Below are 534980 nucleotides of genomic sequence, written 5' to 3'. Positions count from 1 at the left end.
ATAGTGAGGCACGAGGCACAAACACACATACTCTTAATACAGATAATAATAAAATAACATGAAAAATATGCTAGCTATGCCTGTAATAAAAATCCATGACCAGCTCCTCTTTTTCATGCGGGTGCCAATGTATGAAAGTATGTATATACATATACCTATCCTCTTGTCTTTCCCTCCCCCCTCCCGTTTCCTGTTCTTTTATGTTTACTTTCTCTGATCTCTTTGCTTAGTCTCTTTCTCCTTCTGCCTCTGGCAGTTTCCACTGCTGATCCCCTTTCTTCTTTTCCTGAGGCCAGTCTTATAGCATCCTTCAACAAGGTCATGCACTTAGTTAATCTATGAGTGGTATCAGGCCATTAAGGTACAAGTTAAAGAGAAAGGAGGCTTAAACACAGTCCTGTTTTACTTGTGATTGTCGTCTGGTGTATCAGGGGACCTCTACCTACCCTTAGACTTTCTATTTTAAACTTTTTAAAAAAGAAAGTTCCCCCCCCACTCACTATAGGAATAATGCTGCTTAAATAATGTGTTTATTAAAGAAAAATTGTGAAAAACAGAAAAGAATTGTTTAAAGTAACTGTAGTTCCATCACCCAGTGAAAACCACAGCCAATAATTTGGCTATATTTCTTTCCAGCATTATTTTCCCCTTCCACATAGATTTTTTTTTTTTTACAAAAACAATGTAATCACACTATACATACAATTTTGTATTTTTGGTTTTGTCTTTTTCCCACTTAACATATAAGTGTGTTTTCAAATGATTACACAGGTTTATAAATATAATTTTAGTGCCTACATAATATTCTATAAGTTGGATGCACCATAGTTTAATCATTTCCACGTTACTCATCATTTATCTTGAAGTGGTATTGAATGAGGATTTTCACAAGCATTGATTACCAAGGATCTATGTTAAGCACATATGGATAGCCTCCAAACAGTAATTGCCCATGAAATCACAGGAAAATGATAGTTCAATGAAAGCTTCAGTTTTTCAAAGCACAGTAGATTTCTCCATAAAGTTTAAGAGAGTATAATAGTAGTCAATCTTATAGTAGTGTCAGGACCTCCTTCTCGATGATGACAGCCTGGCATAGTAGAAAGGAAAAAATACTTTGGAATCAGACTTTCTTTTCTTTATTTGATAATATTAATTGAGTGCTTATTGCATGCACTGTAAATACACCAATAAGGAAAACATGATGCATGCCCTAATGGAACATATAGTCTAGTGAAGTCACAGACAATCAACTCATGTAATTACATACAGCATGATAAATGCTAAGATTGGAGAAATGTGGGGGGCTATTGATGTATTAGTGAGGGACACCTAACTTGGACTTGGGGGATCAGGAAGGCTTCCTGGAGGAAGTGGCGTTTAAGCTTAGTTGTGAAGGATGAGTAGGAGTTAGCAGGCTGAAGATAGGGAGGGGACTAGAGGAGAGACTGTGTGTTCCAGACATAGGGAACAGCAAGAATAAAGGTTTATAAGCATGAGAGAGACTCTCTTTATCTGAAGAGAGTCTTTATTTTGCCTTTGTTATTGAAGAATATTTTTACTGAACATAGAATTCTGGGTCGCCAGTGATTTTTTCCCCCAGTAATTTAAAGACGTTTTTCTACTGTCTTCTAGCATCCACAGATTCTGAGGAGAAGTCCATTGTTATTTGAATCATTATATGTAATGTGCTGTTTTTCTCTGGCTGATTTCGAGATTTTCTCTTGATCTTTGGTTCTCAGCAGTTTGACTATGATACACATAGGTGCAATTTTCTCCGTATTTATCCTGTTTGGGCTTTGCTGAGCTTGAATCTTTAAATATATGTCCTTCACCAAATTTGGGAAGGGTTCAACCATTTTTTCTTCCAATACTGTTTCTGGCCCCATTCTCTCTTTTCTCTCCTTCAGGGATGCTAATCACACCTATTTTAGACCACTGATGTTCTCTCATGGGTCTATAAGGCTCTGTTCATTTTATTTCAACCAACTCTCTTCTTCAGATCAGATAGTTTTTATTGCTGTACCTTCAAGTTCACTTACTCTTTCCTCTGGTGTTTCATTCTGCTATTAAGTGCATCTAGTTAATTTTTTAAATTTCAGACATTGTGTTTTTCAGTTTTAGAATTTCCATTTAGTTCCTTTTTATATTTTCTATTTCTCTGCTGAAGTTTCCTATCTCTTCATTCATTACCAGGGCATTTTTCCTCTCCTCATTGAGCATCATCATCTCAGGGTTGGCCTCCATGAATTGTCTTTCCCTTGAGAATGGGCCACATTTTCCTGATTCTTCATATAGTGAGCAATTTTAGAGGGTTTACTGGACATTGTGAATGTTATCTTGTGGAGTCTCTGGATACTGTTATACTTCTCTGAAGAGTAAGGATGCATTTGTTTCAGCAGGCAATTAACTTGGTTAGATTCAAACTAAAAACCCTGCCTTGCCTGTGGTGGGTGGCAGCTCAAATCTCAGTTCCATTCTTTTAGTCTTAGATGAAAGTTGTTTTCAGTCCACCCTGTGCATGCATGGTTTAGGATAAGTCTTGGGAGGAATTTATACAGATAATTTAGGGCTCCTCCTCAGGATGTCTTTCTGATATATCCCCTCATTTTCTAGAGACTGTCGTTTCCCCAGATCCTGTCCTCCGGTTCTATAGGCTAGAAAGATGAGGGCTTCCTGTTGTAGTTTTAGCGATGTGGCTGATGACTACAGCCTGTCCTCAGGCTAAATCCATAAAAATAGGAACCCTGGCCCCTGCTGTTCCCTTCTTCTAAGTTCCAACCTCCATCCAATATCCGCCTAGTTTTGTTTACTCTCTGGAGCTTTCGTGTGTGTGTGTGTGTGTGTGTGTGTGTGTGTGTGTGTGTGTGTGTGTGTGTGTATTTTGTCCAGAGTTTATAGTTGTTACCGGTTGAGAGTTTATTCCATCAAACCTGTGAGAGAATCTCAGATGAGCTTACTTCACATTTTGGGGGGAAAATCATTGCCCCTTTCTTTTTCACCTTAACATTTCTCTATATTATTACCCATATTCTCCTCTTGCTTCAGAGAAAAAGAAAGGCTAACTTGTTTACTTTTCCCCATCACCTCCTATTTTTAGCAGGAACTACAGTTCTTCCAACCATTTATTCAGTTATTCAACAAATATGTATTGAACCAGGCATTGAACTAGGCATTATAGGTAACAAGAGTAAGTCAAAATAGACCCTACTTCACTGAGACCTCTCTCTTCAAGGTCATCAAACGTCTGGCTTCTTAATCACCAGATCAAATAACCTTATCTCAGTCTTATCCTTTCTAACTTCATTGATCCATCCTCCATTGACTCTGGTGACCAGTCTCTCCTTAAAACTCTCTTCTTCATCTTCCAGTTCTCTCACCTCATTGATTTCTCCTCTCATTTTCCAATTAGAGGAATTCTCGGAGATTTTGTCCTTGGTTGCTTTGTTCTCTTGTCCTTAGTAGTCTTAATCTTAGTGTTTCAACTACTACTTACATACCCAAGACTCCAAGTCTCTGTCTGCAGTCCTGACATCTCTCCTGAGATTGAGACTTGAATTTCAGCTGTTTGTCTCCACTTCGTTGTCTAACAATCACAGTAAACTGCATGTAGTCAGAATCCAACTCATTATGTAGCTCCTGAACCTATTCTTCCTCCTATGCTTCCTATATTGATTAATTTTGATACTGGAAGTGTATAATTAAATAAGAGCTGAATCAGGGCTGTTGCAAAAGGGATTTTTGCGTTGGGTGGGAAGTTTGACAATAGGGAAATCTCTAAAGTCCTTTCTAATTCTGTGATTCCATTATGGTCCCAGCACAGTGTTATCCATTTCCTTCAAGGAGCTTGCAATTGAATCAGGGGAGACAACAACTGAGTGATAGCTAGTCCTGACTTCAAATGCAGCAGGAATTCAGAGAAAGGAGATAGTGTGCATTGAAGTAGTAAGAGAAGTCTAAGCTAAGGTATTCAAAGGTAGAAGCTGTATCCTCTATTTAATTTCTATCCCCACACACCATTCTCTACACAGTGTAGAAGCTCTATAAAAACTCTTTGAATGATTTTGTAATCATCATTAATGTTTATTGAGTACACATTGAGTGCATAGCTCTTCACTAATGATTCAGGGGTTAACCAAGATTTGATATAGTCTCTGACCTTTCCCAATCAATTAGTCAACCAACAAATATTTGCTGAGTGCCTATTATTTGCAATACACCATGCTAGGCATTATGGGGGATACACGATGCAAGAGAAATAAAAGTCATAGTCTCTTCCCTTAGGGAGTTTACGGTATGGTTGGTAAGATGAGACATAAATGTACACAAGACTAATTAAAAATGCGAGTCACACTGGCATTTTTCACAGAACTAGAACAAAAAATTTCACAATTTGTATGGAAACACAAAAGACCCCGAATAGCCAAAGCAATCTTGAGAAAGAAAAATGGAGCTGGAGGAATCAGGCTTCCTGACTTCAGACTATACTACAAAGCTACAGTAATCAAGACAGTATGGTACTGGCACAAAAACAGAAATATAGATCAATGGAACAGGATAGAAAGTCCAGAGATAAACCCACGCACATATGGTCACCTTATCTTTGACAAAGGAGGCAGAAATGTACAGTGGAGAAAGGACAGCCTATTCAATAAGTGGTGCTGGGAAAACTGGACAGCTACATGTAAAAGTATGAGATTAGATCACTCCCTAACACCATACACAAAAATAAGCTCAAAATGGATTAAAGACCTAAATGTAAGGCCAGAAACTATCAAACTCTTAGAGGAAAACATAGGCAGAACACTCTATGACATAAATCACAGCAAGGTCCTTTTTGACCCACCTCCTAGAGAAATGGAAATAAAAACAAAAGTAAACAAATGGGACCTAATGAAACTTAAAAGCTTTTGCACAGCAAAGGAAACCATAAAGAAGACAAAAAGACAACCCTCAGAATGGGAGAAAATATTTGCAAATGAAGCAACTGACAAAGGATTAATCTCCAAAATTTACAAGCAGCTCATGCAGCTTAATAACAAAAAAACAAACAACCCAATCCAAAAATGGGCAGAAGACCTAAATAGACATTTCTCCAAAGAAGATATACAGAGTGCCAACAAACACATGAAAGAATGCTCAACATCACTAATCATTAGAGAAATGCAAATCAAAACGACAATGAGATATCATCTCACACCAGTCAGAATGGCCATCATCAAAAAATCTAGAAACAATAAATGCTGGAGAGGGTGTGGAGAAAAGGGAACCCTCTTACACTGTTGGTGGGAATGTAAATTGATACAGCCACTATGGAGAACAGTATGGAGGTTCCTTAAAAAGCTACAAATAGAACTACCATATGACCCAGCAATCCCACTACTGGGCATATACCCTGAGAAAACCATAATTCAAAAAGAGTCATGTACCAAAATGTTCATTGCAGCTCTATTTACAATAGCCCAGAGATGGAAGCAACCTAAGTGTCCATCATCGGATGAATGGATAAAGAAGATGTGGCACATATATACAATGGAATATTACTCAGCCATAAAAAGAGACGACATTGAGCTATTTGTAATGAGGTGGATAGACCTAGAGTCTGTCATACAGAGTGAAGTAAGTCAGAAAGAGAGAGACAAATACCGTATGCTAACACATATATATGGAATTTAAGAAAAAAAAAATGTCATGAAAAACCTAGGGGTGAAACAGGAATAAAGACACAGACTTACTAGAGAATGGACTTGAGGCTATGGGGAGGGGGAAGGGTAAACGGTGACAAAGCGATAAAGAGGCATGGACATATATACACTACCAAACGTAAGGTCGATAGCTAGTGGGAAGCAGCCGCATAGCACAGGGAGATCAGCTCGGTGCTTTGTGACCGCCTGGAGGGGTGGGATAGGGAGGGTGGGAGGGAGGGAGACGCAAGCGGGAAGAGATATGGGAACATATGTGTATATATAACTGATTCATTTTGTTGTGAAGCTGAAACTAACATACCATTGTAAAGCAATTATACTCCAATAAAGATGTTTAAAAAAAAAAAATGCGAGTCAGAGCCAAATGAACGCTACAGACAAGAAGTCTGTAAAAAATTTCAAAAGTACAGATTACTGTAGACTGGATGAATATGGAGGCTTTATGGAGGAGGTGGGACCTGCACTGGGCTTTGAAGGATGGGCAGAAATTAAATAGGCTTGAAGTTATCATAGGTATTAAGAAGATAGAATTCAATACAAAAAGTTTCAGATTAAAGGCCAGATGAAGAACATCTAGGCAGGAGCAGGCAACTTACACCAGAATGTTACTAAGCTGTTGTTAGTGACATTCTACCCCTTAAAGTTTTTTTTTTTGGTCTTTATTTCTCTCCTTTTTCCTTTCCTAATTCTTTTTCCATCTTACACCCTTTATGATGACTCCTTTTTAGCCCTGTATGGGCTAAAAGGATCTTCTCTGGGCGGCAGGTTGAAAACCTGGGCTCCAAAACCAGACTGGCTGGGTTCAAATCCTGACTTTACCACTAATTAGCTGTGTGATTTGGGGCAAATTGCTTAATCTGTCTGTGCCTCATTAGTAAAATGCAGCTATAAAAATAGCACCTATGTCATAGGATTGTTCTGAGGATTAACTGAGTTAAAATACATAAAGTGATTAAAAGAGTGCCTGGCAGATAGTAAGTGTTCAATAAATGTTAGCTTTTATTAAGGGAAGAAAGCTGGCTAATTGCAACATTATCATCTTTCCAGGTCTTATTGTTGCTAGATGATTCATTATATAATTAACAAACACCTGTATGGAAGCTGGAGGCCAAACTCTTGTCAGCTAAAGGGTTAGGTCTTTAGCAACACCTGATAAACATGCATAGCTACTCACACACTTAGGCCGTACCACTTTTCCTCAGATTGCCCTCACCCTTAGGCGATCGAGAGATACTTTAGTAAAGTAAATACAATCACCAACTTAAGTAGACAAGTTGAGTATTTAAAGGACTTTTCATCAACATTGGAAATGTTTCATTAACATTTCATCCAACTTTCAGAAGGGATTTAGTTAAAGTAGAGACGATCCCTAGGGAGGCGCCAGGTGAAATTAGGGTTAAAGGAACTTCAAGAGGAGAAGTCACTACTAGTAGTAGGCAGTTGGATGGATGTGTGCAGAAGGAGAGCGGGGCTCCATAGAAAGGCAGGTAAATTCTGGATCAACATTCCCTGGAGTAGACTGTATGTCATGAGCCCTGCTCTCTGGATTTCCTCTCTACACTACCTCTTTTACACTCAGACCCTCCCCCTACTCCCTCCCTGCAGTTCCAGACCCCTGCTCCCAAGAACACAAACACTCCAAATTATAGGGGCTCTTGATTTGCCAATTCCTCAGGACAGTCTGAATAGAGACTAGAAAGAAGTTCTTGTCAGTATGATTGCGTATGACTGATTCGGAGATTGTGCAATCTCCTTTGGGAAAAATTTAAAGGCAGAAAGATGGATAGATGTATGTTTAAGGTCCAGTATTGCCTGTGGGCAGGAGGATGAACTAATGAGATTCCTTCCAATTTGAGGATCCTAAATCTCTCTCTCTCATTCCCCTCCCAACACTGGACTCCTTTTGGCAAAGAATGAACATAGTCAAAGAAATCCAATGAGAGGAAAACGCGCATTGCTCTCACATCATGCTCTGATGTCACCTGTTTGCCAAGAGATTTGCCTTGGCTATTCTATTCTATTCTCTCTCTCTCTCTCTCTCTGTGTGTGTGTGTGTGTGTGTGTGTGTGTGTGTGTGTGTGTGTGTATAGGAGCCAGCTGATAACAGCTGTCAATTGCATTATTACTGCAAAACATTTAAGTAGCCCAGTACCCTGCTACTCTCCTCTCCACGTTATCAAATGTTTCTCTTAAAAAAAAAGACCGTGTATTTACACCTCACTGTGAATTTAACTTTCGCAATTCTCCAAGGGCTATTTGATTTTAAGCCTTTTCCTATTACTTACCTGTATATTCAACTTCTCTCTTTCTATGAAATTCTTCCCCCCCACGCCAGTCGTTAAACATATTCAAGCCTCCTTTCTCTTTAAACAGACAAACAAATCCTTCTTTGTCAATGCATTGCTCTCTAGCTACCACATTCCTCAAATCTTGGGCAAGCTTCTTTAAAGAATAGTCTGTACTAAATGTTTCCACTTCACCTCTAATTCAATTCTTTTTTTTTTTTTTTGCGGTACGCGGGCCTCTCACTGTTGTGGCCTCTCCCGTTGTGAAGCACAGGCTCCGGACGCGCAGGCTCAGCGGCCATGGCTCACGGGCCCAGCCGCTCCGCGGCATGTGGGATCTTCCCGGACCGGGGCACGAACCCGTATCCCCTGCATCGGCAGGCAGCCTCTCAACCACTGCGCCACCAGGGAAGCCCTGATTCAATTCTTAATCTGCTGCAATCTGGGCTCTACTCCCAGCGCTCTACCAAACCTCTCACCTTTAGGTAATTGTCAAATTGAGTGTACATTTCCCAGGTTTTATTTGACCATTCTACTGTATTAAACACTGTTAACCACCTACTTTCCTTTTGGAAACATTTTTTATCCCACTCCTTCAGATCACTATTGTCTCCTGGTTCTCTTTCTACCTCTCCGAAAATTCCTTCCTGGGTTTCCTTCACAAGCTTCTCTTCCTGTGCCTGTCCTTCAATTTTTTTCCCAGATGGAAATAGTTTTATTTTTTCTGATTAAAAAAAGGTACATGTTTATTGTTAAAAATCAGGTCCTTTAGAAAATTATAAATAAAAACATAAAACTGAAACCCCACCACCACAGAGGTAACTACCACTAACATTTTTAATTTATATCCTTCTAGTCTTTAAAAATTATCATATATATCATATACAGTAATACAAATGGTATCACATTACAATATTTTTTTCACAAATAAGATCTTTTATTTGTCACCATTAAAAGTCTGAATTTTAAACAGATTCTTGGACTGGCAGCTAATATCCATCAACTCATTCAACTTTAGCACCTGTCTCAACCCCAGTAGCTTTTCGAGAACTACTACCTTTTTTTCCCCTTTTAAAAATAATTAATTAATTTATTTATTTATTTTTGGCTGTGTTGGGTCTTTGTTGCTGCGCGCGGGCTTTCTCTAGTTGCGGAGAGTGGGGGGCTATTCTTCGTTGTGGAGCACGGGCTCCAGGCACGTGGGCTCAGTAGTTGTGGCTCACAGGCTCTAGAGCGCAGGCTCAGTAGTTGTGGCACACAGGCTTAGTTGCTCCGCGGCATGTGGGATCTTCCCGGACCAGGGATCGAACTTGTGTCCCCTGCATTGGCAGGCAGATTCTTAACCACTGTGCCACCAGGGAAGTCCCAGAACTACTACCTTCACCATGCAAACTCACCATGTTGCTCCATGAGTTTTCCCAATTCAAACTTGGGTTTGTTCAGCATTTTTACTTTTCTAACAAAGACACCATGGAGCGGATAAATAGATTGGCAAGTGTTTTCTATGTCTTTTCCAATGCTGTCTGGAATCAATTTATTGACTACCTCTTTCAAGTCACTTGTCTGCACCTCTTGGGTCATGATTTCCATCATCTTCTTCCGAATTTGGTGGACCTGCTGGTGCTGGGCATAAGAGGTCTTCCGAATCTGATTGTTGCATTTTTTTAGTAAAACCCACACAGAATAGATGAAGCAAATAACCATCGGTAGTCTTGACGTCAACGTGAGCTTCAATCATGGTACTTTCTTCTTGGCTCCTTTTTTGCTGCCTTTTGTAAGGCGCTTCTTCTTGCTGACCGCCATGGTGTACAGTATTTTTTTACCAGCTTTTTTTCACTTTTTTCGTGGGCATCACTCCATATCAACGAATATAAGAACATTATTTTACATGGATACATAGGAGAACCCTGAATTTGGCCATTTACACAAGACACTGAGTTTTATGATCGAGGTGAAAATTTTGAGCCAAAAGTTTTGATAAATAACATTAATTTTTTTTTTGGCGGCGCCCCATGGATTGCAGGATCTCAGTTCCCCCATCAGGGATTGAACCCGGGCCCCAGCAGTGAAAGAGTTGAGTCCTAACCACTGGACCGCCAGGGAATTCCCATTTAAAATATTTTTACAATACAAAAGCACTTAAACATAAATGAAATGAAAATGAAAAGCAACTCTCCCTGCTGTCCCTGACTCCTGTTCTCCAGTTCTGCTCTCCAGAGACAACCAGTATTACAAGTTTCCTGAGGTCAAAGGTGTTGTTTGTTTTTTTTAATACATACTGCCAATTAGCTTCCCAGAAAGATTGTACAGATTTACACTCTCATCAACATTGCATGCCTTCATCAATTTTTAAATATTCTGTCCTTGCCTCTTCACATTTTTCTTTCTACACTGTATGCTAATAATTCCCAAATCTCTAATTCTAGTCACACCCTCGAGGTCCAGGCCTGTATTTCCAGCTGCCTCCTGGACATTTGGATGTCCTACAGACACCCCAGATTTATCCAAATTGAACTCACTGTCTTCCCTCCCAAGCTCACTCTTCTTTCTGTAATTCCAATTTCGATTGGTGATACCAGCAATCCACATAGTTACCTACCTCAGAAACCTAGGAGTCATTTTATCTATTTTCTCTCTCTCCCATCAAATAGTAATAATAGCTAATAGTTACTGAGGACTTACTATTTGCACATATTTTATTTCATTGAATTCTCACAAAAGCCCCGGGGTAGCTTTTAGTCTTATTTCCATTTTACAGAGAAGGAAAACTTGTTGGATAACATGCTCAAGGTTATACATCTAGGAAGCAATGATCTAAACCCAGGCAGCCTAAGTCCATAGCTCACACATTTAAGCCCTACACTATACTACCACCATATCTATCAGATACAACTCCTATCTATTTTATTTCCTCAGTCTCAGCCTTCTCTCTTCCCTTTTCTCCATTCCCACCACCATCATCTGATTCCAAGTACTACTGTATCAATAGATACTCATAATTGGTCACACTCAACTCAGACACATCTTCCATGTTGCTTGCAAAATAATCCTTCTAAAACACAAATCTGATCATGCCTGTGTGTGTGTGTGTGTGTGTGTGTGTGTGTGTGTTGTAGATCCTTCAGTGGCTTCTTATCGTCTACATTATAAAACCAAAGATCCTTTGCTTAATATAGAAGGATCATCCTCATCTGCCCATCCTCAGCCAGGCTACCTCTCTAAGCACTTCCACTACACAACCTGAATTGGTGATAATTGCCTAAAAATATCATGCTGTTTCTTATCTGGATGACTTTGCATATGCTATTCCCTCTGCAAGAAATTACCTTTCCCCATTTCCATTCCTGTTTGTCTTTTCATGTCTGTCAAACTCAGATGTTTCCTCCTCCAGGAAGCCTTCCTTAATTCCTCCACTTACTCATGTCCTATGTGCTGCTTGGAATATTCACTTATTTTGTATTTGTCACATTATATTAGTTTATTTACTCGTCTCCTTTTCTAAAACATTAACTCCTTGAGGGCGGGGACTCTCTTATTGAACTCTAGGTCTTTAGTGTTTAGCATGGTGCCTGACGCGTAAGTAGTTGCTTAGGAGATATCACTTAAATTGAATTAAATAACTTAACTGTGAAATTATAGGGCCTTGTACTCCGTTGAAAGAATTTCAGGCATCAATGATATGGGAAATTTTTTTTTTGAGCAGAAGAGGGCTGGTGCAAGGAGGAGAAAGGATGACCTAAAATCACCACCTTTACTGTGGGCACTACCCTCTTCATGTGGGCCATGTGCAAATTAGTCATACAAATATTAGTATTTCTATAGATATTCTCATGTAGACACATATTCTATCTCCATTATGGGCTGTAAGCAACCTCAGAGCAGCGCCAAATTTGGAGTTTTGCAGAGTAGCGACAGAAGGTGTTGAAATAAATGCCCTCAGTTTGCTGAGAGATGTAATATCCGAGTACACCTGAAATTAGCTTTTATGTGGCAACAAGTGGAGGATGAAGATATGCCCAAATTTTCCTGAAAAGTGAGAATGAGAAATCATCTTTGTATACCCCATCCTCGCTGCTTTCCTGACACCATAAGTAGCGCTCACTGAGTGCTCAATTGTGTGTGAGATGACTTGAAACTACTAGTGGCACAAGTGGCCGGGCTGCGTTTTAGGTTCTTAGTACCATTGTTGAAACCCCACCGTCGGGAAACCACCATTCTATTTTCGCGCAAAACCAGGACTTATTCAGGTCACGGGGCTTCGGCCTATCACTGTACGGTCCTAGCTTGCGGGGCAGTGCCCACTGCTGATTGATGCACAGTATAAGACAATTTCTTGGCTTGAGGAGCAGCGATTGGCGGATCTCCCCTGTAGTGCTTCCTAGGATACTGGGAGTGCGTATTGGAGACGCAGGTTCCGGGGCGGCCACAAACACTGCCCGGAAGTCTGAATGACGCCTCCTCGGTACAGGACTTCCAGCCGTCCGCTTCGCCTCTATTCAGGGTGCCGGGCCCCGGGCCGCGACGGCGTGCGCGTGCGCGCGTGCGTGCGTGGGCGCGCGTGCGCGGCGCCGCAGTCTGTGGGTTGGCTGGTTATTTTGCAAGCGGGAGGGGCCGTGCGCGCTCCTGCCTTCGGTCTCTGTCCCCCATCCCCCCTTCCCCGGTCCCGGTCTCTCCTTCGGAAAGATGTCGGACACGGCAGTAGCTGACACTCGGCGCCTTAACTCGAAGCCGCAGGACCTGACCGACGCTTACGGGCCGCCAAGTAACTTCCTGGAGATCGACATCTTTAACCCACAGACGGTGGGCGTGGGCCGCGCGCGCTTCACCACCTATGAGGTTCGCATGCGGGTGAGTCACGGGGTGAGGGAGACAGCTGAGGGAGGACCGGGCGACTGGGCGGGGAGGGCGGGGGTGGGCGGGGGGTGAGGCTGCCATAGGGACGGCCAACGGTGGAGAAGACGCTGGAGGGGTCATTTGGGGGTTAGGGGCTTAATAGGTTTGCAGAGAGGTCTGCCCACTCGGTTGTGGCCCGAGGATACAGAAAACTCCTGAGGGGGGACATCGGACCGGCGTGAGGGAAAACAAGTACCCATGAGCAAGAAGTGAAGCATGGCTGGAGACGGTGGGGAAGGATGGAGAGGATTAGAGTGAGGAATCCCAGGAAATAGGAATCAGGACTGTAGCGACAGAAGGAGGGAAGGAGGAGTGGAAGAGGGCTGGGGGATGGAGAGCCAAGGCGATATGCTGCAGGGTCCCATAACTAAACTAGGTTGTGGGAAGTCAGTCTGAAGAAGGGGGACAGGAAGGCCCAGAGGAGCTTCTTCTTAATGAGGTCTCCGTGGATGATGGAGTTGAGCAAAGCCTAGATTAAAGGGAAGAGAGATTCCAGGAACGGGAGACAGGACAGTGGGCTTGGTGGAGCAGAAATAAGAAGGGGAGTCTCCTTGAGACTGAGTGCTTCCCAGACTTGTGTAGAATTAACATCTGAAGGAGAGAAGTGTTTAATGATTAAGTTTTCTCAGGTACTACATGCTCACTGGAAAACCTGACCTTGCACTCGGATTGGCGGATTGTCAGTCGCTACCCTCATCCTGGGCTGACCCTTTAGATTTGAAGTATCCAGAATATTTATTTCAATATTTACTGGCTCTCATTTGGCATTTCTGTGTATGAATGGCCATTTGCTCTTTCTGCTCTAGATTAACCTTTTGGATTCATTATATTAGTCCCTAGTCTGTAGTTAACTTTAATATATGACATTTCAGGACTGCCCCAGGAGTGGTTTCTTCCAGTGTGCATTACAGAGGACCTTATTCTCTAGTTCTTAGTCCACGATGCAAGGATGGAATGTGCAGAGTACATGGTTTGCAGTTTCTTTGGCCCCATTAAAGTGGTTACAAGCAAAAAAGTTTGAGAGCCATTTCCTAATTTTCCTTATGTTTTCTTCTCAGACTAGAGGGCCAGAATATTCTCTATGGACAGCATGCTGCTCAAACAGCATTTGAAGACCTAAAAGAGTGTATGTGCTTTTATTTTTGAATGAATGAATTGAATGAGAGAGTGTGCTCTCCCACCTGGGCTTTGAAACCTAATTAAGAAGCGATGATCTCCAAATTCCAAGTTTGGCAAAGTCCAAACTGAAGAAAGAAACGCGAATAGAAAAAAATGAGAAAAACTTGTCTATATAAGAACTGTTTGAAATCATCTCTTTGGGGAAGAATGGACATTAGAGCCCTCAAAATATGATAAAAGCTGGGAACTGTTAATGGCAGAGAACTTAATTACCTGAGGAATCCTGGGCATAACTTGTTCAGTGTAAGAACTCTCTGCTGTGGGGTTTTGGAGACATTGTCTTGATGTATTACCCAAGAGCTGTAGGGATTATGAATGGAATTGTTCTCTACTTCAGGCATTCTAATAAAACAGGAATTGTTCATCTAGTGCCTACTGTGTGCCAGGCACTGAACTAGGTTTTAGTTTCTAAATCCTTACAAAAACACCATTTTACAGATAGAAAACTGAGGAGGAATGCAGTTTAAGTAATTTGCCCAAGTACACATAGCTAATAAGTGTCATGGTTGAGATTTGAACCCAGGTCCGTCTGACTCCAAAGCCCACCATACTCTTTCCACTACACTTTAGTCTCTTTGGCAATGCTTAGTTGCAAAACTTTAGTGTGCAAAATTTTTTTTTAACCCACTAAGTTTTTCATCAGTCTTTTCCACAATTACTAATTGTATAGTGATTGATGATAGGGTTGATGGCAGTTCCTAATTCTGTGGGTTTGAGTTAATTTGTATTTATGTTAATTTTGTATGGCCATATAGGCTTTTAATATTTTTGTTGAACTCTGTTTTGGGGAAAATTGGTGAAACCATTTGGTTTGAAATTGCTAATTTAAGTGACTGGTAGGCATTATAGGGAGCATGAGACTCAAGAGAATGGGCTTTGGGAATTAAGCATTGTGTATGGTAGAAGTAGATGGCACTGCCTTGTTTCTTTGTATAATAGCTCAGGGAAGGAGTACCCACCCCAAGAAATAAGGAGTCTGGAGAGGTATTCTGGTGGCTTAACAAGATATGTATGGAACTTTTCAAATGTCAGTTGTCCTGTGGACTTGAACTTTGCTTCCTTCTCCCCTTTCCCTTGATTTTGTGTTGATCAGAGCCAAAGGACTCTATATGCTGTACTACACGATCGTGTCTCCCTCATATAATTTGTAGGTTGGAGTTGAGAGAGTATCCTAGTACATAGTATCCCCTTCCTTAGATGGCTAGGTGCTGAGATGAAAGGCCGTTACTGTCACCATCCTGTGGGGGTGGGGAAAGAATAGCATTTTTGTAAGTCAAAGGAGGAAGTTCACAAAATGGCAGTGGGTGGTTTTGCTGTGTCTTGGAAGAATCTACTCAGCACTTTTTTTCTTTTCTTAGATCCTTCTGTTGGCTTCTGTAAAGGCCTACTGGTTAAGGTTCTACTGTTTGAGGATCACAGTATTTGTAATGAACTCTGGTGGAAACCTGGAATCTCATGATACTGAAGGGCTTTTTTCCTTGAATGATTATTTTTACTCTCAGCTTTATTGAGATATAATTGACAGATAACTTTGTGTAGGTTTGAGGTATAGAATGTGATGATTTGATACACATATATACTTTGTGCAGGATTCTGAGAATGTTCTCTATAATGGCTTATTGTGAATAGGTAATACGTGCACATGGTACAAAATTCAAAAGGTATAAAAATGATATACTATAGTTATTGAAAAAAATCTGTGTATAAGTGGACCCATGCGGTTCAAACCTGTGTTGTTCAAGTGTCAACTGTACTTAAAAATGAAGTCTCCCTCTCTCCCTCTGCCTTACAGAGGTTCCCCTTTCTGAAGAAACCACTGTTTCCATTTTCTTATTTATTCTTCTAGAAAATAGTTTAGGTAATAAGATATTACTTTACATATATCTCACTCCACTTCAACCCATTGACATTCCTGGGACCTTGATCCTGAGTAGAGTTGTAACTAATGTAAGTTGGCCAGTTATTTGGCTTTTGATTCCCTATACCTAGAGCTAGATCCTGAAAAGACAGTTTCCAGACTTGAGGACTACAAAGCATGACATAGTGAGGAATGTGTGAAGCTCTAGCATAGCTCCAATGCTCTTTACCTGCTCTGAGTTAGCTGTGGAGAAAGGAGAGAAACTAGCTCCTTTTTTTCCCATCTACTGATTTGAATTGACTGGTGGGAAATATAGCCAGTATTAATACATTTGGCCATTTCTACTTAGAACTTGTAGATAGGAGTGAGGATCAGGGCTTTTTGTTTGTCGGAGGTTCCTGTTGCCATTGGAGCCTTGGGAAAATTCTCAGTGATTAAGATGTGGGAATAAGCCGATTTATATCAGGGAGCGAGCCATGGTAAGCCAACTTAATGTAAGTGCTATTTCTGCTGCACTTTCTGGATAAGGAAAGGGTAAACAGATATACATAGGGCCACTATTAATCAATTGAGTATTTACTGAGTAACTTGCATAATCTGCATTTAGGGAGATGCAGCAGTAGTCATGGCTCCCGATTTCAATGAAATTATAATTTAGTTAGGTAGCAAGACTAACATAATGCTTGAAACAGTGGTGTGTCAGGCAGTACTAAAGTCTGTGTGTCATAGGAGTTCAGAGGAGAGGGAGACCAATAAATTAAACTGGTGTTGTCAGGACAGATTTCCTGGATGAAGTGGGACTTGAGCTGGGCTTGTAGAATGGAGAGGATTTGGACAGGAAAAGCAGAGGAAAGCATACTTTGGAGGTGCTTATCTCTTGTTCTTTCCAGGGAACTTAAATTCACTTTTCAACTGAAAATGTAATGCATGCATATGATAAATTCAAATTGCACAATGAAAAATGTGACCTACCCATTCCAGTTGTCTAGTCTTATTCTCCAAAGTCAATCATTGTTATCAGTATTTTTCATAAATATTTAATTCATAAATATAAATATATATACATATACATATCCCTTTTAAAAACAAATAGAGGCAGGCTGTATATACTGTCGTGTGCCTTGATTTTAATGCTTGATATCTTTCCATACTGGGACATATATATCTTTTGTATTCTTTTCATAGTTGTATTCCACTGTACAAGTGTACCATAATTTATTTAATCAGTTATCTGTTGATGGACATTTATTATTACAAATGAGAAAATTCAGTGAAAACCTTTGTACATACATATTTATGTACAACTTCAAGTCTATTTGTAGGATAAATTCTAAGCAGCAAGGGACTTCTAATCACCACCTGTGACAAGGCTGGATGTGGTAAGGATTGGTATTCACCTGGTGGTGTTTTGAAAGGGTTCTAGGAACATGGTCCATAGGAGCTGTTTCTTTCTTAAGACCTGTCCAAGTGGTTGTGATAGGTGGCCATCACAGGCTGACATTTCTTACCATCTCTCTTCTCTCACATTCTTTCTTCCCTGTAGACAAACCTACCTATCTTCAAGCTGAAGGAGTCCTGTGTACGACGGCGCTACAGTGACTTCGAGTGGCTAAAAAATGAGCTGGAGCGAGATAGTAAGGTATGGCCCTGTTTCCTGTGTGGCACCCTTGAGAGAGGAGATCTGCATAGGTTTATAAAATCTTGAAGGCAACAGAGAGGGTGAACACACTCTGTCTACCAAATCCCAATATATTGGATCTGGATGATACCCTTTGAAACTTGAAAGTGGTAAGTTCAGGAGAAATTGTAAAGAAAAACTATTAGTTGACTTAGTGGCTAGAAAAGTCATACAACTTAATTCCTTTAGGTGCTAAAAATGGAAAGTGTAGCTAAATTTTTGGATGGTAGTGGACTGTCAAAGAAAGTGAAGAATATTTGGAGTTTACTTCCTTTCTTTTGAGATGGTAAACCTGTCCTCCCACAGAAACAGAACTGGATTAGTTTTTGACCTGAGCCACCCCCTGACTGTTCTTATAACCTCAGTTCTTGCAAGTTGCTGAACTATGGCATAGGATGGACCCTATGCCTAATAGGAAATGAAGTGTGTGGTGCTTTACCACCTTATTCCGTCTCTGTGCTCTCCCGTGTGACTGATATTTTGCGTCTGCCTACAGATTGTAGTACCACCACTGCCTGGGAAAGCCTTGAAGCGGCAGCTCCCTTTTCGAGGAGATGAAGGGATCTTTGAGGAGTCCTTTATTGAAGAAAGGAGGCAGGGCCTCGAACAGTTTATTAACAAGTAAGCCAAGTTCCTGGGGATTCCTTTTGCTACTTTTGCTATTTTGGTCTTTCTATATGTTTCGTCTCTTTCCTCTTTTGTAATGGGTAATATGATGTGGTGCCGATTGTGTGCTGGGCTCACTGGACAGTAAAACTCCATTCCTTTGAGCAGAATTCCGATCCTGTACCTCAGGGCCTGAGAAAGTGCTGCATGTTGGATGTGTCTAGGGATTTCCCCCACCTTACACCTCTATCCCCTTCCCTTCTGCAATATTAGGGTTGAAGTGGTACCCTGCTGCTGTCCTCTACTTGCTTGAACTTCAGGGCTGACTTTGCCCTTCTTCCCCTGTCCACATCCACAGCCCTGTCCCTCTGCAAATTCTCTCTGATCCCAGATACAACTGATAACCGTCTTGGTCTCTTTATAGAATTGCTGGGCACCCACTGGCTCAGAACGAACGCTGCCTACACATGTTCCTGCAGGAGGAGGCAATTGACAGGAACTACGTCCCTGGGAAGGTGCGCCAGTAGGAGCCCCTCTCACCACTTGCCCTCTACTTTCCTGCTGAAATGACATTGGTTTTTACACTAAGCCTCTCTCTCTCTCTCTTTGATCTGAAGTTGGCTCTCCATCCCCTGGCCTGATAGACTGTCTGGCATTGTGTTCCTTGGTACCTGACTATACCATGGGCACTCTGCTAGGATCCTCTCCTCTGAGGAGAGGTGGGAAACCACAGGCAGATGCCCTTTGCTTGGGGTTGGGGGGTGGGTGGGGGGATTGGACTGGAAGGCAATTTCTTGGGCATTTACCCATGCCAGAAGGCTAACCTTGCGGGGGGCGGGTCTTGTGCTGGTGGGGCACTTGGGTACATACTGATGCTGCAAGTCCAGGGGATTTTTCTTACTCTTAGGTTTAACCAGGAACACTGAGCAGGGAAAGACCCTGCCTTTCCTACCTGCATGAACTTTTTTCCTTGTGGGGAAGGTGGCAGAGACCGAAAAGCTCTCGTTTTCTCTAGGCCCGTTCCCAGTTTTCTCAAGAGTTTCTTTTGTTGTACTTTCTCTCTCCCTTGTTGCTTTTCATGGCAGTAATTCTAGAGTCTAAGCAGTCTGTTGTGTGGAGCAAGGTGTGTGGGTTTTCTAGGCCCATCATCATGGCTGCTTCAGAGTCAGAAGAAAGCCATAGGGCAGTTGGGGAGCTCCTGTTGCCTAGCCCCTTTCCTTTGTGGCTCCCCGCTCTGGCTGCCTATTCTCGCTCACCAGCAGGTGAGTCAGAATGGGCTGGGCCGGCAGTTCTCCCTCCCCAAGCCCTTGCTACTTTTATGGGTTAGCTTTGCAGATTTGGAGGCTTGAGGGCTAGGGGAAACTCACCACTGCCAGGTAACTCCCTGAAGGGTGGGAGTGGATCATTTTCTAGGTACCTCCCAGTGGTAGGGAAGGGCATCACCACTCTCTTCCTTCCATTCTCCCTTCCCCCCATCCCATTTAGTGCTGCCACGAGACAGAAAACACATGAACAAACCACACAGTCTCTGACTTCTCCTAAGCACTTTGAGCTATTGATGGGGCTTAGGGGCAAGAGTTGTCGCTGCCCTCCCCAGCTTGGTCACAGGGTTATTGAACTGCCTGCACTTGTTTCCCATGGAACCCCAGCATTCTCCCCGGAAGCTGAGCTAGGGTTAGCACCTGGGTATAGATTTCTTAAAACTTAGAGTCTGAGGCAGCTTCTTGAGGCTGGTGACTTTCCTGGGCTTCTGTCTGGGATGTAGTGGTTTGTTTGCTGGGGCCCGATATCTGTCCCAGGTGGTGGGATGGGAGCAGGTTAACTCTGGTGTCAGGTCAAAAGTGGGGCTCTTTGCTTAGACACCCTATCATGGAAGGACTGGAATTCTTTATATAGGGTCCTGAGGAAAAGGATTACTGATTCTGACAAGACCCTGATCGGAGAGATTAGGATTGGATTTTGATATGGGGTTTGGAGTCCATCTAAATGTTGAAGTTCCCTGACACAGATCAGCTCTTCAGCTGCCGGGCCTGTGCCAGGGGCTGAGCAGCCCCTAGAGTGAGGCTCTGCTCCCTTTCCCACCTTCCCAGTGTTGGTGTTGTTGCTGCCTTTTTCATTTGTATCCTCTGTTATTGACTTTTTTTTAAAAAAAGATTCCTCCTTTCATTGTGCACAAGTGCTGAGAGCCTGAGGCCCCATTTCTGCTGTGTATATATCCTGACTCGGGGCTTTTATTCAGCAAAATGTTCATTCTTCTGTCAGACAATGTCATATTCAACTCTGTTCATATTAAACCACTGTGAAGCAAGCCTCTGTTTTCCTGCTTAAGTTGTAAATTTAGTACTTTTTAGTTTCTAGGATATTCTGGATATTGTGCAGAAATTATACAACATGGTCAATGTCCTGAAGTGATAAGTAATTTTTACATTTAAATTTTAAAAAAAGCAGAATCCTAGCTGCCTGTAGCAGTATTTACCTATCTTTCTTGCAACATGCAATTGACTTTGTCACAGAGGTAATGCATCTGCTTGCAGGAAGTAGCCATAGGTCTCAGTAACTGTGGTTTGGGTCAGATTTAGTAGATTTGGTTTTTAAGCTTGTGGGTGTGTGCTAATTTGGGCAAAATATATTTATTGTGTGTGTGTGTGTATAGGTATATGTATATGCTATCTGTGTACATAAATACGTTTGTGCATACGCTTATCCTCCGACACACCCTCACACCCCTTACAAACACTATTTCTTTCATAGGCTTTTTACCTCAATTGAGCTGTTTTTCTTACACATAGATTTGATGCAGGCAGAAAGGTGAGTGAACTCTGAGAATTTTTGATGGATGGATATTTTCACTTGACCAGTAGATTCTGAAATGGCTTCATCCACAAAGTGGGTTTTGGGAAAGGTTTGGGATGAGAGGTTAGGTAGGAATCTTGACATTTGGGGAGTCAAAGGTAGTTTTAATCATGTAGTTGAGTGTGGAAAGAAGGTATAGAAAGTGATGTGGTCAAAACATTATGAATTAAGATGACTTAACAATGGTATTTGGGTACAAGTAGAACAGTGGGGGCTGAATTGAAGAAGTTAAGAGGTTTTGGTAGTTCAGGAATTAGATGACTAAAGATATATGAGAGGATAGGGAAGAATAGCTGTTTCTGTGAGATAAGAGAAAGGAAGAGTAATAAGAGAAATGCAACCTTCACAGGCAGCAGTGTTGGAGAATGAATAGAGAATAACTAGAAAAAGCAGCTGTAAAATAAAATATTAAGCTGGGCTGTGATGGGGCGGGGTGCTTGAGGTAAAATAAAATGATTACATTCTCTTTCTTCAAAGACCTTATACTTCTTATACTTTAGTTCAGGAGATATCTAAACAAGACAAAAAAATGCTAGAGACAAAATAAGAGGTCCAGATGCATCTAGTTAGTTGTCTAAACTTTTTTAATATCAGGTAAATTCCCTCTTTGGAGTCAAATGTAACGGTCCTGAAAGAACCCCAAATCCAAGCCCATCAACACTGAGAAGGAGAAGCATACTTTTATAAGGAATTCAAGTTTATGCATGCATCTAGGTATTTGCTACTAATTAATCCCCTTTATCCATAGCACAGAAAGCAGCTCAACCTTTCACTGGGACCTGGGGGACAGAGGCTAACAAAAATTTTTGAACATAGTAGCTACAACCAAAAGAAGTCTAAATCCTCACATTGCACAGATGCCTTATCCACCCTTTGAACCATTCTTTGAGATGAGTTGAGCTAGTAAAGGGTGGGAGAGGTGGACAGCATTCAGGCTTCTCTGGAGTTTTTGTTGGATGAGGTGTCCTATTTAAGCCACTTCCATCTTCAAATACATGCTGTAATAATTTAAGTAAAATTACTTTTTTGCTTTGGAAATGCAGACCAGCTGCTCACTGAAATGGATATTTCTTCCCATCCTTGAGGACTGTTGAGTCATCTCTGGTCTTCTCTTCTTAGACACAATAACAGTTCTAAGTTTTCCTCACTTCACTCATTTTTAACCCTTTTATCTTTATTATTCTTAAATCTCTCCAAGGTCCTCATATGTCCCTAAGTCATAGAGTCTAAAACTGGACACCACTTTAATTATACCCTGAAGTTTAGGTGGTTGTTAGTCCATTTATACTTCACAGTGTTCAAGTTTACTTTTAAAATGTAAACACTTTGTGACTAATTTAGCTTGTGGTTCTCTGCCACTCCCTTCCCGACCACCCACCACCCCTCATTCTTCTTATCTGTTTTCTTGCCTTGTACAAAAAAAATTGTTCCCTATTTTACTTTTATTTTCTCTCTCCCTCCTGTCTGTCTGTCTACCTGTGTATCTATCTGTCTGTCTCTGCTATTGAGAACAGAAAAGTCATTCCTTACAAAACAGACAAAATGGGGGTAATTATTCACATTATACAGAATAAAGGATTCTTTAAATCATGACAGGGTTTCTTTAAATAGGTGCTTCCTATGGTGGTTTTAAGTGTTTGTATATAGATCAACAACTACTTAATGTAGAGAAACTGAAGGTAAAGGATTAAGAGGCACTGCCAATTGAAGAACAATCAGAAATTGGATAAAACAGTAGTTCTTAAGTGAACAGTAAAATAGTTAGATTCACAGAAATTTATGCATTACTTTTCAAGAAAATTGTTATGCCAATAATTTCTTTCATCCAGATACAGTCAACTTTTGATCATCTGTGCTAGTAGAGGGATATACTTTTTTATTTTGCTATGCATTTTCTAAAATTTAAATATAGGGATGTCTGATATTCATAAGACTTAAAAAATATTCCCTAATACGTCATCAGAAAAAAGACTCAGGAAAATCTGAAAAGTAGTAGAAAGAGTAATAGGCCTGGAATAGAAACCTGGGTTCTGGAGCTGGCTATGCTATTAGCTGGCTATAGCACCTTAGGCAAATTGCTTCACCACTCTGGGCCTGTTTTCTCAGCTTTAAAGTGAGGGGATTTGACTAAATTATATCTGAGTTATCTTAAATCTCTAATGCTTATGATTTCTGACCCTTGCCAAGGAGTTGAGAAACCCTGGAGGTGATGCCACCAAAAAGGTGAAAGCACAATTTCCCTGTGTGATGGAGTTTGCTGTAGTGCAGTTAGTTTTCTCTCCCAGAAATGAAAGACTCTTCACTTATCCTGATTAGATTTTGTTTGCCTATATCCTGTTGTGTCAAATCATGAGTACCCCCATTGAATCTCTGTGGTGATTTGATTTACAGCTGCCCTAATTTTATCATAGGTCTTCTAGCTGAAATTTTTATTTATTATTTTTTTTAAATTAAAAAAAAATATTTTTTGGCCACACAGCATGCAGGATCTTAGTTCCCCAACCAGGGATCGAACCTGCGCCCCCTGCAGTAGAAGGGCAGAGTCTTAACCACTGGACCACCAGGGAAGTCCCTAGCCGAAATTTTTTAATGAAATAGTCACCTCATAACTATATGTAATTATTCTTATTTAAAATATATAAATTATAACTTGATCTGATTACAAAATATATAAATTATAACGATCTGATTTAAAATATATAAATTATAACGATCTGATTACAAAATTATAACTTATCTGATTACAAAAAATTACAGTATTATAAATTATAACTTGATCTGATTATAAAAGTGCCTATTTTGTTAAAATGTTTTATTGTGATAAAGTTCAAAAGTAATTAATGCTAATTGACAAAATTGAAACAAAACATAAATATGTAGAAAGTGAGATTTCTCCTTATTCCCTAATCCTATTCCCATTCCTCAAGAATAACTTAATTTGGTATGTGTTTTCCTAGACTTTTTTCTATGCACAAATATATGTATATGAATATATACGTATATTCATACACACATATACAATCATCGAATATATAGTTTTTTGAAAACAAAATGGGATATTTTATGTAGTATTTTGCAACTTTATCACTTTGTAATATAGTGTGGACTTCCTCTCACATTAGTACATGGAAATTTACCTCATTTTTTAAATAACATTTCATAGTGTAGTTGTATCATCAGCCACTATTATAAGTAACGCTGCATATAACCTTGCTCGTGTGTTTTAAGTGTTTCTGTAGGATAGATTTTGAGAGAAGGAATTCCTGGGTCAAAGGATGTGTGCATTTTAGATTTTGATACGTACTACTAAGCTACTTTCTTAAAAAGTGCCGTTTAGGGCTTCAGTGGCGCAGTGGTTGAGGGTCCGCCTGCCGATGCAGGGGACACGGGTTCGTGCCCCGGTCTGGGAAGATCCCACATGCCGCGGAGCGGCTGGGCCCGTGAGCCATGGCCGCTGAGCCTGCGCGTCCGGAGCCTGTGCCCCGCAACGGAAGAGGCCACAACAGTGAGAGGCCTGCGTACCGCAAAAAAAAAAAAAAAAGGTGCCGTTTAGATTCCCACTTAGAGCAAATGAGAATTTCTGTTTCTTCCCAAAAGTGGAGAAATCCCTGTTTCCCTATAAGTAGTTTTTTTTGCCAAAAGTGGAAAAATATTAAACAATTCATAATTATCCAAACTAGTTGGTGGAAGTGGTATTTCTTAGTTTTAATTTGCATTTTCTGGCATATTTAGTTGTAATGATACCACTATCAGGTTTTCAAAAATTTCTCCACACATTTCATTTTAGTTGTTCTAGAAGCAGTATTTATTACTGCTAATTGAGTATCCCTACACTCCTCGCTATAGAAAAACCAATAATCTCAATTAAAGGCCCTGGATGTTCCTAGCCTTCTTCCCACCTAAATTTGGGGGAAATGAAACAACTAGCCCAGTGGCAAAGCAACGTATCTGAGGCATTCTCATGACCAATACTTTTCTCAGGTTGGCACTCGTTGAGGCCAATCCCAGAGCAGCACTGACAGCTCAACCACATGCTCATCTGACCTCAGGGCCAACCTTCTTGGAAACTCAGGGAGATATCACTTTGCCTCTTGGGCCACGATTCCTCCAGCTTGGATCTCCTTTTCGGTTATTTCTCCCAGATCCAAACCTTAGATTACAGGTAGGAACGGGACAAGGACAGTGACGTAGATCGAGACGGCGACTGAAATAGGAAGCCGACTTACCAGGCCTTGGCTCTTCTGGTTGGCTACCCACACGTCAGTCAGAAATGAGCAAACTTTTAGTTGGTCTTACGCAACGGGAAGCACATACTCTCCTCTGATTGGCTTCTTAGTCGAGGGGGTGGGCCATAGGGAGATCTGCTGGTTGGCTGGAATGGAAGACCAATGGGGACCCTGTGGCGCTGCTTTCGAAAGCAAAGCCTTCCTCTCGGCACTTGGAAGAGTCGGCGGGGTTGCCTCGGACCTCCTTCGGCTTGTTTGGTAATTGCCTGCACCCCGCAACCTAGCTACCCTCTAATCCCCACCCCCACCCCATCACCCCAGGCCCTGTCACGCTTCGGCGTCTTAGAGTGTCTCCGGGTGTGCCGCCGCGACTCTGGCTATAGTCTCCATGTATAGCACTTAGCGGGGCCATGCCTTAGCCTGCAGGGCTCCTTCCACCACCGCCCGCCCGGAGCTCTTCCTCTGATGCGGCCCAGGGAGTGGGGGTCGGGGACCCGGACTGGGGCAAGAATTTGCTGGCAACAGGAAGAGGTTTGTGACGCCGGAAGCGGGAGAGGCTGGGCTGTGTGGCGGTGAAGGCCTTTGAATTAATCCCAGGAAGGGAGCAGGAGGTGCCTGACTCAGAAAGTTCCGCCATCCAGGCGGTCACCACCGTTTGAGCCATCCATTCCCTCCGTCGCCTGATTTCACCCCTCGTCGCTTCTTCCTAGACTCATCAGCTCCAGAAGCCCTGCAGCAAATACACTGGCCCTCTCAGCCTGGATTCAGAGCCAGTGCCCTTTCTTTCTCAGTGTCAATGGACCTGACCTCGTTGCTTTATTCCTTTTCCCCAATAATTTTTAATTACACTAGTACATTTTCCTTGGGGGGGGGAAAAACCCTCAAAACATTATACAAGGATAGTGCTAAAGTACACACTGGCCATTACCCACAATCCTAGTCCTCTTCCCCTTCCCAAAGGTCAGCAGTTTGGTATGTATCCTGGTAGCCTTCCAGGTTTTTTTCTTTAAGAAAATGTGTCGTGTCTTTATTTCTACAAAAAGTATACCATACTGTACATATCCTGAAAGTTTTTCATTAAATGTTTTGGAAACATTTTAATTTCACTACATCAAGATTTACTTCACTTTAAAAAAATGTGGCATAATACACCATAGAATGGCTACTAAATGGTTTATTTAACCATTCCTTATCGATAGACTGCTAGATTTTTCCAATTTTTTTGCTTTTACAAGCAGTCCTGCTATGAACATTCCTGACATGACTTTTTTGTCAGAGTTTCTCTCGGGAAGTGGTTCTCAAACTTTTTTTTTTTTTTTTTTTTTTTTTTTTTTTTTTGCGGTACGCGGGCCTCTCACCTCTGTGGCCTCTCCCGCTGCGGAGCCCAGGCTCCGGACGCACAGGCTCAGCGGCCATGGCTCGTGGGCCCAGCCGCTTCGCGGCACGTGGGATCCTCCCAGACCGGGGCACGAACCCGCGTCCCCTGCATCGGCAGGCAGACTCTCAAACACTGCGCCACCAGGGAAGCCCTGTTCTCAAACTTTTTGATGTCAGGACCCCTTTACACTCCTAAGAGAATTTATGTGGGTTTATATCTATCACTATTCAATGTATTAGAAATTAATAGTGAGAATTTAAAAATTTTCATTAAAAATAACATCAATAAGCCCATTACATGTTAGCATAAATATTTTTAGATGAAAAATAACTTTGCCAAAGCAAAAAAAATTAGAACAGTAAAATTGTGTTACATTTTTTGCAAGTCTCTTTAATAGAGTTAATATGAAACATCTGGATGTTCATATCTGCTTCTGTATTTGATCTATTATGATGTTTTGGTTGAAGTATATCACAGATGTAATTAGAAAAACAAGCAGTATTTTAATAGCCTTTTCAGATAATTGTGGATATTCTTTCATACTACATCAATCCTCAACAAGTGGTAGTTTCTTAAAGATTACATTTTTTTTAAAGATTACATTTTTAAAGATTACTTTAATGTGGATTTTGAAACCATATCAGTCAACTTTTCATATTTTGTTGCATTAAAATCCATTAGTCTGGGCTTCCCTGGTGGCACAGTGGTTGAGAGTTCGCCTGCCGATGCAGGGGACGCGGGTTCGTGCCCCGGTCCGGGAAGATCCCGCATGCCGCGGAGCGGCTGGGCCCGTGGGCCATGGCCACTGAGCCTGCACGTCTGGAGCCTGTGCTCCGCAGCAGGAGAGGCCACAGCAGTGAGAGGCCCGCGTACAGCAAAAAAAAAAAAAAAAAAAAAAAAAAAAAAATCCATTAGTCTACCCTGTACTTTAATAGATCTTTTATCGGGTGCATGATTTTATAACATGCACTGGCAATTTATTTATTTATTTATTTTTGCTGAAGAGTTTTTTTTTTTTAATAAATTCATTTATTTATTTATCTTTGGCTGCGTTGGGTCTTCATTGCTGTGCGCGGGCTTTCTCTGGTTGCTGCGAGCAGGGGCTACCCTTCATTGTGGTGTGCGGGCTTCTCATTGTGGTGGCTTCTCTCGTGCTGCGAGCAGGGGCTACTCTTCATTGTGGTGTGTGGGCTTCTCACTGTGGTAGCTTCTCTTGTTGCAGAGCATGGGTTCTAGGCACGCGGGCTCAGTAGTTGTGGCTCATGGGCTCTAGAGCGCAGGCTCAGTAGTTGTGGCGCACTGGCTTATTTGCTCTGTGGCATGTGGGATCTTCCCGGACCAGGGCTCGAACCCTTGTCCACTGCATTGGCAGGAGGATTCTTAACCACTGCGCCACCAGGGAAGCCCTGCACTGGCAATTTAGAAAATGTTGGTTTCACTGAGTTATGCAGGTCTTTCCAATGTTGACACAGTGTCAAAAAATCACATTCATTCATATAACCACTGCTCTCATCAGAAGTCGTTAAGTATTGGAAAGCTGCCAAACCTATGGTGGAGGTGCAAGTTTTCCAAAGTTCTAATTTTTGCTCCAAAGCTCAGATTTTATCAGCACTGAATATTGTCAGTTGTTTTTCTTGAAGTGACAGGTTCACTTTGTCCATTTTGAGAAAATACCTGCCAAGAACACAAGTCCAAATAGCCATGGTAAAATATTAGAAAGCCGTGTACTCAGCAATAGAGATTTAATAATTTTTACTGCTTCATCAAGGACATTCTTAAGTGTGCAGTGGTGAAAAAATACAGTGACTACTAGTACAGTTTGGTGCTACTGCCTTTTACCCACCTTTGCTTTTTCTATTTCTCCCACCTTTGCTTTTGCACCATCAGTGCAAATGTCAACACAGTAAAAAAGGCAAATACATCTTAATACTTTTATGAAAATAGTTTTGAATCTCACAGACCGCCTGAAAGGATCTTGGGAGCTTCCAGGTATCTGTGGACCACCTTTTGAGAACATCTGAACATCTGCTCTAGGGCATATACCTAGGAGTGGTATCGTAAACTATATGCATTTGTAATCTTAGTAGATATTACCAAATGCCCCTTCAACGTGGCTGTACTAGTCTATGCTCCCCCCAGCAGAGTGTAAGAGGTCTCAATTCTTTTTACTCTTCCCAACACTGAATATTATCAAACTTTAAATTTTGCCAATATGATAGGTAGAAAATAGAATCTCATTGCTTATTTGTAGTACTCTGATTAAGAGGGAAGTTGAACATCCATTCATATGTTTATTGGCAATTTGTATTTTTTCTGTGATGTGCCTGCTCATATCCTTTACCTGTTTTTCTATATTGTTTGTCTTTTTCTTATCCAGGATAAATAAAGAAAAATATTAGTCCTTTGTTTTATATATATTGCAAATATTTTCTCTCAATCTCTTGCCTTTTAACTTTATGGTATCTTTTTTTTTTCTTTTTTTTTGTGGTATGCAGGCCTCTCACTGTTGTGGCCTCTCCTGTTGTGGAGCACAGGCTCCGGATGCACAGGCTCAGCGGCCATGGCTCACGGGCCCAGCCGCTCTGCGGCATGTGGCATCTTCCCGGACCGGGGCATGAACCCGTGTCCCCTGCATCGGCAGGCGGACTCTCAACCACTGCACCACCAGGGAAGCCCTATGGTATCTTTTCCTGAGTAGAAGTTTTAAATTTCAAGGTCAGATTTATCTTTTGTTTTTTGGCTTTTGATTTTTGTGTTCTGTTTAATAAGGTCTTCCATATGCCAAGGTCATAAACATTCCTCCGTGTTTTCTTGTACAGGGGTTTCTGTGTGTTTGATTACATCTTTGATACAGCTAGGATTTATTTTTGTGGATGATGTGAGTGACTTATATTTTTTTGTTCTTTATTTTCAAAGGACCATCTTTGAAAATAGATGAGAATACAGCAGAGAATACAGCAAAGAATAAAGGGAATTTAGGATTGTGAATCTCCAGGGTTCCTCAATTGAAGTCTTGTCCATGATGTTTTCTGACCTTAATAGTTGGCTGCATTCAATGGGACACCTGATGAGGGGGTCATTTCCTGTAAAGAAGGATCCTATTCAGAGTCCAGCATCCCCACACCCAGCTCTCATCTGCCAATCAGTGGGAACTTCCTATATGGCAGTGGCTCTTTCCTGGCCTCCACCCTCATGCTGGGAAAGAGGTAGTCTATAGGTGAGCTAACATCTTCCTAGAGAAATCCTCATCTGGGATGAAGGGAAGGGAAGAAGCAGCCTAGTTCCAGGTATCTTTTGGAGGGTGGGAGTGGGAGAGTACCTAGCCCATCCAGACAAACAGCCCTTAAGGCAAGATAGAAGAAAAATCACCAGGTGGTCTCTCTAGACTTACTCTGGAGAATAGGTTCCTTGAGTTTTTTCTTGTCATGATAGAAAGTCCTAAGAGGTTTCTTTGGGTCAGCCATCTTTTCCTTAGGATTCAGTTTGTTCCTCTATTTTTTTTCCTTTTAAAGTGGGTATATTAGTTTCCTATTGCTGTTGTTACAAATTACCACAAACTCAATGGCTTAAAACAGCACAGATTTATTGTCTTACAGCTCTAGATGTCAGAAGTCCAAATAGGTCTTACGGGGCTAAAATCAACGTGTTGGCAGGGCTGTGTTCCTTTTGGAGGCTTTCCGGGAAATCCGTTCCTTGTCTTTTCCAGCTTCTAGAGGATATCCGCATTCCTTGGCTCATGGTTCCGTTCCATCTTCAAAGCCAGCAATCTCCACTTCAACTTCTACTTCTGTCTTTTCATCTCCTTCTCTGACTCTCCTGCCTCCTTCTTTCACTTATAGGGACCCTTGTGATTATGTAGAAGCCAACAGGATAATTTCCCTAACTTTAACTTAAATCACTGAAATCTTTAACTTAATCACATCATCAAAGTTTTTTTTTCTTCTGCAAAGTCTCTTGCCATGTAAGGTAAAATATTCACAGGTTTTGGGGATTAGGACATGGACATCTTTGGCTATTTAGCCTACCACAGTGGGTTACTTCAGCAGAAGGCTATGCTTATTCATTTGATATTGATTCATAGTGGGTAGAGAAGCATCTTTTAGGCTTGCAGGATTATACGCAACAGAATTTGTAACCCTCCCATAATAATTTCCCAGTCATATACTATCTGCCTTTGGTTGGATTATAGAGGCAGTACGAGGTAGAAGGGAGAAGCTCACAAAGGAAGCTGAGGAATGGGAAGAGATGTAAGAGGAAAACCAGGAGGGTGAGGTGTCATGAAAACCAAGGGAATAGAGTATTATTGAAAGGAAGGAAGGAAGGAAGGGGTTACATTTAATACTGTATTATATGCTGCTGAGAGAGTAAAGTAAGATGAGGACTGAAAGGCATCTGTTAGATTTAGTGACCTTTGCAATAGCTATTTCCGTGGAGTGATGGGAAGTGGGAAGAACATTGAGTACAGAGCTCATTTAAGAGTTTTCAGGGACTTACCCGGTGGTCCAGTGGTTAAGACTCCGTGCCTCCATTGCAGGGGGCACGGGTTCTATCCCTGGTCAGGGAACTAAGATCCTGAATGCTGTGCGGTGTGCCCCCCCCCGCAAAAAAGAAAAAAAATGATTAAAATTAATAAAGTTAAAAAATTATATATAAAAAACTTTTCAAATATTTTTATGAAACAGTAGAGAATGGCACGATGGAGTTGAGAAAGGATTTTTTCCCCTCTTAAAGGTGAGTGACTTGCATCTACTTATAAATGATGATGGAAAGGACCCAGTTGAGGGGGTAAGGTTTAATGATATAGAAAGGACTGAATTCTCATGGTTTCAGTAACCTGATTCCTGAATGTGGTTCTAATCAGATCTCTCTCTCAAGTTCCAGACCTGTATAATCCAACTTCCTACTGAACATGTCCACTTGGAAATCCTTCTCAAACTTAAAATGTCCATTATTAAGTAACACTTTGTTGCTCCTTGCCTGCCCCTCTTCATCAACTCCCACTCCCTTTTATCATTTCTCTTCCGGATTGCTAAAGTAGCTTTCAAAGTGGCCTTTTTGTGTCTACAACTACTGTCCAATCTATTTTCTGCACAGCACCTAGAGTGATCTTTCTAAAACAGGTAGGTGACTCCAGTAAGCTTTAAAAATTCCCTACTGTTTTCAGTGTAAAAGTCAAATCCTATATTCATCTACATAGATTCTATGCTTCAAGCCTGATGAACTATTTCCAGTTCCCAGAGAAAGCTATGTTCCTTTATGCCTCCATGCCTTCACACATACAATTCCCTCTGCTTATAATACCTTCTCCATCTTTTTGTTCCCATTCACACTTTTCTTGGCTAGTTTCTACTCATCTTTCAAGGCTCATTTCAGGCTTTCCTTTCAACTTCCTTTTGGAGGCCTTCCTTGGTTTTCCCAGGCTGGGAACTTAGGTCTCTCTGTATCCCCACAGCACCTGTGCCTTTTTTCCTTACCATACTATATATTTTCTGTAGTTGACCCATTCTTTTAATTTTTTATAAAAAGCATTTTGATTCTTCAAGTAATACATGAATATATTTTTATTAAGTCAAACATTATAGATAGTTCTTCTTTCCAGCCCCTGCAATGCAGGTCCCTGTCCCAGAGGAAACCAATGTTACCAGGTTGGTGTTTGTTCTTCCAGATCATCTTCTGTGTATTTAAAACTAGAAATATATTTTTTTGTTTATTTTTTCCTGTATAAGTGCTATACTCCACACTGTTCCACAGCTTGCTTTTCCACTTGGCAATATACCTAAGGGAATGAGGTAAATCAGTGTTTCTGATACAAGACATGCTGCATAGTATTCTATAGTATGCATATAGCATTTCCCACTTCCCTTTTTTTAATTGTGGTAAAATAAACATAACATTTACCATTTAATAATTATTTTCATTTTAAAAATTGAAATGTAGTTGATGTGCAATATTACATAAGTTACAGGTGTTACTGGTCCTTTACCACATGCAGTTTGAGAATCACTGAGAGATAGTTTCTAGTTTTCTGGGTTTTTTCCCATTAACTCTTTTAAAAAAATTTTACTACTAAAATTTTTATATTGTTTTCTTATGGAAGTATAACACATCTTTATTGTAGAAAATAAGAAAATACAAATAAAATAAAAGAAATAGCAACACAACATGTCATTATGTAGATGTCAATCTTTTTTCTATCCATGTCTAAAATTTATCTCATGGTCTCCTATTGATGTACACTTGAATTTTTTGTTATTGTAAACAATACTGTAATAAACACCCTGTGTGTTGATCTTTTTTTTTTTTTGCATCTCTGATTATTTTGTTAGAATTAGTTCCTAGAACTGCTATTAGTGACTCAAAGCATATTGCATTTTTAAGGCTTTAAAAAACTTTTTTTATTGAAGTATAGTTAATTTGTAATGTGTTAGTTTCAAGTGCACAGTAAAGTGATTCAGTTATACATACATATATATGTATAATACATATACATATATATGTATATACATACATGTATAATACATATATTATACATGTATGTATATACATACATATATATGTATGTAATTTTTCAGATTCTTTTCTGTTATAGGTTATTACAAGATACTGAGTATAGTTCCCTGTGCTATACAGTAGGTCCTTGTTGTTTATTTTATATATTGTATTGTGTATATGTTAATCCCAAACTCCTAATTTATATTTTTGTGGACATATGCAAGTGTTTCTCTAGGGTAGGTAATGAAGAATAGAATTACTGGGTTGGAGGGTATGCACGTTTTACATTTTCATAGATGGTACAAAATTGTTCACCAAAAGGCTGAATATTTCCAACAAGTGTATGAGAGCACCTATTTCCCCATACCCCTGCCAGCAATTGATATCAATCTTTTTAAACTTAAAAATCTGTAAGGCAAAAGCTGATGTTTTGATTCATAGTTCTGATTATTAGCCAAATTATATGTCTTCCTTTCATATGTTTATTAATATTTGTATTTCCTCTTGTATTATTTGCTTGTTATATCTTTTGCTCATGTTTCTATTGAGTTGTTTTTTCTTATTGATTTGTAGGAGTTCTTTATTTTGGGGATATTAGTTATCTGTCGTCTATGTATGTTGCAAACATTTCCCCCAATCTACCCTTCTTTTGTATTTATTTTTTACGTCTTTAGAATAGAAACTTTAAATTTTGATGTAGTCAAATATATATCATTCTTTTCCTTTATGGCTTTTGCTTTTTTTGTCTGTTTAAGAAGGCTGTCCCTATTCCAAGGTTTTAAACATAGTCACTTATATTTTCTTCTCATACATATCTTCCTCCTTTTTTAAACAGCTTTACTGAGGTATGATTGATGTACAATAAACTGTACATAAAGGATATAATTTGATGAGTTTTGACATATGTACACGCCCATTAAACTATCACCACAACGAACATATCCATCACCCCCCAAAATCTTCTTGTTCCTTTGTTCTCATACATTTCTAAGTGTGTATGTTTGTGTATGCATGTGTGTGCTAGGATTATTTTTTTTTCATTTTTAATTAAGGTATAATTTGCATATAGTAAAATTCTCTCTTTTTAGTGTGCATTTCTGCATGTTTTGACAAGTGCATACAGTTGTGTAACAACCACCATAATCAAGATATGGAATAGATCCATCACTTCAAAAAATTCCCCAGTTCCCCTTTATGGTCAACTCCTTCTCCCTACTTCCTAGTACTCACTACCTATTTTCTGTCATTATAGTTTTACGTTTTCAAAACTGTCATATAAATGAAATCATACAGAATATAACCTTTTGAAACTGGCTTATTCCAATCCACACATTGCCTTTAAATTGTATCCATGTCATTCCTTGTATCATCAGTACTTTGTTCCTTTTTATTGCTAAGTAGATTCCAATGTATGGATATACCACAGTTTGTTTTTCCATTCCCCAGTTGAGGGACGTTTGGGTTGTTTCCAGCGTTTAGTGATTACAAATGCAGTCACTGTAAACATTAGCATCAGGTTTTTGTGTGAACACAAGTTTTCATTTCACTTGGGTGAATGCCTAGGAGTGGGACTGCTAGGTTGTGTAGTCAGTGTGTGTTTAACTTTGTAAGAAACTGCCAAACTGTTTTCCAAATTGGTTATACAATTTTGTATTCCTTTCAGTAATGTATGAGAGTTCCAGTTACTTCTAGTTCCCCAGCACTTGGTAGTGTCAGTTTTTGGTTTTGTTTTTTTTTAAGATGTTCTAATAGGTATGTAATGTTTTTTTTTTAAATAAATTTATTTATTTTATTTTTGGCTGCATTGGGTCCCTGTTGCTGCGCTCAGGCCTTCTCCACTTGCGGGGAGCAGGGCCACTCCTCGTTGCAGTGCACGGGCCCCTCATTGTGGTGGCCTCTCTTGTTGTGGAGCACGGGCTCCAGGCACACAGGCTTCAGTAGTTGTGGCCCGTGGGCTCAGTAGTTGTGGCTCACGGGCTCTAGAGCGCAGGCTCAGTAGTTGTGGCGCATGGGCCCAGCTGCTCCGCGGCATGCGGGATCTTCCCGGACCAGGAGCTCAAACCCGTGTCCGCTGCATTGGCAGGCGGACTCCCAACCACTGCACCACCAGGGAAGCCTTATGTAATGGTTTTTCATTGTGGTCTTAATTTGTATATTCCTGATGACTTAATGATATTGAGCATCTTTGGTATAATGTCTGTTCAAATCTTTTGCCCACTTAAAAAAAAACTGGATTGTTTTCTTATTATTGAGGTTTTTTTTTTTTTTTTTTTGCGGTATGTGGGCCTTTCACTGTTGTGGCCTCTCCTGTTGCGGAGCACAGGCTCCGGACGCGCAGGCTCAACGGCCATGGCTCACGGGCCTAGCCGCTCCGCCGCATGTGGGATCTTCCTGGACCGGGGCACGAACCCGTGTCCCCTGCATTGGCAGGCGGACTCGCAACCACTGCGCCACCAGGGAAGCCCTATTTTTGAGTTTTGAGAGTTCTTATGTATTTTTGGGTACAAGTCCTTTATCAGATATGTGATTTGCAAACATTTCCTGTCAGTCTGTAGCTTGTCTTTTCATTCTCTTAGCAGTATCTTCTGAAGAACAGAAATTCATAATTTTGATGAAGGTCAGTATATCGATTTTTTCTTTTATGACTCATGTTTTTGGTTTCATATCTAAGGAATCTTTGTCCAACATAGGTTGTTTCTGAGTTTGTTTTTTAGGTTTTATTCTTTAAACTGTTTAGAATTTATTTTTGTGAGTGGTGTGAGGTATTGCTATAATTTAATTTTTTTCCAAACAGGTAGCTAATTGTCCCAGCACTACTTATTGACTTTCTCCAATGATTTGAAATGCCACCTTTATCATATACTAAATTCCCCTATACACATCAGTGTGTTTCTGGACCATCTTTTTGTTTTGCTGATGTATTTGTTTGTTCTTATGCCACTATTAATGTCAATATCAATATCAATATGAAAATTACTGCTAAGGCTTTATCACAAATTTTGATACCTGGTAAGGCAAGTTTTCCTCTGTTGTATTTAAAATATTTCTTGACTAATCTACCTCATTTTTCCTTCCATGAGAATTTTTAGAATCAGCCAATAAATTCCACAAAATATCTTGCTGAGATTTTAGTTGCGATTACATTGAAATTTCAGCTTAATTGAGGGGGAGTTGATATCTTTACGTTATTGAGTTTTCCCAACAGGAACGTGGTATATCTTTCCATTTATTTAGATCTTCATTTATGTTTTATACTATTTTGTAATCCTTTGTTTACTTCTCTCTTTTTCTTATCTGTGAATTTTTTGAGTGTACCTGCTGCCATCCATAAACCTCGTGTTAAGTATCCCTCATCAAAAGTGATAAATCCTATAATAGTGGTTGTATAAACTGCTATAGGATTTGAGGGAAGGATTTCATAACTCTACCACAGGGTATTAGGGAAAGCCTCATTAAAAATAATCTTTGGTCTGAGACTTAAAGAATGAGTAGGAGTTTCCTGGACTTTCAAGGGTGGGGTAAGGGCATCTTACACTGAAGGATCCAGTTAACCTGAAAGCCAGTTTATCCTGCAAGCCTCCTTGATCATTTGCCTTTTTGTTCACTCTTTTTTGAGCTTCCAGCTACCCTTCCACACCTTCCCTTACCCCGTTCATCCACCCACTGTTGCCTCTCTTGCCAATTCTTTGCACGGTGTTTTCTGCAAAACTGATTTCATTGTAAACAAACTCAAGTGTACACTAAATTTCCTCCCCCAATTCTCTTTTCAGTTGCTTTAACTGAAGCCTTGCTTCTCCCCAAGGATACACCTCCCTTATTGCTATGACTCTTGAGTAAAAGCCTCATGTTATTTGTTTAACCAGTGTCCTTACTGATGAACATTTAGGTTGTTTCCAGCTTTGTTTTGTTTTTGCTATTACAATGCCACAATGAACATCCTTACATCTATGTTTGAGTACATGAGAATGGATTTGTAGGATAGATTTATGGAATTGGAACTGCTGAATTAGATGGCATGAGAATTAAAAAATTCGATAAATACTGCCAAATTAATTTTATCCAGAAAGTTTGTTCTAATGTACATTCTTACCAGCCATACATGAGAGTGCCCATATTCTTACACCTCACCATTACTGGAAAGTTATTTATCTTTTTCAGTCATTAGTCATTTTTATTTGTTTCACAGGAGAAGTTATCATTCTTATTCTTCACTGTTTTCAGACCGTTGCTTTCAACTCTCAGATTAAAAGTTTCTCCTTTGAGGCTCATGCCTTCTGGTAGTATTACTTTTTATTCCTTCTTTTTTTTTTTTGATCATGTCCCATACCTTGTGGTATCTTAGTTCCCTGACCAGGGATTGAACCCGGCCCCCTGGCAGTCAGAATGTGGAGTCCCAACCACTGGACCACCAGGGAATTCCTGCTGGGAATTCTTTATTCCTTCTTGATGTAGTCATTTATTAACTTCTTTTATATTTCCTTATATTCTTTGAGAACTCGGGCATCTGGTTCTTATTCTCCCCTCTTGCCAAACTCCAGCTCTTCACCTGCTAGCCGATCACAATGCTCTGAGATTGGACTGGCCAAGCAACACCCTAGCTTCACAGTTCCCTGGCCACAGCTAGTGTTCTTCTCCACTCTACTTCTGTGACAAAAATCTCTCCACCTGCTCCTGGATTTGGTCATTTCCCAGAATTACTCTACTGAAAATGTAAAATTCCATTATCTCATTCTTTGTCCTTGACTTTGGTTTGTTCCAGCTTTCTCACTACCTTAATCCTTTGTAATTGCCCTTCAGATCCATAACCCCTCCACTTTATTTTCAAACGTGTTATTATTATTTTAAACATAATATGTGTTATAAAAGATTTGCTTAATAATATAAACCTACAACCTAGACAGTGTAAGTCTCTGGTAATTCTACCACTCTGAGATAACCCCTGTTAAGAATTTAGTGTAAGTCTTCCAGAGTTTCATCTACACATATACTTTCAGATAATTTTTATAATAAATGGGTACACACTATATTATATTTTATTTTAATATTTATTTATTTATTTGGCTGCATCAGGTCTTAGTTGCAGCACGCAGGATCTTCATTGTGGCATGCGGGATCTTTTGTTATGGTGCACGGGCTTCTCTCTAGTTGTGGCTCATGGGCTCTAGAGTGCGCGGCATGCAGGCTCTCTAGTTGTGGCGCGAGGGCTCTAGAGTGCACAGGCTTAGTTGCCCCGCAGCATGTAGGATCTTAGTTCCCCCACCAGGGATTGAACCCGTGTCCCCTGAATTAGAAGGTGGATTCTTAACTGCTGGACCACCAGGGAAGTCCCCGCATGCTATATTTTGTACACCATTCTGCAACTTCCTTTTTGCATAATATATTTTGGACATTTTTGTCTTTTTATACATACAGCATCAATGCATTCATGTTTTCTAAATTCAAACTTAATTTTTTATTGAGGTATAAATGGACATATAACATTATAATAGTTTCAGGTGTACAACATGATTCAACATTTGTGTATATTGAGAAATGATCACCAAAATAAGTCTAGTTAACATCCATCACTATACATAGCTACAAACTTTTTTTTCTTGTGGTGAGAACTTTTAAAGATTTACTCTCTTTTTTATTTTTCCTGCATTGGGTCTTCATTGCTGCATGTGGGCTTTCTCTAGCTGCGGTGAGCTGGGGCTACTCTTCGTTGTGGTGCGCGGGCTTCTCATTGCGGCGGCTTCTCTGGTTGCGGAGCACAGGCTCTAGGCGCATGGGCTTCAGTAGTTGCAGCACGCGGGCTCAGTAGTTGTGCCACACAGGCTCAGTAGTTGCAGCTCATGGGCTCTAGAGCTCAGGCTCAGTAATGTGGCACACGGGCTTGGTTGCTCCGAGGCATGTGGGATCTTCCCAGACCAGGGCTTGAACGCTTGTCCACTGCACTGGCAGGCGGATTCTTAACCACTGCACCACCTGGGAAGTCCCTTTTTTTCATTTTTAAAAAAAATTTATTTTATATTGGAGTATAGTTGATTTACAATATTGTGTTAGTTTCAGGTGTACAACAAAGTGATTGTTATACATATTAATATATCTATTCTTTTTCAAATTCTTTTTCCATATAGGTTATTATAGAGTATTGAGTATAGTTCCCTGTACTATACAGTAGGTCCTTGTTGATTATTAAAAAAAAAAGATTTACTCTCTTAGCAACTTTCAAATATGCAATACAGTATTATTAATTACAGTCACCATGCTTTACGTTATATCTCCATGATTTATTTATTTTATAACTGGATGTTTGTACCTTTTGACTCCCTTTACTCATATTGCCCCCCACCTCTGGCAACCACTAATTTGTTCTCTCATGTCTATGAGCTTGGTTTGTTTTGTTTTTTGTGTGTTTGTTTGCTTTTAGATTCCACATACAAGTGAGATCATATGGTATCTGTTTTTTTCTGACTTATTTCCCATATCATAATGCCTTCAAGGTCCATCCATGTTGTCACAGATGGTAAGATTTCATTCTTTTTTGTGGCTGAATAATATTCCACTGTATATATTTTCCACATCATCTTTATCCATTTATCCATTGATGGACAGTTATTTTTTTATTTCACTTTTGAGTTTTTGCACTTTTCCTGATTATTCCATGTAAGGTGGAAACTATGTATGTTTAAAAGACATACACAAATCTAGTACATCAGTAACTGAGCTTTTTTCTTTTTTGCTATACTATTTTTACAACCATGGGTGTGCTTGATATGCAATATAACCATCACAGAAGCAAACGTGGGGCAGAATACTGGTAAGGAAAAGAAAGCAAGAGAGAGCTACCAGATATACAGACAGGCTTGTTCCACATCATTGATGGACATTTAGGTTGTTTCCATATCTTGACTATTGTAAATAATGCTGCACTGAATATGGGGGTGCATATACCTTTTTGAGTTAGCGTTTTCATTTTCTTTTTTATTTATATATCTTTATTTTATTTTTGGCTGCGTTGGGTCTTTGTTGCTGCACGTGGGCTTTCTCTAGTTGTGGCGAGCAGGGGCTATTCTTCATTGTGGTGCGTGGGCTTCTCATTGCAGTGGCTTCTTTTGTTGTGGATCATGGGCTCTAGGGCGTGCGGGCTTAGTAGTTGTGGCTCGCGGGCTCTAGAGCGCAGGCTCAGTAGTTGTGGTGCACGGGCTTAGTTGATCCGAGGCATGTGGGATCTTCCCGGAAGAGGGCTCGAACCCATGTTCCCTTCATTGACAGGCAGATTCTTAACCACTGTGCCACCAGGGAAGTCCAGCGTTTTCATTTTCTTCAGAAAAATACCAAAATGTGGAATTGCTGGATCATATGGTAGTTCTATTTTTAATTTTTTGAGGAACCTCCAAACTGTTTTCCCTCATGGCTACACCAATTTACATTCCCACCAATGGTGCACAAGTGTTCCCTTTTCTCCACATCCTTACCAACACTTGCCATTTCTTGTCTTTTTGATAATGGCCATTCTAACAATTGTGAGTTGATATCTCATTGTGGTTTTGACTTGCATTTCCCTGATGATTAGTGATGTTGAGCATCATTTCGTGTGCCTCTTGGCCATTTGTATGTCTTCTTTGAAAACATGTCTATTCAGATCCTCTGCTCATTTTTTAAAAATTAATTAATTAATTAATTAATTTTTGGCTGTGTTGGGTCTTCATTGCTGCGTGCGGGCCTTCTCTAGTTGTGGCGAGTGGGGGCCACTCTTTGTTGCAGTGTGCAGGCTTTTCTCATTGCGGTGGCTTCTCTTGTTGCGGAACATGGGCTCTAGGCTTGTGGGCTTCAGTAGTTGTGGCATGTAGGCTCAGTAGTTGTGGCTCGCAGGCTCTAGAGCGCAGGCTTAGTAGTTGTGGCACATGGGCTTAGTTGCTCCAAGGCATGTGGGATCTTCCTGGACCAGGGCTCGAACCTGTGTCCCCTGCATTGGCAGGCGGATTCTTAACCACTGCACCACCAGCAAAGTCCCCCTCTGCTCATTTTTAAATCAGGTTTCTGTTTTGTTTGTTTGTTTTTACTCTTGAGTGTATGAGTTCTTTATATATTTTGAGTATTTACCCCTTAGCAGATATATGAGTTGCACATATGTTCTCCCATTCATTAGGTTGTCTTTTCATTTTATTGATGGTTCCCTTTGCTGTGCAGAAGCTTTTTAGTTTGATGTAGTCCTACATGTTTGTTTTTGCTTTTGTTGCCTTTGCTTTTGATGTCAAATCCAAAAAATCATCACCAAGACCCAAGTCAAGGAACTTACCACCTATGTTTTCCTCTAGGAGTTTTATAGTATCCAATCTTACATTTAGGTCTTTAATCCATTTTGAGTTTGTTTTTGTATATGGTGTTAGAAAATGTTCTAATTTCATTCTTTTACATGTAGCTGTCCAGTTTCCCCAGCACCATTTGTTGAAGAGACTGCCCTTTCTCCATTGTATATTCTTGTCTCCTTTGTCATAGATTAATTGACCATAAGTGCATGGGTTTATTTTTGGGCTATTTATTCTATTCCATAGATCTATGTGTCTGTTTTTATGCCCATACCATACTCTTTTGATTACTCTAGCTTTGTGATATAGTTTGAAATTGGGAAGTGTGGTACTATGTTCTTCTTTCTCAAGATTGCTTTGCCTATTTGGGGTGTTAACTCACTCATTTAAAAAATATTTTTTTTATTTATTTAGATGAATAAAAATTGTATATACATATGTATTTTTAAAAATTGTATATATTTAAGGTATAAAATGTGATGTTTTGATAAATGTATACATTGTGATATGACTACCACAACCAAACTACTTAACATACCTCCCATAGTTATCTTTTTTTGGTGTGTGTGGTGAGAACACTTGAGATCTACTCTCTTAGCAATGTAATACATTTTTATTAACTACAGTCACCATGCTGTACATTAGGTTTCCAGAACTTATTTATCTTATAACTGAAAGTTTGTACCCTTTGATAAAAAAAAAATTATCTTCTCTTTCCCCACCCGCCCCCCAGCCTGTGGTAGCCACCATTCCACTTTCTGATTCAATGCCAATTAATTAATTTTAATAGCTGCATAGTGTTCCATTGTATATACGGACCATCATTTTATTTAGCCAAATCCACTGATAGACATTTGGGTTGTTATAATGTTTGACTATTACAAGTACTGCTACATTCTTTGTACACATAACTATGTGCCTATGTGAGTATTTATGTAGGATGAAGTTTTAGAAATTATTGCTATGTGAAATGGTATGCACATTTAGAATTTTAATTATAGTCATGTAGCCTTCTAGAGTCTACCATTTTACACTCCTTACCAATAGGATATGAAAGTATTGATATGTTTTTCCCACATATTTGTCAATATTGGGTATTATCAGTCATTTTTCATCCTTACCAATATGATAGATGAGAAATTTCTTGTTCTTTCTTTCATGTTGTTTGTAATCCATTTTGTTTGCACTCAGCAGTATGTTCTGAACTTCTTTATATTCTGAACTTCTTTCTGTGTCAATGAATATAGACTATATCATCATTTTAAGTGGCTGTGTAGCATTGCATTGTATGGATGTGACATAATTTTATTTAATTTTCTCCTAATGGACTTTTTTTTTTTTTTTGCGGTACACGGGCCTCTCACTGCTGCGGCCCCTCCCAGCGCGGAGCACAGGCTCCGGACGCGCAGGCCCAGTGGCCATGGCCCACGGGCCCAGCTGCTTCACGGCATGTGGGATCCTCCTGGACCGGGGCACGAACCCGTGCGCCCTGCATCGGCAGGCGGACTCCCAACCACTGCGCCACCAGGGAAGCCCCTGGACATTTAGATTGTCTTCTTGCTATTATAAGCTCTTGTGATGAACATTCTTACCCATGCATCTTTGTGTACTTGTCTGGTTCTCTCCTTAAAGTAAAATGTATTGCTTATTAATGCATTTATTAACCAACATTTATTCCAAAATCTATAGCTTGTAAGGAACAATTTTTGTGTAATGCTTTTTTTGCTCAGCATAATGTTTCTGAGATTTTCCCATGTTAATCGTGCATATCAAGTTTTCTCCTTTTCATTATTGAGTGACATTCCATTGTATGAATACACCACAGTTTGTCCTTTCTTTTATTGATGGACATTTGAATTGTTTACGTTTTTTAGCTATTATGACTAAAGCTGCAATGAACATTCTAGTACAAGTCTTTTTGTAAACATATGCTTTTTTTGTTTTTGTTCCTTTGTTTTTGGTAAGTATCTAGAAGTGGCATTTCTAGACTGTAGGGTAGAAGTATATTTAAATTTATAAGACACTTCAGAACAATTCTCTTAAGTGGTTGTACCATTTTATATTCATATTGACAATGTATAGGAATTCCACTTGCTCTTCATCCTGTCCAACATTTGATATGGTCAGTCTTTTAAATTTTAGCCATTTTGGTGTGTAGTAGTATCTCATTATAGTTTTAATATGCGTTTCTCTGATGACTAGTGATGTCAAGCACTTTTTCACATGCTTATTGACTATTCATACATCTTTCTTTGTGAAGTGTCTATTTAAATAGTTTCTCCATTTTTCAAATTGGATTGCTTGACTTTTTAAATTATTAAATTGTAGGAGTTCTTTTTTCTGTATTTTTAAATTAAGACTTTAATTTCTTGGGAAATTTTTAGGTTCACAACAAAATTGAGGGGAAGGGGCAGAGATTTCCCATATACTCCCTGTACCTATGCTTACAGATGAAGTTTTTATACGTGTTGCTGGCAGAGAGGTAGCGAAACGAGTATACTCATGCAGTGCCTGTGGAAGTGGTTCCTTTAGCTCCTGTTAAGACTGTGCGGAAGACGCCTCCTCCTGTTGTACCTACAGGTCTGGTTGCTATGACCACAAACCATCTGGTAAACAGAGATGCCATTTATCTTTCTCCTACATTGTGACTTTCAACACATTCTATATATTTTGACATCATTTTCTAAGATAGGAGTTCTTTCTATACTCTGGTAACAAGTTCTTTGTCAGGTATATGTTTTGCAAATATTTTCTCCTAGTCTGTCACTTACCTATTCATTTTCTTAGTGGTGATTTTTTTGTGTGTGTGGTGATTTTTGATGAACAGGTTCTTTTAATTTGGTGAAATCTAATTTATAAGTTTTTTCTTTTACGATTACTGCCTTCTGTGTCCTTTCTAAGAAAGCTTTGTCTATCCCCAAGTCTCAAAGATCCTTTCCTGAGTTTTCTTCTAGAAACTTTATAGTTTTAACAGTTATCTTTTATGGCTAGTTCCATGATCCATCTTCAATTAGTTTTCTAAAAATTTCAGCTTTACTGAGGTATAATTGACATTCAGTTAGTTTTTCGTGAATGGTGTAGGGTTGGGGTTGAGGTTTATTTTCTCTGTATTGATATCCAGTTATTCCAGCACCATTTGTTGAAAGACTTTTCCTTTCCCCAGTTCAATATTGCTTTGTCAAAAATCAAATTACTTTAAATATATAGGACTCACTGTTCTGTTCCATTGACCTATTTGTCTGTCAAATATTGTAGCTTTGTAGTAAGTCTTAAAGTCAGGAATATAGATCCTCCAACTTTTGTTATTCTTTTTCAAGATTCCTTTGGATATTTTTAGGTCTTTTGCATTTCCACAGACATTTAAAAATCAGCTTGTCAATTTCTATTTTTAAAACCTGGTGGGATTATTATTACAATTTTATTAAATCTATAGATGAATTTTGGGAGGTTTAGCACCTTAACAATATTGAGTCATTCAGTCTAGGAACATGGTATATCCATTTATTTAGGCCTTTAAAAATTTCTCGTTAGAATGTTTTGCAGCTTTCAGTGTAGAAGTTTCTAGATCAGTTTTAATGGATGTTATCAAATGCCTTATAGAAATGTTGTACCAGTTTGCATTATCACCAATAGTACATTTTCTCATACTTTCATCAACACTGGATTTTATCAATGTTTTTATTCCTTGCCAGTCTCATAGGTTAAAAATTATATTTCATTTTTATTGGCATGTCTTTGACTAATGGTGAGGTTAAACATTTTTTCAAAAACTGTATTTATTATCTGTATATAATTTTTCATTAATTGCCTGTTCTTATTCTTTGCCCATTTTTCTTTTGGGAGGAGTTCATCATTTTCATGTTGATTCGTAATGATTTATGAAAGCTTTTTGTAAGTTAGGGAGGGGTGTGTTTGTGTGTGTGTGTCTGTGTGTGTGTCTGTGTGTGTAAGTGTAACTAGAGAAGTAAATAGTATTGTCTTTACAACATGAAGAAATTGAGGCTGAGAAAAGCTAAGCCCAAGGTCATGCAAATAATAAGTGACAGAGCAAGGATTTGAATCCTGGCCTGTGTGACACAAAATACCATGTTCCTTCTTTTACATAAAGACTATTTTTAGTCTCTTTATAACTTTTTCAAGACGTGTAGAGCTTCCCTGGTGGCACAGTGGTTAAGAATCCGTCTGCCAATGCAGGGGACACAAGTTCAAGCCCTGGTCCGGGAAGATCCCACATGCTGCGGAGCAACTAAACCCGTGTGCCACAACTACTGAGCCTGCACTGTAGAGCCCATGAGCCACAACTATTGAAGCCTGCGTGCCTAGAGCCTGTGCTCCGCAACAAGAGAAGCCACCGCAATGAGAAGCCCACGCACCACAACGAAGAGTAGCCCCCGCTCGCCACAACTAGAGAAAGCCTGTGCAGCAACAATGACACAACGCAGCCAAAAATTTAAAAAAATAATAAATAAATAAATAAATTTATTAAAAAAAGACTTGTAAAAATTCTTTAAGATTATTGTCTCTTTGGGGAAGAGATCAAAATGGTGGAGTATGAGGACACTGAGCTCACCTACCCCTATAAACACATCAAAAATACATCTACATGTGGAGCAGTTCTCACTGAAAACAAACTGGAGAGAGGCAGAAAGACTCTGCTGCAACCAAAGCTGTAAAGAAAGATCCAAACGAAGTTGCGTAGAAAGGGAGAAGTGATCTCGTCAGGACCTGTGCACCTTGGAGGGGACATAGAAGAGGAGAGGGATTATGTGGACTTGGAGATCCTCCCTGGGGAGTGAGCAGTTCAAACCACATATTGGGCACCCCAGCCCTGGGGTCTGACACTGGGAAGACAAGTCCTCTTAGCTGGTTTGAAAGCTAGTGGGACTAACAGGAGGGCTGTAAGAAACATAGTCTGTGCCCCTGAAGAGCATGCACACACTTGCTTACTCCCAAAACAAGGCAGAGGAAGCAGATCAAAACTGCCTGGGACTCTGGCCAGTATCCCATGAACTCCCCAACATGTGCCCTGGCCCACATCAAGCACCCACTATGACCTCTCTTGCTCCAGCACAGCCCCCCACTAGGGCGAGGGCTGCTGTTGCTGAGGAGAGTGTACAGTGTACTAATTGAATTAGTAATTAAAAAGAATCCCAGCAAACTGAAGTCCAGTACTGGATGGCTTCACAGGGGAGTTCTACCAAACATGTAAAGAATCCTATCCTTCTCAAACTCTTCCGAAAAACTGAAGAGGATGGAACACTCCCAAATTCATTCTACGAGGCCACCATTACCCTGATACCAAAACCAGACAAAGACACTACAAAAAAGAGATTACAGGCTAGTATCTCTGATGAATATAGATGCAAAAATCCTCAACAAAATATAAGCAAACTGAATTCAACAATATATAAAAAGGATCATACATCATGAACAAGTGGGATCTATTCCAGTGATGCAAGGATGGTTCAACATTCGCAAATCAATCAATGTGATACACCACATTAACAAAAGGAAGGATAAAAATCACATGATCATCTCAATAGATGCAGAAAAAGCATTTGACAAAATTCAACATTCATTCATAATAAAAACTCTCATCAAAGTGGATATAGGGGGAACAAATCTCAACATAATAAAGGCCATATATGAAATACCCACAGCTAACATCACACTCAATGGTGAAACGCTGAAAGCTTTTCCTCTTAAATTGGGAAAAAGACAAGGATGCCCACTCTCACCATGTGTATTTAACATAGTATTGGAAGTCCTAGCCACAGCAATCAGACAAGACAAAGAAATAAAAGGCATTTAAATTGGGAGGGAAGAAGTAAAACTCTCACTATTTACAGATGACATGATACTATATATAGAAGACCCTAAAGTCTCCATCAGAAAACTACTAGAACTAATAAATGAATTCAGTAAAGTTGCAGGATACAAGATTAATATACAGAAATCTGTTGCTTTTCTATACACTTATAATGAACTATCAGCAAGAGAAAGCAAGAAAACAATCCTGCTTAAAATCACATCAAAAAGAATAAAATACCTAGGAGTAAACTTAACCAAGGAGGTGAAAGACCTATACACTGAAAACTATAAAACACCGGTGAAGGGAATTGAAAACAATACAAAGAAATGGAAAGATATCCCGTGTTCATGGATTGAAAGTATTAACTTTGTTAAAATGGCCATACTACCCAAAGCAATCTACAGATTTAATGCAATCCCTATTAAAATACCCATGGTATTTTGCACAGAACCAGAACAAATAATCCTAAAACTTATATGGAAATCAGAAAAGACCCCCCCCCCCCGCCCAGTAGCCAAAGCAACCTTGAGAAAAAGAACAAAGCTGGAGGTATCATGCTCACTGATTTCTTGGCACAAAAATAGACACAGGTCAATGGAATAGAATAGAGAGCACAGAAATAAACTCATACACTTATGGTCAGTTAATCTATGACAAGGTAGGCAAGAATATATAATGGGGTTAAAGGCAATCTCTTCAGTAAGTGGTGCTGGGAAAACTGGACAGCTGTATGTAGAAGAATGAAATTAGAACATTTTCTCACACCTCATACAAAAATAAACTCAAAATGGATTAAACGCCTAAATGTAAAACCGGAAACCATAAAACTCCTGGGAGAAGACACAGGCAGAACACTCTTTGACATAAATAGTAGCAATATTTTTATGGATCTGTCTTCTAAGGCAAAGGAAACAGAAGCAAAAATAAAATATGGGATGTAATTAAACTTAAAAGCTTTTGCACAGCAAAGGAAACCATTGATAAAATGAAAAGACAACTGAGTGGGAGAAAGTATTTGCAAGTGATATGACCAATAAAGGGTTAATAATCCAAAATATATAAACAGATCATACAACTCAGTATCAAAAACAAACAACCTGATTTTAAAATGGGCAGAAGGCTTGAATAGACATTTTTCCAAGGAGGAAATGCAGTTGGCCAACAGGCACATGAAAAGGTGCTCAACATTGCTAATCATCAGACAAATGTAAATCAAAACCACAATGAGATATCACCTCATACCTGTTAGAATGGCTATCATCAAAAAGGCCAAAAATGACAAATGTGGGCAAGGCTGTGGAGAAAAGGGCACTGTAGTACACTGTTGGTGGGAATGCAGTACAGCCACTATGGAAAACAGTACGGAGGTTCCTCAAAAAACTAAAAATAGAACTACCATATGATCCAGCAATTCCACTCCAGGGTGTATATCCAAAGACAATGAAAACACTAATTTGAAAAGATACATGCACCCCAATGTTCATAGCAGCATTATTTACAATAGCCAAGATATGTAAGCAACCTATGTGTCCATCAAGAGATGAATGGATAAAGAAGACGTGTGTGTGTGTGTATGCATACATATATCTATATATATATATATATATATATATAATGGAATATTACTCAGGCATAAAAAAGAATGAAATTTTGCCGTTACAACAATATGGATGGACCTGGTGGCTATTATGCTTAGTGAAATAAGTCAGAGATAGTCAAATATTGTATGTTATCACTTATATGTGAGACCTTAAAAAATAAACAAACAAATGAATATAATGAAACAGAAACAGACTCACAAATATAAAGAAAAAACTAGTGGTTACCAGTGGGGAGAGGGAAGGGGGAGAGGCAGGAGAGGGGTATGGGATTAAGAGGTACAAACTATTATGTACAATAAATAAATGCATAATCGAACCCATGCCCCCCTGCAATGGAAGCGCCGAGTCCTAACCACTGGACCACCAGGGAAATCCCTATTCTCCTTTAATCTAAAATGGTTCCTCTGTCTTTTTTTCTTTCATTGTGTTGTCATTTTAGAAGAGTTCAGGCCAGTTATTTTGTAGAATGTCCCTTAGTTTGGGATTATCTATGATTAGCTTCAGGTTATGCATTTTTTAGAGGAATATAGCAGAAGTGGTATGTTCTTAATGCATTACAACAGGAGGTACATGATGTCAGTTTGTCCCACGATTGCTGATGTTAAGTTTGGCTATTCAGTTAAAGCGTAGTCTGCCAGGTTTCTCCATTGTAAATTTACTATTTTCCCTTTGTAATTAATATCCAATTTGTGGAGGTATAATTTGAGACTGTATAAACGTCTTGTTCCTCATCAAACTTTCACCCAATAGTTTTTAACATTCATTGATGATTCTTGCCTGAATCAGTTACTACTGTGTTGTTTGAAAAATGGTGGTTTTCTAAATACATCTCTATTTCTACATTTATTAGTTGGCATTCTACTGTAACGAAGAGCTTTCCCTTTACCCCATGTATTGATTGATTGATTCTTGATTATCAGTATGGACACATAGATTCTTATTTTTTGCATGGGTTATGATGTTTTTACTATCATTATTCAGTTTGATGCTTAAATTGGCCCAGACTTGGCCAGTAGGAGCCCTTTCAAGCTGATTTCTGTGTCTATTTACATGTCCCCACCATTCTTTAGCACTTCCTTACTTTCTGGGACAACAAGAATATTTCAGGCTTATCTTATATTTTCCCTGCTGTAGTCCTGGAATCAGCTATTTCTTCAAGGAGCTTTGGCTCTGTTAAATGAGGAATGATATTTAGAAACCAAGATCTGGGTGCTAGGTATATTTATTGCTACTGAAGTGTCATGGCTTTTGGCTAAAAGCAGAGAGACCTAGGAATTATCCTAGGCTTTTGAATCTCTCTCAATATTCCCACCAAGTGATTGTCTAGGTCTGTGCTTGAACACTTCATTATTTGAGGATACTGCTCCAGAGATAGTCTCTTCCATTGTTGGTCAGCTCTGATACTTGACGACCCTTTACATTTGAAAACAGTGGTCATTGGTTTGCTCTACTAAGTCTTGTCTTCTTTGTGCTAAACATCTGCAATTCCTTTACTGCCATTATTCTCATGGCAGAATTTTAAGATTTACTCATCATTCTGGTTATTCTGTTCTCTTCATATTTCAGTTCATTAATATCTCTCTTTAAAGATTGGCATCTAGAATGAAACGTACTATTTCAAGTAATGTTCTGATCACTACAGAGGAGTGGTTCAATGATTTTTTTTGTTCTAGACCCTATGCTACTACTCATGCAGGCCAAGATTAATTTAGCTTTTTTCTTTTCTTTTTTTTTTCTTTCTTCACAATCACATCAATCACTCTGTTGACTTATGTTGAGGAAGGTAGTTGAAATCCCTAAGACTAATTATGCTGCTGTGTTCATCCATTTGGTACTTGCACAGTTGTGTTTTAGGACCCAGTACATGTCTTTAAGTTGATCTCTTTCTCTTCACCTTGTTAAATTTAGCCTATTATTCCTGCTTGTCAAGCTTATTTTGAATCCCAAAAGTCATCCAGTTGTACTAGCTTTCTTTCTAGCTATCATCTGCAAATTTGATTAGTATGCCATTAGTGTGTTCATACAAGAAACTATTTAAAAATATCAAGAAGGGCAGGGTAAAGCTCAAATCTTTTCAGCCTGACTAGAGACTTTCTCCCATGTTGAAATCAATCCATCAAATAAGGGTTACTGCTGTTCATCTACCTTCAGTTACTGTTGTATATAGGATCTGAGCTAACAGACCTATCACAGTACACAAAATAGGTCCAATTTTTAAGTTTTTTTCATAGGGTCAATGCTTCAAGGTCATAGGAAGGCTTATTTCCTGTAAAATGGAGGCCTTTCACATAGTCCAAACTTATTCTTCTCTGTCCTCCTTGGTGACAGAGGCAAAGAGAAATGTTTCAGGGAGCCAAGACTATTCTACTTTAATCATGGAATCTTCATTGAATCTAAGGAACTTTAAGGGTCATCTAGTTCAAGCTTCAAAAATTTGACTGACAAAAACCTCCTATTAATGTACCCTTCTCTTTTAATCTGCTAAATCAGTCAACAAGTACTTATACACCTTATTAAAAAGGAGGAAATGTGCCTTATTCTATAAGGTGCTCTCAGAATTGCAAATAAGCATAAGGCAAGGTTATTGTCTTAAAATTAAATATGAAGGATAAAAGCAGCTATCTGAAAGCATACATCTAACAGAATTAACCTACCTTAAGAGAGAGTTTCTAGGTTTTCTTTTAATGAGACTAGAGTAACTTTCAAGTTTCCATCAAAGACCAGAGTGTAGTCTTAGGAAGAAGAGAATGAAATGTAATAACGCAAAGAAATCCCAACTTACTCAACTGTGTTATAACTTGGCCATCTGACATAGTGATCCATGCATAGAAGGGGAAAGGTGGTTATCAGAAAGGAGCCTGGAAAGGAGAAGAGTGATATTTTGTTTCTTTAGCCTTTTCTGAGGGTTCTTTCTGTTATTTGTTTTAAATTACACTGATAATATGTGAATACTTCTTCCTGTAAATAATATTAAAACATTACAGGTAAGAATAAGTGTCTTTTCACCAATTCTCTTGCCCCTGGTTCTGGTTAGGTAGGCTTTTTTTTTTTAACATCTTTATTGGAGTATAATTGCTTTACAATGGTGTGTTAGTTTCTGCTTTATAACAAAGTGAATCAGCTATACGTATACATATATCCCCATATCTCCTCCCTCTTGCGTCTCCCTCCCACCCTCCCTATCCCACCTCTCTAGATGGTCACAAAGCACTGAGCTGATCTCCCTATGTGGCTGCTTCCCACTAGCTATCTATTTTACATTTGGTAGTATTTTTAAGTCCATGCCACTCTCTCACTTCGTCCCAGCTTACCCTTCCCTGTCCCCGTGTCCTCAAGTCCATTCTCTACATCTGCGTCTTTATTCCTGTCCTGCCCCTAGGTTCTTCAGAACCTTTTTTTTTTTTTAGATTCCATATATATTTGTTAGCATACGGTATTTGTTTTTCTCTTTCTGACTTCACTCTGTATGACAGACTCTAGGTCCATCCACCTCGCTACAAATAACTCAATTTCGTTTATTTTTATGGCTGAGTAATATTCCATTATATATATGTGCCACATCTTCTTTATCCATTCATCTGTCGACGGACACTTAGGTTGCTTCCATATCCTGGCTATAGTAAATAGAGCTGCAGTGAACCTTGTGGTACATGACTCTTTTTGAATTATGGTTTTCTCAGGGTATATGCCCAGTAGTTGGATTGCTGGGTTGTATGGTAGTTCTATTTTTAGTTTTTTAAGGGACCTCCGTACTGTTCTCCATAGTGGCTGTATCAATTTACATTCCCACCAACAGTGCAAGAGGGTTCCCTTTCCTCCACACCCTCTCCAGCATTTATTGTTTGTAGATTTTTTATTGATAGCCATTCTGACTGGTGTGAGGTGATACCTCATTGTAGTTTTGATTTGCATTTCTCTAATGATTAGTGATGTTGAGCATTCTTTCATGTGTTTGTTGGCAATCTGTATATCTTCTTTGGAGAAATGTCTGTTTAGGTCTTCTGCCCCTTTTTGGATTGGGTTGTTTGTTTTTTTGATATTGAGTTCCATGAGCTGCTTGTAAATTTTGGAGGTTAATCCTTTGTCAGTTGCTTCATTTGCAAATATTTTCTCCCATTCTGAGGGTTGTCTTTTTGTCTTGTTTATGTCTTCCTTTGCTGTGCAAAAGCTTTTAAGTTTCATTAGGTCCCATTTGTTTATTTTTGTTTTTTATTTCCATTTCTCTAGGAGGTGGATCTTGCTGTGATTTATGTCATAGAGTGTTCTGCCTATGTTTTCCTCTAAGAGTTTGTTAGTGTCTGGCCTTACATTTAGGTCTTTAATCCATTTTGAGTTTATTTTTGTGTATGGTGTTAAGGAGTGTTCTAATTTCATTCTTTTACCTGTAGCTGTCCAGTTTTCCCAGCACCACTTATTGAAGAGGCTGTCTTTTCTCCATTGTATATTCTTGCCTCCTTTATCAAAAATAAGGTGACCATATGTGCGTGGGTTTATCTCTGGGCTTTCTCTCCTGTTCTACTGATCTATATTTCTGTTTTGGTGCCAGTGCCATACTGTCTTGATTACTGTAGCTTTGCAGTATAGTCTGAAGTTCAGGAGCCTGATTCCTCCAGCTCCATTTTTCTTTCTCAAGATTGCTTTGGCTATTCGGGGTCTTTTGTGTTTCCATACAAATTGTGAAATTTTTTGTTCTAGTTCTGTGAAAAATGCCATTGGTAGTTTGATAGGGATTGCATTGAATCTGTAGATTGCTTTGGGTAGTATAGTCATTTTCACAATGTTGCTTCGTCCAATCCAAGAACATGGTATATCTCTCCATCTTTTTGTATTATTTTTAATTTCTTTCATCAGTGTCTTATAGTTTTCTGCATACTAGGTCAGCTTTTTATAGAAATATCTTGAGTAGAGAAGGGTATTTTATCAGGCTCTTATAATTTGATGGGTATATATCCTTTGTGGATATAAACTCCTTTTGTTTTAAAATTGTGCTCACAAATCCACCTTTTAATATATAGTCTGGACTGCTGAATATGCCTGCCCCCCTAGAGGGACTGTCCTGTACAGATGACCTGGTGCTGGTTCTTAAAGTAATTCTGCTTCCCTTTTGTAAATTAACACTTTGGCATATAATCTGGCTAATTGTGAGATTGACTAATTTGGCTTCCTAAGCACCATACCTTGGACCACTGAGATGCCACAAAGATATTGCCTACCTAGGAGGTCATTCTTCTGTAGTTGGCAACAAGCCTTCTGACCTTAAACAGCTCTTTGACTTCTGTACGTATAGTGTGGGATGCAAAGACATTTTTAAAAGCTCCATGAGGAGCTTATAGTTTTCCTGAGAAGAGTAGACATGTATTTAAGGCATTTCTTGAAGAAGATAACACTATATATTTATAACATAGGACAGTATTTAGTAAAGGGTTAATTGGGCAGCATGGATGAATGCTATACAAATTCAAATTCTCTTTCAGTTCCTGTCCTCTCTCCTTCTTTACCTTCAGTCACCTTTTATTTCCTCACCTCTTGCTCTTCAATTCATCTGGCTTCTCTTCTGCCATTGGCCTGGAGTTGCTAGTGGTTAAAGATATGAGGCCACAGGCAATGTGTTTTGCGGTTTTGCTTTGTTTTTTGGCCGCACCATGTGGCTTATGGGATCTCAGTTCCCTGACCAGGGATTGAACCCAGGCCACAGCAGTGAAAGCCTGGAATCCTAACTGCTAGTCCACCAGGGAACTCCCACTTTTTTTTTTTTAAATAGGGTTATCTTATCCATTCCCATGGCTTCAACTGCTTACTATACACTCACTTCACACAAGTGTATGTCCAACCCAGACCTCTTTCCTGAGCTTCAGACACCGTGTATCCATCTGCCTATGTGGATAGGCATCTCAAATTCACCATTTCCCATATTGAGCTTGTTCTTCCCCTTTCCTTCTAAACCTGTTCCTCCTCTTGTGTTCCTTATCTCAGAGAATGGCACCACTGTCAACTCAGTCGCCTAAGCCTGAAACCTTCATACCATCCTCCCTCTAGTTATTCTACCACTAAATCCTTTTAGTTCTATTTGCTAAATAGCTGTTGAATCCATATACTTCTCTCTACTCCTACTGCCACTATTCTGGTCCAGGCCACCATCACCTCTCACCTGAACTACTGCAACTGTCTCTTAATCTCCCTGCTCCCACTCTTTCCTACCCCGAAATCATTCTCCACACTGTAGCCAGAGAACACTTTCTAAAGCACAACCCTTCCGTGGCTTCCTAGTCCCCATAAGAGAAAGTCCACAATTCTTTGAGTAGCTTCCAAGGCCCTACATCTTGCTCCTGCATCCGCTTCATTTATCAAAACTTTCCATCTCAAACTCTTTTATCTCAGTCATTCTAAACTCCTTCTTCCATTCTTGGACAACTCCATGCTCTCTTGCTCTCGAATCCAAACCCTCACACATGCTATTCCAGTGTCTGGTTGTTCCACTTTTAGTGATGCTGTGATTGAGCAGTGAGTGCAGATTGGTGACCACTTGATCCTCCCACTGTAAAGTTCCCTATTTGTCTTCTATTAGTTTTAGCATCCAGTGGTGATCATTATGTGAATCAGTTATTTCATAAGGGGCTTCAAACTGGTGATTTTTCTAGTTCTATCATTCTTTCTACATCTGTTAGCTGGAATTCTTTCATAAAGAATTTTCCCTTACTGACTAGGTCTATTTGGTATACTGAAATACAGTTTGTACATGATTGGTGACGTAAATGTTTAATTCTTTTGTGATTATATTTTTAAACGTTTATTTAAATTAGTGACTTGAAGTTTGGGACAATTTTATCAGAGAAACCATTTATGAGTAGTGGTTGTGTTTCCAGAATAGCAGATAAAAGCCTACTTAATCCACAGGGTAAATTAAACATTACACATAAGCAATGAAAAATAGAAAATATTTTTGTAATATTAGTTATTAAACAAATGAAAATTGAATGAGTTTTTGAAGTTTAACTTGAGTGCTAGTACTTGAGAGAAAGTCAGTTTCACTTAGAGGAAGAAGATGTAGATGCATACTTATGGTGATTTGAAGGGGTCCACTGAGTATTTTCAAGAGCTTTTAGAATTTGATGGCACTGGTTCTTATGTTTAATTTCACTAAGCATTTAAGCTATTTCCATTTCTGTGACTGATGTAATACCAACACTTCTGTTATACTCAGCAACCAGGGCCCACAATCAGGGGAAATTTTCAGCTTACAAATGAAGAGAGGCACATTTTCCCATATGTCAAGTATTAGAAGGGAGTTAAAGAGGTGAATGTGGGTGAGTGTACCTGAGACTAGAGTGGTAAAATATAAGAGGAAGGACTTTAATGCTTGGACATAGGTGTGGGGAGGGACCAGGGCCAGAACTAGGGTGAAGCAAATGAGGTGCCTGTAGTGCCGATGCTACACTTGCTTGACCCTGAGAGTGAGTGCCTCCTTAAATGTTGTGCTGTAGGACAGTGACTTTGAGCTCTGTCAGTGGGAAACAGACCAGTGAGAGCCATGGAAGGACTAGGTGCAAGAGTTCCTGGGTACAGGAGTTCGAACCTCACCAAAGACTCTAAGGCTACAGATGAGAACCCAGACATTATGTGATAGGAGAATAAGGTTCAAAACCAGAGTAGACTGAATATTGGAGGTCAAGAAAGGCTTCACAGAGACCTGTGTTGGATTCAGAAAGCTCTCCTCAGGTCAGAAAGGTTTGGGAAGAAGTGCGATAACAAAGGACAGAAGAAACAGTGGATGCAAAGGCATGGAGGTATGAAATAGGTTTAGTGGCTGGAATTTAGGGAGCAGTAGGAGATGAGGTTGGGGACCACATTATGGAGGGCTTTATAGACCATGCTGTAGATTTGAGCTTTATCTCTGTGGACCTTGGGGAACAATTGAAGTTGTTTTTATACTGGGAAGTTACATGGTCAGATTTGTGACTTTAAAAAATTATTAAATGTTTTCACATGTACTCATAAGTAAAGAAAACTGTATAATGGACCTTCATGTACCCATTAACTACATTCAATAATTATCAAGATTTTGCCGATCTTGTTTCAGCTATCTCTTTTTTTCTTTCTTAAAATTTGCTGAAGTATTTTAAAGCCAATTCCAGACATCATGTTATTTCACCTGTGCATATTCAGTAGGCATGTCTAAAAAGTACAAACATTTTCTTATATAACCATGCTGTCGTTAGGCTATCTTACAAAATTAATAATTCCTTAATAGCATCTAATACCCTGTCCATTATAAAATTTCTCAGATTATCTCAAAAGGTTGTCTAACGGTTGGTTTGTTCATATAAAGATCCAAACAATGTTCTTATATTACAATTGGTTATTATCTTTTTTATCAGCTTATTGAGATTGCTATAGATTAAATGTTTGTGTCACCCCCCACAATTCATATGTTGAAACCTAACCCCCAGTGTGATGGTGTTAGGAGGTGGGGCCTTTGGGAGGTGATTAGGTCATGAGGACAGAGCCCTCATGAATGGGATTAGTGCCCTTATAAAAGAGACTCCAGAGAGATCCCTCACCCATTCCACCATGTGAGGACACAGCGAAAAGAGGATTGTCTATGAACAAGAAGCGGGCTCTTACCAGACACTTAATGTGCCAGTGCGTTGATCTTGGACTTCCCTGCCTCTAGAACTGTGAGAAATAAATTTCTGTTGTTTATAAGCTACCAAGTATATGGTATTTTGTTATAGCAGCCTGGATGAACAGACTAAGACAAGGTGTCATTGACAAATAAAAATTGTGTATATTTAGGGAATTCCCTGGTGGTCCAGTTGTTAGGACGCTGTGCTTCCACTGCAGGGGACCCGTGTTTGATCCCTGGTTGGGGAACTAAGATCCTGCAAGCCGCTCAGCACAGCCAAAAAAAAAAATTCATATATTTAAGGTGTACAACTTGATGATTTATTTTTATTTATTTATTTTTTGCGGTATGCGGGCCTCTCACTGTTGTGGCCTCTCCCGTTGTGGAGCACAGGCTCCGGACGTGCAGGCCCAGCGGCCACGGCTCACGGGCCCAGCCGCTCCACAGCATGTTGGATCTTCCTGGACCAGGGCACGAACCCGTGTCCCCTGCATCAGCAGGCGGACTCTCAACCACTGCACCGCCAGGGAAGCCCTCTTAAGTCTCTCTTAATCTAAAGAAGTCTGCACCTCACTTTTTCTTTTTCAAGCCATCGACTTGTCGCAGAAAGTGTGTCAGTTGTCCTAGAAAATCCTGCATTTTGGACTTGTCTGTTATCTTTCTTACACTGTCATTTACTTTATTCTTCTATACACCCCATATTTTTCTATAATGGAAGTTAGCTTTAGAAGCTTGATGATATTCAGGTTCAATTATTTTTTTTTTTGTCAAGAATATTTCACGGGGGTTGGTGTGTAATGCACTTTGAATCACATCTGGAGGCTCATGTCTGCTCCATCTTTAATGAGCAGGTGACAGTCTGATTCCTTCTTTATGATGTTTCCCATTAACCTTTCATCTAATAGTTTAATCCATTGATGATCATTGCCAGAATTAATTATTTCACTAGGAATTTCAAAGTGGTGATTTCCTAATTTTATCTTCTACATTAGTTAGCTGGAATTCTTCGGAAAATAAACTTTCCCTCATCAGTTATGGCTATCGAGTTACCTGCACAGAGAGGACAGGAAAGATGCTTAATTCTTCATCTTGGACTTTATTGCCAATTTTTAGAATAAAGGCTTGGTGCCCTGATTACTTACTTTCAATGATATCCAATGAGTTGTATGTGTCTGTTCTCTCTTTATCATTATGAGCTGGTGTTTTTAAAAATACATTCAGTGGGTTTCAATTGATTGCATTCATTATCCTTGTTAATGCTCAAATTGTCCCATATCTTGCCCAAATGTTACCTCCTGTATCCTTTCCACACTACTCATTAGGTTTCTATAGTTTGCTTGATTTTTGGCACAAAGATTATCATGTATATTTCCTGCCTGAGACCTGCCATTTCTCTAAGGAGCCTTAGTTTATTTATGTTTTCTTTTTTAACAATAGCTTTATTGAGGTATAATTTACATACCATAAAATTCACCTATCTGAAGTATACAATTCAGTGATTTTTAGTAAATTATATAATTGTACAACTATGACCACAATCTGACTTTAGAACATTTCCATCAGACTACAAGATCTTTTGTACCCTTTTCCCATCAATTCCCTTTCTCACCCCTAGCCAACCACTAATCTACTTTCTGCCTCTATAGATTTGCCTTTTCTGTAGAATTCATATAAATAGAATCATACACTATATAACCTTTCGCATCTTGCTGCTTTCACTTAGCATTAGTTTTTTTAAAAAAAAATTAAGATGTAATTCACATACCATAAAATTCACCATTTCAAAGTATATAACTCAGTGGTTTTTAGTGTATTCACAAGGTTGTGCAAACATCACTACCATCTAATTCCAGAACATTTTCATCACGCCAAAAAGAAACTCTGTACCAGTTAGCAGTCAGTTCCCTTTTTCCCCCTACCCCCAGGCCCTGGCAACCAACAGTCTACTTTATGTCTCTATGAATTTGTCCACTCTGAACATTTCATATAAATGGAATCATACAATATATGACCTTTTGGTCTGGCTTCTTTCACCTATCACAGTATTTTCAAGGTTCATCCGTGTTATAACATGTATCAGAACTTACTTTATTCCTTTTATGTCTGAATAGTATTCCACTGTATGAATATACCATATTTTGTTTATCCATTTATCAGTTGCTGGATATTTTGGGTTGTTTGGGACATATGGTAGGTAACTCTAAGTTTAACCTTTTGAGGAACTGTCACACTGTTTTCCAGAGCAGTTGCACCATTTTACATTCCCAGCAATAGCGTATGAGAGTTCCAGTTTTTTCCACATCCTTGCCAACACTTGTTTATTGTCCATCTTTTTGATCATAGCCATCCTAGTGGGTGTAGCCACTTTGGAAAACACTTGGCAGTTCCTCAAAAGGTTAATTTCAGGTTCTGATCCCTACCCACCCCTCCTCTGAGGTTTCTGTGGTGACTTGCCTCGACTAATTCTGTAGATTCTGTCTCCTCTTCAGTTTGTAACCTATTAATGTTTCTACTCTTTTTATTTATAAGCCTGGCTTCCTAGGTGTCATACCTGGGTCAGGATAGCTTAGTGTTCAGCCAATGATTTGTTAGAGATTGTCTCTAAACACCTTGGGCCAGTATTGTCTTCCACCCTTTGTTGATGGAATTGTGTATAGGTTGGGAAGTATAGTCGAAGTTCAGGAAGTTTACAAATCTTCCCTGATTTTTACTTTCTGCTAGGCCTTCTCATGTCTCCTCTGTACCTGTGTAAGGCTTCACATTCAGACAGGGAAATGTAGGTAACTAGGACCCTCTCCAGTACCTTGAGCTTGAGTGCAGCCATGTACATATGTATAGCCTTCTAGACCCCAGGGATATGAGTGAGCTTATCAAGCCCTACTAGGGTTGTCTTATTCTCTGGATCTCTCTGCTAAACTTTCAGCAGGCCTGCTGTTCTGTTGCTTGCCCCAACCGATGTTGTAATCTCAGGTAACTGTGATGTTCATTTTCTCTGATCTAAGGAGTTTGCTATTATTTTCAACACCCCTGGGCATAGAACTTTTTTTGAGCTCATTCCTATACAAGTAATTCCCCTCCAGCAGCCAAGTTGTTGGTTTTTATGGCTTGACTTGGCCTACCCTTGTAAAATCAGCTCCAGTAGAGCTGGGGAGGGAAGTGGGAATGTGAACAGCCTCAGGCTAAAACACCATAGATTCCCACTGTTCTTACCCAAGGTTCAATAAGTTTTCTTAAATACTTCTTAATTTATTATTTAATTTTGATCTATTTCCAGAATCCTGAAATGGTTGTTTTTGACAAATTTGTACAGTTGTATCATTGTTCTGGGGGGAGACAATTAGCTGAACCCCTCATTCTGCCATTCCTGAAGTCCTGCTTAATTTATGTTTTATAAGATCATTCTGATAGCAATGGAAGATCACTTGGGTGGAGGGAAAACTAGTGGTCAGGAGTAGAGGATTTTACTCAGTAGTAGTTTGTAATCTATAAACAGGAATAGCAAATAGGGATAGTTGGGTTGATTTGTGGGTGGGGATTGGCAGGATAGGTATGGTGGAAAATCAAGGGGATAGGAGAATTGAGAGCGCTGGTTACTGTCATTGAAGTCCCACTGTCCATGGAATCTTTCCTAGGTAGAGAAGGAAGTGAAGTCCAAAGGGACATTGAGGCCTTGGAGAATAGGTAAGAGGGTTGATGAATCAAAGGCCTTGGGAAAGTTGAAGGGTAAATTCAAATAGTGTAAGGTGTAGGACAGGTAGCAAAATGGGTAGTTCTGAGTGTGGACTCTGGTTTTGGAGGTAGAGCCATTCCAGGTGGCACTACAGAAATGGATGACTGAAATGGAGTTGAGCTGAAGAAATTAAAATAGGATATGTCATAGAGCTGCGAAGTTTGGATGTTAGATCATCAAGGGGGGATAGTGAAGGCTTTCAGGATGAAAAGGGGAAAGAAAACCGTTGGTACCAAAGTCCTCAGTGAGTGTCAGGGAGAGATCTGGAAGTTGACATTTAACATTAACAGGATAATAAAACTGAGTAGTATAAATTTTGAAGAAAGAAGGGCTGTTGAGAGAAGATGGTAAAATAATACTTTGGGGATCCAGCGAACAAGACATGAGAAGATGCTAACTTGGTCTTGACTTATGTGGAAGGATGAATAAAGGAAAATGAGTAGCTTCCAATTATGAACTTTGCAAGGGAAACAGAATTTTGGATACCCAGAGTTAAGGAGAAGAGATAGAGATTGAATGGATGAACAAGACCAAAAGCAAGAAGGTTTTAGGAAATGGTGGATAGTTCTTTTTTTTGCTTAAGCATAGGTGTAATTAGGAGTATATTAGAAGATAATATTGGAATCTATGTGGTAAGTTTGAGTCTAAAATATAACTAGGGTTATTTTTAAAATATTAGTTAGATGGTACACTAAGGAAACTTTTTGAAATTATTTTGTTTAGATCTTAGGGAAATTCTGGAACTGGTATTGGTAGCTGGGAAACAATTTGACAGCATTGGAATACTTTGACTGTGACAAATGTGAACTGGTGTAGGTTTGATAAGTTATTAATGCCACCATTGGAATTGAAGGTGACTGTAAATCATAATTTTGATAGGAATGTATCCAGTAGACTGATGAGTTTATGTCTTTTGTAATTAGAAAATTGAAGCTGTAGGGCTTCCCTGGTTGTGCAGTGGTTAAGAATGCACCTGCCAATGCAGGGGACACAGTTTCGAGCCCTGGTCCAGGAAGATCCCACATTACCATGGAGTCACTAAGCCTATGCGCCACAACTACTGAGCCTGCGAGCCGAGAGCCTGTGCTCTGCAACAAGAGAAGGCCCCACTCACCGCAACTAGAGAAAGCCCGTGCGCAGCAACGAAGACTCAGCACAGCCAAAAATAAATACATTTGAAAAAAAAAGTTTGCCATCTATCAAAGAAAAAGATTGGAGCTTTAAAAATGTATTGACTTTTTGAGAGTCATGTACCACAATGTTCATTGCATCTCTATTTACAATAGCCAGGACATGGAAGCAACCTAAGTGTCCATCAACAGATGAATGGATAAAGAAGATGTGGCAAAAAAAAAAGAAGATGTGGCACATATATACAATACAATATTACTCAGCCCTAAAAAGAAACGAAACTGAGTTATTTGTAGTGAGGTGGATGGACCTAGAGTCTGTCATACAGAGTGAAGTAAGTCAGAAAGAGAAAAACAAATACAGTATGCTAACACATATATATGGAATCTAAAAAAAAAAAATTGGTCATGAAGAACCTAGGAGCAAGACGGGAATAAAGACACAGACCTATTAGAGAATGGACTTGAGGACACAGGGAGGGGGAAGGGTAAGCTGGGACAAAGTGAGAGAGTGGCATGGACATATATACACTACCAAATGTAAAACTGATAGCTAGTGGGAAGCAGCCGCATAGCACAGGGAGATCAGCTCGATGCTTTGTGACCACCTAGAGAGGTGGGATAGGGAGGGTAGGAGGGAGGGAGATGCAAGAGGGAAGAGATATGGGAACATATGTATATGTATAACTGATTCACTTTGTTATAAAGCAGAAACTAACACACCATTGTAAAGCAATTATACTCCAATAAAGATGTAAAAAAAATGTCTTGACTTTTTGGAATAATCTATTCTTTTCCAGAACCATATGTAATTCACTATATATAGAAGACTGTGTAGGATCTGCTTTAGTGTGAGGATTTTGATCTCAGTTGCCCTGACTAACTCTATTTGATGTGATTGTGTCTATGTATAAGAAACATAGGAGCGTAGGAGAAGAGAAAATGTAAAGCAAAAATGAGACTGAATTGTAGATGTAGAGCTCCAGCTATGAAAACTTTAAGAAGATTAACTGCTGTGATGGTAATCTGGTGTATTTTCAATTCTAGCTATCCTTTGTTATGAACTGAAAGAACATTGAAATAATTGGATACTGAGGTGCATAATTGCTGGCAATGGGATGGAGGAGGGGAGTTGGTTAGCTGGCAAGAAGCCTTATAGCTGTTTTTATATTAATACTGTGTATTTGGCATTGGTTGATAACAGCAGAAAAATTATTTATGATTATGCTGGGGACTTGTTTTATTGATTCTACTCTGTAATAATATGAAAGAGTTTAATGGTTACTCTTATAGATGTAATATTTCTCTTTTTTTGTCATTCCAGTAGCCATCAGGAAAGAGATCACAGAAAAGCGATTGCCTGTACAGTCCTCTTCATCATTTGTGACCTGGGATATTGAGCTCTTGGGCTGTCAGAATTCCAGTTCATGAGGCAATCTATGTCATTCTGGTCTAGCCAGGTGAGTAGTCCCTATGGACTAATTCCTTGTTCTCTGAAAAGAACAAGAAAGAAAAAAAGCAAAGGAGGGGAGTATGGAAAAATCTAGATATGAATCTTAGGCCCTAGAGTAGAAGTTAAGCCTTGGGCCATAAGCAGCAAAACAGGTGGAGATGACCCTGGGGGTTATGTACAAGTTCACTAGAGTGGTATTCATGAAAAAAACGCTGGGAGAATTACGTCTGTTTTGAGACCTGGCTTGACTTCAAGAATGAAGAAACTTAGATTGAACTGCAATAAAAATACCTATGAAGGCAAGGTTAAATAGGAAGGAAGTATGCTTTGAAGTTAAGATGGATAGAAGTTTAATTTTAATGAAGTATCTTTTTCTTTCTTTCTTTTTATACCAATATTTTATTTTTTTGTTTGTTTTTTTTAATTTTTATTTTATATTGGACTATAGTTGATTTACAATGTTGTGTTAGTTTCAGGTGTACAGTAAAATGATTCAGTTATGAAGTATCTTTTTCTAAAGAAACATCAGCTCTCTATAGATGATAATCATATTTTAAAGATTTCTTTAATATTTAATAGTTAAGAGAATGAATCCCAGCTCTTTCACTTACTAGCTATGTGATCATGGGAAAATTGGTTAACCTTCTCAAACTTCAGTTTCTTTACCTATCAAATAGATTATTTATACTTACATGGTTATTGTACGAATTAAATGAAAAAATATATAAAGCATAAACATGATGCCTAGCACATACATAGAGCTCAATATACAGTCACTATTATCAGGCATTGGAAAGGAGAGTATACGAGATGGAAGTTCAATACTGTGATAAATGATTCTTCACAGGTAGGCATGCAATCAGTTATTTCTTGTCAACAGTTTGCAGCAAGAAGTTTCAGGGTCAGAACATCTTGGAGATCAGGCTAGTGGGTGCTAATTAGGCCAGTTTGAAGGAAGGTAGCTTCCTTTGTTTCCTGAGTTTGTAACAAATTAGGTGTTCTACACTTTCCTTCCAGAACAGTGCTTTTAACATTAGTATTTTTAGTTAGATTTGTCATTAGTGTTTTTAATATTTTTGTTTGTTTGACTTAGATCTTGAATTTTGGGGAAGATGGCAAAATGAAGGACAGGTCAGGTAGATAGACCATGCTAGTTGAAAACAGAGAAGATGTAAGAGTATAAAAGGTAAAGATTTCTCCATAGTACAGATCACCTTTTGGATTGAACTCATTAGGTCACTTGTCTGGGTAGAGTGAAACAGAATGCCTGGAGTTGAAGTGCCACAGGGAGTCTAAAACAGAGGTCCTAATGAGGCTCTCTGGCCAGCCTATTCAAGTTAAGGAGGAGGAGTTAGGCTTCTCAGTCTAGATAGCAAAGGAGGACATGGACTGTGCTTTTTATGGACCTAGTTTTGCTAGGCCTAAAAAGGAGCCATGCAAGAGAAAGTATAAAGGTACAGGATTTTTTGTGTTGTTATTTCACGTTCTATTTGAAGAGTCTCTGATTTAAATTTGTTTTTCTTTTTAAATATCCTTTATTTTTAGAGCAGTTTTATGTTCACAGCAAAACTGAGCTATAAGTACTGAGAGTTCCTGTGTACCTCCTGACCCCATGCATGCACAGCCTCCCCCACAATCAACATTCTGCCCCAGAGTGGTGCATTTCTTATAATCAATGAACCTGCAATGACACATTATTATCACCCAAAGTCCATAGTTTATATTAGGGTTCATTCCTGGTATTGTACATTCAGTGGGTTTTGACAAATGTGTATGATGACATATAGCCACCATTATAGTATCATACAGAATAGTTCCACCACCCTAAAAATTTTCTGTGTTCTTCCTATTTATCCCTCTCTCCTAACCCCTGGCAACCACTGGTCTTTTTACTGTTTCTATAGTTTTGATCTGATTTTTAAAAATAGCTTTATTGAGGTCTAATTCACACACCACAGAAGTCACCCATTTAAAGTGTACAATCCAATGTATAATTTAGTATATTGATCTTTTCAAAGAACCAGCTTTTAGTTTCATTGATTTTTCTCTACTGATTTCTATTTTCAGTTTCATTGATTTCTGCTCTCATTCTTATTATTTCTTTTCTTCTGCTTACTTAGAATTTAACTTGCTCTTCTTTTTCTAGTTTCCTAAGGTGGAAACTTAGATTACTGATTTTAGATTGTTCTTCTTTCATGCATTTGATGCTATGACTTTCTCTCTAAGCACTGCTTTTGTGGTATCCCACACATTTTGATAAGTTATGTTTTCTTTTTTTTTAAGATTTATTATTTATTTATTTATTTATTTATTTATTTTTGGCTGTGTTGTGTCTTAGTTGCGGCACACAGGATCTTCATTGAGGCACTCAGGATCTTTTGTTGTGGCGCGTGGGCTTCTCTCTAGTTGTGGCGTGCGGGTTTTCTCTTCTCTAGTTGTGGCATGCAGGCTCCAGGGCGCATGGTGTCTGTAGTTGTGGTGTGCAGGTTCTAGAGTGTGTGGGCTCTGTAGTTTGCAGCAGATGGCCTCTCTAGTTGAGGTGCATGAGCTCAGTAGTTGTGGCACGTGGGCTTAGTTGCCCCGCGGCATGTGGGACCTTAGTTCCCTGACCAGGGATCGAACCCACATCCCCTGCATTGTAAGGTGGATTCTTTACCTCTGGACCACCAGGGAAATCCCCAAGTTATGTTTTCATTTTCATCTAGTCAAAATATTTTTAAATTTCTCTTGAGATTTCTCCTTTGACCCATGTATTATTTAGAAGTGTGTTGTTTAATCTCCATATATTTGGGGATTTTTTTCAGTCATCTTTCTGTTATGATTTCTGGTTTCATTCTACTGTGGCCTGACAGCAGAAATTGTATCATTTCTATTCTTTTAAATTCTGTTCTTTAAATTGTTAAGGTGTGTTTTATCCTGGTGCATGGTCCATGTGAGCTTGAGAAGAATGTATATTCTGTTGTTGTTGTATGAAGTAGTCTATAGATGTCAGTTATATCCAGTTGATTGATGGTATTGTTGAGTTCAACTACATCCTCACTGATTTTGTGTCTGCTGGATCTGTCCATTCCTGACAGAGGGATGTTGAAGTCTCCAACCAAGATATTGGATTTATCTATTTCTCTTTACAATGCTATTAGTTTTTGCCTCACATAATTTGATGCTCTGTTGTTAGGTTGTATATACATTAAGGATTGTTATGTCTTCCTGGAGAAGTGACCCTTTTATCATTATGTAATGCTCTTCTTTATCCCAGATAACTTTTCTTGCTTCAGAGTCCACTCTGTATGAAATTAATATAGCTACTACTTCCTGTTTTGTTGTTGTTAGTGTTAGCACAGTGTATTTTATTCCATGCATTTACTTTTAATCTATGTGTGTCTATATTTAAAATGGGCTTCTTGTAGACAGCATATAGCTGGGTCTTATTTTTTTATTCACTCTAACAACCTCTGTCTTTTAATTGGTACATTTAGACCATTAACATTCAAAGTGATAATATTTATCATATTCATTAGTGTTTTCTATTTGCTGCCCTTGTTCTTTGTTCCCATTTTCATCTTCCATTCTTTTTCTGTCTTCTGTGGTTTTAACTGAACATTTTTTATGGTTCCTTTTTGTCTCCTTTCTTAGTATGTCAATTATACTTTTTTTCCCCTTTTTAGTAGTTGCCCTAGAGTTTTCCATATACATTTATAGCTAGTCCAAGTCTACTTTTCAAATAACACTACAGTAGACCTTTGAACAACATGCACAGGTCCATTTATATGCAGATTTTTTCCAATAATTATACAGTTAGCCCTCTGTATTCACGGGTTTTGCATCTGTGGATTCAACTAACTGCATATTGAAATTTCCATCTGCGGTTGGTTGAATATACAGATGTGAAACCCGCAGATGTGGAGGGGCAACTGTACTATGCCATTTTATATAAGGGAGTTGAGCATCCACGGATTGGGGGCTCCTGGAAACAATCCCCTGTGGATACCTAGGGATGACTGTATACTGCTTCACAGGTAGCATGAGTGCCTTATAATAACAAAATAATCCTAATTCCTCCCTCCCATTCTTTGTATCATTGCTGTCACTCATTTTGCTTCATTATAAACACACACACACACACACAAGCATACATAATTGAATACACTGTTGCTATTTGAGCAAACTGGTATTTAAGATCAATTTAGAATGAGAAAAATTTCTTCTGTTCCTTTTTTTATTTCTTCTCCTTCTGGTACTCCCATTATGCATATATTACACTTTTATTTTTGTTGACCCACAGTTCTTAGATAGTCTTTTCCTTTTTTTAAAAAAGTCTTTTTTTTTACTTTGCTTTTTATTTCTGGAGGATTCTATTGATATATCCTCAAGTTCAGAGATCCTTTCCTTAGCCATGTGCAGTCTACTAATGAGCCTGTCAAAGGCATTCTTAATTTCTGTTACAGTGTTTTTGATCTCTAGAAAATCTTTTTGATTCTTTCTTAGAATTTTCATCTCTCTGCTTAAATTACTCATCTGTTCTTACACATTATCTGCTTTTTCCATTACATCCCCTAGCATATTTATCATAGTTGTTTTAAATTCATGGCCTGATAATTCTAGCATCTGGTATGTCTGAGTCTGGTTCTGATGTTTGCTCTTTCACTTCAAACTGTATTTTGCCTTTTGGCATGCCCTGTAATTTTTCACTGGAAGCCAGACATGGTGTATGAGGTAAAAGGAACTTTGGTAAATAGCACTGTAGTAATGTACTGGTAAGGTACGGTGGGAGGAGAAGTGTTTTATAATCCTCTGATTAAGTCTTAGTCTTTTAGTGAGCCTGTGTCCCTGGGCTGTGAACCTTATGTGTCTCTCAGTTTTTTCTCCCCACTTAGGTGGTACAGGGTGTTTAGAGGGGGCAAGAGTTGGGTATTTCCCTTCCTCTAAGTTGGTTAGGCTCTGATGAGACCCCAACAGATTAGGCTCTGGTGAAATAGTTTCTCTTAAGGGTAGAACAGAATGGTCTAGCATATTTCAAAATGATTACTTTCTCCTCCTCCTACTGGAATCCTGAGAGTTGTGGGTTCCCCATGACTGGGTCTCCCTGGCTTTTTTTTTTAATCTCTCAGGCTTGTCGACTCTGATACTCCAGCATTTCATCAATAGTTCAGAGTTTTCTACCCCAGTACTGGTTCCCATGGAGATTTCTGCTCATGGGTTTCTGTTCTGTCAAGTTGTGATTCTCTGTATCTGCCTGTTTGTCTTTGCAATTTTAGGGGCAGTGTTTGCCTTGTTACCTCACTGACAGATCTAGAAAAGTTGTTGATTTTTTTAGTTTGTTCAGCTTTTTACTTGTTAAGATGGAGTGGTGACTTCTCCTTATATGCCAGACTAGAAATTGGAAGGCTCCTTTGTCAATTTTTAATTGGATTATTTGTTTTAGTATTAAGTTGTAAGAATTTATATATTTTGATATAAGTCCCTTAACATATATATGATTTGCAAATATTTTTCTCCCATTCTGTGAGTTGTCTTTCCACTTTCTTTCTTTTTCTTTTTTCATTACTCCCTGGAAGTCTAGTACCTTCTTTCTTCATTGTCCTGGAGAAGCTCAACCTTTTCCTCTAAATTTGAGTTATTTCTTCCCCCAGATGTTTTAACCACTTTCTATCCCAGTACCTTTTTATGAGCTGCCATCTCTCAAACAAGATCTGATGGCAGGAACTGGGGGATTTTTGTCTTTCATGTGTTTGTCAACGTCTTATTTTAGGTTATGTCACAGAACAGTCATTAAGGTCCTTGACTTAGGGAGCCTAGATTCTGGACACATTCGTGTGGCTACTGATTTAGAATGGGGAGGGTCTAATACCTCTCATTTTTTGATGTTTCACAGAAGAGAGAATAAAACACAAATTATTGTCTAAATAAATCATCCTCTGAATTCTCCTCCCCAAGTAAATTTTTGTGCTTTAAAAATAGTTTCCCTGCTGAATTGTCTCTTTATAAGTGTCCTGTGCATCTCAGGTACCTGTGCATCTGCCTTCTCTGAGTAGTTATTCTCATAGGTAAAGTGGTATCTCTTATTTATGTTATCTCTGAGCATTTTGAATTTGGGTATGTGAGATTACCTTCAAGAATAAAATTAGATAAGTTGATTGCAATTGGAGAGACCTTCATAATCCTGGATGTCTTGTACTTTAAAACTGTAAGAAAATTAATTTAGATGCAGTTTACAGCTATGACCTCTTTATTCTCCTTGTCCAAGTTCTTTAGCCCCTGCTTATATTTTGGGAGCTCATGTCTTATTCTCCTGGGATCTGACATGGACTATCTTGCCATGGATCCTTTTACTGATGGAAAATCTTTTCACTTAATTGATATGTCCTTTGAAATACCAAAGTTTAAAATTTCTGTTAGTCCAGTACATCTATTTTTTTCTTTGATTACTCATGTCTTTGGTGTCATACCTAAGAATCCATTGCCCAATCCAAGGTAATGAATATTTACATTTATGTTACATTTAGGTCTTTGATCCAATTTGAGTTAATTTTGTATATGATGTGAGATAAGGGTCCAACTTTATCTTTTGAATGTGGCTATCCAATGTTCCCAGCACCATTTGTTGAAAAGACAACTCTTTCCCTATTGAATGTATTTGGCACCCTTTTCAAAAATCAATTGACCACAGATACATGGGTTTATTTCTGGACTCTTAATTCTATTCCATTGATCTATATGTCTGTCCCTAATTCCAGAACCACACTATCTTGATTACTGTAGCTGTGTTTAGTAAGTTTTGAAATTGAGAAATGTGATTCCTCTAGCCTTGTTTCATTTTTTCAAGATTGTTTTGACCTTCTGGGTCCCTTGAATTTCCATATGAATTTTAGGTTCAGTTTATAAATTTCTGTGAAGAAAACAGATGGAAATTTCGTGGAGATTACTTTAAATCTACACATCAATTTGGGGAGTATTGACATTTTAATAATATCAGACATTATGTTAGACATTAGACATTATGTCTAATATTGTTAAAATGTCTAACAATATTATGTCTAATATTGTTAAAATGTCATCCATGAAATGGGGTGTCTTTCCACTTATTTCGTTCTTTTTTGTAAAATGAGGTCTTTACCATTTTATTTATTTATTTGGCCGTGCCATGAGGGATCTTTGTTCCCCAACCAGGGATCGTACCTGTGCCCTGTGCAATGGAAGTGTGGAGTCTTAACCACTGGACCTCCAGGGAAGTTCCTATTTAGTTCTTATTCAAGTTCTTTTAACAATGTTTTATAGTTTTCAGAATATACATGTTGTACTTTTGATATATTTATTCACAATTCTTTTTAACGTTTATAAATGATACTGTTTCATTAATCTCATATTTAGATTGTTCTTTGCAAGTGTATAGAAATACCATCAGTTTTTGTATATTTATCTCATATTTTGCAATGCTGCTGAATTCATTTATTAAGTCTAATTATTTTCTAGTGGATTTCTTAGGATTTTCTATATACAAAACTATGTCATCTACAAATAGAGATAGTTTTACTTTTTTTTTCCAGTCTGGATGCTTTGTATTTCTTTTCTTTTTTCTTTCTCTTCTTTTTTTTTTTTTTTTTTTTGCCTAATTGCCCTGGCTAGATCCTCCAATACAGTGTTGAATACAAGTGGTGAGAGTAGACATACTTGTCTTGCTCCTGAACTTAGGGAAAAACATTCAGTTTTTTTTTTTTTTTTTGCGGTACGCCGGCCTCTCACCGTTGTGGCCTCTCCCCGTTGTGGCCTCTCCCATTGCAGAGCACAGGCTCTGGACGCGCAGACTCAGCGGCCATGGCTCACGGGCCCAGCCACTCCACGGCATGTGGGATCTTCCTGGACCGGGGCATGAACCCGTGTCCCCTGCATCAGCAGGTGGACTCTCAACCACTGCGCCACTAGGGAAGCCCCAACATTCAGTCTTTTACCATGAAATATTATGTTAGCTGTGGGTTTTTCATATATGCCCTTTACCAGGTTGAGGAAGTTCCCTTTTTCCCTGCTTTAGTGAATGTTTTTTATCGTGAAAGGTTTTTGAAGTTTGTCAGTGTGTGTCTATTGAGATGATAATATGGTTTTTGTTTATTCTATTGATATGATGTTTTACACCAATTGATTTTTGGATGTTAAACCAACCTTACATTATTGGGATAAATCCTACTTGGGCATGGTTTATAATTCCTTTTATGTATTGCTGGATTAATGTGTGTGTGTGTGTGTCTATAGTCATAAGAGATTCTGTAATTTTCTTTCGTAGTGGTGTTTCTGGTCTTGGTATCAGGGTTATACTGACCTCATAGAATGAGTTGGGAAGTGTTCCCCCTCTTTTATTTTTTTTGGAAGAGTTTATGAAAAATTAGTATTAACTCTTCCTTAAATGTTTGGTAGACTTCACTAGTGAAGTCATCTGGATCTGGGCTTTTCCTTGTGGGAAGCATTTTGATTACCATTTCAACCTTTTTATTATTTAGACCTATTCACATTTTCAATTTCTTCTTTTTTTAATTAATTAATTAATTTATTTATTTATTTTTGGCTGTGTTGGGTCTTTGTTGCTGCACATGGGCTTTCTCTCTAGTTGTGGCAAGCAGGGGCTACTCTTCATTGTGGTGCGCAGGCTTCTCATTGTGGTGGCTTCTCTTTGTTGCGGAGCACAGGCTCTAGGCGCATGGGCTTCAGTAGTTGTGGCATGCAGGCTCAGTAGTTGTGGCATGCGGGCTCTAGCGTGCAGTCTCAGTAGTTGTGGTGCATGGGCTTAGTTGCTCCACGTCATGTGGGATCTTCCCGGACCAGGGTTCAAACTTGTGTCCCTTGCATTGGCAAGCAGATTCTTAACCACTGTGCCACCAGGGAAGTCCTTGATTTGTTCTTGAGTAATTTTACTTTGTGTCTTTCTAGGAAATTGTCTATTTCAACTAGGTTATCTAATTTGTTGCCATACAGTTTTTCATAGCATTCCCTAATAATCTTTTTTATATTTCTAATGTGAGTAGTGAAGTTTCCACTTTCCTTTCTGATTTTAGTAATTTCAATCTTCTTTTCCTCATCAGTCTAGCTAAAGGTTTGGCAGTTTTTTTTATCTTTTCAGAGTTTCAACATTTAATTTCATTGACTTTCTATATTGTTTTTCTAGTCTCTATTTTATTAGTTTCCATTCTAATCCTTATTATTTTCTTTCTTCTGTTTGCTTTCACTTTAGTTTTCTCTTTTTTCCCCAGTGTCTTCAAATGGAAGGTTAAGTTGCTGATTTGAGATCTTTCTTTTTTAATGGAGACATTTATATCTATACAGTTCTTGTAAGCATTGCTTTAGTGGCATTCTATAAGTTTTGGTATATTGTGTTTGCATTTTTATTCATCTCATAGTATTTTCTAAATTCCCTTGTGATTTCTTCTTTTAAACCCTTGCTTGGGGCTTCCCTGGTGGTCCAGTGGTTAAGAATCCACCTGCCAATGTAGGGGACACAGGTTTGAGCCCTGGTCCGGGAAGATCCCACATGTCGTGGAGCAACTAAGCCCATGCACCACAACTACTGAGCCTGTGCTCTAGAGCCCACGAGCCACGACTACTGAGCCCACGTGCCACAACTACTGAAGCCCACACACCTAGAGCCCATGCTCCACAACAAGAGAAGCTACTGCAATGAGAAGCCTGCGCACTGCAGCAAAGAATAGCCCCTGCTCACTGCAGCTAAAGAAAGCCCGTGTGCAGCAACAAAGCCCCAACACAGCAAAAAATAAATAAATAAATTAATTAATTAATTAAAAAATAAAAGCCAGGATTATTAAAAAAAAAAACCGCCTTCTAATGCAGGGGACACAGGTTTGATCCCTGGTTGGGGAACCAAGATACCACATGCCATGGGTCAACTAAGCCCACGTGCCATGGGGCAACTAAGCCCATGTGCCATAACTACTGGGCCCACTTGCCGCAACTAGAGAGCCTGTGCTCTGCAACTAGAGAGAAGCCCACATGCCGCAACGAAGATCCCGCATTCCGCAACTAAGACCTAATGCAGCCAAATAAATAAATATTAAAAATAAACAACCCTTGCTTTTCCAGGAATGCATTGTTTAATTTCCACATATTTGTTAATTCCTCCAAATTTTTCTGTTACTTAATTTCTAATTTCACTCCATTGTAATTGGAGAATATAGTTTGTATAATTTCAGTCACTTAAAATTTACTGAGGCCTAGCATATAGTCTATCCTAGAGAATGTTCCATGTGCACTTCAGAGGAATGTATAATCTTCTATTGTTGGACATGGTGTTCTATAGATATCTATTAGGTCTAGTTTGTGTATAGTGTTGTTTAAGTCTTCAGTTTCCTTCCTGATCTTCTGTCCTGTTGTTCTAGCCGTTATCAAAAGTGGGATATTTAAGTCTCCAACTACTGTTGTTGAATTCTCTTTTTTTCCCTTCAATTCTGTCAGTTTTTGCTTCACATACGTTGGGGTTCTGTTGTTCGGTATGTGTATATTATAATTATTATATATTCATGATGTGTTTGTCATTATAAAATGTCCCTTTTGTTTCTAGTAACATTTTATTCTTAAAGTCTATTTTGTCTGATATTAGTCTAGCCATTCCAGTTTTCTTATGGTTGCTGTTTGCATGGTATATATTTTTCCATCCTTTTATTTTCAACCTATTTGTATCTTTGATCTAAAGTGTTTCTCCTGTAGGGAGGAGATCATGATGGTGGAGTAGGAAGACGCTGAGCTCACGTCCCACACAAACACATCAAAAATACATCTACAAGTGGAGTAATTCTCACTGAAAACAAACTGGAGACTGGTAGAAAGATTCTTCTACAATTGAGCCTGTAAAGAAAGATCCATACAGAGTCAGTTAGGAAGGGAGGAAAAGCAATCAGTTCAGGACCTGTGCCTCCAGGAGGGGACACAGAAGAGGAAGGGAATATCACAGGCTAGGAGATCCTCCCTGGGGAGGGGTTCGAACCATGTATTGGGCACCCCAACCCAGGGGTTCGATAAGAGGAATATGAGTCCCCTTAGCTGGATTGAAAACCAGTGGTACGTACAGGAGGGCTGTAAGAAACTCAGACTCTACTCATGAAGAGCATGCACATGCTTGCTTGCTCCTAGGAACAAGGTGGAGGAATCAGATTGAAATTGCCTGGGGCTTTGGCTGGTTTCCCGTGACCACCCCAGTGCATTCCCTGACCCCTCTAGCTCTGGCACAGCTCCCCACTAGGATGAAGGCTGCTGTTGCTGAGCAGAGTGCACACTTAGTGGGGACAGAGCCAGCTCAGAGCCAGCACTGCATCTGAATGGGGTGAGGTCAGCCATTACTGGTGCTCGCAGAGGTGGCAGATCAGAAGCAGTCTGGAGCTCTGACTGACATGCCAGGACTATCCCACTGTGTGCACTGGCCCATGCTGAGCGCTTGCTCTGTCCTGGCTAGCTCCTTCAACACAGCTCTGCACTAGGACAAAGGCTGACGTTGCCAAGGAAAGTGCACACTTGGTTGGGACAGAGATGGCTCATACCTGGCACTGCATCTGAACGGGGCTAGGGCAGCCTTACTGGTGCTCACAGAGGCAGCAGATCAGGAGCAGTCTGGAACTCTGACTGGTGTGCTGGGACCACCCCAGCACATGCTGTGACCCATACCGGGAGCCTAGTTCAGCACCCCTTGCTCCAGCACTGCTACCTTCTGGGGCGAAGGTGCTGTTGCCAGGAGTGAGGAGAGCACACACTTAGAAGGAACAGAGCCAGCTCAGACCCTACCCTCAGGGCTTCTGCTCTAGCACCTTGGCACCCAACCCTGACCCTGGTACCGACCACTGAGCATAGGAGAAGCCCTCGCTCTGGCTCTAGCACCTCCATCTCCAGTCCCACCTCCCACCAAGGTGATAACTGCCATCAAACACTGGGGGAAGACATGACCTGTGCTCACTTCAGATCCAACGCTCCCACCAAAGCCACTGGGCACATGCAGACTGTATAAAGATGTCCCCACACAAGAACACCCCTTCAAGACCAGGATAGGTAACTGTTTCACCTAATTTCATAGACACAGAGAAAATTAAACAAAATCAGAAGACAAAGGAATTTGTTTCAAACCAAAGAAAAATTTATAAAACCCTGAAAAACAACTAATGAAACAGAGATAAATAATTTACCAGGTAAAGAGTTCAAAGCATTACTCAGAAAATGCTAACTGAACTTGGGAAAAGAATAGATGAACACAGTGAGAATGTTAACAAGGACCTAGCAAATATAAAAAAGAACCCGTCAGAGCTGAAGACTATAAAAACTGAAATGAAAAGCACACTAGAAGGAATTAACAGAAGACTAAGTGATATAGAAGAACGTGTAAGTGATCCAGAATATAGAATAATGGAAACCACACAATCAGAATAGCAAAACAAAAAAATTTTTTTAAATAAGAACAGTTTAAGGGGCCTCTGGGACAACACAGAGTGTACCAACATTCACATTAAAGTAGTCCAAGAAGGAGAAGAGAGAGAGAAAGAGGTCAAAAATATATTTGATGAAATTATGGCTGAAAATCTCCAGAGCCTGAAGAAAGAAACAGATATCCAGGTACAGGAAGAACAGAGGGTCTCAAACAAGATGAACCGAAACATACCCACACCAAGACATATCATAATTAAAATGGCAAAAATTAAAGAGGATTCTAAAGGCAGCAAGAGAAAAACAGAGTCATATATAATGGAACCCCCATAAGGCTATCAGCTGATTTTTCTGCAGAAACTTTGCAGGCCAGAAGGGAGTGGCATTATATATTTAAAATGCTAAAAGGGAAAACCCTACAAAGTAGGATACTCTACCCAGCAAGATTATCATTCAGAACTGGCAGAGAGATAAAGAACTTCTCAGACAAGCCAAAACTAAAAGAGTTCATCAATACTAAACTGACCCTAAAAGAAATGTTAAAGGGTCTTCTCTAAGTTGCAAAGAAAGGGCTACAACAAGAAGTAAGTATCTATAGGAAAGAAAAAATCCCACTAGTAAAGGCAAATATATATAGTAAAGGCTGTGGATCAACCACTTAAATAAATAAACTATAACAAAGATTAAAAGACAAAAATTGTAAAATTAACTATAACTATAATAAACAGTTAAGGAATAAACATGAAGATATAAAATATGACAGCAAAAACATAAAAGTGTGGGAGAGGGGAGTAAAAACAGTAAAAAAGAAGGGAATAAAAAAAGGTCTTTTAGGGGCTTCCCTGGTGGCACAGTGGTTGAGAGTCCGCCTGCCGATGCAGGGGACACGGGTTCGTGCCCCGGTCCAGGAAGATCCCATATGCTGCAGAGTGGCTGGGCCCGTGAGCCATGGCCGCTGAGCCTGCGCGTCCGGAGCCTGTGCTCCGCAACGGGAGAGTCCACAACAGTGAGAGGCCTGCGTACCGCAAAAAAAAAAAAAAAAAAAGGTCTTTTAGAAGGTGTTTGTATTGAAATGACTACCAGTTCAAAACAAGTACATATAGTTATAGGTCAACATATACGAACCCCATGGTAGCCACAAATCAGAAACCTACAGTAGATACACAAAAACTAGAGAGAAAGGAACACAAACATACCACTTAAGAAAATCATCAAACAACAAGTGAAGAAACTAAAAGAAGAGAAAAGGAACAGAGGAGAATTACCAGAACAGTCAGAAAACAGTTAATAAAAAGGCAATAAGAACATACCTATCAATAATCACTTTAAATGTTAATGAACTGAATGCTCCAATCGAAAGATAGAGGGTGGCTGATTGGATAAAGAAAACAAGACCCATCTATATGTTCCTTACAAGAGACTCACTTCAGAGCTAAAAGTACACACAGACTGAAAGTGAAGGGATAGAAAAAATATTTCACGCAAATGGAAATGGTGAGAAAGTGGAGGTAGCAATACTCATATTAGACAAAGTAGACTTTAAAACAAAGTCTATACCAAAGACAAAGAAGGGCATTATATAATGATAAAGGGATTAATACAAGAAGAGGATACAGCAGTCATTAATACATGTGCACCTAATACAGGAGCACCTAAATACATAAAGCAAATATTAGCAGACATAAAGTGAGAAATTGACAATAATACAATAATAGTAGTGGACTTCAACAACCCACTTACATCAATGGATAGATCATCCAGGCAGAAAGTCAATAAGGAAACAATGGTCATAAATGATACAGTAGAGCAATTGGACTTAATTGATATCTGCAGGATATTCCATCCCAGAACAGCAGAATACACATTCTTTTCAAGTGCACATGGAATGTTCTCCAGGATAGATCACATGCTAGGCAACAAAACAAGTCTCAACAAATTTAAGAGGGTAGAAATTATATCAAGTATTTTTTCCTACCAGAACGGTATGAAACAAGAAATCAACTACAGGAAGAAAAATGGAAAAAACAAAAACACGTGGAGACTAAACAACATGCTACTAAAAACCAGTGGGTCAATGAATAAATCAAAGAGGAAATCAGAAAATACCTGAGGCAAATGAAAATAAAAACACAATGTCCAGAAATCTATGGGACACAGCAAAGCAGTTCCAAGATGGAAGTTTGTAATGATACAGAACTACCTCTAGAAACAAGAAAAAATTGAAACAAACAATCTAACATCTAAAGAAATTGTAAAAAGAAGAACAAACAAAGCCCGAAGCCAGCAGAAGGAAGGAGATAATAAATCAGAGAGGAAATAAATAAAATAGAGGACCCCCCCAAAAAACAATAGAAAAGATCAATGAAACCAAGAGCTGATTGTTTGCAAAGACAAACAAGATGATAAACCTTTAGCGAGGTTCATGAAGAAAAAAAAGAGGACCCAAATAAACAAAATAAGAAACGAAAGAGGAGAAATAACATCTGATATTACAGAAATACAAAATATCATAAGAGAATACTACAAATAGTTATATGCCAAAAAATTGGACAACCTAGAAGAAATAGATAAATTTATAGAAGCATACAACCTTCCAAGACTGAATTGGGAAGAAGTAAAAACCTCAACTGACCAATAATAAATAGTGAAATAGAATTTGTAATAAAAAAACTCCTAGCAAACAAAAGTCCAGGACCAGACAGCTTCATAGGGGAATTCTAGTAAACATATAAAGAAGAACTAATAACCTATCCTTCTCAAACTATTCCAAAAAATTGAAGAGGAGGGAACACTCCCAAATTCATTCCCAGAGGCCACCATTACCCTGATACCAAAACCAGACAAGACACTACAAAAACAATTACAGGCCAATATCTCTGATGAATATAAATGCAGAAGTCCTCAACAAAATATTAGCAAACTGAATTCAGCAATATATAAAAAGGATCATACACCACGATCAAGTGGGATTTATTCCAGGGATGCAAAGGTGGGTCAGTACCCACAAATCAATCAATGTGATACATCACATTAACAAAAGGAAGGATAAAAATCACATGGTCATCTCAGTAGATGCATGGTCATCTCATAGCATTTGACAAAATTCAGCATCCATTCATGATAAAAACTCTCATCAACGTGGATAGAGAGGCAACATATTTCAACATAATAAAGGCCATATATGACAAACCCACAACTAACATCATACTCAGTGGTGAAAAGATGAAAGCTTTTCCTCTAAAAACAGGAACAAGACCAAGATGCCCTCTCTTGCCATGTCTATTTAACATAGTATTGGAGGTCCTAGCCACAGCATCGGGCAAAAAAAGAAATAAAAGGCATCCATACTGGAAGGGGAGAAGTAAAACTCACTATTTGCAGATGACATGATACTATATATAAAAAACCCTCAAGTCTCCATCAGAAAACTATTAGAACTTAATAAATGAATTCAGTAAAGTTGTAGGATACAAGATTAATATACAGAAATCTGTTGCTTTTCTTTTTTTTAAAGATATTTATTAGGGACCAACATATGTAAAGGGAAGCAGACTTATATATTTATTATTTATTTATTTTTTAGCTGTGTTGGATCTTCGTTGCTGTGTGCGGGCTTTCTTTAGTTGCGACGAGAAGGGGCTACTCTTTGTTGTGGTGCGCAGCCTTCTTATTGCAGTGGCTTCTCTTGTTGCGGAGCATGGGCTCTAGGTGTACGGGCTTCAGTAGTTGTGGCACATGGGCTTCAGTAGTTGTGGCTCATGGGCTGTAGAGCCCAGGCTCAGTAGTTGTGGTGCACGGGCTTAGTTGCTCTGCGGCACGTGGGATCTTCCCGGACCAGGGCTCGAACCCGTGTCCCCTGCATTGGCAGGCAGATTCTTAACCACTGCACCACCAGGGAAGCCCTCTGTTGCTTTTCTATACACTTATAATGAACTATCAGCAAGAGAAAGTAATAAAACAATCCTGTTTAAAATTGTATCAAAAAGAATAAAATACCTAGTAGTAAATTTAACCAAGGAGGTGAAAGACTATACTCTGAAAGCTATAAAACACTGGTGAAGGGAATTAAAGATGATCCCCCAAAATGGAAAGATAATCCCATGTTCATGGGTTAGAAGTATTAATATTGTTAAAATGACCATACTACCCAAAGCAATCTACAGATTTAATGCAGTCCCTATTAAAATGACATTTTGCCCAAAACCAGAACAAATAATCCTAAAACTTATATGGAAATCAGAAAAGATCCCCCCAATAGCCAAAGCAACCTTGAGAACAAGAACAAAGCTGGAGGTATCATGCTCACTGATTTATTGGCACAAAAACAGACACATAGATCAATGGAACAGAATAGAGAGTCCAGAAATAAACTCATACACTTATGGTCAATTAATCTACGACAAGGTAGGAAAGCATATATAATGGGGGGAAAGGCAGTCTTTTCAGTAAGTGGTGCTGGGAAACTGGACAGCTACATGTAAAAGAATGAAATTAGAACATTTTCTCACATCTCATACAAAAACAAACTCAAATGGATTAAAAATCTAAATGTAAGACTGGAAATCATAAAACTCCTAGGAGAAAACACAGGAAGAACACTCTTTGACATAAATAGTAGCAATATTTTTATGGATCTGTCTCCTAAGACAAAGGAGACAGAAGCAAATATAAAAAATGGGACCTAATTAAACTTAAAAGCTTTTGCACAGCAAAGGAAACCATTGACAATATGAAAAGACAACCGACTGGGAGAAAGTATTTGCAAATGATACGACCAATAAGGGGCTAATCCAAAATATATAAACAGCTCATACAACTCAATATCAAAAATACAACCTGATTTTAAAATGAGCAGAAGGCTTGAATAGACATTTTTCCAAAGAAGATGTTCAGATGGCCAACAGACACATGAAAAGTTGCTCAACATTGCCAATCATCAGAGAAGTGTAAATCAAAACCACAATGAGATATCACCTTATATCTGTTAAATGACTATCATCAAAAAAACCACAAATAGGGCTTCCCTGGTGGCGCAGTGGTTGAGAGTCCGTCTGCCAATGCAGGGGACACGGGTTCGTGCCCCGGTCCGGGAAGATCCCACATGCCGCGGAGCGGCTGGGCCCGTGATCCATGGCCGCTGAGCCTGCGCATCCGGAGCCTGTGCTCCGCAACGGGAGAGGCCACAACAGTGAGAGGCCCACGTACCGCAAAAAAAAAAAAAAAAAAAGACCACAAATAACAAATGTTGGCAAGGCTGTGGAGAAAAGGGAGCCCTAGTACACTGTTGATGGGATTGTATATTTGTGTAGCCACTATGGAAAACAGTACGGAGGTTCCTCCAAAAACTAGAAGTAGAACTACCATATGATCCAGTAATTCCACTCCTGGGTATATATCCAAAAAAACCCAGAAAACATGAATGTGAAAAGATACATGCACGCCAAGGTTCATAGCAGCATTATTTAGAATAGCCAAGATGTGGAAGCAACCTGAGTGTCCATCAACAGATCAATGGATAAAGAAGATGTGGTGTATATATATATATATATATATATATATATATATAAAATATATATATTATATATATATGTATATTATATACATAATATACATATATATATTCATATATGATAGAATATTACTCATCTATGAAAAAGAATGAATTTTTTTTGTCATTTATAGCAACATGAATGGACCTGGAGGGTATTATGCTTCATCAAATAAGTCAGGCAGAGAAAGACAAATACTGTATGATATCGCTTATATGTGGACTCTAAAAAATAAATGAATGAATATAACAAAATACAAGTAGACTCACAAATATAGAGAACAAACTAGTGGTTTTTAGTGGGGAGAGGGATGAGGGGAGGGGCAAAATAGGGGTAGATGATTAAGAGGTTCTAACTACTATGTATAAAATAAATAGCTACAAGGATATACTTTACAGCACAGGGAACACAGTGTTTTATAATAACATTAAATGGAATATAATCTATAAAAATATTGTGTTGCTATGTTGTACAACTGAATCGAGTATAATATTGGAAATCAACTATACTTCAATAAAGATAATAAAATACAGTGTTCCTCCAGTATATAACATATAGTTGGATCGCTTTTAAAAATCCATCTTACAATAACTGCCTTTTGATTGGATTGTTTAATCCACTCACATTTAATGATATTGATATAGTTAGATTATATCTGCCATTTTCGTTTTTATTTTCTGTTTCATCTCTTTTTTGTTTCTCTAGTCTTCCTTCACTGCTTTGTTTTGTATTAAGTGAATGTTTTCTAGTGTAACATTTTAATTTTTTTAATCATTTTTCCAGTGGTTATATTTAATGAGGGATGCGTCTAATGTGTAGCATTCTGGGGTTTGATACTTCATGAGTTTCTCTATATTTAAATAGGTTTTAGAAAATAACCTTAGAGGGAGTATTAGGATATGTTGGAACTAAGATAGATTTAAAACCCTTAGCTTAAAAAACTTGTTTCAAAGTTTCCCTGAGCTCCTTTTCTACCAGTCCTCTTCTTTTCTGGCTGGCATAGTGACTTGTTACAAGGTGTGTTTAACAGACACCAGAGGGTTTTAGTAGTAGTTGGTTGCACCTAAAACTACTACTAAAGACAGTTTGCGATGGGTGATAATTTGGGGGAGGCACGTGGGCAGGAATTTACAAACCTTTTTGGTTGCCCCAAAATGACCTGAGAAAGTAACACACTACGTTAAGGCCAGGATCCCTTCAATTGAAGATTGCATATTTATCAGTTTTTACAAGAAGTTGTTAGGTAAAGCTGCTACCTGTAGGGGAACAAGTCTTAAAAGCTGGGTTGTGAAATGTAGGAGAATGGACAATGACTAGTATTCTTTTTTTTTTCTTCTTGTGTGAAAACCATCTAATCAATGGTCCTTAAGTATGAAATATTTGAAAGCCTAATATGTACAAGGCTCTAGGGCATAGAAAGGTCAACAAAGTATAGCTAGTAGTGGGGATAGACACGTATTTTGTGTTAAAGTTAAATTTCCCTACACAAGCTCAACTTATCCCCAATCTTGGGCAAATGCAGCCATGTGCTTTCATCCCTCATGCTCCTGACATGGAGTAAATATCATAGTCCCGTAGATAGGAGCAACTGTAAAATTAATAGCATTCCCAAGCTCAGCTTGGTTTGCTGCACTGTTCTGCAGCCTTTTACTTATCCATCGTCAACGCTTTCTCACTCTCCTGTTTATCTCTTCTAAGAATTTGCCATTCTTTTTTTTTTTTTTTTTTTTTTTGCATTACGCGGGCCTCTCACTGTTGTGGCCTCTCCCGTTGCGAAGCACAGGCTCTGGACGCGCAGGCTCAGCGGCCATGGCTCACGGGCCCAGCCGCTCCGCGGCATGTGGGATCCTCCCAGACCGGGGCACGAACCCGTGTCCCCTGCATCGGCAGGCGGACTCTCAACCACTGCGCCACCAGGGAAGCCCTGCCATTCTTATTAAGCCCTCCACTGTGGCCTTCTTACTCTCTCACGAGCCTGTCTTCTACTTCAGAGAATATATTAGTTATGAAGTGAGGAATTTTCTCTCTACCTCCAAGCTGACTAGTGGTGACACCCATTTTTTACCTTCTTCCCTTCAGACTCCAGCCTTCCTGTCTTAGGCTAACTCTTCCACCTTTTTTTCTTTTTTAATTTAAAATAATGAATTTGCTTGTTTCCCCCAAATGATAACGTTTATTATAAAAAGTTAAACAGTGAAAGAAGTAGAGAAAGCACTCTCTCTCTTTGCTCTTGATGATCCCCTCCCTATTTCTCCATGACCTTGCTCCATCAGCTATGCTCTTCTCTCTTGTATCTTCATCCTCTTCCTCTCCCTTCTTCTTCTGCTTCCTTCCTCCCTATCTACAAATATACTCAAATCCTCAATCCAGGAAGAAATACTCTGCCTCTTCTCAAACTATAGTTTCCCTCTTTCCTTTCACTCTCATTTTTGGGATAAATTTGTCAAAACACTGGCACTGGGTATCTGAATGTGTCCTTTCTCACTTCCCATTGAATCTCTTCTCAACATACTGCAGGATGTCTTCTATTTCTCCTGTTCTAACAAGGGAGACCTAAAGTAGGTTAATATTGCTGGTTAATTCTCTCCTTTGATGAACTTCAGACAGCACTGAGAAGTAGCAAGTGATGAGTGGCTAAAGATGAGGATAAGCAGGTAGAGGCTAGGCTGCTGGGGACTGCTAACCTCTATCAGTGCTGTGGTTATTGGAAAAGAGCCCTGTAGCGCTTCAAGTAGGTTTTAAGAAAACAGAATGGAATTGAATTTTAAATCGATAATAATGGTGGCTATGTGGTGGGTGGGAATGAAATAGTTGTTGGCCAAGATCCAAGGCTAGGAGAGCAGTGAGGATATAATAGCTATACCATATACAAAATGGTGAGGGCGTGAACTAGGGCAATTGTAAAGTTGGAGAAGATGGATTCTAGAGATCTTTATAAGAGTAGAATACAACTTTAGTGAGAACTAAGATATGTATATATTGGTGGTGTCATTGTTGAATAAGAAGATGACTTCCAGGTTTCTGGCTTGACTTAAGGAGGAAAATGGTACCATTGACTGAGATAAGCAATATAGGAGGAACAAGTTTGGTTGCCAGGGTGACAATAAGTTCAGTTTTAGAGATGTTTAGGGCACTCAAGAAGAGGCAGTAATCAGGCAACAGGATATAAGAATTCGAAGCTTAAAAGAGAGATGAAGGCGGGAAGTAGAGATTTAAGAACTATCAGCACTTAGCTAATGGTTAAAAGCATGGGAATATAAGAGATCACTTACAGAGATTATAACAAGAGGAACAGGCTAATGTTAGTACCCAAGGGAATTTTAGAGGATGAGTTAAGGAATAGCCCAGGAAGATTTCTGTCTTCTATCCTTGGGGTTTTTTGTTTTGTTTTGTTTTGCTTTACACATTCTCTGTAAGAAGTCTTATCTATACCAGTGGCTTTAAATACTCTTTTTTCAAAATTCAGTTTAGTATTTCTAACTGTGTACTGGACTCTTCTTCCCTGAATATTTCAAACTTAGCATCTAAGACTTAGATTTTTCATCTCAAATAATATCATCATCATTAACAATAGCAGGCCCTCCTTTCTGGGGGTTTAGGCATAACTGAGGGTGTCATCCTACCATGTGGTCTCATTGAGCATCTCTGCACCCTCAGTCGTTTACATTTTGGGTGCTCTTGAGTGGAATACAGAGAAATCAGGAGATGGAGATGAGCAAAAGGCTGCAAGCCACCCAAAATCCCACCCACAAAAAGATGGATAATGGACATGAGGGGTGACTGTACCGCAATGTCAGGGCAGTGGAACAGGGACCACAGCCCTGACATCACCATGGATTCTTCTCAGATGGTGCAGGATAAATGCAAGTCATGTAAGTTCATGCAATATGATGCCACTTTTATAAAGCCGAACACTAAATATACATTTCATTGGATTCATACATATGTGCTATAATTATGAAGGAAAGCAAGGGAATCAACACAGTGGCCACAATGCTTCCCTGTGGGGATGGCACAGGGGTGTGTTTTGGGGAGAGTGAAGGTGTTGATGACATTCTCATGCTCAAGGGGAGTGGTGGCTTCATGGATTTTCACCTTATGCTTTATATGTTATATATTCTTATGTATGTACCAAGTATTATGCAAATAAAAAAACAAAAAGCCAACTAGACTTAACAGACATATACAGTAAGTCCCCTACATATGAATGAGTTCCTTTCTGAGAGCACATTCGTAAATCCAATTTGTTCATAAGTCCAACAAAGTTAGCCTAGGTACTCAGCTAACACAATTGGATATATAGTATAATATTATACTTTTCACACAAATAATACATTAAAAAAACATAAAGAAAACATTTTTAATCTTACAGTACAGTACCTTGCAAAGTACAGTAGTACAGTACAACAGCTGGCATACAGGGGCTGGCATCAAGTGAACAGGCAAGAAAAGTTACTGACTGGAGGAGGGAGAGGAGCTGGGAGATGGTAGAGCTGAAAGATCATCAACAATAGGAGATGGAGGGCAAGCTGCAATTTCACTCATGCCTGATGTTGGTGGAATGCACGTTCGCATCTCTGAAAGTTTGTAACTTGTAAGTTTGTATGTAGGAGACTTAATGTACAGAACATTCCACCCAACAACAGCAGAATACACATTCATTTCCAGTGCATGGGGGACATTCTCCGGGAGAGATCACATGTTAGGCTGCAAAACAAGTCTTAATAAATTAAAAAGATTGAAATCGTTAAAAAAAAAAACATGACAGTAGATGATATTGAGCACTTATTACATGCTGAGTACTAGGTGCTTTACGTATTTTAACTCATTTTATTTCTCACAGCACCTTGATGAAGTGGCATATTATATCCATCTTCCAGATGAGGAAATTGATACATGGAAATGTAAGTAACCTGTCCAAGGTCACATAGCTAGTAAGTGGCTATGCCTGAAATTGAACCTAAGCAGTCTGGCTCTAGAGCCATTAATTTTAACCACTGTGTTCTACTACCGTTCTTAAATTTCTTCACCATCCTTTGTTCTTAGTTTCAGTTAATGTCACCATCCCTCAGGTTTTTTAAGCTGGCAAAGTCAGTGTCATCTTCTTGACTTATCCCTGTTCCTTATCCTGAACATTATACACACTGTTATTTTGCCTTTTCTCTAGCCTCTTTTTAATTTAAACCCTTATCTACTCTTATTAGACTATTACAGTAGTCATCCCTGTGGTCTTCATGCCTCCTATCTCTTCCCCATTCCAGCTTTCTTCAACACTTTGCTGTAGCTACTATCCTACTGATCATTTCTTTGCTTAAAAGTCTCTGTTGGGGTTCCTAAAAAAGGTAAACACAGAATTTTCATATGACTTGGCAGTTTCACTCCTAGGTATATTATTAAAGAGAATTGAAAGCAGGCTTTCAAATGTAAACTTGTACATGAATGTTCATGACAGCATTATTCATCATAGCCCAAAATGGAAACAAGCCAAATATCCATCACCTGATTAACAGATAAGCAAAATGTGGTATAGCCATACAATGGAACACTTCAGAAAAAAAAATGAATGAATGAAGTACTGATACATGCTGCAACATGGATGAATGAGCAGAATAATCCTAAGTGAAAAAAGCCAGACAGAAAAAGCCTCATACTGTATGATTTCATTTATATGAAATAGAATATTAATATTTTTCTATTCCACTTGGCAAACTGATACTCACTTTGGAAGATTCTGCTCAAATGTTACCTTCATGTGAAGCTTTTCCTAGCTGCCCCAGGCACACCTAATTGCTCCCTAGTCTATGTTCCCACAGCACCTTATTTATATTTTTGTTCTAGCATTTAGCTTAATTGTTTTGTAACTTGTCAATTAATATATGTTTCCCATTTAATCAGTGAGTTTTAAACTTTTTTGGAGGTCATAGATGATATAAACTGTGGGAGATCTTTCTAGAAAAATGCACATATATTTATATATTTACACAGTTTTCATGTAATTTCATGGAGTTCATGAACCTCCCAAAGGGCATGTACAGACCCACTCACCTGCATCAGAATCACCTGGAATGCTTCTTTAACAAGCCAATTCCCAGGTTCCACCCCCAGTTACTAAATCAGGATCTTTGGAGGTGATACTTTTATTCACTAGACACTGCAACACATTGAGAATAAAAATATGAATAAGATGTGACTTTTGCTCTTAAGGAATAAAGACAATCTAGTGGTAAGGGAAACATAACTAGAGAAAATGTGACAAAGTAACAACAGAGAGTGAGATTAGAGACATACATCTTTAGAGAGAAGGCAATTAAATGAAGACAGAGAAAGAATAAGCATTTACTAAGTGCACAAGGTAAGGAAGGGCATTTCAGGAAGAAACTAAATTGCCCAGGCATGAAATGGTAAAGCAGCATGGCCCATTCTTGTAACTGAAAATAGACTGGTATAGCTGAACTATAGGTATAGAATAAGGAATTGATAGAAGATAAAGTTGGATAGGTGGGCAGGGGTCAGAACACAAAAGGGCCTTGTAGGGACTTCTTTGGTGGTCCAGTGGTTAAGAATCCGCCTTCCAATGCAGGGGATGCAGGTTCGATCCCTGGTCAGGGAACTAAGATCCCACATGCCATGGGGCAACTAAGCCTGTGTGCCGCAATTACTGAGCCCATGCGCTCTAGAGCCCACGCACCGCAACTACTGAGCCCGCATGCTCTGGAGCCCACGTGCCACAACTATTGAGCCTGCGTGCTGCAACTACTGAGCCCGCACGCTCTGGAGCCAGCGCACCACAACTAGAGAGAAGCCCATGTGCAGCAACTAGAGAAGCCTGCATGCCACAACGAAGATCCTGCGTGCTTCAACTAAGACCCAATACAGCCAAATAAATAAATAAAAACAAAAACAAAAACAAAACAAAAGGGCCTTGTATACCAAACTGTGTGGTAGCCATTGGAGAGGTTGTTTTTTGTCGTTGTTGTTTTGGGGTTTTTTTGCCGCACCACGAGGCTTACGGGATCATAGTTTCCCGACCAGGGATTGAACCCAGGCCACAGTGAAAGCACCACTGGACCACCAGGGCATTCCCATTGGAGAGTTTTAAAGGGGAAAGTGCACTGTGTTTTAGACAGCTGGTTACAATGTGAAGAATAGACTGGGAAAGACCAGAGGAAGGGGAGATTAGTTTAGAAGGCTATTGGAATTGTCTCAAGGGAGAAATGAGGTCCTGAACAAAGAGAGGAAGTGATAGATTTAGAGAGGTATTTCTGAAGACGATTCAATAGACCTTTGCTGACTAAGTAAATATGGAGAGAACGAGAGGAGTTAAGAAGGGCTTAAAGCCTTTAAATGGATTAAAATGGCTTAAAGCCTTAAAGGGCCCTGGTTTAGGAGACTAGGTCAGTGATGAGACCATTAACTAAGAATAAAACTGTTAGCAGTAGGGCTTCCCTGGTGGCGCAGTGGTTGAGAGTCCGCCTGCCGATGCAGGGGACATGGGTTCCTGTCCTGGTCCGGGAAGATCCCACATGCCGCGGAGCGGCTGGGCCTGTGAGCCATGGCCGCTGAGCCTGCGTGTCCGGAGCCTGTACTCCGCAACGGGAGAGCCCACAACAGTGAAAGGCCCGCGTACCGCAAAAACAAACAAACAAACAAAATTGTTAGCAGTAAAACAAGTTTGGAGAGTGGTGACTGTGATATAATAATCACTGACATTTATTGAGAGCCCACTGTGTGGCAGGCACTATACTAAGTGCTTTATATGTACTTATTTTAATTCTCACAACGTTAAATGAGGTGTTACTATAATCCCCATTTTTATTAATTAAGAAGTGAAAAGAGAATGAAGAGCCAGTAAAGGAGATTGAGATTATGTTCATTCAATATTATGAATTTAGTTCTTGTTAATTTTTATGCTCATCAGTTTGGGAAGGTACTTATTTGAGCTTTTCATGCCCAGTGCTATGCCAAGAGCTTTGGAAGCTATCTATGGTGTGCGATACCTTGTGCTCTCAAGTTACAGTAATTTTAAAAAGCATCACTGAAGAGGTGGGACTAAGTTTTTTTTTTAATTAATTAATTTATTTCTGGCTGCGTTGGGTCTTCGTTGCTGCACGTGGGCTTTTTCTAGTTGTGGTGAGCGGGGGCTACTCTTCATTGTGGTGCACAGGCTCTAGGTGCACAGGCTCCAGTAGTTGTGGCTCATGGGCTCTAGAGCTCAAGCTCAGTAGTTGTGGCACACTGGCTTAATTGCTCCACGGCATGTGGGATCTTCCCAGACCAGGGCTCGAACCCGTGTCCCCTGCATTGGCAGGCGGAATCTTAACCACTGCACCACCAGAGAAGTCCCTAGGGTTGTTTATTAAACAAGAGGAGGATTTAGGCACAGGGAGAGGTAGTGGGAGGACATTCTAAGAAGAGGCAACAGTATGAAGAAAGGAATGGAGATAGGAATGTGCCTGGTGTGCTCCAGAAAGAGTGAGGAAGAAGTTGGTATAACTAGTGGCAATTACAAGTGTGAGAGTAACAGGAAATAAGGTAGTAGTATATTGGCAGAAGGATAGCAGATAATGGAAGACTTTGAAAACCAAGATGAAGTGTTTCGACTTGAGGCAACTAGAGAACTGTTGAGGTTCCTTGAGCAAGAGAATAGCATGATGAAAGCTGTGCTTTAGGAAGATTTTCCCAAAGCTGTGTGTAAGATATACTGGGAAACAGTAAAGGGAGACCAGCTAGGAATCTGTCATGGCAAACCAGGTGTGCAGCAATGAGATCCTCGGTGGTCCCACTATCATTGAAGAAGGATGTGTAAATGAGACACATTATAATGGAATAAATGACAGATCTATTTTTGCACCCTGCATCCAAAGATGAGGCTGAGACTTTTACCTAAAAGACTGGAAGAATTGTGGTACCACTAACAGGAATGGGATATTTAAGAAGGGGAGCCAAGTGTTAGGGTAAATAATCTATTCTAGATTGTTAAAAATTCGAAATAGCTGTGGCTTGGTGTGAGATGCTCATTCTCTGAATTTAATATCTTCCTAAGATATAGTCAGGAACTAGAAAATATTAGAACTGTATATGTATTTTTGTATAATGTCATTTATTTGTTTATTCAAGATTTATTTATTTGTAGTTTGGTGAGATTAGAGTGTGAGAGTTTGTCAGGGTAGGGGTCCAGTTGCAGACAGGCTAGAAAGAAAGAAGCTCATCAAAGAGGACTTTGCATGATGTACTGACTTTTGACTTTATTTTGCAAGTAATGGGGAGCCATCAAAAAAAGGCTTTTGAGCCAACAAGGTAACATATTCAGATCCTTTTTTCAGCACTGGATTGTTAATTTCTTATGGACAGTGACTCTGTATTATTTATCTTTGAGCTAGTCACTCAAAGGTGACATATTGCCTTTTGTTTATTAAACATCTACAATGGGCAGGTACTGTGTTAAAGGTTTAGTGGTAAGTAACAGATCCACTTGCTACTCTCAAACAACAAACAAAAATGCACCCAGAATCTAGTATTTCTCTCCATCTCCACTGCTACCCGCCTAGATGATAAATTCTACCTGGATTATTGTGGTAGCTTAGTCTGTCTGCTTCCACTTTTGCCCTTCAACAATTCATTTTTTTCTAGAGTAGATACAGTGATCTTTTCAAAAGGGTAAGGACTTAACCTTCTGGTTATGATGGAGTAACAAGGACTGGATTTACCCTTCTGCCTTAAATAACTGCAAAACTGGACAAAATATATGAAACAACAGTTCAGAGAGAGTGAGCCTGGATAGAGTCTAGTGGTCTCTCTGAGTTTAGGAGGCAGAGTTGAGAATTCAGGGAAGCTGAAGTGGCTAAGAAAGAGTATTGCTTCAGTAGTGAGGACAAATTAGCTCTAGACCAAAGGTTGCTCTGGTTCTGCCTAACAAAACTTAAGAGCAAGCCTTGAAGGGGTTAAACTGTTTCTGAGTAACTTAACTATATCTCAGAACAAATTGCAAAAGTATTTAAAGGAAAAATAAAGAAAAACTCCAGCACCCAACAACATAAAATCCACAATGTCTTGTATCTAGTAACAAATGATGAGGTATACAAAGCAGGAAGATAGAGCAAAATTAATCAACAGATACAGACCCAGAAATAGCACAGATGATAGGATTAGTAGACAAGGACATTATAATAATTATTTTGAATGTACTCTATTTTTTCAGTAAAGTAAAGGAAATGTGATCATGTTGAGGAGAGACATGGAGGACATAAAAAGACTGAAATTAAACTTCTAGAGATGATACATACAATGTCAGAGAAAAAAATACTTGATTGCTTTAACAGATTAGACACTACCAAAGGAAAAATTAGTTAACTTGAAGACACAGCAGTAGAAACTATCTGAAATGAAACACACAGGAAAAAATGACTAGAAGAAAAAATTAACAGAGAATCAGTATACTTTGGGACAACTTCAAGTGATCTGAACTTGGGAGAGATATTGAAAGTAGAGATAGAGATTTGCTAGTCTCAATTATAATTGATGGTATTTGAAGCCATAGGCTGGATGCCATTGCAGAGGGAGAAAATAGTAGAGGGAAAACAGAAGAGGACCAATGACAGAACTTGGGAGAATGGCTTCATATAAGTAAGGGATCCCTTTATAGCAGTGTTTGTTAGAAAGCAGATTCCAGAATCTCTGATTTCAAAATTTGTCACTGACAAAAGATTCTCAGCCTTCACAGCCAGATTTCTTGAAAAAATATTCTATATTCATTACTGCCACTCCTTGCATATGTGGTTGTGGAGACAAAGCAAGCAAAAATTTGATGGTATTCTAGGCAGAGGGAGCACAGAAGTGTGCATGACCATAGTATTTGGGGAGAATTTCAAGTAATATATTATTAATGTGTAGGGATTATGTAATGGAGTAGCAAGAGCTGAAGCTGCAAAGATCAGCATGGATCAATGGGGAACCATGGCAGGCTTTTAAGCAGAGGAGTGATATGACTACATGTGTATTTTAGAAAGAGCCATCCTGGTGGCAATGTAGAAAATGGATTAGAAGGAAGCAAGCCAAGGCAGGGAGATCAGTTAGGAGGTATATTAGTTTCCTAGAGCTGCCATAACAAATTACCACAAATTAGTTGGCTTAATGTAACAGAAATGTATTATATTTCTGGAGGCTAGAAGTCCAAAATCAAGATGTTGGCAAGGCTATACTCCCTCTGAAAGCTCTAGAGAAGAATCCTTCCATGTCTCTTCCTAGCTTCTGGTGCTCCCAGCAATCCTTGGCATTCTTTGGCTTGTAGCTGCATCATTACAATCTCTGCCTCCCTGTTATGTAGCTTTCTCTGCCTCTTTCCTGTAAATACTCGTGTCTTTATATGGCTTTCTTTTCTGCATGTCTTTACATGGCTTTATTAGGGCCCACCCTAATCCAATATGACTTCATCTTAGCTGCTTATATCTGCAAAAACCCTATTTCCTAATAAAGCCACATTCTGAGATTCCAAGTGGACATGAATTTTGGGGGACATTATTCACCGCAGTACAAGAGGCCATTACAGTAATCCAGGAGAGAGATGATGAGAGTCTGACATGGCAATGGGAGTGAAGTGGGATGGACAGACTCAAAAGGTAGACTTGTTATGGGTACTTGCAGGCATGCTTGATTATATCTTTCCTTTAACCAGTAGTGAATCTTTTACATATATCTCTCTAATTCCATTAAAAGTCAGTGACACTGTTGCTTTTTTTTTGAGCTTTTACCATCTGCCTGTTTCAGATGGTACATCATTTAAGTAATAAGATTAAGTGTACAAAGATTAAAATTCTTAATTCTTTTTATAGGATCCTATAAAATCTTTTTTAATGGCAGTATAGTTGGTGTACAATATTATGTAAGTTACAGGTGTACAATATAGTGATTCATAATTTTAAAGGTTATACTCCATTTATAGTTATAAAATATTGGCTATATTCCCTGCGTTGTACATTATGTTATACATAATAGTTTGTACCTCTTAATCCCCTACCCCTGTATTGCCCCTCCCCCCTTCCCTCTCCACACTGGTAACCACTAGTATGTTCTGTATATCTGTAAGTCTGTTTCTTTTTTTTTTTTTTTTTTTTTGTGGTACGTGGGCCTCTCACTGTTGTGGCCTCTCCCGTTGAGGAACACAGGCTCCGAACGCGTGGGCCCAGCGGCCATGGCTTACGGGCCCAGCCACTCTGCGGCATGTGGGATCCTTCCCAGACCAGGGCACAAACCCGTGTCCCCTGAATCGGCAGGAGGACTCTCAACCACTGCGCCACCAGGGAAGCCCTGTTTCTTTTTTGTAATATTCACTAGTTTGTGATATTTTTTAGATTCCACATATAAGTGATATTATACGGTATTTGTCTTTCTCTGTCTGACTTATTTATTTCACTTAGCATAATACCCTCCAAGTCCATCCATGTTGCTGCAAATGGCAAAATTTCATTCTTTTTTATGGTTGAGTAGTATTCCTTTGTGTATATATACCACATCTTTATCCATTCATCTGTTGATGGATCCCCTAAATTCTAATTGGACTAGACAATCAATTTGAATTCCTTGACCTATGATGAAACCCATTATTGACTGAGAGCTCTGTGGCCCCCTGACCATAATGGTTAATTTTATTTGACAGGAACTTATTGAGAACCCATGTGTACCAGACATTATCCTAGGCCCCAAGAATACAGAGAAAAATAAGCTATGGTCCCTATCCTTACGACACTCACAGCTTGGTGTGAGAGACATATGGGTAAACAGATAATTGTAGCACCTTGTGATAAATACTGTGACAAAAGTAAGCATCATATACAATGAAAGAATATAAGAGAAGTAACTAACCCATTTAATTTTATTTTTTAATATACGTTTTATTTATTTATTCATTTTTGGCTGCATTTGGTCTTTGTTGCTGCACGTGGGCTTTCTCTAGTTGCGGCAAGCGGGGGCTATTCTCTGTTGCGGTGTGTGGGCTTCTCGTTGCGGTGGCTTCTCTTGTTGTGGAGCACGGGCTCTAGGCACGTGGGCTTCAGTAGTTGTGGCACTCGGGCTCAGTCGTTGTGGCTCGGGGGCTCTAGAGCACAGGCTCAGTAGTTGTGGTGCACAGGCTTAGTTGCTCCGTGGCATGTGGGATCTTCCCGGACCAGGGCACGAACCTGTGTCCCCTGCACTGGCAGGCAGATTCTTAACCACTGCGCCACCAGGGAAGTCCCTCTAACCCATTTTAGAAGGATGTTAAGGAAGACTTCTTAGAAGAGATGATGATCAAGCTGTGTTTTGAAGGAAAGGTAGGAGTTAGTGTTTCTAAGTGAAATATTAGAGGAAATGGGATTCTAGGCAAAGGGACAGAAATGAGAGAACATAAGAGAGTGCTCAGAAATGAGTCTGGAGAGAGTCAGGGGCTAGACCATAAAGAGTATTGTAGGTCATGCTGTACCAAGGTATTTAGACTTTATTTTGAAGCTATGGGAAACCATAGGACTTTAAGTAGAGCAGTCATGGTCAAATTTTCATTTTAGAAAATTTACTCTGGTGGTTATGTGAAGGCTGGATTGGTAGAGGAGACAAAACTGGAAGCATGAAGACTAGTTAGACAGCTACCAGAACAATTCAGTTAAAAAATTTCAGAGCTTGGGCTTCCCTGGTGGCACAATGGTTGAGAGTCTGCCTGCCGATGCAGGGGACACAGGTTCGTGCCCGGTCCGGGAAGATCCCACATGCTGTGGAGCGGCTGGGCCTGTGAGCCATGGCCGCTGAGCCTGCGCGTCCGGAGCCTGTGCTCCGCAACAGGAGAGGCCACAACAGTGAGAGGCCCACATACCGCAAAAAAAAAAAAAAAAAAAATTCAGAGCTTGAACCTATGCAGTGGCAGTGAAGATGGGGAGATGGGGGGAGATTTGACAGAAATTTAGGGCCAAGTCAAGAAGCTCTGGAAGATCATATGTGGGGACTAATTGAGATAGATGTAAAGGATGAATCCTGTGCTCCAGACTTGAGTACCATTCACTGAATAAATAATTCAGGAGTGAGATAGGGAGGGTGGGAGGGAGGGAGACGCAAGAGGGAAGACATATGGGAACATATGTATATGTATAACTGATTCACTTTGTTATAAAGCAGAAACTAACACACCATTGTAAAGCAATTATACCCCAATAAAGATGTTAAAAAAAAAAAAGAATTCAGGAGGACAAGATTTGAGATTTGTGGAGGATGTGAAAGATGATAACATCATTTTTGTATATGTTGAGTTTGAGAGCCTGTGGAAAATCGAAGTATAGATGTATGGTGGATACCTGGATATATGGGTTTAAAATTTATGAGATTTAGGATTTGTCAGTTTTATAGCTATTAGCTGAAGCCATGAGAAATGATGCAGTCATTCAGCGAGAATTTGGATCATGAGACAAGAAAAGAATTGAGGATAAGACGTAGAAAACAGGCATTTAAGGTGGGTGGGGAATGAGGCAGAGGAAATGGAGAAGGAAAACTAAAAGAAGGATTGGCCAGAGAAGTAGGAGAAAGGCTAGGGCTAGCAAAATATCCATCACCACCCAGTCTTTCAGGGCAGTGCTTGTGTCGCACCCATCACCATAAAAGAACCTGGGTATATTAGAAGCAGAGACTTCTTTTCTCTTTGAAAGACAAGTATATGTTTATGGCGTTCTGTTCTTCATTTTTACATTAGGATATTTATTTATTCATTTTTACTTTTCAAATTGTGAAATATGCATATAGAATATTCATATAACATGTATTTACAGTTTAACAAATAATTATAAAATGAAAGCCTGTATAACCACTACTGAATTCAAGAAATAAAATATTACTAGCACTTCAGCAGCTCACTATATGTTCTCCCTCTCCCCCATCTGGGTAACTTACAGTAAGTTAAAAAAAATTTTTTTTGTTTTTCCTAGCTTTTTGAGATACAATTGACATCTAGCACTGTATAGGTGTAAGGTGTACAGCATAATTATTTGACTTAACACAATAAGTTTAGTTAATACCCATCCTCTCATATAGATACAAAAAAAAAGAGAGAAAAAAGTGGTTTTTTCCTTGTGATGAGAACTCTTAGGATTTATTCTCTTAACTTTCAGATACAACATACAGCAGTGTTAACTATAGTATCATCGTGTTGTACATTACATCCCTACTACTTATTCATCTTTTTTTAAAATTTATTTATTTATTTATTTTTGGCTGTGTTGGGTCTTCGTTTCTGTGCGAGGGCTTTCTCTAGTTGTGGCAAGCGGGGGCCACTCTTCATCGCGGTGCGTGGGCCTCTCACTATCGCGGCCTCTCTTGTTGCGGAGCGCAGGCTCAGTAGTTGTGGCTCACGGGCCTAGTTGCTTCGCGGCATGTGGGATCTTCCCAGACCAGGGCTTGAACCCATGTCCCCTGCATTAGCAGGCAGATTCTCAACCACTGCGCCACCAGGGAAGCCCCTACTTATTCATCTTATAACTTAAAGTTTGTACCTTTTGACCACCTTTGTCCAGTTCCCCCTCCCCCACCCCCTGCCTCTCATAACCACAAATCTGATCTTTTTTCTATGAATTTGGTTTTTTGTTTTGTTTTGTTAGATTCCACATGTAAGTGAGATCATACAGTATTTGTCTTTCTCTGTCTGACTTATTTCACTTAGCATAAGGTCCATCCATGTTGGACCATCCATCCATGTTGCCATGAATGGCAGGATTTCCTTCTTTTCATGGCTTAATAATATTCATATATAGCTGAATAATATATATATGAGTTTTTTATACATATATATTGCAACTTCTTTATCCATTCATTCTTTGATGAATGCTTAGGTTGTTTCCATACATTGGCTATTGTAAATAATGCTGCTATGAACTTGGGGGTGCAGATATCTTTTCAAATTAGTGTTTTTGTTTTCTTTGGATACATTCCCAGAAGTGGAATTGTTGGATCATATGGTAGTTCTATTTTTAATTTTTTGAGGAAAATCCATACTGTTTTTCATAGTGCCTGTACCAATTTACATTTCCATCAGCAGTGCACACGGGGACTTCCCTGGTGGCGCAGTGGTTAAGAATCCGCCTACCAATGCAGGGGACACGGGTTCGAGCCCTGGTCTGGGAAGATCCCACATGCCATGGAGCAACTAAGCCTGTGCACCACAACTACTGAGCCTGTGCTCTAGAGCCCGCGAGCCACAACTACTGAGCCCATGAGGCACAACCACTGAAGCCCGTGCGCCTAGAGGCTGTGCTCCGCAGCAAGAGAAGCCACCGCAGTGAGAAGCCCATGCACCGCAATTAGAGAAAGCCCACGCGCAACAACAAAAACCCAACCTAACCAAAAATAAATTAATTAATCAATTTAAAAAAACAAAAACAAAAACAGTGCACAAAGGTTCCCTTCTCTCTACAGATTCACCAACACTTCTTATCTCTTATCTTTATTTTAAAGATTTATTTATTTTATTTATTTTTGGCTGCATCGGGTCTTAGTTGTGGCATGCGGGCTCTTCATTGTGGTGCGTGGGCTTCTCTCTAGTTGTGCCATGCAGCTTTTCTCTTCTCTAGTTGTGGCGCGCAGGCTCCAGGGCACATGGGCTCTGTAGTTGTGGCACGCAGGCTCCAGAGCACATGGGCTCTGTAGTTGTGGTGCGCAGGTTCCAGAGCGCGTGGGCTCTGTAGTTTGAGGCGCACGGGCTCTAGTTGAGGTGCACGAGCTCAGTAGTGGTGGCACGCAGGCTTAGTTGTCCCGCAGCATGTGGGATCCTAGTTCCCTGACCAGGGATCGAACCCGTGTCCCCTGCATTGTAAGGCGGATTCTTTACCCCTGGATCAACAGGGAAGTCCCCTCTATCTTTTTTGATGATGGCTATTCTAACAGGCCTGAGATGATACCTCACTGTGGATTTAATTTGCATTTCCTTAATGACTGGTGATATTGAGCATCTTTTCACGTACCTGCTAGTTGCAGATCTTCTTTGGAAAAATATCTATTTGGGTCCTTTGCCCATTTTTTAATTGGATTACTTGGTTCTTTGCTGTTGAGTTGTGTGAGTTCTTCATATATTTTGGATATTAACCCTTTATCAGATATATGGTTGCAAATATTTTCTCATTCGTAGGCTGTCTTTTCACTTTGGTGATGGTTTATTTTGCTGTACAGAAACTTTTTAGTTTGATGTAGTCCCAGTTATTTATTTTTTATTTTTGCTGTTTGTGCTTTAGGTGTAATTTCCAAAAATTCACTACCAAGACCCATGTCAAGTAGCTTTTTTCCTATGTTTTCTTCTAGGAGTTTCATGGTTTCAGGTCTTTAATCTAATTCGAGTTAACTTTTTTAAAGAGTTTTGTTGATTTATTTATTTGTTTATCTTGGCTGCGCTGCGTGGCTTACAGGATCCTAGTTCCCTGACCAGGGATCAGACTTCCACTGCCCCCTGCAGTGAAAAGTGTGGAGCCCTAAGCACTGGACTTCCAGGGAATTCCCTCGAGTTAATTTTTGTGAGTGGTGTAAGATAGTCAAGTGCTATTTGAACATTGGGGTGCAGATATCTCTTTGACATAGTGAAAACTTTTTATTTTGAAATATTTCAGACTTACAGAAAAGTTGTAAAAGTAGTAAATATAATTATCTTATTTTTCACCCAGATTCCCTATTGTAAATATTTTACCACATTTGTTTTATCATCTCCCCTCTCTCCCTTCTCCTCCTCCTCTTCCTCCTCTCTTTTCTCTCACTCTCTTCATTTGTTTCTGAATCACACAAATTGTAGACATAGTGCTCCTCAACCCCTAAATATTTCAGAGTGTTTTTCCTGAAAACAAGGACATTCTCTTATATAACTACAAGACAATTATCAAAATAAGGAAATTAACATCAATGCGATACTACTATCTAATCTACATACCTTATTCAAATTACCAATTGTCCCACTAATGTCCTTTATTGCAAAAGAAAAAAAAATGTCCAAGATCCAATCCAGGATAACACGTTGCATTGAATTGTCATGTCTCTTTTAGTTTCTTTTTTTTAAAATTGAGGTGAAATTCACATAACACTGTTTTAAAGTGAACAATCTAGTGGCATTTAGTACATCCACAGTGCTCTGCAACCACCACCTCTATCAAGTTCCAAAACATTTTCATTACCCCCCAATAAAACCCCATATACATTAAGCAGTATTTCCCCATTTGCCTCTCTTCCCCCTGCTAATACCTAGCCCCTGGCAGCTACAAGTCTGCTTTCTGTCTCTGTGGATTTACCTATTCTGGACCTCTCATACAAATGGAATCATACAATATGTGACCTTTTGTGTCTGGCTTCTTTCACTCAGCATAATGTTTACAAGGTTCATCCATGTTGTAGCATGTATCAGTACTTTGTTCCTTTTTGTGGCTGAATAATAATCCATTGCTTGGATGTACTACATTTTGTTTATCCATTCATCTGTTGATGGACATTTGGATTGTTTCCACCTTTCAGCAATTGTGAATAGTGCTGCTGTGAGCATATGTGCACCTGGTTTTGTTTGAGCACCTGTTTTCAGTTCTTTGGGGTATATACCTGGCAGTAGAATTGCTGGGTCATACGGTAATTCCATATTTAACTTTTTGAGGAACCACCAAATTGAGTTTCTTTTAATCTGGAAGAGTTCTTAGATTTTGTCATTCGTGACATCGGTATTTTTTTTAAGAGTACAGAGGGAATTACCTGGTGGTCCAGAGGTTAGGACTCTGCATTTCCACTGCAGGGGGCATGGGTACGATCCCTGGTTGGTGACCTAAGATCCCGCAAGCCATGCGGCGCAGCCAGAAAAAAAAAAAAAGAGTATAGAGTAGTTATTTTGTAGAGTGCCCCTCATTTTGGATTTGTCTGACGTTTCCACATGATTAGATTCAATCATGCATGTGGATGGGAATACCACAGAAGTAATTTGTGTCCTTCTCAGTGCATGATATCAGGAGTCATGTGATACCTATTTGTGCCATTACTGGTGACACTAACGTTGATCAGTTGGTTAAAGTCTGCCAGCTTTAAAAGCAAATTGTTATATGTGCTTGTGATATGCCATGTATAATATGATACCACTAATATAAAGCTAAACCACCCCAAAACTTAGTCGCTTAAACCAACATTTATTTTGTTTGCTCAAAATTCTGTGGACAATTTGGACTAGACTTAACTGGGCATTTCTTCTACTGGTCTTGCCTAGGCTCACTCATGCTGTGGCAGTCAGCTGACCACTTTGTAGGGGCTGGATGATTTAAGATGACCTTACTCACATGTCTGGCAGTTGGAAGGCTGTCAGCCAGGCTGCCTAGATTTTCTTCCATGTGACATCTCCAGAAGGCTTGGATCCGTTCATATGATAGCAAGCTCTGATGTAAAGTGCTTTTCAAGCTTCTGCTTGCATCACATTTGTAGATATCCCATTGGCCAAAACAAATTACGTGGCCAAATCCAGAGTCAATGCAGGAGGAGACTCCCCAAGGGTGTGGATTCAGGGAGGCATGGTTCACTGGGGGCCATTGATCCGATATCTTCCATGACTACATATTTTTTAGGAATATATACATATGTAGTATAAATATCAAAACATGTATGGAAATAAGAAATACCAAAGGCTGAATAGTGGTTACCTCTGGGGAGGTACAAAGAGGAATAGGGAATGATAGGTACACATGATACATAAACTATAGCAGTAATGTTTTATTTCTTTAAAAAAATAGGAAGGAAATTTGGCAAAATGTTAGTATTTAACCAACTGAGTTGTGGGTACATGGATGTTCATTATATTATTTTCTACCCTTTTTTTGTTTGCTTAGAGTATTTCCAAATTTTAAAAAAGTGAATGGGAGGTGTGGTAATGCAGACCAATCTTTGAAGATGTTTGGCAGAAGGAAAGGGCAATAGGGAAAGGAGGCAGCAGTTAGACAAAAAAGTGTGGTAGAAGGAGCACTATATTTATTAAGATAGGCAAAGGCTTGAGAACATTAATAGCTTGAAGAAAAGGCATCAGTAGATTAGGCTGTTGAAAGAGGAAGTTAATTCAAGAAGTACTGCTGACTTTTACCAAAAAGATGAGAGATAACAAGTGTTGGCGACGATTTGAAGAAAGAGGAACACTTGTACACTGTTGGTGGGGATGTAAATTGGTGCAGCCACTATGGAAAATAGTACGGAGATTCCTCAGAAAATTAAAAATAGAACTATGATATGATCCAGCAAACCCACTCCTGAGTATATGTCCAAAGGAAATGAAATCAGAATTTCAAAGAGATATCTGTACTCTCATGTTCATTGCAGCATTATTCACAGCAGCCAAACTATGGAAATAACCTAAGTGTCCATCAACAGATGAATGGATAAAGGAGATGTGGTATATATACACAGTGAAATATTATTCAGCCATGAGAAAGAAGGAAATCCTGACACCATATGGAACATTATACTAAGTAAAATAATCCAGACAGAGAAAGACAAATACTGTATGAGCTCACTTATATGTGGGGGAAAAAAAGGTTGAACTCATAGAAACAGAGAGTAGAATGGTAGTTACCAGGGGTTGGAGGTGGGGAAGATGGAGAGATATTGGTCAAAGCGTACAAGCCTTCAGTTATAAGATGAATAAATTCTGGGGCTCCAACATATAGTATGGTGACCATAGTGAATAATACTGTGTTGTATACTTGAAATTTACTAAGAGAGTAGATCTTAAATATTCTCACCACACACAAAAAAGATAATTATATGAAGTGATAGATGTGTTAATTAACCTGATCGTGGTAATCATTTCACAGAGTATACATATATCAAATCATCACATTGTAAGCTTTAACTATATACAATTTTCTTTGTCAATCATGCTTCAATAAATCTAGATAAAAAAAGAATAATTTAGTAAGATTTCACCTTAAAAAAAATGTAAACTGCTCAAACATTTCAAGTTGGGCTTCCCTGGTGGCACAGTGGTTAAGAATCTGCCTGCCAATGCAGGGGACACAGGTTCGAGCCCTGGTCCGGGAAGATCCCACATGCCGTGGAGCAACTAAGCCCATGTGCCATAACTACTGAGCCTGTGCTCTAGAGCCCGCAAGCCACAACTACTGAAGCCTGCGTGCCTAGAGCCCATGCTCTGCAACAAGAGAAGCCACCACAATGAAAAGCCCACGCACCACAACGAAGAGTAGCCCTGGCTTGCAACAACTAGATAAAGCCCAAGTGCATCAACAAAGACCCAATGCAGCCAAAAAAATTTTTTTTAAATAAAATAAATAAATTTATTTTAAAAAAAAGCATTTCAAGTTGGTTACAAAGCTGCCATTCTACCAAAACAAATCCACCCTCTGGTGACAAACATATAAAACATCAAATATGCAAAGCCATCTTTTTTAACACAAAAATATTCATATAATGGGTCTCTTAAATATTTCTATACTTTATTCTAAAGCTTCCCAAGTTAAAAGACGTTTACCCATCTAAGAAGGCAGTTAAAATACTAGTTAAGTGAAGCTATTTACTAGCAGACACTTGGGGTGGGAGGCTGAGAAACCTTGTTTGAGGCCCTAATGGGCAACACTAAACTTGATATATGATTATGTTAATGATTCCATAACTTTAAGGTGGGGAGATAATTGAATGAAATGATACGATGTCTGGGATTTGCTTTAAAATACTCCAGACAAAAAAAGAAAAAGTTAATACGTAAATACTGTATATCTAGGTACATAAATAGGGAGTGATCACCTAGCTGGCTTCCCTGGGTTCAATTTTTTTTTTTTTTTTTTTTTTGCAGTACGCGGGCCTCTCACTGTTGTGGCCTCTCCCATTGTGGAGCACAGGCTCTGGATGTGCAGTCTCAGCAGCCATGGCTCATGGGCCCAGCCGCTCCACGGCATGTGGGATCTTCCCAGACCGGGGCACGAACCCGTGTGCCCTGCATTGGCAGGCAGACTCTCAACCACTGCGCCACCAGGGAAGCCCCCCTGGGTTCAATTTTTATGTTAGTTTTTTTTTCTCCCTAAAGTCTGCAGTTCCTACCCAAGTTGATCAATTTATTGAGTTTTGAAATTTTAAGATATATAAATGTATACATGTTGCTTAAAAAAGTAAATATATGTAAATGTCTCCAGAGACTCTTAATCTTGATGTTCTATAGTAATGTCTTTTGCATTTAATTTTAACGTATAGCACCTGATGGAATTGGGCATTTTTCACAATCATAGGACTATATAGCTCTTAAGCATCCTTAAAATTTGATCCAGTTGAATTTTGGATATTTCGCATGGCTTCTTCTGACTCAAGGTCAGAACTTAAAAGGTTCATTCTACTAATATTCCCCTTGAGTCAGAAAATGTCTCCTAACTGCTCTCCTTAACAGTTTCTATATTCTTCATAATACCAGTAAAAGAGTTAATACTAACATGATTAACAAGCTCAACAGTAATCCTCAACAGTGCCTAAATTCTTGATTCTTTGATTGTATTTCCTTTCCTTTTAGACTGAAAACCTTGATTCCTAAAATAAAACACATCATCACTATTATGTGTTTTTGCATCAAATACAAGAAAATGTTCTTTAAAATACAGTATTAACATGATCAATAATGTTACAGAATAAAGTCCAAAAATAAAGAAGCACTCCTGATCTATTCCTCTGTTGATCACTTCAGACAAATTCACTTAGTATATGAAAAGTGATCTTTATTAAACACTACCAAGTTGTTCGCATTCAATTCTTGTAGTTGAGTGTTGAAAGGATACGGCAAGAAGAAGAAAAGCAAGGCAGCAACAAAAAGGCTACTGCCAAAGAGAGGTTTTGGAATTCATTTACACAGTAAACATTTATTGAGCGCTTACAATGTGCTAAACTCACTGGGGATACAAAGATTAGTGGGACTTCGTTGCTATCACTATGGATTTACAGTCTAATGGGGATGATATTGTATAAACAGAAATATTACATTCCAGTGTAGTAACTGCCATTACAGAGCGGTGAACAGAATGCTATAGGAACATAGAGGGCAGAGCAATCATTTGTGTGTAATACACATTGTCTGAAGCACAATGGTTAAAGGTTCAGCCTTTGAAGGGCTGTATTTAAATCCCACAATTTACAAGATGGAAAAGTTATTTAACTCCTCTAAATCTCAGGGGGTTTTATCTCTAAAATGATAATAATACCACAGTATTTTTAAAAATATTTATTTATTTAGGCTGTGCCAGGTCAGTTGCAGCACATGGGATCTTTGTTGCAGCATGGGGGCTTCTTAGTTGCGGAATGCCAACTCTTAATTGCAGCATGTGAACTCTTAGTTGTGGCATGCAGACTTCTTAGTTACAGCATGTGGGATCTTCATTGCAGCATGAGGGCTTCTTAGTTGCGGCATGCCAACTCTTAGTTGCGGCATGCAAACTCAGTTGCGGCACACAGACTTCTTAGTTGTGGCACGCGGACTTCTTAGTTGCAGCACGCAGACTCTTAGTTGCGGCATGCATGTGGGATCTAGTTCCCCGACCAGGGATTGAACCCCTGCATTGGGAGCACAGAGTCTTACCACTGGACCACCAGGGAAGTCCCATATGACGGTATTGATTGAGGATTAAAATAAGCTAATGAACATAAATTTCTTAGTAAAACTGCTCAATAAATGATAGCTAGTTTGTGTTTCCTGAGAAGACATGTACACATTTTTTCCCTGAGAGTTAGAAGGTTATAGTGTGTACAAATGCATGGAGGTAATAGCATGTATGCAGGGATTTGAAATTCTGTATGGCTGAAGGTGAAGTGTTAGGTTGAAGCATGAAATCTGTCATTCATTCATGCTATAGGTATTTATTGCAGATTGTCTACATGTCAGACATGTGGAAGATGCTGTAGGGAAAAAAGCAAATTCCCCTTCTTAGACACCTAGGACATTGTCAGGTGAGGAAGAAAGAGAAGGACGTTCTAAGAGGGAATACAATGTGTTAAGACATGAGGACATAAAAGGGCCTGGTGTGTTTGTGGAATGGTGAGAAGCTTCATAGCTGGAGTTGGTGGTGGGGTAGGAAGTGAGGCTCATAAGGTAGACTGGATCCTAATATGCTAGACCAAGGAGTTTGGATTTTATCCTGTAGGAATTTGGAAGTCAAAAGAGTGGTTTTGTTTTTGTTTTGTAAAGATCATTTTGAAAGCAGTGTGGAAGCTGAACTGGTCTGGAGTGGGGAGGGAATGGTGACAGGACTAGTTAGCAGGTGTTGTAAGTAAGTAGTTCAAACTACTATTATAAGAGCCTGAACCCAGATTGTGGCAGTGCAGGCCAGGTTTGGCAGAATTATATTTCTGAGGTAGAATCAATAGAATTGCGTGCTGCTTGATTGAATATGCAGGGTTAGGAAGAAGAGGTAGTTGGGGCAAAAGCAAAGGTTTCTAGTTTGGGAACCTGGTTTGTGACTGAGAATGAGAATATAATTAAGGAATCCAATATATTGTGGAGGATTGGGGCAGTAGAGAACACAAGTCTGATTTCAGACCAGTGGAGCTTAAGGTACCCTTGTAGTCTATAGGTAGAGATGTTTATAAGTAACTTGGAAAGCTTAAGCAGGAATTTGGGGCTAGTATTAAAAAGTTGGGGATCTAGGGGCTTCCCTGGTGGCGCAGTGGTTGAGAGTCCGCCTGCCGATGCAGGGGACACGGGTTCGTGCCCCAGTCCGCAGAGCGGCTGGGCCCGTGAGCCATGGCCACTGAGCCTGTGCGTCCAGAGCCTGTGCTCCGCAGTGGGAGGCCACGGCAGTGAGAGGCCCACGTACCACACACACACACACACACACACACACAAAAGTTGGGGATCTATCATTGTATAGTTGATAGTTGAAGCTGTGTAAGCAGATGAACTTCTTAACCCCAATGAGTAAGGATTGGACAGAAGAGGAGCGTCTGACAAAGGCAAGAAAGAAGAATGAGGAGACGGTAGTGTCCCAGAAACCAAGAAGAAGAACTTTTGAGAAATAAAAACAATAAATAGCTTTAGGCAATGTGACTACAAGCCAGTGAATTCAGCAACCAGGAAGCTTTCCTTTATAGTTTTATGGAATCTTGGCAGAAGCCAGACTGTAGTGAATTGAATGAATGGAAAAGGAGAAAGTACTGACAGTGGATATAGACTAATCCTTCCAGAAATCTGGCTATGAATGGAAGGAGGGAGAAAGGATAGGAGTTTGTGATGAAATAGGTGGATATAAGTGTTTGTAGTTTGTTTCGAGTGGAGAAAGTTAAGTATGTCTGTAGGTAGACAAGAAAATGTTCCATAAAAAAAAAAAAAGAAAATGTTAAAAATAGAGGTGGGGCTTCCCTGGTGGTGCAGTGGTTGAGAGTCTGCCTGCTGATGCAGGGGACACGGGTTCGTGCCCCAGTCCGCGGAGAAGCTGGGCCTGTGAGCCATGGCCGCTGAGCCTGCGCGTCTGGAGCCTGTGCTCCGCAACGGGAGAGGCCACGGCAGTGAGAGGCCCGCGTACCGCAAAAAAAAAAAAAAAAAAAAAAAAAAAAATAGAGGTGAAAGGGGAAAATTGATAGAGACAGAGTCTAGAGAGACAGTCTTCCTTACAGAATCTTCTGGTGACCACCACATATAAGTTGGCTTAGGATGCTCAGAGTGTGGAACAAAACCAGAGAAGAGGCAAGAGAGAGAGAGACACAAGAGAACAAAAGCTTGGACTCCTGTCCATAACTTCCTTTTATATTCTAGAGAATACTTATCATAGAGTACAATCAGTCTCTCTCTGGGTCTGATCTACCGTGTTACTTTGTCCTAGAAGATTTTGTTTACTCCCTTAGTTGAAAAAGCTACTAGAAAATGCAACTCAGTTCAATTACTATTAAATGAACTGTCTCTGGGCTTCCCTCGTGGCGCAGTGGTTAAGAATCCACCTGCCAATGCAGGGGAAAAGGGTTCGAGCCCTGGTCCGGGAAGGTCCCACATGCCACAGAGCAGCTAAGCCCGTGCGCCACAACTACTGAGCCTGCACTCTAGAGCCCACGAGCCACAACTACTGAGCCCATGTGCCACAACTACTGAAGCCCGCACACCTAGAGCCCGTACTCCGCAACAAGAGAAGCCACCTTAATGAGAGGCCTGCGTACCGCAACGAAGAGTAGCCCCAGCTCGCTGCAACTAAAAAGAAAGCCTGTGCACAGCAACTAAGACCCAACGCAGCAAAAAATAAATAAATAAATAAGTAAATTTTAAAAAATAAATAAAAGAAATGCAAAAAAAAATGAACTGTCTCTCTGTTAATTGTTTTCTCCAGCTTTATTGAGATATAATTGACATATAACATTGTATAAGTTTAAGGTGTACAATGTGTTGATTTTATACACTTACATATTGCAAAATGATTACCACCAGCCACATAATTACCATTTCTTTCTTGTGGTGAGAATATTTAAGATCTACTCTTAGCAACTTTAAAGTATATAATACAATATTATTAATTATAATCACAATGCTGTATATTAGATACCCATAATTTATTGATCTTATAACTGGAATTATGTACCCTTTGAACATCTCTCCTTCTCCACTCCCCAGCCCTTGGAAACCACCACTATGCTCTCTGTTTCTATGAGTTCAGCTTTTTTAGATTCCACATATAAGTGATAGCATACAGTATTTGTCTTTCTCTGTCTGACTTATTTCACTTAGCATAATGCCCTCAAAGTTAATCCATGTTGTTGCAAATGGCAGAATTTCTCTTTCTTGAGGCTGAATATTCCATCGGATGTATGTATGTGTGTGTGTGTGTGTGTGTGTGTGTGTGTGTCTGTGTCTGTGTGTGTATCCCACAACTTTTTTATCCATTCATCTGTCAATAGACACTTAGGTTGTTTCCATATCTTGTCTGTCATGAATAATGCTGCAGTGAACATTGGGGTGCAGGTATCTCTGATATTCTGTTAGTTTTTTGAGGAACCTCCATACTGTTTTCCATAGAGGCTGTACCAATTTACATTCCCACCAACAGTATATAAGGGTTTCCTTTTCTCCACACCCTCTCCAGCATTTATTGTTTGTAGACTTTTTGATGATAGCCATTCTGACGGGTATGAGGTGATATCTCACTGTAGTTTTGATTTGCATTTCTCTAATAATTAGTGATGTTGTGCATCTTTTCATGCACCTGTTTGCCATCTGTATATCTTCTTTGGAAAACTATCTGTTCAGGTCTTCTGCCCATTTTTTAAATTCGGTTGCTTGTTTTTTGATATTGAATTGTATGAGCTGTTTATATATTTTTTGATATTAACCCCTTGTTGGTCATATCATTTGCAAATATCTTCTTCCATTCCATAGTTTGTCTTTTCATTTTGTCAATGGTTTCCTTTGTTGTGCAAAAGTTTTTAAGTTTAATAAAGTTCTGTTTGTTTATTTTTGCTTTATTTCTTTTGCCTTAGGACACAGATCCAAAAAAATATTCCTGTGATTTATGTCAGAGAGTGTTCTGCCTATGTTCTCTTCGAGGAGTTTTATAGTTTCCAGGCTCTGGTGGGGTGTGTGTGGAGAGGGACTCCAGTGACTAGCATCAGCAAATGTGAGTACCTATGGAGCAAAGATGGTGAAATCTTTAGAGGGTCTTCAGCGGCTGGGTTGGCCTTTAGTTTCTTCAGTGGCAGAATCTGCTGTTTGTCTGCAGGGCAGGTCACTGTGAACTGCGATTGCTGCCACTGAATGACTGTATTGGTAGCCCCTGTTTTTTCCTTATTCCTAGCCATCTCTGTATGTCTCAGTTTTGATGGTCTGGGTGGAATGAAACTGAAGTGGGACCTTCATGTGGTGCCCAAAAGGCTGGAAACTGATCGCCCATCCCACTCTTCCTTTTCTGGTGAGGGGAACCCTCTACCTGAGAAAACCCCTCTTGGTACTGAACAATGCTTACTTGGGGGATGTGATGATGCAGGCAAAATGAACCTATCTTTTTTCTCTTCTTGGGCAGTTATTCTCAGGTTTTGTTTTTCTACTGTGTTGCCAAAGTTTCTTAATTGGACTACAGAGCTCTCCCACAGCTGTTTTTGTTAATGGATAGCTGTCTAATTGTTGATCTTTGTTGGGTGATGGAGGCCAGGGTCTCCTATGTCACCATTTTGGTGACGTCCTTAATAAATTTTATTGTTTGGAGTTTTTCTATTATAGTAGTTAACATGTTTATTTTAGGAACTTCAGGAAATACAGATAAACAAACAGAAAAGATAGAGAACTTGGGTACCCTACTCCCCAGAGATAATCAATACTAGCATTTTGGTATATGTTCTTCAGGCCCTTTTTTCTGTGTGTAATAGCTGTGCATAGAGCCAAACTCGATCTAACCACTTCCACAAGACTTTCATCTGTCAGATTCCAAATGGTCCCAGTTAGGTTTCTACAGTACTTATTTGATAAGCCACACAGTGTATTATGTTAATGTTATTTCTTCTGGGAATCACCAAGGAGTCACATTTTCATTTTCCATACATTCTAGATTTGAAAGCGTATCACTAACCATCTGTTTTAGGGATTCTAGTTTTTTTGTTCCTTCTTGCTACTGGACATGACTGTCTTATAATTCTCACTGGGAATTGATTAGTGTATAGATATTGCCAGGTAAAATAATTAGTGCTATAATGAGTATGTTGGAAGCTAAAAACTTGGAAAAAGAATTACTTACTGAAATTTTAATAAGAATTGTCATCTAAGAGATGAGATTAGCCATCTGTAGAAGTGGTTTACAAGTGTGTTATTAATGGAAACATAGGAAACAATCAAATTAATCAAGATACAGCTTTAGAACTGGGAGGTAACTAAAGAAAGCATTTCTACAAGCAATTTTTATAGGCTTTTAAGATTACAACAGTATTTCTACATGTCTTTTCGTTTTTCTACAACAGAAACTATGTAGAAATACTTCCTTGTTCGTATTACAGATCTGTCTCATTTTTCCCTTTTTTATTATGGTAAAATGTACATAGCCTAAAATTTACCCTTTTAATCATTTTTCATTGTACAGTTCAGTGGCATTAATTACATTCACATTTTTGTATAACCATCACCTCTATTCATTTCCAGAACTTTTTTATCATCCCAAGCTGAAACTCTGTACCCATTAAACAATAACTCTCCATTCCTCCCTCAGCCCCTGGAAACCACTATTCTACTTTCTGTCTCCATGAATTTAACAACTCTAGGTACCTCATGTAAGTGGAATCATACAATATTTGTCTCTTTGTGTCTGGCTTATTTCACTTAGCATTCTGTCTTTAGGGTTCACCCATGTTGTAGCATGTTCAGAATTTCCTTCCTTTTTAAGTTTGAATAATATTCCATTGTATATATATATATACCACATTTTGTTTATCCATTCATATGTTGATGGTCATTTGTGTTGTTTTCACCTTTTGGCTATTGTGAGTAGTGCTGCTATGAACACAGGTATACAAATATCTGTTCGAGTTCTTGTTTTCAGTTCTCTTTGGGTATATACCTAGATGTGGAATTGGTGACTCATATGGTAATTCTATGTTTAATTTTTTGTGAAACCTCTATACTGCACCATTTTACATTCCCACCAACAATGCACAAGGGTTCCAATTTCTCCACATCCTCACTAACACTTATTATTTTTTGATTTTTTAAAATAATAGCCATCCTAATATCCTAATGGGTATGAAGTGGTATCTCACTGTGGTTTTGATGTGCATTTCCCTAATGATTAGTGATGTTGAGCATCTTTTCATGTGTTTTTTGGCTATTTGTATATCTTCTTTGGAGAAATGTCTATTCAAGTCTTTTGCCTATCTTTAAATTAGGTTGGTTTTGTTGTTATCTTTTGAAGGATAAATTTGTTGGATACAGAATTCTAGGTTGGGTTTTTTCTTTCAACACTTTAGATATTTCACTGCACTCTCTTCTTGCTTGCATGGTTTTTGAAGCGAAGTCTGATGTAATTCTATCCTTGTACCTCTAGGTAAGGTGTTTTTTAACCCTGACTTCTTTAAAGATCTTGTCTTTGATTTTCTGTAATTTGAATATGATTTGCCTGTGTGTAGATTTTTTTTTTTTTTTTTTGGTATTTATCCTGCTTGGTGTTCTCTGAGCTTCCTGGATCTGTGGTTTGTTATCTGTCACTAATTTTGGAAAATTCTCAGCCATTATTAGTTCAAACATTTCCTCTGTTCCTTTCCTTCTTTCTTCTCTTTCTGGTATTCCCTTTATGCATATATTACACCTTTCATAATTGTCTCACAATTTTTTCATATTCCATCTTTTTCATTCTTTTTTCTTTTTGCATTCCATTTTTAGAAGTTTCTATTTACATATCTTCAAACTCACTGATTCTTGTTTTAATTTATTTTTTATTGAAATACAGGTGATTTACAATGTTGTGTTAATTACTGCTGTACAGCAAAGTAACTCAGTCATACATGCATATATATATATATATATATATATATATATATACATCCTTTTTAATATTCTTTTCCATTATGGTTTATCACAGGATATTGAATATAGTTCCCTGTGCTATACAGTAGGACCTTGTTGTTTATCCATTCTGTATATACCACAAACTCACTGATTCTTTCCTCATTTATGTCTCATCTACTGATGTACCCATAGAAGACATTCTTCATTTCTGTTACAGTGGTTTTTATTTCTATCATTATTTTTTGGTTCTTTCTTAGAGTTTCCATTCTCTCTGCTTACATTACACATCTGTTCTTGTATGTTGTCCAGTTTTTCCAGTAGAGCCCTTAGCATATAGTTATTTTAAATTCCTGTTCTGGTAATTCCAAAATCTCTGCCATATCTGAGTCTGGTTCTGATGCTTGCTCTGTCTCTTTATACTGTGTTTTTTGCCTTTTAGTATGCCTTGTAATGTGTTGTTGAAAGGTAGACATATGATGTACTAGGTAAAAGGAACTCAGGTAAATTGGCATGTAGTGTGAGATTGTATGTTTATTTGGCTAGGAGTTAGGCTGAGTTTACTGTTTACTGTAGCTGTGTCAGAGGTAAAATTTCCTACAGTGTCTGTTTTTTTGTCTCCCCTGTCATCTTTGAGTTTCCCTAGAGAGTCCTTCTTTTTTATTCTTTTTTTTTTTTTTTGTGGTATGCGGGCCTCTCACTGTTGTGGCCTCTCCCGTTGCAGAGCACAGGCTCTGGACACGCAGGCTCAGCAGCCATGGCTCATGGGCCCAGCCACTCCGCGGCATGTGGAATCTTCCTGGACCGGGGTACGAACCCGTGTCCCCTGCATCGGCAGGCGGACTCTCAACCACTGCGCCACCAGGGAAGCCCGAGAGTCCTTCTTAAATAAGGTCTGAGATGTGCAGTTCTTTCCATTGTAATTCCCTGTTTTATACATGAGTCTTACTGATGTGGTGGTATGACATCAGAAGATGGGAAGGATTCTATATTCCTATTTCCTGGGCTGTAATCTTTATAAGTGCTTTTTCATTCCACACCCCACCCCTTCTTAGGTGAAACAGGAAAGCTAGAGGGGGCTGGATGGGGTATTTCTATTCCTCCAGATCAGCTAGGCTCTGGTAGAACCCAAGGTGGAATCTAACCATCTGCAATGTTGGTGACTCCAACTTTAGAAATAATGAATACTGGACTTCCCTGGTGGCACAGTGGTTAAGAATCCACCTGCCAATGCAGGGGACATGGATTCGATCCCTGGTCCGGGAAGATCCCACATGGTGTGGAGCAACTAAGCCCACGTGCCACAACTACTGAAGCCCACACGCCTAAAGCCCGTGAGCCACAACTGAGCCCACGTGCCACAACTACTGAAGCCCGTGTGCCTAGAGCCCATCCTCCACAACAAGAGAAGCCACCACAATGAGAAGCCCACACACCACAACGAAGAGTAGCCCCCACTGGCCACAACTAGAGAAAGCCCTCACGCAGCAACGAAGACCCAACGCAGCCAAAAATAAATAAATAAATTTATTTAAAAAACTAATAAAATAAAAATTAAAAAAATAAAATGATAAGTATCTTCTAAAATATTGGATATTAATGCTTAGTGAGCTCTCAGGTTTGTAGTTCCTATGTCTGCCATGTACCTTCACATTTTCTATAGTGAGCCATTCCCCACCCCCCAACCCCTGTCCACGCATTTGCTTAATCTTTTCTGGCTTTCAGAATCAAGTGGCTGAAGGAAGAAAAGCTTAGTAAAGGGACTTAGGTTCCCTTTTTATCTACTGCTTCTTTATTGGCACCATTTCCTACTCCCCAAACAATAATTAAAAAAGCAAAAACTAATTTTCAATAAAAACCCTTTTATATTAACAGTTTTATGGCAGGTCAATGCCGTATTGCTTATTCTTGGATTGTGGGGACTGTATCTGTGGGGTTTCCCAAGACAAGGAGCCCCTAGAAAGCTGGAAACATCAACCCAATTATGCACTTAATTCCTTTGTCAAGGTGCTGTAACCAAAGACCACACAGAGATGGTAAACCATAACGGTTATATTTAGTATGAAGGGAAGAACAGGCATATAGAGGGATCACTCCAAGACTGTCACTTCGGGGACTTGCGGCCTTTCCCCAGTTCTCTCTGCCTGCCCAGTTAGTATTCCTACAGGAAGTGGGGCTATTGTTAGGGATGACCTTAAGTGAAAGTGCTTAAATGTTTTCTGTGTGAGGTTTGTATGATAATAGTCAATCTTAGTTCTCTCTCTCCTCTCTTGCCTGTCTCTCTGTCCCCCACCACCACTAACAACTTTTACAACTACTGTGATTTATCTAGAAGTGAAATACCAGTCCAGAGAGCTCCAAAGTCAACATGGAAATGAAACCTCAGCAGAGCAATGTCCATTCTGTTACCTCCTGTCCAGGGCACTTTTTGCTACCCAGAGGTAGGCTGAGGCCAAAATTCTTGGTGGGTTTAACTCACCCCAGATAGTCAGAAACCAGATAGACAGGGAAGATAGGAAGGAAGGCTTGGTCCACAGAAACTGAAACGGCTCGACATTATAGTCAACTTAGTGCCGCTTGGCCCCACCTTAAACCCTTCTAATCTCTTCTGTACCTATCCCTGAAACCTTTATGACTCTGGCCTTTGTGTTCTTTTCTAGGTGATCAGGGTGATATTTAAAAGAAGACAGGAAGCTATAGTAACATGTAAAGCAGATTTGGAATTAGGGAATGTTCTCCTTGGCTCCAGGTTCCAGACTTCAATTTTTTCATTCAACTTAAATTTTATGAGTACTTACTTAGGCCAGGTATTTGGTGAGACTTTGAGATAAGGATTTGGGTAAGATTTAGTCCCTGTCCAGGAAGAGTTCATAATTTGGTGGGGAACACACAAATATGAACAAATAATTGCCATATTATAAAGTGCAAGTACTAGAATAGAGGTGCTGTGGGGGGCGCTGTCCGTAAAAAAATCCTCAGCCAGTCTGGTTTTGGGGCCAGACCCAGTCGACTCCTGCTGGTTTCCGGAGACAATCCGGAAAAAAGAAACTCAGGTGGAGTCTACAAGCTCATAATGCAAAGGCTGCGGAGCTGGGAAGGGGTAGTGGCTTGCCCACCACCTCCAGAGGCAGCGGGAGGGGGGCGGCTCAAGGAGCTCAGCGGGTGCCTTCACCTGTTTGCTCATTGCTCCCGAGGACCATCAGGGTCTCCTTCATTTCCCTCTACGGACACCAGAGCTGTTGGAAGGTAAGCTGAGGCATATTAAAATTTGGGGGAATTTGAGTAAAAACCAATTTGAATTGGGCAGCGCCAAACTGGAGGTGGTTGGGGTCGCTCTAACTATAGGAGGTGGGGGGAGAGACTTTTGTGGAGAAAAGGCAGAAGCAAAGTAAGGAAATTATTGATTGGCTATTACTTAAAGTCTAGTTGGCTGTGTGTGATTGGTTGTCCTTATCGCTGTGATTTTGAAACCTTGAGGCGTTTATAGGCTTAGATTCTGGCCTGCTTACATAGGCCACCATGGCATTAGAGCCACATCAGTCTAATGGCCTCCTTATTTAATTAATTTAACAACATATATATATAAATATTTATACATGTATCTGTATTAAGCTAAACATGAGTTCTTACTAATGTCTCCAATTCATATCTATTACCCTGTGGATCATTTTAGCTTCTTCCCTTTGCTTATCTGTACCCTCTCACTCCAACAGTAAGAAAACTGGCCCCTATAATCCACCATCAGGTACTTAATTGTTTAATTCCAGTATACATGTATAGTGGTTTCAGAATTGCTAGCCTGTACCCTCAGGGGAAACAACTTTATCAACCAGAATAGAGTGCTATGTACAATCCCTTTTGCCTATATTCTTAGACACAACTCATTTACAAAGTTACTTAGGTTTGCACCTTTGCCCCCACCCACTTCAGGAAGGTTCTTTCATACATTTGTAACACAGATTCTTTTTTCATATTCTGCATTCTGACCTTGTATCTCTTGATCTCCTAAATGATTTTTTGTTTTAGTTACATATATTAAGTTTTACTCTTTGTGCTATAAAGTTCTATGGCTTTTGAAAAACGTGTAAAGCATCCACCATTACAGTATCATAGAGAATAGTTTCACTGTCCACAAATATTCCCCTGCGCTTCACCTATTCAACCCTCCTCCTCTTCTCCAAATTCCTGTAAACCAGTGATGTTTTTACTGTCACTATAGTTTTGCCTCTTCTAGAACGTCATATAAATGGAATTATACAGTATGTAGTCTTTTCAGACTGGCTTCTTTCACCTAGAAATATATATTTATGATTCATCCATGTTTTTGCATGGGTTGATAGTCCATTCCCTTTTATCCCTCAATAGTATCCCGTTATTTGGATGTACCACAGTTTGTTTATTTAGTCACTTACTGGGGAACATCTTGGTTGCTTCTAGTAATTATGAATAAAGCTGCTATAAGCATTCACATCCAAAAAAAAAAAAAGATCCTCACAGAAGAAATATTTGAGCTGAATATTGAAGGAAAAGGAAAAGTTTACTAAGCAGAATGAGTGAGAACAGCATGAGGAAGGGCAGAGAGGGATGAAAGAACATGGCATGTTTGGGGGCCATCAGAAAGTTTTCCCTAATTGAAATGGTACATTTATGATGACAAAGTTGGAAAGGTAGGATGGGACTAGATCATAAAGATTCATGGAGTGTGGACTTTATCCTTATAGACCAATGTTTTCCAACTTCACTTATTCATATTCTACCTTCACCATTTTAATTTCTTAAATCTAGGCAATAATATCTTTGAAATCATGAGTTTAATATATTTTCTTATGAATATTAAAATAAAAAGTATGCCTATTAAAATAAAAATGTATTCATTTGTCTCCCAACAGTGGTACACTATAACTGTTTAGAAAGATAATTCTGAGAGCGTTATATGAGAGAGAGTGGATGGAGGAGTCAAACAGGGGATTACTTTAAAGGCTATTGAAAAACGAGAGATGATGAAGTTCTGAACTAAAAAAAGCCTTATTGGCAGGGATGGTAAAGAGGGGAAGGACTTTAAAAGAGATTTAGGAACTAGAATAGACAAGATTTATTAATTAGAGGAAGGTAAGGATATTTATGAACTAAAATCTGGATTTGGTGACTAATTAAGTGGAAGGGTGGAAGATTACAGAAAAGGAAAGATCTAGAATTACTTGTAGGTCTCTTGTCTTGGAAGTGAATGATGGTACCAGTTCACCCAAGCAGAGAACAAGAGCAAAATTAGGTTTGAGGGAAAAAATTTCTCTCGAAAATTTATTTAATTGAAATTTTCTTTTAAGTTACAAATACAGTATGTTCTCACTGTAACAAGTGAAATAAAAAATGCAAGAAGATAAAGTTAAAAATCTCCCCTTTCATATTCTCCTCCCCTCCCCTTGTAACATTGAGGGTACCAATTTGTGCAGCCTTTCACACCTTCTTCATGTGTGTGTATTTATGCACACAGATACGATGATTTTTTTTTTTTTTTTTTTTGTGGTACGCGGGCCTCTCACTGTTGTGGCCTCTCTCGTTGCGGAGCACAGGCTCCAGACGCGCAGGCTCAGGGGCCATGGATCACGGGCCAAGCCGCTCCGCGGCATGTGGGACCTTCCCAGACCGGGGCACGAACCCGTGTCCCCTGCATTGGCAGGACTCCCAACCACTGCGCCACCAGGGAAGCTCGATGATTAATTTTTATAAAGATGAGGTCATATTCTCTCTCCCTCCCTCTCCCCCCTCCCCCACCTCCCTCTTTCTCCGCTTTGCGCTTCCCTCCACAGCACCTGCACATCACTCCGCAGTGGTAGCAGGCCCGAAGGGGTAGGTAACAGCAAGAACAGGGGGCCAAGAAACACAAGTCAGTAAGAGCCATCCACGGGAGGCAAAACTCGTAGCTCGTATTGCACAGGCACAGGTCTGTATAGTCTCCCTAGGGTCCGACATACAGTGATAGAGCATGCTGTCCTCACCACATACAGCTCACCGCTTGAAGCAAAGTTCTCACGGAGTCAGGCGCGTCCTGACAGTGGCCCCTCCGGTTTTCCTCATGGTTGAAAGCGTCCTGGCAGTACGCGCACCGCCCACTCGGAGCGCTCCCTGTCCTCCTTCCACCACCGGGACTTGCCCCGGAATGGCTGTGTCTTGATCATGCTGGCCCCGCGCTGATGCCAAAGTCTGAGGAGTCCTCATGGGGGTAATTGTAGTCGTGCTTAAGGACCTTGTCCTTGGCGAAGCGCAGGTACGAGCCCGCGTCTTCCAAGGGGTTCAGGTATTTGTCCCTCGCCGGCGCCGGTAATCCTCGTAGTGTGCGTCATCCAGGTCTTCTCCCTGGGTTGATGTGCATGATCTCCTAGTCGTCCAGGAAGCTCACCTGGCAGTAGGGCCTTGCCATCAACTGTTCCAAGTGATAATGGTCTGTGGGGTATGTGTCGTGGAGGTGACCCAGGGTATAAATCCTCTGGTGCTCACAGGATGTGAGGGAGGAGATTGTCCGAATAAGTTGTTCCTTCTTCTGAGACGGATTATTGATAGAAGAACTGTCTGTAGCTGTTGTAAAAACGTCATCGCAAAGCTCACCTTCACTACGGATGGTGGAAGATGATGTTGAGCTTTCTATAAGGTCTTCGATTGCTTTCCTCACTCAAGGCTTCAGACAGTAAGTCAAAACTTACTATTGTTTGACCTTCCAATGATGAAAGGTTGGGTTGGCTTTGGTGTAGGCCAATTCGTTTCTTAAATAGCGTTCCAATACCACCAGTCTGTCTTTCTGTCGTTCACCATGGATGAGAAAGCCGATTTGTCATCCGGGTGCGTGACCTTACCGATCCCACCTTCCTTCCTGTGGAAACCATCCCACCCGCTGGAGTCATCTGAGGTCATAACCACAGCTTTGACGCACACAATATAGCTGTCCTCACCTGCGTGTGTTTCTTTGGTCATTTTCCTGGTCACCTACATACCTGTCCTGTGGCGGTGGGCAGCCTTCATTTTGCTGTCCGCTCCCCCTCTGCTTTATTCACATCTTGGAGATTGCCTGATTTGGTTGGGGGTGGGGTGGCTAGAGCAAGGCGACTGAAGCGCCTGGGCAGGGGTGCATAGGCAAGGTGGCGGGGGCGGGGACTGAGCACCGTGGGGCCAGGGGGTGGAGGCCGGCAGGGGCTCTGGGGACTTGGGAGCGGGTAGAGGGGAGAAGGGAGCGATTTGGGTGGAAAAACAAGTGTGCCGCTGAGAGCCGGGGAGTGCTGAGAGAAGAAGGAGAGGGCCAGCTGCCGGAGGGGGTTCAGTCCCAGGTTGCCCCCCTTCCCCACCCAGGCCAGACCAATCACGGTTTTGGAGGAGCTGTGCCTGCGAGGCGCTGCAGGGTACCCCACTGAGCTACATCTCTCTACTCCACCGATATACTCCATATGGGATTCTTACCATCGTCAAGAGGAGGAGCTTCCCTTTTCTTTTTTTTTTTTTAACATCTTTATTGGAGTATAATTGCTTTACATTGCTGTGTTAGCTGCTGCTGTATAACAAAGTGAGTCAGCTATACATATACATATATCCCCATATCCCCTCCCTCTTGTATCTCCCTTCCACCCTCCCTATCCCACCCCTCTAGGTGGTCACAGAGCACCGAGCTGATCTCCCTGTGCTATGCGGCTGCTTCCCACTAGCTATCTATTTTACATTTGGTAGTACTTTTAAGTCCATGCCACTCTCTCACTTCGTCCCAGCTTACCCTTCCCCCGCCCCTCAAGTCCATTCTCTACATCTGCGTCTTTATTCTTGTCCTGCCCCTAGGTTCTTCAGAAAACCTTTTTTTTTTTTTTTGGTCCATATATATATGTTAGCATACGGTATTTTTTTTTCTCTTTCTGACTTCACTCTGTATGACAGACTCTAGGCCCATCCACCTCATGACAAATAACTCAATTTCGTTTCTTTTTATGGCTGAGTAATATTCCATTGTATATATATGTGCCACATCTTCTTTATCCATTCATCTGTTGATGGACACTTAGGTTGCTTCCATATCCTGGCTATAGTAAATAGAGCTGCAATGAACATTTTGGTACATGACTCTTTTTGAATTATGGTTTTCTCAGGGTATATGCCCAGTAGTGGGATTGCTGGGTCGTATGGTAGTTCTATTTTCAGTTTTTTAAGGGACCTCCATACTGTTCTCCATAGTGGTTGTATCAATTTACATTCCCACCAACAGTGCAAGAGGCATTCCTTTTCTCCAAACCCTCTCCAGCATTTATTGTTTGTAGATTTTTTGATGATGGCCATTCTGACTGGTGTGAGGTGATACCTCATTGTAGTTTTGATTTGCATTTCTCTAATGATTAGTGATGTTGAGCATCCTTTCATGTGTTTGTTGGCAATCTGTATATCTTCTTTGGAGAAATGTCTATTTAGGTCTTCTGCCCATTTTTGGATTGGGTTGTTTATTTTTTTGATATTGAGCTGCATGAGCTACTTGTATATTTTAGAGATTAATCCTTTGTCAGTTGCTTCATTTGCAAATATTTTCTCCCATTCTGAGGGTTGTCTTTTTGCTTTGTTTATTGCCAAAGCAATCTTGAGAAAGAAAAATAGAGCTGGAGGAATCAGGCTCCCTGACTTCTGACTATACTACAAATCTACAGTAATCAAGACAGTATGGTACTGGCACAAAAACAGAAATATAGACCAATGGAACAGGATAGAAAACCCAGAGATAAACCCACGCACATGTGGTCACCTTATCTTTGACAAAGGAGGCAAGAATATACAATGGAGAAAAGATAGCCTCTTCAATAAGTCGTGCTGGGAAAACTGGACAGCTACATGTAAAAGAATGAAATTAGAACACTCCCTAACACCATACACAAAAGTAAACTTAAAATGTATTAGAGGTCTAAATGTAAGGCCAGGCACTATAAAACTCTTAGAGGAAAACATAGGCAGAACACTCTGACATAAATCACAGCAAGATCCTTTTTGACCCATCTCCTAGAGAAATAGAAATAAAAACAAAAATAAACAAATGGGACCTAATGAAACCCTTTTCTTATAAGGACAGAAGTCATATTATATTAGGGTCCACCCTGATGAGTTCAACTTTACTTGACTACATCTGCAAAGACACTTGCTATAGACTGAATCTTCCTGTTCCCCCAAAATTCATATGTTGAAATCTGATTTCTAATGTGATGGTATTTGGAGGTGGGGGGCCTTGGGGGTGAATAAATTATGAGGGTAGAGTCCTCATGAATAAGAATTAGTGCTCTTTCAAAAGAGACCCCAGAGAGCTCCCTTTGCCCTTTCTGCCATGTGAGAATACAAGTCAGCAGTCTGCAACCAGGAAGAGAGCTCTCCCCAGAATTCAACCATGCTGGCACCCTGATCTCAAACTTCCAGCCACTAGAACTGTGAGAAATAAATTTCTGTTATTTATAAGCTACCCACTCTGTAGTACTTTGTTATAGAAGCCTGAACTAAGACAGCCCTATTTCCAAATAAGGCCACATTCACAGGTACGGGTGTTAGGACTTCAATATATCTTTTTATGGGATACAATTCAACCTATAATAGTAATTATTGATATGTTAAGGCTTGAGTCTGCCATTTTATTATTTCTTTTCTGTTTGTTTCCTCTGTTTCCTGTTCTTCTTTCTCTTTTTTTGCTTTCCTGTGCTTCCTTGAACATTTTTAAGGATTCTATCTTGATTTATTTATAGTATTTTTGGGCACACTGCTTTATATAGTTTTCTTAGTTGTTGCTCTAGGAATTGTAATATAAATATGTAACTTATAACAGTCTATTGATATTGGTATTTTACTACTTCAAGTGCAGTAGAGAGACCTTACTTTCATTTAGATCCCTTTACTGTATCCACTTTAAAAATGTATAATTGTCTTAAGTATTTCCTCTACATATACTGAGACACCACATCAGACGGTGTCATAATTTTAGCTTTAACCATCAAACATGGTTTCTTAAGAGGATAGTATACCCTTATTTTTGCCCATTCTGATGTTCTTTCCTTTCTAAAGTTCCAGGCCTCCTTCTTTTATCATTTCCTTTCTGTTTAGAGAACTTCCTTTAGCTGTTCTTTAAGGGCAGGTTTGTTAGCAACAAATTCTCTCAGTTTTCCTTTGTATCAGGGATAGTTTTACCAGACATAGAATTTGTGGTTGACAGGGTTTTTTTTGAATAATTATTTTTTAGAACAGTTTTAGGTTTACAGAAAAATTGAGAAGATAGTACAGAGAGCTTCCATATACCCCACATTCAATTTTGCCTATTGTTAATATCTTATATTAGTACATTAGTATGGTACATTTATTACAATTAATGAAGCAATATTGATACCTTATTATTAAAGTTTATACTTTATCCAAATTTCCTTTGTTTCAACCTAATGTCCTTTATCTGTTTCAGAACCATCCAGGATACCACATTACATTTAGTCATCATGTCTTCTTAGGCTCCTCTTGGCTGTGACAGTTTCTCAGATTTGTACTGCTTTTGATGACCTTGATAGTTTTGAGGATCACTGGAAAGCTGTTTTATAGAATATCCTCTGCTGGAATTTGTCTGATGCATAACAAAACTGGAGTTATGGGTTTTGTGGAGGAAGACCACAGAGGTGAAGTACCATTTTCATTGCATCATATCAAGGGTACATATTATCAGAATGACTTATCACTTTAGATATTCACCTTGAGCACCTGGCTGAGTTGGTGTTTGTCAGGTTTCTCCACAGTAAAGTTACTCTTCTGTCGCCCTTCCCATATTGTACTCTTGGAAGTCACTGTGTGCACCCAAACTTGAGTAGAGTTTTGCTCTACCTCCTTGAGAGCAAACTATCTACATAAATTATTTAGAATTTTGATTGGGAGATTTGTCTCTTTCCCCCCATATATGTATGTATGTGTGTATGAATAAATGTATGTTTGTATGTATGTATTTATCCATCCAATCAGTCAATCATTATATCAGTATAGACTCATGGGTATTTATTTTATACTTTGGATTATAATCCAATACTACTTTTTTTTTTTTTTGCGGTACGCGGGCCTCTCACTGTTGTAGCCTCTCCCGTTGCGGAGCACAGGCTCCAGACGCGCAGGCTCAGCAGCCATGGCTCACGGGCCCAGCCGCTTCGCGGCATGTGGGATCTTCCCGGACCGGGGCACGAACCCATGTCCCCTGCATCGGCAGGCGGACTGTCAACCACTGCGCCACCAGGGAAGCCCCAATACTACTTTTTTGTGTTGCTCAAATTGTTCTAGCTTTTGCCATTGGGAGCTCTTTTAGTTGGCTCCTGTGTCCCTTTGACATACCGCTATCATTGTGGTTATTTTTCCTTTTGAGCACTTTCTTACTTTCTGGCTCTACAAGGTGTTCTAGGCTCATCTTATGTGTTTCCTGCCCTAATCTGACAGTTCTGCTCTTTCTGTGCTTGAAAAATTTTGTGCCACTATCTTCTGGCCTGCTTGGTTTCAGGTGAGGACTCTGTTATCATTCAAATTGATGTCCACTTATAAGTAGTGCATCTTTTTTCTTTGGCTGACTTCAGGATTTTTTCTGTTTTTCATTTTCAGAAGTTCAATTATGATGTGTCTTAGCATGGATTTCTTTGTAATTCATCCTTTCTAATAGCCGCATACTATTCTATATGTGGAGATATCACAATTGAAATGTATGCTACAGACATATAATCACTAATACAAAAATATACATATAAAGAATATTTATTGCAGCATTATTGTTAGTGGCAAAAATTGGGAATAGACTGTAAGATCAAAGAGAGTGTGTTATTAATTGGGGGGATGTCCTCAGTGCTGTGGGCTGAGGGAATCATATTCCTCAGTTTATAACATATTGTCATCGTTGGCCCATGCAAGATTCCTCCCTTGTTTGTATGTTTTCTTTTAGCCCCATTCTCCACTCCCACCCCTCTTCACCCCTCAGGCAACCATTCCTTAATGTATATCCTTTTGTTTGAATATATTCTTATAAAATGCAATTTGTTAGTTTATGTGTATATTATTTTAATTTACATAAATCATATTGTGTTAGACATTCCAATGTTTTTTTTTCACTCTGCACACTGTTGTAGAAGCCACTCCAATCAGATGCTTGGGATGAACACAAACACACTACTGTATAGAAGATATATAACCAGGAAGGACCTACTGTATAGCACAGGGAACTGTACTCAATATTCTGTGATAACCTATATGAGAAAAGAATCTAAAAAAGAATGAATATATGTATATGTATAACTGAATCACTTTGCCATACACTTGAAACTGACACAACATTGTAAATCAGCTATACTCCAATAAAATAAAAAACAAAGAAAGAAAAAAAAGCATCTAAGGCATTCCCTCTAACTGCCGTATAGTACTCCAAGGTATATGTCTACCATATTTTCCCTATCAGCTTCTCCAGTGATGGACAAGCAGATTACCTCCACCTTCCTGTTAACACAAACAACAATGTGATGAGCATACTCATACATGCACCCTATGGACCTGTGTGGCAATTTCTTTGGTATATAAGGGATATATATATACATGTATTTCATATTTTAATAGATATTGCCAGATTACTTTCCTGAAAGGTTACAGTAAGTCTTACTTCTACCAGAGGTGTATGAGAGTCCCTATTATCCCTAATCTTTGACAACATTGGATGTTATCATTCTTGTGAATTTTTGCCAGCCTTGGTGAGAAACATTGCATTTATTGCTTTAATTTGCATTTTCCTGATTACTAGGTGAGATTGGGCATCTTCTCATATGTTTTTGGCAACTTGAATTTCTTCTGTAAATTGCCTTGTTTAGAATTGAATTCTGAATGTGTTCAGTTTGTCATCTAGGAGCATCTAGATGACCTGTCTAGTAGGCAACTCAGAATATGAGTTTGTAGTTCCAAAGAGAATTAGAGTTGGGAGATAGCAAATTGAGAGTTGACAGTTTATAGATGAGAGCCAAAATCATCTAAATGGGATCTAAATGATAGGATCATCCTTGAAAACAGTGTAAAGTGAGGAAAGAGCTGAACAGAACCCCTGCAAATACATTTAAGCAGCAGATAGAGTCAGGAAGAATGCGAGAAGGAAAAGTTACAGAGGAGGGAGAGAAGCAGGAGAGAGTGATGCCAGGGAAACCAAGGGAGGAGAGATCATCAAAGAAAAGGATGTGATCAGCCATGTCCAAGGCTACAGAGAGGCCCAGTGAGATTAGGACTGAAAAGTATCTGTTAGATTTGCAATTAGGGCATTATTTGTCACTTTAGTGAATGTAGTTCCAATAATATGGTGAGGTCAGAAACCAGATTGCAGGGGTTGAGAAGAGACTCAGAGGTAAGGAAGTAGATATAGTGAGAAATAGATGATCCTTTAAAGAAGTTCAGACCTAAAGGGAGGGAGAGAAGGTAGCAGTTAAAGGGATTATAAGGTTTGGGGAGGGCTTCATTTGTTTTAAGAGAAGAGACTTGATCATTTGTACAGGCTGAGAGAAGGAGAGGTTAGAGGCAAGAGGAAGAGAGATTTTCTAAAATGTCCAAAGTGGAATTCCTGATTTCCCTTCCAAAGTTGCTTCCCAAAACTTTCCAATCTCAGTAAATGGCACCACTATCACTTAGTTTCTCAACCCCCAAACCTGGATATGATGCTTGAGTCCTCCCTTTCATCCCTTTCTCTCATTCCATTTCATGAACAAATGGGAATGCTGGGAGAGCACCTAAATTTTCTAATATTCCAATAACCTTACCTGGCTCATTGAAGCCCTCCCAGAGCAGGATGTAGGAGCCACGCAGGTCAGGGTCAGAAAGAGGGTGAGCTTGCTTTTTATTTCCTGACCACGTTCAAGGGTAATAGTCAATTTTGAGAACAGAGCAGATGCTAGCCTCTTTAGATATTAAGAACAATACTTTCACTTCAGTGCTGTGTTTAGAATTCATGGTGAGAAGCATCAGCAAAATAGCACAAACTTGTGATGTAACTCCTCTTCATAATAGGTATTAATTCTGCTCTTCCTTCTAGTTCTCTGGCAAGGAAGAGAGAGGATTCGGCTCCTGTCTAATAATGAAAGAGAAGGACATGGGTAGGGGCTGAGTGTGAAGGAAATTACCCTATGTTTGAAAATCTACTCTGGGCCTTAGAACTCACTAGACTTAAATCCTTAACAGCAAGGACTGTGTCTGTACCCTCAACACCTGGCACATAGTGTCGGTGCTCAATAAGTGTTTGAACCTAAAGAGCTAAATTACCTCATTTAATCCCCGCAATAACCCTATGAGGTAAATAATTTTACCCACATTGTATAGATTTGGATACAAAGGCTTAGAGAATTTAGTAGCCTGCTCATTATGGGAATGTGCATGTATAAAATGTGGTGCAGTGCAAACGCAGGTCTGTGGTTTGGGGTAAGGGGGTGAGGCTGTAGCAAAGAGGGTAGCTCTTTCTGGGCACTGACCTGTTTTAGAGCAGGGTTTCTCAGCCTTGAAATTTGATACTTACAGCTGGGTAATTCTTTGTTGTGGGGGGCTGTCCTATGCATATAAGACGTTCACTAGTATCTCTGGCCTCTACCCACTAGATGTCAGTAGCACACCCTCCCACCCCACCACATGGTGACAGTCAAAAATGTCTCCAGACATTGTGGACAGTTAAAATCACCCTTGGATGAGAATCATTGCTTTAGAGGCTCACAGAACAGGGCTGGTGCTGCCCAGGAGCCTCTTTATACTCAAAGAGAGGGACTCTTCCCCAGTCTTTTCTCCCTACAAAGTCAGTCGTAGAGAAACTGAAATGAATACAAGTTGACGTTGGCCAGTTCTAAGTCATAGACCTTTTCTGTGCCCTTTATTCTCCTTCCTCTCTTGTATATTTCTGTTTTTCCCTTCCTTGGGTCCCCCAACCCCGCCCCAGCCCTTTCTCCCATTTAGGCTAAAGTTATGCTTTGTATGAGAACCGCACCCCATGGGCACTAGAGTAGCAGTCACTCAGGGTGTTTTTGAACTTTCTGGTAAAATCCAGGCCCTTTCTGCTAACAAACTTTACTCCAGTCCCTGAGGCTGGTTGGCTCTCTCCCCCATGGTCTCCTTTGTCACATGGAGATACCAGTCATATTTGTGAGATTCCATCCATTATTAATAAAATGGTGGAGTCAGATCTATCCGAATCCAAGGCCCGTGTTCTTACCTTTACCCCTGTGGTTTTCAAACTTTAGCATGGGTCAGAATTACTTGGAGGTCAAATTGCCAGATGTTGAAAAAATAATAAAAACCAACCAAACAAACAAAAACAAGACGCCCATTAAATTTTAATTTGAATATAATTATGTACCAAATATTGCAAATATTTATAGGAAAAAAATATTTGTTGTTTATCTGAAATTCAAAATTAACTGGGCCATTTTGTATTTTATCTGGTAACCTTGTCTAGAAGGCTTATTAAAACACAGCTTCGGCTTCCCTGGTGGAGCAGTGGTTAAGAATCCGCCTGCCAATGCAGGGGACACGGGTTCGAGCCCTGGTCTGGGAAAATCCCACATGCTGCAGAGCAACTAAGCCCGTGCGCCACAACTACCAAGCCTGTGCTCTAGAGCCCGCGAGCCACAACTGCTGAATCTGCGTGCCACAGCTACTGAAGCCCGTGAGCCTAGAGCCCGTGCTCAGCAACAAGAGAAGCCACTGCAATGAGAAGCCTGAGCACGCAACAAAGAGTAGTCCCCACTCACCGCAACAAAGAGTAGCCCCCGCTCACCGCAACTAGAGAAAGCCTATGTGCAGCAACGAAGACCCAACACAGCCAAAAATAAATAAATAAATTTAATAAATTAAAAAAAAAAAAACACACAACTTGCTGGGCCTCACTTCCCAGAGATTTTGAATCTGTAGGCCTGGATGGGGCCTGAGAATTTACGCATGCTGGTCTAGAGACCACTTTTGAGATCCATGGCACATAGGTTAAATGGTGAAAGATAAGAATGTTTCTGTGAAGCTTTTCCCTTTGATCCTCACATCCCACCAAAGCAGAAGGGAAGAAATGGCTAAAACTTAAAGCAGGGTTCTACTTTTTTTTTTAACTACTGAACCACCTGATCAGAAATCCATTTGTGAGGGTATATGAATTTTTATTGATAACAATAGTCTGCTAGCTATTCAAAACTATGAATTTTGAACAATAATACAACAACGTTCTAAAAGTGAGATTAGGAAACTTTATTCATACCATTTACCAAAGCCAAGTGTTAGTCATTGCTCAATTTTGGTTACGTCAATGAGAATGCTTCGTTTTATAAACTGATTCCTGAGAACTATGTGATTATCACAGTCTTTAAATTTTTTTCTTTAATCACTGCTTTCACTAATCACAGAAGTAATGTGTGCTCATTAAATTTTAAACAGACAACCTAGAAAGTTGTGACTTTGAAAGAAAAATTCTCTGTAATCCTAGTCCCAAGAGATAAGCTCTGTTAACTATTTGCTGTACATTTATAGGGGCCCTTTGCATAGTGCTGATATGTATGATTTTATTTATTTTTTAAACAAAAATTAAATCATTATGAACTCATGGATTTGAATATGTTTGATATCTCGGACTCACCTTGCACATTTCCTGCCCCAAACCTGGAATCAGCCACTTCTCCAAAAAGCCCTGGTTTCTTTTCAGTGGGAAATGGTATTTCAAGGCCACAGTCTAGATACTAGTGGTGCTCATAGGTGCAGGGCTGGTCACTATTTCTAAGCCTTTTAAGAAAAAATGCCTCATGAGTTCACACAGATATTTTAATTCAAAGTCAGGCCTATGGGATTTTAGTTAACTCCTGTGTTTTATTTGAATCTCCTTTGTTTCAAACTTGAGAATCTCGGTTCCCAAAGATACAGGGAATAATAGAATATCACATAATTACTCATTTGCTTTGTCCCACTGACATACACAACTGTCTCAGAATAACAATATTAATACTACCACCACCAGTATGATTACAAAAACAATTAAACATTTCTTTTGCATGTCATCTCTCCATTTACCCCCCTTCTGCAGCAATTATATTCTATGCTCTTACTTAGAACGTTCATTGAATCTTAGTGTGTGTGTGTGTTTATTATATTTATTTAATGCTCACTACCAGTCCTTATGTCAGTGTCTTTCTAGTTATTTTGGTTTTCTGAAGTTTATTCTCTAGTAGATTCCTCAGATAGGGTTCACAAGACCAATCTTTCCTGAGTGATTACATGTTGATAATATTTGTAGGCTCTAATCTAGAAAGTCAGTGTATTAGTTAGCTAGGGCTGCCGTAACAAAATATCACAGACTGGGTGAATTAAACAACAGAAATTTATTTTCTCACTGTTCTGAAGGCTAGAAGTCCAAAACCTAGGTGTTGGCAGGTTTGATTCCTTCTCAGGCCTTTCTCCTTGGCTTGCAGATGGCCAACTTCTCAATGTGTCCTTGCATAATCTTTGCTATGTGCATATACATTCCTGGTATCTCTCTTTGTGTCCAAATTTGCTCTTATGAGGACAGTGGGATTGAATTACGGCCCACTCTGATGGCCCCATTTTAACTTAATCACCTTGAAAAGCCCTGCCTCCAAATATAGTTCACATTCTGAGATACTGGGCTTCAACATAAGAACACTGCGGGGGGGGGGGGACACAATTCAGCTCACACCAGTCAGTTTAGCTGGATATGAACTCTTTACCTCACATTTTCTTTCCTTGTATATCTTGAATATGTAAATTAATTTTCTTCCGGCATAAACCATTTCTGTCAATACATCTGATGACTGGCTGATTTTCTTTCCCTTGTTCTCTTTACTTGGATACATAAGATTTTTTTCCTTCAAGTCCAGTAATTTTACTACAATATGATCATTTTGGGTTAATCTTCTCAGTTACACAAATTCCCTTTTTTTTTTTTTTTTTTTTTTTTTGCGGTACGCGGGCCTCTCACTAGGCTCACAGGCCTAGCCGCTCCACGGCATGTGGCATCTTCCCAGACCGGGGCACGAACCCGTGTACCCTGCATCGGCAGGTGGACTCTCAACCACTGCGCCACCAGGGAAGCCCCACAAATTCCCTTCTTAAATGTTGTTTCAAGTGTGTCAAAAGTTATTTCAAGAAAACTTTCCTATGGTCTTTATTATTCATTCTTTTTCCCTTGCTTTGGTTTTCTTTATGTATGTTGCATTTTCTTTATCTTCTGAATTTGTCACTTTTCCTCAAATTTTCTATCTCTCTTTTCTTTTTAGTTTTAAATTTTTTTCCTTCTTTTCATTTTCTTTTTCTCTTAAGGCATTGTGTGTTGCGTTTATTCACTCTTGTGCTCCTTCTAGTTTCGAATTCATTTCTGATTTTTTCTTTTATTTCCAATTCTTTCCTTATTTCTATCACCTAACTTTTGAGTTTTTCTAATTCTGCATTATGTTGTTCTTTCACATCTCGTATCATTTTCTTAATGTCTTTTTACTTGTTTTAAAATAGTAGGTTATAGTTTTCATATTTTGTTATTTATCTGCCATGTTTTTGTTGTCAAGGGATGTTATAAGCCTTATTTTTTCCATTATAATAAATATAACCTTGATCCTTTTCTGCTCATTTTTACATGAAAAGTTTTGTTTTTTTTCAAATTTTACAAGAAGGTTGGATTTAGAGTAGATTTTTAAATTTCATGGCTTTTGAGCTCCCTCTTCTGTTGCTTTTGTGTAATATTAAAACAAATGATATCATGGTGCTGCTCCCCTCTCCTATTTTCATCTGGACCTTCTATTGCTGCACTGCTTAGTTTGGATTCTACTCCCAGAAGTTTCTCCTCAGTGTGGGCTTTATCCTAGGATGGAGCTTTAGCTGGTTAGTTTTGAGAGTTCATGGGGCTCACACTACTCCAGGCCCAGATTGTTCCAGCCTCTTTGGGTCTTACCACTGCCCTGCTATAATCATGTGCAAAATCTCTCCCAGTTTTAGCTGCTGTCCTTAAATTGTCCCTCTGAGCTTTCCACTGAGTAACTTTGGCTATTTAGGGATTCTCTTGTCTTTTAGATGCCCCATTGCTTCCCTCTGCTTCCTTTTGCTGAAACCCACATATGTCTTATAGGTGCTGGTAATTTGTCCCCTTTCCTCATACTTTGAGGTTCATGGGGGTATCTTGTTACCTAGTTTTGTTGCAGATATTGTCCATAGGTTTTGGGTTTGGCTATCCTATTTTTTTTTTTTTTTTTTTTTTTTGTGGTACGCGGGCCTCTCACTGTTGTGGCCTCCTGTTGCGGAGCACAGGCTCCGGATATGCAGGCTCAGCGGCCATGGCTCACGGGCCTAGCCGCTCCGTGGCATGTGGGATCTTCCCGGACCAGGGCAGGAACCCGTGTCCCCTGCATCAGCAGGCGGACTCTCAACCACTGTGCCACCAGGGAAGTCCCTATTTTTTCTTTCCCACCTTCCAAGAATCACCCTGTCCCTTGTTTTTTTTCTTTTTTTAAAAAAATTTATTTATTTTTGGCTGCTTTGGGTCACCGTTGCTGTGCTCAGGCTTTCTCTAGTTGTGGAGCAAGCAGGGGCTACTCTTTGTTGCAGTGTGTGGGCTTCTCATTGTGGTGGCTGCTCTTTGTTGCAGAGCACAGGCTCTAGGCATGTGGGCTGCAGTAGTTGTGACACGTGGGCTCAGTAGTTGTGGCTCGCGGACTCTAGAGCGCAGGCTTGGTAGTTGTGGCGCATGGGCTTAGTTGCTCTTCAGCATGTGGGATCTTCCTGGACCTGGGCTCGAACCCGTGTCCCCTGCATAGGCAGGTGGATTCTTAACCACTGTGCCACCAGAGAAGTCCCTCCATTACGTTTTAATTGCAATTATTATATCTCTCATTTTTACAAGTTTTTAAAGTTTTTAATCAACTTTCTGAAATATTATTTACATAAAATAAAATATAATACAGTGTACCTATTCTACACATATAGTTTGATGAGTTTTGGCAAATAAATACACCTGTGTAACTACCACCACTGTCAAGAGAAAACATTTTTATCATCCCAGAAAGTTCCCTTGTGCTCCTTCCCAGTCAATCCTTCTCACTCATGGCACCAGACAACCATTTATTTGCTTCCTGTTACTATAGATTTGCCTTTTCCAGAATGGCATATAAATGGAATCAACAGTATGTATACTTTTTTGTGTCTGGATTCTTTTGCTCAGTGTAATGTTTTTGAGATTCATTATGTTGTTGCCTGTATCAATAGTTTGTTCCTTTTTAATGCTAAGTATATTCCTTTGTATGGATATGCCACTGTTTATTCATTTATTCTCCTGTTGGTGGATTGGTAATGTTTGACTTTTATTAATAAAGCTGCTATGAGTGTTCTTATACATGTCTTCTGATGGATATATACATTAATTTCTGTTGAATGTTTACCTAAGAAGTAGAATTGCTGAGTTGTAAAGTAAATGCATGTTTAGCTTTATTAGATACTACCAAATAGTTTTCCAAAGTGATTATACCAATTTACACTGCCATTAGTAATTATCAGTAATTATCACTCCACATTCTTGTCAAAATTGGTATTTTCAATATTAAAAAAATAGGCTTTCTGGTGAGAGAGGTGTGTTTTACTCATTTCTGAGAGTGAGCTGCTCATTTTCCTCAGGAAATTATTTGTGGGAGTTTTTCGAGGAGTAGGGTAAAAGAGCATTCTTTCAGAAAGCTAAAATCCAGGGGTACAGGAAGAAGGCTTTTTTTAGACTCCCCACCTTGGAGGGACCTAGGAGTCCACAAATGTTTTAGCTGAAGGTCACCAGGTTTTGCAAATGCTCCCAGGGCAAAACAGCTTCAGTGCATCACATGTCTATATGGGTTCCCTTTTATCTTATTAATTCTTTTTATCTTACCAGTTCTTTGATGCTTTTAATAAGGTGCTTTATGTTTTATCCAGTGTCTTAAGTGGTTTTCTGTCGGAGGTTTTGTTCAGATACCTAGTCCACCATATAACCAGGAATGCTTCATATTTCTGTTATTATTCTCCTGTATAGTTTTGTTTGTTTTTCCTGGATTTTCTAATTGCCTTTTATATTTTCTTTTTGAGGAAAGAGATCACTTTTTCTAATCATTAATATTTTCTAGCTTCTTAATTTATCCATCACTTGGAATCAATTTCATTCTTCTTGAAGACATTCTTTCTGTAGCACTCTGGTTTCTTATTCTAAATTGGACTGATTGCTTTCCAGGCCTACTTCCCAGTTGTCATCCTAGAGGGTTTTTGTCACTGGATTCATGAGTTAAGTCTCCTATTTCTTGTTTCCCATGTCTTTTTCTTTCTGGGATTTACCCTGGTTTTGTTGAAGTACATCTTAGAGTAACAAACTAAGAAAGGCTGTGCAGGAGTTATTCTTTTGAATCTTTACATTTCTGAAAATATCTTTTTGTACTCATACTTGATTGGTGATTTGGCTAGGTTTTAAATTCTAGGTTCAGAATAATTTTCCCTCAGAATTTTAGAGAGTTATTCTAACATCCAGTGTTGCTAATGAGAAACCTGATTTTTGTTTCTTTACAGGTAACCTGCTTTTTCTTTCTGGAAGCATTTATAATTTTCTCTATTTCTGATGGTATAAAATGATATAGTGTCTAAGTATGGGTCTTTTTTCCCCTTTGGTCTTAGTAGGCCCTTAAAATCTTCTCTTCTCTGAATTATCTGTTTCCTCTGGGGTTAATTCTGCTTGCTTCTCTTGGCCTTTCTTTTCATAATGCTGTTTTTCTTCATATGTCTGATGGTCTTTAATTGTCTCTTCATATTTATAAATGAAAGAATAGGCAGTTGATATAGGTTTTTCTGCTTTATGTATGTAGATCCATTTTCTTACTAGTTCTCTCCTCTAAATAAGGGATTGGACTAGACGTCTTTGTAACTGGTCAGGGCTTGTGACTAGCAGCCTTCTATTTAGACTTGTGTTTGGAAGTTGCCTTTAGGCGGGGGGACCCCAAATGCCAGATTAAGAAGCGTTTGCATTTGCACTGGAGCACCAAAACCTATACTACCCTTTAGTTTTCTCCAGGTGTTTATTTTATTTCTACTGAGTCCTCGTCTTCTTTTATTTTTTCTTTTTGTTTCTCTCTTTTCTTTCTTCCTTTCTCTCTTTGCTTGCTTTCTTTCGTTCATTCATTCTTTCTTTTTCTTCCTTTTCTTTTCTTTTTTTGCTGGGAGGTAAAGATTGGGTGAACTATGCTGAATGTGAGGATGATGGGTGGGGAGATCATGGGGAACCAGTGAGGACATTTGTTTCATAGACAGGCTTTCAATTCACCCCATAGTTTTCAGACTCCCTTCTTAGTTTGACCTTGAATACTTGCCAGCTCTGAAATAGGAGCCTTTCTGGGATTCTGCCAGGTACATTGCCTTGTTCCATTCTGTTTCATCAGTTGACACATTTCCAATCTTCCAGAAATTCGTTAAGCCCATTTTTTTCACTGTTAAGGCCTTATTCCTTTATTATCATTTTAATGGATGTCAAAAGGGAAGAGACACAGATACACCAGAAATACATCTACGCGTGGAACAACTCCTACGGAGCACCTACTGAACGCTGGCAGAAGACCTCAGACCTCCCAAAAGGCAAGGAACCCCCCACGTACCTGGTTAGGGCAAAAGAAAAAACTAAACAGAGACAAAAGGATAGGGACGGGTCCTGCACCAGCGGGAGAGAGCTGTGAAGGAGGAAAAGTGTCCACACACTAGGAAGCCCCTTCGCGGGTGGAGACTTCGGGAGGCGGAGTGGGGGAGCTTGGGAGCCGCGGAGGAGAGCACAGCAACAGGGGTGCGGAGGGCAAAGCGGACAGATTCCAGCGCAGAGGATCGGGCCGACCGGAACTCACCAGCCGAGAGGCTTTTCTGCTCGCCCGCCGGGGCGGGCGGGACTGGGAGCTGAGGCTCCAGCTTTTGTCGGAGCGCCGGGAGAGGACTGAGGTTGGCGGCGTGAACACAGCCTGCAGGGCGTTAGTGCACCGCGGCTAGCCGGGAGAGAGTCCGGGGAAAAGTCTGGACCTGCCGAAGAGGCAAGAGACTTTTACGTCCCTCTTTGTTTCCTGGTGCACGAGGAGAGGGGATTAAGAACGCTGCTTGAGAGAGCTCCAGGGACGGGCGCGAGCCGCGGCTAAAAGTGCGGAGCCCAGAGACAGACATGAGACGCTAAGGCCGCTGCTGCCGCCACCAGGAGGCCTGTGTGCGAACACAGGTCACTAGCCACACGCCCTTCCGGGGAGCCTGTGCAGCCCGCCACTGCCAGGGTCCCGGGATCCAGGGACAACTCGCCCGGGAGATCGCACGGCGCGCCTCAGGCTGCAACGTCACGCCGGCCTCTGCCGCTGCAGGCCCGCCCCACACTCCGTGACCCTCCCTACCCCCCGGCCTGAGTGAGCCAGAGCCTCCGAATCAGCGGCTCCTTTAACCCCGTCCTGTCTGAGCAAAGAACAGACGCCCTCCGGCGACCTACACGCACAGGCGGGGCCAAATCCAAAGCTGAGCCCCTGGGAGCTGTGAGAACAAAGAAGAGAAAGGGAAATCTCTCCCAGCAGCCTCAGAAGCAGCGGATTAAAGCTCCACAATCAACTTGATATACCCTGCATCTGTGGAATACCTGAATAGTCAACGAATCATCCCAAATTAAGGAGCCCTGTGGATGAAAGGCTCTTGGTGCTGCAGCCAGGAGTCAGTGCTGTGCCTCTGAGGTGGGAGAGCCAACTTCAGGACACTGGTCCACAAGAGGCCTCCCAGCTGCACATAATATCAAACAGCAAAAATCTCCGAGAGATCTCCATCTCAACGCCAGCACCCAGCTTCACTCAACGACCAGCAAGCTACAGTGCTGGACATCCTATGCCAAACAACTAGCAAGACAGGAACACAACCCCACCCATTAGCAGAGAGGCTGCCCAAAATCATAATAAGTCTACAGACACCCCAAAACACACCACCAGACGTGGACCTGCCCACCAGAAAGACAAGATCCAGCCTCATCCACCAGAACACAGGCACTAGTACCCTCCACCAGGAAGCCGACACAACCCACTGAACCAACCTTAGCCACTGGGGACAGACACAAAAAACAACAGGAACTACGAACCTTCAGCCTGCAAAAAAGGAGACCACAAACACAGTAAGATAAGCAAAATGAAAAGACAGAAAAACACACAGCAGATGAAGGAGCAAGATAAAAACCCACCAGACCTAACAAATGAAGAGGAAATAGGCAGTCTACCAGAAAAAGAATTCAGAATAATGATAGTAAGGTTGATCCGAAATCTTGGAGATAGAATGGAAAATAGAATGGACAAAATGCAAGAATCAGTTAACAAGGACCTAGAAGAACTAAAGATGAAACAAGCAACGATGAACAACACAATAAATGAAATTAAAAGTACTCTAGATGGGATCAATAGCAGAATAACTGAGGCAGAAGAACAGATAAGTGACCTGGAAGATAAAATAGTGGAAATAACTACTGCAGAGCAGAATAAAGAAAAAAGAATGAAAAGAACTGAGGACAGTCTCAGAGACCTCTGGGACAACATTAAACGCACCAACATTCGAATTATAGGGGTTCCAGAAGAAGAAGAGAAAAAGAAAGGGACTGAGAAAATATTTGAAGAGATTATAGTTGAAAACTTCCCTAATATGGGAAAGGAAATAGTTAATCAAGTCCAGGAAGCACAGAGAGTCCCATACAGGATAAATCCAAGGAGAAATACGCCAAGACACATATTAATCAAACTGTCAAAAATTAAATACAAAGAAAACATATTAAAAGCAGCAAGGGAAAAACAACAAATAACACACAAGGGAATCCCCATAAGGTTAACAGCTGATCTTTCAGCAGAAACTCTGCAAGCCAGAAGGGAGTGGCAGGACATATTGAAAGTGTTGAAGGAGAAAAACCTGCAACCAAGATTACTCTACCCAGCAAGGATCTCATTCAGATTTGATGGAGAAATTAAAACCTTTACAGACAAGCAAAAGCTGAGAGAGTTCAGCACCACCAAACCAGCTCTACAACAACTGCTAAAGGAACTTCTCTAGGCAAGAAACACAAAAGAAGGAAAAGACCTACAATAACAAACCCCAAACAATTAAGAAAATGGGAATGGGAACACACATATCGATAATTACCTTAAATGTAAATGGACTAAATGCTCCCACCAAAAGACACAGATTGGCTGAATGGATACAAAAACAAGACCCATATATTTGCTGTCTACAAGAGACCCACTTCAGACCTAGAGACACATACAGACTGAAAGTAAGGGGACGGAAAAAGGTATTTCATGCAAATGGAAACCAAAAGAAAGCTGGAGTAGCAATTCTCATATAAGTTATATATATATATATATATATATATATGTAGTTTGCTTGAGTGCAGTGTTTTTTGTTTTCTGTACTGAATTCATTAGCATGGGTCGGTATAAAATTTAGCATAGGTCAATATGTAATTTGTAAACTAATAAGGTCTTAAAAGTGAGGAATTAAGTCTTTTAAATTTAATTATTTATTGTAAAGAGCAGAATAGCATACATAAACAGGTGCCTAAGGAAAACTTGTATTCTAATATGGAACTCTCATGAACACCTTTTTTTTTTTTTCTTCTAACGGGATGATAGTAGGCCATTTGATTATTTTTATGGCTTTAACTTTACAACAATGAAATATTCGTGAATTTTAAAAAGTATTTTTCTTTATTGGATGCGGGTGGGATACTGGAGAAATGAAAGGTCAAACATCTATTGAGGAATCCATACTTGTCTATATATTGTGTACTTTTATTTCAAGAACTGATTTAAAATTCCTAAAAGGATGCTATAATAAGTTATTATGCCATTTTACAGACTGAATTAAGTAAATTTCAGGGAGGTATGAAACTTGCCTAAGGCTATCCAGCTACCAAGCGGTAGAAGTGAGAATTAAATCCAGGTATACCTATAAAAAAAAATAAAAAAAAATAAAAAAAAAAAAAAGAAGGCGAGGGCAGCACCAGGGTATGGGGTTGTTAGTTTTATAGGGGTGAGTAATTTCATACGCTGATGAGTGGGAGGAGTATTCCAGCTATTTTGGGGAAGGGGTGGGGATTTCTAGGAATTGAGCCACCGCCCACTTTTTGACCTTTATGGTCATCCTTGGAACTGGCACCTGTGGGTGTGTCGCTTAGCTTGCTGATGTGTTACAATGAGTGTATACTGAGGCTCAAGGTCTAGTGGAAGTAGACTCGTCCGCCATCTTGGACCTATTTTGTTCTAATCAGTTTATGTTGTGTCCTCGGGCTATGTAATTCTTTTAAAGGTTGTGCCCTGCCCCCTTTCCTCCTGTTTCATATTGAATATATAATATTTACCAGAGTATGTTTTAATAATTAATACATGATATATTGTATAATTAATTTATATATCATATATATAATGATATCTATAGGTATTTGTTCCAATAAGTCATTAAAAATAAATGAATATTCTTTTTCTTTCATAAAAAAAAAAAAAAAACCACAATCTATAGACCCATTTCCAGTTAAATAAAGTCACTTTCTTTAAAAAAAAAAAAAAAAAAAAAGGGAAGAGACAAGCACACATCTTTACTCAGATATCTTCAATTAGAACTCTCTTATCTTTATAATGGCTTCATGGTAGACCTTTGTGTAGATGTAATATAGTTTATTAAAGGTCCAATTGATGGGCATTTGGGTTCTTTCCAGTGTTTTCACTATTCAGACAATGCTGCAGTAGACATCCTTTGTACATACATCTTTGGGCACCCATGCAAGTATTTCTGTAGGATAAATTCATAAAGTAAATTTGGTAGATATTGCCAAATTGTACTCTTAAAACATAGACCCACATCACACTCCAACTATCAGTGAATGAGAGTATCCTCCCCCCACATCTTCACAACACTATTTGTCATTTATCATTTTCCATTTTTGCCACTCAAATGGGCAGAAGTATGCTCTCTCATTGTTTTAATTTGTATTTCTTAAATATGAGTGAGGTTGAGTATTTTTTCGGATGTATTAGTCATTAACCAATTTCTTCTGTGAATTGCCTGTTGATGTCCTTCGCCCATATTGTTTGTCTTTTTTGAGTTGATTTGTACGAGTTCATTTTATATTATGCATCACAATTCTGACTCTGGGTTTACATAATTAATAAGTTTGGGATGTGCAGAGTGAAACAAAAGCTTAAAAAGCCTTTAGTGTGATAATGTACATTGTGAAAAAGTGAATTTAGTGTGCAGCATTTCCCAAACTAATCTGATCACAGAACTATTTTTTTTCTTGGAGTATCTTAAGGAACTAATTTTGAGGGACCAGTTTGGGAACTGCTGTCTTATCTAGCACTTAAACTCAGTGAGAGTGAAGACAATGTCTGTCTTATTCACCACTGTATATCCAGCGTCCAGTGCCTGGCACGTAGTAAACTCTAAGTAAATATTTCTTGAATAAATACTTTTTTTTTTTTTTTTTTTGCGGTACGCGGGCCTCTCACTGTTGTGGCCTCTCCCGTTGCGGAGCACAGGCTCCAGACGCGCAGGCCCAGTGGCCATGGCTCACGGGCCCAGCCACTCCACGGCATGTCGGATCTTCCCGGACCGGGGCACAAACCCGTGTCTCCTGCATCGGCAGGCGGACTCTCAACCACTGAGCCACCAGGGAAGCCTGAATACATTTTTTAATGCCCTATAATTGAGCTTTTTTTTTTTACACCTACTAGTATGGTACTCTAATTCAAGATATAGAACTTGTATTTCATCTAATCTGAAACAGCATTGACTATAAGACATACCCTTGTTTTATGCACCACTAAGAAAGAAAAAAAATTCACTTTGCTGTACACCAGAAACTAACACAACATTGTAAATCAACTATACTTCAATAAAAAATTAAATAAACAAAAAAGAAAGAAAACATACAGCCAAATAAATTATAACACAATACTATTTTAGCTTTTATAATTTATACTTTATAATTATTGGGAGCGTTCTTTAAGACTTGTTTAGAAATGGATTTTTATCATCTATAACTCTTGTACATATGTTACAAAGAACCCTGAAATGAAAATTGGTTAAGGTATTTCTAAAACATCTTCACATTTGGAATCTGAGTCTTCTGAATTACTTTTTGGCTCAGTCAATATGTTCTGGATTTTCCTCACAATATTATTCTTTGTCATTAAGGATATTGGCAATACAGTATTTCTGGTGGGGGGAAAGAAGTATTCTACTTTTGTCCAGGGTTTTCTTCCACGTCGCTGACAATCATTCTGCAAGTTTTGATGCTGGTACTTTCTCGATCTTACCAGAAGGTGTCAGGCAATGACAATTATATCACAACTGCTGCCTGGCCAACAGCAATTGTGACATTCCATTAATTATAAACTGCATGCCAATTTCAGAAATGTTAAAAACCTGAAGAAATGTGCATTTAAAAAATTTTTTTATTTTATTTTTTTGGCGGTACGCGGGCCTTTCACCGTTGTGGCCTCTCCCGTTGCAGAGCACAGGCTCTGGATGCGCAGGCTCAGCGGCCATGGCTCACGGGCCCAGCCGCTCCACGGCATGTGGGATCCTCCCGGACCGGGGCACGAACCCGCGTCCCCTGCATCGGCAGGCGGACTCTCAACCACTGCGCCACCAGGGAAGTCCAGAAATGTGCATTTTTGAATCGATGAAATGCTATTAGATATTATCACTGTGCCCTTCCTGAATTCTGCATTTCTCTTTAGTTCAATTTATTTTTCTCTCTTCCTTCATAGCTCTGCTTTTAAAAAGAGCAGTCTGTATTTATTGTCTTCCTTTCCTCCCCTTTCATTCACCCTTTAATCTACTACATTCTAACCCCCATCACTCCAGTGGTGGTCTGCTTTCAGTCCTTATGCAGATTCATTCACCAGCCAGTGAATGCTTATAGTCTGTTTGGGAAGATAACAGTAGTATGGAGCAAATCACAGAATCTTAGAGCTAGAAGGTTTCCTAATTCTGACCTTTTTTTATGTGGCAAACCATCACATATTTGACTATTGTTCATGGCTCCTTTCCCATCTGCCCATTTTAGATTCATTTTATTTAAGTTCAGTAGTTCTAGCTTATTTAGCCAGTTCTCATATGACAAGGTTTCCAGAAAACTTCCCATCTTTGTTGAACTTACATGTAGCTGGCAGAGCCCTTCTTAGATGTGGAGCCCCAAGTGAAATGCACAAAGCCCCCAAAGGAACCACAGTGACCTAGCAATCCTTTCACTATCACTAGCTAGATTTTGCTCCCATTCCCCATAGATGCTGTTTCAAACCTTCCCTCACCTCTCTTCTCAGGTTGCCTGCTCCGTCTCCATTCCCTCCCATTTTGAAGATGTTCTTGCCTCCCCTTAATAAAGAAAATTGAAGCCAAATACCAGCTCTTCTACTTCAAAATATAGTTACAAAATTTGTGCTCAGCCTTTCCTGTTTACCTCCCTTTGTGAAAAGCCAATAATCTTCTGCCTGTGCTCGGCGTCCTATGTCCTCCCATCTCTACAGGGTCCTGACTTGGCCAATATTATTCCTTCTCTTTCTTATCTCTTAAACTTTTTTATCTTCATCACAGATTTTTGCCCTCAGCTAGTAAACATGCTTTAGGATCTACTGTATTGTGAGAAAAATGTATACTTCATTAATTCTATATCCAGCTTTAGTTAACTTTATTTTCTTCCTTTTTTCATAAACTTAACTTAAAATTTTTATTAATATTTCTTTTTTTAAGATTTTTTTGATGTTGACCATTTTTAAAGTCTCTGTTGATCTTGTTACAATATTGCCTCCACTTTTTTTACCTTTCGGTTTTCTAGCCGCAAGCCATGTGGGATCCCAGATCCCTGACCAGAGATTGAACCTGCACCCCGCCCCCCCACCCCACCCCCTGCCACACTGGAAGACAAAGTCCCAACCAATGGACCACCAGGGAAGTCCCTATTAATATTTCTTTTTTGGTTCAAGATTCAAAAGTTATAAAAGGTCATACCAGGAAAAATTTCCCTCCCATTCCCATCCCAGTGGGAACCAGGGTTTTCAGTTTCTGCATACACACCCTTTGCAGCCCAGCCCTAATGCCCTAAGGCAGTGGTCCCCAACCTTTTTGTCACCAGGGACCGGTTTCATGCAAGACAGTTTTTCTACAGACCAGGGGTGGGGATGGTTTCAGGATGATTCAAGCGCATTACATTTATTGTGCACTTTATTTCTATTATTATTGCATTGTAATATATAATGAAATAATTATACAACTCACCATTATGTTGACAGGAGTTGGAACTCAGGCGGTAATGTGAGCAATGGGGAGCGGCTGTAAATACAGATGAAGCTTCGCTCGCTCACCTGCCGCTCATTTCCTGCTGTGCAGCCTGGTTCCTAACAGGCCAAGGACCGATACCGGTCCATGGCTCAGGGATTGGGGACCCCTGCCCTAAGGCATCCGTTGTATGTAATGAATAAACTTATCACCCGTGCATCTAGAATGGCATTAGTTATGTACAGTTCTTGGGAAAATTAAGAAAATATTCACACAAATAATGTTCTATAGGGCTTTAATCTCTGAACCCCAGTTGAGAAAAGCAGTAGAGATAAACTATGTATATAACAGCAACTGTGCATATATATATTATATATGTATATAATTTTTCTTCTTTTTTAGAGAAATGATGTAATCTTATATGCTGTCTTACATCTTTATTCACTTAACCATATGTATTGGAGATCTATGTATGTATCTACATCTATTCTATTAGATATATATATATATATATGTTTGTATACATCCACAAACCTAAAGATCTCCCTCATTCAAAAAAATTCACTTGGGGCTTCCCTGGTGGCGCAGTGGTTGAGAGTCCTCCTGCCGATGCAGGGGACACGGGTTAGTGCCCCGATCCGGGAAGATCCCACATGCCGCGGAGCGGCTGGGCCCGTGAGCCATGGCCGCTGAGCCTGCGCGTCCGGAGCCTGTGCTCTGCAACGGGAGAGACCACAGCAGTGAGAGGCCCGTGTACCACACACACACACAAAAAAATTCACTTGTATATTAAAAAAAAAGCTTTATTGAGCTATAATTCATGTACCATACAATTCACCTATTTAAATGGGTTTTAGTATATTCAGAGTTTAGCAGTCATTCCTCATTCCTCTCAACCCTCCCAGCCCCTGGCAGCCACTAATATATTTTCCATATCTATAAATGTGCCTATTCTAGATATTTCATATAAATGGAATCATACAGTGTATGCTCTTTTGTGACTGTCTTCTTTCTCTTAGCATACAGTTTTCAAGGTTCATGTAATAACATGTGGCAGTGCTTCATTTCTTTTTCTTTCTTTTAGTATTTTTTTTAGTACTTCATTTCTTTATAATGAGAAATAATATTTGACTGTATGGACATACCACATTTTATTTTTCCATTCATCAATTGATAGACATTTGTTTCTATTTTTTGGCTATTATAAATAATGCTGCTATCAATATTTGTGTACAAGTTTTTTTGTGGACATATGTTTTCATTTCTCTTGGGTATATATCTAGGCGTACATTTGCTGGGTCATATAGTAATTCTATGTTTAACCTTTGGAGAAATTGCCAAGACTGTTTTCCACAAAGACTGCACCATTTTACATTCCCACCAGCAATGTATGAGGCTTCCAATTAATCTACATCTTCACCAATACTTGTTATTATCTGTCTTTTTGATCATTCTAGTGGGTGTGAAGTGGTATATTACTGTGGGTTTTTTTTTCAGGGATCGAACCCACGGCCCCTGCAGTGGAAGTGTGGAGTCTTAACCACTGGACTGCCAGTGTGTTTTTTTTTAAAATAAATTTATTTTATTTATTTATTTTTATTTTTGGCTACGTTGGGTCTTCGTTGCAGTGCGCGGGCTTCTTATTGCAGTGGGTTCTCTTATTGCAGCGAGCGGGGGCTCCTCTTCGTTGAGGTACACAGGCTTCTTATTGCGGTGGCTTCTCTTGTTGCAGAGCGCAGGCTCTAGGCACGCGGGCTTCAGTAGTTGTGGCACGCGGGCTCAGTAGTTGTGGCTCGCTGGCTGCAGAGTGCAGGCTCAGTAGTTGTGGCACCCGGGCTTACTTGCTCCACGACATGTGGGATCTTCCTGGACCAGGGCTCGAACCCGTGTCCCCTGCATTGGCAGGTGGATTCCTAACCACTGCACCACCAGGGAAGTCCCTTACTGTGGTTTTGATTTGCATTTTCCTGATGGCTAGTGATGTTGAGTATCTTGTCATGTTCTTTTTGGCCATTTGCATATCTTCATTGGAGAAATGTCTATTCAGATCCTTTGCCCATTTTAAAACTGAGTTATTTATCTTATTTTTTATTGTTGTAAAATATACATAACATAAAATTTACCATTTTAACCATTTTAAAGCGTACAGTTCTGTGGCATAAAGTATGTTCACAGTGTTGTACAACCACCACCACCACCCATTGCCAGAACTTTCTCATCTTCCCCAGCTAAAACTCTGTACCTATTAAATAACTCTCCATTCTCACCTCTCCCCATCCCCTAGAAACTACCATTCTACTCTATGTCTCTATTCATTTGACTACTCTAGGAACCTCATATAAATGGAATCATATAATATTTGTCCTTTTGTGACTGGCTTATTTCCTCTAGCATGATGTCTTTAAGGTTTATCTATGTTGTAGCACATGTCAATATTTCCTTCCTTTTTAAGGTGGAATAATAGTCCATTGTATGTATATACCACATTTTGTTTATCCATTCATTTGTCAATGGACACTTGAGTTGTTCCACCTTTTTGGCTATTGTAAATAATACTGCTATGAACATAGGTGTACAAATACCTGCTCAAGTCCCTGCTTTCAGTTCTTTTGGGTATATACTCAGAAGTGGAGTTGCTGGATCATATAGTAATTCTATGTTTAAATTTTTTAGGAATCACCATACTGTTTTCCACAGCAACTGTACCGTTTTACATTCCCACCAGCAAGGCACAACAACACTTGTTATTTTCTGTTTTTTTTTTTTATTTTAAAATAGTCGTCTTAGTGGATGCGAAGTGGTTATCTTTTTATTATTGAATTGTAAGACTTCGTTATATATTCTAGACACAAATCTTTTATCAGATAAATGATTTGCAAATATTTCCCCCTATTTTATGGGTTGTCATTTCACTTTCTTCAAGGTGTCATTTGAAGAACAAAAGTTTTTAACTTTGATGAAATCCAATTTATCTATTAATTCTGTTGCTTGTGCTTTTGGTGTCATATCTATCCATTGCTGACTCCAAGGTCATGAAGATTTACACCTATGTTTTCTTATGAGAATTTTATAGTTTTGGCTTTTATATTTAGATCTTTGATCCATTTCGAGGTAACTTTTGTGTATGGTGTGAGATAGGCATCCAAAGTCATTCTTTTGCAAGTGACTATCTAGTTGTCCCAACATAATTTGTTGAAAAGATTATTCTGTCTCCCATTGAATTATCTTGGCACCCTTGTCAAAAATCAGTTAACCGTAAATGTGAAGGTTTATTTCTGGACTCTCAATTCTATTCCATTGAGTTATATATCTGTCCTTATGCCAGTATCACACTCTCTTGATTACTGTAGCTTTGTAGTAAGTTTTGAAATTGGAAAGTGTGAGTCTTCTAACTTTGTGCTTCTTTTTAAAGATGATTTTTACTATTCTGGGTCTCTTGAGTTTCCATATGAGCTTTAGAATCAGCTTGTCAGTTTTTGCAAAGAAGCCCATTGGAATTTTGATGAGTATTGCCTTATATCCATAGATAAATTTGGAGAGTATTGCCATCTTAATGTCAAGCCTTCTGGTCCATTAGCATGGGATGGCTTTCTTTTTTGTTGGTTTTTTTTTTTTTTTTTTTTTTTTGCGGTACGCGAACCTCTCACCGCTGCGGCCTCTCCCGTCGCGGAGCACAGGCTCCGGACGCGCAGGCCCAGCAGCCACGGCCCACGGGCCCAGCCGCTCCGCGGCACGTGGGATCTCCCCGGACCGAGGCATGAACCCGCGCCCCCTGCATCGGCAGGCGGACCCTCAACCACTGCACCACCAGGGAAGCCCCTGGCTTTCCATTTTTTAACATCTTCTTTGATTTCTGTCAACAATATTTTGTAGTTTTCAGAATGTAAGTTTTGTACTTCTTTTGATAAATGTATTATAAGTATTTTATTCTTTATTCTTTTTGATGCTGTTATAAATAAATGGAGTTACTTTTTTTTTTTTTTTTTTTTTTTGTTTGGCTGTGCCGGGTTTTTTTAGTTGTGGCATGTGGGACCTAGTTCCCTGATCAGGGATCAAACCCGGGCCCCTTGCATTGGGAGTACGGAGTCTTAACCACTGGACCACCAGGGAAGTCCCATGGAGTTACTTTTTTATTTCATTTTTGGTTTGTTTATTGCTCCTGTATAGAAATACAATTGACTTTTATATATTGATTTTGTACCCTGAAACCCAGCTGAACTCACTTATTAGTTCTGTTGGTTTTTAGTGGATTTCTTGGGATTTTCTATATGCAACATCATGTCATCTGCAAATAGTGACTGTTTCCAATCTGCATGCATCTTGTTTCTTTTCCTTGCCTAATTGCTCTAGCTCAAACTTCCAATGTTGAATGTAAGTAGTGAGAGTAGACATCTTTGTCTTGTTCCTGATTATAGGGGGAAAGCATTCAGTTTTTCACCATTAAGTATGATGTTACCTGTGGATTTGTGTGTGTGTGTGTGCTTCAACCACCTTTTCTTTAATTAATTTTTATTGGAGTATGGTTGCTTTACAATGTTGTGTTAGCCTCCACTGCACAACAAAATGGATTTTTTATAGCTCTTGAGAACTGCCTCTCCTCCTGAGCTAAGTCTCTGAGCCTCTACTCTGGAGATCAGGTCAGGGACAGTGGCCTCTTGGAGTGACACCCCTGTTTTATGAGCTGGGCACTGAAAAGGGCTGGTAGCCTCTGGTCTTCTAGGCTTGCCAGTGTGGAACCTCTGCCCTACAGGCTAGCTGGGCAAGGGCCTTAAGGACTTTCAGTAGTTTTTTCCTGCTGCACCTCCCCTCCCTGCTCTGAGATTAAAAAAAAAAAAGATGTGTAGGATTTTTCCTAGTACTGTTATGGTTTCATTTTATATTTAAGTTTTTTTATCCATATGGAATTTATTTTATTGTATTTTGGTACAGGATATATCTATGAATCCAACTTATTTGTTTCTAGATAGCTACCTATTTGTTCTACAGAATAGGGACGATTTTTCTTCATGTCTGCATCTCCAGTGCCTAACATAGCTCCTTGCCCATTGTAGGTTGTCTGTAAATGTGGTTTGAATGAACAAGATGGATACTGTGCTTCTCTTATAATATTTAGTACCTGCCTTACTGGGGTGGACATACCCTTAAATGACCCCCAATTTGTCACACCCTGTATAATCCCCTCCCCTGAGTGCAGGTAGAACCTGTGACTTGCTTTTAATCCATAGAATATGGCAAAGGTGATGGTATGTCACTCTCATGATTACATTAGGTTATATAAGACTCTATCTCAGCAAACTAGAATGAGAGAAACTCTCCTGCTAGCTTTGAAGAAGCAAACTGCTAGGAAATAAACTGCCTATGGAGAGGGCCATGTAGCAGGGAACTGCTGGTGGCCTCTAGGAGCTGAGAGTCTCAGTCCCACAACCATAAGAAACTGAATTCTGCCAACTATGTGAGTTTGGAAGAGCATCCCAAGTTCCAGATGAGGCCCCAGTCCTGGCCTATACCTTGATTTCAGCCTACTGGGATCCTAAGCAGAGACCTAGCCAATCTGTGCTGGGACTCTGACCCACAGAAACTATGCAGTAATAAATGGGATTGTTTTAAGTTGCTAAATTTGCGGTCATTTGTTACACAGCAACAGAAAACTGATTTAGTTAAATTGTTGACCCATTTAGAGCTTCCAGGTTTTCTTCATATCATTTTAAGCCAGTTTACTCCATCTTATTCCTTCAAAGTCAAGTTTTAAAATTGAATATATGACATTTAAGTATTTATTACCATTAAATCCCACCTTCTTGGTTTGGAATCAGTGTTCTAGCATGTAGATTATTTGATAGGTTTTATATCCTCTTCTTTGAGTTCTTCCTGGATGGCTTTTCTCTGTCCTTTTCCCCTAATACACTGTGGATTGTTCTTTCTTTTGAGATACAGTAAGTCCCCTGCATACGAACCTTCAAGTTGTGAACTTTCAAAGATGTGAACGTGCATGCCATCAATGTCAGGCGTGAGTGAAATTGCAGCTTGCCCTCTGTCTCCTGTTGCTGACGATCCTTCAGCTCTACCATCTCCCACCTCCTCTCCCTCCTCCAGTCAGTAACCCTTCTTGCCTGTTCGCTCGATGCCAGCCCCTGTATGCCAGCTGTTGTACTGTACTACTGTACTTTTCAAGGTAAGATTAAAAATGTTTTCTTTATTTTTGTGTTTGTTTGTTTTTTATGTATTATTTGTGTGAAAAGTATTATAAACCTATTACAGTATTGTACTATGTTGCCGGTTGTGTTAGTTGGGTACCTAGGCTAACTTTGTTGGACTTTCGAATGCGCTCTCGGAACAGAACTCGTTTGTATGTAGGGGACTTACTGTGTAATAGCATTATTACAGCGTGTTGTAATTATCTGCTTACACGCTCATCTTTCCCTACTAGACTATGAACTCCTCAAAGACAGGGACCTTGACTTTTCATGTCTTAGTGCGGTGCCTGACATGTAATAGAAGCTCAATAATTCTTTTTGTTGTATGAATAAAATGAAAGAAGAGGTGATGAATAACAGGAAATGCTTCATAGGACTTAAACAGAAGAGGTTGAAGGAAGATACGATTTGAGGTCTCCATGAAAATTTCAAGCCCCCTCTAAGGTGAATTCTGCCCCTATTCTGTCACTTAGGGATAGAGTTATGATCATAGGCCTCCCTATGTCCATTGCAGCTTATGGTGGCCCCTTTCCTGACCTAGCTGTGCTTGACAGGTACATTTAGTTCAAGACTATAATTCTGCACCCAGTTACAACACGCACACGTGTTGTTTTTCCCATACCACCAAGCAATTCTCAGACACTAGCTGGGTGTCCTAAATTCAACACAGTTCTGACACTATGTACCTGGAGATAACATCAGAGCCCACAGGCTCAGTCCTACAAGACTGCCCCGCCTCCAACTTCAGACATCAATTCCAAGTCCAGGTTGTCACCTGTGCTTCTGAACGGCCAGCTATAGAATGGAGGTTCCAAAACCCACTCCTTGGTTTTAATTACTTGCTAGAGTAGTTCACAGAACTCAGAGAAATATTTTACTTACTAGATTACCAGTCTATTATAAAAAGGTACAACTCAGGAACAGCCCGATGGAAGAAATACATAGGGTATGAAGAAAGGGCACAGAGATTCCGTGCCCTCTCTGAGAGCACCCAGACCCCAGAAGCTCTTCAAACCTCCGTCTGTTGGGGCTTTTTTTTTTTTTTTTTGCCGCACCACACAGCTTGCGGGATCTTAGTTCCCCGACCAGAGATTGAACCCAGGCCCTCGGCAGTGAAAGCGCCAAGTCCTAACCACTGGACTGCCAGGGAATTCCCTTTTTGGGGAGGTTTTTATGGCAGCTTCATTACATAGACATGGTTGATTAAATCATTGGCCATTGGTGATTGATTCACCCTCCAGAACCTTCCCCTCCCCCAAGGTCAGAGGGTGGGACTGAAAGTTGTTTCTCCTGGCAACCAGCCCCCATTCTTAGGCTAGGTCCAAAAGTCACTCATTAACATAACAAAAGACACCTTGATTGCGCTCCTCTTTTAGGGAATTCCAAGGATTTTAGGATCTCTGTTCAAGAAAGGAGGCAAAGACCAAATCACAATATCACAAAGACACTCTCATGGCAGAAACTAATGGAGCCTGAGTACCTGAGTCACAGGTAGAATAGGCTAAATACATTTCACAGGGTAGGGAATTATTGCCAGCTCCTCCTCTTTCTGATATCTACATCAGTGCTTATTTCCTACTTTGTGATAGCGAACCCCCAAGAGTTGGGAGTGGAATCAAGAACTGACACCCTCTGAGCGTAGTGTATTACTTACGAGGCAAGGACATTCCCTAAATTTTTATCAGGGAAACCTGAATATCTTCCCTAACCTAAGGAAGAGCTCAGAGTAATTCTCAGATCTAACAGAGGGTATCAAAGGCTAATCCTCAAGTCTGGAATGTAACCGATGTAAAGAAAATGAATTCATTTAATTGTATTATCAATATAATCTGTTTGAGGTTGCCAGAAAGTTGGTATTCTATGAGAAGAATAGAAATAATGGAACCAAAAGTAAGAATTTGTGAGTATATCACCAGGCTTGACCTTGAGAGCAGACATAATTTTCTCCAGAGTACAGTACAGGAGTTAATCCAACTATTCTTATTTGATGAAAAATATATCTAAGAATATCCAATTTCCTATTCATTGAAGCATTCTTTATAATAGTGAAAATTTGAGAACAACATCAATTTACCATAATAGTTATTTTAGAATACTTCAAAAGGATATTACAGTAGATTTTGAAGAATGTTCAATGCTAAGGGTAATAGTTTACTAGAGCTGCCATAACAAAATACCACAGACTGGGCAGCTTAAACAATAGATTTTTATTTTATCATAGTTCTAGAGGCTAGAAGTCCAAAATCAAGGTGTTGGCAAGTCTGGTTTCTTCTGAAGCCTCTCTCCTTGGCTTGCAGATGACCACATTCTTGCTGTGTTCTCACATGACTTTATTTTTCAGTGTGCACCCATCCCTGGTGTGTCCAAATTTCCTCTTATAAGAATACTAGTCAGATTGGATTAGGGCCCACCCTGATGGCCTCATTTTAACTTGAAAGGCCCTATCTCCAAATAGAGTAACATTCTGAGGTCCTGGGAGTTAAGGCTTTAACATGTGAATTTTGGAGGAACACAGTTCAGTCCATACAACGGGAGAAAGTTTTACAATATGAATAAAAGTGCAGGATATAATATTTAGTGTGATTCTAATCGTATAAACATATGCTGAAAAAGACTGGAAGGAAATACTCAAAAATATTAATAATGGTTTTCTTAGGGTTTGGGAGTTATGAATAATTTAAAATTTTTCTTCTTTATGTATTTTTGTATTTTCTAAATTTTCTACAATGAGCACGTATTCTATAATGGAAAAATGCAATAAAAGTTACATTAAAAATTCATTCCTTTTTCCCTTAATTCTATGACTAAATCAATTCACCTTCAAGAACAGAAGACAAGGGGAGATAAATGTGGCAGAAAAATTGATATCAATTGTTAAATTATAAGTGGCATTCTGTTATAAGTCAAGCTCTAGTGAGGTTGACCCTATTGACTGGTTCTCTTTTGAGTAAAATAATTTAAAATGACTTGTTTTTATGCGTGAAGGGGATCAAAAGGTAAAACTTCCAGTTATAAAATGACTAAGTCATGGGATGTAATGTACAGCATGGTGACTATAGTTAATAATACTGTATTGCATATTTGAAAGTAGGAGAGTGGATCTTGAAAGTTCTCATCACGGGAAAAAAAATTTTGTTACTGTGTGTGGTGATGGATGTTAACTTGGATTTATTGTGGTGATCATTTTGCAATACATACAAATGTTGTATCATTACATTGTACACCTGAAACGAATATAATGTTATGTCAATTGTACCTCAATTAAAAGATTTTTTTTAAACTTGTTTTTTTAATCTGAAAACCGGGGGATTCATTTCTGGACTGCAATAACACCACTATCCACTACCCTACAATGAAACCCTTGTAGAACCTTTCATCTGGCCCTTTCTTTGACATCTAACTATGAATTCCCATCCTGAGAAGATGTTTAAATCAAAGCATCCACATCATGTACTTTAGACTACTAATTTTCTCTTTCTATGGGACCACACTGTAAGAGATGTCAAAGCAGGAACCTTGTATTGCTGTGGTCTTCCAGGTTCACCCAACTATGATATTATGTCTCAACATATGAGCACACAGATTCCAAGCAACTGTTTCCAGATACCTTTATAATCACCTCCATTTTTACACTTTAGTATATCTGTGCCTTCTTATTGCTTTCTTTTTGGGCTCTCTCTTCCCACGCTGCTCTCAGCTCTGAAACTGCATACTTTTGCCCGTTCATCAGGAGCTGGTTCATCCAACTCTAGCATCCACCTTTGGGTGCATTTTCTCTTATCTAGTTCAAAGGTCATTGAATCATACGGGCTCCCCTCCATGAGGCAAACTTGCAGAACCTGTAATTAAGGAGACATGATCTAGATGCGGGGCAACATGGTTTTCATTAGAGTTAGCATTCCTAATATTAAGAGCTTATTAAAAGGCTAATAAGTAAGCATATAGATGAGCAACTAGTGGATGGAATCTAATGAAACTTCGAAAACCGTTTTTGAGAAGCTTTTATTTCAAAGGTAATTCAAAAGGAAATATCCTTTTTAAAGACCAGCAACTTAGCAAGATACCAGGTGCTGGGTTAGAAGAATAAAATGATCTTTATACTTGAGAAGGCCTGCCTAGTGGGGGATACGAAAAATATGAACACGATTATTCTTTTTTTTGGCCATGTGGCATGTGGGAGCTTAGTTTCCCAACCAGGGATCGAACACCTGAACCTCCTGCATGGGAAGCATGGAGTCTTAACCACTGGACTGCCAGGGAAGTCCCTGAATACGATTATTCTTTTATAGAAGAAGTACTATGTTAGATATATAAACAGAAGAAAAAGCTCTCTGGGCTCGGACCTAGGTTTTGGCGACATGGCTAAACGCACCAAGAAGGTCGGAATCGTGGGTAAATACGGGACCCGTTACGGTGCTTCCCTCAGGAAAATGGTGAAGAAAATTGAAATCAGCCAGCACGCAAAGTACACTTGCTCCTTCGGTGGCAAAACCAAGATGAAGAGATGAGCTATGGGCATTTGGCACTGTGATTCCTGCATGAAAACGGTAGCTGGTGGTGTTTGGACCACACCACCACTTCTGCTGTCACAGTAAAGTCTGCCATCAGAAGTCTGAAGGAATTGAAGGACCAGTAGAAGCACCACCTTTTGAAATGTTGCTAGCCTATAATAAATGGTTAATTTATGTAACAAAATTACTTTGGTTTGTTGTTAATTTTATTAGTTAAATGTTCTTATTTGCATTGCATTAATTTTGCTTTCTAAAAGAAGACTTGGATATTAAAATCCTTCTAATTTTTGTTGGAAAAAACAAAAACAAACAAACAAAACCAGAAGAACAAGAGATTAACACTACCTGAGTAGTGGATGTTAAGGTTTTAAAGGAGTCAATACATAATGCTTCCTTTTCCCCCTTCATAATTTCTAACCAACTGAGAAATAAGGCATAGGAGACCAGTAAATGGAGATTAAAATGTTAGCATTCTTACTGATGAAACTGTTGAGTGGACGTGACTTTAGAGCTGCAGTCAAGTGGGCCTTTTAATTTTCTTTAATTCTCTGCCCTGAATTAGAGAGACTTAACTCACCTGGTCGGGCAACCTAGGCCACCCTCAGAGAGCAAATCAGAATGCACCCTCTCTATAGGCAGGATGGCTTCAAAAGTGGGATTTCTGCTAAAATTGTCGCCTTGGTAGATCAATCGCTTTGGAACAAAATCTCATTTTCAAAACAAGCAAGATAGCAGAAATGACTGTGAAATGACTGTCTCACTTTGAAAAATAAACTGCTTGGAGTACTTTGTAAAAGGAGTAAGTTTTGCCTTAACAAATGTTAAAATATGGTAAAGCACCCATTATTTAAAATGTGCTGGGAAAAGAAACTAGAAACCACATAAATGTGCATAAATAGGGGACTGGTTAAATAAATTATGGGCCACCCCTACTGTGGAACACTAGGCAGCCCTTTTAAAAAGTGAGGGGGGCCCATGAATACTGATCTGGAAAGCAGTTCAAAATATATTTTCAAGAAAAAGAAACCCAGAAGAACATGTATAGTATAATCATATTTGTATTTTAAAAGGCTATCTGGGGACTTCCCTGGTGGCGCAGTGGTTAAGAATCCGCCTACCAATGCAGGGGACACGGGTTCGAGTCCTGGTTGGGGAAGACTCCACATGCCGTGGAGCAACTAAGCCCATGTGCCACAACTACTGAGACTGTGCTCTAGAGCCTGTGTGCCACAACGACTGAGCCCGCGTGCTGCAACGACTGAAGCCTACTCGCCTAGAGCCCGTGCTCTGCAACAAGAGAAGCCACCACAATGAGAAGCCCGTGCACCCCAACGAAGAGTAGCCCCCGCTCGCCGCAACTAGAGGAAGCCCGCGCACAGCAAGGAAGACCCAACACAGCCAAAAATTAATTAATTAACTAAAAAAAAAGCTGTCTGTATTTAAATTATGTGTATATTTTCTTGTATAGGCACGGAATCTAGAAGAAAGCAAACCAAACTGTTAACAGTGGAGATCTCACAGTAGGTGGAAGTGGATTTTTATTTTCTGTCTTACATGTTTTGCTTTTGTAATTTTTAAATTAAAAACTAAATTTAATGTGCTGGCATAAAAGCAGACATAGATCAGTGAAAAATAGAGAATCCAGAGCTGTATGCTAGTATATTTGAGAATTTACTACATGATAAAGTAGACATAATCAGACAGTCGAGAAAAAATGACCAATGAATTGTGTAAGGTCGGATCTTAACAAACGGCACCGCGAAACAGAAGAAAGCTTCAAGTGAGCTTTATTAGGGAGCACTCCGGGGCGAGGTTCACTGGTCCCAGAGAAAGGGGCCAGAGAAGTCGCACCCGGGCGAGGGTTGGGCAAGATTTTATAGGGGAAGAAGGGAAAGGGGTGTGGTGAATCTGGGAGGGCACAGGGTATTCCTTATTTGGTGGTCTTTTCGGGTATCCGGGGGGACCGTTAGTCCCGCCCCTCGAAAGGCGGGAAGGCTGGGCCGGGTGCAAAGTCCCCAGGTCATTTCCTGGAACTGGGTGGTCCGAAAGTCTCCAGGTCAGTTTCTGGAACTGGGTGGTCCGGAGAGTTTCGGTCTGATGCAACCTGTGAATCTGATTGTGTTCCCCTGCCTCGGGCCAGTTGGCCTTACAAATTGTATTAGGCCGACTGATTTGTATTTTGACAAAACTTCAAATTATTTATATACATAATATATATAATATCACATTTCAAACACCAAAGTAAATTCCAGATGGATTACAGGGTTAAGTAGAAAAAGTGAGATATCATCTATAAGAGGGTGATCATTTAAAACTTTTTTTTTTTTTTTTTTTTTTGCGGTACGCCGGCCTCTCTCTGTTGTGGCCTCTCCCGTTGCGGAGCACAGGCTCCGGACGCGCAGGCTCAGCGGCCATGGCTCACGGGCCCAGCCGCTCCACGGCATGTGGGATCTTCCCGGACCGGGGCACGAACCCGTGTCCCCTGCATCGGCAGGCGGACTCTCAACCACTGCGCCACCAGGGAAGCCCCATTTAAAACTTTTAATTTAAAACAATTCAAGCCTATGGATAATTTTAGTAGTGTAATGAATACCCATATACTGTTTACCTAAATTCACCAATTGTCAGTGTTTGCCACATTTGCTTTCTTTCTCTCCCTCTACACACACTCTCATGTGCATGCACGTGCATACACACATATGCACATTATTTTTGCTGACCCATTTGTGACACTTCATCCCTAAATACTCAGCACGTGTCTCCTAAGAACAAGGACATTCTCCTACATAACCTCAATACCATTATCATGCACAGGAAACTGGTACTGATACATTATCATCATCTAATACATAGTCCACATTCAAATTTCCCCAATAGCCCCAATAATGTCCTTTATAGTTGTTTTTAAAAAATATCAGAGTTCCATGGGCTTCCCTGGTGGTGCAGTGGTTGAGAGTCTGCCTGCCGATGCAGGGGACATGGGTTCAAGCCCTGGTCCGGGAAGATCCCACATGCCACAGAGCAACAAAGCCTGTGCACCACAACTACTGAAGCCCGTGTGCCTAGAGCCCGTGCTCCGCAACAAGAGAAGCCACCACAATGAGAAGCCCATGCACTGCAACAAAGAGTAGCCCCCACTTGCTGCAACTAGGGAGAAAGCCTGCACGCAGCAAGGAAGACCCAACGCAGCCAAAAAAAAAAAAAAAAAAAAAAAAAAACCCACAGCTAGCCATCATACTTAATGGTGAAAACCGGAGTGCTTTCCCCCTATAATCAGAAACAAGGCAAGGATGTCTACTCTCACCACTTCCATTCAACACTGTACTGGAAATTTGAGCTAGAGCAATTAGGTAAGGAAAAGAAATAAAGGGCATTCAGATTGGAAATGAAAAAGTGAAACCATCTCTGTTTGCAGATGATATGATCTTGTATATAGAAAGTCCTAAGGAATCCATTAAAACACTATTAGAACTTATAAGTGAGCTCAGCCAGGTTGCAAGGTACAAGATCAATATACAGATATCAATTATATTTCTATAGGATCAATGAAAAAAATAAGGAAACATTTTATTTACAATAATATTAAAAAGAATAATATACTTGGGAATATATTTATCAAAAGAAGTACAAAACTTACTCTCTGAAAACTATAAAATATTGTTGACAGAAATTAAAAAGACCTTAAAAAATGGAAAGACATCCCATGCTCACAGTTCAGAAGAGTTGATATTGTTAAGATGGCAATACTATCCAAATTAATCTATGGATATAAGGCAATATCCATCAAAATTCCAGCTGTCTTCTTTGCAGAAATCGGCAAGCAGATCCTACATTTCACATGGAAATTCAGGGGACCCCAGAATAGTCGAAAGAATCTTGAAAGAGAAGAACAAATTAAAGGACTTGCATTTCCAATTTCAAAACTTACTACAGAGCTACAGTAATCAAGAGTGTGGGACTGGCATAAGGACAGACATATAACTCAGTGGAATAGAATTGAGAGTCCAGGAATAAACGCTCACATTTTTGGTCAGCTGATTTTTGACAAGGGTGCCAAGACAATTCAATGGGGGAAAGAATAGTCTTTTCAATAAATGGTATTGGGACACTTGATATCCATTTGCAAAAAAATGGATTTGGACCCCTACCTCACACCTTGTACAGAAATTAACTCAAAAATGGATCAAAGACCTAAATATAAGAGGTAAAACCATAAAACTCTTAGAGGGAAATATAGGTGTAAATCTTTGTGACCATGGATTAGGCAATGGTTTCTTACATATGACACTTAAAGCAGAAGCAATCAAAGAAAAAATAGATAAATTGGACTTGTCAAAATTAAAAACTTTTGTGTATCAAAAGACACTATGAAGAAAGTGAAAAGACAGCTCATAGAATGGGCAAAAATATTAGCAGATCTTATATCTGATAAGGATCTAGTGTCTAGACTCTACAATAAAAAGACAATCCAGGGCTTCCCTGGTGGCGCAGTGGTTGAGAGTCCGCCTGCCGATGCAGGGGACACGGGTTCATGCCCCGGTCCGGGAAGATCCCACATGCCGCGGAGCGGCTGGGCCCCTGAGCCATGGCCGCTGAGCCTGCATGTCCGGAGCCTGTGCTCCGCAACGGGAGAGGCCACAACAGTGAGAGGCCCGCATACCGCAAAAAAGAAAAAAAAAAAAGACAATCCAATTAAAAATGGATGAACTAATAAGCACATGAGAAGATGCTCAACATCATTAGTCATTAGGGAAATGCAAATCAAAACCACAATAAGATACCACTTCACACTTACTAGGATGGCTATGATAAAATAAAAGATGGATTATAACAAGTGTTGGTGAGAATGTCGAATAAATGGAACCCTCATAATACTGCTGGTGGGAATGTAAAGTGGTGCAGCCTTTGTGGAAAACAGTGTGGCAGTTCCTCAAAAGATTAAAGATAGAGTTACCATATGATTCAGCAATTCTACTCCTAGGTATGTACTCAAAATAATGTAACACATATGTCCACAGAAATACTTGTATACTAATGTTCATAGCAGCATTATTCATAATAGCAAAAAAAAAAGGGAGACAACCCAAATGTCCATTGGCTGATTAATGGATAAATACGTTTTTTTTCCCCATACAATGGAACATTATCTGGCAATAAAAAGGAATGAAGTATGTACTTATACATGGTAGAACATCAATGAACCTTGAAAACATTATGCTAAATGAAAGAAGCTGGTTCACAAAAGACCACATACTGCATGCTTCCATTTAGGTGAAAATGTCTAGAAAAATAGGCAAATTTATGGAGACCGAAAGTAGAATTGTGGTTGCCTAGGGCTGGAGTGAGGGGTTTGGGAGGAAATGGGGAATGACTGGAAATGGGAACAAGGTTTCTTGTTGGGATGATGAATATGTATACAATTGATTGCAGTAATGGGTGTACAGCTCTGTGGCTATACTAAAAACTAGTGAATTGTTCACTTCAAAAGTTTGAATTTTACTTTTTTTTTTGCGATATGCGGGCCTCTTACTGTTGTGGCCTCCCCCGTTGCGGAGCACAGGCTCCGGACGCGCAGGCTCAGCGGCCATGGCTCACGGGCCCAGCTGCTCCGCGGCATGTGGGATCTTCCCGGATCGGGGCACGAACCCGTGTCCCCTGCATCTGCAGGCGGACTCTCAACCACTGCGCCACCAGGGAAGCCCCAAAAGGTTGAATTTTATGGTATGTGAATTTTATCTCAATTATCAAAAGAGTACGTACTATATGTTTCCATTTATATAAAGAACAAAAACAGGTAAAAAAAAAATCTAGGCTGTTAGAAGTTGGGACAGAGGTTGCCCTTATCAGAAGGGAAAGTAGTTACTGGAAGGAAGCATGAAGGGGATTTCTGGGGCACTGATAATGGTTTGTTTCTTGATGTGGGTGCTGTTACAGGAGTGTGTTCATTTTGTGAGCATTCATTGAGCTGTACACTTACGATACCAGTGTGCACATTTCTCTGTGTATACCGTACCTCAATAAAAAGTTAAAAAATTTTAAGCTCTGTAAATGAAAGCAACAAACATAGGAAAATATTTGAATCGAATATTACAGAAGAAAGGTTAATATCTATATAAAGAATTAATTCTCATTTATGAGGAAAGCATCAGGACCCAAATAACTAAGTTGGAAAAAGAAAAGATATGAATAAACAATTTCCAAAAGAAATAGTAATTCTAAACAGAATGCACTTCTACTTTTATTTTATTAGCAAATGACTTGTTTAAATTATAGCTATGCTGGTGAGATTGTGGTAATGTTGCTTTGCTGTAACATGGCTGATAGCACTGTAAACTGATAAAAATCCTTTGGGAAAGCACTGTAACAAGTATCAAAATTTACAAATATGTTCGTTATCTTTGACTCAGTAATCCCAATCCTGGGAATGAAGCCTAAGAAAGTAATTCAACTAGAGACATTGTATTAATGAAGGTGTTTCTTAGAACAAAGGAAAACTGGAAACAACCTGAATAAATGTTTAAATGGTTAAATAAATAATGGTACATCAGTGCTATGGAATATTATGCAACCACTAACAATGACAATTTTGAATACTAGAAGTAATTTGAAAAATATTTATTTGATCATGAAAACAGAAGCATGCAAAATTATATGATAATATTGGGTGGGTTTTTTCTTTTTTTGCAGTTTTCATTAGTGTTAAATTGTTTTATAATAAAAACAAACAAAAAAATTCAATGTTTTGCACCTGGCCATTATACCACAAGAAAGAGTTAATGAAGCTGGAGAAATCCATAATGGTGGAGGACATCAGGGAACTTCTGGAAAAATAAAAGCTGAGGAAGGAAATATGGTTGAATCCTACAAATTCATGAAAGGGATAGGTAGGTGAATGAGAAGAGTTGCATAAAATCTTGGAACGCTACAATTGGAGAGCACCTCCTAATGCTTCTAATTAACTGATCAAGTTTTTATTGAATAATTGAATGCCCATTAAGTCCACTGTTAACCTGCACATGCTAGGCTAGTCTCTACATGGGACCCTGACTTTACTTCATGCCTCAACCCCTTGCAAACTAAGAGGCCTTATTAGTTTCTACTTAGTTACTACTTCTTAGTATTCCAGTCTGTACCAAGGACTTCTTTCCCTGAATATTTACAACAGCAACTTGTTGATTAATCTCATAATTGAATCAATCATCTAATCTAAGTAACCAAATAATTATCATACACACCAAAGTATTATTCTGAATATGAATTAAGTTTTTAGTGAATACTTCCCATGTGCCAGGCAGGAAGAGTTGACTTCATAATCTCATCTAAGCATCTCAACCACCCTGTGAAACGTGTATATTATATCCAAAAACTGAGGCTCAGAGATGTTAGGTAATTTGCTCAAGGCCACACAGTATCTGAGCTGGAAATTTAACCTAGGTCTAACGCCAAAGACTGCACTCCTAACTACTAGGTAATACAGTTTCAATTGTATTGTGTGTGTGTTCTTTCCCTAACTAGATTTTTAAGACTACGAGGGCCAGGATTTTATTTTCTGCATCCTTTGTAGTCTCTTCATTGCTATGCTAGCTGCTATACATAGTCAGTGCTCAATGAATACTTAAGGAAAGCCAAAATGGAGCTGTAGCTAGCTGAAACTACCAGTTACTTCAAAAAGGATTTATATTTTAGATAGATTTATTGGTGACATATTCATAATGGATTATTTAAAGGAAACAAGGATATTTAGGCCCATCCTTAATCCCTGAGATGTCTTGGTGGAAGAGAACCACACCTTCACAACCCTTGGTGCTCCATTCTAAGAACTGATTAGGCTGGATGGGGTTTTAGGGTCTGATACCCGGTGTGATCTTTCTTTGATTCTTCTGCTCCTCTTCTGTTTCCCAGAAACTAGCCTAAAAGGGCTTGTCTCCATGCTGGTGCTTCTCCTGGTTTGGCTTTGCTTGCTGCCATGCCTCCTTTTCTTGTGCATTTAAGTGAGGTATGGTACACATAGAGGCCGGTATTGAAGTCCAATACACCAGGTTTTACCAGTAAGGTGGTCAACAAATAATTATGGTGTATGTCAGGCAAGTTATGCCTCTGAGCCTCAGTTTACTCATCAGTAAAATGGAATTAAATAAGCTCCCTCCTCTAATATTTCAGTATTGTCAGAATTTCATAGTTAATATTTAGTTTAACATTTATAGGTAGCTGGAGGTACACTATGGAGAAACTGGGGCCTAGAAATCTAGATGGGATTAATTATCTGTGTACAGGTGGTAGTTGAAATCATCTTCCATTCTCCTGCTGACTGCATTAGGAAACACCCACAGTTGAGGGTCAGGGTTGAGGGGTTGGCGTCAGATGGCTGTCCACAATCTGGTAGGGTCCTTGGGAAAGATTTCAGGGGTGAGGTAACCTCATGTAGAAAAGAAAGCTTAGTAAGAATGAGAGTTGAGTTGGAGACTCCCCGGTGCTGTTTTCCCCTCCACCTCTCACCCCCCTCCCCCACTCCTGCCAATCACCGATTCTGACTATCAAGGCACAAAGGTAGAAAATCCCCTGGGGTTTCAGGCCAGGAAGCCTCTTATTGTCCGGGTCTGACGCTCAGCGAGGATAATGGGAAAAGGCTGCCCTCCCCCTTTCTCGCTCCCTGCCACGCTCGTCTTGCTTTTGCAAGTGGGAAGCAATGTCAGGCCCCACGGAATCCCTTTTTCAAAGCTGGAGAGAGAGAGAGAGAGGGAGGGGCGGGCGAGAGAGAGAGAGAGAGGAGAGAGGGTGTGTGTGTGTGTGTGTGTGTGTGTGTGTGTGTGTGTGTGTGTGTGTGTGTGTGTGTGTGTGTGTGTGTGTGTGTGTGTGTGTGTGTGTGTGTGTGTGTGTGTGTGTGTGTGTGTGTGTGTGTGTGTGTGTGTGTGTGTGTGTGTGTGTGTGTGTGTGTGTGTGTGTGTGTGTGTGTGTGTGTGTGTGTGTGTGTGTGTGTGTGTGTGTGTCTTGTGTAGCGAGGAGGATTGGGGGTGGGATTTCATGACGTTACCGGCTCCGCCTCCGGGTGTATAAAACGGGCGCTTGGCGCGCAACGACCCCAAGCAGCAGCTTTGAAGCTTGAGCAACCGAGCTCGGCATCCCCAACCCAACTCGGCTGAACTCAGCCTCACCGAACCCTATCCGAGACGCTCCGCGCTCTGGGCTTGCAAAAGCTCCCCGGTAAGCGTTGGAGGCCGACAAGTGTGTCGGAGGGGGCGGGCGAGGGTCTGGGCATACCTAGGATTCTCTGGCAACCATGGCATGCAGTTGCATCAACACGGCCGTGACCTGTTGCTGGCGAGACCCCAGCCCTGGGAGCCAAGGCTCCCATTTCCACCTCAGCCCCAGACCTTTTCTAGATGGGGGCATAAGAAACTGGGAGCTGAGTCGCGGGGCATAGGGCGGAACCCCTCCTCTCGGGTGTGAGCAATTTCTGGCTGCTCAGGGGCCCCTCTCGGGGGGCGTCTCCAAATCTTTAGATGTCGAAGCCCCGCCTCACTGTTGATCCTTGCTGGTCAGCCTTGCGGGGCGGGAGGAAGTGGGGGAACATTTGCTTACCCCCCTGGGCGATGGCAGCGCCAGTTACACAGTGTGGGCTTGGAGAGGAAGGATGGAACTGAGTCGGTGCTCACTTTTGATCTGTAGCCGAGGTCGGTCCCCCATCCCTCCGGGAGATCTAGGAACCTTGCTTATTTGAAGCCCTGGGGGCGAGCGCCGAAAAGGAATGTGGATATTGGGTGTGAGAAGGGGGTTCTCCCCAGAGCTGCTGGCTTTTACTGGGTTGAGTTCTGTTTAATCCCCAAAGAACCACAGGCCAGGGAACGGACACAATTGAGCTTCTCTGGCTCCTGGGTTGGGGTCTAGGATAAACGCTATAGTTTCCCCGCCAAAGAAAGAAGAGACTAATATTGATTGATCACCTACTAGGTGCCAGGCCACTGAACTATCGGGAGGTTTCACATGCCTTTTCTGAAATTAGTCCTTCCACAAACCTGTGAGGTATTGTTATTCCTACTTGCATATGAAGAAACTGAGGTTAGAGGAAAAGTGACTTGCCTTTGTCCCTTCAACATCCTCCTCCCATCCCCCCCCCAGCTCCTTTACTTGGTGGAGTGGGTATTGTAATTCACTCTTAGAGCTTAGGGATAATGAGCCCTATTGAAGGTCTTTTGTCTTGTTTTTCACCAGATCCTTCCTAGCATCCTCTTCAATTCCAGCCAGAATGCTGTGGCAGGCGCTTTGCAGATTTGGTCAAAAGCTGGTACGCAGACGTACACTGGAGCCAGGCATGGCTGAGACTCGCCTTGCTAGATGCCTGACCACTCTGGATTTAGTGGCCCTAGGTGTGGGCAGCACATTGGGTGCAGGCGTGTATGTCCTGGCTGGCGAGGTGGCCAAAGATAAAGCAGGACCATCCATTGTGATCTGCTTTTTGGTGGCCGCCCTATCTTCTATGTTGGCTGGGCTGTGCTATGCAGAGTTTGGTGCTCGGGTTCCCCGTTCTGGTTCTGCGTATCTCTACAGCTATGTCACTGTGGGTGAACTCTGGGCCTTCACCACTGGCTGGAACCTCATCCTCTCCTATGTCATCGGTGAGATGGTGGGGCAGGGGGCAACTGCACAACCAATGAAGGGGCATGGAGTCAGGAAATCTGGGTGGAGTGGTGAAGTGAGGTGTTCATTCACAGGACTTAAATATACATAAATGCGTGTATTTGTTGGGGGGCTGGGAGGGTTGAAGTTGTGGAGAAATTGTTTGTTCTACTTACCTCTGTCTTGGTGTCCTTAATTGACTGGCTTTGGTTCTTAAAAGGTAAGAGTAGGTGAAAATAGCAGGTATTCTTGTGAGACTGGTCTGGGGGAGGGAGGAGAGGAGAGAGGAAACTTGACCCCGTGTTTCTGCCTCTGGTCCACCAGGTACAGCCAGTGTAGCCCGGGCCTGGAGCTCAGCTTTTGACAACCTGATTGGGAACCACATCTCTCAGACCCTGCAGGGGAGCATCTCACTGCACGTTCCCCATGTCCTCGCAGAATATCCAGACTTTTTTGCTATGGGCCTTGTGTTGTTGCTCACCGGTGAGGCAAGGGACAGGGACAGTGACGGGGGTGGGGCTAGTGGGGACTAGGCCTGGGAGCTTGTGGAGGAGAGAGCAGTGAGAAAGAAGAAGCTGGGAAGGAAAGGTCTGCACATAGAGGCAAGGAAACAAAGCTTGGACTGAGGCCTTTCTTTCCCACAGGATTGCTGGCTCTGGGGGCTAGTGAGTCAGCCCTGGTTACCAAAGTGTTCACGGTGGTGAATCTTTTGGTTCTCGGTTTTGTCATCATCTCTGGCTTCATTAAGGGAGATCTTCACAACTGGAAGCTCACAGAAGAGGACTACAAACTGGCCGTGGCTGGACTCAATGACACCTATAGGTTAGGAGATTCAGGAGATGCAGAGCTGGGAGCATGACGGGGAACAGAGGGATCTGTGCTGAGGGATTCTGGATTGGCAGTGGGGAGGAATGGGAGCCTAGGCCTTGAAGACCCAGCTAAATAGTTGGGCCTTAGAGAAAAGGAACAAGAGTTGGCTGAACACGCTCTTACCTTTTCTACCCCTTCTTTCACTTTAGCTTGGGCCCTCTGGGCTCTGGAGGGTTTGTGCCTTTCGGCTTCGAGGGGATTCTCCGTGGAGCAGCGACCTGTTTCTATGCATTTGTTGGTTTCGACTGTATTGCTACCACTGGTAACACAGTCATTCCGTTCTGTCTGGGGCTTGGGCATCTGCGTGTGCTCAGGCGGTGTGCGGGTTGGAGTGGTAGAGGAGCGAGCCTGCTTCTCTGATTCAGAACCTTGTGCCCCTTCCTGCAGGGGAAGAGGCCCAGAATCCCCAGCGTTCCATCCCCACAGGCATTGTGATTTCACTCTTCGTCTGCTTTTTGGCCTATTTTGGTGTCTCTTCGGCACTCACACTCATGATGCCTTACTACCAGCTTCAACCCGAGAGCCCCTTGCCTGAGGCCTTTCTCTATACTGGATGGGACCCTGCCCGCTATGTTGTAGCCATCGGATCCCTCTGTGCTCTTTCTACCAGGTCAGTGTCAAATGTTTGTTTTCCTCTGCTGTCAGAGTCTCAGGTGATAGCGTTCCACACCAGAGAATACCCCTTAAAAGGCCCTTAAGTAGTCCCTAAAACGGCTGTGAGCAGAAGGTGGAGACTCGTTAAGCTCACAGTCCTGAGGAGAGAGATGCCCCGTCAACGCCGCTCTGGGCGTACTTCTCTCCAGCCTCTTGGGCTCTATGTTCCCCATGCCTCGGGTGATCTACGCGATGGCAGAGGATGGCCTCCTGTTTCGTGTCCTTGCCCGGATCTACACCGGCACACACACCCCCATCGTGGCCACTGTGGTCTCTGGCATTATCGCAGGTGAAAACTCTTCTTTGCCCTTCCCCTCGTTGTTTCAGCAACTCCGTTCACTTTGCTCTTGCCTTTGCTCATGTTTTCTGCCCATCAATTTCAGCATTCATGGCATTCCTCTTTGAACTCACTGATCTGGTGGACCTCATGTCAATTGGGACCCTGCTTGCTTACTCCCTGGTGGCTATTTGTGTTCTCATCCTCAGGTGAGACTCCTTTCCTCTGCATGCTGTGGTTTGGGTTTTGAGTCTGAGATGAGGAGTGATGGGGACCTGCTCCTCCTTCTCTTCCTTCATCATCCTGACTTTCCTTGAGGAATAGGGACATCCCTCCCTGCCAAAAAGAGTGGCTACCCTTAATGGTGACGAGGAAGGTTAAGCTGCCTGGGAGAAGATGGTATAGTGGTTAAGGGTTGTTCTTAATACTGCCATCTTCCTCTTGTCTCAGGTATCAGCCTGACCAGGAGATGAGGAATGAGGAAGGTGAAGTGGAGTTGCAGGAGGAGAAGATCCATGAAGCAGAGAAGCTGACCCTACAGGGACTATTTTGTCCACTCAACTCCATCCCCACTCCACTCTCTGGCCAAGTTGTCTATGTTTGTTCCTCACTACTTGGTGAGCATTGGCATTTTTCTCTTGGGTCAGCACGATGGGAAGGAGGGGAGTGTGTGGCATTTGGTGGCTGAGAGAGGGTGACCCTCCTTGGAGCGGGGTGCCTAATGTCTTAATATGTTGCTCTCAAGAACTGGTTTTGATGTTTCTCAACTTGACCCTTGAAGCTCTACTGCTGAGTGTCCTTTGCCTGGTGCTGGCCCAGTGGTCCACTCCACTGCTTTATGGAGACCCAGTGTGGATTGCAGTGTTTGTGCTGCTCCTGATGCTCATTACTGGGATCACTGGAGTCATCTGGAGACAGCCACAGAGCTCCACTCCACTTCACTTTAAGGTAAATGACCTCTTTTTTTCCCCTCCACCAACCCATCTTGGAAGAATACGTTCCAGATACCTTGCAGTCTCATACATATTCTTTCATTGGACAAGAAGGGAAAGATATAGGAGATACCTAGGCCAAAGATGTCTTCTCTGACCCTTCCTTTTCCATTTCCACAAATTCTGCATATTCTTGGAGTCCCATATGAGGTACACTACATGAATGGACACTGAAATACACAGCATGAGTAGGAGTCGGACTCTCCCTTTCCTGGCTTGAGTAGGTTAGGGATCTCTTTCTATATCACCCTGTGGTCTGTACAAAGAAGATTTTGCTTTGTTCCCAGGTACCTGCTTTGCCTCTCCTCCCACTAATGAGCATCTTTGTGAATATTTACCTTATGATGCAGATGACAGCTGGTACCTGGGCCCGATTTGGGGTCTGGATGCTGATTGGTAGGTATCCACTTGGGAAGAGTAGGCCTCTCGGGTCTCCTTTCCCACCTCCTTTCCCTCTTGAGTATGGAGCCCTAGTAAGCTTTTACAGGCCACTATTTTCCCTACCTCACAGCTACCTTTCCCTACTAGGGTTTGCTATCTACTTCGGCTATGGGATGCAGCACAGCCTGGAAGAGGTTAAGAGTGACCAACCCCCACTCAAGTCTAGGGCCAAAACTGTAGACCTGGATCTCAGCAGTGCCTGTACACATTCGATTTGACATCATCACACCTGAATGCTGTCTGTTCTCCCCGCACAATAATGGAGAGTACTCCTGACCACACAGAGAGCTAGGCTTGCCATGGGATGTTGGTGGGGCAACACAGATAGAGCTCTGTATTTATTGTGGAGTGAAGGATGTGTCTGCTCTTTCTTGTCTTTTTTTTTTTCACTCGTCTACTTTTTAACTGTATCTGTAGCTGCTTACTGGCTTTTAAAAAATTATTAAAAGAAACTAGAAATAGAAACTATGTCTTGTTCTTTGCTTACTGGAGATGATATGGAGCCTGACTTTCAGTGTGGAGAGCTTCAGATAAGTGTCCTTTGTTTGCTGCCGTCACCGCAAAAGTATCTGCTGTGCCTGTGTGTGCTTTCTTGTTGGCTTGGGGTTTGAGTAGGGTGGTGTAAGTAGCCATCAAGTCTAGTCACACTTCAAGGAACGATCTTGAGATATGTTTTCCCCTTGCTACACAAAAGGTTAGGTTCTGAATCAGTAGACAGCAAGACTCGTCTCTGGGATTTGGGGGTGGACTCTGATCTCAACACTGGCATTGGTCAGGGCCTACACTGAGACCATTGTCTTCTGTTCCACCCCTTCTAGTTGGACCAGTCCCAGACTCCTATGACTACCTGGACAACAGAAATTTTGGCTGTGGTGTTTAGTACTTCTGGGAAGGGGTGGACAATAGGAGAGGATGGGTAAAGGACTGTGTATATGTATAGCTACTGGTTGTTGTAAGGAAACAGAGGTTAGAGCTGCTCAGACCAAGAACTATTCATTCCTCCATTTACTCAACAAACATATGAGGAGCGCCTGTAAAATGCTAGGCCCGTGCTGGGTGCTGCGGATACAAACATGAATAAAACATAGTCCCTGCCCTCAAGGAACTCACGATCTAGTGGGGGAGACAAGCAGGTAAACAGGAAACAATGCGATTTGTCTCAGGGCAGGGGTAAGTGCCGAGAGCTGCAGAGGCACAAAGAAGGATGTGCTTGACCTGAGTGCACCCTGCGGCTTGTGGGATCTTAGTTCCCCGACCAGGGATTAAACCCGGACCCTCTGCAGTGAAAGCGCGGAGTCCTAACCACTGGACCGCCAGTGAATTCCCTTGAGTAGGTGTTTATGAAGTGGACTGAGGGGGAGGGCTTATCTGCCAGTGAACAGTGTGAAAAGGCGTACTGTGTTGGGGGTATGACATAGTTTAATGTGGCTGGAGGGCAGCATATATGGGGTTGTGGTGAAAGGTAAGAGACCACATGAATAGCCTTGTATACCCTACCTAGGAATTCAGATGTTATCTTAAAATGGTGTGTGTGTGTGGAGCGGGGGAGGGGGTGTTGTCACTGAATGATTCCAAGCAAAAGGGGTGGTTGGATTTATTAGTCTGGCAGCAGCAAGGAGGATGGCTTGGAAGAGGGTGGGGGAAGTTAGAGCAGTGTGATAATAGCTGCCATTTATTCAGTATTTATTTTATGCCAGATACTGTGCATATAATCTCTTTTTAGTTCTTGCAATGACCCAATGAAGTAGATGTTATGGTAATTATTTTTTACAGATGAGGAAAACAGGTTTGTGGTAAGAGATATGCTGTAGGTCACATAACTTGGAGTGATCAGGGCCGGGATATGCACCCAGTTCTGACTCTGCAGCCTGTGCTCTTTAACCACTGTGTGACATTGCTAGCAGTAATTAGTTAGAAGAGCATCATAGTCATTTGGGCAAAATATTTCAGGATTTTTGGTCATTTGGATGTTGGAGCTAAGAAAGAAGTGGACGACTTAGATTTCTGGGTGAACTTTCTGGGTGAATGGTCAAATTATTAGCCAAGATGGAGAGCGTAAGAGGAAGAGCATATCTGGGGAAAGATAAATTCAGTTCCAGATATGCTGAGTTTATAAACATGTACATGAGTTTAGCTTCATATAGGTGAAGATACATAATCACCCATTGGAACTTGGAGCTAGGCTAGAGGTCTAGGCTAGAGTTACAGATTTAGGAATCATCAACTCAGAGGGCAAATGAGTATGTAATGGAAGCTGTGTGTGGGGCTAAAGATTGCCTTGGGGCAAAATAAACAATCAAACTTTTGAAGCACAAATGATATCATTTCCTTTATGTACAAAGAACTCATAAAAAATAAGAAAGATGAATAACTTGACAGAAAAATGAGTACAGGTTATAGTGTTCAGAAAAAGAATATAAGATACCAACAAATATAAAAAAAGATACTGAACCTCACTCAACAAGAAATGCTAATTAAAACAACCATGAGAATTCAGTTCTTACCTTCCAGACTGGCAAAACAAATTTGATGACAAGGCATTGGCAAAAGTGAGGGTAAACAGGCAATCTTATACGTGATGGGGATATACATTCTTGTGACTTTTGCGGAGGGTAATTTGATGATACCAGAATTAAAAACACATTCTTTTTGATCTGACAATTTCATTTATAGGAATTAAAAATTTACGTATATGAGGATATTTACAGTAACATTATTCATAATAGCGTAAAACTTGGAAGCTACCTGATGTGCACTGGCCAGGAACTAGTTAAGTTATATTAATTCAGTGGAAGACATACAGCCATTTAAAAGATGAGATCTTGCTTTCCTGGACATAAAAGCTCATTATAAATCTAGGTTAAATAAAACAACATGGCATTTACTCAAAAAAAGAGAAAAAAAAGATAGAATTATATGTGCCAAGAGGTGATATGGAAAGAGCTCCAAGTCACACTTTAAGTAGAGACAAAACAAAATGGAACAAAAACCCCAAGGTGCAGAATATTTGTGTGAAAGAGCAAAAGAGGATGCATTTATACCTTTTATTCTTTTTGAAAAATTAACCAGAAACCTCTGGTTTCTCCTCTGTACTTTTTCAGTTTTTCACCAGGTACAAACATTATTTTATTTTTTAAAAAATTAAAAAGAAAAATTTTTTTTGGCTGCACGTATGGGATCTTAGTTCCCTGTCCAGGGATCCAACGTATGTCCCCTGTGGTGGAAGCGTGGAGTCAACCACTGGACCGCCAGGGAAGTCCCCAAACATTAGTTTTTAAATTCCTTTTAAAAATCATTATGATAGTAAAAGATTGGAGGAACTCTAACATTGAAGTGATACAGGAGGAGGAGGACTCAGTGTAGGAGGAGGTGGAAACAGGAGAGTGATGTGGAAGTCTAGGGAGGAAGGGACCTCTCAGGTAGCAGTCAACAATGCCAAATGCTGCCTAGAGAGCCGAGTTAAATAAGATGAGGACAGAAAGGGTTCATTGGTTTTGTCAGTTAGTAGGTAATTGATCACTTCAAGAACAGTTTCTGTCAAGATGGTGGGGGGGACTGCAGTGGATTGTGAATGGAGGGTGAGGAAGAGGACCTGGGCTATAGGCGAGCATTTCAGGGCACCGCTGGAGGGAGCTGAAGGAGAGGTTTGGGTTTTTTGTTTTGTTTCAAGATGGGCAATTCTTGCATTTACATGCTTAAAGGAGATTGTCAGTGGAGAGAGCGATAAATCCCGGCACTACTGTTTAAATAAATCTTTTGTGGAGGAAGGAGTAGTTCTTTGATTTGGTACTCTAGGTCTTTTTTCATTCAGTGCCGTGTTTCCCAGACCTCAGACAGGTAAGTATAGCCTTCATGAATTTTTCTCTTTTTGTGTAATTCCTGTACTATTTAAAAAAAAACACCAAATTTTAAGCTTAAATACACTTCTTTAAAAAAGAAAACATTTACCACTATCATAAGTGGAAAACAAAGTATTTTCCTAATACACATTAAAATATCCAACTATTAAAAAATGTTTGGCTGTGCACCACCTAAAATAATCACATACACCATATTTTGGAAACAGTTAACACAGTGAATAATATCTCCGTAGGACACTATGCTTGACGCTGGAGTAGAAAATTGCTTTAGGCATGGTCTAACCTTGATCTCCTCAAGGAGCCAGAGATAAAATTGGCCCAAATAAGTACAGACACAAAGTGGGAAATAATAGAGGTCTAAGAGAGGTCTGAACGAAGTACCATGGGAATTCACATGAAGGAGTTCTGTGAAGTCTTCATGGAAGCTGAGGCTTTTAAGCTGTGCTTTAAAGGATGGGTAAAATACGTAATTTCAGATATGGTGGGAGAGCATTTCAGGAAGAGGGAACCTTGTGCACAAAGGCAAGAAGATGGGAAAGTTTATAATTCAGTTTGCCCAGAGCCTAGGATTTTGAAGTGGTGAAGTGGAAAAAGAAGGCAGAAAAGGCAGATTCCAGTCACTCTAGAACTCAATTCCAGGGCCTGCAAGTAAAAGGCAGGAAGTGTGTGGATAAGAGTGTTATAATATGTGAAGGAGAGAGTGGGTCTGTGATTTGTTTCAATGAATTAACCTCAGCTACCTACTCATATGGTTATATCCTAGATTTTGCCAGAATGTCACCTCTGAAATCACTATTTCAAACATCAAATTCTCTGTCTACATCTTCCCAAGCTCCAGCTCATTTGCTCAAGTAACCCCACTGCAACAATTCTTTGACCTCGTGAATCCTCCAATTCACACTCCCCTGCTCCCCAGATACACCTTCTCTGTGTTTATCAGTTTCCTCCAATCTTTGCTTGTTCCCTTTACCACTTAAATTTCTGAATTTATTATCATTATCACTCTTGCGAATATCTTCACCTCACTAGGCAATACTCCCGAGTCCTCTCCACCCCACCCGGAGGAATCCAAACATCTTCTCCATACTGTCACCTGTGTAGCTCAGGATTGCTGGAGGCAATCACACAGCTGGGCAGATTAATGATCATCAACCTTGATCAGGCCCTCAAAGAGGATTTCTGCCGGAAATCATCTTTTTCTCTCCGATTCCCCTGCTCTCTGAGACAACTGTTTCTTACCTTCCTCACATTCTTCAAATCTCTCCCTCCTACTGTCTGCTGTTGACTTTGCCTCATACTTTATTGCAAAAACGCATGCCCATCAGATAAAAACTCCCTTATCTTCCTGTGGATTTTTCTTTTAATGGAAATAGCTTTTCTTTTTTTCCCCTAATGATAAAAATGTGTTCATTGTAGGACATTGAAAAACTGAAAGATATAAAGAAGAAAGTAAAGATTCTCCCAAATCCCAACACTCAAAGATAAACATTGTTAATATTTTGGTAAATACTCTTCCAGACATTTTCATTCAAATATGCATACATAAGTGTTTATCTTTTCTGTGAGACAGTTTACATATTAGTGGGATTGGTTGGTCGCTGTAGCCACTTCTGTCTCTTCCCATTCACACCCAGGTGGAGACCATCCCAATAGTTTTCTTAAATTGAAGTATATAGTTGATTTACAATATTCTGTTAGTTTCAGGTGTACAGCATAGTGATTCAGCTTTGTTGCAGATTCTTTTCCATTTATAGGTTATTATAATATATTGGCTATAATTCCCTGTGCTATACAGTAAATCCTTGTTGCTTATCTATTGTATGTGTAGTAGTTTTTTTAGTCACTCAAATCTATAAAATCATACTTCTTAAAAATTAGTTAATTAATTGATTTTTATTTTTGGCTGCATTGGGTCTTCATTGCTGTGTGCGAGCTTTCTCTAGTTGCGGCGAGCAGGGGCTTCTCACTGCGGTGGCTTTTCTTGTTGCGGAGCACGGGCTCTAGGCATGTGGGCTTCAGTAGTGTGGCACGCAGGCTCAGTAGTTGTGGCACACGGGCTTAGTTGCTTTGCGGCATGTGGGATCTTCCCGGACCAGGGCCCCAACCCGTGTCCCCTGCATTGGCAGGCGGATTCTTAACCACTGCACCGCCAGGGAAGTCCCTACACCTTTTTGAGCAGTTGGTAACTTTTTTCTTTTTTTAAACTCAATGGTAGGATATAGGTATTTCCCAAGTTTTATACCTCTACGTTGTTTTCACAGCAGTGTTTTTAAAGGCTGTATAAGTATGCCACTATATGGTACTAATGTACACTAGGTTGTATAAATAGTCCACATTTAACTAGGTGAACACATAAGAGATTTACAACGCCTCAGTGAACATTTCTATTAATCTATCTTTGCAAAATTTTCCAATTTCTTCTTTAGGAAAATTCCTAGAAGAGGAATTGTTGGGAAACGGTACACACATTTAAGACTTTGATACCAATTGCCAAACTGCCCTCCAGAAAATTTGCAGTAATTTGTACTCCTAACCAACAGTGCACAAGAGTGCCTGTTTTGTGCATCTTGTCAATTTGAGGTTTTGTTAATCTTTTTAACCTTTGCCAATCCGATAAATGAAAAAAATTCACCTTGCTTTATTATTTGCGTTTCTTTGATTACTGGTGGGGTTGAACATCTCTTCATGTGTTTATTGGCTATTTATATTTCTTCCTGTGCAAATTGTCTGATCATGTCCTTTGCTGATTTATGTGCTAGACTATTTGTTTTTTTAATTTTAAGAGCTCTTACTGTTTATCTGTTATATATGTTGAAAAAATCTTTTTCTTATCTGTGGTTTGTCTTTCAACCTTGCTTATAGTACCATTCAGAAGATTTTAATTTTTATGTGGTAAAACTTATCATTATTTTTCCTTTTGATTCTGGTTTCAGGTCACGTTTAGATCTTGTCATGTTTATAAAATACTCACCCAAACTTCCTTTAGAAGTTTTATGATTCAATTTAATCTTTGATGAATCCAGAGTTCATTTTGGTATATGAAGTAAGGCAGGGATCTGGTTTTATTTATTTTTTTAAATGGCTATCCGGTTGTTTCAATACTTTTTCCGGACCAGCTCTTTTCTCCACTGATTTGAATCATTTCTATATATACTCGGGCCTGTTTGTGGACTGTATTTTGTTCCATTTATCTGTCTGCATGCACTATTACCATACAGTTGTATTTACGGTAGTTTTAATATCTGGTAGAACAAGCCCCTGTCCCTTACTTTATTATTACTTTTGTTTTTAGAATTTTCCAGACTATAATTGCGTATTTACTCTGGAGGTGTTTTTCTTCTTTTAACAAGGTGTAATGCTACCTTCTACACTACTTTGCATTCTCGGTTGCTTACTCTCTTTTAATCCAGTCTATTAATGAGAGTCTTAATAAGCGCTCATTAGAGTCCAAGTTGTTCACCTGCCTTATGTAACAATCTCTTTCAACATTTCTGCACTAAATTGTTAAAGGGTTGCAGTGGAAAATTTATAGTTTATGCTAGGGGTAAGGTAAGATAATTTACAGCATGTTGAGTGCTGCTTAATGGTATTTTACTACTCACTCTTGCATGTCCTCCCCAATATGTAACTGCTTCTTTTATGATCTCTTTTCCTCTTCTCTCTTTGACTTTTTTTTTCTGTCTCTTAATTCTCATTTACTTTTAACATCTAGAGAGGCCATCTAGATCAAAACCAAAAACATTGGGGCCACCCATACAACATAAGGGTTTTTTACCCTTTCTGCATATTTTCCTTTATTCCACTGGCCCTTTCAGTGCAGTGGTGTCAGCTCAGTGAGTAGCCCTGACTTTGGAGTCTTATTTGCAGTCAGTATTAATCAACAGAGTCATTTGATTCCTGTATGCCTGATATAATCTTGGATAATATAATATCCATTCTACTACAGACATTATTAATCACTAAGAGCTCTAAAAGGACCCCTGTGGGCTTGAGAGCTGAGGTCTAATTATTGTCCTGTTTCTTCATCTGTTCATCCGTGAACAAAGGAGTTATGCTAGAGCCAGGAGCTTGGGTGGAATGATAGAAGTTGGGAGCCCTTAACTGCCAACCAGGAAATGGGGAGTGATAATGGGAACTAATATTCTTTAAGTACCTACCATATGCCAGCCACTGTTCTAGATGCTTTATGTACACTATTCCATTGAACCAGAAGCCTAGAATTACTTTTACTTTTATTCCCATCTTACAGATGAGGAAATTGAGGCGCTGAGATTCTAAGTAGCTAGCGCCAGCTCACGCAGTATGTAGTGCGTGAGGATTCAGTCAATTATGGGATACCACCAGACTTCTTCCCCTAATTTAGCAATCTAGGATTGTGAAATATATATTAAGTTGCAGGATTTAATAGAGGAGGATCCAAAAGAAAAGTAGTTAATAGCAGTACTTCCTGTTTCCCCCCTTTTCTTCACTATACTATGTGATCTAGATGCAGAAAATTTTAAAGAGGGAAAAGAAATTATTTTTAGAAATCCCATCTTTTCCACGATAAATAACGACTGACTCTGAGACTCTTAGGGTCAGGAGGCAACTCTGTTAGTGTTCCCAGACTTGAAGCCACAATCTCTTCTCTTCATCTTGTTAGCCAGCTCCACATCTGGCTTGACTGAGGTGCACAAGGCTTAAAAGAGGGATATGTGAGGGAAGGGGTGGGAGGCTTGTTAATGCTTTGATTTGGCGTGTCCCCAAATTTGGAGGCCTCATGCCTTAACACTGTTGTCTCTGAGTGGAGATTTCAGTAGAGGCCAACTCCTTGGTTGCAAGCATCACTCATAGATTTAGCTGGAATCAAACATGTTCACATATATATATTCCACACCATCCCTGAAACCATTTGTTTGGAGTTGGGTAGGACCCCTGCCCTTGCTGTGAGCCTGCAGGGGAGTCACTGTGTAGTTTCCTTCAGATTTGACAATGGCAGGGCAGCAGAAACATGTCTTGGAACTACAGGGTTGTTCAGTCTCCTCAACTTCTTTTTTTTTTAATTAATTAGTTTTTATTTTTGGCTGCATTTGGTCTTCATTGCTGCTCGCAAGCTTTCTCTAGTTGCAGCAAGCGGAGGCTACCCTTTGTTGCTGTGCGTGGGCTTCTCATTGCAGTGGCTTCTCTTGTTGCGGAGCATGGGCTCTAGGCGCGTGGGCTTCAGTCATTGTGGCTCTCCGGCTCTAGAGTGAAGCCTCAGTAGCTGTGGTGCACGGGCTTGGTTGCTCTGAGGCATGTGGGATCTTCCCAGACCAGGGCTCGAACTCGTGTCCCCTGCATTGGCAGGCGGATTCTTTTTTTTTTTTTAATAAATTTATTTATTTTATTTATTTATTTTTGGCTATGTTGGGTCTTCGTTGCTGTGTGTGGGCTTTCTCTAGCTGCGGTGAGTGGGGGCTACTCTTCATTGTGGTGTGCAGGCTTCTCACTGCGGTGGCTTTTTTTGTTGCGGAACACGGGCTTTAGGTGCAGGGGCTTCAGTAGTTGTGGCTCACGGGCTCTTAAGAGTGCAGGCTGAGCAGTTGTGGTGCACGGGCTTAGTTGCTCCGCGGCATGTGGGATCTTCTCGGACCAGGGCTCGAACCCGTGTTCCCTGCATTGGCAGGCGGATTCTTAACCACTGCGCCACCAGGGAAGGCCTTCTCAACTTCTTATATTTCTGACCTTTGCACTCTTGAATAACCATTGGGCAACACTGTTTACTTTCCGTTTCTTCCTCCCTCCCTCTGTCCCTGTTCTTTCTTTTGTTTGTTTGTTTTTGCAGTATTCGGGCCTCTCACTGCTGTGGCCTCTCCCGTTGCGGAGCACAGGCTTCCGGATGCGCAGGCTCAGCGGCCATGGCTCACAGGCCCAGCCACGCCGCGGCATGTGGGATCTTCCCGGACCGGGGCACAAACCCGTGTCCCCTGCATCGGCAGGCGGACTCTCAACCACTGTGCCACCAGGGAAGCCCTGTCCCTTTTCTTTTTTTCTTTCGAAGGCCTGCTCTCCTCTTTCCTGTAACCCTCGCCATCTGCACTCTTCCCGCAGTAACTGCAGTATGTTTCAGTATTGCACGATACTCCCTCACTTTCATTGATTCTCACCCCGGCTCTCTGAACTGCATCCCCAGAACTTCACGCCTGGACTGTGCCCAGAAACTCAGGCTTCGAGATGAAGGGAAAACGTCAATTGGGAGAGGCCTCTCATTGACATCGCTATGGGGGGAGGAGCTTTCCAAGCGTCTTCACTGGCACTGGGGACTTGGTTTGCGCAGGGAGCACTGTGGCGTCGGCTGTCCTGGCGGAGGTGTACAGGTTAGTTGTTTCTAACTAGCAAGGAGATGCGGTCGTTAGGTCAACACTTTTTAAAGTGGCCCTGAGGCAGTGATTTTGAACTATGGAGCTGACTCTCCGGTGAAGGAAGACGGGGAAAGACAGGGTTTTGGGACTTGAAGTATGGGGAGTGGTGCGGCGGAGGGACTTGGATGAAGTATGTGGAGTGGTGTGGCGGCGCGGGGCTTGGATGAAGTATGTGGAGTGGTGCGCCGGCCCGGGGGTGGGTGGGTGGGGGGGCGAAGGACCGTCAGTGATTGGATGCTTAGAACGTATGTGCGTCGGGGTCAGGGGATTTTGAACCAATTAGGCGGATTGTCCTTAGAAAAGAAGTCCGACGAAAATTTCCCCTGAGCCGGAAACCCGTGGCCGGAGTCCCGTCGCCGGACCGCTTGCTGCTGCCTCTCATTAACTGCTTTTTCTGGGTTTTAAAATTTCCTCAGCATTTTATTTGGGTAACAACTAACAGGAAAACTTTGAAAAGAAATTTATTGAGAAGCTGGAGAATAAAGGACAGAATATTAAAATATTTTCTTATTTCGTAGGCCTGAACCGGAGATTTAAAAATGGACGCCGTTGATATTCGTTTCATGGACTTTAAAGGTATTTAGCTTTGCACTAGAAAATGTCAGACTGTTCACTACCTTATCTAAGATCTTCTGAATGTATTTTCTTTCCTAATTTTATCTCTTTGGCCTATCCACAGCTCCAAGTTTTCTCCTATAGGTATCGGAAAGCAGTGTTGATGTTTAAGACACCGGAACCCTTTTATAAACTAGCGTAGGGAAATAGAATTCACAATTCACAGCTTGTTTTCTCAGGATTTTTGTGGCATGCATAATAACACTGGTTTAATCTGAAATAGAAATCTCCTGCGTTAAAAGTACATTAAAAAATTACGGCTAGATCCTGAAGTGCCTTTCCATAATCATCAGTTAAAAATAAATTATATCCTGTGAAGCTTTAGTTTTTTTTTTTTTTTTTTTTTTTTTTTGCGGTACGCGGGCCTGTCAGTATTGTGGCCTCTCGCGTTGCGGAGCACACAGGCTCCGGATGCGCAGGCTCAGCGGCCATGGCTCACGGGCGCAGCCGCTCCGCGGCATGTGAGATCCTCCTGGACCGGGGCACGAACCCTTGTCCCCTGCATCGGCAGGTGGACTCTCAACCATTGCGCCACCAGGGAAGCCCTCTATGGATGATATTTGTGGGAGTTCTTAGTAAACAGAAGCAATTCGATGGACTAGACCCCAGATTCCTCGACCATGCCAGATATGGGAGAGTTCACCATACTTCTTTTTTTCTGGGGACATGATTAGACCTGTGGTACATTTGCATTCACGTTTATATAATAATGAAATATGTTGTAACCAGGGTGGCTACAAATCTATGCTTTAAGAAAGTTTAGGTCAGTAGTTTGTTAATGCTTGTCATTTTAAAACAGCAACAAAGCCCACTACCACCTACCAGAAGTTTTAATTTAGGATATACTATCTTAAAGATATAAGTATTGAATAGGGATTATGACTTTTAAGTATATGGTATTTGAGACCTGGTATTTACATAAATATTTGAAGCACACAGAAAAGTAAGGAGAATAATATAATGAACGCCTCTAAAACTACCACTAAGTTTTGTTGAATCTTCACATTTTGTCATATGCTTCAGATATTTCACTGTTCCAAAGAATGAAAAGATTGAGGTGCCTGTTTTTCATCATTTGAAGTATTACATAAATTGTATCATTTTGTATAGTTTTTTCCCTGCAACTTGTATTTTTTGCTCAGTATTATGTTTTGGATATTTACCCATATGGATATTTTAGCTCTAGTTCATTTATTTACACCGCTGACTAGTAATAATACATTGAATATAAGTGTACCACAATTTATCTAATCTCAACAGCATTACAACATTGTGTTTTGTAGTGTTTATTAGGAGCTTTCAAAAATTTTTGACTGCCACCTATGGCAAGGAAATATTATATTTTACATCACATCCCAGTGTCAAAAGTTTAATGAAATCATTTTACCCTTATTACACACAGCACACTATGATATTTCCTATTCTATGCTTTTTCATTTACAAAATGTTGGTTATGACTCACTAAATTTATTTCTTGAGCACTAGTGGATGAGGCTCTAGGGCAGTGCTGTACAGTTGAAACACAGTGCAAACACATAATTTTATATTTCCTAGTACCACATTAGAAAAGGTTAAACAGATGAAATTAATTTTAACAATACAGATTATTTAGCTCAGTACATCCAAAATGTTATCATACCAACATGTAATTGATATAAAAATTATTAATGATATTTACATTCTTTTTTTTTCTGTACAAAGTCTTTGAAATGTGGTATGTATTTTATAGTTAAAGCATATCTCATTTTGGACTTGCCACATTTCAAGCGCTCAATAGTCACATGTGGCTAGTGGCTGCTCTATAGTGGCAGTGCTATTCTCGGGTGTACATTAAGAAGTTTTACTGCTGGGTCAAAAGCTACAAGCATGTTTAACTTAACAAATATTACCAAATTGCTGTCCACAGTAGTTTTAACAATTTATACTCCCTCTTCTTTTCTCTTTCCCTATATTATTGCTAATATTCGGTATTGCCAGACTTTAGAAATTGTTCATGAGTGAAGGGTTTTTAAAATTAATTAATTAATTAGTTTTGGCTGCATTGGGTCTTCATTGCTGCGCGCAGGCTTTCTCTAGTTGTGGTGAGTGGGGGCTGCTCTTTGTTGTGGTGTGAAGGCTTCTTATTGTGGTGGCTTCTCTTGTTGCGGAGCATGGTCTCTAGGTGTGCGGGCTTCAGTAGTTGTGGCACGTGGGCTCAGTAGTTGTGGCTTGCAGGCTCTAGAGTGCAAGCTCAGTAGTTGTGGTGCACGGGCTTCTTATCGCGGTGGCTTCTCTTGTTGCAGAGCACGGGCTCTAGGTGCACGGGCTTCAGTAGCTGTGGTACGCGGGCTATAGAGCGCAGGCTCAATAGTTGCGGTGTGCGGGCTTAGTTGCTCTGCGGCATGCGGGATCTTCCCGGACCAGGGATTGAACCCACGTCCCTTGCATCGGCAGGCGGATGCTTAACCACTGCGCCACCAAGGAAGTCTGGTGGTAGTGTTTTTAATTAACATTTTATCCTGGGGTAATGTTAGATTTACAGAATAGTTACAGAGATAGTGCAGAGAGTTCCCAGAAACCTATCAGCCAGTTCTATTTTCTCTCATGTTATCATATTACATGGGTGTTTTAATTTGCATTTCTCTGTCAACTAGTGAACTTGGATATATTTTCATAAATTTATGGACCATTTGAGTTTTCTTTTCTGTGTACACAGCCTTTTCAGTCAGATTTTGTAAAAATGGACCACAAAGGGCCATGTGATGGCTTAGCTTATTTTCTTCTCAGGGAGAATTGACATAACATCCCTCTTTTTGTACCATCAATTCCAATCAATTTCAAGGCCAAAAAGGAATACAAATTGGTCTAAGTTATACTCACTGGGTCTAAATAATTATAACTCCTTTTCTGCATGTCAACTCTTCAACTATTTGAAGGTAGTTATGTCCCCTGGGAAGTCTTTTCTTCAGATTCAGCATTTTTAGTTCTTTTAGTCATTTCTCATATTACATGGTTTCTAGTCCTCTCATCATTTTGTGTGCTGTCCTCTGAACATGCTCTGTTCCTTTCATGTTATTCCTTAAAGTATGGTACCCAGAACAGAACACAATTCTCTAGGTTTGATATGATCAGCTCAAAATAATTTTTCTCTTTAGATTTAGGAATGATCATCATTGTCTTTAGATACCGATATAGCTAAGATTGATTTTTTTTTTCTTTTTTTGAGTGGTGGCAGTCACACCACACTAATGACTCATTTTGAGCTTTTGGTCCCCAGAAGACCCTCAGTCTTTTTTTTCTTTTTCCGGTACGTGGGCCTCTCACTGTTGTGGCCTCTCCCATTGCGGACCACAGGCTCCGGATGCGCAGGCTCAGCGGCCATGGCTCACGGGCCCAGCCGCTCCGCGGCATGTGGGATCTTCTCAGACTGGGGCACGAACCCGTGTCCCCTGCATCGGCAGGCGGACTCTCAACCACTGCACCACCAGGGAAGCCCCCTCAGTCTTTTTTTAATACATGCTTCTATTAAGCTACATCTTGCCTGTCATATATTGGTGCAGTTAGTTTTGGAGACATAAGTGCAGGGCTTTAATTTTTTCTTACAGTAATGTCATTGCTATAACTGGAGATTTAATTTTTGTTCCTGATTATATCTTCTGTCTTATTTGTTATCTGTTTCTCTCTCAACTTCTTCATCCAAATCATAGATAAATTTGTTAAATAGGAGAGGGCCAAGGACAGAATGTTATGTCATTAAAAACTTCACTTCAGGGACTTCCCTGGTGGTCCAGTTGCTAAGACTCTGCGCTCCCAATGCAGGGGGCCTGGGTTTGATCCCTGGTCAGGGAACTAGATACCACATGCTGCAACTAAGAGTTCGCATGATGCAACTAAAAATCCCGCATGCCGTAAGTAAAGGTCCCGCATACCTCAACTAAAGATCCCGCATGCCACACTGAAGATCCCACATGCCACAACTAAGACCTGATGCAGCCAAATAAATAAATAAATATTAAAAAAATAAAAACTTCAGGTTGACATCAGTTCATTAAGCAGCAAGCTCGAGTATGCTTTTTAAAAAATATTTGTTTATTTTAAAATTAATTTTCATTGGAGTATAGTTGATTTACAATGTTGTGTTTGTTTCTGCTGTACAGCAAAGTGAATCGGTTATACATATGTCCACTCTTTTTTAGATTCTGTTGCCATATAGGTCAGTACAGAGTATTGAGTAGAGTTCCCTGTGCTATACAGTAGATTCTTAGTTATCTTTTTTTTTTTTTTTTTTTTGCGGTACACAGGCCTCTCACTGTTGTGGCCTCTCCCGTTGCGGAGCACAGGCTCTGGATGCGCAGGCTCAGGGGCCATGGCTCACGGACCTGGCTGCTCCGCGGCACATGGGGTCTTCCTGGACTGGGGCACGAACCCGCGTCCCCTGCATCAGCAGGTGGCCTCTCAATCACTGCGCCACCAGGGAAGCCCCCTAGTTATCTATTTTATATATAGTAGTGTGTGTATGTCAATCCCAATCTCCCAATTTATCCCTCCCCCCTCTTTCCCCCTTGGTAACCATAAGTTTGTTTTCTACATCTGTGACTCTATTTCTGTTTTATAGATAGGTTCATTTGTACCATTTTTTTAGATTCCACATATAAGTGATATCACATGATATTTGTCTTTGAGATCTACTTCACTCAGTATGACAGTCTCTAGGTCCATCCATTTTGATGCAAATGGCATTATTTTGTTCTTTTTTATGGATGAGTAATATTTCATTGTATATATATATATACCACATCTTCTTCTTTCATTCCTCTGTCGATGGACATTTAGGTTGCTTCCATGTCCCAGGTATTATAAATAGTGCTGTAGTGAACATTGGGGTACATGTATCTTTTCGAATTATGGTTTTCTCCCGGTATATGCCCAGGAGTGGGATTGCAGGATCATATGATAGCTCTATTTTTACTTTTTTAAAGGAACCTCCGTAGTGTTCTCCATAGTGGCTGCACCAATTTACATTCCCACCAACAGTGTAGGAGGAGGGTTCCCTTTTCTCCACACCCTCTCCAGAATTTATCGTTTGTAGATTTTTTGATGGCCATTGTGACTGGTGTGAGGTGATAACTTGTAGTTTTGATTTGCATTTCTCTAATAATTAGTGATGTTAAGCATCTTTTCATGTGTCTGTTGGCCATCTGTAGCCTTCTATGGAGAAACGTCTACTTAGGTCTTCTGCCCATTTTTTTATTGGGTTGTTTGTTTTTTTGATACTGAACTGCATGAGCTGTTTGTATATTTTGGAGATTAATTCCTTGTTGGTCGCTTCTTTGCAAATATTTTCTGCCATTCTGTGGGTTGTCCTTTTGTATTGTTTATGGTTTCCTTTGCTGTACAAAAGCTTTTAAGTTTCATTAGGTCCCATTTGTTTATTTTTGTTTTTATTTTCATTACTCTAGGAGGTAGATCAAAAAAGATCTTGCTGAGATTTATGTCAGAGTGTGTTCTGCCTGTTTTCCTCTAAGAGTTTTATAGTATCCGGTCTTATATTTAGGTCTTTAATCCATTTTGAGTTTATTTTTGTGTGTGGTGTTAAAGAATGTTCTAATTTTATTTTTTTACATGGGGCTGTCCAGTTTTTCCAGCACCATTTATTGAAGATACTCTCTTTTCCCCATTGTGTATTCTTGCCTCCTTTGTCATAGATCAGTTGACCGTAGTTGCGTGGGTTTATCTCTGGGCTTTCTATCCTGTTCCATTGATCTATTTGTCTTTTTTTCTGCCAGTACCATACTGTTTTTTTTTGTGTGTGTGTGGTATGCAGGCCTCTCAATTTTGTGGCCTCTCCTGTTGTGGAGCACATGCTCTGGACGCACAGGCTCAGCAGCCATGGCTCACGGGCCTAGCCGCTCTGTGGCATGTGGGGTCTTCCCGGACTGGGGCACGAACCTGTGTCCCCTGCATCGGCAGGCGGACTCTCAACCACTGCACCACCAGGGAAGCCCCATACTGTTTTGATTATTGTAGCTGTGTAGTATAGTCTGAAGTCAGGGAGCCTGATTCCTCCACCTCCATTATTCTTTCTCAAGATTGCTTCGCTATTCATGGTCTTTTGTGTTTCCATACAAATGGTAAAATTTTTTGTTCTAGTCATGTGAAAAATGCCATTGGTAATTTGATAGGGTTTGCATGGAATCTGTAGATTGCTTTGGGTAGTATAGTCATTTTGATAATATTGATTCTTCCCTTCCAAGAATATGGTATAGCTCTCCATCTGCTTGTGTCATCTTTGATTTCTTTCATCAGTATCTTATAGTTTTCTGAGTACAGGTCTTTTGCCTCCTTCGGTAGGTTTATTCCTAGTTATTTTTTTTCTTTTTAATGCGATGGTAAATGGGATTGTTTCCTTAACTTCTCTTTCTGATCTTTCATTGTTAGTGTATAGGAATGCAAGAGATTTCTGTGTATTATTTTTATATCCTGCAACTTTACCAGATTCATTGATGAGCTCTAGTCCTCTGAGTATGCTTATTCCACCTGCCTGATTTGCTCTAGTATTCTGAGAATGCCTATTCAACCTGCCTGACAAAGCCTGGCAACTGTCTTGTTCTATACTTGGCTTTATCTCTAGATTTAGAATTTTCGTTCATCTCTTTGAAGGGTTCTTGGGGCTGTCTGTACGTGAATGTCTGTTACCAACTCCTATTCAACGTTTTCTCCCAGCTTTATTGAGATATAATTGACATATAATATTGTATAAGTTTAAGGTGTATGGCATAGTGATTTTTATATATGTATGTACTGCAAAGTGATTATGGAAATAATGTTAAGACATTTGTCACCTCACATAGTTACAGTTTTGGGGAGGGATGAGGGAAATGGGTGAGGGTGGCGAAAGTGGATGAACCTCCTGTTCACCGTTGAGGCTGCCTTCTTGATGGTGAACAAAGTTTGATGCCACACTATGCTATCCTGCTCCTGACCTACAGCCTCCAGGGATTTCAGCTCTGTAGTACTTTTTCCTTCTTTCTCTCTCCTCAACTTCCTCTTTCCTTTTCCTTTTCTTTTCTTATTCTTTCTTTCTTAGAAATTAACTTTATTGAGATATACTTTACATACAATAAAATTCACACACTTTAAAAAACAGTTATTTATTCTTTGGCTGCATCGGGTCTTCGTTGCTGCATGCGGGCTTCCTCTAGTTGTGGCTAGTGGGGGCTACTCTTCGTTGCAGTGTGCGGGCTTCTCATTTTGGTGGCTTCTCTTGTTGTGGAGTATGGGCTCTAGGCATATGGGCTTCAGTAGTTGCAGCACGCAGGCTCCGTAGTTGCAGCACATGGGTCCTAGAGCACGCGGGCTTCAGTAGTTGCGGTGCGTGGACTCTAGGGTGCGTGGGCTTCAGTAGTTGTGCGTGGGCTCCGTAGTTGTGGCTTGCGGGCTCTAGAGCACAGGCTCAGTAGTTGTGGCACACAGGCTTAGTTGCTCCACGGCATGTGGGATCTTCCCGGACAAGGGATTGAACTTGTGTCCCCTGCATTGGCAGGCGGATTCTTAACCACTGTGTCACCAGGGAAGTCCAAAATTCACACACTTTAAGTGTATAGGTTGATGCTTTTTTTTTGTGTGTGTGTGTGTGGGGGGGGGGGGCAAATGTAACCTGTATAACCGCCATTACAATCAAGAAATAGAACATTTTCATCTCAGAGAATTCTACCATACCCCTTTGCTGTCAATCTACCCACAACCCTCTACCCCAGTCAACCGCTGTTCTGATTTCTGTCACTGCAGATTAGTTTATAAATGAAATCATTCAGTATATACTCTTTTTTCCTATGGTGTCCTTTTTTTTTTTTTTTTTTTTGCGGTACACGGGCCTCTCACTCTTGTGGCCTCTCTGGTTGCGGAGCACAGGCTCTGTGGCCATGGCTCATGGGCCTAGCTGCTCCGCGGCAGGTGGGATCTTCCCGGACTGGGGCGTGAACCTGTGTCCCCTGCATCAGCAGGCGGACTCTTAACCACTCTGCCACCAGGGAAGCCCCGCTATGGTGTCTTTCACTAAGCATAATCGTTTTGAGAGTCATCCATATTGTTTCATATATAAATAGTTAATTCTTTTTTATTGTTTAGTAGCATTCCACTGAATGACTAGATCACAATTTGTTTATTCATCAGTTGGTGGACATTTTCGACTATCATGACTAAAGTTGCTATGAATATTCATGTATAAGTTTTAAGTGATTTAGGTTTTCATTTCTCTTGGGGAGAATATCTAGGAATGGATTTGCTGAGATGTAAAGTGCTTTTGTAACCAGGTTTTACAGATTATTTCCTTTTTGGAGGACAGGTTTTGAAAGGCCCAAATTCTTAATTTAAGAAACAGTAGCATCTGGGCTGGGGGTGTTTCCTAAAACTGTCCTGCTTGATTCAGAAAGAAAAAGTTCCTCATCTTGACAAGCACCAGGACCATACAAAATAGAAGGTGACTTAACATGGGAATAGCAAAAAGTTGAGTGTTGTTGAATAGTAGTACCAAGATAATTCAGGCCAGTTTTCCACCTCAACATGAGCGTTATTTCTTCTTAAAGAATGGCAACTGTTTATCAAGCTTTGGAACTCCCTTTCCTGTTGTTAATTTGAAGACAATTCTCCTTTTTCTAGATTTCTAACATCTTTGTATTTGTTCTAATATAAATATCCTTATGGTCTATTAAAATAACCAAGTTTTGGGGCTTCCCTGGTGGCGCAGTGGTTGAGAGTCTGCCTGCCGATGCAGGGGACATGGGTTCGTGCCCTGGTCCGGGAGGATCCCACATGCCGCGGAGCGGCTGGGCCCGTGAGCCATGGCCTTTGGGCCTGCGCGTCCGGAGCCTGTGCCCCGCAACGGGAGAGGCCAAAGCAGTGAGAGGCCGGCGGAAAAAAAAATCCAAGTTTTTACTTTCTTTTTTCTGTTAAATCTGTGACAACTGTTAAGGAAGTAGGTATTAACAAGTTTGTATCATTAAATCTTCAGAAGCCAATGACAGTATATACTTTAGACCAGCCCTGTACAATAGAAATATAATGTGAGCTACAGTGTAATTTAAAAATTTCTAGTAGCCACATTTAAAAAGCAGAGAGAAACAGGTACAATTATTTTAAATAATAATAATAGTAATAATAATTTTGATACTCTGTTTATAACCCTACACATCCAGAATATTATTTCAACATGTAATCAATATAGAAAATTACTGAGATATTTTACATTTTTTATACTAAATCTTTGAAATCTGGTGTGTACTTTACAATTATAGCCCATCTCAATTTGGACTAACTACATTTCAGGTGCTCAGTAATCACATGTGACTGCCATGTTAGACTGCAGGTCTAGACTGAAAAGTTTAGTAGGAAAACTCACTCAAGATAATTGACTTTCATTGAATCTCAAAGGACTTTATTCATTTGAAAGCCTCCCTCAACAATTTTTTCCCATTCCTTTAAATGCCACAGTGGGATCCTCAGATTAGGAGTGATGGAATTATTAGGAAGTGTCCCAAGAGTGTGCCATGTAGCTCAGAGTCATAAGCACAGCGTCTGTTTGGCCTGTGCAGAAATCTTGTTGATATACTTGTTGGAGTCATCTGGTATGCACATATTAGGTAGAAATAATATAGTTTATGAAATAAAGAGACAGTGTTAACTAACAAAGTGGAACTTTGTTAGTATACCATACAGTGTGTTTCAAGCTCTGGCCCCTACATACCTTTCTAATGGTATTTCCTGTAATCTTCCTTTACCCTTTTTTCCAGCCATACATAACTACTTATGGTTATTTGAACCCATTGTGCTTTCCACACCTGCATGTTTTTCCTTGTGTTTGGTATGTTGCCTGGCAAACTCTTAAGTGATCCATCAAGACCCACCTCAAATAGCACTCAGTGAAGCCTATTCTGCCATTCCTATATCCCAACTCTCAAACGGGTAGTTACTTAATTCTTCCTTTATATTTCTGTAGTGTCTTGCACTCACAGCACTTATTATATTGTAAGTTTTCTCATTTTAATTTCTGTTAATATTGTGTGATCTGCTTGATGGTATAGACTGTTTCACTCATCTTTGTATTCCTAGTAAGTAAGATCCCTAGTATCTGCCTGATACCAAGCATTCAATAAATGTTTGTTGTATTAACTTTTACAAGGAGAAATATAGACACCAGCCAAAGCAGAAAGTACAGTTGTGGATTTTGTTCATGCTGTACTACTAATAGCTTTGATCTTGGGCAAGTTAATTAACTTTCCTGTAGCTTATTTTAATTAATTGTAAAATTAGAGTGGGTTACTAGAATTTTAAGGTGACTTAGAGCTCTAAAAAATTGGTTGATTGATACATGTGTATACCATACATCTTGTGTGGAAATGTGTGTAAGCTCCTCAAGGGAGGGAACTGTGTCTTGTTTACATTATTCTTGGTGCTTAGCAGAATACTTGATATCATTAAATGTTTATTGAATTAATGAATGAAATAACTCTTGTCTCATTCATTCATATTGCCCACAAGGATAGTAACACTGTCACCAGGAATGATGCTATATATTTCTGATGATGATTTGGAAATGCACATGGGCTCAGATAAAACTTTCCTGTGTTATTCTATCACCATCAAAAGCAGTTCATGGGGCTTCCCTGGTGGCGCAGTGGTTGAGAGTCCGCCTGCCGATGCAGGGGACACGGGTTCGTGCCCCGGCCCGGGAAGATCCCACATGCTGCGGAGCGGCTGGGCCCGTGAGCTGTGGCCGCTGAGCCGCCGTGGCCGCTGAGCCTGCGCGTCCGGAGCCTGTGCTCCACAACGGGAGAGGCCACAACAGTGAGAGGCCCGCGTACCGCAAAAAAAAAAAAAAAAAAAAAAGCAGTTCATAAGATGCTTAATTGTTTATGACATTTTGCTTAGCAATCCTCTAAATAACTAGTGCATTCTGTTAGGAATGGAAAGGCTAAAGATACCTTGTGTGGAAGATTAGCCGTCATGCATTTGGTTTCATTAAATATTTGACGTCGTTTGCAAGCAAGTTTTATGTGTATTATGTGTAGTTTACAATAGTACAGAGATAAGAAATCACAAAGACAGTTGAATCAACTTAGGTTTCTTTCTTCCTTCAAAGACCTCTTTGGTGAGAGTTGCTATAATGTACTCAGCTAATCCACTTCAACCTTCCAACTGTGTTGTTATAGTCTACTTACTGCATTCCCAACGTTTCCATGTATGTTTTGGTCTGATTTAGATGTGAATCTACTGGGAAGGTGTCTTGGATAAGTCTGTGTTCAGTGCCTAGTGCATTGTTAACACTCAGTAAACAAGTTAATTAATTAAGTTGTTAAATAGACAGAAATAGCCTTTGGTAACCATGGTAACTAAAACAAAGCAGATATTAGCTGAACAGAAGACTCAGTCAAGAGCAGTAGGGTTCAGCTACAATGGGTAAGATGATGTAATGAGAATAAAAGAGTAATACATACAGATACTTTGTAAATATATACAGATGCTTAGGGGTAGGATTGGATGAATTGGCAAATTGAGATTGGTTATTGACCTTGCATTTTATAGGAGTGTGAAAGAAATAAAATACCAGATTCATTGCAACATTTATACAATGTGCATTTGGTTTAGAGGACTGAGTTGTGGCTTTTTTGAGATATTCCTCCTACTGCTATGGTTTGTTCAATGTAAGTATAATTCTACCCTTTAGTCTTTAAAGTTTAGTACCCTGGATGTGACTGGATGTCTTTCCTCACCAGAATCAAGTTGGAAATTCCTTTTTTGGTTAGCATGATATAGTCAGCTCTTGCCTTTTTACCTCCCGCCACCATCCAGCCAGTTGCCCTCCAAAATTTTACATAGCTTTATCTCCTAATGAGCCCAGGTCTAGGTTTGTTTCAGTCCCTGAGCCAGTTCTGTACAGGGCAAGAAAGAATAACAGTATTATGTTGTAGGGAAGAGACTGGTTTGGAATGAAGTCATACTGGCCATCAGATTTGAGATTTAACATGCTAGAGGCATACTGTAGGCACCTGTTGAGCTTTAGAACTGTATCTTTACTGACTCATGATTTTCATGGAGCTAGCCTGCCCTGTATCCTTTCCTAGTTGCTCTCCAGGACCAAGATGCTGCTCAGAACTACAATACACTGCTGTGAATAATTCTCTTGGAACTATGGTTCATGCAGTTTCATCTGACTTGTGCATTATGATTCGCTGCTTGGATTCTCTTGTGCCATACCCAGTTTGTCAGTTGGGTCCTCCTGGAACATTGTATATGAAAAATGATCGTCTCTCTGACCATTAGATAGAAAGTATGATTTACAGTGTGGTTTTATCTGTCACTAAACCTGTTTGTCCTGAGTTTGCTTGAGTTTTTTTGCCATGCCCTTTTGATACTGTTTTGGACATTTTGACTGTCCTCATTAAAAGTAGCCTCTGCTGAAATAGTTTTTCTTAGCTTACAATCAGAATTATAGCTATTTTACGTTTGGTAGTGTATATATGTCCATGCCACTCTCTCACTTTGTCCCAGCTTACCCTTCCCTCTCCCAGTATCCTCAACACTCTGAATGGTGTTGGCTCATTTTTTCTCTTTCTACTGTGTTTTAGTTGTCTCAGAGTCCTGGCAAGTCAGTTCTTCCAGGCCTTTTCCAATAGGCCTAGTATAGTGGAAGGACAGGATTTCAAATTAGAAAGCCTGAGTTCAGCTCCTAGTTTGCTACTTCCTCTTTCTGTCACCTTTGAGAAGTCACTATACTTTGTTATATCTCAGTTCCTGCGTCTTATAAAAGTATCTCCTTTACAGAGTAGATTGATGATTAAATGAGAATGCATGTGAAAAAGCTTTGAGACTGTAAAGCATTATGCAAATGTTAATTTTATTGTCATTTTTGGTTCTTTTCTCACTGAAGAAATTGCAAGTAATCATTGTGATTTGGAGTAAAATCTTGAATTGACCCTGGCAAGTCTTTGAACTGCTTTGGCTTTTGAATGACTGGTTGAGTTGATGGAGGTCACTGGGAGAGACTTGGCAGGACTGTTGATAGATTTTTTTCCATGTTGTAACAGAAGCTCCCTTCCTCAAGGAAAGGGAAGAAGTTTATTTTCTATTATACTGTACCTAGAATGCTGTCTATCTAATCAGAATTAATTGGTACAGATTAACGTGGCTGCCTCAATAGAGTGACTCCCCAGTTTTAACTAGGATGAATCTCATTTAAATTAAATAGACTGGGGGCTTCCCTGGTGGCGCAGTGGTTGAGAGTCCACCTGCTGATGCAGGGGGCACGGGTTCGTGCCTCGGTCCGGGAGGATCCCACATGCCGCGGAGTGTCTGTGCCCGTAAGCCATGGCTGCTGAGCCCGCGCGTCCGGAGCCTGTGCTCCGCAACGAGAGAGGCCACAATAGTGAGAGGCCCACGGATCGCAAAAAAAATTAAAAAAAAAATTGACTGCAATCATGTTGTAAATCATAGTTTATTTCAGTAGCCAGGAAGATAATTTAATCGTTTTTTTCAAAATGTACAATATTGCCTGATATAACCTTAATACAGAGTGTTGTTTCCACATCTCAGGAATAGGCTGTATTTATACAAGCTCTTTTCTGAGCTTCTCCCAGAAGCAAGTCTCTCCTTCATAGTGTAACTCTCAACCATTCAGCTATGTGATCTCTATTACTTACTCAGCTTTGCTGACTGCATTTTATCTTCAAGAACTGCAGTGCTCTCATTGCCTCAGCTGGTGTTAGTCAAGTTGCTCAACTGAATGACACTGAAAATATGTTTTGAAAGGACCAGAATTATTTTGACAAAGAATGAATTATATAAAATATTAAGAGAACATTCACAAATCAAAATTAACGCCTTCACAGTCTCATATACTATGTCACTAGGACTTATAATTGGTATTCTAATAAAATATATTTGGATTTTTTTTAAAAGGAAGTCAAATTAAAAAATTTATATTGGATTTTTTCTTTTCAAAAACATTTCAAGAAATCTGTATTTAAAAGATATTTGGATTTTTAAAAACATTGTTTAAAAACTTTCCTAATTATTTTTTAAATTGAGGTATAATTGACGTACAACATTATATTAGTTTCAGGTGTACAACATAATGATTCAATATTCATGTATATTACAAAATGATCAGCACAATAAGTCTAGTTTAACATCCATCACCATACATAGTTAGAAAATTTTTTTCTTGTGTTGATAACTTTTAATATTTACTCTTTTTTTTAAACATTTTTATTGGAGTATAATTGCTTTACAAAGGTGTGTTAATTTCTGCTTTATAACAAAGTGAATCAGTTATACATATGCATATGTCCCCATATCTCTTCCCTCTTGCCTCTCCCTCCCTCCCACCCTCCCTATCCCACCCCTCTACGTGGTCACAAAGCAACGAGCTGATCTCCCTGTGCTATGGGGCTGCTTCCCACTAGCTAGCTATTTTATGTTTGGTAGTGTATATATGTCCATGCCACTCTTTCACTTTGTCCTAGCTTCCCCTTCCCCCTCCCTGTGTCCTCAAGTCCATTCTCTAATAGGTCTGCGTCTTTATTCCCATCTTGCCCCTAGGTTCTTCATGACCAATTTTTTTTTTTTTAGATTCCATATATATGTGTGAGCATACGGTATTTGGTTTTCTCTTTCTGACTTACTTCACTCTGTGTGACAGACTCTAGGTCCATCCACCTCCTGACAAATAACTCAATTTCGTTTCTTTTTATGGCTGAGTAATATTCCATTGTATATATGTGCCACATCTTCTTTATCCATTCATCTGTTGATGGACACTTAGGTTGCTTTCATGTCCTATCTATTGTAAATAGAGCTGCAATGAACATTTTGGTACATGACTCTTTTTGAATTATGGTTTTCTCAGGGTATATGCCCAGTAGTGGGATTACTGGGTTGTATGGTAGTTCTATTTTTAGTTTTTTAAGGAACCTCCATATGTTCTCCACCGTGGATGTATGAATTCACGTTCCCACCAACAGTGCAATTAGGGTTTCCTTTTCTCCACACCGTCTCCAGCATTTATTGTCTGTAGATTTTTTGATGATGGCCATTCTGACCGGTGTGAGATGATATCTCATTGTAGTTTTGATTCACATTTCTCTAATGATTAATGATGTTGAGCATTCTTTCATGTGTTTGTTGGCAATCTGTATATCTTCTTTGGAGAAATATCCATTTAGGTCTTCTGCCCATTTTTGGATAGGGTTGTTCGTTTTTTTTGATATTGAGCTGCATGAGCTGCTTGTAAATTTTGGAGATTAATCCTTTGTCAGTTGTTTCATTTGCAAATATTTTCTCCCATTCTGAGGGTTGTCTTTTGGTCTTGTTTATGGTTTCCTTTGCTGTGCAAAAGCTTTGAAGTTTCATTAGGTCCCATTTGTTTATTTTTGTTTTTATTTCCATTTCTCTAGGAGGTGGGTCAAAAAGGATCTTGCTGTGATTTATGTCATAGAGTGTTCTGCCTATTTTTTCCTCTAAGAGATTGATAGTGTCTGGCCTTACATTTAGGTCTTTAATCCATTTTGAGTTTATTTTTGTGTATTGTGTTAGGCAGTGTTCTAACTTCATTGTTTTATGTGTAGCTGTCCAGTTTTCCCAGCACCACTTATTGAAGAGGCTGTCTTTTCTCCATTGTATATTCTTGCCTCCTTTATCAAAGATAAGGTGACCATATGTGCTTGGGTTTATCTCTGGGCTTTCTATCCTGTTCCATTGATCTATATTTCTGTTTTTGTGCCAGTACCATACTGTCTTGATTACTGTAGCTTTGTACTATAGTCTGAAGTCAGGGAGCCTGATTCCTCCAGCTCTGTTTTTCTTTCTCAGGATTGCTTTTCGGGGTCTTTTGTGTTTCCATACGAATTGTGAGATTTTTTGTTCTAGTTCTGTGACAAATGCCAATGGCAGTATATTGGGATTGCATTGAATCTGTACATTGCTTTGGGTAGTAGAGTCATTTTCACAATGTTGATTCTTCCAATCCAAGAACATGGTTATACCTCTCCATCTATTAGTATCATCTTTAATTTCTTTCATCAGTGTCTTATAATTTTCTGCATACAGGTCTTTTGTCTCCTTAGGTAGGTTTATTCCTAGATATTTTATTCTTTTTGTTGCAGTGGTAAATGGGAGCGTTTTCTTGATTTCACTTTCAGATTTTTCATCATTAGTGTATAGGAATGCCAGAGATTTCTGTGCATTAATTTTGTATGCTGCTACTTTACCAAATTCATTGATTAGCTCTAGTAGTTTTCTGGTAGCATCTTCAGGATTCTCTATAGTATCATGTCATTTGCAAACAGTGACAGCTTTACTTTTTCTTTTCTGATTTGGATTCCTTTTATTTCTTTTTCTTCTCTGATTTCTGTGACTAAAACTTCCAAAACTATGTTGAATAATTGTTGGCTGTGGGTCTGTCATATATGGCCTTTATTATGTTGAGGAAAATTCCCTCTGTGCCTACTTTCTGCAGGGTTTTTATCATAAATGGGTGTTGAATTTTGTCAAAAGCTTTCTCTGCATCTATTGAGATGATCATATGGTTTTTCTCCTTCAATTTGTTAATATGGTGTATCACATTGATTGATTTGCGTATATTGAAGAATCCTTGCATTCCTGGGATAAACCGCACTTGATCATGGTGTATGATCCTTTTAATGTGCTGTTGGATTCTGTTTGCTAGTATTTTGTTGAGGATTTTTGCATCTATGTTCATCAGTGATATTGGCCTGTAGTTTTCTTTTTTTGTGACATCTTTGTCTGGTTTTGGTATCAGGGTGATGGTGGACTCGTAGAATGAGTTTGGGAATGTTCCTCCCTCTGCTATATTTTGGAAGAGTTTGAGAAGGATAGGTGTTAGCTCTTCTCTAAATGTTGCATAGAATTCGTCTGTGAAGCCATCTGGTCCTGGGCTTTTGTTTGTTGGAAGTTTTTTAATCATAGTCTCAATTTCAGTGCTTGTGATTGGTCTGTTCATATTTTCTATTTCTTCCTGGTTCAGTCTTGGAAGGTTGTGCATTTCTAAGAATTTGTCCATTTTTTCCAGGTTGTTCAGTTTATTGGCATAGAGTTGCTTGTAGTAATCTCTCATGATCCTTTGTATTTCTGCCGTGTTAGTTGTTACTTCTCCTTTTTCAATTCTAATTCTACTGATTTGAGTCTTCTTCCTTTTTTTCTTGATGAGTCTGGCTAATGGTTTATCAATTTTATCTTCTCGAAGAACCAGCTTTTAGAGTTACTGATCTCTGCTATCGTTTCCTTCATTTCTTTTTCATTTATTTCTGATCTTATCTTTATGATTTCTTTCCTTCTGCTAAATTTGGGGTTTTTTTGTTCTCCTTTCTCTAATTGCTTTAGGTGTAAGGTTAGGTTGTTTGTTTGAGATGTTTCTTGTTTCTTAAGGTAGGATTGTATTGCTATAAACTTCCTCTTAGAACTGTTCTTGCTGCATCCCATAGGTTTTGGGTTGTCGTGTTTTCACTGTCATTTGTTTCTAGGTATTTCTTGATTTCCTCTTTGATTTCTTCAGTGATCTCTTGGTTATTAAGTAGTGTATTGTTTAGCCTCCATGTGTTCGTATGTTTTACAGATCTTTTCCTGTAATTGATATCTAGTCTCATAGCGTTGTGGTCGGAAAAGATATTTGACACGATTTCAATTTTCTTAAATTTACCAAGGCTTGATTTGTGGCCCAAGATATGATGTATCCTGGAGAATGTTCCATGAGCACTTGAGAAGAATGTGTATTCTGTTGTTTTTGGATGCCATGTCCTATAAATATCAGTTAAGTCCATCTTGTTGAATGTATCATTTGAAGCTTGTGTTTCCTTATTTATTTTCATTTTGGATGATCTGTGCATTAGTGAAAGTGGGGTGTTAAAGTCCCCTACTATGCTGGTGTTACTGTTGACTTGCCCTTTTATAGCTGTTAGTATTTGCCTTATATATTGAGGTTCTCCTTTGTTGGGTGCATAACTATTTACAATTGTTATATCTTCTTCTTGGATTGATCATTATGTAGTGTCCTTCATTGTCTCTTGTAATAGTCTTTGTTTTAAAGTCTTATTTTGTCTGATATGAGAATTGCTACTCCAGCGTTCTTTTGATTTCCCTTTGCATGGAATATCTTTTTCCATCCCCTCACTTTCAGTCTGTATGTGTTCCTAGGTCTGAAGTGGGTCTTTTTATGCAGCATATATACGGTTTGTTGTTTTTGTATCCATTCAGCCAGTGTATGTCTTTTGGTTGTAGCATTTAATCCATTTACATTTAAGGTAATTATCGATAAGTATGTTTCTATTACCATTTTCTTAATTGTTTGGGGTTTGTTATTGTAGGTCTTTTTCTTCTCTTGTGTTTCCTGCCTAGAGAAGTTCCTTTAGCATTTGTTGGTTTGGTGGTGCTGAATTCTCTTAGCTTTGGCTGGTCTGTAAAGGTATTAATTTCTCCATCAAATCTGAATGAGATCCTTGCTGGGTAGAGTCATCTTGGTTGTAGGTTTTTCTCCTTCATCACTTTAAATATGTTCTGCCCCTCCCTTATGGCTTGCAGAGTTTTTGTTGAAAGATCATCTGTCAAACTTATGGGGATTCCCTTGCATGTTGTTTGTTGTTTTGCCCTTGCTGATTTTAATATTTTTCTTTGTAATTAATTTTTGATAGTTTGATTAATATGTGTCTTGGCGTGTTTCTCCTTGGATTTATCCTGTATGGGACTCTCTGTGCTTCCTGGACTTGATTAACTATTTCCTTTCCCCTATTAGGGAAGTTTTGAACTATAATCTCTTGCAATATTTTCTCAGTCCCTTTCTTTTCTCTTTTTTGTTTTTGTTTTTGTTTTGCGGTACACGGGCCTCTCACTGATGTGGCCTCTCCCGTTGCGGAGCACAGGCTCCGGACGTGCAGGCTCAGCGGCCACAGCTCACGGGCCCAGCCGCTCCGCGGCACGTGGGATCCTCCCGCACTGGGGCATGAACCCGCGCCCCCTGCATCGTCAGGCGGACTCCCAACCACTGTGCCACCAGGGAGGCCCCTCAGTCCCTTTCTTTTTGTCTTCTTCTTCTGGGACCTCTGTAGTTCGAATGTTGGTGCGTTTAATACTGTTCCAGAGGTCTCTGAGACTGTCCTCAGTTCTTTTCATTCTTTTTTCTTTATTCTGCTCTGCACTAGTTATTTCCACTATTTTATCTCCCAGGTCACTTATCCGTTCTTCTGCCTCAGTTATTCTGCTATTGATCCCTTCTAGAGAATTTTTAATTTCATTTATTGTGTTTTTCATCACTGTTTGTTTGCTCTTTAGTTCTTCTAGGTCCTTGTTAAACGTTTCTTGTGTTTTCTCCATTCTATTTCCAAGAATTTGGATCATCTTTACTATCATTATTCTGAATTCTTTTTCAGGTAGACTGCCTATTTCCTCTTCATTTGTTTGGTGTGGTGGGTTTTTGCCTTGCTCCTTCATCTGCTGTGTGTTTCTCTGTCTTCTCATTTTGCTTAACTTGCTGTGTTTGGGTTCTCCTTTTTGCAGGCTGCAGGTTCGTAGTTCCCATTGTTTTTGGTGTCTCCCCCAGTGGCTAAGGTTGGTTCTGTGGGTTGTGTAGGCCTCCTGGTGGAGGGGAGTAGTGCCTGTGTTCTGGTGAATAAGGCTGGATCTTGTCTTTCTGGTGGGCAGGTCCACATCTGGTGGTGTGTTTTGTTGTGTCTGTGGCCTTATTATGATTTTAGGCAGCCTCTCTGCTCCTGGGTGGGGTTGTGTTCCTGTCTTTTTAGTTGTTTCGCATAGGGTGTCCAGCACTGTAGCTTGCTGGTCGTGGAGTGAAGCTGGGTGTTGGTGTTGAGATGGAGATCTCTTGGAGATTTTCGCCGTTTGATATTACGTGGAGCTGGGAGGTCTGTTGTGGACCAGTGTCCTGAACTTGGCTCTCCCACCTTAGAGGCATAGCCCTGATGCCTGGCTGGAGCACCAAGAGCCTGTCATTCACACGGCTCAGGATCAAAGGGAGAATAAAAAGAAAGAAAGAAAGGGGAAGATAAAATAAAGTTATTAAAATAAAAAATAATTTAAAATTTTTTTAAGTAATAAAAAAAGAGGAGGAAAGAAAGCAGAGAGCAACCAAAGCAAACCAAAAAACAAATCCATCAATGATAACAAGTGCTAAATACTATACTAAAAACAACAGCAACAAAAAAAATGGACAGATAGAACCCTAGGACAAATGGTAAAAGCAAAGCTATACAGAGAAAATCACAGAAGCACACACATACACACTCACAAAAAGAGAAAAAGGGAAAAAAATATATATCATTGCTCCCAAAGTCCACCTCATCAATTTAGGATGATTCATTGTCTATTTAGGTATTTCACAGATGCAGGGTACATCAAGTTGATTGTGGAGATTTAATCCGCTGCTCCTGAGGCTGCTGGGAGAAATTTCCCTTTCTCTTCTTTGTTAGCACAGCTCCTGGGCTTCAGCTTTGGAGTTGGACCCACCTCTCTGTGTAGGTTGCCTGAGAGCATCTGTTCTTCGCTCAGACAGGACGGGGTTAAAGGAACAGCTGATTCGGGTGCTCTGGATCACTCAGGCTGGGGGGGAAGGGAGGGGTACGGAGTTTGGGGTGAGCCTGCGGTGGCAGAGCCCAGCATGACGTTGCAGCAGCCTGAGGCACGCCATGTGTTCTCCCTGGGGAAGTTATCCCTGGATCCCGAAACCCTGGCAGTGGCGGGGTGCACAGGCTCCCGGGAGGGGTGGTGTGGATAGTGAACTGTGCTTGCACACAGGCTTCTTGGTGGCTGCAATAGCAGCCTTAGCGTCTCATGCCCGTCTTTGGGGTCCGCGCTGATAGCCGTGGCTTGCGCGCGTCTCTGGAGCTCCTTTATGTGCACTCTGAATCCCTCTCCTTGCGCACCAGGAAACAAAGAGGCAAGAAAAAGTGTTTTGCCTCTTTGGCAGCTCCAGATTCTTTCCTGGACTCCCTCCTGGCTACCTGTGGCATACTAGCCCCCTTCAGGCTGTGTTCACGCAGGCAACCCCAGTCCTCTCCCTGGGATCCGACCTTCGAAGCCCGAGCCTCAGCTCGCAGACCCCGCCCGCCCCGGCGGGTGAGCAGACAAGTCTCGGGCTGGTGAGTGCTGGTCGGCACCGATCTTCTGTGCGGGAATCTCTCCTCTTTGCCCTCTGCACCCCTGTTGCTGTGCTCTCCTCCGTGGCTCTGAAGCTTCCCCCCTCCGCCACCCGCTGTCTCCGCCCGTGAAGGGGCTTCCTAGCATGTGGAAACATTTCCTCCTTCCCAGCTCCCTCCCAGAGGTCCAGGTCCCACTCCTGTTCTTTTGTGTCTGTTTTTTCTTTTTTCTTTTGCCATACCCAGGTAGGTGGGGAGTTTCTTGCCTTTTGAGAAGTCTGAGGTCTTCTGCCAGTATTCAGTAGATGTTCTGTAGGAATTGTTCCACATGTAGATGTATTTCTGATGTATTTGTGGGGAGGAAGGTGATCTCCACATCTTACTCCTCTGCCATCTTGAAACTTCTCCCAAGATATACTCATAACAGTTTTAAAATATACAGTATAGTAATAACTATGGTTGCCATGCTGTATATTGCATCCCTATGACCTATTTATTTCATAACTGGAAGTTTGTACCTTTTGACTTCCTTTACCCATTTGGCCCCCCCTCTACTTCCTGCTTCTGACAACCACCAGTCTGTTTCCTGTATCTCTGAGCCTTTTTTTAAAAAAAATGATTCCACATGTAAGTGAGATCATACGGTATTTGTCTTTCTCTGTGTGACTTATTTCACTTAGTATAATGCCTTTAAGGTCCATACCTGTTGCAGATGGCAAGATTTCATTCTTTTTTATGGCTGAATAACATTTTATTGTACATATTTAGCACATTTTTTTAATCCATTCATCGATGGAGACTTAGGTTCTTTCCACATCTTGGCTATTGTAAATAATGCTGCAATGAACATGGGGTTGCACAGGTCTTTTCAGGTTAGTGTTTTCATTTTCTTCAGATAAATACCCAGAAGTGGAATTGCTGGATCATATGGTAGTCCTATTTTTAATTTTTTGAGGAACCTGCCTACTGTTTTCCATAGTGGCTGCACCAATTATTTGCACCATTATGGTTTTGCTTTGCATTTCCTTGATGATTAATGATGTTGAACATCTTTTTTTTCATGTACCTGTTGGCCTTCACTGTGTTTTCTTTGGAAAAGGGTCTATTCAGGCATTTTTAAATTGGATTTTCTTTTGCTATTAAGTTGTATGATTTCTTTATATATTTTGAATATTAAGCCCTTATCAGATATATGATTTGCAAATATTTTCTCCCAGTCTAAACTTTCCTAGTTCTGTTATCAGTATTTTGAGCAAGGACTATAATATATATATTTCTCAGCCTAATGCTTACCTAATCTTAGATGAATCAAGATATTTAATATTAGTCCTTCTGTTAACCAATTTATGGGAGTAAGGAAGCTAGAGGTTTTTCTTTTCATATGTATCATTACTTGAGGCATATGAAATATGTATGGTATATTTTCCCTAATATCTTTGATCATGCAGTGGATACTAAAGAGTCTATGAGCTTTAAAAAATGTTTGAGTGTATTTGAAAATAAGTTTCTTTGTGAAGTCTCTATGTGAATCTGTTTTCTGATATTTAACTGAAAAGTTTTCTTTTTAAAGAAATATTTTATTTATTTATTTATTTTTGGCTGCGTTGGGTCTTTGTTGCTGCTCGCGGGCTTTCTCTAGTTGCGGCGAGTGGGGGCTACTTTTTGTTGTGGTGTGCGGGTTTCTCATTGTGGTGACTTCTCTTGTTGCAGAGCATGGGCTCTAGGCACGCGGGCTCAGTAGTTGTGGCTTACGGGCTCTGGAGTGCAGGCTCAGTAGTTGAGGCGCACGGGCTTATTTGCTTCCGTAGAATGTTGGATCTTCCTGGACCAGGGCTCAAACCCGTACCTCCTGCATTGTTAGGCAGATTCTTAACTACTGTGCCACCAGCAAAGTCCTGAAGATTTTTCAGTTAGCAGATTTATTGTTCGTTGTAGCAGGTTAAAAACCTGTTTATTGTAGCAGATTAAAAATCTTCCAGAAGGTGCTCTTAGGGTATTGTTATGAATGTTAACAACATTCTTTTTAGTTAATGCTCAGAAATGTTGCAAGAAATTAGAGACATGTAGGTTATGGAGACCTCTGTTACACGAGTTTGGAAAAACCTCAATTTTGATAATATGAAAGGCATCAGTTATGGTTCTACATCATGTTTGGGTTTTAAGGAATTCTATGGCCTAATAAGATTCAGCTATATCGGGTCTGGAGCTCAAGACCGTTTAGAAAATGGTGACATCATTGTACAGATTCAGTAACTGGTTAATGTTGTTGCTAATTGAGCATGTCATTTTTTTTCTCTCAAAGTAAGGTCAAGACTTCAGCGTATGTCTGTCTGATGCTTTAAAGTATTAATAAGTATTTTAGTTTTACAGGGCATGTATCTAAGTCTCCCTTCAGAATTTCTACATTTTGTAATTTTGAAGACATTGTTAATTTCTCTTCTGTAGTTTTAAGATGACCTATAATAACATGACTATTTGTGAAGTCAATGCATTTTACTTTGAGAATGAGTAATGATGATTAAGTTATAAACAAGTGACTCCCAGGAAATACAAATGTTATTTGAAAATTATACTTTGCCTTTAGCTAGAATAAACTTTATCTCCAGTTTGGTTTTACTCTAAGGAGTATTGAAGTTTCTCCATGCTGTATTCATTTGACAAAAGGTCTAGGAACAGATTTCAGAATGATTTGCTACTTTCAGCCAGTGGTGATAGTTCACAGCACTTTTATCATTTATTGTTATTTCAGAAATGGTTGAAAACCTGCTTATAAAAGACGGTTCATCTATGATACCTGAGACAATTGATAGACTCTTCGCGGACATAGCAAATATCAACAGGGAGTCTATGGCTGAAATGCAGGACTCTCAGGTTGGTATTTTGTTTATAAGTTTTGATGATTTTGTTTATAAGTTTTGATGATTCACTGTTTTAATTAATGTATAAGTAAAAAAATAGACTTCATGATTAACATGAAATCTAAATACATGGAAATCAAGCCTAATGGCACATTTAGGGAAAATACTGTTTTAGAAACCAATGGAAAAATATGCCTCAAATTTAATATGTACTATTTAATCTGTCTAGGCTTCAGTTTTCTCATCTGTTAAAAGGAGCATAATAAAACCCACCTCCCAGTGTTGTTGTGAATAGTAAACAAAATAACATATTTAAGGTCCTGGGTGCATAGCAGTTAGTCACTTAATAATAGTTCTTGGGCTTCTCTGGTGGCACAGTGGTTAAGAATACGCCTGCCAACGCAGGTGACATGGGTTCGAGCCCTGGTCCTGGAAGATCCCACATGCCACGGAGCAACTAAGCCCGTGTGCCACAATAAGATAAGCCACTATGATGAGAAGCCTGCACACCACAACGAAGAGTAGCCCCTGCTCGCTGCAACTAGAGAAAGCCTGCGCACAGCAGTGAAGACCCAACACAGCCAATAAATAAAATTAATACATAAAAAAAAAATAATAGTTCTCTTTTCCTTCCTTCTTCAGCAAAGTAAGAAACTACGTGGTACTTGGTAGCGGGGAACGCAGTTGAATATAAGGCTTCAGTGGTGCTTTTTTGGGTTTTGTCTTCTAGTGTTTAATTGGAGGTCTGTCACTTAATTTAGAAATTGCCTTGAGGTTCTGAAATACTTTTGGGAATGTTTACCTTGGGCAGATCCTTCCATTTTGGTGATTGCACACATGGAAAGGTGAGAATAAAGTTTGTTGTAAATACGTCTCATATATATATAACTTTATATATATAACTTTATATATAATTCATATGCCATATAATATACCCATTTGAAGTGTACAATTCAGTGATTTTTAGTATTTCACAGAGTTGCGCACCCATCACCACAGTTAACTTTAGAACATTTTCATCACCTCCAAAAGAAACCTTGCACCCATTCACAGACACTCTCCATTTCCTCCTCTCTCCTCCAGCTCTAGGCAACCTCTAGTCTACTTTCCATCTCTGTGGATTTGCCTATCCTGGACATGTTATATAAATGGAATCATACAGTATGTGGTCTTTTGGGACTGACTTCTGTCACTTAGCATAATGTTTTCAAGGTTTTTCCATGTTGTAGCATGTATCTGTACTTCATTACTTTTATTTTTAATTCTAATTTCCATTTGAAAGCTTGAGTTTTATTTATTGATTGATTGGCTGCGTTGGGTCTTCATTGATGAGCGTGGGCTTTCTCTAGTTGTGGCGAGCGGGGGGCTGCTCTTTGTTGCGGTGTGAAGGCTTCTCATTGCGGTGACTTCTCTAGTTGTAAAGCACGGGTTCTAGGCACGTGGGCTTCAGTAGTTGTGGCTCGTGGGCTCTAGAGCACAGGCTTAGTAGTTGTGGCACATGGGATTAGTTGCTCTGCGGCATGTAGGATCTTCCCAGAGCAGGGCTCGAACCCATGTCCCCTGCATTGGCAGGCAGATTCTTAACCACTGCGCCACCAGGGAAGTCCCATGTACTGCATTACCTTTTATGGCTGATAATATTCCATTCTTCGGATATATCATGTTTTGTATATCCATTCATCTGTTGATGAACGTTTGGGTTGTTTACACCTTTTGGCTACTATGAATGATGCTGCTATGAACATTCATGTACAGGTTTTTATGTTTTTATTTCTCTTAGGTATATACCTAGGAGTGACATTGCTGGTCATATGGTAACTCTGTTTAAATTTTGAGGAACTGCCAGATTGTTTTCCAAAGTGACTGTACCATTTTACATTCCCACCGGCAGCATATCAAATTGGGTCAAAAATTGACCCAGTTTTTCCACATCATCACCAATACTTATTATTAGCTTTTTGATTATAGCCATCCTAGTGAGTGTGAAGTAGTATCTCATTGTGTTTGTTTTATTTTTAATTGTGGTGAAGTATACATAATGTAAAATTTACCATCTTAACTATTTTTAAATGTAAAATTCAGTAGTATTGAGTACATTCACATCGTTTTGCAACCAATCTCCAGAACTCTTTTCATCTTCCAAAACTGAAATTCTATACCTATTAAACAACAACTCCCCATTCTCCCTTTCCCCCAGACCCTGGCAACCACAATTCTACTTTCTATCTCTATAAGTTTGACTACTCTTGGTACTTCATATAAGTGGAATCATACAGTATTTCTCACATCGTGACTGGCATATTTCACTCAGTATAATGTCCTCAGATTTATCCATGGTGTAGTATGTGTCAGAATTTCTGCCTTCTTTTTTTCCCCTCCCCCAGAATTTCTGTCCTTTTTAAGGCTTCATAATATTCCTTTATGTGTACATACCACATTTTGTTTATCTATATATCAGTCCATAGATACCTGAACTGCTTCCACCTTTTGGCTTTTGTGAATAATGCAGCTGTGAACATGGGTATAAAAGTATCTGTTCAAGTCCTTGCTTTCAATTCTTTTGGGTATATACCCAGAAGTGGAATTGCTGGATCATCTGGTAATTCTATTTTTTTTTTTTTGAGCAACTGCCATACTGTTTACCATAGTGGCTGCACCATTTTAAATTCCCATCAGTAGTGCACAAGGGTTCCAGTTTCTCTGCATCCTTACCAACACTTGTTATTTCTATTTTTTGATAGTAGTCATCCTAATGGGTGTGAGGTGGTATCTCATTGTGGTTAATTTGTTTCCCTGATGGCTGATGATGTTGAGCATCTTCTCATGTGCTTATTGGTCATTTGCATATTTTATTTGGAGAAATATCTATTAAGATCCTGTGCCAATTTTTAAACTGAGTTGTCTTTTTATTATGAGTTGTAGGAGTTCTTTATATATTCCAGATACAAGTCACTTATCAGATACGTGACTTGCAAAATATTTTCTCCCATTCTGTGAGTTATCTTTTCACTTTCTTGATTGTATCCTCTGAAGCAAAAAAGTTTAAAATTTTGTAAAAGTCTAACTTATCAAGTCTTTCTTTTATTGTTTATACTTTCGGTGTCATATCTAAGGAGGCTTTTCCTAACCCAAGGTCGTGAAGACTTACTGTTATGTTTTCTTCTGAGAGTTTTATAGTTTTAGTTCTTACCTTTAGGTTTATGATCCATTTTGAGTTTACTTTTGCATATCATATGAGGAAGGGATCCAAATTCATTCTTTTGCATGTGGATATCAAGCTGTCCCAGTATGTTTGTTGACTGTTCTTTCCCCATTAAATTTGTGTTAGTATCCTTATCAAAAATCAATTGACCATAAATATAAGTGTATATTTCTGGATTCTCAGGTCTATTCCATTGATCTATATGTCTGTCCTTATGCCAGTACTACACTCTCCTGATTATTGTAGCTTTGTAGAAAGTTTTGAAATTGGAAATGTGAGTCCTTTAACTTTGTTCTTCTCTTTCAAGATTCTTTTGACTATTCTGGGGTCCCTTGAATTTCCATATGAAATTTAGGATCTGCTAGCCAATTTCTGCAAAGAAGACAGCTGGAATTTTGATGGGTAGTGCATAAATCCATAGATCAATTTGGGGAGTATTGCCAACTTAACAATATTAAGTGTTCTAAGCCATAAAATGGCGTGTCTTTCCATTTATTGTTTAATTTTTCAGCGTTTTTAGTTTGGAGTGTAAGTTTTGTAGTTTTTTGTTAAATTTTCTACGTTTCATTTCTTTTGATGTTATCATAGATGTACTGTTTTCGTAATTTAATTTTCAGATTATTCATTGCTAATGTAATTGTTTTTCGTGTATTGATCTTGTATCCTGCAACCTTGTTAAATTTGTTAATTAGTTCTAAAGTTGTTAGTGTATTTTTTTACATAGAAGTCTCTTTTTAGAATGCTCAACATCATTAATCATTAGAGAAATGCAAATCAAAACTACAATGAGATATCATCTCACACCGGTCAGAATGGCCATCATTAAAAAAATCTACAAACAATAAATGCTGGAGAGGGTGTGGAGAAAAGGGAACCCTCTTGCACTGTTGGCGGGAATGTAAATTGATCAGCCACTATGGAGGTTCCTTAAAAAACTAAAAATAGAACTACCATATGACACAGCAATCCCACTACTGGGCATATACCCTGAGAAAACCATAATTCAAAAAGACTCATGTACCACAATGTTCATTGCAGCTCTATTTACAATAGCCAGGACATGGAAGCAACCTAAGTGTCCATCAACAGATGAATGGATAAAGAAGATGTGGCACATATATACAATGGAATATTACTCAGCCATAAAAAGAAAAGAAATTGAGTTATTTGTAGTGAGGTGGGTGGACCTAGAGTCTGTCATACAGAGTGAAGTAAGTCAGAAAGAGAAAAACAAATACCATATGGTAACACATATATATGGAATCTAAAAAAAAAAAAGTTCATGAAGAACCTAGGAGCGAGACGGGAATAAAGTCGCAGACCTACTAGAGAATGGACTTGAAGATATGGGTAGGGGGAAGGGGAAGCTGGGACAAAGTGAGAGAGTGGCATGGACATATGTACACTACCGAATGTAAAATAGATAGCTAGTGGGAAGCAGCCACATAGCACAGGGAGAACAGCTCGATGCTTTGTGACCACCTAGAGGGGTGGGATAGGGAGGGTGGGAGGGAGGGAGAGGCAAGAGGGAAGAGATATGGGGACATATGTATATGTATAACTGATTCACTTTGTTATAAAGCAGAAACTAACACACCATTGTAAAGCAATTATAATCCAATAAAGATGTTAAAAAAAAGGAAGTCTCTTTTTAGATTATAACCTCTTTTTACTCTGTTAAGTTGTTAGTGAAAAGAGGTTATGAGGTTCAGAGTAAGAGTCTGGTCTTATTTTGCAAGAAGTTCTGTTTGGTTTTAGAAGTACCTTGAATTTTTCTTTCTAGAAAGCCTAATCATCATATTATTTACCTCTGTTTGCTGCATATATTTATTGTGTTTATCATTACACATTTATATAAACCTAGCACAAGTCTTGCCACATATTAGGTGCTCAGTATATATTAGCCGAATAAATCTGCATTTTGTGAATATGCAGTGTTTATAGTCAGAATTAATCTTACCCTTTCTTTCATTTTTTTGCAATGTCATTTTTTTAAAATTAAAAAGAATTTTATTGAAGTATAGTCGATTTATAATATTGTGTTAGTTTCAGGTGTACAGCAAAGTGATTCAGATATATGTTCTTTTTCAGATTCTTTTCCATTATAGGTTATTACGATACACTGAATATAGTTCCCCGAGCTATACAGTTGGTCCTTGTTTACCTGTTTTATATACAGTAGTGTATATCTGTTAATCCCAAACTCCTAATTTATCCCTCCCCCACATTTCTTTTTTTCTAAATATTTATTTGTTTCTTTATTTTGGCTGTGCTGGATCTTGGTTGCAGCACTTGGGATCTTGGCTGCAGCATGTGGGATCTAGTTGCGGCATGCCGACTTCTTAGTTACAGCATGTGGACTCCTTAGTTGCGGCATGAATGCGGGATCTAGTTCCTTAACCAGGAATTGAACCCGGGCCACCTGCATTGGGAGCACAGAGTCTTACCCACTGGACCACCAGGGAAGCCCCATAAGTTTGTTTTCTGTCTGTGAGTCTATTTCTGTTTTGTAAATAAGTTCAGTTGTATCATTTTTTTTTTAGATTCCACAAATAGGTGATATCATATGATATTTGTCTTTCTATGTCTGACTTACTTCACATTATGCACATGGCATTATTTCATTCTTTTTTTTTTCCTTTGGCCATGCTGCATGGCTTGTGAGATCTCCGCTCCCTGACCAGGGATTGAACCCAGGCCATGGTAGTGAAAGCCTGGAGTCCTAACCACTAGGCCACCAGGGAGCTCTCTCCTTCTTTTTTATGGCTGAGTAACATTCCATTGTGTATGTATGTATGTATACATACACACACACACACACACACACACACAAACACACACATATACCACATATTCTTTATCCATTCATCTGTTGATAGACATTTAGGTTGCCTCCATGCCTTGGCTATTGTAAATAGCACTGCTATGAGCATTGGGGTATATATATCTTTTTGAATTAGTTTTTTGTCTTCTCTGGATATATGCCCAGGAGTGACATTGCTGGATCATATGGTAACTCTATTTTTGTTTTTTTAAGGAACTTCCATACTGTTCTCCATAGTGGCTGTATCAATTTACATTCCCACCAACAGTTTTCTCCACACTGTCTTTAGTATTTATTATTTGTAAACTTATTGATAACTTGTAGTTGCCATTCTGACTTGTATGAGATGATACCTCACTGTAGTTTTGATTTGCATTTATCTAATAGTGATGTTGAGCATCTTTTCATGTGCCTGTTGGCCATCTGTATGTTTTCTTTGGAGAAATGTCTATTTAGGTTTTCTTCCCAATTTATTTATTTTTTAAAAAATGTTTATTTTTTATTTTTTATTTATATATTTTTTAACATCTTTATTGGAGTATAATTGCTTTACAATGGTGTGTTAGTTTCTGGTTTATAAAAAAGTGAATGAGTTATACATATGTCCCCATATCTCTTCCCTCTTGCATCTCCTTCCCTCCCACCCTCCCTATCCCACCCCTCTAGGTGGTCACAAAGCACCGAGTTGATCTCCCTGTGTGCCCAATTTTTGATTGGGTTGTTTTTTCGATACTGAGTTTTATGAGCTATTTGTATATTTTGGCAATTAAGCCCTTATCAGTTCCATAATTTGCACATATTTTCTTCCATTCTTTAGGTTGTCTTTTCATTTTGTTGATGGTTTTTTTTTTCTTTTGCTGTGGAAAAACTTTTAAGTTTAATTATGTCCCATTTGTTTATTTTTTAAAATTAATTTATTTTTGATTGCGTTGGTTCTTCATTGCTGCACGCGGGCCTTGTCTAGTTGCGGCGAGCAGGGACTACTCTTTATTGCGGTGCGCGTGCTTCTCATTGCGGTGGCTTCTCTTGTTGCGGAGCATGGGCTCTAGGCATGCGGGCTTCAACAGATGTGGAACGCAGGCTCTAGAGCACAGGCTCAGTAGTTGTGGCACATGGGCTTAGTTGCTCCGTGGCATGTGGGATCTTGCCGGACCAGGGCTCGAACCCGTGTCCCCTGCATTGGCAGGCGGATTCTTAATCACTGTGCCACCAGGGAAGTCCCTAATGTGTTTATTTTTGCTTCTATTTCTTTTGCCTTGGGAGACAGATCTGAGAAGATACTGCTATTATTTATGTCTGAGAATGTTTTGCCTATGTTCTCTTCTAGGAGTTTTATGGTGTCATGTCTTCTATTTAAGCATTTAAGCCATTTTGAGTTTATTTCTACATATGGTGTGAGGGAGTGTTCTAACTTCATGGATTTACATGCGGCTGTCCAGCTTTCCCAATACCAGTTGCTGAAGAGACTGTCTTTTCCCCATTGTATATTCTTGCCTCCTTTGTCTTTGTCATAGATTAATTGACCATAGGTACATGGATTTATTTCTGGGCTCTCTATTGTGTTCCATTGATCTATATGTCTATTCTTGTGCCAATGTGACCACTATTTTAAATGGATGAATAATATTCCTTCTAGTGGATTTAGCGTATTTTTTCTGTGTATTTCTTTATTATTGGACACGTATGTTGTTCTTAACTTTTCACTATTGTAAATAATGATTTATGGAACACTATTCAGTGCAGAGGTTATCCCCTCCATATTTTGGATTATTTCCAAAGGATAGAGTCTCAGAAAAGCAATTACTATGTCAAAAGATACGAACATCACAAGCACTGACACTGAAACTGTGATTAAAAATCTTCCAACAAATAAAAGTCCAGGACCAGATGGCTTCACAGGCAAATTCTATGAAACGTTTAGAGAAGAGCTAACACCTATCCTTCTCAAACCCTTCCAAAATATAGCAGAGGGAGGAACACTCCCAAGCTCATTATACGAGATCACCATCACCCTGATACCAAAACCAGACAAAGATGTCACAAAAAAAGAAAACTACAGGCCAATATCACTGATGAACATAGATGCAAAAATCCTCAACAAAATATTAGCAAGCAGAATCCAGCAGCACATTAAAAGGATCTTACACCACGATCAAGTGGGGTTTATCCCAGGAATGCAAGGATTCTTCAATATATGCAAATCAGTCAATGTGATACACCATATTAACAACTTGAAGGAGAAAAAGCATATGGTCATCTCAGTAGATACAGAGAAAGCTTTTGACAAAATTCAACAACCATTTATGATAAAAACCCTCCAGAAAGTAGGCATAGAGGGAACTTACCTCAACATAATAAAGGCCATACATGACAGACCCACAGCCTACATCGTGCTCAACGGTGAAAAACTGAAACCATTTCCACTAAGATCAGGAAAAAGACAAGGTTGCCCATTCTCACCACTATTATTCAACATAGTTTTGGAAGTTTTAGCCATAGAAATCAGAGAAGAAAAAGAAATAAAAGGAATCCAAATCAGAAAAGAAGAAGTAAAGCTGTCACTGTTTGCAGATGACATGATACTATACATAGAGAATCCTAAAGATGTTACCAGAAAACTACTAGAGCTAATCAATGAATTTGGTAAAGTAGCAGGAAACAAAATTAATGCACAGAAATCTCTTGCATTCCTATACACGAATGATGAAATATCTGAAAGTGAAATTAAGAAAACACTCCCATTTACCACTGCAACAAAAAGAATAAAATACCTAGGAATAAACCTACCTAAGGAGACAAAAGACCTGTATGCAGAAAATTATAAGACACTGATGAAAGAAATTAAAGATGATACTAATAGATGGAGAGATATACCATGTTCTTGGATTGGAAGAATCAACATTGTGAAAATGACTCTACTACCCAAAGCAATGTACAGATTCAATGCAATCCCTATCAAACTACCACTGGCATTTTTCATATAACTAGAACAAAAAATCTCACAATTTGTAGGGAAACACAAAAGACCCTGAATAGCCAAAGCAATCTTGAGAAAGAAAAACGGAGCTGGAGGAATCAGGCTCCCTGACTTCAGACTATACTACAAAGCTACAGTAATCAAGACAATATGGCACTGGTACAAAAACAGAAATATAGATGAATGGAACAGGATAGAAAGCCCAGAGATAAACCCATGAACATATGGTCACCTTATCTTTGATAAAGGAGGCAAGAATATACAATGGAGAAAAGACAGCCTCTTCAGTAAGTGGTGCTGGGAAACTGGATAGCTACATGTAAAAGAATGAAATTTCAACAGTCCCTAACACCATACACAAAAATAAGCTCAAAAAGGATTAAAGACCTAAATGTAAGGCCAGAAACTATCAAACTCTTAGAGGAAAACATAGGCAGAACACTCTATGATATAAATCACAGCAAGATCCTTTATGACCCAGCTCCTAGAGCAATGGAAGTAAAAACAAATAAACCAAGGGGACCTAATGAAACTTGAAAGCTTTTGCACAGCAAAGGAAACCATAAACAAGGTGAAAAGACAACCTTGCGAATGGGAGAAGATATTTGCAAATGAAGCAACTGACAAAGGATTAATGTCCACAATTTACAAGAGCTCATGCAGCTCAATATCAAAAAAACAAAGAATCCAATCCAAAAGTGGGCAGAAGACCTAAGTAGACATTTCTCCAAAGAAGATACACAGATTGCCAACAAACACGTGAAAGAATGCTCAACATCATTAATCATTAGAGAAATGCAAATCAAAACTACAATGAGAGGCTTCCCTGGTGTTGCAGTGGGTGGGAATCTGCCTGCTAATGCAGGGGACATGGGTTTGATCCCTGCCCCAGGAAGATTCCCACATGCCACAGAGCAACTAAGGCTGTGTGCCACAACTACTGAGACTGTTCTCTAGAGCCCATGCTCTGTAACAAGAGAAGCCACGACAATGAGAAGCCCACACACCACTCGCTGCAACTAGAGAAAGCCCATGCACAGAACGAAGACCCGACACAGCCAAAAACAAAAACAAATACAAATAAATAAATTAATTAAAAAACAAAAAACTACAATGCGATATCATCTCACACCGGTCAGAATGGCCATCATCAAAAAATCTACAAACAATAAATGCTGGAGAGGGTGTGGAGAAAAGGGAACCCTCTTGCACTGTTGGTTGGAATGTAAATTGATACAGCCACTATGGAGAACAGTATGGAGGTTCCTTAAAAAACTAAAAATAGCACTGCCATACAACCCAGCAATCCTACTACTGGGCATATACCCTGAGAAAACTATAATTCAAAAAGAGTCATGTACCACAATGTTCATTGCAGCTCTGTTTACAATAGCCAGGACATGGAAGCAACCTAAGTGTCCATCAATAGATGAATGGATAAAGAAGATGTGGCACATATATACAGTGGAATATTACTCAGGCATAAAAAGCAACAAAATTGAGTTACTTGTAGTGAGGTGGATCGACCTAGAGTCTCATACAGAGTGAAGTAAGTCAGAAGGAGAAAACCAAATACCGTATGAGAACACATATATATGGAATTCAAAAAAAAAATTTGTCTTGAAGAACCTAGGTGCAGGGACTCCCCTGGTGGTGCAGTGGTTAAGAATCCGCCTGCCAATGCGGGGGACATGGGTTCGAGCCCTGGTTTGGGAAGATTCCACATGCCACGGAGCACCTAAGCCCGTGCACCACAACTAGTGAGCCCGCGTGCCACAACTAATGAAGCCCACACGCCTAGAGCCTGTGCCCTGCAACATGAGAAGCCCGCGCACTGCAACGAAGAGTAGCCCCTTCTCGCCGCAACTAGAGAAAGCCCGTGAGGAGCAGTGAAGACCTAAGGCAACCAAAAATAAATAAATATATATATTAAAAGAAAAAAAAAGAGGACTTAGAGGCAAGACGGGAATAAAGAGGCGGACCTACTACAGAATGGACTTGAGGACGTGGGGAGGGGGAAGGGTAAGCTGGGAGAAAGTGAGAGAGTGGTAGTGTATATATGGACATATGTACACTACCAAATGTAAAATAAATAGCTAGTGAGAATCAGTCACATAGCACGGGGAGATCAGCTTGGTGCTATATGACCAGCTAGAAGGGTGGGATCGGGAGGGTGGGAGGGAGGGAGGCGCAAGAGGGAAGAGATATCGGCACATATGTACATGTATAACTGTTTCACTTTGTAATAAAGCAGAAAGTAACACACCATTGTAAAGCAATTATACTCCAATAAAAATGTTAGAAAAAAAAAGGTATGAACATTTTTTGGCTCATGTTGTGAAATTGCTTTCCAAAATACCCAAAGTGGCAGCTTTAAGCTGTTTTACTGTGCATGTTTATTTTTCCACCTAAATACCATTTGTTCCTCTGGGAAATTTTAAGTCAAATATTAACTCCATGTGCTCTGATGAAACAAATAATATTTCATATGAAAGTCATCATTAGGTCAACTGTGGTGTGGGGATACTGTGTGAGAGATGGAGATGAGCATAATAATTAGCTGCAGAATAGTAGTGAAATGATGGCCATGCTACATAAATAATCCATTTAAAGGGAAGCTCATCAGGGAAATGAATTGTAGGGGGAAAAAGTGGTCTTGAGGAAATAAACTAAAATACAATTGTGCACCGTTATTGTACACAAACTGAGTTTAATTTTTTTCCAGTTATTCCTTTTAGTCATATTACTACCAATATGTTTATGATAAGATAATGGTATATAGCTTCTGTCATAGTCACTATAGCACACCAGAAGATTTAGACCAGAGCTATGGCATATTGGTCTGAGGCAGTAGTAGCACCCAGGACCAACTGTTGGCCTTCAGAGATCTCTTGCCAGAAACCAATCTACTGCAAATTTTATTCCTGAGATACTATGAGCTTGATTTATTTTTCCGTCCAGTTGACTGTGTTCCATCTGATAGATAAAACCAGAAGAAGCTACTAGAATCTTTGCCCCCATAATCCCTAGAACAGAACATAATAAAACAATAAATCTTATTATTTTAATATGTATTCTTTATTTAGCACTTTGGCAGGTAGTATAAGTGCTACATAAATTGAGTGAGATATGATCTTTGATTTCAGGGAGTCTAGTTGGGAAATGAGAGTAACAATAAAAACAAAGAATAAATGATACACAGTAGCATAGTTAATTGCTCAATTATGTAAAACTTAGTTAATATAGGAATTCAGAGAAGAGAGAGACCAATGAAGACTGTAATGGTTGCTGAAAACTTTATGTATGTTCTTGGTGCGGGTGAATTTGGATTTGAGTTACATAAAGATCATGGGAGGAGGTATATCAGGTGAAGCCAACAGTATGAATAAAGGTACGCAGGAATGAACAAGTTGTGTTCATGGGACAATAAGATAATTATTCTGTGGGTAAGTTTTTGGGAGAAAAGTTAAAATGGGACTAGATTATGGAGGACCTGTAAATGACCCACAGTAGTCACATAAACGTGAAACATGCACGAAAGAAAATATTATTGGAGGTGGACAGTATTTTAAGTGGCTAAGAAAATGTTTCTGTTGTACAGATTGAAGAAATGGCAGTAAACCTGTGGAACTGGGCAATTATCAAGAAAGGAGCTTTGGGTTTAAGTGAAGAGCAGAGCGCTAAATGTACGTATATGTTTTGTGACTCATATTATGAGGAGTAGTCTTATTATACATGAGATTGTGTTCCTGCAGTTTAAATAATATTTTGACCTGTTCTTAGATGCAGATTTGTTAAAAGAAAACTAAACAAAACAACCCATAAGCAGTGGTTTCCAAGCAAACCCTGCCTTGGTTTTGTGGTTTTTCAGAGCTTAGCTCCTTATTAATAGAAATTTAAAAGCGTAACTGCAAGAAATAGTCTGCTGGTGAAAAATGAGGCAGGAAAATGAGAACTTGAAAAATTTCAAAGGACGTGGATTATTTCCTTGGAGGAGAGATGATCAGAATCTTCAGGATTCTGAAGAACCATCAAATAGTAGTTTTTCCTCTCCATTAATTAATAAAATAATGAAAAATGTTGCTATGTGAGGAATTCAGATTAAAAAGTCTGTAAAGAATAGTGTCTTTATGAGGTGGGTTAATGAACATTGGACTGAGTTACTGAGAAAAATTATAGAAGTTTTTTGTGAGAGCAAACAAGAATAATAACAACAAAACAAAACCCCAAAACCATATTCAGCTGCTTAGATGTGTTAAATGTGATCTACTGTCTGGCAGAGTTTGAGTGCTTTAGCTAAATGGGCAGGGTCTAGTGTGCTGACAGTTAACTGATTTCCATCAAGGATAGGGACAGTTAATGCATTTATGGAAAGTATATGTCCCATTATAAAGGATACATTGAGGCAACAAACCAAGAGGTGAATCTCTGGAGTGCTTGGCTTGTAGACAAATGAATTTTGTCTGTATGCAACAAATAGAATTTAATACTAAGTATTTATCTTTATGAATATAAACCAAACTGTATACGACTTCAGTGTATGTATAGGGTAATTAGTGGTTGATACAGTCAATAATATACTGACTTTTTAGCCCACTCCTCTATTAGGATGTTTAGAGAACAGTTCTGTCTCTTTAACTCTCAGATAAATGTTGATATCATTGCTCCTAGAAGCCTTAGATCTTATAGTTGTGAGGAGGGAAGAGTTGGAAATTCATCTGTGGGAGAAATTTAGTACACAGGTGAACTGTGCGATGTTAAAATGCTTTAATTCTAAACTTCTCGCATTCCGCATATCAAGGAACATTGCTCTGGCTGTTTTTCACTGCTTGTCAAATAGTGGGGATTTGGTAGATGAAGTGGGAGCTGCAGCCCTAGGACCGACCTTTCCTAATGTACTTACTCTGTATGTAGCAGTTCTTAGATATTTGGGTGCTTATTACGTGTATAATACTTTTAAGATACAGTGGAAAACAGGGTGTAGTGCAGGAAGCCTCTGATTTTAAAAAGTTTTATTCTCAAAATCTGTTGATTGGAAGATACTTTGTCTCAAAAACAAATTCAGTGTGCCTGGATTGTGTTGTGATCAAAACGTCATTAAGATTTATGCACTACAATTTATTATTATTGGGAAGAATTATGGAACAATGAACAGAAATAGGAAAGGCAGAAGTAGAAGAATGACTCTTAAACTTTAGTTTTAGACCTGTTGTATTTGAGGTGACAATAAGGTTGGAGATGTGAGACTGGAGCTTGTGAGAAAGGTCGGGCTGCCTGTAGATTTGATGGTTATTCACATGGAGATGACTGTTGAAGCCACAAGAATTGTTGAGTTCTCTGAGGGAGAAAATAAAGAGCAGTGGTTCTTAGATACTGGTATAAATGAGAGTAACCTGTGGAGCCTTTTAAAATACAGATGCCCAGGCTCCACCATTGGAGGTTTTGATCTGGGGGGTTTAGGATGAAACCTGGGCATGTCTGTAATTTGAAAAAATTTCTCAGGAATTCTCATGCATACCAAATATTAAGAACCAATGGTGTTGAGAGAACAGAGTACTGAGATTTTAACCTTAATTCTTCCAGTTACGGACTGGGAAGAAAAAGAGCAAGGATAGGATACCACAAGTAACAGTCAAAATATTCTAGAGGAGACTCGCTACCCACTTATTGAGTACATACTGTCTCTCTCTTTTTTTTTTTTCTGGTACGCGGGCCTCTCACTGCTGCGGCCTCTCCCGTTGCGGAGCACAGGCTCCGGACGCGCAGGCTCAGCGGCCATGGCTCGCGAGCCCAGCCACTCCGCGGTATGTGGGATCTTCCCGGACCGGGGCATGAACCCGTGTCCCCTGCATCGGCAGGCGGACTCTTAACCACTGCGCCACCAGGGAAGCCCGAGTACATAATCTTTTATAGGGTTGTCAAACCATGTTATAGCAGGCAGTAGGTGAAAGGGACAAGGTAAGACTCCAGGGCAAAAATACCAGGCATACATTATGCTTGAGGATTTAGGAAGGAATGGGTTAAAGCTAAATAAACAGTAAAAATAAAGAATTCACAAATGCCAGAGGATGCAAATTTATATGTTGTTTAAAGTCAATTCAAATACCAAGCTGTGGGCACTGATGGAGCAGAGTAAGGCAGATGCAAGGAGTCAGTCAGCAAGCACCTAACCAAGATGTTTATAGTATAGAGGGGCCAAGAAGAGGCTGATGAGAAGACAAGGGTAGAGCAACAGCAACAAAGACAACATCTTTATACTGAAGTAGCATTCTGTCTGAGCCTCAGGTGCCTTTGGCCTGAAGGCTTTATTGGTGATAACTATACACAGCTGGATCAAGAATGTGGGGCTGGAGCAAAGTTCTTAGACTAAGACATTTCCCACAGAGGGACACTGCTCAATGCTGAACCAGGATAGAGTGAGGCATAGGAAGTAGTATTTTTCAAAAAGGTTATTATGATCATTGTGAAATGTAGCTGTGAAGTCAGGGAAGGTGATCTTTGGGAGTGCAGCTTTAGTAAAGTGGTAAAGATGCAAAACAGATTGCAGGGCATTAAGGAGACGAGGGAGTAGCAATAAAACATAGTAGCTCATTCAGTTCAAGAAGTTTGACAATGGGAGGAAGAGGAGAAATGGGAGGGAAGCTTGAAGCACAGTGGGGTTAGTTGAATTTTTTCAAGGAAGGGAGATGGATATATTTGAAGGTAGAGGGAAAGGAGTAAATTGAGAGGGAAGCACTGAAGATATCTTTGGAGAGGGAAAATAATTGAGATCAGGGTCCTTGAGAGTACAGAAGAATTAGTAAACTTTGAAAACAATAAAGGAAACATTTTCAAAACTGGAAATGTGGGTTTCCCTGGTGGCGCAGTGGTTGGGAGTCCGCCTGCCGATACGGGGGGCGTGGGTTTGTGCCCCGGTCCGGGAGGATCCCGCGTGCCGTGGAGCGGCTGGGCCCGTGGGCCGTGGCCGCTGGGCCTGCGCGTCCGGAGCCTGTGCTCCGTGGCGGGAGGGGCCGCAGCGGTGAGAGGCCCGCGTACCTCAGAAAAACAAAACAAAACAAAACTGGAAATGCAGGACAATGTAAATATATGTTTAGAAATTATTTTACTGAAAGTTTTTTCCCCAGAAACAAATTAAATTTGTTGAGGGATGAATAAATTTTACATTTTGTAATGTTAATAAAAATTTGACTACATGGGGCTTCCCTGGTGGCGCAGTGGTTGAGAGTCCGCCTGCTGATGCAGGGGACACGTGTTCGTGCCCTGGTCCAGGAAGATCCCATATGCCGCGGAGCGGCTGGGCCTATGAGCCATGGCCGCTGAGCCTGCACGTCTGGAGCCTGTGCTCCACAACGCGACAGGCCACAACAGTGAGAGGCCCACGTACTGCAAAAAAAAAAAAAAAAAAAAATTTGACTACTTCAATTACCCGTAATTTAAGCTGGGCAAATCTTCTCTTTTTCATTGGAATATTAATTAAAAATGGTGTTAGCATAAGTAGAATGGCTGCTGAGATTTAATAACATCAAGACAACTAGTTCAGTTATATGTGAAGTCATCTTTAATAAATTGGGTATGTTTTATGATGAAAGAAACCACACAACTAAAGAGGTTACAATTATTCAAACTTTCCTATTTTCAGGGTAAATGAACTGTGTAATGACGATACCTGTATTTTCTAAGTTATGCTTCAAGAACTTTTACCTCATCTGCAGAAAATAATATATTTAGACCGTTTCACATTTTAGGAGAATAATCTTAAACTATTCTGATGTTCAGGAATTTTGTCAGATGTTGAATAGCTTTAGATTCCAATTCTACTTAGAATTATTTTGCTGCCAGCATGGTACATACAAGAGCATCATGTGAGTCTTTGGGATTTAAGACAGGCAGAAATTAAAATTTGAAAATTAGATATCTGTCTGACTAAAGCATTAAGCCCATGATTCATTTGGTAGTTTTCAGGTCATTTACTTTTGATAATTGATTTTTTAAAAAGACCTTTAAAGTTCTTATTTTTAACAACAAAAGTGGTTTCACTTCACTCCTCTTTTCTCTTTATATGTGTATATAAAAGGGGAATGAATGTTTTGTGTTTATGGGTATCTAATTACTGTTTTGCAGTACGGCACGTTGCTTGCAAGTTGATGTGTATGTGTGAAGGCTCAGCTGCTTCAGAAGAAGCTATTCAAAGACAAATTTTGGTAAGTCCTAATTAAATCAGGAGAAAGTGCAGATTCAGTGAGAGAGTCATTATTCCTGTGTAGATGGTTGAAGTTAGTGTAAACCTGGAAGGGGGTTATATCCTTTAGTTCTGGCAATGTTACTTTTATAATAATTATATCTATTACAATTAAAGGTCTCAGCAGTACTGTAGTTGTTATTACAGTGATTTAGTGGACTAAATATTGAACTTATAATTCAGGATTTATGAAAAGTAAGGAAAATAATAAAAGGTAATAGTTTTCTGCTCCATCCCTTTCTACCCCCTGTCTTGCTTCCTAGAGGCATGTATGTTTTTTTAGTGGAAAGTATTTTTCCTAGTGTTTTAAAACAATATTTTATTGAAAAGCTCAAATGTACACATGAAGTAGAAAAGATAATATGATTCCCCTATTTACCTATCACTCAGCTAGAGTAATCATCAACTCATGACCACTCTTGTTTCTTCTATATCTCCTCTAACCGCAAACCCCTGGCCCCATGGATTATTTTGAAATAAATCCAAAGAAGCATTATTTTTCCCATAAATATTTCAGTACATGTCTCTAAAAGACCGGATATCTTTTTTATTCAAACCCAATATCCATTATCATACCTGATAAAATTCAATAAAGATTTTTCTAAAATCATCAAATATCTAGTCTTCCCTCCCCCCAACTCTTCCCACCTCCCTCCCCCCACTTCTTTCCAGTTGGTTTTTTAGAATCAGGATTAAAGTCCACACCTTGTATTTTGTTAATATGTTCTATAGTTTACCTAAATTCTGGATTCTGATAACTGCATCCTTATGGTGTCATTTAATGTAGTACTTTGTCCTCTGTTTTTCCTGTAAACTGGTAGTTAGATTTAGAAGCTTGATCTGATTCAGGTTCATTTTTGTCAAGAATAATTCATAGGCGGTATGGTGTACTTCCATCAGGAGGCACTAATGTCTACTTGTCTCTTTTCTGTTGTGTTAGTGTCCTTTGATGATTATTGTCCCCAGATCCATTATTTCTGTGGGGGTCTGCATATTCTAATTCTGTAGTTATTTTGTTTATTAACTGGAATAGAGAGAAACTTTCATCAACTATTTGGTTACTCTGAAGTATATTTTGTATACGAAAGTCCTGACTCTTCCCCTTTATTTAACAGTTTTCAGAATAATGAGTTGATTCTGTAACATCCTTAAATGATGACTGAGTGGGTTTTTTTTTTAAAGTATTACTGTGAACTCATGGATTTTAACATATTTAATGACTTTCAGTTCATTGTAGTTATTATGCTTATTGAAGCACAATGTCCTATTTTGGGCTGGAAGGAGCTTCTTTAAGTGATTCTGAGTCCTTTTGGCACGACCTCAGCAGTCTTGTAATAGTTTCATTTGGTTTCCGATATGGCAAGATATCCAGGCTTATCTTGTATAGTTCCTACCCTAGACCTGGAATCAGCCATTCCTCTAAGGAGCTCTGCTTTCTTTTAGTGGAGAACGTTGTTTAGAACCCACAGTCTGGACGTCACAAATGCTCATTACTATTGCATTGATTATTGTTTCTAGACCTTTTTAGTGGACAGAGCTATGACATATATATTTTTTAAGAGAGAAAGTATATAATGAGTTCATACTGATATTTCCAATTGATATTTAGGATTATAGGGTTTTACTTAGCTTCTTGATTTTATATTTGTGTGTCTTTGGTGCTAAAAATCTTGGTGCCTAACATTAAAGTAATGAATAACCTCTTTTATCCTAGAAAATGTATTTTTGAAACAGTTTCAGGATATAGCAATATCGATATTATTACTAAGAATGATTTCTAAAAACGTTTAGGAATTTTTTTGCACTTTTGTTCTTAGGATATACCTCACTAGGGATGTACAGTCAAAATATTGTGTTCATATTATTAAAATATCTTAAAATTACCTGAAATAATTCCTTTCCCTATGATTAAGCTATCGACTTGATATATAGCTAGGTTTATTTGCTTCTGTTTGCTTTTGATTTTTGTGATTGCTCCCACCTACCCATTTTGATTGAATTTTGTTTTATTTTATTTATTTATTTATGGCTGCATTGGGTCTTTGTTGCTGCACCCAGGCTTTCTCTGGTTGTGGCGAGCGGGGGCTACTCTTGTTGTGGTGCCTGGGCTTCTCATCACGGTGGCTTCTCTTTGTTATGGAGCACTAGCTCTACGCACGTGGGCTTCAGTAGTTGCAGCACGTGGGCTCAGTAGTTGCGGAACGTGGGCCCTAGGGTGCGTGGGCTTCAGTAGTTGTGGCGTGTGGGCTCAGTAGTTGTGGTGCACGGGCTTAGTTGCTCTGCGGCATGTGGGCTCTTCCTAGACCAGGGATCAAATCCATGTCCCCTGAATTGGCAGGCGGATTCTTAACCACTGCACCACCAGGGAAGTCCCTGAATTTTGTTTTATAATTATGTAAAATACTGACATGGTTCTGAGGTCAAGTCAAATCTAAAGGAAGTATATTCAGAGAAGTCTAGCTTCTATCTCTGTCCTCTTTACTCTGTTCCCTCCCTTCCCCTGTTGGTAACTATTTTGTTTATTTTATTGTTTATCCTTTTGATATGTGTGTATGTATGCATGTATGTATGACTTTATGTATTTTATTGAAGTATAGTTAATTTACAATAGGAGTTTCATGTGTACAACATAGTGATTCAATATATTTATAGATTATACTCCATTTAAAGTTATTTCAAAATAATGGCTATATTTCCCTGTGCTGTGCAATATACCCTTGTTGCTTATTTATTTTATACATAATAGTTTGCATCTCTAAATCCCCAACCCCTTTCTTGTCCTTTCTTCCTTCCCTCTACCCACTGGTAACCACTAGTTTGTTCTCTATATCTGTGAGTTTGTTTCTGTTTTGTTATATATATTTGTTTGTCTTATCTTTTAGATTCCACATATAAGTGATAACATAGATTATTTGTCTTTCTCTCCTATTGTTTTTTTGAAACTTAAAAATATTTATTAATTCATTTATAATAACAATAATCAAGGTATTACGTGTCAGCATAAATCACATTTTTAGCAGAAAATATCTATATTTTCCAAAGCAAGAGAAAATATGTGAGAAGAGTGACATTGTTTTGCATTAAGTTCTTTTTACATAAAGTTACATCACATTTTTTTATTCAAACAGAAAGTCACAAAAATTATCATCATCCTCATCAGTTTACTCACTCCCATGTAATTAATATTTATTTCATCTTGATCTGTTGTTAGCACTTTTATGAATTCATCAGTTTTCCATTAGAGTTCAGAAAATGCTTATTCATTCAGTTCAGCAGTATAGTCAGTTACCAGAAACCTGTACTTATCAGAGTCTTTTCCATGAATTCCTTGAAGATGAAACCCTTTTATAGGAAAATTTTTTTTTTTTTGTGGTACGCGGGCTTCTCACTGTCGTGGCCTCTCCTGTTGCAGATTACAGGCTCCGGACGCGCAGGCTCAGCGGCCATGGCTCACGGGCCCAGCCGCTCTGCAGCATGTGGGATCTTCCTGGACTGGGGCACGAACCCGTGTCCCCTGCATCGGCAGGCGGACTGTCAACCACTGCGCCACCAGGGAAGCCCTATAGGAACATTTTTGCAAAAGAATCAGAGTACAGGCAGAACTGTCTGTAAATGACAAAAGACTTAAAAATGACCACGGTTAAAGATTTGATGGAAGTTCATAATAATGCAATTGACAAGGAAATCTAGTTATTTCTGACATATACATTTTAAAGTAATAACTAGAATTATGACTTATAACATTATACCAGAACATATAAGATTTTTAGGAATTTCATGTAATGTCTGAAACATTTATATTAACATATTTCCATACAAATAACCCAAAGAAAGTTTAGTATTAGTTTTTTTAAATTTAATTTTATTTTTTTAAATAGCAGCTTCTTATTAGTCATCAATTTTATACACATCAGTGTATATATGCCAATCCCAATCGCCCAATTCAGCACACCACCATCCCCACCCCACCGCGACTTTCCCACCTTGGTGTCCATACGTTTGTTCTCTACATCTGTGTCTCAACTTCTGCCTTGCAAACCAGTTCATATGTACCATTTTCTAGGTTCCACATACATGCGTTAATATACAATATTTGTTTTTCTTTTTCTGATTTACTTCACTCTCTATGACAGTCTCTGGATCCATCCACATCTCAGCAAATGACTCAATTTCGTTCCTTTTTATGGCTGAGTAATATTCCATTGTATATATGTACCACAACTTCTTTATCCATTTGTCTGTCGATGGGCATTTAGGTTGCTTCCATGCCCTGGCTACTTTAAATAGTGCTGCAGTGAACATTGGGGTGCATGTGTCTTTTTGAATTATGGTTTTCTCTGGGTATATGCCGAGTAGTGGCATTGCTGGATCATATGGTAATTCTATTTTTAGTTTTTTAAGGAACCTCCATACTGTTCTCCATAGTGGCTATATCAGTTTACATTCCCACCAACAGTGCAAGAGGTTTCCCTTTTCTCCACACCCTCTCCAGCATTTGTTGTTTGTAGATTTGCTGATGATGCCCATTCTAACTGGTGTGAGGTGATACCTCATTGCAGGTTTGATTTGCATTTCTCTAATAATTAGTGATGTTGAGCAGCTTTTCATGTGCTTCTTGGCCATCTGTATGTCTTCTTTGGAGAAATGTGTATTTAGGTCTTCTGACAGTTTTGGGATTGGGTTCTTTGTTTCTTTAATATTGAGCTGCATGAGCTGTTTATATATTTTGGAGATTAATCCTTTGTCCGTTGATTCGTTTGCAAATATTTTCTCCCATTCTGAGGGTTGTTTCTTCGTCTTGTTTATGGTTTCCCTTGCTGTGCAAAAGCTTTTAAGTTTCATTAGGTCCCATTTGTTTATTTTTGTTTTTATTTCCATTACTCTAGGAGGTGGATCAAAAGAGATCTTGCTCTGATTTATGTCAAAGTGTGTTCTGCCTGTTTTCCTCTAAGAGTTTTATAGTGCCCGGTCTTACATTTATGTCTCTAATCCATTTTGAATTTATTTTTGTGTATGATGTTAGGGAGTGTTCTAATTTCATTCTTTTACATGTAGCTGTCCAGTTTTCCCAGCACCACTTATTGAAGAGACTGTCTTTTCTCCATTGTATATCCTTGCCTCCTTTGTCATAGATTAGTTGACCATAGGTGCGTGGGTTTATCTCTGGGCTTTCTATCTTGTTCCATTGATCTATGTTTCTGTTTTTGTGCCAGTACCATATTGTCTTGATTACTGTAGCTTTATAGTATAGTCTGAAGTTAGGGAGTCTGATTCCTCCAGCTCTGTTTTATTCCCTCAGGACTGCTTTGGCTATTCGGGGTCTTTGGTGTCTCCATACAAATTTTAAGATTTTTTGTTCTAGTTATGTAAAAAATGCCATTTGTAATTTGATATGGATTGCCTTGAATCTGTAGATTGCTTTGGGTAATATAGTCATTTTCACAGTATTGATTCTTGAAATCCAAGAACGTGGTATATCTCTCCATCTGTTGGTATCATCTTTAATTTCTTCATCAGTGTCTATAGTTTTTTGCATACAGATCTTTTAACTCCCTAGGTATGTTTATTCCTAGGTATTTTATTCTTTTTGTTGCAATGGTAAATGGGAGTGTTCTCTTAATTTCTCTTTCAGATTTTTCATCATTAGTGTATAGGAATGCCAGAGATTTCTGTGCATTAATTTTGTATCCTGCAACTTTACCAAATTCATTGATTAGCTCTAGTAGTTTTCTGGTGGCATCGTTAGGGTACTCTATGTATAGTATCATGTCATCTGCAAACAGTGACAGTTTTACTTTTTCTTTTCCAATTTGTATTCCTTTTATTTCTTTTTCTTCTCTGATTTCCGTGGCTAGGAGTTGCAAAACTATGTTGAATAATAGTGGTGAGAGTGGACATCCTTGTCTTGTTCCTGATCTTAGAGGAAATGCTTTCAGTTTTTCACCATTGAGAATGATGTTTGTCATATATGGCCTCTATTATGTTGAGGTAGGTTCCCTCTCTGCCCACTTTCTGAAGTTTTTATCATAAATGGGTGTTGAGTTCTGTCAAAAGCTTTTTCTGCTTCCATTGAGATGATCATATGGTTTTTATTCTTCAGTTTGTTAATATGGTGTATCACATTGATTGATTTGTGTATATTGAAGAATCCTTGCATCCCTGGGGTAAACCCCACTTTATCATGGTGTATGATTCTTTTAACGTGTTGTTGGATTCTGTTTGCTAGTATTTTTGCATCTGTATTCATCAGTGATATTGGTCTGTAGTTTTCTTTTTTTGTAGTATCTTTGCCTGGTTTTGGTATCTGGTTGATGGTGGCCTCATAGAGTGAGTTTGGGAGTGTTCCTTCCTCTGTGGTTTTTTGGAAGGGTTTGAGAAGGATGGGTGTTAGCTCTTCGCTAAATGTTTGATAGAATTCACCTGTGAAGCCATCTGGTCCTCGACTTTTGTTTGTTGGAAGATTTTTAATCACAGTTTCAATTTTATTACTTGTGATTGGTCTGTTCATATTTTCTGTTTCTTCCTGGTTCAGTCTTGCAAGGTTATATACCTTTCTAAGAATTTGTCCATTTCTTCCAGGTTGTCCATTTTATTGGCAGAGAGTTGCTTGTAGTAGTTTCTTAGTATGCTTTTTATTTCTGCGGTGTCTGTTGTAACTTCTCCTTTTTCATTTCTAATTTTATTGATTTGAGTCCTCTCCCTCTTTTTCTTGATGAGTTTGGCTAATGGTTTATCAATTTTGTTTATCTTCTCAAAGAACCAGCTTTTGGTTTTATTGATCTGTGCTATTGTTTTCTTTGTTTCTATTTCATTTATTTCTGGTCTGATCTTTGTGATTTCTTTCCTTCTGCTAACTTTGGGTTGTGTTTGTTCTTCTTTCTCCAGTTCCTTTAGGTGTAAGGTTAGATCGTTTATTTGAGGCTTTTCTTGTTTCTTGAGGTAGGCTTGTATAGCTATAAACTTCCCTCTTGGAACTGCTTTTGCTGCATCCCATAGGTTTTGGATTGTGTTTTTATTGTCATTTGTCTCTATGTACTTTTTGATGTCCTCTTTGATTTCTTCAGTGATCTCTTGGTTATTTAGTAATGTATTGTTTAGCCTCCATGTGGTTGTGTTTTTTACGTTTTTCTCCCTGTAGTTCATTTCTAATCTCATAGCGTTGAGGTCAGAAAAGATGCTTGATGTGATTTCAATTTTCTTAAATTTACTGAGGCTTGATTTGTGACCCAAGATGTGATCTATCCTGGAGAATGTTCCGTGCTCACTTGAGAAGAAAGTGTAATCTGCTGTTTTTGGATGGAATGTCCTATAAATATCAATTACATCTATGTGGTCTATTGTGTCATTTAAAGCTTGTGTTTCCTTGTTTATTTTCATTTTGGATGATCTGTCCATTGGTGTAAGTGAGGTGTTAAATTCCTCCACTATTATTGTGTTACTGTCAATTTCCTCTTTTATAGCTGTTCACAGTTGCCTTATGTATTGAGGTGCTCCTGTGTTGGGTGCATATATATTTATGATTGTTACATCTTCTTCTTGGATTGATCCCTTGATCATTATGTAGTGTCCTTCCTTGTCTCTTGTAATATTCTTTATTTTAAAGTCTATTTTATCTGATATGAGTATTGTTACTCCAACTTTCTTTTGATTTCCATTTGCATGGAATATCTTTTTCCATCCCCTCACTTTCAGTCTGTATGTGTCCCTAGGTCTGAGGTGGGTCTCTTGTAGACAGCTTATAGATGGATCTTGTGTTTGTATCCATTCAGCAAGCCTGTGTCTTTTGGTTGGAGCATTTAATCCATTTACGTTTAAGGTAATTAACGATATGTATGTTCCTATGACCATTTTCTTAATTGTTTTGGGTTTGTGTTTGTAGGTCCTTTTCTTCTCTTGTGTTTCCCACTTAGAGAAGTTCCTTTAGCTTTTGTTGTAGAGCTGGTTTGGTGGTGCTGAATTCCCTTAGCTTTTGCTTGTCTGTAAAGCTTTTGATTTCTCCATAGAATCTGAATGAGATCCTTGCCCGGTAGAGTAATCTTGGTTATAGGTTCTTCACTTTCATCACTTAAAGAGTATCGTGACACTCCCTTCTGGCTTGTGGAGTTTCTGCTGAGAAATCAGCTGTTAACCTTATGGGAGTTCTCTGGTATGTTATTTGTCATTTTTCCCTTACTGCTTTCAATAATTTTTCTTTGTCTTTAATTTTTGCCAATTTGATTACTATGTGTCTCGGCGTGTTTCTGCTTGGGTTTATACTGTATGGGACTTGTTGCGCTTCCTGGACTTGGGTGGTTATTTCCTTTCCCATGTTAGGGAAGTTTTCGACTATAATGTCTTCAAATATTTTCTCTCGTCCTCTCTCTCTCTCTTCTCCTTCTGGGACCCCTATAATGCGAAAGTTGTTGCATTTAATGTTGTCCCACAGGTCTCTTAGGCTGTCTTCATTTCTTTTCATTCTTTTTTCTTTATTCTGTTCAGCAGTGAATTCCATCATTCTGTCTTCCAGGTCACTTATCCGTTCTTCTGCCTCACTTATTCTGTTATTGATTCTTTCTAGTGTAGTTTTCATTTCAGTTATTGTATTGTTCATCTGTGTTTGTTTGTTCTTTAATTCTTCTTGGTCTTTGTTAAATGTTTCTTGCATTTTCTCGATCTTTGCCTCCATTCTTTTTCTGAGGTCCTGGATCATCTTCACTCTCATTCTGAATTCTTTTTCTGGAAGGTTGCCTATCTCCACTTCATTTAGATTTTTTTTGGGGGGGGTTATCTTGTTCCTTCATGTGGTACAAATCCCACTTGGCTTCAAAGTCTGATTCTCTAGGAATTCCTCCTTCCGTTGCCGGACCCCCAGGTTGGGAAGCCTGACATGCGGTTCAGAACCTTCATTCCAGTGGGTGGACTTCTGTTGTATAAGTGTTCTCCAGTCTGTGAGTCACCCACCCAGCAGTTATTGGATTGGATTTTCCTGTGATTGCGCCCCTCCTACCGTCTCATTGTGGCTTCTCCTTTGTCTTTGGATGTGGGGTATCTTTTTTGGTGAGTTCCAGTGTCTTCCTGTCGATGATTTCCAGCAGCTCGTTGTGATTCTGGTGTTCTCACAAGAGGGAGTGAGAGCACGTCCTTCTGCTCCACCATCTTGTTTCCTCTCTCTACTTTTGCTTTTTAAATATAAGCAAATAGGTATTTATTCATATCTCTGCCTGCCCCGAGTGTCTTAGATAATTGGTAGTATTCCATATGTATACTTTTCTCCACCTTTTTTTTTACCCAATTTAACATTATATCTGACAGATCACTCCATAGCAGTATATAGAGATATGCGTTTTCGTTTTTTTTTTAGCTACATAGCATTCAGTTGGTGCATGTAACTTGTCATATTCAAGCAGCCCTCTTTGATGGACATTTGGATGTTGCAGTGAATTGCCTTGTGCATATATCTTTTCCTATTTTAAGGCTATTGCTTGTAACCATTTTTGTTTTTACTTCTCACGTTTACTTTCATATATCTTAAATCATATGGTTGTATCACTGTATTAGTTTGCTAGGGGTGCCATAACAAAATACTATACAGTGGGTGGTCTAAACAGTAGAAATTTATTTTCCCACAATTGTGTCCAAGATCATGATCCAAAATCAAGTCCAGGATCAAGGTGTTGGAAGGTTTGTTTTCTCCTGAGGCCTCTCTCCTTGGCTTGCAGATGGCTGCCTTTTCTCTGTGTCCTCATATGGCATTTCCTCTGTGTGGGCACACACCTGGTGTCCCTTTGTGTGTCCAAATTTCTTCTTAAAAGGACACCAGTCAGATTGGATTGGGGCACACCTAATGGTGTCATTTTAACGTCATCATTTTGTTAAAGGCCCTATCTTTAAATACAGTCACATTCTGAGGTACTGGGAGCTGGGACTTCAACTTATGAATTTTTTGGTGGGAGGGGTCGACACAATTCAGCCTACAATAATTAAATCTTGATTTATCAGCTCCGTATATGATCTGTTTCTTTCTGTTATGATAGATGAAGATTTATCTCATCATATATTACCTCCCCTACTCCTTTCAGCTTTTGTTAATGATACTGTTTTTAATTTATTTTATTTATTATTATTTTAATTGAAATTTATTTATTTTAATATATTTAAGTTTTTATTTCTCCATCAGTTTTGGAGAGTATATCTTTACTTTCAACTTTGTGAAGATATTAGTACCTTTATCATTCTCTCTCCCTTTCCCCACCATTACCCTTCCAACTTCTGTTACCTCTCACATTTGCATTTTTGGCTTTATTGATTTCAAAGAATGGAACCTAAAAGGAGCATTTTATCGATTATGACTACTGTTTAATTCTGTGGATAATAATGGTATTTCTCTTTTTATGTTTCCATCTACTTGCTGTCTTAATTCTATTTCCTTAGGTATTCTGTTTGTTGAGTGTGATGTCCTTTCATATTATTGGTTACCCTCAAACATTTGGTGATTCTTGCTTATATTTAATTTGAGATTCCTTGATAGTCTTCTGTGTCACACTATTTACTGTAACTGAATCCAGTGACTGATGGAGAATTAAGACCAGAGGTTTTGCATTGACCTGTGTTGTCAGCCACCTGGAACTCTGTTTTTCTCTAGCCTAAGTGATTGTACTTACTGTTCCTTTCTGGGGAGGAGGGGAGAATATATCTGTTGGGGATGAAGCCTACTGCCTGATACTCCTCCTGTTCATATCCAGAATGTTTCCACATTTTGCATTTTCGTGCATTTTAGGATATGGGATTTTGCCTCATTCCATTTGCTGTTTTTCAGAGGTTCTTCATAATTTCATATCAACTGAAAATGCCCCTTATTTTTCAGGACTATTATTAATAAGAAAAATATGTATATTTTTCTTTTATTTCTAGAAAATATATATAAATCCCTAGAAAGGATATATATATATATACTATATCATATAAATATATATATATATACTTTCTAGGGGTTCATAGTATATAAAATTTATAGTATATATTATATATATATATCATAGTATGTACTATATACACATCATTTCTAGGGATTTATAATAGAAGGGGTGGCTGTAGTGTGTGCTCAATCCTCTATCTTGATTCAGTCCTTGTTTGCTTCCACAGTATTTGTGCATATTACTTAACTATTTATTTAGGTGTCTGTCAGTTATAATACCGTGAGCTTCTTCAGGGTGCCTGGCATGTAAAGGATACATAATAAACGTTTGCTGGATTAAGAAAAATTTTATTAGAGACGTAGTTAAAAACTAGAACCGAGGTATGTTGACTTACAGTCTAGTGCTTATCATATAACTTTCTTCAAGTATGTGAGGCATTAAGTTTTTCTTTTTAAGATGGTGGTAGGAGTTTATTAATTTATTTTTGCTGTGTTGTGTCTTCGTTTCTGTGCGTGGGCTTTCTCTAGTTGTGGCAAGCGGGGGCCACTCTTCATGGTGGTGCGTGGGCCTCTCGCTATCGCGGCCTCTCTTGTTGTGGAGCACAGGCTCCAGATGCGCAGGCTCAGTAGTTGTGGCTCACAGGCCTAGTTGCTCCGTGGCATGTGGGATGCTCCCAGACCAGGGCTCGAACCCGTGTCCCCTGCATTAGCAGGCAGATTCTCAAGCCCCGCACCACCAGGGAAGCCCCAGGCATTAAGTTTTAGAACTTTCTCTTCCTGTGTAAATTATCTCAATGTTTTCTTTTAGTATTTTCTTAGAAGATGTGTTTTCAAGTATATTAATTTTTTATTATTGCTTTTCTTAAGACCGTTTCTCTTTAATTATGGAGTTCTGAGCAGAGCACAGAAGTCTAATAAATGCTGTTAGTTTTTTGTTTTCTGTGGATTACACTACTGAATATGAACAGAGGATTAAATATTTTCTCCAATATAATCCTCAGTCAGTTTTGAAGAGGTGTGAGTTTTTAAAAATTATTTTCTAACTTCTTTCTTCCAGCTGAATATGAAAACAGGAAAAGGATGGGTGGATGGTGGAAATGCTGTGATCGCTGATGAATTTTTTCAAGCTGCCATGGCTGTAAGTTACCATTGATTTTTAGCTGTGGCAGTTATTAGTAACAATTGTGGTTATTCTCATCATTACATTGTATTGTGGTTTATTTTCCAGGGTCTGGAGAAGTTATATGTCAAATTAATGCAGAGTTGCTCCACTGAGGTCCATGTGACTATGCAGAAGACTGCTACGGAGAGTGACCTTTTCAGAGTGCTTTCTTACCAAGCAGAGTCAGTAGGTATCATAGTCAGTAGGGCCTCACAGTGGGGCATTTTATATACGTAAATGCAAAAGTGATGACATATAACCTATTAGAAGAAAGTCAGGTGTCATTGGTCTTTTATAGGATATTATATTTGGCCTTTTTAATCTCTGTTTTATATCTGAAGGTGACATTACTAATGGTGATTGGTACCTATCGGGGTGGGTGAGATTGAAAAGACTTATATAACTAATCATCATTTTCAACCACTGCATGTAATACCTATCATTTATTTGTGGCAGTGGCTTCTACTTGAAATACCTGTCTCTGTGGATATCTTACATTCACAGTCTACCTAAAATATTTGCCCAAAAAGAGCCTTCACATTTGCAATTATTCTGGGTTGTTCGCTGATGTTTTCTAAAAGTCTGCTGGTGTCAGTGTTCAGAGTTGTACTTTACCTCAGTTTGGCTTGTGGGTTTTCTTCTTTTGTCACCATGCAGTTAGGTGTGCATTTTCAGTTGAAAAAATGTAAGCTGTGATGAGTTTACTCTCTGAAATTATGTAATTCTAGAAATGAAAGAGACCTTAAGAATCATCTAGCGTAATCTTAGTTTTATTTCTTAACATCTTCATTGAGATATTTATAATTTGTATACTATAAAATTAACACATTTTAAATGTACAATTCAATGGTTTTAGTATATTCATAGAATTGTACAACCTTCACCACAGTCTTAAGTTTAAAACATTTTCATTACCCCAAAAGAAACCCCCTATCCATTAGCAGTCACTCCCTATTCCTCCTGACCCCAGCACTAGCAACCACTAATATACTTTCTGTCTTTATAGATTTACTTGTTCTGGGCATTTCATATAAATGAAATCATACAATATTTGATCTTTTGTGATTAGCTTCTTTTACTTAGCATGTTTTCAGGGTTCATCTATGTTGTAGCATGTATCAATATTTTTATTACTAAATAATGTTATACTGTATGGATATACCAGATTTTGTTTATCCATTCATCTATTGATGAACATTTGGATTGTTTCCAGTTTGGGGCTATTATGAATAACTCTACTGTGAACATTCATGTACATATTTTTGTGTGTACATTTTTACATTTCTCTTGGATATATACCTTGGAGTAGAATTGCTGAATAACATTATTACTCTATGTTTAACCTTTTGTGAAACTGCCAGACTGTTTTCCACTGTGGCTGTACCATTTTACACTGCCACTAGTCTCTGAGGGCTCCAATTTCTGCATATCTTTGAGTTTTATAGATTTAGCACTTACATTTAGGTCTTTGATCCATTTCAAGTTAATTTTTGAGTATGGCATGAGGTGGGAGTCCAGCTGCATTCTTTTGCATATAGCTATCCAGTTGTCCCAGCACCATTTATTGAAAAGACTATTCTTTCCCCATTGAATGGTATTAGCACTCTTGTCAAAAATTGATTCTGGCGAGGCTCTGGAACTCTTATTTGACTTTGTGGCGTGGAGAGTTTGTGAGGTGGTGTTATCCCGATTTGACAAATGAGGAGCCTGAAGCTCAGATAGAATGCCCTAAAACCAATAACACATTGAGTAAATAATACTTAAATAAGAAGGCTACTAGAGGAGAACTTCAGGATGGCAGAGGAGTAAGACGTGGAGATCACCTTCCTCCCCACACATACATCAGAAATACATCTACATGTGGAACAACTCCTACAGAACACCTACTGAATGCTGAAGAAGACCTCAGACTTCCCAAAAGGCAAGAAACTCCCCACGTACCTGGGTAGGGCAGAAGAATAAAGAAAAAACAGAGACAAAAGAATAAGGATGGGACCTGGACCTCTGGGAATGAGCTGTGAAGGAGGAAAAGTTTCCACACACTGGGAAGCCCCTTCCCTGGTGGAGACAGCAGGTGGTCGGGGGAAGGTTTGGGGCCGTGGAGGACAGCGCAGCAACAGAGGTGCAGAGGGCAAAGCAGAGAGATTCCCACACAGAGGATTGGTGCGGACCAGCACTCACCAGCCTGAGAGGCTTGTCTGTTCACCTGCTGGGACGGGCGGGGGCTGGGAGCTGAGGCTCCGGCTTTGGAAGACAGATCCCAGGGAGAGGACCGGGGTTGGCTGTGTGAACACAGCCTGAAGGGGGCTAGTGTGCCACAGCTAGCCAGGAGGAAAAAGTCTGGAACTGCCTAAGAGGAAGGAGACCACTGTTTTGGGGTGCACGAGGAGAGGGGATTCAGAGCACCACCTAAACAAGCTCGAGAGACGGGTGTGAGCTGCGGCTATCAGCGCGGGCACCAGAGACGGGCATGAAACGCTAAGGCTGCTGCTGCAGCCACCAAGAAGCCAGTGTGCAAGCACAGGTCACTATCCACACCTCCATTTCCAGGAGCCCGTGCAGCCTGCCACTGCCTGGGTCCTGTGATCCAGGGACAACTTCCCTGGGAGAAGACACGGCACGCCTCAGGCTGTTGCAACGTCATGTTGGTGGTCTCTGCTGCCGCAGGCTTGCCCCACATTCCATAACCCTCCCTCCCCCCGGCCTGAGTGAGCCAGAGCCCCCTAATCAGCTGCTACTTTAACCCCGTCCTGTCTGAGTGCAGAACAGACACGCTCAGGTGACCTACACACAGAGGCGGGTCCAAATCCAAAGCTGAACCCCAGGAGCTGTGTGAACAAAGAAGAGAAAGGGAAATTTCTCCCAGCAGCCTCAGGAGCAGCGGATTAAATCTCCACAGTCAACTTAATGTACCCTGCATCTGTGGAATACCTGAATAGACAACGAATCATCCCAAAATTGAGGCGGTGGACTTTGGGAGCAACTGTAGACTTGTGGTTTGCTTTCTGCATCTAATTTGTATCTGGTTTTATGTTTATCTTAGTTTAGTATTTAGAGTTTATTATCATTGGTAGATTTGTTTATTGATTTGGTTGTTCTCTTCCTTTTCCTTATATATATATATATAGATAGATAGATAGATAGGTAGATACTTTTTTCCTTTTTCTCTTTTGGTGAGTGTGTATGTGTACACTTCTTTGTGTGATATTTTTCTATATACCTTTGCTTTTACCGTTTGTTCTAGGGTTCTGTTTGTCCTTTTTTTTTTTTTAGTAGAGATTTTAGTGCTTGTTATCACTGGTGGATATTTTTTTGGTTTGGTTGCTCTCTTCTTTCTTTTTTTCTTGCTTTGCTTCTGAGCCATGTAGCTGACAGGGTCTTGGTGTTATGGCAGGGTGTCATGCCTGTGCCTCTGAGGTGGGAGAGCCAAGTTCAGGACATTGGTCCACCAGAGACCTCCCGGCTCCACGCAATATCAAACAGCGATAGCTCTCCTGGATATCTCCATCTTGACGATAAGACCCAGCTCCACTCAACGAACAGCAAGCTACAATGCTGGACACCCTATGCCAAACAACTAGCAAGACAGGAACACAACCCCACCCATTAGCAGAGAGGCTGCCTAAAATCATAATAAGGTCACAGACACCCCAAAACACACCACTGGTCACGGTCCTGGCCAGCAGAAAGACAAGATCCAGCCTCATCCACCAGAACACAGACACCAGGCCGCTCCACCAGGAAGCCTACAGAACCGACTGAACCAACCTTAGCCACTGGGGGCAGACAACAAAAACAACGGGAACTATGAACCTGCAGCTTGCGAAAAGGAGACCCCAAACAGAGTAAGTTAAGCAAAATGAGAAGACAGAGAAACACACAGCAGATGAAGGAGCAAGGCAAAAACCCATGAGACCAAACAAAGGAAGAGGAAATAGGTAGTCTACCTGAAGAAGAATTCAGAATAGTAACAGTAAAGATGATCCAAAATCTTGGAAATAGAATGGAGAAGATATAAGAAACCTTTAACAAGGACCTAGAAGAACTAAGAGTAAACAATGATGAATAACACAATAAATGAAATTCAAAATTCTCTAGAAGGGATCAATAGGAGAATAACTGAGGCAGAAGAATGGATAAGTGACCTGGAAGGTAAAATAGTGGAAATAACTACAGCAGAGCAGAATAAAGAAAAAAGAATGAAAAGAATTGAGGAGAGTCTCAGAGACCTCTGGGACAACATTAAACGCACCAACATTCAAATAATAGGTATCCCGGAAGAAGAAGAGAAAAAGAAAGGGACTGACAAAATATTCGAAGAGATTATAGTTGAAAACTTCCCTAATATGGGAAAGGAAATAGTTAATCAAGTCCACGAAGCACAGAGGATCCCATATACAATAAATCCAAGGAGAAACATGCCAAGGCACATGTTAATCAAACTATCAAAAATTAAATACAAAGAAAAAATATTAAAAGCAGCAAGGGAAAAACAACAAATAACATGGAAGGGAATCCCCATGAGGTTAACAGCTGATGTTTCAGCAGAAACTCTGCAAGCCAGAAGGGAGTGGCAGGACATATTTAAAGTGATGAAAGGGAAAGACCTACAGCCAAGATTACTCTAGCCAGCAAGGATCGCATTCCGATTTGATGGAGAAATTAAAACCTTTACAGACAAGCAAAAGCTAAGAGAATTCAGCACCATTAAGACAGCTTTATAACATATGCTAAAGGAAATTCTCTAGGTAGGAAATACAAGAGAAGGAAAAGACCTACAGTAACACACCCAAGACAACTAAAAATGAAAATAGGAACATACATATTGATAACTACCTTAAATGTAAATGGATTAAATGCTCCAACCAAAAGACATAGACTGGCTGAATGGATACAAAAGCAAGACCCGTATATATGCTGGGTCACTTCAGACCTAGGGACACATACAGACAGAAAGTGAGGGGATGGAAAAAGATATTCCATACAAAGGGAAATCAGAGGAAAGCTGGAGTAGCAATTCTCATATCAGACAAAAGAAAACTTAAAGAGTATTACAAGAAACAAAGAAGGACACCGTGTAATGATCAAGGGATCAATCCAAGAAGAAGATATAACAATTGTAAATATGTATGCACCCAAAATAGGAGCATCTCAATACATAAGGGATATGCTAACAGCCATATAATGGGAAATTGACAGTAACACACTCTTAGTAGGGGACTTTGACACCCCACTTTCACCAATGGACAGATTATCGAAAATGAAAATAAATAAGGAAACACAAGCTTTAAATATATTAAACAAGATCGACTTATTTGATGTTTATAGGAAATTCCAACCAAAAACAACAGAATACAGTTTCTTCTCCAGTACTCATGGAACATTCTCCAGGATAGATCGTATCTTGGGTCAGAAATCAAGCCTTGGTAAATTTAAGAAAATTGAACTTGTATCAAGTATCTTTTCCGACCACAGTGCTATGAGAGTAGGTATCAGTTACAGGGAAAAATCTGTAAAAAATACAGACACATGGAGGCTAAACAATACACTATTTAATAACCAAGGGATCACTGTGGAAATCAAGAAATACCTAGAAACAAATGACAATGAAAACAGGATGGCCCAAAACGTATGGCATGCAGCAAAAGCAGTTCTAAGAGGGAAGTTTATTGCAATACAATCCTACCTTAAGAAACAAGAAACATCTCAAACAACCTAACCTTTCATGTAAATCAGTTAGAGAAAGAAGAAGAAAAAACACCCAAATGTAACAGATGGAAAGAAATCATAAAGATTAGATCAGAAATAAATGAAAAAGAAATGAAGGAAACAGCAAAGATCAATGAAACTAAAAGCTGGTTCTTTGAGAAGATAAACAAAATTGATAAACCATTAGCCAGACTCTTCAAGAAAAAAAGGGAGAAGACTCAATAAAATTAGAAATGAAAAAGGAGAAGTAACAACTGACACTCCAGAAGTACAACGGATCATGAGAGATTAGTACAAGCAACTATATGCCAGTAAAATAGACAACCTGCAAGAAAGGGACAAATTCTTAGAAAAGCACAACCTTCTGAGACTGAACGAGGAAGAAATAGAAAACTTAAACAGAGCAATCACAAGCACTGTAATCGAGACTGATTAAAAATCTTCAAACAAACAAAAGCCCAGGACGAGATGGCCTGACAGGCGAATTCTATCAAAAACTTAGAGAAGGGCAAACACCTATCCTTCTCAAACTCTTCCAAAATATAGCATAGGGAACGACACTCCCAAACTCATTCTATGAGTCCGCCATCACCCTGATACCAAAACCAGACAAAGACATCACAAAGAAAGAAAACTACAGGCCAGTATCACTGATGAACATAGATGCAAAAATCGTTAACAAAATACTAGCAAACAGAATCCAACAGCACATTAAAAGGATCATACACCATGATCAAGTGGGGTTTATCCCAGGAATGCAAGGATTCTTCAGTATATGCAAATCAATCAATATGATAAACCATATTAACAAATGGAAGGAGAAAATCCATATGATCATCTCAATAGATGCAGAAAAAGCTTTTGACAAAATTCAGCACATATTTATGATAAAAACCCTCCAGAAAGTAGGCATAGTGGGAACTTACCTCAACGTAATAAAGGCCATATATGACAAACCCGCAGCCAACGTCGTTCTCAGTGGTGAAAAACTGAAACGATTTCCACTAAGATCAGGAAGAAGACAAGGTTGTCCACTCTCGCCACTGTAACTCAAAATAGTTTTGGAAGTCTTAGCCACAGCACTCAGAGAAGAAAAAGAATGAAAATGAATCCAAATCGGAAGAGAAGAAGTCAAGCTGTCACTGTTTGCAGATGACATGATACTATGCAAAGAGAATCCAAAAGATGCTTCCAGAAAACTACTAGAGCTAATCAGTGAATTTGGTAAAGTAGCAGGATACAAAATTAATGTACAGAAATCTCTTGCATTCCTATACACTGAGGAAGAAAAATCTGAAATAGAGATTAAGGAAACACCCTCATTTACCACTGCAACAAATAGAATAAAATAGCTAAGAGTAAACCTACCTAAGGAGACAAAAGACATGTATGTAGAAAACTGTTAAGACACTAATGAAAAAAATTAAAGATGATACAACCAGATGGAGAGCTATATTACGTTCTTGGATTGGAAGAATCAGCATTGTGAAAATGACTGTACTACCCTAAGCAATCTACAGATTCAATGCAATCCCTCTTAACTTCCCAATGGTATTTATCACAGGACTGGAACAAAAAATTTCACAATTTGTAGGGAAACACAAAAGACTCCGATTAGCCAAAGCAGTCTTAAGAAAGAAAAACAGAGTTGTAGGAATCAGGCTCCCGGTCTTCAGACTATAGTACAAAGCTACAGTAATCAAGACAGTATGGTACTGGCACACAAGCAGAAATATAGATCAATGGAACAGGATAGAAAGCCCAGAGATAAACCCACGCACATATGGTCACCTTATTTTTGATAAAGGAGGCAAGAATATACAATGGAGAAAAGACAGCCTCTTCAATATGTGGTGCTCGAAAAACTGGACAGCTACATATAAAGGAATGAAATTAGAATACTCCCCAACACCACGCACAAAAATCAGCTCAAAATGGATCAAAGACCTAAATGTAAGGCCAGGCACTATCAAACTCTTAGAGGAAAACATAGGCAGAACACTCTGACATAAATCACAGCAAGATCCTTTTTGGCCCACCTCCTTGAGAAATGGAAATAAAAACAAAAATAAACAAAGGGTACCTAATGAAAGTTAAAAGCTTTTGCACAGCAAAGGAAACCATAAACAAGACCAAAAGACAACTCTCAGAATGGGAGAAAATATTTGCAAGCAAAGCAACTGAGAAAGGATTAATCTCCAAAATTTACAAGCAGCTCATGCAGCTCAATATCAAAAAAACAAACAACCCAATCCAAAAATGAGCAGAAGATGTAAATAGACATTTTTGCAAAGAAGATATACAGATTTCCATCAGACACATGAAAGGATGCTGAACATCACTAATCATTAGAGAAATGCAAATCAAACCTACACTGAGGTATCGCCTCACACCACTCAGAATACCAGCATCAAAAAATCTAGAGACAGTAGATGCTGGACAGGGTGTGGAGAAAAGGGAACCCTCTTGCACTGTTGGTGGGAATGTAAATTGATAACAGCCACTATGGAGGACAGTATGGAGGTTCCTTAAAACTACAACCGTGCAATCCCACTACTGGGCATATACCCTGAGAAAATCATAATTCAGAAAATGTCATGTACCACAGTGTTCATTGCAGCTCTATTTACAATAGCCAGGACATTGAAGCAACCTAAGTGTCAGTCAACAGATGAATGGATAAAGAAGATGTGGCAGATACATACAGTGGAATATTATTCAGCCAGATATATACAGTGGAATATTATTCAGCCATAAAAAGAAAGAAAACTGAGTTATTTGTAGTGAGGTGGATGGACGTAGAGTGTGTCATACAGAGTGAAGTAAGTCAGAAAGAGAAAAACAAATACTGTATGCTTACACATATATATGGAATCTAAAAAAAAAAAAGAGGACTGAAGAACCTAGGGCCAGGGCAAGAATAAAGATGCAGACATAGGGAATGGACTTAGGACACAGGGAGGGGAAACGGTAAGCTGGGAGGAAGTGAGAGAGTGGCACGGACATATATACAGTACAAAATGTAAAATAGATAGCTAGTGAGAAGCAGCTACATGGCACAGGGAGATCAGCTCGGTGCTTTGTGATCACCTAGAGGGGTGGGATAGGGAGGGTGGGAGGGAAGCGCAAGAGGGACGAGATATGGGAATATATATGTATAGCTGAATCATTTTGTTATAAAGCAGAAAGTAACACACCATTGTAAAGCAATTATGCTCCAATAAAGAAGTTAAAAAGAAAAAGCCCCAAAAAAGGCTATAATTTTTAGATCTGTGTCAACTAAACGTAGGACGAATAGAGAGTTACAATAATGTTATCTTTGAAACTAAAAATCAAGTTTAATGATCTAGAGAACAAATCAAATTGATCTAATTTGTCCACTGTTTTTAAAAATTTTACCTCTATTTATCAGTCTGGGATTGCACCGCCTTTCCGATTCCAAAGGCTGTTCCAACCAAGAGCCTTTTGATGAGGAAATGACACAGGGAATGGAGTGTAATAAAATACCAAGTGTGTTATTTTGAATTCTTCTCATGCTTTAGAATGGAAATACTTTAAGCTTTGTTAAAATGGTGCAATTTTATATTTTCCATTTGACTACCTTAAAACGTTCATTGTCTTTTAATGAAACTACAGGGGGCAAGAGCAGAGATGAAAAGATGTGATACTGTAAAAGGGATGGCTTTTAGCTTCTAGTACTTGAGTGAAGACACTACAATAAAGTTAGATGGAGTGCAGCAACAAGTTTTGTGCCTTGAAGCCTCCTCTTCTCTGTGGCAGTAATTTGGAGTTAATTTGTGCAGCTTCTCAATAAAAGACTTTGTGTTTAAAAAAAACATTAATTGATCCTAAATGTGAGGGTTTATTTCTGGACTCTTGATTCTCTTCCATTGATCTATATGTTTGTCCTTTTACCAGTGCCACACTGTCTTGATTACAGTAGCTATGTAGTCAGTTTTGAAATCAGGAAGTGTGAGTTTCTAGCTTTGTTATTTTTCAAGGTTATTCAGCTCTTCTGGGTCTCTTGCATTCCCATATGAATTTTAGGATATGCCTGTCAATAATTGCAACAAATCAGCTGGGATCCTGATAGGAATAGCGTTCAATCTGGATCAGTTTGAGGAGTATTGCTATCTTAATAATGTTAAGTATTCTGATCCATGAATATGAGATATCTACCCATTTATTTAGGTTTTGTTTAATTCCTTCTTATTTTTTAAATGATGAAACTGAGGTTCAGAGAGAAGGTGTGAGTTAGTTGAAGATCTAAGACCAGAACCAAGATTTTCTGACTTTTAGTCTAACGCTCCCTACCCTACAACGTAGGTTGACTATTTAAAAAGAGAACCCCTTGTGGTAATTTTGTCTTGCCTTGTAATGTTAATATCCTTTGTGGGCTACTTTAATGCAACTACTATAAAAAACTGATATGAAGTCCAGCAGGTCTTGGTCTTATATCTCAGCTATTACACGAACTTGCTGTATGACCTTGGGCTGTTACTTAAACTTCTCAAGCCTATAAGATTTCAATATTTAAGAAACCAACTCCCTGTGTAATACACTGTGTCACTGGTACATTTGGCTTGATAGCAGTTCACGTGAGAAAAAAACCTGAGTGCTTTATATAATTTTTTATTGACATATACTTGATGTACAATATTATGTTACATGTGTACAATATGATTGACAATTTTTAAGGTTATACTCCAGTTACAGTTATTATAAAATATTGGCTATATTCCTGTGTTACACAGTACATCCTTGTAGCTTATTTTATACATAGTAGTATCTTTTTCTCTTTCTTTTTCTTTTAAATTTTTTAAACATTTTTATTGGAGTATAATTGCTTTACAATGGTGTGTTAGTTTCTGCTTTATAACAAAATGAAACAGTTATACATATACATATATCGCCATATCTCTTTCCCCTTGTGTCTCCCTCCCTCCCACTCTCCCTATCCCACCTTTAGCTGGTCACAAAGCGCCGAGCTGATCTCCCTGTGCTATGCGACTGCTTCCCACTAGCTATCTATTTTACATTTGGTAGTGTATATATGTCCATATATACACTACCACTCTCTCACTTTGTCCCAGCTTACCCTTCCTCCTCCCCGTGTCCTCAAGTCCATTCTCTAGTAGGTCTTCGTGTTTATTCGATATTGCCCCTAGGTTCTTCATGAACATTTTTTTTTGATTCCATATATATGTGTTAGCATACGGTATTTGTTTTTCTCTTTCTGACTTACTTCACTCTGTATGACAGATTCTAGGTCCATCCTCACTACAAATAACTCAATTTCGTTTCTTTTTATGGCTGAGTAATAGTCCATTGTATATATGTGCCACATCTTCTTTATCCATTCATCTGTTGATGGACACTTAGGTTGCTTCCATGTCCTGAGTCTTGTAATTAGAGCTTCAGTGAACATTGTGGTATATGCCTCTTTTTGAATTATAGTTTTCTTACTCAGGGTATATGCCCAGTAGTGGGATTGCTGGGTCGTATGGTATTTCCATTTTTAGTTTTTTAAGGAACATCCATACTGTTCTCCATAGTGGCTGTATCAACAACTTACATTCCCACCAACAGTGCAAGAGGGTTCCCTTTTCTCCACACCCTCTGCAGCCTTTATTGTTTGTAGATATTTTGATGATGGCCATTCTGACCAGTGTGAGATGATATTGCATTGTAGTTTTGAGTTGCATTTCTCTAATGATTAATGATGTTGAGCATTCTTTCATATGTTTGTTTTCAATCTGTATATCATCTTTGGAGAAATGTCTGTTTAGGTCTTCTGCCCATGTTTGGATTGGGTTGTTTGGTTTTTTTGATATTGAGCTGCATGAGCTGCTTGTAAATTTTGGAGATTAATCCTTTGTCAGTTGCTTCATTTGCACATATTTTCTCCCATTCTGAGGGTTGTCTTTTGGTCTTGTTTATGGTTTCCTTTGCTGTGCAAAAGCTTTTAAGTTTCATTAGGTCCCATTTGTTTATTTTTGTTTTTATTTCCATTTCTCTAGGAGGTGGGTCAAAAAGGATCTTGCTGTGATTTATGTCATAGAGTGTTCTGCCTATTTTTTCCTCTAAGAGTTTGATAGTGTCTGGCCTTACATTTAGGTCTTTAATCCATTTTGAGTGTATTTTTGTGTATGGTGTTAGGGAGTGTTCTACTTTCATTCTTTTACATGTAGCTGTCCACTTTTCCAGTTTTATGGTTTTTATAGTTCAGTTTGTTAATATGGTGTATCACATTGATTGATTTGCGTATACTGAAGAATCCTTGCATACCTGGGATAAAACCCAGTTGATTATGATCCTTCAAACGTGCTGTTGGATTCCGTTTGCTTGTATTTTATTGAATATTTTTGCATATATGTTCATCAGTGATATTGGCCTGTAGTTTTCTTTTTTTGTGACATTGTTGTCTGGTTTTGGTATCAGGGTGATGGTGGCCTCGTAGAATGAGTTTGGGTGTGTTCCTCCCTCTGCTGTATTTTGGAGGAGTTTGAGAAAGTTAGGTGTTAGCTTTTCTGTAAATGTTTGGTAGAATTCGTCTGTGAAGCCATCTGGTCCTGGGCTTTTGTTTGTTGGAAGATTTTTAATCACAGTTTAAATTTCAGTGCTTGTGATTGGTCTGTTCATATTTTCTATTTCTTCCTGGTTCAGTCACTCAAGGTTGTGTATTTCTAAGAATTTGTCCATTTCTTGCAGGTTGTCCATTTTATTGGCATATAGTTGCTTGTGGTAATCTCTCATGATCCTTTGTATTTCTGCAGGGTCAGTTGTTACTTCTCCTTTTTCATTTCTAATTCTATTTTTTTTTCATTTCTAATTCTATTGATTTGAGTCTTCTTCCTTTTTTTCTTGATGAGTCTGGCTAATGGTTTATCAATTTTGTTTATCTTCTCAAAGAACCAGCTTTTAGTTTTATTGATCTCTGCTATCGTTTACTTCATTTCTTTTTCATTTATTTCTGATGTGATCTTTATGATTTCTTTCCTTCTGCTAACTTTGGGGTGTTTTTGTTCTCCTTTCTCTAATTGCTTTAGGTGTAAGGTTAGGTTGTTTATTTGAGATGTTTCTTGTTTCTTAAGGTAGGATTGTATTGCTATAAACTTCCCTCTTAGAACTGCTTTTGTTGCATCCCATAGGTTTTGTGTCATTGTGTTTTCATTGTCATTTGCTTCTAGGTATTTCTTGATTTCCTCAGTGATCCCTTGGTTATTAAGTAGTATATTGTTTAGCCTCCATGTGTTTGTATTTTTTACAGATTTTTTCCTCTAATTGATATCTAGTCTCATAGTGTTGTGGTCAGAAAAGATACTTGATACGATTTCAATTTTCTTAAATTTACCAAGGCTTCATTTGTGACCCAGGATATGATCTATCCTGGAGAATGTTCCATGAGCACTTGAGAAGAAAGTGTATTCTTTTGTTTTCCGATGGAATGTCCTATAAATATCAATTAAGTCCATCTTGTTTAATGTATCATTTAAAGCTTGTGTTTCCTTATTTATTTTCATTTTGGATGATCTGTCCATTGGTGAAAGTGGGGTGTTAATGTCTGCTACTATGATGGTGTTACTGTTGATTTCCTGTTTTATGGCTGTTAGTATTTGCCTTATGTATCAAGGTGCTCCTGTGTTGGGTGCATAAATATTTACAATTGTTATATCTTCTTCTTGGATTGTTCCCTTGATCATTATGTAGTGTCCTTCTTTGTCTCTTGTAATAGCTTTGTTTTAAAGTCTGTTTTGTCTGATATGAGAATTGCTACTCCAGCTTTCTTTTGGTTTCCATTTGCATGGAATATCTTTTTCCATCCCCTCACTTTCAGTCTTTATGTGTCCCTAGGTCTGAAGTGGGTCTCTTGTAGACAGCATATATATTGGTGTTGTTTTTGTATCTATTCAGCAAGTCTGTGTCTTTTGGTTGGAGCATTTAATCCATTTACATTTAAGGTAATTATCGATAAGTATGTTCCTGTTACCATTTTCTTAATTGTTTTGGGTTTGTTATTGTAGGTCTTTTCCTTCTCTTGTGTTTCCTGCCTAGAGATGTTCCTTTAGCATTTGTTGTATAGCTGGTTTGGTGGTGCTGAATTCTCTTTGCTTCTGCTTGTCTCTAAAGGTTTTAGTTTCTTCATCAAATCTGAATGAGATCCTTGCTGGGTAGAGTAATCTTGGGTTGTAGGTTTTCCCCTTTCATCACTTTAAATATGTCCTACCCCTCCCTTCTGGCTTGCAGAGTTTCTGCTGAAAGATCAGCTGTTAATAACCTTATGGGGATTCCCTTGTGTGTTATTTGTTGTTTTTCCCTTGCTGCTTTTAATATTTTTTCTTTGTATTTAATTTTTGATAGTTTGATTCATACGTGTCTTGGTGTGTTTCTCCCTGGATTTTTCCTGTATGGCAGTCTGTGTGCCTCCTGGAGTTGATTAACTATTTCCTTTCCCATATTAGGGAAGTTTTAAACTCTAATCTCTTCAAATGTTTTCTCAGTCCCTTTCTTTTTCTCTTCTTCTTCTGGGACCCCTGTAATTCGAATGTTGGTAAGTTTAATATTGTCCCAGAGCTCTCTGAGACTCTCCTCAATTCTTTTCATTCTTTTTTCTTTATTCTGCTCTGCAGTAGTTATTTCCATGATTTTATTTTCCAGGTCACTTATGTTTTCTTCTTCCTCAGTTATTCTGCTATTGATTCCTTCCAGAGAATTTTAAATTTCATTTATACTGTTGTTCATGATTGTTTGTTTGCCGTTTAGTTCATCTAGGTCCTTGTTAAAGGTTTCTTACATTTTCTCCATTCTGTTTTCAAGATTTTGTATCATATTTACTATCACTATTCTGAATTCTTTTTCAGGTCGACTGCCTATTTCCTCTTCCTTTGTTTGGTGTGATGGGTTTTTGCCTTGCTCCTTCATCTGCTGTGTGTTTCTCTGTCTTCTCATTTTGCTTAACTTACTCTGTTTGGGGTCTCCGTTTCGCAGGCTGCAGGTTCGTAGTTCCCGTTTTTTTTGTTGTCTGCCCCCAGTGGCTAAGGTTGGTTCAGTGGGTTGTGTAGGCTTCCTGGTGGAGGGGACTAGTGCCTGTGTTCTGGTGGATGACACTGGATATTGTCTTTCTGTGGCAGGTCCACATCTGCTGGTGTGTTTTGGGGTGTCTGTGACCTTATTATGATTTTAGGCAGCCTCTCTGCTACTGGGTGGGGTTGTGTTCCTGTCTTTCTAGTTGTTTGACCTAGGGCATCAAGCACTGTAGCTTGCTGTTCGTTGAGTGGAGCTGGGTCTTGGCGTTGAGATGGAGATCTCTGGGAGATTTTCGCCGTTTGATATTATGTGGAGCTGGGAGGTCTCTTGTGGACCAATCTCCGGAACTTGGGTGTCTCACCTCAGAGGCACAGCCCTGACCCCTGGCTGGATCACCAAGAGCCTGTTATCCATATGGCTCAGAATAAAAGGGAGGAAAAAAGAAGGAAAGAAAGAAAAACATAAAATAAAATATAATAAAATAAAAATGTCATTAAAAAACAAAATGTAGTTATTTAAAAATTCTTTTAAAGTAATTGAAAAGAAAGAAAAGAAGATCCAAACAAAAAAAGAAGTTCACCAATGATAACAAACACTGTAAAGTATACTAAAAAAACCCCCCAAAAACGGACAGACAGAACCGTAGGACAAATGGTAAAAGCAAAGCTATACAGACAAAGTCACACACAGAAGCGTACACATACACACTGACAAAAAGGGAAAAAGGGAGAAAAAAATATATATCGTTGATCCCAAAGTCCACCTCCTCAATTTGGGATGATTCGTTGTCTATCCAGGTATTCCACAGATGCAGGGTATATCAAGTTGGTTGTGAACATTTAATCTGTTGCTCCTGCGGCTGCTGGGAGAAATTTCCCTTTCTCTTCTTTGTTCACACAGCTCCTCGGGTCAGCTTTGGATTTGGCCCTGCCTCTGTGTGTAGGTTGCCTGAGGGAGTCTGTTCTTACTTAGACAGGACGGGGTTAAAGGAGCAGCTAATTCAGGGGTCTGGCTTACTTAGGCCAGGGGGAGGGAGGGGTGCGGATGCGGGGCAGGCCTGCGGCGGCAGAGGTCGGCGTGACGTAGCATCAGCCTGAGGTGCGCTGTGTGTTCTCCTGGGGACGTTTTCCGTGCATCTCGGGACCCTGGCAGTGGCGGGCTGCACATGCTCCTGGGAAGGGCGGTGTGGATAGTGACTTGTGCTAGCATACAGGCTTCTTGGTGGCTGCAGAAGCAGCCTGAGCGTCTTGCTCTTAATCCCCTCTCCTCACGCACCAGGAAACCAAGAGGCAAGAAAAAGTCTCTTGCACCTTCGGCAGCTCCAGACTTTTTCCCGGACTCCATCCCGGCTAGCTGTGGCACACTAGTCCCCTTCTGGCTGTGTTCACGCAGCCAATCCTAGTCCTGTCCCTGGGATCTGTCCTCCGAAGCCGGAGCCTCAGCTCCCAGCCCCTGCCTGTCCTGGCGGGTGAACAGAGAAGCGTCTCGGGCTGGTAAGTGCTGGTCGGCACTGATCATCTGTGTGGGAATCTCTCCGCTTTGCCCTCTGCAGCCCTGTTGCTGCGCTCTCCTCCATGGCTCCGAAGCTTCCCCCCTCCGCCACGTGCAGTCTTTGCCTGCGACTTGGCTTCCTAGTGTGTGGAAACCTTTCCTCCTTCACAGCTCCCTCCCACTGTTGCGGCTCCCGTCCCTATTGTTTTGTCTCTGTTTTTTTCTTTTTTGTTGTGGCCTACCCAGGTACGTGGGGAGTTTCTTGCCTTTTGGGAGGTCTTAGGTCTTCTGCCAGAGTTCAGTAGGTGTTCTGTAGGAGTTGTTCCACTTGCAGATGTATTTCTGAGGTATTTGTGGGGAAGAAGGTGATCTCCGCGTCTTACTCTTTTGCCATCTTGAAGCTCCCCTCTACCTATTTATTTATTTATTTATTTATTTATGGCTGTGTTGGGACTTTGTTGCTGTGCACAGGCTTTCTTTAGTTGTGCTGAGTGGGCTTCATATTGTCGTGGCATCTCGTTGTGGAGCATGGGCTCTAGGCGCGCAGGCTTCATTAGTTGTGGCACATGGGCTCAGTAGTTGTGGCTTGCGGGCTCTAGAGCTCAGGCTCAGTAGTTGTAGCGCACGGGCTTAGTTGCTCCGCTGCATGTGGGATCTTCCCAGGCCACAGCTCGCATGTCCCTTGCATTGTCAGGCAGATTCTTAACCACTGTGCCACCAGGGAAGCCCCTACCTATTTATTTTTAAAGAGACTCTCAAAAGTTTTTTTAGAGTGACTGTGATATTTTAATTCCCACCAGCAGTATATTAGAGATCCCATTCTCTGCATCCATGCCAGCATTTGGTATTGTGACTTATTTTAGCTGTTCTATTAGATGTGTAGTGATATCTCATCGTTTTCAGTTTGCCTTTCACTAATGGCTAATGATGTTGAATTTTTTTTATGTACTTATTTGCCGTTTGTATATTCTGTTTTTTAAAAAGTTTAGTTATTTGTTTATTTTTGGCTGCTTTGGGTCTTCGTTGCTGTGTGCAGGCTTTCTCTAGTTGCGGCGAGCGGAGACTACTCTTCGTTGTGGTGTGTGGGCTTCTCATTGTGGTGGCTCTTCTTGTTGGGGAGCACAGGGTCTAGGCACACGGGTTTCAGTAGTTGTGGCAGTAGTTGTGGCTCAGTAGTTGTGGCTCGTGGGCTCTAGAGTGCAGGCCCAGTAATTGTGGCGCACGGGCTTAGTTGCTCCGCCGCATGTGGGATCTTCTCGGACCAGGGCTCGAACCCATGTCCCCTCCATTGGCAGGCGGATTCTTAATGACTGTACTACCAGGGAAGTCCCGCCATTTGTATATACTCTTAGGTGAGATGTCTCTTCATGTCTCTTGGCCATTTTGTCATTGGATTATTTGATTTTTTACTGTGAATTTTGAGAATTATGTATTCTAGATTTGAGTCCTTTGTCCAATATGTGTTTGTAAATATTGTCACTTAGTCTGTAGCTTGTCTGATCAGTCTTTTAATCGGATTGCAGAACAAAAGTAATTTTGATGAAGTGCAGTTAATTTTTTTCTATTATGGATTATGCTTTTGGTATTCTGTCTCAAAACTCTTCACCAAGCCTTAGATCTGAAAGATTTTTCCCTATATTTTCTTCTAAAAGTTTTATAGCTTTACCTTTTACGTTTAAATCTGTGATTGATTTTGAGTTATTTTTTGTGTAAGGTGTGAGGTTTAGGTTGAGGTTCCTTTTTTGTTTATGGATATCCAATTGCTCCAGCACCTGTAGTTGAAAAGACTATCCCTCCACCATTGAATTGCTTTTGCTCATTTGTTAATTATCAGTTGGCCATACTTGTGTGGATGGATCTCTTTCTGCGATCTCTATTCTTTCCTTTTGATCTATGGGTGTATCCTTCTTTCAGTACCACACTGTCTTGGTTACTATAGCTATAAAGTCTTGAAAATGTGTAGTCATTCTTTCCATTTTATTATTATTTTTCAGAATTATTTTAGCTATTCTAATTCCGTTTTCTTTACATATAAATTTTAGAATAATCTTGTTCACATTTACACAGAGTTTTTGCTGTAATTTTCATTGAAATTATGTTCAGCCTATATATCAATTTGGGGAGAATTGACGTCTATTATTTTCATTTGTTGTTTGTGCTTTAGTTGTCATATCTGAGAAACCATTGCCTAATCCAGGATCATGAAGATTTACTCCTGTATTTTAGTCTAAGAATTTTATAGCTTTTAGCTTTACATTTAAGCCTTTGATCTACTTTGAGTCAATTTTTCATATGACATGAGGTAGGTATTCAGTTTCATTCTTTTGTATTGGGTATTCAGTCCTAGCACCATTTTTTAAAAGAGACTGTTCTTTCCTCATTGAATTGTCTTTGCAGCCTTTTCAAAAATCAGTTGACCCTAAATTTAAGCATTTCTTTCTGGACTGTTAGTTTTATTCTGTTGATTTATATGTCTCTCCTTATGCCAATACCATAGTCTCGACTGTGGTAGCTTTGTAGTAAGTTTTGAAATAGTAAGTGTGAGCCTTGTGACTTTGTTCTTGTTTTTCAAAATGGTTTTGCTTGTTGTGGGTCCCTTAAATTTTTAGATGAATCTTAAGATCAGCATATCAGTGTCTGCAGAAAAAGCCATCTAGAATTTTGATGGGAATTACATTGAATCTTTGGCTCAATTTGTGGAGCATTGCCATCTTAAGACTAGTCTTCTGATCTGTGAACATGGGATATCTGTCTGTTTATTTAGGCCTTCTTTAATTTCTTTCAACAATGTTTTGTAGTCCTTAGTGTATAAGTCTTGCAGTTGTTTTGTTAAATTTATTTCTAATTTTTTGTTGTAATTTAAGTGGAATTGATTTCTTAATTTCATTTTTGGTTTACTCATTGTTAGTGAATAGAAATACAACTGATTTTTGTTTATTGAACCCTGTAACCTGGCTGAACTTCTTTATTAGTTCTTCTAGTTTTTTTGTGTGGATTTCTAGGGATATTCTCTGTATAAGATCATGTCATTTGAGAATAGAGAATTTTATTTAGGGATTATACTCATGAATGAATTTAACAAAAGAAGTGAAAGAAAGCCATAAAATTTTATTGAAAGAAGTTAAGATCAAAATAAATGGAAAAATATTCTATATTCATGGATTGGAAGGCTTAATATTGTTAATATGGCAATATTCCCGCAAATTTATCTACAGATTGTATTCAGTCCCTATCAAAATTCCAGCTTCCTTGTTTTTTGCAGATATTGATACCCTTATCCTAAAATTCATATCAGCACTCATGAGACGTAAAACAGGCAAAACGATCTTGAAAAAGAACAAAGTTGGAGGACTCACTTTTTTTTTTTTTTTGTGGTACGCGGGCCTCTCACTGTTGTGGCCTCTCCCGTTGCGGAGCACAGGCTCTGGATGTGCAGGCTCAGCAGCCATGGCTCACGGGCCTAGCCGCTCTGCGGCATGTGGGATCTTCCTGGACTGGGGCACGAACCCGTGTCCCCTGCATCAGCAGGTGGACTCTCAACCACTGCGCTACCAGGGAAGCCCGGAGGACTCACATTTGTTAATTTCAAAACTTGCTGCAAAACTATAGTATCAAGATAGTGTGCTGCTGGCGTGAAGACAGACATATAGATCAATTGAAAAGAACTGAGAGTCCAGAAATATAGCCCCATATTTATGGTCAAATATCTAAAAGTAAGTGTTGAAAATATAAAACTCTTAGAATAAAACATAGGTATAAATCTTTGTGACCTTAGGTAAGGGCAATGATTTCTTAGATATGACACCTCAAGCACAAGCAAAGAAAAAATCGCTAAATTGGAGTTCACCAAAATTTTAAACTTTCTTTTATAAAAATTTATTTATTTATTTATTTATTTTTGGCTGTGTTGGGTCTTCATTGCTGCGTGCAGGCTTTCTCTAGCTGTGGTGAGTGGGGGCTACTCTTTGTTGCTGTGCACGTGCTTCTCATTGCGCTGACTTCTCGTTGCGGAGCACGGGTTCTAGGCATGCGGGCTTAGTAATTGTGGCTCGCGGGTTCTAAAATAAGTGTCGGATCCTGACTTAAAGCCTGCCACCAGATGCAACTGTACAATTGAAGTACATCAACTCACTTGCCACTATAAAGCCTGGCACCAGATGGAGCTTAATTGTCACTCGCCACTCACTGATAGGGTTTTGATATGAGTCTGCAAGCGATTGATTTATTATGGTCTCTGTGCAGTCAAACCTCTCTGCTAATGATAATCTGTATTTGTAGCCACTCCCCAGCTCTAGCATCACTGCCTCAGCTCCACCTCAGATCATCAGGCATTGGATTCTCATAATGAGTGCACAACCTAGATCCCTCGCATGTGCAGTTCCCAGTAGGGTTCACACTCCTATGAGAATCTAATGACGCTGCTGATCTGACAGGAGGTGGAGCTCAGGTGGTAATGTGAGCGATGGGGAGTGGCTGTAAATACAGATGAAGCTTCGCTCAGTGGCCCGCTGCTCACCTCCTGCTATGTGGCCTGGTTAGGGACCCCTGCCGCAAGCCACGTGAGTGGTGTGGCCAAAAAAATAATCATGTTAACGTGTGGTTCCTCTCTTATAGGAGCTTAAGGTAAGTTTTGTGGAAGATACAGATGTATAAGCAGATATATTACACTAGGATAATTGCTTTCATATGAATGAAGTTCCAGTTCCACAGTAAAACAAAAGGTGAACAACTAATTATGCTGTGAAAAATTAAGAAGATTGTGAATTTTCTCTGGTTAGGAAAGGGACATAAGTTAGGTATTTTATGCTGCAAAGAAGAATTAGATGTTGAGGAGCGCATGAGTGTTTTTTAACAAGGTGGCAGGTGAAGTAATTTTTGGGAGAGGTGCAGTAGGAGGTTGTGGTATGTTATGGAGCACTTGAAGAATACGAAGAAGGGCTGGAACATCTGGGTGGGAAATGACCTAAGAAAATCAACAAAGAAGGAAACTAATTTTTACTGAGCATTTACTATATACTTGACATGGTACTAGGGGCTGTAACATTCTTGTTTGCTGAGCTAAAGTGAAGGTCCAGTTGAAGTTAGCATAAATTTTTAGTGGATCCATTCAGCATAGTTTACTGTCTTTGGATTGATTGTGTTGTCATCATCACTTAGTAGCATATTAGGTGATAGTCTGTCTAACATTTAATTCCTTGCATAATGGCAATAATCCTTTGCAGCAGCAGTTCAGGTCCAGCCTTGGAGTTTTTCTTCTCTCTTCTAAGGAAGGGAAACTTAAGATTCCTTGATCCATTAGTATAAGCTATAATACTTTATAGACCTGCTAGCATATGATTTTACAAGCAATGAGTACCACACAAGAACAGATAACTTCCTTTGTTACAATTCTTGGCACTGGTGGTAGTTTTGACTGTTAAATATGTTAACATTTTTGTATACTGCCTTACAGTTTACAAAGTGCCTTCATATCTGTAGTCTCATTTGATCCTCATAAGATCAATCCTGTGTGGTAGACATTACTATCCCTATTTTACGGTTAAGGAAATTGAGGCTCAAAGAGGTTGTGACTTGCCTAAGTTCACTGAGCAAAGAAGAGGGGAAGCTGGGAATCCAAATCCTATATTCTTTTTACTACATCAGTATAGGCTGGGCATTGTCCTAGACCTAATGATTCAGAATCTCCAAGTGGTGGGACCTGGGCGTGTGATTTTCAGAAAGCTCCACTGGTAAGTATGATGCTCACCAAAGGTTTCTACAGCATTACATCATGCTGCCTCTTCCTTAAGACTTCTTTTACTGGAATTCTATATTGTTTGGATTTGAAATATTGATTTCTGGCCCAACAAGATGAATAAATTTTCAAAACTAGCTTGAATTATTAGACCTGTTATTTCCTCTGTGATAAAATCTCAGTATATTTTTGTTATTGAAAGAAAAAGATGTTTAATTTTAGATACTTTACTTAACAATTCAAATTTAGAAATTAAATAAAACAAGATCCAAACTCTATAAATATAAACCTAGATGGTTTTGAAAGGAAATACACCCGAATATCAGTAGTGATCATCTGAGTTTGGAGATTACAGTTGATTTTCTTCTTTAAAAATATTCTTTTTTTTTTTTTCGGTACGCGGGCCTCTCACTGTTGTGGGCTTTTCCGTTGTGGAGCATAGGCTCCAGACGTGCAGACTCAGCAGCCATGGCTCACGGGCCCAGCCGCTCTGTGGCATGTGGGATCCTCCCGGACCGGGGCACGAACCCGTGTCCCCTGCATCAGCAGGCAGACTCTCAACCACTGCGCCACCAGGAAAGCCCATTCTGTATTTTTAAAGATCTCTGTAAAAGTCATATATTCTTTTTTAACAAGAAAAAACCAATAAATTGTATTTTATCAATTTCTCATTGAATAAGATTTTTTTTTTTTTAAGCCCTGCCTTCCCTGGCTCTTAGCCTCATTCTCCCATCTTCAAAGGCACCAGTGTTGCATCTCTCTGTGCCTTTATTCAGTAGTCAGGACTTCCTCTGACCACAGCCAGGAAATGTTCTCTCTGATTTTTTAAAATTAATTAATTAATTAGTTTATTTATTTTGGGCTGTGTTGTGTCTTCATTTCTGTGTGAGGGCTTTCTCTAGTTGTGGCAAGTGGGGGCCACTCTTCATCGCAGTGCGTGGGCCTCTCACTATCGCGCCCTCTCGTTGCGGAGCGTAGGCTCAGTAGTTGTGGCTCACGGGCTTAGTTGCTCAGCGGCATGTGGGATCCTCCCAGACCAGGGCACGAACCTGTGTCCGCTGCATTAGCAGGCAGATTCTCAACCACTGCGCCACCAGGGAAGCCCTGAATACGTTTTTTAATAGTTGCCTTCTACCTCAATAAGTTATAGGAAAACATGAAAAGACCTTTGGACCTTTGTAAAATCTGAGTATTGATAGACACTTTATGGATTCTTTGACTGTTAAAGGCTTGTATTGTTTTATATCTTTCAAGAACAGAAAGCATCCTCCTCTGATATTGATGTTTGTCACTCAGTGTATCTCTTTTATGATATTTTCATCACCTTGAATAATGAATCAATTAGCACGTATTCATCAAACATTTATTTGTATAGATGGGAATATTATTTTGTAATCTCTATAGGTAATTGAGATTTGGCTTATTGAAGTTCTTGTGCTTACAGTTTTTTTTCTCCTTTAACAAAATCTAGTATTAAAGCCTTAGAGAAGGGTATCTACTCAGCAAAATGTCAAGCTTAAGATTCAGCAAGTAGATAGAGGAGAAAACTAGAGAGAAGCTGGCTTCTTACATTCTTCATCTTTTCTTCTCTATACTCAATTCTTTTATTATCCAAAGCACAAAAATATTTGACACCACGTAAAGAAAAGAAAATAGTGAATGTAGGGATTTTTCCCCCGAGAAAGTACTTCAGAAAATTATTTTTTTGTGTATGTCCACATTTCTTTTAATATGCCTCATCAGCTAAATTCTTTAATGACTGAAACAAGCCTCTTCTACAGGTGTGGAAGTAATGTGTGATTGATGTTTTTGTTCATTTAAGTGTCATAGAATGGTAGAGCTGAAAGAAATCTTAAGAGATAATTTAGTACAGTATCCTCGTTTTATAGATGAGGAAGCTAAAGCCATGAGAGCATAAGGTTCAAGGTTATACATAATGAATATCAGAGTAGCTCTTCTAGCTCCAAGATAGGATTGCACTAAACTGCCTTTCATAGCAGATGCTCACAGCATTTCAGACTATGAAGTTACTATGAGCCTGTTTTAGGACAAAAGACTGCTATTTAATGTAAAAAACTCCTCTAATGTGGAGATAAATACAAGAGCTCTTCAAGCTGGGGAAACATTATCAGACATGGCATTATATCATAATATAATAACATAAGATTGTATAATACACCAATTTTGATATTTCCAGAAAAATGAAATAACTCTTGTCATTCAGTGTCAACTTTGTCTTACCCAAGATTCTTATCACTTATTTCTCTGTATTTTGAGCTGGCTATTATGTTTAGCTCAACCAGTTAGCATTGCTAAGAAGATTAGAAAAGAAATTAAGACTTTTTAACACCAGTTAAAAATATGTTAGATTTGACTTATAGACAAATAGCTTGTTATTTCATTTTAACCAGTTACTGACTTTTTTTTGCTTTCCCAGGCAGTTGCTCAACAGGATTTTCAAAGAGCATCTACATGTGTACTGCGCTGTAAAGATATGTTGATAAGGCTGCCCAAAATGGTGAGTGAAATCTCTGCCTTTATTCTCCAAGCATTTGAAAATATGCTATATCAAGTTCTAGGAAGAATCATTACTACTTCATGTGATCCTTTAGAGGTTATATTTTAGATCAGATATACTTACTTAGCCAAGCTTTGAAATATTTTGCTTCCTTTGTTCTTTACTAGAAAGGGTTTCTGAAAAAGTGATACGGGTTATTTCTTTTTTTTTAATAGATTTGATTGGAGTATAATTGCTTCATAATACTGTGTTAGCTTCTGTTGTACAACAAAGTGTATCAGTCATATGCATACATATATCCCCATATCCCCTCCCTCTTGAGACTCCCTCCCACCCTCCCTATCCCACCCATCTAGGTGGTCACAAAGCACCGAGCTGATCTCTCTGTGCTATGCAGCAGTTTCCCACTAGCTATCTGTTTTACATTTGGTAGCATATATATGTCCATGCTACTCTCTCACTTCATCCCAGCTTATCCTTCCTCACCCTGTGTCCTCAAGTCCATTCTCGATGTCTGTATTCCTGCCCTACCACTAGGTTCATTAGTACCATTTTTTATTTTTCAGATTCCATATGTATATGTTAGTATACAGTATTTGTTTTTCTTTTTCTGACTTAACTTCACTCTGTATGACAGACTCTAGGTCCATCCACCTCACTATAAATATATCAATTTTGTTTCTTTTTATGGCGGAGTAACATTCCATTGTATATATGTGCCACATCTTCTTTATCCATTCGTCTGTTGATGGACACTTAGGTTGCTTCCATGTCCAGGCTATTTGTAAATAGTGCTGCAATGAACATTGTGCTACATGTACGTTTTTGAATTATGGTTTTCTCAGGATATATGCCCAGTAGTGGGATTGCTGGGTCATATGGTAGTTCTATTTTTAGTTTTATAAGGAACCTCCATACTGTTTTACATAGTGGTTATATCAGTTCACATTCCCACCAACAGTGCAGGAGGGTTCCCTTTTCACCACACCCTTTCCAGCATTTATTGTTTCTAGATTTTTTGATAATGGCCACTCTGACCGGTTTGAGGTGTTAACCTCATTGTAATTTTGATTTGCATTTTTCTAATAATTAGTGATGTTGAGCATCTTATCATGTGCCTCTTGGCCATCTGTATGTTTTCTTTGGAGAAATGTCTATTTAGGTCTTCAGCCCATTGTTTAATTGGATTGTTTGTTTTTTTGATTTTGATCTCCATGAGCTGTTTGTATATTTTGGAGATTAATCTTTTGTCCATTGTTTCATTTGCAAATATTTTCTCCCATTCTGAGGGTTGTCTTTTCTTCTTGTTTATGGTTTCCTTTGCTGTGTAAAAGCTTCGCAGTTTCATTAGGTACCATTTCTTTATTTTTGCTTTTATTTTCATTACTCTAGGAGGTGGGTCAAAAAAGATCTTGCTGTGGTTTATGTCAAAGAGTGTTTTTCCTATGTTTTCCTCTAAGAGTTTTATAGTGTCTGGTCTTACATTTAGGTCTTTAATCCATTTTGAGTTTATTTTTGTATATGGTGTTAGGGAGTGTCCTAATTTCATTCTTTTCCATGTAGCTGTCCAGTTTTCCCAGCACAACTTACTGAAGAGGCTGTCTTTCCTCCATTCTATGGTCTTGCCTCCTTTGTCATAAATTAGGTGACCACATATGTGTGGGTTTATCTCTGGGCTTTCTATCCTGTACCATTGGTCTATATTTCTGTTTTTGTGCCAGTACCATACTGTCTTGATTATTGTAGCTTTGTAGTATAGTTTGAAGTTGGGGAGCCTGTTCCTCCAGCTCTGTTTTTCTTTCTCAAGATTGCTTTGGCTATTCATGGTCTTTTGTGTTTCCATACCAGTTGTAAAATTTTTTGTTCTAATTCTGTGAAGAATGCCATTGGTAGTTCCATAGGGATTGCATGGAATCTGTAGATTGCTTTGGGTAGTATAGTCATTTCCACAATATTGATTCTTCCAATCCAAGAACATGGTATATTTCTCCATCTGTTTATGTCATCTTTGATTTCTTTCATCAGTGTTTTATAGTTTTCTGAGTCCCAGTCTTTTGCCTCCTTAGGTAGGTTTATTCCTAGGTATATTCGTCTTTTTGTTGTGATGGTAAATGGGATTGTTTCCTTAATTTCTCTTTCTGATTTTTCATTGTTAGTGTATAGGAATGCCAGAGATTTCTGTGCATTAATTTTGTATCCTGCAACCTTCCCAAATTCCTTGATTAGTTCTAGCAGTTTTCTGGTAGATCTTTAGGATTTTCTATGTACAGTATCATGTCATCTGCAAACTGTGACAGGTTTACTTCTTCTCTCCCAATTTGTATTCCTTTTATATCTTTTTCTTCTCTGATTGCCATGGCTAAGACTTCTAAAACTATGTTGAATAAGAGTGGCGAGAGTGGACATCCTTGTCCTGTCCCTGATTTTAGTGGAAACGCTTTCAGTTTTTCACCATTGAGAATGATGTTTGCTGTGGGTTTGTCATATATCGCCTTTATTGTGTTGAGGTAGGTTCTCTCTGTGCCCATTTTCTGGAGAGATTTTATCATAAATTGGTGTTGAATGTTGTCAAAAGCTTTTTCTGCATCTATTGAGATGATCATATGGTTTTTATTCCTTAATTTGTTAATATGGTGTATCACATTGGTTTGCGTATATTGAAGAATCCTTGCATCACTGGGATAAATCCCACTTGATCATGGGGTATGATCCTTTTAGTATGTTGTTGGAGTCTGTTTGCTAGTATTTTGTTCAGGATTTTTGCATCTATGTTCATCAGTGATATTGGTCTATATTTTTCTTTTATTGTGATATTTTTTTTGGTTTTGGTATCAGGGTGATGGTGGCTTGGTAGAATGAATTTGGGAGTGTTCCTTCCTCTGCAGTTTTTCGGAAGAGTTTGAGAAGGATTGGTGTTATCTCTGCTCTGTATGTTTGAGAGAATTAGGCTGTGAAGCCATCTGGTCTTTGACTTTTGTTTGTTGGAAGATTTTTACTTATAGTTTCAACTTCATTATTTGTGATAGGTCTGTTTATATTTTCTAATTCTTCCTGGTTCAGTCTTGGAAAATTGTACTTTTCCAATAATTTGTCCTTTTCTTCGTGGTTGTCCATTTGATTGGCTTATAGTTGTTTGTAGTAGTCTCTTATAATCCTTTGTATTTGTGCAGTGTTAGTTGTGATTTCTCTTTTTTCATTTCTAATTTTATTGATTTGCATACCCTCCTTTTTTTTCTTGATGAGCCTGGCTAAGGGTTTATCAATTTTGTTTATCTTTTCAGAGAACCAAGTTTTAGTTTTATTGATCTTTGCTATTGTTTTCTTCATTTCTGATTCATTTATTTCTGGTCTGATCTTTATGATTTCTTTCCTTCTACTGACTTTGGGTTTTCTTTGTTCTTCTTTCTCTAGTTGCTTTAGGTATAGGGTTAGATTGTTTATTTGAGATTTTTCTTGTTTCTTGAGGTGAGATTGAATTGCTATAAACTTCCCTCTTAGAGCTGCTTTCGCTGTGTCCCATAGGTTTTGGGTCATTGTGTTTTCATTGTCATTTGTTTCTATGTATTTTTAAAATTTCTTCTTTAATTTCTTCAATTTCTGACATTTTATTTAATTTCTTATTAAATCTTATTAAACATCTTCTTTAATTTCTTATTTATTAGTGCACTGTTTAGCCTCCTTGTATTTGTGTATTTTACAGATATTTTCCTGTAATTGATTGGCAGTCTTACAGCATTTTGGGCAGAAAAGATGCTTGATATGATTTCAATTTTCTTAAATTTTCTGAGTCTTGATTTGTGACCCAAGATGTGATCTATCCTGGAGAATATTCCATGTGCACTTGAGAAGAAAGTGTATTCTGCCAGTTTTGGGTGGAGTGTTCTGTAAATATCAGTTAAATCTATCTGTGTCTATTGTGTCATTTAAAGCTTGTGTTTTCTTATTTATTTTCTGTTTGGATGAACTGTCTATTGGTGTAAGTGGGGTGTTAAAGTCCCCTACTATTATTATGTTACTGTTGATTTTGGCTTTCATGGTTGTTAGCATTTGCCTTATGTATTGAGGTGCTCCTATGTTGGGTGCATACATATTTATAATTGTTATATCTTCTTCTTGGATTGATCCCTTGATCATTATGTAGTGTCCTTCCTTATTTCTTGTAAGAGTCTTTATTTTAAAGTCTATTTTATCTGATACGAGTAATGCTATTCCAGCTTTCTTTTGATTTCCCTTTGCATGGAATATCTTTTTCCATCCCTTAGCTTTCTGTCTGTATGTGTCCCTAGGTCTGAAGTGGGTCTTTTGTAGACAGCATATATATGGGTCTTGTTTTTGTATCCATTCAGCCAGTTTGTGTCTTTTGGTTAGGGCATTTAATCCATTTACATTCAAGGTTATTATTGATATGTATGTTCCTATTGACATTTTATTAATTGTCTTGGGTTTGTTTTTGTGGGTCTTTTTCTTGTCTTGTGTTTCCCCCCTAGAGAAGTTTCTTTAGCATTTGCTGTAAAGCTGGTGTGGTGGTGCTGAATTCTCTTACCTTTTGTTTGTCTGAAAAGCTTCTGATTTCTCCGTCGAATCTGAATGAAATCCTTGCTGGGTAGAGTAATCTTGGTTGTAGGTTTTTCTCTTTCCTCACTTTAAGTATATCCTGCCACTCCCTTCTGGCCTGCAGAGTTTCTGCTGAAAAATCAGCTGATAACCTTATGGGGATTCCTGTGTATATTATTGTTTGTTTTTCCCTTGCTGCTTTTAATATTTTTTCTTTGAATTTAATTTTTGTTAGTTTGATTAATATATGTCCTGATGTGTTTCTCCTAGAGTTTATCCTTATGGGACTCTCTGCACTTCTGGACTTAGTGACTATTTCATTTCCCATGTTATGGAAGTTTTTGACTATAATCTCTTCACATATTTTCTCAGACCCTTTCTTTTTCTCTTCTTCTGGGACCCCTATAATTCGAATATTGGTGCATTTAGTGTTGTTACAGAGGTCTCTGAGATTGTCTTCAATTGTTTTCATTCTTTTTTCTTTATTCTGCTCCTTGGCAGTTATTTCCACCATTTTGTCTTCCACCTCACTTATTCCTCCTTTTGCCTAAATTCTTCTGTTATTGATTCCTTCTAGTGTATATTTCATTTCAGTTATTGTGTTGTTCATCTCTGTTAAACATTTCTTGTATTTTTTCAATCTGTGCCTCCATTCTATTTCTGAGATTCTGGATCATCTTTGCTATCATTACTGTGATCCTTTTCAGGTAGATTACTTACCTATTTCCTCCTAATTTATTTGATCTTGTAGGTTTTTACCTTCTTCATCTGTGGTGTATTTTTTTTTAAGAACGTGTTGGGGGTAGGAGTTTATTAATTTATTTATTTTTGCTGTGTTGGGTCTTCGTTTCTGTGTGAGGGCTTTCTCTAGTTGTGGCAAGCGGGGGCCACTCTTCATCGTGGTACATGGGCCTCTCACTATCATGGCTTCTCTTGTTGCAGAGCACAGGCTCCAGATGCGCAGGCTCAGTAATTGTGGCTCACGGGCCTAGTTGCTCCGCGGCATGTGGGATCCTCCCAGAGCAGGGCTCGAACTCATGTCCCTCGCATTAGCAGGCAGATTCTCAACCACTGCGCCACCAGGGAAGCCCCTGTGATGTATTTTTTTTGCTGTCTATGTTTTTTTTGTTTGTTTCTGATTTTTTGATGAGTCGGATTGTGTTCCTGTCTTACTGGTTGTTGGACTGAGGCTTCCAATACTGGATTTGTAGGCTGTTTGGTAGAGCTGGGTCTTGGTGCTGAGATGAGGACCTCCGTGAGACCTCATCCTATGAATATTCCCTGGGGTCTGAGGCTCTCTGTTAATCCAGTGGTTCAGACTTGGAGGTCCCACCGCAGGAACTTCAGCCCAACCCCCAACTTGTGAACCAAGATCCTGCAAGCCACATGGGGTGGAAAAGGAAAAAAGAACAAAAACAAAGTAAAAAATAAAATTAGACTAGGAAACTAACAGACATGTTAGAAAGAGTATAAAAATAAACATATAGATGAAACAACTGGAAGGTAAAACTGAACCACAATAGTAAAAAAAAGAGGAGGAGAAAAAAGAAAAAGTGGAAAAGGCCTTGGCTGTGGTCGGTGGGGCCTAAGCAGGGGCAGGGTTTGGATGGATGGTGGGCGGGACCTATGCTTAGGACCCACAGGGCTGGAAAAGGCCCTTGGGGCGTTTAGGGGGTGGGGCTTAGGCTCAAAGGAACTGAAGGGGTCCTGGCATGTCCCCCACCTCTGATCTCCCTGGCCTCCCTCCTATGCCCCCAGGACCCACGTGGCCTCGAGGGGGCCATTGAGGGCGGGGGACCCAACCTGGGAGCCCAGCAGGTCTCCCGGGCTTGGGTTGGCAGGGCCAACGCCCTCCACTCCTCTCCCACTCCTCTGGTCCTGGAGGGGCCCTCCTGACTGCCTCTCTTCTCCCCTCCACCTCTGGCCTCTCCTGTTCTCCCCCTGCACTCCCAGGACCAACACGGCCCAGAGGGGGCCTCTCATGCGTAAGACCCTGCCCGAGAGCCAGACAGACTTCCCCAGCCTTGAGCAGGGAAATGCTGGGTGCACTCACCCCTGATCCAAGCCCTCGAGGGTCCCTCCAGGTGTGGTAATCCCTCCTGCCTCTCAGCCACCCCTCAGGGGTTACAAAACTATTATAGGAATAGTACAAAGAACTCTTGTATACCCTTTTACCAGTGACCCCGTTCAAGTTTCTCAATATTGTTCTTTACACAAAATGGATTCAACGTAGGATTCATCTAGTCACCAGTCTCTTTCAGTGGAACACTTTCTCATTCTTGCCTTGACTTTCATGACCCTGACACTTTTGAAGATCACAGAACAGTCATTTTGTAGAATGTGACTTAATTTGTTTTTTAAAAATTAAAAGGAAATTTTATTGAGATATAATTGACATATAATATTGTGTAAATTTGATGTGTATGACCTGTTGATTTGATACACTTATATGTTGCAGTATGATTACTGCAGTAGTGTTAGCTAACACCTTTATCATGTCACAGTAATATCGTTTTGTTGTGTTGAGAACAGTTAAGCTCTAGTCTTCTAGCAATTTTAAAATTTATAGAACAGTATTGTTGACTGTAATCACTATGTTGTACATTAGATTTCCAGAACTTATCTACTAGTTGCAAGTTTGAACTCTTAAAGTATATCTTCCCAGTTCCCCCATCCTAACCAAATTAAGGTTTGTTCAAAGTTTCCTCATGATTAGACCAGGTTATGAATTTGGGGCTAGAAAATCACAGAAGTGATTCTATTGGGTGGCATGCAGGATCAATTTACTCTATTGTTGGTGGTGCTAACTTTGATTTCTTGGTTAAAATGGTGTCTTCCAGGTTTTGCCAGTATAAACTTATGTATTTTTTCCCTTTGTTATTCCTAAGTGTTTTGTGAGGTGATAGTTTGAGACTGTGTAAAATCCAATTTCTCATCCCACTTTCACCATCCATGGAGACTTCTTGCCTAAATTAGTACTGTGAAGGTTGACAACTGGCTATTTTTCTAATTCCATCCTTCTTTTTATATTCATTTGCTGACATTCTACTATAATTTTTACTGCGCTAAAATATATAAAATTTGCCATTTTAACCATTTTAAGTGTACAATTCAGTGGCATTAAGTACATTCACAGTGTTGTACAACCATCACCACTCTGTACCCATAGAAATTCTGTACCCATTACACAATTACCCCTCATTACTGCCTCCCCTGGTAACCTCTTATTTACTTTCTGTCTCTGTGAATTTGCTTGTTGTAGGTATTTCATATAAGTGGAATCATACAATATTTATCCTTTTGTGTCTGGCTTATTTCATTTAGCATTAATATTTTCAGGGTCCATGTTGTGGCATGTATCAGAACTGTATTCCTTCCTATGGTTGAATAATATTTCATTTTATGTATATACCTCATTTTATTTATCTGTTCATCAGTTGATGGATGCTTGAGTTGTTGCCACCTTTTGGTTATTGTGAATAGTGCTGCTGTGAACATCGATGTACAAGTATCTGTTCGAATCCCTGTTTTTATTTAATTCTTTTGGATATATATCTGGGACTGGAATGTTTGGTAACATGGTAATTTTATGTTTAACTTTTTGAAGAACCACCAAACTGTTTTTCATAGTGGCTGTACCATTTTACATTTCCACCAGCAGTTGAATGAGGGTTCTAGTTTCTCCACATCCTCACCAACACTTTTTATTTTCTGGGCTTAAAAAATATATATTATTATAGCCATCTTAGTAGGTGTGAAGTGGTTTCTCATTGTGCCTTTGGTTTGCATTTTCCTGATATCTAATGACATTGAGCATCTTTTCATGTGCTTATTGGCTATTTACATAGCTTCTTTGGAGAAATGTCTATTAAAGTTCTTTGCCTCTTTTAAAATTGGTTTTTTTTAAGATTACAAATGTATTAATATCATGTTAAATGTTGTTATAAATGGTGTTATAAGCTGATGAACATTAAAAATATTAGCATTTCTGCTGGTGCCAGTTTTTACAAAATGCTGTGAACTGAACTGTGTCCCCTCTGCCCCAGGTTCAGATGCTGAAGCCCAAACTCTCAATGTGTTTGGTGATAGCACCTTTGGGAGGTAATTAGGTTTAGACGAGGTAGGGCCCTTGTGATGAGATTAGTACCCTTATAAGAAGAGGCACCAGAGAACTTGCTTTCCTCGCACCCCCTGCCCCCACCATGCAAGAAGGAAGCTGTCTGCAAGCCAGGAAGAGAGCCTTCACCATAGAAGAGTGTTGGCTAAACCTTGATCTTGGACTTTCTAGCCTTCAGAACTGTAAGAAAAATTCTTCTGTTGTTTAAATAAAAAATAAATAAATAAAATTGGGTTGTTTTTCCTATAGTGAGGTATCACCTCACTCCAGTCAGAATGGCCATCATCGAGGGACTTCTCTGGTGGCGCAGTGATTAAGAATCTGCCTGCCAGTGCAGGGGACAAGGGTTCGAGCCCTGGTCCAGGAAGATCCCACATGCTGCAGAGCAACTAAGCCTGTGTGCCACAACTACTGAGCCTGAACTCTAGAGCCTGCGAGCCACAACTACTGAGGCCACATGCCACAACTACTGAAGCCCGTGCACCTAGAGCCCGTGCTTCACAACAAGAGAAGCCACCACAGTGAGAAGCCTGTGCACTGCAACGAAGAGTAGCCCCTACTCGCCACAACTAGAGAAAGCCTGTGTGCAGCAACGAAGACCCAGTGCAGCCATAAATAAATAAATTTTAAAAAAATTTAAAAAAAGGAATGGCTGTCATCGAAAAGTCTACAAATAATAAATGCTGGAGAGTGTGTGGAGCAAAAGGAACCCTCCTGCACTGTCAGAGGGAATGTAAATTGATGCAGCCACTCTGGAGAACAGTGTGGAGGTTCCTTAAAAAACTAAAAATAGAGTTACCATATATGATCCTGCAATCCAACTCCTGAGCATATATCCGGAGAAAGCTATAATTCAAAAAGATACTTGCACCCCAATGTTTATTGCAGCACTATTTACAGTAGCCACGACTTGGAAGCAACCTAAGTGTCCACCAACAGATAAATGGATAAAGAAGATGTGGTGTGTGTGTGTATATATATTTATATATATATAAACACAATGGAATATTATTCAGCCATAAGAAAGAATGAAATAATGCTATTTGCAGCAACATGGGTGGACATAGAGGTTATCATACTAAGTGAAGTAAGCCAGCCAAAGACAAATATGATACTGCTTATATGTGAAATCCCCCAAAAAAGATACAAATGAGCTTATTTACAATATACAAACAGACTCAGAGACATAGAAAACAAACTTTTGTTTACCAAAGGGGAAGAGTCGGGGGAGGGATAAATTAGGGGTTGGGATTAACATATACACACTACTATTTATATAAAATAGATAACTAACAAGGACCTACTGTATAGCACAGGGAACTATACTTCATACTCTGTAATAACCTATACGGGAAACGAATCTCTCTCTCCCTCTCTCTCTCTCTCTCTCTCTCTATATATATATATACACACACACACACACGTATATATAATATACATATATATGTACATATATAAACATGTATATATATACATATACATGTATATATATACATGTATATGTATATATATATATCTGAATCACTGTGCTGTACACCTGATAGGATGACATTGTAAATCAACTATACTTCAGGAAAAATAGGGTTGTTTTTCTTTTGGTTGTTGAGTTGTAAGACTTCTTTATATAGTCTGAATATTAAACCCTTATATGATTTGCAAGTATTTTTGCCCATTTTGTGGGTTGTCTTTTCACTTTTTTTGATAGTGTCCTTTGATGAACAAAATTTTTTTCATTTTGATGAAGTACAATTTATCGGTTTCTTTTGTTGCCTGTGCTTTTCGTGTCATATTTAAGAAACTATGACCAAATTCAGGGTCATGAAGGTTTTCCCCTATGTTTTTCTCTGAGAGTTTTACAGCTTTAGCTCTTAAATTCAGGTATTTGATCCATTTTGAGTTAATTTTGTGTGTGGTGTAAGGTAAGGGCCTAACTTCGTTATTTTACATGTGCATATCCAATTATTCTAGTAAAATTTGTTGAAGAGATTATTCTTTCCCAATTGAATGGTCTTGCATCCTTGTCAAAAATCAATTGACCAGGGGCTTCCCTGGTGGTGCAGTGGTTGAGAATCTGCATGCTAGTGCAGGGGACACGGGTTCAAGCCCTGGTCTGGGAGGATCCCACATGCCGCGGAGCAACTAGGCCCGTGAGCCACAACTACTGAGCCTGCGCGTCTGGAGCCTGTGCTCCGCAACAAGAGAGGCCGCGATAATGAGAGGCCCAGGCGCCGTGATGAAGAGTGGCCCCTGCTTGCCACAACTAGAGAAAGTACTCGCACAGAAACAAAGACCCAATGCAGCCAAAAATAAATAAATTAATGTAAAAAAAATCAATTGACCATAGATATCAGAGTTATATTTCTGTGCTTTCTGTTGTATTGTATTGGTCTATATGTCTATCTGTATACCAGTACCACACTGATTATTGTAACTTGGTTGTACTATACATTTGATATAGGGAAGTGGGAGACCTCCAACTTTGTTCTTTTCCAAAATTATTTTGGCTCCTCTGGGTCCCTTGAGAATCTATATGAATTTTAGGATAGGTTTTCAAAATTTCTTCACAAAGGGCCATTGGGCTTTTGGTAGGTGTTACGTTGAATCTATGTATCTCTTTGGGTAGTGTCATTTTTACAATACTGTCTTTCTACCCATGAGAGTGAGATGTTTTTCCATTTATTTAGGTCTTTAATTTCTTTCAGCAATGTTTTCTAGTTTTCAGTGTACAAGTCTACACCTCCTTGGTTAAGTTTATTCCTAAATATTTTATTCTTTTTGATGATATTGTAAATGGGATTTTAAAAAAAATTTTCTTAATTGATTGCTCATTTCTGGTGTATAGAAATGTAACTGAGTTTTGTGTGTTGGTTTTGTAACCTGCAGTTTTGCTGAATTCACTTATTACTTCCACATTTTTAAAAGGTTCTTTAAGATTTTATACATACAAGATCATGTCACCTGTGAATAGAGATAGTTTTACTTCTTCCTTTCCAATATGGATGTCTTTTGTTTCTTTTTCTTGTTTAATTGCTCTGACTAGAACTTCTAGTACTATGTTGAATAGAAGTGATGAAAGCTGGCATCATGTCTTATTCTTGATTTTAGAGGACAAGCTTTGTCTTTCACCATTGAATATGATGTTAGCTGCTTCTCATATACAGCTTTCATCATGTTGAAGAAGTTACCTTCTATTCCTAGTTTGTGTGTTTTTATTGTGAAAGGTTGTTGGATTTTGTGAAATGCTTTATTTTTAATCAATTGAGATTTGCGTGTGTTTTTTTCTGTAAATTTTGATACATCATATTGTTTTCTTTATTGAGAGAAGATTGCACTCCTCAGGCAGCTTTACTGCTTAGTACTTCAGTGTATATTTCTTAAGAATAGAATAGCCCCTCTTTATAAACACAGTACAGTGATCAAATTCAAGAGATTTAACATTCATAAGTTCTTTTTTTTTTTTAAGGGCATGTCCTAAAGTTTTATTTTATTTATTTTTTGGCTGCTTTGGGTTTTCATTGCTGCATGCGGGCTTTCTCTAGTTGCAGCGAGCGGGGGCTACTCTTTGTTTCAGTGCACAGGCTTCTTATTGCGGTGGCTTCTCTTGTTGCAGAGCACAGGCTCTAGGTGCGCGGGCTTCAGTAGTTGTGGCTCGCGGGCTCTAGAGCGCAGGCTCAGTAGTTGTGGCGCACGGGCTTAGTTGTTCTGCGGCATGCGGGATCTTCCTGGGCCAGGGATTGAACCCGTGGCCCCTGCATTGACAGGTGGATTCTTAACCACTGCTCCACCAGGGAAATCCCATAAATTCTTTAATGTACAATCCATATTCTAATTTTGTTAATTGTACTTTATTATTAATTTTTTTAAATAATTTTTTTTTGACCACGCAGCATGTGGGATCTTAGTTCCCTGACCAGGGTTCAAACCTGTACCCCCTGCATTGGAGGCACGGTGTCTTAACCACTGGGCCACCAGGGAAGTCCTAATTGTACTTTATAGCATATGTTTTTCCCCTCCAGTCCAGGATCCAGTTCAGGGTTATGCTTTGCATTTAGTTGTTCTCTCTCTTTAGTATCCTTAGTAATTTGCCTTTATCTTTTATGAAATTGGCATTTTCAGAAGAGGTTTATTGAGGTATAGTAAATCACATACATTTAAATTGTACAGTTTTATGAGTTTTGGCATATGTGTACACCCATGAAACCATCATTACAGTCAAGATTATGAGCCTTTCCATAACCCCCAAAAGTTTTCTTTTGTCCCTCCTCTTCCCCCTCCCCTGCCACCTCCTTCATACCCAAGCACCACTGATTAATTTTCTGTCTTTACAAATTTGTCTGCATTTTCTGGAATTTTTATGTAAATGGAATCATACAGTATATATCCTTTTTTTTTTTTTTTTGTGGTACGTGGGCCTCTCACTGTTGTGGCCTCTCCCTTTGCAGAGCACAGGCTCTGGACGCGCAGGCTCAGCGGCCATGGCATACGGGCCTAGCTGCTCCGCGGCATGTGGGATCCTCCCGGACCGGGGCATGAACCCATGTCCCCTGCATCGGCAGGCGGACTCTGAACCACTGCGCCACCAGGGAAGCCCTATCCTTTTTGTGATTTGGCTTCTTTCACTCAGTATAATGAGTTTGAGATTTATCCATGTGTTTTTTCATATCAATAGTTTGTTCTTTTTTATTGCAGAGTAAAATTCTGTTATATGGATATACCACAATTTGGTTATCCAGTCACCTGTTGATGTATATGCAGATTATTGCCAATTTTTAGCTGTTTTTAAATCTAATGCAAGTAGAACTGCTTTAAATATTCAAGTATAAGTTTCTGTCTGGATATATGTTTTTATTTCTCTTGGGTATTGTAGGAGTGGAATGGCTGAGTCACATGTTAGATGTATGTTTAACATTTTATGAAGATAGTACAGTGTTTTCCAAAGAGGTTGAACCATTTTATGCTCCCACCAGCAGCATATGAGAGTGCAGGTTGCTTTACATCCTTACCAACACTTGGTATGGTCAGTCCTTTTACTTTTACCTATTATAGTTGTGATATAGTGGTTTTATTGTTCCTTTATTAGAACTGCATTGTTTTTCTATTTGTTTTCATGATTATTCCTTTGTCTTTAGTTTTCAGCAGTTTGCTTATGGTGTGTCTGAGCATGATATTTTTTGGACTTATCCTGTTAGGGATTTGCCGAGCTTCATTTTTTTAAACAATTTTATTGAGGTGTGATTGACAAACCAAAAACTGCATAATTAATATATAAAGTTTGACAAGTTTAGAGGTAAGTATACATCTGAGAATTCATCACCACCAATCTGTGCCACAAACATATTAATTACCTCCAAAAGTTTCCTACCACCCTCTTCATTTATTATTATTTTTATAAGAACATTTAAATATAAGATCTACCCTCTTAGAAAAATTTTAAGTATACAATACAGTATTGTTAACCACAGGCAATATGCTGTAAAGTAGATCTCTAGGACTTATTCATCTTGCATAAGTGAAACTTTGTACCTTTTGACTAGTATCTCCTCATTTTCTCCTTCCTCCACCCCTGGAAGCTACCATTTTACTCTATTTTTATGAGTTGGACTATTTTAAATTCCTCATATAAGTCAGATCATGTAATATATTTGTCCTTTTGCACCTGCTTTTTTAATGTAGCATAATGTCCTCCAGGTTCATCAGTGCTGTCACAACTGGCAGTTTTTCCTTCTTTTTTTATGGTTGAATGATATTCCAGTGTATACCTATACCACATTTTATCCATTCTTCCATCAGTGGACATTTAAGTTGCTTCCATGTCTTAGCCATTGTGACTAATGCTGCAGTGAACGTGGCAGTGCAGATATCAGTTTGAGATTATGATTTCAGTTCCTTTGGTTGGATCACGTGGTAGTTATGTTTTCAATTTTTTGAGGAACCCATAGTGTTTTCCATAGTGGCTGTACCAATTTACCAATTTACATTGCATTACAAGGATTCCATTTTCTCCACATCCTCAGTAGCATTTGCTATCTCTTGTCTTTTTGATAATTGCCATTCTAAAAGGTGTGAGGTAATATCTCATTGTGGTTTTGATCTACAATATCCTGATGATTAGTGATGTTGAGTACATTTTCATGTACATATCAGCCAAGTGCCTGGGACACCAATGGTTGGGAATTTAGGGTTTTTTAAATTATAATCTTATAGGTACTTGATGCTCTGTTCTCTTTTTTTTCAGTCTTTTTTCCTGTCTGCTTTTTAGATTGGATAATTTATATTGATCTATTTTCAAGTTTACTGTCTCTCTCCTTTTTCACATCCATTCTGCTATTGAGTCCAGGTGTTTGGGTTTTTTGTTTTTTAATTTTGCTTATTATATTTTCCAGTTTGAACATTCCCATTTGGTTCTTTATAGCTTCTATTTCAGGTGTTAGCAAACTTTCTGTAAAGGACAAGGTATCTTTTAGGCTTTGTGAATCATGTACAGTCTATGTTGCATACTCTTTTTCAACAATCTATCAAAATGTAAAAATAATTTTTGCTCATAGTCTGCGTTGGCCCACAGCTTGCAGTTTGCTGATCTCTGTTCTGTTTATTTGATGAGAGTTTCTGTTTTTCTGTTTCTGTTGAGAGTGTTCATAATTGCATGTTCAAACAGTTTTATAATGGCTGCTTTAAAGTTCTTACTTGGTAATTCCAAATTCTGTGTCATCTCATTGTCAACTTCTGTTGATTGTCTTTTTTCATGTGAGTTGAGATTTTTAAGGTCTTCATAGATTAGTTTTTTATTGTGTCTAGATATTTTGAATATTATGTTATGAGCCTCTGGGTCTTGTCTAAATTTTATAGAAATGTTGATGTTTTTATTTTAGCTGTCAATCAACCTGGTTAAATTCATGCCACAGTTTTCAAATTCTGGGGGCTGTGGTTCCAATATCAATTTAGTTTTCAAAGCCTGTGCAGTGCTATTCAGATTTGTCCTGCATGTGCAGGACACTCATTGGTCAGTCTGGTACTAGTGGATGTCTGTCCCTTAGTTCAGTTCTCACAGTCTTTGGTATGCTAATCAGGATCAGATCCATGCTTGCTCAGGCTGTTTATAAACAACATGATGGTGTTACTTTTCTGGACTCCTCTCTCCATCATCTTTTTAGTAGTTTCTGGTTCCCTTGAGCTACCCTTTTCAGTCCTCCAGCCAGTGACTCTCCATATCTGCAGTCAGACTACATCTGGGGCCAACCAGTGGGAAGTCAGAGAGGAAAAAAGCAATGTTTTTTCCCCATCCTCTTGGAACTGAAGCTCCCTGAACGGAGAGAAAGGTTTCTCTCCTCAAAGTTTCAATTCTTGTGGTTTCCCCTAGCTGCATTGTTGCTACCATGGAATTGCCTGGGGACTGAGTCACAGAGAATGGAGGAAAGAAAAAATAAAAACCAAAACAGGATTTCTGTACTCTCTCTGAATAACTCAAGCCAGAACTAGAGATGCTTTCTCAGTCTGAAGCACAATGCTCACTGCTTAGTTTTCGGCTGTGCATTAATTTAGACTAGGGTATACCAGAGGAAAAGAATGGTAAATTCACTACCAGGTTGGTGTTGCTTTGAATTCTGGTATTCTTCCCCTATCTGCTTTTTGTTCTTTTCTCTTCCGAGACTTTGAATAGCTCCATGAAGTTAGTTCAGGTTTTATAGTTAACATTCTGTGGGAGAGAAAGGGTGGCATGTGTTTATTACATCTTACGTACTCAGAACTGTAACTGCATTTATTTTGATACTCAAATTTTCCCAGATTTGGCCACTAGGAGCCCCTTTAAGCTGACTTCTATGTCTTTTTAACATATTGCCATCACTTGTGAACATTTCTTTCCTTTCTGGCTCACTAAAATGTTCCACGCTCATCCTGTACTCTGCTGCTCAAGCCATGGAATTAACTCTTTTTCTCTCAGGAGCCTTGGTTCCTTTTGGTGGAAAATGTTATTCAGAAGCCAAAATCTGGGCACTAGGTGTGCTTATTGTTTTGGGGTGTCACTGCTGTCAGATCCTCTCAGTGAACTGAGCATATTATATACACTTACACTTGTTTATATACATATATATTTATATATAATATATACATGTGTAATATATACACACATTTCTACCCATATTTATCTGTCATCTATCTATCTATCATCTATCTATCTATCTATCTAATCTACTGAAAACCATGATACCTTCAATTCTAGTCCAACACCAAAGTATTCATCTTAGTGTTCTTCCTTTCCATGTTTCTAATTGTCTTCTCCAGTAATGAGGAACCTGGCTTCTATTAGCCTTAATATATTTGCTTATTTAATCAGTCCCTCTGTATGTAACCAGTCTCCCATCCCCTCTGCCACCCTCTCCAGTGTGAGGGTGCCCTACTCTCCCTGTTCATGCTCTGAATCTTTATTCTGGGTGTACATCCTCCTCACCCTGGTCCAACACCGTATGCCTGGCCAATTACTCCATGTAGATGCTCTGTTACTGGGCTCTGACTCTCTATGCTCATCCCCTGGGTGAATGAACAATACATTCTTATACTGCTAGAATCTTATCAAGGAAACCACGCAGTCGCCAGAGTCTCTCTCCCTCTGGAAAATTATAGAGCTATAAAAATAAATTCCAAAAATCCTGTAAGTCAAGTGATTATGTTACAGAGAAGAGAAAGTATACACAGAAACTGGGTATGAGGCATGGCTGACTTGATGTCAACATGTCTCTATTCCTTAGAATAGGATTTTATGAAGTTCTAAAAAACCAAAAACCAAAATACCTACTCTAAAGTAAAACTTAATTAGCTTCTATTTTAAAGTACATGTATGCCACACAACACTTCTAGGAGCTTGATGGAAGTGTTGCAAAATCATTGAGAATCATGCGAAATAATGAAATGGTTGGAAATAATTGGTTTGGTGTATAGCTTATGTAGGTGCATAGTGAAAAAATTAACTGGATTAATTGGGACATAGTGATATGTTGTTTAACTGAACTTCGTTTTGTGAGAGTTAGAAAATTCTAGTAATTTAAGCATTTATTTAAAAGTTTGCATATACTTACTTACCTTGGTAAGTAGAACATAGAGACACTTTCTTTGATATTTGAGACTCTTGTAATTACTCAAAACAAGGTTCATGATCTGTGTAGAATATTATAGAAGGGGCTACTTACTAGTGTGGCCAGTGGTAAGATACTTCACTGCTCTGAAAATCATTGTCCTCATCTGTAAAATGATTGCATGACAACAAGTTCACAAGTGTCCCTTCAGTACAAAAATTCCTACTTCTTGATTTAGAGAAGCCCTGGGCCAGATCCTAGAATGTATGTGTCTGTGTGTGCATTTTTTTTTTTTTTTTTTTTTTTTTGCGATTCGCGGGCCTCTCACTGTTGTGGCCTCTCCCGTTGTGGAGCACAGGCTCTGGACGCGCAGGCTCAGCGGCCATGGCTCACGGGCCCAGCCGCTCCGCGGCATGTGGGATCTTCCCGGACCGGGGCACGAACCCGTGTCCCCCGCATCGGCAGGCGGACTCTCAACCACTGCGCCACCAGGGAAGCCCTATGTGTGCATTTTTAATGGCAGAAATCTCTTAACAGGGTTGTTTACTTATTTAACTATTTCTCCTCAAAGTTTGAAACTTTAATCAGAATTTTATTTTCATTAGTTGATTTGTGTGTTCGACTTGCTTTTATCTTTCATTTCTATTCTTAGCTTGCTCTAGAATTTATTTTCAGTGTAGAGTTCTAATTCATTATGAAAGTTTCATTTACACAAGGAAAATGGCCAGTGGGCCTCTGGAACCCTTCGAAGTAATTAATTCAAGATTCAGCTAGATTTCATTGCTATTCTGTAGGGACACAAAGCTTTTAAGTGAAGTCTAGGCTGCCTGGACTTTATTACCGTGATTTTATTCTCTTGCCTACTTAAACTTACCATTTTATAGCCAAATATTTGAAACATATGTCTAAGATTGTGTACGTCTCTCCTTCCATAGTAAAATCTAATCTTATAGCACACAAATGAATTACTCCTCTGAAAGTAAAATTCAGTTTTCTGCCTGTTGTGGCTAGTGGGATATGATTGCATTCTCTGACCCTTCCCACCCACTGCTTCGTGTATCTGGGAGAGCGTTAACTCACTTAAGGGTATCAACTTCATTACAAACTCAGAATCATTTGAGCCTTAAATATGACTTACTGGAATCTTTGTAATGGCATGTTCCATTAAATGTTAAGTGAGTTATATACTTTCTAACTAAATACCTATAGCATATGGAAAGCCTGGTCAGACTTGTTTATGTTCTTGGCTGCAGTGAGGCTCTTTATGTAACCATTAGAACATTAATGCTTCCAACAAATATCGATGTTTATTTTTAATTCAGGCTATCATTGTTATTTTTAAATGTATATGGTTAACTCCTTTTTTTTTTTTTTTTTGCGGTATGCGGGCCTCTCACTGTTGTGGCCTCTCCCGTTGCGGAGCACAGGCTCCTGACACGCAGGCTCAGCGGCCATGGCTCACGGGCCCAGCTGCTCCGCGGCATGTGGGATCTTCCCGGACCGGGGCACGAACCCCTGTCCCCTGCATTGGCAGGCGGACTCTCAACCACTGCACCACCAGGGAAGCCCTGGTTTACTTTTTATGCCTACTTTTTATGCATAATTTTAATTTTTTATCAGTGTATATATGTACATAGTTTAAAGAGAAAAATAATTCTACAATTCATGTTTCAAAATTACCTGTCCCACACCCCTCTTCTTTTAGTACCTTTAAAATGTTATGCTACCATCACTTCTATCTAGTTACAAAACATTTTTAGCACCCCCAAAGTAAAATCCCATACTGTTGGAAACACCAATCTGCTTTCTATTTCTGTGGATTTAATTTGTGACTGAATGATACTCCATTGTATGGATATACCACAGTTTCTTTATCCATCATTGGTTGATGGACATCTGAATTGTTTCCACCTTTTGACTATTGTGAATATTGCAGTTATGAACATTTGAATACAAGTATCTGAGTACCTGTTTTCAATTTTTTTAGATATATACCTAGGACTGGAATTGCTGGGTCATATGATAATTCTGTGTTCAACTTTTTGATGAAGTGTCAAATTGTTTTCCACATTGGCTATATATGCCACTTTACATTACCATCAACAATGTATGAGGGTTCCAATTTCTCCATTTCGTCACCAATGCTTCTTATTTTCCGACTTTTAAAATTAAAGCCATCGTAGTGCGTGTGAAGTGGTATCTTGATTTGCATTTCCTTAATGACTTAATGTTGAATGACTTAATGTTGAACATCTTTTCATGTGCTTGTACAAATGTTCACCATTTGTATGGCCATTTTCTGTTCTTTGGAGGAATGTGTGTTCAAGTCTGTGCATTAAAAATTTTTTTTTTAATTAAAAAATTTTTGACTGCACCGCATAGCTTGCAGGATCTTAGTTCCCCGAACAGAGATTAAACCTGTCCTCCCTGCAATGGAAGTGTGCAATGGAAGCGTGGAGTCCTGACCACTGGACTGCCAGGGAATTACCATTTGCCCATTTTTAAATTGGATTATCTTTTGGTGACTGAGTTGTAGTATTTTGGCTCCTACACCTGTGTCAGATATATCGTATGATTTGCAGATATTTTCTGTATATTCTGTGTTGTATATTCATTCTCTTGATAGTATCCTTTCACGTACAAAAGTTTAAAATTTTTTAAAGTTTTTTTAATGCTTTTCTTTTTTTAAAATTTATTTAATTTATTTATTTTTGGCTGCATTGGGTCTTCGTTGCTGTGCGTGGGCTTTCTCTAGTTGCGGAGAATGGGGGCTACTCTTCGTTGCGGTGCATGGGCTTCTCATTGTGGTGGCTTCTCTTGTTGCATAGCACGGGCTTTAGAGCGCAGGCTTAGTAGTTGTGGTGCACGGGCTTAGCTGCTCTGTGGCATGTGGGATCTTCCCAGACCAGGGCTCAAACCCGTGTCCCCTGCATCGGCAGGCAGATTCTTAACCACTGCGCCACCAGGGAAGCCCCAAAAGTTTTAAATTTTGATGAAATCCAACTTATTCACTTTTTCTTCCGTTGCTTGTGCTTTGGGGTGTCAGATCTAGGATTCCACTGCCAAATCCAAGGTTATGATCGTTTACCCATGTGTTTTCTCCTAAGATTTTTTTTTATAGTTTTAGCAGTTAAAATGGTAAGAATCTTTGACTCATTTTGACTTAATTTTTGTATATGGTGTTAGGTAGGGGTCCAAATTCATGTAGAAATCCAGTTTATCATTTGTTGAAGAGAGTAATTTTTCTCTTAATTGGTTTTGGCACTTTTGTCAAAAATCAATTGACCTTAGATGTCAGAGTTTATTTCTGTGTTCTCAGTTCTATTCCATTGGTCTCTGTGTCTTTTCATTATGCCAGTACCATACTGGTGTTTTAAATTTTTTTATTTTACTTATTTTTAAAATTTTATTTTATATTGAAATAGTTGATTTACAATATAGTGTTAGTTTTACGTGTGAAGCAAAGTGATTCAGTTGTACCTCTACATATATCCATTCTTTTTCAGTTTCTTTTTCCATATCGGTTATTACAGAATACTGAGTAGAGTTCCCTGTTATATACAGTACCATATTGTTTCAATTGCTGTAGCTTTGTTGTATTGTACATCTGAAAAACAGATGTTTGAGACTTCCAAATTGTTTTTCTTTTTCAAGATTATTTTGACTATTCAGGGTTCATTGCAATTCCATCTCAGTTAGAGGATTGGCTTTTCTATTTTTGCAAAAAAAGGTTATTGGGATTTCGATAGGGATTCCATTGAATCTGTAGATCACTTTGGGGAGTATTGCCATCTTAACAATGTTAATTTTCCCATTCCAGGAACATGGGATGTCCTCACATTTATTTATGTTTTGTTTAGTTTCTTTCAGCAATATTTTATAGTTTTCAGTGTACAAGTCTCGTACCTTCTTGATTAAATTTATTCCTAAGTATTTTAATCTCTTTGATGGTGTCGTAAATGGAATTGTTTTCTTACTTTCCTTTTCAAGTTGTTCGTTACTAACATATAGAAATATAACTGATTTTTGTGTGTTGATTTTGTATCCTGCAACTGTGCTAAATTCACTTATTCTAGTAAGAATGTGTGTGTGTGTGCACTTAGCTTGTGTGTATTCCTCAGTATTTTCTACATTTGAGATCATGTCATATGTGAATAAGAGATAATTTTACTTCTTCCTTTCTAATCTGGAGGCCTTTTATTTGTTTTCCTTGTCTAATTCCTCCAGTTAGAACTTCCAGTACAATGTTGAATGAAGTGGTGAAGGCAGGCATCCTCGTTCTTCATCTTAAGGGGAAAGTTTTCGGTCTTTTATCATTGAGTATTATGTTAGCTGAGGCTTTTTCACAAATGCCCTTTATTAGATGGATGAAGTTCTCTTTTTTTTTTGAAGTTCTCTTTTATTTCTAGTTTGTTTAGAGTTGTTTTTCATGGAAGAGTGTCGGGTTATTGTTAAATGCATTTTTCCGTGTCAGTTGAGCTATCATGTGCTTTTTTTTTTTCTTTCATCCTATTAATGTGGTGTGGTACATTGATTTATTTTCTTATGTTGGACCACCTTTGTATTCCTGGGATAAATTCCACTTGGACATGATGTATAAATTAATCCTTTTTGTGTATTCCAGGATTCTATTAGCTAGTACAGTAAGTCCCCTACATACGAACCTTCAAGTTTAGAACTTTCAAAGATGCGAACGTGTGTTTGCATGTCCAGTCATGTAAGTTAGTTCACGTGTCTGGTGTACATTGTCTGTGCATGCGTCCTCTACAAGTGGTTGTGCTTTTTTGTGTTTTAATGTACATTACTGTATAGAGCATAGTAGTACAGTAACTTTATTTCAAGCCCAGGATGTCTGGAAGCAAACGTAAAAGCAGCGGTGATGTAGCTGGTACTGCTAAGAAGCGCCAAGCGATAATGATGGAAACAAAAGTGAAAATAATTGAGAGAGTGGAGCAAGGCGAAAAGATGGTAGACGTTGCTCGTTATTATAACATGAGTCATTCAACCATCGGCACGATTCTAGAGAACAAGGACAAGATCATGGAACATGTGAGGTCTGCTGTGCCAATGATGTCGACAATAATATCGAAGAAGTGTGGAAAAGTGATGGAGGAGATGGAGAAACTTCTCAGTGTGTGGATGCAGGATCAGCATCAGCATCAGCGTCGAGTCCTCCTCAGTTTAATGCTGATTCAAGAGAAAGCTAAAAGCCTTCAAGAGAAACCTAAAAGACTTGAGAAAGAAACATGGCGAAGAATCAGAGGGAGCATCTTTTAATGCCAGCCATGGGTGGTTTCATCGGTTCAAGGCTAGAGCCAGCCTTCACAACGTAAAAGTAAGTGGTGAGGCAGCGAGTGCAGATATGGTAGCTGCCTGGTGAGGCAGCGAGTGCAGATATGGTAGCTGCCTGGGAATTTCCTGAAACGCTTTGAGAAATTATTGATGAAGGCACATATTTACCTGAGCAGGTTTTTAATGTGGATGAGATAGGACTGTACTGGAAGAGGATGCCAGACCAAAGTTACATCAGTAAGAAAGAAAAGTTGATGCCCAGCTATAAAGCAGCAAAATAGGCTAACTCTGTTGTTTGTTGGCAATGCTTCTGGCAATCTGAAGCTGAAGCCTCCCTTAGTTTATCATTCAGAGAACCCAAGAGCCCTTAAAAGCATAGCCAAGGGCTCTCTTCCTGTTGTGTGGAAGAGTAACCCCAAAGCCTGATTACACAGGCCATTTTCCAGGACTGGTTTTTCCACCACTTTATCCTGGAGGTAGAGAAATATTGCTTGGAGAAGGACATCCCATTCAACATTCTTTTGCTGCTCGACAGTGCTCCAGGCCATCCCCCATTCATGGACGACTTTCATCCCAACGTCAGAGTAGTGCATCTGCCACCAAATACTACTGAATACATTGCTCATCCAGCCTATGGACCAGGGATTTATAGCGACTTTCAAGAAATGTTATTTACGTCACACTTTTCATCAGACAGTAAAGGTTAGTGACGAATCAGGAACAACTTTGCAGCAATTTCGGAAGGATGATAATATCTACAAGGCCATAAAAAACATTGACTTTGCTTTTTGTGAGGTTACGGCTGTCACCATGAATGGGGTTTGGAAGAACCTTTGGCTGCAGTTTGTTCACGATTTTTGTGGATTTGAGAAGGTAGATGAGGAGTCCAAAGAGGTCTTCAGCAACTTAGTGACCCTCAGCGAGAAGCTGGAGCTAGATGTGCAAGAGGACGACTGCACTGAACTCCTTGCTGTGCAACACGAGGAGCTTACTAATGAAGACCTGATGGAATTGGAGACCCAGAGAAAGGACGAAGAGAGACAAGAGGAAGAAGTAACTGAAGTACTGAAGAGATTCACGATGCAGGAAATGGCAGCGGATTTTCTTTATTTGAGGAGGCACTGTTAGTTTTTGAGGCATAGGACCAAACGTAGAACAGTGCGCGAAGGTTGTAGCAGCCGTTCAGAAAGCAATCCAGTGGTATGGTGTCACCTATGACGAGAAAAAAAAAGCTACTACCCAGACATCACTGGACCGTTTTTTCAAGAGAGTAGATAGAATTGAATCCAGCAAGGAACCAGAACCTGTGCCACCAGCATCAGGCATGAGTGAAATTGCAGCTTGCCCTCCGTCACCTATTGCTGATGATCCTTCAGCTCTACCATCTCCCGCCTCCTCTCCTGTTCACTTCACTCAGTGCCAACCCCTGTATGCCAGCTGTTGTACTACTCTACTTTTCAAGGTACTGTACTGTAAGATTAAAAATTTCTTTGTGTATGTTTTTTATGCATTATTTGTGTAAAAAGTACTATAAACCTATTACAGTAGAGTACTATATATCCGATTGTGTTACTTGGCTAACTTTGTTGGACTTACGAACAAATTAGACTTATGAATACGCTGTCGGAATGGAACTCGTTTGTATGTAGGGGACTTACTGTATTTTGTTGAAGATTTTGCATCTGTATTCATAAAGGACATTGTAGTTTCCTTATTTTGTGATATCTTTATGTGGCTTTGGGATTAGGGCAATGTTGGCTTCATGGCATGAGTTAGGAAGGGTTCCCTCATATTGTATTTTTTTGGAAGAGTTTTAGAAAGATTGGTGTCAAATCTTCTTTAATTGATGGATAAAATTCACCAGGGAATCCATTTGGTCCTGGACTTTTTTCAGAGGAGTTTTTTGATTCCTGATTCAATCTCTTGTTATAAATCTGTTCAGATTTTCTGTTTCTTCTTGAATCAGTTTTGGTAGTTTATATGTTTCTAGGAGTTGTCCATCTAGGTTATCTTACTTCTTGGCATACTATGTTCATGGTAATTTCTTATAATCCTTTTTATTTCTGTAAGGTCCATAGAAATATTCCCACTTTCATTTATGATTTTAGTAATTCTTTTTAGAAACTTCTTTTTTTGTTAGTCTAGCTAAAGGTTTGTCAGTTTTATTGATCTTCCAAATAACAAACTTTTGGTTTGATTAATTCTATTGATTTTCTTTTCTCTGTTTTATTTATCTCCATTTTTTTATTATTTTCTTCCTTCTGCTAGCTTTTGGTTTAGTTTGCTCTTCTTTTCCTACGTGTTGATTTGAGATCTTTATTTTTAAAATTTATTTTATTGAAGTATAGTTGATTTACAGTGTTGTGTTAATTTCTGCTGTACAGCAAAGTGACTCAGTTATACATAATTCTTTTTCATATTCTTTTCCATTATGGTTTATCACAGGATACTGAATATAGTTCCCTGTGCTATACAGTAGGACTGTTGTTTATCCATTCTATATATACTAGTTTGCATCTCCTAATTCCAAATTCCCAATCCATCCCTCCCCCAACCCCCTCCCCCTTGACAACCACAAGTCTGTTCTCTATGTCTGTGAGTCTGTTTCTGTTTCATAGATAAGTTCACTTGTGTTGTATTTTAGATTCTGCATATAAGTGATATCATATGGTGTTTGTCTTTCTCTTTCTGACTTCACTTAGTATGATAATCTCTAGGTCCATCCATGTTTTTGCAAATGGAATTATTTCATTATTTTTTGTGGCTGAGTAATTAATATTCCTTTATATATACACCACATCTTCTTTATCCATTCATCTTTTGATGGACATTTAGGTTGCTTCCATCTCTTGGCTATTGTGAATAGTGCTGTGAACATAGGGGTTTATGTATCTTTTTTGAATTATAGTTTTGTAAGATCTGTTTTTTTAATGTAGGTGTATATAGCTATAAATTTCCTTCTGAGCATTGCCTTTGCTGAATCCCGTAAGTTTTAGTATGTTGTGTTTTTATTTGCATTCATCTCTACATATTTTCTAATTTCGTTTGTGATTTCTTCTTTGACCCATTGGTTGTTTAAGAGTTTGTTGTTTAATTTACACATATTTTTGAATTTTCCAGTTTTCAAGTTTTATTCCATTGTGGTAGGAAAAGATGCTTTGTATGATTTCAGTGTTGTAAAATTTATTGAGACTTGTGGCATAACATATGGTCTGTCCTGGAGAATGTTCCATGTGTACCTGAGGAGAATGAGTATTGTGCTGGTTTGGGGTTGAGTGTTCTGTATATGTTTATTAAGTCTAGGTGGTTTATAGTATTGTTCAAGTCTTCTATTTCCTTTTTGATCTTTTGTCTGGCTTTGTACATGATTGAAAGTGAGGTGTTGATATCTCCAACTGTAATTGTAGAACTGTTTGTCCTTTCACTTGTGTCAGTTTTAGCTGCATATATTTTAGGGGTCTGTTGTTAGGTGTATATATGTTTATAATTGTTATATTTTCTTGATAAATTTACCCTTTTTTCAATATGTAATGTTCTTTGTCTTTTGTAACAATTTTTGACTTAAAGTCTATTTTGTCTGATATTAGTATAGGCACTCAGCTCTCTTTTGGTTCCTATTTGCTTAGAATATCTTTTTTTCATGTTTTCACTTTCAATCTATTTTTGTCTTTGGATGTAAACTGAGATTTTGTAACCAGCATATAGTTTGATCATGATGTGTTTTAAAAAAAAAATTTAGCCAATCTGCCAATCTCTGCCTTTTAATTGGAGAGTTAAATTACATGTAATTACTGATAAGAAAGGTCTTCTGCCATTTTCCTGTTTGTTTTCTATATATCTATATATGTGTCTTATATCTTTTTCTTCCTCATTCCCTCCACTACTACCTTCTTTTTTGTTTAATTGCTTTTATCTAGTATTCCATTTTGATTTCCTTCTCATACCTTTTTCACCATATGTTTCAGTTACTTTCTTATTGGTTATTCTGAAAAATATAATTAACGTCATAAACTTGTAAGAATCCAGTTTGAATCAATACCTATTAGCTTCAACATTATACAAAAAGTCTGCTGCTATACATCTCCATTTACAAATTACATATTTGTATATTATGTGCCCATTAGCATAGACTTATACTTTTTTTTTTTTGCGGTATGTGGGTCTCTCACTGTTGTGGCCTCTCCCGTTGTGGAGCACAGGCTCCAGACGCACAGGCTCAGCGGCCATGGCTCATGGGCCCAGCTGCTCCGCGGCATGTGGGAATCTTCCCGGACCGGGGCACGAACCCGTGTCCCCTGCATCGGCAGGCGGACTCTCAACCGCTGAGCCACCAGGGAAGCCCTATGCTTATTTTTAAGTGTATTTTTCCTTTAAATCGTATAGAAAAAAAAAAAGAGGAGTTATGAACCAAAAATGCAATAACTCTGACTTTTATATTTACCTAGTTACCTTTACCCTTATTTGTATTTATTTGCATTACTACCTAGCATGCTTTTATTTCAGCCTGAAAAATTCTATTTAGCATTGTAGAACAGGTCTACTAGAGACAAACTCTCAACTTTTGTGTATATGAGAATGTCTTAATTTCTCCTTCATTTCTGAAAGGATAGTTTTGCCACATAGAGAAATTTTGGTTGAAAGTTGTTTTTTCATCACTTTAAATATGTCATTTCACTGCGTTCTGGCTTGTATGGGAAATCAGCTGAAGTTTGAGGATCCCTTGTACATGACTAAGTGCATCTTGCTTGTTGCCTTCAAGATTCTTTGTCTTCTGATGGTTTGATTATAATGTGTCTCAGTGTGGATATCTTTTTTTGTTGTTTGTTTTTAATAAATTTATTTATTTAATTTTGGCTGCGTTGGGTCTTCATGGCTGCGTGTGGGCTTTCTCTAGTTGCGGCGAGCAGGGGCTACTCTTCATTGTGGTGCGTGGGCTTCTCATTGTGGTGGCTTCTCTTGTTGTAGAACACGGGCTCTAGGCGCAAGGGCTTCAGTAGTTGTGGCACGTGGGCTCAGTAGTTGTGGCTTGCAGGCTCTAGAGCACAGGCTCAGTAGTTGTGACGCATGGGCTTAGTTGCTCTGCGGCATGTGGGATCTTCCCGGACCAGGGCTTGAACCCGAGTCCCCTGCATTGGCAGGCAGATTCTTTCTCTTTTTTTTTTTTGCGGTACATGGGCCTCTCACTGTTGTGGCCCTTCCCGTTGCGGAGCACAGGCTCCGGATGCGCAGGTTCAGTGGCCATGGCTCACAGGCCCAGCCGCTCTGCGGCATGTGGGATCCTCCTGGACTGGAGCACGAACCTGCGTCCCCTGCATCGGCCGGTGGACTCTCAACCACTGCGCCATCAGGGAAGCCCTAGCAGGTGGATTCTTAACCACTGAGCCACCAGGGAAGTCCTGGATATCTTTGTGTTTATTCTATTTAAAATTTGTTTAGCTTCTTGGACTTGCAGATTTGTATCTTTTTATCAAATGTGGAAGTTTTGGGCCAATATTGCTTTGAGTATTCTTTCTGCTTTTTTCTCTGTCTTCTCTCCTTCAGGGACTCTGATTTTACATACATTGTTGTTGTCTCATGGGTCTCAGGCTCTGTTCATTGTTCTTCATTCCTTTTTCTTTCTGCTCCTCAAACTGAATAATTTCTATTGATCTTACTTTCAAGTTTGTTGAAAGCTGTGCTATGCAGCTGCTTCCCACTAGCTATCTACCTTATGTTTGGTAGTGTATATATGTCCATGCCTCTCTCTCGCTTTGTCACAGCTTAGGGGTAAGACAGGAATAAAGACACAGACCTACTAGAGAATGGATTTGAGGATATGGGGAGGGGGAATGGTAAGCTATATGAGGTATTTAAAGTAGTCAAACTCACAGAAACAAAGTAGAATGGTGATTGCCAGTGGTTTAGGGAGGGGCAAATGAAGGGTTATTGTTCAATGGGTAAAGAGTTTCAGTTTTACAAGATGAAAAAGTTCTGGAGATCTCTTGCACAACAATATGAATATAGTTAACACTACTAAATTCTACACTTAAAAATGGTTAAGATGGTACATTTCGTTACATGCTTTTTACCACAATTAAAAACTTTTCTTCTTTTACTATCATTTTACTGGGGTGTTAGGAGACAGCAGAGGTAGTTGTGTGTGCTCAGTCTGACATCTTTAACAGGAATGTGATGCTGGCTTTTTTGTTTGTTTTCTCTGCTTTTTGTTTCCTGTCTACTTTTTCCCACCTTCCTGTGGGTTAGATGAACATTTTTAGAATTACATTTTATCTATATTATTTTTGAGTTCTGTTTTTGTAAGGACAGTCATGATGGATTTAGGATGCACCCTAATCCAGTATTACCTCACCTTGATTATACTGCAAAGACCCTATTTCCAAATAAGGTAAAGTTCACTGGTTCCAGATGGACATGAATTTTGGGAGGAGGGCATTATTTAACTCAGTATAGTCTTGATAGCATAAGTCCTTTTACTTTATTCTTCTTCAATGTTGTTTTAGCTGTTCTGGGCCTTTTACTCTTCTATATTCCTTATAGAGTCACCTTGTCAAGTTTGGTGAAAAACTATTGAAATTTTGATTGAAATGGCATTTGATTTATAATTAATTTGGAGGGTATCACTGTCTTTATAATGTTGAGTCTTCTTATCAATGAATGTGATATGTCCTAATTTATATAGTCGTCTTTAATGTATTTCAACATAGTTTTGTAATTTTCTGTATGAAGATATTTCAGTCAACTTGCTGTCATAAGTGATATCTTAGAGTTTACATTTTTATTTGTCATTGGTTGCATTTCAAAGCAGTTGCTTTTAAATGTTTATTTAATATCCAGCAACTTCTCTGAACTCTTTTATTAATTCTAATAATTTCATCTGTAAAGTTTCTTGGATTGTTTGCATTTGCATGTTTTTACCATCTCTTTCTTTTGTCTCTAGCTCTGTTGCTATCTATTTCACATTATAAATTACTAGAGGACGGACACCTTTCTTTAATATGCTTTGTAGAGTAAATGGACATTGAATTGCATATTGAAAGATATGAAAGGAGACTCATAGCTGGTGTTTAGGGAAAGAAAACGTTTGGTATCTTGCACAGAGTTAGAGATGATAAAGGGAAAAGCAAATGTAAAGAGAGGGGAAAGGACTGAATTAGAGGATCAAGGATATGTAACAGAAAAGTAATTATTAACTATGCCTTCGTTAGGATGGGGCTACCAGTAAAGGACCTTGAAGTTCAGAGTTGAGAGTTTGTATATTGTTTAGAAGGTGATTGATAAAACTATACTGTTAGAAAACTCATGATTTTCATTCTAAAGGTCAATGAAATTATTTAGTGTGCTTTTGATGGGCTTAAGGTTTAGACAAGACCTGAAAATCCAGGGCAAGAAATCTTATAATGAGAGGAAATGATCGGATAAAGGTTGGAGAGGAGCTAACTGTAGTGTTATTCACTTAAAAAGAATTAATGAATTAAGCCAACTCTCTTATTTCTGAGACATCCTTCCTGTATCCCAAAACTAGATTAGGAATTACTTAAGGTGTTGACATGATGGCAGAAGGTAATGCTGTATTGTTTAGAGGCAGAGAAATAAAGTGTTTGGAAAATTGTATCTTAGAGCACCAGGAGAAATAACGAATGACCTGTTGTTTATTATTACTGAGACATCTGAGGATTAGAGAAAGCTGAGTAAGGGAGGATTGGAAGGTAAACGTCTTAAAGCCATTAAGGAAGAAAGGCAGGCAATTATCATTCAGTTATTGTTACACAATTATAATTGAACAAAATGTAAAAATACATGATCTATAAATGTTTAAAAGACAGCAAAATCACAAAGAAAAATAACTTGGAACTAAAAAAATAATAGGTTTGCTTTTTCTGAATTTTAAGAACCTAATTTATAAAGTAATTCACAGAAAATGAAATTATCTAGTTAATTAAAAATAAAAAGGGGACTTCCCTGGTGGTCCAGTGGTTAAGGTTCCGTGCTCCCAATGCAGCGGGCACGGGTTCAATCCCTGGTCAGGGAACTATCAATAGATACCTCATGCCACAACTAAGAGCCGCATGCCGCAACTAAAAGATCCCACATGCCGTAACTAAAGGTCCTGCACACCTCAACGAAGATCCCGCGTGCTGTAGCTAAGACCCAGCACAGCCTAGTAAATAAATAAATATATTTTTAAGAAGCCTCATACTGAACTCAGAAGTTAGTGATCAAACTCATTTTCAGCTGCAGTATCTAACTGAGTTTTAAAAATCATCTATATAGTCTCATCGTGGCATTGTAAATTAGGTATTCGGTTGGATCTTTTATTTCTGGGCCAGTAGATGTAGCAGTGGCTGGAGTTTCTAGAGATTCCATGAGTTCTGGTCCCATATGTCCGTTTCTATATGACCAATATACAACAGACTTACAGATCTACTTTCTTTGTGTTTTTTTGCCACTGTGTATTACTTGCAAAACGAGATGTTACCACTCCATGGAAGGCCAGGAACGTATTTTTTAAAGAGATATTTGTATAAATCTTAGTACTAAATACCCCATTAGAAATATTTCATGAGGACAGAGATTTTTGTCTGCTTTGTTCACTTATATGTCTCTAAGGCCTAAAATAGTACCTAATAGATAAGACATGCTTAGTAAATATTAATCATTGAATATATAAATGAATGAGTGAATGGAGCAGTACTGGTAGTTAAAAGATTTTTTTTCGGTCATTACATTGAAAATATTGTGCAGGTCTCTTGAAAGATATCTTAGTATTTTGTAGCTTTGGTCTTATAAGTTTATTGTTTTGTATTCTTTTCTCCCTTAGGAAGTAGTATATAATGTAAGTACACTTGAAGGGATTGTGAGGGAAGGAAAAAAAACACTGAGGAAATTGAATAAAGACTCTACATTTAAATGTTCATCAAAAGTTTTACTTTCCATTTTTCTCTGTGTAAGTTAGTTGCAAGCCTCTCTACAGCAAGTGGGTATAAGCTGCATTATTCCAGTATAGCTACATAACTGGTGTAGCCCTGTGTGAACCTATGGGATCTGGGGCATGTAATGAGTTAAGCTTTTTCTGCTGAAATTTTTCTGCTGAAATGTCGAGAATGCATTTAAATACTTCTGGATTCTTGCCAGACCCACATTACCAAGACTGTTCTTTATTTTAGATTCAAATATGCAGTAGGTCTGATGTGCTCAGGCATGCATATTGAACTTCTGCTTTCTGAATGTACTGTACTGTAATTCAAAGGGAAACTTTTTTGAAGCAAGACAGCTCTTTACACATTACTTATGAATAACTTCCCTCAGATCTTGGATTCTTAATTGAGGATCTGCTTCTGTAGTCTTACTCAGGTTAAACTTATAAAGGACTCCTTTATATGGATATAATCAGTTTCTGGATAGATGGTTTCTATAAATAATGATGGGATATTTGGGTAAATTATTAGAATTAAGTTTTTTTTCTTTTATGCCATTTCCCAGTATTTTGATGAATGAAAATTCTGTATGATATGACATTCACACAGCGACTGAGATGCTGATTAATCTGTAAGAGTATTTTCCTATGGCATCATTCACATACTTGTTCCTACCTTCATCTCAGTGGTAATTTATGTAAAGAAAATTTTTGTTGTTATCAAGAGATCCATTAAATTAACTTTCTAAAGTCTTATGACTAGATAGTGCTTTGGACACATTTCACGTTTTTTAAAGTTGTCTTAATTTTGAAAGGTATTCATTCATTTTTTTGCCCCCCTCAGTGGTGATTTTGTTTTCTTTGAATATACTCTTTTCTAACGCCTTTTACTGAATCTGGCAACCTACAGAGGCATTTTTAGCCTGCTCTTTTGCTGGGCAATGATTAGTTTTCCCATTTCCTGTTACAAAGGACCTTTTAGTAATGTATTGTATTACCTTTCCATAGGGAACTAATGCCACACCCTGAGTATTTTTTAGTTCCTCTTTATATAAATTGAGAGGTTTTGATAAGGATGAGTGGGTTATTTTGATGTACAGAACACTAAGTATGTCTTAAAGACTCTGAAATGCTATAGATTTTTTTAACGTTAAGAGAATCATGAATCTGACGTATCTTGTTTTTTTTTTTTTTAATATTGTAGAGCGGATATCTTCATATTCTCTGTTATAGCTTTGGAATAGAAACCTACAAGCAGAATAAATATGAAGAAAGTTCTTTCTGGCTCAGGTAATATAAAAAAATAATGAATATAAATTAACGATTATTATCATAGAGTTCAGTTAATACTTACTATAGGGTACTTTGGCAGTTTAAACATTTTCTGATTTCAAAAGTCAACATGCTAAATTTAGTTACTCCTTTAACATGTATTGTTTATTATTCTTATATGTTGCCAGTTGATAGAAAAATGTATTCTATTGTTAATAACATAAAAGCATGTTCTCCCTCCATTCCTCCTGTGTATCTTCATCAAGAATATGGAAATCCTTATTTTTTGCTTTGGTATGTATTGCTGTCTGCTAACCCCAGAGTATAAGGGCAGGTGGGTAAATAGTAGGATCACCTAAAATTATTAGTCTTAAGAGAATCTTGGTATTTTAATATCAGTTAAGTAAGTATATATTAAGCACTTACTATATGCTTAGAACTACACTAAGATTTGTACTGTTGTGTTGAATCTGGAACTACCAGGGAATAGTGCAAAAATATAGCAACTATATGCAAGAATCCTGTGTTTCACTGACTACCTATGCCCAGTACAGGTCCTGACATAATAGTAGATACTCAGTAATTGCTAGTGAATTTCTGTGAAAAATCTGTTTTTCTGGAGATGTCACATAAAGTGCTTCGCATTTTCTTTTCCTTTTTAATTAATTAATTAATGGCTATGTTGGGTCTTCGTTGCTGTGCATGGACTTTCTCTAGTTGTGGCGAGTGGGGGCTACTCTTCATTGCAGTGCGCGGGCCTCTCATTGCAGTGGCTTCTCTTGTTGCAGAGCACGGGCTATAGGTGTGCGGGCTTCAGTAAGTTGTGGCTCGTGGGCTCTAGAGTGCAGGCTCAGTAGTTGTGGCGCATGGGCTTAGTTGCTCTGCGGCATGTGGGATCTTCCCGGACCAGGGCTTGAACCTGTGTCCCCTGCATTGGCAGGTGGATTCTTAACCACTGCACCACCAGGAAAGTCCCAAGTCTTTTGAATATCAGAAGATTATGGAGTAAAATATAGCAAATCAATTCCTAAATGTTTCCCTTCTTTGAGTATGGGGTTAGTTCTAGTTATTTGGAGATATTCTCTTGATTAGTCTAACTATTGTGAAAATTACATTTACCATTAATGAAATAAATAGAAATATGGTCATTAAGATTATAGTACTCATAGGCGTATATATCTCTAATAAAATACTTATGCAAATAACTTGTTTATGTAAAAGACTTTTTAGAGCTCAAAGACTGATCAAACTCTGTAACGAACTATGCCTGACAGAGCAGGCTTATGCAGTTACAAGAGGTATACTTGTCTCAATTTAGAATGTTTCATACAAGTGGAATATACCTGAAATGTTTATTATAAATCACATTTATCAATTGAATTATTAAAAATATACTAAAGGAGCTAGCTAGTTTAGCATAGGTTTACAACAAGTTTCCTTTAAATGAACAACCTTTTTATAAAGTGAATTGAATGAGTTCTATTCCAGGATTTGGCAGTATTTAGGGGAGCAGCAATCACAAAGGTTATGGCATCAACCTATCAAAAGATTAGTATGCCAAGGAGACAGGAATGGGAAGGACAAAAAAAAAAAAGAAAAAAAGGATACTGTGGTGCCATGGATGGCTTCTGGAAGCTTAAGACTATGGAGGTGAGCCTGTAGTTTATGCCAGAATGAACATAAACATGAATGCTCTCTAGCAACTGCTTATAAGAGTAGGCTGAGGCTTGAAGTGGCATAAATGTAGGTTATTATCGTATATGCCATGGATTGTTGATCTCTTATCTGTCATCATCTTTTTTAGAAAACCGTACAGAAGGAAAATATGACAGTGACAGAGCATGACTGATATTTATATCATAAGCTGACTATATCAGATTTTTACTCTGTTTAGTGTCTGTATTATTAGGAACATTATTTGACCCACAGTCATATTTAGATAATAACAAATTTATAGAGCACCACTATATTTTTGACTCTTTTTGTGTTCTTGTCACTAGAATGAGATTGGGAAAAACAGGAAGGACTTGAATTCTAGCCCTAGTTATTATATATTATTTTAATCTTTCTGCCAGATTATTTTTCCACATCTTTTGGGGATATAAAAATAACTTAGTGAAGTATTGTCAAATGCCTTGAAAAGGGTTATATTTTAATGTATTTAAAAAGAGGCAAAAATAATTATCAACATTGTGATACCTACTTTTTAGAATTATTCTAGAGATTAAATACGATGATGCATATATTGTAGAGTATTTAGTAACATGGCTTGGGAAATAGAAACTGCTCAATATATGGCAGTAGCTGCTGCTATTGCTAGGTGATGTGTTTGCTATTTACCGCAAATGGGCACTAATGTGGCTGCTTCACTAGTATATTCTAAAATTTATCACAGTGAAATCAAACACAGATTACTTGTTGACTTCCCAAGTAAAAATATTATAAAGACAGACACCCACATCTTTTTATCATATACTGCCATTCTTGGGGGCAGTTCTTCTTTGTGCTTTAATTATCTGTGTGTTGAGAAAACTGTTGGGAGCAGTTGGTGATACAAGCAGGAATGAATAGCTGCTAATTAAGCACCTTTCTCTGTAGGTTTTGTACTAGAAGGAGGGCATGGAAGGTGAGTGTACTTTCTACAGGCTTAACTCTTTTGAGAACAGTGGATATCTTAAGCTAGTGGTTACATACAATTTGGAAATACCCATTCAGTCTAAAAGGGAAACCCCTCATTTTTCCACAAATGATAAGATACCAAAATTGCTGTAGTATATTAGAATTTTGTTGAAGTAGAAGCCTAGAACATAAAGGGTGGTAGTGGGTATTGCTTATAAAGCTCTTTTCTTTCTCTCAGTTCTTGTTAACAGATCTCAGTTTAGGACCTTGATCAGTCTTTGTCTCCCTCTTGCCTTTTCTTTTGCTAAGAAAACTTCATATAAACAGCTGCTGCTTTCCTTGATTTCTGCCACATTTTTTTGCGGGGGGGATTTTTAAAAAATTTATTTATTTTTGGCTGCTTTGGGTCTTCATTGCTGCATGCAGGCTTTCTCTAGTTGCAGCCAGCAGGGGCTACTCTTCGTTGCGGTGCGCAGGATTCACATTGTGGTGGCTTCTCTTGTTGCGGAGCACGGGCTCTAGGCACGCAGGCTTCAGTAGTTGTGGCTTGTGGGCTCTAGAGCACAGGCTCAGTAGTTGTGGCTCACGGGCTTAGCTACTCCACGGCATGTGGGATCTTCCTGGACTGGGGATCGAACCCGTGTCCCCTGCATTGGCAGGCGGACTCTTAACCATTGCGCCACCAGGGAAGTCCCTCTGACACACTTTTTTGATTATGTCCCCTTATTAGAGATGCCACAGATTAAGAAAGGTCGCTATAATTCTGAATGAAATTGGGAATCCTTAATCTTACTTTACTGTTGGCGTCAAGGTACCTGCCTCAGTGTATTCAAATGACAAATTCAGTTAGGACTCCATAGAATATAAAATTTCAGATCTTTGAAACGAGCTTTGGAAATATGTTTAAGAGGTTTTCTTGTTTAATAAAGTACAGTTTTTCTTTTTCTCCCCTTTTGTAATTCTTGCTATACTGAGCTCCTCTGTCTGCTCCTGGCAAAGGCAAGAATAAGTAGGTGGGAAGAGACTCTTGATATAGAACTTTCTTCTGCGCTCTAGGGGATTTGTTAGTGGCCTCTCAGTTGCCCTGGTAGAATTTAAATTTAGTGTTTAGTCTTTTAAAGTCCTGTCTAACAATTTGGACATATATTTTGCTGAACTTGGCTTTTTAGAAAAGGTTTACAGAAATTGTGCTCTAACTAATTAGTATTATACAAGAAGCACTGTAAACCAAACAATAGAAATGAGTCCAACTCAAAAGGCTTTGCAATTACACTGATTTACTGCAAAGACTTTGGAGATTATTTTTCCCCTGGGAGAAAAATGTACTCATCCCCATATCTTAGTCATATTCTTTTTTTTTTATCATGATAGAATTTGTTTATTTTTAATTTATTTTAAAAAACTTATTTATTTTATTTATTTATTTTTGGCTGCGTTGGGTCTTCATTGCTGCACGTGGGCTTTCTCTAGTTGCAGTGAGCGGGGACTACTCTTCCTTGAGGTGCGTAGGCTTCTCATTGCACTGGGTTCTTTCGTTGTGGAGCACGGGCTCTAGGCACGTGAGCTTCAGTAGTTGTGGCACGTGGGCTCAGTAGTTGTGGCACACGGGCTTAGTTGCTCCGCGACATGTAGGATCTTCCTGGACCAGGGCTCAACCCCGTGTCCCCTGCATTGGCAGGCGGATTCTTAACCACTGCACCACCAGGAAGTCCCACCTTAATCATATTCTTTATCAAGGATGATTTTTCCTTGATTTCTAGTAGTTCTTTCTAATTCACTCCTGTGTTCCTTGGAGCTACTGGCTGGTAAACATTTGGGGAGCCTTACTTTTCCCCTTTTGCTGTAAGACCTATTTTCTAATTACGGCAAATTAAATTTGGGAGCGAAGAATCAAAATGAAAGGGTAATACCCATGGATATAGTAAAAATAATGTTTAAAACTTCTTTGCTGATTGGGGACTTCCCTGGTGGTCCATTGGTTAAGACTCTGCACTTCCGGTGCAGTGAGCATGGGGTCGATCCCTGGTCAGGAACTGAGATCTCACATGCCACGCTGAGTGGCCAAATTAAAAATAAATAAATAGAATTAATTTTTAAAAAAACTTATTTGCTGGGCTTCCCTGGTGGCGCAGTGGTTGAGAGTCTGCCTGCCGATGCAGGGGACACGTGTTCGTGCCCTGTTTCGGGAAGATCCCATATGCCGCGGAGCGGCTGGGCCCATGAGCCATGGCCGCTGAGCCTGCATGTCCGGAGCCTGTGCTCCGCAACGGGAGAGGCCACGGCAGTGAGAGGCCCGCGTACCGCAAAAAAAAAAACACAAAAAACAACAAAAAAACCTGCTTTGCTGATTAAAGCAGTTGTATGTGCTAAATATAAAAATTTAAATGTCGCAGAAAAAGTAATATGGAAAGTAAAAGTCCCCTGTAATCCCACACTCATAAATGCTCAGTATTAACATTTTACTTTGTTCTCTTTATTTTTTTTCAAAAATAGTTTTTAAAAACTCTTAATATATTAAACGACAAGGAAAACGTGAGAATCCTTGACATGTATTTGGAAGATTTAAGGAGTTGTGTTTTTACAAAACGTATAGTAAATAAAGAAGGTTAGTGAAATGAAACTGAGCCCAAAACTATACACAGGAAAATTCCTAATTGGTGACCTCTTGTAGTAGAGACAGTGAAATAAATTGGGAAAATGACAGAAAACATTTGAATTGGATAGAATCCTGAAGAATTGGATAAAACCCTCAAAGTGTTTTGTAAACAATAATCTAATATTGATCTTAATAACTGAAATTTAAATGACCCTGCTGCCTTAACCTACACGTCAGAGACTAAGTGCTTATAAATTTCTGAAGAGGAGAGGCCTTTGTAGGTTACCAAAAATGAGAATATTTCTCAGCTCCTTGTGTGAGGGGCCTGGGTTGCTTTTCTCCTCTCAGCATCCAAAGAAAGCATGATTTCTTTAGCATCCTTCTGAGACCATAAGGTCTCATTTCGTATTTTCTTAAAAACACACACACACACATGCACACGCACGCACACACACACACACACACGCAACCTAAACTTAATGTTGCTAGACTTTTGGATGTGAATAAATAATTGGGTAAGTAGTATGTTAGAGGAGGAGTAATTTTTTAGCTCCTTTTCTAACACCATTTTAAATTTCTCTAAAACGAATCTAAAGCCTGTCTTAGTTGGCAGCTAATGTGAGTTGTTTCTTAGTAGTTGGGGATAGTTTTTATGTTAGACGTAGTATCCTCAAGTGGGAAGAGAAGTGTGTTTCTTTCCTGTTCTATAAAACTTTTTGTATCTCTTATGGAATCGAAAGAGGGGAATTTAACAAAAATTATAGTGTTAGTTTCTAAATTTATAGTGCTTAGAGTTAGTAAACCCAGATTATGTAATTTCTATGATGGTTTTAAAAAGTAGTTATGTTTACAATAAGGACAGTATTAATGAGATATTTTTATTTATCAGTATTTAGCCTTTACTATGGTTGTATAGGAATATGTGACACCAGAGGTCTTCTAATAAGAAGGGAAACAGTAAAGGAAATATACATAAATGGATTTATATGCACAAATATTAATGGTTCAGTATATGAGCCCAAGGGCAGTTTGTATCAGTTTTAATGCTACTTAATATTCATTGCTTTATTTTTGCTTCTGTCTCAGCCTGAGACCTTGAGATTTTGACAATATTATCTGTAATCAGGCAGTGTGATCTAGGGAAAGAACACAGAGCTAGCATTAGAAAATCTGTTACTAATCAACTGTGTGACCTTGGGTCACTTAACCTAACTACTATGTGCTGTGATATCATCATCTGAAAAATTAGTGCAACATTATTTGTGTAGGTGGCTTGTAATGAAGATAACATAAGTAATACAATAGTACTTTGAAAAGTTAAGGGTATTATATGATCATAGACTATGATAAAATTATTAACTGTAAAAATGATCATATAGAAGACATGTTTTAATGGAAAATGGAATGTATTAGCACCATCTTGTGGAAATATAACAAATTGTATAGTAGAAATTTTAATAAGATAATTTACCATAGATAACACTTTATAGCTGTAAGAACCCTTACAGATCATCTAGTTCAGAAATTAAGAAACTGTTCTGTGGTACCCTTAGGTTCTGCCAGAAGAGCTTCAGAATCTCCTTTAACAGGAGGAGACTTATTCACACTTCTCCAAGATCCCCATCTTGCTTCAGAGAAATTAGGCTTTAATCAGTTTCCTATGTAGTATGTCCTTTTAAGATTTTGTTTGAAAAAAATGATTCATCTGCTTAGAGTTTAAAAAATGATATCAATCAACTTCATCTTGTACAGATAAGGAAATGGAAATTTGGAGAGATTAAGAGATTTATACAAGAGATTTATGAATAGTCTTTCTCCAAATGTCAGTAGTGATGTCACCCCTATTTGATTCCTGATTTTAGTAATTTGAGTCTTTTCTCTTCTTGGTTAGTCTAGCCTAGCTAAAGTTTTGTCAATTTGTTGGATCTTTTCAGTGAACCAATTTTTGGTTTTCGTGATTTTCTCTATTGTTTTTTTAAGTATTCTATTCCATTTATTTCCACTGTAATCTTTTTTTTTTTTTTCGGTACGCGGGCCTCTCACTGTTGTGGCCTCTCCCGTTGTGGAGCACAGGCTCCGGACGCGCAGGCTCAGCGATCATGGCTCACAGGACTAGCCACTCCGCGGCATGTAGGATCTTCCTGGACCGGGGCACGAACCTGTGTCCCCTGCATCGGCAGGCGGACTCTCAACCACTGTGCCACCAGGGAAGCCCCCCACTGTAATCTTTATGACTTTTCTCCTCTGTGCTTGCTTTAGGTTTAGTGTGCTGGCTTTTTTTTCCCCCTAAGATGAAAGGTTGAGATCTTTTTTAATATTGCTGTTTATGGCTAGGATATTTCCCCTAACCATTGCTTTAGTTCCATCCAGTAAGTTTTGGTATGTTTTGTTTTCCTTTTTCATTCAGCTCAAGGTATTTTCTAATTTCCCTTGTGATTTATTCTTTGACCCGTTGGTTATTTAGGAGTGTGTTGTTTAATTTCCAAATAACTTCTTTTTGTTCTTTACTTCTAATTTATTTCCATGTAAGGAGAGAACATATTTTGTATGATTTCAATCCTGTTAAGTCAACTGAGGCTTTTTAAGGCCTAGAATGTGTTCCATTCTAGAAGAATGTGTAGTCTGCTGTTATCTGGTGCAGTGTGGTGTAGTTGTCTGTTAGGTTAGTAGGTTCATAGTGTTGTTCAAATCTTCTGTATCCTTTTTGATGCTCTGCCTAGTTGTAATATGCATTACTGAAAGTGGGACACTGACATCCCCAAATATCATTGTTTAATTATGTACCTCTCCATTCAATATTGTTGACTTTTGCTTCATGTATTTTGGGGCTCTGTTGTTAGGTCCATATATGTTTATAATTGTTGTATCTTCCTGATGGATTAGCCTTTTTTATCATTACAAAATATCCTTCTTTATCTCTAGTAACATTTTCTTTTGTTTTGAAGTCTGTTTTGTCTGATATTAGTATAGCTATTCTAGTGCTCTTATGGTTGTTATTTACATGGTATATCTTCTTCCATTCCTTTACTTTCATCCTCTTTGTTTCTTTGAATCTAAAGTGTGTCTCTCATCAACAGCATATAGTTGGATCTCGTTTTTGAATTTAGTCTGAAAATCCCTGCCATCTGACTGTATTGTTTAATCCATTCATATTTCATGTTAATATTTTAAAAATTTAATTTGCTTATTTATCTGTTTTATACATACTAGTGTATATATGTCAATCCCAATCTCCCAATTCATCCAACCACCACCACCCCCTCCCACTATCCCCCCTTGGTGTACATACGTTTGTTCTCTACATCTGTGTCTCTATTCTGCCTTGCAAACCAGGTCATCTGTACCATTTTTCTAGATTCCACATATATGTGTTAATATACGATACTTGTTTTTCTCTTTCTGACTTACTTCACTGTGTATGACAGTCTCTAGATCCATCCACGTCTTTACAAATGACCCAATTTCATTCCTTTTAATGGCTGAGTAATACTCCATTGTATATATGTACCACATCTTCTTTATCCATTCGTCGATGGGCATTTAGGTTGCTTCCATGACCTAGCTATTGTAAATAGTGCTGCAATGAATATTGGGGTGCATGTGTCTTTTTAAATTATAGCTCTCTCTGGGTATATGCCCAGTAGTGGGATTGCTGGGTCATCTGGTAGATCTATATTTAGTTTTCTGAGGAACCTCCATACTATTCTCCATAGTGGCTGTATCAATTTACATTCCCACCAACAAAGCAAGAGGGTTCTCTTTTCTCCACTCCCTCTCCAGCATTTTCTGTTTGTAGATTTTCTGATGATTCTAACTGGTGTGAGGTGATACCTCATTGTAGTTTTGATTTGCATTTCTCTAATAATTAGTGATGTTGAGTATCTTTTCATGTGCCTCTTGGCCATCTGTATGTCTTCTTTGGAGAAATGTCTGTTTAGGTCTTCATCCCATTTTTTGATTGGGTTGTTTGCTTTTTTGATTTTGAGCTCCATGAGCTGTTTGTATATTTTGGAGATTAATCCTTTGTCCATTGATTCATTTGCAAATATTTTCTCCCATTCTGACAGTTGTCTTTTCGTCTTGTTTATGGTTTGCTTTGCTGTGAAAAAGATTCATTAGTTCGCACTTGTTTATTTTTGTTTTTATTTCCATTACTCTAGGAGGTGGGTCAAAAAAGATCTTGTTGTGATTTATGTAAAAGAGTGTTCTTCCTATGTTTTCCTTTAAGAGTTTTATAGTGTCCAGTTTTACATTTAGGTCTTTAATCCATTTTGAGTTTATTTTTGTGTATGGTGTTAGGGAGTGTTCTAATTTCATTCTTTTACATGTAGCTGTCCAGTTTTCCCAGCACCACTTATTGAAGAGACTGTCTTTTCTCCATTGTATATTCTTGCCTCGTTTGTTGTAGATTAATTGACCGTTGGTGTGTGCATTTATTTATGGGCTTTCTATCCTGTTTCATTGATCTATATTTCTGTTTTTGTGCCAGTACCATGCTGATTTGATTACTGTAGCTTTGTAGTATAGTTTGAAGTCAGGGAGCCTGATTCCTCCAGCTCCGTTTTTTTTTCTTAAGATTGCTTTGGCTATTCTGGGACTTCTGCATTTCCATACAAATTGTGAAATTTTTTGTTCTAGTTCTGTGAAAAATGGCATTAGTAATTTGATAGGGATTGCATTGAATCTGTAGATTGCTTTGGGTAGAATAGTCTTTTTGACAGTATTTATTCTTCCAGTCCAAGAACATGGTATATTTCTCCATCTGTTTGTGTCATCTTTGATTTCTTTCATCAGTGTCTTATAGTTTTGTGAGTATAGGTCTTTTGTCTCCTTAGGTAGGTTTATTCCTATGTATTTTATTCTTTCTGTTGCAATGGTGAATGGGATTATTTCCTTAATTTCTCATTCTGATCTTTTGTTGTTACTGTATATGAATGCCAGAGATTTCTGTGCATTAATTTTGTATCCTGCAACTTTACCAAATTCACTGATTGGCTCTAGGAGTTTTCTGGTAGTATCTTTAGGATTATCTATGTATAGTATCATGTCATCTGCAGTGACAGTTTTACTTCTTCTTTTCCGATTTGGATTCATTTTATTTCTTTTCCTTCTCTGATTGCTGTGGCTAGGATATCCAAAACTTTGTTGAGTAATAGTGACAAGAGTGGACATCCTTGTCTTCTTCCTGATCTTAGAGGAAATGCTTTCAGTTTTTCACCATTGAGAATGATGTTTGCTGTGGGTTTGTCATATATGACCTTTATTATGTTGAGGTAGGTTCCCTCTATGCCTACTTTCTGGAGAGTTTTTATCGTAAGTGGGTTTTGAATTTTCTCAAAAGCTTTTTCTGCATCTATTGAGATGATCATAGGGTTTTTATTCTACAGTTTGTTAATATGGTGTATCGCATCGATTGATTTGCATATATTGAAGAATCCTTGCATCCCTGGGATAAATTCTACTTGATCATGGTGTATGATCCTTTTAATGTGTAGTTGGATTCTGTTTGCTAGTATTTTGTTGAGGATTTTTGCATCTATCTTCATCAGTGATATTAATCAGTAATTTTCTTTTTTTGTCATATCTTTGTCTGGTTTTGGTGTCAGGGTGATGGTGGCCTCGTAGAATGAGTTTGGAGTTCCTTCCTCTGCGATTTTGTGGAAGTGTTTGAGAAGAATGGGTGTTAGCTCTTTTCGAAATGTTTGATAGAATTCACCTGTTAAGCCATCTGGCCCTGGACTTTTGTTTGTTTGCTTTTTTTTTTTTTCCTGCAGTATGTGGGCCTCTCACTGTTGTGGCCTCTCCTGTTGCGGAGCACAGGCTCCCGACGCGCAGGCTCAGCGGCCATGGCTCACGGGCCTAGCTGCTCCACGGCATGTGGGATCTTCCCGGACCGGGGCATTAACCCATGTCCCCTGCATTGGCAGGCGGACTCTCAACCACTGCGCCACCAGGGAAGCCCTGTTTGGATATTTTTAATCACAGTTTCAATTTCATTACTTGTGATTGGTCTGTTCATATTTTCTGTTTATTCCTGGTTCGGCCTTGGCAGGTTATACATTTCTAAGAATTTGTCCATTTCTTCCAGGCTGTCCATTTTATTGGCATAGAGTTGCTTGTTGTAGTCTCTTATGCTTTGTATTTCTGCGAGGTCCATTGTAACTTCTCCTTTTTCATTTATAATTTTATTGATTTGAGTCCTCTCCCTCTTTTTCTTGATGAGTCTGGCTAAAGGTTTATCAATTTTGTTTATCTTCTCAAAGAACCAGCTTTTAGTTTTATTGATCTTTGATATTTTCTCTTTTTCTATTTCATTTATTTCTGCTGTGATCTTTATGATTTCTTTCCTTCTGCTAACTTTGGGGGTTTTTTGTTCATCTTTCTCTAGTTCCTTTAGGTGTAAGGTTAGATTGTTTATTTGAGATTTTTCTTGTTTTTTGAGGTAGGCTTGTATTGCTATAAACTTCTCTCTTAGAACTGCTTTTGCTGCATCCCATAGGTTTTGGATAATTGTGTTTTCATTGTCATTTGTGTCTAGGTATGTTTTGATTTCCTCTTTGACTTCTTCAGTGATCTCTTGGTTATTTAGTAACATATCGTTTAGTCTCCATGTGTTTGTGTTTTTTACATTTTTTCCCCTGTAAATTATTTCTAATCTCATAGCATTGTGGTCAGAAAAAATGCTTGATATGCTTTCAGTTTTCTTAAATTTACCAAGGCTTGATTTGTGACCCCCAATATGTGATCTATCCTGGACAGTGTTTTGTGTGCACTTGAGAAGAAAGGGTAATCTTCTGTTTTTGGTTGGTATGTCCTATAAATATCAATTAAATCTACCTTGTCTATTGTGTCATTTAAAGCTTCTGTTTCCTTATTTATTTTCTGTCTGGCTAATCTGTCCATTGGTGTAAGTGAGGTGTTGAAGTCCCCCAGTATTATTGTGTTACTGTTGACTTCCTCTTTTATAGCTGTTAGCAGTTGCCTTATGTATTGAGGTGCTCCTGTCTTGGGTGCATATATATTTATAATTGTTATATCTTCTTCTTGAGTTGATCCCTTGATCATTATGTAGTGCCCTTCCTTGTCTATTGTAACATTCTTTATTTTATACTCCATTTTATCTGATGAATATTGCTACTCCAGCTTTCTTTTGATTTCCATTTGCGTGGAATATCTTTTTCCATCCCCTCACTTTCAGTCTGTTTGTGTCCCTAGGTCTGAAGTGGGTCTCCTGTAGACAGCATATATATGGGTCTTGTGTTTGTATCCATTCAGCGAGCCTGTGTCTTTTGGTTGGAGCATTTAATCCATTCACATTTAAGGCAATTATCAATATGTATATTCCTGTTGACATTTTCTTAATTGGTTTTGGTTTGTTTTTGTAGATCCTTTTCTTCTCTTGTGTTTCCCACTTAGAGACATTCCTTTAGCATTTGTTGTAGAGCTGGTTTGGTGGTGCTGAATTCTCTTAGCTTTTGCTTGTCTGTAAAGCTTTTGGTTTCTCCATCAAATCTGAATGAGATCCTTGCCAGGTAGAGTAATCTTGGTTGTAGGTTCTTCCCTTTCATCACTTTAAATATATCGTGTCACTCCCTTCTTGCTTGTAGAGTTTCTGCTGAGAAATCAGCTGTTAACTTCATGGGATTTCCCTTGTATGTTATTTGTCATTTTTCCCTTGTTGCTTTCAGTAATTTTTCTTTGTCTTTAATTTTTGTCAATTTGATTACTGTGTGTCTCAGTGTGTTCCTCCTTGGATTTATCCGACCTGGGATTCTCTGTGGTTCGTGGACTTGGGTGGCTATTTCCTTTCCCATGTTAGGGAATTTTAGACTATAATCTCTTTAGATATTTTCTCTGGTGCTTTCTCTCTCTCTTCTCCTTCTGCGACCCCTATAATGCGAATGTTGGTGCGTTTAATGTTGTCCCAGAGGTCTCTTAGGGTGTCTTCATTTCTTTTAATTCTTTTTTCTTTATTCTGTTCTGTAGCAGTGAATTCCACCATTCTCTCTTTCAGGTCACTTATCCGTTCTTCTGTCTCAGTTATTCTGCTGTGATTCCTTCTAGTGTATTTTTCATTTCAGTTATTTTATTTTTCATCTTTGTTTGTTCTTTGATTCTTCTAGGTGTTTGTTCTGTAATTCTTCTAGGTGTCTGTTAAGTATTTCTTGCATCTTGTTGATCTTTGCCTTCATTCTTTTCCGAGGTCCTGGATCATCTTCACTGTCAGTATTCTGATTCTTTTTCTGGAGGGTTGCCTATCTACTACATTTAGTTGTTTTTCTGGGGTTTTATCTTGTTCATTTATCTGGTACATAGTCCTCTGGCTTTTCATTTTGTCTCTCTTTCCGTGAATGTGGTTTTCATTCCACATTCTTCAGGATTGTAGTTCTTCTTGCTTCTGCTGTCTGCCCTCCTCATGTGTAATATTATTTTTGGATTTATACCTGATATTTTGCTTTTTGTTTTCATGTTTTGTTTCATAACTACTTTCCCCCTCTTTTTCACCTTTACTACCTCCTTTTGTCTTAAAAGTGGATATTTTTTGAAAAGTAATGCATTTATTTTTTATTGTGGTTATGTATATATCATAAAATTTGCTATTTTAATCATTCTAAGTATAATTCAGTGACATTAATTACATTAGCTCTGTTATGCACCTCTCATCACTATTTCCAAAACCTTTTCATCAACCCAAACAGAAACTCTGTAACTGTTAAACATTAGCTCCTACTTCCTCCCTCCCGCTCATCCGCAGAAAGCTAATCTGCTTTCTGTCTCTATGAGTTTGCCTATTCTGTGTACTTCATATAAGTGGAATCACACAATATTTGTCCTTTTGTGTCTGGCTTATTTCACTTAACGTGATATTTTCCAGTTTCATCCATGTTGTATAATGTATGGATACTTCATTCCTTTTGTTTTTTTCTTTTAACTCATGACTTATTTTACTGTGGTAAAATGTATATAACAAAGTTTACCGTTTTACCCATTTTGAAGTGTACAATTCAGTGGCACTTAAGTACATTCACAGTGTTGTGCATCCATTAGCACACTCCATTTGCAGAATGTTTTCATCACTCCAATCAAATTCTGTTCCCATTAAACAATAACTCAACTCCTCCCACTCCTCTCAGCCCCTGGTAACCTCTATTCTACTTTGTCTCTATGACTTTGCATATTCTAGGTTGATCATATAAGTAGAGTCATATATTATTTTTTCTTTTTTGATTGGCTTATTTTACCTAGCATAATGTTTTCAGGTTCATCCATGTTGTAGCATGTATTAGTATTTCGTTGCCTTTTATGGATGAATAATATTGTTTTATGGATTTACCACATTTTGTTTATCCATTCATCAAGTGATGAACATTTGGGTTGTTTCCATCTTTTTTGCTATCGTGAATAATGCAGCTATGAACATTGGTATATAACTCTGCTTGAGTCCCTGCTTTCAATTCTTTTGTGTATATACCTAGAAGTGGAATTGCTGGGTCTTAAGTGGGTATTTTATACTGTATCATTTAAATTTATTGAGCAATTTCAAAAATTATATATTCTTTGAGTTATTTTCTTTCTGGTTCTTCTGGGGCTTACAACATACATCTTAATTTATTAGAAGTTACTTCGGATGTATGCTAACTTTATTCCAGTAAAATATAGGAACTTCTATATAACTCCATTCCCTTCTCTCTTTTCTTTGCTATTATTTTTATACATATGATGTCTGTATATATTTTAAAACTCAAGAATATATGCTTATAATTATTGCTTTATATAATCTTAATGTATTCCAAAGAGTAGAGAAAAAAGGAGAGCATAAATATATTTATAGAATTTTAAAATATATTGACCTTCTTATCAGTTTTGGTTTTCTTCATTTATTCATGTAGATTTGAATTACCATCTGGTGTCATTTCCTTACTCTAATTATAATTTCATTCCAACCTGTGCTTCTTTGTGTTGTTATTGTCAAATATATTACATATGTAATGCCCCAACAATAAAATTTTATGGACTTTTATACAGGTGCTTTTTAAATAAGAAAGGAAAAAGAAGAAATATGTAATCATGCTGTTTTTTTTAATAATTATCTACTTAATTACTTTACTAACACTTTTTTTTTCTTATGAATTCAAATTGATATCTGATGCCACATGCTTTCAGCCTGGTGACTGTCCTTTTGTCTTTTATGTAAGGCTAGCAAGAAATTCTCAGTTTTTGTTTGCCTGGGAATGTAATTTACTTAGTCTTCATTTTGAAAAATACTTTTCCTAATATAGGATTCTTAGTTGATAGTTTTTCTTTCTCTCTGAGCCTTTTGAATATGTCATCCCTGCCTCCTGGCCCCCATTGTTTCTGATGAGGAGTCAGCTGTTACTTACTATCATTCCCTTTTACATGAGGAAACATTTTTCTCTTATTGCTTTCAGTACTTTCTCTTTGACTTTGAATACTTTGACCATAATGTGTCTGGTTATGGATTTCTTTGTGTTATCCTACATGGAGCCTTTTAAGCTTCTTGATGTGTAGATTATTGTTTTTCATCAAATTTGGGACATTTTCAACCATTATTTCTATCCCTTTCTCTCACTTCTCTCCTTTCGGTACTCTTGATTGTGCATATGTTGGTGTGCTTAATGATGTCTCACATTTCTCTGAGGCACTGTTCTTTTTCCTCATCTTTTTTTATTCTTTAGATTTGTATAATCACTATCAGTCTATCTTCAAGTTTATGTATTCTCTTTTTGCCTGCTCAGATCGACTTTGAGCCTCTTCTAGTGAATTCTTCATTTCAGTTATTGTACTTTTCAACTTGAGAATTTCCACTTTTTTAAAATGATTTCTATCATTTAATATATTCTTACTCTCTATTTGATGAATCATTGTTATTCTTCCTTCCTTTAATTATTTAAACATGGTTTCCTAAAGTTTTTTTTTTTTTTTTTTTGCAGTTTGTGGCCCTCTCACTGTCACAGCCTCTCTCACTGTGGAGCACAGGCTCCGGACGCGCAGGCTCAGCGGCCATGGCTCATGGGCCCAGCCGCTCCGTGGCATGTGGGATCCTCCCGGACCGGGGCAGGAACCCATGTCCCCTGCATCAGCAGGCGGACTCTCAACCACTGTGCCACCAGGGAAGCCCTCCAGTAGCTTCTTTGAAGTATTTTTCTACTAAGTGTAATGTCTGGGACCTCTCAAAGGCAGTTTCTATTGCCTGCTCCTTTTCTTCTGTATGAGTCACATTTTACTGTTTTATTGCATGTCATGTAATATTTTGTTGAAAACTAGACATTTTGGATAATATATTGTAGCAATTTTGGATACCAGTTCCCCCACTTTCAGGAACTTATTTTTCTTTTTATTGCTTGTTTGGTCATCTATTTGTTTGGTCACTTGACTGGACTAATTCTGTGAAGTCTATTTTTCTCACAGTATGTGACCTCTAATGTCCCTGCTGAGAGTTTTTTCTCCTGTTTTTATCTTTTCATGGTTTTCCCCTGCATCTGGATACACAAGCCCCTTGTTGGTCAAAGGTTGTTTTAAGCCAGTTCAACTTTCACTCTTTCCTGTTGGATGTGTGTTTGGCTTAAAGACTATCTTCACAGTTCAGTGAATTTATCATTTTGCCCTGTATTCATCCAGGGGGTGGTAGCTAGTAGGTCCTTTCTCTGGTCATGCCTGAGTAGGCAGTCTTGAGCATGTTCACAGTCTCCAACACCCCCCTCCCCAGTTATGAGTGTGATTTGATTATTTTTAAGACAAAATTTTTTAGAGCAGTTTTAGGTTTACAGCAAAATTGAGAGGACGGTACAGAGATTTCCCACATACTCCCTTCCCTACCACATGCATAGCCTCCCCCATAATCAATATCACTCACCAGAATGGTGCTTTTTTTTTTTAACTAAGGGTAAACCTACATTGACACATCATAATCACCTAAGTCCATAGCTTACCTTAGGGCTCACTGTTGCTGTTGTACATTCTGTGGGTTTGGACAAGTGTATAATGATATGTATCCATCAGTATAGCATTTTAGTATCATACAGAATAGTTTGACTGCCCTAAAAATCATCTGTGCTGTGCCTATTCATGTCTCCCTCCCCACAACCCCTGTCAACCACTGATGTTTTTAGTCTCCAAAGTTTTGCCTTTTCTGGAATGTCATATAGGTTGGAGTCATACAGTATGTAGCCTTTTCAGGTTGGCTTCTTTCACTTAGTAATAATACATTTAGGGTTCCTTCATGTTTTTTCTTGGCTTGATAGCTCATTTCTTTTTCATGCTGAATAATATTCCATTATCTGGAATGTACCACAGTTTATACATTCACCTACTGAAGGACATCTTTGTTGTTTCCAAGTTTTGTCAGTTATGAATAAAGCTGCTATAAGCATCCATGGGCAGCTTTTGATATAAGTTTTCAGTTTCTTTGGGTAAATACCAAGGAGCATGATTGCTGGGTTATATGTTAAGAGTGTGTTTAGTTTTATAAGGAACCACCTAACTGTCTTGCAAAGTGGCTGTACCATTTTACATTCCCACCAGCAGTATATGAGTTATGTTCTCCCACATTCTCACCAGCATTTGGTGTTGTCAGTGTTTTGGATTTTGGCCATTCTAGTAGGTGCATAGTGGTATTTTATGATTGTTTTAATTTGCATTTCCTGATGACATATGATGCATGGAGCATCTTTTCACAGGCTTATTTACCATCTGTATATCTTTTTTCATGAGATATCTGTTAAGAACTTTGGCCCATTTTTAAATTGGGTTATTTGGTTTTTTGTTAAGAGTCTTTGTACATTTTGGACATCAGTCTTTTATCAGATGTGTCTTTTGCAAATCTTCCCTCTGACTCTGTGACTTGTCTTCTAAATCACTTGATATTGTCTTTTACAAAGCAAATGTTTTTAATTTTTAACGAAGTCTGGCTTATCAATGAGTTCTTTCATGGATTGTGTCTGTGTCTTTGGTGTTATATACTTCTTTTAATTTTTGATTTTATTTTTGGCTGCATTGGGTCTTCATTGCTGCATGTGGGCTTTCTCTAGTTGTGGTGAGTGGGGGCTACTCTTTGTTGTGGTTTGCAGGCTTCTCATTGTGGTGGCTTCTCTGTTGCAGAGCATGGGCTCTAGGCACACGGGCTTCAATGGTTGTGGCACGGGGGCTCAGTAGTTGTGGCTCACAGGCTTAGTTGCTCCATGGCATGTGGGATCTTCCCAGACTAGGGATTGAAACTGTGTCCCCTGCATTGGCAGGCAGATTCTTAATCGCTGCGCCACCCGGGAAGTCCTTTGGTGTTATATCTAAAAAGGCATCACCATACCCAAGGTCATGTAGGTTTTCTCCTATGTTATCTTCTAGAAGTTTTATAGTTTTGCACTTTGCATTTCAGGCTATGATCCATTTTGAGCTAATTTAAAATTTTTGTGAAAGATGTAAGGTCTGTATCTAGATTCCTTTTTTTTTTTTTTGCATGTAGATGTCCAGTTGTTCCTGCACCATTTGTTGAAGAGACTAACTTTGCTCCACTGTATTGCTTATGCTCCTTTGCCAAAGATCAGTTGACTATATTTATGGTGGGCTCTCTATTCTGTTCCACTGATCTATTTGTGTTTTCTTTTGCCAATATCTTGATTAATAAGGAACTGTCTTTGTGAGCTATAGCTTTATAGTAAGTATTGAAGTCAAGTAGCAGCAGTCCTATATTTGTCAATTTCTTTTCCTTCCATATTGTGTTGGCTGTTTGGTCTTCTGCCTCTTCATAGAAACTTTAGGATCATTTTGTCAGTCTCTAATATAACTTGCTAGGATTTTGATTGGGATTGCATCTGATCTATATAGATCAAGCTGGGAAGAATTGATATCTTGAATTTTTCTATCCATGAACATGGAATTTTCTCAACTTGTTTAGTTTTTCTTTGATTTCATTTATCAGAGTTTTATAGTTTTCCTCATATATTGAAATAGATCTTGTACCTATTTTGTTAGATTTATATCTAAGTATTTCATCTTTTGGGTGCTAATATAAATAGTATTGTGTGTGTTTTTTTTTTTTTTTTTTTTTTAGTATTGTGTTTTTAATTTTAAATTCCACATGTTCATTACTGGTACATACGAAAGCTATTGATTTTGTATGTTAACCTTGTATCCTGAAACCTTACTATAATCACTTATTAGTTCCAGGAGTTTTTTTGTTGATTCTTTCATTTTTTGTAAACTTTCTCTTTTTTTTTGTGGTGGTATGCAGGCCTCTCACTGTTGTGGCCTCTCCCGCTGCGGAGCACAGGCTCCGGACGCGCAGGCTCAGCGGCCATGGCTCACGGGCCCAGCCGCTCCGCGGCATGTGGGATCTTCCCGGACTGGCACACAAACCCATGTCGCCTGCATCAGCAGGTGGACTCTCAACTGCTGCGCCACCAGGGAAGCCCTGTAAATTTTCTCTTTTTAAAAAATTAATTAATTAATTTTTGTCTGTGTTGGGTCTTTGTTGCTGCACACGGGCTTTTCTCTAGTTGTGGCGAGCAGGGGCTACTCTTTGTTGCGGTGCATGGGCTTCTCATTGCGGTGGCTGGCTTCTCTTGTTGCAGAGTACGGGCTATAGGCACACGGGCTTCAGTAGTTGTGGCTTGCAGGCTCTACAGTGCAGGCTCAGTAGTTGTGGCGCACGGGCTTGGTTGCCCGTGCATGTGTGATCTTTCCGGACCAGGGCTCGAACCTGTGTCCCCTGCATTGGCAGGTGGATTCTCAACCACTGCGCCACCAGGGAAGCTCTTTGTCAGTTTTCTACATAGATTATCATGTCATTTGTGAGCAAAGATAGTTTTATATCTTCTTTCTCAATCTGCATATCTTTGATTTCTCATTTTTGCCTTACTGCATTTGCAAGGACTTCCAGTATGATGTTGAAAAGGAGTTGTGAGAAGGGACATCCTTGTCTTTTTCCTGAATTACTGGAAAAGTTTCAATCTTCTCACCATTAAGTATGATGTTAGCTGTATATTATTTGTAGGTAGTCTTTATCAAGTTGTTACTAGTTTAATGAAAGGTTTTTTATTTTTTGATCATGAATGGGTATTTGATTTTTTTCAAATGCTTTTCCTGCATCTACTGATATGATTATGTGATTTTTTTAGTCTGTTGATGTCATAGATTACATTAACTGATTTTTGAATGTTGAACCAGCCTTGCATATTTGGGATAAATCCCACTTTGTTGTGTATAATTTTAAAAAATTTGTTTTTGGATTCAATTTGCTAATATTTTGTTGAGGATTTTGAGGATTTTTGCATCTATGTTCATGACAGATATTGGTCTATTCATTTTCTTTTAATGTCTGTCTGGTTTGGGTATTAGGGTAATGTTGGCCTCATAGAATGAATTAGGAAGCTTTCCTTCTGCTTCTGTCCTCTGAAAGAGATTATAGAGAATTTATATAATTTCATCCTTAAATATTTTGTAGAATTCCAAAAAACTACTAGAATTCATCAGTGAATTCAGAAAAGTTGTATTTCTGAATTCTGTTATATTTCTATACTTTAACAATGAACTTATCAGAAAGAGAAATTAAGAAAACTATCCTATCAATCACATCAAAAAAATATCTAGGAATAAATCTAAGGAGGTAAAAGATTTGCATTCATACACAAACACACACACACAGTGGAATATTACTCAGCCGTAAAAAGAATGAAATATTCTCATTTGCAACAACATGGATGAACCTAGAGAGTATTATGCCAAGTGAAATAAATTTAGAGAAAGATAAATACTGTAAGATTTCACTTTTATGTGGAATATAGAAAGAAAACAAATGAATAAATATAACAAAAGTTATAGATACAGAGAACAAACGAGTGGTTGCCAAAGGGGAGGGGTTGGTGGGGAGGAGAGAAATAGGTGAGGGAGATTAAGAGGTACAAACCTCCAGTTGCAAAATAAATGTCAGAGGTATGAAATGAATGGTATGGGGAATATAGTCAGTCAATAACTATCTAATATCTCTGCATGGTGACATATCATAACTAGACTTATCATTGTGAACATTTTGAAATGTATAGGGAATGTCCAATGACTGTGTTTTGCAACAGGAACTAACATAGTGTTGCAGGTCAATTATACTTCAGAAACAAACTCATAGGAAAAGAGATCAGATTTGTGGTTACTAGAGGTGGGGAGTAGGGAGAGGGAGGATTGGATGAAGGCAGTCAAAAGGTGCAAACTTCCAGTTATAAGATAAGTAAGTACTAGGATTTTAATGTACAACATGATAAATATGACTAACAGTGCTGTGTGTTATATATGAAAGTTGTTGAGTTAATAAATCCTAAGAGTTCTCATCACAAGGAAACAATTTTTTCTATTGATTTAATTTTGTATCCATATGAGATGATGGATGCTCACTAAATCATTGTGATAATCATTTCACAATGTATGTAAGTCAAATCATTATGCTGTACACCTTAAACTTGTACAGTGCTGTTTGTCAATTATATCTCAATAAAACTGGAAGAAAAATTTGATAGAATTCAGCCATGAACCCATCTGGGCCTGGTGCTTTCTATTTTGGAAGGTTAATAATTTTTTTTTTGATCAGCTCTTTCTTTTAATGTTGATCCATAGAAGTTCAGAAACACTGACCTGTAGGGTCAAGTGCAAACTCCTTAGAGCAACATGTGTCTTGTCTCCATCACCCTCCAGCCTCCATCCTGCACCTTCCCCCATGCCTGCTTCTTACTTGACTAGAGCTGGAAGGTTAATAATTTTTGATTCAATTTATAAAATAGATAAAGGTCTAATCAGACTGTCATTTCTTTTCATGTGAGTTTTGGCTGCTTGGGTCTTTCAAAGAATTGGGCCATTTAATCCAGGTTCTCAAATTTGTGGACATAGAGTTGTTCATAGTATTCCTTTTAATGCTCTTTAAATTTTTCAAGGGTTCTATAGTGATGTTCCCTCTTTCATTTCTGATGTTAATAATTTGTGCCTTCAACATTTAGAGAAGAGCTAACACCTATCCTTCTCAAACTCTTCCAAAATACAGCAGAGGCAGGAACACTCCCAAACTTATTTTACGAGGCCACCATCACCCTGATACCAAAACCAGACAAGGATGTCACAAAGAAAGAAAACTACAGGCCAATATCACTGATGAACACAGATGCAAAAATCCTCAGCAAAATACTAGCAAACAGAATCCAACAGCACGTTAAAAGGATCATACACCATGATCAAGTGGGCTTTGTTCCAGGAATGCAAGGATTCTTCAATATACGCAAATCAATCAACATGATACACCATATTAACAAATTGAAGGAGAAAAACCATATGATCATCTCAATAGATGCAGAGAAAGCTTTCGACAAAATTCAACACACATTTATGATAAAAACCCTGCAGCAAGTAGGCATAGAGGGAACTTTCCTCAACACAATAAAGGCCATATTATGACAAACCCACAGCCAACATCGTCCTCAATGGTGAAAAACTGAAAGCATTACCACTAAGATCAGGAACAAGACAAGGTTACCCACTCTCACCACTCTTATTCAACATAGTTTTGGAAGTTTTAGCCACAGTAATCAGAGAAGAAAGGAAATAAAAGGAATCCAAATCAGAAAAGAAGAAGTAAAGCTGTCACTGCTTTCAGATGACATGATACTATACATAGAGAATCCTAAAGATGCTACCAGAAAACTACTAGAGCTAATCAATGAATTTGGTAAAGTAGCGGGATACAAAATTAATGCACAGAAATCTCTGGCATTCCTATACACTAATGATGAAAAATCTGAAAGTGAAATCAAGAAAACATTCCCATTTACCACTGCAACAAAAAGAATAAAATATCTAGGAATAAACCTACCTAAGGAGACAAAAGACTGGTATGGAGAAAATTATAAGACACTGGTGAAAGAAATTAAAGATGATACAAATAGATGGAGAGATATACCATGTTCTTGCGTTGGAAGAATCAACATTGTGAAAATGATTCTACTACCCAAAGCAATCTACAGATTCAGTGCAATCCCTATCAAACTACCACTGGAATTTTTGATATAATTAGAACAAAAAATTTCCCAATTTGTATGGAAACACAAAAGACCCCGAATAGCCAAAGCAATCTTGAGAACGAAAAACGGAGCTGGAGAAGTCAGGCTCCCTGACTTCAGACCATACTACAAAGCTACAGTAATCAAGACAGTATGGTACTGGCACAAAAACAGAAAGGTAGATCAATGGAACAGGGTAGAAAGCTCAGAGATAAACCCATGAACATATGGTCGCCTTATCTTTGATAAAGGAGGCAGGAATGTACAGTGGAGAAAGGACAGCCTCTTCAATAAGTGGTGCTGGGAAAACTGGACAGGTACATGTAAAAGTATGAGATTAGATCACTCCTTAACAGCATACACAAAAATAAGCTCAAAATGGATTAAAGACCTAAATGTAAGGCCAGAAACTATCAAACTCTTAGAGGAAAACATAGGCAGAACACTCTATGACATAAATCACAGCAAGATCCTTTGTGATCCACTTCCTAGAGAAATGGAAATAAAAACAAAAATAAACAAATGGGACCTAATGAAACTTCAAAGCTTTTGCACAGCAAAGGAAACCATAAACAAGACCAAAAGACAACCCTCAGAATGGGAGAAAATATTTTCAAATGAAGTAACTGACAAAGGATTAATCTCTAAAATTTATAAGCAGGCCATGCAGCTCAATAACAAAAAAACAAACAACCCAATCCAAAAATGGGCAGAAGCCCTAAATAGACATTTCTCCAAAGAAGATATACAGACTGCCAACAAACACATGAAAGAATGCTCAACATCATTAATCATTAGAGAAATGCAAATCAAAACTACAATGAGATATCATCTCACACCAGTCAGAATGGCCATCATCAAAAAATCTAGAAACAATATATGCTGGAGAGGGTGTGGAGAAAAGGCAACACTCTTGCACTGCTGGTGGGAATGTGAATTGGTACAGCCACTATGGAGAACAGTATGGAGGTTCCTTAAAAAACTACAAATAGAACTACCATATGACCCAGTAATCCCACTACTGGGCATATACCCTGAGAAAACCATAATTCAAAAAGAGTCATGTACCAAAATGTTCATTGCAGTTCTATTTACAATAGCCAGGTGATGGAAACAACCTAAGTGTCCATCATCGGATGAATGAATAAAGAAGACGTGGAACATATGTACAATGGAATATTACTCAGCCCTAAAAAGAAATGAAATTGAGCTATTTGTAATGAGGTGGATGGACCTAGAGTCTGTCATACAGAGTGAAGTAAGTCAGAAAGAGAAAGGCAAATACCGTATGCTAACACATATATATGGAATTTAAGAAAAAATGTCATGAAGAACCTAGGGGTAAGACAGGAATAAAGACACAGACCTACTAGAGAATGGACTTGAGGATATGGGTAAGGGTAAGGGTAAGCTGTGACAAAGTGAGAGAGTGGCATGGATATATATACACTACCGAACGTAAAATAGATAGCTAGTGGGAAGCAGCCACATAGCACAGGGAGATCAGCTCTGTGCTTTGTGACCACCTAGAGGGGTGGGATAGGGAGGGTGGGAGGGAGGGAGATGCAAGAGGGAAGAAATATGGGAACATATGTTTATGTATAATTGATTAACTTTGTTATAAAGCAGAAACTAACACACCATTGTAAAGCAATTATACTCCAAAAAAGATGTAAAAAAAAAAGAACTAAGAAAAATAATTTGTGTCTTCTTTTTTTCTTAGCCTGGTTAACAGGCTTATTAATTTTATCAGTTGTTTAAATACCAGCTTTTGTTTTCATTTATTTTCTCTATTGATTTCCTTTTTTAAATTTCATTGATTTCTGCTCTAATTCTTATTATTCCTCTTCTTTCTGCTTGCTTTTGATTTAATTTCCTCTTTTTTCCAGTTACTTAAGGTGGAAACTTACTGATTTTAGATATTTCTTATTTTCTAATATATGCATTGAATGTTATAAATTTCCTTCTATGTACTGCTTTTGCTGCATCCCACACATTTTGATAAGTTGTGTTTTCATTTTCATTTAAATTATTTTAAAGTTTCTGTTGAAATTTCTGCTTTGACCCATGTTTTATTTACAGTATTGTTTAATCTCTACATATTTTGGAATTTTCATGTTATCTTTCTATTATTGATTTCTATTTTAATTCCATTGTGGTCTGACAGCAGATATTATATGATTTCTATACTTCAGATTTGTTAAAGTATGTTTTATGGCTCAGAATGTGGTCTTTCTTGGTGAATATTCCATTTGAATTTGGTAAGAATGGATCTAGTAGTCTGTACATTTCAGTTATATCCAATTGATTGATGGTGTTGCTGCATTCGACTATGTTCTTACTGATTTTGTGCCTGCTCTGTCTGTCCATTTCTGAGAGAGAGGTGTTGAAATCTTCAAAAATGATAGTAGATTCATCTGTTTCTCCTTGCTGTTCTATCAGTTTTTGCCTAACATAGTTTGATGCTCTGTTGTTAGGCTCATACATGTTAAGAATTGTTATGTTTTCTTGGAGAACTGACCTCTTTATCATTATGTAATGCCCTTCTTTATCCCTGATAATTTTCCTTACATTGAAATGTGCTCTATCTGAAATTAATATAGCTACTCCTGCTTTCTTAGGATAGTGTTAGCATGGTATATTTTTCTCCATCCATTTACTTTTTATCTCTATGTGTCTTTATATTTAAAGTGGGTTTCTTGTAGACAATGTATAGTTCAGGCATTTAAAAAAATCCGTTTGGACAATCTCTTTTTAATTGGTGCACTTAGGCCATTGAAATTCAAAATGATGATAGATACAGTTGGATTAATATCTACAATATTGTACTGTTACAGTCTTCTATTTGTTGTTCTTGTTCTTTTTTCCTGTGGTTGTCTTCCACTCTTCTTCTGCCTTTTGTGGTTTTAGTTGAGTATTTTATATGATTCCATTTTCGCTCTTTTCTTAGCATATAGGTTATACTTTAAAAAACTTTTCTTAGTGGTTGCTCTAGCGTTTGCAATATACATGTACCACTAATCCAAGTACACTTTCAAATAACACTGTACCACTTCATGAGTAGTGTGAGTACCTTATAATATCAAAATTCCTCCCTCCCACCCCTTGTATCATTGCTGTCATTTATTTCACTTTATTCTAAGTGTTATTTATTTCACTTTATTCTCTCTATATATACATATATATATACACAGAGAGAAGATATATAAATATGCACACAGTATTGAACACATTTTTATTGTTATTATTTTGAACAGTTATCTGTTAGATCAGTTAAGGGCAAGAAAAAAATTTTTATTTTACCTTTACTTATCCCATCTTCCATGCTCTTACTTTATGTACATCCAAGTTTCTGACCTGTATTATTTCTCTTCTCTCTGGAGAACTTCTTTTACCATTTCTTGCAAGGTCAGACGGTTGGCAACAAATTGCCTCAATTTTTGTTTGTCTGAGAAAGTCTTTATGTCTCCTTTACTTTTGAATGATATTTTCACAGGGTATAGAATTGTAAGTTGATGCTGTTTTTATCTCAGTACTAAATATTTCACTCCACTCTCTCCTTGCTTGTATGGCTTCTGAGAAGTTGGATATAATTCTTATCTTTGCACCTAAATTTTAAGATAAGGTGTTTTTTTCCTCTGGCTTGTTTCAGGACTTTTTTCTTTATCTTTGATTTTCTGTAATTGGAAAATTATATGCATAGGTGTAGTTTTTGGTATTTATCCTGCTTGGTGTTCTCAGAGCTTCCTGGGTCTGTGGTTTGGTATTGGACATTAATTTGGGGAAATTCTCAGTCATTATTGTTTCAAATGTGTCTTCTGTTCCTTTCTTTTTTCTTTTGGTATTCCCATTACACTTATATTATACCTTTTGCAGTTGTCCCACAGTCCGTTGACATTCTCTTCTTTTTTTTTTTCAGTCTTTGTTCTCTTTGCTTTTCTGTTTTCAAGGATTCTCTAGCTCATAGATTCTTTCCTCAGCCATGTCAAGTTTATTAAAAAGTCCATCAAAGACAATCTTCATGTTTGTTACAGTGTTTTTTACCTCTGGCATTTCTTTTTGCTTCTTTCTTAGCCTATCCAGCTCTCTGCTTATGTTGCCTGTCTACTTTATTCATTGGAACCCTTAGCATATTAATCATAGTTATTTTAAATTCCTGGCCTGATAATTCCAACATCACTGCCATGTCTGGTTCTGATGCTTACTGTCTCTTCAAATTGTGTTTTTTGCCTTTTGGTATGCCTTGTACTTTTTTCTTGGTAGTGGGATTTGACATACTTGGTAAACGGAACTACTGTAAATAGTCCTTTAGTAATGTGGTGGCTAGGTGTGGAAGAGGGAGAGGCCTATAGTCCTATGACTAGTTTTCAGTCTTTTCGTGAGTCTCTGCCTCTGAACCGTGAACTTCACACGTTTCTCTTTTTTTTCCTCCCCTCTTAATGTGGTACAGAATGGCTAGCGTACACTGGGGTTGAGTATTTCTCTTCCCCAGGTCAGTTAGTCTCTGATAATACCCCAGTAGGTTAGGCCCTGGTTCACTAGTTTCCCATGAGGGCAGGCCTTGTTAAGAACAGATTGCTTTAAGCTGTTTCAAAATGGTTCCTTTTTACCTTTTCCTGCCAAAGCCCAAGTGGATTTTTCTATGATATTTACTGTGGGAATCTGGTTGAGCTCCTGGAGATTAATCTGACGATATTGTGGGTATCCCCCTGTAACTATGTCCTCTTGGAGTTTTAACTCTCAGACTTGTCCACACTGAACCTCCAGCAGTCTGTCAACTACAGTTCTCAATTTCCTGCCCTAGCAGTGGTGCCCTTGGTAGTTTTTACTTGTGAATCTCTCTTGTGCTATGCGTCAACTCCTTGTATTTTTGCCAGTCTCCCCAATCTTGGGGGTAGTGGTTTGCCCTGTGTCCTCACCTCTCTTTTGGATCCAAGAAGAGTTGTTGATTTTTAAAAGTCTTTCCAGTTTTTTACTTGTTAGGATGGAGTTGTGCCTTCCAAGATCCTTACATGTGGAGCCATAAACTGGAAGTGTGATTTGATTTTTAAGCTTGGCTTCCTTACCATCACCCCTGGATCAGAATACCTTAATTTTCAGTCTGTGTTTGGTCAGAGGTTCTGATAAGCTCCTTGAGCCACTCAGGCTCAAGTCTCTTCGCTGATGGATCTGTGTATGCCTTGAGGAATGCTTTCTAGTCCCACATTTCCCTCTGATTGTTCCTGAGCGGGTGCAGCCTAGAACATATGCATAGCCTTTTGTATCCCCAGGGATGAGTGTGACCCTAGGATTATTCTTCTTGTCTCTCCCTGGTTCTCTCTGTTCAAACTTCTGGCTTGTCTGCTATTTCACTTGTTGCTACTACTATCTTGGAGGTACCAGCCCCTTCTTAATTGCTTACCAGCAAGATCTCCATTGTTTTTGACTATGCCCTTAGGTAGGAATCTCTCCTTGCTCTGTTCCAAATAAAGTCATTCCCCTTAGGCAGAAATGCTGAGCTCTTCCTCTTTGTTGCCCACTTCTTCCCCTGGGTAGAAACTGGCACACCGCTGCAGCTGGGGGCAGGAGCATGGCAGCTACTCTTGCAGTGACACCCCTACTATATGAGTAGATGTTGGGGAGATGGTAGCCCCTAATCTACTTAGCATGCCCTCCTGTCCTGCATCCTCTGCCAAATGAGCCAGCCTGGGTGAAGGGGATTAGGGTCCCAGTATTCTTCAGCTGTTACCCCTGGGGTAGAGCCCTTACCCTAAGAGTGAGAACTGAGTGGGGAAAGGAAGACCCAGTCCTCTCGTTGTGCCTGCCAATAATAGCACTTCTGCAACACAGATCTGGGAATGATGAGAGTGGCTGGCAGCCTGAGTCTAGGACCTGGAGGGAGAGGTAATTCCCGCTTTCTTTTTGTTTTAAATTGAAGTTGATTTTCAACATTATATCAGTTTCCGGTGTACAGCATAGTGATTTGATATTTTTGTATATTACAAAATGATACCACAATAAGTTGTTACCACTTTTCACCATACAAAGTTATTATAGTATTATTGCCTATATTCCCTATACTGTACATTATGTCCCCGTGACTTACTTATTTTATAACTGGAAGTTTGTGCCTCTCTATCTCCGTCACCTATTTCACTCATCTCCCTACCCCACTCCTGAATTCCTGTTTTCTTGACAGCACTCATCTGGTGTAGCCTCCATGACATGGAGGTGGTGTGGATAGGAGCAGGTCATGGCTCAAATGCCACAGACTCCCACTGTTGTTACTGAGATTCAGTTGATTTTTTAAAAATAAATGTTTTTCCATTTGCTGTATGCCCTTAGGACACTTTCCAGAGACCTTAAATGGTTGTTTTAATGATTTTTCCAGGCAAGTGGTTGTTTCACTGGGGAGAGGGGGTCCAAGAGCTCCTTAATACCACTGTTGCAGAAGTTCCATTTTCATTGATTATTTTGAAAACTGGAAGTAGGAGGTTTAATGTACCAACAGAGACCTCTATGAGATAGGGCTTACAATGAGGCCATTATAATGTAGGCCAGCATTATATCCTTGTTAGCAAGCTGAAAACTCAGTTTGGTAGCTATGGGTCTTTTAAAAAGTAAAAGTAAAAGGAATACTTCAAAGTAATGGCTTCAATTTACTCCAGTTCACCAAAATTTTATTGACTTCCTCCCTTGGAATACCAATTTTATGGTGAGTGATCTTTGTTTTACTTTAAAGCTTTTTTTAGAAAACCTGAGGCTCATATTAATACATTATTTGTGGTTATTAGAATGTCCCATAGGTAATATGGTATGGTAACTAAAGCAGAGAACTGAAAGTCAAATTTCTTTTCTCCCCATCCCCTTACTCTCATTTTTAATACCAATCTAGGAAATATTAGAAATCACTTAACTGCTAAATTGGTTCATTCAGCTGCAAAATGGAACTAATATTGTGCGTCACAAGGGTGTTGTGAAGCTTAATAAATGTTGCTAAAGCATTTGTTTCCATGAAAACTCCTGTATTTGTTTTATTTTAAAAATATATTTCTTACACTTTAAAATGTGCCCATAAAGTAAGGGCTTGTACACACATGTAAAATAGTTTAATCTAGTGTATATATAGCCAAATGGAAAAGAGCAGTAATATAATTATAGTGTTGATTTATTGGATATATATCCTGAGGAAGTTGTGGTTTTCCTTTCTTTTTTTTTAAATGGGTGTTGAATTTTGTCAAAAGCTTTTTCTGCATCTATTGAGATGATCATATGGTTTTTATTCTTCAGTTTGTTAATATGGTGTATCACATTGATTGATTTGTGTATATCAAAGAATCCTTGCATCCCTGGGAAAAATGCCACTTGATCATGGTGTATGATCCTTTTAATGTGTTGTAGGATTCTGTTTGCTAGTATTTTGTTGAGGATTTTTGCATCCATGTTCATCAGTGGTATTGGTCTGTAATTTTCTTTTTTTGTAATATCTTTGTTTGGTGATGGTAGCCTCATAGAATGAGTTTGGGAGTGTTCCTTGCTCCGCAATTTTTTGGAAGAGTTTGAGAAAGATGGGTGTTAGCTCTTCTCTAAATGTTAGAATTCGCCTGTGAAGCCATCTGGTCCTAGACTTTTGTTTGTTTGAAGATTTTTAATCACAGTTTCAATTTCATTACTTGTGATTGTTCTTTTCATATTTTCTATTTCTTCCTGGTTCAGGCTTGGAAGGTTATACCTTTCTAAGATTTGTCCATTTCTTCCAGGTTGTCCATTTTATTGGCATAGAGTTGCTTGTAGTAGTCTCTTAGGATGCTTTGTATTCCTGAAGTGTCTGCTGTAACTTCTCCTTTTTCATTTCTAATTTTATTGATTTGAGTCCTCTCCCTCTTTTTCTTGATGAGTCTGCTAATGGTTTATCAATTTTATCTTCTCAAAGAACCAGCTTTTAGTTTTATTGATCTGTGCTGTTGTTTTCTTTGTATCTATGTCATTTATTTCTGCTCTGATCTTCATGATTTCTTTCCTTCTGCTAACTTTGGGTTTGGTTCTTCTTTCTCTAGTTCCTTTAGGTGTAAGGTTAGATTATTTATTTGAGATTTTTCTTGTTTCTTGAGGTAGCCTTGTATAGCTATAAACTTCCCTCTTAGAACTGCTTTTGCTACATCCCATTGGTTTTGGATTGTCGTGTTTTCATTGTCATTTGTCTCTAGGTATTTTTTGATTTCCTCTTTGATTTCTTCAGTGATCTCTTAGTTATTTAGTAACGTATTGTTTAGCCTCCATGTGGTTGTGTTTTTTACGTTTTTCTCCCTGTAGTTCATTTCTAATCTCATAGCATTGTGGTCAGAAAAGATGCTTGATATGATTTCAGTTTTCTTAAAGTTGCTGAGGCTAGATTTGTGACCCAAGATGTGAACTGTCCTGGAGAATGTTCCGTGCGTACTTGAGAAGAAAGTGTAATCTACTGTTTTTGAATGGAATGTCCTATAAATATCAGTTACATCTATCTGGTCTATCGTGTCATTTAAAGCTTGTGTTTCCTTATTTATTTTCATTTTGGATGATCTGTCCATTGGTGTAAGTGAGGTGTTAATGTCCCCCACTATTATTGTGTTACTGTCAATTTCCTCTTTTATAGCTGTTAGCAGTTGCCTTATGTATTGAGGTGCTTCTATGTTGGGTGCATATATATTTATAATTGTTATATCTTCTTCTTGGATTGATCCCTTGATCATTATTATATAGTGTCCTTTCTTGTCTCTTGTAACATTCTTTATTTTAAAGTCTATTTTATCTGATATGAATATTGCTACTCCAGCTTTCTTTTGATTTCCATTTTCATGGAATATCTTTTTCCATCCCCTCACTTTCAGTCTGTATGTGTCCCTAGGTCTGAAGTGGGTCTCTTGTAGATAGCATATAGATGGGTCTTGTTTTTGTATACATTCAGCAAGCCTGTGTCTTTTGGTTGGAGCATTTAATCCATTCACGTTTAAGGTAATTATTGATATGTATGTTCCTGTGACCATTTTCTTAATTGTTTTTGGTTTGTTTTTGTAGGTCCTTTTCTTCTCTTGTGTTTCCCACTTAGAGAAGTTCCTTTAGCATTTGTTGTAGAGCTGGTTTGGTGGTGCTGAATTCTCTTAGCTTTTGCTTGTCTGTAAAGCTTTTGATTCTCCATCGAATCTGAGTGAGATCCTTGCCAGGTAGAGTAATCTTGGTTGTAGGTTCTTCCCTTTCATCACTTTAAGTATATCATGCCACTCCCTTCTGGCTTGTAGAGTTTCTGCTGAGAAATCAGCTGTTAACCTTATGGGAGTTCCCTTGTATGTTATTTGTCGTTTTTCCCTTGCTGCTTTCTATAATTTTTCTTTGTCTTCAAGTTTTGCCAATTTGATTACTGTGTGTCTTGGCATGTTTCTCCTTGGGTTTATCCTGTATGGGACTCGCTGCACTTCCTGGACTTGGGTGGCTATTTCCTTTCCCATGTTAGGGAAGTTTAGACTATAATCTCTTCAGATATTTTCTCAGGTCCGTTCTCTCTCTTCTCCTTCTGGGACCCCTATAATGCGAATGTTGTTGCATTTAATGTTGTCCCAGAGGTCTGTTAGGCTGTCTTCATTTCTTTTCATTCTCTTTTCTTTATTCTGTTCCACAGCACTGAATTCCACCATTCTGTCTTCCAGGTCACTTCTCCATTCTTCTGCCTCAGTCATTCTGCTATTGATTCCTTCTAGTGTAGTTGTCATTTCAGTTATTGTATTGTTTATCTCTGTTCTTTAATTCTTCTAGGTCTTTGTTAAACATTCTTGCATCTTCTTGATCTTTACCTCCATTGTTTTTCCGAGGTCCTGGATCATCTTCACCGTCTTTATTCTGAATTCTTTTTCTGGAAGGTTGCCTATCTCCACTTCATTTAGTTGTTTTTCTGGGGTTTTATCTTGTTCCTTCATCTGGGACATAGCCCTCTGCCTTTTCATCTTGTGTATCTGTCTGTGAATGTGGTTTTTGTTCCACAGGCTGCAGGATTGTAGTTCTTCTTGCTTCAGCTGTCTGCCCTCTGGTGAATGAGGCTATCTCTGTGGTTTTCTAAAGTTAGAAAGTATTGCTTTATGTAATTGATTTTTATGTATCAATTGGCTAATCATCTGTTGTAGTGCAAAATAGAAAAGTTGTAATTAAGTATAATTATAACACGTCTTCTTAGTAATATGTAGTCTTGAAAAAATATATATAATTTGAAATAAATATTTATATGTATTTTTTTCCTTTTTTAATGATAGACAAAGCTATGATACTGGGAAGATGGATAAGCTTTCTGTTCCACAGGAAATGCTGGTAAGGATTATGTTAAATATTGCAGAAGTAGGTTCAAGAAATACAGTTTATGTTATTGTAAGAAAATTATGATAGGCTGTCCCTCCATTTGTGAGTAGATTATTCACTGGGCACATCATTTAATATCTCAGTGCATTAGTTTCTGTAAAGTTGATATAGAATTACCCTCCAGGTAAATTCTTGTACCCATGAATTAATTAATACATGTAAAGTGCTTAGGACAATGTTTGGCTATATAAGTTTTAGTTTTTGTTTGCATGTTCAAAAATTCTAGGTTTCTTTAACCACCCAGATAGAACATGCTTGGTATGGAAGTTAATTTTAATATTTTATCAAGTAAAATGTGATTATGTAAATAAATCTGATTTAAAACTAATTTAATACATGCCATAGCAGAATGGAATTTTTTTGAATATCCGTCTCTGCTTCTTACCATTATTACAGTATATCCCACAAAATGTAACTGAATACATACACACACATACACATATATATCTATACATATATTTATATGTATATACACACACACACACATATATATATATCAATATATCTAACAATGTGGTAGATGGGAAAAAAAGAGAAGTATAAAACGTGGCCTCTGCCCTTAAATAGCTTATGTTTAAAGGATGAAACTAATACAGGTGAATACAATGGAATATTATTCAGCCACGAAAAGGAAGGAAATTCTGACACATGCTACAACATAGATGAACCTTGAGGACATTATGCTAAGTGAAATAAGCCATTATCAAAAAGACATACTGTATGATTCCAGTTCAGTGAGATATGTTGGGTAGTCAAATTCATAGAGGTGGAAAATAGAATGGTGGTTGCAGAGGTTTGGAGGGAGGAGAACATGGGGAGCTATTGTTTAATGGGTAGAGAGTTCAATTTTGTGAGATTAAAAGAGTTCTGGAGATGTATGGTGGTGCTGGTTGCACAACAGTGTGAGTATACTTAATGCTACTGAACTGTACACTTAAAAATGGTTAAAATGGTCAATTTTATGTTATGTGTATTTCATCACAATTAAAAATAATGAAAATATATTATGATAGTGTCATATAATAGAATATCGTATAACAACGAGAATAGACTACAATAATTGTAACAGTATGGATGTTCTCACATATAATGTTGAACAAACAGAGCAAAATACAAAGTAGTACATACCGTATGATTCCATAAATGTGAATGCCAAAAGCAGGTAGAACTAATACATGGTGTTGGAAGTCAGATAATTGGTTACCCTTGTTTGGAATTGTGTCTGAAAAGAGATATGAGATGAGACTAATGTTCTGTTTCTTGATTTCTGTGTTGTTAACATATGTGTGCTCACTTTGTGAAAATTCAGAGTTGAACCATTGAGATTTTGGAACTTTTTTGTATATATTTTATACTTCAATTAAAATTTCAAAAAAAGATTTATAAAAATGAGTACAAGTGAAACAATTTGGGAAAAATAAGTGATAAACTGTGTGGTACTAACCTGAAGTATACGCAAAGGCATGCAGAAAAGGGGAATATTAATGTTGACTAGAATAGTTGAAGAAGCCTTTTGGTAGGAGATAGGCCTCGAAAAGCAGATGGGGTTCATGTAGTTAAAAGGGAGGGAGAAGGGAATATGAGGCAAGGGATCTAGGTGAGAAGACGTCTGGAGGAGGAAATGAGGATGGAAGGTAGGATTTAAGTGTGATTGAAATCTAATATTCATATTGCAAGGTATGGAGAAGTAAGATTATAAAATAGTTTTTCTTTCATGCTAGCAGTATTTTATTGTGGTATAACTTAAATATATACACTAAATTGCACAAATTTTAAAGTTGTACAGCCTGATGAGTTTCAGTTTATCTATATAGTTTTGTAACTACCACACAGATCAAGATACAGAACTTTCCATCACCCTCAAAAGTTACCTTGGCCCCTTTCCAGTTAATAGCCATTCATACCCCCATGATAAAACCACTATTCTGACTTTTATTGCTGTAGAATATTTTTGGCTTATCTTGAACTGTGTATAAATGAAATCATACAGTATGTACTGTTTTATGTCTGGCTTCTTTTGCTTAACATAATAGTTTTGAGGTTCATCCATTTTGTTTTATCTTTCTGATTATTTGACCCTTTTACTATTACGAAATAGCTACAGTCTTTCTCAGAGATGCCATATTTACTCCATCAGAGTCCTCTGGGGAAGTTTATAAGTTGAGAGTTGCTCCACAATAATAATAATGATATTAAGTACATTATATCCATCTTGGTTTTTGAATTAAAAAACTGAAAGGTATCACACCCTAAAAGTCATTTTTCTAGGGTTCGCAGAGCCCTAATGTGCTTAACATTTTTTTTTTAAATTAGAAGAACACCTTTGCCTGATCCTACTGTCCTCATTACACTTAGAGGCAGAATAGAATCTTCATTGAAATGGGCCTCCTACTTTCAAAATGTGAATCTATAGTTAAATAAGTCTGTGCTAAGTAGAGTTATTCCCCTTGTCAGTGTAGATCTGGCTGGAGAAACTGAATTATGAAATACTTTATTAATTTTAAAACTTGGTTGAGTTGGGAAAAATCTTGTCTATAGGAAAGTATATCTGCTCCTAGTGAAATGGTGGTATATGAGCCCTTGGTCCAATTGGTTAATCTCAACTAGGCTATAAAGTCTTTGAGAGAGGGATTATGTCTTTCTATTTATTTCTTTTGATGGAGGCCTAATATAATGTTACCTAAACAGTAGGTGGTAAGATGATTACATTAAATATTGCTGTGCTTTAATTTCCTTATTTTTAAAGTGGGGATGATTAAGTACTTTACCGCTAAAACAGTGTTAAGAAAATAATTATATTAACACAATTATATTAAATTTAAATAAGCTATTACTGTAAAATTCTCAGATGGTATTTGGTGTGGGTAGCATAATGATGAGACATATCCCAAGACTATGTGGTTGCTTAAGGAAATGCTATTTCATAATTATGACTGAGGTTTGAGAAATGCCTGTCACTGTGTAAGTGCTAGTCAGCTGTTGTATTGCAGTTAAACCCTCAGCTGTGTGTGTTTTTTTTCTATTTTTAATTATAGGGTAAAGTTCTACGGTTACTAGCCACTGCTTATATGGATTGGGACGGCAAAGAATATTATAAGGCTCTCAGCGCTGTAAACCTAGCAAACAAGGTATAAGAGGTTTTTTACTTTTGAAAATTAACTTAATGAAATTTTGAAAGCATTGATTCACATTTTGAAATCCAGTGTAGACATTTGCTCCAGTATTCCTGTTTTTTTTTTTTAAAACAACAGATTGTTGCAATCTCTTCTGCAGCACAGAAAGGAAGAATAAAATATACCTCTGACAACAGATATTTTTGAAAAAAATTTTCTTTTGCACAAAACAGAAAAGGTTCTCCGATGTGAGTAAATTTTAGGATAAAGAAGTAAATGATAAAATAGGCAGATAATGGGATTTAGTTTAAGAAAACCAACATCAGTCTTTCACTTTCAGCTGATGCTCATACATACATACATACTCATATACATGCATACATACATACATACAATACCTCTATACTCCTGGATAAGGAATATTGATAGGCTGATGCCTGTTTAAAGAGATTCAATTAGGATCAATGTGTTTTACTCTATAAGGCGATTAAATATACTGATACATTTTTAAAAATTTTTATTTATTTTGGCTGCATTGGATCTTCGTTGCTGGGCGCGGGCTTTCTCTAGTTGCGGTGAGCAGGGGCTACTCTTTGGTGCGGTGCACGGGCTTCTCATTGCGGTGGCTTCTCTTGTTGTAGAGCATGGGCTATAGGCACGCAGCTTCAGTAGTTGTAGCACATAGGCTCAGTCGTTGTAGCACGTGGGCTCTAGAGCGCGGGCTCAGTAGTTGTGGCACATGGGCTTATTGCTCCATGGCATGTGGGATCTTCCCAGACCAGGGATGGAACGCTTGTCCCCTGCATTGGCAGGCGGATTCTTAACCACTGCACCACCAAGGAAGTCCCTGATACATTTTCAAAAGATTTTTTCGACAAGATGGGAAGCATGAAAGTGAATAGTTGAATTTATCAGAATATTAAATTGCCCAAAGAAACCATTTACTTGAATTATATTTTCCTGAAATTTGTCAACGTGGTTGGGGTTATTTAATGCTGAAAAACTTATTTTACATTAATATTTTTAAATTAAAAAATATTAATATACATGAACATATTCAAAAGCTGCATCCTTTTTTTTTTTTGCATTTGCTAAGATGCAGATCTAAATAAAAAATAGGATCCAAGACAACGGAGGAGGCTGCATACTAGCTACATGGCTTCTTGTCAGCATGTCTCTTTGTTCACTGGATACAGAAGTTGCAGTTTTTATTACAATAATCGTCCATCTGCATTACTCCTGACATCACATTTAATAGCCTAATTATTGACCCTGGACATTGATGAACTGGGTGCATTAGGATTTCAGTGGCAATATACACTTAAAAGAGTTTTATTTGTAAATAATTTCAAACCTAGAGAAAGATTGAAAGGATAAGAATAGTTCAAAGAATACCCGTCTATTTACTTTACCCAGAATCACCTGTTATTAACATTTTGTGCATTCTCTCTTCTCTGTATTATTGAGGAAATATAATTCATACATTCATCTTATTGAGGGTAATATATATTGATATCTATAATAATAATATATGTTATATACACTCAGTAGTGAACTGTATAGCATGTTTTTCTCTCCAACATAGGACTAATCAATCTAGGATTAGGTATTGCATTTATGAGACATGTCTCTTTAGTCCCCTGTAATCTGGAACATTTCTGTAGCCTTTCTTTTGACTTTTGTGTCACTGATATTTTGGAAGAATACATTAGCTTCCTACCTTGTTTTAAATGAAAATTCATTTGAGATTTATCTGATGTTTCCTTGTGATTAGACTCATATTATGCATTTGTGACTGGAATACTGCATGAGTGATATTGTGTCCCTTCTCAGGGCATCACATTTGGAGGCCCCTGATGTCCATCTGCTCCTCATTGGTGATAATACTGATCACCTGTTCAAAAGTGTGTATCTTCACTGTATATTAACCATTTTTCCCTTGCAACCAATAAACACTTTAAAATTATGCATATACCCTGCTTTTTATTAAAAATTTCCTTAAGGGCTTCCCTGGTGGGGCAGTGGTTGAGAGTCCGCGTGCCGATGCAGGGGACACGGGTTCGTGCCCTGGTCCAGGAAGATCCCACATGCCGCGGAGCGGCTGGGCCCGTGAGCCATGGACGCTGAGCCTGCGCGTCTGTGCTCCGCAGCGGGAGAGGCCACAACAGTGAGAGGCCCGCGTACCGCCAAAAAAAAAAAAAAATCCTTAAGAATTAGTGTTCTTGCCTGAATCAATCTTATGATGGTTGCCAAATAATCATTTTCTAACTGTAGCATTCCCTTCTTATTTACCAGTTGGCACTCAGCATTCTACTGTAAGCAAGAGCTCTCCCTTCTCCCATTTATTTAATATTTATTTATTTACTTATTGATTTATTCATTTGTTATCAGGATTTATCAGGGTTTTTGTATTCCTGTTTTTCCACTGACATAATTCATTACTCTTAATTATCTTTTAACAGTTTTATTTAGGTATAATTAACATACAGTAAACTGCCCATATTTAAAGTAAAAAATTTGATGAGTTTTGACATGTGTGTATATCTATGAAACAATCACCACAATCCGGATACTGAATATATACATCATTCCTCAAAGTTTCTTCACACCCTTTTGTCACCCCTCTTTCCCACTCTTCCCTAGGTAACAACTGATCTGCTTTCATAGATTAGTTTGCATTTTCTAGAGTTTTATACCAATGGAATCATAGAGAATGTACTCTAGTTTTGAATGGCTTCTTGCATTCAGTACAGTTATTCTGAGATGTTGTGTGTGTGCATAGTTTATTCCCAGGGTTCCGTAAGATCTTATTGTATGGATATATACCATATTTGCTCTTAAATCTACTTTATCTTTTATTGATATAGTTACTTTAGCTTTTTTTTGACTAGCGTTAGCATGGTGTATCTTGTTCTATTTGTTTTCCTATTTATGTCTTTATGTTTAAAATGCATCTCTTGTAAGCTGTATACAGTTGGGTTTTGCTTTTTTATCCACTCTGACAATCTCAGTCTTTTGACTGGGGTGTTTAGAATATTTACATTTGATGTGATTATTGATGTGGTTAAGTTTGAGTCTATCACCGTGTAATTGTTTATTTGTCCTGCATATTCTTTATTCCCCTTTTCTTCTTTTTTTTCTGCCTTCTTTTGTAAGTTTGTATTCAAGTGAGTTTTTCTTCAAAACAATTTATGAGTCCAATGTAGTTTTTATTCCAACCTCCTGAAGAATCCATGTTGAAATATTATGAAAATACGGATTTCCCTGGTGGCACAGTGGTTAAGAATACACCTGCCAACGCAGGGGACAAGGGTTTGAGCTCTGGTCTGGGAAGATCCCACATGCCGTGGAGCAAATAAGCCCTGTGACACAACTACAGAGCCTGCGAGCCACGACTACTGAAGCCCACATGCCTAGAGCCCGTGCTCCACAACAAGAGAAGCCACTGCAGTAAGACTGCGCACCACAACAAAGAGTAGCCCCCACTCTCCGCAACTAGAGAAAAGCCCGCATGCAGCAACAAAGACCCAATGCAGCTAAAGATAAATAAATAAATAATTTATTTATTTAAAAAAAGAGGAGTATTATGAAAATATTTGCAGGATCATCTGGAGGAATAAACAGTGAGACTACTCAGGGAAATACTGAAAAAGGAGAGTGATCATAGAGGCTTTGTCACATTACATATTTGAATAATTTTTTAGATTCAGTTTTATTTCTTCTGTTGGCTTATTAGTTGTAACTCTTTGTTTTGCTTTTCTGCTGGTTTCTTTAGGGCTTATACTATATATCTTATCTTGGTCTACCTTCATATGTCATAATAGTGTACTTTTATATCTCCCAGCCTGGCCTTTATGCTACTGTTGTCATATGTTTTACTTTTACATATGTTATAAAATCCACAATACTATGTTATTATTTTTGTTTAAATTGTCAATTTTATTTTAAAAGAGATACAAATAAGAAAAAAACTTATGCATTTACACATGTAGTTACCATTTCAAGTAATCGTTATTCCTTTGTATACATCCAAATTTCCATTTGTTATTTTTCTTCTGCCTGAAGAACATTGTTTTGGGATTCTCCAAAGAGACTTTATAAAGAATTGGCTCATGCAGTTATGGAGGCTGGTGGGTCTCAAGATCTGCAGGATAAGTTGGCAAGACAGAGACTCAGGAAGGCTGATGGTATGGTTCCAGTCTGAGTCCAAAGGCCTGAGAACCAGGAGAGCCAATGATGTAGTTTCAGTCCAAAGGCTGGCAGGCCTGAAACGCAAGAAGGACCAGTGTTTCAGTTCCAGTCCGAATGCAGGAAAAAGCTGATGTCCAGTTCAAAAGCAGTCAGTCAGGAAGAGTTCTCTGTTACTCGGGAGAGGGTCAGCTTTTTTGTTCTGTTCAGGCCTTCAACTCATTGGATAAGGCGCACCCACATGCTGGGAAATCTGCTTTACCCAGTCTGTTTATCTATCTGTCTGTCTATCTATTTTTTTTTTTTCCGGTACGCGGGCCTCTCACTGTTGTGGCCTCTCCCATTGTGGAGCACAGGCTCTGGATGCGCAGGCTCAGTGGCCATGGCTCACGGGCCCAGCCGCTCCGCGGCATGTGAGATCTTCCCGGACCGGGGCACGAACCCATGTCCCCTGCATCGGCAGGCGGACTCTCAACCACTGTGCCACCAGGGAAGCCCTATCTATTTATTTATTTATAAATTTATTTACTTATTTATTTTTGGCTGCATTGGGTCTTCGTTGCTGCATGCAGGCTTTCTCTAGTTGTGGCGAGTGGGGGCTACTTTTCGTTGTGGTGTGTGGGCTTCTCACTGTGGTGGCTACTCTTGTTGTGGCTCACGGACTCTAGAGCACAGGCTCAGTAGCTGTGGGGCACGGGCTTATTTGCTCTGCGGCATGTGGGATCTTCCCGGACCAGGGCTCGAAACCGTTTCCCCTGCATTGGCAGGTGGATTCTTAACCACTGCACCACCAGGGAAGCCCCAGTCTATTGATTTAAATGTTAATCTCATCCAGAAGCACTCTCACAGAAAGACCAGAATAATGTTTGACAAAATATCTGGGTACCCTGTGGCGCAGTCAAGTTGACATATAAAATTAACCATCATTGACACCTTTTAACATTTCTTGTAGTGCTGGTCTATTGGTGATGACTTATTTCAGCATTTGTGCCTTTGAAAATGTCTTTATGTCACATTATTAAAAATATATTTATTTATTTGGCTGCAGTCGGTCTTAGTTGTGGCATGTGGGATCTTCAATCTGTGTTGCAGCATGTGGGTTCTTAAGTTGCGGCATGCAAACTCTTAGTTGCAGCATGCATGTGGGATCTAGTTTCCCAACCAGGGATTGAACCAGGGCCCCCTGCATTGGGAGTGCGGAGGCTCAACTACTGGACCACCAGGGAAGTCCCTATTTCACATTATTTTTAAAAAATCTTTTTATTTTTAATACTTATAGAGTAACAGGAAGTTGCAAAAATGGTACAAAGAAAAATAATTAAAATAAAAGCAATAGATTCAGAAGAAAATTTTAACACCCCCCCCCCCGAAATAGTACAAAGAAGTCCCATGTACCCTTTACCAAGTTTCCTCTGATGGTTAACTGCTGCATTACTATAATACATCAAAAACAGCAGATTGTCATTGGTACATTGTACGTGTATAGTTTTATGCCATTTTATCCCATGTGTAGATGCATGTAAGTACCACTGCAGTAATATACAGAACTATTCCATCACCCCAAAGATTTTCCTCATACTACCCCTTCATATGCACACCCATACCTGCTCCACCCCCCACCATCCCTAAGCCCTTGCAAACACTATTCTTCATCTCTATAATTTTGTCATTCCAAGAATATTATATAAATGTAATCATACAGTTTATGACTTTTAGAAGATTAGCTTTTTTTACTTAGCATAATGCCCTTGAAATCCATTCAAGTTTCTGTGTGTATTAATACTTGGTTTCTTTTATCACTGAGTGGTGCATGGTATGGATGGTATCACAGTGTGTTTAACCATTCACCTACTAAAGGAAATATTGGTTGTTTTCAGATTTTGGCTATTATGAGTAAAGCTGCTATGGTATTTGTGTATAGGTTTTTGTGTGGGATGTAAGTTTTCATTTTCCTGGATAAATGACTAGGTGTACAATTGTTGGGCTATTTTGTTTTTAAGAAATTGTCAAACTGTTTACCAGAGTGGCTGTACCACGTTGCATTCCTACCAACAATGTATGAGAGTTTTAGTTTCTTTTCCTTCTTGCTGGCATTTGTCATTGTCCCTGTTTTTATATTTTAGCTGTTCTAATAGGTATGTAGTGATTTTAATTTATACTTTCTTACTGGCTAATGATGTTGAACACCTTTGCAGGTGCTCCTCTTTGGTGAAATGTCTCTTCGTAACGCTTGTGCATTTCATACTTGGATTGCTCAAATTTTACTGTTGAGTTTGATAAGATAAGATATTCTAGATAAGAGTTGTTTGTCACATATGTGGATTGCAAATATTTTCTCCCTGTCTGTAAGCTGTCTTTTCATCTTCTTAACAGGGTGTGATTTATGGCCCAGGATATAGTATATCTTGGTAAATGTCCTGTGGACACTTGGGGGAAAAAAAGTGTATTCAGCTCTTTTGGGGTGGAATGTTGTATAAATGTCAATTACAGTTGACCCTTGAACAACATGGGTCGACACCCTGCACAGTTGAAAAGCCATGTATAACTTTATAGTGGGCCAGTCGTATCTGTAGTTCCATATGCATGGATCATGTAGTACTGTAGTATTTATTGAAAAAAATCCACACATAAGTGGACCTGCACAATTCAAACCCTTGTTGTTCAGGGGTCAGCTGTAGATCCTGTTGATTGATGATGTTGAGATCTTCTATATCTTTGCTGAGTTTTTGTCTAGTTCTATGAATTTTGAAGGTAGGGATGTTTAAATTTCCAACTATAATTGTGGATTTGTCTATTTCCTCTTTTATTTCTGTAAATTTTTACTTCAGATATTTTACAGCTCTTTTGTTTGGTGCATATGTATTTAGAGTTACTATTTCTTCATGGTAGATTGAGCCTTTTATCATTCTATAATGTCTCTTTCTGTCCCTGGTAATTATTTTTTTGATGTACAGTCTACTTTATCTGATATGAATATAGCTATTCCTACTTTAATATTGTTAAATTTTTCACAGCATATAATTTGCCATCTTAACTGTTTTTAATTATACAGTATAGTGGCCTTGAGTACATTCATATTGTGAAACCATCACCAACATTCTTCTCCAGAACTCTTCATCTTGTAAAATGTAAACTCTGTACCCAATATATAATAACTCCCTATTCCTCTCTCTTCCAGTTCCTGGAAACCACCATTCTACTTTCAGTCTCTATGAATTTGACTACTCTAGATATCTCATATAAGTTAAAAAAAAAAAACAGTATTTGTCCTTTTGTGACTGGTGTATTTCACGTAGCATAATGTCCTTGAGGTTCATCCACGTTGTAACATGTGTCAGAATTTCCTTTCTTTTTAAGACTGAATAATATTCCACTGTATGTATATACCACATTTTGCTTATACATTCATCCATTTATGCGCATGTTGGTTGTTTTCACCTTTGGCTATTGTGAATAATGCTGCTGTGAATGTGGGTGTACAAATAGCTGTTTGGTTCCCTGATTTCAATTTTTTGGGGGTATAAACCCAGAAGTGGAACTTCTAGATCATATTGCAATTCTATTTTTAATTTTTTTGAGGAAACACACTACTGTTTTTTCCGTAACAGCTGCACCATTTTAAATTTCAGCCAAAAGTATACAAGGGTTTCAATTTCTCCACATCCCTGCAAACACTGTTATTATTATTTTTTGATAGTAGACATGCTAATGGGTGTAGGGTGCACCATTTGATTTTTTTTTTTTTTTGTCTGCGTTCGGTCTTCGTTGCTGTGTGTGGGCTTTCGTGTGTTGTGGCGAGCGGGGGCTACACTTCGTTTCAGTGTGCAGCCTTCTCATTGAAGTGGCTTCTCTTGGTTGTGGAGCACAGGCTCTAGGCATGCGGGCTGCAGCAGTTGTGGCTTGTGGGCTCTAGAGCGCAGGCTCAGTAGTTGTGGCACATGGGCTTAGTTGCTCCGTGGCATGTGGGATCTTCCTGGGTCAGGGCTCAAACCCGTGTCCCCTTCATTGGCAGGCGGATTCTTAACCACTGCGCCACTAGGGAAGTCCCCCATTTTTTTTTTTTTTTTGCGGTACCCGGGCGTCTCACTGTTGTTGCCTCGCCCGTTGTGGAGCACAGGCTCTGGACGCACAGTCTCAGTGGCCATGGCTCATGGGCCCAGCTGCTCCACGGCATGTGGGATCCTCCCGGACCGGGGCACAATCCCGTGTCCCCTGCATCGGCAGGCGGACTCTCAACCACTGCGCCACCAGGGAAGCCCCTCCATTTGTTTTTGAATGATACTGTTTCTGGGTATAGAATTTGAAATGGAGAGCTTTTTTTTTTTGAGAATTTTAAAGATATTGTTTACAGTTTGCATGTTACATCGTTTCTGATAAGAAATATGACACAGTCCTTACTTTTGTTCTTTATGTAACATGCCCTTTTTCTCTGGCTAATATTTGGATTTTCTGTTTGTCACTGGTTTTGAGCAGTTTGTTGATAATGTACTTTGAAGTAATTTTCTTTGTTTCTTGTGCTTGGGGCTCTTTGAGCATCTTGAATCTCTGGGATCATGGCTTTCATTATGTTTGGAAAGTTACAGTATTTTTTGAAATATTTTTTTCTGCTTAACCCTCAGACACTAATTACTTATATATTAGGTTGTTTGAAGTCGTTCCCACAGTTCACTTATGCTGTTGACATTTAAAAAGATTTTTGGGGGCAGGCTTCAAGATGGCAGAAGAGTAAGAGGTGGAGATCACCTTCCTTCCCACAAATACATCAGAAATACATCTACATGTGGAACAACTCCTACAGAACACCTACTGAACACTGGTAGACCTCAGACCTCCCAAAAGGCAAGAAACTCCCCATGTACCTGGGTAGGGCAAAAGAAAAAAGAGAGACAAAAGAATAGGGACGGGACCTGCACCAGTGGGAGGGAGCTGTGAAGGAGGAAAGGTTTCCACACACTTGGAAGACCCTTCGCGGGTGGAGACTGCGGGTGGCGGAGGGGGGAAGCTTTGGAGCCATGGAGGAGAGCGCAGCAAGTGGTGCGGAGGGCAAAGCGGAGAGATTCCCACACAGAGGATCGGTGCTGACCAGCACTCACCAGCTCGAGAGGCTTGTCTGCTCACCCACCAGGGCAAGTGGGGGCTGTGAGCTGAGGCGGCTTTGGTCGGATCCCAGGGAGAAGACTGGGGTTGGCTGCATGAACACAGCCTGAAGGGGGCTAGTGTGCCAGAGCTAGCCGGGAGGGAGTCTAGGAAAACGTCTGGAGCTGCTGAAGAGGCAAGAGACTTTTTCTTGCCTCTTTGTTTCCTGCTGCGCGAGGAGACAGGATTAAGAGCACCGCTTATAAGAGCTCCAGAGACGGGCGTGAGCCACGGCTGTCAGTGCAGATCCCAGAGACGGGGATGAGACACTAAGGCTGCTGCTGCTGCAGCAGCCACCAAGAAGCCTGTGTGCAAGCACATGTCATTCTCCACACCTACCTTCCCAGGAGCCTGTGCAGCCCGCCACTGCCAGGGTCCCGTCATCCAGGCACAACTTCCCTGGGAGAACACACAGCACACCTCAGGCTGGTGCAACGTCACACTGGCCTCTGCCGCTGCAGGCTTGCCCTGCATTCCATATTCCTCCCTCCACCTGGCCTGAGTGAGTCAGCTCAGGCCAGTCAGCTGCCCAATCAGCTGCTCCTTTAACCCCGTCCTGTCTGAGTGAAGAACAGACGCCCTCAGGCGACCTACACGCATAGGCGGGTCCAAATCCAAAGCTGAACTCTAGGAACTGTGCGAACAAAGAAGAGAAAGGGAAATTTCTCCCAGCAGCCTCAGGAACAGCAGATTAAATCTCCACAATCAACTTGATGTACCCTGCATCTGTGGAATACCTGAATAGACAACAAATCATCCCAAATTGAAGAGGTGGACTTCGGGAGCAACAATATATATATATATTTTTTCCCTTTTCCTCTTTTTGTGAGTGTGTATGTGTGTGCTTCTGCGTGTTATTTTGTCTGTATAGCTTTGCTTTTAACATTTGTCTTAGGGTTGTGCTGTCCTTTTTTTTTTTAGATATAGTTTTTAGTGCTTGTTATCATTGGTGGATTTGTTTTTTCGTAAGGTTGCTCTCTTCTTTCTTATTACTTAAAATTTTTTTAATAATTATTTTTTAATAACTTTACATTATTTTATTTTATTTTATTTTTTTCTTTCATTATTTATTTTTTTTTCCCTTTTATTCTGAGCCATGTGGATGACAGGCTCTTGGTGCTCCAGCCAGGCGTCAGGGCTGTGCCTCTGAGGTGGGAGAGCCAAGTTCAGGACATTGGTCCACAAGAGACCTCCCAGCTCCATGTAATATCAAACAGCGAAAATCTCTCAGAGATCTCCATCTCATTTCCAACACCCAGCTCCACTCAATGACCAGCAAGTTACAGTGCTGGACACACTATGCCAAACAACTAGCAAGACAGGAACACAACCCCACCCATTAGCAGAGAGGCTGGCTAAAATCATATTAAGGTCACAGACAACCTAAAAACACCACCAGATGTGGACTTGCCCACCAGAAAGACAAGATGCAGCCTCATCCACCAGAACACAGGCATTAGTCCTCTCCACCAGGAAGCCTACACAACCCACGGAACCAACCTTAGCCACTGGGGGAGACACCAAAAACAATGGGAACTACGAACCTGCAGCCTGCAAAAAGGAGAACCCAAACACGGCAAGTTAAGCAAAATGAGAAGACAGAGAAACACACAGCAGATGAAGGAGCAAGGTAAAAACCCACCAGACCTAACAAATGAAGAGGAAATAGGCAGTCTACCTGAAAAAGAATTCAGAATAATGATAGTAAAGGTGATGCAAAAGCTTGGAAATAGATTGGAGAAAATACAAGAAACATTTAACAAGGACATAGAAGAACTAAAGAGCAAACGAACAATGATGAACAACACAATAAATATAATATAAAATTCTCTAGAAGGGATCAATAGCAGAATAACTGAGGCAAAAGAACAGATAAGTGACCTGGAAGATAAAATAGTGGAAATAACTACAGCAGAGCAGAATAAAGAAAAAAGAATGAAAAGAATTGAGGACAGTCTCAGAGACCTCTGGGACAACATTAAATGCACCAACATTTGAATGATACGGGTCCCAGAAGAAGAAGAAAAAAAGAAAGGGACTGAGAAAATATTCCAAGATATTATAGTTGAAGATTTTCCTAATATGGGAAAGGAAATAGTTAATCCAGTCCAGAAAGCATTCAGATCAATTGAATTCGAAATGAAAAAGGAGAAGTAACAACTGATACTGCAGAAATACAAAGGATCATGAGAGATTACAAGCAACTGTATACCAATAAAATGGACAACCTGGAAGAAATGGACAAATTCGTAGAAATGCACAACCTTCTGAGACTGAACCAGGAAGAAATAGAAAATATGAACAGGCTAGTCACAAGCACTGAAATTGAAAGTGTAATTAAAAATCTTCCAACAAACAAAAGCCCAGGACCAGATGGCTTCACAGGCGAATTCTATCAAACATTTAGAGAAGAGCTAACACGTATCCTTCTCAAACTCTTCCAAAATATAGCAGAGGGAGGAACACTGCCAAACACGTTCTGTGAGGCCACCATCACCCTGGTACCAAAACCAGATAATGATTTCACAAAGAAAGAAAACTACAGGCCAATATCACTGATGAATAGAGATGCAAAAATCCTCAACAAAATACTAGGAAACAGAATCCAACAGCACATTAAAAGGATCATACACCATGATCAAGTGGGGTTTATCCCAGGAATGCAAGGACTCTTCAACGTATGCAAATCAATCAGTGTGATACACCATATTAACAAATTGAAGGAGAAAAACCATATGATCATCTCAATAGATGCAGAGAAAGCTTTTGACAGAATTCAGCACCCATTTATGATAAAAACTCTCCAGAATATAGGCATAGAGGGAACTTACCTCAACATAATAAAGGCTGTATTATGACAAACCCACAGCCAACATCGTCCTCAATGGTGAAAAATTGAAATCATTTCCAATAAGATCAGGAAAAAGACATGGTTACCCACTCTAACCACTAGTATTTAACATAATTTTGGAAATTTTGGCCACAGCAATCAGAGAAGAAAAAGAAATAAAAGGAATCCAAATCAGAAAAGAAGTAAAGTTGTCACTGTTTGCAGATGACATATACTATACATAGAGAATCCTGAAGAAGCTACCAGAAAACTACTAGAGCTGGTCAATGAATTTGGTAAAGTAGCAGGATACAAAATTAATGCAGAGAAATCTCTTGCATTTCTATATACTAATGATGAGAAATCTGAAAGTGAATTTAAGAAAACTCTCCCATTTACCATTGCAACAAAAGGAATAAAATACCTAGGAATAAAGCTACCTAAGGAGACAAAACACCTGTATGCAAAAAATTTTAAGACACTGATGAAAGAAATTAAAGATGATACAAATAGATGGAGAGATATACCATGTTCTTGGATTAGAAGAATCAACATTGTGAAAATGACTCTACTACCCAAAGCAATCTACAGATTCTATGCAATCCCTATCAAACTACCAATGGGATTTTTCACAGAACTAGAACAAAAAATTTCACAATCTGCATTAAAACACAAAAGACCCCAAATAGCCAAAACAATCTTGAGAAGGAAAAACGGAGCTGGAGGAATCAGGCTCCCTGAATTCAGAATATATTACAAAGCTACAGTCGAGACAGTATGGTACTGACACAAAAACAAATATAGATCACTGGAACAGGATAGAAAGCCCAGAAATAAACCCACACACATACGGTCACCCTATGTTTGATAAAGGAGGCAAGAATATACAATGGAGAAAAGACAGCCTCTTCAATAAGTGGTGCTGGGAAAACTGGACAGCTACGTGTAAAAGAATGAAATTAGAACAGTCTCTAACACCGTACATAAAAATAAACTCAAAATGGATTAAAGACCTAAATGTAAGGCCAGACACTATCAAACTCTTAAGAGGAAAACATAGGCAGAACACTCTGTGACATAAATCACAGCAAGATCCTTTTTGACCCACCTCCTAGAGAATTGAAAATAAAAACAAAAATAAACAAATGGGACCTAATGAAACTTCAAAGCTTTTGCACAGCAAAGGAAAACATAAACAAGACCAAACGACAACCCTTAGAATGGGAGAAAATATTTGCAAATGAAGCAACTGAGAAAGGATTAATCTCCAAAATTTACAAGCAGCTCATGCAGCTCAATATCAAAACACAAACAACCCAATCCAAAAATGGGCAGAAGACCTAAATAGACGTTTCTCCAAAGAAGACATACGGATTGCCAACAAACGCATGAAAGAATGCTCACCATCATTAATCATTAGAGAAATGCAAATCAGAACTGCAATGAGATATCATCTCACACCGGTCAGAATGGCCATCATCAAAAAATCTACAAACAAAAAATGCTGGAGATGGTGTGGAGAAAAGGGAACACTTTTACGCTGTTGGTGGGAATGTAAATTGATACAGCCACTATGGAGAGCAGTATGGAGGTTCCTTAAAAAACTAACAGTAGAACTACTGTACGACCCAGTACTGGTCATATACCCTGAGAAAACCATAATTCAAAAAGAGTCATGTACCAAAATATTCATTGCAGCTGTATTCACAGTAGCCAGGACATGGAAGCCACCTAAGTGTCCATCAAGAGATGGATGGATAAAGTTGATGTTGCACATATATGCAATGGAATATTACTCAGCCATAAAAAGAAACGAAATTGAGTTATTTCTAGTGAAATGCATGGACCTGGAGTCTGTCATACAGAGTGAAGTAAGTCAGTAAGAGAAAAAGAAGTACCGTATGCTAACACATATATATGGAATCTAAGAAAAAAAAGAAAAGCAAAAAAGAAGCTCCTGAAGAACCTAAGGACAAGACGCGAATAAAGACACAGACCTACTAGAGAATGGACTTGAGGATACGGGGAGGTGGAAGGGTTAGCTGTGACAAAGCGAGAGAGTGGCATGGATATATACACACTACCAAATGTAAAATAGATAGCTAGTGTGAAGCAGCTGCATAGCACAGGGAGATCAGCTCGGTGCTTTGTGACCACCTAGAGGGGTGGGATAAGGAGGGTGGGAGGGAGGGAGATGCAAGAGGGAAGAGATATGGGAACATATATATATGTATAACTGATTCACTTTGTTATTAAGCAGAAACTAACACAATTTTAAAGCAATTATACTCCAATAAAGATGTTTTTTAAAAAAAACAAGATGCAGACGTACTGGAGAATGGACTTGAGGATGCGGGGAGGGGGAAGGATAAGCTGGGACAAAGTGAGAGAGTGGCATGGACATATATGCACTACCGAATGTAAAATAGATAGCTAGTGGGAGGCAGCCACGTAGTACATGGAGATCAGCTCGATGCTTTGTGACCACCTAGAGGGGTGGGAGGGAGGGAGATGCAAGAGGGAAGAGATATGAAGATATATGTATATGTATAACTGATTCATTTTGTTATAAACAGATACTAACACACCATTGTAAAGCAATTGTACTCCCATAAAGATGTTAAAAAATTTAAAAATTTGAAAAATAAAAAGGTTTTTTTCGTCTGTGTTTCATTTTGGAATGTTTTGTATTGCTATGACTTGAAGTTCATTAATTTTTGTTTTTCAGTGTCTGAACTTCTGTTAATCCCGTCTGCTATAAGCTGAATATTTGTGTCCCCCGACCCCAAATTCATACACTGAAATTCTAACTCCAAGGTGATGGTGTTAGGAGGTGGGGTCTTTGCAGGTGATTACATCCTGAGGGCAGAGTCCTGATGATTGGGATTAGTGCCTTTATATAGGATGCCTGAGAGAGAGCTCCCTCACCCCTTTTGCCATTTAAGATTCCAGTGAGAAAGGAGACATTTATGAGGAAGTGGGCTCTTACCAGACACTGAATATGCTGGTGCTATGATTTTGGACCTCCCAGCCTCCAGAACTGTGAGAAATAGATGTTTGTTGTTTATAAGACACCCAGTTTATGCTATTTTTGTTATAGCAGCCCAAATGGACTGACACCATCTCATATAGTTTTCACGTCAGATTTTGCAATTTTTATTTGTGGAAGTTTGATTTGGATCATTTTTATGTCTTCCGTGTCTCTGATTAGCTTTTTGAGCATACGAAATATAATTTTACTCACTCTTTTAATGTCCTTCTCTGCTAATTCTTGTATCTGTGTCACTTCTGGGTCAGTTTCCGTTGGTTATCTCCCCAGTATGGATCATGTTTTCCTGCCTCTTCCCAGGCCTCATCGTCTTTCATTGGATGTCAAGTGTTGTGAATTTTACATTGTTGGGTGCTAGATATTTTTGTAATAGTATAAATCTTGTTGAGCTTTATTACAGGAAGCAGGCAAGTTATAGGCGTACCTCAGAGATATTGTAAGTTAGTTCCAGACCACCACAATAAAGTATCACAATAACGTGAGTCACACGAATTTTTTGTTTTCCTAGTGCATATGAAAGTACGTTTATAATGTAGTCTATTAAGTGTGTAATAGCATTATGTCTAAAAAACAATATCAGTACCTTAATTAAAAATATTTTATTGCTAAAAAATGCTAACCATTGTCTGAGCATTCAGCAAATCATAGTAATCTTTTTGCTGGTGGAGGGTCCTGCCTCGATTTTGATGGCTCCGGACTGATCAGGGAGGTTGTTGCTGAAGGTTGGGGTGGCTGTGGCATTTTCTTAAAATAAGATGAGAAAGAAGTTTGTCCCATCAATCAAATCTTCCTTTTACAGACGATTTGTTTTTAGCATACAATGCTATTTTGATAGCATTTTACCCACAGTAAAACTTCTTTCAAATTTGGAGTCAGTCCTCTCAAACCCTACTTCTGCTTTATCAACTAAGTTTAATATTCTAAATCTTTTGTTGTCATTTCAACAGTCTTCACAGCATCTTCACCAGGAGTAGATTCCATCTCCAGAAACCACTTTCTTTGCTCATCTATAGGAAGCAACTCTTCATTCATTAAAGTTTTTTTTTAACATCTTTATTGGAGTATAATTGCTTTACAATGGTGTGTTAGTTTCTGCTTTATAACAAAGTGAATCAGTTATACATATACACATGTTCCCATATCTCTTCCCTCTTGCGTCTCCCTGCCTCCCACCCTCCCTATCCCACCCCTCTAGGTGGTCACAAAGCACTGAGCTGATCTCCCTGTGCTATGCAGCTGCTTCCCACTAGCTATCTACCTTACATTTGGTAGTGTATTATGTCCATGCTTCTCCCTCGCTTTGTCACAGCTTACCCTTCCCCCTCTCCATATCCTCAAGTCCATTCTCTAGTAGGTCTGTGTCTTTATTCCTGTCTTACCCCTAGGTTCTTCACATTCATTAAACTTTTATCATGAGATTGCAGCAGTACAGTTCCATCTTTAGGTACTGCTTCCAATTCTAGTTCTCTTGCTCTTTCTACCACATCTGCAGTTACTTCCTCCACTAAAGTCTTGAACCACTCAAAGTCATCCATGTGGGTTGATGTCAGCTCCTTCCAAACTCCTATTAATGTTGATATTTTGACCTTTCCCCATGAATCACAAATGTTTATAATGGCATCTAGAATGGCGAATCCTTTCCAGAAGATTTTCTGTTTACTTTGCCTGGATCCATCAGAGGAATCACTATCATGGCAGCTATAGTGTTATGAAATATATTTGTTAAATAATAAAACTCAAAATTTAAAATTCCTCCTTGATTCGTAGGCTGCAGAATGGATGTTGTGTTAGCAAGCATGAAAACATTAATTTTATTGTACATCTCCATCAGAGTTCTTGGGTGACCAAGTGCATTGTCAAAGTAATATTTTGAAAGGAATCTTTTTTCCTGAGCAGTAGTCCTCAACAGTGGGCTTAAAATATTCAGTAGACCATGTTGTGAACAGATGTGCTGTCATGCAGGCTTTGTTGTTCCATTTACAGAGCACAGAAGAGTAGATTTAGCATAATTCTTAAGGGCCCTAGGATTTTAGGAGTGGTTAATGAGCATTGGCTTCAACTGAAGGTCACCAGCTACATTAGTCTCTAACAAGAGAGTTAGCCTGGCCTTGGAAGCTTTAAAGCCAAGCATTGACTTCTCTCTAGCTATGAAAGTCCTAGATGGCATCCTCTTCCATTAGAAGGCTGTTTTGCCTACAGTGAAAATCTGTTGTTTAATGTAGCTACCTTCATTGATTATCTTAGCTAGATATTGTGGATAACTTGCTGTAGCTGTTACATTAGCACTTGCTGCTTCACCTTGTACTTATATGTTAAGGAGTCAGCTTCTTTCCTTAAACCTCAGGAACTAATCTCGGCTAGCTTTAAACTTTTGTTCTGTAGCTTCCTCACCTCTCTCAACCTTCAAACAATTGAAGAGAGATAGGACCTTGCTCTGGATTAGGCTTTGGCTTAAGGGAATGTTTTGGCTGGTTTGGTCTTCTTTCCAGACCACTAAAACTTTCTGTATCGGTAATAAGACTGTTTCACTGTCTTATCATTCATGTGTTCACTGGAGTTGCACTTCTAATTTCCTTCAAGAATTTTTCCTTTGCATTCAGAACTTGGCTAACTGGTACAAGAGGCCTAGGTTTCAGCTTATCTTGGCTTTCAGCATGCCTTCCTCACTAAGCTTAATTATTTCTAGCTTTTGATTTAAAGTGAGAGGCATACGACTCTTCATGTGAACACTTAGAGGCCTTTGTAGGGTTATTAATTGGTTAATTTCAATACTGTTGGGTCTCAGGGACTAGGGAGGCCTGAGGAGAGGGAGAGAGATGGGGGACTGCCCAGTTGGTGGAGCAGTCAGAATACAGACAACGTTTAAGTTCGCCGTCTTATATGGACACAGTTCATGGCATCCCAGAACAATTACAATAGTAACATCAAAAATCACTGAGAACAGATCACCATAACAAATATAATAATATAAAATTTGAAATATTGCAAACCAAAATGTGACACAGAAACACAAAGTGAGTAAATGCTATCAGAAAAATGGCACTGATAGAGTTGCTTGACGCAGGATTAACACAAAATGTAAAAACACAGTATCTGTGTTTGTGAAAAACACAGTATCTGTGTTTAGTATGTATGTATGTATGTATGTATGTATGTATGTATGTATGTATGTATGTATGTAAAAAACACAGTATCTGTGAAGTGCAATAAAGTGAAGTGCAGTAAAATGAGGTATTCCTGTACTTGGAAACAGTTTGATCCTGCAGTTAGTAGTACTCCTAACTCTTGCTTGGTATGAAACATTTCCTCATGTGCTTTGTAATTTGGGATTGTTAGTTTATCTTTAGTGTTAATCTTTTAGAATCCTTTACAACCTGGATTGAGGACATGGCCATGTATCTATTTTTTTTTTTTGATGTGGACCATTTTTAAAGTCTTTATTGAATTTGTTACAATATTGTTTCTGTTTTATGTTTTGGTTTTTTGGCCCCGAGGCATGTGGGATCTTAGCTCCCCAACAAGGGATTGAACCCACACCCCCTGCATTGGAAGGCGAAGTCTTAACCACTGGACCACCAGGGAAGTCCATGGCCCTACATCTATTTGCCTTAGCCAGATGTCTAAGAGATATCAGTCTTTTGGCTACTTCTATTTTGATTTTTCAGCTTTACACATGAGTAGTATAAATTTTTAAAATAAAATTTATTTATTTATTTTGGGCTGTTTTGGGTCTTCGTTGCTGCACGCGGGCTTTCTCTAGTTGCGGCAAGCAGGGACTACTCTTTGTTGTGGTGCGCAGGCTTCTCATCATAGTGGCTTCTCTTGCTGTGGACCACGGGCTCTAGGCACGTGGGCTTCAGTAGCTGTGGCACGTGGGCTCCATAGTTGCGGCTCGTGGGCTCTAGAGCACAGGCTTAGTAGTTGTGGCACATGGGCTTAGCTGCTTTGCGGCATGTGGGATCCTCCCGGACCAAGGCTCAAACCTGTGTCCCCAGCATTGGCAGGTGGATTCTTAACCATTGCGCCACCAGGGAAGTCCGAGTAGTATAAATTTGAACTCCATATCTATGTGAAGGTAGAGCCTGTTAAAAAATCCTCCAGACTCCCCTCCCCCCGCATGCGCCAATCATCCAGACAGACATTTCTTTTTGGCCTCATTCAGAGATTTGGCACAAGACAGACAAACTTCCAATACCATTAGATAAAAGAGAAAAAAAACCCCAGGATACTCACCATTCCCATACAGTCCACTTCTCCATGTTTTGATGACTCACTACAATCTTTCTGCTTTTGTTTACTTTTCAGAGTCCTCAGGTTGTTGCTTTGTAGATCTTGTTCAGGGCTTTTAGTTGTAATTAGTGGAGGATATAGACTATAGTTGTCATGCTCCATCTTGGCTGGAACTGGAACAGATAGTAATATTTTTAAAAATTAGTTTTTGAGGAGAAATTAAAATTTGGTAGCCTTATGTTATTCCACAAAGTTGTTTTTGAAAATTTATCAGTACAGTGAAATTGGAAAAGTCTTGGTTGCTTAGTTAAGACCAAAAGCACAAGAGAAAAAGGAAAATTAGATGATGTCGGGCTTCATTAAAGTTAAAATTTTTGGGACTTCCCTGGTGGCACAGTGGTTAAGAATCTGCCTGCCAATGCAGGGGACATGGGTTCAAGCCCCTGTCTGGGAAGATCGCATGTGCCACAGAGCAACTAAGCCCATGCACCACAACTACTGAGCCTGTGCTCTAGAGCCTGCGAGCCACAACTACTGAGCCCGTGCGCCACAACTACTGAAGCCCATGCGCCTAGAGCCTGTGCTCCGCAACAAGAGAAGCCACCGCAGTGAGAAGCCCGTGCACCACAACGAAGAGTAGCCCCCGCTCGCCGCAACTAGAGAAAGCCTGCGTGCAGCAACGAAGACCCAACACAGCCAAAAATAAATAAATAAATAAATAAATAAATAAATAAATTTAAAATTTTTGCTTCAAATGAAACCATCAGGAAAGTAAAAACACAACCCATGGGGTCCTCCCAAAAGAATGGGAGAAAATAATTGCAAATTATGTATAAGTGTCTGGTATCCAGGATATATTTTTATAAAAACCTCTTACTACTCAGTAGTAAGAAGACAACCCAATTAAAAATGAGCAAAGGATTTGAATAGGTATTTCTCCAAAGAAGGTATACCATAGGCCAATAATAAGAACATGGAAAGATGCTCAATATCACTAATTATCAGGGAAATGCAAATCAGAAGCACAATGAGGGACCACTTCACACTCACTAAAATGACTATATTTTTTTAAATGGACAAAAACAATTATTGGTGTGAATGTGGAATAATTAAAACATTTATACACTGCTGGTGGGAATGGTACAACCACTTTGGAAGACAGTTTGGCAGTTCCTCTAAAAGTTAAACATAGAGATACCATATGACCCAGCAATTCCACTCCTAGGTGTATACTCAAGAGAACTGAAAACATGTGTCCACATAAATACTCGTGCATGAATGTTTATAGCACCACTATTTACAACAGCCAAAATATGGAAACAGCCCATATGTCCATCAATTGATGAACAGATAAAATGTGGTATATCCACACTAAAGAATATTATTTGGCCATAAAAATGAATGTAGTGCTGATACATGGTACAACATTAATGAACCCTGAAAACATTATGCCAATTGAAGAAAACCAGCCACAAAAGAACACATATTGTATCATTCCATTTACATGAAATGTCCCAAATAGGCAAATATATAGATACAGAAAGTAGAATAGTGTTTGCCTGGGTGTTGGGGTGAGGTGGCACTGGAGGGAATAGAGAATGACTATTAAAGGGTACAAGGTTTCTTTTTGTGGTGATGAAACTGTTCTAAAACTGATAAACAACTTTGTGTATATACTAAAACCCATTGAGTTGTGTACTTTATTTTTTAAAAAATATTTATTTATTTATTTTTGGCTGCATCGTTGTTTTTTAAATCAACTCTTGAGTGCACGTCTTTATTTTGTTTTGATTTTAATTGGAGTGTTCTTTTTTTTAGAGACAACTTTTTAGAGCAGTTTAAGTTCACAGCAAAATTAAGCAGAAGGTACAGAGATTTCCCATACACATCCTGCCCCTACTCGTGCACAGCCTTCCTAGCTATCAAAGTCCCCACCAAAGTAGTGCGTTTGTTACAACTGATGAGCCTGCATTGACACGTCATTATCACCTGAAGTCCACTGTTTACATTAGAGTTCACTCTTAGTGTTGTATGTTCTCAGGGTTTGGAAAAATGTGTAATGGCATGTATCCATTTATACTTATCATACAGAGTAGTTTCACTGCCCTAGAACTCCTCTGTGCTCCACCTATTCATCCCTCCCTTTCCCCTAACCCTTGCCAACCACTGATCTTTTTACTGACTCTGTAGTTTTGCCTTTTCCACAGTGTTATATAATTGGAATCCTATAGTATGTAGCCTTTTCAGATTGGCTTCTTTCAGTTAGTAATATGCATTTAAGATTCCTCCATGTCTTTTCATAGCTTGATAGCTCATTTCTTTGTAACTTTGAACAATATTCCATTGTCTGAATGTTCCACAGTTTATTTATCTATTCACCTACTCAAGGATGTCTTGGTTGCTTCCAAGTTTTGGCAATTATGAATAAAATACCATCAGCTGTTTTCCTTTTTCTTTCATTTTTGTGAAAATGTCTGCCAAATACCCATGTTGGAATAACTGAGGTTTGTCTAAAAATGGTATTCCGTGACAAATATGGCTTGTTCAGCTTGCAGTTCAAATAATCACACAAGTGTTTTTTTCCTGGAAACAGCTACCACGGTACTTCAACATGCAGGAAAAATGCTTTATGCATACTTCTCATTTCATCATATTGGATATTAAAAAGACATGAACTGGTACAGCCACTTTGGAAGACAGTTTGGCAATTTCTTACAAAACTAAACATACTTTTACTATATAGTCCAGTAATTGCACTCCATGCTATTTGCCCAAAGAAGTTGAAAACTTATGTACACACAAAACCTACACATGGTTGTTTATAGCAGCTTTATTCATAATTGCATCGGACCTTAGTTGTGGCATGCAGGATCTTTCATTGCAGCATGCTGGCTTTTTGTTGAAGTATGCGGGCTTCTCTCTAGTTATGGTGTGCGGGCTCAGTAGTTGCGGCACGCAGGCTCTCTAGTTGTGGCGCGCGGGCTCCAGAGCACATGGGCTCTGTAGTTGTAGCACGAGGGCCTAGATGCCCTGCAGCATGTGGGATCTTAGTTCCCCAGCCAGGGATCGAACCCATGTCCCCTACATTGGAAGGCAGATTCTAAACCACTGGACCACCAGCAAAGTCCCAAGTTGTGTACTTTATTGTTTTTATTTATTTATTTATTTATTTTAATGTCATGGGTATTTTAAAAATTTATTTATTTATTTAGGGCTGTGTTGGGTCTTCGTTGCTGGGTGCGGGCTTTTCTCTAGTTGCAGTGAGCGGGGGCCACTCTTAATTGCGGTGCGTGGGTCTCTCATTGCAGTGACTTCTTTTGTTGCAGAGCACAGGTTCTAGGTGCACGGGCTTCAGTAGTTGTGGCTCGCTGGCTTAGTTGCTCCACACCATGTGGGATCTTCCCAGACCAGGGCTCAAAGCCGTGTCTCCTGCATTGGCAGGTGGATTCTTAACCACTGTGCCATCAGGGAAGTCCTCTGAGTTGTGTACTTTAAATGGGTGAATTGTATGATATGTTTATTATAGCTCATTAAAGCTGTTAACCCCCAAAAAAGTCTTTCAACAGATTTTTTTTTACCTTAAATGATATTTGTAGCCTGAAAAATGGGTAAGATTTCTGAAGGAGAGAATGTAGGAAAAGGAGTAGTTTTATAGAAGCTGAGCCTTAGGAAAGCCTCACAGTAAGGGGCTAGGAAGATAAGAACACCTTAAAGTAGGTAAAATACCCAGTAGATTGGCAAAAACTTAGAGGTCCGATAATTCCAGGTGTTGACAAGGATGTGGAACACTGGGAATTCTCATCCACAGCTGATGTTAGTGTGAAGTGGTATACCACTTTGGAATTGCAAGCATGAGTCCTGCTTTGTTCTATTTCAAGATTTTTTCAGCATCCCTTGCACTTTCATGTGAATTTTGGGGTCAGCCTGTCAATTTCTACAAAGAAACCAGCTGGAAATTTGATTGCATTGAATCTGTAGATCAATTGGGGGATTACTGCTATCTGAACAATATTAAGTTTTCCAATCAGGAATATGGGATGTATTTTTATTTATTTAGGTCTTTAATTTCTTTCAATAATGTTTTGTAGTTTTCAGTATAGAAGTCTTGCCCATATTTTTAAAATTTATTCCTATGTATTTTATTCTTTTTGATGCTATTATAAATGGAATTATTTTCTTAACTTCACTTTTGGATTGTTCATTGCTAATATGTGGAATATGTCTTGAGCCCAAGAGATATTCCAACATGCCCGTTAGGAAAGGTGCTAATGCAATAAGTTATAATTATAATGCAATCTTAGTCTATTCTTTGGACTGATATTATCTTTATTTGCAAATGCTTTTAATACCAGTAGTTACTTTTCCCCTAAGTTTCCATTCTTCAGGCATCTCACCCATGAATCGCAGTAATTTTTTGCAGAGCTTGGAGCTAATGAGTACAGTGTTCATGTAGAGATTAATTGACATTGTAGAGAGAAAAATTCTATTCTGTGAACCTAGACTGCACTTTTAATCGTAGACTGCTGTGTAAAGATGTACACTGTCACGCAAAAGTGGTAGCAGGTCCAACTAGCAAGGACTTGGAAAAACCATTCAGAGTACATTGTTATTAATAGTAAATATGATAGGCGTATCCTATAGGAAAGACAATATGTTTTCTATTTCATTCAGCCATTGTTTGCAAAGGACCTTCGTTGTTATTAAAGTCTCAAAAGAAAACAAACCTAATTGATGTTTGGGGTTTTGCTTACCAAGACAAGAATATGGTCTTAACATTCTCACAGTTTAAGTATTGGCCTTGCCATTAAATGCCTGCCACTCAACAGAAATGTTTACATGTTCTTTTCCTTTTACTATTTCATTTAGATTGAATAAAATACCAGAAAATATCCTCAGGAATAGACCGGATGTTATGATTTGATTTTTTATAATTTTGATTTCCTTTGGTCATGATACATCTTGCTGTGGTTGAATAAAAACAGGCAGTTACTTGAAAATTGTCTTTTACATTTCACAGTGTTAATATCATTGTGATTTCTTTGTTTAAAATAGGAACATTTAACTCCAGGTGGGCTTTCCTTAAAGATGAAAATCCTCTTGAAGTATGAAACAGCTAAAGAAGAATTTCTTGGAGGTAAGTAACATCTCTGTGTGTGAAGAGTACACAATTTTGAAATATTAACACCAATTTGTTGAATGTAAGATTTTTTGTAGTATACTAGCATAGGTATAATTTGATGGTGACTGAGAAGGAAATTGAGCACATAAGATTGTCAGTCAGGAAGAAAAGGAGAAGGAAGAAAGAATAGTAGCAAATTTAACAAGTAGTAAAAAAGAGCTGAATAAAAGCTATCAGTTTTCCTTTAGTCTAGCAGAAAATTGCAGCTGCCCAACCTGCCCACCATGAAGAAAGATAACCTATTGATAGAAAAAGCCTTTGTAATGCTGTGCCATTTATAATTACTTGTATAAATATTGCTATTTGTTTTTCAAAATTCTCAAGGGACTAGAATGTGCACATCACAACATAAACATCCTGATACACAGCTGTGGGTCATTTGGCAAGTGACAACTTTTCTGTGCTTCAGTTTCTTCATCTTTAAAAGAAATGTAATATTAATGTCTACCTCACTGTGTTGTTTTGAGAATCCTATGAGAAAAAGTATGTAAAGCATTTAGTTCCATGCCTGGTACATAGTTAGTGTGCAATAAATATTACCTATTATTGTAGTTATTATTATTGTTGTTATTACTACTGTATAGATAAATTAAGTGAGGCATAATATCTCTATGCACACTGGCCCCTTAACAGTATTTCAATTATGTTTAGTCATAAAAATAATTTACTCTAAATTTTTTCATGTATACATGCTTTTTTTTACTGCATAAAAATTTAATTGCATTATAGAGCTGCATTATTTTTACTATATAAAATGATATGTTAGTATAATAACTGATTATCCAGTAAGCAATAAGAATTTATAATAAGTAGGACAGTAATCAGATTTGGAAGTTGCTCTAAATTTAGTGCCAGTTTAGTACTGCTGAAACTTTCTGTGACTTCTAGAATATTAGCCAATCACTAAGAGACCTCAGAAGCTGAAATATATAGAGGATTCTGCATGTCTAGGTAACAGTATCAGCTCAGATATACACAGGTTGAAATTTATTAGGAGCCAGAAAGACAACTCCTCTTTTTTTGCAGTACAGGAATAAACAAACCAACAAACCAATTAAGGGAATAGTCTTACTCAAGCTAATATAATATGGGAAGATCAGAGATTATTGGAGTCACCTAGTTTGAAGTTGATTAATTTTGGACTAGAATTCCCCATTACAGTTTTTTATCAAAATGTAGAAAAGAAACAGAGTTTAAAATGAAATTATTCTTTATTTCCAGATTGTTTTTACTTAACTTAATCTAGATGCTCATGATAGAGTTGCAACATCAGATTACAAACTAGGAAACTTCATGAATTTAAGTTTTCTATAGTTTAAAATAATAAAGTTATCTTTCACTTTGTATTAAAAGTATATATGGGGACTTCCCACAACTACTGAAGCCACTTTGGAAACAGCCTGTTAGTTCCTCAATAAGTTAAATAGAGTTACCATATGACCCAGCAGTTCCACTCCTAAATTAAACAGGAAACGTGTCCATACAAACACGTGTATATGAATGTTCATAACAGCATTATTTTTAATAATCATGGGGAAGATCCCACATGCCCTGAAGCAACTAAGCCCGTGTGCCACAACTACTGAACCTGTGCTCTAGAGCCCGTGAGCCACAGCTGTTGAGCCCACAAGCCAGAGCTACTGAAACCCGCGCCTAGAGCCCGTGTTCCGCAACAAGAGAAGCCACTGCAATGAGAAGCCCACACATCACAATGAAGAGTAGCCCCCACTTGCTGCAACTAGAGAAAGCAACAAAGACCCAATGCAGCCAAAAATTAATTTAAAAAAAAGTATATATGAAACTTGTATGTTTATAATCTCTTCATTTCTTTGCTAATGAAAATACTTCAAGAATGGTCAACCTGGGCTTCCCTGGTGGCACAGTGGTTAAGAATCCACCTGCCAGGGCTTCCCTGGTGGCGCAGTGGTTGAGAGTCCGCCTGCCGATGCAGGGGACACGGGTTCGTGCCCTGGTCCGGGAAGATCCCGCATGCCGCAGAGCGGCTGGGCCTGTGAGCCATGGCCCCTGAGCCTGCACGTCCGGAAGCCTGTGCTCTGCAACGGGAGAGGCCACAACAGTGAGAGGCCCGCATACCGCAAAAAAAAAAAAAAAAAAAAGAAAGAAAGAAAGAAAAAGAATCCACCTGCCAGCGCAGGGGACATGGATTCGAGCCCTGGTCTGGGAAGATCCCACATGCCGTGGAGTAACTAAGCCCGTGTGCCACAACTACTGAGCCTGCGCTCTAGAGCCTGTGAGCCGCAACTACTGAAGCCCTCACGCCTAGAGCTCATGCTCTGCAACAAGAGAGGCCACCGCAATGGGAAGCCTGTGCACCCACTCGCCACAACTAGAGAAAGCCCATGCACAACAATAAAGACCCAACATAGCCAAAAATAAATAAATAAAATAAATACATTTATTATTTTTTTTTTAAAAAAAAGAATGGTCAACCTAAGTGGTATTTTTCATTAGAACTTCACTGGTATTTTTTACAGTAGGAAAAGTAGAAATTAAAAAAAATATATAATTTTTTTATTGTGAAAAGGTATAACATACCCATTAAGGAAGTTTCTGGAAAATAGTAAAAATATCCATTGTCCACCATCCATTGGAATATCAGCTCCTTGGTAGCAGAGATTTTTGTGTGTTTTGTCCACTGCTGGATTCCCAGCACCAAGCACAGTTCCTGGCACAGAGAATACACTCATCAGTTATTTTTTGAATAAATAATCTAAACACAATCACTTTTAGAAATTTGATGATTTATTTACAGTATTTTTCTATATTAATTTGCTTGTTTTACAGAATTGTGACTATATAGTACAGACAGCCTTTGTTTTCCAATTTTGTTTTTTTACTAATCTTATAACCATTTTTCATATTGGTGCATATTCATTTTTTAAATGAAAAACAGTTTTATTTCATATTTAACAGTTTTAATGGTTGCATAGTAATTTATCACTACCCTACAGTGGACACTCAGTATATGTCCTTTTTATTGTTGTTATAATTTATATTGCTTTTAATATCCTGTTCATTACATTTTCCCACATTTATTTCAGATGAATTTTCAGAAGTACAATTTCTGAAGTAAAGGGAATAATAATAACAGCAACTTTCATTTACTGAATGCTTACTAAGTGCTAGGTCCTTTGCTATGTAATTTACATACATTATCTCACGTAACTCTTTCATCAGCCCTGAGAGATTGGTGATTTGTTCCCCACTTTACAGATGACAAAACTAAGGTGCAGAAAAACTAAGTAACTTGCTTATGGCCATGAAAGTGGAAAGTGGTTTCAAATATGGATCTGTCTGACTTCAGATCCCAAGTTTTTATCCACTGTGTTCTTAGCAGATAGTAGTCAAATTGCTTTTCAAAAAGTTACTTTGCCTGTTTTACTGTACTCTCTCTAGCATTGGATATTATTGCTATATAAAAAGACTTTGGTAAATTGTTAGGCAAGACGTGGTATATGGCAAACATTTAGAAAGTAGATTTTGAACAGAGGAAAATTACTGAAAATAGCTAAGGTTCCTAAAAAGTGAAACTAATTTGATTATTTCCTTTGTTCTATTTGTTAGCTATCATGGAAATACTACATCGTGACATGTCTTTAGACTTTTGTCTGAGCATTGCTAAACTGCTGATGTATCATGAAAGGTATAGAAGAAATGATTTTTTCTTTAAAGACTAACATTTTTCTAAGGTTTCCATTAACATATATTGAATTATATCTGTCTATATCTATATATCTACCTCCCTCCATCCATATTCACAGAGCACAATATTTGCCATTGTGCTAATCAAATTAGAAGATGGAACTGCTTGCTTAAATGATTTAAACAATCCGTAGTCAAGTCAATTTTAAAATTTATATTAAAATTTTTTAAAATAAAATGAGAAAGGAGTAAGGTAGGGTTTTATAAAACAGGAGTTGACTAGGTTAACTTGTAGGCCAGTGCATGTGGAACAGGAAGGCATGTGCAAGTGTAGTTCTGCAAATGATATACCTCTCTGGCTCTATCTTCATGGGATCATTAATGTCAAAAGGGACCTTAATGTACTTGCAGACCTCTTAGTGGTTTTCAGACTTCAGTGTTCATCACAGTTACTGGGGAATCACTTGAAAAGATGCTCAACATCGTTAGCCATCAGGGAAATGCAAATCAAAACCACAATGAGAAGCTGCTTCACACTACTAGGATGGCTGTAATTAAAACGATAGATAATAACAGAAATTGACAAGGATGTGGAAAAATTGTAACCCTCATACACTGCTGGTGGGAATGTGAAATGGTGCAGCCACTTTGGAAACAGCCTGTTAGTTCCTCAATAAGTTAAATAGAGTTACCATATGACCCAGCAGTTCCACTCCTAAATTAAACAGGAAACGTGTCCATACAAACACGTGTATATGAATGTTCATAACAGCATTATTTTTAATAATCAGATGTGGAAACAACCAGAATGTCTGTCAGCTGATGAAAAGATAAACAAAATGTAGTATACTCATTTGGCAATAAAAAGAAACAGAGTACTGATACATGTTATAACGTGGATGAACCTTAAAAACATGGTAAGTGAAAGAAGCCAGTCACAAAGACCACATATTGTATCATTCCATTTTTATGATATTTCCAGAACAGGCACATTTATAGAAGCAGATAGTAGATTTGTGGTTGCCTAGGGCTTTGAGAATTGGGGGGATACGGGGAGTAACTACTAATGGGCATGGGGTCTCTCTTTGGCATAATGAAAATGTTCTAAAATTGTATGATGGTTGCACAACTCTGGGAATATACTAAAAAACATTGAATCATATACTTTAAATGGATGAATTGTATGGTATGTGAATTATACCTCAATAAAGCTTATTAAAAAATAATCACTAGTGAATGTGGTAAAAACAGAGAGATCAGGCCCTACCTTACTCCAACAAGCCCAGACCTCTGTATTCTATATTAGTCCTCCAGGTGGTTCTGAGAACCAGTGTTTTGTTTAATTTTTTAATTTTTAAAATTGAAGTATAGTTGATTTACAATATTATATTAGTGTCAGGTGTACAACATAGTGATTCAATATTTTTATAGATTATACTCCATTTAAAGTTATAAAATACTGACTATATTCCCTGTGGTGTACAATATATCCTTGTAGCTTATTTATTTCATACATAGTAGTTTGTGCCTCTTAATCCCCTACCCCTGTTTGCCACTACCCCCTTCCCTCTCCTCATTGGTAACCACTACTCTGTTTTCTATATGTGTGAGTCTATTTCTGTTTTGTTACATTCATTCATTCTAGTTTTTAGATTCCACATGTAAGTGATAACATACAGTATTGGTCTTTCTATGTCTGACCTATTTCACTAAGCATAATACCCTCTAAGTCCATCTATGTTGTTGCAATGGCAAGATTTCATTCTTTTTTATGGCTGAGTAACATTCCATTTTATATATATACCACATCTTCTTTATCCATTTATCTGTTGATGGGTTGCTTCTGTATCTTGGCAGTTGTAAATAATGCTGCTGTGAACATTGGGGTGCATGTATCTTTTCGAATTAGTGTTTTTGTTTGTTTTGAATATATACCCAGGAGTGGAATTGCTGGATCATATGGTAGTTCTATTTTTAGTTTTTTGAGGAACCTCCATACTGTTTTTCACAGTGGCTGCACCAATTTACATTCCCACCAACAGTGCAAGAGGGTTCCCTTTTCTCTACATCCTCACCAACGTTTGTTATTTGTGGTCTTTTTGGTCATAGCCATTCTGACGGGTGTGAGGTGACATCTCAGTGTGGTTTTGATTTGCATTTCTCTGATGATTAGTGATGTTGAGCATATTTCATGTGCCTGTTGGCCATCTGTATATCTTCTTTGGAAAAATGTCTATTCAGGTCCTCTGCCCTTTTTTTAATCAGGTTGTTTGTTTTCTTGATATTGAGTTGTATGAGCTGTTGATGTATTTTGCATCTTAACCCCTATTGGTCATATCATTTGCAAATATTTTCTCCTGTTCAGTAGGTTATCTTTTCATTTTGTTGATGGTTTCCTTTGCTGTGCAAGAGCTTTTACTTAATTAGGTCCCATTTGTTTATTTTTGCTTCTGTTTCCTTTGCCTTAGGAGACAGATCCAAAAAAATAACTGCTACTATTTATGTCAAAGAGTGTTCTGCCTATATTTTCTTCTAGGAGTTTTATAATTTCCAGTCTTAACGTTTAGGTCTTTAATCCATGTTGAATTTATTTTTGTATATTGTCTGAGAAAATGTTCTAATTCCATTCTTTTACATGTAAGCTATCCAGTTTTCCCAGCACCAGTTGTTGAAGAGACTGTCTTTTCTCTGTTGTATATTTTTGCCTCCTTTGTTGTAGATTAATTGACCATAGGTGCGTGGGTTTATTTCTGGGCTGTCTATTCTGTTGCATTGATCTGTGTGTCTGTTTGTGCCAATACCATACTGTTTTGATTACTGTAGCTTTGTAGTATAGCCTGAAGTCAGGGAGTGTGATACCTCCAACTTTATTCTTTTTTCTCAAGATTGTTTTGACTGTTTGCAGTCTTTTGTGGTTCCATATAAATTTTAGGATTTTTTGTTCCAGTTCTGTGAAAAATGTCACGGGTATTTTGATAGGGATTGCATTAAATCTGTAGATTGCTTTGGGCAGTATGGACATTTTAACAATGCTCCTAGTGTTCTTATCACTTTAGGAAATTATAAGGGCTGTAGAGGCTCAGTTCTAAGAATCGGGGGCGGAGACCAACATATATTTTCTGTTATCTCATACATATTTCATAAGCTGTTAAGTTTCAACCTGATTGTTACAGCTTATTCTTTTTCAGTTCCGATTTTTGTGAATTTTGATTCTGTCACGCAGTATATTAACTACTCCTCCCAGTTTATGTCATCCTCAGATTTGGTAGGCATGCCCACCTGTCTTCATTTAATTCGGATTAGCACACTTTTTCTTAAAGGACAAGATAGTATATATTTTAGATTTGCGGGCCACAGAGTTTCTGTCACAACTCCTCAACTCTGCCATTATAGTGCAAAAGCAGCCATAGACAATATATAAACAAATGTGGGTGGCTGTGTCCCAATAAAACTCTTTCCCAGTTTCTTTTATTGTGGTAAAATACACATAACTTACTATACTAATCATAAAGTGTACACTTCATTGGTAACGAGTACATTCATATTCTGCAAACATCACCACAGTCCATCTCCAGAACTCTTTTCATCTTGCAAAACTGAAACTCTTTACCCATTAAACAATAAATTCTCTGTTCCCCACTTCTCCCAGTCCTTGGCAACCACCATTCTACTTTTCATCTCTATGAATTTGACTACTCTAGGTACGTTATTTAAGTGGAATCATACAGTATTTGTCTTTTTGTGACTGACTCATTTCACTTAACATAATGTCCTCAAGTTTCACCCATGTTGTAGCATGTGTCAGAATTTTGTTCCATTTTAAGGCTTAAGAATATTCCATTGTGTGTATATACCACATTTTGCTTATCCATTTATTTACAGATGGAAGATAAAACTTCCATGTTTTAGCTATTATGACTAATGCTGCTGTGAATGTGGGTGTAAAAATATTTCTTTGAGAACATGCTTTCGATTCTTTTGGTTATATGCCCAGAAGTGGAACTGCTGGATAATGTAATTCTATTTTTAATTTTTTGAGGAACTGTCATACTGTTTTCACAGTGGATGTACCATTTTGCATTCCCACTAGCAGTACACTAGAGTTCTAATTTCTCTACATTCTCATCAACTTTTTAAAAAAATATATATTAGTAGCTATCCTAATGAGTGTGAGGTGGTATCATGTAGTTTTGATTTGCATTTCCTTAATGACTAGTCATGTTGACCATCTTTTCATGTCATTTTTGGCCATTTGTATATCTTCTTTGGAGAAATGTCTGTTTTAGTCCTCTGCCTGTTTTTTAATCAAGTCGTTTGGTGTTTAATGTTGAGTTTTAGGAGTTCTCTATGTATTCTGGATATCAATCCCTTATCATATAAATCATTTGCAAATATTTTCTTCCATTCTTTGGGTTGCCTTTTTACTCTATTGATAGTGCCTTCTGATGCAAAATACTTAAAATTTTTCATAAAATCCAATTTGTGGGTTTTTTTTGTTTGTTTCCTGTTCTTTTGTTGTCATATCTAAGAAATCATTAACAAATCCAATGACTTGAAGATTTTCCCCTTTGTTTTCTTCTAGGAGTTTTATAGTTTTAGGTCTTAACATTTAGGTCGTGGATCTATTTTGAGTTAATTTTTGTACATGGTGTAAAGTAAGGGTCCAACTTCATTCTTTTGCATGTGATACTGGTTTTCTCAGTATCATTTGTTGAGAAGACTGTCTTTTCCCCATTGAATGGTCTTGGCACTCTTGTCAAAAATCATTTGAATATGTATGTGAGTTTATTTCTGTGTATTCTGTTCTCTTCCATTGCTTTTTTTTAAACTTATTTTGTAGTAAGTTTTGAAATCAGTTAATATGAGTTCTCCAGCTTTGTTCTTTTTCAGAATCATTTTGATTCTTCACAGTTCCTTGAGATTACATATGAATTTTAGGATGAATTGTTCTATTTCTTCAAAAAAATCATTGGGATTTTGATAGGGACTTCATTTAATCTGTAGATCACTTTGGATAGTATTGGCATCTTAACAATACTGTCTTCCAATTCATGAACGTGGAATTTCTTTCCTTTTATTTATGTGTCCTCTAATTTTGTTTAGAAATGTCTTGCAGATGTTATCATACAAGTCCTTCACTTCCTTGGTTAAGTTAATGCTTAAGTATTTTTTATGCTATTGTATATGAGATTGTTTTCTTAATTTTCTTTTCAGATTGTTTATCATCTGTATATAGAAATGCAACTGATTTTTGCATGTTGACTTTGTGTCCTGCTACTTCGTTGAATTCACTTAGTAGTTTTAATAGGTTTTTTTGTGGAATCTTTAGGGTTTTTTACATATAAGATCATAATCATCTATGAACAAAGATAATTTTACTTCTTCCCTTCCAATTTGAATGGATGGCTTTTATTTCTTTTCCTTGCTTTATTTCTCTGGCTAGGATGTCCAATACTATGTTGAACAAAAGTGGCTAAGGCAGGCCTCCTTGCCTTGTTCCTGATCTTAGAGGAAAAAGTTTCAGCCTTTCACTGTTGAGTATGATGTTCACTATGGGTTTTTCCAATATGGCTTTTTAAAAAAAAGTTTATTTCCTTCCTTCCTCCCTCCCTCCCTCCCTCCCTCCCTCCCTCCCTCCCTCCCTCCCTTCCTCCCTCCCTCCCTTCCTCCCTCCCTCCCTCCCTCCCTCCCTCCCTTTCTCTCTCTTTCTTTCTTGGCTGCATTGGGTCTTAGTTGTGGCATGCAGGATCTGCGTTGAGGCATGCGAGATCCTTTTGTTGCGGCACATGGGCACTTTGTTGTGGTATGCAGAGCTTCTCTCTAGTTGTGGGGTGTGGGTTTTTCTGTCTCTAGTGCGGGCTTCAGAGCTCATGGGCTCTGTAGTTTGTGGCACGTGGGCTCTCTCGTTGAGGTGTGTGAGCTCAGTAGTTGTGGCACGTGGGCTTAGTTGCCCTGTGGCACGTGGGATCTTAGTTCACTGACCAGGGGTTGAACCTGTGTTCCCTGCATTGGAAGGCGGATTCTTTACCACTGGACCACCAGGGAATTTCCACATATGGCTTTTATTATGTTGAGGTAGTTTCCTACCCTTAGCTTGTTGTGTGTGTTTATTATGAAAGGGTGTTGAATTTTTCAGATGATTCTTCTGCATTTGTTGAGATGATCATGTGATTTTTATCTTTCATCCTGTTAATGTGGTATATAACATTTACTGATTTTTGTATTTTGAACCATCTTTACATCCCAGGAATAAGTCCCACTTGGTCATGGTGTATGATCTTTTTAATATGCTGTTGAATTTGGTTTGGTGGTATTTTGTTGAGGATTTTTACACTATATTCATCAGTGATATTGGCCTGTTGTTTTCTTTTCTCATAGTGTCTTTTTCTGTTTTTGTATCAGGGTAATGCTGGCATCATAAAATAAGTATGGAAGTGTTCCTTCCTCTTCAATTTTTTGGAAGAGTTTGAGAAGAATTGCCATTAATTTTTCTTTAAATATTTGGTAGAATTTATGAGTGAAGCCATCAGATCCTGGGCTTTTCTATGTTAGAAGGTTTTTGATTACTGCTTCAATCTCTTTACTAGTTATACGTCTGTCAGGTTTTCTATTTCTTCATGATTCAGGCTTGGTACATGATATATTTCTAGGAATTCATGCATTTATTTCTTCTAGATTATCTAATTTATTAGTGTATAAGTTTTAGTAGTGGTCTTTTATAATCCTTTTGATTTCTGTGGCATCAGTCCTAATGTCTCCTCTTTCATCTCTGATTTTATTTATTTGAGTCTTCTTGCTTTTTTTCTTAGTTAACTATCTAGCTAAAGGTTTTTCAGTTTTATCATTTAAAAAACCCAACTCTTAGTTTCATTGAGTATTTTATTGTTTTTTTCTGGCCTCTATTTCATTTATTTCTGCTCTAATTTTATTATTTCCTCCCTTCTGCTAGCTTTTGGTTTAGTTCTTCTCCTCATTCCCTAAGTTCTAAAGTTAGGTGGTTGATTTGAGACTTTTCTTGTTTTAATGTAAGCTTTTATAGTTATAAATTTCTCCCATAGCGCTGCTTTTTCTGTGTCCCATAAGTCTTGGTATGTTGTGTTTCCATTTTTATTCTTCCCTAAGTATTTTCTAATCTCCCTTGTGATTTCTTCTTTGATTCATTGGTTGCTTAAGGCTTGTTTAATTTCTACAGTTTCTGAATTTTCCAGACTTCAAGACTGAGAAACTTATCCCCCCAATACTACATTCAAAAGGAATTTATCACATAAGAGTGAGTTTGCAAATCAGTGGACCTATGACCTGGGTATGACCACAGATGTGTTGCATAGGGATGCATTAATTGCCAGCATTTAACAATTTCACATAAAAATTTGGATTTTTGAGTTCTCTTGAAAAACTTGAAAAAAATCTGGAAACACTTGGTTAATATTCCCACTAAGCAATAATCAGTTGGAACCAAGTGGCAGTTGTTACCTTCAGACGTGGGACATGTATTCTCCAGTTTGACATAGTCCCCACAATGCCTTATTTTCTCCCATATCCTGTGTGTCAGGTTGTCATTTATCATCTTCTTTGTGTCATTATTCTTATAGCAGATATAAGAGGAAAATAAATGTCCATGGCATCCACATCTCTATCAAAAGTGAGGGAATGAAAGCTAGACTGAAAGGAAATTAAAAAATATTCCTGTGTTTACTATGCAAAGAAGTGTGTTGGTATCAAATGAGTACAACTTAATAGCTCATTATGAAATGAAATAAAGTAGAAACTGTGGCTAGTATACACAAAAGCAATGTAATGAAAACTTATCAAATTCAATAACAGGACTGAAATTTCAACCAGGTTTATTTTGGAAAGTTAATAAAATAAGCTATCCTATTGTAAAATGCAGTTATATAGTTTTATATTAAGGAAAACAATTGCCCAGGCGTTAAACCCTTTTAAAGATGACAAGTTTACAAAAGTGCATCTACTGAGTGAGTCATAAAATGTATTCTTAAGTTTCAGGTGTAAATCTAACCAGAAATGCTGTTGTTTGGCATGTTGAAGGTATGACTGATAATTTATTAGACAGGTTGCTTTAAAAGAGTTATTTGTGGTATTTCTGTTGCATGGACATATGTAATACTGCACAGTAAAGTATATTGTGGTGTCAATGAAAATTTTGATAAGACAGAACTTTTGAACATAGTACCTGTGTCGTATAAGTTTAATGTAGATTGATCAAAACAATTTATGTGTGACTACAGGAGATATTTCTGCAATGGTTAGTTATTAGGATAAATCTTGATTTGGAACTTAAATCCAAGGTGGAAGTATTTTTTAAGAATATAAGACAAGTCTGTTAATTGTATAATTTACCAGGAAACACTGTGCTAAAAAGCTAAAAATGAAACATGTGGATGTAGTAATAACACATGTATGCTGGATATTCTTCTGTGGCTTCAAAAGAGATTATTGCTTTGCTGGGTGAATTTGATGCACAGTAGAGTAGTTGCCTCTACTTCTTGGAACTTAAGGGGCTTAGTTGGATGTGGTGCTGTCACATGTTGGGTTACCCTAGAAGTGGATTTTAAAGATGGAGATTAGTGTACAGATAATTTATTAAGGGGTGGTCTCAGGATCAACACCTATGAGGGAAAGGAAAGGAGGCAGGGCTAGGTAAAGGGAGAAGTTGGGCTGATGTAAAGTCACCATAAGGCTTCAGCTTTACCCCATGGGATGCTCTGAAGCTGGGATGGCCATTCAGAATTGTCCTCAGTTAGGGTGAGAAAACCAGGTCTAGCCCAGTGTTTACTAGTCATTGGATGCCAGCTGCCTTGGGAAGGGAGCATAACCTTGGATGAGGTAGCTCTCTTCAGCCTAGGTAATTCCTAAAGAGCAACCTGGGAATAAATATTTTAGTGTTGAAGGGAAAACCTGGGTGATGCAGCACAGCATTCATGACAGGTGCTAAAGAGATCTTTTTGAACTGTTGAAAGAATTAAACTTATGTCATCTATGGGAAACACCCCTGCCTCAGCTCAAAGACTTGACCTCTGTGGTGAATATGACAACTCATGTAAACACTCTGAATCTCTCTACAAATGCAGTAAGTAAATGAATGTAAGTTTAAATTCACATGTTCTTAGGGAAGTCGTTTCTTTGGGAAACTCATTTAGCAGGGACTAATCTGACTCACTTTTCTATGCTGAAATTGATTTCCAAAGATGGAAGTGATTACCTGAACTACATACTCAAAGTTTTAGACTTGAAGATTGAATTCTTAAGAATATGTTTTCTGATTTCCAACATTATAATAGTGAAAAATATTGTTTATTTTGCCTTTCTCAAGTAATATTACTAATGTGAATAAAGAACTACAAATTGACCTTCACTATACTGTGGTACAAAATTCTAATTAGACAAATATGGAATATCAGATGTAGTAGACATTTACTGCTTTTGGTCAGTCATCACTCATTCATCTACTTTCTTATTGATAACATTATCCAAATTTCCATTTAGGTATCTACTTCTTCCCTATCAGTATGCATGGACATTGACATATTGGTGTAGAAGAAAAAGTTTCAGTTTTCTGTTTCCAAATCAAGAAGATAATCAGTTTCAAAAGGAAAATTTGATAAATTAAGTGTTTATATTTTTAGATTTCAAATTTAAAATATAGCTTCTATTTTTTACAGGTTTGTACTATGTTAGCATGCTTGTACTATCATTCAGTTAATAATAAAGCTTGATTACATATCTGGCAGGTTTTTGTTTTAACATCTTTATTGGAGTATAATTGCTTTACAATGGTGTGTTAGTTTCTGCTGTATAACAAAGTGAATCAGCTATATGTATACATACATCCCCATATCTCCTCCCTCTTGCATCTCCCTCCCACCCTACCTATCCCACTCCTCTAGGTGGGCACAAAGCACTGAGCTGATCTCCCTGTGCTATGCGGCTGTTTCCCACTAGCTATCTGTTTTACATTAGGTAGTCTCTATATATCCATGCCAATCTCTCACTTCATCCCAGCTTCCCCTTCCCCTCCCCGAGTCCTCAAGTCCATTCTCTACATCTGCATCTTTATTCCTGTCCCGCCCCTAGGTTCTTCAAAATGATGTTTGTTTGTTTTTTTAGATTCCATATATATGTGTTAGCATATGGTATTGTTTTTTCTCTTTCTGACTTACTTCACTCTGTATGACACACTCTAGGTCTATCCACCTCAATACAAATAACTCAATTTTGTTTCTTTTTATGGCTGAGTAATATTCCATTATATATATGTACCACATCTTCTTTATCCATTTATCTGTCAGTGGGCAGTTAGATTGCTTCCATGTCCTGGCTATTGTAAATAGTGCTGCAGTGAACATTGTGGTACGTGACTCTTTTTTATTTGAACATTGTGGTACATGACTCTTTTTTTTTTTTTTTGCGGTATGCGGGCCTCTCACTGCTGTGCTCTCTCCCGTTGCGGAGCACAGACTCCGGATGTGCAGGCTCAGCGGCCATGGCTCATGGGCCCAGCTGCTCCGCGGCACATGGGATCCTCCCGGACCAGGGCACGAACCCATGTCCCCTGCATCGGCAGGCGGACTCTCAACCACTGCACCACCAGGGAAGCCTTACGTGACTCTTTTGAATTATGGTTTTCTCAGGTTATATGCCCAGGAGTGGGATTGCTGGATCATATGGTAGCTCTGTTTTCTGTTTTTTAAGGATCCTCCATACTGTTCTCCATAGTGGCTGTACCAGTTTACATTCCCACTAGCAGTGTAGGAGGGTTCCCTTTTAGGCACATCCTCTCCAGCATTTATTACTTGTAGACTTTTTGATGATGGCCATTTGGACTGGTGTGAGGTGATACCTCATTGTAGTTTTGATTTTCATTTTTCTAATAATTAGTGATGTTGAGCATCTTTTCATGTGGTTTTTAGCCATCTGTATGTTTTACTTGGAGAAATGTCTATTTAGATCTTCCACCCATTTTTTGATTGGGTAGTTTGTTTTTCTTATGTTGAGCTGTGTGAGCTGTTTGTATATTTTGGAGATGAATCCCTTGTCAGTTGCTTTGTTTTCAAATATTTTCTCCCATTCTGAGGGTTGTCTTTTCGTTTTGTTTATGGTTTCCTTTGCTGTGCAAAAGCTTTTAAGTTTAATAAGATCACATTTGTTTATTTTTGTTTTTATTTTCATTACTCTAGGAGGTGGATCAAAAAAGATCTTGCTACTATTTATGTCAAAGAGTCTTCTGCCTATGTTTTCCTCTAAGAATTTTATAGTATCCAGCCTTACATTTAGGTCTTTAATCCATTTTGATTTTATTTTTGTGTACGGTGTTAGCAAGTGTTCTAATTTCATTCTTTTACATATAGCTGTCCAGTTTTCCCAGCACCACTTATTGGAGAGACTGTCTTTTCTCCATTGTATATTCTTATCTCCTCTTTCATAGATTTGGTGACCATAAGTGCATGGATTTATCTCTGGACTTTTATCCTATTCCATTAATCTATATCTCTGTTTTTGTGCCAGTACCATACTGTCTTGATTACTGTAGCTTTGTAGTGTAGTGTGAAGTCGGGGAGCCTGATTCCTCCAGCTCCGTTTTTCTTTCTCAAGATTGCTTTGACTCTTTGGGGTCTTTTGTGTTTCCAACAAATTGTGAAATTTTTTGTTCTCTTTCTGTGAAAAATGCCATTGGTAGTTTGATAGGGATTGCATTGAATCTGTAGATTGCTTTGGGTAGTAGAGTCATTTTCACAATGTTATTCTTCCAATCCAAGAACATGGTATATTTCTCCATCTGTGTCACCTTGATTTCTTTCATCAGTATCTTATAGTTTTCTGAGTACAGGTCTTTTGCCTCTTTAAGTACGTTTATTCACAGGTATTTTATTCTTTTTGTTGCAGTGGTAAATGGGGTTGTTTCCTTAATCTCTCTTTCTGATCTTTCACTGTTAGTGTATAGGAATGCAAGAGATTTCTGTGTATGAGTTTTCTATTGTGAAACTTTGCCAAATTCATTAATGAACTCTAGTAGTTTTCTAGTAGCATCTTTAGGATTTTTCTATGTATAGTATCATGTCATCTGCAAACAGTGACAGTTTTACTTCTTCTTTTCCAATTTAGATTCCTTTTATTTCTTCTTCTTCTCTGATAGCCATGGCTAGGACTTCCAAAACTATGTTGAATAGAAGTGGCAAGAGTGGACCTCCTTATTACTGATCTTAGAGGAAATGCTTTCACCTTTTCACCATTGAGAATGATGTTGGCTGTGGGTTTGTCATATATGTCCTTTATTATGTTGAGGTGGGTTCCCTCTAAGCCCACTTTCTGGACAACACTATGAGATTAGAAATCAGTTACAGGAAAAAAAACTGTGAAAAACCACAAACCCATGGAGGTTAACAATATGTTACTACATATTCAATGGATCACTGAAGAAAGAAATCAAAGAGGATATCAAAAAATACCTAGAGACAAACAACAATGAAAACACAGCAATCCAAAACCTATAGGACACTGCAAAAGCAGTTCTAAGAGAGAAGTTTATAGCAATACAATCTTACTTCAAGAAACAAGAAAAATCTCAAATAAACCACCTATCTTCACACCTATAGCAACCAGAGAAAGAAGACAAACAAAACCCAAAGTTAGTAGAAGGAAAGAAATCATAAAGATCACAGCAGAAATAAATGAAATAGAGATGAAGACAATAACAGCAACGATTAATGAAACTGAAAGCTGGTTCTTTGAGAAGATGAACAAAATTTATAAACCTTTAGCTGGACTCATCAAGAAAAAGAGGGAGAGGAATTAAATCAATAAAATTAGAAATGAAAAAGGAAATGTTATAACAGATACCACAGAAATACAAAGGATCATGAGAGATTACTACAAGCAACTATATGCCAATAAAATGGACAACCAGAAGAAATGGACAAATTCTTAGAAAGATACAACCGTCCAGGTCTGAGCCAGGAAGAAATAGAAAATATGAACAGACCAGTCACAAGTACTGAAATTGAAGCTGTGATTAAAAGTCTTAAAACAAACAAAAGTCCAAGATCAGATGGCTTCACAGGCGAATTCTATGAGACATTTATAGAAGAGTTAACACCTACTCTTCTGAAACGCTTCCAAAAATTTGCAGAGGAAGGAACACTCCCAAGCTCATTTTATGAGGCCACCATCACCCTGATACCAAAATGAGACAAAGATATCCCCAAAAAAGGAAATTACAGGCCAGTATCACTGATGAATAGAGATGCTAAAATCCTCAACAAAATACTAGCACACTGAATCCAACAACACATTAAAAGGATCATACACCTTGATCAAGTGGGATTTATCTCAGGGATGCAAGGATTCGTCAGTATATGCAAATCAATCAGTGTGATACACCACATTAACAAATTGAAGAATAAAAACCATATGATCATTTCAGTAGATGCAGAAAAGCTCAACACCGATTTGTGATATTTTCATTTTTTAATTAAAAATTTTTTGAAGTTTTAAATTGTGGTAAAATACACAAAGCATAAAACATACCATGTTAACTGTTTTTAAGTGTACAGTTCATCAGTGTTAAGTACATTCACATTGTTAAGTTTGTTACAATTAACATTCATAGTGTTAAGTATGTTAACCAAACTCCAGAGCTATTTTCGTCTTGCACATTTAAAACTTTGCACCCATTAAGCAGCAAGTCCCTATTCTCCCCTTTCCCAGTCCCTGGCATACACCGTTCTACTTGCCGTCTCTATTAATTTGACTACTGTAAGTACCTCATATTAGTGAGATCATACACTATTTTTCCTTTTGTTACTATTTCATTTAGCATAGTGTCCTCAAGGTTCATCAGTGTTGTAGCATGTGTCAGAATTTCCTCCTTCTGAAAGGCTGAATAACATTCCACTGTGTGTATATACTGCATTTTTTTTAATCCATTCATCCATTGATGGAGACTTGTATTACTTGCACCTTTTGGCTATCGTGAATAATACTGCTATGCGAGTGGGTGTAAAAATATTTCTTTGAGACCCTGCGTTCAGTTATTTTGGGTTTATACCCAGAAGTAGAATTAGTAGATCATATGGAAATTCTGTTTTTAATTTTTTAAAGGAATCACCATACTGTTTTCCATAGTAGTTGCACCATTTTACATTCCCAGCAACAGTGCACAGGTTTCCAGTATTCCCACATTCTTGCCAACACTTGTTATTTTTTGTTTCTGTGACAGTAACCATCCTAATGGGTGTGAGGTATATCTCATTGTGGCTTTGATTTGCATTTCCCTAATGATTAGTGATGTCAAGTATTTCATGTGATTTTTGCCAGTTGTATAATCTTCTTTGGAAAAATGTCTATTCAAGCCCTTTGCCCATTTTTAAGTCAGTTGATTTTTCATTGTTGAGTTTTAGGGGTTCCTTATATATCTGGATATTAACTCTGTATCAGACGTATGATTTGCAAATATTTTCTCCCATTTCATAGGTTGCCTTTTCAACTCTGTTGATTGTGTTCTTTTATACACAAAATTTTAAAATTTTGACGTAGTCCAGTTTATTTTTACTTTTGTTACTTGTGCTTTTGGTGTCATATCAAAGAAATCATTGCCAAATCCAGTGTTGTAAAGATTTTTCCCTTATATTTTCTTCTAAAAGTTTTATATTTTAGCTCTTCCATTTAGGTCTTTGATCCGTTTGGAGTTCATTTTTGTATATGGTGTAAGGTAAAAGTCCAATTTCATTCTTTTGCTTATGGATATCCAGTTGTCCCTGCACCGTTTATTGACAAGACGGTTTTTTTTCCTCCATGGAATGCTCTTGGCACCTTTGTCGAAAATCATTTGACCATATATGTGAGAATTTATTTCTAGACTCTCTTCTATTCCATTGGTGTATTTGTGTCTTTATGCCAGTACCACATTATTTTGATTACTGTATCTTTGTAGTAAATTTTGATGTCATGAAGTATGAGTCCTCCAGCTTTGTTCTTCTGTTTCAGGATTGTTTTGGCTCTTCTGGGTACCTTGATATTCTGTTTTATTTTTAGGATGGAGTTTTTCATTTCTGCAAAAAATGTCAGTGGGATTTTCATAGGGATTGCATTACATCTGTAGATCACTTTGGGAGTATTGCCATCTTAACAATATTAAGTCTTCCAATCCATGAGCTGTTTGCATTTAAAATAATCATTATCTACTGGTATATTATTTGTGTAATAAGCATAAATAAATTTTTAAAAGAATTGTTGGCAGAGGGAATTGGTAAATTTCTTTTTCTTCTTTCACTTTTATTGAGATATAATTGACATTCAGCACTGTATAAATTTAAGCTATACAGCATAATGACTTGAAATGGTGGTCAAAAGGTAGAAACTTCCAGTTATAAGATAAATAAATACTGGGGATGTAATGTACATGATGACTATAGTAAACAGTGCTGTATGGTATATTTGAAAGTTGCTAAGAAAGTATAAAAGTTCTCATGAACAGGGACTGATAAATTTGTAATGTCAGTTTATGTATCTTCACTTTATGGATCTCATGTTCCAATATTTATAAACTGACATAAGTTTTGGAGAAAAAGAACCAATTAGATATTAGTAGAGAAATGATTATCTGACTCTATGTGTTCATAAAAAGAAAATGTTTGTGGCTTGATAAATTAAACAAATTGAATTAAATTATTTACTGTTAACCAATAGGCTTATTTAGACATTTAATGATATTAACTAAGTTCAGATATAGTTTTATCTTGTCTGTTTTGCTCATACTCAAACAAACTTTCACCTTGTTAATTAAAAATGTTATTTTATTCACACCACTTAAAATTGTGTCTCATTGAACAGAGAATCTCTTGGGTCTTATTTCCTGAAGATTATCTGTGAACATTTTAAGTCATCAGAAAATATTGGTAAAGCTCTACTGTTCCATGTTGAAATGCTTTTACAAAGGAAGGAAGAATTGCTTGCCACGGAGAAGATTGAAGAAATCATTATAGGTCAGTAGGATTTCTGCAGGTGTTTTAGAAAGGTGTTAATATGCATGTAGTTCTAAGATGGAGGTCAGAACAGTAGCAAAATCCTCAGGTCAACAGATTTTTTCCTTTCTCTCACTTCCTTTTTTTTTCTCCTTAATACCCTTTGACTATAACAACTCACCTATCCAGATTCCACATATTTGGCAAGTTAGAATGAAAGCTAAACAAAGATAACAAAACATCAACAAAAACAGACAAACCTCTGAGCTTAAACCCTCATGTGTAATGGAAAATTGTGAGATTATAAGCCTAATTTCATGTTTCAGTTTGATCTCAAATTAGCTGTGTACCTTCAGGCAAGTCAGTAATATCTCTGGATCTTTTTCCAACTATAAAATGAAGGTTGTGAACTGCATTCCTACTTTTTAACTTCTTTTTAGCAGCAGCAGCAGCATCCTTTTGTGATGCAATTGTATATGAACCCTGCCCCCAATAAAATAGACTAGAGTTGCTGTGGTTAAAGCAGAGATGTAGAGCCAGATCTCAGCATTCCATTAATCCCCCATCTCTCTGTAGAACCCTATACCCTGAAGAACACAGAGAGTATGATCCCTTTATTAGAAAATTCTTGCCCTGATCTGTCTTTCCTACTCTATACATATATAGAGATATAACTGGAATGATAGTCACTAATGTTAACACTGGAATTTATTCTGAGTGGTGGCAGTTTAGGTGATTTATTGCTTTCTTTGTTTTTTACCAGATTGCTTGAATTTTTATAAGTATGTATCATGTTTTTATAAAAACAAAGTCATTGATTTTTTTAAAGGAAATCTTTTGACTAGATAATCTCTAAGGGTCTTTTGAACTCTAGATTCTATGAACTGTATTTTACTGATGACACCCTTCCTCCATATCCTCACTAAGAATCCAGTTATTTTTAGACCCAGTGTTGTTAAGCTTGGTTATCTGGTTTTCCAACCCTCAGCATTTTAATGGTAGCATATTATAAAGGGAGAAAGGACCTACAGGGAAATATACAGATAACCCGATCACAAGGGAGGGAAAAACCTTATAAATTATATAAAACAATTTCAAGTATTTAAAAAAGTATAATAATCTGTACTACATAATAATTACTGAAGGCATCATTATGATATACTATCAGTACAGTAAAATACAATAGTTGTTAGTGTTGACCTTGAATAGTCAAGCAAAAGTTAAATTGTGCTTCAGAAAACTAGAATGTATGTTTAGAAAAACATAATTCATAAAACAATTTTTAGAAAAATTAAGAACTTTAAATGATTTAGACTTTTTAAAATAAAAAATTATTTTATGTTTAATGAAAGTAAACTGCCATGTAACTAGAAAACTTTGCTATCCAGAATAACTAATTTTCTAAGATTACAGTTAACCCAAGTTATATTGTTATATCTAATTATACACTTACACTTTCAAAGTATGATAATATTTTAACACACAAGCTTTATGTAGCTTTTTACTCTCATGTGAGTATTTTTAACTAAGTCATGGAACAAACTATGTCTGCTGAGGGGTCAGAGACTCTCAGTTTTCTAATCAAGACTTTCATGGAAATTGATAGTGCCAAAGGGGTGGAAGTGAAAGGGATATAGAATTCTATTATAGCTTAAACTTTACCTTAGTGTGTGATAATGTATTTGAACCCTGTAAATGTCTAGACCAGAAACAATCAGACATGAGTTACAATTTAAAGTAATAGAGTTTATGTGTAAACGTGGTCTTAAAGTATTTTACAAAGGCTTTAAGGTATAATTGGCCTTTCTTGGGAACTTGATCTGATCTAGTTAGTACGTAATAGTATAAACACTTCTTATTAATGATTTCTAGCATTGCTGTCTGTTCATTGATAATAACATTAAGGCACCAGATGATGATCAAATTTGGAACTTAGAAAATACGTTAAAAAGAGACTAGGCTGGAAAACTATTACAGATTGATGGGCGAATTACTACAGTGATTCTAGCAAACTCTGATTGTATTGCATAATCAATTTTGCTAGTAAATCTAAAATTGATGATGAAAACCTGTCTGAATGTGATTGTGTTTGTAGCCATTACTTAAAGAGTATAGGTTCTGAAGAGCACAGTTAGTGCTCTTTATTTAATGTAATAGATCTTGATTCTTGTTTTTAGAACTTGGTTTTTTTTTTTTCAGGTCACCAAACAGGAAGACAACTGACAACAGAATTAGTAGGCTGTTTACACAACATTCTATGGAAAAAAGCTGCCCAAAGTTTTCAGGTTTGGGAATAATCTATTTTCATTCTTTATATTCTTTCTTCACCCCAACAAATAAAACAATGTATTCACTATAAAAATCATAGAGCATTAAGTACTTTAATAAATCTCTTTCTGCTTAGGTACTGTCTATTTATTAAATATTTATAATGTAGAATTTTAATGTGCATTGGACAAGAATTTATTTAAAAATTCTAAGATGTGGACTTCCCTGGTGGCGCAGTGGTTAAGAATCCGCCTGCCAATGGAGGGGACACGGGTCTGATCCCTGGTCCAGGAAAATCCCACGTGCCGCGGAAGCAACTAAGCCCATGCTCCTCAACTACTGAGCCTGCACTCTAGAGCCCACGAGCCACAACTGCTGAGCCCACGTGCCTAGAGCCCGTGCTCTGCAACAAGAGAAGCCACCACAATGAGAAGCCCGCACGCCACAATGAAGAGTAGCCCCCACTCGCCGCAACTAGAGAAAGCCCACATGCAGCAACAAAGACTCACCGCAGCCAAAAAGAAATAAAGTAACTTATTTATTTTTTAAAAAATAAACTAAAAATAAAGATACTAAGATGTGATTCATCCCCATTGGGAGTTTACAGTGTAGGGAAATGACATCACTGATATTAAGATATAGGAAAGTATAATTTATTTTAACATGAGGAGCAAGAAAGAGGGTTTTATTTCCTTTAAAAATTGAGGTATGGAGCACAGAGGATTTTTAGGGCAGTGAAAATACTTTGAATGATACTATAATGATGGACGCATGTCATTATCCATTTGTCTAAATCCATAGAATGTACAACACCAAGAGTGAACCCTAATGTAAGTTCATCAGTTGTAACAAATACACCATTCTGGTAGAGGATGTTGATGATGGGGGAGGCTGTACATGTGTTGGGTCAGGAGGTATCTAGCAGATATCTGTACATTCCTCTCACTTTTGCTGTGATCCCAAAACTGCTCTTAAAAAAAACCTTTTAAAAACATTGTGGTGTAATAAAAATGGAAAAAAATGTAGTAATATTTTTTCTTTATACAAAACAGTCCAGGTTTACTGTAGAAAATTTGAAACCACAGATAAGTTTTTTAAAAAGAATAGTTATTCTTAATCCAATCACTCTTAAAATTTTATATATTGCCTTCTAATCCATATGCATTTGTGTGTGTATGTGTAAGAAAGGACGTACTGTTTTAGTGGATTTCCACTTCCAACCAAAATGTAAGAGACCTGGTTGATGTCCTTGCCTGAATAACACCTTGCTCCCTCTCCCTACCTCCAAAAAATCAAGACAAAACACATGAAAAAATGGTTTTCAAGACACTGGACATTAGGCAATGGAGAGTGATCTCTGGTAGATAGGAAATAAACAAGGTGAGCACTGCAGTTGTTCAGCTTACTACCTTGAGTTTCCAGGCTGTAGCATAGGAATAGAAACTGAAGTGGACTATGACATAAATCACAGTAAGATCATTTTTGACCCACCTCCTAGAGAAATGGAAATAAAAACAAAAATAAACAAATAGGACCTAATGAAACTTCGAAGCTTTTGCACAGCAAAGGAAAGCATAAACAAGATGAAAAGACAACCCTTAGAATGGGAGAAAATACTTGCAAATGAAGCAACTGACAAAGGATTAATCTCCAAAATATACAAGCAGCTCATGCACCTCAATATCAAAAACACAAACAGCCCAATCCAAAAAGGGGCAGAAGACCTAAATAGACATTTCTCCAAAGAAGATGTACAGATTGCCAACAAATACATGAAAGGATGCTCAACATCACTAATCATTAGAGAAATGCCAATGAAAGCTACAATGAGGTATCACCTCACACCAGTCAGAATGGCCATCATCAAAAAATCTACAAACAATAAATGTTGGAGAGGGTGTGGAGAAAAGGGAACCCTCTTGCACTGTTGGTGGGAATGTAAATTGATACAGCCACTATGGAGAACCGTATGGAGGTTGCTTAAACTAAAAATAGAACTACCATGTGACCCAGCAATCCCACTCGAGGGCATATACGCTGAGAAAACCATAATTCAAAAAGAGTCATGTACCACAATGTTCGTTGCAGGTCTATTTACAGTAGCCAGGACATGGAAACAACCTAAGTGTCCATTGACAGATGAATGGATAAAGAAGATATGGCTCATATATACAATGTAATATTACTCAGCCATAAAAAGAAAGTTGAGTTATTTGTAGTGAGGTGGATGGACCTGGAGTCTGTCATACAGAGTGACGTAAGTCAAAGAGAATAACAAATACCATATGCTAACACATATATATGGAATCTAAAAAAAAAAATGGTTCTGAAGAACCTAGGGGCAGGACAGGAATAAAGACACAGATGTAGAGAATGTGGACTTGAGGACACGGGGACAGGGAAGGGTAAGCTGGGGCAAAGTGAGAGAGTGGCATTGACATATATACACTACTAAATGTAAAATAGCTAGCTAGTGGGAAGGAGCTACATCACTCGGGGAGATCAGCTCGGTGCTATGTAACCACCGAGAGGAGTGGGATAGGGAGGGTGGGAGGGAGTTGCAAGAGGGAGGGGATATGGGGATATATGTATACATATAGCTGATTCACTTTGTTATACATCAGAAACTAACCATTGTAAAGCAATTATACTCCAATAAAGATGTTGGAAAAAAAAAAGGAAAGAAACTGAAGTGGATCCTAGCAGGCTTCCTAATTTGAGGAGTTGGAGCTGAGAGTCTGGGAAGACTGATGTAGCTAGAATTCATAGGACAGAGTATCAGAGAGGAGAACAGAGCAAGAAAGAGAACTCCACAATCAGAGAATCCTTCTCAAGTGTTTAGTGGAGTACTGATCAAGATAATATGGGATGAAAATACCTAAAGCCAGATGAGTCACCATCTAAAAGTATTAGAACAGTGCCTGGCACTCACACAGGTCTGGGAATAGAACCTGTTCATACCAGCCAGACTGGAAAACTTCTAATTCATGGGGCATTGGGTAGAGAATTCAGAAAGGTCTTGTTTTGCTAGTGGGGAGTAATTAGTCCTAAACTGAGCACTGTTCCAGACCAACCTGAAAAATCATAAAAGTATGACCTGAAAGGATCAAATTGGTCCCAAGGAATTTAAGTGCTTGCCAGAGTAGAGGTCAAGGATATTTACCAGAATGCAGAACTATCCAGCACCCGACAAGGTAAAGTTTATAACGTCTGGCATCTAATAATAAATTACCGGGCTTCCCTGGTGGCACAGTGGTTGAGAGTCCACCTGCCGATGCAGGGGACACGGGTTCATGCCCCGGTCTGGGACGATCCCACATGCTGTGGAGCGGCTGGGCGCGTGAGCCATGGCCGCTGAGCCTGTGTGTCCGGAGCCTGTGCTCCGCAATGGGAGAGGCTACAACAGTGAGAGGCCCGCATACTGCAAAATAAATAAATTACCAAGCATACAAACAGGCAGGAAAATACAACCTATAATGAAGAAAAGAAGCAACAATTGAAACTAACATAGAAGTTAACATTAGCAGAGGACATTAAAATAGCTCTTATAATTGTATTCTATATATTCAAGAAGTTAGGTAGAGACATGGAAGATACAAAAGACCCAAATCAAACTTCCAGAGATGAAAAGTATGTCTAGGATCAAAAATATACTGCATAGTATTAACATCAGATTAGACATTGCAGAAGGATGGATATGTTAATTGTGGTCGTCATTTCACAGTATATACATATATCAAAACATCTTGTTTTATACATTAAGGTGCTGCAAAATAGAATGATATTCTTATTTTCTTTTAGAGGGTCTCTGTTTCTTTACTGAGCAAGTAAAAAATTATTTCAGAATTCCCTTCTCGTATTGAATCTTTTTTTCTCTCATTTTCCAGTCTTGCAGGATAATTTTTTTAACTCCCACTTCCAAAACTGTAGAAGAATGTAATCTTAATTCTAAATAGTCAAAGGCAGTGTTATACCTCCTCAGCACAGTTGTTTCTAGTAGGGAGTGAGTTTTATTCCTTTTAGGTACTAATGACTCCTGTCTTTCATTGAAAAATGTGAAGTTTCTTGGTAGGGTACAGGGGACTCATCTACGTTACCTTGGTGTGCATGAGCAATCTTAATTTTCTTATCTTAAAAAAAGTTATCCAGGTCATTTCTATTAGATTTTTTGTAATAGCTTCTTACCATTGAAAATTTTAAAGTGCCTCAAAAGTAAGAAAATATTTTTGTACAAAAACATAGCATTTAGGGCTTCCCTGGGGGCACAATGGTTGAGAGTCCGCCTGCCGATGCAGGGGACACAGGTTCGTGCCCCAGTCCAGGAAGATCCCACATGCTACGGAGTGGCTGGGCCTGTGAGCCATGCCCGCTGAGCCTGCGCATCCGGAGCCTGTGCTCTGCAACGGGAGAGGCCACAACAGTGAGAGGCCTGCGTACTGCAAAAAAACAAAAAAAAAACAAAAAAAAAAACCACACACACAAAAAAACCACAAAAAAACCACCCAAAGCATTTAATTAAAATAGTGAAAACCCTGGAAATTTACTAAAATATCTTACATTTTCTTATCCTACGTAGCAACATAGATTAATATTTACAAAATGAAGTTAAATGGAAAGAATAGAAAATGAAATTGTAATATAAAGTGTGATTACAACTATATAAAAATACAAAAGGGTAAAATTAAAATGGAATGTGGAAAAATGAAAATAGCTGTATTCGAATGGTAAATTATGGGTGTTCTCTTTTAACATTTTTATCATTGTTGTTTTAATAACTTTTAAATCGTATTCTGAGTTTTCTAGGGTGGCTCACCACCCTCTCCGACTCTTCATCCCATATGTGAAATTTCATTTTTTTTGGCTTTATTGAAGTATAATTGACAAAATTATGATTAAAGTGTACAGTGTGATGATTTAATTTGATATACATATACATTGTGAAAGGGGTCTAATGACTTATTTAACACGTCCATCACCTCACATATTTACCTTTTTTCTTTTTGGTGAGAACATTTAAGTTCTGCTCTCTTAGCAAAATTCAGTTATACAATCCAGTATTACCAACTATAGTCACCATATATCTAATGTATGTATTAGATCCTCGGACCGTTTTCATCTTATAACTGAAAGTTTGTACCCTTTTACCAACCATTCTCCATTTCCCCCACCCTCAAACCCCTGGAAAACACCATTCTACTCTGTGTTTCTATGAGTTTGACTTTTTTTTCTTTACTTCAGATTCTACATATAAGTGATACCATGCAATGTTTGTCTTTCTCTTTCTGGCTTATATCATTTAGCATAATGTCCTCCAAATTCATCCATGTTGTCACAAATGGCAGGATTTCATTCTTTTTTAAGGCTAATATTCCATTGTATACATGTACTGTACTTTCTTTACCCACATTCATCAGTAAACAACAACTTAGGTTGTTTCCATACCTTGGCATGCTGCAGTGGACATGGCAGTACAATTATCTCTTTGAGATAATGATTTCATTTTCTTTGGGTATCCCACACAGAAGTGGGATTACTGGATTGTATGGTAGTTCTATTTTAAATTTCTTAGGAAACCTCCAACTGTTTTCCATAGTGGCTATACCAGTTTACATTCCCACCAACAGTGTACAAGGTTTCCCTTTTCTGTACATCCTCACCACCATTTGTTATCTCTTGTCTTTGTGATGTTAGCCATTGTAGCAGATGTGAAGTGATATCTCATTGTGGTTTTGATTTGCATTTTCCTGATGATAAGTGATGTTGAGCACCTTATCATGTACCTGTTGGCCATTTGTATGTCTTCTTTGGGAAAGTCTGTCCAGATCCTTTGCCCATTTTTAATCGGGTTTTGTTTTTGTTCTTGTTTTTATTTTTTGCTACTGAGTTGTAGTATTTTCTTATATATTTTGGATATTACCCCCCCAAAATACTGCAAATATTTTCTCTGATTTCATAGGTTGCCTTTTAATTTTGTTGGTTTCCGTGAAACCTCTAATGTGAGGGAAGAAGAGAGAATATCGATTACCACTTTATCTATAACTTTATATTGATCAAGGCTGATAGTAAAATGCATTCAGCATTCAACTAAAGAGGATGTTGTGTTTTGGTTGCCTAAAAATGTAAACAGTGCCATTTTTTTGTTTCTAAAGGTGACTTGGAACAATTAGGGTCAAATATAGAAATATCTGTGTGATTTTGTTATTTCTTTTTAAACTTTAGGTAGAAGATTATGCTGATGCCCTACACTGGTACTGCTGTTCTCTGAGATTTTATGCATGTGATCAAACGTTCCTGGACTTTGCCAGGCTACAGAGGAACATGGCTGCTTGTTACCTGCATTTGGGACAATTTGATAAGGTCTTTTGATTTATTTGTTTTTCAAAGGCAGCAAATGTTGTTATGTGCAATGGCAGAGAGATGGTTGTAGTGGTGTGACTTCTTGGCTATTAGGTTAGGATGTCTGAGAGTTACTTCATACAGAACAAAGTCAAATTGATATTTTCCTGACTTGCACACTATAAACATTAATGAATGGAACTTCCCAAAAGGAGAGAAAATTTGGAGACTCTTAATTCCATTACTTACTGTTTATTTTTAACACCCTGTTCTGAAAGGTAATATATCATTGCAATTCATGAACAAAGTTATCTGCTGCTAACCATCTGCAGTATTGTCCTTTGAAGCAGAATAAATTTTAAGTTACACATTTTTTTGGGTCAAGCATTCAGTGAGAGCAAACACTGGGATGAAATTCGTTCTTTTACTTTCTGGGTTATCTTTTGCCTTTCCAACCAATCTAAAAAAATGTTCAGCATTTGATTTCTTATCAGAACAAAATTCTAGAAGGTAAAAGGGATAAAACTTGCTTGAGGATAGAGCCGTTCATACTCCCCCAAAGCATTTGGGACATTTCTTCCTTTGGTTATCATATAGTATGCACATAATGGGGTGGGGCGTATTGTCTTGTGGTAAGAGAAAAAACAAGAAGTACAAGTATGGATCCAGGTAAAATATGAAGGTTTTTGTTGCTTTTTAAGTTTTAATAACAAATTTAGGGGGAAATATGTGATTAAGGGTTGTAATTTTAGACATTTTCTTTGAAGATTTGTTTACTTTGAAGGGTTGTTTACCTTAATAAATACTTCAGATTTTCTTTCAAAAGAATATTTACCATTTAGTTTGGTTGTTATAAATTCACGGTCCTGAAAGAGAAGTTGAAAGGTTACTTAATTCATCGTATTTCTACACAGGCTAGCATTTAAGTGTTTTAGAAAGATGGTTGACTACTGTTTACTTAAAGACCTGAAAAGAAGATGTCACATAGATTTTGTTACTTAATTCATTATATTTCTGCTCAGAATACTGTTACCTATTTCAGAAAGGTAGTTTCCTACTGCTTACTTAAAGACCTGTAAAGAAGGTAATCACAAGGCTTTTGTAACTCTATGATTTATATTAACCTGGCAGATTGGGATGGACCTGGACCTGGAGCTAGACATGCCAACTGGGGGGATGGATACATCTGCAGGCCAAGGAAGGATATCTAATCACCTAGTCAAGATAGAAAGAACATAGTATGAGATACTGTGATAGTCTCTGAAGTTACAGAGATGAACAAGTTGCCTTTGACTCAGCCAATTAGCTGGCATCAGGGTATCCTAATGGGCAGATCAGATTATGGCAATGGGGGAAATTTAAGTGTTGGAAAGATTCCATAAGTTAGACACATAGGTAGTTGGCATCACATAAGCATATCAGCAGGGAACAGGTCTTCATCATAGAGATTTGGACTCAGATGCAGGACTCAAATCTTTGCATCACTGGGGGTATGTGTAGATAGACTAGAAAGAGCAAGGTCGAGCTCCAAACCTAAAGTGAAAGGAACATGAGGCTCTTTTTAAGAGTGGAGCTCAGGCATAGGGAGCCAGACTGGGATGCAATTACCGGAAAAAGAATACAAAGTGAATAGATGATACAGTCTTCTAAGACTTGAAGCACTGCTTCTTAAATTTCCTCTGACTAATGTCAAGTTTGGTCCTAGAGCCTAGTGTAGGACTGAACCTATAATTGGGAGTTCAAATGATATTAGTAGTAAGGAGGGGAAGAAGAAGAGAGCAGGAAACCAGGCAGGTCCTAATATGTATACTCAGTTTGTGATTATGTCATTTAAGGCCAGATTGCCTTGTTGATTACTGTTAGTATATTTCTCCATTTCATCCTTCCTGTCTTAAACTTAGCAGAAATTGATTTGATACCTCCATATGTAAGGAATACTCTACTGTGCACTAAGACAGATGAAGAAAGGTGAAACAGTTACGCAGTTCATCATATTTTACTATTTTGCTATTGCCACCTAGTCTTGTTAATTTTTATTGTCTGCTTTTTTCACTCCTTCCCTTGATCTTCTTGAGTACTGTTCAGAAATTTTGTGAAAGCATATTTATTGCATCTGCTAAAATTTCATAGTTTTCATATAGGCACTAAGTAAAACTGACTCTTGTTGACTTTCTGTCATACTCCTCACCAATCCTTGGTGATTCCAAAACATTTTTTTTATCCCTAAGCCCCTATGCCTTATCCTTCCTTTTAGCAGAAAACCTTATCTTCTAATTTCCTGGGCTTGTAGCCACTGACATGAACTTCATCACCTTCTCTCTTTATCCATTCTTTCTTCTCCCTTATCTCTGAGAAAGAAGTTACTTTCTCAGGGGACCTTCCCTACAAATCTCAACCCTAACTCTTTTATCTTTCTCTCTCTACTGTTTCTTTCCCCTGTCACTACAATTATTTTTAGGTCTTCTTTATTCAAAAACCTTTCTTCAACCATGTCATCCTCCCCAAATTATAGTTTGTCCTTCCTTTCATCACCAAACTTTATAACCTAAAATTACTGCCTATATTTTTTTAGTATTCATTCATTCAAAAAATATTTATTAACTGTCTACTACTATATGTTAAATACTGTCCTAGGCAAATAGACAAAACCCCCTACCCCCACAGAGTTTATATTCTACTAGGAGACACAGACAATAAAAAGATAAATATTATGGTATATTAGAGAGGTCAGTAAATTTTCTATGCAGAACCACACAGTAAATATTTTAGGTTTTCTAGGCCATACAGTCTCTCTTGCAGCTACTCAGCTCTGCTGTTGTACCATGAAAGTAGGCGTAGACCATATGTAAACAAATTGGCATGGCTTTGTTCCAACAAAACTTTATATTTAGGAACACTGAAATTTGAATTTCATATAATTTTTTGTGTCGTAAAGTATTCTTTTTTGATTTTTTTAGCCTTTTAAAAAAGTAAAACTTAGCTATTCATAGATGGTAGGCTGGATGGAGCCCAAAGGCCACAGTTTTCTGACCCTGTTATATTAGATAGTGATAAGTGCTAAAGAGAAAACTAAGTAGGAAAGGGTAGTATTAAATGTTTTAGAGGAGGAGTGAAGGGTTGGAATTCTAGGCAAGGTGGCCAGAGGGGGCCTTAGTGAGAAGGTAGTTTTTTAGTAGAGACCTGAGGAAATGAGGGATATGGCTATGAGGATACCTTTAAAAAGAGCATTCCAGACAGAGGGAGCAGCAAATGCAAAGGCTCTGGTGTGTGGGGTAGGAGCATATATGTGGTGTTTGAGGAACAGCAAAGAGACTAGTGTGGCTGGAGCAGAGGGAATATTAGGGAAAACAGGAAATGTGATCAAGGAAGTAGTGGGGAAACAGATCATGTAAGAAAGACATTGTAGTTCATTGTAAAGATTTGTGTCATTAAGTCTAAGTGAGATGGGGAGCCAGTGGGAGGGTTTGGGGGCACAAGAGTGTCAAGATCTGACTTGCATTTTAATAAAATCACTTGGCCACCGTGTTGAATAGACTGAGCTGGATGCAAGGGTGGAAGCAGGGAGACCAGTTAGGAGGCCACTGAAATAATCTAGGCAAGAGATGATGGTGGCATGGACCAGGATGAAGGAAGTATGGATGGTGAGAAGTGGTCAGATTCTGTATAGAATATGAAAATAAAGCTGACAGAATTCTCTGACAAACCAGATGTAGGATAAGAGAGAAAAAAAGAGACAAGAATGACTCTAAGGTTTTTGGCCTCACCACCTACTTCCTTCCCTTTTGATGATTTTTGCATCTGATTCTATAAACTGCTCTTTTGAATATCACTAGTGACCTTTTTTTTAATAAATGTATTTATTTTTGGCTGCATTGGGTCTTTGTTGCTGGGCACCGGCTTTCTCTAGTTTCGGCGAGCAGGGGCTACTCTTCATTGCAGTGCGCGGGCTTCTCATTGCGGTGGCTTCTCTTGTTGCGGAGCATGGGCGCTAGGCATGTGTGCTTCAGTAGTTGTGGCTAACGGGCTCTAGAGCGCAGGGTCAGTAGTTGTGGCGCTCGGGCTTAGTTGCTTCACGGCATGTGGGATCTTCCTGGACTAGGGCTCGAACCCGTGTCCCCTGCATTGGCAGGCGGATTCTTGACCACTGTACCACCAGGGAAGCCCCGCTAGTGACCTTTTAATGATAAAGTCTAATGATTTTTTCCCTCAGTCCATTTTGTCCTCTGGTCTCTCTAGCACGAGAGAATATAATACTACTTTTTCCTTCCAGAAACTTTCTCTTTGGCTTCTAATGACATACTCGCTTTTTTTTATTGAAGTGTAGATGATTTACAGTGTTGTGTTGTTAGTTTCTGCTGTACAGCAAAGTGATTCAGATATATCTGTATATATCTTTGTCATATTCTTTCCCATTATGGTTTATTACAAGATATTGAATATAGTTCCTGTGTTGTACAGTAGGACCTTGTTGTTTTATCTGTTCTATGTATAGTAGTTTGTATATGCTAATCTCAGACTCCTAATTTATCCCTCCCCCACCTCCCTTCCTCTTTGGTAATTGTTAATTTGTTTTCTGTTTATGACATACTCTCTTAATCCTATTGCTCTGACCGTTCCTTTTTTATTTATGTTATTGGTAGTCTCTTTTCCCAAATAAATGTTGGATGAGGGCAGGTACTGTTTATCTCATTCTCCATTTTATCCTCAACACTCATGAACATGCTTGGTACATGGTAAGTTTTCAGTAAACATTTGTTGAGTTTATTCTCTGCTCCCTTCTTTTGTTTCTGTTGTACACTATCCCCACAGAAATTCATCAACTGTTTTCTTAGGTTCAGCTCTCCATATGCAAATCTATATCTATAGCCCTGATGTTTCTCATAGCCCACATCCACTTTTCTACTGTCTTTGGGTATATACAGCTATCTAAGACTGAAATCTTAGATTCATGGATTCCTTCTTCTCCCCCTATATTCAGTCGTGTGCCACATCTGGTCAATTCTACCTCTGCAATATTTTTGCCAGCTGTCTCCCCTTCCATCTTTACCTCACTACCCTAGTCCAAGCCCTCATTACCTCTAAGACTACTGGAATAATCTAACTGATTATTGTATCTTGCTCAATAATTTTCAGTGGCACCCTGTAAATAAAGACCAAATTTCTTAGACTTAAGGTCCTCCATAATCTTTATTTTTAAAATTAAAAAAAAATCTGTTCTAGTATAATTGCTTTACAAGGTTGTGTTAGTTTCTGCGGTATAACAAAGTGAATCAGCTATATGTATGCATATATCCCCATATGCCCTCCCTCTTGCGTCTCCCACCCAAATTCCCTATCCCACCCCTCTAGGTGGTCACAAAGCACTGAGCTGATCTCCCCGTGCGATGCAGCTGCCTCCCACTAGCTATCTGTCTTACACTTGGTAGTGTATATATGTCCATGCCACTCTCTCACTTCGTCACAGCTTCCCCTTCCCCCTCCCCATATCCTCAAGTCCATTCTCTAGTAGGTCTGTGTCTTTATTCCTGTCTTACCCCTAGGTTCTTCATGACATTTTTTTTCTTAAATTCCATATATATGTGTTAGCATATGGTACCTGTCTCTCTCTTTCTGACTTACTTCACTCTGTATGACAGACTCCAGGTCCATCCACCTCATTACAAATAGCTCAATTTCGTTGCTTTTTAGGGCTGAGTAATATTCCATTGTATATATGTGCCACATCTTCTTTATCCATTCATCCGATGATGGACACTTAGGTTGTTTCCATCTCTGGGCTATTGTGAATAGAGCTGCAATGAACATTTTGGTATATGACTCTTTTTGAATTATGGTTTTCTCAGGGTATATGCCCAGTAGTGGGATTGCTGGGTCATATGGTAGTTCTATTTGTAGTTTTTTAAGGAACCTCCATACTGTTCTCCATAGTGGCTGTACCAGTTCACATTCCCACCAGCAGTGCAAGAGTGTTCCCTTTTCTCCACACCCTCTCCAGGATTTATTATTTGTAGATTTTTTGATGGTGGCCATTTTGACCAGTGTGAGGTGATACCTCATTGTAGTTTTGATTTGCATTTCTCTAATGATTAGTGATGTTCAGCATCCTTTCATGTGTTTGTTGACAATCTGTATATCTTCTTTGGAGAAATGTCTATTTAGGTCTTCTGTCCGTTTTTGGATTGGGTTGTTTGTTGTTTTGATATTGAGGTACATGAGCTGCTTGTATATTTTGGAAATTAATCCTTTGTCAGTTGCCTCATTTGCAAATATTTTCTCCCATTCTGAGGGTTGTCTTTTCATCTTGTTTATGGTTTCCTTTGCTGTGCAAAAGCTTTTAAGTTTCATTAGGTCACAGTTGTTTATTTTTATTTTTATTTCCATTTCTCTAGGAGGTGAGTCAAAAAGGATCTTGCTGTGATTTATGTCAAAGAGTGTTCTTCCTTTGTTTTACTCCAAGAGTTTTATAGTGTCTGGCCTTACATTTAGGTCTTTATCCATATTGTGTTTATTTTTTGTATGGTGTTAGGAAGTGTTCTAATTTCATTCTTTACAACTGGCTGTCCAGTTTTCCAAGCACCACTTACTGAAGACGCTGTCTATTCTCCATTGTATATTCTTGCTACGTGTATCAAAGATAAGGTGACCATATGTGCGTGGGCTCTGGGCTTTCTATCCTGGGCTTTCTATCCTGTTTCATTGATCTATATTTCTGGTTATTTGCCAGTACCGTACTGTCTTGATTACTGTAGCTTTGTAGTATAGTCTGATGTCTGGGAGTCTGATTCCTCCAGCTCCGTTTTTGTTTCTCAGGATTGCTCTGGCTATTTGGGGTCTTTTGTGTTTCCAACAAATTGTGAAAGTTTTTCTTCTAGTTCTGTGAAAAATGCCCGTGGTAGTTTGATAGGGATTCCATTGAATCTGTAGATTGCTTTGGGTAGTAGAGTCATTTTCACAATGTTGATTCTTCCAATCCAGAAGCATGGTATAATCTCTACATCTGTTTGTATCATCTTTGATTTCTTTCATCAGTCTTATAATTTTCTGCATACAGGTCTTTTGTCTCCTTAGGTAGGTTTGTTCCTAGGTATTTTATTCTTTTCGTTGCAGTGGCAAATGGGAGTGTTTCCTTATTTACTCTTGCAGGTTTTTCATCCTTAGAGTATAGAAATGCAAGAGATTTCTGTGCATTAATTTTGTATCCTGCTACTTTACCAAACTCATTGATTAGCTCTAGTAGTTTTCTGGTCGCATCTTTAGAATTCTCTATGTATAGTATCATGTCATCTGCAAACAGTGACAGCTTTACTTCTTCTTTTCTGATTTAGGTTCCTTTAATTTCCTTTTCTTCTCTGATTGCTGTGGCTAAAACTTCCAAAGCTATGTTGAATAATAGTGGTGAGAGTGGGCATCCTTGTCTTGTCCCTGATTTTAGAGGAAGTGGTTTCAATTTTTCACCATTGAGGACGATGTTGGCTGTGGGTTTGTCATATACTGCCTTTATTATGTTGAGGTAGGTTCCCTCTATGCCTACTTTCTGGAGAGTTTTTTTATCATAAATGGGTGTTGAATTTTGTCAAAAGCTTTTTCTGCATCTATTGAGATTAACATATGGATTTGTCCTTCAGTTTGTTAATATGGTGTATCACATTGATTGATTTCTATTTACTGAAGAATCTTTGCATTCCTCGGATAAACCCCACTTGATCATGGTGTATGATCCTTTTAATGTGCTGTTGGATTCTGTTTCCTAGTATTTTGTTGAGGATATTTTCATCTATGTTCATCAGTGATATTGGTCTGAAGATTTCTTTTTTTGTGACATCTTTGTCTGGTTTTGATATCAGGGTGACGGTGGCCTCGTAGAATGAATTTAGGAGTGCTCCTCCCTCTGCTATATTTTGTAGAGTTTGAGAAGGATAGGTGTTAGCTCTTCTCTAAATGTTTGATAGAATTCACCTGTGAAGCCATCTGGTCCTGGGCTTTTGTTTGCTGGAAGATTTTTAATCACAGTTTCAATTTCAGTGCTTGTGATTGGTCTGTTCATATTTTCTATTTCTTCCTGGTTCAGTCTCGGCAGTTTGTGCATTTCTAAGAATTTGTCCATTTCTTTAAGGTTGTCCATTTTATTGGCATATTGTTGCTTGTAGTAATCTCTCATGATCCTTTGTAGTTCTGCAGTATCAGTTGTTACTTCTCCCTTTTCATTTGTCATTCTATTGATTTGAGTCTTCTCCCTTTTTTTCTTCATGAGTCTGCCTAATGATTTATCAATTTTGTTTAAATTCTCAAAGAACCAGCTTTTAGTTTTATTGATCTTTGCTATAGTGTCCTTCATTTCTTTTTCATTTCTTTCTGTTCGGATCTTTATGATTTCTTTCCTTCTGCCTACTTTGGGTTTTTTTTTTTCTTTCTGTAATTGCTTTAGGTGTAAGGTTAGGTTGTTTACTTGAGATGTTTCTTGTTTCTTCAGGTAGGATTATGTTGCTATAAACTTCCCTCTTAGAACTGCTTTGGCTGCATTCCGTAGGTTTTGGGTTGTTGTGTTTTCATTGTCATTTGTTTCTAGGTATTGTTTGATTTCATCTTTGATTTCTTCAGTTATCTCTTGGTTATTTAGTAGTGTAATGTTTAGCCTCCATGTGTTTGTATTTTTTACAGATTTTTTTTTTACTGTAATTGATATCTAGTTTCATTGCTTTGTGGTCAGAAAAGATGCTTGATACAATTTCAGTTTTTAAAAATTTACCAAGGCTTGATTTGTGACCCAAGATGTGATCTATCCTGGAGAATGTTCCATGAGCAGTTGAGAAGAAAGTGTGTTCTGTTGTTTTTGATGGAATGTCCTATAAATATCAATTAAGTCCATTTTGTTTAATGTGTCATTTAAAGTTTTTGTTTCCTTAGTTTTTTTTCATTTTGGATGATCTATTCATTGGTGAAAGTGGGGTGTTAATGTCCCCTACGATTATTGTGTTACTGTCGATTTCCCCTTTTTTGGCTTCTAGCATTTGCCTTATGTATCGAGGTGCTCCTATGTTGGATGCATAAATATTTACAATTGTTATATCTTCTTCTTGGATTGATCCCTTGATCATTATGTAGTGTCCTTCTTTGTCTGTTGTAATAGTCTTTATTTTAAAGTCTATTTTGTCTGATATGAGAATTGCTACTCCAGCTTTCTTTTGATTTCCATTTGCATTGAATATCTTTTTCCATCCCCTCACTTTCAGTCTGCATGTGTCCCTAGGTCTGAAGTAGGTCTCTTGTAGACAGCATATATACAGGCCTTGTTTTTTATCCATTCAGCCAGTCTGTGTGTTTTGGTTGGACTATTTGATCCATTTACATTTAAGGTAATTATTGATACGTATGTTCCTGTTACCATTTTCTTTAGTGTTTTGGGTTTGTTTTTGTAGGCCTTTTCCTTCTCTTGTGTTTCCTGCCTAGAGAAGTTCCTTTGAGATTTGTTGTAAAGGTCGTTTGGTGGTGCTGAATTCTCTTAACTTTTGCTTTGTCTGTAAGTGTTCCAATTTCTCTGTCAAAGCTGAATGAGATCCTTGCTGGGTAGAGTAATCTTGGTTGTAGGTTTTTTCCTCTCATCACTTTAAATATGTCCTGCCACTCCCTTCTGGCTTGCAGAGTTTCTGCTGAAAAATCAGCTTTTAACCTTATGGGGATTCCTTTGTATATTATTTGTTGCTTTTCCCTTGCTGCTTTTAATATTTTTACCTTGTATTTAATTTTTGATAGTTTGGTTAATATGTGTCTTGGCGTATTTCTCCTTGGATTTGTCATGTATGGGATTTCTGCACTTCCAGAACTTGGTTGACTATTTCCTTTCTCATGTTAGGGAAGTTTTCAACTGTAATCTTTTCAAATATTTTCTCAGTCCCTTTCTTTTGCTCTTCTTCTTCTGGGACCTGTATTATTCAAATGTTCGTACGTTTAATGTTGTCCCAGAAGTCTCTAAGACTGTCCTCAATTCTTTTCATTCTTTTTTCTTTGTTCTGCTCTGTGGTAGGTATTTCCACTATTTTGTCTTCCAGGTCACTTATCTGTTCTTCTGCCTCAGTTATTCTGGTATTGCTTCCTTCTAGAGAATTTTAAATTTCATTTATTGTGTTGTTCATCACTGTTTGTTTGGTCTTTGGTTCTTTTAGGTTCTTGTTAAACATATTTTTTATTTTCTCCATTCTATATCCAAGATCTTGGATCAACTTTACTATCATTGCTCTGAATTCTTCTTCAGGTAGACTGCCTATTTCCTCTTCATTTGTTTGGTCTGGTGGGTTTTTACATTGCTTCTTCATCTGCTGTGTGTTTCTCTGTCATCTTATTTTGTTTAACTTACTGTGTTTGGGGTCTCCTTTTCGGAGGCTGAAGGTTCGTAGTTCCTGTTTTTTTTGGTGTCTGCCTCTAGTGGGTAAGGTTTGTTCAGTGGCTTCTCTAGGCTTCCTGCTGAGGGGACTCGTACCTGTGTTCTGCTGGGTGGGGCTAGCTCTTGTCTTTCCAGTGGGTAGGCCTGCATCCGGTGGTATGTTTTGGGCTGTCTGTGAACTTAGTATGATTTTAAACAGCCTTTCTGCTAATGGGTAGGGTTGTGTTCCTGTCTTGCTAGTTGTTTGGCATGGGGCATCCAGCACTGGAGCTTCCTCGTTGCTGGGTGGAGCTGGGCCTTAGCATTGAGACGGAGATCTCTGGGAGAGCTCTCACCAATTGATATTATGTGGGCCCGGTAGGTCTCTGGTTGTCCAGTGTCCTGAACTCGGTTCTCCCACCTCAGAGGCTCAGGCCTGACACCAGGCCAGAGTACCAACACCCTGTCAGCCACACAGCTCAGAAGAAAAGTGAGGGAAAAAAAGAAAGAAAAAATAATTTAAAATAAAATAAAATTATTAAAATAAAATTTTTTTAAAAAAAGCAGCCAAACCAATAAACAAATCTGTCAATGAAGAGAAATGCTAAAAACTATACTAACATAAATGTAAAAATCAGAAACACGTCAGCTGCAGACAGCAAACCCCAAGTCTACAGTTGCTCCCAAAGTCTACTGCCTCAGTTTTGGGTTGATTCGTTGTCTCTTCAGGTGTTCCACAGATGCAAGGTACCTCAAGTTGATTGTGGGGATTTAATCTGCTGTTCCTGATGCTGCATGGAGAAATTTCACTTTTTCTTCTTTGTTCACACAGTTCCTTGAGTTTAGCTTTGGTTTTGGCCCCACCTCTGCATGTAAGTTGTCCTCAGGCTTCTCTTCCCACCCAGACAGGACGGGGTTAAAGCAGCGGATTAAGGGGCTCTGGCTCACTTATGGTGGGGGAGGGAAGGGTACAGTAGTTATAATTGGAATGCAGGGCGAGCCTGTGGCAGCAGAGGCCAGTGTGTCGTTACAACAGCCTGAAGCCTGCCGTGTGTTCTCCCGGGGAAGTTGTCCCTGGATCATGGGACACTGGCAGTGGTGGGTTGCACAGGCTCTTGGGGGGCGGTGTGGATAGTGACCTGTGCTTGCACACAGGCTTCTTGGTGGCTGCAGCAGCAGTGTTAGCGTTTCATGCCCATGTCTGGTGTCTGAGCTGATAGCTGCAGCTCGCTCCTGTCTCTGGAGCTCATTTAGGTGGTGCTCTTCCTTCTGTGGGCAGACCAGGAAGGAATCCCTTCTCCTCATGCTCCCCGAAACAATGGTCTCTTGTTCCTTAGTCAGGACTGGAGTTTTTCCCAGATTCCCTCCCGGCTAGCTGTGGCGCACTAGCCCCCTTCAGGCTGTGTTCACGCAGCCATCCGCAGTCCTCTCCCTGGGGTCTGACCTCCAAAGCCTGAGCCTTAGCTCCCAGCCCCCACCCGCCCCACCCAGCCCTGGTGGGTGAGCATACAAGCCTGTCAGGCTGATGAGTGCTGGTCGGCACTGATGCTCTGTGCAGGAATCTCTCTGCTTTGCCCTCTGCACCCCTGTTGCTGTGTTCTCCTCTGTGGCTCTGAAGTTCCCCCCCCTGCCCATCCCCCATCTCCGCCAGCGAAGGGGCTTCCTAGTGTGTGGAAACTTTTCCTCCTTCACAGCTCCCTCCCAGAGGTGCAGGTCCTGTCCCTATTCTTTTGTCTTTGTCATTTCTTTTTTCTTTTGCCGTACCCAGGTATGTGGGGATTTTCTTGCCTTTTGAGAAGTCTGAGGTCTTCTACCAGCATTCAATAGGTGTTCTGTGGGAGCTGTTCCACATGTCGATGTATTTTTGATGCATTTGTGAGGAGGAGGGTGATCTCCACATCTTACTCCTCTGCCATCTTGAAGGTACCCCCCTCCATAATCTTTAAATAAAATAATCCTCTTTTATTTCCTCTACACATGTACTATGTTTGTTCCCACCTGGAGTACCTGCTGCTTCCTAACCATGATCTATGCTTTTCTACCTCTGTAACCTCATCCATTCTTCTCTATTGCAAATTACCTCTTCCGTGCATCCCTACCTTTTGAAATTCCTTTTTGAAAGCTTAGATCCTAATGACAGTCTAAGGAAATTACTGAGTCTTGGTCTTCCTCTAAGAATTTGTAACACTTCTATTTATACCTTGGTACTTATGTTCTTCCTTGTATTCTAGTTGTTTTTATACCTGTCTTAGCTCCCTATTAAATCTCTTTCTCCTTGAAGATGGGACCATGTCTTATCTTTATTTTGTCTGATGTCTAGCATAGAGCCTAATGCATAGTAAGCACTCATTACATTAAAAAAATAGTCATGGAGATTCCATAAATACCTGTGAATCAGGTTCCCTAATACAGGAATTCCATTTGTTCATGCTATTTCTATCCTTGCTACTGTGGATAATTGGAAATTAAAAGTGATCAAGATCTGTGAGTGCCTTTGATTCCCAGAACTGAATGAGATTATGTTATTTAAAAAATCACCCCGTTATTCCTTTCACTAGCTCAGTTCCTTTCTTTTCAACATGAAATATTGAATCATAGGTGAGAAGTTAATTTGGGTGGGTTAAAGAATTTGGAGAATATATTCCTCTGAACTCTTAGTAGATTATGTTACAGATTAATCAGTTCATGCATTTGGTGACATCATTTTGAGATAACAGTGCTAAATTTAGCTAATTTCTTTATTTTCTGATTTGTATAAATGTAAATTTTAATTGCCATTATCTGTTGAGTATCCCACCTCAGAGTATCCCACCTCTTGAGTATCTCCAGTACATTTTATGAGGCAATATTAGACTACATAGTTTCATAGACATCAACTCTGCCTTTGGGGAATTTATAGCACCTTAAGCCCAATAACCTAATTTTATTATATTATTTTTGAAGAATTTAAAGTGTTTCATTTGTGAAAGTCATAGGTTTGCATGGACAGACTTAGTATGGAGGAAATGAACTTGGGTTACAAGTATAGGAGCAATTTATCACTACTTGATATAATGGGATTTGCTGCAAATCATAATAAAGTTTAATTTTTGTTAAGAGAGAGATAATGGATTGTTTTGGTGATAGTCTGTAAGTTAATAGTAATACATAATGGGGTACTCTTTAACTCAGTACAGAAATTCCATCCTCAGCTTGCAACTGCAGTTCAGGTACGTGAATGTCGTTGGTATTACTATAGATTGATAAAACTAAAGCATAATCTCAAAGCACAGTATGGTCATAAGATCTACAACAGCCCTAAGATGAGACTATTTAATAGAATATTTATATGACTTAAAATGAAAACAACCGCGACTCATGTGCTGGTTTTATATTGGTTCTATTTGCTGTATGAAGTTCTAAAAATCATGCCTTTACATTACAGGAGTGAAAATGAGCTTGTGATCAGCAGAAGTAAACTAGTAATGTTCACTAGATGGCACTGTGGCCTCTGTTTGTACTATAATAACTCATTGATGATTTTGAAGTGATTTTGTGATGCTTTGGCTGGTATAGCCTTTCCCACAAATGTATCTGTATGGATGTAAAAGAAAGTTAGCCCTTACGTAACCATGAGATGAAGGTCAGTTGTGACTCATTCTTGGTACAGCCATAGTGTAAAAACACTCTAATTTAGCTTTTAAGTCAACAAATATTTATTGAATACCTAATCTATGCCTCGTACTATAGAACAAGTAGAAGACATGATCCTTTCTATAGATAAGCTTAAAATATTTTTGTTAAAACAAGATTTACACGTATGAAATAGTTAGAAATTAAGAAGTTTGCAATTGAATATCAAATTGTGTGGTATATACCATATGAATTTAGAATAATAATATGTAGATGAGGACCTTTTGTAAATATTGATTGAATGTACATATGACCAATATTCACCTTTTGTGAATATTGATTGAATGTACATATGACCTAAAACTGAGTAAGTAATGTGTTAGAAGACAAAGTCAGATCTGAAGGCACCTCAACAGGCTGAAATGATGAGCCCATTTTAAAAAGATGAAGACCAACAGGGAACAACAAAACACCTTATACTTGGATCCCTAAAACCAACTGTATAAGAACAGAATAGATGAAATGTGGCTTAATAGCAGCATACGTGGAACATTTGGGTTTGTTGGTTGACTGTAAGCTCAACATAAGCCAATAATGCTAAGAACGTTCATTGAAATTAAGTAGCATCAATAGAAATATAATATATAGAAGAGTGGTCATCACCCTGTATTCTGCTCTGGTTACAGCATACCTGAAGTATTGTGTTGGACTGGGGGGCAACACTCTTGAAGGAGGATGTTGGCAAACCCTAATGTGTCAGGGGGAAGGCACTCAGGATGGTGAGAACACCCAAAACCATCTTATTTGAAGAATAGTTAAAGGAAATATGGATGTTAAACTTGGAAAATTTAGGAAGAACATGATAGCTCCCTCCTAATATTTGAATGGCTGTCAGGGAGAAAAGAATTCGATTTATTCCATGCATGTTTCCATAGGTGAGACCTACAAGGAGTGAGATTTCAGGTAATTATAAGGAAACTCTGTCTAATAATTAGACCTGTCCAAAAACTGAAATGGGCTCAAGGTATTTAAGCAGAGACTGAATGACTACTTGGTGTGAATGTTAGAGAGACGATTCAGGCATCAGAAGAATTTTTGACTAAGAGAACTTTGAGGTCTTTTCCAACCATATTGCCTTAAGATATCAGATAATATGATAAAAATCTATAATAGTCAAAGAAGATTTTATAGGTTTATAAGTTCATAGATCATTGAATTTTAGAACTAAAGAGACCTTTACAAATCATTATTAATTTCTTTTAAAAATCATATTTATTGAAGTATAATTTACATTTAAAACACTAATTTTAAATATACTGCTAGATGATTTTGACATATATATATATCCCAGTGGACACAGTTCACCAATCTATATATAGAATACTTTCATTACCCTAAAAGATTTCCTTGTGCTCCTTCCCAGTCAATCCCCATCTCTACTCCCAGCCCCAGGCAATGACTGATATGCTTTCTATTACTATCGATTAGATTATATTTTCTAGATTTTCATATAAATGGAATCATACAGTATGTAGGGTTTTTCTGGGAGTGGGGATCAGGCTGCTTTCACTCAAGATAATGTTTTGGAGAGTCACTCATCTGTTGATGGACATTTTGATTGTTCCCACTTTGAGGCTATTATGAATGAAACTACTATGAACTTTCAAGGTAAAAGTCTTTGTATGGATATTTGTTTTGATTTCTCTTGGGGAAATATCTAGAAGTAGAGTTGCTGCGTCATATGGTAAGTATATTTCTAAGTTTATAAGAAGCCATCCAGCTGTTTTCCAAAGGAGTTATGCCATTTTACATTCCTGCCAGCAATGAATGAGAGTTCCAGTTCATCCACATCTTTGTCAATGTATGGTATCTTTTGTCTTACCTTAAGAATCTTAGTAGGTGTGTTGTGGGATTTCTTTTAATAAAATCAAATTTATTGTACTTTTATGGTTTATGTTTATTGTGTCCTAAGAAATCTTTGCCTGTCCGAGATTGCAAATTTTTTCTTCTATGCTTTCTTCTATAAATTTTAGAGTTTTTAGCTTTTATGTTTTGGCCTATGATCCATTTTGAGTGTGTGTGTGTGACAGAGAGAGAGAAAGAAAAAGATCAAGGTTCATTTTTTCCCATATAGATATGTTGTTCTAGCCCCAGTGTTGAAAGACTATTCTTACCCAGTTGAATTACTTGGTACTTAGGTCAAAAATCAGTAATTGATCATAAGTATTTGGCTCTGCTTCTGTACTCTGTTCTGTTGCTTCTACGTGTCTGTCATGCTAATACCTCACTTTTTTGATTATTGTAGTTTTATAGTAAGTCTTAAAATCAAGCTGTGTAAGTTCCTGACTTTGTTCTTTTTCAGAATCTTTTCGCTTAGCTCTAAGTCCTTTATATTTTTACACGAATTGTAAAAGCAGCCTGTTAATTACTCCAAAAGTGCCTGGTGGGGTTTTTACTGGGATTACATTGAATCTATAGGTCATTTTGAGAACAGTTAACATCATAATACTTTTGTGTTCTAACCCATTAACACAGCGTAGCTCTCTATTTAGGTCGTCTTTAATTTCTCTCATCAATAGCTTATACTTTTCAGCATAAAAATCTCGCACATATTTTGTTAACTTTATCCCAAAGAATTCATGTTTTGATGAAGTTGCAAATGGTATTACTCTGTTAATTTTAATTTCCAGTTGTTCATTGCTAGCATCTAGAAATAAAATTGATTTTTTAAGATTATGGTAAAATTTACCATCTTAACCATTTTTAAGTGTACAGTTCACTGGCATTAAGTACATACTGTACACAGTATTGTGCAACCACCACCACTACCCATTTCTAGAACTCTTCATCACACAAAACTGAAACTCTGTGCCCATTAAACAATAACTCCCCACTCCCCCCATTCCTCAGCCCCTGGCAACACAATTCTATGTTCTGTCTCTGTGACTTTGACTGCTTTAAGTACCTCATAGAAATAGAATTATGCAGTTTGTCTATTTGTGACTGGCTTATTCCATATAGCATAATGTCCTCAATTTTTATCCATGTCATAGCATGTGTCAGAATTCCCTACCTTTTTAAGACTGAATAATATTCTATTGAATTTATATACCACTTTTTGTTTATCCATTTATCTGTTGATGGACACTTGGGTTGCTTCCACCTTTAGGCTATTGTGAATAATGTTGCTATGAATAAGGGTGTGCAAGTATCTGAGTCCCTACTTTCAATTTTTGGGGGTATATACCTAGGAGTAGACTTGTTGGATCATATGGTAATTCTATGTTCTTTTTTCCTGAGCTCTAGCACCTCATTTCTGAGTTTTTCTGTTTTATGCTATTCTTTCATATCGTGTATCATTTTTCTTGATGTCTTTTAGCTCATTTTGAAATAGTTACAGTTTTGATCTGTTTTGTGGGCACATTTTTCTTGCACGCTTTCATTTTCTGTGGAGGTATTTTTCTGCTCTTTATTTTTTTAAAAACAACTTTTGGGGTATTTATCTTGAAACTTTACTGTTTCTCATTTTAATGTGAAATTAGTTTTTCTTAAATTTTACAGTGAGGTGGGGTTTTGGAAAGTGTTACTAACTTCACAAAGCTCCTTTTTCTGTGTGTGGTGGTTGTTTTGATTTTTGTTTTTATAGTGCTTTAAAATAAGGCAGCTTTCTTTTTGAGATTTCCCAGCTCTACACCCCCTGCCTACTTCATTTTTGTTGTAGACTTGTACTATTCAATATGATAGCCACTAGCCACATGCGGCTATGCACGTTTAAATTTAAATTAATTAAAATTCAAAAAATTTAGTACTTCAGTTGTACTAGTCACATTTCAAATGCTAAATAGCCACATGTGGCTAGTGGTTACTACATTAAATAGCACAGATGTAGAATATTTCCATCATCACAGAAGTGCTGTTGGGCAGCACTGGTCTATACCTTTTCTTTCTTTCATCTCTATTGTCTCTGTCCTATTCAATTTTGATTGTACTCTTATCAGTTTCTTCTCACTGTGGAGCCTTAGAAGAGAACTCTGGTCGGTCAAGTTTGAGGATTCATGGGGGCTGCACTGCTTCAACTTCTTTAGTCTATTTATATGAAGCCCTTGTACTCACTCAATAATGGAAAAGGCAAATTCCCTCCCAATTTGAACTGCTGTTCTTAAATTTCCCCATCGTACTTTTAGTGAATTTCTGTGAGCTATTTGGAGTTCTCCTTTTCTATAGTCTATTAGATGCTTGCATGTTACCTCCTTTTCTTCTTCTTCCTGTACAGATGCTGATATAATGCAGGTCTTGTAGTTGTTGGTGTTTTGTTACCACCCGTTTTTATTTAGGAATTCTTGGGGATACTTTGTCATCCAGTTTTGTTGTAAATGTTGTCTTATCAGGTTTTGGTCTGCCATCTACATGCTCAGTATTTTTTCTTTCCTTGTTTTTTTGTTTTCACCGCACTGTGCAGCATGCGGGATCTTAGTTCCCCAACCAGGGAGTGAACCCGTGCCCCCTCCAGTAGAAGCACAGAGTCCTAACCACTGGACCACAGGGAATTCCTGCTCAGTCTTTTATCATGTGGGGATTCAGAGAAATTGAAAAACTGTACTGCCACCACTACCATATTTCCAGACCCCTTCCATACAGTTACCTTTCTAGACTCTTTAAATAATTAACAATAATTCACTTATAAATTCTTTTGGGTTTTCTACATATCCAATTATATCAACTGTGAATAATGACAGTTATGTTTCTTCCTTTTCAGTCCTTATACCTTGTATATTTCTTGCCTTATTGTGTTGGCTAATGCTTCCAGTATCATGTGGAATAAAACTGGTGTTCCTGATCTAAAATGGAAAGTTGCCATAAATTGCCATTAAGTATGATATTTGCTTTAGGGTGTTTCTTGTTTTTTTGTTATTTAAATATAAATATAGGTATTGGTTTCCCAGGGCTGCTATAGCAAAGGGTCACAAGCTGGTTGGCTTAAAACAACAGAAATTTATTCTTCTCGGGGTTAGATGTCCAAAGTCATGCGCTCTCTGAAGTCTCTAGTGGAGGATCCTTCCTTGTCTCTCATTTGCAGAGAGATTTTCTGATTTGTTTTAAGACGGTCATAAGATTTTTTTCTCCTTTATGTCATTAATGTCTGGATTAATGGATTTTCTAGTGTTAAATAAACCTTGCATTCCCAGGAGAAACCCAACCGTGTCATGACGTTATTCTTTTTCTATTTTACTAGGTTTTGTTTTTCAGTATTTGTTGAGGATATTTGCATCAGTCTTTGTGAGTGAAATTGAGCTTTAATATTTCTTTCTCATTTTGTCTGTGTTACATTTTGATATTGAAGGTTATGCTAGCCTCACAAAATAACTTGCAGGGAATTCCCTGACAGTCCAGTGGTTAGGATGCCACACTTTCACTGCTGAGGGCCCGGGTTAATCGCTGGTCGGAGAACTAAGCTCCCTGCAATCCACATGGTGGAGCCAAAAAAAATAATAATTTTTTTAAAAAAGTTGCAGAGGGTTCCTTTTTTTCCTATTCTCTAGAAAAGTTTGTAGGACTTGAATTATTTCTTCCCTAAAATGGGATGCTATCTGGGATTTGACTTTTTATGGGAAGATTTTAGACTTAATTAATTACATTAATAGTTATAGGAGTATTCAAGTATTTATGGTTCTTGTTTAATCATTAAGTTTTAGTAAATTATATTTTTCTAGAAATGCATTTATGCTGTCTAAATTCTCAACTTTATTGGCATAAAGTTGTTCAGATATCTTCTTGGTAACTTCTACCTTCTCTCTTTTCGTTTGTTGTCTTACCAGAGATTTGTTCATTTTATTAGGATTTTGAAAGAACAAAGTTTTGGCTCTGTACATCCTTTCTATTGTATGTTTGCTTTATATTTCAGCAATTTCTGCTGGTATCTTTATTGTTTTCTTCTTTATACTTTCTTTGGATTTATCTTGCAATTCTTTTTCTAACTTCTTAAGATGGATCCTTAGCCAATGTTCTTCTCAAAATATATTTATTACCTAATGTATTTAATACATTTTCATCTAAGTGCTGCTTTAGCTGTAGCCCATGATATTTTAATTTTTATTGATGTATAACCTATAGAGAGAAAAACACACAAATTATAAGTGTATGGCCTAATGAATTATCACAAAGTGAACAAACTCATGTAGCCACTACCTAGAGAATAATTAGAACATTAACAGCATCCCTGAATATTGCTCATACCTAGTTTACAAGTTTTGATATGTAGTATCTTTGCTTTACTATTGAAAGTACTTTTCAGTTCTTATAGTTTCTTTAACCCATGAATTATGGATAAATGGTATATATAAATTTTGAAAAACATGGGGATTTTCTTGGTAGCTACTTAGTGATTCTTTTGTACTTTAATTGCATTGTAATTGATTTTGGACCTTTGAAATAGGTTGAGATTTGCTATGAATATGTTCCATTTTAAAAAAATATTCTGTGTATTCTTGATAGAAATGTGTTCTCTGCAGTTATAGGGGAGATAGAAAGATAAAGTTTATTGTTCATTTCGTTTGAATCTTCTATATCCAAATCTTGTGTGATTACTCTATCAATTACTGAGGTGAAGTGTTAAAATGTCCTCTTGAACTTATGAATTTCTGCATTTCTCCATCTAATTTTGTCTTTTTTGTGTTATATATCTAAGACTGTACTTTTCATGCATACAGATTTAGCACTGTAATATATTCTCATTAATTACAGTTTTTATTGGTATGAAATAATCCTATTTCTAGTATCGCTTTTTGCCTTAATGTCATTTTTGTCTGATATTAATACATCCACACTAGCTTTCTTTGATTAGTATTTTCCAGGTATATCTTCCTTAATCCTTTTACTTTTAACTTTTCTGTATCCTTATGTTTTAGGTATGCAAGTTGTAAATAGCATATAGTTCAATATTTTTAATCCAGTCTTCACCATTTTTGTTTTTTAACTGGAGCACTTCTTATACATTTAATGTGATAATTGATGTATTTGAGGTTAAATATACATCTGTGTGCTTTATACTTGTCACCTCCATCCTGTTTCTTTCTCATTTCTTGCTTTCTTTAGAAACATTTAAAAAAATTAATAAACGTTACTTTTAGATTTATAGGAAAACTGAGTAGAAAGTAGAGTTCTCATATACTTCCTCACCACCACCACCCCTGCACATACTCAGTTTCTCCTATGTTAACATCCTGCATTAGTGTGGTATATTTGTTAAAACATTGAGCCAATACTGATATTTTATTTTGAACTAAGGTCCATAGATTACATTAGGGTTTGCTCTTTGTATTGTATGTCCTATGGGTCTTAACAAATGTATAATGACATCCGTGTACCATTACTGTATCTTAGAGAATAGTTTCAATCCCCTATGCTTCCCTATTCATCCCTTGTTCCCTCCCACTGAACTCCTGGCAACCACAGGTTGTTTTACTTTTGCCATAGTTTTGATTTTTCCAGAATGTCATATAGTTGGAATCATAGAGGATGTAGCCTTTGCAGACTGGTTTCTTTCCCCTAGCAATAAGCATTTAAGATTCCTCCATGTCTCTTCATGGCTTCATAGCTCATTTCTTGTATCACCAAATAATATTGTAAGGAATGACTACAGTTTGTTTGCCCATTCACTTATTGAAGGGCATCTCTTTTTATCCAGCTTTATTGAAATATAATTAACATATCATGTTATATAAGTTTAAGGTGTACAACTCAATTTGATACACACACATACTGTGAAATGATTACCACAATAAAGTTAGATAATATATCCATCACCTCACATAATTACCTTTTTATTGTGGTGAAAAACACTTAAGACCTACTCTCTTAGCAGCATTCAAATATATAATACAGTATTGTTAACTACAGTCACCATGCTATATATTAGATCTCCAGGACCTATTCATTTTATAACTGGAAGTTTATACGTTTGACCAACAGTTCATTTCCTTCATCCCCCAGCCTGTGGCAACCACCACTCTACTCTCTTTTTCTATGAGTTCAGCTTTTTGTTGATTCCACATGTAAATGAGATCATACAGTATTCGTCTTTCCCTGTCTGACTTATTTCACTGAACACAATGCCCTCAAGGTCCATCCATGTTGCCACAAATGGCAGGATTTCCTTCTTTCTTTATGGCAGAATATTTCATTATATACCACACTTTATCCATTCATCTGTTGTTTCCATGTCTTGAATATTGTGAATAATGCTGCCATGAACATGGTGGTGCAGATATCTCTTCAAGATAGTGATTTCATTTCCTTTGTATATATACCCAGACGTGGAATTGCTGAATCATATGTGGCTCTATTTTTAATTTTTTGAGGAAGATCCATACTGTTTTTCATAGTGGCTGCACCAATTTACCTTCCCACCAGCAGTGTACTAGAGTTCTTTTTTCTCCACACCCTCCCTAACACTTGTTATCTGTTGTCTTTTTGGTAGTAGCTATTCTGACAGGTGTGAGATGATACCTTATTGTTGTTTTGATTTTCATTTTCCTGATGATTAGTGATGTGGAGCATCTTTTCATGTATTTGTTGGTCATTTGGATATCTTCTTCGGAAAAATGTCTGTTAGGTCCTCTGCCCATTCATTATTCTGATTATTTGGGTTTTTGCTATTGAGTTATACAAGTTCCTTATGTATTTTGGATAGTAGCCCTTTATCAGATTTATAGTTTGAAAATATTTTCTCCCATTCAATAGGTTACTTCTTCATTTTGTTAATTGATTCTTTTGCTGTGCAGAAGCTTTTTAGTTTGATATGGTACTACTTGTTTATTTTTGCTTTTGTTGCTTCTGCTTTTGATGTTATATTAAAAAGTCATTGTTAAGATCAATGTCAAGGAGCTTTTCCCCTATGTTTTCTTCTAGGAGTTTTACAATTTCAGCTCTTACATTTAAACCTTTAATCCATTTTGTGTTAATTTTTCTGAGTGGTATAAGACAGGGATCCAATTTCATTCTTCTGTGAGTGAACACCATTTTTTTTAACACCATTATTGGAGTATAATTGCTTTACAATGCTGTTAGTTTCTGCTGTATAACAAAGTGAATCAGCTACATATACATATATTACTATATCCCCTCCCTCTTGCTTCTCCCTCCCACCCTCCCTGTCCCACCCCTCTAGGTGGTCACAAAGCACCGAGCTGACCTCCCTGTGCTATGCAGCTGCTTCCCACTAGCTATCTGTTTTACATTTGGTAGTGTATGTATGTCCATGCTACTCTCTCACTTCGTCCCAGCTTACCCTTTCCCCTCCACGTGTCCTCAAGTCCATTCTCTACGTCTGCGTCTTTCTGTCCTGCCTCTAGGTTCTTCAGAACCATTTTTTTTAGATTCCATATATATGTGTTAGCATATGGTATTTATTTTTCTCTTTCTGACTTACTTCACTCTGTATGACAGACTCTACGTCCATCCACCTCACTACAGATAACTCAATTTTGTTTCTTTTTATGGCTGAGTAATATTTCATTATATGTATGTGCCACATCTTCCTTACCATTCATATTTTGATGGACGCTTAGGTTGCTTCCATGCCCTGGCTATTGTAAATAGTACTGCAACAAAAATTGTGGTACATGTCTCTTTTTGAATTATGGTTTTGCCAGGGTATATGCCCAGGAGTGGGAATGCTGGGTCATATGGTAGTTCTATTTTTAGTTTTTTAAGGAATCTCCATACTGTTCTCCATAGTGTCTGTATCAATTTACCTTCCCACCAACAGTGCAAGAGGGTTCCCTTTTCTCCACACCCTCTCCAGCATTTATTGTTTGTAGATTTTTTGATGATGGCCATTCTGACCGGTGTGAGGTGATACCTCATTGTAGTTTTGATTTGCATTTCTCTAAAGATTAGTGATGTTGAGCATCCTTTCATGCGTTTGTTGGCAATCTGTGTATCTTCTTTGGAGAAATGTCTATTTAGGTCTTCTGCCCATTTTTGGATTGGGTTGGTTGTTGTTTTGATATTGGACTGCATGAACTGCTTGAATATTTTGGAGATTAATCCTTTGTCCATTGATTCACTTGAAAATATTTTCTCCCATTCTAAGGGTTGTCTTTTCATCTTGTTTATGGTTTCCTTTGCTGTGCAAAAGCTTTTAAGTTTCATTAGGTCCCATTTGTTTGTTTTTGTTTTTATTTCCATTTCTCTAGGAGGTGGGTCAAAAAGGATCTTGCTGTGATTTACGTCACAGAGTGTTCTTCCTATGTTTTCCTCTAAGAGTTCTATAGTGTCTGGCCTTACATTTACATCTTTAATCCATTATGAGTTTATTTTTGTGTATGGTGTTAGGAAGTGTTCTAATTTCATTCTTTTCCATTTAGCTGTCCAGTTTTCCCAGCACCACTTATTGAAGAGGCTGTCTTTTCTCCATTGTATATTCTTGCCTCCTTTATCAAAGATAAGGTGACCATATGTGCATGGGTTTATCTCTGGGCTTTTATCCTGTTCCACTGATCTATATTTCTGTTTTTGTGCCAATACCGTACTGTCTTGATTACTGTAGCTTTGTAGTATCATCTGAAGTCCAGAGTCTTGATTCCTCCAGCTCCGTTTTTCTTTCTCAAGATTGCTTTGTCTATTCGGGGTCTTTAGTGTTTGCATACAAATTGTGAAATTTTTTGTTCTAGTTCTGTGAAAAGTGCCATTGGTAGTTTGATAGGGATTGCATTGAATCTGTAGATTGCTTTGGGTAGTATAGTCATTTTTACAATGTAGATTCTTCGAATCCAAGAACGTGGTATATCTCTCCATCTGTTTGTATTATCTTTGATATCTTTTATCAGTGTCTTACAGTTTTCTGCATACAGGTCTTTTGTCTTCTTAGGTAGGTTTATTCCGAGGTATTTTATTCTTTTTGTTGCAATGGTAAATGAGAGTGTTTCCTTAATTTCTCTTTCATATTTTTCATCCTTAGTGTATAGGAATGCAAGAGATTTCTGTGCATTACTTTTGTATCCCGCTACTTTACCAAATTCATTGATTAACTCTAGTAGTTTTCTGGTAGCATCTTTAGGATTCTCTATGTATTGTATCATGTCATCTGCCAACAGTGACAGCTTTACTTCTTCTTTTCTGATTTAGGTTCCTTTTATTTCTTTTTCTTCTCTGAGTGCTGTGGCTAAAACTTCCAAAACCGTGTTGAATAATAGTGGTGAGAGTGGGCAACCTTGTCTTGTTTCTGGTCTTAGAGGAAATGCTTTCAGTTTTTCACCATTGAGAACAGTGTTGGCTGTGGGTTTGTCATATATTGCCTTTATTATGTTGATGTAAGTTCTCTCTATGCCTACTTTCTGGAGAGTTTTTATCATAAGTGGGTGTTGAATTTTGTCAAAAGCTTTTTCTGCATCTATCGAGATGATCATGTTTTTTATCCTTCAGTTTGTTAATATGGTGTATCACATTGATTGATTTGCGTATATTGAAGAATGCTTGCATTCCTGGGATAAACCCCACTTCCTCATGGTGTATGATTCTTTTACTGTGCTGTTGGGTTCTGTCTGCTAGTATTTGGTTGAGGATTTTTGCATCTATGTTCATCAGTGATACTGGCATGTAGTTTTCTTTTTTGTGACATCTTTGTCTCGTTTTTGTATCAGGGTGATGGTGGCCTCATAGAATGACTTTGGGAGTGATGAACACCATTTATTAAGAAAACTATTTTCCCCCACAGAGGGCTCCCTTATCAAATAATTGACCATATATGCCTGGGTTTATTTATCGGCTCTCAATTCTGTTCCTTTGGTCTGTGTGTCTGTTTTTATACCAATACCATACTGTTTTGATTACTGTGGCTTTGTAATGTAGTTTGAAATCAGTGATGCCTTTACCTTTCTTTGTCTTTCTCAAAATTGACTTTTTGGGTCATTTGTGGTTCCCCAGGAATTTCAAGATGGTTGTTTTCTACTTCTGTTAAATATGCCATTGGAATTTTGGTAGGATTTGAGTTGAATCTCTAGATATCTTTGGATAGATGGACAATTTAACAATATTAATTCTTCACATGCATGATGTGTATCTTTCCATTTATAGGTGTCTTCAGTTTCTTTTATCAATCTCTTGCAGTTTTAAGTGTACAGAAATTTCTCCTCCTTTGTTAAATTTGTTTCTTTAAATTTATTGTTTTTAATGCTATTGTAAATGGGATTGTTTTCTTTATTTCTCTAACATAATTCATTGTTAGTATATAGAAACACAACCGATTTTTGTATGTAGATTTTATATCCTGCAACCTCACTGAATTTGTTTATTTTAACAGTTTTTTTGGTGGAGTCTTTAGGGTTTTCTATATATAAGATCCTGTCCTCTGAAAACAGAGGCAATTTTTCTTCGTCCTTTCCAGTTTAGATGCTTTTCTTTTTCTTTTTTGCCTAATTGCTCTGGTTAGAACTTAAAGTACTATGTTGAAAACTCACCTCCTTTCAAGAAAACATCAAAATCACAATCAATTGCTGAAGAACCATCAACAAGAAACACTGAAACCTACCAAAAAACATATTCTACATCCAAAGACAAAGAAGAAGCCACAGTGGGATAGTAGGAGGGGCACTGTTGCTATATAATCAAATCCCATGCCTACTGGGTGGGCGACCCACAAACTGGGAAATAATTATATTGCAGAGGTTCTCCCAGAGGAGTGAGAGTTCTGAGCCCCACATCAGGCTCCCCAGCCTGGGGGTCTGGCATTGGGAGGAATAGTGCCCAGAACATTTGGCTTTTAAGGCCAGCAGGGCTTAAGTGCAGGAGCTGCACAGGACTGGGAGAAACAGAGACTCCACTCTGAGAGAGCACACAGAAGGTTTCATGTATGCTGGGATCCAGAGCAAAGCAGTGACTCCACAGGAGCCTGGGCCAGACCTACTTGCGGATCTTGGAGGGTCTCCTGGGAAGGCGGGGATCGGTTGTGGCTCACTGTGGGGGCAGGGACACTGGTGGAAGAGGCCCCAGGGAATATTTATTGGTGTGAGCTCTCCCAGAGGTCGCCATTTTGTCACCGAGGCCTGGCCCTACCTAACAGCCTGCAGGCTCCAGTGGTGGTACACCTCAGGCCAAACAACCAACAGAGTGGGAATAAAGCTTCACCCATCAGCAGACAGGCTGCCTAAAATTATCCTGAGCTCACAGCCGCCTCTATACACACCCCTTGACATGGCCCTGCCCACCAGAGGGACAAGACCAAGCTCCACCTACCAGTGGACAGGCACCAGTCCCTCCCACCAGGAAGCCTGCACAAGCTCCTGGACCAAACTCACTCAGTGGATGGCAGGCAACACCAGAAGTAAGAGGAACTACAGACCTTTAGCCTGAGAAAGGGAGATCGCAAGCACAGAAAGTTGACAAAATTAGACGGCAGAGAATATGTTCTAGAAGAAGAAACAAGACAAAACCCCAGAACAACAACTAAGTGAAGTGGAGATGGGCAATCTGCCTGAAAAAATATTCAGAGTAATGAGAGTAAAGATGATCCAGGATCTCAAAAAAAGAATGGTGGCACAGGGAGATCAGCTCGGTGCTTTGTGACCACCTGGAGGGGTGGGATAGGGAGGATAGGAGGAAGACACTAGAGGGAGAGAATATGGGTATATATGTATACATACAGCTGATTCATTTTGTTATACAGTAGAAACTAACACAACATTGTAAAGCCATTATACTCCAGTAAAGATGTTAAAAAAAAAATGGCAGCACAGACCAAGAAGATATAAGATTCAAAGAACACACAGAGATAAATGATACAGTAACTGAAATGAAAAATACACGAGAAGGAATCAGTAGCAGAATAAATGAGGCAGAAGAGTGAATGAGTGAGCTGGAAGACAGATTTGTGGAAATCACTGCTGTGAAACAGAATTTTTAAAAAATGAAAAGAAATGAGGACAGTCTGAGACCTCTGGGGCAACACTAAACACACCAACATTCGCATTATAGGGCTCCCAGAAGGAAAAGAGAGAGAGAAAGAGCCTGAGAAACTATTTGAAGAGATAATAGCTGAAAACTTCCCTAACACGGGAAAGGAAACACTCAAGTCCAGGAAGCACAGAGAGTCCCATACGGGATAAACCCGAGGAGGAACATGCCAAGACACATATTAATAAAATTGACAAAAATTAAAGACAAATAGGAAATATTAAAAGCAACAAGGGAAAAAGCAACAAATAACATACAAGGGAATGCTCATATGGTTATATGCTGATTTTTCAGCAGAAACTCTGCAGGCCAAAAGGGAGTGGCATGATATATTTAAAGAGATGAAAGAGACAAACATACAACCAAGAATGCTCTACCCTGCAATGCTCTCATTCACATATGATGGAGACATCAAAAGCTTTATAGACAAGCAAAAGCTAAGAGAATTCAACACCACCAAACCAGCTTTACAGCAAATGCTAAAGGAACTTCTCTAGGCAGAAAGGAAAGTGCCACAACTAGAAAAAAAAATTATGAAAGGGAAAGCTCACTGGTAACAACAAACATACAGTAAAGGTAGGAAATCATCAACACACAAATATGATATCAAAATCAGCAATTGTGAGGAGGGATATTGGAAATGCATTTGAAATTAAGAGACCAGCAACTTAAAACAATCTTTGTGTGTGTGTGTGTACTGGTATATCAAAACCTCATGGTAACCACAAACCAAAAATATACAGTAGATACATACACAAAAAAAGAAAGCAATCTAAACAGAACTCTAAATATACTCATCTAGTCAGAAGAGAAGAGAACAAAAGAGGAAGAGAAGAAAAAAATATCTACAAAAACAAATTCTGAACAATTAATAAAATGGCAGTAAGAACATACATATTGATAATTACCTTAGATGTAAATGGATTAAATGCTCCAACCAAAGACATAGACTGGCTGAATGGATACAAAAACAAGATCTGTATATATGCTGTCTGCAAGAGACCCACTTCAGATCTAGGGACACATACAGACTGATAGTGAGGGGATGGAAAAAGTCATTCCATGGAAATGGAAATCAAAAGAAAGCTGGAGTAGCAATACTCATATAAGACAAAATAGACTTTAAAATAAAGACTGTTACAGGAGACAACGAAGGACACTACATAATGATCAAGAGATCAATCCAAGAAGAAGATATAACAATCGTAAATATATATGCACCCAATATAGGAACATCTCAATATATAAGGCAAATGTTAACATCCATAAAAGGAGAAATCAACAGTAATGCAATAATAGTGGGGGACATTAACACCAGACTTACATCAGTGAACAGATCATCCAGACAGAAAATCAATAAGGAAACACAAACCTTAAATGACACATTAGACCAGAGGGACTTAATTCATATTTATAGAATATTCCATCCAAAAGCAGCAGAATACACGTTCTTCTCAAGTGCACATGGACCTCCTTCTCCAAGATAGATCACATGCTGGGCCACAAAGCAAACCTCAGTGAATTTAAGAAAATTGAAGTCATATCAAGCATCTTTTCTGAGCACAACACTATGAGATTAGAAATCAACTACAAGAAAAAAAACTGTAAAAAACACAAACACATGGAAGCTAAACAACATGTTATGGAACAACCAATGGATCACTGAAGAAATCAAAGAGGAAATTAAAAAAATTACCTAGAGACAAGTGAAAATGAAAACATGACGATCCAAAATCTTTGGGATGCAGCAAAAGCAGTTCTAGGAGAGAAGTTTATAGCAATACAGTCTTACCACAGGAAACAAGAAAAATCTCAAACAACCTAACCTTACATCTAAAGCAACTAGACAAAGAAGAACAAACAAAACCCAAAGTTAGTAGAAGGAAAAAAAACCCATAAAGATCAGAGCAGAAAGAAATGAAATAGGGACGAAGAAAACAGTAGCAAAGATGAATGAAACTAAAATCTGGTTCTTTGAGAAGATAAACAAAATTGATAAACCTTTAGCCACACTCATCAAGAAACAATGGGAAAGGGCTCAAATCAATAAAATTAGAAGTGGAAAACGAAAAGTTACAGCTGACACCACAGAAACACAACGGATAATAAACAACTAGTAGAAGCAACTATACACCGATAAAAAGGACAACCTGGAAGAAATGGAAAAATTCTAAGAAAGGGACAATCTTCCCAGACTGAACCCGGAAGAAACAGAAAATATGAACAGACCAGTCACAAGTACTGAAATTGAAACTGTGATTTTAAAACTTACAACAAACAAAAATCCAGGACCAGATGCCTTCACAGGTGAATTCTATTCAACATTTAGAGAAAAATTAACACCTATTCTTATGAAATTATTCCAAAAAATTGCAGAGGAAGGAACACTCCCAAACTCTTTATCTGAGGACACCATCATAATACCAAAACCAGACAAAGATAGCACAGAAAAAGAAAATTATAGGCCAATATCACTGATGAACATAGATGCAAAAATACTCAACAAAATACTAGCAAACTGAATCCAACAATACATTAAAAGGATCATACACCTCTTTCAAGTGAGATTTATTCCAGGGATGCAAGGATTTTTCAATATCTGCAAATCAGTGTGATACACCACATTAACAAATTGAATAAAAAGCATATGATCATCTCAATAGATGCAGAAAAAGCTTTTGACAAAATCCAACACCAATTCTTCATAAAAGCTCTCCAGAAAGTGGGCATAGAGGGAACCTACCTCAACATAATAAAGGCCTTTATGAAAAACCCACAGCTAATAACATACTCAACAGTGAAAAGCTGAAAGCATTTCCTCTAAGATCAGGAACAAGACAAGGATATCTACTGTCACCACTTTTATTCCACATAGTTTTGGAAGTCCTAGCCATGGCAGTCAGAGAAGGAAAAGAAATAAAAGGAATCCAAATTGGAAAAGAAGAAGTAGAACCATCACTGTATGCAGATGACATGATACTATACATAGAAAATCCTAAAGTTGCTACTGGAAAACTACTAGAGCTCATCAATGAATTCAGTGAGGTTGCAGAATGCAAAATTAATACACAGAAACCTGTTGCATTTCTATACAGTAACAACGAAAGTTCATAAAGAGATATTAAGGAAACAATCCCGTTTACCATCACAACAAAAAGAATAAAATACCTAGGAATAAATGTACCTAAGGAGGCAAAAGACCTGTACTCTGAAAACTATAAGACACTGACTGATAAAAGAAATCAAAGATGACAGAACCAGATGGAAAGATATACCATGTTTTTGTATTGGAAGAATCAACATTGTGAAAATGAGTGTACTACCCAAAGCAATCTACAGATTCAGTGCAATCCCTATCAAATTACCAATGGCCTTTTTACCAGAACTAGAACAAAAGAATTTTACAGTTTGTATGGAAACACAAAAGACCCTGAATAGCCAAAGCAATCTTGAGAAAGAAAAACAGAGCTGCAGGAATTAGGCTCCCTGACTTCAGACTATACTACAAAGCTACAGTAATCAAGACAATATGGTACTGGCACAAAAATAGAAATATAGATCAGTGGTACAGGATAGAAAGCCCATAAATAAACTCGCCCGCCTATGGTCACCTAAACTATGACAAAGGAGGCAAGAATATACAATGGAGAAAAGACAGTCTCTTCAATAAGTGGTGCTGAGAAAACTGTACAGCTACATGGAAAAGAATGAAATTAGAACATTCTCTAACACCACACACAAAAATAAACTCAGAATAGATTACAGTAAGTCCCCTACATATGAACCTTCAAGTTGCCAACTTTCAAAGATGCGAACATGCGTTTGCATGTCCAGTCACATTAAGTTAGTTCACGTGTCTGGCATACATTGTCATATGTGTGTATCCTCTACAAGTTGTGCTTTTGTGTACTCTACTGTACTATACTGTATAGAGTACAGTAGTACAGTGTCTTTATTTCAAGCCCAGGATGTCTGGAAGCAAGTGTAAAAGCAGCAGTGATGTAGCTGATAACTGCTAAGAAGTGCCAAGCAATAACGATGGAAACAAAAGTGAAAACAATTGAGAGAGTGGAGCGAGGCGAAAAGATGGTAGACGTCGCTCATTCTTATAACATGAGTCATTCAACCTTCGGCACAATTCTGAAGAACAAGGACAAGATCATGGAACATGTGAAGTCTACTGTGCCGATGATGTCGGCAGTAACATCGAAGAAATGTGTAAAAGTGGTGGAGGAGATGAAGAAACTTTTCAGTGTGTGGATGCAGGATCAGCATCAGCGTTGAGTCCTGTTCAGCTTAATGCTGATTCAAGAGAAAGCTAAAAGCCTTCAAGAGAAACCTAAAAGACTTGAGAAAGAAACATGGCGAAGAATCAGAGGGAGCATCTTTTAACACCAGCCATGGGTGGTTTCGTCGGTTCAAGGCTAGAGCCAACCTTCACAACATAAAAGTAAGTGGCAAGGCAGTGAGTGCAGATATGGTAGCTGCCTGCGAATTTCCTGAAACGCTTTGAGAAATTATTGATGAAGGCACGTATTTACCTGAGCAGGGTTTTAATGTGGATGAGATAAGACTGTACTGGAAGAGCATGCCAGATCAAAGTTACATCAGTAAGAAGGAAAAGTTGATGCCCGGCTATAAAGCAGCAAAGGATAGGCTAACTCTGTTGGCAATGCTTCTGATGATCTGAAGCTGAAGCCTTTCTTAGTTTATCATTCAGAGAACCCAAGAGCCCTTAAAAACATAGCCAAGGGCTCTCTTCCTGTTGTGTGGAAGAGTAACCGCAAAGCCTGGATTACACAGGCCATTTTCCATGACTGGTTTTTCCACCACTTTATCCTGGAGGTAGAGAAATATTGCTTGGAGAAAGATGTCCCATTCAACATTCTTTTGCTGCTCGACAGTGCTCCAGGCCACTCCCCATTCATGGATGACTTTCATCCCAACGTCAAAGTAGTGCATCTGCCACTGAATGCTATTGAGTACGTTGCTCATCCAACCTTTGGACCAGGGAGTTATAGCGACTTTCAAGAAATATCATTTATGTCACACTTTTCATCAGACAGTAAAGGTTAGTGATCAGTCAGGAACAATCTTGTGACAATTTTGGAAGGACTATAACATCTGTAAGGCCGTAAAAAACATTGACTTTTCTTGTCGTAAGGTTATGGCCGTCACCATGAATAGGGTTTGGAAGAACCTTTGGCCGCAGTTTGTTCACGATTTTTGTGGATTTGAGAATGTGGATGAGGAGTACAAAGAGGTCTTCAGCAACTTCATGACCCTCAGCAAGAAGCTGGAGCTATATCTGCAAGAGGACAGCTTCACTGAACTCCTTTCTGTGCAACATGAGGAGCTTACTAATGAAGACCTGATGGAATTGGAGGCCCAGAGAAAGGATGAGGAGAGACAAGAGGAAGAAAAAGTAACTGAAGAACCAAAGAAATTCATGATGCAGGAAATGGCAAGGGGGTTTTCTTTATATGAGGAGGTACTGTTAGTTTTTGAGGCACAGGACCCGAACGTAGAGCAATACCCAAAGGTTGCAGCAGCCATTCAGAATGCCATCCAGTGCTACCATGTCATATATGACGAGAAGAAAAGAGCTACTACCCAGACATCACTGGATTGTTTTTTTCAAGAGAGTAGATAGAATTGAATCCAGCAAGGAACCAGAACCTGTGCCATCAGCGTCAGGCATGAGTGAAATTGCAACTTGCCCTCCGTCACCTATGGCTGATGATCCTTCAGCTATACCATCTCCCACCTCCCCTCCCTCCTCCAGTCAGTAACTCTTTTTCCTGTTCACCTGATGCCAGCACGTGTATGCCAGCTGTTGTAGTGTACTACTGTACTTTTCAGGGTACTGTACTATAAGATTAAAATGTTTTATTTTTTGTGTTTGCTTGTTTTTATGTATTATTTGTGTGAAAAGTATTATAAATCTATTACAGTACAGTACTATATAGCCGATTTTGTTAGTTGGGTACCTAGGCTAACTTTGTTGGACTTAGAAACAAATTGGACTTAGGAACGCGCTCTTGCAGTGGAACTTGTTCGTGTGTAGGGGACTTACTGTAACGATCTAAATGTAAGAGCAGATACTATAAAACTCTTAGAGGAAAACATAGGCAGAACACTCTTTGACATAAATTGCAGCAATATCTTTTTGGATCCACCCCTAGAGTAATGAAAATAAAAACAAAAATAAACGGGACCTAATTAAACTTAAAAACTTTTGCACATTAAAGGAAACCGTCAACAAAACGAAAAGACAACCACAGAATGGGAGAAAATATTTGCAAACAAAGTGACCAACAGGGGATTAATCTCCAAAATGTATAAATAGCTCATGCAGCTCAATAACAAAAAAAACCAGACAACCCAATCAAAAAAGGGGCTGAACACCTAAATAGACATGTCTCCAGAGAAGACATACAGATGGCCAAAAAGCACATGAAAAGATGCTCAGCATCACTAATTATTAGAGAAACGCAAATCAGTAGTACAGTGATGTATCTCCTCACACCTGTCAGAATGGCCATCATCAAAAAGCCACAAACATGAGCTTCCCTGGTGGCGCAGTGGTTGCAAGTCCGCCTGCCAGTGCAGGGGACACGGGTTTGTGCCCCGGTCGGGGAGGATCCCACATGCCGTGGAGAAGCTAGGCCTGTGAGCCATGGCCGCTGGGCCTGCACGTCTGGAGCCTGTGCTCCGCAACAGGAGAGGCCACAGCAGTGAGAGGCCCACGTACTGCCAAAAAAAAAAAAAAAAAAAAAAAGCCACAATAAATGCTGGAGAGAGTGTGGAGAAAAGGGAACACTCCTACACTCTTTGCGGGAATATAAATTGATACAACCACTATGGAGAACAGTATGGAGTTTTCTTAAAAAACTAAAAATAGAACTACCATATGGTCTAGCAGTCCCACTCCTGGGCATATATCTGGATAAAACCATAATTTGAAAAGATACATGCACCCCAATATTTATTGCAGCACTATTTACAACAGCCAAGACATGGAAAGAACCTAAATGTCCATTGACAGAGGAATGGATAAAGACGGTGTTGTACATATGTACAGTGGAGTATTACTCGGCCATAAAAAGAGTGAAATAACGCCATCCATAATGCAGCAACATGGATGGACCTAGAGATAATCATACTAAGTGAACTAAGACAGAGAAAGACAAATATCATATGAGATCACTTATATGTGGAATCTAAAAAGATGATACAAATGAACTTATTTACAAAACAGAAACCAACTCACAGACTTTGAAAACAAACTTATGGTTATCAAACGGGAAAGGTGGAGGGAGGTATAAATTAGGAGTTTGGGATCAACATACGCACACTACTATATATAAAATAGATAATCAACAAGGACGTCCTGTATAGCACAGGGAACTCTACTCAATATTCTCTAATCATCTATATGCGAAAAGACTCTGAAGAAGAATGGATATATGTATATGTATAATTGAACCACTTTGCCGTACACCTGAAACTAACAACACATTGTAAATCAACTATACCCCAATATAAAATAAAAATTAAATTGAATAAAAAGAACTTAAAAATAAAGTTTAGGGCTTCCCTGGTGGCGCAGTGGTTGAGAGTCCGCCTGCCGATGCAGGGGACACGGGTTCGTGCCCTGGTCCAGGAAGATCCCACATGCCGTGGAGCGGCTAGGCCCGTGAGCCATGGCCTCTGAGCCTGCGCATCTGGAGCCTATGCTCCGCAACGGGAGAAGCCACAACAGTGAGAGGCCTGCGTACCGCAAAAAAAAAAAAAAAAATTAAAAATAAATTACTTAGGTCTAAAAAAAAGTACTATGTTTAACAGAAGTCGTGAGAATGAACATCCTTGTCTTGTTCCTGAATTTAGAGGAAAACCTTTCACATTTCACCACTGAGTATGTTGTTAGCTGTTTTTTTGTCATATGGCCTTTGTTATTTTGAGATAGGCTCCTTTTATACCCAGTTTTTTGAGAGCTTTTATTATGAAAGAGTGTTGAATTTTGTCAAATGCTTTATCTGTTGAGAGAATCATAGTATTTTTATCTTTCATTCTTTTACTGTAATGCATTATTTTTATTGATTTGTGTATGAACCATCCTTGCATCCGAGGAATAAATTCCACTTGATCATGGTGTATGATCTTTTTAATGGGCTGTTGAATTCTGTTTGCTAGTATTTTGTTGAGAATGTTTGCATCTATATTCATCAGGGATATTGGCCTGTTGCTTTTTTCTTGTGGTATTTTTATCTGACTTTGGTATCAGGGTAATGCTGGCCTCGTGATATGAGTTTTGGAGTGTTCCCTCTTCAATTGGAAGAGTTTGAGAAAGATTGGCATTAATTCTTCTTCAAATGTTTGATATAAATCACCACTAAAACCATCTGGTCCTGGTATTTTCTTTGTTGGGCCGTTTTTGATTACTGATTCAGTCTCCTTATTATTGGTCTGTTCTGATTTTCTGTTTCTTCCTGATTCAGTCTTAGTGGGTTGTCTGTTTAACTTTGTTTCATTAATTTTTTTCTATTATCTTTCTAGTCTCTATTTCATTTATTTCTGCTCTAATCTTTAATTCCCTCTTGCTAAATTTGGGCTTAGTTTTTTCTTTATACTTCCTTGAGAAGTAAAGTTAGGTTGTTTATTTGAGATCTTTTCTTAATGTAGGCATTTATTGCTATAAACTTCCTTCTTAGAACTATCTTTGCTGCATTCCCTAAGCTTTGATATATTTTCTTTGTTGTTTTTGTTCTCAAAATACTTTCTGATTTGCCTTTTGATTCCTTCTTTGATCCGTTGATTATTCAGGAGTGTGTTGTTTAATTTCCATGCATTTGTAAATTTTTCATTTTTCTTCATGTTATGTTTTTCTAGTTTCATGCCATTGCAGTGGGAAAAGATACTTGATATGATTACAGTCTTCTTAAATTTGTTAAGGCTTGCTTTCTGGCCCAATATATGATTTATCCTAGAATATGTTCCTTGTGTATGTGAGAGGAATATATATTCTGGTGCTGTTGAATGGAATGTTCTGTATGTGTCTATTCGGTCAGTTTTGTCTGTAGTGTTAGGTCCACTATTGATTAATTTTCTGTTTGGATACCTATGTATTGTTGAAAGTGGGTTTTGAAATGTTCCCTACTGTTATTTATTTCTATTACTCCCTTCAGTTCAGTTAATGTTTGCTTTAAATATTTAGTTGCTCTAGTGTTGAATGTGTATGTATATACGGTTGTGATATCCTCTTGATGAATTGACCCCTTTGTCACTATATGGTGTCCTTCTTTGTCTCTTGTGACTGATTTTGAGTAAAGTCTATTTTGTCTGATAATTATAGCCACTCTTGCTCTCTTTTTGTTACCATTTGCATGGAATATCTTTTTCCATCTCTTCACTTTCAGCTTATGTGTGTCCTTAAAGCTAAAGTTAGTCTCTTGTAGATAGCACATTGTTGGATCTTGTTTTTGTTTGTCTTTTGTCCATTCAGCCACTCTGTGTCTTTGATTGGATAGTTTAGTTCATTTACATTTAAATATTGATAGTTAAGTGCTTACTAGTCCCATCTTGTTAATTGTTTGAGTTTTTAGTTCCTTTCTTCCTCTCTTGCTTTTTTCCTTTTTGATTTATTTTTATAATGGTGTGTCCTAATTCCTTTATCATATATGTGTTTTGCAAATATTTTCTCCCATTTTGTGGCTTGCCTTTTCATTCTCTTAACAGTGTCTTTCACAGAGCAGAAGTTTCTAATTTTAATGAAGTCCAGCTTCTTTTTTCTTTCATGAATTGTGCTTTCAGTGTTGTTTAAAAAGTCATCAGTAAACCAAATGTCACGTAGTTTTCCCCTATGTTACCTCAAAGAGTTCTGTAGTTTGAGGTCTTACATTTAGATTTACGATTGTTTTTGAATTAATTTTTGTGAAAGGTTTAAGGTCTGTGCTCAGATTTTTTTTCTTTTTTGCATGTGGATGTCCAGTTGTTCCAGCACCAATTGTTTTAAAAAGACTATCCTCATTTTTTTGTACTTCCTGGTTCCCCCTTCTACTAGTGTAGAAATTAATTACTGTTTGTATTCTTTTAATGATTGTCCTAAAAGAATAGAATCCTTACTTAACTGTCCACCATGTTTGTAGTCTCTCTCTGCTGCACTTTAGCTGCATATTTATTATGTCTTATCTTTCAGTTCACTAATTTTCTCTTCATCTGCTTATAAATTGCTATTAGTAAGCCTATCCCTTATGTTGCCATTTGGGTTATTGTATCTTTCATTTCAAGTAGTTCTTTTTGCCCAAATCAGCAAGGTCACATTTTATAGTTTCTGTTTCTTATAAACTTGTGTGATGTGCAAAGTGTTCAACAACTGATACGGCTTGGGCAATAATCAGTCAGAATGGATACCAGCTGGAAACAACCACTGTAACTGTATCAATATGTACTATTGAATATCAACCTAGTTATATACTTTTTGAGCATATCTTTTATTTCCTTAAACTTTGAAAACAGAGATGTTTTATAGGCAGTTTTTGATACTTCTTTTATTTACATCCTGAGAATCTGTTTCTGCTGATTCTCATTTATGGTGTCTTGTTTCCTACTGTGCTTGATTTATGTTTCTACTCAAGATTCTTGAAAAATTATTTATGGAAATATTTTGAAGCCTAAGATGAAGGTGTCTTCCCCCAGAGAGGATTTACATTTGCTTCTTCCTATGTTTGGGACCAATGAAAACTAAATTCATAGCTTGACATCTTTTGGCCTCCCATATAATGTAATTTGGGGCTGTAAATACATGAGAAAGTCTGTTTGTATTACACCTTAGGGACTGGTTTTCCGTACCCCATTTTGTTGGATTCTTCTCAGAACCAAGGTATCTATCTTTCATTGCAGTCCCCTGAGGATGTGGATGAAAGTGGGTTTACTTCTGGTTTTCCCTTAGCCTAAGAGTGTGATCCCTTGAGCCTTGATGTCTATTTTCCTGACCTAGTAAGGTACATTAAAACTAAAGTTAACATTTGCCTAGGTTTACAAATGCCCAGCAGGAAAAAAAAAAGTAGCTTTAATTCTCCATTTACTTCTCTGGGACCTCACTTTTCCTTAGATATTGCTTGGTAATTGCTTTACTAGTCACTTGCTTTTGGAATTAAAAAAAAAACGTTATCCAACATTTTTTGGTTGTTTTCAGTAGGAGGGTTGGTTTGACATATATAATGTGCCCTATTTTCAGAAGCAGAGTTCAGTATTTCCATAGCATTTTAATAGAACAGTTCTTCAAAGATTTTTCTCAGATTCATGTCTTTTCATTATGAGTATCCCTCAGCCATTGTGACTATGTTAATAGTATTAGTAAAATATGGTAAAGTCTTCCTTGTATGCTTTGTAAAAGAAACCCAATATTTCTTTTTTCAGGCTAAAGAGGCGGTGACAGAAGCTGAACGACGTGATCCTACAAATATTTTCACTAAATTTTATGTATTCAGGATTGCAATCCTAGAGGGCAACTCTGACAGAGGTATAAATGTTATTTATGAGTTATATTTGACTGTTAACACAAAGAATAATTCTCTTTGGCCGTAATAGAGAAAAATAGCTTTTAAGACAATGGAGTCGAATATATATGCTAGCTTTCCTATGTAAAGATGATACAACCATACAAAAAGAAACTATGGAAGGTTGCATAAAAATAAAAGAACAGGGTTTGCCTATTGAAGGAGTAGGAACTAGGCAGATGTGGGGCAAGAATTGGGGGAAAGTCTTGTTCCTGTATACTTTATTGTACTTTGTCATTTGAACCAGCCTATTAAAAATTAACTTTAAAAAACTGTGAGAGCAGGGAGAAATTATAATGCAGTCATTTAAGAATTGTCATTAGAGAATAGAAGTCTCCAGGATACCTTTTGATTGTACTTATTTGGGAAGTTATCGGTGAGAGATCTGGCCCTGAAATGTAGTTTCTCTCCACAGGGTTGACAGTGGTACAGTTGCTCACATGAACCTTATCCCATTAGTGCTTTGTCCTTTCCATTAAGTTAAGCGTAGTTTCCTAGCTAGTTGTCTGCACACACGTGTATCTTGACTTGGTCACAGATTTACCTGTGCTGTGATATTATTCCTGCTCAGCTCTGGGTAGCTGAGCAAATCCTGGAGCTGTTTGAGCTTCAGACTGGTTGCCCTTTGTGAAGGGCACAAGTAGAGAAATTGAGAAGCTTGAGTTAATGGGTTCAAACAGAATTTATACTAGTCCAATTAAGCAACTATTTGTGAATACCTACTAAATATGCAGTGGAGTCTGTTATTCACTCTGTAAGAAAAAGAAAGATGATTTATTCTGCTTTGAAAAAGAAATGTTCCACGGTAGTAAAGTATATCTGTATGTTAATTAAGGACTAACAAATTGGAATCAGCTCTTTATCAAGGTTAATATTGCTGTTATGTCCATCATCAGGGTTTTCACTAGAGACTTCTGGGCATTTGTTTTTCTTGATATATTATGCTGAAGTATAGAAAAACTTGAACCTTTTGCCAGTAGAAATGGCAAAAAAAATAACCCCACACAACCAGATTTCCTTTTTTTTTTTTAACATCTTTATTGGGGTATAATTGCTTTACAATGGTGTGTTAGTTTCTGCTTTATAACAAAGTGAATCAGTTATACATATACATATGTTCCCATACGTCTTCCCTCTTGCGTCTCCCTCCCTCCCACCCTCCCTATCCCACCCCTCCAGGCTGTCACAAAGCACCCAGCCGATATCCCTGTGCCATGCGGCTGCTTCCCACTAGCTATCTACCTTACGTTTGTTAGTGTGTATATGTCCATGACTCTCTCTCGCCCTGTCACAGCTCACCCTTCCCCCTCTCCATATCCTCAAGTCCGTTCTCCAGTAGGTCTGCGTCTTTATTCCTGTCTTACCCCTAGGTTGTTCATGACATTTTTTTTCTTAAATTCCATATATATGTGTTAGCATACGGTATTTGTCTTTTTCTTTCTGACTTACTTCACTCTTTTTGACAGACTCTAGGTCCATCTACCTCATTACAAATAGCTCAATTTCGTTTCTTTTTATGGCTGAGTAATATTCCATTGTATATATGTGCCACATCTTCTTTATCCATTCATCCGATGATGGGCACTTAGGCAGATTTCCTATTAAGGCTTTTCTTTTAACATTCTATTAAAATAAAATTATTTTACTTTTTTTTTTTTTTTTTTTTTTTGCGGTACGCGGGCCTCTCACTGCCGTGGCCTCTCCTGTTGTGGAGCACAGGCTCCGGACGCGCAGGCTCAGCGGCCATGGCTCACGGGCCCAGCCGCTCCGTGGCATGTGGGATCCTCCCGGACTGGGGCACGAACCCGTGTCCCCTGCATCAGCAGGTGGACTCTCAACCACTGCGCCACCAAGGAAGCCCTATTTTACTTTTTAAGCATAGCATTAGGTCAGTATTTTCATTTCTTCCCCAGTTATCTGTGTCCACTTTTCAGTCATGTTTATTGAAAATACATACAATAAAATTTACTCTTGCCTAGTGTATGATTTTATAAGGTTTATTTATATTAGTAATTCTATGAGTTTTGACAATTGCTTACAGTCATGTAGCCAGCACCACAATCAAGATATAGAACAAAAAATTAACTCAGGCCCCTTTGTTGTCACTCCTTCCCACCACTTCCAGCCCTGATTCCTACTAATCTCATTTCTATCCCTATAATTTTGCCTTTTCCAGAATGTCATATAAATGGAATCATATAGTATGAAGCTTTTTGAGCCTTCTTTCACTTAGCATAATACATTTGAAACTCATTCATACTGTTGTGTGTTCCCATAGTTTGTTCTTTTTTATTGCTAAGTAGTATTTCGTAAGTATGGATGTACCAAAATTTATACATTTACCAGTTGAAGGATATTTGGATGGTTTCCGGTTTGGGTGATTATAAATAAAGGTGCTATAAACATCTGTTTACAGATTTCGTGTGATGACAATATTTCACTTCTCTAGGGTAGATATCGAGGAATGGGTTTGCTGGGTTGTAAGTATATGTTTAACTTTGTTAGAAACTGCCAAACTCTTTTCTAAAGTGGCTGTACAGTTTTATGTTCTAACTAGCTATGTATGAAAGTTCGAGTTGATCTACAGCCTCACCAGCACTTGGAATTGTCTACTGATAAATTTCTTTAACCATTCTAATAATGAGGTAGAGATATAGTACTGTGATTATAATTAGCATTTCCACAGTGTCCAATATTTGACATCCATATATCTTCTTTGGTGGAGTGTTTGTACAGATCTTTTGCCCAGTTTTCTATAAGAAGCTTTGTGTTCTTATTGAGTTTCGAAGTTCTTTATATATTCTAGATACAAGTTATTTATCAGATATGTGTTTTACAAATTTTTCTTTTTATTTTCTTATCAGTGCATTTCATGACAAGATGATGAAGTCTAATTTATCTTCTTTTATGGATTTTTTGGTATTGTATCTAAGAAATCTTTACCTAATCCATGGTCACAAAAAATTTTCCCTGTTTTCTTCAAGAAATTTTACAGTTTTAGGTTTAAGTTTGTGGTTAGTTCTGTGGTCCATTTTGCATTAATTTTTTATATTTGACTTAAGGTGTGGATTGAAGTTCATTTTTTTTTTGCACATGGTTACCTAATCATTCCAGCTTCATTTATTTAAAAATTCTGTCCTTTCCCAACTGATTGCCTTTGTACCTTTAATGAAAATCAGTTGTCATATGTGCATGGGTCTCTTCTGGACTCTTCATTCTGTTCCACGGAACTACTCCTCTTTACCCCATTCCCACACTGTCTTGATTAATGTAGCTATGTAGTAAATTTGAAATCATGTAGTGTTAGTCCTCCAACTTTATTCTTCTCTTTTAAATTGTTTGGGCTATTCTAAGTCCTTTGTATATCTCTGTGAATTTTAAATTTTAAATAAGTTTTTCAGTTTCTACAAAGGTAAATATTGATTGGGATTACACTGACTCTGTAGATCAGTTTGGAGAGAATTGACATATTCCAACCTGTGAACAAGTTATATTTAGATCTTTAATTTCTCTCAGCAATCTTTTCTGTCTTTCAACATATAAGGTTTTGTGCACCTTTTGTCAGATTTATCACTAAGTATACCATATTTTATGCTATTTCAAATGGCATTTTTAAAAATCCTTCAGTTTCTGACTGTTCATCGCAAGTATGTAGAAACAGAATTGACTTTTGTATATTGATTTGTATCCTACAGAGTTGCTAAACTCACTAGTTCCAGTGGCTTTCTTGTAGATTATTATGTTGTCTGTGAATAAAGACAATTTTACTTCTTCCTGTCCAATCTGGGTACAGTTTTTCATACTTTATTGTACTTGTTAGAATCTCCAGTAAAATTGGTAAAAAGCAGACATCCTTGACTTTTTCCTGATTTTAGAGGGAAAGCATCCAGTTTTCAATTATTAAGTATGATGTTAGCTGTAGGTTTTTCATAGATACCTTTTATCAGGTTGAGGAAGTTCCCTTCTGTTTCCTGTTTCCAGTTTCCAGGGAGTTTTTAATCAGGAGTGGATGTTGAATTTGGTCATATGATTTTTCTACATCTATTGAAATGATCAACTTTTTAAAAACATTTTTGGAGTACAGTTGATTTACAATGTTGTGTTAGTTTCAGGTGTACAGCAAAGTGAACCTGTTATACCTATACATATATCCACTCCTTTTTAGATTCTTTTCCCATATAGGCCATAACAGAGTATTGAGTAGAGTTCCCTGTGCTATACAGCAGGTCCTTACTAGTTATCTATTTTATATATAGTAGTGTGTGTATGTCAATCCCAGTCTTCCAATTTACCCATCCCCCCCACCCCCGAACCATAAGTTTGTTTTCTACATCTGTAACTCTATTCTGGTTTTGTAGATAAGTTCATTTGTAACCTTTTTTTTAGATTCCACATATAAGCGATATCATATGATATTTGTCTTTGACTTACTTCATTCAGTATGACAATCTCTAGGTCTATCCATGTTGCTGCCAATGGAATTATTTCATTCTTCTTTATGGCTGAGTAATATTCCATTGTATATATGTACCACATCTTCTTTATCCATTCCTCTGTTGATGGAAATTTAGGTTGCTTCCACGTCCTGGCTACCGTAAATAGTGCTGCAGTGAACATTGGGGTGCATGTATCTTTTCGAATTACGATTTTCTCCAGATATATGCCCAGGAGTGGGATTGCTGGATCATATGTTAGCTCTATTTTTAGTTTTTTAAGGAACCTGCATACTGTCCTCCATAGTGGCTGTACCAGTTTACATTCCCACTAAGAGTCTAATAGTGTTCCCTTTTCTCCACACCCTCTCCAGCATTTATAGTTTGTAGACTTTTTGATGATGGCCATTCTGACCAGTGTGAGGTGATACCTCACTGTAGTTTTGATTTGCATTTCTCTGATAATTAGTGATGTTGAGCATCTTTTCATGTGTTTTTTAGCCATCTGTATGTCTTCTTTGGAGAAATGTTTATTTAGATCTTCTGCCTTTTTTTTTCTTTTTTGCGGTATGCGGGCCTCTCACTGTTGTGGCCTCTCCCGTTGCGGAGCACAGGCTCCCGAAGCGCAGGCTCAGCGGCATGTGGGATCTTCCCAGACAGGGGCATGAACCCGTGTCCTCTGCATCGGCAGGTGGATTCTCAACCACTGCGCCACCAGGGAAGCCCTTCTGCCCATTTTTTGACAGGGTTTTTTTTTTGTTTGTTTGTTTTTGTTTTTGATATTGACCTGCATGAGCTGTTTGTGTATTTTGGAGAGATTAATTTGTACTGGCACAAGAACAGAAATACACATCAATGGAACAGGATAGAAAGTCCAGAGATAAACCCACACACCTATGGTCAACTAATCTATGACAAAGTAGGGAAGAATATACAATGGAGAAAAGACAATCTCTTCAGTAAGTGGTGCTGGGAAAACTGGACGGCTATATGTAAAAGAATGAAATTAGAACACTCCCTAACACCATACAGAAAAATAAACTCAAAATGTATTAAAGACCTAAATATAAGGCTGGATACTATAAAACTCCTAGAGTAAAAAATAGGCAAAACACTCTTTGACATAACTCACAGTAACATCTTTTTTGTTTGTTTGTTTGTTTGTTTGTGGTACGCGGGCCTCTCACTGTTGTGGCCTCTCCCATTGCGGAGCACAGGCTCCGGACGCACAGGCCCAGTGGCCATGGCTCACGGGCCCAGCCGTTCCGCGGCATGTGGGATCCTCCCGGACCGGGGCACGAACCCGTGTCCCCTGCATCGGCAGGCGGACTCTCAGCCACTGTGCCACCAGGGAAGCCCCACAGTAACGTCTTTTTTGATCCCCCTCCTAGAGTAATGAAAGTAAAAACCAAAAATGAACAAATGGGACCTAATTAAACTTAAAAACTTTTGCCCAGCAAAGGAAACCATAAACAAAACAAAAAGACAATCTGCAGAATGGGAGAAAACATTTGGAAATGAAATGATCTTTTTTTTTTAAAGTTTGTTAATATGGTCAGTTACATTGATTTTTTTCAACAGATAAACCAATGCTGCATTCCTGGGATAAGCTCCACTTAGTCATGATGTGTTCTTTTTTTAAATATAATGTTAGATTTTATTTGCTAACAGTTTAAGGATATTTGTACCTGTGTCCATGAGTGATACTGGTCTCTAGTTTTCCTTTAATGTTTTCGGGTTTGCAATTAGGGTAATGCTTACTACATAGAATGAATTGGAAAATACACCCTCTTTTTCCATCTTCTAGAAGAATTTGTGTTGCTCAGTTGGTATTATTTCTTTGTTAAATGTTTGCTAGAGTTCACAAGTGAAGCCATCTGGGGCTGGAGTTTTCTTTATGAGAAGGTTTTTAATTATAAACTCAATTTCTTTAATAGACAAAAGGTTTCTTCAGGTTATCTATTATTTCCAAACTGAGCTTTGGTAGTTTGTGTCTTTCAAGAAATTTGTCTGTTTCATCTAAGTTGTTGAAATTATTGGCCTAAAGTCATTCATTATATCATCCATTATCCTTCTGACATCTGTCAAATCTTTAGTGATGTCACCTTTATCATTCCTGATATTTGTAATCTGTGTCTTCTCTCTTTTCTCCCTGTCAGAGTGGCTACAAGTTGATCAATGTTATTACTCTCAAAGAACCAGCTTTTGGTTTCATTAATTTTTCTCTATTGTTTTTTTCTGTTTTCTATTTCAGTTATTAATGTTCTGATCTTTATCATTTCCATTCTTCTACTTACTTTGAGTTTCCTTTGCTCTTTCTTTTCTGGTTTCCAAAGGTGAAAGCTGACGTCATTGATTTAAGACTTTTATTCTGGTTTAACATAAACAGTTAATGCTCTAAATTACCTTCTAAGTATTGCTTTAGTGACAATACACAATTTTTGATATATTGTGTTTTCATTTTAATTCATTTCAAAATACTTTGCAATATGACCGTTGACTCCAGTGTAAACCCATGGATTATTTAGAAGTATGCTATTTATTTTCCAAACATTTGCAGATTTCCAGAGAACTTTTCTATTAATTTAATTCTGTTTTAGTGTAAGATCATAAGTTTGTATGACTTGAATCTTTTAAAATATGTTGATGCTTTTTATATGGCTCAGAATATTCTCTTTCTTGGTAAATGTTCCATGTGCACCAGAGAGGAATGTGTATTTTGCTGGTGTAAGGTCAAGTGTTCTATAAATGTCAGTCAGGTAAAGTTGATTAATAGTGTTAAATATCCTTGCTGATTTTCTGTCTACTTCTCCTGTCAGTTATTTGAGAGAGGTTATTGAAATCTTGGACAATAATTATGGATTTGTTATTACTCCTCATAGTTCTATCAGTTTTTGCTTCTTGTATTTTGAAATTTTGTTATTGGATACATAAACATTTAGGATTATGTCCTCATAATGAATTGATTCCTTTATCATCATGAAATAACCTACTACCACTGGTAATAATCTTTGCTCTGAAGTCTATTTTGTCTGATATTAATATAACCCCTCCAGCTTTCTTTTGATTATCTCTACTATATATATATTATCCCATCATTTTCTTTTAACCAATTTTGGCTTTATATTTAAAGTGTGTTTCTTGTAGGTAGCATATAGTTTAAAGTTGCTTTCTTCAATTCAATCTACCTGTCTTTTTTTTTTTACATCATTATTGGAGTATAATTGCTTTACAATGGTGTGTTACTTTCTGCTTTATAACAAAATGAATCAGCTATACATACACATATATCCCCATATCTCCGCCCTCTTGCGTCTCCCTCCCACCCCTCTGGGGGTCAGAAAGCACCAAGCTTATCTTCCTGTGCTATGTGGCTGCTTCCCACTAGCTATCTATTTTACATTTGGTAGTGTATATATGTCCATGCCACTCTCTTACTGCGTCTCAGCTTACCCTTCCCAATCCCCATGTCCTCAAGTCCATTCTCTACATCTGCATCTTTATTCCTGTCCTGCCCCTAGGATCTTCGGAACCATATATTTTTTTTTAGATTCCATATATATGTGTTAGCATACAGTATTTGTTTTTCTTTCTGACTTATTTCACTCTGTATGACAGACTCTAGGTCCGTCCACCTCACTACAAATAACTCAATTTCGTTTCTTTTTATGGATGAGTAATATTCCATTGTATATATGCGCCACATCTTCTTTATGCATTCATCTGTCAGTGCACACTTAGGTTGCTTGCATGTCCTGGCTACTGTAGATAGAGCTGCAGTGAACATTTTGGTACATGTCTCTTTTTAAATTATGGTTTTCTCAGGGTATATGCCCAGTAGTGGGATTGCTGGGTCATATGGTAGTTCTATTTTTAGTTTTATAAGGAACTTCCATACTGTTCTCCATAGTGGCTGTATCAATTTACATTCCCAACAACAGTGCAAGAGGGTTCACTTTTCTCCGCACCCTCTCCAACATTTACTGTTTGTAGATTTTTTGATGCTGGCCATTCTGACTGGTGTGAGCTGATACCTCATTGTAGTTTTGATTTGCATTTCTCTCATGATTAGTGATGTTGAGCATCCTTTCATGTGTTTTTTGGCAATCTGTATATCTTCTTTGGAGAAATGTCTATTTAGGTCTTCTGCCCATTTGTGGACTGGGTTGTTTGTGTTTTTTTTATACTGAGCTGCATGTGCTGCTTGTATATTTTGGAGATTAATCCTTTGTCAGTTGCTTCATTTACAAACATTTCCTCCCATTCTGAGGGTTCTCTTTCCATCTTGTTTGTGTTTTCCTTTGCTATGCAAAAGATTTTAAGTTTCATTAGGTCCCATTTGTTTATTTTTGTTTTTATTACCATTTCTCTAGGAGGTGGGTCAAAAAGGATCTTGCTGTGATTTATGTCATAGAGTGTTCTGCCTATGTTTTCCTCTAAGAGTTTGATAGTGTCTGGCCTTACATTTAGGTCTTTAATCCATTTTGAGTTTAGTTTTGTGTATGGTGATCCATTTTGAGTTTTTTTTGTGTATGGTGTTAGGGAGTGTTCGAATTTCATTCTTTTACATGTACTGTCCAGTTTTCCCAGTGCTACTTATTGAAGAGTCTGTCTTTTCTCCATTGTATGTTCTTGCCTCCTTCATCAAAGATAAGGTGACCATATGTACATGGGTTTATCTCTGGGCTTTCTATCCTGTTCCATTGATCTATGTTTCTGTTTTTGTGCCAGTACCATACTGTCTTGATTATTGTAGCCTCGTATTATAGTCTGAAGTCCAGAGCCTGATTCCTCTAGCTCCGTTTTTCTTTCTCAAGATTGCTTTGGCTATTCGGGGTCTTTTGTGTTTCCCTACAAGTTGTGAAATTTTTTCTTCTAGTTCTGTGAAAAATGCCATTGGTAGTTGGATAGGAATTGCATTCAATCTGTACATTGCTTTGGGTAGTATAGTCATTTTCACAGTGTTGATTCTTCCAATCCAAGAACATGGTATATCTCTCCATCTGTGTGTATCATCTTTAATTTCTTTCATCAGTGTCTTATAGTTTTCCGCGTACAGGTCTGTTGTCTCCTTAGGTAGGTTTATTCCTAGGTATTTTATTCTTTTTGTTGCAGTGGTAAATGGAAGTGTTTCCTTAATTTCTCTTTGAGATTTTTCATCTTTAGTGTATAGGAATGCAAGTGATTTCTGTGCATTAATTAATTTTGTGTCCTGCTACTTTACCAAATTCATTCATTAGCTCTAGTAGTTTTCTGATAGAATCTTTAGGATTCTCTATGTATAGTATCATGTCATCTGCAAACAGTGACAGCTTTACTTCTTCTTTTCCCATTTGGATTCCTTTTATTTCTTTTTCTTCTCTGATTGCTGTGACTAAAACTTCTAAAACTATGTTGCATATTGATGGTGAGAGTGGACAACCTTGTCTTGTTCCTGATCGTAGAGGAAATGGTTTCAGTTTTTCACTATTGAGAACGATGTTGGCTGTGGGTTTGTCATATATGGCCTTTATTATGTTGAGGTAAGTTCCCTCTATGCCTACATTCTGGAGGGTTTTTATCATAAATGTGTGTTGAATTTTGTCAAAAGCTTTTTCTGCATCTAATGAGATGATCATATGGTTTTTCTCCTTGAATTTGTTAATATGGTTTATCACATTGATTGATTTACATATATTGAAGAATTCTTGCATTCCTGAGATAAACCCCACTTGATCATGGTGTATGATCCTTTTAATTTGCTGTTGGATTCTGCTTGCGAGTATTTTGTTGAGGATTTTTGCATCTATGTTCATCAGTGATATTGGCCTGTAGTTTTCTTTCCTTGTGACATCTTTGTTTTTGTTTTTTGGCAGTACGCGGGCCTCTCACTGCCGTGGCCTCTCCCGCCGCAGAGCACAGGCTCCGGACGCGCAGGCTCAGTGGCCGTGGCTCACAGGCCCAGCCGCTCTGCGGCATGTGGGATCTTCCTGGACCGGGACACGAACCCGTGTACCCTGCATCGGGAGGCGGACTCTCAACCAGTGTGCCACCAGGAAAGCCCTGTGACATCTTTGCCTGGTTTTGGTATCAGGGTGATGTTGGCCTCATAGTATGAGTTTGGAAGTGTTCCTCCCTCTGCTATATTTTGGAAGAGTTTGAGTAGGATAGGTATTGCTCTTCTCTAAATATATGTTAGAGTTCACCTGTGAAGCCTTCTGGTCCTGGGCTTTTTATGTTAGAAGATTTTTAATCACAGTCTCAATTTCACTGCTTGTGTTGGTCTGTTTATATTTTCTATTTCTTCCTGGTTCAGTCTCGGAAGGTTGTGCATTTCTGAGAATTTGTCCATTTCTTCCAGGTTGTCCATTTTATTGGCATATAGTTGCTTGTAGTAATCTCTCATGATCCTTTGTATTTCTGCAGTGTCAGTTGTTACTTTCTTTTCATTTTTAAATCTACTGATTTGAGTCTTCTCCCTTCTTTTCTTGATGAGTCTACCTAATGGTTTATCAATTTTGTCTGTCTTCTCAAAGAACCAGCTTTTAGTTTTATTGATCTTTGCTGTTGTTTCCTTCATTTCTTCATTTATTTCTGATCTGATCTTTATGATTTTTTTCCTTCTGCTAACTTTGGGGGTTTTTGGTTCTTTTTTCTCTAACTGCATTAGGTGTAAAGTTAGGTTGTTTATATGAGATGTTTCTGGTTTCTTGAGGTAGGATTGTATTGTTGTAAACTTCCCTCTTAGAACTGCTTTTGCTGCATCCCATGGGTTTTGGGTCGTCATGTTTTCATTGTCATTTGTCTCTAGGTATTTTTTGATTTCCTCTTTGATTTCTTCAGTGACCTCTTGGTTATATAATAGTGTATTTTTTAGTTTCCACATGTTCGTACTTTTTACAGATTTTTTTCTGTAATTGATATCTAGATTCATAGCTTTGTGGTCAGAAAAGATACTTGATACAATTTCAATTTTCTTAAATTTAGCAAGGCTTGATTTCTGACCCATAGTATGATCTGTCCTGGAGAATGTTACATGAGCACTTGAGAAGAAAATGTATTCTGTTGTTTTTGGATGCAATAATTCTGTAAATTATCAGTTAATTATCAGTTAAGTCATCTTGTTTAGTATATTATTTAAAGCTTGGTTTCCTTATTTATTTTCATTTTGGATAATCTGTCCGTTGGTGAAAGTGGTGTGTTAAAGTCCCCTGCTATGACTGTGTTACTGTCGATTTCCCCTTTTATGGCTGTTAGCATTTGCTGTTAGGAGCATAAATATTTACAATTGTTATATGTTTTTCTTGGATTGATCCCTTGATCATTATGTAGTGTCCTTCTTTGTCTCTTTTAATAGTGTTTATTTTAAAGTATATTTTGTCGGATATGAGAATTGCTACTCCAGCTTTCTTTTGACTTCCAATTGCGTGGAGTATCTTTTTCCATCCCCTCACTTTCAGTCTGTATGTGTCCCTAGGTCTGAAGTGGGTCTTTTGTAGACAGCATATATATGGGTCTTATTTTTGTATCCATTCAGCCAGTCTGTGTCTTTTGGTTGGAGCATTTAATCCATTTACATTTAAGGTAGTTATCGATATGTATGTTCCTATTACCATTTTCTTAATTGTTTTGGGTTTGTTATTGTAGGTCTTTTCCTTCTCTTGTGTTTCCTGCCTAGAGAAGTTGCCTTTGCATTTATTGTAAAGCTGGGTTGGTCGTGCTGAATTCTCTTAGCTTTTGTGTGTCTGTCAAGGTTTTAATTTCTCTGTTGAATCTCAATGAGATCCTTGCTGGGTAGAGTAATCTTGGTTGTAGGTTTTTTCTTTTCATCACTTTAAATATGTCCTGCCACTCCCTTCTGGCTTGCAGAGTTTTTGCTGAAAGGTCAGCTGTTAACCTAATGGGGATTCCCCTGTATGTTATTTGTTGCTTTTCCCCTGCTGCTTTTAATAATTTTTCTTTTCATTTAAGTTTTGATAGTTTGATTAATATTTGTCTTCACATGTTTCTCCTTGGATTTATCATGTATGGGACTCTCTGCGGTTCCTGGAATTGATTGACTATTTCCTTTCCCATATTACGGAAGTTTTCAACTATAATCTCTTCAAATATTTTCTCAGTCCCTTTCTTTTTCTCTTCTTCTTCTGGGACCCCTATGATTCGAATGTTGGTGCATTTAGTGTTGTCTCAAAGATCTCTGAGACTGTCCTGAATTCTTTTCATTCTCTTTTCTTTATTCTGCTCTGTGGTAGTTATTTCCACTATTTTATTTCCCAGGTCACTTTTCCGTTCTTCTGCCTCAGTTATTCTACTATTGATTCCTTCTAGGGAATTTTAATTTCATTTATTATTGTGTTGTTCATCATTCTTTGTTTGCTCTTTAGTTCCTTTTGATCCTTGTTAAATGATTCTTGTATTTTCTCCATTCTATTTCCAAAATTTTGGATCATCTTTACTATCATTATTCTGAATTCTTTTTCAGGTAGACTGCCTATTTCGTCTTCACTTGTTAGGTCTGGTGGGTTTTTGCCTTCCTCCTTCATCTGCTGTGTGTTTCTCTGTCTTCTCATTTTGCTTAACTTACCGTGTTTGCCGTCTTCTTTTTGCAAGCTGCAGGTTCTTAGTTCTTGTTGTTTTTGGTGTCTGCTCCCGGTGGGTAAGTTTGGTTCAGTGGATTGTGTAGGCTTCCTGGTGGAGCTGACTGGTGCCTGTGTTCTGTTGGATGAGGCTGGATCTTGTCTTTCTGATGGGCAGGACTGTGCCCGGTGGTGTGTTTTGGGGTGTCTGTGACCTTATTATGATTTTAGGCAGCCTTTCTGCTAGTGGGTCGTGTTTTGTTCCTGTCTTGCTAGGTGTTTGGCATAAGGTGTCCAGCACTGTAGCTTGCTGGTCATTGAGTGGAGCTGGTCGTAGCGTTGAGATGGAGATCTCTGGGAGAGCTTTCGCTGTTTGATAATACATGGAGCAGGGAGGTCTCCTGTGGTCCAATGTCCTGAACTCGGGTCTCCCACCTCAGAGGCACAGGCCTGACACCCAGCTGGAGCACCAACACCCTGTCAGCCACACAGCTCGGAGGAAAAGGAGAAAAAAGGAAAGAAAGAAAGAAAAATAAAATAAAATGGAATTATTAAAATAAAATATTAAACATTAAAAAGTAATAAAAAAAGAAAGAAAGAAGAGAGCAACCAAACCAAAAAACCAATCCAACAATGATAACAAGTGCTAAAAACTATAGTAAAAAAAAAACCAAAACAATGGACAGACAGAACCCTAGGACAAATGGTAAAAGCAAACCTATACAGACAAAATCACATACACATATACACGCATGAAAAGTGCAAAAGGAAAAAGTATATGTATCTATATATTAAAAAAAAGGAAGAGAGCAACCAAGTCAATACACAAATCTACCAGTGATTATAAACTCTAAATATTGAAATACGATAACCATAAAACCAGAAACAAATTAGATGCAGAAAGCAAACCCCAAGTCTACATTTGCTCCCAAAATCCACCGCCTCAATTTTGGGATGATTCGTTGTCTATTCAGGTATTACAGAGATGCAGGGTACATCAAGTTGAATGTGGAGATTTAATCCACTGCTCCTGAGGCTGCTGGGAGAACCTTCCCTTTCTCTTCTTTGTTCGCACAGCTCCTGGGATTCAGCTTTGGATTTGGCTCCGCCTCTGCGTGTAGGTCTCCTGAGGGCATCTGTTTTTCCGCTCAGACAGGGAAAAAAAGTAGCAGCTGATTAAGGGGCTCTGGCTCACTCAGGCCAGGGGGAGGGAGGGGTACGGAATGTGTGGCGAGCCTGTGGCGGCAGAGGCCAGCGTGAAGTTGCAACAGCCTGAGGCATGCCGTATGTTCTCCTGGGGAAGTTGTCCTTGGATCATGGGACCCTGGCCGTGGTGGGCTGCACAGACTTTCGGGAGGGGCTGTGTGGATAGTGACCTGTGCTTGCACACAGGCTTCTTGGTCCTGCAGCAGCAGCCTTAACGTTTCATGCCCGTCTCTGGTGTCTGTGCTGATAAACGCGGCTCTCATCTGTCTCTGGAGCTTGTTTAGGCAGTGGTCTGAATTGCCTCTCCTTGCACACCCTGAAACAATGGTCTCTTTCCTCTTAGGCAGTTCCAGACTTTCTCCCAGACTCCCTCCCGTCTAGCTTTGGTGCACTAGCCCCCTTCAGGCTGTGTTCAGCCAGCCAACCCCAGTCCTCTCCCTGGGACCTGACCTCCAACTCCGGAGCTTCAGCTCCCAGCCCCTGCCCACCCCAGCGGGTGAGCAGACAAGCCTCTCAGGCTGGTGAGTGCTGGTCGGCACTGATCCTCTGTGCGGGAATCTCTCCGCTTTGCCCTCTGCACCCCTATTTCTGCACTCTCCTCCATGGCTCTGAAGCTTCCCCTCCAACCCCCCCGCCCCCAGTCTCTGCCAGTGAAGGGCCTTCCTAGTGTATAGAAACTTTTCCTCCTTCACAGCTCCCTCCCAGAGGTGCAGGTCCTGTCCCTATTCTTTTGTCTCTGTTTTTTCTTTTTCCTTTTGCCCTACCCAGGTACATGGGTATTTTCTTGCCTTTTGGGAAGTCTGAGGTCTTCTTCCAGCGTTCAGTAGGTGTTCTCAAGGAGTTGTTTCACAAGTAGATGTATTTCTGATGTATTTGTGGGGGGGAAGGTGATCTCCACGTCTTACCCCTCCACCATCTTAAAGGTCTCTCTATCTCTGTCTTTTAATTGGATCATCTAGACCATTTATATATATATATACACATATATATATATATATATATATATATTTTTTTTTTTTTTTTTTTTTTTTTTTTTTTTTGCGGTACATGGGCCTCTCACTGTTGTGGCCTCTCCCGTTGCGGAGCACAGGCTCTGGACTTGCAGGCTCAGTGGCCATGGCTCACGGGCCTAGCCGCTCCGTGGCATGTGGGATCTTCCCGGACCAGGGCACGAACCCGTGTCCCCTGCATCGGCAGGCGGACTCTCAACCACTGCGCCACCAGGGAAGCCCTAGACCATTTATATTTTAACATGATTACTGATATGGCTAAGTTTAAATTTAGCATCTTGTTATTTGTCTTCTAGTTGTCCTATCTGGTCTTTGTTGCCATTTTTCTTTTTTCTGCCCTGCTTTTAGATTAATTAATATTTTATAATTATGTTTATCTCATTCTTTGGCTTATTAGGTATAACTTTTTGTTTTGTTATTTTAGTTGTTACTTAAGGCCTATAGTACATATATATCTAACTTATCATGGTCTAACTTTAAGACATATAAGGAAATATAATACCACCATTCTTTTTTTTTACTTTATTCTGTATTAGAATCCACTATGTGGATGTGCCAAATTGTATTTAACCCATACATTATTGATGAAATTTAGGTTCATTCCATATTTCACTCTTACAAAAAATTGCTGTGTGAACATATTTGTATGTTTTTATTCACTTTTCGGATGTATCCATGGAATAAATTCATAGAGGTGAATTGCCTAGTTGGGCATTTTTGTGACATTCAAGTCCTCCTTGACAGTTTAGCAATTTAGATGACTTTATGAAAATTTATATTTTAAAGATATTAATGCTCTTAAAACAAATTCCAAAGTCATTGGGATATAATTAACCAGAGATAGCTATTATCTTTGATAAGAGTATCTCATTTTTTAATTGTTTCCTTGTTTTTCAGCTTTGCAGGCAATTGCTCCTTCAGAGAATTTATTAAGAGCTGAAGAACAAGAAGAGAATGATGTAGTTACAAATAGAAGTTTAGTTTCCATGTTCTTCAGTTTAGCTGCCCAGTGTGCTCTTCAGGTAATTCTTATGTACCCATCTATGAGATTTTTACCTCTTTTCCATTTTCAGAGACAATTAGAATGGAATCATCATCAGTTAGGCACAGGAGAGGCCTTTCTTTACCCTCTATTTTGCCTCATTGTTTTCACACCAAGCTTTGTTGCAGAATTGCTTTATTTCTCTTCATTGCTTTATGATATAGAGAAAAGTAAATAAAACAAAGTGAGGTAATAGTTTTCAGCTTAAAACAACAGAAAAACTAAGCATAGCAAAACATTAACTTTTATTAGAAACTTGAGATTTGAAGTACTATACCATGCAGAAAAATAGTCATCTATTTGGAAACTTATCTTTATCATCAGTTTGCAAAAAAAAAAAAAAAAAACACAGTTTAAATCTTAATGGACCTTTTTAGTTTGTAACCAGAAAGCGACTTTAGTTTAGAAGTATTAAATACTTGCACCTCCTTTGTTTACTTGCAAAATTCTGGTCTTAGTAATATACAGGATTAGGAGAAGCATTGTAGCAACTGTGGAGCTCTTGGACTAGGTGATAGACTAGGTTTGAATTCTGGCTCTGCCACTTAAGTTCTTCCCTTCTTTGAATCTTAATTTCATCATTTGTAAAATAAAGATAATACCTAACTCCAGTGTTATTGTGAAAATTGACTAAGAGGATGGCTGAAAATGTGATTTGTAATTAAAGAAGCTTGATCTACGCATATAGTGTTTCTGTTCTTATTAACGATATACAATCTGGCCACAGCTGTCTCTTCTACTTTATCTCATATTACTCCCCTGTATCATCATTATAGTGATGTAAGCCACCATTACGTTAGGCACAGGATCTAGAATGGTGGAGGCACAGGCCCTCTATAACTCCAAGCAAATACAGTGTCTGTCAAACAGGCCAGTCACATTCCTTTTTCTGTGTCTGGTTCGTACCATCCCATCTTTTAAGAAATGTTCTTATTTAAATGCCACCTTTTCAAAGTCCAACTTAAGATTTCCTTCCACTGTAGAGACTTCCCAAATCAATTCCAGTCCTCAATTGCTCTCTTTCTACTCTAAGTTTCAGTAATTTTTAACGTGTATGCTAGTTATTTGGTCTGTATCATATATACTGCCTTATATTGCTAATGCATGGATTGTCTGTCTAACTTGACTTATAAAGTCCTTGAGGGCCATATTTCTAGTCCCTTGCCCAATATCTTGCCCAAAGTAGTAGCTGAATACAGTTTTGAATGATATGTTTTGATGTTAATGAATAGGATAATAGAACTCTTGGAAGAGGAAAAATATTTGGCAGATGTAGATACATGATGTGCTTGTGCAGGAAATGAGAGAAAAATCTCTAATGGGGAACCCAAAGGCAAATATCTTTTTAAAGGAAGGTTTATAAAGTTACATTTGATGGAAAGCAGAAGAAAGCCAATGGAAGAATTATAGAACTATATTTCTGAAAAGGAAAATAATTTTAATAGAGGAGAAAGAATCAGGAAAAAAAAAAGCCTCAAGTAGTTTGAATTAGAAGATGGAAGGAAGGATGGATGAGCCAAACCCAGGAAACTGAATATATCTCTACAAAAGAACAAGGGTGGAATCCAGTTTTTACTTACTACAATTGCTTTGCAAAAGGCATTTCAAGTGCTAGTGAAACTATCATTCATTCAGCAAATATTTATTGAGCACCTACTAAGTGCCAGGCACTGTTATAGTCTCTTGGGATAAATTAGTAAACAAAACAGTGATACGCCTTCTTGGAGCTAACATTCAAGCAGGAGGAGAGAAGATAATAATAGGCATAATAAATAAGAAATTATATAATATGTTAGAAGATGATAATATAGAAAAATAGAGCAGGATAACAATCCTCTGGGATTGGTGTGAGTTATTTTTTTTAAATAGGGTGGTGAAGATAGGTCTCATCGAGGAGATGACATTTGTACAAAGACTTGAAATTGTTGAGGGAGTTAGCCCTGTAGATATATGGGGGGAGTGAAGAGGAAGAGTAATACAGGCAGAGGTAACAGCCAATACAAAGGCCCTAAGGTATGTATCAAGGAAGCAAGTATGGCTAGAATGAATAAAGGGTGGGATTAGTGAGAGATGAAGTCAGAGAGGTGATAGTTTGGATTATGTAGATCCTTATAGGCCAGTGAAAGGACTTTGACTTTTACTCTGAATGACATGGGGAACCATTGGAAGGTTTTTAACAGAGCAGTGACATGATTTGACTTTCATCTTGGCTGTTTTATTGAAAATAGACCATAAAAAAACCAAGCAAGGAGACCTGTTAGGAAGTTTTCGAAGTAATCCAGAGAAGATTAAGGTGACTCAGATAAGGGAGATAACAGTGGAGGTAAATGATAACAGAATTTGCTGACAGATTGGATGATGGGTATAAGAGAAAGAGACTGGGTCATCAAGTGGAGTTGCCATCAGTTGAACTAGGAAAGGCTGCAAATAGAGTACGGTTGGGGTGAAAATCAGGAGTTCAGTTTGGACATGATGCATTTGAGATGTCTATTAGACTATCCAAGTAGAGATCTGAATAGTCAGTTGTATATATGACTCCGGAGTTGTGAAAGAGGTCTGGGCTGAAGAGAAAAGTTTAATAAGAGTCATTAATATATAGATGGTATATAAAGCTATGAGACTGGGATGTCATCACCAAGGGAGTGAGTATATATGCAGTAGAGATGAGGACCAGAGACTGAGCCTGAAACCCTCAAACATTAATGGTTTGGAGAAAAGAAGAGGAACCAGTAAAGGATAATGAAAGGGAGTAATCCATGAGGTAGGGGAAAACAAGGATGATGTGGTGTCTTGGAAGCCAAATGTGTTTCAAGGAGGAAAGAGTGATCAACTATGTTGAATGTTGCTGATAGGTCAAATACAGTGAGGACTGAGAACTGACCATTGGAATTTATAATATGGAGGTCATCGGTGAGTTTGACAAGAGCAGTTTTGGTAGAGGTAGGACAAACACCTGATTATAGTAGGCTCAAGAGAGAATTGAAGGAAAGGAATTGGATACAGTAAGTATAGACAATTCTTTAGAAGAGTTTACTACAAAGGGAAGAAAAGAAGTTGGGCAAGAAAACAAAATTTTTTTTTAAGTTGGGCAGTAGTTGGTGAGAGAAGTAGGATCAAGAGGTTTGTTTGTTTGCTTAAATGGGATGAGTGAGAATGTTTATTTGCTAATAGGAATGACCCAGTTAAGAGAACAAAAATTGACAATGTGAGAGAGAAAAATGAAAATTGTTAGAGTAATGTCATTAAATAGGCAAGAGGTGATGGATGCAAGTGTATAAGTTTAGGGTTTGGCTCTAGGAAGAAACATGGATAGTTCATTTATGATAGCAGTTGAGAAGGCAGAGTATGTGGTGTGGTTCCTGGTGTGTGAATAGAAGTGGTAGTGGGAATCTGTGGAAGTTCTCTTTCTGCTTCAGTTTTCTCAGTGAAGTAGGAAACAAGGTCATCACCTGAGAGTGAGAATAGGAGAGGAGGTGTTAGGTGTTGAGAAAAGAGGATAAGATATCAACTAATCATCCAGAAAATCAAGAAAGTGAATGGCAAGGGTAGTGTGGTATGCTTGCCTTGTGGCAGTAAGGTCCATTTGATGAAGTTTTAAAAATAAAACAAATAGTTGTACAGGTTTTTACCCAGCTACTTTCAGCTGCATGGATGCAGGCACAAAAGTCACTAGAAAGTTGAATTTAACCAGGCTTATGGTTTTGCCAGGTGAATACAATGAAGCAAAAGAGGGGCAGGAAAATCAAGGAACAAGGGAGTGATTATAATTAATCCCCATGGAATTTAAACTGGATACAGAGGAGGACTTCAAGGGGATGAGGGATGGTGAAATAGTAGTAGTATCAATGTATTGGAGATCTTAATGCAGTTGAAGGATTGCTGGAGTGGTAGAGGGAGTGAATTAGAAAGGTAGGAGATGGTAGAATACATGAAATAGAGCAGGGTACAAGACAAGAGTGAGGGAGTGAGGCACCTAGAATTGGTCCATGCACAACCTGAGAATGAGTGTGTCCATAAATTGTGTACCCTAGGAGCCTCACTTGCATGACCTGGCTTTTAGTGATGACAGTGCCCAGTGAAAGACTGTGCTAGTGAATGGCTAAGATAATTGGCAGAGTGGAATTCAAGGAAATAAGAGACTAGGATATTAAAAGGATCATCTATCTGTATAATGAAAATGCCAAAAATTGACAGGAGTATATTTTGGAAAAAATAACTGTGAGGAGTAGATAAATCATTAAGAAATGAGAAGAAATGGTCTGAGAGCAGTTCACCATAACAGTGAGGGATAATGGGTGATATAGTCTGGTGACAGGAAATTCAAAGCTGGGGGTTTTAGGGAGCAAGAGGGAGAATAATTCTAAAACAGCAATGAAGAGCAAAAATGATGCCTACTCCATCTCCAGGTCTAGGGAGATGAAAGAAAAACAGCCACTACTTGAGAGGGCTTTATTGGAAGCAGTGTCCTTGGAGAAACCTAGATTTCCATTAGAGAAAGAATGTAGAGGGAACTTTCTGGGAAGAAGTTGCTCATAGAGGAGACTTTGCTGATAATGGACTGAATTTCAGAAAGCATAGTGGAAGGGTTGGAGGAGTTGGGGAGAAATGAGAAAAGAGGACAAAAGGGATTTACAGAGGGTGCTGGAAATGAGGGTGACCTCAGAGTCCAGGGTTCTTTTGGCTACTGCTGACAAACAGGAATAAAGAGCACAGTAAGATTAGTCCTAGTGAATTCAAGGCAGTGTTGGCAAGGCTGTAAGTGTTTATGGATAGGGAGGAGTGGCTTTCTGGGGCCAATATGAACCTGTTCTGTTTTTGTCAATGAGTTATATCTTCATTCTACCATCTTGCAGTAGCTCTTTTTAGAATACAAAACAAACAAGTTCAGATTTTGTCTTCCCCTTAATGGACAGGAATATAGATAACATTTTATAAGTATCACTTTGAGATGTAATTTAACATATTATATTTGTTCTTTATAGAATGAACAACAAATCGTGGCAGAAAAAGCTTTGGAATATTTAGCTCAATATTCAGAAGACAGACAACAAGTCATTATAGCTTTAAAGTAAGTAATCCACATCCTGTGGATGTGAAAGGATCTCCTCTGTACATGTTACTCTTGGTCTATAAACTTTGCCAAAATAGTACTGATGGGATCAAGCTGAGTCAATGCCTACAATACCAAGTGGTTTTTTTCCTAGCTTTATTGAGATGTAACTGACAAATGGTGGCATTGTATAAGTTAAGATATGTAACCTGGTGATTTAATACACATTTGTATTATGAAATAGCACAGTAAGATTAGTTAATACATCCATCACCTCACAAAATTACACACTGTGTGTGGTGAGAACATTTAAGATTGACTCTCTTAGCAACTTTCAAATGTATAATACAGTATGGTTAACTACAGTCACATGCTGTACGTTAGATCTTTGGAATGTATTCATCTTATAACTGGAAGTTTATACCCTTTGACCAACATCTCCCCATTTTCTCCACCCACAGGCCCTGGCAAACATCATTCTACTCTATTTCTATGTGTTTGGATTTTCTTTCTTTCTTTTTTTTTCTTTTGTTTTTTTTTTTCTAGAGATCCCACATATAAGTGGACAATACAGTTTTTGTCTTTCTCTGTCTGACTTATTTCACTTAGTACAATGCCTTCAAGGTCCATCTGTGTTGTCACAAAAGGCAGGATTTTCTTCTTTTATTTGGTTGAATAATATTCCTGTTTGTGTGTGTGTACGTATACCACATTTTCTTTATTCCTCCACTGATGGACACTTAGGTTGTTTCCATGTCTTGGCTATTGTGGATAATGCTACCGTGAACATGGGGGTGCAGCTATCTCTTCAAGATAGTGATTTCCTTTCCTTTGGATATATACCCAGAAGTGGGATTGCTGGATTGTATAGTAGTTTTATTTTTACTTTTTAAGGAACCTCCATGCTGTTTACCACAGTGGCTGTACCAGTTTGCATTCCCATCAACAATGCACTAGGGCTCCCTTTTCTCTACAGCACTTGTTATGTCTCGTCTTTTTGATAATAGCCATCCTAACAGGTGTGGGGTGATATTTCATTGTGGTTTTGATTTGCATTTCTCTGATAATTAGTAATGTTCAGCATCTTTTCATGTACCTGTTGGCCATTTGGATGTCTTCTTTGGTAAAATACCTATTCAGGGGCTCTGCCCTTTTTTTTTTTTTTTTTTTTTGGCGGTACGCGGGCCTCTCACTGTTGTGGCCTTTCCTGTTGCGGAGCACAGGCTCCGGACGCGCAGGCTCAGCGGCCATGGCACACGGGCCCAGCCACTCCGTGGCATGTGGGATCTTCCCGGACCGGGGCACAAACCCGTGTCCCCTGCATCGGCAGGCGGACTCTCAACCACTGCGCCACCAGGGAAGCCCATCTGTCCTTTTTTTTTTTTTTTTGCCCATTTTTTAATAAGATTATTTGTTTTTTGCTGTGGAGTTGTAGGAGTTCCTTATATATTTTGTATATTAACCCCTTATCAGATATATTGTTTGCAAACATTTTCTCCCATTCCATAGGTTGCCTTTTCATTTTTTTTGATAGTTTCCTTTGCTGTGCAGAAGCTTTTTTACTTTGATGTAGCCCCACTTATTCATTTTTGCTTTTGTTGCTTGTGCTTTGGGTGTCATATCCAAAAAATCATTGTCAAGGAGCTTTTTCCCTGTGTTTTCTTCTAGGACGTTTATGGTTTCAAGTCTTATATTTAAGTCTTTAATCCATTTTGAGTTAGTTTTTCTGAGTAGTGAAAGATAGGGGTCCAATTGCATTCTTTTGTATGTGGATATCCAGTTTTCCCAGTACCACTTATTGAAAAGGTTATCTTTCCTCCATTAAATATTCTTGTCTCCCTTGTCGTATATTAGTTGACAGTATATATATGGGTTTATTTCTGGGCTCTCTGTTCTATCGGTCTATGTGACTATTTTTATGCCAATACCATGCTGTTTTGATTACTATAGCTTTGTAGTATAGTTTGAAAACAAGAAATGTGATGGCTCTAGCTTTGTTCTTTTTCAAGCTTGCTTTTGTTGTTCAGGGTCTTTTGTGGTTTCATTTGAATTTTAGGATTTTTTTTTCTATTTATGTGAAAAATGCTATTGGAAATTTGGTAGGGATGCTTAAGGTAAAAAAAGATATCAGTTGAAACTGATCTTCCCCTTTCTCTGTTTGTATGAAGGAAAATGGTTTATCAAAAGGGAACTTTTACATACAATAATGAGACAGAGGAAGGTGAGGTTAGGACATGGTAACTCCTAATGATGTAACTGAGAATATGCCAGTGGGAAAAATAAACCAGAAGGGTTCTATAGTGATTCTCCCATTGGTTAACTATACTTGAGGCCATACTTCTGAAGGGAAATGGAGTCACAGATACAAAAGTATCAGAAGGAGTCTTGAGATACATACGTTTAGTCAGATAAATATCTAAAATTATTCTGGATGATTGATGGTGTTTTTTCTTTTTAAAGATTTTTAGGATTTGAAACTTTACAAACTACCTTATTTTGTCAGTTTGTCATCATGCCGTCAGATCCCTTCAAAAAATATTCATCCTAGTTTATGTGGAACCCAAAGGCCAGTTCCAGGTTCCTTTATAGAAAGAAAAATATAAAAGACTTGTACACTATATCTGATGTTCTGGCAGGTGATTTGGGGCAATTATATAAACTGTGGAACTATTTAAGAATTTGTCAAGCAACATTTTCGTTTTAAAATTATTTTATTAAATTACTCTTCCAAAATTACAAAGTTGGTATGTTTTCATTGCAACCATTAAGACATACAAAGACCTATAAATAAAATAATCTCCTTTTTTACCTCTCTTTTCTCACTTCTGCCTCCTGGGCTAATCAAGATTAATAACTTGGTATATATTCTTTCACATATTTCTTCCTAAGCATCACTTTTTATATTACTTTATCATACAGGTGTTTGCTTCGTCTTGTTCTTCCAAAAGTTTCTCACATGCCAGAATCTGAAAACAAGTAAGTTATAATTCAACAGAAATGATGTATTCACCGTTAGAAAAAAATATAACAATTTTCACTAGAAACCTTGTATTGAGAGATATATAGTATACTGGGTAAGGTCAATATAGGCTCTGGGGCCAGTCTTCCTGGGTTCATATTTTGGCTCTGCCACTTATTAGAATATGTAACCTGGGCTTCTGTTTCCTGATCTGTAAAATGGGTATAATAATAGTACCTACCTTATGAGGTTGCTGTGATGACCTGATGAATAAATACGTGTAAAACACTTAGAATAGTGCCAGGCATTTACCATGCCCTCAGTAATGTTCGCTATGATTTCATTATGATATTGTGTCTGTTTCCCCCTTTCTTAACAGGAGACTTAAATATAGACATAGCTCTTAGCTCTTACTTTCCCATAGAAACATAAATAACCTGGTTGGCTTGTTGATTCTGATTCTGTATCAGCTCAGCTGGGAGTATTCAAATATCTTTCTGCTCACAGTTTCTATGGCATAAGATATAAAGAACTTAACAATACATGGAAGAATTGGGTCACCCATATTTCATTCACAAAATTCACTTCCTCCTAATGATTTAAAAGAAAACTCTATTCAAGGTCTTGACTAGGGATAACTTTCAGAGAAATACCACCTATCTCTATTTTCTCTACTTGGACAAAAACTCTGTAATAATGTATCACTACTTCATTTTTGCTTTGTATATTTGTACCTGGAGGCAATTTTTTTTTTTAGCTAAATTCTTTGGGAACTATCTATGACTGAGATAATATTAGATTGATGACATAACTTTTTTCATAATGCAAATTTTACCCAGACATATATGGTAAGTTTTGCCCCTTGTTTACAGGCTCTATGAATCCATTTGAAGGGCACTCAAGCTAACTAAAAAAAAAAAACATATTGAGATAATTGAAAATTTGAGTAATGACCAAATATTTGATATTAAGAAATTATTAACTTATAGGCATATAATGGTAGTATAGCTATGTTTTTAAAAGGATCCTTATATTTTATAGGCACATCCTAAAATATTTATGGATGAAATGATGTGATGTCTGGAATTTGCTTCTACAAACAGTAAATGCTGGAGAGGGTTTGGAGAAAAGGGAACTCTCTTGCACTGTTGGTGGGAATATAAATTGATACAGCCACTATGGAGAACAGTATGGGTGTTCCTTAAAAAACTAAAAATAGAACTACCATACAACCCAGTAATCCCACTACTGGGCATATACCCTGAGAAAACCATAATTCAAAAAAGTCATGCACCAAACTGTTCACTGCAGCTCTATTTACAATAGCCAGGACATGGAAGCAACCTAACTGTCTATCAACAGATAATGCATAAAGAAGATGTGGCACATATATACAATGGAATATTACTCAGCCATAAAAAGAAACGAAATTGAGCTATTTGTAGTGAGGTGGATGGACCTAGAGCCTGTCATACAGAGTGAAGTAAGTCAGAAAGAGAAAAACAAATACTGTATGCTAACACACATATATGGAATATTTTTTTTAAAAAGTTCTGAAGAACTTAGGGGCAAGACGGGAATAAAGACACAGACCTACTAGAGAATGGACTTGAGGATACGGGGAGGGGGGAAGGGTAAGCTGGGACAAAGAGAGAGAGTGGCATGGACATACATACACTACCAAAAGTAAAATAGCTAGCTAGTGGGAAGCAGCTGCATAGCACAGGGAGATCAGCTCGGTGCTTTGTGACCACCTAGAGGGGTGAGATAGGGAGGGTGGGAGGGAGGGAGACGCAAGAGGGAAGAGATATGGGGACATATGTATATGTATAACTCATTCACTTTGTTATAAAGCAGAAACTAACACACCATTGTAAAGCAATTATACTCCAATAAAGATGTTTAATAATAATATGGGAGAAGGGGGGTAGGTGGAGGTATCATTAAAATAAGATTGATGATGAGTTAATAATTATTGAAGCTGGGCCATGGATACATGGAGATTCATTCATCTGTTAAATATAAACATCTTTGAAATTTTCAACGATAAAAAGTTAAAAAATGAAATAAACTCAGAGACTAAATTTTGATAGCTAATAGATTGTGAGAGCTTCTCAAAGGCTAGTACTATTTGTATTTATCTTTGTATCTCTGGAACCTAGGACAGTATCTAGCACATAATAGCCACGCAATTTATTTAAATGGCTGAATATCAGTCCTTCACAGGAAGATCTTATATTGGATTTAAAAGGTGCTTCATATTCCATGTAATTGTGATGCACAGTCAGATCCCACTCATTAAAACTAATTTAAAGATGGGGAGAAGGAAAGGGATCTTGTTCAAATTAATGACAAACTTTAATTACAGAATATTTTGTAAATATACCTTTATTGTTCTCAAGTAAATATAGTAATAAAGAACATCTACTAGCAGTGTTTTCAAGTAGAGGTCAGGACCTGATTTAACAAATAGATTAGACTAACTTATAAAAGAAAAAAAAAGCCTAATTCAATGGGAAGAGTCAGAGAATTGAGTTCTAGTTTTAGCTGTTTCACTAACTTCTGGTTTACCTTAGACAATAACAACTTATTTAACTTCTCTAAGCTTTATTTTCTTCACCTATTAAATAAAAGAAGGTGAACTGGAAAAGTTCTGTCTTCTTCTAAAAATCTTATGTTTTTCAATTACAGTATCTACCTAAGTATTAACAATTCGTGTGCTACAATTTTTGAAAGCAGTTTGTCTCTTAAATAGACTATACATCCCTTTCCATGTGCTCATTCTTACTTGTACTATTTATTTGCATTAATGGACCCTCCCTAGATTATTTTATATAGTCACTGAATTAAATAGTGAAGTCGGGCTTCCCTGGTGGCGCAGTGGTTGAGAGTCCGCCTGCCGATGCAGGGGAAACGGGTTCGTGCCCCGGTCCGGGAGGATCCCACATGCCGCGGAGTGGCTGGGCCCGGGAGCCATGGCCGCTGAGCCTGCAGGTCCGGAGCCTGTGCTCCGCAATGGGAGAGGCCACAACAGTGAGAGGCCCGCGTACCGCAAAAAAAAAAAAAAAGTTAAATAGTGAAGTCAACTTTAGCTCAGCTGAAATTCAGATTAATAAAATTTACTGTTAGAAGTTACTTTATATAAAGCAGATGTTTAATGTTTATCCCTAAGAAAGCTGCTACTTTTCCTGAAGCACAGTCTGTATTGTATAATACTAGACATTCTCCTGATAAGGCCAGTCTTATAGTGTGTTCTACCCTACTTACCATAAACTTCCTTAGTTGAGTTTGCTGATACTTCCATATTCAATCCTTTGTTTAAGCATAATGGGATGTTTTTCTCTGTTAAAATTTATGTTGCCCCTAAAGAAGCTTAACTAAGGGTCAAGAGACCTAGGTAGTAGTAGTCTTGGCATTGTCATTTCATGACCTTAGACAGAACATCCCGCATTTCCAGATCTGTTTCCTCATCTGTAAAATGAAGGGTATGGATAAGTGGTTTTTAAACTATATTCCTTAGAAACCTGGAAATTCTGTGGCACTGCCTCAGGGACTTCCAGGAAGCCGAGACTCTAGGCCTCCACCTACCACTGGTTCAACCAGAGCAGGTACACTTTTGTCTCTTCTTGTATATTAGACTTTTATAAAATTTTATTTGAAACACAGGTTCCAGTTCCCCCTCTTCAAAAAAAACCAAAGCTTGAAAATCACAGAGATCACTACCTGCTCTCAAATTCTATGACCCTGTAATATAAAACCTTATCAGTCATTGAAATCCTTTGCTTGAGAGTAGGTGTAGAAGGGGAAGAGAGAAAAAAATATGAGGACATTGGAGATGAGGAACAGTGTCCCATAATGAGGAAAAAGAGTGTTGAAATGATAGGTTGGAGCCTTGAACAACAAACTTCACAATTTAACATTTTCCTTGAGCTGCTCTCAGGCAAATATAGAGTCTCTTTTTGATACTTTTCTGTAGTAAAGCTTTGGAACAGTATGAAAATACTCTTTTCTTTATTTTTTAGAAAGAAACAAATGGATAGACTTTTGACTTGCTTGAATACAGGTAAATATCTCCTTGGTTATTTTCACTCCTTCATTTTGCCTCTATCCTCTATTAAATTCTCCAAGTACATTGAGCACACTGACTCAGGCTTCGTGTTTGAGTTAAGCTTCATGCTTTTACTAACATACGTCACAGCAGTATACCTGTTTATTTATTCACAAGCAGAGAAAAGTTTGTCATCATTAGCATTCATCTCCAAATGTGATTTCACCTCTGTTTTTATTCCAGTTTTTTGAAAGACATTTCCCTTCCTTCCTTCCTTCCTTCCTTCCTTCCTTCCTTCCTTCCTTCCTTCTTCCCTCCCTCCCTCCCTCCCTCTCTCTCTCTCCCTCCCTCCCTCCATCCCTCCCTCTCTCTCCCTCCCTCCCTCCCTCCCTCTCTCTCTCTCTCTCTCTCTCTCTCTCTCTCTCTCTCTCCCTCCCTCCCTCCTCCCGCCCTCCTCCCTCCCTCCCTCCCTTCCATGTCTATTGCCACTTGGTCCTAACCTAGAAATTGAACAGGTGAAAAAGGGTCAAGACAAATAAAAATATTCTGAGCCCTGCTAATTTTCATGTTCTCTGAATCAAATTCAGATTGTTTACTCTGTTGTTTTGAAGCTGTCCATCTGTCTATCCAAGTCTGTGTCATCTCCTCTATCTACTAATTGCTCCCTGTCCGCTTCGTTCAGCTAACGTCCTAGCTACATTGCATTCCTTTTTCCAACTCTATGCTTTCTTTCTTGGTGTCCCTTTTGCCTAATAGGTCTTCCAGTTTCTACTGCCCATGTACCTATTTCCTTATGTCTAAAACACACCAAAAACTCCATATCTTAGAAATTCAGTTCCATTTATTGCAGTAGTTCAATTTTATACCTCAAATACCTGTCAACAGGGTGCAAATGTAGCAAAGTGGTTTAGAAACTACAGCTTTTCAAAAGATAAAAAGTTTTCTGTTGGCATTCTTATCTCTCAGAAGGGCACATGAGTATGTAATAAATGCTTTCTGATGATGACGGCACATTCTAGTTCCATACTGTGCTTGCTGTAGGAGCTCAGTAAATATTATGCCAACCTATCAATACTCTTCCAATCCTCAATCTCCTTTTCAGTGTTTTAAATGATTATTCCTCTTCTTTGTTTCCTTACACGTAAATCATATCTTTCTACCTCAGGTGGTGAATGATTGCTCTAATTAAAATTATAAATCTCTCCAAAGATGTGTTTGTTCCCCAGAGTTTGAGTTAACAGTTCCTTGGAGCTTCGTAATGCTTTTTGTCATTTAAATTACTTTTGGTATGCACCCATGCACACGCATAAAAAAAGAACTTTCTATATTCAAGCTCATGTTTGACTGTTTTTAAAGCAGGATTAACAACTTTGCTAGAGTATAAAGTAAAAGACCTCAATATCAGATTTTCCTGTTTGACTGCAGCACTCCCGAAACTTGCTCAGTATTTTGATGGAGAAGTCTCGACTTCAGGCTCAAGGACTAATGAAGCTCATTGGTTTCGAAAAACAGGTAAAAGGAAATTCTGTGGCTATGGGAAACATTGTGGGGTGGTAGAATCAGATGTGGATTCAAATTCTGGATCTTCATTTGTAGCTATGGGTACAAGGATAACTTGCTTAATCTCAGTCGGTGAACTCCTCACTGTGATCCTCATTTTTTAGATGGATTTGTGCCAAGTAAGAATTTATCATATGTCCCCAATTTTAAAAAATCCAACACTATCTCCATTGGCCATTGTCCTAGAATTAAAGATTGGAAGTGATGGAAGTCTCTAAATTTACCTGGAAAAAATTTCTCTAAAAACCTAAAGTTAGCTTTTTTTAACCCCTGAGAAACCCCTCATTAGTGTGTTAATATTAAAGATGTAGGTAGTGGAGATTATAATGGTACAGGTTAAACAGTAAATTTTCATAATTATGTTATTTCATGTTAACTTTCAGCTTGGAACTTGGCTGTGCAATGTAACAAAGACCCAGTGACAATGAGAGAATTTTTCATAATTTCTTATAAGGTAAGTCTCTTCCAACAAGTATCTCACATATGGATCACAACAAGGATATGACCACTATGAGTATAGTCAATGACTAAGTATAGAGTGAGATTGGCTTTTAATCTAGGAATTTTTAATATATGTTTAAGCAGGAATGACCTAAGGGGAATTTGATCCCTATAGGGTATAATATGAGAACATGAGGCAGGTCTCCCCATACTGAAGTATCACAAACAACCATCATGGAGCCTAAAGTTCTACCATAAGAGACTTATTCCTTTATCTTTGAAGGAATTTCAGTCTCTCAGAACCTATATCAAAATATAGCTATCTTTAGGAGGGAATACTCTAAGAAGTTGTCAATTACCAAAACATTAGGAAGGGTTATGGGTATAAGTCTATAGGAATATTGAATAGGTATCTGGGGACAACAGGAGGTTAAAAGGATGCTAAGAAGCTTGGACCTGCTTTATAATTTTTCTGAGAGCAGGTTTTGTGTGTAAGGATTTGTGAGCTTGTTTTGCAGTTATAAGCCTTTTAAAATAGGTGTTATCCTCCAAGGTAGAGGTTAAATGCCAGAAAGAGGATCAAGTATTGATTAGAGGATGAAAGGAGAGGTGGCAAAGAATATCCCTCATACACATTCTGGAGTATGCAGTCTGATATGTTGAGGTAGATTAAATATTTTAGAACTGGAACGAACTATAGAGATAATCTAGCACAACTCCCTCATTTTATATATGAGTCACCTGAGATGTACAGAGATTGGGTGTCTTGAAATGCTATTAGTTAAATGATGGCGATGATTATGATCACTAAATATTTGGGGAGATTAAGAAATAATGTTTGAAAGTTTAGGTATAATTTCCATTTTAATTATGTGAAATAAATTAGCTTCAGTTTTGACATTCATGATAGCACTAGTCGGATTCCATGTTAGAATCAAGTAGCCTAGAATTTTACTGTACTACAAAGCTGGGAGGTTTGGTTTTTTTTGAGGTTAATTTGTGCTTTTATTTGCTAGTATAACTTAACTACAGTGGCCTGCAAACTTTTGATCTAAAAAATACCTTTTACATCACAGTCCAACAAACACACACACATATATAATATGCATGCATATATAAGCAAAACAAAAGTTTTGCCAAAAATGTCTACCCTGAGTGTTAAATCTCTTTTTTTTTGAGACTTTTTTTTTAAAGCAGTTTTAGGTTTACCACAAAATTGACAGGAAGGTACAGAAATTCCCCCATATACCCCGTCCTGACACATGCGTAGCCATTATCAACAGAGTCGTACCTTTTCTTTTTTTTTTGCGGTATGCGGGCCTCTCACTGCTGTGGCCTCTCCCGTTGTGGAGCACAGGCTCCGGACGCGCAGGCTCAGCGGCCGTGGCACACGGGCCCAGCCGCTCCACGGCATGTGGGATCCTCCCGGACCGGGGCACGAACCCGTGTACCCCGCATCGGCAGGCGGACTCTCAACCACTGCACCACCAGGGAAGCCCCCCTTTCTTTTTTAAACCAATGACAAACTGCATTGACACATCATAAAACCACAGTCCACAGTTCACCTTAGGGTTCACTTTACTGAAGTGAGTAGTGTTGCATGTTCTGTGGGTTTGGACAAAAGTATAATGACATATATCCATCATTACAATGTCATACAAAGTATTTCACTGCTCCATAAAAACTTCTGTACTCTGTGTATTCAGCTCCCCTCTCCCCCCGAAACTCCTGGCAACCATTGATCTTTTTATTGTCTGCATAGTTTTGCCTTTCCAGAATGGCATATAGTTGGAATCTATTTTTTTTCCCTTGAATAAAGAGATTCAAAGTCTTTATGTCTGTAAGACCACTTATGGCCCACTCATGTGTGGACCTCACTGGCTCTAGGTGGCAAACCTCCCCACTAAATACTGTAGCTTTTCTTCCAATATTGAGACCTGTCCCACTGGTCCTACCCAGAAGCCATGTGGAGCTACAGGGGGACATGTGTTGGGTATTTGTTCATAGGAAGGCCACAAGTTTGTGCCCCTTGTCACAGTGAACTCAGATTTCTGTTGGGTGTGTTGTAAATTGAGGAGCCATTTCTTCAGGCTCCCTGCTCTGAGCACAGCCCATGGGATTTTTTTTCCTAAAGCTGGAGGAGAAGGTTTAATGATGAGGTTATGCCTAATGCCTGTCAAGATTTGACATTGTCTCTTTCAACCATGAACAATATAGGTACTAATTTCAGCTCTATTCAGTGCAAAGGGGAAATCTATTTGCCAGGGGGAAAATCACTTAGAAATTACAACGTAAACCAAGAAGTAAATCACTAGATAGAAATACAGGGCCAAATGACAGTACTTGTCATTGGGAAAGATAGGAAAATTGTGAAGAAATGAAGCTTTTTAATCTCTAGAAAGGTGCTAAAAAAACAATAGAAAGTAATAGAAAATTAAAACCATAGATCAGTGTTACAGTCTATATCATTTTTAAGGTGAGATGTGCTTTTCCAGCTGAATTTTGTCATTCAGACAGGATTTTGCTGATTTTCATTCTGATTGTTTGTGTTCACCTGGCAGAATTCTCACTATTCATTGATGTTCTGGTTATTTCTTATCAGCTGTCCCAGTTTTGTCCTTCTGATCAAGCAGTTCTGATTGCACAGAAAACATGTTTACTTGTGGCATCTGCAGTTGATCTAGAGAAAGGGAGAAAAGCTTCAACAATTTCCGAACAGGTAATGTGCAACCTTCAGGAAAAACACAAGCATTCAGTGTGCTGTTTGGTATGTTTGCTTTCCCTGATGCAATTGTTTTTGATTCTCTTTAAAGAATCCGTTCCTCCATTCTAGCAACATGTTGATTTCAAAGATTTGTAATGGCTACTTCCTTCCTAAGGAAAGGTCACATTTCGCTTGGCCTCTTCTTTTAAAATGCCCCTTGCCATGAATCATTATTTCTGAATCTGTTTTGAAATAGTCTTTATCTTAATCATCTCCCTGTGATCACATGTAGTCCATAGGAGTGTCTTCTCTATTTCTGTTTCCTTTCACACATCCTCTAAGGAAGCACTCATTTACTTCAACAGCTTTGATAGCCATCTGAAATTATTTAGTTGGCTTGTTTTTCGTCACTCAATTGCATTTGCTTTCTTTGGCCCACATTCTTAAATATTTTATCATTAACTCAGTTTTAACAAGAAGAAGACAGAATTCCTGCTTTTACCTGAATTCCACTCTCAGCTTAAACCTTACCCCTTTTAGGAGATACCAACATGAACATCTTGCTCTCCCATCTACCAGAGTATTCTTTGGTTTGTCTTTAGTTCTTTACCTTCCTTCTTTCAAGCTAAGAAAGTTGTCACCAAGTTGGACCACTAGCATTTTTGTATGGTTTTAAGTTCTAGGTCTCTCTGCTTTTTTCTCTTCCCTAGACAAAGAAAACGTCACCATCTCCCATACCTACCAGCTTCTTTTCTTTCCAGTTGGTATAAAATCCTTCTTGGTGCTTATTCTCTTCCTTCTGTTAATCTGTTCTTTTATATGATTCTTCACATCTGGAACAAACTCTTAGCAGATCTCTGCCAACATATTTTGTTTTCTTTCTCTTCCCTTGTTGAGTTCAACTTGAAAAACATATGAGTACCAAGCACTCTGCTAGGTACTGGGGATAAAGAAGATAAAGTCGTTGTCCTGAGGAGTAAAGGGGCTTCTTTTTAGAAACCTTTCCATCGTAAAAGAAGATGAAAAAAAGAATCTACGAGCCTCAGAGCAAAACCAAAACAAACATTTTGCTTCTAACAAGTAAGGGTGTTGTCGAACTCAAGTTCATATGCCCCACACACAGTGAGGCCAAACAAACTGAAATGTCAGAGTTTGGAGCAGAGAAAGGCTTATTGCAAGGGCCATGCAAGGAGAACGGGTGGCTCATGCTCAAAAGACCCAAACTCCCCAATGGATTTCAGGGAAGAAGTTTTTATATGCAAAATTTGGGGGGAAGGTGATGCAGAGTGTGTAACCCTCCTCTGATTGGTTGGTGGTGAGGTAACAGGATGGTGTTCCAGGAATCTCAATCATCAGCCTTCTGGTTCCAACCAGTCTGGGGTCCACATGTTTGTGCTCAGCCTAAAGTTATCATCCTCCACCTGGGTGGGGGCCTTAGTTCCTGTAGAAGAACTCAGAGATATATATCAAACTGTTATCCACATCCCCCAAGGAGGAACCAGGACCACCATCCTGCAGTATTGTATTCTTTCTGCATTCCCTCACTCTTCTAATTAGTAACTGTTTGAATCTGCCCTTTGGAACTCGGGGAAGGTCTAGGAGGCTGAAAACCTTTATTCTACAAACAAGAAATGGGGGAACGGAAAGGCTTTTATTCCCCAGGAGGGCCCCACAGGGTCGTGCTCTGTTTCAATGGTATTCTCACAATAAGGTCTTTTGCTTTACTAAGAAAACAATAACATCTTGTTTTCACATAGCAGTTTTAACTTTTTAAAAGCTTTCCCTCTTAAGTTGGTAGTCCTGAGTCTGTTAAATTTGTATCTCAGTGAATAGAGATCAAATTGACGTGAGGGAAATTTCACAAACTCTTAAGTATGATCCTTAATTATTTTGTTTGTTTCTAACACTGTTCTTTTTTTCCTGTGTTCTTTCTCTTGCACACACTTATGTTTCCTAAGAACTCTCTAACCTAGTAACCTTTCTATAATCTTCTTTGCTTTTGAATGGATATCTGTTTAGATAATTGAAGATGTAGTTCTGCCTTGCCCCATGTTAGTCTGGCCCCTATGAGTTAGACCATGGTGCTCTTTCTCTAATGAAGATTTGTTGGATTCTATTATTTACATCTGTTCCTTGTTCTCTAAATCCTCATCAACTGAAGTATTTCCAAATAAGTATATTATGAAGCAATATAGACTGCATAATCCTATCAACATTGCATCTAGTCTCCTGAGTATGAGCTGGGGAAAGTGAGGGATGCTTTAAAATATATATAGTAATTGTAAGTCATCAAGGAACCACATCTTTATCCTAGAACAGGACAATTTGTTACTGAAGGGGAAGCTAGGGAAGAGATCTGGTCTTCTGTTAACTACTTACCCTTCATTTCTACTTCTTTGATCTAAGGAAAGAACCAACAGGTTAGGCAAGGTATTGTGTGATCAAAAGATTTGAAAGGTGAGCTTGGGCCAAAGATGGCCAAGCATGGGGATGCCTGATTTAAAAGTTAGTTACAATATAGCTTTGCTAAATTGACAAGAAAAGGGGTTTCCTGCTGAGGGCAGTTTCCTACAAAGAGCTGCTTACAAAGGTAAGCCCAAAACCTAATGGGGAAAACAACATTAAACCCCAAGGCTTAAAAACAATCCTCCTTGTCTTGGTGCCCCACATTTTGAACCCACTGGGGCTACAGTTGGGCCCCCAAGCCTCTAGACCCCACCTGCATGGCTCTGCCAGGTGCAGTACATGCTGCAGCTCTCACAAGTTAGGGTTCAGGCTGGAATTCCACAAGGTGGCTCTACTGGTCTGGGGTAGGAGGCTCTGTGGGGCATTGCCCTAGTGAGGGCTTTCTGCAGTGGTTCTCCCCTACAGAGGTTCTTTGCCTGGGCCCTGACGGTCTCTGGGGCATCTTTTGAAATTTAGGAGAGGGCAGCAGTGCCCCCCAGCTCTTGGACTCTGAATACCGGGGAGAAAACACCAAGCTGATGCCTTCCAGAGGTTTGCAACCTGTGCCTTCTGGAGGGACAACCACAGCAGCCTGTACTGCACTTGGGGTGTCTGAGGAGCATGGTGTGGGAACTTGAGGAGCACAGCCCAGGAGATGAGATGGCTCTGGGCTGCAGTGGGCCCCTCCTTTGAAATCCTTCCGCCCCGCAGGCCCTTGCACTCTGGGCTCCTGATGGGAGGGCCAGCCCCAAAGATCTCTGATCTGCTGTTGAGGTTATTCTTCCTTTGCCTTGGACAATAGGTCCTGGCTTCTGTTTAGATGGCTGACCAATCTGCCCATTGTCTTGATGAATAGCTCCTAGCTTCTGTTGAGATGGTTCATCCACAGCAATCTCTTATCAATTCAGCCACACCCTTGGTGTTCTCTCCCTTTGATGCTTTCTTATTTCTTTCAATATTAATGGGCTGAGAATTTTCCACATTTTAAAATTCTGCTTAATTTTTTTTTTTTTTGCGGTACGCAGGCCTCTCACTGCTGTGGCCTCTCCTGTTGCGGAGCACAGGCTCCGGACATGCAGGCTCAGCGGCCGTGGCTCACGGGCCCAGCCGCTCCTCGGCATGTGGGATCTTCACGGACCGGGGCACGAACCCGTGTCCCCTGCATCGGCAGGCGGACTCTCAACCACTGCGCCACCAGGGAAGCCCCTCTGATTAATTTTTGATTAACAATTCCACCTTTAAATCATTTCTCTCTTCTCACATTTTACTATAAACATTCAAGAGAAACCAAGCCACTCTTCAACACTTTGCTTAGAAATTTCTTCAGCCAAATATCAATTTCATCGCTCACAAGTACTACCTTCTATAAAACACTGGGAACACAAACACAATTCAGCCAAGCTCTTTGCCACTTTATAGCAAGGATGGCCTTTCCTCCTTTCCTCTAGTTTCCAGTGTTCCTCATTTCCATCTGAGACCTCATCAGAATGACATTTACTATCCATATTTCTACCAACATTCGGTTCACAACCACTTAGATATTCTCTAAGAAGACTGAGGCTTTCTCTACAGCTCTCCTCTTCTCTTTCTTGGTCCTCAAGAGAATTTCCCTTAACAGTCCATTCATGGCAAAGTAGACTTTCTAGCATGCACCTCCAAACTCTTCCAGTCTCTGCCCATTACCCAGTTCCAAAGCTGCTTCCATATTTTTAGGTATTTGTTACAGCAGCACCCCACCAATCAGTACCAATTTTCTGTCTCAGTCCATTCAAGCTGCTATAACAAAACACAATAGACTGGGTAGCTTATAAACAACAGAAATTTATTTCTCACAGTTCTGGATGCTGGAAGTCCCAAGATCAAGGTGCCAGCAGGGTTGTGTTCTTTGATGAGGTCTCTCTTCCTCCTTTATAGCTGACACCTTTTCGCTGTGTCCTCCCATGATGGAAAGCGCCAAGGATCTCTTTGGAACCTTCTTATAAAAAGCACAAATCTCATGTATGAGGGCTGCATCCTTATGACTTTAGCATCTCTCAAAGGCCCCACCTGCTAATACCTTCACCTCTGGGGTATGATTTTAACATATGAATTTGGGGGCATACATTCAGACCATAGCATCATAGCTTGAGCAGCATCCCATAAGTATTGGTTTGTTTGTTTTTCTCTTTTCATTCATCGCAAAATATTTTCTAATTTTCATTATGATTTCTTCTTTGACCCATTGTTTATTTAGGAATCTGTTGTTTAATATCCACATGTTTGTTTCCCAAATTTATTATTATTTATTATTATCTTACTGATTTCTAATCTTGTTCCACTGTGGACAGAGTACATACTTTGTGTGACTTCAAGTTATTTTATTATTTATTTTTTTTGTGGTACGCGGGTCTCTCACTGTTGTGGCCTCTCCCGTTGTGGAGCACAGGCTCCGGATGCGCAGGCTCAGCGGCCATGACTCATGGGCCTAGCCACTCCGCGGCATGTGGGATCTTCCTGGACCGGGGCACGAACCCATGTCCCCTTCATCGGCAGGCGGACTCTCAACCACTGCGCCACCAGGGAAGCCCGACTTCAAGTTATTTTAAATTTATTTGAAGTCTGTGTTGTGGCCTAACAAATGGTCTGTCCTGGATAAAGTGCCATGTGTGCTTGAGAAAGAATGTATTTTCTTCTTGGGTTGGTGAAATGGTATTTAAAAACCTATATATAGTTTTATACAGTTGTTTTTTTAAAACGAGAAGAAAGAAGAAATATATATTTATACTTTCTTTTACAGTTACATAATTACTTTTATCAGTACACTTTGTTTTTTCCTTTGGATTCAGATTACTGTCTGGTGTCACTTGCTTTCAGCCTGAAGAATCTCTCTTAGCATTTTTATAAAATGGTTCTGCTAGCAAAAAGATTCTCTCAGCTTTTTTTAATCTGAGAATTTATTTTGCTTTCAGCTCTGAAAGATAGTTTTGCTGGATATTAGATTCTTGGATGACTGATATTTTATTTCATTACATTGAATATGTTATCCCACTGCCTTTTTAATCAAGATTCTGCATTTCCTGACATTGTCATCATACCTTCCTTCTTTAAGTGTGGTTTCCTTTAGTTGTTTGAACATATTTAGAATAGCTACTTTGAAATCTACGTCTGCTAAATTCCAACATTGGACCTTTCCAAAGTCAGTTCCTGTTGCCTACTTTATTCCTGTGTATTCCTGTGTATGGGTCATACTTCTTGTTTCTTTGCATATCTTATAATTTTTGGTTGAAAACTGGACATTTTGCATAATATATTGGAACATCTTTGGATACTGATTCCCCCCCATCTGGGACTTGCTGTTAATATTTGCTTGTTTATTTGTTTAGTGATTTGACTGGGCTAGTTCAGTGCAGTCTATTTCCCACAGCTGTATAGTAGTATACAGCTTCTGATATTACTTGTCAGAGATTACAGTCTTTGCCTTTGCAGTCACCCTGACCCCTCCCCTGAAAAGGGATGAAAGAAGTTTTAGCAGGGTTATTTTTGACTATCTTTTTCTGTGATCTCCCTGTTAAGCTTCTGAATGGGCTTCTTTTATTGGTATCACACACAGATGTAAATCTTGACTAATTACTAGGTGACTGCTCTGTGTGTGTGTGTGTGTGTGTGTGTGTGTGTCTGTGTACGTTCATGTGAGTGTTTGGAAATGCTCTTTGGCATAAATTGCTCCACAGTCTGATCCAATTAAAGTAATGCCCCTTTGAAGGGATAGGGAATCTTCTTAGCTTTCTCTTCCCCTGGTTCTCTCTGTAAACTTCTAGCTGGTCTACTGTTTGGCTTGTCGATATCATTAGTTACCAACCTCCTGTTAATTGCCCACACCAAAATCTCCACTTTTTTATAGTGCCCTTAGACTCGAACTTCCTCAAATTCTATGTCAATAAAAGTCAGTCTCCTTAGGGTGATTACAGAGCTCACTCTTCTAATGGCCTTCCTCTCCTCCTGAGCAGAAACTCTATACCACTGCTTTGAAACTAGAGGCAGGGACAGTGACCCATTTATATCAGAGTGACAATACAGCTCTATGAGTCAGGGCTAGGCAAAAGTCGTAGTCCCTAGCATTCTTGGCTTGCCTCTTCCAGCATGGAAACTCTATCTTATAAGCAAGCTGAGGTGAGGGCGATTGAGACCCAGTATTCTCAATTTGCAATGTCTGGTATGGGGACTGGGTAGAAAAAGAGAGCTCAAGTCTTCTCAGTTGTGCCTATTTATAATAGAACTCATGCAATACAGATCTTGGGGAGGGGGATGAGAAGTACTGGCAGCATGCCCATTCTGGTCATCCCTAGCCTGGAAACTAAGGATAGAGTGAGCCTCATCTTCTTGGCCACACCCACCTAAAGTGCACTTACATCACACTGAGCTTGGGGGAGAGTGAGCAGATCATGGCTCAACTGCTACAGGTATTCACTCTTCTTACGGAGACTTCTTAGATTTCCTGGAATAGATGTTTCCCCATTTGCTATATGCCCTCAGGGCAATTTCCAGAGACTTTATATGATTGTGTTTTAAAATTCTCACCAGTTATGGTAGTTTTGCTGGGGAGAGGAACCATGGCTCTCCTTATACCACCATTCTGGAAGTGCTTCTCGTCTATCCTAGATTATTAAAGAAATTGATAATGTTCAAGATTTTCTATATAATCCTCATTTTCCTGGAACATTAAGGAAAAGTAAAAAAATATATAGAGAGGCTAATATTTATATATAAATTCCAAATATTCATTTTATACTTTCATTTTTCTATAGTTTTATTTTTAACTGTTTTTAGTGAAAATGATATTTTTATTTGCTTAAAGTTTGGTTTGGTTGAGACTAATTTTCTCATGGCTTTCTTACCAAATAGACCATGTTACTGAATCGTGCACTTGATCAGATCCATAAATGCAGAGACATCTGGAATCTCCTGAAAGAAACAGGTACAGTGGGACTGGGAGTTTGGTAACACAGTTATAAAAGGGGTTTCAAATCTTACTAACCTAGTCTTTATCACCAGAAATTTGTCCCAATGCAAAACTTGATAACCAGTCAAATGATTCTTTAAGAGCTAGCTTTTCCCCGTGGTATGTCTGTATTTTGACTCTTTGGCATACTACTTAGAGTAAGAACATTTTTTACCTTGATTTTTATTGAAGTATAGTATTGAGTATAAAAATAGGACCATAATTGTTCAACATGACTTTATTGCTCTTAGGTCACTAGATTTGATGTCTAATTTAATCAAGTTTTAACTTTGACTAAATGTAGGGTACAGAGTTTTCCAAACCAAAATTACAATATCGGATACTGCTAACATTTTGTTATGAAATAATCAAAATAATAGTAAACCTTTTGAACTTACATAGTAGTTTGCTACTGTTCCCTGATTAAGGATGGTATTATTAGATAGACTTTATTATGTCCATCTGTTTCTGTTTTAGTTAGAATTTTTAAAAAACTCAATAGATATTGAATTGAATTACATGTCTTTTAAGCTTCTATAGAGATAATCATATGGTTTTTCTCTTTTGAAGTATTAATATATTGAATTATAATAATATATTTCCTAAAATTGAGTCATTGTTGCATTTCTGGAATAACCCCTATTTGGTCATGGTGTATTATTATTTTTTAAAAGGCTGATGAATTTGGCTTCCTAATATTTAGAAATTATTGGTCTGTCATTTTGTGTGTGTTCATGCATGATATCTTTGATGGATTTTGATATCAAACTATAGGAATTATAAGGAAGAACATAAACACATGAAATTTAGTTCACCTCTCTCAATCTATGGCAGGAATTTAAAAGAATACAAACAATAAAAAGAAAGGACAGAGAATACCTAAATAACATTCTTAGTATGGAAGATTTAATAGAAATGTACTGTATAACCTGAAAACATACTTTATAGCCTGAGAATAGAAAACTCATTTTCTTTTCATGTGCCCTTTGAACATTTACAAAATTGATCACAAGAAAAACCTGAATAAAAAAAGAAAAACGTGAATAAAATTCTAAGACATAGAAATAAAACAGACAACATTATCTGATCACAATGCAGTAAAACTAGAAATTAATAATGGAATCAGGAAACAAAACCCTTGACCAGTTGGACATTTTAAACAACAGTAATAATGGAAAATCAAGAAAATCATGATAACAAGAATACCTCATAACAGAATCTGAATTACTAAAGCAGTGCCCAGCATGAACTTCATACCGTCAGTGCCTTTTATTTAAAAAGTATATCAGGGCTTCCCTGGTGGCGCAGTGGTTGAGAGTCCGCCTGCCGATGCAGGGGACACGGGTTTGTGCCCCGGTCCGGAAAGATCCCACATGCCGTGGAGCAGCTGGGCCCGTGAGCCATGGCCGCTGAGCCTGCGTGTCCGGAGCCTGTGCTCCACAACAAGAGAGGCCGCGATAGTGAGAGGCCCACACACCTCGATGTAGAGCGGCCCCCGCTCGCCGCAACTAGAGAAAGCCCTTGCACAGAAACAAAGACCCAACACAGCCAAAAATAAATAATTAATTTAAAAAAAATCTTCCAACAAACAAAAGCCCAGGACCAGATGGCTTCACAGGTGAATTCTATCAAACATTTAGAGAAGAGCTAGCACCTATCCTTCTCAAACTCTTCCAAAATATAGCAGAGGGAGGAACACTCCGAAACTCCTTCTATGAGGCCACCATCAGTCTGATACCAAAACCAGGCAAAGATGTCACAAAGAAAGAAAACTACAGGCCAATATCACTGATGAACATAGATTCAAAAATCCTCAACAAAATACTCGCAAGCAGAATCCAGCAACACATTAAAAGGATCATACACTATGATCAACTGGGGTTTATCCCAGGAATGCAAGGCTTCTTCAGTATATGCAAATCAATCAACGTGATACACCATATTAACAAATTAAAGGTCAAAAACCATATGATCATCTCAATAGATGCAGAGAAAGCTTTTGACAAAATTCACCACCTATTTATGATAAAATCCCTCCAGAATATAGGCATAGAGGGAACTTTCTTCAACATAATAAAGGCCATATATGACAGACCCACAGCCAACATCATCCTAAATGGTGAAAAACTGAAACCATTTCCACTAAGATCAGGAAAAAGACAAGGTTGCCCACTCTCACCACTGTTATTCAACATAGTTTTGAAAGTTTTAGCCACAGCAATCAGAGAAGAAAAAGAAATAAAAGGAGTCCAAGTTGGAAAAGAAAAAGTAAAGCTGTCATTGTTTGTAGATGACATGATACTATACATAGAGAATCCTAAAGATGCTACCAGAAAACTATTAGAGCTAATCAATGAATTTGGCAAAGTAGCAGGATACAAAATTAATGCACGGAAATCTCTTGCATTCCTATACAGTGAAGATGAAAAATCTGAAAGTGAAATTAAGAAAACACTCCCATTTACCATTGCAACAAAAAGAATAAAATACCTAGGAAAATCTACCTAAAGAGGCAAAAGATCTGTATGCAGAAAATTATAAGACACTGATGAAAGAAATTAAAGATGATACAAATAGATGGAGAGATATACCATGTTCTTGGATTGGAAGAATCAACATTGTGAAAATGACTCTACTACCCAAAGGAATCTACAGATTCAATGCAATCCCTGTCAAACTACAACTGGCATTTTTCACAGAACTAGAACAAAAAATTTCACAATTTGTATGGAAACACAAAAGACCCCGAATAGCCAAAGCAATCTTGAGAAAGAATAATGGAGCTGGGGGTATCAGGCTCCCTGACTTCAGACTATACTACAAAGCTACAGTAATCAAGCCAGTACGGTACTGGCACAGAAACAGAAACATAGATCAATGGAACAGGATAGAAAGCCCAGAGATAAACCCACGCATGTATGGTCACCTTATCTTTGATAAAGGAGTCAAGAATATACAGTGGGGAAAAGACAGCCTCTTCAATAAGTGGTGCTGGGTAAACTGGGCAGCTACATGTAAAAGAATGAAATTAGAACATTCGCTAACATCATACACAAAAATAAACTCAAAATGGATTAAAGACCTAAATGTAAACCAGACACCATCAAACTCTTAGAGGAAAACATAGGCAGAACACTGTGACATAAATCACAGCAAGATACTTTGACCCACCTCCTAGAGAAATGGAAATAAATCCAAAAATAAACAAATGGGACCTAATGAAACTTAAAATCTTTTGCACAGCAAAGGAAACCATAAACAAGACGAAAAGACAACCCTCAGAATGGGAGAATATATTTGCAAATGAAGCAACTGACAAAGGAATAATCTCAAAAATTTACAAGCAGCTGAGCTGCAGCTCAATATTTAAAAAAGAACAACCCAATCCAAAACTGGGCAGAAGACCTAAATAGACATTTCTCCAAAAAAGATGTATAGATTGCCAACAGACACACGAAAGAATGCTCAACATCATTAATCATTAGAGAAATGCAAATCAAAACTACAATGAGATATCATGTCACACTGGTCAGAATGGCCATCATCAAAAAATCTACAAACATTAAATGCTGGAGAGGGTGTGGAGCAAAGGGAACCCTCTTGCACTGTTGGTGGGAATGTAAATTGATACATCCACTATGGAAAACAGTATGGACATTGGTTAAAAAACTACAAATAGAACTACCATATGACCCAGCAATCCCGCTACTGGGCATATACACTGAGAAAACCATAATTCAAAAAGAATCATGTACCAAAACGTTCATTGCAGCCCTGTTTACAAAAGCCAGGACGTGGAAGCAACCTAATTGTCCTTCGACAGATGAATGGATAAAGGAGATGTGTCACATATATACAATGGAATATTACTCAGCCATAAAAAGGAATGAAACTGAGTTATTTGTAGTGAGGTGGATGGGGCCTAGAGACTGTCATACAGAGTGAAGTAAGTCAGAAGGAGAAAAACAAATACTGTATGCTAACACATATGTATGGAATCTAAAAAAAAATGATCATGAAGAACCTAGGGGCAAGACAGGAATAAAGATGCAGACGTACTAGAGAATGGACTTGAGGATACGGGGAGGGGGAAGGGTAAGCTGGGACAAAGTGAGAGAGTGGCACGGACATATATACACTACCAAACGTAAAATCGATAGCTAGTGGGAATCAGCCGTATAGCACAGGGAGATCAGCTCAGTGGTTTGTGACCACCTAGAGGGGTGGGTTAGGGAGGGTGCGCGGGAGGGAGCTGCAAGAGGGCAGAGGTGTGGGAACATATGTATATGTGTAAATGATTCACTTTTTTATAAAGCAGAAACTAACACACCATTGTAAAGCAATTATACTCCAATAAAGATGTTAAACAAAAAAAAACCAGAATGGCTGTCATCAAAAAGGCAAGGGAGAGGGCTTCCCTGGTGACGTAGTGATTGAGAATCCGCCTGCCAATGCAGGGGACATGGGTTTGAGCCCTAGTCCGGGAAGATCCTTCATGCCACAGAGCAACTAAGCCTGCATTCCACAACTACTGAAGCCCGCGTGCCTAGAGCCTGTCTTCCGCAGCAGGAGAAGCCACCACAATGAGAACACCGTGCACCACAGCAAAGAGTAGCCCCCGCTCTCCGCAAGTAGAGAAAAGCCCGCATGCAGCAACGATGACCCAGTGCAGCCAAAAATAAATTAATTTTTTTTTTAATTTAAAAAGGCAAGGCAGGATGTGGAGAAAAGGGAATCCTTGTGTACTGTTGATGGGACTGTAAATTCTTACAGCTACTATGGAAAACAATGTGGAGGTTTCTCAAAAAATTAAAAATAGAACCACCATATGATCCAGAAATCCCACTACTGCGTATATATCCGAAGGAAATGAAGTCACTATTGCAAAGAGATATCTGCAGCACCATGTTCACTGCAGCATTATTCACAATAGCCAAGACATGGAAATAGTCTAAGTATCCATTGAAGGATGAATGGATAAAGAAAATGTGACATACATACACGTATATATGTATGTCTGTATGTACCATTAGGTACAGCTCCAAGGATGATGGGTTGTAAATGTTATTAAAAACGGATTTTATTTCAGTGTAAAAAAAATAAAGTAAATCTGTTAATTAAAAAATAAATGTGGTAACAGAAAAGACTATAAAAAGAAATTTCTGAGTGTTGGCGAGTCTTAGTTTTTCTGGAATATAGTGTGCTTTTTCAATTTGTAAATTCAAGTGTTCCTCTTTCTCTAGAAATTTTTCTAGAACGGTTTTTAAACATTTGGTTTTATTTTTTTCCATTTTCTTCTTCAGGAACTCTAGGTATGTTTTGGATCTCCTTTGCTTGTTTCCAAATCTACCATCTTCTCTCTTTTTAGCGTTTTAATTTCCTTTCTCATTTTTTGAACACGTTAAATATTTAACTTGTTAATTAATAAAGGAACCAGTATGATGTTATAGCTGTTTCAAAAGATGAGTAAAACACACACACACACAGGCAATTAGGAGATGGATTTACAAGTATATTCAAAACTGAATTGCCGGGCTTCCCTGGTGGCGCAGTGGTTGAGAGTCCGCCTGCCGATGCAGGGGACACGGGTTCGTGCCCCGGTCTGGGAAGATCCCACATGCCGCGGAGCGGCTGGGCCCGTGAGCCATGCCCGCTGAGCCTGCGTGTCCGGAGCCTGTGCTCCGCAACGGGAGGGGCCACAGCAGTGAGAGGCCCGCAAACCCCCCCCAAAAAAAAAAAAACTGAATTGCCCATAGGTGTGTGTGAATGTGCATGGGTATGTTATCATTTGCTAGGACACAAAGGCCAAGAAACTCTCTCCACCAGATTTACCTGTAGTACTTGTAAATTTGAGGAAAATCATCTTTTTTCAAGGTCCTTCAAATTTACTAAGGTTCCTGGCCTTATGGAAAGTGAACTTTTTATCACATTTAGACTGGGAACCCTCCCTATAAGTCAGGTACCAGGACAGTTCCCTGAGAGGACTTTGTAGGCATTTACTCCATACAGCTGAGGTAAGATCAACCTTATTCCTTAAAAGTATCTTATCATACCTTATTAAGTGGCTGTCTTTCTTAAATATGGATAGTTCATGCAAGGCCTTTGTTGCACAATGAGTGCATATATATCCTGGTTGCACAATGAGTCCATTTATATCCTGGTTTAAAAAGTGGAAGATTTTTATAGAACCAATGCAAATAACTATATTGCCATGAACAATAAGGAGACTTAGGAACAGTTTCTGAATTCATAAGGGAGGGGTAGGATGGGGAGGAGGTAAGTGAGAATCATATCATTTTAAAATATTTTAATTTAGTTTACAGAAGCAGCATCTACTAAATTGTTTTTTTTAACATCTTTATTGGCGTATAATTGCTTTACGATGGTGTGTTAGTTTATTCTTTATAACAAAGTGAATCAGTTATACATATACCTATGTTCCCATATCTCTTCCCTTTTGTGTCGCCCCCCCTCCCACCCTCCCTATCCCACCCCCGCAGGTGGTCACAAAGCACCGAGCTGATATCCCTGTGCTATGCGGCTGCTTCCTACTAGCTATCTACCTTACGTTTGGTAGTGTATATGTGTCCATGCCTCTCTCTCGCTTTGTCACAGCTCACCCTTCCCCCTCCCCATATCCTCAAGTCCATTCTCCAGTAGGTCTGTGTCTTTATTCCTGTCTTACCCCTAGGTTCTTCATGACATTTTTTTTCTTAAATTCCATATATATGTGTTAGCATACGGTATTTGTCTTTCTCTTTCTGACTTACTTCACTCTTTTTGACAGACTCTAGGTCTATCCACCTCATTACAAATAGCTCAATTTCGTTTCTTTTTAGGGCTGAGTAATATTCCATTGTATATATGTGCCACTTCTTCTTTATCCATTCATCTGTCGATGGACACTTAGAGTGCTTCCATGTCCTGGCTATTGTAAATAGAGCTGCAGTGAACATTTTGATACATGACTCTTTTTGAATTATGGTTTTCTCAGGGTATATGCCCAGTAGTGGGATTGCTGGGTCGTATGGTAGTTCTATTTGTAGTTTTTTAAGGAACCTCCATACTGTTCTCCATAGTGGCTGTATCAATTTACATTCCCACGAACAGTGCAGGAGGGTTCCCTTTTCTCCACACCATCTCCAGCATTTATTGTTTGTAGATTTTTTGATGGTGGCCATTCTGACCGGTGTGAGAGGATATCTCATTGTAGTTTTGATTTGCATTTCTCTAATGAATAATGATTCTGAGCATTCTTTCATGTGTCTATTGGCAATCTGTATATCTTCTTTGGAGAAATGTCTATTTAGGTCTTCTGCCCATTTTTGGGTTGGGTTGTTTGGTTTTTTTGATACTGAGCTCCATGAGCTGCTTGTAAATTTTGGAGATTAATCCTCTGTCAGTTGCTTCATTTGCAAATATGTTCTCCCATTCTGAGGGTTGTCTTTTCGTCTTGTTTATGGTTTCCTTTACTGTGCAAAAACTTTTAAGTTTCATTAGGTCCCATTTGTTTATTTTCATTTTATTTCCATTTCTCTAGGAGGTGGGTCAAAAAGGATCTTGCTGTGATTTATGTCATAGAGTGTTCTGCCTGTTTTCCTCTAAGAGTTTGATAGTTTCTGCCCTTACATTTAAGTCTTTAATCCATTTTGAGCTTATTTTTGTGTATGGTGTTAGGGAGTGATCTAATCTCAAACATTTACATGTACCTGTCCAGTTTCCCCAGCACCACTTATTGAAGAGGCTGTCCTTTCTGTACATTCCTGCCTCCTTTATCAAAGATAAGATGACCATATGTGCATGGGTTTATCTCTGGGCTTTCTATCCTGTTCCATTGATCTATATTTCTGTTTTTGTGCCAGTACTATACTGTCTTGGTTACTGTAGCTTTGTAGTATAGTCTGAAGTCAGGGAGCCTGATTCCTCCAGCTCCGTTTTTCGTTCTCCAGATTGCTTTGACTATTCGGGGTCTTTTGTGTTTCCATACAAATAGTGAGATTTTTTGTTCTAGTTCTGTGAAAAATGCCAGTGGTAGTTTGTTAGGGATTGCATGGAATCTGTAGATTGCTTTGGGTAGTAGAGTCATTTTCACAATGTTGATTCTTCCAATCCAAAACACGGTATATTTCTCCATGTATTTGTATCATCTTTAATTTCTTTCATCAGTGTCCTATAATTTTCTGCATACAGGTCTTTTGTCTCCTTAGGTAGGTTTATTCCGAGATATTTTATTCTCTTCATTGCCATGGGAAATAGGAGTGTTTTCTTAATTTCACTTTCAGATTTTTCATCATTAGTGTATAGGAATGCAAGAGATTTCTCTGCATTATCTTTGTACCCTGCTACTTTACCAGATTCATTGATTAGTTCTAGTAGTCTTCTGGTAGCATCATTAGGATTCTCTGTGTATTTCATCTACTTCTACAAACAGTTGTCATCTACAAACAATGACAGCTTTACTTCTTCTTTTCCCATTTGGATTCCTTTTATTTCTTTTTCTTCTCTGATTGCTGTGGCTAAAACTTCCAAAAGTATGTTGAATAATAGTGGTGCGAGTGGGCAACCTTGTCTTGTTCGTGATCTTAGTGAAAATGGTTTCAGTTTTTCACCATTGAGGATGATGTTGGCTGTGGGTTTGTCATATATGGCCTTTGTTATGTTGAGGAAAGTTCCCTCTATGCCTACTTTCTGGGTTTTTTTTTTTAATCATAAATAGGTGTTGAATTTTGTCAAAAGCTTTCTCTGCATCTATTGTGATGATCATATGGTTTTTGTCCTTCAGTTTGTTAATATGGTGTATCACATTGATTGATTTGCATATATTGAAGAATCCCTGCGTTCCTGGTATGATTACCACTTGTTTATGGTGTATGATCCTTTTAATGTGCTGGCTGTTGGATTCTGTTTGCTAGTATTTTGTTGTGGGTTTTTGCATCTGTGTTTATCAGTGATATTGGCCTGTAGTTTTCTTTCTTTGTGACATCTTTGGTTTTGGTATCAGGGTGATGGTGGCCTCGTAGAATGAGTTTGGGAGTGTTCCTCCCTCTGCTATATTTTGGAAGAGTTTGAGAAGGATAGAGGTTAGCTCTTCTCTAAATGTTTGATACAATTCGCCTGTGAAGCCATCTGGTCCTGGACTTTTGTTTGTTGGAAGATTTTTAATCACGGTTTCAATTTCAGTGCTTGTGATTGGTCTGTTCATATTTTCTGTTTCTTCCTGGTTCAGTCTCGGAAGGTGGTGCATTTCTAAGAATTTGCCCATTTTTTCCAGGTTGTCCATTTTATTGGCATAGAGTTGCTTGTAGTAATCTCTCATGACCCTTTGTATTTCTGCAGTGTCATTTGTTGCTTCTCCTTTTTCATTTCAAATTCTGTTGATTTCAGTTTTCTCCATTTTTTTCTTGATGAGACTGGCTAATGGTTTATCAATTTTGTTTATCATATCAAAGAATCACCTTTTAGTTTTACTGATCTTTGCTATCGTTTCATTTCTTTTTCATTTATTTCTGATCTCATCTTTATGATTTATTTCCTTCTGCTAACTTTGGGGATTTTTGTTCTTCTTTCTGTAACTGCTTTAGGTGTAAGGTTAGGTTGTTTATTTCAGATGTTTCTTGTTTCTTAAGGTAGGATTGTATTGCTATAAACTTCCCTCTTAGAACTGCTTTTGCTGCATCCCATAGGTTTTGGGTCGTCGTGTTTTCATTGTCATTTGTTTCCAGGTATTTCTTGATTTCCTCTTTGATTTCTTCAGTGATCTCTTGGTTATTAAGTAGTGTATTGTTTAGCCTCCATGTGTTTGTATTTTTCCAGATTTTTTCCTGTAATTGATATCTAGTCTCATAGTGTTGTGGTCAGAAAAGATATGTGATATGATTTCAATTTTCTTAAATTTACCAACGCTTGATTTATGACCCAAGATATGATCTATCCTGGAGAATGTTCCATGAGCCCTTGAGAAGAATGTGTATTCTGTTGTTTTTGGATGGAATGTCCTATAAATATCAATTAAGGCCATCTTGTTTAATGTATCATTTAAAGCTTGTGTTTCCTTATGTGTTTTCATTTTGGATGATCTGTGCATTGGTGAAAGTGGGGTGTTAAAGTCCCCTACTATGATTTTGTTACTGTCGATTTCCCCTTTTATGGCTGTTAGTATTTGCCTTATGTATTGAGGTGCTCCTATGTTGGGTACATAAATATTTATAATTGTTATATCTTCTTCTTGGATTGATCCCTTGATCATTATGTAGTGTCCTTCTTTGTCTCTTGTAATAATCTTTCTTTTAAAGTCTATTTTGTCTGATATGAGAATTGCTACTCTAGCTTTCTTTTGATTTCCATTTGCATGGAATATCTTTTTCCATTCCCTCACTTTCTGTCTGTATGTGTCCCTAGGTCTGAAGTGGGTCTCTTGTAGACGGCGTATATACGGGTCTTGTTTTTGTATCCATTCAGCCAGTCTGTGTCTTTTGGTTGGAGCATTTAATCCATTTACATGTAAGGTAATTATCGATATGTATGTTCCTATTACCATTTTCTTAATTGTTTTGGGTTTGTTATTGTAGGTCTTTTCCTTCTCTTGTGTTTCCTGCCTAGAGAAATTCCTTTAGTATTTGTTGTATAGCTGGTTTGGTGGTGCTGAAGTCTCTTAGCTTTTGCTTGTCTGTAAAGGTTCTAATTTCCCCGTCAAATCTGAATGAGATCCTTGCTGGGTAGAGTAATCTTGGTTATAGGTTTTTGCCCTTCATCACTTTAAATATATCCTGCCACTCCCGTCTGTCTTGCAGAGTTTCTGCTGAAAGATCAGCTGTTAACCTTATGGGGATTCCCTTATGTGTTATGTGTTGTTTTTCCCTTGCTGCTTTTAATATTCTTTTTATTTAATTTTTGATAGTTTGATTAATATTTGTCTTGGTGTGTTTCTCCTTGGAATTATCCTGTATGGGACTCTCTCTGCTTTCTGGACTTGATTAACTATTTCCTTTCCCATATTAGGGAAGTTTTCAACTCTAATCTCTTCAAATATTTTCTCAGTCCCTTTCTTTTTCTCTTCTGGGACCCCTGTAATTCGAATGTTGGTGCATTTAATGTTGTCCCAGAGGTCTCTGAGACTGTCCTCAATTTTTTTAATTCTTTTCTCTTAATTCTGCTCTGCAGTAGTTTTTTCCACTATTTTATCTTCCAGGTCAGTTTTCCGTTCTTTTGCTTCAGTTATTCTGCTATTGATCCCTTCTAGAGCAGTTTTAATTTCATTTATTGTTTTGTTCGTCACTGTTTGTTTGTTCTTTAGTTCTTCTAGGTCCATGTTAAAGGTTTCTTATATTTTCTCCATTCTATTTCCATGATTTTGGATCATCTTTACTATCATTATTCTGAATTCTTTTTCAGTTAGACTGCCTATTTCCTCTTCTTTTTTCAGGTCTGGTGAGTTTTTGCATTGCTCCTTCATCTGCTGTGTGGTTCTTTGTCTTCTCATTTTGCTTAACTTAACGGTGATTGGGGTCTCCTTTTCACAGGCTACAGGTTTGTAGTTCCTGTTGTTTTTGGTGTCTGTCCCCAGTGCCTAAGGGTGGTTCAGTGCATTGTGTAGGCTTCCTGGTGGAGGGGACTAGTTCCTGCGTTCTGGTGGATGACACTGGATCTTGTCTTTCTGATGGGCAGGTCCATGTCTGCTGGTGTGTTTTGGGGTGTCTGTGGCCTTATTATTGTTTTAGGCATCCTCTCTGCTAATGGACGGGGTTGTGTTCGTGTCTTGCTAGTTGTTTGGCATAGGGCTTGCTGGTCGTTGAGTAGAGCTGGGTCTTGGCGCTGAGATAGAGATCTCTGGGATATTTTTGCCGTTTGATGTTACATGGAGCTGGGAGGTCTCTTGTGGAGCAGTGTACTGAACTTGGCTCTCCCACCTCAGAGGCACATCCCTGATGCCTGGCTGGAGCACCAAGAGCCTGTCATCCACACAGCTCAGAATAAAAGGGAGAAAAGGGGAAGAAAGAAAGAAGAAGGTAAAATTAAAAAAGGAAAATAAAATAAAGTTATCAAAATAAAAATAAAGAATAATTATTAAAACAATTATTTTTAAAAAATTAATAAATTTTTTATAAAAAAAAGAGGAAGAGGAGAGCAACCAAACCAAAAAGCAAATCCACCAATGATAAGAGTGCTAAAAACTGTAATAAAAGGGCTTCCCTGGTGGCGCAGTGGTTGAGCGTTCTCCTGCCAATGCAGGGGACACGGGTTTGTGTCCCGGTCCAGGAAGATCCCATATGCCGCGGAGCGGCTAGGCCTGTGAGCCGTGGCTGCTGAGCCTGTGTGTCCAGAGCTTGTGCTCCACAATGGGAGAGGCCACAACAGTGAGAGGCCTGTGTACCGCAGAAATATAATAATAATAACATAAAAAAGTTAAAAAACCTATAATAAAAATAAAATACAGACAGAACCCTAGAACAGATGGTAAAAGCAAAGCTATACTGACAAAAACACACACAGAAGCATACATATACGCACTCACAAAAAGAGAAAAAGGGAATAATATATGTATATCATTGCTCCCAAAGTCCACCTCCTCAATTTGGGATGATTCATTGTCTATTCAGGTATTCCACAGATGCAGGGTACATCAGGTTGATTGCGGAGATTTAATCCGCTGCTCCTGAGGCTGCTGGGAGAAATTTCCCTTTGTCTTCTTTGTTCACACAACTCCTGGGGTTCATCTTTGGACTTGGACCCGCCTCTTCGTGTAGGCCTCCTGAGGGCGTCTGTTCTTTTTTCAGACAGGACAGGGTTAAAGCAGCAGCTTATTCTGGGGCTCTGGCTCACTCAGGCTTGGGGGAGGGAGGGGTACGGAGTTCGGGGCAAGCCTGCCGCGGCAGAGGCCTGTGTGATGTTGAACCAGCCTGAGGCACCGTGTGTTCTCCTGGGCACTTTGTCCCTGGATCACGGGACCCTGGCAGTGGCGGGCTGCACAGGCTCCTGGGAGGGGAGGTGTGGATAGTGACCTGTGCTTGCACACAGGCTTCTTGGTGGCGGCAACAGCAGCCTCAGCATCTCATGCCCGTATCTGGGGTCCGCGCTGATAGCCGCAGCTCGCCCCCGTCCCTAGAGCTCCTTTAAGCGGCACTCTTAATCCCCTCTCCTTGCGCACCAGGAAACAAAGAGACAAGAAAAAGTCTGTTGCCTCTACGGCAGCTCCAGACTTTTTCCCGGACTCCCTCCCGGCTAGCCGTGGCGCACTAGCCCCCTTCAGGCTGTGTTCCCGCAACCAACTGCAGTCTTTTCCCTGGGATCCGACCAAAGCCGGAGCCTCAGCTCCCAGCCCCCACTGGTCCTGGCGGGTGAGCAGACAAGCCTCTCGGGCTGGTGAGTGCTGGTCAGCACTGATCCTCTGTGCAGGAATCCCTCCACTTTGCCCTCCGCACCCCTGTTGCTGTGCTCTCTTCCGTGCCTCCAAAGTTCGCCGCCCCCACACCGTGTCCACTCCCCTGTCTCTACCCGCAAAGGGGCTTCCTAGTGTGTGGAACCTTTTCCTCCGTCACAGCTCCCTCCTACTGGTGCAGGTCCCATCCGTATCCTTTTGTCTCTGTTTTTTTCTTTTTTGTTTTGCCCTACCCAAGTACGTGGGGGGTTTCTTGCCTTTTGTAGGTCTGAGGTCTTCTGCCAGCATTCAGTAGGTGTTCTGTAGGAGTTGTTCCACATGTAGATGTATTTCTGATGTATTTGTGGGGAGTAAGGTGATCTCCACGTCTTACTCTTCCACCATCTTTAAGCTCCCCTCTCCGTGACTCTGTTTAATTGTTTGAGGACCTGCCAGACCATTTTCCTAAGTGGCTGCACCATTTTATATTGTCACCAGTTGTGTAAGGCTTCTGATTTCACCACCAGCTTGCCAACACTTGTATTATCTGACTTTTTGATTCTAGCCATCCTTCTGAGTGTAGAGTGATATCCCATTGTGGTTTTGATTTCCTGATGACTGATTTTCTTTTTTAAAAAATTAATTTATTTATTAGTTATTTTTGGCCGTGTTGGGTCTTCGTTGCTGCACGTGGGCTTTCTGTACTTGTGGCACACGAGGGCTACTGTTCGTTGCAGTGTGCGGGCTTCTCATTGTGGTGGCTTCTCTTGTTGCAGAGCATGGGCTCTAGACACTCGGGCTTCAGTAGTTGTGGCTCGGGAGCTCTAGAGCACAGGCTCAGTAGTTGTGGTGCACGGGCTGAGTTGCTCTGTGGCATGTGGGATCTTCCCGGAGCAGGGCTCAAACCCCTGTTCCCTGCATTGGCAGGTGCATTCTTAACCACTGCACCAGCAAGGAAGTCCCAATGACTGATTTTCTTGACAACTAATGGTATTGAGCATTTTTTCATATGCCTATTGGCGATTTGTACGTATTTTTTGGAGGAATGTCTGTTTAGATCGTTTGCCCAATTGTTAATTGTTTTTTAAATTATTAAGTCATAAGAGTCCTTTATATATTCTAGATGCAGGTCCGTGATCAGATATATGACTTGCAAATATTTTCTCCCATTCTGTGGGTTTTTTCCTTTTCTCAGTAGTATCCTTTGAAGCACTTTTTTTTTTTTTAACTTTTATGAGGTACAATTTATCTATTTTTCTTTTCTTGTTCCTGCTTCTGGTGTCATATCTAATAACTGCCAATCCAAAGTCATAAAGGTTTACTCCTATGTTTTCTTCTAAACAGTTTTATAGTTTTAGTTCTTACATGTAGGTCTTTGATCCATTTTGAGTTAACTTTTGTATGTGGTATGAAGTAGGGTCCAGTTTCATTATTTTCCATGTGGCTATACAGATCCATTTTTTTGAAAAAGCTATTCTTGGGAATTCCGTGGTGGTTCATTGGTTGGAACTCTGTGCTTTTACTTCTGAGGTTGCGGGTTTAATCCCTGGTTAGGGAACTAAGATCCTGAAAGCCATGCGGCACAGCCAAAAAGGAAAGAAAATAAGTTATTGTTTCCCCATTGGATGGTCTTTGTCTCCTTATAGAAAATTGTTGACCATAGACACATGGAAATGTTAGTCTCCAAATGTGTTCTTTTTCTTCTTTTTGTGTGTGTGTGTGTGTGCGCTCTTCTTTTTCAAGATTGTTTTGGCTATTCTGGATCCCTTGAATTTCCACATGAATTTTAGGATCAGCCTGTTAGTTTCTGAAAAAAGAAAAAAGCCAGCTGGGATTCTGGTAGGGATTCTGTTGAATATATAGATCATTTTGAGGGGTATTGCTATTTTAACAATGTCAAGCCTTCTAATCCATGAACATGGAATATTTTTCCATTTATTTACATCTTCCTTAATTTCTTTCAATGATGTTTTAAAGTTTTCAGTGTACAAGTCCTGCACTTCTTTAATTTAATCCTAAATAGTTTATTTTTGATGGTATTATAAATGGAATTGTTTTCTTAATCTTATTCTCATTTTGCTCATGGCTATTGTATAGAAATAGAATTGATTTTTGTACATTAATATTATTAAACTTCTTTATTAGTTCTAATGGTATTTTACTGGAATGCCTAGGAATTTTATTTACAAGATCACATTGTGTATTAATAGTTTCACTACTTCTTTTCCAGTCTCGATGTTTATTATTTCTTTTTCTTGCCTAATTTCTTTAGGTAGGACTTACAGTACAGTGTTGAATAGCAATGGTAGGGGTGGGCATATGTGTCTCTTTCTTCATCTTAGAGGGAAAGAATCCAGTCTTTCACCATTAAGTATGTTTTTAGCTGTGATTTTTTCATAGATGCCCTTTATCTGGTTGAGGAAGTTCCCTTCCACTCCTAGTTTGTTAATTGTTTTTATCATGACAGTGTTTTATCAGGTTTATTGGATTCTGTAAAATGCTTTCCACCTCTATTGAGATCATCATGCAGTCTCTGTTTTGTTGATATGGTATATTATATTAATTGGTTTTCACTTGTTAAAGCAACCTTACATTCCTGGGAAAAATCCCACTTGATCACACTGTATAATTCTTTTATATGTTTCTGGATGCAGAATACTAGTATTTTGTTGGGTATTTTTGTGTCTATATTCATAAGAGACCTTTGTCTAATTTTCTTTACTTGTGATATCTTTGTCTGGTTTTGGTATCATAGTAATCCTGGCCTTATAACATAAGTTGTGAAATGTTCCATCCCTTTCAATTTTTGAAAGAATTAGTAAATACTTAGTATTAATTATTCTTTAAATGTTTGCTCCAGTCCTGTGGTGAAGCTGTATAAGCCTGGACTTTTCTTTTTCTGTAGTTTTTTTTTTAAAATATTTATTTATTTATTTATTTTGGCTGTGCCGGGTCTTAGTTGTGGCATGTGGGATCTTTTACTTGTGGCATGCAGAATCTTTAGTTGCGGCATGCAGGCTCATAGTTGTGGCATGCGAACTCTTAGTTGCAGCATGTATGTGGGATCTAGTTCCCCAACCAGGGATCAAACCCAGGCCCCCTGCATTGGGAGTGTGGAGTCTTACCCACTGGACCACTAGGGAAGTCCCTGTAGTTTTTAAAATTACTAATTCAATGTCTTCCTTCATTATACATCTATACAGATGTCTGTTTCTTCTTGAGTCAGTTTCAGTAGTTTGTCTTTCTAGGAAATTGTTCATTTTATCCAGATTGTCCAATTTATTGGCATACATTTTCTTTTTTTTTTTGCTGTACGCGGGCCTCTCACTGTTGTGGCCTCTCCCGTTGCGGAGCACAGGCTCCGGACACGCAGGCCCAGCAGCCATGGCTCATGGGCCCAGCTGCTCCGCAGCATGTGGGATCCTCCCAGACCGGGGCACGAACCCGCGTCCCCTGCACCGGCAGGCGGACTCTCAACCACTGCGCCACCAGGGAAGACCCTTGGCATACATTTTTCATTGCATTCCTTTGTAATCCTTTTTATTTCTCTAAGGTTGGTAATGATGTCTCTTTTTTTGTTTCTGATTCTAGCAATGAGGCTTCTCTCCTTTTTTCTTAGTCAATCTAGCTAAAGTTTTGTCAATTTTGTTTGTCTTTTTAAAGAATCAGCTTCTGGTTTCATTAATTTTCTCTATTGTTTTCCTATTCTCTCATTCATTTCCACTCCAATTTTTATTATTCTCTACCTTCTATTTCTTTGGGTTTAGTTTGCTCTTAACTAATGTGGAGGGTTATATTATTGATTTGAAATCAATTTTTCCTTCTTTTAAGTTTCATTTTATTTTTTTCCAGGTTTATTGAGGTATAATTAACATACAGCACTATATAAGTTTAAGGTGTACAGCATATTTTCTGTAAAGATATAATTAATTATATGTGTATATGTTTACCAAACTAATTATATGTTTATGAATATAATTTTCCATCTAAGCACTTTAGCTGCATCCCATTAGTTTTATTATATTGTGTCTTCATTTTCAAAATATTTTCTAATTTCTCTGTTGATTTGTTTTTTTACCCATTGGTTGTTTAAAAGTGTCTTGTTTACTTTCTGTATATTTGTGAGTTTCCCAATTTCTTTTTTCTTATTCTAATTTCATTCCACTGTGGTCACAGAACATACATTGTATCATTTTATATTTTGAAATTTATGGAGATTTGTTTTATGACCTAGCATATCATTAATTCTAGAGAATATTCTATATGCATTTGAGAAGAATGTCTATTCTGCTGCTGTTGAGTGTTCTCTAAAGGTCTGGTAGTTCTAGTTGGCTTACAGTGTTTTTCAAGACATGTTTCCTTCTTGATCTTCTAATTGTTCTAAGTATAATTCAGTTTAATAAAGTTCAAGAACACCCAACTATATCAATAATTGCATTAAATATAAATCATCTAAATCAGAGGTCAGGACATGTTTCTTAAAGACCCAATAGTAAATATTTTCAGCTAACAGGCCATAGGGTCTCAGGCACAACTACTCCACTCTGCCATTATAGGCAGGAAAATAGACATAGATAATATTTAAACAAATGAACATGACTGGATTCCCAGAAAACTTTATTGCCAAACAAGCGGCCAGCCCATAGATTGTAGTTTGCTCACCCCTGGTCTAAACACACCAATTAAAAGATCAAGAAAAGAAATAAAGAATGTCAGATTGGCTAAAAAATCAACACCCAAAACTACATGCTGTCTATAAGAAACCCACTTATATATGAATACATAGGTAGGTTAAAAATAAAAGGAATTGAAAAAGGTACACTATGCAAACACTAATCCAAAGAAAGCTGGAATGGCTATATTATCAGAGAAGACACTTTAAAGCAAGGAATATTACTAAGGATAAAGAAGGATATAATGAAAAAGTGGTCAGTTAAACGTGACAACATAACTATCCTAAATTTGTAATGTACCAAACAACAGAGCTTCAAAATACATGAAACAAAAACTGATAGAACTGAAAGGAGGAATAGACAAATCCACCCTATGGTTGGAGAGAGACTCCAATACAGGAGTCAATAGAATAAGTCAACAGATACTCAACAAGGATATAGAAGACATAACTAACACTATCAACCAACTTGATCTAATTGACATTTATAAAATGCTCTACCCAACACCACCAGAATACACATTTATTTTCAAATGCACGTGGATCATTCAACATAGGCCATATTCTGAACCATAAAACAAACCTGAAAAGAGTTAAAAGTATTGAAATCATGCAAAGTATTTTCTCTTACTATAATGGAGTTAAATGATAAATTTATAAAGTATATGTAAAATATATTTTACAGTTCTATTTTTCCAAATATATATTTGGAAATTAAACAACATACTTCTAGTTGATATAGAGGGAACATATATCAACATATTAAAGGCCATTTATGACGAACTCACAGCTACCATCATACTCAATGGTGAAATACTGAAAGTCTTTAAGATCAGGAAGACAACAAGGATGCCCTCTCTTGCTACTTATATTTAACATAGCAATGGAAGTTCTAGCCACTGCAATCAGACAAGACAAAGAAATAAAGTGCATCCAAATTGGAAGGGAAGAAATAAAACTCTATTTCCAGATGACATGATACTATATATAAGAAACCCTAAAGTCTCCACCAAAAAAGCATTGGAACTAATAAATGAATTCAGTAAAGTTGCAAGATACAAGATTAATATATAGAAATCTGTTGCTTTTCTATACACTAATAATGGACTATCAGAAAGATAAAGCAAGAAAACAATCGTGAATAAAATCACATCAAAAAGAATAAAATACCTAGGAATAAACTTAACCAAGGAGGTGAAAGACCTATACTCTGAAAACTGTAAAACATTGATGAAGGAATTTGAAAATGATACAAAGAAATGGAAAGATATCCCATGTTCTTGGATTGGGAGAATTAATATTGTTTAAAATGTCCATACTACCCAAAGTGATCTACAGATTTAAGGCAATCCTTATCAAAATAACCAAAGACATTTTTCACAGAACTTGAACAAATAATCCTAAAATTTTTATGGAACCACAAGAAACCCCGAACTGCCAAAGAAATCTTGAGAAAAAAGAACAAAGCTGGGGTATCATGCTCCCTGACTTCAGACTGTACTACAAAGCTACTGATACTCAACAAGTGTATAGAAGACATAAATGACACTATCAACCAACTTGATCTAATGGATATTTATAGAATGCTCTACCCAACAACACCAGAATACACATTTATTGTAATCAAAACAACACATTTATTTGTAATGAAAACAACATGGTACTGGCAAAAAAATAGACACATAGATCAGTGGAACAGAATAGAGAACCCAGAAATAAACCCATGCACCTACGGTCAATTGATCTATGACAAAGGAGGCAAGAATATACAATGGAGAAAAGACAGTCTCTTCAATAAGTGGTGCTGGGAAAACTGTACAGCCACATGTAAAAGAATGAGATTAGAACATTTCCTCACACCATACACAAAAATAAACTAAAAATGGATTAAAGACCTAAATGTAAGACCTGAAACCATAAAACTTCTAGAAGAGAACATAGGCAGAACACTCTTTGACATAAGTCATAGCAATATTTTTTGGATCTGTCTCCTACAGCAAAAGAAATAAAAGCAAAATAAACAAATGGGACCTAATTAAACATAAAAACTTTTGCACAGCAAAGGAAACCATTGACAAAACGAAGAGACAGACTATGGAATGGGAGAAAATATTTGCAAATGATATGATCAATAAGGGGTTAATATCCAGAATATATAAAGAGCTCATACAACTCAGCATCAAGAAAAAAACCAACAAACCAATTAAAAATGGGCAGAAGGGCTTCCCTGGTGGCGCAGTGGTTGGGAGTCCGCCTGCCGATGCAGGGGATGCGGGTTCGTGCCCCAGTCCGGGAGGATCCCGCATGCCGCAGAGCGGCTGGGCCCGTGAGTCATGGCTGCTGAGCCTGCGCATCCAGGGCCTGTGCTCTGCGATGGGAGAGGCCTCAGCAGTGGGAGGCCCATGTACCGGAAAAAAAAAAAAAAGGGCAGAAGTCTTAAATAGACATTTTTCCCAAGAAGACATACAGATGGCTAACAGGCACATGAAAAGATGCTCAGCATCACTAATCATTAGAGAAATGCAAATCAAAACCACAATGAGATATCATCTCACACCTGTTAGAATGTCTACAAATAACAAATGTTGGTGGGGATGTGGAGAAAAGGGAACCCTTGTACAATGTTGGTGGGAATGTAAATTGGTGCAGCCACTGTGGAAAACAGTATAAGGTTCCTCAAAAACCTAAAAATAGAACTACCATGTGATCATGCAATTCCCTCCTGGGTATATATCTACAAAAAAAGAAGACAATAATTCAAAAAGATATATGTACCCCAATGTTCATAGCAGGATTATTTACAATAGCAAAGATACGGAAGCAACCTAAGTGTCTATCAACAGATGAATGGGTAAAGAAGATGTGGTGTAATATATAAAGTGGAATATTACTCAGCCATAAAAAAGAATGAAATTCTGCCATTTGCAACAACTTGGATGGACTTAGAGAATATTACCCTTAGTGAAATAAGTAAGACCGAGAAAGGCAAATACTCTGTTATCCCTTATATGTGGAATCTAAAAAATGAAACAAACCAATCTACATAACAAAGCAGAAACAGATTCACAGATACAGAGGACAAACTAGTGGTTGCCACTGGGGAGAGTGAAGTGGGGAGGGGGCAGGACAGGAGTATGGGATTAAGAGATGCAAACTACTATGTATAAAATAGATAAGCAGGGCTTCCCTGGTGGCGCAGTGGTTGAGAGTCTGCCTGCCAGTGCAGGGGACACAGGTTCGTGCCCCGGTCCGGGAGGATCCCACGTGCCGCGGAGTGGCTGTGCCTGTGAGCCGTGGCCGCTGGGCCTGCGCGTCCGGAGCCTGTGCTCTGCAACGGGAGAGGCCACAACAGTGAGAGGCCCGCATACCGCAACAACAACAACAACAACAAAATAGATAAGCAACAAGGATATATTGTACAGCACAGTGAAATATAACCATTGTTTTGTAATAACTTTAAACTGAGTGTAAGCTATAAAAATATTGTATCACTATGTTGTATACCCAAAACTAATATAATATTGTAAATCAACTATACTTCAATTTAAAAAACATACTTTTTAAATAATCAAATGGGTTGAAGAGAAATTTGCAGGGAAATTAGAAATAGTTTGAATGGAAGTAAATGAAAACACAGCATATAAAAATTTGGAGGGGGCTTCCCTGGTGGCGCAGTGGTTGAGAGTCTGCCTGCCGATGCAGGGGACTCGGGTTCATGCCCCAGTCCGGGAAGATCCCACATGCCGCGGAGCGGCTGGGCTCGTGAGCCATGGCCGCTGAGCCTGCGCGTCCGGAGCCTGTGCTTCACAACAGGAGAGGCCACAACAGTGAGAGGCCCGTGTACCGCAAAAAAACAAAACAAAAAAAATTTGGAGGATACAGCTAAAGCAGTGTTTAGACAAAACTTTGTAGAAATAAATGCCTCTATTAGAAAAAGAAAGATCTTAAATAAGCCTCCACCTTAGGGAAAAAATTAGCAAATTGAACCAAATCAAGCAGAATGAAAGGAGTAATATAAGAGCAGAAGTCAATAAGATTTAAAACAGAAAATAATAGATAAAATTGATGAAACCAAAAGCTGTATTGTTGTTTTTGTTTGAAAAGATCAGTGCAGTTGAGAAAACTCTAGCCAGGCAGATCAAGACACAAATTAACAATATCAAGAATGATAGTGTAGACATCACTACAGATGCTGCAGACATTAAAAAAACGATAACAAGGGAATATTCTGAAGAAATTTATGCCCATTAACTTGAAGGGTTAGATGAGATTGACAAATTCCTTGAAAGTCAAACTACCAAAGCTCCCACAAAAAGAAATAGATAACCTGAATTGTCCTATACCCATTGAATTCATAGTTTAAAATCTAGTAAAACATGAAAAGGATAATAGATTATAACCAAGTAAGTTTTATCCTGGGTTCAGCATTGTAAACTCATTCATTTAATTCACCGTATCAACAGATTAAGTGACAAGACTCAACATCCATTTATTATAGAAACTCTCAGCTAAACAGGAATAATAGGGAAGTTCCTCAAGCTGATAAAAACCATCCACAAAAATGAAACCTACAGCTAATGTCATTTTAAATGATGAAAGACTGAATGCTTTCCCTCTAAGGACATAAGTCAAGGATGTCTACTCTCACCACTCCTGGTCATCATCATCCTGGTGGTCCTAGCCAATGCAATAAGGCAAGCGAAAGAGTGGGAAAAGACATACATAGAGTGAAAAAGATCAAATAAAACTATCTGTATTTGCAGAGGACACATGATTCTCTATATAGAAAGTCCAAAGAATCTACAAAAAGTTATGTGAACTAATAAATGAGTTAAGCAAGTCACAGTATACAGGTCAATATTCAAAAGTTGATTATAGTTATACATGCTATCACTGAAGTTCAATAACAAAAAATACACATCAGTAGTGATAGAAGTCAAAATAGTTGTTAACTCTGCAAAGGTGGTATTGACTGGAAAGGAGCACGAGTGTTGGAAGTGTTCTATATCATGATCTGGGTAGTGGTTTGAACATATATAAAAATTCATCACCCTGTTTGTTTAAGATTAATGCACTTCCCTCAGTTTATTGTATGTATGCTATACCTCCAAACTTTTGAAAACGTTCAGTCTAACAAGGTAGTATGGTAGATGCTACCTGATACAAGATTCTGCCCATGGCGATAACCAAGAAATATTGTTGACTGACTAAATGAAGCAGTTTGGAAACTTCCCCTTGCTTTGTTTAAAATAAAACCACAGTTGGTTTATATTGCACTGTATTTTCTGGTTAACTCAGTCATTAAAGTAAGGCAGGTAAACGTATTTGAATTAGATAGCAACAAGACTTTTCCAGGCTATTTAGGAATATCATCGTAATAATTTCAGGAAATGTAGACAACTCTAGTGAATGCATTTCAGGGTGTGAAAGTATTGGTGAGTTTATATATTTTAAAATGTAAAAGATCTGTCTACAGGAGCTGGGATAACCTTCAAATTATAAGTAAAATTAATTTTCCTCAATAGGAAAATCTCCCCAGAAGAGAGATTAGAATAGAAGAGAATGATAAAATGTAATCACAGAGAATGTTGCATTTTTGCCGCTTTCTTAGGGGACTTCTCAAGTGATCCATGTGAGACATTGCTTCTGCTGTATGAGTTTGAAGTTAAAGCCAAAATGAATGACCCATTACTGGACAGCTTCCTGGAATCAGTGTGGGAACTGCCTCATTTAGAAAGTAAAACATTGGAAACAATCGCATGTAAGAGCTGTATTTATGTTTTTGGAAGGCTGGTACCCATTTAAGTCGTACTACTTTTTTCTTTCTTCTCTCTCTTCTCTCTTTCCTCCAGGTGGGAAGCAATGTATCCTCATAGCACTTTGTTTCTCCTTCTCTAATGGCATTCTCAAACTATTTTGTATTATAATCGTTTGTGCATTTATCTTTTTCTTTAGGCTCCTTAGGGTCATGAGTAATAATTACTTGTATTTGTTGTACTTATAAACCCTAGCAAAGTGCATTGCTCATATTTATTTTATGTGTAGAATCGAATAATATAACTACACAATAGAGGTAGCTCAAACTTCAGAAAGTTAGTTTTGCTCAGCTAGTTAGAAATAGGCAATCAGCTGCTTCACTAATCAAAAGTAATACACTCTTAGCCGTTTATGAAAGTGTACAGAGAAATATTGGTGATATTTCTAACACAATTGCCAACCTCAAATTTGTCATTGGGCTATAAGTAGTATTGGGGGGCTCAGAGCCTCTATGAGGATATACTGCAAGAAATGGCCTCATTATGTTCCCTTTATATCTTTCACCCTCCTCAGGAGCCTATGTGTGGCTAATAAAGGTATTAGGTAGCCCCAAGTGCACAAGAGTCACATTTACCTTTCCTTGTCTTGCCAAGACAGAATTTCTAGACCTGTGGAGCTGGTGGCGTATACTTTATAGACATGTGATGGTGACCACTGTTCCTTGTATAATGGAACTCCAATTCTAGAGGCCTGGTAAATGCGTCTAGAAGTTTTAGGGGTTTTACCTCTGATACTTACTCTTATGTCAAGTGTTTCCTGTTTTTAATGTTAGGCAGAAACAGTATATTTAGTATAAATCTGTTTTTGATTAGTACCCTTTTACTTATCTGCTTTCTGTTTCCTTCTTAGTGTGCCCCTCCTTCACTTTGGTTCCTAAGATTATTGCTTCACCTGTATGACTATGCGCAGGCTTACAGAAACAGTAGGTTCTCTGTTGATGTTTGCTGAAGAAAAAATATAACCTGGTGATCCTACCATGTTACTCTGCCCAGAAAGTAGAAGCTATCTCTGAAAGCCACCATGGATTCATCATTTTATAAAATTCATTTTTGGGTTTTTGTCTTTGTTTATTTATTTGTTTTTGTTCATCTGTCTCAGGTCAGTTTCATTAGAGAAAGTCAGTTGTAACGTGGGATGAAAACTGTGATGGATGAGATTATGGTATTCACAATCTTTTTGCTTCCCTTCCTGTAGCATTAGCAATGGAAATGCCTGCACACTATCCTTCTATTGCTCTAAAGGCCTTGAAAAAGGCTTTATTTCTCCACAAAAAGAAAGAATCAGTTGATGTTTTGAGATACAGGTTAGTAAATATAATTCAACACTGAATCCTAGTTTTATTTTTTTGTTGTTGTTTTTTTTTCTTTGCGGTACAAGGGCCTCTCACTGTTGTGGCCTCTCCCACTGCGGAGCGCAGGCTCAGCGACCATGGCTCACGGGCCTAGCCGCTCCGCAGCATGTGGGATCTTCCCGGACCGGGGCACGAACCCGTGTCCCCTGCATCAGCAGGCGGACTCTCAACCACTGCGCCACCAGGGAAGCCCGAATCCTAGTTTTTGATAGCCAAAAGTGCTATAGTCAATGTCCCATAAGTCATCAATCATACTCAACTGACTCAAAAGATGATTGGGCCACTCCTGTAACTCCTGGACTAAAAAGCCCTCAGAATAGCTCCATATTTAGAGTTGTGTGATAGACCAAGGCAAGGTAAAGGAGTCTGGTTTTCCCAAAGGAGAAAAGAGGGAGAAAGTTGCTTCTTTGTGTGAGCCTGTATATATAATAAAATTACTAATTAAGTACCTTTCTTTCGTTCATTACTGAATATGCCAAATATACAGAAAAGTAGAGAGATTAATATAACAAACACGAGTGTATCCACCACTCAAATTTAACAGATGTTAACATTTTGCTACATTTGCCTCATATATTTTTTTCTAAGCACCTTTCTTTAAGGACCAATAAGTGCTATACGTAATATAAAATAGTATTTATTGAAGATTTTATGTTCTCTACGCCTAGACATGGGGGAAAAATAGATATTGTGTGATTTTTCTCTGGAAAACTTCATTACAGTCTTCCTTTTCTGAGACATGAGAGAGTTCTCCTGGAATTACTCCCAAATTAAATCCCAATTCCCTTCTGCATTTGAGGATGTAACGAGATGCTTTAAAGTATCTGTAGATTAAACCAGCTCATAAAATATAGTAAACAGACACAACTCCTTAGTTCAGGAAACTAAAAAAAATATATATATAGTGAAAGACAACCGTAGGCATAATAAAAGGAAGGATTGGTCAGCCCCCTTTATATCTTCAAAAATCTGTCTTCTGAGCTTGGAGGCCAGATAAAATTGAAGGAAGAACAGACGTGTTTTGAAGCTCTTAGTCTGGGATGAGATCCAGATTTTACTTATCTTAGCCATGAAGTCAATGATTTCTTTCCTTATGGGATCCGTTTTCTCTTTTTGATTTTCAGCAAATGTATGCACAGCTTGATTAACCTCTTCGTGCCAGATGGGGTGCCGAATGAAGAACTCTGTCCCCTGGAAGAAATTTGGGGCTGCTGTGAAGATGCTCTGAGCCTTATTAGCCACACTGTAAGTCAAACAATGATATTAAACTTTAAGCTAATTTTAAAGAACTAAATGATCTTATGTATTAGAAATTACATAGAATAATGCTTTTCGATATGAGTTTTAATGTAAATAAATTTGTATTAAAATGTGGTTACACACTATAAAATTTCCCTGGGTTTGTGAAATGTAAATAGTTAAAAGTAGAAAATTTCTAATACAGGTATACTATGGATTAGGTCGAAGTAGCAGTACCATCTGGCATTTTGAATTACTTTGTATTTTCAAAACCTGGTAGAATTATTCCCCTGTGATGAGACTAACCCTTTGAAAAAGTTTATTATTATTCTGCCACTTCTGAGACAGGTGATAATAGAGTAGAAGGAACAATGAAGACCTGTGTTTTAGTCCCTCCTCTGCTGCTTTTTTTTCTTTTCAGTGCAGGTTTATTCAGTAATTTTTAGATCAGCTTTATTAAGATGTAATTTATATACTGTAATATTCACCCATTATATGTATATAATTCAGTGATTTTTAGTAAATGTATGGTTATGCAACTGACACCATAATCCAGTTTTAGAATATTTTCATTACTCCAAAAATTTTCCCATTGCCCATTTGCAGTCAATCCCTGCTCCCATTTTCAGGCCCAGGGAACCACTGATCTGCTTTCTAGCTCTATAGATTTTCTCATTCTAGACACTTCATATAAATGGAGTCATATTTGTGACCTCTTGTGTCTGGTTTCTTTCAGTTTAGCTTACTGTTTTTGAGGTTCACCCATGCTGTAGCATGTATCACTCTTTCATTCCTTTTTATTGCTGAATAAATAGAATATTTTTATAGGCTATTGAATTAGTATGTCACATTTTGTTTATCCACTCACTAGTTGATAAATATTTTATTTGTTTCCACTTTTTGGCTATTACAAATAATGCTGCTATGAACAGTTGTGTCTAAGTCTTCGTTTTCAAAGGTTTGTTTTCAATTTTCTTGAGTACATGAATTAATGGCTCATATGGTAACGCTCTAAACTTTTTGAAGAACTGCGATCTGTTTTCCAAAGTTGCTGCACCTTTTACATTCCTCCCAGCAGTGTATGAGGGTTCCAACTTCTCCACATCCTTATTAACACTTGTTATTGTCCATCTTTTTTATTATAGCCATTCTAGTGGGTATGTAATGGTAGTTCATTGTGGTTTTGATTTGAATTTCCGTGATAGCTAACACTGTTGATCATTTTTTCATGTGCTTATTGACCATTTGTTTATCTTTTTTGGAAAGATATCTATTCAATTATTTTCCCATTTTTTAAATTAGATTCTCAGTAAGTTATGTGTTCTTTATGTATTCTAGATACAAATCCTTTATCAAATATACTATTTGTAAATATTTTCTCCCAGTCTCTGGTTTGTCTTTTCATTTTCTTAATGGCAGCATTTAAAAAGCAAATATTCTGAATTTTGATGAAGACCAATTTATTATTTTTTCTTTTATGGGTCATGTTTTTAGTCATGATAAGAAGTCTTTGCCTATTCCAAATTTACAAAGATTTTCTTCTATGTTTTCTTGTAGCTTTTATAGTTTTATTTCTTACATATAGGTCTGTGATTCATTTTGAGTTAATTTTTGTTTATGGTGTATGAGGTAAGGGTCTAAATGGTTTCTCATTTGTTTGTTTTTGCATATGGATATTCCTCCTCTGCTGTTTGACTTCAGTTTTCTCATTTGTAAAATGGAAATAATACCTTTTCTGACTCCCATACTGAGGTTTTAAGGATCAATTAAAATAATAATATGTGTTGTGAACTTTAACAACTCATACACAGGTAAGGTAAGGTAGTACTGTTATTATAAGGGAGCTATAAAATATTAAGAAGGTCAAATGGCTTGCTTAAAGTCACACAAAAGTCATTACTTGAGTCCATGTTAATATCCAAGGCTCCTGACTTGCCCAACTGCTTCTTCATATACAAACGTCTGCAAACCACAACAGATGGTGGAACAATATAGCAGGGTGACAACCTGGTACAAACTAGCATCATCTTACAGAAACCCAGAATTCTGGAGCTATGTAATTATGGCCTGTGTAAATTTAAGTTTAAAAAAAAACTTTAGCGTTGAACATTTTGGAGATATATACATCTTTTTTTCCCCCTCATCTTAACTTTCTTTTGGGAAGAAGAGAAAATTAAATTTCTAAGCCATGAGCCTCATCTGGACCTTCAGATGTGTTTGCCATAGTAACAAATACAAACTAAAATTAAATTGTACTATAAATTCAAATTGATCAATTTCCATAGTCGCTATATAAGGCCAAAACTGCTCTGAGCATTTTGCCACTTTTATTCTGTCTAATGTATTACTGTTCCATCTCTCCGAATCTTGGGTTGCCTGTTAGAGAGGTTAATATTTTTTTAGTTTTTTGACCAGCCTCCCATCCATTATTGCTAATTCCCTGAAACATGATGGGATAGTTAGCTTTTCTATACAGAGATTAATTTAATAACCCTCTTGGCTCTTTACATAGTATATGTTGCTTTTTACTGTTTGATTGAATGTGCTATGCATCCCTTTTGTTTTAAATACTTGGAAAAAAATTTGCCCTTATTTGACTTTTCTGATGACCAGTCACTCATTCATTATTTATTAAGCAGATAACCTTTATCAAGTGCCTCCATACAGTGGCAAAATGGCTATTGCACAAATATAAAACCTCAAGCCCACACTATCATAATTTACATTTTACAGAGCATTCTTACATCCATTATTTCATTTGACAGTCCGCCCCCCAGTAATTCTATGAAGTAGGAAATGCTGGTATTATCCTTGATATACAAATAAGGAAATTTTTAAGATTCAAAAAAGTCAAGTTACCAATTTGCCTAAGTTCATATGGCTAATGAATGAAAATCAGAACTAGAACCGTCTGACCTCAGTTCCAGGGCTCTTTCCACCAGAACACACGTCTTATTTACCTGCTTTTGCTAGGAATTTCAGTTCAAAGGAGAGGCTCAAGTTGGTATCTAGTACACTTTTTGCCTAGCCCTATATCCCAAAGATTTTCTCCTCTTTTTTTAAGTTTTATAGTTTTATATTTTACATTTAAGTTCATAATACATTTTACGTTAATTTTTGTATGAGGTGTGAGATTTAGGTTGAGGTTCATTTTTGCTGTGATATCCAGTTGCTCTAGCACCATTTGTTGACAAGGCTGTCTTTCCTCCATTAAATTGCTTTTGTACTTTTATTTTATTTTATTTTTTTCCTGTACGCGGGCCTCTCACTGTTGTGGCCTCTCCTGTTGTGGAGCACAGGCTCCGGACGCACAAGCTCAGCGGCCAGGGCTCACGGGCCCAGCCGCTCCGCGGCATGTGGGATGTTCCCACACCGGGGTACGAACCCGCGTCCCCTGCATTGGCAGGCGGACTCTCAACCACTGCGCCACCAGGGAAGCCCGCGCTTTTGTACTTTTGACAAAAAATCAGTTGGGCATATTTGTGAGTCTCTTACTGAGTTCTCTATTTTCTCTATGTGTCAGTCCCTCTGCGAGTACCTGATTACTATAGCTACACAATAAGTCTTAAAAGCAAGTAGAGTGATTGTACCCACTTTATTGTTATTAGCTATCTAGTTCCTTTGCCCTTCTATATTCATTTTAGAATAATCTTGTCTAAATCTACAAAAATTCCTCCTGGGATTTTGATAGGAATTGCATTAAACTGTATTTGTTTCCTAGAACTGTGATAACAAATTAGCACAAACTGGGTGACTTATAACAAGAGAAATTTATTCTCTCACAGTTCTGGAGGCCAGAAGTCTGAAATCAAGGTGTCAGTAGGCCATACTCTTTCTGAAGGCTCTATGGAGAGGATCCTTCTTTGCCTCGTCCTGTCTTTTTATGGTTGTTGGCAAACCTTGGTATTCCTTGGCTTATAGATTCATAACTCCAGTCTCTGTCACCACATGGCATTCTCCCTCTGTCTTTCTCTTTTTCTTATAAGTACACAGCCATTATTGGATTAAGGGTCCACTCTACTTCAGTATGATCTCAACTTAGTTACATCTGCAGTGCCCCTATTTCCAAATATGGTCACATGATGAAGTACCAGGAAGGACATGAATTTTGGGGGAGGACTCCATCGAACCTAGTACACTTTATATCAAGAATTGACATCTTTAATTATATCTCAATTTAAAAATAGAATTGACATCTTTATTATACCGAATCTTCCAATCCATGAACAGGGTATGTCTCTTCATTTATTTAGATTTTTTATTTCTTTCATCAGCATTATGTAGTTTCCAGCATACAATTCCTGTACATGTATTGTTAGATTTATATCTAAGTGCTGTGGGTTTTTTTTTTTTTTTGAGTGATCGTAAGTGGTGTCCTGTGTTAATTTCTAGTATGAAGAAATGCAGTTGCTATTTCTGTGTTTATTTTGTATCCCACAACCTTGCTGAACTCACTCATTTCAGGAATTTTCTTTGAAGATTCCTTAGGATTTCCTATGTAAACAACCATGTCATCTGCAAATAGAGACAGTTTTATTTCTTCCTTTCCAATCTATGTGCCTTCTCTTTCCTTTTCTTGCCTTACTGCACAGACTAGAACTTTCAGCACCATGTTAGTTAAGAGTAATGAGAGTGGATATTCTTGCCTTGTTCACTCTCTTAGGGGGAAAACATTCAGTCTTTCACCATTAAGTATAATGTTAGCCATAGGATTTTTGTAGAAGCTCTTTATCAAGTTGAGGAAGTTCCCACTATTCCTTTTCTCTGCTAGTTTCATGAATGAGTATTGAATTTTGTCACATGCTTCTCCTGCATCAATTGATATGATCATGTGATTTTTCTTCTTTAACCTGTTAATATGGGGGATTACATTGACTGATCTCAAATATTGAACCAGCCTTGCATCGTTAGAATAAACCCCACATGGTCATAGTGTATAATTCTTTTTTTTTCTTAGCATTTTTATTGGAGTATAATTGCTTTACAATGGTGTGTTAGTTTCTGCTTTATAACACAGTGAATCAGTTATACATATACATATATCCCCATATCCCTTCCCTTTTGCGTCTCCCTCCCTCCCATAATTCTTTTTATATATTGCTGAACTCTGTTTGCTAGCATATTGTTAAAGATTTTTTATCTATATTCATTGGTCAGTAGTTTTTTTTCTGTACAGTCTTTGGTTTTGGTATCAGGGTAATACTAGATTCATAAAATGAATTGCAACGTGTTTCCTCATATTTTTGGAAAAGATTGTGTATAATTTATGTCAGTTCTTTTCTTAATGTTTGGTAGAATTCTGCAGTGTAACTGGGCCTGGAGATTTTTTTCAAGAGTTTAAAACTACATATTCTATTTCCTTAATAGTTATAGACTGTTCACATTATCTATTTTATATTGGGTGATTTCTGATAATTTGTGTTTTTCAGTGAAGTGACCCATTTCGTCTAAGTTGTCAAAAAATTTTTTATATATAAATTGGTATGGCCAAGGCTGACAACATCAGCATTTTATTTTTTAAAATTTATTTTATTTATTTATTTTTGTCTGCATTGGGTTTTTATTGCTTCATGCGGGCTTTCTCTAGTTGCAGCAAGTAGGGGGCTACTGAGCAGGGGCTACTCTTCGTTGTGGTGCATAGGCTTCTTACTGTGGTGGCTTCTCTTGTTGCAGAGCACGGGCTCTAGGCACGTGGGCTTCAGTAGTTGTGGCATGCAGGCTCTATAGAGGGCAGGCTCAGTAGTTGTGGTGCACGGGCTTAGTTGCTCCATGGCATGTGGCATCTTCCCAGACCAGAGCTTGAACCCATGACCCCTGCATTGGCAAGCGGATTCTTAACCACTGCACCACCAGGGAAGTCCCCTAAGTTGTCAAATTTATATGTATAGAGTTCTTTGTATTATTATTCCCTTATTATTCTTTTGATGTGTGCAGGGTCTGTAGTGATATTTACTGTTTTATTCCTGATATTGATAATTTACATCTTCCCTTCTTTTCTCTCTGTCATTCTTGCCAAGAGTTAGTAGATTTTATCCACCTTTTCAAAGAACCATCTCCTCCATTGATTTTCTCTATTGCCTTTGTATTTTCAGTGTTGTTGATTTCTGCTCTTTATTATTCACTTCATTCTGCTTGCTTTGCATTTAGTTTGCTCTTCTTTTCTAGGTTCTTGAGATGGGAACTTAAATTATTGAGACCTTTCCTCTTTTCTAATGTATGTATTTAGTGCTGTAAATTTCCCTCACTGAGCTGCTTTAGCTGTAGCCCACAAATTTTGCTATATTGTATTTTCATTTTCATTTACTTCAATGTATTTTTTTATTTCCTTTGAGACTTCCTCTTTGACCCATAGATTACTTCGTAGTGTGTTGTTTAGTTTCTAAGTGTTTACAGATTTTCCTGTTATCTTTCTGTTACTGAATTCTAGTTTTATTCCATTGTGGTCAGAGAACACAACTTGTATAATTTCAGTTATTTAAACTTTTTGAGATTTATTTTATGGCCCAGGATATGATCTTAGTAAATGTTCCATGGGCACTTGAAAAGAATGTGTATTCTGCTGTTGTTGGGAGGAGTAGTCTATAAATGTTGATTAGATCTCACTGGTTCATGGTGTTGCCAAGTTCTTGTATACTTTTCCTTATTTTCTGGCTAATTGTTCTATTATTTGTTGAGCAGGCACATTAAAATCTTCAACTATAACTGTGGAGTTATCTAGCTCTTCTCACTCCTATTGGTTTTTGCTTCATATTTTGTAACACTGTTATTGGATGCACGCACATTTATGATTGCTATGTCTTCTTTGTGGATTTCACCTTTTATCATTGTATAATGTTCCTGTCTGTCTCAAGTAATTTTCTTTGCTCTGAAATTACAATAACTAATATAATATTGCTACTCTTGCTATCCTTTGATTACTGTTTATATAATATACCTATTTCCATCCTTTTATTTTCAGTCTGCCTATAATGTTATATTTGAAGGAAATTTCTTGTAGCCAGCATATAGACAACACATTTTTTAATCCACTTTGCCAATCTCTCTTTTTTAATTTTCTCTCTTTTTTAATTATATTAAAAGTTTCAGGTGTACAACATTATAATTCAACACTGGTATACACTACAAAGTGATCACCTCAAAAAGTCTAGTTACCATCTGTCACCATATAATTGGCTCCCTTTACCACTTTTGCCCAATCCCCAGCATTCTTCCCCTCTGGTAAACACCAATCTAGTCTCTGTATCTATGAGTTTGTTTTCAATTTGTTTTGTTTTTCATTTGTTTTGTTTTTTAGATTCTACATATGAGTGAAATCATAGCCTATTTATCTTTTTTCTTCAGACTCATTTAGCATAATGCCCTCAATCCATGTTGTCACAAATGGCAAGATTTATTCATTTTTATGACTGAGTAGCATTCCACTGTGTGTGTGTGTGTGTGTGTGTGTACACACACATATACACATATATGCCACATCTTTATCCATTTATCCATCCATGGACACTTAGATTTCCCCATATCTCAGCTATTATAAATAATGCTGCAACGAACATAGGGGTGCATATATCTTTTTGAATTAGTGTTTCATGTTCTTTGGATAAATACCCAAAAGTGGAATAGTTGGATAATATGGTAGTCCTAGTCTAAATTTTTAAAAGAATCTCCATAATGTTTTCCATACTGGCTGTACCAATTTACATTCCAAACAACAGTGCACAAGGGTTTTCCTTTCTCCACGTGCTCGTCAACACTTATTTGTCTTTTTGAAAATAACCATTCTAACAGGTGTAAGGTGGTATCTCATTGTGATATTGATTTTCATTTCTCTAATAATTAATGATGTTGAGCATCACTTCATGTATGTGCCTCTTGGGCATCTCTATGTATTCTTTGGAAAAATGTCTACTCAGGTCCTCTGCCCATCTTTTTTTTTTTATAAATTTATTTATTTATTTATGGCTACATTGGGTCTTCGTTGCTGCACGCGGGCTTTTGTCTAGTTGCAGTGAGCGTGGGCTTCTCATTGCACTGGCTTCTCTTGTTGCAGAGCACGGGCTCTAGGCACACGGGCTTCAGTACTTGTGGCATGCAGGCTCACTAGTTGTGGCTTGCGGGCTCTAGAGCACAGGCTGAGTAGTTGTGGTGCATGGGCTTAGTTGCTCCACGGCTTGTGGGATCTTTCCAGACCAGGGCTTGAACCTGTGTCCCCTGCATTGGCAGGCGGATTCTTAACCACTGTGCCACTAGGGAAGTCTCTGTTTTCTTATTATTAATTACTGCCTGTTTTTTCAGCTTAGAGAATCCCTTTAACATTTCTTGTAAGGCCTTCTTAGTGGTATGAACTCCTAAAGGAGTTAAAGCTTTTGCTTATCTGGAAAACTCTTAATCACTCCTTCAATTCTGAGTGATAACCTTGCTGGGTAGAGAATTCATGATTGGAAGTTTTTTCTTTTCAGCACTTTGAATATGTCATGCCACTCTCTTCTAACCTGTAAATTTTCTGCTGAAATATCTGCTGACAGTCTTATGTGGTTTCCCTTGTTATGTAGTAAGTTGTTTTTCTCTTGCTGCTTTTAAGGTTCTCTCTTTATTTTTAACTTTTACCATTTTAAGTATAATATATCTTGGTGTGTTTTTTGGGGGGTTCATCTTATTTGGAACTCTCTGGGTTTCCTGGACCTGGATGTCTGTTTCCTTCCCCAGATGGAGGATGTTTTCAGCCATTATTTCTTCAAATAATTTTTCCAGCCCTTCTTCTCTCTCTTCTCCTTCTGGGACACCTTTGATGTGCATATTAATACTCTTGATGTTATCCAAGAGGTCCCTTAAAATATCTTCACTTTTTTAAAATTCTTTTTTCATTTTGCTGCTCTGAGTGATTCCTATTGCTTTATCTTCCAGCTCACTAATTTGTTCTTCTACTTCATCCAGTCTGCTGTTAAACCCCTCAAGTGTATTTTTTAGCTCAGATATTACTTCTGTTTGCTTCTTTCTTATATTTTCTCTTCCAGTATCCTCCCAAGTTTGGTGAGCATCTTTGTGACCATTACTTTGAACACTTTATAAGGCAGGTTGTTTATGTCCATTTCATTAAGGTCTTTTTTCTGGGGATTTGTTCTTAGGTTTGGAACATATTCTTCTGTCTCTTCATTTTGTCTGACTCTTTGTCTATGTATATTAGGCGAAACAGCTACCTCCCCAGGTCTTGAAGGAGGGTTCTAGTGTAGCAGATGATCCATGGGGCCTGGAAACACATTCTCCCCTGGACATCAGAGCCAGACACTCAAGAGGTGTCCCTTGTGTGGGCTCTTGTGGGGCCATAGCTGCTAATGGGGAGGGTGAGGCAAGGTGTGTGTGCTCACCCCCTTGATTGTAGCATAGCTGTTTCATGGAAGGTTGGGGATGAGGCACATGCCTGGCCTGGTTGCAGAACAATTGTTGCATGGTGTGGGGGTGGACTCAGGGTGCTCTCATGGCCCAGTTGTGGTGAGATTGCTGCACAGGTGGACAGTACACAGGGTACCCGCCTGGTCTGATTGCATCGCAACTGCTGCGCTTAGGCGGGGGAGGGGGGTAGTGCTCTCACCTGGCCCAGGTGTGGGGCAGCTGTGTGTGAAGTGGGTGGGTGCTCAAGGTGCTCACCCAGTCAGGCTGTTTTGCAGGGTGTGCAGAGCATGCCCAATGGTGTAACCAGGCTAGAGGGAGGGCACCAAAAATGACACCTGCCAGCTCTGTCATCACCAAGTTAGGATATGATTGCAAAATGTTGTCAGCCACAAAAAGACAACCCTCAGAATGGGAGAAGATATTTGCAAATGGACAAAGGGTTCATCTCCAAAATATATAAACAGCTCATGCAGCTCAATATTAAAAAAACAAACAACCCCATTAAAAAATGGGCAGAAGACCTAAATAGACACTTCTCCAAAGAAGACATACAGATGGCCAAGAAGCACATGAAGAGCTGCTCAACATCACTAATTATTAGAGAAATGCAAATCAAAACTACAATGAGGTATCACCTCACACCAGTTAGAATGGGCATCATCAGAATGTCTACAAACAATAAATGCTGGAGAGGGTGTGGAGAAAAGGGAGCCCTCTTGCACTGTTGGTGGGAATGTAAATTGATACAGCCACTGTGGAGAACAGTATGGAGGTTCCTTAAAAAACTAAAGATAGAATTACCATATGACCCAGCAATCCCACTACTGGGCATATACCCAGAGAAAACCACAATTCTAAAAGACACATGCACCCCAATGTTCATTGCAGCACTATTTACAATAGCCAGGTCATGGAAGCAACCTAAATGCCCATTGACAGACGAAAGGATAAAGAAGATATGGTACATATATACAATGAAATATTACTCAGCCATAAAAAGGAATGAAATCGGGTCATTGTAGAGACGTGGATGGACCTAGAGACTGTCATACAGAGTGAAGTAAGTCAGAAAAAGAAAAACAAATATCGTATATTAACGCATATATGTGGAACCTAGAAAAATGGTACAGATGAACCAGTTTGCAGGGCAGAAATAAAGACACAGATGTAGAGAACAAACGTATGGACACCAAGGGGGGAAAGTGGTGGGGGGAGGGGTGGTGTGATGAATTGGGAGATTGGGATTGACATATATACACTAATATGTATAAAATGGATAACTAATAAGAACCTGCTGTATAAAAAAATAAATTTAAAAAAAGAAAAGAGAGGCTTCCCTGGTGGCGCAGTGGTTGAGAGTCCGCCTGCCAATGCAGGGGACACGGGTTCGTGCCCCGGTCTGGGAAGATCCCACATGCCGCGGAGCAGCTGGGCCTGTGAGCCATGGCCGCTGAGCCTGCGCGTCCGGAGCCTGTGCTCTGCAACGGGAGAGGCCACAACAGTGAGAGGCCTGCATACCGAAGGAAAAAAATAAGAAAAGAAAAATGGTGTCAGCCAATGCTTCCGTCCCTGGGAAAAGTCTCAGGAGGTTCCTGCCTCCCCAGCAGCTACTTTAAGATTAGTAAGTGGGTCTCCCTTACTTATAGCTTAGGTGCTTTTCAAACTGTTGCTTTTTCTCTGGATCTCCGTGTGAAATGGATTGTGCATGAACTGTTTAAGAGCAGGTTTCTTGTTCCCTGTAGTTCTGTGGTTCTTCTGACCTCTTAATCCCCATTGATTTTCAAAACCAGACATTTTGGGAGCTTGTCTTTCTGGTGCTGGACCCAGGGATTGCGGTGCTTGATGTGGGGTTCAATCCCTTCACATCTCAAGGGAAAATACCATATTGTGGTATCCCTCCTCACTTTGGGTCACTGCTCCTAGAGTGGAATCCATGGCAAGACCATGTCTCTGCCTCTCCTATCTGTCTCAAAGTTTATCTTTTAGCTTTTGTTTGTGGAGGTGCTATTCATCTAGTTTTCAGGTCTTTTTCAAAGGAAAATCGTTCCAAATATAGCTGAAAATTTGTTGTGTCTGTGAGAGGAACTGTGTTCATGGTCTTCCTGTGCTGCCATTTTGAACCTCAACCTTCAGTCTCTGTCTTTTTTTTTAATTAAAGTTTAATTGACTTAAAATATTGTGTTAGTTTCAGGTATACATCAAAGTGATTATTTTATATATATGTTTTTTTTCAGATTATTTCCATTATAGGTTATTATAAGATACTGAATATCATTCCCTGTGCTATACAGTAGGACCTTGTTACTTATCTATTTTATGTATAGTAGTTTGTATCTGTTAATCCAGTACTCCTAATTTATCTATCCTCCCCTTTCCCTTCCCCTTTGGTAACCATAAGTTTGTTTTCTATGTCTGTGAGTCTGTTTATATTTTGTATGTAGATTCACTTGTGTTATTTTTTACCTTCCACATAGAATATTTGTCTTTCTCTGTCTTACTTCACTTAGTATGATATTCCCTAGGTCCATCCATGTTGCTGCAAATGCAATATTTCGTTCTTTTTTATGGCTAATATTTCATTGTGTGTATATGTGCGTGCGTGTGTGTGTGTGTGTGTGTGTGTGTGTGTGTGTATATATATATATATATATATATACACCACATCTCCTTAAGCCAATTGTCTGTTGATGGGCATTTGAGTTGTTTCCATGTTTTGGCTATTGTAAATAATGTTGTTATGAACATTGGGGTACATGTATCTTTTCAAAATAGTTTTCATCTTTTCCAGATACATACCTAGGAGTGGGATTGCTGGATCATATGGTAGCTCTATTTTTAGTTTTTTAAGGAACCTCCATACTGTTTTCCATAGTGGCTCCACCAATTTACATTCCCACCAACAGTGTAGGAGGGTCCTCTTCTCCACACCCTTTCTAGAATTTATTATTTGTAGACTCTTTGATGATGGCCATTCTGACCAATGATAACTCATTGTGGTTTTGATTTGTGTTTCTCTAATAACGATCTTGAGCATCTTTTCATTGTGCCTATTGGCCATCTGTCTGTCTTCTTTGGAGAAATGTCTGTTTAAGTCTTCTGCCCATTTTTTGATTGATTTTTTTTGATATTGAGTTGTATCAGCTGTTTTTATATTTTGGATATTAAACCCCTGTTGGTTGCATCATTTGCAAATATTTTCTCCCATTCTGTAGGTTGTCTTTTTGTTTTGTTGATTGTTTCCTTTGCTGTGCAAAAGCTTATAATTTGCTTTTATTTCTTTTGCCCTGGGAGACTGACCTAAGAAACTATTGCTATGATTTATGTCAGGGAAAGTTTTGCCTATGTTCACTTCTAGGAGTTTTTTGGCATCATGTCTTATATTATATTTAGGTCTTTAAACCATATTGAGTTTATTTTTGTATATGGTGTGAGGGAGTGTTCTAATTTTATTACATGTAACTGTCCAGCATTCCCAACACCACTTGCTGAAGAGACTGTCTTTTCTCTATTGTATATTCTTGCCTCCTTTGTCAATTAAACGTTAGTGTGTGGGTTTATTTCTGAGCTCTCTATTCTGTTCCATTGATCCATATGTCTGTTTTTCTGTCAGTACCATGCCATTTTTATTACTGTAACTTTGTAGTAGTATCTGAAGTCTGGGAGGGTTATGCCTCCAGCTTTGTTCTTTTTCTTCAGGCTTGCTTTGGCAATTCTGGGTCTTTTGTGGTTCCATATAAATTTTAGGATTATTTGTTCTAGTTCTGTGGAAAATGTCATGGGTATTTTGATAGGGATGACATTAAATCTGTAGATTGCTCTGGGCAGTATGGCCATTTCAACAATATTAACTCTTCCGGTCCAAGAGCATGGGATATATTTCCATTTCTTTAAATCATATTCAGTTTTCTTTATCAGTGTTTTATCATTTTCAGCATATAGGTCTTTCACCTCCTTGATTAAGTTTATCCCTAGGTATTTTTGATGCAATTTTAAATGGGAATTATTATTTTTTTAACATCTTTATTGGGGTAAATGGCAATTATTTTAAACTTCCTTTTTCTGATATTTTATTGTTAGTGCAAAGAAATGCAACAGATTTCTCTATATTAATCTTGTAGCCTGCTACCTTTCTGAATTCATTTATCACTTTTAATAGTTTTTGTGTGAAGTCTTTAGGGTGCTCTATATAGAGTATCATGTTATCTACAAATAGTCACAGTTTTAATTCTTCCCTTCCAATTTGGATACCTTTTATTTATTTTTCTTCCCTGATGGCTATGGTTAGGACTTCAAATACTATGGTGAATAGAAGTGGTGAGAGTGGGCATCCTTGTCTTGTTCCCGAATTTATTGGGAAGGCTTTCATCTTTTCACCATTGAGTATTATGTGGCTGTCGGTTTGTCGTAAATGGCTTTTATTGTGTTGAGATATGTTCCCTCTATACACACCTTGATGGATGAGAGTTTTTGTCATGAATGGATGTTGAATTTTATCAAGCACTTTTTCTGCATCTATTGAGATAATCGTATGGTTTTTGTGTTTTATTAATGTGGTGTATCACATTGATTGAGTTGCATATATTGAAGCATCATGGCGACCCTGGATTGAATCCAACTTGAACATGGTGTATGATCCTTTTTATGTATTATTGTATTCGGTATGCTAAAAATATTTTTTGAGGATATTTGCCTCTATAGTTGTCAAAGATATTGGCTTATAATTTTCTTTTTTTTGTAGTGTCTTTGGTTTTGGTATCAGGGTGATAGTGGCTTCATAGAATGAATTTTTGGGAGTGTTCCCTCCTCCTCAGTTTTTTGGAATAGTTTGAGAAGGATAGGTATAAGTTCTTTGTATATTTGGTAGAATTCCCCAGTGAAGCCATCCAGTCCTGGACTTTTTTTTTGCAGGGACTTTTTATTATTATTACAGATTCTATTTTCACTTCTAGTGATTGGTCTGTTCAAATTATCTGTTTCTTTATGGAAAGATATCCCATGCTCTTGGATTGGAAGAATTAATAATGTTAAAATGTCCATACTGAGCTTCCCTGGTGGCGCAGTGGTTGAGGGTCCGCCTGCCGATGCAGGGGACGCGGGTTTGTGCCCCGGTCCGGGAGTATCCCACATGCCGCGGAGCGGCTGGTCCCGTGAGCCGTGGCCGCTGAGCCTGCGCGTCCAGAGACTGTGCTCCGCATCGGGAGAGGCCACAACAGTGAGAGGCCCATGTACCACAAAAAAAAAAATGTCCATACTACCCAAAACAATCTACAGATTCAATGCAACCCCTATCAAATTACCCATGATACTTTTCACAGAACTAGAAGAAATAATCCTAAAATTTATATAGAACCATAAAAGATCCAGAATTGACAAAGCAGTCCTGAGGAAAAAGAACAAAGCTGGAGGCATAACCCTCCCAGACTTCAGATAATACTACAAAGCTCCAGTAATCAAAATGGCATCATATCGACACAAAAGCACACATGGATCAATGGAGCAGAATAGAGAGCTCAGAAATAAACCCACAAGGGCTTCCCTGGTGGTGCAGTGGTTGGGAGTCCGCCTGCCGATGCAGGGGACATGGGTTCGTTCCCCGGTCCGGGAGGATCCCACATGCCACGGAGCGGCTGGGCCTGTGAGCCGTGGCTGCTGAGCCTGCGCGTCCGGAGCCTGTGCTCCACAACGGGAGAGGCCACAGCAGTGAGAGGCCCGTGTACCGCAAAAAATAAAAATAAAAAAAAGAAAGAAACCCACAAATCTCCAGTCAATTACTCTATGAAAAAGGAGGCAAGAATATACAATGGAGAGGACAGTTTCTTCAGCAAGTGGTGCTGGGAAAACTGGATATACCCCCTAACACCATACATAAAAATAAACTCAGAATGTCTTAAAGACTTAAATATAAAACATGACACCAAAGAACTCCTAGAAGTGAACATAGGCAAAACATCCTCTGACATAAATCGTACCAATGTTTTCTTAGGTCACCCTCACAAGGCAATAGAAATAAAAGCAAAAATAAACAAATGGGACCTAATCAAAAGCTTTTGCACAGCAAATGAAACCATCAATGAAATGAAAAGATAGCCTACAGACTGGGAGAAAATATTTACAAATGATGTGACCAACAAGGGCTTAATTTCCAAAATATACAAACAGCTCATACAACTCAATAACAAAAACAACCCCATCAAAAAATGGGCAGAAGACCTAAACAGACATTTCTCCAAAGAAGACATACAGATGGTACATGAAAATATGCTCAACATCACTAATAGAGAAATGCAAATCAAAACTACAATGAGGTATCACCTCACACCGGTTAGAATGGGCATGATCAGAGAAATCTACAAACAACAAATGCTGGAGAGGGTGTGGAGAAAAGGGAATACTCTTGCACTGTTGGTGGGAATGTAAATTGATACAGCCAATATGGAGAACAGCATGGAGGTTCCTTATAAAACTAAAAATATAGTTACCATATCATCCTGCAGTTCTGGGCATGTATCTGGAGCAAACTCTAATTGAAAAAGATACATGCACCCAATGTTCATACCAGCACTATTTACAATAGCCAAGACGTGGAAGCAACCTAAATGTCTGTCAGCAGATGAACGGATAAAGAAGATATGATAGATAGATAGATAGATAGATAGATAGATAGATAGATAGATATACATGCACACACAAATACTACTCAACCATAAAAAAGAACAAAATAATGCCATTTGCAGCAACATGGATGGACCTAGAGATTACCATATTAAGTCAAGTAAGTCCAACAAAGACAAATATCATTTGATGTCACGTATATGTGGAATCTAAAATATGATACGAATAAATGTATTTACAGAACAGAAAGAGACTCACAGACATGGAAAACAAACTTACGGTTACCAAAAGGGAAAGGGGGTGGGGGAGGGATAAATTAGGGGTTTAGGATTAGCAGATACAAACTACTTTGTATAAAATAGATAAACAACAAGGTCCTACTGTATAGCACAGTGAACTATATTCAATATCTTGTGATTAACCATAATGGAAAAGGAAAAAAATTATCTGTTTCTTCTTAACTCAGTTTTGGCAGGCTATGTTTCTAGAAACTTGTCCACTTCTTTTAGGTTCTCCAATTTGTTGGCGTATAACTGTTCATAGTAATCTCTTATAATATTTTGTATTTCTGTGGTATTGGTCATTATTTTTCTGCCTCCATTTCTTATTTTGTTTATTTGGGTACTATCTCTTTCCTTGGTGATCCTGGATAGTGGTTTGTCAATTTTGTTTATCTTCTTAAAAAACCAGCTCTCGGTTTTACTGATTTTTTCTATTTTTTAAAAAAATATCTTGGGCTTCCCTGGTGACGCAGTGGTTGAGAGTCCGCCTGCTGATGCAGGGGACACGGGTTTGTGTCCCGGTCCGGGAAGACCCCACATGCCACGGAGCGGCTGGGCCCGTGAGCCATGGCCGCTGAGCCTGCTCGTCTGGAGCCTGTGCTCCACAATGGGAGAGGCCACAACAGTGAGAGGCCCACATACCGCAAAAAAATAAATTAAAAATTAAAAAAATATATATATATATACAGGGTAACCAGTCAAAGGAGCACTCAACCAAGAGTGAGTGCCCCTGGCTTCTAGTCTCATCTGTGCCACAAACACACTGTGGCTCTAGGCAGATGGCACCACCTCTCTTGGTCTGTTTTCTTATCAATAAAATGAGTTTTCTAGAGATTTCCACTTTTGGAGTGGCAGCATGAGAACCTGATAGGACCAGCTGCCCAGCAAAACAACCACAAACTTGGATAAAATATTTTAAACCTATTTAAATTAGTAATCAGTAAGAGAAATATTACCAACATTGGAAGAAATGGGCAAAAAAAAAATACAGAAAAAAACATTTAAAGTCTCTGGAAATTGTCCTTAGAGCATACATAAAATGAAGAAAGATCTATAGAATATCTACTAAATCTTGGAAAGAAACGTGAGTCTGTGGTACTTGAGCCATGACCTACTCCCTTCCTGTCTCTCCCCCAGATTAGCATGAGGGAAGCTCCATTCCAGGCAAGTATGGCCAGGAAAACAATGCTCACACCCCCTTCAAGTGATATGGTATGCCACAAAGAGCAGCAGGCTGCCAACACTTCTCATTCCACCTTGAGATGCAAGTTGCAAAGCCTCAGTTCCTGGCAAGTATGGCCAAGAGAATGAGCCTCCCTTCCTTCACCCAGCCTCCACTTATAGGGCAGATTATGTACCTCAGGCAAGTCAGACCAAGAATATTAGAGCCCTGGTTTTCCTTTTCCCAGCTAACTCTTAGGGCAGTGGTTCCATACCCAAAGAGGCAATCCAAGAAAACCAGAGACTACTACTACTACCCTACCCAGCACCCTTCTGTTAAACAAGAGGTATCACTCAGAGGAAAGGAGTCCACTGCCCCCCCCTCCCACCCCTCAAAGGTCTGGAGCAGAGGCTCAGAGATTTTCCCCAGGGAGAAAGGCAGTCCATAAGAACAGAGAGCTTCAAACTTCTCTCTAAAGGAACTTACTTCACTTGAAACAGGGTGTGGGAAAGTTCAAGCCAAAGAGTAGTCTTGAAAATAATGGAGATTTTGGTGGTAAGCAATTAAGAGGAGGATAGTAGCTCTGTTTGAACAAGTAACTCACAGACCAGCTATATTACCATAGAGAGCTATGGAAAAAGACAGCTCAGAAGAGCCTTACTGGCGTCAGAACAAACCTCAAAGATTTGCATTAAAGACCATCCCTACAAAGTTGTCTGAATATAACTGGTTTAGACTGTAGAGCAGTTTACACCTCCAGGCATTGTTGAAAACAATAGAGCAATCATCATGCAATTAGAGGAGCATAACAGCTGGATGTGATACCAGCAGTCAGCCAGCTTAATAGAGACATCAGAGAAAGAGAAAGTTAAAGAGAGCCCTACTCAACACTGTCAGACCATGGTGACTACTGCACGTAACCAAGTCTGTGTCCTCTGAGAAGCAACATAAGAAGCTTCACATGTGAGGAAACTAGACTTTCCTAAAATAGTCCAGTAGAGTTACTACACAAATAAATACACAAACAACAACAAAAACAAGCCCCAGGGTTGGGGGAATCAGTCTCTAGAGTTGCCACCTAAAATGTTTCTAATATATTACATAAAATACTCAGTTTTCAAAAAAAAATATGAGACATACAAAGAAACAAGAAAGTGTGACCCATACACAGGAAAAAAAGCAAGTAACACTAACTCTGTGACATGACCCAGATATCAGACTTAACAAAGATGTCAAAGTAACCATTACAAATATGTTCACAGAACTAAATGAAGCTAAAAGAAATAAAGGAAGGTGTGATAACAATGTCTTAACAAATAGAGAATATCAGTAAAGACATAGAATATTGTTTTCAAGAATTATATGAAAAATCTGGAAGTGTAAACTACAATCAGTGAAATTAAAAATTCACTAGAGGGGCTGAACAGTAGATTTTAACTTGCAGAACCCAGCTGTTTCAAATCACCAAATTTGAAGATAGATTGATAGATTATGCAATCTGAAGATAAGGGAGAAAAAAGAATTTTAAAAATGCCTCAAAGAAAAGTGGAACATCATTAAATACACCAACATACACATAATGGGAGTATCAAGAATGGGAGAGAGAAGAACAGGAAAAAATATTCAAAGAAATAATGGCTGAAAGCTCCCCAAATTTGACAAAAAATATTAATCTACACATCCAAGGTCAGCGAACTTCAAATCAAATACACAAAGTGATCCACACACAGAAACATAATACTAAAAATACTGAAAGCCAACTACAAAGAGAATATCTGAAAGGAGTGAGAAAAAATGATTTATCACTTAGAAAGGAACCCCAATTATCAGTACTGAAATCGAATCAGTAATTTAAAAACTCCCAATAAACAAAACTCCAGGACCAGGTGGCTTCACAGGTGAATTCCACTAAACATTTAGAGAAGAGTTAACACCTATCCTTCTGAAACTATTCCAAAAAATTGCAGAGGAAGGAACACTTCCAAATTCATTATATGAGGCTGCCATTACCCTGATACCAAAACCAGACAAAGATATTACAAAAAAGAAAATTGTAGGCCAATATCACTGATGAACATAGGTGCAAAAATCCTCAACAAAATACTAGCAAACTTGGTGGTGTGATGAATTGGGTGATTGGGATTGACATGTATATGCTGATGTGTATAAAATTGATGACTAATAAGGACCTGCTGTATAAAAAATAAATAAAATTTTAAAATTTAAAGAAACTAGCAAACCAAATGCAACTTTATATTAAAAGGATCATACACCGTGAGCAAGTAGGATTTATCCCAGGGATGCAAAGGTTTTTCATAATCCCCAAATCAATCAATGTTATACACCACATTAACAAATTGAACAAGAAAAACCATATGATCATCTTAATAGATGCAGAAAAAGCTTGATAAAATTCAACATCCATTTATGATTAAAAAAAACTCTTCAGAAAGTGGGCACAGAGAGAACATACCTTAACATAATAAAGGCCATATACAACAAACCTACGGCTAACAACATACTCAATGGTGAAAAGCTGAAAGCATTTCCTCTAAGATCAGGAACAAGACAAGGATGCCCACTCTCACCACTTTCATTCAACATAGTTTTGGAAGTCCTATCCAGAGCAATCAGAGAAAAAAAAGAAATAAAAGGAATCCAAATTGGAAAAGAAGAAGTAAAACCATCACTGTTTGCAGATGACATGATACTATACATAGAAAATCCTAAAGACACTACCAGAAAACTACTATAGCTCATCAATGAATCTGGTAAAGTCGCTGGATAGAAAATTAATATACAGAAATCTGTTGCATTTCTATACACTAAAAAAGAACTATCAAAAAGAGAAATTAAGGAATCAATCCCATTTACCGTCACATCAAAAACATTAAAATCCCTAGGAATAAACCTACCTAAGGAGGCAAAAGATCTGTACTCCAAAAACTAGAAAGTGCTCATGAAAAAAAATTGAAGACCACACAAACAGATGGAAAGATAGACCATGTTCTAGGATTGGAAGAATCAATATTGTTAAAATGACCTTACTACCCAAGGCAATCTGCAGATTCAGTGCAATCCCTATCAAGTTACCTATGGCATTTTTCACAGAACTAGAACAAAAAAATTTTAATTTGTACAGAAACACAAAAGACCCCAAATAGCCAAAACAGTCTTGAGAAAGAAGAACAGAGCTGGAAGAATCGTGCTTGCTGATGTCAGACTATACTACAAAGCTACAGTCATCAAAAGAGTATGGTACTGTTAAAACAGACATAGATCAATGGAACAGGATAGAAAAACAGACATATAGATCAGTGGAACAGGATAGGAAGCCCAGAAATAAACGCACGCACTTATGGTCAGTTAATCTGTGACAAAGGAGGCAACGATACACAATGGAGAAAAAATAGTCTCTTCAATAAGTGGTGCTGGAAAAACTGGACAGCTACATGTAAAGGAATGAAATTAGAACATTCTTTAACACCATACACAAAATGGATTAAAGACCTAAATGTAAGACTGGATGCTATAAAACTCCTAGAGGAAAACATAGGCAGAACACTCTTTGACATAAACCACAGTAATATTTTCTTGGATCACTCTCCTAGAGTAATGGAAAGAAAAGAAAAAGTAAACAAATGGGACCTAATCAAACTTAAAAGCTTTTGCACAGCAAAGGAAACCATAAAACAAAATGAAAAGACAACCTACCGAATGGGAGAAAATATTTGCAAACCATGTTACCAAAAAGGGATTAATTTCCAAAATATACAAACAGCTCATATAGTTTAATATCAAAAAACCCAGACAACTCAATCAAGAAATGGGCAGAAGATCTAAATAGACATTTCTCCAAAGAAGACATACAGATGGCCATTAGGCACATGAAAAGATGCTCCAACACTAGCAGATAACATTCTTTGCTGAACCAAGATGGCGGAGTAGAAGGACATGCTTTCACTCCCTCTTGTGAGAACACCAGAATCACAACTAGCTGCTGGACAGTCATTGACAGGAAGACACTGGAACTCACCAAATAAGATACCCCACATCCAAAGACAAAGGAGAAGCCACAATGAGATGGTAGGAGGGGTGCAATCACAGTAAAATCAAATCCCATAACTGCTGGGTGGGTGACTCACAGACTGGAGAACACTTACACCACAGAAGTCCACCCACTGGAGTGAAGGTTCTGAGCCCCATGTCAGGCTTCCCAACCTGGGGGTCCGGCAGCGGGAGGAGGAATTCCTAGAGGATCAGACTTTGGAGGCTAGTGGGATTTGATGGCAGGACTTTGACAGGACTGGGGGAAACAGAGACTCCACTCTTGAAGGGCATACACAAAGTAGTGAGTGCATAGGGGCCCAGGGGAAGGAGCAGTGACCCCAGGGGAGACTGAAGCAGACCTACCTGCTAGTGTTGGAGGGTCTCCTGCAGAGGCGGGTGGTGGCTGTGGCTCACCGTGGGGATGGGGACACTGGCAGCAGAAGTTCTGGGAAGTACTCCTTGGAGTGAGCCCTCCCAGAGTCTGTCATTAGCCCCACCAAAGAGCCCAGGTAGGCTCCAGTGTTGGGTCACCTAAGGCCAAAGAACCAACAGGGAAGGAACCCAGCCCCACCCATCAGCAGTCAAGTGGATTAAAGTTTTACTGAGCTCTTCCCACCAAAGCAGCACCCAGATCTACCCACCACCAGTCCCTCCCATCAGGAAACCTGCACAAGCCTCTTAGATAGCCTCATGCATCAGAGGACAGACAGCAGAAAAATAAGAACTACAATCCTGCAGCCTGTGGAACAAAAACCACATTCACAGAAAGATAGACAAGATGAAAAGGCAGAGGGCTATGTACCAGATGAAGGAAGAAGATAAAACCCCAGAAAAACAACTAAATGAAGTGGAGATAGGCAACCTTCCAGAAAAAGAATTCAGATAGTGAAGATGATCCAGGACCTCAGAAAAAGAATGGAGGCAAAGATTGAGAAGATGCAAGAAATGTTTAACAAAGACCTAGAAGAAGTAAAGAACAAACAGAGATGAACAATACAATAACTGAAATGAAAACTACACTAGAAGGAATCCATAGCAGAATAACTGAGGCAGAAGAACGGATAAGTGACCTGGAAGACAGAATGGTGGAATTCAGTGCTGCAGAACAGAGTAAAGAAAAGAGAATGAAAAGAAATGAAGACAGCCTAACAGACCTCTGGGACAACATTAAACGCAACAACATTTGCATTATAGGGTTCCCAGAAGGAGAAGGGAGAGAGAAAGGATCAAAGAAAATATTTGAAGAGATTATAGTCAAAACTTCCCTAACATGGGAAAGGAAATAGCCACGCAAGTCCAGGAAGTGCAGCAAGTCCCATACAGGATAAACCCAAGGAGAAACATGCCGAGACACATGGTAATCAAACTGTCAAAAATTAAAGACAAAGAAAAATTATTGAAAGCAGCAAGGGAAAAACGACAAATAACATACAAGGGAACTCCCATAAGGTTAACAGCTGATTTCTCAGCAGAAACTCTACGAGCCAGGAGTGGCATGATATACTTAAAGTGATGAAAGGGAAGAACCTACAACCAAGATTACTCTACCTGGCAAGGATCTCATTCAGATTCTATGGAGAAATCAAAAGCTTTACAGACAAGCAAAAGCTAAGGGAATTCAGCACCACCAAACCAGCTCTACAACAAAAGCTAAAGGAACTTCTCTAAGTGGGAAACACAAGAGAAGAAAAGGACCTACAAACACAAACCCAAAACAATTAAGAAAATGGTCATAGGAACATACATATCGTTAGTTACATTAAATGTGAATGGATTAAATACTTCAAAAGACACAGGCTTGCTGAATGTATACAAAAACAAGGCCCATATATATGCTGTCTACAAGAGACCCACTTCAGACCTAGGGACACATACAGACTGAAAGTGAGGGGGTGGAAAAAGATATTCCATGCAAATGGAAATTAAAAGAAAGCTGGAGTAGCAATACTCATATCAGATAAAATAGACTTTAAAATAAAGAATATTACAAGAGACAAGGAAGGACACTACATAATGATCAAGGGATCAATCCGAGAAAAAGATATAACAGTTATTAATATATATGCACCCAACATAGGAGCACCTCAATACATAAGGCAACTGCTAACAGCTGTAAAAGAGGAAATTGGCAGAAACACAGTAATAGTGGTGGACTTTAACACCTCACTTACACCAATGGACAGATCATCCAAAATGAAAATAAATAAGGAAACACAAGCTTTAAATGACACGATAGACCAGATAGATTTAATTGATATTTATATGACACTCCATCCAAAAACAGCAGATTACAATTTCTTCTCAAGTGTGCACGGAACATTCTCCAGGATAGATCACATCCTGGGTCACAAATCAAGCCTCAGTAATTTTAAGAAAATTGAAATCATATCAAGCATCTTTTCTGACCACAGCGCTATGAGATTAGAAATGAATTATAGGGGGAAAAAATGTAAAAAACACAAACACATGGAGGCTAAACACTACTTTACTAAATAACCAAGAGATCACTGAAGAAATCAAAGGGGAAATCAAGAAATACTTAGAGACAAATGACAATGAATAGACGACAATCCAAAATCTATGGGATGCAGCAAAAGCAGTTCTAAGAGGGAAGTTTATAGCTATACAAGCCTACCTCAAGAAACAAGAAAAATCTCAAATAAATAATCTAACCTTACACCTAAAGGAACTAGAGAAGGAAGAACAAAGAAAACCCAAAGTTAGCAGAAGGAAAGAAATCATAAAGATCAGAGCAGAAATAAATGACATAGAAACAAAGAAAACAATTTTTTTGGGAAGATAAACAAAATTGATAAACCGTTAGCCAGACTCATCAAGAAAAAGAGGGAGAGGACTCAAATCAATAAAATTAGAAATGAAGAAGGAGAAGTTACAACAGACACCGCAGAAATACAAAGCATCCTAAGAGACTACTACAAGCAACTCTATGCCAATAAGATGGACAACCTGGAAGAAATGGACAAATTCTTAGAAATGCACAACCTGCTGAGACTGAAACAGGAAGAAATAGAAAATATGAACAGACCAATCACAAGTAATGAAATTGAAACTGTGATTAAAAATCTTCCAACAGGGCTTCCCTGGTGGTGCAGTATTTGAGAGTCCGCTTGCCGATGCAGGGGACACAGGTTCGTGCACCAGTCTGAAAAGATCCCACATGCCACAGAGCGGCTAGGCCTGTGAGCCATGGCCACTGAGCCTGCGCATCCGGAGCCTGTGCTCCGCAATGGGAGAGGCCTCAACAGTGAGAGGCCCGCGTACCGCAAAAAAAAAAAAATCTTCCAACAAACAAAAGTCCAGGACCAGATGGCTTCACAGGCGAATTCTGTCAAACATTTAGAGAAGAGCTAACACCCTTCCTTCTCGAACTCTTCCAAACAATTGCAGAGGAAGGAACACTCCCAAAGTCCTTCTATGAGGCCACAATCACCCTGATACCAAAACCATACAAAAATACTACTAAAAAATAAAATTACAGTCCAATATCACTGATTAATATAGATTCAAAAAACCTCAACAAAATACTAGCAAACAGAATCCAACAACATATTGAAAGGATCATACACCATGATCAAGTGCGATTTATCCCAGGGATGCAAGGATTCTTCAGTGTATGCAAAGCAATCAGTGTGATACACCATATTAACAAACTGAAGAATAAAAACCATATGATCATCTCAGTAGATGCAGAAAAAGCTTTGGATGAAATTCACTCATTTGTGATAAAAACTCTCCACAAAGTGGGCATAGAGGGAACCTACCTCAACATAATAAAGGCCATATACGGCAAACCCACAGCAAACATCATTCTCAGTGGTGAAAAACTGAAACCATTCCTCTAAGCTCAGGAACAAGACAAGGATGTCCACTCTCATCGCTATTATTCAACATAGTTTTGGAAGTCCTAGCCTCTGCAATCAGAGAAGAAAAAGAAATGAATACAAATTGGAAAAGAAGTAGTGAAACTGTCACTGTTTGTAGATGACATGATACTATACTTAGAGAATCCTAAAGATGCCACCAGAAAACGACTAGAGTTAATCAATGAATTTGGTGAAGTTGCAGGATACAAAATTAATGCACAGAAATCTTTTGCATTCCTATACACTAATGATGAAATATCTGAAAGAGAAATTAAGGAAACACTCCCATTTACCATTGCAACAAAAAGAATAATATACCTAGGAATGAACCTACCTAGGGAGACAAAAAACCTGTATGCAGAAAACTGTAAGACACTGTTGAAAGAAATTAAAGACGATACCAACAGATGGAGAGATATACCATGTTCTTCAATTGGAAGAATCAATATTGTGAAAATGACTGTACTACCCAAAGCAATCTACAGATTCAGTGCAATCCCTATCAAACTACCACTGGCATTTCTCACAGAACTAGAACAAAAAATTTCACAATTTGTATGGTAACACAGAAGACCCCGAATAGCCAAAGAAGTCTTGAGGGAAAAAAACTGGAGCTGGAGGAATCAGACTCCCTGACTTCAGAGTATACTACAAAGCCACAGTAATCAAAAGACAATATGTTACTGCCATAAAAACAGAAATACAGATCAATGGAACAGGATAGAAAGCCCAGTGATAAACCCACGCTCCTATGGTCAACTAATCTATGACAAAGGAGGCAAGGATATACAATGGAGAAAAGACAGTCTCTTCAGTAAGTGGTGCTGGGAAAACTGGGCAGCTACATGTAAAAGAATGAAAATAGAATACTCCCTAACACCATACACAAAAATAAACTCAAAATGGATTAGAGACCTAAATGTAAGACCAGACTCTATAAAACTCTTAGAGGAAAACATAGGCAGAACACTCCATGACATAAATCACAGCAAGATCTTTTTTGACCCACCTCCTAGAGTAATGGAAATAAAAACAAAAATAAACAAATGGGTCCTAATGAAACTTAAAAGCTTTTGCACAGCCAAGGAAACCATAAACAAGACGAAAAGACAACCATCAGAAGGGGAGAAAATATTTGCAAACGAATCAATGTACAAAGGATTAATCTCCAAAATATATAAACAGCTCATGCAGCTTGATATTAAAAAAACAAACAACCCAATCCAAAAATGGGTCGAAGACCTAAATAGACATTTCTCCAAGACATACAGATGCCCAAGAAGCACATGAAAAGTTGCTCAACATCACTAATTATTAGAGAAATGCAAATCAAACCTGCAATGAGGTATCACCTCACACCAGTTAGAATGGGCTTCATTAGAAAATCTACAAACAACAAATGCTGAAGAGGGTGTGGAGAAAAGGGAACCCTCTTGCACTGTTGGTGGGAATGTAAACTGATACAGCCACTATGGAGAACAGTATGGAGGTTCCTTACAAAACTAAAAATAGAAATACCATATGATCCAGCAATCCCACTACTGGGCATATACTCAGAGAAAACCACAATTCAAAAAGACACATGCACCCCACTGTTCATTGCAGCACTATTTACAATAGCCAGTTCATGAAGCAACCTAAATGCCCATCCTCAGACGAATGGATAAGGAAGATATGGTACATATATACAATGGAATATTACTCAGCCATAAAAAGGAACGAAATTGGGTCATTTTTTGAGACGTGGATGGATCTAGAGACTGTCATACAGAGTGAAGTAAGTCAGAAAGAGGAAAACAAATACCGTATATTAACGCATATATGTGGAACCTAGAATAATGGTACAGATGAACTGGTTTTCAGGGCAGAAATTGAGACACAGATGTAGAGAACAAACGTATGGACACCAAGGGGGGAAAGCCGTGGGGGTTTGGGGGTGGTGGTGTGATGAATTGGGAGATTGGGATTGACATGTATACTCTGATGAGTATAAAATTGATGAGTAATGAGAACCTGCTGTATAAAAAGAAAAAGAAAAAAGGTAACATTCTTTTCTCCCAGTTAATGTTTTCTCTTTTTTGTTGATTTTCATGGCATGGGATAGCACTACTTTTCCAATTTTGTCTGAAGAGCCATGTCTTGGAAACAACAGATGTGAACTTTTTTCTATTAATATAAAAATCATTGTCTTTCAGTAGGGTAGTATATTCTACTTATAGCTATTTTAGTGTGTTTTTCTTTTCAGTCTCTTCACGTTTTTCTTTACTAAAATGTCATGTTTACTTTCTTGTATATTCATTCCTCCATATTCATGCATTAAATCATTCAAAATATTTATTAAGCAAAAAAAAAAAAAGAAAAGATGCTCAACATCACTAAATATTGGAAAAAGTTCAAATCAAAACTGCAACAGGGTATCAACTCACAGCAGTCAGAATGGCCATCATTAAAAAGTCTACAAATAATAAATACAGGAGAAGCTATGGAGAAAATGGAATCCTCCTACACTGTTGGTGGGAATGTACATTGGTGCAGCCACTATGGAAAACAGTATGGGGGTTCCTTAAAAAACTAAGAGTTACCATATCATCCACCAATCGTACTCCCAGGCATATATCTGGAGAAAATTCTAATTTTAAAAGATACATGCACCCCAGTATTCATAGCAGCACTATTTACAATAGCCAAGAAATGGAAGCAACCCAAATGTTCAACAACAGATGAATGGATAAAGAAGATATGGTGTGTGTGTGTGTGTGTGTGTGTGTGTGTGTGTGTGTGTGTGTGATATTTGCATACATATACACACTCAGTGGAATATTACTCAGCTATAAGAAAAAATGAAATAATGCCATTTGCAGCAACATGGATGGACCTAGAGATTATCATATTAAGTGAAGTAAGTCAGATAGAGAAAGACAAATGTTATCACTTATATGTAGAATCTAAAAAAATGATACAAATGAACTTATTTACAAAACAGAGATAGACTCACAGACCTAGAAAACAAACTTATGGTTACCAAAGTGGATAGCGGAGGATGGGGGGAGATAAATTAGGAGCTTGGGATTAACAAATACACACTACTAGGTATGAAATAGATAAACAAGGACCTGCTGTATAGCACAGGGAACTATACAGTAAGTCCCCTACATACAAACCTCCAAGTTGCAAACTTTCAAAGATGCAAATGTGGATTTGCATGTCCAATCATGTAAGGCGTGAGTGAAATTGCAGCTTGCCCTCCGTCTCCTACTGCTGATGATCCTTCAGCTCTGCCGTCTCCCACCTCCTCTCCCTCCTCCAGTCGGTAACTCTTCTTGCCTGTTCACTCGATGCCAATCCCTGTATGCCAGCTGTTGTACTGTACTGCTGTACTTTTCAAGGTACCGTACTGTAAGATTAAAAATGTTTTCTTTATTTTGTTTGTTTTTTATGTATTATTTTGTGTGAAAAGTATTATAAACCTATAATAGTACAGTACTATGTAGCTGATTGTGTTAGTTGAGTACCTAGGTTAACTTTGTTGGACTTAGGAACACACTCTCGGAATGGAACTCATTCGTATGTAGGGGACTTACTGTATTCAATATCTTGTAATAACTTATAATGTAAAAGAATCTGAATCACTTTGCTGTACATCTGAAACTAACACAACATTGTAAATTAACTACACTTCAATTTTTAAAAATGGTTACCAAAAAAAGGAACCCCAAAGAGAGTGACTGTTGACTTCTCACCAGAAACAGTGGGGACCAGAAGGCAGTGGCATATTCAGAATGATAGGAAAAAAGTAACAGCTAACCAGGAATCCTATAATCAGCAAAATTATCTCACAAAAATGAAGATATTAACAAATAAAGAAAAACTGAGAATTTCTTGCTAGCTGACCTGCCTGCAAGAAATATTAAAGGAAGTTCTTTAGGTTGATAGCAAGTGAAACAAAAAGCATTGGTAATTAGGTAATTATACAACAGTATAAATGCATACTTCTTTTCCTTTCTTCTCTTGTATTATTTAAAAAGCAAATGTATAAAACATACAATTGTTTGTTGGGCTTTTATCGTATAAAATGTAATATAAAAATAACAGCACAAAGAAGGAAGGTGGGAGCCAGTTTGGGAATAAGGAATGACACTAGAGAATAACTCTGAGCCATGGGGAGAAACGAAAAGAACCAGAAATGGTAAATAAGAAAGTTAATATAGGGGCTTCCCTGGTGGCGCAGTGGTTGAGAGTCCGCCTGCCGATGCAGGGGACACGGGTTCATGCCCTGGTCCGGGAGGATCCCACATGCCGCAGAGCGGCTGGGCCCGTGAGCCATGGCTGCTGGGCCTGCGCGTCCGGAGCCTGTGCTCCGCAACGGGAGAGGCCACAACGGTGAGAGGCCCGCGTACTGCAAAAAAAAAAAAAGAAAGAAAGAAAGTTAATATAACAAATTATAAATATATACTTTCATTCTTTACTTCTCTTAGCTTCTTTGAAACACATAAAATTATATGAAGTAATTAAAACTTTTATTGTTGCATTGTCTATTTCAAAACTTACCACAGGGCTTCCCTGGTGGTGCGGTGGTTGGGAGTCTGCCTGCCGATGCAGGGGACAGGGTTCGTGCCCCAGTCAGGGAGGATCCCACATGCTGCGGAGCAGCTGGGCCCGTGAGCCATGGCTGCTGGGCCTGCGCGTCTGGAGCCTGCGCTCCGCAACAGGGGAGGCCGCGGCAGTGAGAGGCCCGTGTACCGCCAAAAAAAACTTACCACAAAGCTATAGTAATCAAGACAGTGTGGTACTGACATAAGGATAGACATAGAGATCAGTGAAATAGAATTAAGAGTCCGGAAACAAACCCTCACCTTTATGGTCAGTTGATTTTTGACCAGATTGTGAAGACTATTCAATGTGAAAATGTAGTCTTTCTAACAATGGTTCTGGGACAAGTGTGTAGCCACATGGAAAAGAATGAAGTTTGGACCCCTATCTCGAAATGGATCAAAGACCTAAATGAAAGAGCTAAAATTATAAAACTATAATTATACATAAGCTAAAATAATAAGACTTTTAGAAGTATAGGCTTAAATCTTTGTAACCTTGGGTTAGACAGTGTTTTCTTAGATATGACACCAAGAGCACAAGCAATAAAATAAAAAATCAATTAATTAGATATCAGCAAAATTAAAACTTTTCTGTGAAGGACCAACAAAGAAGTGAAAAGATAACCCACAGAATGGCAGTAAATGTTGGAAATCATATATTTGTTAAAGAACTTGTACTTAGAATCTATAAAGAGCTCTTACAACTTGATAATATAAAGACAACTAATTTTTTTTAATGGGCAAAGATCTGAGTAGACAGTTCTCCAAAGAAAATATTCAAATGACCAGTAAGCATATGGAAAGATTCTTGACATCATTAGTCATCAGAGATAGGCAAATCGAAACACAATGATCTACCACTTGGCACCCACTAAGATGACTGTAGTCAAAAAGACAGATAATAACAAGTATTGACAAGGATGTGGAGAAATTGGTGCCCTCATACACCATGTTACTGTACAGTGGTACAGCTGCTTTGGAAAACAGTCTGGCTAAGTTCCTTAGAAAGTTAAACGTGAAGTTACCATATGACCCAGCAATTTCACTTCTAGGTATATACCCATAAGAAATGAAAACAAATGCCAAACAAAGACTTGTACACAGATGTTCATAGCAGCCCAAAGTGGGAGCAACCCAGATGTCTATCAACTGATGAATGGATAAACAAAACGTGGTATTTCCATACAGTGGAATATTAATTGGCCATAACAAAGAATGAAGTATTGACACATGCTACAACATGGATGGACCTTGAAAACATTATGCTAAGTGAAAGATTCCGGTCATAAAGGACTACATACTGTGTGACTCTGGACATTTATCTGAAATGTCCAGAATAGGCCAATCTATAAAAGACAGAGATGGGGGTTATTTGGGGAGATGGGGAGTGACTGCAAATGGGCATGGGGGTTTCCTTTTAGGGGGATGAAAATATTCTACAATTGACTGTGGTGACAGTGGCAGAACTCTGTGAATGTACTAAAAGCCATTGAATTGTACACTTTTTTTTTTTTAGCAACTTTCATGGTTTGGATGCTTTTTTTTTCCAAATTTATTTATTTATTTATTTTTATTTTTGGCTGTGTTGGGTCTTTGTTTCTGTGCAAGGGCTTTCTCTAGTTGTGGCAAGCAGGGGCCGCTCTTCATCGCGGTGCACGGGCCTCTCACTATCGCAGCCTCTCCTGTTGCAGAGCACAGGCTCCAGACGCGCAGGCTCAGTAGTTGTGGCTCACGGGCATAGTTGCTCCGCGGCATGTGGGATCCTCCCTTACCAGGGCTCAAACCTGCATCCCCTGCATTGGCAGGCAGACTCTCAACCACTGCGCCACCAGGGAAGCCCTGTACACTTTTAAGTAGGTAAATTGTATGGTATGTGAATTATATCTCAGTAAAGCTGATGTACACAATATTCACTTCAGTAACCCTGAAGAGAGCCTAAAAAGACAGCATTTGTGTTCCAAAACACGTACAGTTTTGTTAGACTGTTATATGACTGCCATGTTTATTAAGATGTTGAAGGCAGAGAAAACTGGCTTCAAATATGAGCCCCAGAAAATCATAAGCGCAAACATCTCTACTTGCTGGCATTGATTTGTATGTTACCACAGGCAAGCCTATGTTGCACTGGGGTGAGTAGCTGCATGGTTGCATTTCTTCGCTGAAGATGAGTGATTCTCCTGAGCAGTGCTGGACATGAGAGTAGCTAACGCAAATGAAAATAAAACTCCTCCAGTTCCCTAACTCATTGAATGGCACCATCATTCCTCCAGTTGCCTAAGCCAAACATCTCGGAGTCATCCTCAGTTCCTCCCTCACTCCCATTTCTAATCTATCACTAAGTCCTGTCAATTCTGCCTCCTAAATATCGTATATTCATTTACTTTTCCCCATCTTCCACCATCACCAACCTAGTTCAGGTTATCATCTCTTACCTCAGCTACTGCAGGAACCTTTTAGCTGGTCTTCTTGCATCTCTTGCTTTCTTCATTTCTCCATCCAGCAACCAGAGTGATCTTTTAAATTTTAGAATATATGTGACCTTGCTTAATCTTCTTCAGTAGTTTCTCATTGCTCTTAAAAACCAAAATCCTAAACATGGCCTACAAGGTCCTGCGTACCTGTCTGTCCTCATCTTGAGCCACTCTTTCCGTCACTCTCTGGACTGCTAGCCACACAGTACTCCACTAATTACCACCTCCTAGACAAATTTGATGGCCTCTTTCTTTACCCTGGCCTTCATTATTGACCACTGCCTCCTTATTGAAATTGTCTTTTCTTTTGTCCTTTATGTTCTCATCACTCTTCTGTTTTATCTTTTCCCTCTTGCCACCCAACTATGAACATTTCCAATATTCTCTACTCTTTCCTTCTCCATATTCTATACTCTGTCCTTTAAGTGGATTGATATTTTTCAACTATTACCTGAGTTCCAGTCCATATCTGCAACAGCCCACATGATATCGCCAAAGTTACCTCAATCTCAACATGATTAAAATAGAAGTTAACATTATTTTGATCCTTTATCCCCAGAAACATTTCCTTCCAATTTCTTCTTTCAGTGGTATCAGCATTCTCTCAGCCATTCAAACTATGTACTTCAGAGCCATTTTTAATTGACCTATCTTCCATTCCCCATATCAAATCAGTTACCAAGTTCTACTGATTCTTCCTTTAGAGTGTTTCTTACATCTTTCCATTTCCATTGTCACTATTTCTGACCCTCATCCACTTCATTCTTCATCTCTTAACAAGTCCATTTAAACAGTTCTCGCTGTATGTGTTTTCTCACACTCACGTCTGTTCTAAACACCACTGGCATTTCAATCTTATTAAAACTCCAGTTTCATCATATAACTTTCCTTCTCAAAAAGTTTCAGTAACTTCTCATTGCCAGCAGAATAAGTCCCAAAATCTGTGGCCTGTTATGCAAAACCCTTAACACTCCAGCCCGATGTTTCACAAATTACATTCCACAAGATGTTAGTAAATGATCTACATACTCTGGATTAAACAAAGTTACATGGTTTCTTCACTGTAAAAGTTCCTAAAACTTTTAATGAACTAATGTGCATTAAAACTCTCCAAGAGGTTGTATATAGAATGCAGCATTTCCAAAATGTATTTGACTAAAGAACCCTATTTTTATACACCATCTGTTAACATTTTTCATGACACTAATGTTCTAAGGAAAAGCATCTAGGAAGTGCTTAGGTAGCCCCATCCTACATTTCCAGTCCTGTTTCCCATTAATTTCCCTATATCAGTTGTCTGCTTGGGCCAAATGACTGTTAGTTCCCCTGAGACGTGCTTAGTCTCAAGCACAATCTGAGTCTTTATTGATTCTGTTCTGCCCACATGGAATGCCCTTCTCTTTCTCTCTATATATTTTTTAAGTTGAGATACAATTCGTATATAAAGTTCACAATTTTAAGGTATACAATTCAGTGGTTTTTAGTATATTCACAAAATTCTGCAACTATCACCAGTATCCAAATCCAGAACATTTTCATCACCCCAAAAAGAAACCCCATAACCATTAGCAGTCACTCCCCATTCCCCTCTCCCCCAGCCCCTGGCAACTACCAATCTGCTGTCTCTCTGGAATTGCCTGTTCTGGACATTTCATATAACCTCTCTATAGCTAGATATCCTGCTCATCTACTCTAAGATCATGTCTATTTGTTCAGTCATTTGTTAAGTCATTCAGTTAAAATCACAACACGGTCATGTGTCAGGCTGTGAATACGCAAAGGTAGATGACATTCTGCCTTTAAGGAACTCCCAGCCTAGTGAAGGAGACAGACAATAGGTGCCGTGAACAAAGTGCCATAGGAACAAAGTGGTACAGATAACAAATTGTGGAGAGTCAGGCAAAGCCTGAATGAGGAGGTAGCATTTTAATAACTGGATATTAATTCATTTGTTCATTCATTCATTCAGCAAATATCTGTTGGACCCTTATTATGTGTCAGGCACAGTGTTGGACTCTGAGGATACAAAAATGAAGAAGAAAAATTCCCTGTACTCAAGGAGCTCAGCCTGGAGGAGATATATATATACACAGTTTCAAAACAATGTGATATAAGTTGTATTAGAGGAATGTAAAGCTTGCTGTGGCAACAGAGAGAAAGGAATAACTAACTCCGTTTGTTAATTTGAAGAAAAGGTAGAAGTTTACCAAGTGGATAAAGATTGGGTGGGGGACTGGCATTTCAAGCAGAGAGACTAGACCTCTGACTGTGCCAGCCCAGTGCTCATTTGTTTGACTGAGCTGGAGCACCTAATGCATGTGTCACTCTGACTAGCCCTTAATCACATTCCTGGTGTGGTCCTCTTTATACGTGGATGCCTTGTCTCCCCAGAGGCATTATGTATCATTTAGGATGAGAGCTTTGTCTTGTCACTCTTAGCACCCTCATTCTCATAGTGTTTTATGCATAGTAATTTTTTATAGATCCACATGGGTGAAAGGACAGCTGAGACAATGTCATTGACACTCTCAACAACCTGCTGCCCAGGTCTTCTGTCACATATCCCCCTTCAAGGGCCTGAGACCTCTTGTGTAGATGAAGGACTTTAACATGGAATGAGCACACAAGTGCTCCCTCTGTGGTCCATCTCCTATACAAGAACGACAAAAGTAGGTCCTTAGACTAATCCTTTTTGCTATTGCAAAATCTTGTGATCAGCCATGTTAAAAGACAAAGGGACCATCTTAGAAATGTGCCCTGTGTTCATAGCAAGGTAGATACTGTCAACACTAAAGATCATTTTTAAATTGTAATCAGTTGACTTGAAGTACAATAAAACAGATTACACTCCATAATCAGTTTTTGCCTTCAAAGTGGAATCTGAGGTTTCCCGGAGAAGGAATTCTGCCTCAAGATTCTAACAGAAATTCTGCCTGAGTTTCCAGCCTGCTGGCCTGCCCTACAAATTTCAGACTCAAGATCACAACATCAAGTCTTACCTGATTTTACAGCCTGCTGGCCTACCCTACAGATTTCAAACTTGCCAGCCCCTACATTGTGTGAGCCAGTTCCTTAAAATAAATCTCTCTATACAGATGCAAAAAATAAAGATTAATATAATTTCTATTCCAAACACAGACTGATTCAGGTCAAGGAAATTAAGAGATTCAATAAAACTGCTGCTTCACAACCTTCTCTGAAAATTAGAGATAGGTACTGGGGAGATAATCGACTGAGGACAGCAACAAGGGAAGCCCCAAACAGGATACAGGTTTTTCTCCTGCTTCAGAAAGAACTCAGTGCAAGAGGGCTTCATTGCTTTTTTAGTGTATATGTCACTTCATGAGGTCTTGCTGTGGAGCATCCTACAGCTGACAGACCTTCAAGGTGGTCTCCTCCTACTCTCCAGGAGCACAGGATTGCTCGTGGGGGCCGCGGGCTCCTTCCTCAGTGTCAGCAGAGCACCCATTGTTTAATAATACTGGGATGCAGCCCTCATAGAGTCAGGGCTACAGTGATTGTGACAGTAATAACTGTAAACCCACTGTTCTTGGATTTCAGGAAGGCTACCCAGAAATGGAGATTCTCTGGCTGATGATCAAGTCCTGGAATATTGGAATATTTATGTACAGCAGCAACAAGTATACGTCTAGTGAAAAGTGGTGTGGCCTGGCACTGCGTTTCCTTGACCACCTTGGCTCCCTTAAGAGAAGCTATGAAACTCAGGTGAGGAGGGAGAGGGCTACGGGTGGATGGCATGACTCAGGGACAGAGAGGTTCTACATAGCTCTCGTTAAGGACACAACCCTACCTTCCTTGGCTAGGAAAGGATCTTGACCATTGTTCCTCTCAGTGGTTCCACAAAAGTGCAAGAGTTATGGGACTATAAACAGTAATTTTTTATAGTGAAAACCAGGAAGAATGGTGAACAAGGCAAACTTAGGAATAGAAAATGGAATCTAATTAAGAAGAATGCCAAGAGTGGGCTCTGGAAAGATGCATCCCTGTCAATGCCAGTGCACGTAGGGAAGGACCAGCCTCTGTGCAAACAATGAGTGTTTAAAAAGACATTTTCTGCAGGAACTTTTTTTTTTTGCGGTACGCGGGCTTCTCACTGCTGTGGCCTCTCCCGTTGCGGAGCACAGGCTCCGGACACGCAGGCTCAGCGGCCATGGCTCACGGGCCCAGCCGCTCCGCGGCATGTGGGATCTTCCCGGACGGGGCACGAACCCGCATCCCCTGCATCGGCAGGCGGACTCTCAACCACTGCACCACCAGGGAAGCCCAGGAACTATTCTGAGTAGCAGACTTCTGGGCCCTTAGCTAACGAGGAGAGGCTTGATAGAGAAAAAGGTTTTGTATCACATAAGAGCAAAGGATCTTTTATGTTTTAAGTACTTCCTCCCTTCTTCTGCCTATCTCTGGTGAACAGACCTAGTGTCATGGGATCCCTTTTCCCCAGGTGAGTACTGTATGTTCTTCCCAGAGTGGTGCCTCAGGTCTCTCATGCCATCACCATGGATCCGGGAAGATTTCCCACATTTCCTTTCCTCTCAAGAAATCTATTTGCTGTTCTCTTTCCCAGATTCATGTTCTGTACAGTGAGCTTCTGGAAACATTAAATAATAAAAAAGGGCCCACTTGTTAATGAAGAGTGAGAACTGCTGGAACAGAGCAAGCTGCCAGTGACTTGAAGATGTGTGTTCCTGAGATGTTGAATGTTTAAATTCTTACCAAACTTACTCTTGAGTTTTTGTTTCTGTTTTCTCCTGCCCTATTTTCATGTTGTTAAATGACATGTTCTAAAATAAAAGCATTTTGACTTTTAGTGCTGTGACCAGCTAATTTCTGGGGGACAAATGATTTTTTCCAAAGTGCTAAGGAGCTAAGGAACATTTTATATATATATATATATACATACACACACACACACACACACACACAGAAATAGCCCATGTGAGAGCAAGCTGATTCATGCCCCATGTGACCAAAAGGGGATGTTCATCCCAGTCCCACACAGGTTGCATTTTATTAGAGAAGTGCTGAAATTCGCAATACCTGAAGATAACAGAGAACCATAGACTCTTCATCGGAAGGACCTTAGTGGTCTTTGGGCCCAGCATCGATCAGATTTCATGAAATCGATGACATCCTTGAGACTTGGTTGTGCAGTCTGTATCAGAACATAGCCTGTGACAAACTCCCGAGACAACGCAATCTGCCTTTTTTTTGCTAATTGGTAAAATACCCTTCCTCATACTGAACAGAAATGTGTCTCCCTGTAACAAGTTTGTTTCCTCTTTCCCCCATCCTGCTGACTTTCTTGTCTTCCGGTTAAACATCCTCAGACCCCCTCAGCTGTTCCTCATATGATGTAGTCACCTCACCTTTCCCAGAGCCAAGGCCCATGTTCCAGTGAGATCTGACCCACACAGAGTTCAGCAGCCTCATTCTGGCTAGACTTGCATTAGTGTACCGTAAGATGACACTGGCTTCTTTTTCCCTGTTGATTTGTATTAACATTTTTTAACTTTTGATTTTGAAATAGTTTCATACTTACAGAAAAGGTGCAAATTGCCACATACCCTTTACCCAGATTCCCCATTTGTTAACATTTTACCACATTGCCTTATCATTCTCTCTTTATTTCTTTCTGAACCATTTGAGATTAATTTACAGACTTCTTGCTCCATTACCCCTTAATGCCGCATTGTGTATTTCCTAAAAGCAAGGATACTATTCTCCTAAGTCAGGGGTCCCCAATCCCCGGGCTGCAGACCACAACTGGTCCACGGCCTGTTAGGAGCCAGGCTGCACAACAGTAGGTGAGCAGTGGGCGAGCAAGCGAAGCTTCATCTGCCGTTCCCCATTGCTCACATTCCCCGCCCACCGCCCCCCACCGCCATCCGTGGAAAAATTGTCTTCCATGAAACCGGTCCCTGGTGCCAAAAAGGTCGGGGACCACTGTCCTAAACGACCACAGTACAACCATCAAAATTAGAAAATAACGATACAAGTCTACCATCTAATCCACAGGCTCCATTCCAATTTCATTGATTGTCCTAATAAAGTCTTTCATAAGTTCAGGATCATAAGTTGCATTTAGATGTCATGTCTCTTTCGTCCCCTGCAAATGGAAACAGTTTCTCAGTCTTTCCTGATCTTTCATGACCTTGACATTTTTTAAGAGTACCAGCCAGTTAACTTTGTAACATGAACCTCAACTTCTGTGTTTCTGGTGTTTCCTAATGATTAATTTATGCATTTTTGGTAGGCACACCACAGAAGAGATGTGTTCTTCTCAGTGCATCATACCAACAGACAGACAATGTCAGTTTGTCCCACTGATGGTTCAAGTTAAGACGGTGTCTACCATATTAGTAATTCATAAGTAATTAGGAAGTATTTTGTGGAAGACACCTTGAGACCAAATATCCTGTTCCTCATTGAACTCCCACTCACTAGTTTTAGCATCCATTGATGACTCTTGCTGGAATCCCTTTTTACTGTGATGGTTGCTAAATGTTGATTTTTAAATTTCCATCATTCTGTCTTCATTTATTAGTTGGCGTTTGTTAGGGAGAGCATTTTCTTCTCCCCTACTTATTCATATTTTAAAAATATGTTTTAGTACAGACTAATGGATCTTATTCAGTGAGTTATAATCCACTATTTTGCTGCTCAAAGCTGGCTCCTATGTCGTTTTGACATGTCCCCATCATTCTTTGAACACTTCCTTACTTTGTGACATAGTAAGATGTTCCAGGCTCATCTTGTACTTTCCCTGCTCCTGCACTGGAATCAGTTATTTCTCCAAGGAGCCCTCATTCCTTTTAATGGAGAATGGTAGTATCCAAGATTTGGGTGCTAGGTGTACTCATTATTACTGGGGTGCCATTGTTTCTAGAGCCTCTCAGTGGACAGAGTTAGGAAATGTGTGGATGTGTATATATCTATATGTGCATATATGTATACATAAAGCCGAGTTCATACTGATACCTCCATTTTCAATCCAACACCAGAGGGTTCATTCTAGCCTTCCTCCCTTTCCATATTTGCAACTATCTCTTCCAACATTGAGAAATCTGGCTCCTATTAACCTCAAATATTCACTTATTTGCTCAATCATCTCCCTGCTTGAGAATAATCTCCCAGTCATGCCTCAGTCCTGACCCCACCATCCTGACCATGAGGGCCACCCCTTCAGCCGAGAAGCTCTGGCAAACACTGGCCAAGTCATCAGCCGAGCTTCCAGCCCAGGGAGTGAGCAAGCTGAGTCCCTCGCTGAGCCCCCACCAAGGGGAAGGCCAAGGAACCACATTCCATTCAAGCAGGCATTTCATATTGTTGACTCATGGGACTTACTGTTTACTCTCCCCTGCTTTCACCTTGGTGTTTTTCCTATTTAGTTTTGAGAAGTCAGCTCAAGGGTCAGTTCCTCAGAGAAACCTTCCTCCACAAGGTCAGGTTCTCTTGTCATGTGCTCTCTTAGTGCTCTGTTTTATTCTTCATAGTTTATAAACATATATTTCCCTGTGGACTGATTTGATTAACATCTGTCTCCCTCAATAGTCTTTAAGCTGCAGAAGGGCAGACAGTATGTTTCCTCACCACTGTATATCCCAGTGTCTAGCACAGTGCCTGGCACTTTCAACAAATATTGGTTAAAAGAATGAATGAAAACTTCGAAGTCTTCTTTTCATACATCCTGCTATTAACTGATGTCTCAGCTTTTACTTCCAGTCTGTTTAAGTGCATTTATCACTATTAAATTGCTCTTGCCAGTTCTTTTTGGATACAGTGTCTATCTTTATTACAGTGTTATCCCACTCAGACCCACATTATCTGCATATTTGATCAGTGCGCCATCTAATGTCTTTATCCAAATAGGTGATAAGACGTACTGAAGAGGGGAGGGCTGAGACAAAGCTTGGTGACAGGCCTTGCAGTCCTACCCACAACTTCATGCATTCATGCAACAAACAAACACTTTCTGAGCACTTTCTACTATGTACTGGGCACGGTTATAGGTACTGGGGATAAAGTCATGAGCAAAATAGAGGATGAAGTTTCTCCTTTGAGGAGCTTACATCCGAGTGGGTGTGTCAGATAATAAATTAGTATATAAATGAACTTTGTTCTTTTAACTAGCAGACTTTGGGATGATCATTCACCCATTCCATAATTGTACTGTCTACATTTTCCCAACTTTTTCACAAGGAACAAGTCACACATGAATGATTTTGTCAATGCCTTGCTAGGATCCTGATACACTGTGTCTACAATGTTCCCCTGCTTTACCCACTTACATATACTCACCTCATTTCAGAAAAGAAAATAAGCTTAGTCTATCTTGTGCTATTAGGTAGAGGGTTTTATAAATCCTTTGTGATCACTAGTTCCCTTCCAGGTCTCATGCAAAACATCCTTTCCCATAACGTATAGAAATTTGCCTGGGATTAAGAGGAAATCTACCTGTCTAAAGCTTGTGAAACCTATCATCCTCCCTTTAAAAAGGAGCATATGTCCTTCTCTCTAGGCTTCCAGCATCTTTCTTATTCCCCATGGTTACAAACACCAGTGCAGTGATCTCATCAACAGGTTCTCTCAACATCGTGAAATACAATTTGGGCCAGGAGACTCAAAATCATTTAAAGCACCCTGAGGCTTTCTTACAATTTTCGTATTTACTGTGATCCTCAGGTCCCTCTTACCAATGTCTGCTTGACCCTTTCCAGTCTAATGGACAGAGTTTGTATGGCAGAGAAGACCAGAGCAAAGGAGGAATTAAAGAGGTCCTCTGTATCTTTGTTGTCTGGCAACATTACACCATTTCATTTTTCATTTTATACCCTGTGGTACTATTGGAATTATTTTTACATGTGCTTATATAACATTTATAATTTTAAAAACTAATTATTTTTAAAAATTTATATTTTATTTTTATTTTTGGCTGCGTTGGGTCTTTGTTGCTGTGCACGGGCTTTCTCTAGTTGCGGCGAGCGGGGCCTACTCTTCGTTGCGGTGCACGGACTTATTGAGGCGACTTCTGTTGCGGAGCATGGGCTCTAGGCACACGACTTCAGTAGTTGCAGCACGCGGGCTTCAGTAGTTGTGGCTTGTGGGCTCTGGAGCGCAGGCTCAGTAGTTGTGGCACACGGACTTAGTTGCTCCATGGCATGTGGGATCTTCCTGGACCAGGGCTCAAACCCGTGTCCCCTGTATTGGCAGGTGGATTCTTAACCACTGTGCCACCAGGGAAGTCCTTAAAAACTAATTCTAATTAAAACGAAACATACTATCTGCCCCAACTTGCAGACTTTTTAAGGCCTCCTTGATCTGCTTCTTGGCATAAACAAAACTGAAAACAGCCTCTTTTTCTTACTCTTAGAATTAGCTCATTTGGGGTCAGGCCTCCCCGATATGATTCTGACAGCTCCGTGTTACTACTTTATATTCATCTGTGGTCAGATGCCCTCTCTCCACCTTTTTAATGTCTCATCATCAAAGAACTCCCTCACTTACATCATTTTCTTTCCATACTGTTACTTCTTCATTAAAATACTTCACAATTATATGGTCAGAATTTAGTTTCTAAGAGCTTTTCAACCCTTTTGGGAGGGTGGTTAAGTAGAAAGTGCAAGAAAACTAACAGTTGATGCACCCCTACTAAGAGCTGAGCCCTTCATGTGTGCCATCCCCTCTAACTGTCGTCACAACCCCAGGAAGGAGGTGGTGTCATTCTATTGTTGCCATTCCTTCCTTCCTTCTTTCCTTTCTTCCTCCCTCCCTTCCCTGTCATTCCTGTGGGAAACTGAGGCTCAGAGAGTTTACGTCACTTAGTCAAGGTCACACAGCAGGTAAATGGCAGAGCCATGATTTAAAGCTAGATCTATGGGACCCCTGCTCTTTCTTTGCCCTCATGATACCTTTCTTTTCTCTGAAACATCTGAAGTCTGCCCTCTTAAATTCTAGAGCAAAATACCTTACTATGTCCAGCCTTATGCTCTCACAAGCCCTGAGCTAATACGGTTGCTCTTTAAGTTTCCACTTCGCCAATCAGTTCTTTGTTATTGGTCAGAATTAGGTCATGGAGAACAAACAGTTCTCTTGTGGATTTCTTTACTTTCTAAGGGGCAATATTGTCAGCAAGACAAGTAAAAAATTTTGAAATGTTTTTCTTTTAAGCAAATGAAGCAAGAGAAGCCCTGGACAAAGTCCCTCATTGCTGCTAGATCTTGTCCAATGCCATTTTTGTGATCTGCATCAGGAATACATCATCCATTTCTCCCATTTTGTAAAGTGCTGTGTGATGTACTTACACTATATTACTCCTGGTCCTTTCTCCTTTCAACTTCACCAAAACTCTGTAGAGGACTCTGTCCTCACGTTTGTGGATATCTATGCACACAGCACAATACCACCTCCCATTCTCAAGGGCACCTTTCTTCTTTACAATGTGCTCCTCCTGATACCAAATTCCAGTTGTTTCATTCCTCCAAGTCTTAATGATATCTCTTAGGTGATATTTACTTCCTTGAGTTAAAACTTCAAGTTTCCCTCATAATCTTAGGTTGAACCATATGAAGTTGCCATTTTTGTAGGTCAAAACCATGGAATATTGGCAATTTCATGTGGTTCAACCCAATGCACGTGCTGTGTATTGATACAGAAAACAGCTTAAGCCGTAAGTTCTATTTATGACTCTTCCCAGATGTATTCTCCTATGACTGAACAGGCACCTCTCCCAGTGCTGTTCTTGTTGTCATATCTGATATCATCCATAGTCATTGATTTTATAATATCATCAGGTCATTTTTCTCCTTTCCCCTCCATTTTCAATTTACAGTTCTCTGTATCAGATCAGCAAGGCTCTGGGTAAACACATTTTTCCCAGTTATCATAGAGAACTCTGTCCCTAGCCAAGAGCCCAGCAATCCAGTATTTTAAACAATGGTTCAGACAAAGCAAATCCTATTCTACAGTTCCATCTCTACAGGCAACTATTTCACCACCCATCTATTCTTTTCTAAAGTACCGGTTTTCTTTTGCAAGAAAAAAAAAACCCAAAACACCACCTGGTCCGTCACATCCTTGGATTTTCTGGGCACAACTTCATAGTCCTTGGAGATGGTTTCTATGTCTCCTTTGGTGGGGCCACTCATCCCTACAGGAGATCCACCTGTTAGATCAAGAGGTGGAGGAAGGTGGAAATGGGCAGCATTTGTTTGATTTGATAGCTTTCCCATGGCTCTCTGCTAAACTGCAATGAAAATACATGATCAAAGAAAATATTCGTATTATGTCTGCATACTTATGGCCCCCTCCACATTGTCAATCATGAAGCCACCAACCATTCATTCATTCATTCATTCATTCATCTGTCCATCCAGCCAATGAGTAATTGTGGTTTAGACCCAGATCCTACCCTCAGTGAGCTTACAGGAAAGGAACTAGGTAGGCTTACATTTATTATATTACAGTGATTATAATATTAAAGACAGAACGTGAATGCTATAAAAGTAGGGGAAACGTGCTGAGATTTCAAAGGAGGGGATCAGGAAATGCTTTGTGGAGAAGGTTGAACTGGACTTAAAAGATGTATAGTATTTGAACATAAGGGGACAAGGGGAAGGGTATTCTAGGCAAAAAAACAAACCAAACCAAACAAACAAAAAAACAGCATGGCAAAGGCATGTAGTCTTTCCATACAAGGAACGATGAATGTTTATTTGCAGCATAGAGTACTTGAAGGTGAGTATTGGGGGAAAGCTTTAAAAGGTGGGTTGGAACCAGGTTATGGAGCATCTCCAATACCTGGCTAAGGTGTTTGAACTTTATTCTGTAAGCCATGGAAGGAAATTGAGCTGGGGAGTGGTGTGGTCAGAGACAGACTCTGGGAACATTAATCAGGGCAACAGTGGGTGCAGTGGATTGGAGAAGGGAGAGTCTAGAGGTAGACTAATTTGGAGGTCATTGTAACTTCTCTATTTCACCCTTTTATAAAGCCCCATACTTTTTGTGAACAGCACTTATCACTTTGTAAATATCTATTTGCGTGATTGTCTGATGCCTGTCTCCTCCACAGTAAGCTCTATAAGGGCAGAGACTTATCTGCTTTGCTCACCGTTGTATCCCCAGGGTCTGACATGTGGAATTATGTGTTTGTCGAATGAATGAAAATAATGAAGAATCAAATTGGGATAATAGCAGTGAAAACAGTGATGGTGGACGTGAGGACTATTAGACATAGAGATGATGCAAAGCTTTCAGGTCTGGGTGGAGAGGATGTTTCAACAGCATCAAATATGGCTGAGAGCTTTGTATACCTCTATGAAGGTATCAAATCTGGTGACTTGGATGACTTTTGAGAGCACTTTCAATGGAGTGGTGAGGGCAAAAGCCAGACTGCAAAGAAATACAGAGGTGGGAAGTGTTAAGAAATAGACGAAGCAGCACAGCATGGTGGCGTAACCCGGGACCAAACTGCCCAGGTTCGAATCCTTGCTCTCCCACTTACTAGCTGGATGGCTTTTGGTGAGGTACTTAACCTCTCTCCAGGCCTCAGGTTCTTGTCTATAAAGCTTCCATAACAATCCTAGAGTTGTTGTAAAGAGTAAATAAGTAAATACATGCAAAGCTGGTAGAGCGATGCCTGACACCCAGTAAGTGCTTCTGAAGGTTTGCAATTATTATTCCGCTCTTGCTCGCTAGCAGGGTCACGTGTTTCCCTCCACCCACTAACTCTTGATACCCTCTTGTCATTCTGTTTCTCCAGAGATCTGAATTTTCCAGCCCCAGGAAAGGCTTCCTACGTTTATGGGGCAGCTAGAGTGATGTGGGGTTTTTACCTCTTTTCTGTTGTTTTGCAGTCTTCTGCTCATCGGAGTCTCGACTCTGGTTTTTATTCCCCTTTACTTTCTCTATTGCCTGTTGTTATTTCTTCTCTAGAAATAGTGCGGTGAACTCTAGCAGACCCCGGAGAGCAAGCACCATTTTTGTCTCCTCTGCTTAACAATAAGGAGGGTGGGTTCCCCCTTGGCTTTTTTAGGATCTTTTTACCTTTACCTTTTGAGTTCTTTTTTTTTTTTTTTTTTTTTTTCAGTTTTCCCCTCATTCGGCCTAGGAAACTTCAACCTCTCTGATAAGGCAAAGGCCTGGGAACCTTTTTTTTTTTTTTTTTTTTGCGGTACACAGGCCTCTCACTGTTGTGGCCTCTCCCGTTGCAGAGCACAGGCTCCGGACGCACAGGCTCAGCGGCCATGGCTCACGGGCCCAGCCGCTCTGCGTTATGTTGGATCCTCCCAGACCGGGGCACGAGCCCGTGTCCCCTGCATCGGCAGGCGGACTCTCAACCACTGCGCCACCAGGGAAGCCCCCTGGGAACCTTTTTAATGCCTCAAGAAAAGTTGAAAGTTGATAAGCTCACATTTAATTTAACAAACACAAAGCCAGCAATTGCTCTGACTAAAAGCCAAACCTGGTGCATCACTGCCTGCAGGGGCCTCGGAACCAGGAAGTACTTCCTGGTTGGCGTCTCACAGCTGACGGCCCTCATGCTCTCGTGGGAACCACCACCAGGAACTACTATTTGCCACCGTGGGGCACCTACACTCTCCTTAGGAGGGCATCTAGTGGCACGTTTGACACCTCCATTCCCATATTTCCCTAGCGCCATTTCTTTGTATAACGGTAAGTAATGAGAAGCAGCGCCCTCTTCTACCACAGTTTTCTATTATTTTAAGCTGTCCTGGGATCGTGTGCCTCCACCCAACTGGGAAAAGGAAATTTCCCATGTCCTAGTCCACACATCTGTGGCTCCTTTTGCCCCCTCCTTTCCAGCATGCACCTAGCCTCTGTGTGTAACGTGTGATCATGTATAAACCTTGGGCCATGTTCTTTGGCAGCTGTATTTAAGCCGTTCACGTCACCTGCATCACTGTTCATTTGTTTTTTTCCAACTGTAAGTCCACACAAGGCATGAACTTCCTTTTTGTGAGGGATTCCGCACAGTACATGTCCTTTAGAATTCTATTTTATCATTGTCAATAAGCGTTAAGGGCCAGAAGAGGCCATAGAGATCATCTGTGCAACTTCCTCCTGTTTTAGATAGTGAGGCCCAGAGAGAGGGAGCTCATTCAACAGTCCTATATTGAGCATGTAGCATTGTAGTAGCTGCTGTGACGGCTGCAAAGATACACCAGATGCAATCCCAGCCTTCTAGAAGCTTTTTGTCTAGTTGAAGTATGTTATGGACGAGGAAGAACAGAGTAAGTTCGTATAAACTGCTAAAGTGGTGCAAAGGAAGGGAGGGGGAAGCTCTTCTGGAGAGACCAGTGACGTCATCATGAAAAATGCCATTGAAGCCGAAACCTGAAGCGTTTCATAGCGATCGGGACTGGAAACATTCCAGACAGAGGCTTTGCTCACAGGTGAAAAGGCAAGTAGTCTAGATTGGTTTATAGAGAAATACAGGAGATAATGGGGAAAAGCAGATCGGGGCCCGCAGAGGGTGTTCAGTACTTCGCTTGCCTACATCCCACACCCCTCCCCCACCAGGCTAGCCCTGCTGACCTTATAGGTCTGACCTGAACGTCTACCTCCTCAGAGAAGCCGTCTCTAAGCAGGGCCCCTCGCTATATTACCCTCTATTGCTGCATCCTATTTATTTCTTTCACAGCGTTTAGTATAACACGTAATTATATATACTTAGTTACTTGTTTGTTGCCTCCCCCCACTAGACTAGAAGCTCCCTGAGGGCAGGGACTGTCTTTGTTTGATTTGTGGCTCTTGTTATTGCAAGGGTAGGGGCAGTGATAATGAAAACAAAGCACTAAATTGAACAGACACTAAAGAATCAAGTTTTGGTAGGAGACTGGCTATGATGACCAAAGGAGAGAAATCAGATTTTGAGCTTAGGTGACTAGGAAAATGGTAGCACTTAGGATGGGGGAGAAGAGTGGGTGAAGCAGTCTTCCTTGCAGCCATAGGGCTCCAGGGAGGAATGGAGTCACTGTGAGGAGCGGGGGATGTGGCATGTTCATCTTTCTCTGACGCTATGGCTGAGAGAGGAGCCTTTGAAAGTCATGCTTGGGAGGTTCTGGCTGACCCTGAGAGCTTCTGGGCACTGGATAAACTTGTGCTGAACGAACAAATGGTCAATAAGTGGGAGCAGAGCTGGGGGACTGTTCAGTTCCTGGTGAACAGGCAGCAGAGTGAAAAGAAGGGGAAGGAGCTAAAGGAGAGGAAGTGGTTGGAGATGGAAAGGAGTCATAATTGGAGCAAGATCCCAAAGGAAGTAGCAGGAACTCCAGAATGGAGGTTCTCCATAAAACAGAAAACAAAATTCACATTCACCACAGGTTTGGGCCTCGTCAAATCTCTTCCCTCCAAGCTTGAGCCAAAGACTAGGACATCTTCTCTTTTACTGAGTACCTGCTATGCGACAGATACTGTGCCGAATGCTGGAAATGGGAAGGGAAATAGGACAGTCTCTGCTCGCAAAGAGCAGTCAAGGAGAGGAAGCCAGATGTCAAGAGAGAAGGGCCAGAAAACGTGTGGCAGAGGAAGAAGCAGCGCAGCGCTTGAGAGCACAGCCACTGCAGCTGGCCTGCGCTTGACTCACTGCCGCGTATTAGCTGCATGACCTCCGTGTGCCTCAGTTTCAACGGGAAAATAAGGATAAGAGCACCAACCTCATAGGGCTGTTTTTGGCAATAAATGATTTAAAACGCACAAAGCACTGAGCACGGTGCCTGTCACATAGTAAGTGTGAAATAAGTGTTAGCGGTTACGATGATGGTGAAAGTTCTTACAGGGTCTAACAACAGCACAAAGGAAGGAAGGGTCATTGTGACCCACGGCATGGGGGCAGAAGAGGTACTTCAGGAAAGGCAGCATAGAACGAGGGGAATTCTTGAATGGAGTCTTAAAATGTTGACAGGAGTTTTGCAGGTGATCAAGGGGGTGGCAGCGAGGGCATTTATGGGCAGAAAAAAAAAGCAAAGACACAGGGTTGTGCTGCATTCAGAGAACTCATGGCTGGAGCAGACGGGGGCCACAGCAAGACGAGGCAGGAGGGAAAGGGCAGGGACGCCATGATAAGGAGCTTGGACTCTTCTTCCCTGTAGGCAACAGAGCCCCCATGGGGAGGGAGGGCACTTTAGTAGGCCGATTCTATCAGCTACAGGGAGGATGGCTGTGGTGACAGGAAGGCCAGTCAGGAGAGCATCCGCTTGCACATGTTCTTCACCACCAGTAGGCAGGTCTGACTCCTTCTTCTCAAACCACCCACTTTCCAGTCCCCTGCCGTGTGCTAGATGCTTCTGGTGACAGTGCGAGTGCCGGGGGAGGGACAGGACGCAGAGGGAGTCCATTAGGTCTAATGTGGAAACCACCAGTGGGTATACCCCTGCGACAACAGGCTCAGTGCTTCAGATAAAATCTAGTTGGGGCTTCACAGCTGAAACAGACTATCCTCTGCGAAAGCTCTTGCTACCAAGACCCCACTGGAACCAAGACCCCCAGGAACCAAGGTGTGCGGGGAGTGGGGGGAAGGGGGGGGTGCCAGTTCTGCTGTTTCTGGGAAGTGATGAGGAAGAGAGGCTTTGGAGGAAATTGGAATTTGAGCTTCAGAAAGTTACTTGCAGTAATAATAGAATGTCCTAGAGGTGCCACGGAACTGACTGAATAGGTAAGAGGATTAGTGGCATCGAGGCCATGAAACCCTAGTTGGGAACAGGGATGAAGGGCAAAACGTGGGAGCACTGAGGCGAGCGTCTCCCGCAGGCGCTCGCTCGTGGGGTTGTCTTGAGAAAGCTAAGGCTCTCTCTCTCAGCAGCCACTCTGACACCGTGAGCCTCCAGTGGTTCGCACCAGGCAAGTGCTGTCCCCGTGGAGAGGGCTCCGTTGTCCTTTAGTACTGACCTTTCTGCTCAAGGAGCCCAGTGTCCCTTTGCAGTCCCATCCTTTTTAGCTTGACTTGGACCTGCTCAGGATACTCCCCCTGTAGTCCCTTCCCAGTCCTGCAGCTCAACCCCCACCTTCCTCTCTATCTATCTGTATTAGCTTCATCCTTGAGCATAACTTCCACGCTAGTTTTGGTAAAGATTTTGCTTTCATTAGCTAATTTCTAGAACCACTTTCACCTTAAGACAAAGTTGGTCATTTGCATCTGAACAAATACTTTATGTAGTCAGCATCATCCTAGGAATGTTTTAATTTAAGGTCTGTTAGAGACGAAGAGGCTGGGGTGGGACTGGCTGCGTTGTCAGCAGCAGAGCCGGGGAGAGAGCACAGCGTTGCCTCCCAGTGGAGAAGGCGGCGGTAGAGTTCAGGGTCAGGGTGTCCACCTCTGCTCTTTCCAAGTTGCTCAGCATCTTCCCTCCGGGGCTGCGTTTTCTTCAGCCGCGCCGCCTCTAGGAGGGACAGCAGCTGTGGAGCCAGAGTCTCAGCACAGTGGGATCGGAGGCCAGCTCTTTGTGCCCTTTACACTTAGGAGGTGGATTTCCTTAAAACCCCACAGAGCACTTTGGGGACTCCTTTTTGTTAGGCTGCCTTCTAGCAAATGAGAATGTGTGAAAAGAAGCACCCTGCAAACAGCTAAGCACTGTTGTCCTTGCTGTGGTTCGGCCCCCACACAGTCATCGCTCTTGAGCTGAACCACAGCAGGACGTCCTCAGGCTTCTTCACACAAGCTACAGGGACATCAGCCACGTC

At 38.7% G+C, this 534980-nt stretch overlaps 3 protein-coding genes, 1 long non-coding RNA gene, 1 other non-coding gene and 2 pseudogenes across 6 annotated transcripts; 5 read left to right on the top strand and 2 right to left on the bottom strand.

Annotated features, from left to right (window-relative positions):
- Nucleotides 1-12541: 12541 nt before the first annotated feature.
- Nucleotides 12542-20512, top strand: SNX12 (sorting nexin 12). 2 transcript variants are annotated; one of them, XM_033439095.2, is made up of 4 exons: nt 12542-12826; nt 17464-17559; nt 18095-18219; nt 18629-20512. In XM_033439095.2, the coding sequence occupies exons 1-4, from the start codon at nt 12674-12676 to the stop codon at nt 18729-18731; spliced, it is 477 nt and encodes a 158-aa protein (XP_033294986.1). In that variant the 5' UTR covers nt 12542-12673; the 3' UTR covers nt 18732-20512. The 2 variants fall into 2 exon arrangements, with proteins under 2 accessions (XP_033294986.1, XP_004275815.1); XM_004275767.3 differs by having other exon boundaries at nt 12548-12838.
- A 43157-nt stretch (nt 20513-63669) lies between these two features.
- Nucleotides 63670-109747, top strand: LOC125962964 (uncharacterized). Its single transcript, XR_007474735.1, has 3 exons — nt 63670-63803; nt 86591-86651; nt 109186-109747. It is a non-coding gene; the product is annotated as an uncharacterized LOC125962964 (long non-coding RNA).
- A 4421-nt stretch (nt 109748-114168) lies between these two features.
- Nucleotides 114169-119152, bottom strand: LOC101281596 (sprouty-related, EVH1 domain-containing protein 2-like; annotated as a pseudogene).
- Nucleotides 119153-152989: 33837 nt separating this feature from the next.
- LOC117203642 (60S ribosomal protein L37a-like) lies at nt 152990-153334 on the top strand (annotated as a pseudogene).
- An 8619-nt stretch (nt 153335-161953) lies between these two features.
- SLC7A3 (solute carrier family 7 member 3) lies at nt 161954-167501 on the top strand. Its single transcript, XM_004275770.3, has 12 exons — nt 161954-162395; nt 163404-163807; nt 164133-164291; nt 164453-164630; nt 164828-164940; nt 165066-165288; nt 165482-165621; nt 165716-165818; nt 166060-166226; nt 166391-166557; nt 166889-166997; nt 167130-167501. Exons 2-12 carry the CDS (start codon nt 163438-163440, stop codon nt 167258-167260), a joined length of 1860 nt encoding a protein of 619 aa, XP_004275818.1. The 5' UTR covers nt 161954-162395; nt 163404-163437; the 3' UTR covers nt 167261-167501.
- A 9577-nt stretch (nt 167502-177078) lies between these two features.
- TEX11 (testis expressed 11) lies at nt 177079-522090 on the top strand. Its single transcript, XM_012535167.3, has 30 exons — nt 177079-177237; nt 177801-177858; nt 201778-201899; nt 214491-214575; nt 219011-219090; nt 231080-231160; nt 231251-231370; nt 255583-255663; nt 288813-288898; nt 322405-322459; nt 325543-325635; nt 350106-350187; nt 353818-353896; nt 369745-369896; nt 372075-372160; nt 378363-378500; nt 417820-417922; nt 434061-434185; nt 439188-439273; nt 442175-442231; nt 446237-446277; nt 447688-447774; nt 448206-448276; nt 450866-450982; nt 458294-458366; nt 482028-482177; nt 483428-483536; nt 484709-484829; nt 520824-520988; nt 521848-522090. Exons 2-30 carry the CDS (start codon nt 177822-177824, stop codon nt 521908-521910), a joined length of 2745 nt encoding a protein of 914 aa, XP_012390621.2. The 5' UTR covers nt 177079-177237; nt 177801-177821; the 3' UTR covers nt 521911-522090.
- On the bottom strand, nt 450248-450376 carry LOC117203665 (small nucleolar RNA SNORA11). The gene has a single exon (XR_004486519.1). It is a non-coding gene; the product is annotated as a small nucleolar RNA SNORA11 (small nucleolar RNA).
- Nucleotides 522091-534980: the final 12890 nt, after the last annotated feature.

This window comes from Orcinus orca, chromosome X (genome assembly GCF_937001465.1).
Source record: "Orcinus orca chromosome X, mOrcOrc1.1, whole genome shotgun sequence".
NCBI lineage: Eukaryota > Metazoa > Chordata > Mammalia > Artiodactyla > Delphinidae > Orcinus > Orcinus orca.
The sequence above is the reverse complement of the archived record's forward strand: the minus strand, read 5'-3'. Positions and strand labels throughout refer to the sequence as shown.

Excerpts from the sequence above, each read along its gene's own strand:
- SNX12 (XM_004275767.3), top strand. The coding sequence starts at position 12,674 with ATGTCGGACACGGCAGTAGCTGACACTCGGCGCCTTAACTCGAAGCCG. Across the intron at positions 12,839-17,463 it reads CCTATGAGGTTCGCATGCGG|ACAAACCTACCTATCTTCAA; the intron begins GTGAGTCACGGG and ends TCTTCCCTGTAG. Across the intron at positions 18,220-18,628 it reads CTCGAACAGTTTATTAACAA|AATTGCTGGGCACCCACTGG; the intron begins GTAAGCCAAGTT and ends GTCTCTTTATAG.
- SLC7A3 (XM_004275770.3), top strand. The coding sequence starts at position 163,438 with ATGCTGTGGCAGGCGCTTTGCAGATTTGGTCAAAAGCTGGTACGCAGA. Across the intron at positions 165,819-166,059 it reads ATTTGTGTTCTCATCCTCAG|GTATCAGCCTGACCAGGAGA; the intron begins GTGAGACTCCTT and ends CTCTTGTCTCAG. Across the intron at positions 166,558-166,888 it reads CCACTCCACTTCACTTTAAG|GTACCTGCTTTGCCTCTCCT; the intron begins GTAAATGACCTC and ends CTTTGTTCCCAG.
- TEX11 (XM_012535167.3), top strand. The coding sequence starts at position 177,822 with ATGGACGCCGTTGATATTCGTTTCATGGACTTTAAAG. Across the intron at positions 219,091-231,079 it reads CTATTCAAAGACAAATTTTG|CTGAATATGAAAACAGGAAA; the intron begins GTAAGTCCTAAT and ends TCTTTCTTCCAG. Across the intron at positions 369,897-372,074 it reads GATTGAAGAAATCATTATAG|GTCACCAAACAGGAAGACAA; the intron begins GTCAGTAGGATT and ends TTTTTTTTTCAG.